Below are 576,716 nucleotides of genomic sequence, written 5' to 3'. Positions count from 1 at the left end.
CATTTCAAGGGCTGTTGACCCCCAGTGGATGGCTGGTCATCATATCCTTGTCTCATTGGGATGGTAACACAAGGTTCTGGATGCATGTGTGAACTCACTCCACAGATTCCAAAACGGATAATGGCTACTACATTGATGGTAATATAAGACACTTGGAAAGAATATCAGTTTAGTTGTCCTAACTATTTGATGGAAAGAATATCAGTTTAGTTGTCCTAACTATTTGACTAAACTCTTCTATATTATTTCATTTGGTGCCATTGTGATAGAATTCCACAGACAGTAATGTATCATTAATAGAAGTTTATTGGAGCAAAATTTTGGACCCTAGCAAATCCAAGGTCAAGAGACCAACCTCCAATGAAGATTTTCTTGTTCACTCAACAGGTAGCAGAAAGCAAGGCCAAGAACTTTATAGAGAAGCCATGCCTGTAAATCTTCATATAAAAATTTTAAAATAAAAAGTGTTAACCATGTATACACATGTATATTACTGTATGTTTTCTAACATCCTTTTTCCTCTGGAAAATTATATTTGTTCAGTAAGTAAATTCTGTTATATTTGTGAGTATATTGTTATTTATGTTGTGTAGAGATTTCAACCAACATATGCTTTAAGCTCTGAGGTCTTAAACTACACAGCACTGTTCAAGTTTTTGCTTCACATATGATCATTTCTTAGTAGAAATTAGCAATTTAAAAATAATATTCTAAATTTTATTGTCAGGTTGATGTATATTGTCAGGTTACATTTACATTTGTCAGGTCGATGTATATTGTCAGGTTACAGTTACATTTGTAAGGTAATGACCATATTACTTCTTTTTATTGTTACTATAAAGGTGATGTACAGAGAGTATCTTTTCTAGTAGTTAGGATTATTGAATAACTTAAGTGAAAAGTAGAAAAATATTTTCTTTCTTAAGAAAGACTTAATTTGAAATGTGTTTTGCATTTTGACATCTTCTGGAATTTTTTGATATAAGAGAATAGAAACATCACTTCTCAATGTAAAAAAAAAACAAGCCCTTAAAAGAATACACAAAAAATCAGAACTTTTTACAAGAGGTTATCTATTTGTACTTTCAGTTTATTCCGAAGGCTTTCTGAGCAGGAATGTTTAAATATCTTATTAGGTTTGCATAGGATATTAATTTTTAAAGGCAGTGGTTTTCAGCCCTAGGGCATCATACAAAGTTAGTGATGTGGAGATTGGGAAACCCCAGAATGAAGAGGAGGCAGCTATTCCAACTTGCAAGCTATTATCATCCATCCTCAGCATTCCAAACCCCTGGTCCTCAGCACACTATCATTTCTATCTCTCCTATGATATTAATTTTTAATTAGATATTAGAATGACATGCAACAAAGCATTTAGAAGCAGAATTGTGCATGAAAATGTTTAAATGTAAACAAATACAAGGAAGCCATCCAATATACAACAAAGAGGTCTTATTTGTTTGAAGCATTTCTAACTCTCATTTCACACAAACATCTCCTTTTATTCCTGGTTGATATGAACATTGGATTTTTCTATTCATGAAAGTTCTCTAGAGACATATAGCATGCGCACATATTTTTAAATGTACTATACTAAATGAAATAAGATGACTATCAATTCCATTTGTTTACCATCAGACACTTCTAGATTTCTTAACCAAACATAAACCTAAATAATTGGATAATTTATATCCAAAGTTTCAGTTTTATAAAATCGAAAAGTTTTAAAACTGTATTTTAGTCCCTAAAAATCTTTGCAAATGCAGGCCACTAACAGTAACAACACTAACAGTAACCAAGAAGTCATTCTTTAAACTAATCTTAGTCATAATTAAACTATGTGATGAGAAATAAATTTATTTCTAGCTTAATTTCAACATAATGAAGCAATGCATAGACTTATTTCAGCACCAATTATAGGAGGGAATAATGAAAAACATTTGTTTTTCAAAAATATTTTACTGATGTTTGAACCCACTTCTTTTTCCTGGGGCACACAAACCAAATTAGATCCCTTACAGCATACCATTGATTTTCAGTTTTATTTTCTAGAAAAATATGACTACATTTTGGCTAAGAGGGTTGTTATCAAGGCTGAATATTTATTTTTTATGGCACTATTTATATTGAAAAGACACTTGTCTTTCGCAAGTGCCTTTAAAATTTTATCACGTCCATGTGGGTAAGTCAATATTAGTTTAATGTATGAATATGCAATATATGAACAAGCTTAAGAAGTTCTGTTGATACATATCATTGGTATGTAGAGTGTACTATAATTCCATCTGATTCCTGATGGTTAGAATTCCTTTTGATACCATAATTTATAGATAATTTATTGTATTATATATCTTATGGAAATATACTTTATAGATAGTATTTTGCATATGTTATGACATTGCAAGCAGAACATCTTGATATGGGATCATTGGAAGTCACTTGCTAAGTGTGAGATTCTCAAGCAAATGAAGCTTTAAACCAATGTTTCTTTTATTTCATCAATCTATCTTTTAAAGTAATTAGATTGTAGATCTCACATACACATACATGTGCATATGCACATGTACATATAATAATAATACTACATATATACATATATGTATATTTGTGGGGGGGCTCATGGGGCTGGAACTCAGCCTGGGCACTGTCCCAGAGCTCTTCAGCTCAACACTACCACCCTAGCCTTCATTGTAACTCTTTTTAAAGGTGTGATTAAAGAAAGTAGGATAAAGACACTGAACTTAGTATTGCACTTAGTATAGACTTTAGGAGTATCATGACGGAAGATTTAGTAGTAAAAATTATAGTCATGATGGCAAAAATTTAGTTTTCTTGGTCTTTGAAAAATATATACTGACTGGTTTGGAGAAATGATTTCTGATAAATGTTTCTTCTTATTACCACCTCTATTCTTGTTGCAGTTCAATGAGACATTTGAGAATTTCCAATAATTTCTGAATGTCAGTATTAATGAACATATTTATTATCCACATGCTATTTCATCGACGGTGAGTTAAATTTCATTCAGAAGACACTACGAATTCCCTTTATCCATCCAGAAAATTATGAATATGGTGGCACATGCAGTGACATTGCCTAGTGCTGCAGATTCTGCTACCATGATACATATTGTAGTTTATCTTCCTTATGAGCAATTACAATGCCTACGTGCAAAATTTGCTGAAGAGATAGGATGGTATTTGTTAGTGTGGAGAACAATTATGATTATTGCCTGTGATCATTTCTTCCTAGACTGATTGCAATGTGTGTCATTTTGATCTGTTTCAGTGTCATCCTGTGAACACACTGGTCAGCTCCCAGCAATAGTGAGTGGAATTTAAATTAATAACCTGTGGAGGAGATTATATTTAAAAACAGATGGGACTCATCTCTGGCCCCACCAAAAATTCATCACTGGATGTCAAGAGAACTAGTCAGGAGTCACTGTGCTTTAAGCCACTTGAAAAAAACATTAGATGTGTCATTCAAATTAAAATGATGCAAAATAATGCTCAATTGTTAATAGAGCTGAGTGTCTAGTGGTAAGGCATGACAGGTGGGAGAAATAGTGCTCACGCCTTCAGCCAGTCCTTCCGGCTCACTTGCCTGGTATTTGTGCCTCTTTAACAGTGCTCTTTGCCCATGATTAAAATGGGCGATTTGGGCTCAGTAAATAAATGGAGAACAGCTCTTGCAACTGTATTGCAATAATGATATCAGGTTCTCTTTCAATGAAAGGAATGTCTATTAAATAATAACTGAACATAAACAATAGAGTATTATTCAGCCAAAAAGAATAAAGAAATTGGAGCCAGGAGTCTGGCCTACCGGTTGAATGCTTGCCTAGCATGCATCAAAACCGGGATTCGATTCCTCGGTACCACATACACAGAAAAAAAAAGCCAGAAGTGGTGCTGAGGCTCAAGAGGTAGAGCTCTAGCCTTGAGAAAGTCCAAGGACAGTGCTCAGGCCCCGAGCCCAAGCCCAGGACTGGCAAAAAAAAAGAAATTATATTCCATACAGGAAAAAAATGAATGGAATAGGAACTTACAAAGCTAAGAAGTAAGTTAGGTTTCTAAAGGCAAAGGCCATCTCTTTACTCTCATTATGCAAACCCTATTACTGAAAGATATACAGATGCCATATACTGATGATGGTCATGCGTAGCTAGCTATTTAAGATGCTGAAACCTGAGGATCATGGCTCAAAGCCAGCCCAGTCACCAGTCTGTGAGACTCTTCTCTCCAATTAGCTACCAAAAATTTGAAGCGAAGTTATGGCTCAAGTGGTAGAGAAGTTATGGCTCAAGTGGTAAACTTGAATTACAAAGGTAAGGGAAAGCTCCCAGGCTCTGAGTTCAAGCTCCAGTACAGTCACACATATTAATGTTTTACATAAATATGCATATATCTACATATGTGTGGACTTACATAGACAAGGAAATTTCCACTCTGGAATTGGTGAGAATGATTGGGAAGACATGAAGCACAGGGCACAATAAGAGGGTGTTAGGTGGTAAATAATACTTAAGTACATTGTATATATGCAGGAAAAATGGTATAAAGGAATTTACTGAAAGCCTTCAATAACAGAGTGGAAGTACATGGGAAAAGAAAGCACGGCACAGTGGGTTAATCTGACTATAAGATAATATATGCAGGTGTGTCCTATCAAGGAAAATTTCTTTTGTACAATTAATACTAAGTAAAGAAAGTGAGTGTTAAAATAATTAGTTTCTGGATGGCTCGGGCCTGTAATCCTAGCTACTCAGGAGGCTGAGATCTGAGAATTGAGGTTCAAAGCCAGCCCAGGCACAAAAGTTCATCAGACTCTTATCTTCAATTAATCACTAAAAAACCAGAAGTGGTGCTGTGGCTCAAGGGGTAAGGAGGTAGTTTTGAGCTGAAGAGTTCAGGGACAGAGCTCATGCCCACAGTTTAAGATCTGCGACTGACAAAAAAAAAAAAAAAAGTATTAGTTTCTCTCCAGAGTAAGGAAAACTTCAAAGCAAACTTTCAAAACGGCTTAGTTTTTGTGTCCAAAAAATTAAAAGAAGAACCATACCTTGAGGGAACAATCAGACTAATCCAGAATGTGAGACACTGCAAAATAAAATGCTTGGCCCAAACTCAAAAGGGTCCTCATGGAAATCTGCAGTGTAAAGAAGGAGGGTTGATTTAGTTAAACAATGTTTCAATCTTGTTGATCTTGCTTTTATGTTGTTTATTTTCTAAGCTGGAAAACGATGTAAAACTGACATTAATTAGGTCCCCAAGAAATACCTGACCATATGCCGATTTCCCCCCAAATTCGACAAATATGAGTGGTACAATGCCAAATAATCTATTTACATTTTGCAATAAGAACAAAACCAGCGTGTGTCAGTGCCTAAGATGAACATAGCTCTTTTTCTTCAGAGCTTACCAAGTAAAGTAGGAGACAGAACCATTAAACCAACCAGTAGGTATACAATTAGGATTTGTGAGAACTTTCCAAAAGAGAGTCCAGCACAGATGCTGAGTGGGTCTTCATGAAGAGTAAAAAAGCCAAATATGTGTGTTTGGGAATTGGTCTTTAGGTTGAGATATTATGATGCCTGAAGCATGATGTTAATTTAGTTAGCCACAACCCAGGTCAGTGAGGAAACAGGGAATATTATTCCTGGTAGAAGAGGAGCCTGGGAAATGACCTTGAGGCAAGATGGAATCTGATGTGCCTTTGGGTCCAGGACTAGAGCAAGTGGTGGGGTGGGATACACAAGGAGGGTAGAAAGCCACACCACGACTAGAGCACAGTCAGAAAGGAGAGGGGACAAGGCAGGCAGAGAGCCAGGCCGTGCGAGATGGGGAAGGGCACCCTTCTGCATATCTATTCATCACGTTCCTTCATCAGGCTCCTGCTAAAGTTCATTTTCCTTTTGGTCTTGCTGGTCTTTCCCAGTTTGTCCTCATGTGCCCATCTTTCAAAATCGGTGTCCTCCATCAGAATAGTACACAAAAATACCACCCAAAACGACACGAGGAACGTACAAGGGTCATGGACAAGTAGTTTAGCCACTTCATTTGAATACTTGAAACATTTACAATGTTTGAGAACTTGGTGGAAAGGCGTGTCCAAGTCCCTTCTCTTCCTTGACCTGGAATGGCACACTGTCCTGTTCTCACCGTGGTGTGCTGGTAAATTGATCTCCGGACACCCAGGAGAGACAATTCACAATATTGTAAGAGCCGTTCTCAAGTGCATACTGCCAATAAACAGTGGTGAAGCACTTACCAACATAGTAACTTTTCTTGCTTTTCTTTCAGTCATTGGAAGGTACATGTACAAAAGTTGACAACTGGTAGGCCACTAAAAATTAGCATTTGATATATGATCTATATTTATTTTCTTATGTCAAATGACTCAAAGAATCCAGTGGCATTATTAGCACAAGATGAACACTCTTGCTGGATTTACTTCTTTCTAGAAGGACAATGTTGCTTGGTAGTGATGTCTTATCAAAATATACAATAAAAACACATTTTATGCAAAACTCTGATCAGAGGCAATAGTTAATCAGTGATAACTAGGGGCTCCATTTGGCTTTACTTATTCATTTTTGATTGCCAGTGGCTCTTCTGTACTTAGGATTGGTGTGGAGAGTAGATTCAATTTCTCCTTTCGAGTTTTCAGTTTTATGTCAGGCTCTTTCCTCTAGTGAGTTAGTCCTTTTAAATGTTTTGTATTGTTATAAAAGTGGTGTAGAGAGGAGTTACAGTTATGTAAGTCAGGTAAAGAGTATATTTGTATTTTCGTCTTGGACAATGTGAGCCCTTCCCTTGCTTTCTCCCCGCTTTTCTCTTCTGTCCCTCCTCACAGGTTGTAGAATTCACCTCTAAAACAGCGCCTCCTGAGGATTAGTGCTGCACTGAGGGTGCTATTTTCTTCTAGTTTTCATGAGATTTGGGCTGGGGGTCTCTCCTTCCCATTCATCACCACAAACCACCTGAGAGTTCCCTAGATGTAGTCCATGGGGAACATAATTTCATTTTGTGACTTTCTTACTTTTTTGTTCTTGAGGCCAAACCTGTCAAGTAGAACAGATAAAATGAATGCCGTTTTTCTCTTCTGAGCTGTGCCAAGCCCGATCCTAATTACCCTAAGGGATCAATCAGTGCGTAATTATCTATTCACCTGTGAGAAAGGTGATTTATTTTCTCTGGACTCAAAGTTCTGTTGTTCACCCTCCCCAGAAAACACTAAGCTATACTTATTATTTAAAAAGTGATGTCAAATTAATTGAGTATAATTATTTTGTGACAGGAGTCCACATTAATTTTTGATTATTCCTAATTAAATATGGAAATGAGTGATCATGTATAAAGTCACATTTTGTGTGTTATGAAAGGAGAGTCTGGTGTGGGTTCAGGGGGATATTGGATGGGTGAGTAGGAAATGGAATGACATTCAGACCATTCAGAAATCTGAATTTTGTGTCTCTGGGAAAGGCAAGATAAGAAATTTAATTTTTGTAAAAAAAATCCTTTCCTTGAAAATATGTTTATTGGAGTATACATTTGGAAATGGATTTTTTTCTTTCTTTTAGCTACATCAGGACACTAAATGTTATTTATTATTCATAAGAAAACACAAATGTATAGTAAATGATAAATGTGCTCCAAGAATTTTGGTAATGTTTTACAACAACATGTAGAAAATACTGTTTGTTCATATATGACAAGGGGAGGACATAAAATATCAACTTTTGTAATTTAATGCTATTAATACTCAGGATAAGACTTTTCAAAAGTAGAGCTATTTCAAGGAATATTTTGGGTGAAAGAACAATAAAAATGTAAGTTATTGTCTTTATTTCCATTGGAATTATATTCTGTTCTCTATGTTAAATGTATCATAGAGCCCACAAATTTCTTGAAAAATAATGGAAAGATTTGTGTTCAGTAATAATCTATCATTTTAAACCACTGACTTTTTAAAAAAATGACATTGGCAATAACTGGCCTGAGGTTTTTTAATTTTTAAAATTTATTTTATTTTTATTTTTTCCCAGTCCTGGGCCTTGAACCCAGGTCCTAAGCACTGTCCTTGGACTTTTTTCTCAAGGCTAGAGCTCTACCACTTGAGCCACAGGACCACTTCCAGCTTTTTTCTATGTATGTGGTACCGAGGAATCGAACCCGGGTCTTTGTGCATGCTAGGCAAGCACTCTACCACTAGGCCAAACTCCTGATCCACCACTGACTTTTTTAATGTGAAAAAAACAACCTAGTGAGCAATAGTTGTCTTGCACATTTGATAATATTAATTTTGTATAATTTGTTAAAATGAATGAGTGTATTATGCTCATTTAATATTTAGTAAGTTTTTCTGAGGCTGCTAATAGTTCATTGAACTCCAAGAAACATTTTATACATTTTTGAAACAACAGTGAGCAAACAAAAGTAAAAATGACAAAAAAATTAAAATTCATGGAAACATGCATATCAACTCATTGCAAAAATACTCTCACATCAGTTGGTTTTTGCCAAAAATATTTTTAAGATAATGTGTGTTAGATGTACTAATAGTATTAATACAATTGTATACTCATTCTAATTTCTTTCTTTCTTGTTGAGAATATGTGACTGTTCTCAAGTCCAGGACTCATGGAATCTTTCAAGGTCAAACTCTAGGATAACTGTGGCTCTAGCAGTTCACAACTGGTCCTGTCTTTCTCTCTCTTCTCTCTTTATGTCACTTTATGGTCTTTGCATTCAGCCTCTCAGTATGCACTAATAACTATTCATGATAGTACTCTTTTCCTGGGAACAAAACTAGTATATATATTCATCATCTCATATCATGGAAGTGCTACCAGATGTTTTGGGGCTGTGCTCTAGTACAATCTGGTTGGACTCTGTGTGTGTGTGTGTGTGTGTGTGTGTGTGTGTGTGTGGTTTTCCACTTTTAACAACTCTGACTTTCTTCTCTTCGGTTAGTCAATTTTACTAGAGATAAATTCTCCAATTTCCTAAATATATGTCGTAAAATTTGGCTGCCAAAAATTATGGGAGTCCAATGAAGTTGAGAATAGCAGTCTCCCTGGGTAGCATGCAAGTGCTCGCTTCATTGTGTCCTCGTACCCAGATGCCATCACTGGCATTGAGTCTGTCAGCTGTGGAAATGAGAGGGAGGCCATTTATACTCTCCCAGAAGTGAAACTTGGACTCCTTACCAAGATTTTGGGAAGAGAAGCTACCCAAGCTGCATGGAGAGGGAGAAACCTGGCAGAAAAGTGAGTATTTCCTTTGAGACATTTTTGGTGGTGATGGATTTGGAGCCTTGGGTGATCTGCCCCAACGACCTTGCTGTAGGCCTCACAAGGTGCATTTGCCCCCATGCTCTTTCTGTGGTATGTGAATTATGTCAGCTTTCTGCTTCCAAGAGATTGGTTCTATTCTCTCCTCTTATTATTTGCCTCATTGGCTGATCATGTATGCACCTGTCTGTGTTGGAAGTTAGAGAAAGAGGGCTCGAAAGTATGTATCATAAATATCATTTAACATCGTTGCTTCAGTTATATTAGGCAATTGTGTTGTCCTCACATGCAGCTTTTTTTATTCCCCATTAGAACTTTTTCCAATCATTTGTTATTTTCAGACCTACAACTTCTGGTTGAAAGCATTCACAATGTAGGGTTCATATAGAATTCAAGAAGCAGAAGAAGCCTAGAATTGTCACAGGCCAGTGGTAACATAGGATCACATCTACCAAATATAATTAGTCCTATAATAGATATGCATATATGAATGTATACATTCTATGTATACATAACATTTATTTATATAAGATGTATACTGTCATACATATATCACAAATGGATAAATTATAAATACACATACAGATAATACTAAATATTTTGGTGGGAGATATACATAAGGACTATTCCCTTAATTTTTAACATGGATTAGGTATTTTATGTTTTATCTTGAGAGAAACATTTTTATTTTAAAGATAAAAAGCTGCTTTGTAGAGCAAATAACAGCAAAAGTATGTTGTGTTAGGATGAGAATTTCAAAGGAAGTCTAACAACTATAGTTGTTACAGGCAATGTGGCAAGTCTGATAGCCAGTGAAACACTTGTATAGACAGTCAGTCTCATCAAATATGGAAAGGCTTAGGAAGATTAGTTTAATGAGAAGCATCAGCTGCTGGAACCATAAAATGCAATATGCTCAGGCTAGATTTAATACTTGATGTATACAAATTGCTGATGGGTAGAAAGAATAATCGCATAGACTTTTAGGAACTCTGGAATTTATAGTTAGTAGAAACATCTTTGATGAGTACTTTAAATGCCATGAAATGTTCAGTCATGAAGGAACATTCTATTTAAACATTGTCACACTCCCTAGTCAGAAGGAACGACACCTTTCAGGTAACTGTTCAAATTATTCTGTTTAGTTTCTTGCCTGTAGGAGATTTTAGTTATATGATAACTTGAAAAATCAAACTTTCTGTTATATAATGTGTTACAGAATCAAATAATTGGACAGTCATTTGATTTCTACTGTGTTGTTGGTTAGGAAGAAGATTTGAGGTGATGGATGAGAATGTTAAAAGGGGTAACAGTGAGCAAGGTGCATTGTATTTATAGACTGCTTCATTAAGTGGCAACTACTTTGTACAACTACTTCAACGATAATAAAAATAAATACATAAATAAGTAACAAAAATTTGTGGGAGTCCTTGATACTTTCTGGTGTGTGCCTTTTGAAAAAATATAAAAAAGGGGCTGGGAGTTTGGCCTAGTGGTAGAGTGCTTGCCTAGCATGCACGAAGACCGGGGTTCATTTCCTCGGTACCACATACATAGAAAAAAGCTGGAAGTGGTGCTGAGGCTCAAGTGGTAGAGCTCTAGCCTTGAGAAAGTCCAAGAACAGTGCTCAGGCCCTGAGCTCAAGCCCAGGACTGGCAAAAAAATATATAAAAAAGACTTTCTAGAATTCCTTTGTTCAGATGGGGTCCACGTGATCATTCCTTGCTAATTCATATAGATGAGAGTTTTTAGCATGTTCCTGATTAATTTTGTTCTGTGAAAAATTGCACTGATACTTTTCCTTTCTACATGTTTCTTAAGTAGATAAAAGCTTGAGCAATATCAATACTAGTATTTTTTTATATCAGTTAAGGACTGAAGGGAATTCAATGATTATGTATAAATATTTCCATAGAACGTGTCTGAAGATTTGATCCCCATCTTCACCTTGAAAAAAATGGATTCCGGGGCTGGGAGTTTGGCCTAGTGGCATGCACGAAGACCCGGGTTCGATTCCTCGGTACCACATACATAGAAAAAAGCCGGAAGTGGTGCTGAGGCTCAAGTAGTAGAGCTCTAACCTTGAGAAAGTCCAAGGACAGTGCTCAGGCCCTGAGCTCAAGCCCAGGACTGGCAAAAAAAAAAAATGGATTCCAAGGACCCCAGAATGCCACCCAATACAGAATAGGTTGTTTGTTGGGAGGCAATCAGCCAGGCCCTCATTTCCCAAAAGAAACATAGAAATGGAAAAGTATTTTGTTTTCTTTCATTCTGTGGACCTACGTCATTTCATATATCCATTTTCATATATGATAATTAGATCATCCAAAAGTTCTGAGAAGTGCCTCATCTCTGTGCTTCAAAATACTCATGTTGAAATCACATCCATTCCCATTACTTCATTTCCCAAAGTCACTCTCATTATTCCTATAGTGCAATAAAACCAAGATTGTTGATAGTTATGAAAAGGGCAATAAAAATAAAACCCAAAGGTCATGTTAAGGCCAGAAATAATGAATTAAAATGGAAGTATGTGATTCTGGCATTCATATAAAATAAAAATCAACCATGAAAATTCACCAGAAGCCCAAGGCAATGAAGAAAATATGCTAGAGAAAAGCCAGCCTTAAATGAATCCCTGAGGAGACGTGTTGAATGCCTCTCTGGATGAAAGATGAATTATGAAACGCTTGTATTTGTTGAAATTGTTTCAAATGATTAGAGCAGCAAGTTCACATTGGCATATATTTAGTGACTTCAGGGTTCTGATAGGTTATTAGTATTCAGTATTAATACCAGCAGCCCATTTGTACGAATTGCTCTTCCTTTCTCTGGTTCTTTGAGAGCGGTATTGTATCCTCCTGCCTACATTTCTCTATAGGCTTAATGAATGTATTTGTCTGTTGGCAGGTGCACACAGTATTGTTAGACTGAATATATGATGGATTGTTTCTTTTTCAGAAATGTAAATTGAATGTTTTTAAAGCATTTACAGCTCACCTTCTGAGTAGGCTCTGAAGTGAATGTTATGCGATTTATTCTCTTTGTAAAGACGATGCAAAAGAAAGCTCATTCCTCACCAGCATGTAATTTTACCTTGCAAATGCTAGATTTATTTAGCATTTGGGAGTGCATTGCATTTTATATAGCTATGAGGCACCAAGAACAATCAGTAAAGACAAATCACTTTAAAGTATTTTTTGAGTACCAGGGAATAAAAGTTCTTATTCATCAAATGTTTATGGAACACCTATGTGTTATCAGAACATCACAGGGATTAGGTAGATATGACAGCTCACTATATGTTTACAACTCTGCCAGAGTTTTCATTCTACTGGAGGCTGGAGAGAAAAGCTAGTGAAGTCACTCACATAATGTTGCCATACTCTGTCAAAACAATACACAAGTTTCAAGGAAGGAGAGATAATAAATACACAATTTCTTTCTCAAATGGAAACATACCAATTTATCACCATGATTTCATTTCACCAAAGAGCTCACCATGTTGAAGATTTAGTTCTTAGAAAGGATTGCAAGATTCTATCTAAAACCTTGAAGACTTCTCTACAGCAATATTGCCCACGAGACATCGACAGGCTTTTAGTTTTGTTTCCTGAATCTATCACTGATGTAGATTTCTCTTCACATTCTCTCTGCTATTCATATTCCTGATCACTTCTGCAATTTGCCTGGAAAAAAAACTCCCAACAAACCAGCACATAAACAAAAGAAACTCTAAAGAGAAAAAATGCTTTTTTTTTTACTATTAGTGTGGAATGCTGAAATAAAAGTTGTGATGAAACCAATAGAGATCAATAAGACATGAGGAAACTATTGTTTCTGTAATGAACCTTGGTGCATGCAATCATTTTGCATTTATTTCTATCCAAGCTGAAGGTACAAAACTCACCCAAATGTAAATATAGCCCGGAGCTATTTAGTGGAAAAAATGCCATGTTATTTACAGAGCAGTTTTTCTTAACCAGGAAATCTGTTGACCCTTCCCCTCCAGGCTGTGTTTGGAAACTCCAGTGATTGTCAGAATTACTAGCAGTTTTCCTAGGAGAATGTCAGGGTAGAATGGTCATGAATTCTAAACACCTTTGAAATGAAGCCATTCCCTCAGAGCCAAGAATGGTTCTAATAAAATTCTGATGTTGCTGTATGAGATAAGTTCAGAACCTCCTAGAATATGTTAACAATATATATCCTCTACTTAACAGATAACTAATGTTTGTATCATAGCAATTTTACTTATTGTACTAGATATGGAAACTCTTCTGACTGCACATTCCCTTTAGTGATTGATAATTAGAAATCATTTTGAGGAGGGTCGTCAAGAAGGTATTAGAAGTTGTAGATAATACATTGAAATTTATTTTGCTAATAAAATCTCTTACTAAAGAAAAATCTCTTACTAAAGAAAATGTGGCTAGCAAAGACATCAGTTAGTTATAGCAGTATGGAAATGCCATGATGGATTTAATTTTAGGCACGAAATTGTATGTATATATAAATATATATATATAGGATCACAAATATCACATATGTATTGCATTTTGAATATTATGTATATATATGCATATATTTATGTGAGGATAGATTGATGGATAAAAATATAGATAGTGTATATTAGGTCTGAATCAAGAAGAATTTGAGGAATCTGACAGTGAAAACATTAAAGCAGGAAAATGATATAAATCTTTTGGCTTTAAGATCTTTCTGCCTGTACTATGAAGAACTAAATGAGTGCAAATGAACGAATGCCTAGGTGAACCAGATAAGACACAATAATGAGATGTTCTGAAGAGTGGCCATCGAGATGTAAACAGTTTAAGGAAATCAGAAGATAATGGAATGCAGATGGGGTTGCAAGTGCTAAATGGAAGTATGTTCAGTACTTATCTTCATCCCTTTCTACTTGCCCTTTTCCCTATATTAGTGAATTCTTGTCTGTATTCTCCCATATTTCATGCTCATTCTTTTTCTCTTCTCCCCTATCCCCCATCCTGCCCTCTTGCAAATAACATTTCCTGGTACTTATTTTGTTGGGTTTTGGCTTAGTCTTTTTTTTTTTCTTTTCTTTTTCTTTTTGTGGGTCATGGGGCTTGAACTGGGCCTGGGTGCTGTCCCTCAGGTCTTCAGCTCAAAGCCACTGTCCTATCCATGGGCCTGGTACTGTCACTGAGCTCTTCAGCTCAAGGCTACCACCCTACCCCTTGAGCCAAGCTACACTTCCTGTTTTCTAGAGGTTAATTGGAGATAAGATTCTCAGGTCCTTTTGTGCCAAGGCTGGTTTTGAACCTTGATCCTCAGATCTCAGCCTCCTGAGTAGCTAGGTTTACACGCATGAGCCACTGCACCTGACTCAGTCTTTTTTTTTTTTTCCAGTCCTGGGCTTGAGCTCAGGGCCTGAGCACTGTCCTTGGGTTTTCTCAAGGCTAGAGCTCTACCACTTGAGCCTCAGCACCACTTCCAGCTTTTTTCTATGTATGTGGTACCGAGGAATCGAACCCGGGTCTTCATGCATGTTAGGCAAGCACTTTAACCACTAGGCCAAACTCCTGGCCCCTTTTTTTTTTAGAGAGTTATAACCTTTGTGCTCTCTACAGAGTCTCTTATTACCCTTCAACTAATTAATTTGCAATCTCTTGCTTACTATCCTGTATTTACTTGTAGATGTAAAGACACATTATGACTACCTCGAATGAGGAAAATCATGAAACCTATGTTTCTCTGGGTTTGTCCTACTTCACTTAATATAATATAATTTACCCAATTTCCTTAAAAATGGTACAATATCATTTTTTGATGGATGAGTATGTGTGTATGCATGTGTGTGGAGACCTCATTTTTGCATCCACTCTTCTGTTGAGGGGAAACTGGGCTAATTCTATATCTAGGCTATGGTAAGCAATGCTGCAATGGAAACGGAAGCTCCCTGTTATTGAAGCTTACATATTGCCTTCCATAGAATTGATTCAAACTGGATCAAAGATGTTAATGTAAGTCCAGCTACTATGAAAATGTTATAGGAAGGACTAGGAGAAACACTAGGTCTCCTGGTTTCTAACCATTTTTAATTCTTCTGATTTCTAGTAACTTCTTCATTCTTTCTTTTACTTTGACCAATTCTGTGGAAAGGTTCTGCCATATTGCTGCAAAGAAATTCCCTGGAGATTTAAAGGGAGTAGACAATATTTTTGAAAGATAGGAATTTGGAGACCAACTCTCCTGTCTTATTTTAGATTGTAGTTCTTGAACTCTGTTTTACAATGAATAAATATCATATTTATTCATATGGATTACAGGCTATCTATAAACTGAAATGTGCGAATGGCATGGAATTAAAGAAAATAGCTCTTTTGTTATTCATTCACTTAAATATTTACTCAAGGCTTATTGGATAATAGAGAGAATGGATTCTTTATTGCACGAAGTATTTAATTGGAGCATTTCACTTTAACAAACCTCAGATGTTACAAAGAAACAATAGAAAAAATGACTCCAATTTCATCAATCAATCAACTGTAATTCCTTGCTGATTTATCTTTTTCAGTATAGCAATTCAGAGCAAGAGTTTTTTTGGAAAAAAATGTGTTTATTTTTGCCAACTATTGTTTTTGCATGCTATTTTTTTCTTGTAGCATTTGACAGGTATAAGTTCTTCAAATAGTGATATTTTCTGGATGTATAAATGTATATTAATAGAAAGAGGGCTGAGTGGTAGCTTTTTTTCCTGTGATTTTTAAATTTAATAATTCCAAAATGACTTGATGAAACTCCAGTAAATCAGAATGGCTGAATCCCAACTGTAATATGTATGTAAATATTTTTGGATTCAATTTGAGAAAGAATCTGAAACTAGAAAGTCACTAGAAATTGAATATTCTATTCTCTGAAGGATACATGGGAATAAATAAGCATGTAGTAATGCTTATAAACATGTGGGGGACACAGGAGCCAGAGTGATCTGCTTTTGAAAAGAAGAGATGGAAACCCAGCATTATTATTTCCCAGCATGACATAGGATACTATCAGCTTTCTATGGCTATGCATTGGTATAATTATTATATTTTGAAAATGAGTTTGTCAAAGGAATGGGGTGTGGTAAAACTGCCACTGTTTCAGAAGAATATATTCTAAATACTGCTGAATACTTTATGTCTTCATCATTTTAGCATGCATGCCTTCTTGTACTTCTTTTCTTTTTTCAAATCCAAGGGCTTGAACTCATCACCTTATGCTCTCAAGAAACTTGCTTGCTTATTTGCAGGAGCCTCATCATCAGCTCTTTGTTCACAACAGGTTAATTGTTAGGTAGGTTATTACTTTTTGCTTGGGCAAAATAAGACCACGTTGCTTCTACTTGTGCTTATTGCATACTTAGTGCATAGCTGAAGTTATAGACGTGAGCCGCCGTGTCCAGTTTATTTACTGAGATTTTGTCTTACTAACATTGTTTTATTCAGGTTGTCTTTCAGCTTTGGCTGTCTTTGGATTTGCCTGACTCACAGTTGGTATTAAAAGCCGAGTCATGCCATCCAGCACTACCTTATCATCTTTTCCCTCTGCCAATCCATTTTGAATTTGTCTTCAATATTTTAAGTTCTATTGATTTTGATTGTAATATAAATATAATTGTAAAAAATTGGAGAAGCTTTGGCTTTAAGATACTGAGGCTCTTCATACAACAGTAACATGATTTGGGGGAGGTCAGGAGTTTGGCCTAGTGGTAGAGTGCTCGCCTAGCATTCATGAAGTCCTGGGATTGATTCCTTGGTTACCATGTACACTGAGACAGCCAGAAGTGGTGTTGTGACTCAAGTGGTAGAGCACTAGCTTTGAATAAAAAACCACTCAGGGACAGTGTCAAGATCCTGAGTTCAAGCCCTAGTAATGGCAAAACAAACAAACAAAACAAAACAATTTGATGTGAAGCTTTCAACTCTTGGTAGAAAAAGTTGGTTTTATGCTTTCTAGATTAGCATTGGAGTCTACCTGTAATTTCTATTGATTTTCCCCAGTGCCACAAATTTGCTTGGCTATAAACATGATAACATCTTTTAAAGAGCATATATACAAATTCTATTCATAATTTGGTTGTTATCAATATAGTAACATGTAAGACAATTATATTCTGCTGTGGTATAGATAGTAAATAAATAAATAAACAAACCATTACATTATATATAATGCATTAAAAACACAGGACAGTAGCTAGATCTACCCTATACCTGGACCTGATAACCTATGCAAAACTCTAGGTATTCATCCACAAAAGTCAGAGTAAAAGAAGATCCACTTAGGGGAGGAACCCAGGGGTATAATGTCTGTGAACATTGAAAATACTGTTTTGTGGAAACAAATTTTAGGAAATGAAAACACATTTGGTGGTGGTGGTGGTGGTATTGATGATGATGGTGGTGTTTCATTTTTCCTTTTTTTTTCTTTGCTTTTTTGAGGTACTGAGTTGGTGCACAGAAATGAAGAAAGATAGGGTGAACAAATGCAATCATGGTATCCAGTATACACCATGTAGAAGAAAAACCTATGCAACTTGTAGGTCACAACAGGAATGGGAAATTGTGGGAAAGAGAAAGAAGGGTGACATGGTTCAAAAAAAAGAGAAATCTACTCATTGCCTGACTTATGAAATGGTAACCACTCTGTATAATGCCTTAATTACAACAACATAAAAAGCTGCATGACAGAGCACTTGACTAAGTCTTCCGTTATGTGCACACAGGCTGAGCAATGGGAAGGAAATGAAGAGTGGGAGGTGTTATTCCTAAGGGCCATTATGTGGAAAAGCCAATCAGTCACTCAGGAATCAGAAAGGCCAAAGTACTTAAGCTTTATTAATAAAGGAGCTGTGTAGGAGTAAGGGAAGAAGGTAGCATGCATCCTTTTTATGTTTTCTTCAACAAGTGTTTGGCAACCACAGAAATAAGGAATGTTTGCTTCCTCTAGTATGGTACAGTGTCTTGTAGTTTTTTAGTGGAAAGACTCCTTTGAGTTTGTTCTGGCTCTGTCTCACTCTGAACATTCTCAAGGAACTTCTCAGTGTGTTTTGCTGTGTGTCAGCAATGTGGACGGTTACAGAACTTGTGTTTTAGTTCTGAGGTGAACATTCTGTTTGGGGGATCACATTGAAAATGGATTCTTAGCCCAGGTGAAGGGCTGTGCTTGTTATGAATTAGTCACCTCGTGGTGATCACAATCACATAGAATCACTCTCTGTCTGCCTAGGGAAAAACTGTAGGTAGCTGAAATCCATCCAAAAGACAGCTACTTGGACATGTCAGGAAGTTAATTAAAAAATTCTAAAGCTGAGGGGCCAGGCAGAACAAGCGAGGGCCATGCTGAGTGTGTGAAGGCTGAATCAGTAGCCTTCCAGTCGTCTGAAAGGGCCTATCTCCTTTATTACAAAGTCATTGGGACCCTATGAGAGAGAATCAGCCATGAAGCATCTCATTTCAATGGGAGCCTACAGGGGAGGGGTATCCACTTAGCAGTGAGGCTTTTGGGGTCAGATCATAGCTCATCATCATGACGGATATACTCTCAGGATCTGGCTAGTGACAGATTGCTTGTTAATAAATAGTTTGGTAATAAGCAGCACCACTGAGCGTTGAATGTCGATGTTGAGTCAAAGGTTGTGTCTGTCAATCTGTTTATCCTTCAGCATTTGCCTTCACTGAAGGTACTGTGGATTTTCCTTCAACAAAAGGTGAAGAAAACCAATATTCTGTGGTCAAAGCAGATAGTAAGTTTTTCAAGCCCGGGATTAAAAAAACAAAAGTACTCTGTGAATTATAAAATCCCATAATGTAAGAGTTATCAGTCTGTGTATATTTTAGACACGTTAGAAGAAAGTGTCCTTTAAAATAATTTATCTTCTTTAGCCTATTGACATTATAATTACCATGGATAATGTTACTAAGTGGCCTGAGATTTGAAAGAATTCCCAACCAGGAGGTGACTAATGGAAGTAGAATTTTTGATGAGCGTTAATTGGTGTTGAGCTTGAAGAATTAGGTGAACTGAAGTTAAATAAGTAATTTCAAATATTTTCAGTTCAAAATGACCATCAATAGCCACAAGGTCACTGAGTAAATTTGCTCTCTTAAAAGCTTGGAGAAATGCATTTGGATATAAATTCACAGCACTATGTCAGGAGGCTTCTTCTAGGCATTCCATTAGGAGGTTTAATGAGTCCAGCTACAGAAAATACTTTGCCAGCTTCCTTCCAAAGATCAGTCTTCATAGAGAAGAGATCGGTAGGGTGAAGATACATGCAGAATAAATTTTGGGTAAGGATGTGAAAGAATAAAGAAGTCTCAATTAGACATTTGTAGAATGCCTTGAGGACCACGTTATCAACCTTGTCTACCACATGGGAGCAAGAATGACTTGGGGTATATTTATGTAACATATAATTATTTACACCAGCATTCTATACATGTTTCTGAAGGAAACAATGATACGTTTTTACCATAAAGTATTGCTCTACAATGTGGGTGTACAAGCATGCACATACTCACACACATATGTATTTATCTGTATATGTGTGGATAGATCATTAAAGTTTATTTTAAATGAATGTGAAACTAGGAAATGTGTATTACAGCAAGGATGATTCTGAAATTCCAAAATTTCATCCAATGTGCATCCAAAACAATACATTTTTATATATCTTTGTTGTTGATTAAAATTTAGGTGTAATTACATATTCCTTTTGCATTATATCTCAGAAAGAATTTGTGCTCAATCTTTTGCCAGCTTTAATTGCTGCCTGTAGCACATACAATACATAGTAAAGAGTATTCTACTATATTATTTAGTTCCCTAAATGTGTTTGATATTTTTCTCTGATCTTTAGACAAGTGAAAATGATAGCATCTTTAACAAACATTCCGCTATTTTTCCTTTAAATAGTTATAGAATAACATATAAATAATTTGTCAGTGAAAATATTTTAAAAGCCTGTTAACCTTTTTAAAGAAAATGCCACTTAGTCTACAGACATACCACCCTGGACGCACCCAGTCTTGTCTGATCTCGATAGCAAAGCAGGGTTGGCTGGCCCTGGTTAGTACTTGGATAGGAGAAAATAGTTATAGAATAATGCATAAATAATGCATGGGCATTTTTTGGAATCTTTGCAAAATGAATTAGAAACAGCTCAGTCAGCCAATGGAAGCACACTTACATCTGGTGGAGGGAGGCTCTATTCTGTCATGGAGACCAGGGAGGCCACAGGACATTTCATCCCTTGTTCCAGCTGTGACACATCCTGGCAAAGATGAAACAGGTGAAAGGTTATCAGAAGAATGTACTCATTCTGGAAGGAGCCTTTGTACTGAGCAAGTTTCACCTTCAAATTGGTGACACAATCTATACTCGTTAGACAAGAGACTTAGAGTGTGTTCATGATGAGAAAGAAGCACTTTGCCTGAGTGATTAGGATGATTAGTGTTTTTATTTTTAAAGGCAAAGATCTAAGGAGAAACTTGGGTTTACACCAGCAATTTCTTTCAGGGAAGTGTTAGAAAAGGGTTGCTAGGCAGAAATAATAGTCAAAAATACATCATTTCAGCAAGGTGCGGTGGCTTATGCCTGTAATCCTAGCTAGTCAGGAGGCTGAGGTCTGAGGATCAAGGTTCAAAGCCAGCTTGGGCACAAAAAGACCTGAGACTCTTATCTCCAGTTAACCTCTAGAAAAGGGGAAGTAGAGCTTGGCTGAAGCGTAGGTGGTAGCCTTGAGCTGAAGAGTTCAGGGATAGCGCCCAGGCCAAGTTTAAGCCCCATGACCAAATATCTATATCTACCTATATCTATATCTACATAGATATAGATATATTTGGTATGTCTGTATCTATATTTGGTATATCTATATTTATGTATATAATTCCACAGCAAATGAATCTGTATTCCTATACTCCCCTGATAAAATGATTCAACTTTATTAATAAGCAATGTTGCCATAGAATGTCAAAGTCCCAACATTCTTCAGATTGTCCGCAATGTTGGAGTCAGTCTCTTATCATTGTTCAGTAATGACTTGAAAAGGACTCAAAAAGTGCACTTAAGGCCAGGAACAGATAAAAGGATCAATTTTTATTAGTTTTTCATTCTGGTCATAATTTTTCAGTCTGGTCAGTTATTTTGCAAATGGCAGAAAATGGTTAAAAACCTTGCCACAGCTACTTTTACGGTTTTCATTACAACTACAGAAAGATGTATAGTTAAACCATTCCTGGAACATAACTTTTTAGTAGAAAAACAAAAGTTGGAAATGGAAAATCATTGAAACAAATGAAAAACTGTATCTAGAGATATTGATTATATAAGCATATATCTACAGATATATACGTCTATTTAGAGATAGATGGTGTCTGTAGGCCATATGGAGGTATCATATACATATATGAATGTTTGTATGTGTGTATATATCTACATACTTGCCTAGTAAAGCTCAATATCTTTCTGTTGTTAAATTTCCACTAGGAAATTTACCTCAGAACCAATACAAATAAGATTTCATAAAAAGGCTGCTTTTTTAGTGCAATATGTACAATGATCTTAATCTGCAGTTTTTGCTTATTATGGAACTGGGTGTTATTTCATATCTTCTGGTTTTGTTATGTAAATGTAATTTACTAAAGATTGCTTTCCTGGTACTTTTTAAAGTGAAGTACTATGTTTTTAAGCTAACTGTGGAGTGTTTTGCACAAATCTAAGCCTGGTGCTTGTAACTGTCCTATAATATTCAATAGTGTGTGTGTACTCAATTCTGCCTATCTACTCTGCCAACCAAGAACAATGATTCTCTTCTGTGCATAATGAGATAATATTACCCTGCTCTCTTTGCCCTCATTATGTTAAACATTTCTATGGAATATACTCCTGAGAATATAATTTCTTTTCTGTAACTATATAGATGTCAATTGGTATTCCCATCATTCTCTATGCAGTTTAAATCCTCATCAGGAGCCTCCATTTTTTTGGGGGGGGGGGAAGGGAGTCATGAGGCTTCAACTTGGCCTGGGTGCTGTCCCCAAACTCTTCATCTCAAGCCTACCAACCCACCCTTAGTCACGCCCCACTTCTTGTTTTCTAGAGCTCAGTTGGAGATAAGAGTCTCAAGGTTCTTTTGTGCCTAGGCTGGCTTTGAACCTTGATCCTGAGATCTCAGTCTCCTGAGTAGCTAGGATTACAGGTGTGACCCACCGCACCGAGCTCCAGTTTTATTTTTAATTCTCTATTTACTAAAATCAATTTCTGTGTCATTGCTGGGTTGATCTTTTCAAAACACCTATCTGACTGATAACTTCATTTCTTTTCTGTTTCTGTTGGTTGTCTTCAAAATCTTTATACGTAATTCCCTCAAAACTGTATTGTTTCTTCATTGGTTCACAGCCCTTCCAAATACAAACAGGTATATGTAAAGGAATAATAATCAGATAGTTATAGTTCAACAAGTATTTATTAGCACTATATTTCTAAGAATATGCTAGTCAAAGGATATGCTAATGAGGTAGCTGGAGATAACGTCCTGTACTGTAAAATTGTCATTTTAGCCTGAGATCCTGGCAAAAAAAGAAACCTATAAAGTTTAAAAAATTGTGAGTGCTCAAAGCTGCACATCAGCTGCATTCTTTTCATAATTTTATACATGCACAGTGTTTTCTTCCTGCATAATCTAACTACCTTTTTTCTTTATAGTTTGTATGTTTGCATTGGGTATTTCTCCTATGGTTTGAAATGGTTATTACTTTTTTCTCCTTTGTAAACTGCTTAAGTAGCAAGACAATTGTATTGTAGAAAAATTACTTAATAAAATTTTGCTAAAGTAGGTAGTCTATAAAATTATCAGGATATAACTTTATTTCATTAATTATCAATTATGTTAAATATTTTGTTTCTCGTGACAAATATCAGGTTTTTGGAGCCCTTGTGTAAGAAGAAACTAACAATTGACAATGTCTCATCCACTCCTTGAAGTACATTGTAAGTTGGTTCACAGATTCTCTTCCCTAGATTTTTGCTAATAGACTTCTCTATGCTTAATCTGTCTTCTCTCAATCTATCCTCAATACAACAGAGAGATCTTCTCAAAAGACAAATTTCTTACCAATATTTATCACCTATAAGCCTTCAATGCTTCTTTCTTTATTTAAAACCAAGTCCAAAATGTTTACTTGTTGTAGAAAACCTGACCAACATGGATGTTGTTTTTTAAATTAGTTTTTGGCTATTTTTCCAAATGAAACTGCTTAACCCCTAATTAAAATTAGATGTATTTTCAAGAGAGTGCCCAAATTGCCTTTTCCATATATATTTTCTTCTTCTGATTTTTTATTATTTTTAGGTAGTTATACCAAGAAATTGACATTTTACAAAGCAGTTTATGAATATAATATATCTTGATCAATGTCACCACTTTTAACAATCTCTCCTCTCCTTGCCCTCACTACTCTTTTCCCTTACTATATAGATTTTCAAGTCAGAACTTCGTACCTTTCTGATCTCATCCCACTGCCCTCTTGTTCACGCAGCCCCAGCCACCCAAGTCTTAAATTTCCAAACATACCTTGTGCTAGAGATAATCGAGCAGATGTATTGGCTGCTTGTCCTGGGACATATAAGTTCAGATACATGAACTTTTCATCTCAAATCTGGTCTCAAGTGTCTTCTTATCCTTATATATTATACATCATGCTACATTCTCACAGCCAGGTCTCCTATTTTAGCATAATACAACATGAATTATTTTTATATATTTGTTATTATTGAATACATTGGTTATTTTATTCTGTGGACCTCAACAGAAGTCTTTCAGTGATTTGCTAGATGATCTATCATCAGCATTTTAGAGGATCTGAAACAAACCCTGTGTTCAAAATAAATGATTATTGGCAGAAAGAAAGCACGAATATATGAACAAAAATGAAAAACGACCAGTCTCTTTGACAAGTGACTTATCCCATCTCATTTAATACTTACAACAGTTCTCTAAGCTTGTGAGTAATCGTAAGCATGAGGTGTTATTAAGCTAAATGTTAACTTGTCATGTACATGTCATGAAAAGTATGAGGACAGAGGCCTTTGCAATAAAACCACAGAGAACACAGTGGAGAAAAGTGATTTTTCTTTCTTTCTTTTTTTTTTTGACAGTCCTGGTCTTGAGGTCAGGGACTGAGCATTGTCCTTGGACTTTCTCAAAGCTAGAGCTCTACCACTTGAGCCTTAGCACCAATTCTGGCTTTTTTCTATGTATGTGGTACCGAGGAATCGAATCTAGGACTATGTGCATGCTAGGCCAGCATTCTATCACTAGGCCATGCTCCTCCCACCGCCCTACTTTTTTCTTTTCTTTTTTTTTTTTATAATATTGAGAAAAAGTTCTATATGTATAATTCAAAGATAAATATTTCTCATGTTTTTCTCCTTTGATTTTGTATTTTTACTTATTTTAGGTCATGTTTAAGCTTATTGGAAGTAGTTTTGAGAAGTAAAACAATACCAATGCTATAAGATGTGTTGAGGCCATGAATTAAAGCTTTGTGCAGTGCTTCCTTTTGCTGAGTAATGTTTGTAACTTTTATTTTATTTTTGCTAGTCCTGGGCTTGAACTCAGGGCCTAGGCACCGTCCTTGGGCTTTCTCAAGGCTAGTGCTCTACCACTTGAGCCACAGCAAGACTTCCAGATTTTTCTGTGCACGTAGTATGAAGAAATAGAGCCCAGGGCCTTGTTTATGTTAGGCAAACACTCTGCTACTAGGCCATACTCTTGGCCCTGCTTGTAACTTTTTGTTAACTAATTTTTTTCTTAAAATTAAGGCCTTGTAACAATAAAACCATCATACAAATAAAAGAAGAGGCATTAGTAGGAAATGAATCCTAGCAGAAACTGCATATGAAGTGAGCTTTTAAATGGTTAGGTAAAAGACTGGTTAGCATGTGTACACAATAGCAACAATGTAGGATTGGCTTTCTAAGAGTTCTGTTTTCTCAGATCTAACTTTTTCTTCTTCTGAGACCCTCATATAAAGAGGATTAAGACATTATATTGTGTTCTTTTATCCAAATTTAATCTTAAAGAAACGTTTGTAATTTATGCTTTATCAACTCATCTCTTGACAGACAGAAGGAGAGGGAGAGACTGTTCAATGAAAAATATTTTTAAGTATAATATCAATGTGAGAATTTTCCCACACTGTCCATCAAAGAGATGCTTTTCATCCTAGGGTTTAAGAACTCCTTTACTGATCATATCTTTTTGTCTCTTTTATTAAATATAAACAAAACCCATAAATCCTTATTTGCTTGTGTAACTACCTTCAAATATGTCAAGTCATCTGTCACTTGTTAATAGTCACTTTGGAATTTCATGGTGTGTATAAATTGTGACAGCTTTACCTAATAAATAAAAGCAAAATGTCTTTGGAGATTTCAAAACTGTCAAATACCACTGCACTGTGGGGAGATGTTCAGCTTTGCTGCTATTTGATCTCCTTCCAAATGTCATCTTTCTAAGTCTCTTGCTGTTGCTTAAATATACACAACTTGAAAAATTGCTTCAAAATTGTAATACTAGAGCATGCCAATTTGCAATAACATTATAAAACAAATTTTTTCCAATTTTTATTGTTTTCTATAAAAGGTATGATTGTCACATTTTGTTTCTTATTCCATGCCTATATCCAGCTTCATTCTCAGCTGGCTTCCAATGTGTGGGGATCATTTGGAAGGATTTCTTGTGTTTATTCCTATACCAATCTTATGGAAGCTTCTGATGACTCTGGAACGACCAGCTTCATCAGGAACAAAATATCACTAGACATAAGACAGAGAAATAGAAATGAAAGTGTATTTAGTATACTTATTTTCTGCCTTTTTGTGGTCTTAATTTCTTATCTTTTTCTCCTAAAGACTCCATTATTAGCTTTATAAAACACTTAAAATAGACATAGAATTTTAATTTATAAAGAATAGATTCTCCATTTTATTTTTTGATGACCCACTGATAATTCATTAAGGTGCTGTTTAGTCTTCATGATTTTGAGTATTTTCTGTGGTTCTTTTTACTGCTGAGATCTACTTTTGATCTACTATGATCTCACAGGAGACAGAGGGTTATTTCAATGTTTTAAAAAATTTTGAATTCTGTAGATAACTGAATAATTGATCAAGAAAATTGATGTACACATATGTATATATATTCTGTGGATGACATATCCATACATAAGCCTTTCATTATATAAATATTATTATTATATAAGTATGTTATTTGAAGGGAAATGGATGTATTTGAAAAAAATATGACAGGATAGGCTCAAAGGAACAAAGGATGTGTGTTTTCTCTCATGTAGAGGTTAGATCTAAATTATCGGTGTGTATATAAACATGCATGATCACATGCTCATGTATAAAAATATGTTAACAATGAATAATATATAGCAGGGGGAGTCCTATGTATAACTTTTAACAGTTAATGAATACCAAAGGTCAAGGAGAGAGGCTAGACAAGTGGAGAGAGGAAAGGTGAATAAATACAGTCATATTCTTCAGTGTAAGTTGGGTAGGTAAACTGAGGAGATAATTGGAGTTGGGAGATGGGGGAAGAATATAAAAAGGAATTACATTAATCAAGGTACATTATACTCATAAACAGACATGACATATTGACTTGAAACCTCTTCGTACAGCTATTTAATGATAATACTAATGACAAAACAGAATAGGATGGCATCATTCACATTGTCACAAGAAGATGAGTAAGTTGAAGGTCATTATTTCTCCCTAGACATTTCTGAGAGGTGAAGTCACAAGAGTTGAGCTCTTCTTTAAAACAGAAATTATGACAATGATTTTGAATGCGTATCTCAGAAAAGTTTATTCTAGTGTAATGCCTTTCTAGAACTGTGTCATTAAGCATGGCTCCTTGATCACAACAGTAACAGGGGAAAAGATCAAGAGTTAAAAAAAGCAATATAATGGAAAGGAAGACTATCTCTATTGGTTCATCAGTAGACTATTCTCAGAGGAAGAAAGTATAGGTTATTTATTACTAAGTTTCTTAGGAGAATGCAGGGGAAACTTTTTAAGTGAAATGCAATAAAAAGAATATCTAGGATCTCCAAGTCGATTCCATACATGTATGGAATTCTAAAGGGAATAAAAAAGAGAAGAGCAGAATAACATTTTAGGTAAAAAAAAAACTTGCTGAAGCACTAGTCTAGAAAACTCTGAGGACAGGAAGCAGAATGAACACAATCTGTAATGATCGTATTATTATAAATCACTAGAAAATCAAAGAAATTGGTAGATAGTAATCTATTAAAATAGGACTGCTGACAGTAGTCAAGAGAAAATGCACATAAATATCCTCTCCTTAGAGAATTAAAACAGGTAAAAGGAAACAAATCACTTTAAGGAGGTGAAGTATCAATTAACCTGTGAAAAGATAATGCCAAATTCACAAAGACTTCCATTGCTGAGACCCAGTCATTAACTACTTGTATAAGGATGTCAGAAAAATAATTCAAACACACTCTCACAGAAAGCAACAAAACCAAGGAACAAACAAATTAAAATTCAATTCCCTTGAGTAGAAAGCAAAATCCTTCACAAAGTTCCTCTGTGAGGATATTGTGTCTGAAGAGCCACTGAATGAGACTAATTCGTTTTAATCACAGGTATTTTAAGCTCTCTGTGTTTGTTTTTGTCAAAGCTGAAATATTGATAGAGCTAATGTTTCATGGTTAAAAACATGATGAAACTTTAGAATGGTTATAATTTGATTACTTTTTTTCAGTTTGTTGAAACTATTGGCCATTTGACTCAATTGAAAGTATTCCTGTTCTCATTAACATCTTGTTGATCTGTGTATCCGGCTTGCTACAAAGTAGTTCTCCTGGATCAATCTGACTGATTGTTGTTGTAAAAAGTAGGGATGTAATTTTACAGCCAATCTTTCTCCTGACTTACAATCAAAAGAAAGGTTTGTGTCTAAGCCTTTAGGGCAAAAGTTTGGTTCTATAATTAAATTCTAGGCTTAAGAGTGTATATACTTTCAAATGAGGTTTGTACATTCATAAGGCAAGGGAAAATCCACATTTTAAATGAAGTCATTACATTTATCTGTAAAATTTTCGAAACCAAATTTGTTTAGGTGCAACCAGAATATATGGTGGGGTTAGCAGAAATATTTGCAAGCATCAAAAATCCATGAATGGGTTAAAATTAATTTGAAAGGATGTTCTTTAGACTATAGGTTACTACTTAAAAAAACTAACAACCCATCTTCTGGGGAACTTGAGTTTTTGACAGTTGGGCTTTTTTTCTAATTTAACTATGTAGTAAAAGTCTAATGGCTTTATATATCAATGCAATTTACACACAATTTAACTGCCTTTTTGTCATGCTTGGGTAGCTTTTCTTCCATGACACAAGGAAGTGCAATCAAAGCAGGCATGGAAACATCACAGACAGAATTCCAGCTAGTGAAGGAAACTCAAATGGATACAAAAATTTATCAGAGAGACAAAGTCTAAGAGGAAACTGGGGAGAAAGGCAGAATTCTCTATGATAGTCACTTTGGGTCTTACAAAAAATATCTGAACTGAGCTGCCAGAAGATATGTTAGGAATGTTGAAATGCTGGACAAACCAAAAAAGAAAAAGCTGAGATTAGGGGCCACTATCTTGTAGTAAAAGCAATAGATGCAAAGTTAAAACTTAAAAACAAATATCCAGGTAAAATGGAAAATTCCCTACCGAAATGATGATGACTGATTTTGCATCAGAAATAGTAAAAGTCAGAAGAACGTGAATAGTTTTAGATATTAAAAAGATTAACAAAGTTTCAGAGTAAGGCTTCCTTGATCACTGGAAAAATATCCTTCAAGTACAAGGACAAAACTAAGACATTTTCACAGAAGTTAAATGAATCATTGCTAGCACATCTGCAATAAATAAAAAATATGCAGACATTTCTTCAGGGTAAAGGGAAATGTTGCCAGATGTTAACTTGAATATAAAGAAAGAAATGAAGAGTACTGGGAACAGTAAATACTTCTGCTAGAAGTAATAAATGACTATAGCAAAACAGGAGCTTACAAGGTCAATATTTCAAGATGATTTTTATATACTAATAAAATTCATGGATTTTTTTGTTCTTCCCTTGTTAGTTCATTTTTTCCTAAAAAAAGAAAGCTGACATCAGTGACATCAATTTCATTCTTAAAATTTGTCAATAGATTAAGAAGCCCACATTTGATATGGTAACAAGCTTTTCTGAATTAGTCTCTGTTCTATGTCATGTTTGAGAAAAGAGCTGTTGATCTTGCCATAGATTGTTTTTCCCCTCTAAACAGAGAGAAATGTCTAATTTTTCTCTTATAACTATAAAGTAACTTTCAATTTCCAGTCTCTTGAGTTGAGAGTTCTGTCAATTGTAGCATTTCATCCTGTTTGCTTGCTCAAATAGTAAGGACTAATGGAACTTTTTTGTCAGAGTTACATTTTTCATTTCAAACCTCCAAATTGTCCTCTTAAAGACTAATGGCCATACCCATAATGAATACAATTTAGAAATACTTTATATGACCTTAGATTAATCTGAAATAAAATGGTTTTTTTCATTTTCTAAATAAAAATACATGGGTAAGATCATATAATAGAAAGTGGCTTTCCTTTCAGGAAATTCATTACCTGTTGTATCCATAGCTTCCATGGAGCATGCTGTCTTCTATTTGTTATCTTTTTATTTTTTCTTTCTTTTTCTTTTTGTCTTTTCTCCCCCACTCCTCCTCCCCCGCCTTCTCCTCCTTCTTCTTCTTGCTCTTCATCTTCTTCTACTTGGTAGTCTTGTTCTTGTTGCTCTTGTTTTTGTTCTTGTTCTTCTTGTTCTTGTTGTTCTTCGTGTTCTTCTTCTTCCTCTTCCTTTTCCTCCTCCTCCTCCTCCTCCTCCTCCTCCTTACTCTTCCTCCTCCTCCTCTTCTTCTTCTTCTTCTTCTTCTTCTTCTTCTTCTTCTTCTTCTTCTTCTTCTTCTTCTTCTTCTTCTTCTTCTTCTTCTTCTTCTTCTTCTCAGATCTCAGCCTCCTGAGTAGCTAGGATTACAGGTATGAGCCATCGGCACTGGGCCATTGGTTATCTTTGAAGAAAGATTGATTTACTTATAATAATTAAGAAAATGTGGCATCTACTTATCTGAGTTATCAATAATCGTCCATTTTTTATTTGTTCTGATACTGGGGTTTGAACTTAGGGCCTCAAGCTTTCCCTTGGCTTCTTCACTCAAGGCTGGTGCTATACCATGTGAGCCATGCCTAAGTTCCAGGTTTTTGCTGCCTAATTGAATAATCTTTTAGATTTGTCTGCTTGAGTCGCCTTTGAACCATGATAGTCACACCTCAGCCTCTTGAGTAGCTAGGATCATAGGCAGTGTTTATGATCCACCTTGTTTATTTCAATTTAATTTTAAATTTAGACACACATTTCACTTGACTTGTATTTGATATCTCCTGGTTTTCTTTGTCAAACTATACACTGTGATTTCCTGTGAGTGTACTTATGTCAGGTTATTGTTTAAATCTTCTACATTCTTTAAAAGAATTGATTTTTACACAAAAAGGTGGAAATACCCTAAGTGTTAACAATTTTACTGTATTAGAATAAAACATTTAAATGCATTTCAGAACCACAGCAAGACTTCAAATTGTTTTTTCTTAGTTGCTTTAAACATTTCAAGCCACTCACAGAGATCTGGCGCATGCATTGATTTGCCTCTGACATTGAGCTTATTTCAAGTGAAAATATTTGAGAAAGGATTTTTACTTTGCTTTAAACTATTATTCAGCTTAAAAATTATACATATTTGGTAAAGGAAAATAAAATGAGATCAAGAAATAAGATATTTTTCTGATATTTCATTCCAATTTCAGTTTTTATCTTGATCTCAGGGAAAACGATCATACATATTCATTTGTAGCTTCCTACAAAAGAAAAGACTGGAATTCAATCTTATGAGGAGATAAGAAATTATACTATTGGCTTGAGTCTCTGAATTTCTTACATTGAGCCATTTATGACCTTCTGACACATTGTATTTATTTGACTTGATGTATATATTCTCATCTTTCTTCACAGTCATTTAGGTTTTAGAAGTACAATTTCCATAATGTACTAATGTTAAATACTCTTTCATGGTTAATGGATACCTAAGTTTTTTTTCAGATTAATTAGTAATATACCTTGCATTCCCCCCCCACCCCAGTCTGAGAAATTGACAACTTCCCTATTCTTCAGACATTCAAGGGATTTTAAAATAATTGCAATTTCTGTCTTGAGCTTATATTTTCCTGATGAAATTGCTTCAGTCATATCAGTATTTCACATAGAAAGCATTTTAAATTTCTTTCCATGCACTGTAATTTGGTAAAGAAACAAAGTGTATCAATTATATAAGAACATGGCTTTTGAACTAATGTCTATTTGACAAAGTTCAGGGTTTACCTAAAGTTTTTCTTCCTTTACATTGTGTTTAAAAAATGATCATATACCTGCTCCCAGTTCAGAATAGATATTCTTTAATAATCTTCTATATTCATTTTTATTTTTAATGGTCTTTTCCTCTCATCTATGATTCTTAAAATGTTCCATTTGTAAATTGACTTAATGTGACTTAGATTACCAGAGTAGAGAATTACTTGACTCATTTCAAATTAAAGTGCTGAAAAAAAGAAGCTGTAGCTATTTTAGATTGCTCTTCCCTGAACCTAGCAATTAAAAATAATTGCCACATTTTTCCATTTTTTGAAGCTAGTCTAGATGTAGCTGAGCTTCTGGTTTGTTAACATAAAAAGGAGAAAAATACATTATTTTTGATTGTAACAAAATTTGCAAGCAACAAAAATTGTCTGTTTTGAGTAAAAATATCAGGTTTCTGCTTTTTTCATTTACTTTTACAGTCTTTTAAATGCTTTAAAAGCCTTCATTTTAACCAATTTAATTTTGACCAGATATTAATGGTGGTTTATTTATTGATAAAAACATTCAGGTAGAAACAGAATGCCTTTAAGTTATGGTGTTGCTCTGATTTTTGAATTGACTTAGACTTATTGAAGTTAGAGGATGTATTGGACTTTTGCAAAGCCCGTTCATACATAACCATTATTGAATACACAAAATAGAAAGATAATAAGTTGAGGATGATTCTCATTTGGAAGTTACCAAAGAACAAACTGAAAATACATTATGTCTATAATACATGTCAACTACTTTATTTAGGCATGAGACTTTCTTTAGCCATGTGATTTATTGGAATGTTCATATTTTATTTGAAATACCAGCATTTTGGATAGATTACATAATAATGCTATAATATCATAGACTTGCATCTAAACTTTAATATTAATATATGAGTTATGTTAATATACACATTATTAATGAATATTAATCTGGGTAATGAATATATATTCAGTATACATATGTATTCACTATATATATGTATATATAATCTTGAACTCAGGGCCACTGTCTCTTTGCTTTTCTTCCTAAAGTTCCTCTGCCACTTGCGCCACAGCTACATTTCCAGATTCGTAGTGACCAATGGAGGGAGAAAAATCTCATGGACTTGTAGGCTGTTCCTCAAATCTTAGCCTAATAAAATTGCTAGGATTACAGGCATGAACCACAGGTGACCAGTTATTGTCTCTTATAAAATACTTATTGTACAGGAAATACTGGCCCAAACCTTGCCTATACTTGAGTGTCATTTTATGTCTTGCCTGGGTTCTTAGGTATTAAACTTCTCTTTATTTACCAGCTTTTATTTTAAGGAGTTTTATTATAATACCATTTATGAACTACATATCACTAAGTCTTCCCCGTTTTAAATTTCATATCCATTTAGAAGGTAAAAGTAAGTGCCAATAGTTGAACTAAAGTAGCACAAAGTTCTAGAAAAGTGTTGGAAATAGAAATTACTCTGTTCTTCTAATCAGTCATTATAATAAGGTTCTAGTCATTACTCCATTCACCTGAGCATCAAATAATTGAAAAAATGCTCTGAATTTGATTTTTTTTACTATATGTATGTATATATATATGTTATCCTTATGTAAAGAATACAAAGGTATTTCCATTCATCAAAGCAGGTTAAGAATGCAATGTAATTTGATCCATCTTACTCATTTTGACATTCTAGATAAACTCACAATTGTTAGTCCAATTCTTATCAATTTTTGGACCTGAAGCAAAACTTGAGAAAGTATTGTTTTATTTAGTTCATTCTTCAAAGACCAAGTTATGTTAAAACACAAATGGCTGAATTTACCACACTTAAAATATTCATTACTTTAATCTGCACAATTTCCTTTAGTCTTTACAACAGATTTTTAAATATGAAGCTGTAATTGTTCCAATTTTGTAAATGAGAACAAAAGGACAAACAGAATTTAAGAATACACTCAACATTACACAAGTAGTTCTGAAAAAAGGCTTTCATCAGCCTAAGTCCTTGAACAGCCTGAGCATTCAATTACTATATTAGGTTCTCTCCTGAGACAAGCACAAAAAGGTAACTTATTATTATCGATGACAATTATTATGTTTTGTTTTTGTTTGTTATACCTCATTTATCATATTTTATAGAACATCTATAGGTACACTTAAAATAACTGAATGAAAGCTTTGAAAGCATTAGAGAAATGGTAGTAATGTCAAGTTCAGATAATCTAATTACTATATATAAAATTATATTTTTCATGCCTTTGATAGTTTAAAATTATGTTTAAGATTGATTTCTACTTAAGAGTCCCAAAAATAGTTTTCTGAGATTTTAGATAAAATATTCTGTTTCCCAGATTATTCTGTTCTCAAAAGATTTATCTGAAATTCCAGCCTGAAGCTATTGGAGGCAGTATTCCATTTGAAGATTTAAATTTAAATTTGTTTCCACATCTAAATTATGGGATGCAGATGAAATCATTTTGCTTAGATTTATTTAGAACTCAGACTAAATATAGACATTTAAAAATACCTTTCCTGCTCTAAAATGTATTTTTCTGATGTAAGTGGTTTAAATGCATTAAATTAAAAAAGTTACCCTTAAAAATGGGCCAAAAACCAGATGGATTCCCAGCTGAATTCTATAAGGTCTTCAAAGCAGAGATGACACCAATACTTCTCAAGCTCTTCAAGAAAATTGAAAACGAAGGCTCTTTGCCAAACTCATTCTACAAAGCCACTATAACCCTCATCCCAAACCAGACAGAGATTCATCAAAGAAAGAGAACTAGACCCATTTCTTTGATGAACATTGATGCAAAACTTCTCAACAAAATACTGGCCAACTATCTTCAGCAACTCATCAAAAAATTATACACTATGATCAAACAGGATTAATCACAGGGATGCAAAGCTGGTTCAACCTATGCAAATCAATTGATATAATTCAATACATCAACAGGAGCAAGGACAAGAATCACATGATTGTCTCAATAAATGCAGAAAAGGCCATTTGACAAGATCCAACACCTCTTTATGCTAAAAGCTCTGGAGAAACTAGGAATCCATGGAACATTCCTCAGTATAATAAAGGCTGTGTATGACAAAACCACAGCTAGCATTATACTTAATGGCAAAAAGTAAAAGCCATTCCCTCTAAAATCATGAATGAGACAAGGATGCCCACTCTCTCCACTCCTCTTTAACATAGTATTAGAACTCCTAGCCAGAGCAATAAGGCAAGAAGCAAGCATAAATGGGATCCAAATAGGGAAAGAGGAAGTGAAATTTTCCCCCTTTGCAGATGACATGATTCTGTATTTAAAGAACCCCAAGTTCCTTGAGCTGATTCAAAACTTTGGAAAGGTAGCAGGGTATAAAATCAACCCTCAAAAATCAAGCAGTTGCCTTCCCCAATCATTCCATTCCACTGATTTAATGCTACTAAAGGGAATTTTTATCATAAAATATAATCTACAATTATATTTTATTTCAAAGCCATTTATTTTGATTGTGTAAATTGACCTTCTAATAACCTACAACAAAACATGTATTTCAAGTAGTAGAGTTTTTCAGTGTAAATATTTGATGCAGTTGTATATGCACCTATGAATTAGGTAGGTATGTGATCATGGATACTCATTTATTGGTAAAATAGGCTTGCATTGTGAAATGACCAACTCTAAACAATTTCTTTAATTTCATATTAACAGGATCCTCTTGCCTTCAAATTTTTTAATCCCCAAACTTTGTGATTTATTGGAAGTTCTAGAGAATATTCAAGCACATCAATGCTTTCTAAGTCACTTTTTCAAATCTCCTTTATTAAATAGGGCCTTGAAGATAATAATTTAATAGATTAGTTGTTGTTTTAGTTTTGCTTGAATCACACATCAATCATAATGAACAATTTACTTTTAATTTGCTTTACTGATACCCTCTAGCTTTCCTAATAGGCTGAAATCAATTTAGCTAGACATTGCTGATATTGAAGCCAACACATACTTAGAAAAATCTGGGATTTTCCTAGAGTCAATAATTCAATTTTTAAAAAAGGAATATCATAGTTCAGTTTCACAAGATCAGAAATAGATGCAACAAGAAAAAATTGCAGTCCAGCAAGCAAAACCCAGCAAAAGAACAATTTCTTTTATATCTTGTCAGGAAATATTTTTGAAAACAAATCAGCCTACCTAGTGCAACTACAAAGAAACAATCATTTCAGAAGGAAAAATAAATGATCAGCAGTACAACTATTCATCACCACAGCAAAACTGCTCATAAAAATGAGCAAAAGAATCCTTCCTTGTTTCAAATCATTTAATTGATCAATTAAGCTTTGTCAAAAAACATTCTTTGTATGCATTATTTGAACAGGATGGCCATCTGTAAAAATGCAAAGTATGAGGTTTATATAGTATTTGAGAATGGTTTACCTTTCTGCACTGAAAATTAATTTGGATTAACATTTTTCATGTATTTTGATATAGTTCAAGATATGGTGCACATTCAATTCTATTTACAGAAATACTACACTCTTTCATCAGGAGTTACAGAAACTTGTACTGAATGGATCAGTGTATATGCCAAAAGAACTTCTAAAAATTCAGCTATTCCATTTCCTGATTTTTTTATGTTTCCTTTTTATAGTTCTCATTTTTGGTAGCATCTCTGATGTATTTGTCGCATTATTTTTGAATGGTTGGGTGTTAATGTGAAGATTTCTTCTGTGTGTCTGCTTCTATTGATTTATTTTTCTCTGAAAGTCACCTTTGTTCTAACAACTTTACTTACATACTGCGTATTAAAATGTGATATGGTTGCCTCCAAAGACTCTGGTTTCTGTCAATGAAAAGTATTGTCTTTTTCTTTTGAAAGCTGGGGTGTTTGTGTTTTAGTTCTGTCTGTTTTTGCCCTTAATCCTACAGCATTGCCTGACATCATCATCCACACAAGCCATTGCCCAGACATCCACAGCACCACCCATCTCCTGCCCTGGGAATCCCATCCTGGCCCTGAGGGCTGCCAGAAGTTTCTTCTTGGCTGACCATCAGTCTGGCTAATCTCTGGCAGTTGATGGATTACATCTTGGTTGAGTTAGGTTTCTTCAAGTGTCAGGCAGCTGAAATATAATTTGATTAGCTTAGCTCACAGAAATTTACTTTGCATGAAAAGGAAGGGAAAGAAAAAAATGGTCCTGGTGACCCAGGCTTTCAAAGTCAAAGATGTGCCAGAATTTAGAGCTCCTGTGTTTTTCACTCTCTGCTGCCACTCTCTGCACCCTCCCCACTGTCACCCACTCCAAACATAAAGTGACACTGGAGCTGGGATTCAGGGTTTCCTCTTCCCATCATGGGAGGTAACTTCTTTAAAAAAATATGCTTTCCCTAATTTAGTATTTCTCATGTGTCATTAGTTCTGTTTTCTGATTTCTTCCCATGTAGTCTATCCAAGGTGCATTCCAAACTAACATCTTTGAAACTTGTCTTAGCAAATATTGCAAAAGAGACCCCAGAAAGACTTGCTTGGAAAAAAAGGAAAAGCTTAATGACATTTTTAAAATAATAACATGTCAGAACTTGCTACAGGATGACTATTTAGCAAGGTATAGAGTAGCTTCATAAACTACTTAAAAATTCTAGTAACACTACATTCAGGATTTTAATGTTGGGTTTAATTCATTGTGAGTCGCAGGGATTATGGGCATGCAACATCAGCATTTGGGTAAATGTTTGTTTGTTTGGGCACTGTCCCTGAGCTCTTAAGCTCAAGGCTAGTGTTCTAGCCCTTTGAACCACAGCTCCACTTAAATATTTATTTTTTAACAGGTACTTTGTTTGCATTTACACTGAAAACTATTAAATCTTATATTACCTAAGCAAGTTGCCAGAAAAAAATGTAAGCATTTTTCTGAGTGATTCACATAGTATACTATTTGATGGAAGGAACCCAGTATTCTGTCATTAAATAAAAATGTCTGCTTATACAGTAGACAAGTAACAAGCCTTACATTTGTGGTAGCATTTTGCATGACGTATATTTATATACCACAGGCATATGATCACTATTTTTTTGGTGGGTTGTGGGGCTTGAACTCTGGGCCTGGGCACTGCCCCTGAGCTCTTCAGCTCAAGGCTACCTACCACCATACCTCTTGAGTCACAGCACCACTTCCAGTTTTCTAGTGATTAATTGGAGATAAGAGTATCAAGGACTTTAGTTCTAGGGCTAGCTTTGAACCGTGATCCTCAGATCTCAGCCTCTTAAGTAGCTAGGACTATAGGTGTGAGCCACTGTGCCAGGCTAAGGGAGTGATCCTTTTGATAAGTTAATTAACAATACTGGCTTTGTACTTTAAGAACTTTGAACAAAAGCATGACTGTTTTATTTGTTCCAAAGGCATTTGGAAATTTAGAGTCAGTTTTTCCCCATCTTACAAAAATGGCTATCGTCTCATAAATATAACTTTTTTTGTAACAGTGTCTAAGATATCTTTGAAATATTGCCTTGTCTATAGGTCACTCCCATATGAAGAATACATTAATGGACAGGACATTTCATTACACTACAGGGTAAGAGCAGAAGAGGAATAAAAAGTTTGGTGAGATGTTAAGCAGTTACAACAAAATCTTAATAACTCTGAGACATGTTTTAGATCAACAGAGAGCTGAACATAATAAAATAATTATTGTTAGGGTTGCAAAGTTACACATCTAAAGAAAAAAAATCACACCAGCTTCCCTTGACAACAAAATGTTCAGTATCATTTTGGTAAACTCCCGTGGTGGTTCTTCAAAGATGAAGACAATTCTTCTGTCAAGACTAATGAGTTTTGTCAGTGCAGGGAAGATGCAGTGTTTCCTTCATGGAACACTTTTGATTGTTTAAAATGTATTTACTTAAGTTATATACATCATAGCTGTTTGTAAAACTTAGGTAGGCTGATTCCCTCTATTTTTCCAGTGATAGAAGTACTGAATTTGCACTGATGGTTTCAGTTATATATGAGAGCCTTCCATATACAAGAACCAGAAATCTTTGTCAGTATTCACAATTTGGAACTCCACTCCAGAGTTTGTTATCTCATGTATAAGATGCACAGTGAAGTAAATTATTGTTCCTGTTGCTCCTCTGGATATTGTGTTTATGTCCTAAATATGATTTGGGTCTATTTTGGTTTAGAAATATTTGGTAAAATACTTTGTTCAGCAGTATTATGTTTTCTCTGGTGCATGATAATATGCTTATGGTAGCATGCATATGTTTATTTATATGTATATTCATGTACATATATGTGGGTATGTACATTTGCTTTAATGCTTCCTACACTGAATAGTGGACAGGGACAGGCAGCTGTCATGATTAATTATAAATATGTGTATATATGTATACATCACATGAATGTCCTAAAAATAAGCACCTTCATCAGTTGATCATCTTTTTAATAAAAATAATAACAAAAGAAGAAGACATGATTTGCTACTTATATATCAATCATCTTAACATTTTCAATCAATTTTTATTTTTAGTATTTGGTCATTTGTGTCTTTTTGGAAAAAATTTTAATAGGATATCTTTAATTTTATAAATATGCCCATAACTTCCAAACTTTAATTGTATACTTGGTATACTATAAATTATTTATGTTAAATTTACTTGTTTTGGAAGTAACAGTTGTATAAATCAAGAACATAGGGACAGTAATACAGCTCAGGGGGAGAGCATTTGCTGAACACAAGTAAAGCTCTCGGTTGGATCCTCAAAACAACAAATAAAATCTTGAGAATATGTGTTCTTTATCTGCACTGAAATCCCTGGCGAACTCAAGTGAAAATTCTGCTAATAAATTTTATGTTCTCATCTGGAAACAGGCTTCACTGAATTGTGTTAATAACTTAGTTCAAATAATTTCATCAATACTTTGCTCCATCTGTCACCAGAGTAGCTTCTCTTGACAAGTATTTGTATAAGATCAATGTCACATATGACATCTTTCTTTATAATTCTACTATACATGTTCTAACAAATTTCAGTTCCCTAAAGGTGTTGGTCTTCTCCATGATTTTTTTTTCTATCCCACTCACAGAACTACTCACAATTTAACAAAGCAATCAACTTGATGACAAATATTAAAAAGCACACTATTTCCATGAATAACATTTTAAAAAGTGTATTAGGTGATTTGGAAAAAGATAAATGAGAGGAATGAGAAAGATTTGGTACCTTGTAAAATACATAGGATGATATTGAATATTTTAGTATTTCTGTGTTATTATGAATAGCAGAGGAAACATGGTAATGAGGGAAAAGAAAACGTAACCCTTCCTGGCCAACCAAGTAGTATCTATGTGATATACATGTGTAGTATAATGTAATGAATAATATATGGATAATGATATATAGCCTATAATATCATTATATTATTACAACTCATTTCTCACCAGAAAATCATCACTGTAGCAGAAATAAAACAAATCCTGGGTCAAAACTAGAAGAAGATCGGGGGCAAAAAAAAAACCCTAAACTATAAACAAACTAATCCACTGATCTGGCTGGTATAAGTCAGAATGGGGAAGTTTGGAGCAAGGCTGATAGTAGTTGCAAGGTTAGTAGAAATTAGTTAATTTTAAAATTTTGGGGCTGGAGAGAGTGTGGTAATCTTGAATTTTGCTGTTTTTGGTGAAAAATGTTAATAAACAATGCATTTATTTCATTCTAATTACTAACTTCTTGTTGGTGTGAAGACAAACTAAATGACCTTGATAGCTAATTAGATACAAGGATACTGAACATGTGCTTTAGGTAATGTCATTTTCATTTTCAATGGAGGCAGAAATCTCATTTTGTAAGAGGCCAAAAGGTAAAAACTCATTTCAATGGGTGCAATTAGACCTTCCCTTCTGCCCATAGGATTTTCAAGGAGAAAGATCCATGCTCATATAGACAGACACACACACTTACACACACAAACATGACCAGACACAAGCATGTGCTCAACAGGATAGTAAAACAGCTTTTATTAGGTTCTATTTACCACACTGTGTTTTATTACAAATATAGTACTGTAGAATAATGATTTATCTAAATCCTCCAGCACACTATTGTGAATGGCAAGTAAACAAAACATTGGAACAATAAAAAAGAGGAACTTTTTTTTTTTGCAAATGTCATATCGTGTTGCAGATTTGAGCATCCTGTGACTTTATTATTGTCCAGTCAAGGAATGTAGTAATGGACAAAAGAGAACCATTCATTACAAAGCAGGGAACTTCCTGGCTGCCATGGAACTCCGTGGTCCAGTGTTGTCATGGCAACCTTTTTCTGAGAAATCTGGGGATGAGAGTAGAATCTACCTCAGGGTTTCAGTTTTTGCAAGAACACAATGCTGCCACATCAGACACAGCATCGAGGAACTTATGTTTAGGAAAAGACTGATAATTGCCATACTAGATTGTACCAGCGTTCTCTGAAGCATGGACATAATGAGAAAAAAATAAAGTCACACCTAGGATTAATTAGTAAACAATGCAAAGAAGGAAAATGTAAACCACTACAGATTGTGTCTCATATAAATTTATTCACAATCTTCTTCTCTGGGATTATCAATAAAGAACAGATCCTTTGACCACAGAAAACAGTGCATTTTGGAACTGTAGACTATCCTCTGAATGAGCATCCACATAATAAAATAACTATGCAGCACAATAAATGCTGAATAGAAATGTATTCTATCTAGTTTCTTTTGAAAAACATATATAAGTAAATGTATGTCAACTCATTTTGAAAACAATAGTAGTTTCCCAATTCTTAATTGTAATTTAATTTCTGATATATTCAGCTCCGTAAAACAGTATACAGTTCAGCTTATAATGAAGTATTTATTATATTGCTTCTAAATTATTGTATTTTGCCACATTGAAGGCATTGTAGTCCCAGATATATTTTGTTTGCTTCAGGTACAAATAAATAGGCCTTAAAACAGGTCAGAAGGCAATGTGCATTGTGTTTGTATGCTACAGATGAGAACATGGTAACTGCTAAGCTCCATTCAGCAGCAACTACAGAGCTTCATCAGTCTAGGCTTGAGGAAAGCCTCACTTCATGTTCGTGAACTGAGTTAAAAAATGAACACTTACATGTGAGCAGTCTCCATGAGTCAAATCTAAAAGCTGCGAATCTCTCCAGAGTAACTTCTCATGGTAGGTGACTATCAAGATTTCATGATTTATAACTTTACTTTTAGTTACAATATCAAAAAATTGCTTACTTGAAGAATAGAGAATTTAGGATTTTTATAAATAAGAAAAATTTGTTACTGTAAGACTATATTTCTTACTATATATCTTTTCCTTTTATTAAATATAACTGTATTACTTCTTTAGAGTAAATTATAGATATTGGCCTCTTGATGATGTGATTTTGGCTTAGCCCCTGGAAAACTCTTCATTAGTGGAAATGTATTTATTTCTTCCTACTAGGGTGTTTCTCATTTATTTTGTAGCTTTAATGTTAATATTTCCTTCTGACCTTATATTATATTTTGCCTCTAAGCAGCAGTTCTTTTTTTATAAATTATGAATGGTTTATAGGTAATGTATTTATATATTATTGCACTTGCAAAATGGAACTCACCTTTTAACAGAAACAACGTAGAGTATCTCAAACCTGTGTGTTGGTTCGCAAACATGAGGTAAAGTACACTTCCCTTGTAGCTTTTATAGACAGAAAAAAATAGAAACGTACTGTTGGCAAGAGAGATTATATTTGCTGTTGTTTTGTTTGATTTACTAATCACAGTAAGAATTGTGTTTTGTAGAAGGACTTTGTACACACACACACACACACACACACACACACACACAGAGTCCACGTATACACTCACAGGCAAACAAATATAATGAACAAACTTTATTTTATAGAGGGTAGATTAGGCAGAATAATGATAATCAAAGGTTCATATTAAATTTTCTACATTTTGCAGATGGAAATAAATCTACTAATTATCTCATCTTTTTTATATTTTTATTGTAATTAATAAAAGGGTTACATGATATTTGCCAGATAGAAGGTGCATTAATTGACGTATATTGATACCCTTTCACATGTCTTGGTCCCCATTACTCTCACCTCCACCCCTCCCCCGGTCTTGGTTTTCCCCCCTTCCCTATCCAATTTCAAATAACCAAATACAAATAAATCCAATATATCAGATAACAAAGTGAGATACTGTAACAATATGAGATACCCAAGGGACAGCAAAAGAGATGAGAGATAACATAGTACATTAAGGACAACAATCATATGGCTTTTGTTTCAATATCCTGGAGGTCTTTTCAATTAGCTTCATACTATATGGCCTTAAGGTCTCTGCTAGTAAAGCCCAAGGTTTCTACTGATTATGACAAATGAGGGAAACCATTGAGCCTAAGTTCCTTTGAGTCTGGCTTACTTCACTTAATATGATTTTTTCTAAGACTTTCCATTTCCTAACAAATGGGTTGATGTCGTTTTTTTCTGGCAGCAGCATAGAATTCCATTGTGTACAAATACCACAACTTGTTGATCCACTCATCAACTGAGGGACATCTAGGTGGGTTCCATATTTTTGCTATGGTGAATAATGCTGCAATGAACATTGTTGTGGTAGTGGATTTAGTATGCCCTAGTTTCTGGATGGTTGGGTAAATGCCAAGTAGTAGAATTGCTGGGTCATAGGGGAGCTCTATGTTTAGCCTTTTGAGGCACTGCCATTCTGCTTTCCATAGTGGTGGAACGAGTTTGCACTCCCACCAACAATGTAGTAGTGATCCCTTCTGGCCACATCCCCTCCAGCATCTGTTGTTATTCGTTTTCCTGATCCTGGCCATTCTAACTGGAGTGAGGTGGAATCTTAGAGTTGTTTTGATTTGCATTTCTTTTATGACCAGAGATGTTGAGCATTTCTTCAGGCCATTTTTGTTTCTTCTTCAGAGAAGATTCTCTTCCTAAAAAAGGAAATTAAAGCAGAACTAAGGAAATGGAAAAACCTCCCATGCTCCTGGATTGGAAGAATCAATATTGTGAAAATGGCAATCTTGCCAAGGGCTATCTACAAATTCAACGCAATACCGATCAATATCCCAATGGCATTCTTTAAAGAAATAGAAGAGGCAATCCAAAATTTCATATGCAATAATAAAAGACCCTGTATAGCAAAAACACTTCTTAGCAGAAAGAACAGCGCTGGAGGAATTTCAATTCCAAACTTTAGACTCTATTACAGAGCTATAATTATCAAAACAGCTTGGTACTGGCACAAGAACAGGCCTGAAGACCAATGGAATAGAACTGAGGACCCAGATATTAAACCACAGACCTATGGCCACTTAATCTTTGACAACAGAGCCAAAAGAATAGAATGGAAGAAAGATAGCCTCTTCAACAAGTGGTGCTGGCAGAACTGGTTAAGCACCTGCAGAAAACTAAAGTTGGATCCTTCTTTGTCACCCTGCACTAGAATTAACTCCAAATGGATCAAAGACCTGGTGGTAAAAGCCAACACTCTGAAAACTTTACAAGAAGGAATAGGAGATACACTAGGCCTCCTGGGCACAGGTAGAAACTTTCTTAATAAGGACCAAGAATCACAGCAAATAAGAGAAAGGCTGGATAAGTGGGACTGCATTAAACTGCAGAGCTTTTGTATGGCAAAGGACATAGCTAGTAAACTAATTAGGAAGCCTACAGAGTGGGAGAAGATCTTCATCAACCAAACAACGGACAAAGGCCTCATATCTAAAATATAGCAACACCTCAAAAAATTGAATCACTCCAAAACTAATCTCCAAAGTAACAACCATCCCATTAATTATCTCATTTTAAAATAGCGAAATTGTCCTGGATTTTCTAAGGGAGCTAGATAGATTCTCAGTTTTATAAATGGAGGAAGAAAATGCAGAGTCAGAGGAGATGAGAGATGGAACTAAGTTGAAATAATTGCCAATTTGATAATGAAGTACAGAGTTCACAATGCAGCAGAAAAACAAAGGAGCATCGAAAACTATGCTCCCACAGAAAACTATGAAACTATAGAAAGGAACATAGGAAAGTATGGACCCAGTGTGTGATGCTCCTCTGGGGAGACAGGTCTGCTTATATGAATCTCATGATCAGAACTGGATGGGAGCTTAAACAACCGATATCTCCAGCCTCCGCTCCACAAATTGGAATTCAGTAGATGGTGGTAAGTCTAGACTTGTGTTCATTTTGATTGAGTGTTCAATTTTGATGAAATCAAGTTTGAAAATTCCAAACCAGAGCCATACCAATTCTTAAAGGACATTGGAAATGAGGCAAAATTGTGATTGAATAATAGATATATCAAAATTATATGATTTAAAATTTACCTACAAAGAACAAAGCTATATCTGTAGAGTAGCAAAATCATTTAGGACTTTTTTAAAAAAAGATTTATGTGGGGCCAGGAGTTTGGCCTAATGTTAGAGTGCTTGCCTAGCATGCACGAAGACCTGGGTACGATTCCTTGGTACCACATACATAGAAAAAATCCGGAAGTGGTGCTGAGCCTCAAGTGGTAGAGTGCTAGCCTTGAGAAAGTCCAAGGACAGTGCTCAGTCCCTGAGTCCAAGCCCTGGACTGGCAAAAAAAATATTTATGCAATTTGGAGACGTGTTAGATAAATTTTGGTGTCTTCATCCCATTTTTACAACTTCATGAAACTAGAGATTTGGTAAAGAATGCCCTAGAAAAATATGACAAACCTTAAAACATGAGTCTTGGCTAGCCCAACCCAAACAGGAAGCTAGCAAGAGAAACTTGTGGAGAAGTACTCTCAGTTAAGGTGGGATGTTTTAGGAAGCCTTTGTGGTTCTTTTGGAAATGTAGAAGGTGTGCAGTCATCTCTTTCTCCTGCCATGAATAATAATTAATCATACAAGCATCAACAGAAACAGGGCAAAAAAGGTATTCTCTGGTTTTATAAGAGCTAGTCATCAGTGAAAGCTGGCAGCAGGGTAATTCTGTAAGTTGGTCTTGATGAGAGATCAGTAGGGCATTTGGGTCTGTTTGATGCATTAGACTTTCTGTTGTAAAAGGGATTATGGTAATTTAAGTAAAGACCTTAAGTCATACCTCATTCTGATGAGCTTTAGAAGGAAAACCAAGGCTGCGTGGTTTGTTAATAAAATTTTACTTGAGATAAGATTAAAATGTAAAGCCCTTTATGAGAACAACTTCATGCTTACTTAAAAGGGATGTTGTAAGCTCTCATCATTACTCCTAATTCTAAAGTTATTTAACAAGGAGTGAGGTGTGGCTGAAAATGTGGGAAACCATACTGCCAGACATTCTCTGAACCAATTCTTTCTGCTAGAAAATGTAACCAGAATTTCTATAATTGCCAGGATATCATTCTATCCCAGGACAGTGGATTAGATCATGGAGACCATGTTTTTATAGACGGTGTACTAAATTATGGAGTTGTAAGATAGGGACCCCAAAGATTACTTGCTTGTACTAAAAATGGCTTGTTTCCTACTGTTATATACACCATGGTTTTTCTTCTCCCTGTCCTTTTTTAGTTTGGGACCAAAGCTTTATCTTTTTTTACCTTCATAGAATTTCATCAGTCCCTATATCATTGTGAAAGAATCAAAGAACATCTATGTCTATAAATATATGCATCATATGCATGCGTAGACAAATAGATGTGAATATACAGACAAATATGTATATGTTTATGCATATACTAATACAGTAAGGTAGAGAAATTTTATATGTATACATATCAGAAAATAATCATAAGGATGTAAAAAATAATAGTTTCCGATTCTATAAAGAAGTCAAATATGTCCTAAAGATGTTCTTGCTGATGTGTAATAGATTGTAAATCAGTTATTTAGTGGAGTACAGTGATTCACACTTATAATACAAGGTTCTTACGATACTGAGTAATCAGAACGTTCATGGCTTCCAGGCCAAAAAGTTTCTAGGACCTGCATCTCCATATACATAGGTGGGCATGGAGGCCCACACCTGTTGTCCCCATTAAGGAGGAGGATGTGACGATAGTAGTGTAAGTAGTGAACCAACAAGTGCCTGTTTGCACTGACTCTCCTTTTGTCTTCCCAGCATAGCAAGGGTTAAAACTTGGTGAAACTGGATCTAACCAGTATTTCCAGACAAGAATACAGGCAATAGAATTTTTCTTGAAGTCCACAGTGAGAGGAGTTAATGATCCTTAGACCTAACCACTGGACTCAATCTCCCTCTATCTTTCATATGTCACACACACACACACACACACACACACACACACACACACACACACACAGACACACACACACACACACAAAACCAAGAGCAGAAACACAACTATTCCACAGCAGAAATCCTTTTATATCACTTGGGTTTGTCACAAACACATTGAAACAGCTAGCATTACTTTTCTACCTCCTTGGGTTTGTGCTGAGAACCTCAACAGACACAGGTACTTTATAAAGTGTCTATTCTCAGTGCACAGACTTCCTTTCTTTATTCTTCTTGCATAAATTTGGCAAAGAAGTTAATGAGGCTCTTAAATCCAGAGTGCAGGCATAACATAAATGTACTCAATGCAATTGTTTGGGCAAATGGCTTATTTGTTTTTATTTTTATTTTTTTGAATGCTGACACTATCTGACTCAACACACATTTCTTCAGGAAAGCTTAGTCACTGACTTGGCTAATGTTGAATAATAAATATTTTTAAGAACCACTTTGAAATTTATTGTGAGTACATTTACAGTTATGCTTGTATAGATTTAGGGTTATTCTCATATGTGGCATTAGTAGCAGCAGAGAAACTATATTAAAAGGCAGTATTTTAAATTATTAAAACTTTCTATAATTGAAACTGCAAGATTTCTCTATGTAGTTCTGCAACAAAATACATCCTGAAGGATACTCACATTAAAAGGGGGATCTAGGATTATTTGTTTCTAAAGGAAAGATTATCTGAACATGCACATGCACATATGTAACATTTAGATAAGCAAATACATTTTTTTGTAGAAAATGCAGTAATGTGTATATTGACAGGCAAGTTTTACAATGGGTGATATCCATCTCACATAACCCTTTAAATACCAAAATATTTCATTTAATAAATATGTTACCGATAGATGACACCAATGAAGTTTCTTCAAAATGTCAGTAAAATAAGCAAAGATGAAGAGTAATTCCTTCTTTTTCTGTGACAGGACTTTCACCTTGTAGTCTAAGCTGGCATCAGTCTCTGAAGTTCTGGGATTACAGGTTTGCACAACATCCAGTATGAAAGGCTCTTTACCCATGTGCATATAACTCTTTACTGAATATCTTTGGATATTTATTTGACTGAGTCAATATACACATAGGAAATGTTCTGAAACGTGATGTTAACACTAAACTTAAGCACAGACTGAAATAATCTGCATAATTGAAGAGCTATAGTCTGCATAGGAATTTCCCACACATGTTTTGAACTATGCAGGCACAGACTCAATATTTAACAGTTTGCAGGCATTAACTGACTATTAAACATTTATTCCTTATGTCCCCAAGGAATAGAACTTAAGTATAAATGTGTCTATTTCAGTAAAACAATTGCAAGAATCCATAATAAAATGAATACAAATTTAGAGATAATAGTATTTTATTTACATCTTTTTCTAGAAATACAATAAAAAGGTAGTAATGTCTTGGCCAGATATTCTATAGATTTGTGTAAGTATGGTCATGAATACTGAAGAACTTTTCTGTTTAAATGTTTGTATATGGAACAGGAATATTTGACATAAAGTAGCACAAATGTAATGTTTTATTTTCAAGACAGAAGAAATAATCTTCAAGAACTGAGTTCATAAGATTATAAGTTGTTTTTGAAGTGTTTTGTGAACTCAGATGATGAGAATATCTTCTATATTTTGTCACATGTTAGATTGCAAATAACTTGTAAGTACATTAAATGACATATTGCCATATCTAATGGCATTTAAATTGAAACAATTTCATCAAAGGAATTCAAATTGGAAAAGAAAAAAATAAAACTTTTCTGTATATCAATAAAATTATCTTTTCTGCTAGAAACTCTAAGGATTTATGCATAAAACTGAAATGATTGATACATAAATTCAGCACAATTGTAAGATACAAAATCATTTACAATAGCATGGAAAGAAATAAAATGCTTAGGAATTAATCTAATTGTGGAGAAAATGTGAATTGAAAAATATAAAATACTGGTAAAGAAATCAATGCACAGGATAACAGTCCATGTTCATTAGTTGGCAAACTTACTGTTAAGATGTTGAACTAATCAAACCGGTCTGCAGATTAAATATCAAGCAAGTTTTGCAGAAATAGGAAAACTCATTGTAAAATTCATGTGGGATCTAAAAAGATCCTGAGTAGCCAAAACCATATCTAAAAAGAATGAAGTTGGGCCGGGAGTTTGGCCTAGTGGTACAGGGCTTGCCTAGCATGCACAAAGACCCGGGTTTGATTCCTCAGTACCACATATATAGGAAAAAAACATAAATGGTGCTGTGGCTCAAGTGGTAGAGCTCTAGCCTTAAGAAAGCCCAATGACAGTGCCCAGGCTCTGAGTTCAAGGCTCAGGACTGTCAAGAAAAAGAATGAACTTGACATCTTATAATCTCTGATTTCAAATCTAATAGCAAATGCACACCAAGACAGAATGATGTCAGGGGCCTGTGCCTCATTGTATCTTAGGGGGCTGAGATGTGAGGATCATAATTCAAAGATAATTTGGAAGTAGATGGGATTCTTATCTTAAATTAACTATCAAAAACCCAGAAATGAAGCCATGACCCAAAGTAGTAGGGCACTAGTGTTGAACTCAAATATCTGGGATAGTCCCCAGACTCTAAGTTCAAGCCCCAGAGACCTCTCCTCCCCCATTTCACCTTCAATAACCTAGAAAGTAATGGCATTAGACAGATTTATAGGCTAGCTTTAATCTTTAGCACAGATAGATTTATAGATCATCTTTAGTTTAGTCTAGGTAGTGGTATAAATGATCTTTGGTGTAGAATATATTGCCTAGAAATAAGCCCTCACTTGTATGATGAAATGATTTTCTAAAAAGAGAACCAATACTACACAGTAGAGGAAAATTTTTTTCTTAATGAGGATTCTTTAAAATTTGATATCTTTATGTGACAGAGTAAAGTTGAATCTTTTCTTATATCTTTTCATATCTAAATGGAGCAAAGACTAACATGTAAGGGTTGAAAAATCATAAAACATCTTGTAAGCAAATAAAGAGTAAATAAAGGGTTTGGCAGTGATTTTGACTTTATCTGTAAATGCATAGGTAAAAGGAAAAATTGATTATTCAATAAGTAAAACTGTATATCATGGGATGCTATCACTAGGATGAACAATTAGTTCACAGAATAATAGTACATATTTTTAAATCATGAGTAAGTCCAAATGACTTGAAATGATGTCTATCTGAAGAAAGTATGAAAATCACCAATAACCATAGATAGAGATGTCTCACACCATTCATCACTGAGAAGAGTGAAAACAGAAAGCATCTTGATGAAGGTTCTCATATCCAAAAGTTTATCTATTCAAAACAAATCCAAAATAACAAAATCTAACTTAGAAAGGGTGTTGGGGAGATATCAGAGACTGAAGAGAGAGAAAGAGGAGAAAGAGACACAGAGAGAGACGGTGACAGAGAGAGATATGTAGAAAGACAAAGAGACAGTGAGACAGAGAGACAGAGAATTAGACTGGATGGATTTCATCAGTCACATTGTTGCTAAGCAACTGGAGACAAAAATAAGATATCCTGTTTGTGAGCATTATGGAATAAGACTTTCCTTCAATTTATTGTAATAATATAAAATATTGTAGTAATACAATTATACAGAAATGTAAAAACACTGAGATAAAATAGTGATAATCCGCATATTATCTAAAGTAAAATTACTTCAAAAAGTTAATCACTTTATCCCTGACATTAGTACATAATTGCTTTTGTCATCCAAAAGGAAATGATTTTACTTCTCAGGTACTTCAAAATAATAAGAATGTTAATAACATAATCTAAAAGAAATAGATTGCTTTAAAACACTTTAATACTGTCCTGTTATATCTGTATTTTCAACTTACATCATGAGTTGTAGGGCAAAATTAAATTAAAAGTCTTTAAGAAGTTATTGCCATCATTTCTCATTTAAGTGACTTAAATATTATTTTTGATGTGATATATTAAAATGGTGAGAACTAAGATGTGATTAGTCATATCATGTATGTCCTAAATATTCGCCAAGTACCTTTCACTAACTAGTTGTAAATAACATTCTTTTGTAATCAAACATCTAGTAGAAAGACTAGAATTGCACTTCTATTAAAGAGGAAAATAAAGTAGCCACATGTGGTTTAATATGAACTACAACGACTCATAGATTCAGCAGTATGATTGACATAGAAGCAGGAGAACAAACAGCACATGTGATTCTTAGATCTGGAGTAAAAGATATATGTATTGTGAAAATATATTTAGAGAGTGTTGAAGTCTTGAGGCAAAATCTCCTTTCTCCCTGTATAAATTTTAAAGCCACAATAGGGGATCAGTTACCAATGTACCACAACATGATGTAATGTAACTATGTGTTGGCAATTGGTTATAAATATCATGACTCATTTTATGGATTTACCCCAGAGCATTCCACATGCATATAACCCATATAAAACATATAGTCAACTTCAAATGGAAATGATCCCAAATTGCCTCTCTTCCCATCTCAAAGAAAATGCTTGGCAAGATGCCGATGGCTCACACCAATGATCCTAGCTACTCAGGAGGCTGAGATATGAGGATTGTGGTTCGAAGCCAGCCTGGACAGGAAAGACTGTGAGGCTTTTATCTCCAATAAACTACCCCTCCCCCCAGAGCCGGAAGTGGCACAGTGACTTAAGTGGTAGAGCACTAGTCACAAGCAAAAGAAACTCAGGGAAAGAGCCCAGACCCAGAGTTCACATTGTCCTTTGATATTGGTTATTTGGCATAATTTATACCACTATAAAAAGATATACTTATACCTGTTTTTAATTTGTTTCTTGGGCCTGGATACTATCCCTGAGCTTTGTGCTCAAGGAGAGTGATCTACCACTTGAATCACAGCTCCGCTTTTTGTAGTTAATTGTAGATACGTGTCTCACATACTTTTCCTACCCAGTTTGGCTTCAATTACCTCCTGAATAGCTAGGATTCCAAGCATGAGTACAAGAAGCTGGCTCTTATTCGTATTGTTTTAGATGCTTATGTGGGTTAGATTAAGTTTACATGAAAGCCTTATAGCATCTAGCTCTGGAATTAGTTTTTTTTTTTTAATGAAAGCATCATTTGTCCAACTGTGTTCTTATAAGTCCTTCAAGAACCTATATACATGATATTAGAAATGGGAAGAAATTGCTACTTCCCTCATCCGAACCAAAATATCTGCACCTTGATAAAGGAATTTTAACCTCTCAAACTGAGAGAGACAATAAGCACCTGTGTTTAATATCTGGTCCAGTCATCTCAAGAAACTAATGCAGAGACTGGAGCTATGAATAAGTGTAGATGAGGAAAAGTCTAAACTCTAAGTGATAAGGATATATAATTAAGGATATATTGGGTAACTGTTAAAGATGTATAATAAAATATTCACAAAATAGACATAGTTATAGGCACTTGACTTAGTAATATGATTATGATTGGCCCTTCATGAAGAATTGCTGAAAGTCTGCACAATACATAATCTGATAAAGTCAGACCCTCTATCAAAATGTCTGTGTGATGACCCATACATGAATTTCTTTTTGGAAAATAATAAAGAATACTTGTGTTAATTTTAAATAAAGTTGCACAGGGTTAGTTATAAACTAATTAAATGCTTTAATAAAAGTTCTGTAGTTCAGAGTTGAAAAAATGAACGCGTATCTTGTCCTCTTCATACATAGAAATGACACAATTATAGAATCAATATAAGTATTATTTTTACCCTAGATGCTAAAAATTTCTTTTGTATAAACACTAAGAATTTCTATAGTGTGACTAAACTCATGATAGGGTAAAGGAGAAAAGATCAGTACCAAGTTAGCTCCTCAGTAACTAATTATAGGAAGAAAACAGTTAGTCATACTTTAAATTTAAAGATGACTTGAATGAGTCATGTTGACTGACCTTGTCTGGCAACTGTTAACTCTTCATGGTCTGTGCCTGCAACATTTTAGAGCATAATATCCTATAGAGATTAGAAAATTATTTGTAGAAAATTGCTAATGATACTGTAAAATTCCTTTTATTTTCAATTCTTCATTGCCTACAAAGTAGAGTTTGGCCATATAAATAAAAACAATATAAATGTACATTTACCAACAAGTGGCTAGAATTATGAGTATATGAGTGTGCATGAACACATTTCTATCAACAGAATTTGCTTGCTTCCTGCCTATTTTCCTAGATTCTTCTGAGGAGATTGGCAAAAGAAGGAAGATTGAGAAAAATGAATTAAGATTTTTTTCAATAGTATTTTTTAAAATATTAATTCATCTTGATGTGGAGGATATAACTTAAGAAAGAATTGACAAACTTTCTGCAGAGGGCCATAGTGAGTAAGGGTGTATGTGTGTGTGTGTGTGTGTGTGTGTGTGTGTGTGTGTGTGTGCTTTCTGCCATATGATCTCTGGTTAAATGTCTTTACTGTGCCTTTGGTAAAAGGATAAAAGGAAAATACGCAGAGACAAATGAGAATAGTGGTATTCCTGGGAAACTTTCCATATGAAGCAGGGGGTCTCATATTTGGACTGAGCCCTTTAAGTCTACTGAATCTAGTGGAGAAGAATGGTTGCATTTAGAAGTTGGTTTCAATGTCACATGATCTGGGGATGGAGATAACACCAATTTATTAAAGAAACCATTGACTATCATTAAACAATAAGAATAAATTTTAGTGTATCATGGTATTAGGGTCCAAAGAGAAGAGAAGGAAGACGTGGAAGCTTCAAAACCCTTATTCTTGGTGATCCTGTCCTTCAGGAATTGTGAGGTGATATGAAAGAGATATTCATGCAAAGCTATGTACAATAAAGTGCTGTCTTTAATTCTTCTGTCAAAGTGTAGAAGGATTTAGAAATGGATAGATATACCTGTGGACATGCTAAGAGATTCTGAATGCCCCACTTATCATTTCAAATGTAGGAGATAGTGTCTTAGGGTTCTTGTTAATATTACAGAGACCAGGTAGATGAAAAACACAAGACAGGAATGATTTATTTTGCTCATGTTTTCAGAGTTTTCAGGCCATCATGGTGGGGAAAAGCTCACATCACAGTGACTGGGAAACCTCAAAAAGAAGGGGTCAATGTAAGCTGAGTCCCTGAGGTCATGCCTTCAGTGACTTACTCTCTCTAACCATGTTCCAACTCCCGCCATTTTATAAGCTCCCAGTATTAAAAAATTATGAATTCCTCAGTGAACAAAACCATTTATTAGGACAGGACAGTCAAAATTCTCATCTCTGCATACTCACACACATAGAGGTGCAATTTACTATTCTCCTAGGGACTTCTCATTAGAGCCAACCTAACCAGATTAACCATCTCCAATAGTTATGAAGGTGGCAGGAAACAATGGAAGGAATTGTCAGTCTTTCCCCATAATCTAGTTCATAGCTCTGGTGTTGATTTGGACATTAATCTGTGTACATTTGAGCACAATTGTTCTATAGAAGTAATAGAACAGGAACGTTCTCATAGTCCGAAAGCCTGGGAAACCTAAGATCAAGGGGCCAGCAAGTTTGGTCTCTGGTAAGGTTCCAGTCTCCCTTCTAAAATGACTCCTTGGATGCTTTGCTCTCTAGTGGGAAGAAATGCTGTTCTTCACATGAGAGAAGAGCTAGAGGAAGGAATTCAGTCCTACAAACTATTTGTATAACCGTGTAGTTTATCCCTTCATTGAAGCTCTCATAATCGAGGTACTTGCCATGGGGCTCAACCTCCCAAGGATTTCCTGGTGAAGACTAAGTTTCTAACCCATGAATTTGGGGATAAGTATTTAGATCATAGAAGTATGCTTATTTTGTTCACGTAGGTAATATTACACATTCATTTGTTCCTTGCGGCATAAATCTAAAAGAAGTTATACTTTCTTAGATTTTAGAGAGAGCATTAGCATAGCCTAGCATTGCACACAAGGTTCTAGATGATCCTATATATAATTAAATAAGTTAGTACAGCATCATAAAACTAAAATAAAAAATACCCAACTTCCTACATATTCTTTTCAACAATTTCCAAATTCTACAATGTCAGATATAATCTTTATGCTCAGTATCCAGTAATAAAATGTTGCTTATAGTTTAGTACATACTGTAGGTAAACATATGACAATATGCTATTTATTGAATGGCACAAAAAATCAATTAAACACAAACCCCAAAAAACCCCAAGCCCAAGAAAAGTACAAATTATTGTTGCTGCACTGTGAAGCAAGGGTGTATATTATTTGTCCAGGTGAGTAGGGAAAAGGGAAGGTTAAAAGGGCAGGCATTAACCAGGATCTGAAAAAACTGTAAGATATATGCCAAGAAGAATAAAAGTAAATCTTCTTTTCTGTGTTCCTAACTTTTCCTGGGCTAATTTGATGGAGAAATCAACTAAAACTTTCTGTGAATAACACTTCACCGAATTTCTTCTCATTTTAGTTGTGTCTGCCTAAAACACGTATTTGATTCTGTTCTAAAACAAAATTCAGAACACTAGCAACCCCCCAAATCTTACCAAAAAAAAGCTCTTTTAAAGATAGTATTTAGAAATCGGAACATGTAGTGTATGGGAATGTCATTCATTCATCCATTGATAAGGCAATCACAATTGCATGATGCACTGTCAAGCAATAAAGGCAGCATTGTTTTAATCTGTTCACTCAAATTCATGCCTCTCCCCACAAAGTGAAAATACCAAGAACAATAAATCTCTAAAATAAAAATCTCTCTGTGTGATGATATGTTTCAAAGGAAAGTTCTCAAATACCTTTGGGGTTTTAAAATAGGTATGGTGTAGGTAACTGCAAATAAAGGAACATTCTCATGAAAGATTCTGAAACCTCTTCATGTTAGTGACTTCCACATGACAATCTGGAAATGCACACTCTGAAATTCAAAGGTCTTTCCAGAATATATGTCAATTTTCTAAATGAAACAGAATTGAATTCTCCTTAATTTAAATTTCATTGTTTTTAATAGTAAATTGTCAAATCTTGGTTAGAATCAATACAGCAGTAGGTTTATCTGAAAATCCTTCCCAAAGGGAGAATTCTCTTATTTAACTCTTGAATTGAATGTGGTGACTCATACTTCTTTAGAAATATTTCTATCACTTGGAAATATGGTGATAATTTTTTCTTTTTAAAAATTGATTTTTATTATAACATTGCTATAGGGCAGTTGCAGTTAGGTTACAGTCAGATGAGTACAATTCTTTTTTTTCATATATTTTTTATTGTAATTAATAGAAGGGTTACATGATATTTGCCAGATAGAAGGTGCATTAATTCACGTACATTGATACCCTGTCACATGTCTTGGTCCCTATTTCCCTCCCTCCACCCCCACCCCTCATCTTGTTTTCCCCCCAAAGACTTAGAAAAAAATCATATTAAGTGAAGTAAGCCAGACTCAAAGGAACATAGGCTCAATGGTTTCCCTCATTTGTCATAATCAGTAGAAACCTTGGGCGCTCCTAGCAGAGGTTTGCAATAGAGCAAAACCTTGATACATAAGGCCATATAGTATGACACTAAATGAAAGTATCTCTAGGATATAGAAACATAAGTCATATAATGAATGATTGTTGTCCTTAAGGTACTATGTTATCTCTCATCACTTTTGCTGTCCCTTGGTTATCTCATATTGTTACACAATTCTTTTTCTTTTCTTTCTTTTTTCTTTTTTTGCCAGTCCTGGGGATTGAACTCAGGGCCTGGGCACTGTCATTGGAGAAGTGTCGTGATAATTTTAGCCAACTTTTACTCTTAATGATACTTGCAATTCTTATTGTCGTTTTTTTTTGTTGTTATTGTTTTGTTGGCTTTTTTTATTTTGCACCATTCCTGGATTTGAGCTCAGGGCCTGAGCTCTGTCCTTGTACTTTCTCAAGGTAAGAGCTCTACCACTTGAGCCTCAGCATCACTTCTGGCTTTTTCTATATTTGTGGTACCGAGGAATAAGAACCCTGGTCTTCTTGCATGCTAGGCAAGCACTCTACCACTAGGTCAAAGTTCTGGCCCGGTACTTACAATTTTGTTCCCTTTAAAATTCCACAAGGCCTCTGCATACATACACATTTGGTTATAAAATCTGTAAACTGATTTATTTGTTTCAAATAGTACTTAAAATTATTAGTTGTGACTGTCAACAATTGATTTGTCAAATGGAATAAATCCCTTTATATTTTAAATAGCTTAGTACCTAATGTTTATTTGTCGCATTTGAGACACATGGAGGATTAATAGAAATTTTATAATCCATGTAGAAATTATCTTCAGAGTAGTCAGTTATATACTATATAATTCTTTTAAAGAACTGACTCAGAAAAGAAAGATTCTTAATTGAATTTAGGCATGATATATAACTTCATTTTAGAACCAATTCGATGTAAATTTATTAAATATAATTTTTCTTGACATTTGATATTTATGATGCATATAATCAATTTGTCATGTTTCATATGTAAATATTGTTAGTAGAAATAAGTATGCTTAAAGAATCGCTACATAAAGAATGAATACTATGATACAATTTTTTACTCATTACCAGAAGCAGCTCTATATCAAAGCATAATAAAAGAAACATACCAAAGTTCTTTAAGATAGGTTAAGGAGTGGCATACTCAAAAAATGTAATGGCTATTTTAGTTTTAAATATGCATCTATCAAGATCCCATTTTGTACCTCTATCAATTGAATGGTTGCTTATCTCTTCCACTTGAGCTTTCCTCATAGAAAACATTCTTTTCAATAAAAAAACCAATAAAACAAACCATGCTCTCTGCCCACATTGTTTCTGTTTTTCAGAACAAACAAATCCATTCTATTGAGTGAAGACCTGCATTTCAAGGGGACAATTCACTGCCACCTGATATTTTTTCATTAAGATAGAAAGTTAACTCCAGCAACAACAAAATTTAGAAGCTTTCTTGGGACTTATTATGCTTCTGTATTAATTCATTCTAAAAATCATGTAATGTTTCTGCTCTGCCTTCTCAGAGGCAAAGGATGAGTAACATTTCCAGTGGAGGAAATGGGTACCTTAATTTGAGAGTATAGTACGTCTTTGAGGGAATCTCACCTTGCACCCAATAAGCATTGCACAATATTATCTCCAGGTGAAAAAAAAGGCCTATATATTATCATGTATTTAGTAACTATGTGTATCAAAAGGAGGCAAAAACGTTGTAATTAATCACTTCCCCACATTTAAAAGATAGAGAGATCATCATTCTTTATCCATTCATCTTGCAAATGCTGGTTACATTTTTTTCACTATCTGGGCAAGACTTGCTTCATTATATCTATGCAATTTCTCCATTAGACTGTGTGAAAGAAATGTATCCTTTCTTAAATCTAAGATCTTTTTTGATGGTATGTCAATATTGGATGAATGAAGCATTTTGATTAATCAGAGATTTAAAACTGTCGAGTGTCTGCCAAGATTTTCTTATACAATGATAATGAGAACATAATCATTTATTTCATTCAGTCTACTTAGGGAAGACCCTTTCTTTCTTAAGTATTCCATGAGACCTCAACCAGAAAAAAGTACAGTTGTGTTAAATGTAACAACAAAAATTTCCACTGCATTGTCCACATTCATAGCTGCTTCTACTATTCTCTTTTCTCAGATTGTCTCAGATTTACTTGAACCTGACCTTTCATAAACAAGTTATCAGTCAGTCAGATCTATGGTAATTTCTCTTCACATTATCCATGGACTATGCTATTTTTACCTCGTCATTCAACAGTTACATATTATAACACGTTTCCTTTTAGTACAATTTCAAAATATGAGATGAATTTCTTACACTCTGGGGACATAGCTTGTTATGTGAAGGTAAAGAGTAGCAATTGCCGAAAATATTTCAAATGTAAATCACTTCCGTTATAATTCAGTATCACCTGATGTTTTTGCATTAAGATATAAAGCTAATGCTAGCAACAATAAAATCAAGAAGCCTTCTTGGGACTCATTTCTGCCTCTGTCTCAATTCATTATGCAAAGCATATACACTTTCAGCTTTGCCTTCTTCATAGAGGCAAACCATGAGTGCCATTTCCAGAAACATTGACTAAAAGATGAAGACTAGCCAAGAGTTTTTTCAATAAGAGAACTGTGTAAACATATATATTATAAGCTTCTTGGACCCCAAGGGAAATAGCTATAATAAATGTTAAAACAGTGACAAGATTCTTTTTGTAAGGGTAGAAAGGGGCTTAAGAAAGAATGGACGATGTGCTGGGCAATAGTGGCTCAAGTCTGTAATCCTAGCTACTCAGTATGCCTGGGCTGGCTTTGAACCATGATCTGAGGGTTATGATTGACCCTTAGGTCATAGTTGACCCTCAGATCATGGTTCAAAGCCAGTTCAGGCATGAAATTTTGTGAGTCTCTTATCTCCAATTAACCACCAGAAAACCAGAAGTGGTAATGTTGGCTCAAGTGGTAGAGCAGTAGCCTTGAGCTGACGAGCTCAGGGGCAGCCCCTTCCCCCCAAAAAGAAAGAAAGAATGGAAGGTGATAAAATTTTTATTGAACTTTATTAGAGTCAAATTATGGTGCTATTGCATCCAGTTTGTACTTTATAACTGGAGTAGTTAATCTTTCTAAGTACAGCTAACATATAGGATTTTCCTTACTATAAAAATATTAAAGAAATATGATGGTTTTCTACTACATCATGCACAGGTACTCACAATGACACAGATTTGTTAAGTTCACTGTGAACAAATGCTCAGTGACATACAGGAAACTTTATGGAAGCAATGGAGTTGTGCAGAATTACAGAGATATGCGACTTTTAAGTAGGCAACAGTTCTGAGTTTGGAAGGGAAGGAAATAATACATGGTTGCCTTCTCCCTGATTCAAGACCAGATATGACATCAAGACTTTTCATTTTTTTTTGTAAAACCCCGGAAAAGACTGAAGAATTTAAGTGGTGATTAGAACTGTTTCATGATATTCTTCATGAACTTCATTTTAAAATATGCATCAAAATATGTGACACAAAATAGTGGATTTTTTTCTATTTTTTTCCAGTCCTGGGCCTTGAACTCAGGGCCTGGGCACTGTCCTTGGGCTTTCTCAAGGCCAGAGCTGTACCACAGTACCATTTCTGGCATTTTTCTATGTATGTGGTACTGAGAAATTGAACCTGGGTCTTCATGCATGCTAGGCAGGCATTCTACCACTAGGCTAAACTCCCGGTCCTTGTTAAGTCTATTTTATTTTAGATATGCAAAGAAAGAATTGTAGCAAAAGTGGCTCACTGGATGTACCATTTCAGGAAAAGAGAAGGAAAGATAATATCGGGTAGATTAGGCAGCTAGTAGTATCAGGTACATAGAGAAAGAAATGAGATTAAGTGTGAGGTAATGAGTAATGAGTACAATTCTTTTTGAACCATGTCTCACATTCCACTACTCTATCCCTGTCTTTCCATTCTGTCCCCAACCACAAGATAATCCAGTTCATTTCCCACAGAGTTTCTAGTGCGCTCCACTGTTGCATTTGATCACCCTCACAAACACACACAAATGAAAAAGACGAAAGGAAAAGAAAGCAAAAACAGCAGAAATGGCAACTAAAAATGTGGCAAAATCACTTCAAAAATGAGCAGATTGGTTAATAATGCATTTGTGATACACTTTTACCAAAGGAAAAATGTGAAGATCTAGATTTTTTGAAGTGCAGAAATGGAAGTAGACTAAAAATTTAAAGATTATTTGACACAGCTTCTGTTTGGCATCCTAAGGATAAATCCCCTGTGATCATGATTAATGATCCTTTTTAATTCTGCTCTGGATTTGTTTTGCTACTGTTTGGTTGAGGATTTTTTGCAGTGATTATTATTTTAGTTAACAAATTATAATATTGTTTTGTTGTCCTGTCCTTGTCTGGCCTTGGTTTCAAATTTAATACTGCCCTCATTAAATGAATTTGGAATTGGTTCATCATCAGCGTTTTGAAGGAGATAGAGTGTGATAGTAGTGGATTCTTAAGAATTTGGCAGAACTCCTCAGTTGGTGAGTGGATCAACAAGATGTGGTATTTATACACAATGCAATTCTATTCTGCTGTCAGAAAGAATGACATCACCCCATTTGTAAGGAAATGGAAAGACTTAGAAAAAAATCATATTAAGTGAAGTAAGCCAGACTCAAAGAAACTTAGGCTCAATGGTTTCCCTCATTTGTCATAATCCATAGAAACCTTGGGCTCTCCTAGAGATTTACAATAGAACAAAACCTAGATACATAAGGCCATATAGAAGGATGCTAAATGAAAGGACCTCCAGGATATAAAAACAAAAGCCATATAATGAGTGATTGTTGTCCTTAATGTACTATGTTATCTCTCATCTCTTTTGCTGTTCCTTGGTTATCTCATATTATCATAGTATTTCACCTGGCTATCTGATATATTGTATATATGTGTATTTGGTTATTTGAAATTGGATAGGGAAGGGAGGAAAACAAGGTGAAGGGTGAGGGTGGGGGAAGGAAAATGGGGACAAAGACAAGAGAAAGGGTATCAATGTATGTGAAATAATGCACTTTCTATCTAGTGAATATAATGTAATCCTTCTATTAATTACAATAAATTATATGAAAAAAAGAATTTGGCAGAACTGAATTAGAAAGCCAAAAGGTCTTTAATAAGCCCTTTGAGGAGAGAATTTTTAATTCCTGGTTTCAAACTTTTATTCACTATTTAATGTTCCAATTCCCCTTTTTAGCAAGTCATAAATCTCTAAGAAGTCATCTATTTCTTTAGATTATTTAATTCATTTTTTCATAGTCTTCTTTCATCATCTTTGTTTCAGAATATAAACTATACTGCCTCCTCTCTCCTTTCTAATTTTGTTTAATTTTTTAAAAATTTGTTCTAGCCAAATGAATTGTTTTCTTTAGAAAACAGCAACTTAGTCTCAGTGTTTTTGTGTATTTTTTCCTAGCCTTCATTTCAATTATATCTGCTCTGACCTTTATCTCCTCTGGGCTTAAACTGTTTTTATTTTTTCTCTAGATACTTGAAGTGTAATGTCAAGTTGTTTCTTTTTTTTTGAGATCTCTTCTCTTTTAACTTCTCTCTTAGAAATGTGTTGCTTCCTTATATTAAATCTTCTGTACCCATTTCCATTTTATTTGCTGTAAATTTTTCCTTCACTGAAGAGTTTCTTCTCGTGTGAATGAACAGAATTTGAAGCTTATTTTATACCCTACATGAAAATCAACTCAAAATGGATTATATAATGAAACTGTAAAACTTGTAGAATAAAACATTATAAAGGGAAAATATTCACATTGTCCTGACTATCTTTGTGGTATAAATATTTTGGGAGAGTCTACTTGGAAATGAGAGAAAATATTTACAAGGTATGTATATGGTATGATATTTCTAGTCTCACTACATAAAGAACTGGATAATTCAAGTAACAAAAGAATAATAGTCCAGTAAGAAGATGGGCAAAGACTCTTGACTAGATATTTCTGAAAAGAAAACACACAAAACATCAACAGATAAGGAAAACTACTCAGTGTCATCAGTCATCAAAGAAAATTATGCAAATTGAAACTACAAGATAATATGCATACAGTGGGAATGGCTTTATCAAAAGCATTGATAAGTAACTTTTACATACATTGAATCTAAGTAGTACATACATTATGAAATGGAATTTCCACAAAAATTAAAAGCAGAACATAATACCACTTCCACCTTGCACTTATATATTCTAAAGAAATGTAATCAATATGTGGAACAAATATCTTCATCCCTGCATTTATTACAACATTATTCTCAATCGCCCAGACATGAAGAAGACCTCTATATATCAATGGATGAAGTCATAAAGAAAATTTGATATAAACTATTTTTATTCAATAAGGTATGATTCAGCCTTAAAATAAAAGGAATAAATCTTCCATTTCTACCATTTTTGTGACAACCTGGATAAACCTAGAGAAGATTATGCTAAGTAAAATAAACCAGTAACAGAAAGTAAATTTTGTTTGATTTCTATCATGTGTGAAACTTAAAGGACTTAGAAGCAGAAAACCAAATGGGAAAGTGGAGATGTGGCTCACATGACAGAAAAAGAGAGACTGCTTTTGTTAGAGCCTGCGTCCATAATGGTCAAAATTTCAATTAGACAGGATAAAAGATCTTAGAAATCATTATTTCAACAGAGTGGCTATAGGAAAACAGTAACATATATTTAAAAATTGCTAAGAGAGATGTTAGAGCTTGTATATAAAGTTGCTCATTGAAAGGCTTGATCCAAAGCAGGCAGACTGGTCTAGAAAAGTGCTGTCCACAGCTTAATGTGTTATTAAGAGGTGGGACTTAAGGCCGGGAATGTAGCCTACTACTTGAGTGCTTGCCTCACATGTGTGAAACCCTGGGTTTGATTCCTCTGTATCACATACACAGAAAAAAATCAGAAGTAGCGCTCTGGTTCAAGTGACAAATCACTAGACATGAGCAAAATGTGTCCAAGGACAGTGTCCAGGATTTGATTTCAAATCCCAGGACTAGCAAAAAAAAAAGAAAAAAGGTGGGACTTAATTGCAGGAAATAGTTACAGTGGTATGTGCCATTGTGCCACTGAGTGGAGTAGCTTTTCTTTAACTCATGCTGTTTCTCTCTGTCTTTGTCTCTGTCTTTCCTGGATGCCCAGAAATCAGCAGCTATGTCTTTCCCTGATGCTAAGCAATGGCTGACTAGAAATGGGAAAATTCTGTATCTGTGAGCCAAAGTAGATGTTACATTCTTTTATATTTTGTCAAAGCAACAGAAATTCAATCAACCCAGGAGTAGATGTCAAATATTCTCAGAACAAAAATAGTACTCAGTATGTGAAGTGATGGATATGTAAATTCCCTTGATTTAAGTGTTTCATGGCGTGTACGTATATCAGCGTGTCATATTCTCTGCAAACGCGTATAATTTTTATTTGCAAATTATGCTTTAATAAAGCTTAAAATATCCACACATAGTAATTATCATAACTGAAATGCAAAGAGTCTTAAATGGAAGAATGAAATGAATTATTAGTTCTCAATACCTGGCAAAAACTGCTATGTCAAGAACATGAGAAGAGGAAGGCTCAGCATAGAGAATAGACTGGCATTTTAGTGGTTCAGGTCTAGGCTGCTAGCGCTCAAGAGGCTAAGGCAAGATGATTGAGAACATTTAAAGCAAGCCTGGGCTAAACGGGGAGACTCAGTCTTTTTAAGAAGAAAAACTGTCATAGATTCTGGCAAGGATTCAGTCAAAAGTGAGCCTTAATACACTGTTGGTGGGAATGTAAACTTATTCAACCACACTGGAAAGCACTATGGAGGTTCCTCACAAAATTGAATTAGAAATTCCCTGTAATCTAGCAATCCCACGCTAAAGCATGTATCCAAAAGCTTACAAACCAGGATACACTAAAGCCACCAGTGCAACTCTGTTAATTTGGCACTATTCATCATAGCCAAGGGATCGTTAGATAGCCAGGATGGCCCTCAATGGACAAATGGATCCAGAAAAATATGACATGCATATACAAAAATAGTTTTACTTATACATTAGAAAGAAAGATTTTGTAGTATTTGTGAAGAAATGACAAGATCTGGAAGAATTAGGTTAAAGTACATCAGACCCGAAGAGACAAAGATGAATGTTTTCCCTTATATGTGGAAGCTAGATTTAGCTTATACATTCATAAGTAAATGTAATGGGTGGAACAGTAGTGTACACAAATGCATTGATGAAAATATGGTAGATTCCAGAGAGAGCTCAAATAAATATAATTTCTTAGAAAGGCAAACTCAGCTTTCAAACAGCAGGAAAGTGGTGTGGTTGGATCAAGGGGGTGGGGTAGAAGAGAAGAGCGGGAAATGGCAGTCAATGATGCGAGAAATATCCTATGAAGTTAAAAGTGTGAAGGAAGAAATGGGTAGAGGAGAGATGGGTGACAATGCTGAAAATAGTGCCAGTGATCAAAGTGCACTGCACTCATAAACTATCAGTGTCAAATGACAACTCCCTGATGTTGAGTTTATTATCCCGTGTGATGTATCTGTAGTAACCTAAGAAAGTGATTGATACACAGCAGGTCTTCTATCGCTATTCTAAGTGAAAAGTCACTTGGTAGCTTAATCAGTTTGACACAATGAATTAATATCTCTGTGCAATTGTAGCTCAATTAATTTATCTCAAGTATAAAAACATACTTTGTATTCACATATTCTAATATTCATTACACTTTGAAAATGTGAAGCACCACATCGTCAGAGAGGGAAAATTTTACATGTAGTATTAGAATACTTTTGTGGCTAAAATATAGTTTATTATACCAAAATTAGATGATGTACAGAATGTTTACTTAATGTTCTTAATGCTGCTCTTACTACGTTTATATCAAAATCTATAATAGAGGAGGTGAACGTGATATATTTATGGGGGTTATCAAAGTGAAACCAACTTGCACTATTAATATATTTTAATAAAATATTTAAAGAACTATTTTCTTATATTAAGCCTTCTTTTTATTGTTTAGCAATTAGACTGAAATTGCTTCTTTCAGCTAAGTCTAAGGAGACTTTCCATGGTTCTTACTGGATAGCCACATGACTACCATGATGCAGTTGGGCAGATGAGCAATCTTCATGAGACCAGACACAGACTAGACAGTATAAACACGGTATTATTTACTTATACCAGAGCTATATAGGAACACAGCATCAACATATGGATATTGCTTCTTTCCTCAGCATCACCTGGTTTATCATGTTACTGTGAGCATTAAATATCACTGCCCCAGATCTTTATAACATATTTTCCATATTTTATGATGGTAATGCAATTCTTTAGTGCAATTATTTTAATTAAACTACTAAGAGACACAAATTCATGCATTATGGCTAGAAAAAATGTTTTATACTCTTTTGGCAGCATTGTCTACTTCATATGATAAACACGAACTAGGATTTTGTTTTAGAATATATTTAATGCATCTACAAGCTCAATTGTACATTCTTCGACTTCCTGTAGCAACTTCCTCCTGAGAAAAATCAAAGGAGCTTAGAAAGATAGGATAATTAATATGTATAGTATACTAGAAACCATCAAGGCTTCCAAAAAATCGTTAGTGTCTATTTATAACCATGCTTTAGTGAAATGTAAAAAAATGAGAAGCTTTACTTCAACAGCTCAGCTGACCTGAAAATATATAGGGCAGAGCCTCTGAAACCATTGGAATTGATATTATCCTAATGAGATATTAAAAGTAGGTCAGAGTGTAATTTTGTTGATTTTCTCTGCTCTTTCTTTACATACATGAGAGTTGAATGTTTTTGCTCATGTTTTGGGCTCTAGCACTTATATTTGGTCCTACAAGAAAGGGTGAGGTCAGTGCTGGGAGTTGAAGCATAGAGACCAAACATTTTACTGTAAATCTATTTTGTAAGCACACTGAATCCAAGAGGGGATGGGAATCGTATCCTCAGAGTGATGCCTCTTGAGCCAGAGTTAATTTAATTTCTTCCTCTGGTGAGAAAAACTGGAACCTAGAAAGATGCATCTTAGTTAAGTGAAAATCATCCTACCTTTCACTCTAGAAATAATATCATTTCAAGGAACATGGCTCGGAGTTCCCAGAGCATGAACTCACCCCCAAACTTCTAGCAATGAAGACTTTCTATTGAATTGAAACTTGTAAACAATTATAATAGGGCATACTAAGGTAAGAAAGAACCAAAAGTACACTTAGATTTTACAAATGAATTCAGAGGTAAGTATATCGCAAAAATAGATGTTGGTTATGTTACAGTAATTTACAGAATAAATGTAAAAATAAATAAGATATAGCTGCCAGACATTGGGTGTGAGACTCATTTAAATGCAGAGGTTGATAAATTGTTATACTCAAGAAGCCTGTAATATAGAAAAATAACAAGATGAAGATTTAACTTAAGGATTATAAATACAGCTGAGAATGCATTTGTGTGGATAATCAACAAAGAATAAATTTAAATAATGTTACAAATCCAAAGACACCTACCATAATGGACTACAGTCAATCGTAATATGACTACTGCAAACTTTTCCATGCTTGTATGGTTTTATTTCCCCTGCCTTTGTTCAAACCATACATAGACATTTGGAAGACTTAGTATTTCACAGTGCTCTTTGGCTTTGCCAGGTCTAGTAACTCTTGCAGTTCTAAATCAAACATCCTCAAATTAAAAACGCTTTCAGATTTCACTTATCACTATTTTTAAAACTAAGATATTTATATATTTTAATTTTCCTGTAAAATATTTATAATTTTTATTGTAGTTAATAGAAGGGTTATATTATATTCACCAGATAGAAGGTGCCTTACTTCACAAACATTGATACTCTTTCTCATGTCATGGTCCCCATTTCCCTCTCTCCCTCCCCCTGCTCATCTTGTTTTCCCCCTTCCCTATACAATTTCAAATAAGCAATTAAGCATATATGAAATATATCAGACAACAAGGTGAAATATTGTAACAATATCAGATAACCAAGGTATAGCAAAAGAGATGAGAGAAAACATAGTACATTAAGGACAACAATCACTCATTATATGGCTTTTGTTTCTATATCCTGGAGGTCCTTACATTTAGCATCATACTATATGGCCTTTATATCTAGATTTTGTTCTTTTGGAAACCTCTGCTAGGAGAGCCCAAAGTTTCTACTGATTATGACAAATGAGGGAAACCATTGAGCCTATGTTACTTTGAGTCTGACTTACTTCACTTAATGTGATTTTTCCTAAGTCTTTCCATTTCCTTAAAAATGGGGCAATGCATTCTTTCTGACAGCAGCATAGAATTCCATTGTGTATAAATACCACATCTTGTTGATCAACTGAGGGACATCTGGGTTGGTTCCATATCTTTGCTATGGTAAATAGTGCTGCAGTGAACAGCATTGTGCTAGTGGATTTAGTATGTCCTTGTTTCTGGACAATTGGGTAAATACCAAGTAGTGGAATTACTGGGTCTTAGGGGAGCTCTATGTTTATTAGTCTTTTGAGGAACCACTATACTGCTTTCCAGAGTGGTTGAACGAGTTTGCACTCCCACCAACAGTGTAGTATGATCCCTCCTGGCTACATCTCCTCCAGCATCTGTTGTTATTAGATTTCTTGATCCTGGCCATTCTAACTGGAGTGAGGTGGAATCTTAGAGCTGTTTTGATTTGCATTTCTTTTATGGCCAGAGATGTGGAGCATTTTTTCGTGTGTCTATAGGCCATTTTTGTTTCTTCTGCAGAGAAGACTCTCTTTAAGTCTTTGGCCCATCTTTTAATGGGATGGTTGTTTCTTTGGAGATTACTTCTGGAGTCAATTCTTTGAGCTGTGGATATATTTTAGATCTGAGGCCTTTGTCTATTCTATAGTTAGTTAAGATCTTCTCCCACTCTGTAGGCTTTCTAGTTAATTGGCTAGCTATGTCCTTTGCCATACAGAAGCTCTGAAGCTTAATGTAGTCCCACTTATCCAGACATTCTCTGATTTGTTTTGTTTCTTGGTCCTCATTAAGAAATTTTCGACCTGTGCCAAGGAGACCTAGTGTATCTCCTATTTCTTCTTGTAAAGTTTTCAGTGTATTAGCCTTTATCTGGAGGTCTTTGATCCATTTGGAGTTAATCCTAGTGCAGGGTGATAAAGAATGATCCAACTTTAGTTTTCTGCAGGTGCTTATCCAGTTCTGCCAAGCACCATTTGTTGAAGAGGCTGTCTTTCTTCCATTCTATTTTTTGGTTCCCTTATCAATGATTAAGTGGCCATAGGTCTGTAGGTTAATATCTTCGTCTTCAGTTCTATTCCATTGGGTTTCAGGCCTGTTCTTGTGCCAGTACCAACCTGTTTTGGTCACTATAGCTCTGTAATAGAGTCTAAAGTTTGGTATTGAAATTCCACCTGTGCTGTTCTTTCTGCTGACAATTGTTTTTCCTGCATGGGGTCTTTTGTTATTCCATATGAAATTTTGGATTGCCTCTTCTATTTCTTTAAAGAATAACATTGGGATATTGATGGGTATTGCATTGAATTTGTAGATAGCCCTTGTCAAGATTGTCGTTTTCACGACGTTGATTCTTCCAATCCATGAGCATGGGAGGGTTTTCCATTTCCTCAGTTCTGCTTTAATTTTCTTTTTCAGGGTTTTAATGTTTTTTAAAAAATTTATATGACAATATATTTGTTGATTTCTAACATACTAATGTTACATGAATAACAATAGCAAAAAAACAGGAAGGAGAGCTTCTATGTAAGTAGTAAAGTTTTTTTATTGTGATTAATAGAAGGGTTACATTATATTCATCAGATAGAAGGTGCATTACTTCACAAACATTGATACCCTTTCTTATGACATGGTCCATATTTCCCTCCCATCCTCCCCTTGCTTATCTTGATTTCTCCCCTTTCCTATCCAATTTCAAATAACCAATTAAGCACATATAATATATATCAGATAACAAGGTGAAATATTGGAAAATATGGGTTTTAAAGTTTTTATCAAAGATATCTTTACATTCTTAGTTAAGTCGTAGGTACTTTATTTTGTTTGAGGCTATTGCAAAAGGAGTTGCTTTCCTGATTGTTGCCTCGTTCCTCTCACTGTTGGCATGGAGGAAGGCATGATTTTTGAGAGTTAATTGTATACCCTGCTACCTTTCCAAAGTTTTAAATCAGCTCAAGGAGCTTGGGAGTGGAGTCTTAGGGTTCTTTAAATACAGAATCATGTCATATGCAAAGAGGGAGAGTTTCACTTCTTCATTCCCAATTTGGATCCCCATTATGCTTGTTTCTTGCCTTATTCCTCTGACTAGGAATTCTAATACTATGTTAAAGAGTAGTGGAGAGAGTGGGCATCCTTGTCTTGTTCCTGATTTTAGAGGGAATGGCTTTAGCTTTTTGCTATTAAGTATAATACTAGCTGTGGGTTTGTCGTAGACTGCCTTTATTATACTGAGGAATGTTCCATGGATTCCTAGTTTCTCCAGAGCTTTTAGCATAAAGGGGTGTTGGATCTTGTCAAATGCCTTTTCTGCATCTATTGAGACAATCAGGTGATTCTTGTCCTTGCTCCTGTTGATGTGTTGAATTATATTAATTGATTTGTGTGTGTTGAACCAATTTTGCATCCTTGTGATGAATCCTGTTTGATCAGAGTGTATGATTTTTTTGATGAGTTGTTGAAGTATTTTGTTGAGAAGTTTTGCATCAATGTTCATCAAAGAAATGGGTCTATAGTTCTCTTTCTTTGATGAATCTCTGTCTGGTTTGGGGATGAGGGTTATACTGGCTTCATAGAATGAGTTTGGCAAAGAGCCTTCATTTTCAATTTCGTTGAAGAGCTTGAGGAGTATTGATGTGAGCTCTTTTTGAAGACCTTATAGAATTCAGCTGTGAATCTTTCTGGCTCTAAGCTTTTTTTAGGTGGAAGACCTCTTATTGCCATTTCTATTTCAGTGCTTGAAATAAGCCTTTTTAGTTGGATTAGGTCTAGTGGGGTTATGTTGATATTGGCTAGAAATTCATCCTTTTCTTCTAGATTTTTCAAATTTGTTGGCGTAAAGGTTTGAAAAGTATTCCTTCCCTCATGATGCTCTGGATCTTGGTAATTTCTGTCATGATATTACCATTTTCGTCTGTGATTTTGTTTATTTGGGTGTGCTCCCTTCTTTTTTTGCTAAGATTTCCTAAGGTTCTGTCAATTTTGTTCATTTTTTTCAAACAACCAATTCCTTGTTTTGTTGATCTTTCTATAGTTTTCTTTTTTGGACTCCAATTCATTTAATTCTGCTTTGATTTTAATAATTTGCTTCCTTCTACTGGGATTAGGGTTGGTTTGTTGCTCTTCTTCCAGGCGCTTAAGGTGACACGTTAAATTGTTGGTTTGTGATTTTTCCAACTTGTTATTGTAGGCACTCAGAGCTATAAATTTTCCTCTGAATACTGCCTTTGCTGTGTCCCAAAGGAGCTGGTATTTTGTGTCCTCCTTTTTGTTAAATTTCATAAACTGTTAGATTTCTGTTCTTATCTCCTCGATGACCCATTGGTGATTCAACAATGTGTTGTTCAATCTCTGTGCGTTACAGGGTTTCCGTTGGTAGAGATTGGTGTTCACTTCCAATTTGATGCCCTTGTGCTCTGAGAGAATGCAGGGAATAATTTTGGTGTTTCTGAATCTGCACAGGTTTGTTTTATGCCCTAAAATATGGTCTATTTTGGAGAATGTTCCATGTGCTGCTGAAAAAAGTGTATATTGTGTTGTTTCTAGGTGAAATAATCTGCAGATGTCTGTTAGATCTAGTTGCTCTATACAGTTGTTCACTTCTGAGGTTTCTCTGTTGAGTTTTTGCCTGGTTGATCTGTCACAGGTGAGAGTAATGTGTTAAAATCACTGACAATCACGGTGTTTCGATCTATGTGTGGTTTCAGTGAAAGGAGTTTGCTTGATGAAGTTCGTGCTTCGGGATTAGGTGTGTAGATATTTAGGATGTTTATGTACTCCTGGAGGAGAGATCCCTTTATTAGTATTTAAAAACCTTCTTTGTCTTTTCTCATTACTTTTAGTTTGAAGTCTATTTTATCTGATATGAGGATGGCAACTCCAGCCATGGAGTTCATGTGGGTTGTTAACTTGATAAACTTTATTCCAACCCTTCACTTTCAAAAAATATTTGGTTTTTTTGGGGGGTGGGGCAAGATGTGTCTCTTGAAGACAGCAGAATGATGGATGTTGCTTTTTGATCTAACTAGACAGTGTGTGCTGTTTAATTGGAGAGTTAAGTCCATTGATACTGAGAGTTAGGACTGAAAAATATTTACTAGTTCCTGCCATTTTTAAAAGCTCTCATTAGGGCTGTGGCTCGACAGTTTTTGTGGTATTTAGATGATATGATTTTTAGGAGTCATTTCTTTGTCAGTATTATGTTTGTGTTGGTATTCAATGTGTAGAACATCTTTGAGAATTTTCTGTAATGCTGGTTTGGTTGCTACATAATGTTGCAACTTTTCCTTGGAATGGAAAGTTTTTATTGTTCCCTCAGTTATGAATGAGAGCTTAGCTGGGTACAGTATTCTTGGTTGGTAGTTATTTGTCTTAAGCATTAGAGATGTGATGAATGAGACAGCCATAGTGACTCACATTTATATCCTTAGGTCATGAAGAGGCTGAGAAACAAAGATCTTGATTGGATGCCGGCCTGGTAGAAAGGTTTGCAATGCTCCATATGCAAAATGTCCTCCTTAAAGTAATGTCGAAATTATAAGTCAAGTGGTAAAACCCATGTCTTGCAAATATGAGGCCTCAAGTATAAAGCCCAGTACCATGAAATCTTTTTTAAAAAAAAGAAAGGAAAAAATAAGAAAAAATATCCAATGAACAAATAGTATGATGGAAGAAAGCTAACACCTCTGAAGAGTTAACTAATAAAATAAAATGATTTTAAGCAATGGGCACAATTGTGCTAGGATGAAAAAGCATTGAATTAGTACAGTTTCTTTTCAGTAATCTAATTTAGCAAAACAAATCATGAGTTTCCAATATAGCATGAAATATGAATGTGTCGACAGGATCAAACACCTTTTAGCATATATGTCTATTACAAGAAAGGAAATGAGCTACAGGAGAAAGAAAGAAAAGTAACAGTTTGAGGTAACAGGTAAATGCTGACTGGAAAAAACTGTGTTAGACATAGGAATGCACTATTGTATTTGAAGGATTAATTTTTAAAAATTGCAAATGATAAAAATCTCCACATTTACCTTTATTACTATATTTTTGAAAATCTGCATTTACCAAGGTAAAAAACAAATTCTTGAGTCACATTCTGCTTATTAAATTACAATTGATTTCCATCCTGTAAATGTGTGGAGAGAACATTTTTCTTAAGATCGAAGTGAATTAGATGCTGTCTTCTGTGGTGTTTTTCTTTTTAAATCAGTTGAGATTAAAATACTGGCCCCATGGGAATTTCTGTAATGAAAAATAATATAAGTGACCAGAAAAGTACAAATGGGAAGAGAATTTGAGTATTCAGTCATTATGGCTATACTTCCAGCATAAACTTGAAGTAGAAAAGACTTCTATTTTTCCTAAATAATGAAAGAATACTCTCTTTGAGGTTGGTTTTCTTTTCTTTTCTTGACTTTTTTTCTTTTCTTTTCTTTTCTTGACTTTTTTTCTTTTCTTTTCTTTTTGTCAGTTTTGGCCTTGAACTCTGGGCCTGGGTGCTGTCCCTGAGCTGTTCAGCTCAAGACTACCACCCTATCTCTTGAGGCATAGCACCATTTCTGGTTTTCTAGTGATTAATTGGAGATAAGAGTTTCTTTGTCTTTAGTGCGTGGGCTGGCTTTGAACACGGATCCTCAGGTCTCAGCCTCCTGAGTAACTAGAATTACAGGCATGAGCCACCACACCAGGCTTGAGGTTGGTTTTCATGAAACACCCTAGATTGATTATGTTCCTTGATAAAATAAAATCTATTAGACATACGATCAGGCATTTATTCCAGTACATGATGGGGTTTTTTGTGTGTGAAACTAAAGAAGGAAAGGGCGTTTAGGTTCTTCCTCTGTTTACATCAAACTTGCTGAGGGCTCAGATTGTAGAATAATGAGTTTTCACATAGTAAATATTGGACCTGAGAAAGTTGTCCTTCTGTTTAAGGTCAAAGAAGCTATTATTATCATGCTTTATGATTGATTTCTCATGCTGTAACTTTGACTCAGTAATTTCTTCCCCTTGTAGTCCTGAGAAACAAAATGAGTTTACAAGCACATGGTTTGAGATGATGGTCACAAGTAGCATGTAGACAAATATATTATGTAACAGAACTCCGATGTTCAAATTTAGAATATAGAATCCAGAGGTGCAATTCATATTGTAGATATTTACATGCCATTTGACTTATTGGGGGCCCCAATTTTAGAATATTTGAAAATGTCTCTATATGTTTTGTGACAGATAATTTTACATATAATACTTGGGCAAAACAAGAATTAAAATGGAATTTTCATAAAGAGAATGTAAAATTGTAATGTTCAGGTCAAATTTCAGTAAAGATGAACAAATGAAGACGAAAAGTCAACAATATACTAATGTATTCTTATTAGATAATGTCACATACTCACATCCTAAAAAATGAATGTTGTATTTGTGGTGATGTTTCAGAAAAGACACAGTCAAAAAGTAACAAAACTTATTTTTATTCAAGATTGATTTATCCCTCTACTCCATTAGCTGAAATATATCATTTCCAGTGTCTGATACATTGAATACATATGTATCGTTCTCACTCATAACATACTCAATTATCTAATCAATTTATCTTCATTTAGTCAAGCCCTGTTAGAATTAACACATTGATATTTGGGAGCTATAATCAGAAATGTTAAAAATAAGTCCCATACATTGGGGGCCGAGTAACGGCCATGTCTAATAACCTTCTGCTGAGGCTTGTAGTACGGATAAAACACGTGGAACTTTTTGTCCTCTCCATCTTTTATACTGATAGGCTCCATCACCCAATATAAGGAGGAGGGATTTAGGGAATAAAGGGAGAGAGCTCTTCCTGCCTTGATGAAGCTGCATGGCGTCTCTGTTCGTGCTCCTGGGTAAGAAGGCTGAGAGCGGGAGGACAGTGGGCCCCTTCCTCTCCTGGCTTGGCCTGGTCTGGGTGTGTTTTTCCCCATCCCCCCTACTAGTAGAGAGGGACCGGGGACGAAGGACCCCGACACACCTAGTTTTTAATACTCATCAATTGTACTTTCACAGAACCCAACATTTGGACTCTAGAAGCTAGCCATTTTCCTCTTTAATGCTTAACTATTCTTCAAGGTTACCTGCTTGGAATTAACAGTTGTTGAGCATTTAGCTCTGGCATTATGGCTTTGGTCATAGCTTTAAAGCACAACAAGAAAAGCAATTTTCTGTACAAGACATGATTCCCATTGCTTTCTGTAAATAAAAGTTTTAACCCCAAATGTGCTATGGTATGCTAAAATGTCCCCTCCATCATTGTAGATCTTTTTCTTTGTGTTTCTGGGGATGGAACTCCATGGTTTGGTTATGGTAGGTAAAGGTTTTACTATTGTATTGTATCTCTATTGTTTTATACTTGATTTTTCCTCTGAGGATATAAATTTCACAGTGCAAAACAACAAAACAGGAACATCATCAAGTTCACTTCCCTTTAATAGCAGAGACAGTAAAGGCAACATTGACAAAAGCATTGAGGAATGCATGAGAAACTATTAGCCAATGTTTTCTTTTTCCTTCTTTTAGTGGTGTATTCTCTATAAGTTCTGAAATTTTACTTCCTCTTCCCCATCATGTGTGAGCACAATTAACATACATGCCAGATTATGTTCGTGGTATCTATCAAACGTATCATCTTCTGAGACTTTTATGACTAATTCCTATGTCTATTCCTGTATAATGGGAGGTTAAGTGGGTCTTGATTGGGGAAGGAGAGATGAGAAAGTGACTTGACTGAGGTTATAGTCTCAGGCTACAGTTGTTGAATTCTAAGCCATCAGCTTCCTACTAGATTATAGTCAAGTTTCTGGGACTAGTTTTGCAGACATGACAGTCACTAGCCTCTTTGTACTGTATCTCCTCAGTCTGGGAGCCATGTTCCCTGTCCTTGACACAACCCAGTGATGCCTTCCTTCTAGAGTGGTTTGAGAAAAGTGCTTATGGATCATCCAGCAGAAAAGGCACTTCCCTATTTTCTAAGAATTTGTTTGATGTCACACCTTAGAGTAACTAAATAATCTGTTTTTTTTTAAATCTCCAAATCCATAGAAACTTCTATGATGTGCAAAAGACAAGGAAGTGCACTGGCTTATGTCAAGGGAGCCATCTCAAAACCCACCCATGTCAGCACTGTCAAAATACAAGAAAGGATTTTAAAAATTTCTTACTTAATTTTTCTTGTTTGATCCTCCATTTGAAGTTGTATAGATTCATCAGTTTCACTGCATTCTGTCTTACATTCCTCCTCATGTCAAGGGGCGAAGGGGAACTTGGTTAAAAGTGCTTCATTACACTGCTTAATTCCTATGTCTCGATCACTTTTATATAAGGTTCCACATACCCAAGGGATCTTTTTCTGTTTGTAGGTAACTACTAGCCTTCAAGAAGGATCTTAAATATTACACACTTTCCTCAGACAATGTCTTCTGTACTTAGAAACTTTTCTTCATTTCTGAATTCCTATTATATCTTTGGTTGTGCATACTATTTTTTATTTAGGTTGTTATCAGGTGTGTATGGATTTCTGTTCCTAACTCCACTGTAAGTTTTCAATGGCCTGTTAGCCATTCATCTTTGTATTCCCTTCTGAACATACAGTGAAGTCTTGACATTGAATAAAAGAGCCAATGGAGAGGAACAGCAGAAGATAATCAACTCTAACTTTTTTTTTATCAGCTCACTTGATGTACTTCTTGGTTAGAAGTAGCTCAGTGTTTTACATGTTATTATGTTCTTTACCTGTATTCATATTCTTATACTTAATCCAAATCTTAGCAACAATACAAATTCAATGATATTTTTTTCTAAGGCACCTGCCTGGAGATGAAGTCTCTTACTAGAAATAATGCTATTCAACATTGCTAAAATCAAAACAAACAACCATTATTCAGTATACTAATTGCATAATTCATTGACAGGCCTTGTCATTGTGACATTCAGAATACAAAGAGATTTTCATTGTGAGTAAAAATAAAGGCACTTGTAGTTCTAATGCACAGTAAAAGCTCAATAAGAAGCAACAAGAAAACAGCTTCACAAAGGAATAGAATCAGCCCTGAGTTCACACACACACACACACACACACACACACACACACACACACACACCCTACATGTATACTGCAAAGAATTCTCTGAACTCACAACATTGTGCTCCTTTTTCACATTAAATTTGTCGGGTTGCTATTACACTGGCAATGTGATGGTCACTCACTGAATCTTTCATTCCAGGTAAACAGGATCACTGTGGATAGTGAATGTGGACCCTTTAGACTCAAATTTGTAGGTTGCTTTTATTCCTCTTGATCTTGAAACATTTTGTTTCCCCTCTTCAACTTTCCATTTAATAACAATAGCATATGTGGGAAGTGTTTTTGGCTTGTGAAGAGCAAATGTAACATGAATTATTGCTGAATAAAATTGATAAGAAGCCTATGCAATGAAGAACAAAGAGTGCTTGGTCATTACAAAAGAAGACAGACAGTAAATAGCCAATCAGAGACTCCCGGCACCTTGTTCATTTCCAACATAATGCCCGCAGCTGGTAGTAATGAAGGAAGAGAAACAGCATTTACGTCATCCACTACGGACTGTGCTCTCTGTATGGGAAACTATTTTAAATCTAAATTTTTCAGTTATTTGTCAATGACATAAGTTATTAAAATCACAAGCTGTATCTTCATTTACTTGTAAATTTGCTCATTTCCAGTGCTAAATGCTTAGTCATCCCTTCTCTTTATATGACTATTAGGTGCTTCTCAGTATCTCCAGATTTCCAATATTTATATATTTTTATTTACTTCAGTTGAATTTGGGGCCTTAACTATGGAATTGATTCAACTCTTAATTTCTGGTTAGCTGAAGGACTGAGAAATGAACCCCTGAGCCACTGCAGGTTCTCAGTATTCTTTCTGTGCAATGCTCTCCTGGTAAGTCATTTCTAAGGTTGTATTGATCATGTGGTTTTATGTGACAATAGACTCAACAGTCTTAACCACAAGAAGTTGAGTCTTCAAATACTGAAATGCCTCAGACAGCCTTATCATTCTGAGCATTACTAACACAGAGTAGAACAAGTTATATACCCATTTTAAACTAAAGAAAAAAAAGACAAAATGGCCAATGGACTGCCTCTAAGAGAGGGAAGTCCCTGGTGTGCTTATAGGTGTTGTGGATCACAGGAAAAGACATGATTTGTTCACAGAGGAATGTGGCAGTCAGGCACAACGTTGGTCTTCTTGTCATTACTATAGATCAGCAGGCTCAAGTGCATGCAGGTAAGCGCTGTTCCTTCTCTCATTGCTTGTACCTTAATGTACCTCAGTTCTAGTGTGCCATACTTAAATAAAGATACTGCCTAAGAATCTTACAAAAGCGACATTAGGTATATCTTCCCTACTTTAAAGGTAGAATCTGCAAAATACCTAAAGTGAGATTGAGATATGAGTTTGCTGTGTTATATAAGTATAGTGACCATTTTCCCAAGTTACTATGAATTCAGAGATTTAATATCCAGCTCTAAAATCAGACTTGCCTTATCATACAGTATACAAACAACCATTATGCTTTATTGATTATAAATATTGAATCAGATAAAAGCTCTATTCTTCATTATAATTTCCTTTGCAGATCATTTATTCTGATGTTATGTAATTTTATGCTCATTATGATTTTTTTCTTGAGACATTTGCATGACATTTATAAATTAAGAATCTTGTATGGAGCTACAATGTTAATTCTTCTGGACCCAGAACCCAGAAGTCATTTTACTCCCTTCTCTTTAAGTCACGTCTGTGATAAAAAATCCTCATACCTGCATTTGGAAATATTGCTTTATTTCGTGATAATCAATAACTAATATTTGGGCTTTTATAAGGCAAAATGGCTAAATCAGTGACATGTTAAATAGATTACATTTTGAACTAGGTGGAAAAGTTCTGAATTTACTACTAAAGGAGATTCCTTCATCATTCAATGGTAATGGATCAAAACAAAAACAGCACATTCGGGATGTTCTAAGTGTATGGTTCAAAATTACTTCTGGTGAAAAAGCTTCTATTCCTTCTTATATTTATATTTCTTTGTTTTGTACAGCTTGGTCAGTCACAAGTGCTGAGTCTAAACAAAACAAAATAAAACCCACAGGCACTGAGGCCAAGTGGTTCCGAATTTAACCATGCCATTTTACCTCAGTTTTTCTCCAGGAGGAAGAGCTCCATTCTCCATACTGGACACAGGTTGGATGTTATATTCATGTAAGGGAGTTAGGTTTAAGCCAGATAATGCTCTCATAGCACATCAAAACGTTATCTCTACATTTTGTATTTCTTTTAGGACACCTGAACCTATTGTCTTGATTTTATAGTATTCTAATGTTAATCGTTGCTCCAAATCTGCTATTTGTAAAGCATGATATCCCAGTAAGAATGCAATAGTCTTAGGGTCATTAAACCTAGTCAGGTAAAGAGAATTTAAAATTCAGTCATATTTCTGCTGATGGTACAGCATTCTCCTACATAGAACCATAGCCCTGTCAGCAGAAAACAGCCATTAAAAGCTGGACATAGTGAATGGCAGCAAGACTAAGGCACTGGAGAGTAACAAAAGCAGTTAACAGTGGTGGGAGTATAATTTGTGAAGAAAGGGATACTCAAACGAATAAAAGAAAAACAAAAAATATCTGCATAAATACATACACTTTATAACTTTATCTTAGACAAGGTTTTAGTAGGTTTTTTAGTCTTTTCTTTTTTCTTTCTTTTTTTTTATAATTACAGAATACATGAGGGTAATGAAAGTCACAACTATAACATGAAGGACACAGCAGGGGTTGTGGACTTTTATACAGGTTGTTAATTTTACTCAGTAATCCAGTCATGATGATAACTGTGAAAAAGCCAACCAAAACAGGAAAGCATGCAAGACTTTTATTTCTAATTAATCAAAGCCACGTGTGCAAAGGCACGTGCACAAAGGGGCATGCGCATACAGAAATATTTTTGATTTACTCTATGTCTGCCATTTCAAGAGTCAAATTAGAAACGTTGGATAAATTTATAAAGTACAAGACATTTAGACAGGAGTATATAATTCTTAATTAAATGCTTAATTTTTAGGTAATTTTATTGTTTGCTTTCTTGATATTAAAAAAAAATACTATCTAGATAGATTGGTACATTAAGTCCAGAAAATGTCCTTCTGACTTAAAGGTGCATTTGAACATGTATTGAGAAACATAAGCTTAGGGTATTTTACTGTATTTATTCCAGCTGGGAAATGAGTGTTATATCACTAAGTAATAAAAACTTATCAATTGCTGGGCGCTGTTAGCTCACGTCTGTAACCATAACTACTCAACAAGCTGAGATCTGAGGATCACAAATCAAAGCCAACCCAGGGAGGAAAGCATGCAGGACTTTTTTTTATCCTAATTGCGCAAGGCGTGTGTGCAAAGGCAGGAAAGCATGCCTGAGTTTTATCTCTAATTAATCACTCAAAGGCACGTGAGCAAAGGCAGGAAAACATGCCAGACCGTTGTCACTAATTAATCACGCAAGGACGCGTGCACTGTTGCGTAAGGGGCAAAAGCATTGAGCTGAAGAGCTCAGGGACAGCGCCCAGGCCCAGAGTTCATCTCCCACGACTGAAAAAAAAAAATAGCAAGGTAGTACAAATAAAATGGCAATTGAAGAGCAACAAAAAGTAAGTTGAGCACAAATTAATAATAATCTCAAATCTTGTAATAATAATGTCATCAAAGATGCAGGGTTTGTGATATAAGGATTAAGAAGAAACGTGCACTTAAATGTCATTTACAAGAATTAAATAAAATTAAATTTCAATTTGTAATCTCTCCATCTAGGAAACTTTTAAATGATGACATCTTCATGGGAAGATTTTAAATGATCCTGAAAGATATCATTATAATCCTTTGCAAATTCTGTCAGCATATACAACTAAAAGGGACTGGTGTATTGTATAGTTATTTATTTAAATTAGGGGAGGGAAGGAGAAAAACAAGATGATAAGACAAAGGACAAAGGGTGAACCAATGTAATGGTGATATGCCCAAGACACTATGTTGGAAATCAACACTACAACTTGGAAGGGGGCTGCGGGAAGGGAAAGTAGGAGAATAATATGGGAAGGGGTAACAGTGTTCAAGAAGTAATGCACTCACTACCTTACAAATATAATTGTAACCCCTCCATACATCATCCTGACAATTAAATAGAAATTTAATTAACTTTAAGAAGTCTGTATTATATTGCTACCAAAATTAGATAATGTCATAAGAATATCTTTATACATATGACATAAGATTTTTATTATATCTTATAAAATTGGTTTCATCATTGTACTGTATAGAAGGGATTGTCTGGAAATTCCATATAACATATATGTAAAAATCTGGTAAGTTAATTCAACTACATTAATATCTAAAACAAGAGAACATTATCAGCTTGATATATGACAAAATGACTTTGACAAAGTTTAGTATTACTTTATGTTCAAGGTTTTCTCAATTAAAAAGTGATTATTTATGAAAAATGTAAAGCCCATATGAAAATCTATAATTAGAGACCCAATGCTTCTACCTAATATTAGGAAGAAAGAACAAATGGTAGTCACCAATAGTATTTAACTGTTTAGGAAAATTCTGTAGATGACAGTGACTGGGAAAAGAAGTAATAGTACAAAGTGAAATGGAACATGCAGATTATGTTTATTTGTGTGCACTATGTATTCACAAGGGAAATTCTAGATTTAGTGAAATTTTAATCCAATTTTTAGAAGATACTTGGAGGAAAAACAGAGAAGTTTGAAAATAATTTAGAAGAGCAAAAAAATCTTGAATGCTGACCTTAGTTTGAAAACATACCAAGATAAGGTATAGGACCTGACCCCAATGTTTACTGTGTATCTTTAGTAATGAAAGAGTGCCACACTTGCATGACGATGGCCATAAAATCACTCAGAAAGGTTATAAATTTCAGACAATGAAGGAATCTCTTGATTTTTTTTCCAAAAATGTCATAGTAGTCACCAAATATTACTGAAACAAATGAATACCTTTGTGAAAGTAGAATAAAATTCAACCTTTCTCTTATCATTGTAACAAAATTTATATATGCATTTGAGATAACATTTTCTGACTTTTATATGTAAACAAAGGGATCCCTTTATCTTGGCTCTTTCTTTGTTTCATTTTAATGAAAATCATTATATTTACATTATTTCTTTTTTGCCAGTCCTGGCCTTGAGCTCAGGGCCTGAGCACTGTCCTTGGACTTTCTCAAGGCTAGAGCTCTACCACTTGAGCCTCAACACCACTTTCAGCTTTTTTCTATGTATGTGGAACCGAGGAATTGAACCCGCGTCTCTACCACTAGGCCAAACTCCTGGCCTTTTATTTACTCCTGTCATTTTACTTACATTTAACATTTACAATCTACACCTTTGATTTTATTCTGTACAAGAAATAGAATAAAGAGATCTCTTTCAACCTTTCATGTCATGCTTACATACTTTGCTATTACTACTAATAAATACTTCATGCATATATAATTGCAGCACCACTTCTTTCTATTGTCTAGAATGAGAGAAAACACTTGAATGATGTCTTAATTTTATGTATTGTGGTATTGTTTTTAGTTCATTTTATTTTAATATTGAACATTCTATCCTCCAATTCTGATATATGGTCATTTCATTCCACATAGATTTTGTGGGGTTTTCTTTCATCAAGTTGCAAGACGTGGTAAAAAAAACAAAACAAAACAAAACAATTGTTCTGAAAGTGTGTTGTTCCTTTGCCCTCATCTAGATAGATGTTCAGTAAGCTAGCTTTTCTCCACATTTATAAGAAGTTTAATACTATGAAGATCAAATACATAATCACCAATTAAATGGTTGGGGCAGCAGTTCAAGATGAAAGTTAGTTTCTGGGAAATGTAGGCAAAAAAGGGAGATAAAATAAAGATCCAGTTTTTCTTTTCATCCCTGTAGTCTTTCCCATTAGCTCACACTTAGTTAATGGTTCATCAAAAGAAGACAAGTTAGATGGGGTACATTCTGTGAAATGTGAGTGGACTTATAAAGTTAAACTAGAAGAGAGATGAGACAAGGTCATCCTTTCCATGGCTATTTATATCAAGTTAAAGTAGATACTTGAGAAAAATCTGTCAGATCATTTACTGACTTTGTAAGAGATTCGAATAGCTAACCTTTAGCCTGATTTAGGTCAGGTCACATGATAGGTCAATCTAGAAATGAAGGATTATGAAGTTCACTTATGGAAACGAATTCCCGTTTTTCTGAGAAGATAATTTTGTAAAGTTAAATGGATTCCCTTCTGAATTGATCAGACATATTTGCTTATATTGGATCTCAGCGAGATGTCATCATATGTTTATTACAAACACAAATGAGCAAAAGATTAAGCACTAAGTAGAATAGTAGCAGAATACTTAACAGACTAGCACTGACATTATCAAATTCATTTTCTTGTTTTAAGAAGATTAGGAAAAGAGACCGAATTATTTTTCACTAAGATAGCTAATGGTTCATTGAACTGTAGTGGTTTATATTAAAGATAAGAGGATAATAAGCTTATTTTTCAGCCATTTCACTTTGATAAATTATATCTAAATTAACTAATATTGATTCACAGAAGCGACAATGCACTCTCTGTGTAGTAGACAGGTTGAATGAAATCTCACATACAAAAGAACAATATATGTAAACTAATATGAGAAGTGGTATACAATCATCATATTTCTTTTAAAAAATTTTTTTGCCAGTCCTGGACCTTGAACTCAGGGGATGGGCACTGTCCTTGGGCTTTCTCAAGGCTAGAGCTCTACCACTTGAGCCACAGCACCATTTCTGGCTTTTTTTCTATGCATGTGGTACCAAAGAATCGAACCCGGGTCTTAGTGCATGCTAGGCAAGCACTCTACCAGTAGGCTAAACTCCTGGCCCTCAATCATGTTTTTAATTTAAAATTATTATAGGGGTGATATACAGATGAGGTACACTTATGTAAGTGAGGTAATGAGCACCTTTCTTTTTGAACACCCTCTCTCATTTTCTCCCACATTCCTGCCCAGACCCCCCTCCTTCTCCCCAAAGTGTAATGGCATTTAGGATTTTTTTATGGATAAAACATTATGCTAGCCAGGCACGGTGGCTCACGTCTGTAATCCTACCTACTCAGGAGGCTGAGATCTGAGGCTCAAGGTTCAGAGCCAGCCAGGGCAAACAAAAGTACCTGTGAGTCTTATCTTCAATTAACCTCTAAAAAATAGGGGAGTAGGGCGTGGCTCAAGGGTAGAGCAGTAGCCTTGAGCAGAACTCAGGGACAGTGCCCAGGCCGAGTTCAAGTCCCATGACCCCCCCCAAACAAAACCCCCCAAAACAAAACCAAACAAAGCAATATATTAAACGAAGCAAACCAAAGAAACACAGGCTCCAGGGTTTCCCTCATTTGTAATAACCAGAATACATCTAGGACAGAGGGTCACAATAGCTCAATAGCTAAAACAAAATGAACTCCAGGAAACGGAATCAAGATGTGCGTGTGCGTGTGCGTGTGTGTGTGTGTGTGTGTGTGTGTGTTTTTCACAGTTCTTTCTTTTCATTCCTTTCATTTATTCCTTATTGTTACTGTTTTGTGATTTCTGTACATTTAGTCTGGTATATAACTTTACGTGATTTAAGGAATCACAGAAACAGTAGGGAAAAGGGTGACCCGATGCCACAATAATGATCACCAGACAATATATTGGAAGCTTAGGAGAGGAGACAGGGAACGGGTGAAAATGAGGGACGGGATAACAATGTTCAAAAAGAAATGTACTCATCATCTTACTTATGTAACTGTAAGCCCCTGTACATCACCTTTACAATAATTTTTAAAAGATATAGAAATCTTAGTAAATACTTTTAAAATATATTTTATTTTTATTGTGAGTGATGTATGGAGGGGTTATAGTTACATGTTAGGTTGAGAGAACATTTCTTTTTGAAAAATGTCACTCTTTCCCTCATTCTGTCCCAGTTTTTCCCTGCAGTCCCATTTCTCACATATTGTCTAGTGTATATCATTGCTGCATTTATTCACCTTTTCTGTCATTTTTTCTGTGTCTCCTTTACCCTTCAAAAGACAACCAACAAGGCAAAAGGAAAAAAATAGCAACAACAACAAAACTCTTGTTTCCATTTCTTTGAATTCATTTTCATAAATATTATTTAATATCATATGCCCTTTGCCGTTATGATCCACTCCTATATTTCTCTTCCCTCATTAGTGGTAACTAGAATGTGTTTATAAATCTATGAATGAAAACACTGAATAGTTAAAAAAATATACTGGATTATAATGAATTGTACAGATGTCTTAATGAATTCCTAAAGGTCTCAGGTACTCTTTTTGTCATGAAGTGTGAGATTTTTTTGCATGGAATAAATAAAATCTACAGAGACACTAATGATGGCCTGTTGTTGAAGACATGTGGAATACACAGTTCAGATTCACAGTTCACATTAGCCAAATGAGAAATCATTGCTGACAGCTTTCAATTATGTACTAGAAAGTTCTTAATGTGTTTTCTATCATATCTAGTACTCATTTCCTCTTTCTGTCATTCTCCTCTGTCTCCATTTTTCTTCACACAATAAACCACAGACCCATGGTCACCTAATCTTTGACAAGGGAGCCAAAAAAATAGAATGGAAGAACGACAACCTCTTCAACAAGTGGTGCTGGCAGAACTGGTTAAGCACCTGCAGAAAACTAAAGTTGGATCCTTCTTTGTCACCCTGTACTAGAATTAACTCCAAATGGATCAAAGACCTGGAGGTAAAAGCTGACACACTGAAAACTTTAAAGAAGGAATAGGAGATACACTAGACCTCTTTGGCACAGGTGGAAACTTTCTTAATAAGGACCAAGAATCACAACAAATCAGAGAAAGGCTGGATAAGTGGGACTGAATTAAACTGCAGAGCTTTTGTATGCCAAAGGACATAGCTAGTAAACTAATTAGGAAGCCTACAGAGTGGGAGAAGATCTTCACCAACCATACAACAGACAAAGGCCTCATATCTAAAATATATCAACAGCTCAAAAAATTGAATCAATCCAAAACTAATCTCCAAAGTAACAACCATTCCATTAAAAGATGGGCCAAAGACTTAGAGAGTCTTCTCTGAAGAAGAAACAAAAATGGCCTATAAACACATGAAGAAATGCTACACATCTCTGGTCATAAAAGAAATGCAAATCAAAACAACTCTAAGATTCCACCTCACTCCAGTTAGAATGGCCAGGATCAAGAAATCTGATAACAACACATGCTGGAGGGGATGTGGCCAGGAGGGATCACTATTACACTGTTGGTGGGAGTGCGAACTCCTTCAACCACTATGGAAAGCAGTATGGCAGTGCCTCAAAAGACTAAACATAGAGCTCCCCTATGACCCAGCAATTCCACTACTTGGCATTTTCCCAATCATCCAGAAACAAGGACATGCTAAATTCACCAGCCCAACAATGTTCATTGCAGCATTATTCACCATAGCAAAGATATGGAACCAACCTAGATGTCCCTCAGTTGATGAGTGGATCAACAAGATGTGGTATTTTTCCACAGTGGAATTCTATGCTGCTGTCAGAAAGAATGACATTGCCCCATTTGTTAGGAAATGGAAAGACTTAGAAAAGATCATATTGAATGAAGTAAGCCAGACTCAAAAGAACTTAGGCTCAATGGTTTCCCTCATTTGTCATAATCAGTAGAAACCTTGGGCTCTACTAGCAGAGATTTGCAATAGTAAAACCTTGATACAAAAGGCCATATAGTAGGACGCTAAATGAAAGGATCTCTAGGATATAGAAACATAAACCTTATAATGAATGATTGTTGTTCTTCAGGTACTATGTTATCTCTCATCTCTTTTGATGTCCCTTGGTTATCTCATATTGTTACAGTATCTCACTTTGTTACCTGATATATTGGATATATTTGTATTTGGTTATTTGAAACTAGATAGGGAATGGGGGAAAACAAGATGAGGGGTGGGGGTGGGGGGAGGGAAATGGGGACCTAGACATGTGAAAGGGTATCAATGTATGGGAATTAATGCACCATCTATCTGGCAAATATCATGTAACCCTTCTATTAATTACAATAAAAATATATGAAAAAAAGAATTTTCTGCCAAAGAATGTTGGGACTAGGGTTTCAGGATCAATATTAGGAATAAAGATGTACAATATACTTAGTGTTTATTATACTTCTATTCATATGTACTCTTTCTTCAAACACATAACAAGACCTGTAAAGATAAATGAATCTACATGTTGATTAACTTCATGTTTAATTGTTTTATAGATGTCAATAGTTCACCATAGAGATTAACTAGATACTATTGAAGATAGGGAATGACCAACTTCTATATTACATAAGATAGAAGAATATATTTTGCAAGTTATTCTACTAGGTACTGTAATGTGTATTAGTCCACAAGATCATCCATTTCTTCCCCTATTTATCTTTATGATTGATTGATTGACAAATAGTTATGTAAAAGGAAAAATGACATTTAGTTGGCAGGGAAAGAAGTATACAGATATCTACTTTGTGAACTGAAGTATTAGAATCAGTGTTTTTCACCTGAACTAAAAATGGTTACATATACTGGTATAAAAATTCCAATAAAGAATTGTTACCATACAGTTTAAACTCTGAATACTCAATCCAAAGACTAGAATAATTCTGAGAAAATTAGGAATTGAATAAACAAATACTTCTGTAAATTACTTAGGAGAAAATATGTAAACTATACTACAAAGCAAAAGAAGCCATATTTTATTCAGTAAGAATAAGTTGTAGGACAAAGGAAAAGATAAACACACACTTAGAAATATAAAATGGAATTTGAGTGGAAATAAGCTTAATAACTTAAACCTAGGGATATGTCTCATAACAATAGACCCAGGGAAATAGAAAGTGACTAACTGAAACTTCTTTCTAAATAACTGTTACAAAAATGTCTTAAAATTTGTAAATATACATAAACTACTATTCATGATCATTGTGAAATTCCTCTCATCAGATTTTAATTATAGTTACTGTATCTAGGTGTTAAGTCTCATTTAAGTTAATATTTTCCTCTAGTTGGCCTTTCTCTTTGATATCTGCCAACATTAGACAATCTAGAAAACTATAATATATGTATCTATCTTGTTTATAGTTTATGTAATACTCAGAGAGTTCTCAACCTTGTAGTAAACTTATCTATTCTCAGGTGATATATAATTTTCTCACAACTCAATAGTGAGCTAGTCTTTCTGCTGTGCTTTAAAATTAGTGTCTCAAAGTAAACAAAAACCAGGACTTCTTTCCTATTCCCACATTGCTCACAGGTATGAAAATAGAAGTTCAGTGGTACCACAGATTTTCAGGGATGCCTACAAAGCCACAAGTTTCTATTACTATCAGAATCACAGACATTCTGGCTCATAAAAATCTTTGTCTTCTTGATTTTACTCAGTTATTTGGCAAAATGATATCTTTGACTTTCTTTACAGCTTAGAAATGCATAAAATACTCTTACAAGGTGTCAGGAACATCAGGCTCAGGCCTGTAATCCTAGCTACTCAGGAAGCTGAGATCTGAGTGCCAGTCTGGGCACTAAAGACTGTGAGACTCTTATTTCCAATTAATCACTACAAAAGGGGAAGTGGGGCTGTGACTCCTGGGGTAGGGCAGTAGGATTGAGCTGAAGAGCTCAGGGATAATGCCCAGATTCCAGAGTTCAAGTCCCATGACTGACAAATACCCACAACAATAACAAAGTGTCAGATATATAAAATGTACACATTTTGGATATCTACCATTTGTCAGTGTGGCAGTAGTTCATAATACAGTATTGTAGTAACATTTGCTAAATATAGACATTAAATATTCTTACTATGTACAAAAATATGCTAACTATACAAGATGATGTATGTAGATTGTAATCATTTTCAATGTGTATATGTAAGTGTATGTATATATAACACAATATTGCTGTACTTGCACATTTTGTTTTCCAATTAACCCTCAGTATGGGTTGACAAATGAACTAATATACTTGGTTTTTTTTTTCTAACTACCTCACACACACACACACACACACACACACACACACACACACACACAAGTATCCATTTCTTAGTACTCATTTTGTTGGGCTTTAACTTAGTCTCTTTTTAATTTTTTCTGTATATTTTTATTGTAATTAATAGAAGGGTTACATTATATTCACCAGATAGAAGTTGCATTATTTCACATACATTGATACCCTTTCTCACGTCTTGGTCCTCATTTCCCTCCCCCCACCCTTACCCCTCATCTTGTTTTCCTCCCTTCCCTATTTGAATTCAAATAACCAAATAAGCATATATACAGTATATTAGATAACCAGGTGAAATATTGTAACAATATGAGCTAACCAAGGGACACCAAAAGAGATAAAGATAACATAGTACATTAAGAACAACAATCACTCATTATAGGGCTTTTGTTTAAACTAATCTCCAAAGAAACAATCATCCCATTAAAAGATGGCCAAAGACCTAAAGAGAGTCTTCTCTGAAGAAGAAGTAAGAATGGTCTATAGACACATGAAGAAATGCTCCACATCTCTGGCCATAAAAGAAATGCAAATCAAAACAGCTCTAAGGTTCTACCTCACTCCAGTTAGAATGGCCAGGATCAAGAAATCTAATAACAACAGATGCTGGAGGGGATGTGGCCAGGAGGGATCACTACTACACTGTTGTGTGGGAGTGCAAACTCATTCAACCACTTTGGAAAGCAGTGTGGTATTTCCTCAAAAGACTAATAAACATAGAGCTCCCCTATGACCCAGCAATTCCACTACTTGGCATTTACCCAATCGTCCAGAAACAAGGACACACTCAATCCACTAGCACAACGATGTTCATTGCAGCACTATTTACCATAGCAAAGATATGGAACCAACTCAGATGCCCCTCAGTTGATGAGTGGATCAACAAGATGTGGTATTTGTACACAATGGAATTCTATGTTGCTGTCAGAAAGAATGACATTGCCCCATTTCTAAGCAAATGGAAAGACTTACAAAAAATCATATTAAGTGAAGTAAACCAAACTGACAGGAACATAGGCCCAATGGTTTCACTCATTTGTCATAATCAGTAGAAATCTTGGTCTCTCTAGCAGAGATTTACAGTAGAGCAAAATCTAGATTCATAAGGTCATATAGTATGACACTAAATGAAAGGACCTCCAGAACATATTTGTTTTGTCACTCAGTAATTCAGAACAAGCCTAGACCTCAAGATCATTTTCTTTAGCTTCCCAAAGTGCCAGGATTGCAGATAGATGACCTTGTTTCCAGTTTAAGAGCACACTTGTAAAATTATGCACAAAAATGTCATATATATTAATTTAATTTAACTAAAGTAATAACCTTTCCCTAATTTTTCAAACCTTTTAAGGAATGCATTGACAAGTAATAAAGTTGCTATCCTTGCCAATATTGTTTATCTTATGTTATTTTCTCATGTACAGTGCAATGTTCCTTCATAAACAAAGATGGTAGAGATAGAAATGAGACAGTTACATTAAATGAAAAATAGATTTCTAGTGTTTGTAGAATCAGACATTTCTGTTATCTCCCTTGGAAATACAAAATAAAAATTACAAATGAATTAGGCATCAATTGCCAGAAGCTAGAACTAAAATTTTGTGACTATTTATGTGGAGACCTCCTTGGGAGAATGAACTAAGAACTAGTGAAAGATGTTAATTAGTAGGAAACAAAAATATTAAGTATGCTAAGTATGAGAAAAAAGGTTCATGGCATTTTGAATAATAAAGAAAAATTTTCTTGCCCATAGAATCATTTCCCAATAAAGTATTCATATATTAAAATAACTAATATTTACTAAAAGTGAAGTCTATGCCTATTAGTATTCAAAAGGTTCATAAGGATTAATTCATCTTCCTGCTACCTTAAAAGACTGCAGTTACAATGATCATCATTCTGAAAACAGGAAAACCAATGCATGGAGAAGTGAAAAAAATTCTTTCTCAGAAACAGTTAATCAATCATGACTCCAGAAATCAAATCTTTGTATTCTTTTGTGAGAGCCAACATTAAATATGTGTAGTATTGACAGTCCTAAAACCATTCTAACTTTGACATTTCAAGATTTATTTATGCATTTGCATGTAACTGTATAAGAAACACTCTTTAGCTTATGCTACCTATGTATAATTTTTTTGTCTCACCAATAAAATGTGTGCCTGTACACATCCTAATGTTGCCATAACAACCTGAACTTTCTCCAAGCAAAGTGCTCATTACACAGTATTATGCCAGTACGTTTCTCCCCTGTGGTCAGAGGACAAAGATTCCTAGAACTCTACTGTCTTGCTTAGTCAACTACCTAACTCAAATATTTCACACATAGTATATACCTTCGTAACAACATTTTAAGGAAATAAAAATTGAATAAATGATATTTACATAGCATAGAAGGAGAAAGAAGTACTTATTAAATATGTACCAAGCTTTTTCTTATAGTATTTAATAACTCAGTCCAGCAATTTCTTGTTGAATACATACCACAAACCAGGCACAATGTTAATTGCAGGAGATAAACAGAAAGGAGAGAGATTTGTGTGTTTCTCCATCCCACATTCCTACAATGAAGAGGCAGATAGTTTAAGATACACTTATAATAAATCATACCAATGGTGAAATAAGCAAAAGTTAAGATTCCAAGAAGGGTGTAGAATGTAATCTAGAATAGTGGAAACAGTTTCCCAAGAAGAAATCTGAATCACATTATAAAAATAAGCTTGAGTTGATAGAACATGTGGGAATAAACTTTTCTGGAAGAAGCAACATAGGAAATACTTTAAAATTAAGATATTCCTTCTATGAATATTTCACTTAATCACTATATCTTTTCATGACTAAAATATAAGCAGTATATTTTTTTAACTAGATAATCAGAATTTGCTAGACTCTGAAAATTCCCTCTCATATGGTACCTGTCACTACTCTCATGGAATGTTAGCCTGTTTGGAGCACAGAAGACAATAGAAAAAAGAATTTAAGGAGAAATGATTGTTCTTCTAACATCCCCTACCACAAGGGACCAAATAAAATCCCATTTGTAGAAATCCTTTAGCAAAGATTGTTTGTGCATTAAACACACCTCTTAAGGCAACTTTCATGTCTTGCTTCTGTGGCATCCATTTAACCTGGAAGAGGAGAACATGATGAAAAAGGCCCATACTGTTCACTTTCGTTTGCTGCTCGGTCTCCAACTCTGTCTTATTGAAAAAGAACAGCCCAAACAACTTTTATTTGGAAGTTGTCATGACATTAGAGCTGCGGCCAGGCCATTCTCCTTTTAACCATACAATTTCAGAGAGTCAAGGTTTAGAAGAGGCCATTCTGATGGGAAAACCTGAATCCCCTTCTATAGCTCTCACCATGTACAGTTAAAGACAAGAAGCTCTGCAAACTACAAAAAAAAAGACCACTCTATCAATTTACCAAGGTGAAATGGAATTTTACCAAGGTGAAAGCTCTTTCTTACCAATTACACTTTTAAGTATCAACATTACTCTCTTTCTCTCTCTTTCTTTCTCAGAAAAAATTACTAAGATGTCTAAGTGCAGGATTAGCACTTCTTCCTGAGAGGCCAGAGTTTCCACAAATCTATCCTTCCTTCAGTCATTTAAGATTAAATAGAATCCTTTAGAAAGACTCACCTAACACACTTTTCCACACAAGTCTTCAATTCCTCACTACAGTTATATTCTTGGTTGTGTTGACCCAGGCAGTTAACCCACATGCTTTCCAAATTTCAGCACTCTCTCATAAACATTCAGAATATGAACTTTAATTGGAAGATTAGATTTTAAAAACTTTTCATTATCTTTAAAGTAATCGTATAAAGTGGGTATCATTTAACACAGCAGTTTATTAACCAATGGTCCTGGATCAGTATCTCCCCATTCAACATTCCCAGCTCCCTTTGACCCAGCCATTCCCTTATTTTTCTTAATTTCGGGGTATGTACAATGAATTCTAACTACATTCTACCCCTTTCCCGCTCTATTCACCTACCTCTCTTCCCTTGGTCCTCTACTGGGCCCCGTGTTGGGTTTACCCATTTCCTGGTGCTTATTTTGTTGGCCTTTGACTTAATCTTTCTAAAAAAAAAACATATTCTATTTGAAGTTTCCACAGAGTTGATTATACTTTAGGTAATTCGTTTGTAACCACTTGCATGCCACCCAACATGTTTCACAGATTAAGTTAGATTTGAAAACAACACATTCTAAACCAGGAGAGGAAGCTCAAAAATGGCTATCATCAAGAATGCAGTCACAAATGTTGGCATGGCTATGGAGAATAATGTACATTTATATACTGATGGTAGGGATGTAAGTTAGTATAAGCACTATGGAAATCAGTTTGGTGGTTACTCATTAAAACTAAATAGAAACTGGGGCTGGGAGCTTGGCCTAGTGGTGGAATGCTTGCCTAGCATTCACGAAGACCTGGGTTTAATTCCTTGGTACCACATATATAGAAAAAGCCGGAAGTGGTGCTGTGGCTCCAGTGATAGATGCTACCCTTGAGAAAGCCCAAGGAGAGTGCTCAGGCCCTGAGTTCAAGCCCTAAGACTGGCAAAACAAACAAACAAACAACTCCCCCCAAAAAACTAAATAGAAACTACTTACAAACCAGCTATTAGGCATTTACCTTCTTTTGGGCTTTTAATCAAAGAATGGAAGTTTAGATACCAACGAGATACTTTTATACTCAGGTTTTTTACAGCTCTTTTCATAATTCTAAGCAATGAAATAGCCTAGACGCGCTGAACCTGATGAATGGATCAAGAAAATACAATACACATAAGCAAATGAATATTATAAGGCTACAAAACGGAATTAAAGATCGTACTTTAAGGAAAATAAATGAAACCAGCCATTGTAAAGTACACTAATCCAAGTTCAGGAAGACAAAGAACATGTATTTTTTGTCATATGTGGATCTTTCCATACGGATAAAAATGGATAAAAACAGAAAGGGAAGGAGGGAGAGAGAGAAAAATATTATTGAAGTTGTGTGATTGGTTATGAGATGGGCTGAGGAAGGAAGGCAAAATTGCTCCCGAGTGTTAAGACAGTATAAGATCACTCACTGAAAGGTTTGGGAGATGTGGAAAGAGCCCAATAGAGGGGATGAATCTGATTACAATGTTATAGGCACACATGAAATAACCTGTTAAAACCCCTTTATACACTTCCTATGCACTAAAAATAATGACAGGAATGGGTAACAGTCTCCATTTAGAGGTAACGAGATGGGAGAGAGAGAGTAAAGAGAGTAAACGTAACAGGAATAGAACAGGGAAATCTACTGAAGTTATTTTAAGAGAAAGAGGGAATATGATGGAGAGTTCTAGGAGGGATGGAGTTGAGCAAAGTAAATTATATATATGTAGTGAAATATTACCGTGAATCCACTTTGTACAACTAAAGCAAATTAATAAACAGCTTTTTAGTGACCATTTTAGCTTCATTTCTTCAAGGGGATTCAAAATAAAATCCATTAATTTAATTGAGCTGTTTGATTGCTTATGTCAGGAAAAAAATAGCTTTTTAAAAGTTACTTGCTAGACATCAAGCATTACAAATAAAAACCTGAGTAGAATTTGTTTTTCTAACTACTTCATCTGCAGAGCTAGGAGTCCACAGACAAGTGTTTTAGAACTTTAACTTGATGGTCAGAAAAACAATGAAGAGTCATATCAAACTTTAGTGATGGGCCAAGGCTGAATGAGAGATTTGCCTAACATATTAGGTACCTTCCCAATTAAATGATATAATGGAACAGGCTGGAGTGCAGAGATATGTGGAAATCACACCAGGAGTTAAGCCTTACAGAGTAAACAGGGATGGTCTCTTGAGAAGCCCTGCAAACGGCCATTAAATGGTTTGCCCAACTTGTTCTACAGATAAACAGAATAATGAAATGGATCTTAAGCTGAGGCACAATGACGGAAGGTATTTTTATTGCATTTTATTTTATTTTTGTGGGTCATGCGACTTGAACTCTGGGCCTGGGCGTTGTCCCTGAGCTCTTCAGCTCCAAGCTTCCACCCTACCCCTGAAGCCACAGCCCACCTTCCCGTTTTCTAGTGGTTAACTGGAGGTCCTTTTGTGCATGGGCTGGCTTTGAACCGTGATCCTCAGATCTCAGCCTCCTGAGCAGCTGGGATTTCAGGAGTGAGCCACCGCACCCAGCCAATGGGACGTATTTTAAGAACACCCACGTGTGGGTTGCATCCATAATGGAAAGTTGTCCCAGCGAAGGAGTAATGAGGAAGCAGCTGGGGTAATGCAGCTGAGAAAAGCTTGGGCTTTGCACCAGGGTCACAGGGATGGGAGGTCCTGGGTACACTCGGTGGAGAGGATGATGGCAAAATTCCAGGAGCAGATTAATGACTTGATGGGGAACTGGGTCAAGAGATAATGTAAAAAGTTATGTGTGCAGAATCTGCGAAGAGGATGCCTTTCTGAAGAGTCTCGTGGGAAAGAGATTTAGAAATAAAGAGTTCTAGGCAAAGTTTGAGGGGAAGTGCCTCAGGCTTGGTGAACAGGGCCTGTCCAGGGGTTGATGGCACTCATGGACCAAGAGCTTTGCAGGGACATCTGGGGTCCAGGAAAAGATTTGGCACACAGCACTCTGCTATCCGAAGTTGAAGCAATGAATGCAGCGTCTCTAGGAGAAAGGACTGAGCTATGCTTCCCAACTTCTGATGCTTAGTTTTATGTTTGGACCCTACAGTAGGTTTGAAAGAGCAATAAAAGGTCTATGCCCTGTATATAAAGATATTGTAAAAATGCACACCAATAACAAACACATGGGGGAAGATAATGAAACAAAAATGTCAAGAGCAAACGAAAGGAGAGATTTTTAAGGTGCAGCTCTCAATCATTTTTGCCTTTCATGACAGACTAAGAGAAAGAGCTTGCAGCTTGGTTAAGAGTGCAGGGAGTAAAGTATGTGAGATCACAGAAAACAGTGACAGATCTTGGTTCAAGGGGAAACGAATGCCAGCCAGTGATGGATGCTAAAGACTGGTAAGGTAAGACATGGGTTTAAGAATTTTCCTTTCACGTTGGGGGTGGCAGTGTGGTGTGGACTGAGTTTGGAAATAAATTGCTGAGAAGCTGTATGAATGGAAGCTGTTAACGGGCTGAGGACTTAAAAAGAACCGTGGATAAACAGATGAAAAAAATTGTGCCTTCCTGCCGGCACCAGTACTTAGTTCACACCTGTAATCTTAGTTACTCAGGAGGCTGAGATCTGAGGATGGTGCATTGAAGCCATGCCGGGCTTACTACCACAAACAGGAGGTGGAGCTTTGGTTCAGGTGGCAAAGTGCTAGTCTTATGCTGAAAAGCTCAGGGACAGGCCCTGAATTCAAGTGCAAGATTGGTACAAAAGAAATTACAAAAGTGCAATGAGTGGTCAACATTTTAATGCTACTTTGAATACCATTAAAGTACACAATGCTATGTGCATATTTTTTGTAGAAAAGAAATATTTATTCTTTAAATAACATATGTCCAGTCAAAGGAATTTATGTGCATATTTCTAATAGCAACATTTATAATGTATGTTTGCCTATGGTATCTATAACATATTATATAAAGACTTATATGTACATATATATGTATCATGTATTATATATATATACAAATATATATATATACCTGCATATGCTATGTGTATTGTAAATCAATGAATGATTTCTTATGGAATTATAAAGTTCTGATATTTGGATGATGTATTTTCAGTCTTAGGTATTCTATCATTCAGTCTTTATTCATCATTTTGGGACTTCATCTGCTTGCAATTTATTTGCTGATATTCTCTGTCAACAAGTATTTCTAGTTTTGTAGTATAAGCAGGTTGAACTTTAAATATTAGCATTCGACTGTATAATCTACATATCATGACTTTCATCACATGTGAAATATATTCACTCGCTATTTCTTTGAACGTTGCCTTATTTTCACTCTTATCTGACTTCTCTTATGACTTACAGTACGTTTCCTTATTCTTGTTTTTTCATCTTTTCTGTATATTTCATCTTGTTTACTTTTTGCTTCTAAGCAAACAATCAACTTTCAAGTATAATAATTACCTTAGCAATTCTCTTTTTAGTTGAGTGCAATCTGTCACTTAATCCATCCAAATTCATCATTTGCCAAGCCTATTTTAATATCAAGATATTCTCTTTTGTTAAATCTAGTCTTTAAATATTGTTTTAGTCACATGTTATGTGTTGAGTTTCATAAATTTTTCTGATTCTTGTAAATATATCTACATAATATTCACACCTTATTTATTTGGTTACACAATATTCACGGTTTTCATGAGATATACCTCTTGTTCCTGACAGGTTATTTTCCCATTTGAATCTTTTGTGAGTTGTATCAAAAGGTGGACCTGTCCGAATCAGTTTTGCATTTGTTTTTGCAAAAGGTCTAAATCTCCTTCTACTTGTGTGTTACCTAGTCACTGTAGACTTTTCTGAACATCTAAGTAGTAAAACACAATATACATAATATAACACAAACTGGTTGAAGGCATAGCTGTGATTCTGAAATTTGGAGATCCAAGGATAAGAAAGATATGATTCTATTATCTCACTCTAGAAAATAATAATAATTTCTCTCAAATATTACTTGATAGTAGATGTCGATCTGTGGCTAACAACTTTTCTGTTGAAAGCATTGAGCTGGATATTTTTGTACATTCTCTTTAGATTGAGAATTCTATAATCACTAATAAAAGAGAAATGCTATTATTTGGATGCTAATAGATATCAAATATTTTTGCAAACAAAATCTGAGCACAAGTTTGAAGCTACTAGAGGTTTCCTTGGACTTCTATTAGATTAACTAATTCTGCACCTTCTACTCCATTAATTCAGTGGGCAAAGGCAAGCCTATTTGATTTCAAAATCCTTACTTCCTAAAAATAAATTGGAAGACCAAAAGTCATTGTAGGAGCTGGATACTGGTGGCTCCTGCCTGTAATCCTGGCTACAAGGAGTTCGAGATCTGAAGATTATGGTTTGAAATCAGACTAGGCAGAAAAGTCCTTGAGATGTTTAACTCTGATCCCCCAGAACCAAAACTACAGCTGTGCCTCAAAGTGACAGAGGGCTAACCTTGAGCAGAAAAGCTCAGAAATAGTGCCCTCACCCTGAGGTAAAGCCTCATTACCAACATAAAACAAAAAACACAAGACATTATGAAAGAAGTGGCAGTAAAAAAATGCAATAGTTACTGGAAAATTTTCCTGAGCATCAATTGCTTCTTTCTCATTTAAATGCTTTGGACATGAGACCTCAAAATCTTTCTCTAAAATGAAAGAAAATATTTTGATTTATACACAATATGCCTCCTTCTGATATCACACGAAAGACTTTAGTCCTAGAGAGTGCATTAAAAATACCCTTTCTAGTATCAATGTTTATGAAGTAATGCGCCTTCTATCTGGTGAATAAAATGTAACCCTTCTATTAATTACAATAAAAATACATGAAAAAAATACCTTTTCTATTTTCATGCCAATTAAATATTTTACATCTTAAATATACATTTATGCTTATAATGAGTAATACAATTATTATATTAATATATGTTGATATATTTGATGCTGAAATATCGTTTAATGTATATTAAATATTCAAATAATTTAATATTTCAAAAGTATTATAACACTAAAAATATTTCAATAGTTACAATATTTTGATCCAATGACATTGGATCCAAACAAAAAATAATTTTTGTTTCTTTCAATTGTAAGTATAGTAAAAAAAATACAGTCCATAGATACTGCTTTATGTGTTTTGGAAAGATATCAGAACTGTCTCATAAAGAGAGTAGCTAAATAGAGCTTTGAGGTGTATTGAAGAGAAAACATTGAAGCCATCCCCATTTAATCCTATTGAAGTTCTATTTTGAAAAGGATTTGTTTGTCTTGTGTGAAATCAGGACACAGTGAAGAAGAGTGTAATAACAACCTCCAAATAAGTGAAAGGAATGGTGCCCTCTCTTGTTGCCATCTCTGCTTAGTATCAAGGAAGATTCAGGCTCAGCAGTATAAAAGCAATTGTCTCTTTAAGAGCTAAATCTTATTTGTGCACAACATTAGCCAGAGCCCCAAGGCAACCATGAAGATGTTTTCAAAGTATTACTTGGAGTTTGTCAGTGATTCTCATTGACAGTAATGGGAGTTCTCTGGGCATCTCAAATGTCTCTGCTTGGCAGTATGTGAGGGAGGGTTTCAGCAAGAGTGCTTTTCACTGATTTTTATCAAGAAATACTTTCAACTTTACATGCAGCTGAAAATGCTGAAATAGCTGAAGATTGGGTTAATCACCTATATTATACATTTAGGTAACCACATAATCAAATTGTTCATTTCCACTCGAAAGAGTATTTTATTCCTCTTCTTCTTTCCTAGGTTGGCTTTTTATTTTTAATTGATTTTATTATATGATCTTTAGGTAGTTCTACCAAGTCAGTTTGTGCATACCGTGTATCTTCAACATTGACTGCCATCACTCTCCTCTGGCTTATGCATCTTGGTCCTTGTTATCTCTTGTATCATTCTCTGGCATCTGTCTCAACCCCACTCATCTCCTCATTCCCTGGCTCCAACTTCACAGATGTGCTTTGACTGTATGCGTTCAGCCTTCCCACCCTGACCATGACAAACCCTATTTCAGCTTTCTGTATTCATTTTGTTAAAACGGAAGTTAGTTGTGTAAAACAGTTTTGGCACTGAGAACTTCCCCTTGAATGTATGATAGGCTAGTCAATCTGTTTGTGTATAGATGCACATGACCTTGCATATGCTTTTGTTTGTGATGTTTATAGTTCAGATTAGCTTCTACATTTGAGATAAAATATCTGTCCTTTGTCTCTCTGAGTCTATTACTTCACTTAACACTCTTAGGCATTTATTCCAAAGATTACAAGTCAGGATACAGTAAAGACACTTGAACACCCATGTTCATTTCTACACTGTTTATCATTGCTTAGTTATAGGAACTGCTCAGTGGAACAAGAAAATGTAATATACTTTTACATATTACATGAGTAAAATTTCATATATACACAATATTATCATCACATTTGAGGTACCTGAAGCTGGGAAATTATTTTCCAAGTTTTTAAAATGGATATTGGCAGTATATTTGAATTCTTAGACTTCTTCAAGTATTTATCTGCATGTGTCATGTACACTGGATATCCTCCATCCAACTTTAGTGTAAAACTGGTGATTTTCTAGAGCTGAGCCTTGATATTAATTACATATTAACTTTTAGTGGCCAGTACTTCACTTGATAATTAGAATATAATATGAATGCTTGGAGTATAGAATTACATATGGCAACACCACACAAACATCACTGCTCTACTACATAGAACATCAGTTATGAAGTACAAAGAAAGCTCTGAAAATGATTTGCTTTGATCCCAGTTGCTAAGGGTGAGTCAGTGTTAATATAGTGACACAAGTGTAAACAAAACATTCCACTAAAAGGGACATTACATTAACCAATTCCTGGTTTAAGAACCTGTAAATAGTCGGACACCAATGGCTCATGTATATAATCCTAACTACTTAGAAGGCTCAGATCTGAGGATCATGGTTCAAAGACAGTTCAGGCATGAAAGTCTGTGAGACTTTTATCTCCAATTAACCACCAGGAAAAGGAAGTGACACTGTGGCTCAAGTGGTAGAGCATTAGTGTGAACTGAAGAGCTAAGGGACAGCAACCAGGCCAAGAGTTCAATCTCCATAACTGACCAAAAAAAAAAAAGAACCTGTAAACAGACTGATTGGCAGGTTTGTTAGGGAATAGATTCTGTCCCAAATGTAATAAATGAGCAAAGATCATAGTCTAAATAAATTCCTTACTTTTTATCATTAGAAAAAAATGTCATAGTGTTTTAAGGCTGATTACTCTCTGATCTTGAATTCTTTGCAAGAGTTGACTCTGGGATCTTCTGTGTGTGTGTGTGTGTGTGTGTGTGTGTGTGTGTGTGTGTGTGTGTGTGTGTGTGTGTTTTAAAGCATTAACACCACGTCTTAGCATGTATTTTAAAAAATTTATTGTAGAGGTGATGAACAGGAAAGTTACAGTTACATAAATAAGGATGTCTGCTTTTTTGGCTGCTATTATTCTGCCTTTCTTCTGGTAGGAGACACAGGTATTGCCAGTATTGAATCACCTTTTCATTTGTCTTGTTAACAGTTTTTATGGATATCAGATACACATTATTTTGAACTTGTACGCAAAAGCAAACTCTCTTAAACTAACAGTGTAGTCGTATATGTGAAAAGTTTCATAGTGTCTGAGTGACAAAAAGGAACAGTTTTTTCTCTCATGCATCACCTTAATAACCTTTGAAAATGCCTCAGATATTTTGTGATGACATACTATTTTCACCTAATTTTGTGAACAAAAATTCAGAAAAATGCCTTTTGATATTGCCTATGAAAGTAAGATAGAAGGTCAGTTACTCTGGTACAAAGAGCTAGAATTTTTTTAAAAAATTAACAGATTTTTGACATAATCATGAGGAAGATGAATTGGTCAGAAAATGGATAGTGATTACGGGTGAGCATCAGGGTCTACTTGATATTGGGTATCATAAATCTTGTCAACTATCCAGACTCTCAGAACACTTCAACTATACTGTCCTTTGGCTACTGAAAAGTGTAAATATCCAGATACATCTTTGTTTCTTTTCTTTTTCTTTTTTTGTGAATCATGGGGTTTGAACTCAGCTTGGGTGCTGTCTCTGAGCTCTTCAGCTCATGGCTACCGACCTAACCCTGGGACTGGGTGTTGTCCACGAGCTCTTCAGCTCAAGGCTGTGGCCCTATCCTGGAGCCATGCTCCACTTCCTGTTTTCTTGGAGATCAGAGTCTCAGATCCTTTTTACTGGGGCTGGCTTTGAACTTTGATCCTCAGATGTCAGCCTCCTGAGTAGCTAGGTTTACAGGCATGAGCCACCTGGCCAAGCTCAGACACATCTTTCTTTCTTTCTCTCTCTCTCTCTTTTTTAAAAAATTGTATTTACTTAGAAGCACTCAGAATGTCAACAGAACAGCTGCAACTATTTTTTTTGCAATTACAGAGCGGTATTCAGTTAACAGAACAACAATTATTTCATATAAACTGTGTCAGACTACTGAAGATGAAAAAAACTACCGTCCACATATATAACTAATTTGTGCTGTGCACCAACAAGAACCTGCTTTAAATTTCCATGCCAATTTACAACCCCAATACTGTACCAGGCAAGGTTAGTGGCTATTGAAAAGACCACCAGGACAGGGCTATCCAAAGACATATTCAGTAGTGTGTTAACTATAGAAAACAAGACACTGTACAGTTTAAAAACAAATCTTACACAGCCTTACATTTCAACTTTTTTTCTTTAAAAGGAGTGAGTTGTGTACAGGGGGGTTAAACGCTTTATAGACAAGAAAAAAACTGCACTAGCACCAACTTTTTCATCATCATCCTCTTCATCTTCATCCTCATCCTCTTCTTCCTCATCCTCTTCATCTTCCTCATCTTCTTTTTCTTGCTCTTTTCAACCTGCACAACCCCCCTTTTTTTCTGCATCTGGCTTTCCTTAAGCTCGCTAGGCAGCAATATCCTTTTCATATTTTTCCTTCAACTCAGCAGCCTTCTTCTCCTCAGGCTGCTTGTTCTCTGCAGCCGTGTTGTTCCACGTCTCTCCCAGGTTTTTTGCAACATCACCAATAGACAGGCCAGGATGCTTCCCTTTGATTTTAGGGCGATATGCAGAACAGAACAAGAAGAAGGCCAAAGGAGGCCTCTTGGGTGCCTTGGGATTCTTGCTGCGCTGTCTCTGTGGAGCTCAATGTTCTGCAATGGCTCAGACATTATATTAAAATGTAAACTTGCCTTCTGGGACAACAATGTGTTTTGTTTGTCCCTTCTTCAATGAAGAAGGGACAAATGCTTCTCAGGGATGGATGTTTAAGTGTACCCTCCTTTAAATAAGCTTGTTAGCAGTCCCATTTCTTCTCTTGTGGTAAAATACTTTGTTTTTACCCATGGTCTTCTTTGTCCTCTTTTGAATCTCAGTCTTAAATTAAGGTAACTTGATTTAAATATAAAAATGTACATTGCCTACATTTCCTTAAATTTTCTCTTCTTTCTATTTTCTGTTAGTGCATATTATTTGACCAAAGCTTACTGTGGTAGTTCACATGGGCATTGTACACTGATTGGATGAGCTATCTCTATTGCTTTGTCTATTCAAATTCCCCTAAGTGGATTCCAGAGTGGGGCCACTGTGAATATGCTGTGATAAATGTGGGTGTGGAAATATCTCTATTTTATTTTTATTCACCTTCTTTTGAGTACATGTCCAGGAATAAAAAAGTAGAATCTTACAGTAGTTATACTTTTAATCTTTGAGGAAATTTCATACTAATTTCCTTCCTGCTTACTCTAGGTTATATTCCCACCAACATTATATAAGGGTTCGATTCCCTCCATGTTATTGCCAGTGTTTATTACTTTTGTTCTCGTTTATATCTATTCTGACTAGAGATGGATTCTCAGTGTCATTTTAATTTGCATCTCCTTTGTAGACAAAAATATTAAGCCTTTCTTCATGTATTTATTGGCCATTTGATATTCTTTTGAGAACTACTTTTAGGTTTACTTACCCATTTACTAATTGGACTGTTGAGGGTTTTTTTTTTTTCGTTAGTTTATTTTTGAGCCTCTGGTATATTATGGTGATTGTTGAATGTATTACTGGAAAAGATTTTTCTCCCAGTCTGTAAACTGTCTCTTCATTCCAGTGATTTTACATATAGGATCTAATCATTTTTAACATGATGCTGTTAAAATTTAACGAATATCATCATTTCCTCACTAAGGCTCTTCCCAGGCAAAATCTTTCCACATATTGTTGCTGATTATAATAACATAGAATAGTAAATGCAAAATTACACTTAACTTCAATCAAATTTGAATCAACTTTTCAGATACAAATAGAATGATGATAAGACGTAGACATTTGTGAAACCGTAGTAGTTCACAGTTGTTGACATGATTTTGTTAAAGCTCTGTGGAATAAAATTTGCAAGTTTGAAGACATACCATATTCTACAGTGAGTTTATTCTGTTTTCATTTCAACCATAGTTGTAGGCATTATGTTGTGTTCTTCCTGAAAACCAAATGTTTATACAAGTTTCTTTGTAGGCCAGGCATGTGCTCTCTCTAGCAAAGCATCCAGGTATGTCTGATTGGCTTCCTTTTCAATGCATTCTAAAATTTGATCAGTCTCTGTCTAACAAAAGATCAGCATCTGGAATAAACCATCTTACTTAGAGTAGCTCTTCAAAAAGAAAAGGGGCAAAATCCATTTGCCCTTTATAAGAAAACATGTTATCTAAATGTTGATCCATCTCTGACTGAGCTGGGAGGGGGTAGAGAGACACATTCAAGCTCCAGCCTGGCAGGTATTGGATAGACTTCACATTATTGAAGGGATGATTTCTTCTGCATTGTCACACCTGTATGTGTACTCTGTACTGTGTCATGAGCGATGATGACGAGGATGAACAATGAGCAGAGAATATAGAGAAAGAGATGAAAAGTCAGTGTGTTAGAGGAGGAGGCAGCTCAGCCCTTCATCATTCTGTGCTTGCAACTGCTTTGTGAGAGCTAGATCACTGTCAACCAAAAGGGAAGTAGGATAGGGGAGAGGAAGAAAACTCATTAAAATAAAATGTTCAAGATGTTACAGGGATTCATTGTCAGGGAGGGGCAAGGAGGTTTTGGTCACATCTTTTAAGATACTTGACTCTGACTGGTACTGGATTACACAAGGTAACATATGTACACAAAGGTATGCTTTTCAGTGCTTATCAGTGTTACTGCCTCAATGATAGACAATTATCCAAGATGTAAGAATCCATAAACCAATGTTCCCAGATTCGTAGGTATCCCAACATTACTCTTTCAGGAAATAGAGGAAGCAATCCAAAAATTCATATGGAATAATAAAAGACCCCCATATAGCAAAAGCAATCCTTAGCAGAAAGAATAGTGCTGGATGAATAGCAATACCAAACTTCAGACTCTATTACAAAGCTATAGTAATAACAGCACCTTGGGACTGGCACAAGAATAGGCCTGAAGCACCAATGGACTAGAACTGAAGATCCAGAAATCAACCTACAGACTCATGGCCACCTAATCTTCGATAAAGGAGCCCAAAAAAAAATAGGATGGAAGAAAGACAGCCACTTCAACAAATGGTATTGGCAGAACTGGTTAAACACATGTAAGAAACTAAAGTTGGGCCAGGCGCAGAGGCTCAGACCTGTAATCCTAGCTACTCAGGAAGCTGATATCTGAGGATCTCTGTTCAAAGCCAGCCTTTGAGAGCCATATCTCCAATTAATCACTGGAAAATGGGAAGTAGAGATGAGGCTCAGGGATTGGGCAGTAGTCTTGAGCCTAAGAGCTCAGGAACAGTGCCCAGGCCCAGAGGTCAAGCCCCATGAACCACAAAAAAATGAAGTGGCACTGTGGCTCAAGGGATAGGGCAGTAGCCTTGAGCTGAGGAGCTCAGGGACTACACCCAGGCCCAGAGTTCAAGTCCCACAATCAACAAAAAATAAAATTTAAAAAAGCAAAAAGAGAACTATAGTTGGATCTTTATATGTTGCCCTGCACCAAAATTAATTCCAAATGGATCAAAGACTTTGAGATAAACAAAGACACCCTGAAAACTTTACAAGAAGGAATAGGAGATATAGTAGGGATAGTTGGCACAGAACCCCTTTCTTAATAAAGCCTTTCTTAATAAAGCCTTCCATTATGGTTTTCCTACCTACAGCTACTAAAATGCTGGGATCTTAGGCATGACCTACTATGCCAGGTTTGTTTTTCAGAAAGGGTCTCACTAACACTTTTGTTCTGAATAGCTTTTCAAACCCTGACCTCTCTGATTTTTTTAATCTCTGTTTCCCATCTACCTAGGGGTTACAGGTATGTGCCACTGCATATGGTCCAGCTTAAAAACAAGACTTTAAAATTCTGCTGTGTTCTGAGTGCTGTGAAAATATGGGCTGCCTGTATCTGTCACATCATACATTTTACATTCTAAATGCAAGCAAAGGACAGGAGTGAATTACAGTATAATTTACTGAGTGCTTAGAAAAATTAATAACATACCTCTATTACTATTGTAAGATTATGAGGCTTAATTCTGAATATACGGTAAGCATCCAGTTCCTACTTTGAATGGTAAACATATAATAGCTAAATTCTTTATGAGGGCTGACATTAACTAATCTGTTTCTTTCTGTTTAGCTTCTTCTATGAAAAGAAATGTGTGACTTCTCAGTGCTATTACTGATGGTGTGGGGAAGATTTGTAGGATGTATTATGATATGAGTAAGTATTAGTGGACACTTTATTGAAAAGGAGATTATGAATATGGGGCTGCTCATTTTGTTTCCTGTTAATTTTATAGGTGGGTGGTGATGATATGGTTAAAAGAAGTACAGGGTCAGCTCTTTAGGATGAAACCCAGAGTTCTTTATGTCATTTCTTTATATGTCATCAAAATTGAAAAAGAAAGGGAAATCTGATTTGAGTATAGTATGTATCTAGCATTTTGGAAATTTTAAGGTAATAGTTATTGAAATTCTCTTAAGTAAGGCAAAATTTATAATGCTACCTGTAGAAAAGAGGCCCAGTAAATAATAATAGCTAATGCTTACTACATGCTCATTTTATGAAAGGCCCCTTGTTGTGCTCTATCATCTTGGGAAATATCACGTTTCTCTCTCAGATCATTTTCAAGTCTGTATTAGCCAATTATCTCTTGTAATTATTAGTGATTCAAATTTTTTGTCTGTTTTATTTGCTGCAGTCCCCTATGTCTCCAAAGAACAAAATAACATCAAAAGGCAGCACATAGCTTTCAAAGCTGAAATCACAAAAAGATCAAAGATACAGATTTCCCATGAGAAGGAGTATCAATGTGTGAGAAGTAGTGCACCTACTACTTGGTAGATGTAACTGTAACCCCTCTATACATTACCCTGGCAATAAGAAAAAATTGAAAAAATTGAAAAAAGCTAAAAAAATAAAGACATAGATTTCAGTTTAAAAAATTAAACATGTGTTATAGTCTCATTTCTACTTGAAAGGAAATATAAGACCATTCACAGAAAGGCTTGCCGTAATTAATATATAAATACGCACAATAGAACTAGTTCAGTACAGTTTCTTACTGAAATCTCATCCTAGAAAACTCAGGTGTGGTTGGACCTGGTTGGCACTTAGATGGGAGAAAGTTCAAGATTCTACAAGGATACTCAGCTAATAAGTTTTACAATGAAATATTGAGCCCAGGAAACTTGGCTTCCGAGCCCATTTTCTTAACTAATAAATCATGGCACTTCACTGAAGACTAAGAGCTTATAAACTAAAAATACTAAACAGACACAAATTTTCATTAATGATGAATAATCATGGAGTCATGCTTCCAAAATATCTTGGTTATGATCATTTGATCATTTATAATATATAGTAAATGAGAACATAAGACGAATGTAACTAAAACAACATGAACTTTTCTAGCTTTTGAAAGGCCATCTTAAGAATGCATTTGAATGACTTTTTAAGGTTTTTGGAAGCCATTTTCAAGTCAAGTTTCTATATTTGAAACAATAACAATTCAAAGTGAGATACAAAAGAATCAGGTTATTTGAATTTATGTGAAACAAGTAGCAATGTAATTATTTATGTAATTAGTTAAACTGGTCTATAGTTCCAGGAAAGACAGTGGTACAGACTTGGCATAGGAAGTAACAGTGCATGGCCCTTTCATGAACTTCTTATGTCTTATTTTGTAGGTATTATGTTTGCTTCCAGCATTCAGATGGATAACTTAGCAAGATATACTTAACCAGGGAGAAAAGCTATCACTTTACACTTTCCATGACTTTGCTTATGATGACTAGCAAGGTAAATTAGATAACTTTAAATTCTATTCCGGCTGAACCTGGTGATACATCCTGCTTTCCCGGCACTCAGAAGGCAAACGATGGTGAATTCAAGGCCAAGGTCTGCTATCTCAGACTGAACTTTGCTAGGCTTTAGTTCATTCTGCATTATATTTATGTTTGTGAAAACCAAATGGACAGATACAAATAACACAAACTGGCCCAGGAACATGGCCTAGTAGAACAGTGCTTGTCTAGAAGGCATGAAGCTTTGGGAACCCCAAAGCTTCCTCAGGAACCCCTTCCCAGAAAAAGCCATAAGTGGTGCTATGGCTCAAGTGGTAGAGCACTAGCCTTGAGAAAGTTCAAGGACAGTGCCCAGGAGCTAAAAGTTCAAGCCCCAGGACTGGCTAAAATAAATAAATAACACAAATAGTTTTACATCTCTTACTTACATAAAATTTGCCACAAATATTAGCATTAAAATGTCTTGTTAGAAAAAAATTAAAATAAATAAAATGTCTTGTTAGGAAACAAGGCATGAAAAAGGTTGTTATCGGTGGACAAGGCCAGAACCGAATGCTAAGCAAATCAGTAAAATTAATGTATGGATGATATACATTATATTTCCAGACAGTGTTTCTTCCTTAAATCAATTTGTTTATTCATATCACTCAAATTTAAATAAGATTATCTGGCCATTCTAAAGAATAATGTTTCTGTTTATAAATAACTCAGTTTTAAAAGCCAAACTCGAATTCTCTGAAAAATCACTTCAAGAAGGAAAGTTTCACGATGTTGCACAAATAATTTGTTTACCTGTGCTTTTGATAGATTGCCATCCATAGGAAAATTTGAAGAAAAACCCATAAAAGAACAGCAGCTCATTTACATCGAGATTCTCAATTGTTCAAGTCAATTTTCTTTTGCCCTTTGGCAAAGGTTCTTCATCCGCTTCAGTAATAGGGTGTTTTTCTATTGGCTACGAGACTATCATCACAGCTGAGGATACAGCATGGGTCCAAAGACTAATAACAGTGAGGCTAAAACAAATCACTTTTATTACATGGAGTAAGGCAATGACATCTTACTAATGGATAACAAAGTGGGTAAGAACATGACACAAATGTTGACTTAAATTGAATATAGTGAACACTAGTAGTTCTGTAGACTTCCTTGTTAATGTCTATGTGTGCCAGATTGCAAATATCAGACTCTTTGTGAGTGGGTTTTTTTAATGTTCAAAATGGATATCTGAAAGTAGTTTCATTTAACTTGTATAACTCATAATGTCTAGGTCCATAAGCCATAGTTCATAAGTTCATATGAGAGATCTTATTTTGTGTTTTTTTCATAGATTATCTCTGAATATGTCCCTCACTTAGAAGTTAGTATTGATTAGAAAATCAAAACCTAGAAGGTTAACACATGTACTCAAAATTAATCCCAGAAGCTCAGACAATGCCTGCTGGAGTATAAACAATATTCCTTGAGATCATTTATGTACACAGACTTAAAAGTGCACTTAGTAGATGTAATTACAACTTTTACAACAGGGCAATCATATAACATATCCATAGTAGTTATTGTCTGCATTCTGGGAGTTTCCGAAATCAATCTGAAGCAATGTAGGCAGCTAGTTGCTTCTTTTCTACCTGCTGATATAAAATGTAAATCAGCAGCCATTAAGGAGAGACAGAAATCTTTTATAGCAGAAAGTGATAATTGACAGAATTTCCTGTTCTTAGAATTTTATGTGCTTTGTAATTATTGTACTCTATTTCTTTGGAATGGAAACTTTTCCAGTGATTAGACTCAACAGTGATGGCTTTCCTCTGCTAATCAGGAAGTAAATTTGTTAATGAAGTGCCCATGATGATTCGGGAAATATTTCACATGATCATTTCTACTAAAGTCAAGTTTAGCTTTGTTTACGTCGCATATGACTCCTCCACTTCAGTAAAAAGAATAAAAGCACAGTTTCATACTTTCAGTTGATGTGGTTTTGTAGTTTGGATTTTACTTAAAGTTTGAAAATTTCTGAAAGAAATAACTCTTGCCATCATGAAGAAGAGGAAATATAATCAGTGGAAATACAATCTGAGAAGCGTAAATTAGCCTTATGAGCTGACGTAAACTATGAGTTTACATAGTTAAGCAGATATAAGCAAAGTGCTGAGTTCGAGAATGAAGGGTACACCATTAAGGACTGGGTGATGAGCCAGGAGAAGGATGGCATATTTCCTGCTGATGTTTGCATCTGAAATGTCCTCCAAACTCATGTAGTAATGGTTTTGTCACAAGCTGATGCAACTGTTAGGATCTGGAGGAAACTTTATGAAGGAAGGACGGTCTACTTGGAGGAAGAGAGGTGATTGGGATGACAATTTTTTAAATTAGTAGATATTAATTGTAGATGATAGTGGATTTCTTTATATAAATATTATGATATATGCATAATGTACAATCTTTAACTCTATATTATAATCCACACAGTATACAAATAACTTTGATCTTAGTTATAATATCCTCCCCATTGTCATCCACCTTTATCTCCTTTTCCTACCCCAACTCACCCATTTACTGTCCTCTCCTACCACTCTCCTGCTTCCACGTATCTTTGTTTTATCTTCAACTTGTGAGAGAAAGCATGATTCTGGTCTTGCTGAATCTGATTTATTACACTGAACAGATAATCCCCAGTTGTGCCATCAGGATTTTGTTCCAAATGAATGGATAATACTCTTTTGTGTTTGCATACAACATCAAAGAAAATCACTCATCCATTGATGGTCATGTAAGCTGCTTTTGTGACTAGGCCATTGTAAGCATCAGCATGATAAACGTTGAAGAAAAGGTACTATCTCTATTGTATGTTAACATTGACTGGATAAATGCCCATGGGTGTCATAGCTGCATCATACAGCAGTCATATGTCAAACTTCCATGGATATATCCACAATAGATGCACTGACACATCCCCACTTACAATGTAGAATGCTACCCCCCTTACTTTCGCTTGCATCCCAGCCAACATCAATCATTTGTTATGATACTCATTTTGAATGGGATGAAATGAAATCTCAACTTTCTGACTCGAATTCCAGTAGTTTAAGAAATAATATGAGATACTAATATATTACTTCTTTTCCAGATACTTACAAAGAAATATAACAACAATTCTCCTCAAATATTCCACTAGAAAAATATTAATATTTATATTACACAACTTTAAACATATCAGGTGAGCAATTAAGTGGAAACATACCCTCTCTGCTGTGACTGATAAAAGCAATGCTTGCTTCCTTCTGCAATTTGCTTTTGTTTCAATATTTTACCCAATTTAAGAACTTCATTTATAAATTTCCCAGAAATTCTAGTAAAATTATATTATTTCATATAATCTAAAATCAAATTATTTTTTCTAAGTAAATATAAATTATTGGATGGCAGAAACTGGAAATTTGAAAAAAATATACTCACAAAATTTAGAAGAATAATAGCTTCCAAAAAAAGAAAAGTTGGTTAACCCACTTTTGTAAAACTACTTAGTTTAATTTAATTTTGTTAATACACTAGTATACTTTAACCCACACTGATAAACTACACTACTCGCAGAAAATAAAAGAAATAAAATGTGTATTTTGTTAAGCATGACACTACAGAGAGTTCCAGAAATACATATCATGTGGTTATTGTGATAGGTTCAATGGAAGCTAAAATAATATGTAGGTTTTAATTAATATCATTTTTACTTATAATGCTTTACTTATACACACTAGACAATTGATCATTTCAATGACTGGCAAAAAGAGTTACATTTGTGATTATTTCATCAGGTATGTAAAAAAATTGGTTTTATATGCTTGTTGCTAACAACATAATAACAGATAAAAACAGATTTTTTGAAGCCCGTGCATAGAATAAAAATCTATCAGTGCTTAGTGTGGTTTACCACAAAGTATTAAAAAGCAAGATAAAGTGCTAGAGTCAATAATAATTAATTAGGTGTCCACTTCTAATGATTAACTTACAAGAATAGATTCATAATCATCTATCTTTATTCCAAGGTAATAGAATATAAGAGAACTAAAAGGTGTCTTATGAGTGAAGAAATAAATATTACTTGGGTTGAACTGAGGGATATAAGAATATGTACATGTTTACTTTATTAGCATTTAACTTTATTCCCGAGTTTTCCTTTCTGAACAAACTAAAAGCCACACAATAAGTCAATACATTTTTCAATAAATTGATCTCATTACTGGAGATTAAGCATTGTCAGATTACCTGGCGCAAGAAGTGAGGGTATTTAAAGGGTAAATGGAGTCAATTTCTCAACTTTTTCCTCTTCACTCAGCTAAATGAATCTATTCAGATAAATGTATCTTTTTTTTCTATAAAAATCTAATAGTTTATCCTGTTTATTTTTGGCTTAGACATATAATAGTTGCTCACTGGTCCCATGGTGGCCAGTCAGTGTTTTGTGTGTTTTGGCCTCTGAGATTATCTGAAGCTTATGTTTCATGATCTATTTTAGGAGTTCCACGTTGTAAGAGAAATTGGGTATTTATTTTCTTATTTTGCTATCTACTTTTTTTTTTAACAATGGAAAAATCTTAAAAGCCTTCCAGTCAGTTGAGTCTTATGCACTTGTGATGCATTATTGAAAGAAACTGCCTTGTGTGTTCCTAATTCTCTATCCATGAATTCCTGCTCTTTATTTAATTCCGGGGTCAAATGGGACACATCAATCAGTTCGTCATGCATTACTGTTATCCTGACAGTTCCCTCAAGATGGAATTTGTTCCAGTTAACCATTATATAACAAACCACCAAACTGTGGATCTTACATCAGAGGATAACTTCAGCTGGACATTGAAACATTTATGAGAGGAAAATTGGAGGCATTAATTGGGAGTATATTGTTAAAATATCAATACTATTATGTGGTTTTTTTATTATACAGAATTAAGTAGCAAATGACTTTGGTATAAAGTCATTAAATAGCATCAAGAGTTTTCTGAAATGATTCACTACATTTCTCCCTTGAAATTAAATTTAAGCTCTATGAAAGAATTTCTAAATAAACAAGTATAGACACACTTTTTCATTTCTTCTTTTTTTTTTTTTTTGGCCAGTCCTGCGGCTTGGATTCAGGTCCTAAACACTGTCCTTGGACTTTCTCATGGTAGTCCTCTACCACTTGAGTCACAGACCACTTCCAGCATTTTCTGTGTATGTGGTACTGAGGAATTGAGGACTTCATGCATGCTTGGCAAGCACTCTACCACTAGGCCATGCTCCTGGCCCCAAGTATAGACACCTTTTTATTTCATCTTTCCAAGATTTTCTAGAAAGCATTCCACTGAACAAATATTTTTGAATAGTAATCCAGAAGATGTTAGTCCTGAATTTGATTTATTGCAGAATGAAAAATGCATCTATGAAAGAGTAAAATAGAAAATTTCCCTTTGATAGTCATGTGGTTAAAGAAAGATTTTTTTGGTTTAAGTGTATACTCAACATATGTAATTCAAAATTTCTACAATAGTTCTGCCTGCCTGATACAAAAATCTCTTTCATTTTCGTTGCTGCCTTTTAATGAATTATCAGATTACAGTTAGTCTGAGTACAATTCCCCTGGTGTTACTTATACAAGTCTTGTGGTGATGTGGTGTGACTTCTGGCAGTATGCGTATAAGCAGGATATATAAATCTTTATGTGTGGAAAAGGGAAGCCACATATGGCAATGAAATAATACTGGACAGTATTTAATCTTATGCTTAGATAAATAGTTTAAACATAACATTACCCTGGAGACAAACACTGGATATTGGATAAACACCATAAGATCAACACAGGCTACAGTAAACTTAATGAAAATATTGACAATATTTATTATTTAGTATGTCTCACTCTCTCTCTCTCTTTCTCTCTCTCTCTCCTCTCTTTCTTTTGCAATACTAAACACCTGATTTAAGATTCAGTTACAACCCCTTTATGCTAAAAGCTCTGGAGAAACTAGGAATCCATGGAACATTCCTCAATATAATAAAGGCTGTGTATGACAAACCCACAGCTAATATTATACTTAATGGCAAAAAGCTAAAGCCATTCCTCTAAAATCAGGAACGATACAAGGATGCCCACTCTCTCCACTCCTCTTTAACATAGTATTAGACTTCCTAGCCAGTGCAATAAGGCAAGAAGCAAGCATAAAGGGGATCCAAGTAGGGAAAGAGGAAGTAAAACTATCCCTCTTTGCAGATGACATGATTCTGTATTTAAATAATCCTATAGACTCTACTCCCAAGCTCCTTGAGCTGATTCAAAACTTTGGAAGGGTAGCAGGCTATAAAATTAACCCTCAAAAATCAACTGCCTTCCTCTATGCCAACAGTGAGAGGAACGAGGCAACAATCAGGAAAGCAACTCCTTTTGCAATGGCCTCAAAGAAAATAAAGTACCTAGGAATTAGCTTAATTAAGAATGTAAAGGACCTTTTTGATGAAAACTTTAAAACCCTGAAAAAGGAAATTAAAGCAGAACTAAGGAAATGGATAAACCTCCCATGTTCCTGGATTGGAAGAATCAACATAGTGAAAATGACAATCTTGCCAAGGGCTATCTACAAATCCAACACAATACCCATCAATATCCCAATGTCATTCTTTAAAGAAATAGAAGAGGCAATACAAAATTTCATATGAAATAATAAAAGACCCCATATAGCAAAAAACACTTCTTAGCAGAAAGAACAGCACTGGAGGAATTTCAATTCCAAACTTTAGACTCTATTACAGAGCTATAATTCTCAAAACAGCTTGGTACTGGCACAAGAACAAGCCTGAAGACCAATGGAATAGAACTGAGGCCCCAGATATTAAACCACAGACCTATGGCCACCTAATCTTTGACAATGGAGCAAAAAAAAAATAGAATGGAAGAAAGATAGCCTCTTCAACAAGTGGTGCTGGCAGAACTGGTTTAAGCACCTGCAGAAAACTAAAGTTGGATCCTTCTTTGTCACCCTGCACTAGAATTAACTCCAAATGGATCAAAGACCTGGAGGTAAAAGCTGACACACTGAAAACTTTACAAGAAGCAATAGGAGATACATTAGGCCTCCTTGGCACAGGTGGAAACTTTCTTAATAAGGACCAAGAATCACAACAAATCAGAGAAAGGCTGGATAAGTGGGACTGCATTAAACTGAAGAGCTTTTATATGGCAAAGGATATAGCTAGTAAATTAATTAGGACGCTTACAGAGTGGGAGAAGATTTTCACCAACCATACAACAGACAAAGGCCTCATATCTAAAATATTTCAACAGTTCAAAAAATTGAATCAATCCAAAACTAATCTCCAAAGTAACAACCATCCCATGAAAAAATGGGCCAAAGACTTAAAGAGAGTCTTCTCTGAAGAAGAAAAAAAATGGCCTATAGACACATGAAGAAATGCTCAACATATCTGGTCATAAAAGAAATGCAAATCAAAACAACGCTAAGATTCCAGCTCACTCCAGTTAGAATGGCCAGGATCAGGAAAACGAATAACAACACATGCTGGAGGGGATGTGGCCAGGAGGGATCACTACTACACTGTTGGTGGGAGTGCAGACTCGTTCAACCACTATGGAAAGCAGTATGGCAGTGCCTCAAAAGGCTAAACATAGAACTCCCCTATGACCCAGCAATTCCACTTCTTGGCATTTACCTAATCCTCCAGAAACAAGGGCATACTAAATCCACTACCACAACAATGTTCATTGCAGCACTATTCACCATAGCAAAGATATGGAACCAACCTAGATGTCCCTCAGTTGATGAGTGGATCAACAAGTTGTGGTATTTGTACACAATGGAATTCTATGCTGCTGTCAGAAAAAATGACATCGCCCCATTTGTTAGGAAATGGAAAGTCTTAGAAAGTTCACCTAAATTTTCATTTCTGTTAAACTGAGTTATTATGCTTGTTTATCATCTCTCTAAACTTGCAGGTCACAATTCTTAAAAACAATTTTTGTATTTGTCAGAATAATGTATAGAGGGGTTACATTTATCTTCATCAGATAATGGGTACATTACTTCTTGAACCTTGATACAACTTCTCATGTTCTTACCCACTGTTTTACTTCCCACAGCCCCTCCCAATCATCTTGTTTTCACCTTTCCCTTCCCTATTTCAAATAAATAAAAGTATATACAATATACCTGGTAACAAAGACAGATACAGTAACCACATGAGATTAAACATAAGTGGAAAAAAAAGAACAACAATCACAAAGATAAACCTCTTGTTTCCATATTTTAGAGTTCATTTCATTTAGTCTAATCCTGTATGACCATATGTACGTAGCTTTTGAGATATTGTGATCTGCTGTTAGGAGAATCCTAAACTGCATAGCATCTGTATGGCAAAGGACATAGCTAGCCAGTTAAATAGAAAGCCCACAGAGTGAGAGAAGATCTTCACTAACCATACAATAGACAATGAGGCCTAAGGGCCTCATATATAAATATATCTACAGATCAAAACTTAAATCTCTGAAAAACAAATACTTAAAGAAACAACCATCCCATTAAAAGGTGGGCTAAAGACTTAAAGAGAGATTTCTCTGAAGAGGAAATAAAAATGGCCTATGGACACATGAAGAAATGCTCGACATCTCTGGCTACACAAAAAATGCAAATCAAAACAACTCAGCTTCTACCTCAGTCATGTTAAAATAGCTATTATCAATGAATCTAATAACAGCTGTTGCTGGTGGGGATGTGGTTTGGAGGGATCACTACTACACTGTTGGTGGGAGTGCAAACTCGTTCAACCACTATGGAAAGCAGTATGGCAGTTCCTCAAAAGACTAAACATAGAGCTTCCCTATGACCCAGCAATTCCACTCCTGGGCATTTACCCAAATGGTCAGAAATAAGGACATACTAAAGCTTCTAGAAAAATTTTGTTCATTGCAGTATTATTTATCATAGCTAAGATATGGAACCAACCCGGATGCCCCTCATTAGATGAATGGATCAAGAAGATGTGGTACTTATACACAATGTAATTTTATATTGCCATCAGAAAGAATGACATTTCCCCATTCCTAAAGAAATAGACGCAGAAAAAATTATATTAATGTACTAAGCCAGACCCAAAGGAGCCTACGATCCATGGCTTCCATCATTTGTAAAAATAACTAACTAACTAACTAAATAAATACCATTTTACATAAATAGCATTTATGTAAACTTCACCTTAAAAATTAAATGGTAAACTTTCAGATTTACAGTGTAGTGAGTTGTTTTCTATTGTTCTTTGAATTTCACAAGTTTGTTAGAAGTCTATGGTCATCTTTAAATCCAGCAAATTTATTTGGATAATATGTTTTAACTACATACAGGCATTGTGCTTACACCTGGCAAGTGCCATCTTCTCCTAATTACGTGGAACTTTTCTACAGAACATTCTTTATGGGAATACAGGGAAAATGTTTGCCATAAGTAAAAATGGGGTAAATAAATAAGAGTAGGATGCCTTTCTACTGTAACAGAATTATACTCTTATAAACACTTGGGTTATGCTCTAATAAACATGTCAGAAGCAGAAGACGCACTTAATATTTCTAAGCTACTGAATGTTGATAGAAAACATGGAATTTATCTTTCTGAATCAGGTTTATTTTGCTTAATAGGGATCATTCAAATATCAAGCAAAGTAATTCAATTCATTTTCATGTAAATGACCTCATGTCCTTCTCTATGTCTGAATACTCCATTGAGCATATATAAGATAAATTAGTTGTCCATTCATCTGTTAGTGAGCAATTATAATGATTATATTATTTAATTATTAATAAGTGATAATATTATCACAATTATTAGTGATAATATTGCCAATATTATATAATTGTATTTACATAAAATTTACACATGTATCTATTTATTTTTATGAATTAAAACCCATCATTTGGTTACCTTTCTGAGCTATAGTGATTAACCCATAACAATGGGTTAGTTTCTGAATATATTTTTTGGTTTGAGTACCAGAGCATTCATATTAGAAATTCCATAAAACAATATTTATACATGTTATTGTTTGCATGAACATATTTTGATTCTATCAATATATTCAAATATTTTATTTTCTTATTGTCATAGACAAGATTTATATGTACCCCCTGAAACATACTATTGTAAAATAGAATTATTAATTTAGGATTTTTTTTTGCCAGTTTTGGGCTTGAGCTCAGAGCCTGAACACTGTCCTTGGACTTTCTCAAGGCTAGAGCTCTACCACTTGAGTCTCAGCACCACTTCCAGCTTTTTTCTATATGTGTGGTGGTGAGGAATCAAACCCCGGTCTTCGTGCATGTTAGGCAAGCACTCTACCACTAGGCCAAACTCCTGGCCAATTTAGGAAATATTTTAATTTGCATTATTTTCTTCTCCATATGAGCAATGTAATTTAGATTTCTATGAATTTATGTCCTTAATCTTAGTGCCTAAGTGTGTTAAAGGCTAAGAGAAGTTTATCCAAAAATCATTCTGATTTATCTTTGCCTTTTAAACTCCAGCACAAAATGTTAATTTTGTTGAGAAGAATAAATCCAGTAAAAATACATGTGCTTTCCAATCTACTAACTTCATTTAAAATACTAACATTCTTTTTCTTCTTGGTATATTAACAATAACAATTCTCAATTTCTATGTAGAGAAGAATACCATATAAAAATGTTTAAGGTGGTTTAAGGCTACGTAAACAAAATTCAATGATGAGAACACCCATTCTTTTCACCAAGGGAATGTTAGTTCATAGGTCTATATCAGTACAGAATTATTGTTTGAAATAACTTCCTGAAGAAAAGCTCTGACCTGTCTTCCAATGTGGTCAAGGACATGGTTTATCTCCAAGACAACTAGTCTCTAATACACATTTGCCTTTCACTGTGTTCATAACATCTTGCCTGCACTGTTAGCTTTTCAAGGTTCTTGAATTACTGTACAGATTTATACTCAGCTTTTACTTACCATACTCAAGGGGAATAAAATATGGGAATAAAATTTGCTCTAACTCCTAACAAAGCAACATTTTAGAGCTTTAAAGTTATTTTTGTAACGGTGTTATTTAAGAAATCAACACCTTGATCTGCTGGAGGACAGACATATAATCAATATATCAAGTCAAAATCTAGTGCTATGACTTAACATTGGGAGTTGTTGGTTCTGTTTGTACTCATCAGCAAATTCCTTCTTGATTTGCTTGTAAGACTGAACTTTTATATTTGGAATCACACTGGTTAACAGTGATATTATTGTGTTCTCTTATGGACTAGAGACCAAAGGATACTGTGACAGCAACTTATGATATATAAAGGCTGCACACTTTCTGCATACATCCTGCATTACTACAGACCTGTTCTCTACTTCAAGTAGAGAAAAAATACAAATCCTATGCAAAGAAAGAACTCGTCAGAAATATTTTTTAAAGTTCTTTTTTATTGTAATTAATAGATGGGTTGCAGTTATAGTCACCAGATAGAAGGAGCATTCCTTCACATACCTTGATACCCCTTCTCATGTTTTGTCCCCATTTTTCTCCCCCAACCCCTCTCCTTTTCTTGTTTTCCCCCCTTCCCTTTCCTATTTCAAATAAACAATTAAACCTATATACCATATACCAGATAACAAGGTAAGATCATGTAACAATATGAGAATAACCAAGGAGCAACCAAAGAGATGAGAAATAACACAGTACATTAAGAACAACAATCACATATCCTGGAGGTCCTTTCATTTAGCCTCATCTTATATGGCTTTTTGTATCTAGATTTTGAGTCCAAGGTTTCTACCAATTTTACAAATGAGGAAAAACATTGAGCCTATGTTCCTTTGAGTCTGGCTTACTTCCCTCAATATGATTTTTTCCAAGTCTTTCCATTTTCTTACAAATGTGGTGATGTTGTTCTTTCTGATGGCAGCATAGAATTCCATTGTATATAAATACCACATCTTGTTGATCCAGAAATCTACTGAGGGGCATCTGGGTAGCTTCCATATCTTCGCTATGGTAAATATTGCTGCAATGAACATCATTGTGCTAGTGGCTTTAGTATGTCCTTGTTTCTGGACAATTGGGTAAATGCCAAGTAGTGGAATGGCTGGGTCATAGGGGAGCTCTATGTTTAGTCTTTTGAGGAAACGCCATACTATTGCTTCCATCAGAAATATGTTTAAGGAATACACAGGGTGAATTACATTTAAGTATAATGATAAGCTTATAGAAAAGTATTGTTTCTTGTCTTATGATAAATCAGAACCTTGAAAATCAAGATCTATAGGAACATAAAAAATTAAAACACTGAGAGGACCTGATAGATGTTCACTAGAGTTTAAGGAAATTGTGAAAAATATTCTTCACTTTTAAGAAGAATTTAGCAATAAATTCAGGCAAAACAAAGTAAATGACCTAAGAATGGTAGTTTGTTTAGGATAAGAGCAAAAATGTACTTTGTGAGTACAGATTAAGGCCAAACTTGTAAACTGGCAAAAGAAGTTAATTAGGAAAATACTAGAAGATATTTGCTGTAACAAAAAGAGTGAGTTTTTTTTAACGTATACTTGATTGTAAATATATCCTGTAAACCCTAGGGCAATCGATTAAAAATAACACAATTGAGAAAATGAAAAAAGAAAACTTATTAAAAATATGATCAAATGAAACCAAAGATTGCAGAAAAATAGTAATGTACAAATACTGGAAAAATGATGGCAGGACATAATGATAATAACAAATCTAATGAATGTTACTGTAATGATATCATTAACACCAATTAATATAAATGTCCTAAATACAACAATACTCTGATAACAGAGTGAGTACAAAAAACAAACAAGACTTAACTTTATGTATAAGAAATCACTCTGTGGCAACAAATTTGAGAATCTGGAAGAAATGGATGAATTTCAAGGAAATATTGCTATGCCAAACTAAACCAAGAAGATCTAAAACAACTAAGTATACCCATTTCAAATAATGAAATAGAAATGGCAATAAGAGAAATAATTACACTATTTTTCCTTTAAATAGACACAGAACAAAGTATAAATAATTCATCAGTGAAAATATTTTAAAAGCCTGTTAACCTTTTAAAAGAAAATGCCAGCCTTGGTGGAATATCAATACCAAACTGCACACCCTATTACTGAGCTATGCTAATACAAATACCTTGTTACTGGCACAAGAACAGACCTGAGAACCAATGGAATAGACTTAACACCCAGAAATGAACCCACAGGTCCATGGCCACCTAATTTTCAATAAGGGAGCCAAAAAAAATAGGATAGAAGAAAGCCCCTTCAACAAATGCTGGCAGAACTGGTTAAACACCTTGTAGAAAACTAAAGTTGGATCCTTATGTGACACCCTGCATCAGAATTAATTCCAAATGGAACAACAAACTTGAGATAAAAGCAGCCACTCTGAAAGCTTTACAGGAAGGAATAGGAAATACAATAGGGCTCCTTGGCACAGGTTGCAACTGTATTAATGAAGGCTCAGAAACACAGTTAGGACTAATGGGATTGCATTAAACTGCAGAGCATTTGTATGGAAAGGACTTGGCCATACAAATGAAAAGCCCAGCATGGGAGATCTTCACTACCCATACAAGAGACAAGGGCATCATAGGTAAAATATACTTACAGCTCAAAACATTGAATTTCAAAAATAATATCATGCCATTTGTAAGGAAATGGAAAGACTTGGAAAAAAGTCATACTAAGTGAAGTAAACCAGACCCAAAGAAACATAGGCTCCATAGTTTCCCTCATTTGTAATAATCAGTATGCACCTAAGATTCTCCTAGCAGAAGATCACAATAGCTCAAAAGCTATGTACATATGGCCATATAGATAAGGCTAAGTGAAATGAACTCCAGGATATGGAAAGAAGAGTTTTATCTTTGAGATTGTTATTGTTAATATACTATGCGATTTTATTTCTCTTCTCTTTTTTTCCCCTTATGGTTTATCTCCCGTTACTGTATCTGAGTTTGGTACCTGGTATGGTGTATATATGTTCATTTCTTTATTTGACATAGGGAAGAGAAGAGAAAAAAAAACCAAGATGATTGGGATAGGGTGGGGGAAGGAAAAGTGGGAGAAAAACATGGAAAGGAGTCTCAATGTTCAAGAAATAATGTACCCACTACCTGATGAATGTAACCATAACCACTCTGTACATCACCCTGACAAGAAAAAAGAAATAAATTCAGATGAAGACAACTGTTTAAAAGTACAGGGGCAGAGAAAGATAGATGTACAATGATGTAATTATTAAAGTGAATACATTGTTTTCAGAAAAAAAATCTGCCTTCAACATGTTTTTTTTGGCCTGGGAAACTTATGATAAGGAGCCAAATCTGAAATAAAGACATAAAGATTTTAAATATGTAATTAAATAATTACCTATTGTCAAAATCCATGATGCGAATACTGATTAAAACTTAAGGAAACCCAGGCAGATAAGTTTTTCCATTGGAGATTTACATATCCCTTCATCAGTAAAAGGATAAAAAGAACCAGCGACAGAAAATTAGTAAAGACTTCATAGAGCTGATAAGCACAAACAAATCCTACATCAACTTGATGGTTATAAAGTCCTTTGCTCAATCATAGCTGGTATGTTCTGGATCTGAAATATTCCCAGAGCCTCAGTTATTGAAAGCTTGGTCCTTTACCAACGTTCAGAAAGATTGGATTCTGAGAGCTCTAGACATTTTCCATAAACTTGTTTCCTGATGAATTCATATCTGAGCAGAACAATGGGAAGCCTTGGGACAGTAGAGTTTGTGGGTCATCACGCTCTTCTTTTGAAAAGAACCAAGTCCATGCACTACTATTCCCTCTTAGCCTGTGGTCGTCTGCTCACCACAGTCCCAGGACACAACCTACTGGCCACGGAGTGCAAAATCTATCTTTATCTCTTTATAGTTGAAAGATATAGCTTATGTGTTTTACATCTACTAAATTCCCGGTAATCACTGACATTTTTTTTTTTGCCAGTCCTGGGCTTGAGCTCAGGTCCTGAGCACTGTCCTTGGACTTTCTCAAGGCTAGAGCTCTACCATTTGAGCCTCAGCACCACTTCCAGCTTTTTTTTTTTGGTACCGAGGTCTTCATGCATGCTAGGCAAGCACTCTACCACTAGACCAAACTCCCCGCCCATCACTGACTTTTTAATGGTTCCAGAGTCTTTTCTTTACTGTAATTTGACACAATTGTAATCGTGTGGTGTGATTTTTCTTTTGGTTTCTCTCCCTAAGAGTATTTTCAGAAGGGGGTTGGAGGAAGGAAAGTGGGAGAAATACATGGAAAGGGGTATCAATGTTCAAGAGAAATGTACCCACTACCTCACCAACCTTGACAATGAAATATAATAAAAACAATAATAAAACACTAAGAAAACATTTCCGTATCATATTTTGTAGGGATAGTGCTTTGCAGATGGCCAAATGATTTTCCTGTGTCTTCCCTCTGGACTTATTTTTGGTGGTGTTGTAAACATAGAAGTGGAACTTGTTCATTCAGTCATTCCGAGTGAGCATTTTCATGCTAGGAACTGTGGCAGGCACTAAGGATGTGATTTTCCATTAGAGGTGTAGGTTTTTATGGGTAAAAAATGTCAAATTGTTTTAGAGCTTTCAGTGGCTTTGGATTGTAGCATTCTCTCCCCCCATGGCCTACCCCCCACCCTGTAGTTGGATCCTGTTCACCAGAAGACTATTATAATTTAGCAGATAACAATGTTTGCTTTTGTCCTTTCTGGATCCCCCTTTCCCTTAGGAAGTATTAATGGAAAGTATCTGAATCCTGGATTTTCTAGGCAAATGAAGACAAGCAATTCATCCCCAGCTGCACCCACATAAACATATTTGATCAAGACCAAGGCCACAATCCACTGAATGCTTCATTAGATTCTTGCGTTTATAATGGTTTCAATAAGAGAAACTGTCCTGTATTCCTCATATAGCATTCAGAGAATTAGATTTACCCTGAAGACGTATCTATTCTGGAATAGTATTTGCAAACGAGTGCTAAAAATAAAACTAACTAGCAAACATTGACAATAATAGCACCCCCCCCCCAAATTAGAGGATTTCAGTGGTTCCAGCATTCCTTGTTAAATATTTAAAGTGCAGTTTTGATAATAAATTCTTCAAATCTAAGTGAGAAATGTGTTTCCAGCTTCTGTTTTATTTTGACTCTTGCATTATTAAAAGCACGTACTCTCTATGGGAGAACAAGCTTGGAATAGAAAGAACATTGCTATAGTTTAGTGATGCCATCATCTTAATAGACTGCCTCTCTAGCTAAGCTCCAGGATCCCCAATAATGCAATTTTCATAAAACTTAGTTTAAAAATAATTATTAATTGATAAACTGTGCATTAAAGCACAAAAGGGGAAAGAAAATACATTTGTTGTGGCCACGTAGCTAGAAAGAACACATTTCTCTGTCAATTAATATTATCTAGACCTCTATCAGGACTGGAGAAACAGACCCCTGTCCAATCTAAATTTCCCTGAGTTCAAATTGTTTATTTGAAGTCACATTAGGGTTCTGATAAGAACAACAGCCCCAAACACTGAAAGGTTCATTAGAAAGAAGGAAGCAATACTGTTTATTAGGACGTCAAGAGCTTGTTCTTTTTTTCTTCAGAAAATCTGTGGCTGTTTATTATACAGTTTTAGATGGAATATTCTTGACGAGGTTTCTTTGAACTATCACCTGTATTTATTCAAAGTCATATAACTCATGGAAAAGAAGTGAAGTTCAACTTGGGTTTATTTAAGAAAATTGCCATTGGGTTGGCCAGGAGTTTGGCCTAGTGGCAGAATGCTTGCCTAGCATGCACAAAGACTGGGGTTCGATTCCTCGGTACCACATACATAGAAAAAAGCCAGAATTGGTGCTGTGGATCAAGTGGTAGAGCTCTAGCCTTGGGAAAGTCCAAGGACAGTGCTCAGTCACTGAGTTCAAGCCCATGACTGGCAAAAAAATTGCCATCCATATAAAGACAGGAAAAGAATTGCATTTTACCTTTTTGCTTTCAGGAGAGAATCTTGCCTAATTAGATGCATATCTGATGACACATTTTATGAATCTACTAATGATGGAAAATGGAAAGATCTGCTTGTTTTCTTTATATCCTCAGCTTATTGAACTTGTCTTATTTCTGGCTGTCTCCAATATATAATGAAAAATATGCTAAAGCTGTCTGATCTAGATAAATACTAAAGTATTAGAATGCCAAGATTTGTTCAGTGATTTTACAATCAAGATTTCCATGGAAACATTAATTTGTGTTTTTTGTTGCCTACACAAAATGTCTTACTATATTTGTGCATTGAGTGGTTAATATTCCAATTTATCTGCCCTATCATGGATAATAGCAATGAATAAGTATCAAGGAAAAGCAAGTGCACGCTGTATCTAAGTATGACTCAAACTGTTCCTATTTGTGTAAATCTTATGTGGAATATCTAATTATATTAAATAATCTCTCTAGGCATTAACACTGCAGGAGTAGCTTAATCTATGTTCTTCATTGCTAGGGTTCCATTAAGCATTTAATGTTCTAACACTGAGACTGAGGAAATCATTCAGCAATTTCTTCCATTGCTGTCCTTTCTGCCCCCTTTTCCTAATTTCACCTTTATCTAAAATGATATATACATTTGCTCAAAATTTTCACTTGGTAGAAATTAAGAACTTTAAAGGAAACATGCAAAAACAAAGTGATGGTGGAAAAAATAACACAACTTGCTTGTGCTCTAAAAGAAATTCAACAAGATATACGATGGCTTTGAGAACAAATATAACTGAAATGGACTGGCAGACCTATAGTAAAATTGAGTAAATATTGTAAAAGTACTAACTGCTAAAAAAAATGGCAGAGCACTAGCTTTGAATCAAAGAGCTCAGGGATAGTGTCCTGGATCTAATTTCAAACCCTACAACCAACAACAACAAAAATAAGATGTATTGATATATATCAGTAAGTAATTCCTACCATGTGAAATGAAAAGACAGAATTTATTTTGTGTTAAATGAATGTAGGGTTCCTATAATTATCTCTCTCTGTCTCTGTCTGTCTCTCTAAGAAACACTCCAAACATATTTAAAATTGGAAAAAATACTTATACATGCAAATAGATCTAATCGGAGTATCCCCAAATTATGACAATAAAAAGTCAAAGCCAATTAAACCATTAAAAGATATAAATTGTGTCTTGCAAGACTTGTTAGATATGAAATACTCGATAACATTTAATACTAGAAAATATTTGGGAAAGTGACTATATTAATAAATTATGTGAAAAGATAAGAAACAGAAAGAGAGTTTTTAGAGGGCTATTTGGACTATTTTGATTATTAGGTGCATTTGAAGCTAGCAATTCTACTTGTGCAAATTGATTATAGAGATATTTGTATATGTACAGAAGTGAAAGGATGCTCCATTCTAGAGGATTAGTTGTGAAAGAGAATAAATTAATCACAATACATCTGCACATTAATCAATAAACTTTTTATTATAAGTACACTTTTAGTCTAGAAACTTTGTAAAGTAAGAAGGATCATTCTGTCTTCCTTGATCCTATATGTTCACAGCAGAATAGAACAAAATGAAACAACCAATAGGAAGGGGCAAGCAACTTAGTGAAGAGTGGGCATCAGCTCATAATATGAAAAAATTTTGGAATGCATGAAGAAAAGGCTAGGTTCTATTCCAAATCAGAAAATATGATAGAAAATGTATATTGTTATTATCATTTCTTACATCAAAATAGCAATGTTAAATGGTGCAAAATAATAAATATTTACCATTGTTATTATCATAGCAATAAAATTTGACTATCTGATTTCAAAAAAAAAGAAAATGTATATTGTTATTAATATGGAACAGGCTACATGGATCCAGACCTGATTTTTAATCATGCCTATCCCTGAACTTTGTTGCAGGTGTATTTTAATGTTTCCTCTCTAATTTGCATCTCTCTATGTCTTTGAAAGATTGATAAGTGACATGTTATTATTAGTTGCAATAATGAGCTTTTGAGTGATATTTGAGTGTATCTCTTCTATTTTGCTTAGAAAAACTTAAGGATTCCTCTTATTTGTTCCCATAGATACTGAATATTGGCTCATACTTGAAAAGTCTCTAAACTTTGTATTTTGTACATTAATAAATTAACATTTTAGCCAGGTGCCAATGGCTTACCCCTGTAATCCTAGGTACTTAGGAGGCTGAGATTTGAGGATTCCAGTGAAAAGCCAGCCTGGGCAGGAAAGTCCTCATGAGATCCTTTTCTCCAATTAATAACTCATAAACTAGGAGTGGCATTTTGGCTCAAAGTGGTAGAGTGTTAGCCTTGAGTGAAAAGAACTCAGGGACAAGTTTCCAGGTCCTGAGTTCAAGCCCAGTAACTGAAAAAAAAAGAAAGAAAATTAATATGATACTTAAACCAAAATGCTTAAGAAAATACTTTCTTCATCTCCAAGGAAAGGCAGTTACAGAATAATATATACCCTGGAGTGTACCAGAAGTGACTCTAGAAATTATTTCTTTCTGGCTGTGTTAGTGAATCAAAATAAAGCAAATGTGAACATAGTAAAAAAAAATCCAAATGAGATATTATCAAGGACAACTAAATAGATTGGTTGATACTACATTAAAACATTTGACAACCTTTTCAAGCATCCAAAGCCAGATATCCACATTATATCTTTAAATATCCCTGACTGAGCTACCTCCAAGTTCACAATTGAACTCAGTAAGATTGAACACACAATTGCTCTCCTTTTAGACAGTAATAGCTGCACCAAAATCAGTAGGACATTATATCACAGCAATAAGTAAAGGACAAATTCAGCCAGGAATTCAGCTACAACAAAAAGGAAAGAATCTGTTGACACAGTTAAGTTTGATTCTGAAAGTAATGACTTTCATACTGAGCAGAATATAATACCTCACCCACGTGTTTTGTGTTTTTAAAGGCATAAAAATTCATAAAGATTTCATGTCCTTTTTAGTCACAAAGAAAAAAAGGATAAACTATTTGGTTAGAAAGAAATATTTCAAAACAAAGCTCCTAAACTCAAAGTACATGAAAATAATGCTATGGAATGACTAATAAAGCAATTGTCAACTATTCTTGTGTTAATTTTCCCTCATTTTGGGGGTAAATACTAGTAGGACTAGGTACTAACTAATACTAAATACTTAGTAGCACTGTTATCAGTATGTACACAACTACATAAAATTTGTAGATAGAGTTGTTTTGTCTCAAGTTATTATAGTACTTATTTTGGAAACGATGCATTCAATCATTTCCTGTTGAGATTTTTGCTATTACATATCTTCTGTGAGAAAAGTGAATGGGTATACATATATAAACACTTTCAGATATGTGTTATATATACACATATATAACCATTATGCATATATGTGTATAGATGCATTATATTTGTGTATGTGCAGTGTTTGCACATATAAACACATTATTTGTATACATAGATATGCACACATATATTCATTCAGAAAGAAAAAGAACTTGTCAAACCTCACATTTTAGTTGGGGTGAAAAAGAAAAACTAAATCTTTCTTACTAAACAGTCATGTATAGAACTTTGGTTTCAATCATGGGTAAAGCAAAGAAATAGAGCAAAGCTGGGGAACAAGAGAACTCTCATTTCCTTTACCTCAAATTCCCAAACACTTGGACAAAGATGAAAACAACTTTCCTGCTGGTGCTATTATCTGTGATAGCAAACCCTTTCCTCCTCACAATGAAAACCCAGAAGGATAATCTGTCCCACAGAGGCAGATGAAATAACAAATGGAGAAGAGAAGCATTTCAGCATAAGAGAGAGAGAAAAAAAACACCTCACCAAAACTATAGATGCACTGGGCAATCACAGACAACAAAGACCAAATAAACCCTGGATTTCTGTTGTTTGTATTTGTTCCAACTTTGCCAGTTCTTCCTCTATTTCCTTTGAGTTCCCAGAGAGATGAGACATTCACACAAAAATGAATCTTTTCTAAGCCACAGAGAAACAAAACAGATATGAAAACAAAGCGACCAAAAGAAGAGAGAATTTAATTTAAACTTGTGATGATGGGAAGCCAACACAAATCTCTATTCTTCTGCTTGTTTGATTACTTGGAGTGGCGGTAATTTCACTAAATGTACTTTTCTTCTGGTGGCTCTTAGGAAATGGCCTTGTACTTAATGTTCTATTGCAAGCTTTGAATAATAAAATTTTATAGAACAAAAATAAAATGTTAGAGAAAACGAAGAGATGTTTTATGGGGAAAGTATCTTACTTTTCCTGAAATTTTAATTAAAAAAGTTATATATTTTTTTCAGAACATTTCTTAGATGCACAGAACTTTAAAAACTATATTAATCTGGTTTTCACAAGAAACGATTGCCCAGAAAATTGCTAACTATAGATATACATTCCATCTCTGACCAGAGATACATCTTATATTTCACTATATCAAACTTGTACTTGCTGCCCACGGCATAAAACTATAATTAAAATTAATGTATATTTAAATATAAATCTGAGAGGGTCTTATGTTCTTTCTTGTGGTTGAGACCGCATGTGTCCCTTAAAGGTTATGTTGAAGCTATACTCACTACATGGCATTACTGTGGATGGAAGAGGCTTTATTAAGTGGATCCTCAAGGGAGGACGTTAGGTAATGGGGAAATGTGCTTGGGAGATGGATGCTAGAATGCCCATCAGTTTCCTTTCTGCTTTGCCTTCTGGGTGGCAGGAGGTGAGCAGCTGCCTGTGTGAGCAGAAAAATTCCTCCTTACATATAGATGACGACAGTCATGGAGAGTTGACTAACACACTGATGTTTTTCTCCTGAGGATTATTCATGAGTGGGGTCGTTTGACTTGATAGACACAAGGAAATCCCTGGTACTTCATTCAGCATATTTGTAGGCTGTAGTTCTCCAATTTATTTTATATTATGTTGAAGAAAATCAGCTGATGGGATTACTGTTACAATGTCCCATTCTTCTTTTCACAAAAGAATGCCAATCAGGAGTCTTATAAAAATCCATTCCATCGACTCAGGATACTTTCCTGCTTTGCAATACTCTTTTTCCCTAGAATATTTCTTAATTTTCTTTTGGAGGTGGTTTAGAGGCTTCCATGCCACAAATACTTCTACAGTAGGGAGTCTGAAATAGATATTTCTGCCATGTTTCTAACCAGCACAATGTATTTTGGTCTCTGTATTGCCATGTGTCTCCATCAGATAATCCATTCTATGCACAGCAGGAATTATTCAATATTACTGATCTAATAAATGAAAGAATTAACCCAGAACACATACAAGAAACCAACAATGCAAATATGGTGAAAATAAAGGAATCAAAGTGTCCAAAGGAATGTTATAAATAAGGTCTTTATGGTTTTTAGTCCAAGTGTAGTTCCAGGTTATTAGAAATATAGAGATGAAATTTTATTTTTAATAGAATATTAAGAAATAAGATCGAGTGGCTGATGTATTTCACTTATCTTTCCTGAGTGGAAGGTTCTGAAAATAAGTTAAGAGATAGAAACTACAATAACAAAGAGTGGCACTACAAGAACAATCAGACATGTAGAAATTAAACCTAAATCTGTTTTTTTTTGAAAAAAAATTATCAAGTGGAAATTTATTGGCATTTAAGAAAAAAATTCTGCAGTTGGGTTTATTATGGTGCATCCATTTTCAACCGCGGCATGTTCTGATCATATTCATCTTCATTACTCTTTATCCCTCTTTTAAAATAGTTTTTAATATGTTTCATTCTTCTATTTTCATATATGCGTATAATATATATTGCTATCGTATTTACAATTACATCTACATTTCTTTAAAAGGGATTCCTAAGAATAGTAATTAATACAAGAAATGACACTAAATGATGCAGTTTTAGTAGAAATGGACTGGGAAGAAAGACAGGTTTGAGCAAGATGGATCTGTTGCTTTTCGCCATACCGCTCAGGACATAGTAGCTACTTTGAAAACTAAACTGGAAAAGAAGATCTAAAGAGTTTCCAGGATTAATTTCAGTTCATTTAAAATCAATTAGTAATGCCAGTATCAGGAAATATCTTTTTTTTCTAATAGTGCCATTACCTGTCCAGAATGAAAGCTGAGACTGAGGAATATACAGGGATGAGGATGAAAAATGGTCAAAAGAATGGCGATTCATATCATGGTTTTTTCATATATTTTTATTGTAATTAATAGAAGGGTTACATTATATTCATCAGATAGAAGATGCATTACTTCCCATACATTGATACCCTTTCTCATGTCTTGGTCCCCATTTCCCTCCCTCCACCCCCAAACCTAAATCTTAAAAAGGTTATTATAAGGTACTTGCAAGTTTAACAAAATACACTTGAAATTTATTACCTATAATTAATTTGGATTTGTAAACTCAAGTGACTTTCTATTTTCCTACCTACCTGGCAGCTGAAGTTGTAGAAGCCAAAGGAAAACGGGTAGTTCTCCCAAGTGATTCTGTCACAATTGACTTCTGCTTTTCCCATTTCATTCACAAATGTATTTTTTTTTAATTAAAAGCCTGTACCCATTCAATTTAAGGCTAACCCAGAAATATCTGTCGACCAGCAGCAACAAAAGTATCCAGAGCTGAAGTTTATAGCAAAGGAGCATAGTGGGGCTATCAGTCTCTCAAACCTCTCAGGATTGGACATTCTGCTTTCAGCACCTCAAAGACTTTAGTGAAAACTTCATGACGAAGCAGAAAGATGAAGAGAATACCTCTCAGTCACTACGCGTGCTAAGAACACAAAAGTGGAGTGATATGATTTATGCTAAAAATTGCTGGGGTTGGCAAAGATAATAGAAATAATTGGTGCTTGTATCAATCCTGAGTTGAAGAACTGTATTGTTATTTTTAAGTCCGTGATGATAAACTCTAAATAATGCTTTCTTCCTGTGATAAACAGATGGTAGATTCTAACCTCATAGTTTCCCCTACCAAACCATGCAAAATAAATAGCCTATATTGTCACTATCATTATTCCGAAGTATAATGATGTGGAAATTCAGGTGTATGAAAGAACAACCACCTGATACTTACAAGAGCTTTCACCAAGCCAACTTTTCATCCCTATAATATGAAAACAAAATCTAGTCTGCTTAAAATAACCTAAATGATGCATAATTGGGACAATTTTTACAATACAGCTGGCTCAGTGACAAGAGAAAGTGCAAGCCACTTTTATTTTGTTAGGAAATGGCTCAAAGGCAAAGATACAGTAGCCCTTGGAGACTTGCAATAACCCATAATGAGAGTCCAGTCATCATATGAGAACTATAACAGATGGTAGGCATGACTGCATCACTTAGACACAGCTTATAAAACAGATTTTAATATTTAGAATATATGGAGGAGGTGGCTCTTAGCCCAGGAGGCAATACTGAAGGTAATGCAGCATTGGAAGCTAAAATTTCTATTAATCTTTCCCTCTTCTTATATATAACTGAATCTGAAATTTAAATTCTTCAGTTATATGATCCTAGAATTTCAAGTTTTTAACAGAAAAGCCATAGGTTTTGTCTGATGTTATAAAAATAATATTTGGATGGCAATCAAAAATAGAATCATTATTTGATTTTAATCAAAATATGTCAGAAAAGATCTGAATGGATTCATAAATAGAAATAAATTTTCCCCTGTGTCTAACTGAACAGTTTCTAGAAGTGTACTCTTGTAGTTCACTGAAGAATATACAAACTTGGGATAAAACATTAAAAATGCTTTTCTGGATATACTGCTAGGCAAGTTAGGCAGCAAGGGCCTGGGGTATAGGAAAAAAGCAAAACCCAAGATGAAATGAAAAATCTATGTACGTAGCCTCCATATTTATTTCCTTAATTTTTTCCCTGGAGCATTTGTTGCTATCAGTTTGAGTTACAAAATCTTTGCTGGAACCATGGCATAAAATTAAATTTGGAAGAATCAATATGGTAGGACTTGGAAAATTTCCTAGTTTAAGACATTCTCTCTCTCTCTCTCTCTCTCTCTCTCTCTCTCTCTCTCTCTCTCTCTCTCTCTCTCTCTCTCTCTCTCTCTCTCTCTTTCCCTCCCTCCCTCCCTCCTTCTCTCTCTTTTTCTCTGTCTCTGTCTCTGTCTCTCTCCTTCTCTCTCTGTCTCTCTCTCCTCTCTCTGTCTCTGTCTCTCTGTCTCTGTCTGTCTCTATCTCTGTCTCTCTGTCACTGTCTCTGTCTGTCTCTGTCCCTCTCTCTCCCTCTGCCAGTCCTGGGGCTTAAAATCAGGGCCTGGGACCTGTCGTTGTGTTTTCTCAAGGCTCGTGTTCTACCACTTGAACCACAGCACTACTTCTGGCTTTTTCTGTGTATGTGATACTAAGGAATCAAATCCAGGGCTTCGTGCATGCTAGGCAAGCACTTTACCACTAGGCCACACTTCTGGCTCAATTAAGGCATTTCTTGAATTTTAAATTGCTCTGATCAAAATAGGGAGAAATGTTAAAAGAGAACAAACAAGACTGCACCAATTAATAGACAGACAGACAGACAGACAGATAGACAGAGGGAGAGACGGACACACACAGACACCCACACACATGCACACATATGGACATATATTGAATTTAGGATATTTCAAGAGAGTACAGGAAACACTCCAGATTACAATGTATATTCCAGATAGAATATCATAGCTAACTGGTTATCTGAATCAAATTTTCAATTCATTCTCATTAGTGTCCTTGCTTTTTAGACAGTTTATTTCCCAGAAACATGATTAAATATGCTTGGAATAAACTAACGTGATCTTAATTTTCTGAAATTCAGAAAGGGTGACCAAGAAAAGCCATAGAAGAAATACGGTATTTATAGAAACATATGTAATTTCTCATATTTACACAGGTAAATTAATTTTACAAAGCTCATCATAATTGGATTATGTGAAGCACATATCTTGTACCACTATACATTTGGTGTTAATCTGTTATACATATATTTCTTGTGATAGTAATAATTGACTGTCAAGTGACTGGGAATGTGTGTCTGGAGGTAATTTCCATAGACCTCTGACATATGAACAACCATTAAGAATAAATATTCTCCATGAATGTGGGCAACACCAAGCCAAAGGCAGAGAGAAAACATAAATGAGAGTGGAAAAGAAAAGGAAGCCAGGTAGTATATGAAAACTGAGCTTCCCAAGTAACATTGTCTTTTGTGCCTCTCATACCTGAACATTAGACTCCAGCATTCTCAGCCTTCTGCCATGGAAACCAGTAGGCTATAGCCTCTACTGTCTACAGTGTGGGTCACCCTGGCTCTGAGACTGAAGATGCATGGACTAAGTCACTGCTAAATTCCTATGATATTTAGCGTTCAGGCAGCATATGCATATACTATATTCATACGTATGTCTTATTCATATTTATAAGGTATACTGTGTATATTCATTGAATACATAATAATATAATAATATATGATTGCATGTACATGTAATACAACACATATATTATGCACACATTATAAAGTATTTACACATATACATATATATTACTTTATAAAATGGTTTTGTTCCTCTGTGCAGCACACACATTTATGGATAAATAATTAAGTGAAATAATTTCAAATGAAAAGATTAACAAATAAAGTTAAAACACATCTCAATTTCAAATTAAAATAATTCTTCTTTGATACAAAACCATTTTACTTAGCACATTTGGGCTTTTTTTTAATTTTTGGTTGCTCTGCATGTGAAGAATCAAAAGGAACAAGGCTAAGATTTCTATCAGTTTAAGCCAATAATGGCAAAATACCCAGTGAGGGAAAACATGTAGCTGTAATAAATATTAGTAGAGATAACACCCCACAGGAAGGCAGGGGGTGCAGTTCAGATAGTGGCCATCTGGGTAGTTTGTTTGTTTAGCCTTTCAAGTCCAAAGAAATGTGCATTTCCCAAGGAGTTCCATAAATCAAGATGGATTGACAGCTTTCTTTTCTAAACTGGCAAATGTTCACAGGTATTGCTCCAAGGGTAGAGCAAACAAGCAATATTATCAGATCCTGATTCAAGTTGACTTTGTCCCATTATGCAGATAAAAGGGTCAATGTATACACAATCTTAAGGAGCTCACAAAAATCTCTTCAACAGAATACAGTTTGACATTAACTCACACTATGGTATGTGCCTAATGCCAATCAACAATAGGAAAGTTTCAACAAAACAGTCTCTTGAACACTAATTTCTACTCCAAATAATATCAGTTTTTTTTCCTTAACATTGGATTTTCTTTCAAATCTTTCATAGTAACCTGAAAATCTTGCTTTTATTGACCAAGTCAATAAACAAAGTCCAAAAACACATAGTGAACACTAAGATGCCTTTTATACTTTGAAGTTTATGTATTACATGGGCGAATTTCAAAGAAATATGCATTGTGTGTAGGTTAAATCAGGAGCGCAAATATAATCTAAACTAGTAGCTGGTCAGTTAAACAAAGTTTATGTGGGAAGGTTTCTATCTTTAATGACTTATTCTCTTTTATTCAAGCCAATTAAAATGTGCTATTAGAAAAGACATTCCCTACAAGCATTTTATAAGCCATTTGAATGATTTCAGAAGTTTTTACTTGATATGTGGCATCTCCTTCATGTGTTAATAAAGTTAATATCATTAGGAGAATCTGATTTTATTGGTAGTGCAATCTAGCCACAAACTGAACACAAATGGAACATGTAGAAATATTAAAAATCAAATGGCTTAGCTCCAAGAGTAATTTTTAAGTTTGGAAATGAGAAAGAGAATGTAACAGAGAGGGCTAGTTGGAAGCTACCAAGTAAAGGGAGTAGACAATCTGGAATTGGAATTTCAGGGAAGAACATAAGAAAACGATAAGAAATCTGAACTTTAAAATGATGGGCTAACAGACTGAATTCAAAGTTAGAATGCTCACAAGACAACAGCTAACAAGCAAACGTGCAAAAGGAGGTTGATCGAGTGAAGCCTGGACTGGATGCCACAGTCAAATGGGTTACCAGATGTTATGGAGACATCTGTGGAAGACAGGACTGTATCTTAAAGAACAACCTCAGGTTAGAAGATTAGCATCTAAATCAGTGATTTTGAATGTAGACCTTTTTTCAGAATCTAAACAAAGTATAGACCATTTTGTACGTTCTCCACACTTGAAATGCACATAAAATATCATAAGATAAGGTATTAGAAAAGTATTACTGTCTTGACTTTTGGCTTCACTCTCTTAATCATAAAATTTTAGTTCAAATATAGTATCTAGCTGACCAACCCCTCCGTCTTTCTGTCTGTCTGTATGTCTCTAGCAACCTAGCCTCCTGGTCTTTGGCTTTCTTGCTACAAGTCTACAACTTGAGTCTACAACTTGAGCCATATCTCCAGCCTGGTTTGTATTCCTTGGTTAGTTGGATGTGGAGTCTCATAGAATTTTCTGCCTAGATTAGTTTGGTCTCAAACCACTAACTTTTCAGTCCCAGCTTTTTGAGCAGCGAGCACTACAAGGGTGAGTATAAGCCACCAGTGCCAAGTTACACATCTCTACTTGACAGGAATTTCTTGTTCTTTTGGGTTGGAAATTTCCAGTAGTTTCAGATTTTCAAAAGGAGTTACATCACATTGCATCTCAGAGAGAGGGAAACAGACATTGTATACTGACTTATGAGGAAAGCCTAATGAACACACATGGAAAAGTATTAGGGTTCCAGAAACAGTGATTAGAATGGAAGATTCTTATTTGGGGAGCAGTAGTTATTTTGAAACATCACCTAGACAATTAACTGACAAACTCCTCTACTTTTTCACCAATAGGCCTTTTAAGCAGTTCATAAGCTATGACTATCCTGAAAGAAATCTCTTCCTAAAGATTCTGTTCTTTGCAACTTAGCATTAAACACTATGACACAGAGCCACCAAATGCCTGCAAATAGAACTGAGGAATTAGAATTCGATCCATATTTAAGTATCTTTTTCTAAGTGTGCCATGTATACTGGACTAATTCAGATCCTCTGCATAAACATTAAACAATACACTGTATATTACAACAAAGAGCTCACAGAGTTCTCTGAAGTCTTGCCCAAATGCCCAGGGGAAGAAAGGCATGCTGAAAGAAAGAATCCAATGGTATAAAACACAAGAAAATCAAACTAAGAAGATTTGTAATGACTTCGGGTAGCTATTACAGAGAAAAGAGCACAGATGGTACTACATGACAAAGGGAAATACACACGCACACACACACACACACACACACACACACACACATAATTTCCAAATGTGAAAAAGATGATTTTTTTGTAGTCAATAGCTGCTTGGGAGAAACACAAGGATATAATAAAATGGTCTGGCATGTGTCTTTAGTTATTAAAGCTAGAAATTTTAAAATGAATAAAACATATCCCTGAATAGCACAGTTTACTGATTTTGTATAGTTCCTCTCTCTCTAAGTTGAGATAATATGAAGGATTAAAAATCATCTCAATTCAACAACCCCAACCCCTTGGGTACCTGAGCCAGTATGAGCCTTGGTACATAAGTATGGCTGAAAAAAGAAATTAAATTACATATTTAAGAATAAAGTCATACATTTTTGATTCTTTGATGCCTCAAATTGGCGCATATAATTTGTAAGTAACTTCCTGAATCTAAGTTTTTTGAAAAAAAAAAGGAATCAAATAAGAAATAAATGATCATAAATCTAATACTAGCAAAGGAAAACTTAAAGAGAGAGAGACAAGGGAGAGAGAATAGAAGTATGGTTGTATAATTCTTTTATTTCAAGGGAATATAAACTTTTATGGAATGTGGAGGTGTCTATACTTTTGCTCTTTTAAATAAAAATATGCTTTAGCCACTAATTCCATTTTCTTCCCAAACCACATTATGAAACCTGGTTTAACAATATCATCTCTGTTGCTCTTCACACTATCACATGATAAGGCCTTACCCAGTGGCTCAGCGGAATACCACTTACCTAGAATGCAAAGTGAGCTCGCCTTGAGGCCCACTGTCGCAAAATAGTAACCCAAAGCTACTATTCACCCATAAATGCTTAGTTTAAGTAAAACCAGAGCTTGTTGTTATTTGATATTTCTGAGCATCTGTCTTCAAATACTCATCCCTGTAGTGTTGACCTCAACTCTACATGCCTCTCTGGTCTCTGGGGACTTTTGTAGTATATCCACTGTTTCAAATAGGCTTTTCCTTCAATTTATTCCAATCGTTGGCCAATCTGTACTTTTTAAAATGATTCATAGGTATGAAAATGTCTGTGGTGCATCACTTTCCAAGAGCTGTGTTAAGATTTTAAAAACTTATGACATTAATGGATATTATCTTCAATGATATTGGTTTGGAAAGGACAGATCACAGATGGAATGAAATCCTGTCTTTTTGCAAAATACATATACTTTTGATGTTGATTTTCCTTGTGTTTCATCAAATTCATGGTAAATATAATCATTCTCTTTGGTAACAGGATATAAGCATGAAGACAAAATGGGGAGTCAATAGCTACCAAAGGATTTGGGGAAGGATCAATTACTTTGGTTGTTTATAAAATAATGTCAGTAAGAAATATGGCACCATTATTTTCAATTAAATTTGCATCGTTCTTGAAAGTATTGCCTTGAAGGCTTAGTCTTGTTTGCTTTGTATTACTCTAGAATGAATGATTACATTTCTGAGTAAATACAAAAATTTAACTATAAAGTATAACTTAAATGTCTTCACATCAGAAAAAGAAAATATTTCTGCATTTGAAGAAATTCTCCTCAATACAGAACATCTTTGCTATAGCTATACTTTTACACAGTCATCTTTTATTATTGAAGGCACTGCCACTTTAGTAAGAGTATATATTATCATTTATCAAGTAAAAAATAATTCCAGGATCCAAATAACTTGATTGCTATAAATTCTACATGCTCTGTGTTCAGTGTTTTATTTTTTGGTAGATTACAATTTGCTTCCCTAATTGTGTTATATTCCTCTTTTATAAAGGAAGTGCCACATTATAAAGTAAAAATCCTGAAATGAATTATTGATCCAGATAGCTCATAAGCTACTGATATGATACCACTTTTCTAACACAGTTCCATTGCCTTGTAGAAGAAAGCTAAAAAAATGAAAATGAGTGCACTGTCCTTTTGCTTTTTATTTAAACTATCTGGAATTAAATTTTGGTTATCAACAAATAATAGCTTTTAAGTTTTGAGATGTCTCTGTTAGATAAAAGTATGTTTTACATATTCCTTTAATACTAGTCTTGAGATCATAGGAACAGAATGGATTTGGGTTTAGTTGGACAGGCAGATGTGGATCAGTCTGTAGCTTACTGACTGCTCATACTCTGACCTAGAAAGATACCCAGGAAGCTTTTGTCTTCTGCAAAATTGGACCCGTCAATCTTGATGGGCTAAGACACAACAGCATGTAACTAATAATTAATTGAGTAATTAGAATTCCAAATGTGAATTCATGCTCCTCTCCCTTAAGTTCATTCTGTTTTACAAAATACTTTCCTTTCCATCCACAAATGTTATAATCTCCTCTACACTCTTCCTCACCTTCACCCATATCCACATACCTACAGATCAAAGACAAAAAGTTTTGGAAGTGGGGTGTATCTCAGTGTTAGCGAAGCTGCCCTAGTAACACCACCATCACCACCACTACTACTAAACACAACAAAACAAACACCAAACTCCATCCTTTCAGAGTCTGCCTTTAAGGAATTTATGAGTATTTCAATGTGTGCACTAAATATACACATATGTTTGAAGATAGCTAGAACAGTATAATTCATGAAGAGCAATATGTAGATGGTAACTTTAATACCATTTCTCAGGATTAACCCTACTGAAATTTGAAACAAAGCTTCGTGTCTGGCAGGCAAGGACTCTATTACTTGTGTTAGGCTGAGTCGTGTGACACTTTGGTTATTTCTTACATAGGGTTTTATGTCTTTGGTTTGAGGTCAAAGGATAAGACCCTAATTCAGATTCCACGAAATTTTCTCTTGTGCTGAATCATATTCACTTAAGAGCCTTTCCAAGGGCTGTTTCTTTTTTTTTTCCAACAAGACATTCGTCTATCCTCATTCTTTACCTAAAATGGATGTTTATTTTATAAATCTAAGATCAAGTGACCCAAGAGTAGAATGGTTTACTCAGAGCTACACTTAGTAGTTTCACAACATTCTTAGCTATTTTTATGATTCCTATATCATTTTATAATTATGATTTACTTGAAGAATCATATACATCCTATTCCTCAAATAGGCTCAATTCCTACTGTGATCAGCAGTGGTCTGAACTAAGTAAGAACTTAGCCCATTATAGGCACTCAAGAATTATTTTTGAAAGAAGGGAGGAATGAAAGAAGGAAATAATCATCAAAGCAAAGAAATCTTCACAGGGTGATGAAGGACCCTGGAGCCAACACACACCTGTGCTTTGATGAATAACTAAGCATGAATATCAGGTAGTTGCTCATGTCCTAAGAAAACATTTCCATCTAAAGATTTGTTCAAAATTGAGAAGCCTTTGTGGGCTTCCACACTGAGGATATCAGAGTAGGTTTTTTTTTTTTTGGCAGTGATTCAATTAGATTGGGGTCTCTTCATGTTATAAGAGCAAATTTCTCCATCTGTATTTTAAAAAATTGCCATTCTAAAAACAAGCCCCTGTGATCTGTGTAATCTGTCATTTGTTAGTATTCAAAAGAAGTGCTTCTCGCCTTGTTTATGCACCAGAGGAATCATTCTGACTTTTGTCTGAAAGCAACACAAAGAAGCCAACTTGCTTAATCTCTGGGGTGCATAGTGAACACATCACGTGAGAAGACTTGATCAATTCATCCTTTTTCTCTGCAAAAGAAAAATTCTAAGAATCAGCTGGATCTCTGGGTGTCCCAAAGGAATTTAGAAATGATTTATCTTATGGATGGGGTGAAAACCGACTTGTCCTCTGAAAAGGAATAAACACATTAGCAATGCATTAAAATGCATTGATGGCACTGACTACATAACACATGTAGCCTCTCAACAAGGAGGTAGCTCTCTATTTTTCCTTAAGGAACTATGTCTGATATGGATATGCTGTCATTATTTTATGCCTTATGAAGATCATTTGGAAATGACTGACTGTTGAGTTAATGATAGCACTATTGGAACTATTGATTGAATATATATTGGAAATTGAGGACATGTCAGTTCTGTCACTGACTGATTATTTTTAGATGTGATACCAAGGTATTTTAAGACAATATACTTTTAAAACAAAGCAGATTGGTTTTAAACATGAATCCAAACTGACATCTAATAGGCCGATACATCAGTTTTGGCATTTTGCCATTTTTATGAATGAAAATTATCTAAGATGATTCTACTGGGATTATTGTTCAGACAGGTAATCATTATAATTCACATAAAGCTTAAAGATTGTATGCAGAAGGGTTTGCTTAAATAAATTGTCAAATCCAGAGCTTACTATATAGTTTGCTACTTGAACATAAATTTACTGGGTACTCAACTCATACAGCAAAGTATTATTTGATGCAGTATAAAACTGGAAAAGATTCTGTTGTATAGGAAACAAGTAGATTTTCCAGAGCAATGTAGTGGCTTACATAATGAAGTAGAGAAGCTGATATCTGATGTCACAGATACCAGGAAATCCTTCATTTACTCTGGGTTTTTGAAGAAGCATGCAGAAGCATGAGCTAGAGCTCCTTCTAGTTTTGAGTAGTTAATTGGCGATAAGTGTCTAATTGGGACTTTCTGCCCAGGCTGGCCTTGAAGGCTGATCCTCAGAGCTCAGCCTCCTGAGTAGTTAGGATTATTGGCATGAGCCACTGGCAGCTGGCAAAAGGGGGGATTTTAACTGAAGGAATTAGGAGATGAAGTAAACAGGCTAAAGCTATCCTAATGGTCCTGTTCATAGAGAATAGCATTGGGTCTGCGAAAATACGTCAAAATCCACTTATAATGTAATTCCACTCAAGTTCAGGCCCAAACCCCATGGTGGATGAGTCTTTATTCTTCCATTTTCTGAGGTTCCAGCACAGTGATTTCTCAGACAGTGCAAAATTTTTCATTTTCTCTTTTATCTGTAATCTGAATTCCATTCGATTTGCAAGTTGTAGGGAAGTCTTGACAGTGTCCTTTATTTTCCAGGAAGTTATCTATTCCTCTGCATATGGATTTTGTAAATCTAGTGGTTGTAGGGAGATAGAATTGGAAAAGTTTGTAAGTGATCTTTTGTTATTCTTCTTCATCTGAATTATACACTCTTAAATTATTGAAATGCATCCAGCCTGCCATTTTCAAGATAGGGAAGATAGTTTCTCTTAGCACTTTTTCCAAGTTGTATTCCTTGTCTCCACTTTGGTATTTTGGTAAATGATGGTTTTATAAGCAACACTTTTTAAGGAGGAGATTTATTTTAGATTTTCTTGGTAAGACAAATACTACAACCATAACCAGTTGGATCACAATATCTCTAAATTTATGGTGGAGAAGATATTTTATGAATAAAAGAAAAATGTGAAAATATAAGTCACTTCAAATTTTGAATAAACATATCTTATCAGTGGGGAATAAACCAAACAACAACATGTTGATTATTTGATCATTGATTATAATCAATTTGATTATTTCTTTCAACATTATTAACAATACTATTTAAATTAGGAATGTAAAAAGGAAAGGTACAAATTTGCAATAAGAAGTGATAATACGTGCCTTCTAGACATGAAAACAGGCTATAGGTTTCCATTTGTAAGGAACACACAATGTTTGAGTTAAAGCCCCAGCCAAAAAAATGTGTGAATCGTAGCAGACAGATATTTTGTACATAGAGACAGATATTTATAAGCTTCTCATGTCTTTGTAATGATTGTAGAATCTGAATTTATTTGTCATATATCTGTATTAATTTTCTCAGTAAAATATTATTTACCATTCAAATGCTAGGAAGCCTTTAGGAATCTTAAAAAAAAAGAACTGGAGTTTTGGCTTCCCATTACAGGAACATTGGTTGGTGTCTTAATTTAAGATACTTTAGTTGTTAAAAATATCTCCTTTAGTCATTTATTTCTCTCTGTGTGTCTGAACTATAGACTTAAGTTATATGCTACTCCTCAGTATTTTTTGAAACATTTGGTCACTTAATTGATTTGTCATAGCTTTTGAATAGTGCTAAGAAATTGTTATTATCTACTATTAACTTTATTAAAGTATATTTGTTTTGTCAACTTTAATATCATTTCATACAATGCAAGACTTTTCCATGTAGCTATGCTTCATAGATTATGATGATTATCAATCATACAATGATCAACATGTATTTTCTCCAGGAACATGTGAACTGGGTCTACAAAGCTATTCTAGCATACTTCTTTACCCTTCCTCTGATAATCTACTATATATGTCTTTGTAGAATCTAAGTAATCAATAATCATGCATTTTTTTTTTGTGGGTCATGGGGCTTGAACTCCAGGCCTAGGCACGGTCCCTGAGCTCTTCAGCTCAAGGCTGCTCCCCTACCCCTGTGCCACAGGCCCATTTCCTGTTTTCTAATGATTAATAAAAGATAAAGAATCTCATTTTGAATGACATTGCACATTTGTAAGGAAATGGAAAGACTTGGAAATAATCATATTAAATGAAGTAAGCCAGACACAAAGGAACATAGGCTCAATGGTTCCTTCATCTGTAATTATTAGTACACATCTAGAATTCTCCTAGCAGATGATTACAATAGTTCAAACCCTAGGTACATAAGGCCTTATAGGATAAGGCCAAATGAATGGATCTCCAGGACATGGAAACAAGAGCTTAATTATAAGTGACTGTTATTCTTTATGTATTATGTTTTTCTATCTTCTCTTATGTTTCCCTTTGGTTAATCTCATACTGTTACAGTATCCCACTTTGTTACCTGGCATATTATATAGAATTTTACTTGTTTATTTGTAATAGGAGGGGAAAATGAGGAGAGGGGGAGGAGGGAGGGAAATGGGAAAAAAACATAAGAAAGGATATCAATGTGTGCGAATTAATGCACCCCCTTTCAGCGAATAGAATTGTAATCCTTCTATACATTGAAAAAATTATATATAAAAGAAGAGTCTCATGTTTTTTAGTGCTGAGCTGGCTTTGAACCGCAATCCTCAGATCTCAGCTTCCTGATTAGCTAGGATTACAGTCTTGAGCCACTGTGCCCGGCACCACACAGTTTTTTATATTTTTATTTTTTCATAGAATCATGATAATGTTGTGAAATAACCATTTACTGTACAGTGAGTAACTTTCCGTGTTTCATCATATATCTAGAAGAGACGGATGGTCCCTGCTGATTCAAAGCTTTGCACCATTAATACAGCAATCCCCCGCTCAATACCTCTAAGCATTTTGCACATTTACCTTACTCTCAGTCCTGACACCTTGTGAATATGTGAAATATGAAAGGCCTCTAGTGCATTTAAAAGCTCAATGGTGAAGTCAAGTGTGGGAACAGATGTTTTTTTCTCTATCTTAATGCTTTACCCCTGGACCACAATATCCTTTGGGGAAAAGGAAACTCACTGCAACTGCTCCTGACTTGACCTAAATTATACAGCTTTATAAAGAGAACTGCTCCTTTCATTCTTTATACCATTATCAAGCTCGTCAATACATACAATCAATGTAAATTCAACAAAATATGTCTGTCACTTACTTATATGTACATTTCCCAGGTGACCCATGGCCAATCTCCAGATGCATCTTATGGTGCCATAAATTGGCACAATGTTCACTTACAACAGATCACACTGGGATCAAGAATGGCAAGAAGATTGTCAATGATTTCAATTTATCATTCTGTTACCCAGAATCTCTTCTCCCTCGGGCCCCCAAAGAGTTGTGTGTAACATCTCAGACAAGATAAAATGGAAACAGGAATCTTGATACACACCAAAACACTTCCAGGCATCAAACAAAATGTCATTGCCCCAAAGCAGGTAAACTTATTGAAAGAGAAATATATGGTACTAAACTGTGAAAAAATATAGTTGTTTCTATTAAAGTAGCATCTTTCATCTGAGAAATATTCCAAGTCCAAAAAATCTTTTTTGCCTCCCCTTCACCTATCTGGAGGAAATACAAGTAATTGCTGATTAATTTCCCAGTAGACAAGGCACAGTTTTGTTTTAGGATATGCAACACTGAGAAATAAAATGGTTGCTGCTCTGAGTTCACTTTATACTCCATATCTAGCTTCTATCCCACAGTCTGTATTTCCTAGTGTATCACTGTTTCCGCTTTTCACAACCTGTAGGAAGCTGCATGTGAGTTAATGATCACATATGGTTTCTTAATATATCACCTGCTTCTAGATATTTCATTTAGGAAGAACACATAGCCAGTGCCAAGTTGCAGAGAGCTAGATTGTTTGGAGGCAATCTAGGAGAGGTAACGTGATGTTTGAAATGAAAGACAGAAATGGATATAGAAATAGAGCCCATGGGAGCCAGAGCTAAAACCAAACTGTGGAAGCAGGTGTGCGTCTTTCCACTCTAATGCTCCACAATTGACATGAGTCACTCATTTTCATTGAGCCATGAGCAGTTTCCCTTCTCGCTGACAGATGTACATTTGTCTGCGGTCCTCCTTGAGTCTTTCTTCTGGTAAGTTCAATGACAATCACCACTTGACATTTTCTGCTTGAATTAGTTAACATTCTTTCAACTTCCCAAACGCAAAAGTAGAAAATATTCTTCTCCATGTTGATTTGGGACAAAAGCATCATTTCAAATCTTGAAACCTTTACTGTTTCCATTAATTCTATTTAATTGGAAATAAAAAGTCTCATTGACTTTCCTGCTCTGGCTGGCTTAAAAATATGATCCTCAGGGGCCGGGAGTTTGGCCTAGTGGTAGAGTGCTTGCCTAGCATGCATGAAGACCCGGGTTCAATTCCTAGGTACCACATATATAGAAAAAAAAAGCCAGAAGTGGTGCTGAGGCTCAGGTGGTAGAGTGCTAGCCTTGAGAAAGTCCAAGGACAGTGCTCAGGCCCTGAGCTCAAACCCAGGACTGGCAAAAAAAAGAAATGATCCTCAGATCCTATCCTTTTGAGTAGCTAGTCTTCAAGGCATGAGCCACCAGTGCCTGGTGCTTTCTGGAGTTTTATAGTCATGTCTCAACTCATTCACTCAGTATATTACATTGTTGTGAACCCGTCCTATCACTTCTCCAGGGTTCTGCTCACCTCCGACTACTTTATATCCTTCTCAGCAATCATGCTGTTCAGCCGTATTGATCAGTTTTCCATTAATTCTGGCATTTATTCACACCATTCTACCAAAAGGCTAATAGGCCTTCCTGCTTTTTGTATCTGATTAAATCTTCATGATATTTCTAGTTTTCACTTTGTGATTTTTCTATCAATGCAAAGAACTACATTTTAATTATTCATTATATTATCTTGCCTTCCCTTCTTGTAAGGGCCCACTGCTCTCATTAGAGACAGGGTTTTTCTCCGTATTGCAATGCTTAGCATATGCTTGGCAATGAGAGCAACACGATAAATGGTTTTTGAAGAAGAAATGAGAACAAATGTATGGCCATCAATGTGGTTTCTGTGAAATCTAAACCCCTCATTTCAAAGAATCAAATGGATTTTTATTGCTAACATGAATAATTGTTTATGTTTTATTTGTATCCTGGCACTAATGAATGCTGTTGTCTTACAATTTTACTATAAAGCTTGATTCTTCCACGAACTGCCATTTCCTTCCTTTTATGTACAACTGCATTGTGTTATCAGCCCAGAGGAAAAAGAGTTGTAAATAGCAGGGTTTTTTTCAAGGACTTCAAGGTTTAGTGGGAGAGACCAAATCATAAAAGAAGCTGGGCCGGAAGTTTGGCCTAGTGGTAGAGTGCTGCCTAGCATGCACGAAGACCCGGGTTCAATTCCTTGGTACCACATACTTAGAAAAAGCCGGATGTGGTGCTGAGGCTCAAGTGGTAGAGCTCTAGCCTTGAGAAAAATCCAAGGACAGTGCTCAGCCCCTGAGCTTAAGCCCAGGATTGGAAAAAAAAAAAAAAGAAGAAGAAGAAGCCAATCAACACAATGTAGAATTAGGTAGCACTACCATCACGACAGGCTGGTATATACTCATGCTCATAAATAGCAGTGGCTTCCTGGCTTGTCTCTTACAGACTGATTTTTTTTTACCCTGCTCTATATCATCTCGTCTCAGGTATTTAAAATCTATATTGCAGGATCAATCATGGAGCACACTTCACTAAGATAAAGCATGTCACAGCCCTTCACGTGAGTTAAGAAGGCAGTATCCCCACCATCCTCCAGGGGAGTAAATGTGTCCACAAGGGGCCTGGGAATTAAATATGAGTGAAACGAATTCTATTTGGGGCTGTTCCGTGACTAGAGTGTGAGTTAGAATTATGCAGGTGGAGAGGGATTGTTACAGACAAAATGCCAAGACACAGAAGCAAGTAATGGAACTCCATGCTATCTATCTGAAAAGCATGAAGACAGGTATTGAGCTGAGTGGATTGGAGAAGCATCCTGAGGTTTGGGAAGTGAATGGAAAACATGAACTAACCCATGCTAGGAAGGCAATCAGGTACATAATTTGCTAAGAAGAGCTATGACTGTTTAAAGAAGCTCTTGGTGGAAGTTGTGGCCTAAAGAGTCCTAAAGAAGAGTGGATGCTAAAAGACCAATGATAGCAATTTCTACTGAAAAGTGCTAAGAGGGTTAATAATAATATTAAAAAAACCTGTCTTGTCTTAGGCAGCTTCCATTTTACTGACTGCTTCATGAATAAATCCAAGTAATTGGCCTTTGATACAACTGTGAGTTTCTTCTTTCAGCATACAGAAGAGATAATTCAACTGAGACAAATTAAGAATTTGATAAAAGGTCACTATAACACTTGTTTTTATAGCATATTACTCTTATTGCCATTTCTGTGACATATTAGCATTATTAACTTCCCTATAGGATCATCACATCCAGACCAAAAAAAAATATGAGACACCCAACTTGAAAAATGATAAGTGACAGATGGCCAAAAGGAATTTAGTATTCTAAAGCTAGGTACTCACAGGTGGCTGACACCTGTAACCCTAGATACTGAGGATACTGAGATCTGAGGATTAACGTTCAAAGCCAGCTCATGCAGGAAACACTGTGAGACTCTTATCTTCAATTAACTGCCAGAAAACTGGGAGTGGAGCTGTGCCTCAAAGTAGTAGATGCCAGTCATGTGCAAAATGCTCAGGGACTGTGCACAGGCCCTCAGTTAAAACCCCGTAATTGACAAAAAATAAAATAAAATAAAATTCTTTCTATTGGCTCTTCACCAGTAGGTTGGGGTGATGTGGTCTCTATAAATATACTTAGTAGAATTTTCTACAATGTAAAAGAAGAGCTACATAAAGTTACTTCAATAAAATCTTTTTTTTTTTGCCAGTCCTGGGCTTGAGCTCAGGGCCTGAGCACAGTCCTTGGACTTTCTCAAGGCTAGCACTCTACCACTTGAGCCTCAGAACCATTTCCGGCTTTTGTCTATGTATGTGGTACCAAGGAATCGAACCCGGGTCTTCGTGCATGCTAGGCAAGCACTTTAACCACTAGGCCAAACTCCTGGCCCATACTTCAATAAAATCTGTGTGTAGTGATTGGTAAATATTTTTTTAAGAATGTTGCTTTCCAAAGAGACCTCTGAGTTAAAGGACACCATAGCACAGCTGGACTTAACAGACATACAAAAAGTCTTCCTCACAACAGCAAAACACTATACATTTTTTTTCTCAATAGCCCCAGAATGTACTACAAAATAGATCATATAAATAAATAGATCATATAAATTAAACAGATCACACAAAGAAACTAAGCAGAGTCAAGGGAACTGATATAATCCCCTGCAATCTATCTGATCACAGCAGAATCACTAGTTCCAAACAACGTAGCAAAGGGTAAAAGCCACTCAAATACATGGAAGCTGAATAACACACTTCTGAATAACTCCTGGATTATAGACCAAACCAAAGAAGAAATTGAAAACTTAGAGTGCAATGACAATCAAGATACATCATAAAGGAACTTACAGGACACAGCAAAAGCAGTCCTAAGGGGCAAATTTATTGCATTAGGAGCCCATATTAAATAGACAGAAGAAACTGACATAAACAATCTAAAGAAGCAATGAAAGCACCTAGAGGAGCATGAAAAAATTAACTCTAAAACTACTAGAAAGACAGAATTAACAAAAATAATATTGGAAATATCTGAGATTGAAATATATATATAACCAAAAAGTTGGTTCTTTGAGAGAGTCAACAAAAGTGACAGAACCCTGGCAAGATTAATTAATAAAAGGAAAGGGGAGACTCAAATAAACAAGATTGGAGATTCACAGGAACAATCACGACTGACATTCAAGAAATACATTCCTTATGAATAAGTACTTCCAGGGCTTATATTCAAAGAAACAGGAAAAGTTAGAAGAAATGTATGATTCCTTTAAATAAACATAAGCTGCCCATATTGAACCAAGAAGAGATAAGTCAACTGAATAAACTGATTTCATAGAATGAGATAGCAGAAGCAGAGACATGCCAACGAAAAAGAGCCCAGGTTTAGATGGTTTCACTGTGGAATTCTACAAGACTTTTAAAGATAAATTAAACCTATACTCTTAAAACTTGTCTGAGAAATAGAAGGAGAAAGAGCCATCCCAAACTCATTATTTTTTTTTGTGGGTCATGGGGCATCAACTTGGACTGGCCACTGTCCTTGAGCTCTTCAGTTCAAGGCTACCTCCCCACCCTTGAGCCAAGCCCAATTTCCCATTTTCTAGAGGTTAATTGGCGATAAGAGTCTCAGGTCCTCTTGTACCTGGGTTAGCTTTGAACCTTGATACTCAGATCTCAGCCTCCTGATTAGCTATTACAGACGTGAGCCACTGCAAATGGCCCAAACTCATTTTATGAAGCTAATTATCATATTTACCTCCAAACCAAGGAAAGACTCGACAAAAAAAAAGAATTACAAACCAATCTCTCTGATTAATACAAATTCAGATCTCCTGAAGAAAATACTAACCAACAGAATCCAGAAATAAATTTTTAAAAATATACACTATTATCAAGTAGGCTTCATCCCACAGATGCAAGGCTGGTTTAACATTCGTGATAATTACTATGGACACCAAGAAGGCATTTGACAAATTAGAGCATCCATTCATGTTGAAAGCACTAGAGAAAATAGGAACAGGAGGTACATTCTTTAAAATAATTATAGTCATATATGACAAATCCACAGGCAGTATCATACTAAATGGGGAAAGACTAGACCATTTACCTTAAAATCAGGAAGAAGACAGGGATGCCCTCTCCACTTCTCTTCAATATAGTGCTGGAACCCTTAGCCAGAGCAATAAGGCAAGAGAAGAACACAAATGGATCCACGTAGGGAAAGAAGAAATCAAATTATCCCTATTCGCAGATGACATGATCCAATAAACTCCACTCCCAAAGTCCTAGAACTAAGAAACCACTTTGGCAAAGTGGCAGGATACAAAATCAAACTTCAAAAGTCAGTAGCCTTTCTGTATGCCAACAATAAACAAACAGAAGGAGAAATCAAGACAATGACCACATTCACAATAGCCTGAAAAGAATAAAATATTTAGGACTTTACCTATCCAAGGAAGTAAAGGAATTATAATGAAAACTATGAAAGCCTAAAGAAAGAAAACAAAGAAGGTAGGAGAAAATGGAAAGACATCACATGCTCATGGATAGGGACAACCAACATAGAAAAATGGCCATACTGCCAAAATTGATATACAATTTCAATTCAATCCCCATCAAAATCCCAAGAACATTCTTTTTTTAAATTTAATTATTTTATTTTTTATTGTGATTAACAGAAGGGTTACATTATATTCACCAGATAGAAGGTGCATAACTTCACAAACATTGATACCTTTTCTTATGACATGGAGACCATGCCATAAGAACATTCTTTATATTTGCCAGTCCTGGGCTTGAGCTCAGGGCCTGAGCATTGTCCTTGGACTTTCTCAACACTAGAGCTCTAGCCCTTGAGCCTCAGCACCACTTCCAGCTTTTTATTATGTATGTGGTACCGAGGAATCAAACCCAGGTCTTCATGCATGCTAGAAAAGCTCTCTACCACTAGGCCAAACTCCCCTCCCCATCAAGGGCATTCTTTACTGAAATAGAAGTTGTAATCCAAAAGTTCATATGTAATAACAAAAGACCTCAAATAGCCAAAGCAGTTCAACGCAAAAAGAGCAACGCAGGTGGTGTTATAATACCAGACTTCAAACTCTACTATAGAGTCATAATAACAAAAACAGCTTGGTTTTAGCACAAAAATAGAACAGAAGATCAATGGAACAGAATAGAAGATCTAGAAAGAAAACCACATACCTCTAGTCAACTTATATTTGACAAAGGGGCCAGAGATATACAGTGGAATCAACACAGTGCTGGGAAAACTGGGCAACCACATTCAGAAAACTAAAAATTGATCCCAGCCTGTCATCATGCACATACATTAACTCAAAACTGATCTAAGACCTCAATATCAGACCGGAAATCCTGAAACTGCTACATGATAGAGTAGAAGAGACACTAGAACTGATAGGCATCTTAGACAACTTTATAATCTTAATAAATTAGATATTAATTTCCCATTGTGTCTTATTCAGGAAGCTGAGATCTGAGGATTGTGCTTTGTAGTCCACCCAACAGAAAAGTACCTGTGAATCTCATCACCAATTAACCACTCAAAAACAAAAGTGGAGTTGAAGCAGAGGAGAAGAGCTCATGGACAGTCCCCAGTCCCTGAATTCAATCACCACAATGAAAAAGTAAAAACAAAACCGAGATCCAAGAAGTACAATGCTGAATTAACTATGGCAGTACAGGAGTCTTCATTGAAGTATGAATCAAGAATGAGTAAGTCAGCATGGGAAATGAAGAGGCAGAGTGGAGGAGGAATATATACAGCTCTACCATATAGTTTACCAGCCATGCTACTATCTAATTTCATGTCTGGAAACCTGCACACAGTGAAATGGTAAAGGAATTATATTTAAAAGAATACCTCCCACAGTCTAGTAGAAATACCTAAGATTTTTTTTCCATTTAGACAACAGAGAATTCACACTATATTAAAATAACCTAGAGTTCTTTGTATGCAGATTTTTAAATCAAAGTTAAATTTTAAAAAAGCAAAGTAGGAATTTCAAAAGTGAAATTTAGAGTCTGTTGAATATTATAGAATAGTATAAAACAATCAAAGTTTAAAATACTCTCACTGCAACATTCATGCAATTGTTCTATAAAAGTGAATAAAATAATGATCTTTATAAGAAAAATACGTATATATTAACATGTATGCTTATTATTAATAGATATGTGTTTACATATGTATATGATTTGTATATATTTTATATACACATAATCATGTGTCCATACATACATGCACATATATATTTTTACATGATCATGTAAGTGTAACTAGATCAGAGAAATACAGAACCATCAATGAGAAATTGGCTCCAGTGATTGTGAAGAATAAGAATTCCCCCCGTGTTCAATCTGAACCTGGTTGTTGAATCCAGTCACAAAGGGGAGGCTCAAGAACCACAGGAGTCCAAAGACTTGAGAACCTTGGGACCCAATTTTATACATTCAAGACCTAATGTACAACACTATACTGGTCTCAGTATGTCTCAGCTCAATGCTGAGATAGTAAGACAGGTAAAACCTCTCCTTACTTCACCTTATGTTCTATTCGGATATTCAACAAATTATGTAGAGCCAGGCACACAGAACAGGACCATCTGTGTTACTTGGTCCTCTAATTCAAATGTAAATCTCTTTCAGAAACACTCAGACCGAAATAGCTAGGAATCCTGTTTATCTGCATATATTGTGGTCTAGTCAAATCTACATGTAAATTAGCGTCACAGACAGCAATTATACTGGGTTGGGGCTTACTTTATCCAAATACGTTCTAATTTTAACTAATTACATATGCAAAGATGCTATTTACTCCAGCTCAACCTTGAGGGCCCTGGGCATATTATATGCTCTGCCTTTCTGCTCTGTGGTTTGGCTTCCTTGTTGCCATGAGATGAACATCTCCTTTTACCACATGCTCCTGCTATGATGTAATAACCTCACCATGGGTTCAAAAACAATGGTGCCAAACTGCTACAGACTACAACTTCTAAAACTGTGCTCATAAAGCCTTCCTCCATTTAGGCTTATTATATTTTCATGTCGTTTCTGTAAGGGATTAATGACTAACACAATAACTTACTTCTTTATTTTAATAATTCAGATTCCCTCAGCACCACCCTCCAGACCTGCTTTCCACCATGAGAAGAAGTTCCCTTGTTACAGATCCATTTTTAGTTTTGGAGGGGATGTTCACAATGTTGAATAGATTGTCCTGAAATCCTGTAGTTGGACACATACTTGAACCCAAGCCAATAAATAAAGCACATTGCCAGGGCCTAAGTGAGTGTCAAGAAACTCATGATGTTCAAATGTGCCAAGAGAGGTTGATTCTCACCTTTCTTAGAACTTCTGGTAAAGAAATGCTCTATAGTCTTATTTCTTTTGCTACTAGACAGGATGCCTAGAACTGACCATGAAATATTTGCAAAAACACAAGGCAACTCCATTTTAGAATTGAATAATACAAAGGCAAACAGAGTAAGTGAAGAACAGAGGAAAACGAGTCTTCAAAGATGCATAAGCATTTCGATTAGGCCACCATACCCTATATCCATCTCTATTTTTGAAATAGTCATTTCTTTTTTCTTTTCCTTGAGTACATTAGGGTTTTTTTTTTGCCTAACGAATCACATTAATAGATTTTTTTTAAGAGAGTATCTTGGTGGTTGATGATTCTTCAATCATGAGAAAAAAAATAAACGCTAAAGTTAGAACGAGTCTGGAAAGCAATACTCTCTTTGCATTCCATTTGTTCAAGAGGCTTCAAAAGACAGAGAATGCCCCTGTAGCAAACGAACAGATTCTTATCCGTGAGTCATGTCATGAATGAAAAGTACTGCAGCTGTCAAGGGAGGCTGAGGCATCCACGTGGGACTGACAAATGACTTTTCCAGAGAAATAGCATTGAGACATATTGGAGACTGTCAAAACATTTCAGCGTAGGCCTCGTTAGGCTTTAGTGTGTTTCTTAGAGTAAATACTGCCATTACTATCATATCTGTCAAAGCTCTCCTGACGGAATGCACCACGAATGCGCCTTAGTTTTCAAACACACTTGCATTTTATAAACTCTGTTCCTCGTAACATTTTTCTAACTCTTCAAAACTGAACTATCATTACACTGCTTTTCATTAAGGGATTTCCAGTATCCAGAGCTGCTTTTCTATAATTATTTAATCTCTGACTCTCTTTCCTTACCCTTTGCATATAAAGCTTTAACACACTAGTGAATTGTTGTCTCTCCCTTTTTGAGTTGTTTGCTTTCTTCTTGAGCTCATTCCCGACAAATGTTTGGCACCAAATACATATTCAGTGTTTGTTGAGTGCTGCATTTAAAATAATAATAAGCCACTCTTAAGCTTGAGAGATTGAGGTACAGTCCATACTAAACTCCAATATGGCAAGTTCTATAAGTGTCAATGTTTTTACCCCAGGGAAGTTCAGATAAGGAGGAAATACAATTTTGTCTACCTAGAAGAACTATAACTCCTGGAAAAGACTTCAAAAGTCATGAGGTAAGGCTTGATTACCTTTGTCCCATTTTTTCCCCCTCTTCTGGACATAGCAAGGGTTTTCATCTCCTAGGTGAAAATGAATAGTTTCTTTTCACAAAGCTTCCAACATGTGCTTCATGATCATTATTGAATTGTAGTTAGGTACAATGAAGATTGAAGTTAAATGCAAATATTTTAAAAATTGTAAAAGTCAATACACATTGCTGAATTAGACCAACTGTGATGCAGGGTTAGTGAATTATTTACCAAGGGTTTTGCTTCATAGATATTTATACAGGGATACAAAATGATCCCTGGGTATTTTACTTTAATATGCAATCACTTTTTCATTAATTTTATAAAGGAGATAACATAGAACTCAATTACATTGAGGCATACGCTTTTATGTTTAAGCAGGTGTTAATGGTTAGACTGCAAGGAAGCTCAGTCTGTCAAAAAAAGCAACTTCCTACAATCAGAAATTAATGTGCTTCTATGGCAGCAGTGATTTGTTTATGGCTTTTTCATGCAAGGAAGACATCATTACAGGCTCCATCAACACCAGCACAATGTTGATAGAACTTTTGGCATAATTAGTTTTTAACATACTGAAACTGATAAACAACTTTCTGAGTGTAATTATGTTCTATATATTTGCTCCTGATGCGTGCTGTGGAAGAAAGAGTGAGAGCTCTAAAATGTTTTAAAGCAATTTTTCTGGTTGTACATATGAAAAAGACAACGGAATGCTTTCTTTCTCTGCTGTTTGTGTATGTTTCACACTTGGGCCCATGCAGAACATGCTGAAAGAAAAGAGACAAAAGAGGGAATAAATTAATAAGATACTCTTCACCTTTCTCTGAAGTGGCTGGAATTTGAGGGGAAATGATGAATGAACATCTTTGAACAAGCAGGATGGGGTACATCCCAGAATAATCAATTCTAAATGTCATGGTGAGGGTCTTCACCACCTATGATACTACTTGAATACAATCCTTAATCATCGATGCCACAGTTTGACGATATAAAAGCAAAAGGAGTCTTGGAGCTGCAGAAGCTTCTGAAATTAAAGGCTCATCTGATCCAATAAAGTGATTTAAGGGCAAATGAGCTGTCACATAGAACAGAGGTGATCATGAAGGTAAGATCAACTTTTTCTCAATTTTATCTGCTAGGTGTTGTATCTGCTATCACAGACTAACCATCAGGAAAGATATGAAGTTAGCATGAATCATGCTAAAAAAAAAAACATCTTTTTTTATTTCTTCAGATGATGGCCAGGAAAATACAATGGCTTTGGTTGCAGTTAAAATGAATTTTTAGAAAAGAAAAAGGCCTATGAAGTTGGTATTTTAATCATAACTTGGACTGTTTTTTCTTCTTTGGTAGTTGTTGAACGCTGTGTAAACAGGTGATTTTGCTGTCTTAAAATCACAACTTTGTTGTTTCCGTGTATAAAGTGTATACCTACTTTCTGTGTATTCCAGAATTCAGTACTACCTGCTTATTTTAGCTCTCTCCATTCAATCTCTTGCACTCTCTCTCTGCACTAAGAATTCGATTCTACTAGCATGTACTTCATTTTATTAAACTGATCATTCTATTCATAATGTCCAGCTGTTTGAAATACATGCTATTGTGGTTCAGGGACTGGAAAGATCATGAAAATTCAATATATTTTCTCTAGATTTATTTTATCTGTTAACATTAAACCATCACTGACTGGGCAGTGACAAGTGTAAACTAGACTGGATTGTATTTGCTCTCCTCTAATATGTCATTTTTATCTTCAACATTCAGAAAGAAAAGTGTAAGAAACAGAAGAGAGAAAAGACTGCCTGGAGCTTGTCAAACTCAGGGATTACCACATCCATAATGAGGATGTATTCTTCATGTCCCAGCAATGCCCTTTGAAAGCAATTAATTACAGATGCTGTATTTTTAATTGGGTACAATAACAATAGCATGCGACCTCTATTATATAAATTAATTTCCAATTGATGTATAATTGTCATTTTTTTCCAGCAATGCCAAAAGTTACAACAGAAAGTGTCATATTTTTAACTGTTCCACAGAGTTCCCTTACAGCATATTCTAGGCCATGTTTTAAATGAATAGCTCTTTGAATAGGCCCATCAAAGTCCAGGGCTAAAATTAATCTGCCTGAGGCACTACATGGGCAGAGGGAGGTTGTTTTTGCTGATAAAACATGACAAGGTCTTTTCTGACATAAAAGAGTCTCAGGTTGTAGCTATCCTGGGAATGATGTATTGAACTGTTATATCAATTATATATATATATATATTCATTTTACAAGATTCTGCATCCTGTTCTACCACAACTGCTTCTATAATCACATTAGATAACATATTATTTGCTATATAAAGCTAATCATAGAGTCACTTCCTATTAGTGATAATTATAAACACATCCAAAAACTATTGACTATAGTGTGTTACTCTCTGAACGTTTTTCAAGATTGTGTCAAGGTTTTCTTGACAACACTGTTTTGGGATTTTGTTTATAACAAGATTAAAACCAAAAGGAGAATTTCTTCTTATATACGCAGACAAGACAGATAGACACACACTCATAGCTAGTGCTTGTACAGCTGTTTTTGAATTAGATATTGGATAAATGCCTAGATGTCTTACAAGCCAGTTGATTTGTTACCACATGCTAGAAGTCCAACTGATTCAAGGTTTAAATGCATATGAGGTCTTAGAGTATTTAAAATCTATTAAATGTGAGTGGCATATAGCAATTACATAAAAAAATTTTCTAATCCCATGAACTCCCTTCTGATTCTACTCATTTAATATCAACAGGATGAAGTTTTATTTCCAACATTGGTCTCGCTGAAACCCTAGTGAAAAATTAGATGGAAAAATTCATGTACTCTGACATGGAATCAATCATGTATTAAAATACCAATTTTAAGGCTAAATTAAGGTATATGAAGACAGTGCTACTGGAATAGGATATCAACTGTATATTCTAATTGATAATATGACATTAACAGACCATTATTTACATAGCTGATTGGATTGAACCTATGAAAATAAGTTTAACCCAAGTGTACTATTTGTACACACTATTTGCAATCATTTTGTTAGAATAAAGTGACACCCAAGTTCAGGTTTCCATTTACTAGTTTCCTTCAGCAGAGCTAGGTTGCAGTATTTGCCAAGACTGCAATCTCCCAGTTTTTATCAGTCTATCTTTAGATGGTTCAAATTAGTTATTCAAAAATGCATCTGTACTAGGTGCCAGTGGTGCACACCTGTAACTCAAGCTACACAGGAGGCTGAGATCTGAGGACTGAATTTCAAAGCCAGCCCTGGCACTGAAGTCCGTGAGACTTTTAGCTCCAATTAACCATCAGAAAACTGGAAGTGGCCCTGTGGTTCAAAATGATAGAACCCTAGCCTTGAGCTGAAGAGCTCAGGGCCAGCTCCCAAGCCCAGAGTTCAAACCCCACAATTGACAAAACAAACAAAGCAAAACAAATGTTTCTGTTCAGAGGAGAAATTCTGACTACCACGAACATATTAGAAAGAAGAAAAACAAAGGAGAAAAATATTTCATATTTACATATCATAACAAGAAAAAACTTACATCTGCCTAAATTAAATAGAGAAATTCTTTATCAATTATGGAATTTTTCATCTTAATATTTCTTTGTATGAGAAAGTGAGAGTTTCACATTTTTGACAAATGTGGAAGTATTTACATGTGCTACATTTTAAAATCCATTTGAAGCTATCTGAAAATGTCAGAGTCCTAATGCTCTACCACTTGAACCTACATTTCTATTCTGTCTTTTGCTGATTAACTTCTAGCAAAAAGTTTACCTATTAGGCAAAACAAGTTGAGCACTAAGGATGATGTTGGTGTAGTTTGTTTCTGCACATTTCCTGGACTTCTAGACATCTTGAAAAGTGGTTTGAGACATGGGTTTTGAGCTACCAGATGCAGAAAAGTCATCACTCATTTTGCATAAAACACATCAACAAACATTACAAAGCTCAGGTTTTATTTTTGCAATTCAATAAATACATTCTAAATTAACCACCAATAGGCCATATGGCTTAAGTTTTATGAGTTCTTTACCCAATTTTCATTACTTTTTCATAAAATAATACCAAAGAACAAACAGAGAATAATAGTGAGCTTAACTGTTTTATTAGATTGTTGCAAGGAATTTTTGGAATTCGTTTTATTTACTATTCTGTATTGTCAGAAAACACAGTTTGTCTTAGTTAATATGCTCTTTTGATCAAAATGTAAATGACTTTTTAAAGTTTTTTAAATGTTTGAAATTTTATTTTTCAAATTTTATTTTATTGTCAGGGTAATGTATAGTGGGGGTCAAAGTTACATATCCAATGAACTCTACAATTTAGGAGTGGGCAGGGGAAGGGAAAGTGGGAGAAAAACCTGAAAGCAATGGAGGGGGAAATATGTCCAAAATGTTCATTTTAAACTCATTTTTGTAAATTGTATTAAGCAGCCTATGGAAACTATTGTGGTAGCTATACACAATAAGAATGCATTCATAAATTTGTAGATGTGTAATATTCCAGAAATATTTAGTCTTTAATTTTTAAATTACTGTGTTTCAGAACGTCTGTAGTGTTTGTCTTAGTTTTTCTAAAATGTAAATGCACTACTGAAACAAAGCTTAAAATAATATATTTAGTATGGTTCGAAATCAATTTAAGGAAAGTTGCTGTGCTAATTAATACTTTTCATCAAAAATACTCCATAATTTAAAATAAATTTATCAAGGACTCCACTGAGATTATTATTTTCTATTTAAATTAAATCTAGAAAACACCATGGATTTCTACAAATAAAGAATGCAGCTATATCATATTCTGGAGTGGAAATAGCATGTCTTTATTAACAGTAGAATATTGTTTAATATTAAGCCTAAAATACCTAGGATAGAGGCTGGCTTGCTACGATGCCCACTATCAACATTTCCATAATAAAAATGTGAGTATCATTACATTGAGCTAAAATATTCAAATTTATTAAATGATGAACATGACTAGAATATGTCACACATACATGTGCAAACATTTATTGTGCAAAAAATAATTCCTATGAAGTTTATTAATTTTAGTATTTTTCCTCGTTTGTGTTTGTTGTTGAACTGTATGCTATTATGAAGTTTGGAATGGTGACCTTAAAAATGACTTTAGTATTCTTATATTTTTATTTTACATTAATTTGGTAACTTCTTTATAGAATTTTCTTTTTAGTCTTTTTTTCAATTAATCCACCGTCCATATACTTGTCAAATAGGTGCTGCTATCTTCAATCATGCTTTTAGAATAGAAATTTTTTTCAGTATTCTAAGTATTATATGACAAAAATGGAGTTAAATATGACCACTTCAATAGTATTATTTGCAATATTTAGTGCAAAAGAAACACATAAGACAAACCAACCATAATTTCATGTATTTTGAAAAAAATGAAGATTAGTACAACTCTGTTTGATTTAAAAAAGAAAAAAAATCTCAAAAAACTTCCCTAGCTAGGTTGCCACATATTTATTTAATAATCCAAAGATACACTAAGACATCTTCTTTATACTTTGAATAAGCCCCAGAAAAATCATTAACATATAGCTAATTTGGTTATAAGATTCTTTATTTTGTAAAGTATACATAAACAGTTAAAATGAAAATGCATTATACTTCAAACATTGTGTAAGGTAAACATTTTTATTCAGTGTGTAAAATTTAAAATGAAATAATTCACTGATTTTTCTTTCATTGAATGGTATACCAGGAAACCAGTTAATCCACGATGGGAATGGAAGATAATAATGTGAAACACTCAACAAGTTTTTCCATTTCTATTGTGGACACAAAACCATTGGTTTGATAGTCTTAGAAAGTGGTGGTGTATACACAATTAATTAACATGCTAACTTAAATATAGTAATTAAAGTAATTTGTTACAGTTAAATAGTAAATGCCACTTTACACAATTATAATTATAAACAAGTCCACATGGCAATTATGTAACAACAACAAAAAGGAAGAAATCTATTCCATATTCCTCATCCAGCAGCAGTACCTTTACTGGCATTAACTTGTAAGTTAGATGAGCTTAAATATTGCCTAATATCCTATATTGGTATGCATGCTAAACCTTTCTATTACTATTTTTGCAAGGCACCATACAATACGTTAAGTTCCCACACTACTAACAAAAATGTAATTTTAAGATTGAACTCAAATTTTTATGTAAAATAGGAAATAAAATGAAAAATAAATTAAAATTTCTTTCCTTGGGGAAAATGAAAAAAATAATGGAAATATGGTTGAAATGAATCATTCACTTTATGTAACTGATTTAACTTCTATACCATAAAGTGCTGGTCAGAAGGATAGAGAAAAGTAGAAGTCATGCTGTTTAAGAATATTAAAAGAATCTACATAAGCCTGTCATTCAATTTGAAATAAAAATCAGAAAGGTCAGTTTAGTTTATTTTGAGAATCCAATGTCTTCTATACTTGATATTTTATAAAATATCTTATTATATCCAGAATCACTTCACAATTAAAAGCATTACTGTTAAATAAGGATGCTACAATGGTCATTCTGTCTTACCATATGGTACCTCTCTCACCCTGACTCACAGAAGATGCTATATTGAAATTGAAATTGAAATTAAAATCATGCATTATTTTATAAAGTCCTCAGGGTCCACGTCACCAAGAAATTTTTGTGAATTTAGCTTAGGCGATTTCTCATACACAATAGCATATGATCACAAGCTCTCATTGTCAGTTTTTATAGCTGTGGGACATTTAACAAAGATTTTTCTGTTGAAAAAAAAAGTATTTCCATAGGTCTTCACATCCTTCCTTTTTCTGGCTATATTCCATACGTGCTGTCTTTCTTTCTAAGGCATAGATAAACCGAAAGCAAACAATTCTTATTTAAACATCAAAGTTCTATGATTTTGCTACAATATTTGTAATAATTATACAAAATATATGAGAGGTTTAGACTCATTTTGGTTTCGGGTAAGAAGGTAATTCTCAATAGGCTGTTACTTCGTCAATATTAGAAATGTAGGCTCCCTTGACCTCAGAATCACATGTACCCCTCATGATCATCACCATCATCATCATCATCCCCCTCATCTTCATCATCATCTTCAATTTCCTCTTTAGCGTTTATCATATCATCTTCATCATCTTCATCATCAGTCCATTCATGGAAGTCTCCACTTGCAAAATCTCCAGATACCTCAAAATCTATAGCTAAAAAGGATAAATAACCAATACTTTATTCATTGGTTTGAGTAGTAAGCTGACTTTCAAATTTAATTTGTAGAGACAAGGAAAATATACCTTATGGAATTCTATCACATGTGAAAATTCTATCCGTTTATTATCCATTATTATATTATACATTGTTATACATTATTACAACTTGAGAATTTCCATCCAGAAATATAGATCTCACCTCAGGATTATAGAAGTTCATGTCAGGCTGAGTTGTAAAATATATTTAAAATTTCTTTGACAAGTTTAGGAAGATAGAGCAGTTGTCTCCCCCAAATATTTGTACCCTAAACTCATAGAATCTACAGATAGGGTGCTTCTTATTGAAGCCTTATTTATTTAATGGAACTTTGTATATGTGACTAGATTAAGGATCAAGCACATGGGAAACATTTTCTGTCATGCATGTGGCCCAAATTATCACTTGGCTTCTTAAAGTTAGGCATGGCATTGTGCAAAAATAAATGCACTCTTTATCTGACTTATAGAACAGCAAACTCCTGTATATCATCTTTACAATAACAACAAAATGCATATAAAAGAACCTTCCCAGATAGAGCCAAGGGAGACACAGAAGAATGGTTTTCAGAGCCATGGTCTGAGAGATTCAGTATATTATGAAGCTGGAGAAAAGGGTGAATGAGGCAAGGAATCTGAGTAGCTTCCACAGGGTAGGAAAGGCAGGGAACTCAAGTTCAGGAACTTCAGATATAATGTCCACCGTGTAGAATGCAGGTTGTATAGTTTAGGAGACCTTTTGGAATCTTGACAGAACCACAAAATAATAAATTTGTGTGTGCTAAGCTTTTAATGGAGTGAGATTTGTTATGGTGGCAGTGGGAAAAAAAACCCCCAATACTCTTAATCAATTAAAAGACCATTATAAATGCAGCTGTTAATACTTCTGGAGGCAATAATACATTATAGCTCAGCATGTGTTTACATTTTGACTCCTTCAGTGTAATTGCATCTTTATTTTTTAATTTTCCTAATATTATTTCTACGTTTCTTTGGTTGTTGAATGCAATAAATCCTGCTAATATAATAATCCAAGGTCTATAAAATACATGGTTTCATAATACAATTCTATATAAGGAAATGTGCTATTAAACCCGTTACACATGTTAGCAATATTAGGGAAGCTAGAGGCTGGTGGCTCATACCTATAATGCAAGCTACTCAGAAACCCAGAAATAGAACTGTCACTCAAGTGGTAGAACACTACTCTTGAGCACACTAAAAAGGCTGGGAGACTTCACAGGACCTGAGTTCAAGGCTCAGGACTGGCAATAACAACAAGAATATAAGGGAATAATTAAGATCATACAAGAATTTAAGGGTTAATTAAAATTAATTTTCATGTGTACAGTTTCTCTTTCCTAAATAATCTTCACAACCAGTCTAAAATTATATGCAAAAGAATCTAAGTATTTTCTAATGTTTGAATTAACTGGGTAGTTTGTGTATTATGGATACAACAAGCAAAGTCAACACTCTGTTAATTCCCGCAATATGGGTTGGGGGAGTATGTGAACGGGAGGGAAGGGCAGGATACATGGAAGTCTGTACTTCAGATTTGTAAAACGTTTGTTGTTAAAGACATTCATGGTAAAACAAAAATTATTTCAATCTTGATTTCTGAAGCACAAAATATGCCACCTTAAAAATATATCTGCATGATGTTCTTACTAATTGCTTTCATGTGTACACCTAAGAATACATGCTCATAAGAGAAGTAAAGCATTCACCCGTGCATAGTCATTCTTGAAATTACTGTTTCCTTCACTCAAATATAAGATTAATGGAACTTTACAAAGGTTTCCTGTTCATGTGTTTAGCGAATGTTCATATAGTTCCTACAGTGCCTCTCTCCAGACAAAAGGGTTCAGCAGGAGCATGTACACACAGTTCCTGACTCTCTCACTCCGAGTAGAACAAGTGATACCACATATGTTCTTAAAAGCATTCTGAGTTTGAAGTAATAAAGGATATCAACTTTCAATTCTTCCCCTAGTTATCCTAAAATATTTAAAATGTGAAATTCCACATAGATTTCCACATATTCCAGGCACAAGTTTGTCCTTTTCTCCCTCCCCCCCGCCCCCGAAACAATTTATCTGGTACATGGGAAAGGATGAAGAACTAAATTTTTAGCCGGGCGCTGGTGGCTCTTAGCAACTCAGGAAGCTGAGATCTAAGGATTGGGGTTCGCCTGCACAAGCAGAGAGGTGAGACTATTATCAGCGAGACTATTATCTCCTATTAACCACCAGAAAATTGGAAGTGGAGCTGTGGCTCAAAGTGCTAGCCTTGAACACAAAGAGGCTCAAGGACAGTGCCCAGGCCCTGAGTTCAAGCCCTATGATAGACAACAAAAGAAAGAAAGAAAGAAAGAAAGAAAGAAAGAAAGAAAGAAAGAAAGAAAGAAAGAAAGAAAGGAAGGAAGGAAGGAAGGAAGAAAGAAAGAAGGAAAGAAGGAAGGAGGGAAGGAAGGAAGGAGGGAAGGAAGGAAGGAAGGAAGCTTTTGACTTACCACAGTCAGCAACACCATTTACTCTGGATCCTATGACTTCATTTCCATATCTGTCAACACACCAGCATTGCCCTACACCGCCATGACACTGGGTTGGCTTGTAGTAGCCGTCTTCATCACATAGAGGGATATACTGTCCTGTGAGATACCCACAGTCACACACACAAATACACATATGAGTTGTGTGGAGAAGCTGTGCTTTTTTCCAAAAGTACCCAGTAGGCACAAAGGTTCTGACACGCACTTCCCTTGTGTCCACTGTGTTCCATGTAGTAGAGCATAATTAAGTTCTCTGCTCTTGAGGGCTTGGCATTGCCAAAACGAATCACTTGCATTTCACAGGTTCATAACCTGTGATACACAAAATACTTAGCATTTCTCACTGTGGCAAGGGTTGTGAGCTCAGAGAGATAGCACAGAATTAATATCTGCTGAATGCTATGTTTATATCAAGTTATCAAAACCAAATCCAAGACTACTATCATTGGCAACTTCCGGTTATCTTTCCTCAAGTTGTTTTGTTCATACAGTTCAAGATTTTTATATATCAAGTGATGCTTAATTAAATGATGCCTTTTCTTTTTATACATTTCTTGGCTCCATGGAGACCTACCTTCTTCCTTTCCTTTTTAGGATTTAAATGGGATCACCAATATGAAAGTGCTCCCTACATTGGAGAGCTGTATGTAATTGATTGAGTGTGTGTGCATGAGTATGGGCATGTATGTGCATGTACGTTTGTGTGTGTCTATATAACACACATGGATGTTGGTGAGTGTATGTGTATCTATATCTAATCAATTCTTTAAACTACCATAGAATTAGAACTTTCTGCTGATGTTTTAACTTTAGTATTGTTGCAATTTCTTTCTTTACTTAATAACTTTCAAAATGAACATTAGATTAAGGTAATAAAATAGACATCATATCTTTCAATAGGTAAGGTACTAAAAGTAAGTTTAATGGCTTTCCAAAAGCTCATAAATTTTGTTGCAGGAATTTAGTGCAGTCTATCTTTGTTGGATTAATATTGATTTTATGTTGCTGTTTCCCTGGGGTTATTTATGTAAGCAATAAAGCCTTCAGAAGAATGAGCTATTACCCACCTAGGAGCTTCTTTACCCCTTGTCGCTTCTGGATATTGCTGAGTTCTGTCTGGCAAGGTGGGTCTAAAATGAAATGAAAAATATTACATTGAGGATTATAGTTTAAATTTGTAACCTCTCCATTATCCAACTTCAGGTCACTTTTGTGTGTGTCTTTGAAGACACCTATTAAATATTAATTGATCATTTTATATGAAGTTTTCATATAGGTATGTGTATAGAAAGAGGAGGAAGAGCAAATGAGAGAGAGAGCAAGAGAGAGAGAGAGACATTGCTTTCCTAATCATTAGTAATATTAGATTGTCTGTATTTAGAATGACAGAACAGACCAGAAAAACACATAACATAAATACTTATGTGAGATTAAATACTCAATAACTTTTAGATTACTTCCCAGATAAAAAACTTATTTCCACTTCATTGAAAATATTTTTGAAGACAGAGAAAAAAGTTTTCATTATGAAAGATTAATCTTATTAGAAATTATGTTAGAAGCTCAAATTTTTAATGTTATATATTATTAAAAAGCTATATGTTATTTACTGTTTCACCAGATGGTTACATTGCATGTACAATTTAAACACAGGGCAAAGTATACGATTATTTCTTATAAGTCATTATAAAAATATATCTAAAATTTTAAACAATTTTAGAAATAAGTATATGATTATTTTGTGAACTGAGTCATTTTAAAGAGAATATGGGTATAGAGGTATAAAAGTCTAAATGGTCACCTTGTAGTTGTCCTCTGTTATTAGTACTGTATAAACTACTATATATTTTGATATATACATATACAGTTATCTAAAGACAGCTTAAATATTTTATATTCATTCACAGTATGGTCTGATATATACCATTAAAAACTACTGAAAAATCCAAATAGCTAACCAGTTACTATAACTGTTCGCTGAAGTAAGGTACTACTAATTCAAATAATTTTGAAATCACTTTAATATACCAAATTCAGAATAGTCAATAATTAAATGACAAATAAGCAATAAAGCAGAATGTAAGGGCTTAAAATAAGTTTTATTTTACTATGTGAATTCAAAGTTATTGAATTTTGTAAAATAGAAGATATGAAGAAAATAATTTATTTAAAAACATTAATTAGTGGCCGAGAGTGTAGCCTCGTTGTAGAATGCTTGCCTACCATGCATGAAGCCCTCATTTTGATTCCTCAGTACCACATAAACAGAAAAAGACAGAAGTGGTGCTGTGGCTCAAGCAATAGAGCGCTAGCCTTGAGGAAAACCCAAGGACAATTTTTAAGCCCTGAGTGCAAGCCCCAGGAGCCAAAAAAGAAAAGAAAACTACCACCACAACAAAAACACGAATATGTATCTTACTATCCTAAAGTGTCTTTGAATGGATCCAACTGATCTTTTTTCTAATATTCTTATGACCCTCTTAAAGTATTCCAAGACTATAAACTGAGATACACTTCATGGACATCAAAGAGCTGAAATTGGACATCAAAGAGCTGAAATTTCAATATTCTCTTGATAGCAACCTTCTTTTGGCAATGAGCTAGCTGATGTAAAGTAGAATAGATAATCCTTATGTGTACATTCCTGAATATCCAGATACACTTGTTATTTCTTATTTCCTGTCTTCATAAACCTGAACTTATTGAAGCCAGAACAAGAGTCTACAAGTTCTATTTAATGGAACATTTTAAAATTTTAAGAGACATCATGACCAATTAAGCTGTTCTGTAACAATTAATACCTTATTTTTAACCACATTCTTCTTACTATTATTAAACTAGCTTTGAAATGTCAAGATATTTCTTTTAATTTTGTTATTAAGAATTTCAATATAAACTGGATTAAATGCATATGTATATGTTAGGATGCACATATAAATATACTAAATGTATAATTGTATGTATAAGACATTGGCATATGTATACCTTGTAGAAAAAGCTAATCGAATTAACATATGCATAACATATGCATAACATATTTCTTTTCATGATATAAGCATTTAAAAGAAAAATGTCAATAGAAATGTCTTCATTTTTTTCTCCCTTTTCCTCTCCATGAAATTTTCACACCATTTTAAACAACCTTGTAAATTCTACAGACATGTTCATATGCACATATTTTTAAATGGTCAAGTTTTAAACACGAAAAATAGGATATATTGGCACTGAACTGTCATAAAATTTCATGTCTTTTAGGACAATTTATTTGGATTTACTTCTTTTTAATGTACTTTTTTTATGGATATACTCATTCATAACAAGGTGAATGTCATTTCTCAGAAGGTTTTGGGCTTATTGATAGTACATATAAAATAAAGTTAACAATGGATGTGTTGTTGTTTGCTTTAATTTCTTGTACCAGTACCAGATATTGAACATAATGGCTTGCCTTCTCACGTGGCTTTCTTGCTCTCAACTAATGCTTTGCCACTTGAGTCATTTTTTTTCTTGTCTGGAATTTTTCTGGTTAATGAAATTTGAAGTTTCACTAACTTTTCTGCTCAGGTTGGTTTGAACTCTGACCTTCTAGTTCTAAGTCTCCTGTGTAGCTGTCATTATACATGTAAGCCAGTGGAGTCCAGGAATAATGCGACTTCATTCCTATGTGTCATTTAGAGTAGATGAGATAGCAAATTTACTTTTGGAATTTTAGTGTGCTATAAAGAATCTAGCTACTTTACTCAGTCAAGTTTTCTGACCTACATTATTCATTCATGAATAATCATTGCCTCCCAATTACTGAGCTTTTACCCAATATTAAAAAGAAAACTTCAGATATAAAATACTCATTTGTCTATTTGAAATATAAGGATCACTGACATAATTCATTCACTGAAGTCTCAAATTTAAAATATATTGTTTTCTTAGTTTAACAGAACTATTGTAAGGAATTTTCTTAGTTGTGTATATGTACTTAATAAAAATTATAATTCAATATATTCTATCAAATATGATTCAAATTTGAAGTTATACTTCTGCTTCCTTAAAGAAAAAAGAGAGTCGGGAGTTTGGCCTAGTGGTAGAGTGCTCACCTAGCATGCCTGAAGACCTGGGTTCCATTCCTCCGTACCACCTACATAGAAAAGCCTGCAAGTGGTACTGTGGCTCAAGTGGTAGAGCTCTAGCCTTGAGAAAGACCAAGGACAGTGCTCGGACCCTGAGTTCAAGCCCCAGGACTGACAAAAAAAAGAGCAAGAAATGTATAGAAAGAATGAGCAACATTTCTCTGGCCTCTCTTCCTCTGGGATATTGAAATACTTTCCTTGCTAGTGAATTTTTAGAACACTAAACTATTTTGAAAAGCTTGAACATTTTTATGATTATAAGATATGTAAAAATAACTTGGTGGTGAATGCTCTGGTTCATTCATCTCATTTAATAAGATCACAAAATGGAACATTAACACTCGTCAGTATAGTGATAAAAAAATCCCAATTATTTTACACCATGGGCAAAGCAGAGAGCAAATTAATTTTAATGATTACTTTTAATATCTATATTCTCCTATCTCAGTGTGCTCCTTGCCTGCTCATAATGGAAACTATAATGAAGTACATTAATATAATATATTAATTACTTACTTTCCTTTATTTAGCATGTTTGTTTATAAAATTTGCAAAAGTATTTTGTTCAACTTGTTTATTTGCCTGTTTCATCCAACATGCCTACACTGTCAAAATGAAGGACACAGTGTATCCTGTAAATCATTTTCCTAGACAAGCATAGATCATACTGCAAAGGCAGACCAGCAATTCGGTGTATATGTGCCCATCTTTTACCTTGCTGTCTCTGGAAGCAGTAGCACCACTCATTGTTGGATATTAAGCTGTCCTTGTATGTGTCACAGGAATTGAAGAATGCCTTGACACAGTGCTCATTCTTATCAAGGTAAATGCTCCCGAGCTCAGATTGGTCTAATAGCAGGTCATAGTTTGTATCCAGTCTGTTAAACATCCAGCCAAGGGAATCCTTGCAAATGGGCAGAATACTCGTATCAAATCCTGAAAGCACAAAGAGAAAAATATGCAAGCTACATAAGCAAGCTGTCATCAGAAAGGAAAGCAAGAAAAGGCAATGAAGACAGGGCAACTACTGTGTTTTCACAGACACCAGGGCAAGAAAATGGATGCCACTGGAGATTGTCCTGCTAAGTAAGATAAGACAAGCTCAGAAAGACAGATACTGTAGGTTTTCCTTCAGAGAAAGAATTTCAACTTTCCAAACATATAATATGGTTGTATGAGTTTGAGGGTGAACAGGAGTAGGAGTAGGAGAGGCAGGAGGATGGAAATATAATGAAGGCCAGAAAACACTGGCAAAGGGGCTGGGGAAGAATAAGGCTAAGAAAGAATAATATAAAAGAGGTGGAGTTTATCAAAATACATTATGAACACCGTGAATGTGATGACGAGATTCTTTTGTACAATTAATTTCTGCTAATCATTAAAAATGGAGATGTAGGTGGGTCCAGATGTGCTCATGAGAAGTTGTCTCAGAAGATCAAATCAATTCTTTGCTGCGTAGCCTGCTTTGGAAAATATTATGGAAAAAAATTATATTCATCTTGTGTGAACCATTTCAAAATAAAGCTAATATGTCTGTCAGGATATTTGTGATGATTAATTTACCAGAAAATATTCAGTAATAACTCAGTGATCATTTAATGGCAGTTCATCTTCTAATAATATCTAATTTATATTTTTGGTTCAATATTTTTCATACACCATGTATGACAACAAGTTCACTGTTAGGTAAGTATGTAAATTTTATAAAATAATGACACCGAGCAGTAAGGTGCTAAAATTAATTTTGTTGTAAGGAAATGGAGATACTATTTTCATTGAACTATAATTAACACATAATAAGCAATAGCTTTAGTATTGCCTTTATCATGAAGGAACTATGGTGATTGTAATTTTCATGTAAATCTGTAGGTCTGAGCACTGATCATTAACAGACCTCTATAGAATTAAAGGATCATACCTTTGAGAATGGAGGGAAAGGATGGAAAGATAAAGAAGAGGGAAAAAAAGAATATGTAAGAGCAGAGAGCCATCATTCTAACAGAGATGTAACTAAGAAGAAGATGACAGAGAAGAGATAGAATTAGAGGCAGTATTTCAAAGATAAATGGTGAAATTCTCATTATTAATGAAGGAATCAAACCACGAAGGTAAGATCTTGGAAATACTGAACAGAAAATAACATCTGCCAAAGAAACAAACAGGAAAACTTGGACACATTATAGTCAAATTATTCAAACCCAATGATAAGAAGCAAGATTTAAACAGCCAGGAGCAAAATACATGTTCTTAAGAAGGAGGAAAATAGCACACTGCTTAGATAAACCCAAGTCAGCAAAAGTATAATGGAGGATTTTAGAACAGCATGCTGAAAAATTATTAATCTCTCAACACAGAGTTCTTTTCCCACTGAGAATATCTTTTAAGAAGGAAGCAGAAAAATCTTTAAAACAAAACAAGAATAGGAGATAATTTGTTTAAAGAACACGTGAACCACAAAATATGTTGAAAATAAGCTTTTGCTCTACAAAAATATTATAATGAAGGTTAAAATTTGCATCTCAATAAAAACTAAAGAATTCTGGAAAATATTCTGTTTTCCTTTCAAATGGTTTTAAAGATAACTGAAAGTTAGACTGAAAATTAGCAATGCACTCTTTGTGTTTAGTATGTTTGTAAGAAAAAAAGTGGAAGTGAACTGTTGCTGGAAGTGGTAGAGTGCTAGTTTTGAGTATAAAAGCTCAGGGAGAGTGCCAAGGCCTTGAGCTAGAGCTTTGTGACAGAAAATAACAACAGTTCTGAAAATCTGAGTGAGATAAGGGACAAACGATTCAGCTTTTCTCTCCTATGCGTAAGTTAGGACTAAAATACATACTGAAATCTCATACAAGGCTACAGACTGTATATAGGTTATCCATGATATCACCCCTTTGGACAGTTTAACAAAATGAGTAAGAAGAAGCTGAACTATGTCTTGTCTGCAGGTAGGGGAGGGAGAAGAGAGATAGGGAGTGGAGCAGACAATGGAGAAGGGAATGCTGGATGATTCATGGTACTCAAAGTACATCCTTGAAAATGGAACTGAAAAACTGAGGGGACAGGTGTGGATGGGAGAAGCATGGAACACGTGACACTGGTCAAGGTACATTGCACACACAAGTGTACACGTTAAGTGGAAACTCCTTTGTACAACTATCTGCAGATTATAATAAAAACAAAGGGGAAATACACAAAGCAAAGAAGTTTTATAAGGTTAAACTAAATAGTGGTAATAAGTTGTCACATTTTATATGCAGTGTGATTTTTTGTATTAATAGTAAGTCTATATGCATCTCTTATACCAATGAGCATATTAACAATGTATTTATTAACAATAAGTATGCATGCTTGTGTATTCTTAACATTGTGAGGGAGAAAATAGATGTAGTCAGAAAGAGGATACTAACCTCATGTGATTTTTTCAAATACTTTAACACTCATTAAAGTCTCAAAGGGATCATCCTAAAATTAATTGCCTGTTTTGGTGCATAGACTAATTTGTCTTCACATTGAACAATATCTAATAGTTATACTTCTAAGGTATTTTGTTCTCTTTGATTTATATTTTCCCTGATATTAGCTCTTGATGTCTTTAAGATGGTTATTATGCAAATATTTCAGGATTTCACATAAAATTCAAGTAGCAGTGCAGAAATATTCTACAAGAATACTTATATTTTATAACTCTATATGCAATATATATAAATGTACATATGTAAATTTTATTTAAAATGCTTTTTTGTCTTTTTAAAAATATTTATTTATTTATTTTTTATTTTTATTTTTTTTTTTGCTGGTTCTGGCTCTTGAATTCAGGGCCTGGGTGCTGTCCCTCAGTCTGTTTGTGCTCAAAGGTACTATTCTACCACTGGAACCACAGTGCCACCTCTGGATTTTTCTGAGTTGTTTATTGGTATAAGAGTTTCATGGCCTTCTCTGTGCAGGCTGGCTTTGAACTATGATCCTCTGAGCTGAGCCTTCTTAGAAGCTAGGATTACAGGCATGTTCCACTGGTCCCAGCTTCTTTTTGCATTTACTTCTGCAAAACTGCCTTTTTTTAAGCAGAGATACGAGTTCTCTTTTTAAAAAGTTGGTAACTTTTTTAAAGTGCTCAGATATATTTTGAAAGAATTCACAAAAAATAAAATAAAATGTGCAATCTTTCATTTGATGGGAACGAATTTGGATATTACAGAATTATGAGTGAATACTGTTATTACACTCTGTACATATGTAAAAATGGAACCACATAACTAGAGGGGATGGGTGGCATGGAAATGGATTGGGCAGGAATGCTCAAAATGGTGACATTGTTCAAGAGGCAGTTTACTAATAATACATTTATTATGTTCACGTGAGCCTTCTTTGTACAAGTACTTAAAGATAATACAATTATAAAAAAACTAAACTCAATTCATGTATTCTAATGGAAAAAATAAAGGCTAACCAAATGTTCATTCTTGGCATCTAATAAGAAACTTAATACAATTTTATTATACTTTTTCTCTTCGTAGGATTAACATAATTTAGCCAAATACAAAATAAATTATTTGTATGTAATTTAAATGTCTGTAACTTTAGATAATATGTTAGTCATTCTGAGATGTATAATTAAATTTAATTATAGAGAAAGTTATAGTGTATACCATTTTTTTTAGAAAAAGAGAACCCCCAGATGTCTTAATTAGAAATACCAAAACAAGCAATAATTTGGATCTTTCCTTTATTACTTGAAATAAAAAAAGAAAATTGATGAACCAACTTTACAAATCTTTGTTTTCAACAGATGGAAGGGCCTGCTTTATCGAGAAAGTTCCTCATTACATTGAGACAAGGCATTTTATATTTAAAGCCATTCAGTTCCCAAGTTAATCTTCCTCTCCATGTGAAGACAGCATGACATAAAGTGTGCAGTATGTGGGTGAGAAATTAGGAAGTATCCATTTGCCCTGGGGGTTTAAGTGATTCTATCGTTTTTCTCTGGCTGTGAAGAACAAGAGATGAGCAGAAAAGGGAAAACAGACATTATCTAAATCTAAGTAAGACTGTTAATCCGAGAGTTTTGCATAAAATGCCAGCATCCTGAGGCTTAGCAAATTGATAAAAGAAAAGTAATACACCTTCACTCCAAAATAGTCTTCTTAATTGGAGCTCTATTTTTAAACACTAGATATAACCTTTATCCTGTTTAATTTTCAAAGACTCACAAAGCAAATTGAAAAATATAAACCACAGAAGAAAAGCCTAATTTTATGAAAAATGCAATCCAATCTTTAATCATTTTTCTTCCCTCAAATAGTTAATGGTCTCTATAAGTTAATGATATAAATTGATTTAGAACTTTTCCTTCCCAAATGACTATACAAACCTATTATTCTGTGTTCACACCTCAAGATAATATTAATAAATTTGATTTTAAACTCTCAGAAGGAAAATCGTGTTCTGATTGGCTGAGTGATAACTGTTTATATCATCTTTCTCAAAGTTTCATAAATTAAAGAGCATTGAAAAGTCTTTTAGTTGGAAATAACCTAAATGTTTAGTTGGAAATAACCTAAATGTTTTGTAACATTATTTTATATTTGGATAGTCATTTAAATAGTCATTGTAAAAACAGTAGTTTAATATTAAAGAAAACATTTATGGCTGTTTGATAGTATTTAGTATAATGTAATCAGTTTTTCTCTTTAGACTGTTTTGGTTGGTCATATGGGTATTGATCAAATTAATTAACACTTCATCTTGTCCATATTTAAAAGTAGAAGAAATACTAAATTTTTTAAACAAATTAAGTCATTCAGATGATATACTCTTAGCAGAAGTTATTATTATTTTATTTATTATTTTTATTTTTTTGTGGGTCATGGGGCTTGGACTCTAGACGTAGGCCTAGAGGTCCCTAAGGTCTTCATCCCAAGACTACTGCCCTACTCTGTGAGCCACAGCGCCACTTCTGGTTTTCTAGTGGTTAATTGGAGATAAGAATCTCATGGACTTTAATGCTTGGGCTGGCTTTGAATAGCCATCCTCAGATCTCAGCATCCTGAGTAGCTAGGATTACAGGCTTGAGCCACTGCGCCCAGCACAGAAATTATGTTTTTCATAAACCAACTTAAAATTTATTTTTATCATCTTCCATAACTTGAAGTCACAGTTATGCTAGATTAGATCAATTAGTAGATATTTCTTAGTATCTAATTTAATATTTAAATTCAATTTTAGAAGAGATAAAACATTAAACCATGCTATTAAACTTATATATGTGGCCTCTTATTTGTATGGCTTAGCAAAATTTATATACTGTGATCTCTTAATAAGCATGTTTATTTTTTCCACATTAAAAATATATATGATGGAGGATCATATGGCTATAAAAACTATAAATTTATGTTCATAAACCCTGCTAATAGAAAAATGCTGAGCCATAACACTTTATAATTACTCACCTCAGAGTTTTCTCTACAAAATAATTCAAAATTATATGCATATATGAGTGTGCAAAGAAAAACACCTCTATATTCAAGATATGTAAGATATTGTTTTGTTAGAAATATAACTTTATATCAATATGCAGTGACATGTAGAATGCCTAAATAAATTAGTTTCAAGAGTCAATGAAATCATCACTCAGTGAAAAATGTGAGACTCTTATCCGAAAAAAAAATAAAAATGAAACATGAAAAGGCTGGAAGAATAGATCCAGTGGTAGAGTGCCTGCCTAGAAAAAATGAGATCTGAATTCAAAATCTAAGACACCCACCCTGCCACACACACACACACACACACACACACACACACACACACACACACACACACACACAAATGGATATAAATACAAATTGTTGTTCTGCTTCTCACATCTTTGATAAATTACTGAAAAATATACCTACTGTTAACTTTTAACTGAGGTTAACTGTTATGAGAGCAGACACTAATTTCTTTCTAATTGGAATTGTCCCAAGGGTATATTTCCTTATAAAATATTACAGATGTTATTGGAAGCAGCACATAAGTATAGACTAAATAGTAAACTGTATGCTTTTTCCCAAATGATCCAGTAGATATCACCCCACTCTCAAAGAGGATCATGCTTATCCCATTCAAAAATCTTACTGCTCCTTTCCGGCCTTAGTAATGTTTTGGCCTTCTTGTTCTGACTTCCACTTTCATGAAGGGCCTTGAACCAATCCCGTAACCGATTGGCCACTTCTCTGAACTCCATGTCACTGCATACTAAAAACAGAGAGAATAACAGCAGATTAGTGGAAAATCAAAGCTTTCCTCCAAATTCTGCTAAAACCCTGAAAGGAAACAATGTAAACAAGTGTCATACAACGACTGTGATTCACTCATTTCAAAGCTAAAAGTTAATGTACTTCAAACATAATACGATGTAATAGGACAGTAATATTTATTTAACAAGATTTCTCTTTTTTTTCACAGTAGGATTTGATTTCCACTCCACTTGGAAATATATTTGTTTGAGGGCTTTTATTGTAGCTTGAATAATACTTCTGGAAATATACATATCATGGAAAGGTGGCCAAACAAGAGAAAAAAATGAAAGGGTGAACATTCAGAATTAATGTTGTCAGTTCATTATTGGCAATGCCATGATTCATAAATAATTACTGGTATGGATCATATGTATATATACATACTTATGTATCTATATATATACATGTATATGTGTATAGGAATCAATAATGTGCATGCTCTTTCAAATTAGTTTAATCCTGTATGCTTAATGAAACACAGAAAAGGAAGGGGCATATTATCTGAACTTAGGATAGAGTGCAAAATATTTAAGTAAGTGGTTCCATGTTCTTGTGGAAAGCTCAATATTAAGGGACTTACAGATGTGGCTCAGAACAATTGCCTAGACTTCATGAGGCCAGGTGTTGACACACAAATTAGCCTGTGCTACAAAATTAACTTCCCCTCTGTTTCCAAACTAATTTGCCAAAAATTATTTAAAATAGTCCACAAAATAAGCAATAACAACATATAATACGCACATGACCATGGCAAACGTATGACTTCTAAAGTCAGTAATTTGCTGCTAAAACAAGTGGAAATATAAAATCATAACATTTGCCTTGTTCCTACATCCAACATCCTTTTGTGGATGTTGTAATTTCCTCACTTGACATTTTTTTCTAATAATACTTTTCATTGTTCTTGTTAAAAAGTTATTATTCAATGATGCTAGAGTATGTTACATGTTATTTAGTTAATAGTATATACATTGCAGCATAATATACATTATGTAGGTCGACTTATTATAATATAAAGAGCATATTACAATTAGGATAATCTCCTTGCCCTTGAAACCCTAGACCACCAATATCCCCTTGGTATCAATTACAGTGGATGGCACTGACAAATCATTGTAACATTTCACAAAACCAGAGTCAAAACATTCTAGCCCCCATTCTATGGCGAATAGTAAAAATTTAATGTATTAATTATAAAGTATAAGGTTGCCTTCACACTTTTTAATAACACAATTAGTAGGCAGTTGCAAATACAGAAAAAATAATTCAGTATTCTATGCATCTTTTCCCAGAAAATCTACTTATTACTTTTTTAACCCATAGACAATATCAAAATATGAAATCCTCTCTAATCTTTCTCTAGGAAGTTACTGAAAAAGTATAGAATACTACAGAGAATATTTAACAGAGAATTCCAATTCAAAAGCCATGGGATAAAAGATTAATAGGTGAGGACAGTAAATACAGAAAAAGGTTGTTTCAGAAACATATTACCCGAAAAGTGTAGATGGCAATGGTGGTTGTCAGAAAACTCTTGGCCAGGGATGAGAAATGCATAGAACACACAGCTATTTTTTTACCCAGAGAAATAATAAGCTGTATTGATAACTAGAAAAAGTATTAGCTTTATGGAAGATTGGCACTTGCCGAGGCTGTCTATAAGAACTACACAGTAGTCTGTTGTCCCTGTTGAAGACAACGTATTTCAAAGGTCTGCTCCTTTACTCAAGAATGAAGAAGGAACACCGGAAATATGAAGTATGTGGGTATGCAAATGAATATGTCTATATGTAAAATATGCACATATAGACATGATATTTGTTTATATACATATATAAAATAAGCATGATATATGTCTACATATGTCTCTATAAATCTGTCTATATAACAAATATCATCTATCTATTACAATGGTTTGTCATCTAGTCATGTACTTGTCTGTCTGTCTATCTCTCTAGCCATCAAATAGAACTAAATCCAATTAGTTCCAAGTGGGAAAACTGATAGAAAAAATGCATAGTGCATGAAAAAATTTTGATAAGTTTACACTCATACCTTAATAACTAATAATCTGTTGCATATTATGTGGTGTAAACAAATATTCAAAATTATGTGGGTATGAATTTTGCTCCATCTTATTTTTTCACAAACCAATTTCATCAAATATATTTGCTGCAGGAAGATAAAATGTTTTTAAACAGGTTGAGATGAAGTAGTGTTAGTAAAAGAGGATGTAATGGCAGAGTGAGGAGTATCCGAAACAAAATGACTGTAACAGCCCAGGGCTTTTGAAATTAAGTGACTGATATTTAAAAATAATAAGATTTTAGAATATATACAAAAGTATGACCCTATACATGGCTGCACATACTACCACGATTTGTCTTCCAATATAAGCTTTTGCATGTATTGCATGGGAATATCTTAAGAGTAAGAATATAATAGTGGTATTATATTATTCATAATAATATCAATATTAGCAGGTAAGAGTACTTATTTACTGTGACAAATGCTTCATATATATCAATGTGTTTGATCTTCAAAAACCTCAGGCCTACATCACTATTGCGATCCCTTGGAAATATTACATAACAGACATAGACAAGTGAAGACTCTTAAGGTGAGACAGGGAAATGGCAAGGATTTTGAATCCATAAATTAGACTTCAGAATCTGAAGTCAGACTCACTCCAGATGTCTTAAAAACAAAAAATTCTGGATGCCAAATTGAAGGAAATAGTCAAGCCTTGCTTTGCTTAAAGCTGCCTCCACCATTTCCCTAAATTATGCCAGAAGATAATATGATTATGATTGCCAGAGTATTATTGCTAACCAACCACAATTTTCGAACACAGCACCAAACGTGTGCTAGAACTGTATCTTCTTGACTTTAAAGGAGCCATATATCCTCAAGTGGTATACTTGATGTAATATGATCACAGAGTTCTTATTGTAAAGTTAACTAAAGGACATTTTACCACGTATTTCACAGCTCTTGATTAGGGCTCATGATAGCATGTACTCAATAGGATAGATTTAATCCTTATATTTTTCAGTGATACTACAATAGATAATGCCATTATATTTTAAATATAATGAGTCAACCTGTCCTACACACACCCAGGAAACAAGGACATACTAAATCCACCAGCACAACAATGTTCATTGCAGCACTATTTACCATAGCAAAGATATGGAACCAACCCAGATGTCCCTCAGTTGATGAGTGGATCAACAAGATGTGGTATTTGTACATAATGGAATTCTATGCTGCTGTCAGAAAGAATGACATCGCCCCATTTGCTAGGAAATGGAAGGACTTAGAAAAAATCATATTAAATGAAGTAAGCCAGACTCAAAGGAACTTAGGCTCAATGGTTTCTCTCATTTGTCATAATCAGTAGAGACCTTGGGTTCTCCTAGCAGAGATTTGCAATAGAACAAAACCTAGATACATAAGGCCATATAGTATGTCGCTAAATGAAAGGATCTCTAGGATATAGAAACATAAGCCACATAATGAATGATTGTTGTCCTTAATGTACTATGTTATCTCTCATCTCTTTTGCTGTCCCTTGGTTATCTCATATTGTTACAGTATCTCACTTTGTTACCGGATATATCAGATATATTTGTATTTGGTTACTTGAAATTGGATAGGGAAGGGGGGAAAACAAGATGAGGGATGGGGGTGTGGGGGAGGGAAATGGGGACCAAGACATGTGAAAGGGTATCAATGTATGTGAATTAATGCACCATCTATCTGGCAAATATCATGTAACCCTTCTATTAATTACAAAAATAAATACATGAAAAATATCAAAAAAAGAAAAGAAATTCTAGCTTCTACACTGCGTCTCTGGCTATAAAGCCCTTGATTGCACACTAACCACCCCACAGCCCACTGGATCCACACAGAGCTCCACCACAGGCATGTGACAGCTATTGGTGATTTACTGAAGGTTCCCCCTGCCCCCGAGGATGTCAATTCATACATTTTCTTCCAACTTTCTAGCAGTTCTACAACGCAAATTTATTTTCCTAGAAATAAGCTCTTGCATTTATATAGCATGAAATGATTTTTAATGAGGTCTCACATTTGATTTTAATGTCAAGCCTGGAAGGTTAGGGAAAGGATTATTATCTTTATTTTTAATAGCTGTGAAAGCCAGGAGGCAGAAGTTAAATGACTGTCTTGAATTTTTCAGACAGTAGTGAAGGAAAACAGTGCTTGATCCTCATTCATCTCATATTTGCAGTCAGGAATGAACCACAGAATAAGAGGTTATACTAGCATGATAAATACCATTTTATATTAAAATTGAATACATGAACTTGAATTATATTCACAGACTTCAGTTATACCAAATTATTAACTAGAACATGATGTTATATAAAAAGCAAAGAAGGGAAAACAGATCTGGAAGCATATATATGACAAATATCATATACATTATATAGTAGATACATATATAAAATATATGCATATGTATATTACAAACACTTTGTAGCAAAAACATAGTATAATGCATAGCATATAGATTTAAGAAAAACAATTTTTTATATTATTATTGCAATTAATAGAAGTATTACATTATATTCACCAGATAAGACAGTGTATTACTTCACAAGCATTGATACTCTTTCTCATGTCTTGGTTCCCATTTCCCTCGCCCACTCCACCCCTCATCTTGTTTTCCCCCCTTTCCTATCCTATTTCAAATAACCAAATAAGCATATATACACTTTATCAGATAACCAGGTGAAATACTGTAACAATATGAGATAACCAAGGGACAGCCAAAGAGATGAAAGATACCATAGTACATTGAGGACAACAATCACTCATTATATGGCTTTTGTTTCTATATCCTGGAGGTCCTTTCAGTTAGCGTCATACTATATGGCCTTATGTATCTAGGTTTTGTTCTACTGTAAATCTCTGCTAGGAGAGCCCAAGGTTTCTACTGATTATGACAAACGAGGGAAACCATTGAGCCTATGTTCCTTTGAGTCAAGATTACTTCACCTAATGATTTTTTGTAAGTCTTTTCATTTCCTTACAAATGGGGCAACGTGTTTTTTTCTGAGAGCAGCACAGAATTCCATTGTGTGTAAATACCACATCTTGTTGATCCACTCATCAACTGAGGGACATCTGGGTTGGTTCCATATCTTTGCTATGGTAAATGGTGCTGCAATGAACATCGTTGTGTTAGTAGATTTATTATGTCCTTGTTTCTGGATGAGTGGGTAAATGCCAAGTAGTGGAATTGCTGGGTCATAAGGGAGCTCTATGTTTAGTCTTTTGAGGAACTGCCATACTGCTTTCCATAGTGGTTGAACGAGTTTGCACTCCCACCAACAGTGTAGTAGTGATCCCTCCTGGCCACATCCCCTCCAGCATCTGTTGTTATTAGATTTCTTGATCATGGCCATTCTAACTGGAGGGAGGTGGAATCTTAGAGTTGTTTTGATTTGCATTTCTTTTATGGCCCAAGTTTAAGACAAACAATTCTATAAACTATAAGAAGAAAATAGCTCAGAGAGGAAAAGCATAAAATAAAGGATAACTCTTTTACTAAGTTTAATATATAACTTATAAGAGATCACATGTAAATAGTTAACACATGCATTTAAAGTTTTAATATTTGGAAATATAAAAGGATCATGAGAGTTTGCAGTCAGAAAAAAATATAAGGCAAGGTTGGCTACTCATGGTAAACAACCCTACACCATTATTTGGAATGAATTAAAGATTATGAAAGAAATATCAGTCTAGCATCCAATATTTATGTGGTCATCTAATGAACAAAATAAAGACACTGTATATGTACAAAATGTCATGGATGGTTGCACTCCATGAAATTATGACAACTAGCACAGTTAAATGGCAAAAGAAATGAAATGCAAAGATATGAACTTCCTAACAAAGGGACTGACTCCAGAAATAAATAATAACATAGAATCCAGCAATGTAGGAGACATTTCCTGAAAGAGCAAATTCATGGGCAGGTCAAGGGAGAGAGAGACATGGTGGTGATGACAGGGAGAAGGTGACTGGTTCTAATCATACCTGCCAATTTGGTAAAGTCATGATAAAGACAGAAATATATGCTAAGGATGCAAAGTACTTAAAACTAAAGCTAGTACCATTACACCTAGGGTAGATAATTCACAAGTAAGGTGGTAACCAGGTGAAAAAAAAAATCTTGTCCTTCTTGAAAATGATCAACTGTGACCCAGAACAGAAAGTGTAATAATAAGGAGAGGTCAGGCAGGCTGTGAAATGGGATTATACTTTTTTCTAAAGTATTTCTCTGACTTAAGTTCAAACTGGAGCATCAGCCTTAGAGCTCCTGAGTCCCAACACCATGCATTCTTTTTTTTTTTTTTCATGAAAAGGACTGGGCATAACCACATTGGGTGTATAAGCTAGAGAAGACAATGAACATTTATTCATCTTAGTTGTGAAATCAAACAATGAAATCTGAGTTTCTGATATACTTTATTAGCTTGGAAAATTCATTTTGCCCATACTATGCATTATGTAGCACATCTGAAACTACAAATTCAGAACAATTTCTATTCTTATGCTAGCACCTGTTCCCTACCAATAGCCAGGGTAATGTGTCAGTGATGAAGCCATGTCCAAATCTCAAATTATTTTCCTTCTTTCTTTCTTTAATTTTCAGGGGATGTTTTGATGGGTTACAGTTACATTTGTCAGGCAGCGGGTACATTCCTTCCATGTTTTCCTCCCACATTCTGCCCCACCCTGTCCCAATCATCTTGTTTTCCCCTTCCCTTCCCTATTTCAAATAGACAAATAAATGTATATATAATATACAAGTACCAAAGTCATATACAATAACAATATGAAATAAGAGGGAAAAAGAAATTCTTAACTTACATTATTCAGAGGACTGAATGCCTAAGAATCAAAGGATTTTCAGTGTCTGTCCTAAACTCAGGACAAATTAATGTTAGATTTCTTCAACATGCTGCTTCCATATCAATAATATTTTACATTTAAAGCACTTAAATACTTTTTTATAATTTTCCAAAGCAGTAGTGCCTTTTGCCAACAATTTATTCACATAATTTAAAATTGGCAATGATTTATATGAAATCATTAGCAAAGTCGAGAATTTTTTCCAAGCTAAAAATTTCACATTGTTCTTGGAACTTAATTAACTATTATAAACATCAATGTAAAAATAAACAAAGTTGATACATAAAAGCTAAATCAATCATTTGTTACTAATGAGTACTTTTTCATGTGGATTAATATGCACATGCATAATCATTTATATCTGGTTATGTGTATAAATTTGTACATGTATGATTGTCCATAGCAAAAATACAAAAATCAAATTGCAGAGGAGAGTTCAACAATTACAAAATGCTTTGTTTCAACAAAAGCTCAGTTAAAAAGTTATTTTCACACCTTTTCCTAGATGTAATAAGAGGAGTTTCTATCATAATACAGCATTCACCTTTCTACTATACAAAAATGTAAGCTCAAAAATGTTGCTCTCTAAATGCTCTATTGCAAATAATACACACACACACACACACACACACACACACACACACAAACACACGCACACACACATGAGAATTATTCCTTTTTTTTTCCTTTTGGTCCATCATGGGACAGGAAAATTCACAAAACTTTTTTCTTTTTTCTTTGTTTTTTTCATATACTTTTTATTGTAAAATAGAAGGGTTACATGATATTTGCCAGATAGAAGGTGCATTAATTCCCATGCATTGATACCCTTTCACATGTCTTGGTCCCCATTTCCCGCCCCCCCATCCCTCATCTTGTTTTCCCCCCTTCCCTATCCAATTTCAAATAACCAAATAAAATATATTCGATATATCAGGTAACAAAGTGAGATACTGTAACAATATGAGATAACCAAGGGACAGCAAAAGAGATGGGAGATAATATAGTACATTAAGGACAACAATCATTCATTATATGGCTTATGTTTCTATATCCTAGAGGTCCTTTCATTTAGCATCATACTATATGGCCTTATGTATTTAGGTTTTGTTCTATTGCATATCTCTGCTAGGAGAACGCAAGGTTTCTACTGATTATGACAAATGAGGGAAACCTTTGAGCCTAAGTTCCTTTGAGTCTGGCTTACTTCATTTAATATGATTTTTTCTAAGTCCTTACATTTCCTAACAAATGGGGCGATGTCCTTCTTTCGAACAGAAGCATAGAATTCCGGCCTGAAGACCAATGGAATAGAACTGAGGACACAGATATTAAACCACCTAATCTTTGACAAGGGAGCCAAAAAAATAGAATGGAAGAAAGATAGCCTCTTCAACAACTGGTGCTGGCAGAACTGGTTAAGCACCTGCAGAAAACTAAAGTCGGATCCTTCTTTGTCACCCTGCACGAGAATTAACTCCAAATGGATCAAAGACCTGGAGGTAAAAACTGACACACTGGAAACTCTACAGGAAGGAATAGGAGATACACTAGGCCTCCTTGGCACAGGTCGAAACTTTCTTAATAAGCACCAAGAATCACAACAAATCAGAGAAAGGCTGGATAAGTGGGACTGCATTAAACTGAAGAGCTTTTGTATGTCAAAGGACATAGCTAGTAAATTAATTAGGAAGCCTACAGAGTGGGAGAAGATCTTCACCAATCATACAGCAGACAAAGGCCTCATATCTAAAATATATCAACAGCTCAAAAAATTGAATCACTCCAAAACTAATCTCCAAAGTAACAACCATCCCATTAAAAAATGGGCCAAAGACTTAAAGAGAGTCTTCTCTGAAGAAGAAACAAAAAAGGCCTATAGACACATGAAAGAATGTTCAACATCTTTGGTCATAAAAGAAATGCAAATCAAAACAACGCTAAGATTCCACCTCACTCCAGATAGAATGGCCAGGATCAAGAAAACTAATAACAACAGATGCTGGAGGGGATGTGGCCAGGAGGGATCACTACTACACTGTTGGTGGGAGTGCAGACTTGTTCAACCACTATGGAAAGCCGTATGGCAGTGCCTCAAAAGACTAAACATAGAGCTCCCCTATGACCCAGCAATTCTACTACTTGGCATTTACCCAATCATCCAGAAACAAGGACATACTAAATCCACTAGCACAACAATGTTCATTGCTGCACTATTTACCATAGCAAAGATATGGAACCAACCCAGATGTCCCTCAGTTGATGAATGATCAACAAGATGTGGTATTTGTACACAATGGAATTCTATGCTGCTGTCAGAAAGAACTTTTTTCTTTTTAATGATCCTGCGGCTTGAACTCTGGGCCTGGGCACTGTCCCTGAGCTCTTCAGCTCAATGCTAGTGCTCTGCCACTTGAGTCCCAGTGCCACATCTGATTTTCTGGTGGTTAATGGGAAATGAGTTTCACGGGCTTTCATACCTCAGATCTCAGCCTTCTCTGTAGCTAAGATTGCAAGCATGAGCCACCAATCCCTGGCTAGAATTATTCCTTAACAAGGATTATTTCACTCTGAGTGTGGTATATTTAAACAATCTCACTCACACTTTAAGTGATAAATTATGAAAGTGAATATGTATATTTTCAACATTGCTTTAACATGAACCATAATTTCTATAGGCAGTAAAATTACAGATATTCACAAGTGTATTTGAAACTCTGTGGTTCATAAATAATTTACTTTATGAGGATGAAGGTGCTCTACGCCATTCAGACATTAGAAGATACATGCTGAATTGTTGAGTCTCCAACCAGGCATTTGGATAGTAGTAATACATGATTCATTTTATTATACAGTTGGCATTTTGAGTTATAAAAAGGTCTTTCTGTAAAGCAAATGCAACTAGGGATGGGATCAAATGATAAAGTGGCATTCTAGGCAAGCATTGTAAAGATGACAAACTTTCTCAGAATACTGAACATCTTGCAAATCAGATCAATCCGTTTCAGTGTAGATAACAGGAGAAGAATCAATATTAGATTGTGACAACTCCTTTATAAACTAAGCAATTGATTTGATGTGTTTGAGACTCAGATACCTACTTGCCTTTTCTAATAATGAAATGTAACACTAAAGCTTGTAGATAACAATTAAATTAATATCACCAAAATACAATTAGAATTCCATGCTTTGTGTACTTAATAATTTGTATTTTTGGAAAGAGTATTATGGTTATTGAATTAAACTGTATACATAAAGAAGGGGCTGTTTCCATCTTTTATTTAATGCACATTAAATATTCAGTCAATCAAAGGAATCATCTTCCATTGTAATAGCCAATGTGTATTCTCTAGGAAATTGTGATCCATAAGGTAATGGACAAAAGCTGAAAAGGAGACGTGGTTCCTGACATCTCCTGTGGACCTGGAGGTGCTCTAAGAGTGACCTCTTAAAAGAAATGGTGACAGTAGCATTTTCTTTGAGAGTTGGTGCTGAGGTTGGACTTGCTTCATGAGTGATTTAGCTTCCTAGGGCTACCCCAACCAAGAACAACAGCCCGGTTTGGCATAACAATAATCCTCTATTTTCTCATAGTTTGAAGGGACAGAAGTTCATGATCAAAGCATCAGCAAATTAGCCTTCTTCTGAATCCTTTCTCCATGGCTGACAGAAGGTCCCCTTCTTGCTGTGTTTTTACATAATTATCCTTTGGTCTGTATTGCTTGTGTTGTGTATATCATACAACACCAGTCAAATTGGATTAGAGCGTGCTAATTGACCTTGCATCCCTTTACTTATTGCTATAAAGACTCTATATCCCAATTTAATCTTGCTCTTCATAGATAGACACAACTCATTTCCTGACTGTACATAACTCATTATTTTTCTCAAATGGAGACAAAAATGCAAATAAAACTACTTAAATATCATACTGTAGGGACAACAGCATGAATTATGTACTGTTTGTCTCAAATTTTAGAAGATTTTCAGATAGCTTTGGTTTAAAGAAGTGATAAATGTTTGAGGAGATAGAAATGTTTAATATGATTAAAGAAAGTATACATATGTTGACATGTCACATTACCCTGCAGATAGGTATGATTTTTGTGACTGGAAAAAATTTTAATTTGGAAAAACATCAACGCTTCTCTTCAGATACAGTTTCTTTCTGTAGATATGTCCTCTAGATTCATTCATTCAACCAAGAATAGAAAACATAGTAACATGCCTTGTGACAGCATTTTGGTCAATGCTGAGTCACACAAATGCTATAGTGGCCCCACAGTATTGTCCTGCTAAATGACAAAGTATGCTTCCTAGTTTGTCATGGTACACTCTACTATATTTATACACTAATAAAATCGTTTAATTCTATACCACTCAAATGTACTGGAATATGTTCAGCATAATTTAATCATTCTTAATATGCATCTCCAAGGAAGATGTAACACACTGTTACCAAAACTCAAAAGTTTCTTCTAACAACAAAACAATATTATCTTGTGAGCAATAATATTCTTTGTAAATGTGTATGTGTGTGTGCATGAAATTATTCCTCACAAAAGGGAAATTGAAATAGTCTTACCACAAATGTCTGGTCTGTGGTGCACAGGTACATTGCTAACTAAGTTCAAACTTACTGGCTGGATGGATAGGCAATGGCTGGGAATACAGAGCAGCATGAAATATAGTTTTACTCATTTTTGTTTTTACTTCCTTTGAAATTCTCCTGTTATAAGTGTGGCAAGCTTTCAATATCTAGAAAATGTGTTTTATGATCTGCATATTTAAAAAGCATTCCAATTCATTTTTTCATAGTGGATAGTCATTTTAGGGTCACATATATCTATAAAGAATAAAAAACAATTGTCTTAACATGATTTAAAAGATGAGGCAATATAATAGAGACACATTCAGATTATTATTTTATCTGATAGACCAGCAGATTAATCTTTAATGGCTAAAGGCAGACAGTAGAGGTTGCAGAAGGTCAGACAGTAATCAAAAATGCTTATTTAATCAGATGAATTCCATTCAGGAACCAGCCAAGAACTGCTCTTAACTCTTGCATAATATTAATAGAAGGCATGTCTGCTATTACAATCAATTCTTGTCACTGTTAAGAAAATTACTGCGGCGCAATGATGAAGTCATAAGCTCAAAGGTTGGTATGTTTGGCAATCACCTAAAATAATAAAAACAGACTCGTTTATCTGCAAGAATGACAGATAAATCCAAGAAATGTGGGTGAAGTTTCAAGTTCATGAGGCATTCACTTCAGCAAAGCCTTTACAATGAATATAATAAAATAAATACCTCAATCTGTCTTCTTCCTTCTCTAGTGAAGAGAAGCAACTGAACACTGCATCAGACTTTCACTATTTGTGAGAAAGAACAATAAGAGCTCACTGAATTTACATTACTAGTACTAGATTCAAAGTAGTTAAGAGTTATATAAAGGCACTATAATTTAAAAGTAATGCTGAGAAATGTTTTCAATTGTATTATTAAAAGGCATGTTTTCTTGGCCAAGAGTTTGGCCTAGTGGTAGAGTGCTTGCCTAGCATGCATGAAGATCCAGATTTGATTCCTAGGTACCACATACATAGAAAAAATCCAGAAGTGGTGCTGTGGCTCAAGTGGTAGAGCTCTAGTGTTGAGAAAAGCCCAAGGACAGTGCTCAGGCCCTGAGTCTAAGCCCAGGAATGGCAAAAAATATTTCATATGGCTCAAGTCTTTGTCCTGACTGCACTAATAAATTTTTGTTTATAAAAATACATAATACTTCATGTTTAAAAAAATTCCTTTTCTGGATGGAAACAAATATTCCACTCCAATGCACCGTACAAAAAAGCAGCAGTAGCAATCTTAATCTCGAACGAAATTAACTTTTCAGTAAAATCAGTACATAAAGATAAAGATGGGCACTACATATTAGTAAAGGATACAATCCATAACCTCAATATTACAGTTATAAACATTTACTCCCCGAACATGGGAGCACTCAAATTCATCAAGCAAACACTCTTAGAATTACAGAACAAGATAGACTCAAACACAATCATAGGGGGAGACTTCAGTACGACACTCTCACCAAATGACAGGTCAACTCGACAAAAGTTAGGTAAAGATACCATCGACTTAAATGACATGATAGCCCAGCTGGGCTTAACAGATATACAGAGTCTTCCCTCCAACCAGGAAACTGTTTACATTTTTCTCAGCAGCACATGGAACATGCTCCAAAATAGATCATATAATAGTTCATACAGAAAACTTAAGCAGATACAAGAGGACTGATATAATCCCATGCGTTCTATCTGATCACAGTGGAGTCAGACTAGTTCTGAACAGTGCTGTAAAAGTCAAAAAACATTCAAATACTTGAAAGCTCGACAACACGCTTCTGAATAACTCTTGGGTTACAGATCAGATCAAAGAAGAAATTCAAAACTTTCTTGAATGTAATGACATCACAAAGGAACTTATGAGACACAGCAAAGGCAGTTCTAAGGGGCAAATTTATCACACTAGGAGCACATATCAAAAAGACAGAAGAAGAGCATGTAAATAACCTAAAAAAGAAATTGAAACACCGAGAGGAGCAAGAAAAGTGAATACTAAAACAACCAGAAGGACAGAAATAACAAAAATAATATAAAAATATCAGAGATTGAAATAATATCCACTATACACAAAATTAGTAAATCAAAAAGCTGGTTCTTTGAAAGAGTCAACAAAAATGACAGACCCCTGGCAAGATTAATCAAAAAAGGAGAGGGGAGACTCAAATAAATAAGATTAGAGACCCCATGGGAACAATCACTACTGATATCCAAGAAATCCAGTCCATAATGAATAGGTACTACCAGGGCCTATATTAAAGAAACAAGAAAATCTAGTAGCAATGGATGATTTCTTTTGGCTAGACACATTGAACAATGATGAGGTAAACAAAGTGAACAAACCAATCTCATACAATGAAACTGCAGGAGCAATCAGGAGAATGCCAACAAAAAGGAGCCCAAGTCAAGATGGTTTCACTGTGGAATTCTACAAGACGTTTAAAAATGAAGTCACACCTATACTCTTGAAACTCTTCCGAGAAATACAAGCAGAAGGAGCAATACCAAACTCATTTTATGAAGCTAATATTACCCTCATCCCCAAACCATGGAAAGACCCAACAAAAAAAGAAAACTACAGACCTATCTCTCTAATGAACATAGACACAAAGCTCCTCAATAAAATATTCATTCAACCACTATGGAAAGCAATATGGCAGTGCCTCAAAAGGCTAAACATAGAACTCCCCTATGACCCAGCAATTCCACTACTTGGCATTTACCCAACCATCCAGAAACTAGGGCATACTAAATCCACTAGAACAACAATGTTCATTGCAGCATTATTCACCATAGCAAATATATGGAACCAACCTAGATGTCCCTCAGTTGATGAATGGATCAACAAGATGTGGTATTTGTACACAATGGAATTCTATGCTGCTGTCCGAAAAAATGACATCGACCCATTTGTTAGGAAATGGAAGGACTTAGAAAAAAAATCATATTAAGTGAAGTAAGCCAGACTCAAAGGAACTTAGTTAGGCTCAATGGTTTCCCTCATTCATCATAATCAGTAGAAACCTTGGACTCTACTAGCAGAGATTTGCAATAGAGCAAAACCTAGATTAATAAGGCCATATAGTATGAAGCTAATTGAATGGACCTCTAGGATATTGAAACAAAAGCCATATAATGAATGATTGCAAATATCATGTAACCCTTTTATTAATTACAATAAAAAATATTTTTTAAAAAAAGAAATTTGAACAAGACCATTGAGAATGGCCAAAGTACAACAAATGCAAAAATGTAAATATTATATACTTGGAATAAGCAGAGAGTACATTCGGTATAAGTTAATTTGAATATTTAATAAATCTTTCAAACTTGGGAAGTATGATCTAAATAGTGTTATAGAATAATTATTGACAATTTCGGAAGCAAATTAGCACTAAAATTATACCAAAATCTTTTAGGTAGATAAGAATTTGGATATTATAAAGAAATAGTAAAAACACTAAACAAAACACAGAAGAGTTTATTAACTGGATGAGTTAAAAATATTTCTATAATTTAGTTCCTTATCTTAATGATTATGTAATACAAATTTCAACACTTTTATTTTGTATATTAATAAACTACAAAGTGAAAATATGAAAAAAATAAAATAAAATAAAATACTAGCCAACAGAATCCAGAAACAAATCTAAAAAATTATACACTACGATCAAGTAGGCTTCATCCCACAGATGCAAGGCTGGTTTAACAATTGTAAATCAATCAATATAATACATCACATCAATAAAGCTAAGGATTAGAATCATATGATAATTTCTCTAGTTGCAGAGAAGGCATTTGACAAAATACAACATCCATTCATGATGAAAGCACTAGAAAAAATAGGAAAAAAAGGTACGTTCCTTAAAATAATCAAAACCATATATGACAAAACTACAGTCAATAAGTGGTGAAAGACTGGAACCGTTTAGCTTAAAATCAGGAACTAGGCAGGGATGCCCACTCTCTCCACTATTCTTCAATATAGTGTTGGAGCCCTTAGCCAGAGCAATAAGGCAAGAAAAGGACATCAAAGGGATCCGTATAGGGAAAGAAGAAATTAAACTATCCCTATTCACAGGTGACATGATCCTCTACTTGAGTGATCAAATAAGCTCCACTCCCAAACTCCTAGAATTAATAAAGCACTTTAGCAAAGTGGTAGGATACAAAATTAACCTTCAGAAGTCAGTAACCTTCTTGTACACCAACAATACACAAACAGAAGTTCAAATCAAGAAAATGATCCCATTTGCAATAGCCCCCAAAAGAATAAAATACTTAGGAATATACTTAACCAAAGAAGTAAAGGAATTATTTAATGAAAACTATAAAAGCCTAACGAAATAAATTAAAGAGGACACTAGGAAATGGAAAGACATCCCATGCTCATGGCTAGGGAGAACCAACATAGTGAAAATGGCTTTACTGCCAAAATTGATATACAAATTCAATGCAATCCCCATCAAAATCACAAAGACATTCTTTACTGAAACAGAAGATACAATCCAAAGGTTCATATGGAACAAGAAAGACCTAAAATAGCCAAAACAAGTCTAGACAGAAAGAGCAATGCTGATGGTATTACAATATCAGACTTCAAACTCTAATAGAGCCATAATGACAAAAACAGCATGGTATTGGCACAAAAATAGACCAGAAGATCAATGGAACAGAATAGAAGATCCAGAAATAGAACCACATACCTATAGTCAACTTGTATTTGACAAAGGAGCCAAAGATATACAGTGGAACACACACAGTCTATTCAATTATTGGTGCTGGCAAAACTGGGCAGCCACATGTAGAAAACTAAAAATTGACCCTAGCCTTTCGACATGCACATGCATTAACTCAAAAGTGGCTCAAAGACCTCCATGTCAGACCGGAAACCGTGAAACTGCTACATGATAGAGTAGGAGAGACACTGGAACTCAAAAGCACAGTCAAAAGAGTCCAGATTGGAGAGAGACTTGATAAATGGGACTACCTAAAAATAAAAAGTTTCTGCACAGATAAAAGCATAGCCACAAAAGTAGAGAGACAGCCAACCAACTGGGAAAAGGTATTTACCAATAATACATCAGACAAATGCTTAATATCCAGTATCTACAGGGAACTCAAGAAAGTAATCCCCCCAAACCTCACAAACCATTCACTAAATGGGCAAGGGAACTAAAAAGAGACTTATCAAAAGAAGAGATTAAAATGGCAGAAAAACATATGAGAAAATGTTCATCATCCATGATCATAAAGGAAATGCAAATAAAAACAACCCTAAGATACCACCTTACCCCAACAAGAATGGCCAAGATTTTTTTTCATATATTTTTTATTGTAATTAATAGAAGGGTTACATGATATTCGCCAGACAGAAGGTGCATTAATTCACATACATTGATACCCTTTCTCATGTCTTGGTCCCCATTTCCCTTCCCCCACCCCCACCCCTCATCTTGTTTTCCCCACTTCCGGATCCAATTTCAAATAACCAAATACAAATATATCCAATATATCAGATAACAAAGTGAGATACTGTAACAATATGAGATAACCAAGGGACAACGAGATGAGAGATAACATAGTACATTAAGGACAACAATCACTCATTATATGGCTTTTGTTTCTATATCCTAGAGATCCTTTCATTTATCGTCATACTATATGGCCTTATGTATCTAGATTTTGCTCTATTGCAAATCTCTGCTATGAGAGCCCAAGGTTTCTACTGATTATGACAAATGACAATGACAGATGCTGGAGGGTTGTGGAGAAAAAGAAACCCTACTACACTTCTGGTGCGATTGTAAACTAGTTCAGCCACTTTGGAAGGCAGAGTGGAGGTTTCTTAAAGAACTGAAAATTGACCTTCCCTACAATCCCGCCATACCACTTCTGGGCATCTGCCCTGAACATCATAACCCAAGATATGATAAGGACACCTGCTCAGCTATGTTTATCTCTGCTCTATTCACAATAGCCAGGCTATGGATTTATATATATATATATATATATATATATATATATATATAGAGAGAGAGAGAGAGAGAGAGAGAGAGAGAGAGAGAGAGAGAGAGAGACAAGATAAAATAATGGCATTTGCAATGAAGTGGATGAATCTAGAGTGAATGGTGTTGAGTGAGACAAGTCAAGACCAAAGGAATAAAAGGCTATCCTTAATATGTGGCTATTAGAGCCAAACAGCACAAGAGCAAGGACTCAAAAGTTGTATACCCAATGCTGTGGACATGGTACTGGAAATATAAACACAACTACATAGTCACAAAAACTATGACTCCATAGGCATAATGTTTTATTACATAGATTATTACGTACCTATGATATACAAACCCTCAGCCTAATTTTGATTATGTTCTAAAATCTAAGTGCCAGTGATTGCATATAGAGATTCCCTTCTTGAATGCCTGTTTGTTAAACATGGTATTTGAAATATGATGTAAAATCACTGTTAATAAATTCTTTAATAAAATATTTCCCTTTCTTACAGATTGTCATAAATGATCATGTTGCTTTAAACAAGGTCGTAAGCCTTAGGGATTAATTTTTAGATAAGTTACCTATAATTATGAGTTGTTTCCAGATAGGGAATGAGTTTTCCTTTTGTATATTTATAAGTGAAATTGAAAAAGTCTGTTCCATGACAATATTTTATTTATTTATTTTTCCAGTTCTGGGCTTGGGCTTTGAGTTTTCTCAAGGCTAGAGTGCTTCCACTTGTGCCACAGCACCACTTTTGGCTTTTTGTCTATGCATGTAGTACTCAGGAATCAAACCCAAGTCTTTGTGCATGCTAGGAAAGCATTCTTTTTTCATTTTATTTTGTTATTATCAAGGTAATGTATAGTGGGGTTACAGTTACATTCACCAGATAGTAGGTGCATTACTTCTCAGACATGGTTACGCCTTCTTATGTTTTTGACCCTATTTCCCTCCCCTCACTCCCTCCCAATTATCTTCCCTTCCAAGGCAATCTTTCTACCATGAGGCCAAACTCCTGGCCAAAAATATATGATTTGTTATAAAGAAAACTATTTTAGAAACCTTAAACACTGCTGCCCTTCTATATAATAAATATGTGAGTATACTATGTGAATTAAACTATGCTAAAACTTTTTAAAATTTTCTAATAGTAGTTGATTTATTTAAAAGTTTAAATTACTGTGGTTCAGGTTAAAATAATTGCAAAAGTAGTCCAAGGAATTTTTTGAGTATATATGTAGTAGACGACAAAAAAACAAGCCTAAAACCGGGCCATAGATCTCTGTAAACATTTCTTAAAAGAATGCGTACAAATAAATAGCAACAGTGAGAAGCGGTATTGTTGTGCGAGAAGTAATAAATCTACTACTTGATGAATGTAACTGTAACCCCTTACACATTATCCCAACAATAAAAAAGGAAAGAAAACAATAAATAGCAACCGGTATGTACTTTTTAAATGTCAACATCACTAATCATGGTATATCACATCAAGACATATTCTACTATGAGAATATCTATTATCCAAATGTCAAGTGATAATTTTTGGGTAGGATGTAGAGAGAGAAAAAGAGTGTAAAAATTAGTTCCATCATTATGGAAGACTATAATATCAGTAGGTAGGTTTCTAAAACAATAGAAATAGAACTATCATATGATAAACTACCATATGTTGTACAGTATCATGGCTGGCAAAGTATCTAAAGAAAATTAAAACAAGCTAAATGTCCATCATATGATGGTGGCGATAGATATACTTAACCTAATTTAGACAATATCCAATGTATACTTATGTGAAAATATTACATACTCTTTAATGTATACATTACTCATATATTCTTTAAAACTAAATTTTAAATTGTGCACACATATGTACACGATGGATATGTAGAGTATTATGTACCATTTATTTTCAAGTCCAACAATCATAAATTGTCAGGTAGTATTTGAGCTTTAAGAGTTTGGAGGCAGTAGGGTGCAGTGCAAAAAATGAATAAATGTAAGTATCCTGATTTCATCTTTCTTCAATAAAACATAATGGGTTTTCTATTTCACTGATTCCATTTCCTGAGATAATTAATATAAATACTAGAGTTATCATATCAGAGAAACCCAGCTGCTTATTCTCAGAGCTTCAAATTAATGTTCCATACACACACTGTGTACATGAGCAATGTATCATAAACCTTAAAATGAATTAAATTAAGTTACATTTTCATAAAGTCAACCTGATTTCATTGTCTTGTCACAATTAAAAAGGCCACCAATACTGAGCTTGTTGGACAAAAATAAAATGACTCTCTTGATGGAAGAAACAATCAATCTGGAGAGGTTTTGAAAGCATGGAAGCATGCATGCCATCACATAACATATCAGAATCGATGCTATGTCTGCCTTTCTTTCTTTTCTTTCTTTCTTTCTTTCTTTCTTTTCTTTCTTTCCTTCTTTCTCTTTCTTTGTTTCTTTCTTTCTTAATTTATTTATTTATTGGTTTGTTTGTTTGTTTGCTTGCTAGTCCTGGGGCTTGAACTCAGGGCCTGGAGCACTGTCTCTGAGCTCCATTTGCTCAAGGCTAGCACTGTATCACTTGAACAACAGCACCACTTCTGACTTTTTCTGTTTCTGTACTAAGGAATCGAACCCAGGACTTGATATATGCTAGGCAAACACTCTACCACTAAGCTACATTCCTAGCCCCAAGGCTAGCACTGTACCACTTGAACCACAGCACCACTTCTGCCTTTTTCTGTTTATGTACTAAGGAATTGAACTCAGGACTTGATATATGCTAGGCAAACAATCTACCACCAAGCCACATTCCCAGCCCCATGCTGAGATTCTAAGGCAAAGGTGGTAATGAAAAGCTAGAAAGAAAACACCAAAGACTCAAAGATGGAGGGGAGCCTCTGAAATGGCATCAATTCTCCATTTACCTCAAAGGACAAGCAATACCCCCCATTCATGGAAATAAAAGTTACTATAAGAATAGAACTTACATAAATAATATAGGATAATATATGTAGCTGTATGTATATAAATAGATTGGTAGAGTAGACAATGGATTTCTTTTTAAAAAGTCTGGAAAATATTCATTACTGATGATTTTTTTCTGCTGTGACTCATAAGACATAACACCATGTAGAAAGACATATATTTCTAGTCAGAAACCTCCCCTATCTTGTCAGAGTCAATCTTCACAGATAATATGAAGACCCATCCATCGGAAAATGAAAAACCTAACAATCACAGGATCGTGTGGTCAATGTAACCCAAAGGAAAAAAATGTATCATGACACGTAGTGATGCACAGACTTCAACCTAATAGCAATCCACAACTTTACATTTGATAGAGGCAAGGTATAATGGATAAATTATCTGGACTTAAAAAATGCCTGACTATATTGAATATGGTCTACTGAAAGCACATATAATTAAAATTATCATATGTGCAACCTTCTGATAAACATTCAAGATGGTTACTGATTTTAACCAAATGAGAGTAATTGAAAGGACCTCCAGGATATTGAAACAAAAGCCATACAATGAATGATTGTTGTCTTTAATGTACTATGTTATCTCTCATTTCTTTTGCTGTCCCTTGGTTATCTCATATTGTTACAGTATCTCACTTTGTTATCTAATATATTGGATTTATTTGTATTTGGTTATTTGAAATTGGATAGGGAAGGGGGGAAAACCAAGATGGGGGGTGGAGGGGAGGGTAATGGGTACCAAGACATGTGAAAGGGTATCAATATATGTGAATTAATGCATCTTCTATCTGGCAAATATCATGTAACCCTTTTATTAATTACAATAAAAATAAATAAAAAACATAAACTTTAACTCTTTAAGAAACTAAATTTTATGTTACATATTATAAATATAATAAACTATTATGTTAGTGAGTAAACCATTTATTTTGTTACTGACTTTCTGAATACAGAGGATAAAAATGTTATGGCAGGAAGGGGAATATTCTAAGATGTTAGATATTTGCTGAGTTAGATTCCTCCAAATAAATTAATAATACTTAAAAAAAAACATGATGTAAAATTTGGTAAAAACTATTAAAAATTCCTCTGTTAAAGTAATTGTCTAGAAAATGAACTCAAATAATTGCTACTTTAATAGTAATTCGTGTTTACACTGTACCTTTTATTTGGGAATAAATGTAGTCTGTTTTAAAGTCATTCACTGGCATTTTTATATAAATTGCGTATGTTTTTGTAAGAATATGTTACATCACTACCATTGTTAGACTTAAAAGTGCATTGAGACTTTGTTCACAACTGCCTCTTCCCTGCGGATGTAGTTTTTGACATGTATTGTGCTTTCAGACTTTTCTATGCATCCTGAATAATTGCTACTGTGAATTTCATTATTTGTCTGCTAATTTGTGCCAAAATGATTCTTACGCATATGTACATTTTGGCCCTACAGGTTTTTAATTAACTTCATTTCAATCAAGTAGTGTTTTCTTCAAAGCATCCTGTATGATGCGTAAGGTTGCAATTTTCCAGTCTGCCAAATTTACTTTTTATTCTAATTTTCACCTTCTGGGAGTACAAACTTCCTTTGGGGACACATAATATCACAAAACTGACTGTGAAGCATATTATACACAAATCAAACAGTTTGTGATAAGAGCAAAGCATCCTAGCTTTAAACCATAAACAGGTTTTTGTGGGCTGAAAAAGTATTGAATATATATATATATATATATATATATATATATATATATATATATAAGCCTGATCCTTTGCCTAAACCAAATCTGAGAAAATACAGAAGTAGATAAAGATGAAAACAAAGAGAAAAACTATTAAAGCTAGGCTCCAATGGCAGATGCCTGTAATCCTAGCTACTCAGAAGGCTGAACTATGAGGATCACAGCACAGCCAGCCTTGGGTAGGTAAGTCCTGTGATCTCCATATAAACACCGGAAGACTGGAAATTGTGCTGTGGCTCAAAATGGTAGAATGCTAACCTTAAGTAAAATAGCTCAGGGTCAGTGCCCAGGCCCTGAGACCAAGCTGAAAAAACAAAACAATGTACCAAAAGATCCCTCAGAAGGCAGAAGTTCCTTATTTTTGTGTGTAAGCAGAAAGCCTTGACTCCAACATCTTGTCACTCTGGAAGGGGGAAGTATGGTGGCCTGGTACTTTTGGTAGGATTTGATTTTTATATGTAGCCACTTCATGGCAGAAAGATAGTATCAGGATACTGATGGATTTTAGTAGTCCCCTTGCTTAGACTGGAGCCTGACACAGTGTTATGAATATCAGCAAAAGACCCAAACTCAATGCAAGGTTAACAGGTCAAAAATCAGCATTACTAACCCACAGCACTTGGGAGGTTAGGATCTAAAATCCTGCTATTTTTCCATGGCTGTATTTACACAGGGTCCTGTGACAGGGACCAGATGACATAAGATTGATGAGTGATGATAGTGTTCCATTCCTGAAAACCCAGAGTTGAAGAAGACTGTATCTGTTATAATAGGCTATGGGCAACCTGTACCTCTGACAAGAATAAAGCATTGATTTTTAACTTCCAAGGTGATAATTAAACTTGCTGGTCTCCTGAAAAGAAATTCTTTCTCCCTCTTCAAAAGCTATTCACCACAAAGACATTGAAAAGACAACCTACAACAAGGGCAGGCCAATATTTGACTCACAATTACTTCTAATATTGAGACGATTTGACCTCCACAAAGTAGTGGATCCATATTGAAAGCAGGAGAATTTCTGGGTCCCAGAGTAACAATCAGATCAAACCACAACCAAAGATGGGTAGAAAACATAATTAGTGCAAACACATTTCTCACTCCTGAGAAGTACCTTGACAACCCTGCTCACTTGCATTGATAGAAACAGGAAAACTAGGGAAAATTAACATTTAATGAGCATGAAAGAAATAAAACCAAGTCAACCCTAAGAGAAAAATCAAACAGAATAAAAATATTTATATATGCAAAACAAGGAGGCAAATAAAAGGGCAAAGAAAAATGAAGCATATATTTTAAGCAGAACATGATTTCAAGAAAATTCAGCTGACATTCAAAGATGCACAGATAAAAATATAGACCTAATGTAACATATGCAATTGGAAAATGTGTGATTTGTCCATACTTTTTCAAATTAAAATGAATTATTTATTATTATTGTAGAGTTGATATACAGAGGATTACAGGTACATGAATCAGATAATGAGTAATGATTAAATTTCTTTTTGAACCATTCTTGTCTTCCCTTGCTCTCTCCCAATCTTTGAGTGAAAAAGCGCAGAGACAGCAATCAGGCCCTCAATTCAAGCCCCATTACTGCCACATACACATAAAACAAACCAAAACCAAAACAACAAAACACATAAACTTGCCAAAGATGACACATTAAAAATACTTTACCTGATTACTGCATGAAAACCAGTGAACTATACTGATGCTAAATAAATATTAGCTTAAGTTATATGACACAATAGTTAATTTGTACTATATAGTCTTAATGCAGTATTTAGCAGTATATTGAAGCACTTTGATCAGAATTATGGAATAATTACCTTCACAAAGAAATAGCTCTGTCACTTTCTTCCCTTGGAAAGATGAGGTTTCGCTTAGTTATGATTTATAGGATGTTTTATTTGAGTTATAAATTATTGGCTATTCTCCATTATATAAACTTGAAATATCATATTCATTAAATTTTACTTTCCCTTTCTTGTTATCAATAAAATAGGCAGAAAAATCACCTATCATACATAATGTTAAAAGCTGCTGCTAAAATTTGCACCTAAAATTTCAACCTTTAATAAAATATTTCTTCTGCCAATGTATATACTACTATCCATAATGAAATTAATGGTGAAACATGTCAGATTAGTTTAAGCTTTATTTCAAGTATAAGATCCTTAAAATGATAGTCAATACAGCTAAAATGGAACCATGGAATTTCCTAATTTTTTAACAACTGGTAATAACTAGAAAAATGAAAATTTAACAGGGACATGAATTTCATTTTAAAAGTCTCTAGGAATTATTGCAATTTGAGACATTAAATTTTATTTTCTGGCATTGATTATTTTTAAATTTCTTTGAATAGAGTAAGCACATGAAGACCTCAATAGCTACAGAAAAATCATTTCATAAAATCCAATCCTATCTTATTCAAGATAGAATCTCTTGGCAAAAACACAGATAAGTGCAAACCTCATCAACCTGATGTTATTTACAAAAATGATCACAGAAATCTTTATGATTGAAGCTGTAAGACTGAATGTTTCCCCAATAAAAAAACAAGTACCAACAATGCAATATGTTTGTTTTTACTACTTAAACATTCAATATTTTGCTAGAAGCTTTTGCTAGAAAATAGAGGAAAGAAATTAAATAAATGCCAGGAAGAATTCTCATGCTGTTGGCACACACCTGTAATCCTAGCTACTCAGAAGCTTGAGATCTGAGGAAGGCAGTCCAGATCAGCTCAGCCAGGAAAGGCCTTGAGACTCATGACCAGTTAACCACTCAAAAACCAGCAGTGGCTTTGTGGCTCAAAATGGCAGTATGCTAGCCTTGAGCAAAAAGAGCTCAGGCACACCACCCAGGCCCTACATTCAAGCATTGGGGACTGGCACAAATAAACAAACAACAACAACAATAACACCACCACCACCACCACCACCACCACCACACACACACACACACACACACACACACACACACACACACACCTATTAAAATACAAATGACCTGGCCTAGTGGTAGAGTGCTTGCCTAGCATGCATGAAGACCTGGGTTCAAGTGGTAGAGCTCTAACCTTGAGAAAGTCCAAGGACAGGACACAGGCCCTGAGCTCAAGCCCAGGATTGGAAAAGAAATTAAAATACAAGTGACCAATAAAGTCAGAAGATACAAATAAGTTACATTCATCAGGTAATGGCTGCATCACCTCTCAAACCTTAATACCCTTTCTCATGTTTTTTTGTCCCTTTTCCCTCCCTACACCCCACTCCAATCATCTTGTTTTCTCCTTTCCCTTCCCTATTTCAAATAAATAAACGCATATTCAATATACCAGGTAACAAAGTCAGATACTGTAACCACATGAGATTACACATAAGAGAAAAAAGGAGAAAAGAAATAATATTCTTTTGGTAAGGCTAGTAAGTTGCCAACTTTAAGAGAATAAAATAAGAGAATAAAACCAAGAGAAAAAGTGAATAAAACCAATGAGAGCTCAATGCCTGAGTTCAAGGCCCAATACACACACACACTCACACACACACACACACACACACACACACACACACACACATGCACACACACGCACACACACGTAGACAAAAGCTTTGAATAAATGTCTTTTTAAACATGGTGTAGAAATGGCTTTTTTGCAGAGTTCTTTCACTTCTTTCTTCACTTTAGGTGGAAATTTTTTTATGTATGCTACGCTGAATATAATTATTTCTCTGATTTTTTTCTCTGCCTGTTTGATGTTGATGTTGATTTATAGAAAGGTATTTTTTGTATGTTGAGTTTATAACCTGCTACATTGAGAAAAGTGTTTTAGGAGTTTCTGCAGGATATTTTAAATATTGGGTCATAAAATGTATATACAGGGAAAATTATTTAGTTCTCAACCTTACAGGAAAATACTCTAAACTGACTAAATAAATTTAAGTATTTCTTATATTTAGCCAAGTGTTATCTGCCTGAGTGTGTTTAGTTGTTTGGTTTATCTGTTGGCAGCATTGAGGATTGAACCTAGGATCACATGGATGTCAAGAACTCCAGCTGTACCACACCTCGGCTTTGATGCTATTTTTATTTAAATTTTATTTCGCCAATACTGGCAGTTTTCTACAGCGTATAGCCCAAAGACTGAAATGAACTTGCCATTTAATAATGACTTCATATTGTCAGATTAAATAAAGTTATTCTGAAAGATGTTTTCATAAATACTGAATTTTCAACAACTGAATTAGTTACTACACATCTGCCTGCTATGATCACTTTTGGACTTTTGAAAAGTAAATAGTAAGAGTTAATTAAGAGGGCTGGGAGTTTGGCCTAGTGGTTAAAGTGCTTGCCTAGCATGTGCGAAGACATGGGTTCGATTCCTTGGTACCACATACATACAAAAATGCTGGAAGTGGTGCTGAGGCTCAAGTGTTAGAGCTCTAGCCTTGAGAAAGCCCAAGGACAGTGCTCAGGCCCTGAGCTCAAGCCCAGGACTGGCAAAAAAAAAAAGAGTTAATTAAGAGGTTTGCTTTGAGACATGAGAAACCCAGTACCTGAGAACACTGTTTGGCATGAGACAAGTTCCCAAAGAATAACATTCATTTCAATTGTTCAATGAGTCCTGGACTCAAATCAAACCTAAGAGGATTAACAAGACCTTGTGCCACACACAGAAATTCTCTAGTAACAAGTTATATTTTATTTATGGTACAAAAGTATTTATTTTAATTACTTATTTAATGGAGCTGCCCTCCATTACTCTCAGGCTTTTGAACAGGGCAAGTAAGTCTCAGGTCAGTCTTCAAAGGACACACAATGAAAACAGCATGACTTTAAGGTGAGAAAATGACACCAGGACTGTGTTTTCTGACCAGCTTGTCTCTAGGCTGGGATATCTTTTCTGATTAACAATATATCTGTGGAGTTCCTTCAAACCAGCCCTCACCCCTATATTTGGTGTGTGGTACTTACATCAGATCTGAGAATACTGAACCTCATACAAATCTTTATACTAAGGAAAATGACTATGTGTGTTCTAAGGGGAATAAATTCGAAACCCCTTCCATTTATCATATCATCATCTCTTGTGTGGGAAATATCTTATACTAATCCATAATTGTGAGATTTGGAATTCCCCTATTTTATTGAATTGAGTTGTGGTAAAGGAAAGTGTCACCAGATACAGAAGCAATGTAATTCTCCATCACCTAGTCCTCTGTCCGTATACTTACAAACTTAATTCATTTTATATAGTATCTTCAATTTTCCTCCCAAACTATTTATATATCCAAAAGCTGTTATATCCTGTATCCTCCAAATATTCTCAAACCAGGATAAATATCACCGAATGAATTATGGAATTGAAAAAGTACAGGGAATGTTTAGTCAGTCGATGCATTTCACAGTAGGATATATTTACCTGTTTAACAAAGAAAATTACTTTTGTAAATAAAGTTTCCTCTGTCAAAGTCTTCAAAATTCCCATGACATTTAATTATGAAGTTATGTCATTCACCAAACATAACCACTTATGTGAGATTTTTCAATTTTGTTTGCCTATTTCTAGAGAAGACAAATATTAATATTAAATAAGACAAATATCTATGATTCATAACACTGTATACAGCGTTACCATATTGTGTGGTCAACAAAATTCTCCACTGCTCTTGACTCCAGGGACTGTCAAATGCAGCCATCTGCTCTCTTAGGGCACATGGGCTATTCTCATCCTAAGTTTTAATTGTATTTCTAGGGTAAGTCGCTTTCTCCTTGATACAGTGTTGATGGGAAAGTGATTGCTTTACAGCATCAAATAAAGAGAAAGTATTTGTATGAGTGGATTCTTATTTTTTTAATCTTAACCAACTCAGAGTAAATAATGACTTCAGAATGTGAACAGTCATGTTACTAAACTTACAATTGGCCCCTTTCGTTGAGTTAAGCCATTTTTTAAAACAATACTTTCAGTATGTGCAAACTTTTCCTTAAATACTGGATTCCTCAACAGGAGAGTATCATAATTTAGCAAGGAGTAAAACCTTGAGATGTCATGTTTCTACTGAAAAGGTTGATGATAGGCTTCCTATGTTTTCATATGTAATAAAATTTTATATAAAATATTAAAAATATGAGAATTCTCATTTATAACAATGGTAAGGATCCTGTCTAAATAATTTACCAGAACAAAAAATACATTTTTAACTGCTTTCCCTTTTCGACTCTTCTTTTTTGGTACTGGGATAGAACCCAGGATATTTCACTTGCTGGGCAAGCACTTTGTCACTGAGCTACATCATAGTGCAGGAATAAAGTTTCTTTTCCTTTTATGGAATTTTTTCCATCTATTTTTTTAGTGTAACTGACAGAAGGGTTACATTATATTCACCAGATAGAAGGTGCATTACTTCACAAATGTTGATACTTTCTCATGTCTTGGTCCCCATTTCCCTCCCCCAGCCCCACCCCTCATCTTGTTTTCCTCCCTTCCCTAGCCTATTTCAAATAACCAAATACGCATATATATACAATATATCATATAACAAGGTGAAATACTGTAACAATATGAGATAACCAAGGGACAGCAAAAAAGATGAGAGATAACATAGTACATTAAGGACAACAATCACTCATTATATGGCTTTTGTTTCTATGTCCTGGAGGTCCTTTCACTTAGCGTCAATACTATGGAATGGTTTGTTAAACATCAATGTGTATAACAATGTGTATTGCCATTCGTGTACTTACACACACACACACACGCATTTATTCTTATTAGCACTTTCTAATATTCTGTAGCATGTATCCGATTATCAAGGCTCAGTATAGTCAAATGTAAATTTGTTTAACCAAAGTTTATATTAAAATGATAAAATTCTTAACTAGGCATGGATGGAATGTAAATATATATTCAGTAACATTATTTGATAAGATGATAGAGATTTAAAATATATATACATATATAAAGAGCACTATCTCTAATGACCTTTTTCTAACTTTCTAATTTTGGAGTTGTTTTTTGATTGACCAATATTTTAAACTGCACAAAAAACATGATGCCATGATTTTTCACTTGCTAAAAAATAATAAAAGCACTTGTAAAGTCACACACACCCTCACACATACACATACTCTCTCACACACACACACCCTAATCATCTGACTGATTCGTACTTCAAAAATACTTTCCGCCAAGTACCAACAGGAGACTGAAAGAATTGTTGCCCAAGCCTAGATTTCATAGGCAAGTTTCTCTTATTGCAGCTAATTTAAGTTTAAACAAAGAGGAATTGGCACTGACTTTGTCAATTTCTATTAGTGATTATTTAGAAAGTTTTTAAAACTTCATTTCTCTTTCATTGAGAAACTATGCTATTTAAAAAAATGCTTACCTACCTCTGTTACCAAAGTTTGATATTCTGTTTTTTTTTTCATTCTGCTAGCTTTAAAAAACTTATTTTATTCTACTGATTTTGACAAATGAGGGGAACCATTGAGCCTATGTTCCTTTGAGTCAGGCTTACTTCACTTAATATGATTTTTTCTAAGTCTTTCCATTTCCTAAGGGGAGATGTCATTCTTTCTGACAGCCGCATAGAATTCCATTGTGTACAAATACCACATCTTGTTGATCCACTCATCAACTGAGGGACATCTGGGTTGGTTCCATATCTTTGCTATAGTAAATAGTGCTGCAATGAACATCGTTGTGCTAGTGGATTTAGTATGTCCTTGTTTCTGGACAATCGGGTAAATGCCTAGTAGTGGAATTGCTGGGTCATAGGGGAGCTCTATGTTTAGTCTTTTGAGGAACTGCCATACTGCTTTCCATAGTGATTGAACAAGTTTGCACTCCTACCAACAGTGTAGTAGTGATCCCTCCTGGCCACATGCCCTCCAGCATCTGTTGTTATTAGATTTCTTGATCCTGGCCATTCTAACTGGAGTGAGGATGAATCTTAGAGTTGTTTCGATTTGCATTTTTTGTGGCCAGAAATGTGAATTAATGCACCTTCTATCTGGTGAATATAATGTAACCCTTCTATTAATTACAATAAAAAATATATGAAAAAAAGAAACCTTGGGCTCTCATAGCAGAGATTTGCAATTGAGCAACACCTAGATACATAAGGCCATACAGTATGACGCTAAATAAAAGGACCTCTAGGGTATAGAAACAAAAGTCATATAATGAGTGGTTGTTGCCCTTAATGTACTGTTATCTCTCATCTCTTTTGCTGTCCCTTGGTTATCTCATATTGTTACAGTATCTCACTTTGTTATCTGATATATTGAATATATTTGTATTTGGTTATTTGAAACTGGATAGGGAAGGGGGAAAAACAAGATGAGGGGAGGGGGGAGGGAAATGGGGACCAAGAAATGAAAAAGGGTATCAATGTATGTGAATTAATTCACCTCTTATCTGGCGAATATAATGTAACCCTTCTATTAATTACAATAAAAATATATGAAAAAAGAAAAAAACTTATTTTATTCTAAAAGTGAGGTACAGAGGGGCTACAGGTACGTAATCATTGTAATGAGTACATTTCTTGTTGAACATTGATACTCCCTGACTTGTGTTTCTCCCACTCCCCCTTTCCATAACTCCTACCCCTCCAAGTTGAAAGTTTATTTCCAACATAGTGTCTTGTGAGTATCACTGTTGAACTCGTTCACCCTTTGGCCTTTTTCTCACCATTTCACTATTCCTCCTCCTTGCCCTACATCAGATAAGACACAGGGTTCCAGGATAAAAATCAGTGATGACAGGATAAGCTCAACTTTATAGCTTATCACTCGTTCTGGACCATTTAAGCTATTCATATGGTTGAATAGCTAAGATTACAGGTATGAGCTACCAGTGCCCTGCTCATAGATTATTTTAAAAAGTTTGTCTCACTGTGTCATTATTATCACGCCTGTGTTACACTCAGATTTGATATATATGTATAGTATATATACATATATATATACTATAGTGTATATGTACATATATGTAATATACTGCATACATAATATACATAGTTTTCCAGCCTTTACAAAAACAAATCCAAAATAAAACCAAACTGTTGAGGATTTTGATTTGCTATTTCAAATCTACTGAAAAATTTTGTCAGGAAATGACACTAGAATTATAATGATTTGCCATCTTCATTAAAACAGCATATACAGAGGGGGGAAGGGAAATGGGGACCAAGACATGTGAAAGGGTATCAATGTATGGGAATTAATGCACCATTTATCTGGCAAATATCATGTAACCCTTCTATTAATTACAATAAAATATATTAAAAAATGAAATTAAAATCAGAAAAAAACAGCATATACAATTTCCCTCATTAGTATGGATTAAGATTTTTTCCTAGCTGAAGAACACAATAGCTCCAAAGCTATATGTGTATGACCATACTGGAAGTAGTAAGCAAAATGAACTTCAGGAGGATAAACAGGGGATTTATCCCTGTGGTTGTTTTTAATATTCTATGTATAGTTATTTCTTTACCCTTTTTATCCTTTTTTAATCTTTTTCTTTTTCTTTCCTTATGGTTTATCCTGTTATTGCTTTATCTGACTTAGGTATCTGGTGCATTGTACATTATTTGCTTATTTGACTCAGAAAAGGGAGGGGGAAAAACAGGACATTAAGTCAAATGACAAAGGATGAACCAATGTAGCAGCTGCATTCATAAGACAATATGTTGGCTATGAACTCTACAACCTGGGAGGGATGAAGAAGGCAAGTGGAAGAAAAGATGGGAATGGGTAACAACATTCAAGAAGTAATGTACCCACTACTCTATGAATGTGACTGTAACCCCGCTATACATTACAAGACAATAAAAAATTGAAGGAAAGAAATGTACTTATTACATAACTTACATAACTGTAACACCTCTGTACATCACCTCTACAGTAACAATAAAATATATTCTTAAAAATATAATTCAAGGGCTGGAAGTTTGGCCTAGTGATAAGAGTGCTAGCTTAGCATGCACGAAGACACAGCTTGGATTCCTCAGTACCACATACACAGAAAAAAGCTGGAAATGGTGCTGTGGCTCAAATTGTAGGGCTCTAGCCTTGAGAAAGCACAAGGACAGTGCTCAGGCCTGGAGTTCAAGGCCCAGGACTGGCAAAAAAATTACATTATAAAATTAAAATTAGCATATATCTTTATGTATTTAATGCTCTTTGGTTTTCCTTTTTATCCTCCTTCTGCCTTTTGAATTCATTGAATTTTTACCACCGATTTGCCTCCTGTAATTGCTCCTTAGTTGTACCTGTTAGGCAAGGTCTGCATAGTGTATTTCTGTTTCCCATAATAACCAAACTTTCTTACCTTTGTGTTTGCTCTTGGATGTGTAGGTATTATCTGTCCTCTCAGATAGATTTCCAGTTCTATTTATTTCTCTGCTCAAGAAAAGTGTTCCTGCTTGCATGAAAAGGCACTTTTGACTCTAACTCTGCTGTAGATGTTTAGCAGTGATATAGTTTTCAATCTATTTCCTAGAACAAAGTTTTGTTTTCCCTTCTTGTAGTAGGGAATTTTTCCTATTCTTTGTGGAAGAGGTTTGGCTTCCTTTCTACAATAGGCAAAACAGTGGCTCAGGAATTCTTTGATGAAGAGATGTGCAAAGACTTATTTTTAATTACTGATCTGGAAAATCAGAATTTGCAATGTATATGCAGATTAACAATCAAAAAAATTTTGCTGTGTGGGTGACATTGATCAAGATGCACTGTATTCATAAACTCCTTCGTTGAACAACAACACCTTTGTACAATTACTTAAAGAACATAAGAATATTTTCAAAACATTCTTCCTGTTAATTCACTTTATTAAAGTTACAAGTAATGACATCTTCCCATTTATTAGTAATATTGTTAGTAGTCATACAATAGAAAAAGTTTCAGGATGAGTTAATTGCCTTCATTTATACCTAAAGAAATATACATTGTTAACACTGAAATTCCATCTACATTATAAGGAAGTACCGAATATGCATATCAAAAAATCTTCTATCTTATTAACATAATTCACAAGCAAAAGTATGGTGTATAATACCACAATGACACAGCATTAAGTTAGAAATATCGAAGAGCAATATTTAAGTAAGAATTACCTACGGTGTAGAAAAATTCTTTCTTTGTTAAATATTTGAAGTTCTTTTTTTAATGTTGTGCCTTGAACTATTCAAACTGGATGAAAGGGGAATAACAAATGTGAAAGTAGACCTTCATCTTTCATGTTTTGGTAAGGAACTCTCACTGTTCCTTTCTGTCAAACTCAACCTTAAATAATTTGTTAATTATCTTGCCTGTTGTTCCATAGTTCACCTTTAGTGTGCTCTACTTTTGTGCATTTTAAACACTGTTTATTCTTTGCAGATCTTTTATATTCATTGCCAGAGGAATTTTTCATATAATATAAATATTCCTGCAGAGAATGCTCTTTCATTATTAAAACCTTTGAGATGCCTTCAGAAAAGTGCATTGTTATGTTACCTGTCAACTTTTGCAGAGTGACATTTTATTATAAATGTTATTCTTGGTCTTTCTGCTCTCAAGTTCTCAGAATATAGTAAGAAAAAAGAGCCGGTGTAAAGAACCAGAAAATTGAACTATCCCACCCTAGTTTTACTTTTTCCCTTAAAGTTTAAAGCACATGATATAACAGAATAATATAAATTTCCAATATTAATGGCATTGTGTTATTTTTTCCTCGGTTTTTCTTAGAAAGCTTAAAAGTAATAGCATGTTATAAAGATTTTGCTTGTACTTTTTATCTTTTTCTTTCTCTAACATCCAGTTGAATCTGCTATATCTTCTCCTTTGGTGATTTCAGATTTTCTCACTGAATTTAGCTCATGGAAGCCTGTTTTCTTTGGCAGTTCTATTTCCCTGTGGAGTAAATTTTGCTTTTCCCTCATCTGAGACCCTATGGATTCCCATAGATGTTCCATAATGACTTTTAAAAAATTGAATATAACATGTTATCCTGAAGAAACAGTCTCTCAGCAGGCTCCATTAGTCCTTTATGAGTTATCCTGACCTTGACCGCTCTTCTCTGTCCCAACAGAATTCAGTTTGAACAAGAGTTTGATAAAACAATTTTTTTTCACTCTACACATCTGACCACCTCCATATGTTATTAGTCTGGTCTTCTAAAAGTCCTCCAGTCTCACAAAGTTTTCCCTTTTATTCAAGACTCAAATACTATAAATGTCAGGTCTCTGTAGTGCCTTAGGACTTTAGTTTTCCATTCTTCCTTTCTAATGCTTAGATGCATGATTTAATTGCTTTATTTTACTTTAAGTTTATATTATGTCTCTATACCTAGTAATTCAGTAAAAAACTGAAGAGCAAAAATTAGTAAACTTTATACAGCAAAACAAACCAAGTTGTGTTATTTAATACATAAATCTAAAATTATCTGTCATATCTTAACTATTCAAAAAGTGAGGAAAGAAAACAGTCAAGGAGAAATTAGGCCTTCATGTTTCTTTTGCCTGAATGGGATGTTTGGCCAAATTATTTTTGTCTTTTTCCTACTGTTCATTATGTTTTTCAATCCACTTTCATTCTTTTCTTTGGGTTATTCCTGTATTTCCATTCAGTTATTTTTATTATTATTGTATTTTACTGTCAGGATGATGTATATAGGGATAACAGCTACATTCGTCAGTTAGTGGGTACATTACTTCTTGAACACTGATTCCCCTTTCCATGTTTATCTCCCAATTTCCCCTTCCTACCACCCCCTCCCAATCATCTTGTATTTCCCCGTCCCTTTCTTATTTCAAATAAACAAATAAATGTATATATAATATACCAGGTAGCCAAGTTAGATATAGTAATAACATGAGGTAAACTGTAAAAAGGAAAAAAAGAAATAACTTCATATAAGAACAGCAATCACAAAGATATATCTCTTGTTTGCATATCTTGGAATTCATTTCACTTAGCCTCATTCTATATGGCCATATGCATATCTTATTTTTGGCATTTCTTTCTTTCTTCTTCATTATTTCTTCTTTTCTTTCTGAGAATTCACTTGTGAAATTTGTGTTGTTAAGGACAAATGGTATAATTACTTATTCTTAAATGAATTCTTAATTGAAGCAATTTTGTCATGATTGCATTAAAAATCTTCATGATATATTTAATACAGTAATATTCTCGGTTTTGGTATTTACTACTTTTCAAAATTATCATTCAGTTTGTTTTTTCCCATTGTTAGAATGATGAGCAGTTTTTCATAAGAACTCAGACATTTGTGCTGTATCCTATTACCACATTATACTGCTTATTTCAGAGGAAGTGACGGAGCCACTGCTTCATTACTGGCATTTGGTGTTAGAAGCCAGCTTCACTGTTTAACTCAGGTTGACCCTGGATGGTTGCATCTCTTGGGTCCTGATTAGAGGATGTGGGCTGATATGTCCTGGCTGGAATGCTCATTATTGTTGCTCATACGAACTTTGGTGGCAACTGGGACACAGGGTCTCAGTACCAATGGCTGATAATGAAATTCATAACTTTCCTTTAGACTTCCTCTTATGCCACTCATAAAAATAAGCTGGCAATGACTCATTATTTCCAGGCAGAGGTGGAAATCCAGAATCCCTGTTCAGCTGGGCACTGATACCTCACTGGAGAAAGTCATATTCTCAGTCAGTGGAAATTCCTCCTTAGCCTTCTCTGTCAATATCCTAATACCAGTCAGTGGCTGGGGGCTTTCCTGTCACTTAAGGATATTGAAACAGCCATGCTCTCTACTTAGCCCTTGTTATTATGATTGGGAACTGGCTTTATTATTATTTTTAAATCTAATTGGGTACAGAGAAATGCTTATTGTCTACAAATTACCATAATGGCTACAAATTGCTGACCTGTCCTTTGTATAGAGAAAAAAAGGATGTGGTTAGGCTATGCATGCATGTGTTTCTTATTCTGCCTTGTGAGCATTCTCATGTATCCTAGATGTTTCAGCTCCAAATCTTGGCCATATAAACCCATCAGAAAATGCTGGGAACTCACCTACTCTTTGGTATGTGCAGTCTGGCTAGCCAATCCCATTTTCTCTGCATTTCAGCAATTTCTTATATAAAAATTTGAACTTTGTGATCAGACTCAGAAAGAAAACTAGGAAAAATTAGGCCTAACAGTTTTATAGGCACAGAAGTTTGCTAATTTCAAAGTTACTCTTTGGGAGAGAAAAGCAAGGCTAATATTACACATCTAGATTTTTACACCTTCTATTATTAGAGGCCGCTATGAACATGATAAAGATCTGAGTGTAATAAAACATTACAACATGGTGCTCTAATTGTTTACCTTACTGGCAGTCATCAACCATTAATTTTCCCCAATCACTACAGAATAGGAAAGTCATACCAGTAGGATACAAAAAAAATGAAAGTACTACCAAATGTCGATAAGAGCGGAGAGAAACAGGTTTTCAGAACCAAAAGGGATCTGTCCACTTTGACTTTGTTCATATCCTATTTTGACTATGGTTTGTTGCATGCCCTTCCTTAGTGTGCTGTCATAAGTTTGAACTCATGTTGTTGAAAGTGTATCATTATAAATCCTCTCCTGAGAGTGGACACAAGCAGTGACTATAACAAGATCCCCCAGTACATTGCATCATATGGCAAGGGTGAAGGGATTGTGTTCATGTGATTGTGGCCCTTCTCCATTGGCTTTGTTTAATCAAACAGGAGATACATGTGGTTGGAACAACCTGATCAGATGAGCCCTGTAAAGGCAGTAGTGAGGATAGAAGTGAACAACTAACACTGCCTAATTTGCTTTGAATTACAAAATCAGCATGAATAGCTTCCAGGAAATAAATTCTGTGGATGATTAGGTAAGCCCAGAAGAGAGCACTGAGCCTCAGGTACAATCACAGCCACAGCCTGTGCTTGTCATTTTGTGATTCCCTGAGAAAAAGCTCCAGATTAGTTTTAGGTGAGTTCTGGATGATGAAAATAGTGACATGAATAAACTCATATTCAAAGTCAATTCAATACCAGGCCACTAATGATGGATGACCTGGTTATTTCCATTTAAGTATATTTCCCTTATTACTTCATGACCTATTTGACAGGAGACCAAGTATAATGGTCCTTTTTTTAAAAAAATGATGACTCAGGGAAATGGAAACACTGGAAAGCTTAATGAATTTCCTTTTTTAGATTAATAATACATGATAAATATTTCAAGGGATTCAACATAATAGGTAGGATCTCATAGTTTCTAATATTACTAGGAATTTGAATATAATCAATTTGGATGCGTCAGAGAAAATAGTGTTCTTGTTGCATTCCAAAGTATACAGCATGGATGGGAGTTTGGTAAAAAGAACTGAGGCAGAGAAAAAAAGTGAGATGGTTCTCGTTGCCCAATGGTAAACCACCACCAGTTATTATCCGTTAGCTACTGATCATTCAAGACCTTTACGTTTTCCTGGATCTTGGTAGAAAGTAGCCCAATTGAGAGGTAATTGAGCCATTTACTTAAAAGGGAGAATGGGGATTTTCTTATGAAAATAAATCATGAATGCTTTTCATAGCATGAAATGTTAATTTTACGTGTTATTTAATAACCAGCCACTTCTCTGTATACCACAGCTTAAGAAAGACTGATGAGACAGAAATTCCTCTATATTTTCAAAACAAATAAACCAAATTATCCATAAGGTTTTGATGATTTGTATGTCAGCAACAGAATGATTCAATGATTTCAAGTTATACATACAAAATTGGGGAATGTCTATATCATCTGACTTCTGTGAATATTAAAAAGAATACTAAAATCAAACTAGAAGCTATCTGGTTTGTAACCTAAAATCAAATCATAGTCAAGTTTCCCACAGATGGCAGACAGTAGTTCTTACAGTTATTTTAATCTGTTGTGTGGTGGAGGGTGACATTTATATGGCAAATGTTAAAACCTGTATATTACAACTATCCTGATGAGTTCTGTTGTGGTAGTTTTGACTACGGACACTTCATTCTGGACAAGTAAGGTTTGTTATTAAAGTCGAAAATTGCCTGCATTGCAAGTTACACCCAAACTACTCAATATAGCTGTCACCAATTGATTCTTTCAATGACAACAGTATACATGAACCTGTATTGACTAGGGGAAGGAAGTCAAAGAACTCACATCCAACACTTGTGTACAAAGAGAAGCCAATACTAAAATATTGGGATTTTATTTACTCACAGTCAAGGTTGGTATCATCTTGAATCACTTGCCTCTCAGACAGAACAAACTCTTTCATTACAGAGTGGTGTCTGAAAATGCTGTGAGACCTAAATTACAACCAAGAACAATGTTGAAAGACTCCTCTGATGGATGTGCTAGGAAACTAGGTGAATACGAGGGATTTGCCTCAAGCCTTTGCTCCAGACTGAATACGTTGTAATACCAAGCATTTAACTTCAAAACAACTAGACAAACAAAAGTAGTTCAATTATCAGAAATTTCCCATCATGTTCTGATTGAGGATGGGTGCACCTGCTTCTCTGTGTTGCTGAGTTTATTCTACGAGAAGCTTTGGCCAGGGAGCTCTGAGTGAGGCAAGAGCTTATAGCGGCCATTTTCTCTTTATGCTGCTGCTTCTCTCCTTTCCTTGATATTTTGGTCAAGGTCTTGTACCCTCCTGGACCAGTATAATATCCTGTATACTCTTTGTACTGGTTGTGTAGCACATGTAATTTACCATTAGCCACCATTTCCTAATATTCTTCATATTAGGAAACAATGACTAGTAAGTTCTAAAACCATCAGTTATTCTCAGAACTTTCCAACACCATGCATGTGAACAGACTTTTTTAGCCCCCCCCCCCAGGGATTCAAGAAATTGTAGAAGATACCAGTATGTATATATATATATATATATATATATTTCATGTGTTGGTGCATGTGTAGAAAATATGATTTAATGCTTCATTGTTAATGAAACATACTTTAAGGCCATAGTTTTCTCATTACAGTATGCATTTGGTGACTTTGTTAATCCTAAACACTGGAATAAAACTATGGTTTTGAGTGCCATTACATGAATATTTCAATAAGAATGGCCTTAGTTGTCAATTGTGGATTCTCATTAGCAGAGGGAGCAGCTGCAGTAATTAGTACTTACTCTCAGAATTAAAACCAACTTGGATCATTCAAAAGCCTCTGACACAACATCCCTTAGGACTGTGTCTATACACAGATGTTCAGCTAGAGTGACGGATAAAATTAAATACCTGGATGAGACAGTGTCCTGAAGGTAAATCTTTCACACGTAAGACTTTCTCTCAGGTAGTCTAGGTTAAAGCAGAAGCTTGCCAGCCAAGTCAATCTATTTCTTTTCTGTACTTTCTAAAAGCTCTCTGGTAAAAACTCCAAAAAACATCCTCGCTTAGATAGACTTCAATAAGAGCAAATCTTATTTTATTGAATTCCACTTTAAAATTCTGGGCCAGCACTTCTTAAAATGACAAAAGAATACAGTTCAGTAGATGTTTAAATATATGTGAAGAATGCCTTAAGCACTAAGTTTGAGATTAAAAAAGTTAAATAAACTTCCTTTGTACTGTGGGAAACCATTACTTTCCTATGTGTTTTCAGTTATGCCTCTCTGTAGCCTGAGGCTACCAAACATAGAACTTTCTAGTAGAGCTCAGGATCCTGGATTCTAACATTCCACAGGTATTGAGAATGCCTCCTTTCCAGAGTGGACAGGACATTTTATTGCAATCCAATTGTGATGGAAATTGCAGCTATTCTGCAGAGAGGTGAAGGCTGGGTGTGAAGGCTGTAAGGCTTATCCACATTTGTCTGCTGTGAATTTCCCTTGACTGTCTTCCCTTTGTTTAGTCATCCAATAACCATTTGTTTTTGCATGTGCACTTTACTATTAACCTCTTTAGTAATTCCTTGGTAGAGTTTTTCTTTTCTCTTTCTCCTCTAGGCTTTTACATTGAGGGCCTTAGCCAACTTGACTGAGGGTATTTGTGTAATAGATTGTTTGCTTAATAAGATTGTATTTTTTGTACCATGGTTTTTGTGTTTATGAGGGCTGTTTTATTAGAGTAACATAAATATTTAACGAATTTGTAGAAATTTAACAGTAACTGGGTTTGTATTGGTTCAGGTTCCCTCAAAAAAGGTAGGTCATGAGCACTGAACTTTCATTTAGAAAAAAACAAATGAAAGGTAGTACATGATATACTTGATATCTCCTTTGTGCATTGGAATAACAGAAGGAAAAATACCAGAAGGAGTCATATTAAAGAAAACTAAATGAACAAAATTAAGAATCCAACAAATATGGAAAAGACTTGAATCAAGCAAATTATGTAGTAAATAGCATGAAAATAACATACCTGTCAAGTTCACATGATGACAGATATGTGACATAATATTAAAGGGGTAAAGATAACTCAGAACTTTGACAATAATTTAGTTCAGATGCTGGTTTATCATCTTACAATGCAAAGAACTTTCAAATTTAATTGGTTAAAAAATTCTCCCTTAAAACTATTGCTAGTTATGATCACTGAAATCATAGCAAATAATCATAAATAATCTAAGCAGCTTTCTTGAATAGTCATTTTGAAGTCTGTAAAATACATAGGTAAATATCATTCAAAGAACCTTGAAGAGTCAATGATGTTCATTTTCTCTTTTCCTGATAGGTCAAGCAAGAGAAATTGATCACTGGGTTAGCTCTTTGCATTTACTTTTGTTTTACAAGCTTTCCATGGCCATTTACCTTCCACCATATTGATGTTTTTATGCCAATAAATGGCTTCATGACAAGTGTCACATGCAATTTCTGTAGCATTGTTGGGCCTTAAGCCCACCTTTTCCTCAAACTGTGTGTCTTGATTTTTGGGGTATTACGCATAGACACCATCACACCCAGCTCATATTAACTTATCTTCAAACTAGAATAGAAGTACAGTTCAGAATTTTTATGCAAATCGAAATAGAATTAATAGAAGAATATAATCCTAAATATATGATCTGCCCAGGATTACACCATTAGCTCCATATAACAGTTGCATATTATTTCTAGGCTGAAAATACCTCAGAGTAATTCTTAACTTTATAATAAATATAATAATGAAACACAGCTCTAAATAAATGGACCATGACTGTGGAACAAATACGAGTCAATGGAAAAGGTATACTATACCTTTACTTCTATCTACCCTTGGTGACCGAGGCAGTAGGACCACTTGAGCTCAGGAGTTCAAAACTATCCTAGATAATATCATAAGACACTATGTCATATCAATAACAAAACTGGAACTTTACTCTCTTCCTAAAAATTAGAAATACCTTTAAAGATCAATAAAAGAGATGTGATAGGGCAATGATTCCAACACTCAGTTTGCAAAATGTGTGATGAAGTCTTTTTTTTTTTGATAAGTGCCTGCAGAATACAATAGACTACACTCCTATTTCAAATACTTTCTCTTCTGATTTCCTAGATGAAGGTCTTGATAAAACTAATGAAAACAATTTCTTTGATAATTTGCTATAAAAGACTATACTGTCTTTAACTACCAGAGGCAAAAGAGACAGAGGTGAGTATTTGATATAGATGGGAAAAAAAGGTAATGTTTTTAAACAATAGATTATAATGGAATTCTTTTCCAAAGTTGCAAAGGAAGTCTGAATGACATTATGTAAGTACTATAATTATTAGAGGGGAATTATGTTATTTAATAACTGCTCATGTTGTGAAATGAATGTGCTGTAAATACAGTGCATTGCAAAAGAAAGGTCATAATTATGGAAAAGCCATTTAGCTAACAGTTAAGGGTTTATTGATTAATGAACTACATTAAATAAGCTTAAAACATTAATTAAAGTTAAATGTTTAATGATTTTTAAGATTAAGTTATTGATTACTATATGCTAACACAAAGGTAAGTAAAAGTAAAATGAATGTAATTTAGGCATTGCTTTAAATTATTAATAATAGGCATATAAGTTGTCATAAAACTACTCAACTGTTTTAAATGGTTGATCAACGAACTTAAGTACCACACATGTTATCAATGAAAGGCCAAAGTGAAACTAATAAAGCCTTTATAATGAATCAAAAATATTCTTTGTAGTCAAAATATATATCAATATTGCGGTAAACTCTGATTTAAATTTCCTAATAAATCTATGCTGCAATTATATGGAAAAGTTAATTTGTTAAATTTTTTAGTAAATCTATGTTGCATTTATATGGAAAGTGTAATCTGTCATATAAAGAATGAAATGGTATTGTTCAAACATCATTATTGAAGTAAATGCTTGCATTTCAATTACAGTTTTAAAAAGTTAAATCAGCTAACTGAAATTTTGCCTAAGTCTTGAGTTTTGTTGCTATTGTTTCTTGTCTCTAAATATAATAGCTGAATTAAAGCTTGTACTGAAAAACAATCCACTATAATCCGAGTTTATACAGTTCAATTTTCTGAAAAACTACATTAAGGTACTCTCAGGGATATTACTCATGATATTCAAGGTTAGATCACAAAATGAATCCCAGAACACTTGACTTCCTCTGGGAAACAGTAGTTTAGTTTATAAAGCTATTCATCCTTACATCAGTGTATAAATCAGAAAATGAGACAATGTTGTTGAGAGGGTCAAACTATATCAATAGAGTTTTATGACTTTAATCACAAAGCTAAAGCGAAAAAATAACTGTATCCTAAGTATAAATTTCCCATACAATTTGGAAATATATTGAAATATACAAAATATCTCTTTCATCATTTTTACTATGTGTAAAGTCCTGGCAGGAATTGTTTACTCACTAGTAGTTTGAAAAAAAATTGTAGTTTGGATGATCCCACCCAAAACATTTAAATAAAAGTTTTTAGAATTATATGCTGAGAAATCACTGAATAATTTTAGTGAGAGGACAGAACCGTAAGTTGGTAGTTTCACAAATTATTCAGAAAATCACAAAGTTGCTCCTACAGTAATGGAGTGGAATTTTTATTTTGCCTCAACTGAGCAAATACTGACAAATGCCTGGGAGCAATCTTCCTTTGTCGCTTGAAGGGTCAGCCAGAAGAGTTAAAAGGAAAATGTTGTTGACTTTATGGAATGTCAATTGATGACATAGTTTGCTGGTTGAGTTAAAACCCATCAGAGTTAAACACATCTCAAATTATACAGTTATAATTCTTAAAGTGGTAAGTAGAAAATCATTTAGGTAAACCTCTTTTATTCACCTAATTGAATTTCTGCTCTTGAGCTCTTGCTATCAAAAATAACAACTAAATTTTCAAATAAGATAGCTCTTTGTGTTATATATTTTTCATATATATATATATATATGATGGATATATTTATTTTTCTATTCTTACTTTTGAGCCAAAGTAGCATCTTCTTTTTCAAGAGAAAAGTGCTCAACATTGTTATATTCTTATAACTCATATAACAGTAACTGCTGGTACATTTGGTATTGTTGGATATGGTATGATTTAAAGTATTTATAGGTGCTTCTGGCTTCAGACTGAAAATGCAAAGAAATTAAGTCATGCCGATCCTTATACAAAACAATAACAATAACTATGAATCTGAAGAAAGTGAAAAAAAACAGCGTAAAATCTTAACTCAGTAACTCACCAATCATCAACAAATTCATGCAGGTCATAATTGGCATGGAGTATCACTTCAGTAAAAAAGACTGGGTGCTTTTGGGTTGAAGAACAAAATAAGAAAATAAAAACACTAAATCGAAAACATCACTATGTCTGGAGAGAGGAAAAAAAAATGTTACTTGGAAAGCAACTCCTCTGTGCCAGATACATTGAAAGATGAAGACAGAATTTGGAATCTAGAAAATGTACAATTTCCACATACCCTGCCTGTATGCTATCATGACTCTAGATAAAAACTGAAAGAGAAGCCAGATAAATTCTCTGAATGAAGTAGCACAGGCAAGTCCCAAAAGCATGAGAAGAGGATGAAGCTGAGACAATAGTAGAAATTTGAAGCCCAGATAGATATATTTATTGTATACAGAGGACATAATTCAAGGAATAACAAAGATCCTGTAAATTACACTAGAGAATTACTACTATTCTATTTCACCTCCTTATCTTCCTGACTTTCGACAAAAAGATATAGACATTTTAAAATAAAATAAGGCTTAGGTCACAAATTTTCCATCATTAGAACCAATTCTACATATGACAAAGAACAGGAAAATTATGCAATTTAAAATAATATTGATTAACAAGTCAAAGGTTTTCACCCAAAAGAGAAAACACACTATTGGTAATATCAGTAGTTATTTAAAAGATAGAAAAAATAGAAAAAATTAAATATGCTAGCAGAAAGAAAGTAAGCCTTTAAAAGCAACATTATAATAGCTTTAGGCAGTGTAAAAAAAAGTAGAGCATTTTATGATAGGTCCATAGAAACTTCTCAAATTAAAATACACAGAAAAAGAAAAATAAAACAGAGTAAGAAATAGAGAATCAAAACATCTGAAGAAATAATGGTCAAGAACTTTGAAAAAATTAATGATATACTCCATATAATAAATTTAAGATAGCCAGAGAACAATGCTGAAAAATAAAAAATAACATGTCTATAAGAATACCTTTCAAATTAAAAAATCAAAAAAATTAAAGAAAGCTAGGTGGTAGGTTCTACCTATAAGAAAAAGGGATAAGAGTAACACTGGACTTTGTATCACAAAAGATGCCAGCAACGAGAGATTGGAGAAGACTATTTTTTTCTGAAAATGTATTTGTCAAACTTGAACTATATAATTTTTGAAATAGGCCTTGACTTTCTCTGCTTTATCCCTTTGAGTGTTTTCAGTTCAGCAAACAGACAACTGAAGACTTTATAAAACTATGTTCATGGCTTCACATTTATCTGGAAGCATTTCAATCAATCAGCGCAGTTCTGTCAATGAACAACTTTACGAATTAGCATATACTCCTGAACTAAATCTGACATAAAATAAATAACCAAGGTTTGGTATGCATAGATACAGTGTTATTATGCTTACAAATTATTGCTGGTTGTTGATTTTTTAGAAGGTAAATTGCTGATATGTTTGCTGTTTGAGTTAAACTGATCAGAGTTAAACACATCCTGAATTATGTAGCTAAAATATAATTTAATTTAGGTCAAGGGCAGTACCGTTGTGTTTTTTATTGTATATTATTGTCAGGATAATGTAGAGAGGGGTTACAGTTATATCTGTCAGGTTATGAGTACATTACTTCTCAAACCTTAATACCCCTTCTCATGTTTTTGTTCCTCTTTCCCTCCCAACATACCCTCCAAATCATCTTCTTTGTGTTTTAATGTATCAACTACAAAAATATTTGCTAAGGTCTTATGTAATTCCCTCCTAAGATACAATGTTGCATTTTATATGTTTATAAAAAGGTCACCAGAAAATGGTCTGTTCATCGTCCACATTCTAAGCAACAAGTCTTGTATTATTTTGGCCTTATAAAAATATCAGGGATTTCACAAATCAGATGAGACATTAAAATTATTTGACTAGATTTAACTTCCAAAGATGTACTCACATGACTCATATTTCCTTTTGATTGGACAATAATATTTGGGGGCAGCAATGGCGATAATAAATACTTGGATTAATGAAAGGAAGACTGAAAGGGGATATGAATTAAAACTTACTTATTGAAATAGAGTATGCATACCTACTTGAGTCTAAAGTTAGAACCCAGGGTTCTAAAATATGAAAAATACCTGCTTTTTTAACTTTATGCATCAACTAATGCATATCCATTACAAAATGCATTAAAGGCATCAAACAGAACTTTACTTTCTCCCATTCTATAAGGAAAATATTTGCACTCATTTTAATGAAGTTCAAGCACACTTAAAGGATTCATTATTAAAAAGAGAACATAAAATAGTATCAATAGTATCAATTTGCCTTCAAGAAGAGGAGGTCAGGAGTATTTAAGAACTATTTCAGTGACAGTCATTCTACTATATGTCTTCTATAACTGAGATGGTATTAAGTATAATTCCCTGGACTGCACTGTCTATCTAAGACATGCTTCCACTGTAAATGCCAGTTGAAAGATTAAAAATGGTATTGAATTCAGTTTTACATTTCCCATGTCTCTCGGCCTTTGGCACTGTGCAGAAATGACATTCAACTTTTTTCTGTACAGCTTTTCCAGAGAAGCTAGCAAAATCCTATACTTACTTTGCACTGACAATCTGTTAGAGTAGGATTAGTTAAAATTCTTGCTTCCCTTTTTATGCACAATTGAACATAAGAGATCTTTATCCCCTGAAGACAGGACTTTAAGTTCCCTTCTTGACATATTAATATAAACACTCTGTAGAAAATATAAGTAATGTAAAGCATAATTAGTGTTTATTCACAAGGGGTGCGCTTCTTAGATATGTCATCTTCTATATTGGATTTCTTTCAGTTTGTGCAAGATTAAGATGAATTTATACATCAAAACTATCGCCACATGCAAAAGTAAGCCTAAAAGCAGGAAATACTTATTGAAGCCAAATCTTGTTGAAGGGCCATGATGCATTAGAGTGATACACTTACACCTACTCCTCAAATGTCCTTAATAGCCTCCAGGGAAAAGATTGGGATATAGATATTGAATCCAGAAGGATTTGTATTATGCCTGAAGTGCCTTTCACAGTTAAATGTATTGAATTCTATCTTCAATTCAATTGAGAAAATGTCTTCATTTGGGAGTGGGTTCCAGTTAAGCATGAATGTCAAGAATGCCAGCTGATATAAAAATGCAGGTCTTGATAATTCGCGGAATGATGGACGTATGTGAAGTGTTGTTGAATGTTCTTATTTTGGCTGAATTGGAGGGAGTGGATTAGGAGATAGCAGAGGGGAATAAGGAATTATGCAAGCACTGCAGTTCATTCTAAGCTAATATGAAGCTGCAGAGTTGCAGTTGCAGGGATCCTGCTACTGGTTAACTGATTGGCACGTTCCACCTTCAGTATCATTCAGGATACAATCCAAGGTCGTACACAACCTAACTGTTCCTTTTCAAATTAAATGGATTACTTGAGCACCAAAACTGGCTACCTGATTTATTATACACAACCTATAGCCCTACTTTATTTTGAAGCTTACCCTAATTGTATAAAGTCAAACATAAGGGACATAATGTTTATAAATTATTTTTAATGTAATACTCATTATAATATGGACCACCAATCATATCCTCTGCTGTGAGCATGGGTCTTGAATACTGCCAAATAGCTCATTTTCTGGCACTTTGACAAGGTGATGAAAGGAAGTCAGATCACTGGAATCCTGCCCTCAGAGAAAATATGGGGCACAGTCCCATGTATTTTCTTCCTGGCCTCTATGAAGCAAGCAATTCTTTTGCTCAGCATTTCCATCAGGATGTCCTACACCTTCATCAGACCCCACACAGTAAGATGAGGTGAAAAATGGTTATAGTTTAAGCATGAACTGTAACAAACTCTTCTTTTAAAATTTTTTCCATATATTTTATTGTAATTAATAGATGGGTTACATAATATTCACCAGATAGAAGGTGTATTACTTCACAAACATTGATACCCTTTCTCATGTCTTGGTCCCCATTTCTCTCCCCCCACCCCTGCCCATATCTTTTTCCCCCTTCCCTATTCTATTTCAAATAACCAAATAAGCATCTATACAATAGATCAGATAACAAGGTGAAATACTGTAACAATATGAGATAACCAAGGGACAACAAAAGAGATGAGAGATAACATAGTACATTAAGGACAACAATCACTCATTATATGGCTTTGTTTCTATATCCTGGAGGTCCTTTCATTTAGCATCATACTATATGGCCTTATATATGTAGGTTTTGCTTTACTGAAAATCTCTGCTAGGAATGCTCAAGATTTCTACTGATTATGATAAATGAGGGAAACTCTTGAGCCTATGTTCCTTTGAGTCTGTCTTACTTCACTTAATATGATTTTTTCTAAGTCTTTCCATTTCCTAGCAAAACGGGCAATGTCATTCTTTCTGACAGCAGCACAGAATTCCATTGTTTATAAATACTACATCTTGTTGATGCACTCATCGACTGAGGATCATCTGGGTTGGTTTCATATTTTTGCTATGGGAAATAGTGCTAGTGCTAGTGGCTTTAGTACGTCCTTGTTTCTGGATGATTGGGAAAATGCCAAGTAGTGGAATTGCTGGGTCATAGGGGAGCTCTATGTTTAGTCTTTTGAGGAACTGTCATACTGTTTTACATAGTGTTGAACGATACTCCTCTTTTTTTAAAAACAAATAACCACATTTAGTTTATAGTAAATTAACTTGTTTACATGAAATCAACATGTCTGCCTTATATTAAATAATTTTCATAAGAACTACAAATCCATCAGTCATATTTTTCAGCAGGATATAAGGAGTCAATAACAGATTCTCTACCATTAGGTAATCCCATTATAATTCTCTAATTACAAGGGTCAGGTAATCATAAAGTATATGACAAATGTTAGTGAAAATTATGTAAAAAATAGTTTCAAAAAGCATACATTCCCTACAAGTTTGTAGGATTACCAACCATGAAATTAGCAATCATGATAATTTCAGATTATAGAAATAATACGAAAAACCAAAATGACACCATGTAGATAGTCTACAACAGATAATCTAATAAAAATTAATAACATGCCATATAATACGTATCATGTTATATTTACTCTATTATCCAATAAAATGGTGTGGACTTTAAAAATTATCCCAAATAATTTCACATACATACTATCCATGAGATAGATATTTTCATTTAAAACAGTAACAGCCAGGTTCAGTTGGCTCATATATATAATCCTAGCTACTCAGGAAGCTAGATCTGTGGTTAAAATATTGAGATTAAAAGCCAGCCTGGATAGGAAGGTCTGTGAGACACTTTTTTTCATAGCTCCAAAGAAGCCAGAAATGAAGCTGAGGGCATAGCTTTGAGCATAAAAGCACAGGGACAGGGACAGGCCCTAAGTTCAAGATCCATCACCCATCCAAATAACAGAAACACCAACAACTATAGCATCCACAGACAATAATATATCTGATCAATGTATTATCGCTAGCCATTTCCTTCATCCAATGAAATAAGAGATCAAAAAATATACACAAGGAATAATAATTCATAGATTTATTGTATTAAGTAGGTAATTAAGAATGGGATTCCGTATGCTTCCATTTTGTTCAGTAACTTCCTAAGATGGCAAAAGCAATTATTTCCTGTAGTGACTACAGTTAAAAGGGGAAAAGATCTCACAATACAATGACTACAGTATCTTATATGCATAAAAGCAAGTTTTGTTGTATATTTAATGACAACTTTTATTGCAAAACATGTTAAGAGCTTGTTGAAGTAGAAAACTACGAATGAGCTTCTATTACTTACCTCTCTTAAGACTTTTGCTTGAACTCCTGGGCTTATCTGCGGGACATGGGCAGCGTCCTTCACATTTGACAGAAATCTGTTTTCCTAAGACACATGCTTGGTATTCTAGCTTGCACTGTATATAAAAGGGAAACTATATTAATTCAAGTACATTGAGTCATATCAGTAGAAAGCAAGGAATATTGACACATAAGAATGAATTGCTATATGTAGAGCTTGGAATTCTACCAATACTAAGGTTAAAGATTTGTACATCCACACATCATTAATTGTTCCATGGATAAAGCAGGAAAATTGTAACTTTGGATGACATTTTGGTGAAGTGTTAATGAGGAATACCAGAGTCTCAAAAGTGGCCAAGTTTTTGTCAGCACAGTTGTATGCTAGTATTAAATACACAAAGAGATATCACGGTATGACAGCAGATCATTTGAGCTCAATTTTAAGCACTGCGATCTAGTTATTTTAATATTTAATATCTCTAGGACTAGAATCTAACTTTCAGTTCCAGAGGATTTGTCCTTTGGTATTTAGCTAGGTACATTAGGGCTTAGCTAGTGACTTAAACATCACTGACCTATCACACATTAGGCCAATGATTGCCAAATACATATTTAGGAATTGACATTTTTTTTTTTTTGCCAGTCCTGGGCTTGAGCTCAGGGCCTGAGCACTGTCCTTGGACTTTCTCAAGGCTAGAGCTTTACCACTTGAGCCTCAGCACCACTTCTGGCTTTTTTTCTATGTATGTGGTACCGAGGAATCGAACCTGGGTCTTCATGCATGCTAGGCAAGCACTTTAACCCCTAGGCCAAACTCCCGGCCCGGAATTGACATTTTTTATGAAATGCTTCTAAGTTTACTTGTAACTTCTGTAAAAATACCAAAGGCCCAAATCTACTAAAATAATAGATATATGTATATATATATATACTTACATTAAATATATAATTCTTAACTGACTTCATTCTTATTATACATTATGCATCCATACATTTCCTTTTTATATAAACATACACAAAAAACATACATTGAGCTTCGTACTTCATGTGCAAATGTTTTTGAACTTACTTTGTTCTAGGCCATGGAACAATTGCATAGACATGACAATAAGTGTATCATAAAGCTGTTTCCACAAATCCTAAGGATTATTTTACTTGCTTTAATAAAAAAATAACATCATAATTCATTTCAGTGCTTATGTAGCCAACATAGAAAGAATTGAGGGAGTGGCAAAATTACCTCTGTGTTTATACTGAAAGTGATTGAAAAAGATAAACAAATGTCATGGAACAAGAAAAATAATTCCTTAATTTAGATACTGAGACATCATTTTCTGAATGTGGCTTTTTGGAATAGTTCCTGAAATATTTTCAAGTCACATTGCCTGAACAAAGATTGGATGGAAAGGTTTAGGCGCCGGTGGTTGACACCTGTCATCCTAGCTATGCAAGAGACTGAGATCTGTGGATTATGGTTCAAGGCCAGCCCAGGCACTAAAGAATGTGAGACTCATCTCCAATTGACCACCGAAAACCAGAAAGTGGAATTGTGGTTCAAGTGGTAAAGAGCTAGCATTGAGCTGAAGAGCTCCGTGACAGTGCCCAGGTCCAGAGTTTAAGCCCCATGTCTGACCAAAAAGAAGAAAAAAAATGAACTAAAAGGAACACATTTCCAGAAAATTCTAAGAATCAACTAGGTAATTTTTCCCAGTATACTAGTTACCATGAACAAGAAAAATTCTCATCCTATGATATATTTTAGGCAGCAGTGATTATCTAGAAATACATCTTACTAATTCTGCAGTAATGTGATTTCTTTAGTGGCTACTATCATAATTTAGTCAGGATAAATCATTTTAAACCTAAATAGGGTAGACTTTCTGGCTCCAGTTGACAAATGCAACAGTGACTAATTTAATTCCACTCCAACTGATATCAAGAAACACTGAATACACCCAGTAGCTAATCAGATTATTCACATCTCTACAGCATTTTAGAGTGTCTTGTCAAATAACTCTTTAATGGAGGAAGAACATGCTTAAATTGTCCTTCAATAAATGATTCAAATTACTATGTACTTTGAATACACTTACAGTTTTATACTGGCCCTTTTAGACCCTTTTAGACACTTCATTCCAAAGATAATTCCACATTTCAATAATTGATAATTATTTTTGCCATGTAAAACCACAATGAACTTTAAATGCAATTAAATACGACCACTATCAAATAAGACAGTGAAACCAAGAGTTAAGCATATGAGTATTTAATGAAAGCCAAAGGAGTTATATAAAACTTTGAAACTTGAATTTTATCATAATGTCCCTTAAGTTGATTTTAATACCATGAAACCGGTCATATATAGACAGTCACACACAGTGAGATGAAAGGTGGATATCCTTAGGAAGGGAACACAAAGGCACAATACCTACATGCGTCTAATCATATAAAATAATATTTATTGAAATAAACTCCAGGAAAAGGAAACAAGAAGTAGTCCCATTGTTGAAAAATAAATCTGACCTGTGGCCTCAAGTTCAAGAGCAATTTTAACCAACAAATCATTATTAATTATAGCCAATAATTGATTTTACTATTGAGACTATGAGATAATGTTCAAAGATGTTCTTTGTCATCTCCATTTGGATTTTCAATATAATTTATTTTAACATTGATTTTTTTCACATAATATATGAATGTGCTAACAAATGGACCAATAAATGAGCTAACAATAACAAGAAAAAATATTTTTTATGACAGACATGTATTTTCTGGATAAAACCTGTTGACTTTTCCTTTTCTTTAATTGTTAGGTGCTAGGAAAATAAGGAAGCATAATATTCATATGAAATTTTATGTCATTTTCATAAAACTTTCACTTCTTAATATTTCTTCAGAACAATTACCACTAAAATGTGATGCTATCTTCAAGATTTTTATGATATAACTATAGCTTTATAATAAACTATTTTTAAATGAAATTTCTTCCTTAGAATGATTCTATCACATGGTTTTCTCTATGCTTTTCTGTAAAGACAAACAAAATCAAAGTCTAGCAAACATCTACTGTGTGTATAATCATATGAATTTAGACATTTGCAATCAAACAAATCCACTTATCTTTATTTATGTATAGATTGCTTTGGAGGAAAGAAATCTTTATGAAATTTTTAACTAAAAGATAATTTAAAAAAAATCAAAATGTCTCTAAATTTTTAGCTATATCATCTGATTGCATTTCTAATTAATAATGTTCAATTTACTTAATTATCATAAAGCTGAAATATTTATCAAGGTGTAAGTGAACTAAAATATCACATAAAGGGCATGCTCATTAGTTGATAATTACCAAAAATGCAAATGATGTAGAGAAAGAGATGATTAATGAACTTCTGATTAAGACCCTAACTTCGGGGAATGCTTAAGTTATGATTTACTGTGAAAAGCAAGGCAGAAGGTACGTTTTTTAAAATATAAGTCACCAACATATGCCTTATAGTCATTTATTTAATAACAGGATCAAAGAGAAGGCAATATGGCCTTACTGTCTGAGCCATGTGTGATGTATAGACAAGACTTAACTGCAAGAGTGAGCAAACACTAGGCCAGCTATTCATATCTTGTTTCGAGTTGATGTCATCAGCTTATTCATGGAAGAAGGTTTAGAGCAGTGGCCCACAGGTGGGAATAATCGATCTATTCTCTCTAGGAAATCTGGAGATTTTTGTAAATTGTTACTGCTAGGAGCAGCGGTGGAGGGATTGCTGCAGTGTCTACTAAGTAGATGCCTGAAAAGCAGAACACATCAACTTCCTCACACAACCCTGCACCCACTACCCTGCACTCCATCTACATATGCCCTCATGTGCACACCCCATACACTAAGAAGAACAGAAAAACACAGAGCCAAAACAAAGGACTATTGTCCCCAAAGGTCAATAGCACCAATTTATAAACTTTGTGTTCTTTTCATTTAAAATTCTTAATGGAAGCTTGTTACTTATTTAAAACAAATCCCAACTACTACTCTTATGACACTCAGAAATCACATATGACAGACCTTGGGCTGGGAATGTGGCTTAATGGTAGAAGGCCTAGAGAGCTTGAGGCCCTGGGTCCAATTTATCAGTACCATATAAACAAAACAAAGAAAGAAATGAAATTAGTTAAAAGTGTTTCAGAAAAGAAAAGAAATCATATGACAGACCTTAAGATAAAATATTTAAACTTCTAGGAGAAAGCAGAAAATTCTTTTTATGCAGGAAGCAATATAATCAGAGAGAACTGATGAATGGGACTTCGTTGCCATGCAAAAATGTCTAAAAGCATAATTTTGAAAATTGTTCTAACATCACAGTCTTTAAATTAGAAAAAAACAACACTATTTGATTAGAGGGAGATATGTTGCAATCATCTGTAGTGATTCAAATAAATATGCTTGCCTCAATAATTATGTGTGTCTGCTTCAAATTCACATTAAAAATGGAAAAGCAGTTTAGAACATGAACTTTGAAATTAGCTAAGTGACTATGGCTAAATTTCTTTACATTTTTTGTGTAATGAGTTTCTCAGGCACAAAAGAAAGCAAACATATATCCACATGATTTTTGAGTACCTCCCAGGAAAGTAAGCTATAGACATAGACTAAATGTATAGTATATAAATTCTATGAATGTTAATTCAGTGAAAAAGTCATTAGTTATCAACATCTGGTCAAAAATTAGATGCACCTGTAACTATGCTTTATTATGATATTATCTCACCTGCAAGAGTTGCTTAATGGTACCAACCATTAAGAATATTGTTACAGTATTTCAGTTGGTTATCTGATATATTGTATATATGCCTATTTGGTTATTTGAAATTGGATAGGGAAGGAAGGAAAACAAGACGAGGGGCGAGGGTGGGGGGAGGGAAATGAGGACCAAGCCATGAGAAAGGGTATCAATGTATGTGAAGTAATGCACCTTCTACCTGGTGAATATAATGTAACCCTTCTATTAATTAAAATAAAATATATGAAAAAAAGAATTTGGAAGAAGGTCTTTAATAAGCCCTTTGAGGAGAGAATTTTTTTAATTCCTGGTTTCAACCTGTTATTCACTATTTAATGTTCCAATTCCCTTTTTTTAGCAAGTCATAAATCTCTAAGAAGTTATCTATTAATTACAATAAAAATCATATGAAAAACATTGAAAAGAAAAAAAAAGAAGTATATATTAGAGGGCAATAGCCTTGAGCTGAAGAGCTCAGAGACAACACCCAGGCCCAGAGTTCAAGTCCCACGACTGACAAAAAAAAGTGAAAAAAATTCGGCTAAGGGTAATGGGTACCAAGACATGTGAAAGGGTATCAATGTATGTGAATTAATGCAAATATCATGGCAAATATCATGTAACCCTTTTATTAATTACAATAAAAATATATTAAAAAAAATTCGGCTAGTGGTAGAATACTTGCCTAGCGTGCAGGAAGACCCGGGTTCGATTCCTCAGTTCAGGCCCCATGACTAGCAAATATATTAGGCATTAGGAAAATCCTTTATAAATTAGTGGCTTGACCATGTTTGTCAAAGTAGTATAAATGAGCTTGAAATATCCCGGGGGAACACAGCTATGATTATCACTTGCAAGTCACTATACAAATACACATTGTCTTTGATGTAGTCAAAAGCCACTCAAGGATTTAGACATGAATTCAGGAATATTAAAGAATTTTTAACACTATCAAATGGTTCGTATCCATCTAAGAAGAGAAAGATTTGGCATATTCTCTGTATTGGTTATTTTTTACATTGTTCGTAAATGTTGTAAAACTGGTTTTATACAAGGATGGGAGGATAGCCCTATTTTTATGTGGAGTAGAGCTGGCAGGAAAACAAGAAAAAAAGACAGTGAGAGTTTGGCCTAGTGGTAGAGTGCTTGCCTAGCATGCACGAAGACTCGGGTTTGATTCCTCGGTACCACATACATGGAAAAAAAGATGGAAGTGGTGTTGAGGCTCAAGTGATAGAGTGCTACTCCTTGATAAAGTCCAAGGACAGTGCTCAGGCCCTGAGCCCAAGCCCAGGACTGGCAAAAAAAAAAAAAAAAGACAGTGAGAATAATTAGTATTTATGTATCTTCCAGTGTGAATATTTGTAAATAAGTGAGTGAAAAAGAGATTGTCACACTCTTTTTCCTAAGAAATCAATAAAACCATTGAAGTTTCATAATGAATTATCTTAACATAGTCATTAAGCCTAGATAAGAAGTCTATAACCTAAAAATCTATGTATGCATCATCATCATCATCATCATCATCTCTGTTCACCCATCCATACATCCATCCATGCACCCATACATCCATGCATGCATATGTCTATCCATCCATCCATTTTGTTAAGCATTAGTGAGAAACGTGTCCTAAACTCATGAAATTCACTGTAAATTACTTCAATATCCTTAACAGAACAAGAAAATAAACATTTGTTTCCATTGGGTTTAAATGAAAATATTTTACAGGATGTTGTTTTAGAGAAGGAAGAGCATGAATGAACACAATAGATAAAATTAAAGAGCTCTAGTCCTTTAACACAATGTGCTCAGACTGTCAACGAGGCATCATCCAAAGATAGCTGTAATTCTAAAGCATATTAGACTTTCTTATGGGAAATACACCATCTTAGAGACTATAAAGCACAGAAGAGAAGTTAAGCTCCTTTAATCTAATAAAAGTTAGAGAAAAGTGATCTAATCAATGAAATAGCAGAAAGGCAAAGTATTTCTTTGTCCCTGCAATGTGATTTGAAATTATTCATAATTGAAAAGGATTCTTTGGCTATTTAAAAATAGAAGCAATTTATTTAGTACAATAACCTTGTCACAGAAATAGCATATCATTTTTATATTTAATTGCATTTCCTTCTGTGTATTTTTTCTTTCTGAAAGAGAAAAATCATTCATGGCCACACACCCTCATTTCTTTTTAAAAATATTTAATTGTAATTAATATAGGGGTTATGTTATATTCACCAGATAGAAGGTGCCTTACTTCTCACACATTGATACCCCTTCTCATGTTTTGGTCCTCATTTCCCTCCCCATACCCTCTCCCTTTTTCATCTGGTTTTCCCCCCTTCCCTTTCCTATTTCAAATAAACAAATAAACATATGTACAATATACCAGATAACAAGGTCAGATAATATAACAATATGAGATTAACCAAGGGGCAAGAAAAGAGATGAGAAATAACACAGTACATTAAGAATAATAATCACACATTATAAAGCTCCTGTTTCCATATCCTGGAGGTCCTTTCATTTAGCCTCATCCTATATAGCCTTATGTATCTAGGTTTTAAGCCATTGTAATACTCTGCTAGGGGAGTCCAAGGTTTGTACACCCTCATTTCTTTTTATCTATAAATATTCTGATAATAAAATAATATGTTACAAAACACTTAATCATTCCGAACCAGAATATTTCATACTTGTAAATTATTATTATGAGGACAATGTAAATCCAGGATTGAAGGAACAATAACTAGAAGTTATTTATAACTCTACTCACTATAATTAATTTACTATGTCTATTTTGAAAATTAATTTAAAAAATCAGTTTCACCTTCATTGACAAGTATATTTAAATGAGTATATAATCCATAGACAAGAGCCAGGTGCCAGTGGCTCAGGCCTGTAATCCTAGCTACTCAGGAGTCTAAAATCTGAGGATTGTGGTTCAAAACCAGGCTGGGCAGCAAAGTCCCTGTGAGACTCTTATCTCTAATGAACTACACACACAAAAAATGCAGAAATGGCATTGTGGTTCAAGGGGCAGGACAGTAGCCTTGAGCACAAAGAGGCTCAGGGACAGCATCCAGGGCTTGGGTTCAAGCCCTAGGAACAGCAAAAATTAATTAATTAATTAATACAAGAAGAATGTTAGTCATTATTCATTCCTAAGGCCCACCAAAGGCCAAAGTGTTAAGGGTCCTCAGTGACTCAAATATCTTTATTTTTCTGAGATTATTTTTCTGCTTATTTCATTTGTGCTCTTTTTGATTCCTAATTACGTTCCTCTAGATGATATGGTAATACATACTGGAAATGAAGGATGAAGATGAGGCAGGAGACTAGCAAGCTTAAGACTAGCCTGAGCTATACCTCTAACTCAAGTGCAGGCAAACCTGCAAATCCTGGACTCACGTGTGTAATTGGAGCTCTTCACAAGGGTAAATCTATGCGTGGAGGAAAGTCTCTGAGACTATTTTTTTTGCCAGTCCTGGGGCTTGAAAACAGGACCTGAGCAATGTCCTCGGGCTTTCCCAAGGCTAGCTCTCTACCACTTCAGCCACAGCACAATTTCTGGCTTTTTCTATGTATTTGGTACTGAGGAATTGAACCTGGCTCTCCATAAATGGTAGGAAAGTTAACCACCAGAAAGCTGAAGGTGGAGTTGTAGGCCATGTGGTAGAGTACTAGCCTGGAGCACAAACGTTTAAGAATAGTGTCCAGGCCCTAATTTAAAACCCCAAAATGAACACAAAAATTTGATATTAACATTTTAGTTATACTGTTGGATAAATTATGATCATTAAATCTCATACAATTCAGGGCTTACCTTCCATGGGAAAAAATGTAATGTCTCAGATAATGCAGATGAGGTACAAAAGTTTCTACCTGTATAAATAATATGGTATGAAATCATGTAAATAATCTAGGATTAGTGTTTTTAAAAGTAAATTGAGTATGTGCTTCTAGCTGACCTGCAAGTGCCTTTAACTTCATATTCTGATTAAATGGCACACTTAGGGAGTCACATTTCCCCACTAACTGGGAACCTTATTTGTAATTCAAAATAAGCTCCTGGTGGCTATGCCTGGGAAATGTTGAAGCCAAACCATTGCAAAGAGATGTAAGCTTTTTTCACAGTTAGAGCTCTCCTCAAATATGGAGATTTCTCCTAGGGAAGATGACATCCTATTAGATGTCCTAGAAGTCCTGTCACATTCCTCTTAAACATGAGCTTTCAAAATGAAGTTCAGTCATAACACTGCCTTGAATACTCAGTTCTTTATGAAGAGCTTATCCATGAATACAAATGTGCTTGGGTTACATTCTTGACCAGTTTGCTACACATAAACCAAAAGACAGAACAAGCGGCAATACCATTCAATATAAAAAAAAACAAGACAAATTCATATTGTTGGTATTCAACTTAAAATTATCCTTAGACACAACATAGTGAAGAAGAAAGACAGAATTGAATGCTAAGTACTGGACATCACATTTAGAATTAGGTGTCAGAAAACCGCTATCTACTTACAAATGGTAAATATATATATATATATATATATACGTGTATATATATATATATATATTTTTTTTTTTTTGCCAGTCCTGATCTTGAGCTCAGGGCCTGAGCACTGTCCTTGGACTTTCTCAAGGCTAGAGCTCTACCACTTGAGCCTCAGCACCACTTCCAGCTTTTTTCTATGTATGTGGTACCGAGGAATCGTACCTGGGTCTTCATGCATGCTAGGCAAGCACTTTAACCACTTTAACTCCCGGCCAGTAAATATATTTTTACAGTTACTATAAATAGTGACTAATAAGAACTAACAAGTCTTATGGTGAAAAGGAGAGCAAAACATAACAATGGCATGCTGAAGGTAATATATATCAAAATATAAGTTCAGTGCTTCTTCAATGTGAATGGTATGAATTTTAGGCATGTACACGTGCTTGAGAATTCAAAGGCAATACTACGAAGTAATTACACAGGGATTCTATGCACAGATACAAATTAAAATTTTCTAGAGAACTTTAAATTTTCTATGTGAAGAACCTCAGCAGAAACCAATTTTACAAGAATCTCTGTAGCCAGGACAAGCAACACATATGTACACTGGATATGTTTATTCTGCTTCCAGCAAATACACACACACACACACACACACACACACACACACACACACACACACACGCACATGCACGTGTGCCCACACAATTTTATAAGCAATGCTCATTCATTTATAGAAAATTCACATGGCATAATTGAGTAGGAAAGACTTTAAAATCCACCCTCTTGTCCTCAGGGAATTTATATTATGGATAGCCTGTTCAGTTCTAAAACATTAGTATTATTTAATTGATTTGTGCTCACAGCAAATGTAATATATAATTTACAAAAGTGACAGACACATCCTTGGGCCTACACAGATGCTGTACTGGGGGCCAGTTCCTGGTTCTTACTGAAGCTTCACAAAGGCAATCAAACTAAACTGCCTGCAGGGAAGAAACAAAGCCTTCATTTTTGCGTCAATTTCAAGAATTATTACCTCTCAAATAAACTTGAACAGAATTATAATTTTTTTCTGGTATTTCTAAACTTATAGAAGTTCTAAAACAGGTAGCTCTTTGTTTTGTTAGTCATGGGGCTTCAACACTGGACCTGGGTGCTGGCCCTGAGCTCAAGGCTAGTGCTCTACCACGTGAGCCACAGAGCCACTTCTGTTACTTCTTTTTGCTGATCCTGAACTTGACGTTTAGACACTGTCCCAGAGTCTTATACTCAAGGCTAGTGCTCTACCACGTGAGCCACAGAGCCACTTCTGGCTGATTTCAAACCATGATTCTCAGAACTCAGCCTCCTGAGGAGCTAGGATTACAGGGGTGAGTCACTGGAGCCCTGCTGGGCTACTCTTTTCAAAAGAAAAAGTAAGTATACTTCTAAAAAGTGAATCATTTTTCTTAGCTGGATAAAAGGAAGATAGTAGGACAAGAATAATTTATTGAAACTTACATTTTCCAATGTTTTTGAGGTATAGGAATTTTATAGATTTTCATGTGTTCATGAGAATCATTGTATTTCTCTGTATTCATGTTTTTGAGAATTTTTTTAAACTTTTTATTCTTGAGGTAAAGTATGGAAGGGTTACAGTTATATTTGCCAGATAGTAGGTGCATTACTTCTCACACCTTCATACCCCTTCTCATGTTTTTGTCCCCTTTTCCCTCCTTCAACCCCCTCCCAATCATCTTGCTTCCCCCCATTTTCTTGAGAATTTTTATAAATACTGATCTCCAATGAAACAATTAATTGAACCTGGTCATTTTGTGTAATGCTGAATATTTAAAATTATATCCTTGCTACATTTGAATAAAATATTATTTTAAATAACTTCTTTCTCATACCATATCTCAACATTTGAATCTATTTTTGAAATAGTACACTCCACCTGAATTGTTTTCATTGGAATATAGTAAACTGAGCTGACAGTTATATTTAAGCATGGAGTTGTGTTTCAATTAGTACAACGTGAATATGGAAGGTCTGAAAATCAGGACTGAGATTCTACCCAAAAGTTGTTCAAACCACTGTACCATACTTCTCAAAGTGTATTGACAAGGCCACATCAAGAGTCTTCTGGAAATTTCTCTGACCTAGTTTCATTCTCTGACAGGTGATTGTTTAGAAAAACAATAAAATAGTATGTTCATGAAACCCCTGCCTCTGTGATCTTAGGTCTTGATCTAGTATCTAAATAGCCCAGAATAAAATTTGGGAGGGGGTGGAAAGAGGGAAATGGGGACAAAAACATGAGAAGGGGTATCAAGGTTCGAGAAGTAATGTACCAATTTCCTGATGAATGTAACTGCAATCCCTCTATACATTGTCCCAACAATGAAGTATAATAAAAAATAAAAATATAAAAGTCTTTACTTAGAACTTCAATCACGATAAAATTTGAGAATGTACTGGTAAAGAAACATTGGCCCATAATTATGCAGTGTATTTAATTTCATATCTTAGAATCTTACTTTTTTTCAAGGCTATACCTTAAGATTAGAATGGTTGGTCCAAGATGGAGAATTACTTCACAGAATTCTACTGCATAGAAACAAGAAAGGTGATTTGAGGTTACTAAAGATCCAGGTAGATTTTGAACCATGTTGTTTGTTATATATTCTAATATAGATAAAACATTTATTGAAGATGACACTAATACCAATAAGACTTAAATTCATGAATGGATTCATTTTACTAACAGTGTTAATGAGATTCTGTGATTGTGAGATTAGGCTCACTGTGTGCCTAACCCATGAAGAAAATGGAAAACCTCACTGAATCTGCATGAATGAATGTATTTATAATAGACATGCAAAATCAGTGCTTTACATATTTTGTAATTCTCAAAGCATCAATCAAAGCTTCCAAGATAGAGAGTCAAGATTGCAGGATTCATGATGCCAACAAAGACTGCTGTGAAACACCTATGACTCTCCAGGCAGAGGATTACAATAGCACCAAACAACGCCATATAAGATGAGACAAAAGGAAAGAATCTCCAGGATATGGAAACAAGAGCTTTATATTGTGTGATTGTTGTTCTTAATGTACTATGTTATTTCTCTTCTCTCTTGTTGCCCCTTGGTTAATCTCATATTGTTACAGTATCTGACCTTGTTACGTGGTATATTGTATATGCGTTTTTTTCTTTATTTGAAATAGGAAAGGGAAGGGAAGAAAACAAGATGATTGGGAGGGGGTGGGGGAGAGAAATGGGGATAAGAACATAAGAAGCGGTATCAATACATGAGAAGTAATACACCTACTATCTGGTGAATACAACTCTAAGCCCTCTATGCAGGACATACAATAAGTTTTTTTTTTTAAAAAAGGTTACTGTGAAAACAAGCTGTGACGGAAAGGCCTGGAACAGGAATTGAGGGATTGCTTTGACTGAAAAGCACTGACTCTTCACTTTGGTCTGCAGGCTTCTGGTAACTAAAGTCCACACCAGAGCTTGTCCTCTCTGCTTTCATATAGCATCTGTCTTCTTTACCAACTTAAACTCTGTGTCCATTTCCTTTGGCAACTCTGTCCATAGATATACACATATAAACATAGTAATCAAGACATCTTTAAGCTTTGTAGAAATGGCATAAACAACTGAGCACTGAATCTTCTACATGTTCAATTCCAGTTTAACGGTTAGGTCCTAAACCTAAGAAATCAATTCCATCTTTCTGTCATAACTGCCCGTTCCACTAAACCATTCTCTGCTGTACTCTGTACCCATCTTGGATGCAGGAATGACAGGTGTGCCTGATAAATGCCTCCCATAAGGGTCAAAAACCACTACCAGGAAGCAGCTTTTCTGTCACTGACAAGATTTTCCTGGCCCTCATATGGTGACACTCAGCTTTAACAGTTGGAACAAGACTGCTTGATTACCCATGTACCTGCCCCATTTTTAAGTTCTTGGAAGCACCTTGAAACAAACCTGAGAAATTCTTGTCTTTATTCCATGATCCAATCCAGTATGGTTACAACAAACAGTTTTCTTTCATTTTTAACTATGATTAATTCTTAACCATTATGGGACAACAAATAGAAAGGCAGAATTATGTGGAAATAAGATCAGAGCATTGAATAAGAGATACCATGAAATCTTGGCTTTGATGTCAACTATATATGTGAAATTTATCATTTTTCTATACTTTTGCAGGTCTTAGCATTCTTAATTTGTTAAAAAAATATTTTTCTTGGAGGCTTAACTGAGATACTATAGGAGAAAACATGAGATGAAATGAAAATTAGTTACAACGATAAAATATAGGAGAAATCAAGAGATGAAATGAAAATTACAGTGATAAAATATAGCTGATATTATCATTAGAACAGTAATGATTATTAATGTGACTGCACATGATGCTCATATTTCTGACCACATCTATAGCTGGGACAGACAAATTGTTGGTTTTTCATATACCAAGGCTTAGAAAATTCACTACTTTGGTATTTATATTTTAAATAGTATGACAGAAAAGAAACAAATATACAATGGATCATGAATAACCAGTGCGTTATTCATGTTAAATTAAAGGATGAGTCTATTCCTTGAACAATGACTTTACAGAGTTGGTGTTTTCAAAGGGTTGCTAACTGCATTACCGATTTCTTAGTGAATGGTGTAGTTGCCTTTACCTGAGAAGAATAAGAATGGCCATCAGAACCACAAACAGGGCTGGTGTAGAGCCCTGGGCACTGCTTACAAGTGGATGGGGTGAGGCCTCTCCATGGCTTATGGCCTGCTCCTGTTTCTTTCATACTGTCAAAGAAAGAAAGAAAGCAAACAACCATGAAATACTTGAGTTTAAGAATGCATTTACATTGGCAGATGTCACTGACACATGCCTGTAAACCCAGAAACTCAGGAGGCTGAGATCTGAGGATTGTGGTTCAAAACTAGCCGGGGTAGGAAAATCAGTGAGACTCTTATCTCCTATTAATTACTGAAAAAGCTACAATTGGAGTTGCAGCTCAAATGGTAAAGTGTGCTAGCCTTGGGTAGAAAAGCTCAGATACAGCATCCAGGCAACTGGATGGAAAAAGAATACATTCACATTAACTTTTCCATTTCCTATTGCCTTATCATCCCTTGAGTATTAATTGGCATCTGTTAAGTTGGGTTCTCAATTTTAGAATATTAATTCATGCAGTAGTCTTCAGTATCTTTTTTTGTATCTCAGGATTTTTCCTTCCAGAAATGGAAGCATCATTTGCTCAACAAAACAGAACTCAGCCATCTCAAATTCTTCAAGCTGCTTTTGGGTTTGCTTAATAGCAATATGAAAAATGAAAAATCTAATTCACTATTGGCTTGAAAATAAGTGAAGTTTGCTTACAGAAAATACGATTAAGAAATCAAAATTTATCAGTATTTAGACAGCCAGATTAGTAGGTTTAGTGAAAGCAAACCCCTTTCATTGCCAAGAAATGTCTAAAACAATGGATCCATTGGGCTGTGATCTAAAATAACAGGAAAACACATTGTCTTTTGGCACCAACACCTAATGTTATTTTCTTCCTCACTTTTAAAGTACTTTATGCTCTCTCACTTTTCATATTGTTGTTGGTTGTTGGGCTTCAACTCTGAGCCTGGGCACTCACTGTCCTTAAACTCTTTCTGATTGAGTTTAGCACTCTATCACTTTATGCCACACACAGTTCTTCTTCAGGTCTTCTGGTAGCTATTTTGAGATAAGAGTCTTATGGACTTTCCTGTCCAGGCTCTTTGAACTTCGATACTCAAATCTCACCTTCCTGAGTAGCTAGGATTACAGACATGAGTCCCCAACACCTAAACTATTCTCTATTTAAGTGAACCATTATTACAGAGAAAGGGAGGGCTTAAAAACCAGAAAGAAAGCAATAGTAAATCTACTTGGAAAATATGAGTCACCACTCACTAGTGATAATTGTATCCCCAACTAAAGAGAGAAAATGATCTCTACTTTCCTTCCAATGTTTATCATGTTTTTGTGAACAAGCTAAATATACACAAAAGTAGACTCAAAATACCACACTACTGAGAGTCATTATAAAGTTTTATATTATAAAATTGTATTCAAATATGAATCTTAATCAGTTAAAATTTGAATGGACAATATATATTTCCCATTCTTTTTCTTTCTCCCTCATCCCTTTGCTGTCCTTTCCTAAAAACATTTTCATATCTACTAGCTTGAGTTTTACATTCTTCTTTAAATTTTGTATATTATGCTAAATGACCATTTTATGCTTTGCTTGACTACTGAATTTATCTTGAAATAAGAAAAATGGAAAAAGAAATGCTAAATTTCATGCCTGACTGAATAATTGTCACAACAAACAAAGGGACATTAAAACAATTCCTAATTATCTGAAACATAATTTTGTGCCATTTTAACATCCGGAAATGAATCAAAGAGAAATAAAAAAAATAGTCTTACTACCCATGTACTTTCAAATTTTGCAAATGAACTTAGATTATAAACCACACAATTTTTTCTCTCCAATACATCCATTGGTTTCCTAATCAATAAAACAAAACTATTATACTTAACTGGAATTACAGTGAACAATAACATGTTCATGTATTTTATAAATATCCAACTTTATGTACCTTTTTGAGTCATATTATTCCCTCCTTGTATAAAATATCCAATCTTAAAACTGCTGTAAAATATAGGGAATAAGTTATCTATAATTAAAGATTTTCAGAAAATATTTCAAAAAATTTTGTAATTCCAAAAAACTTCTCATCTGTTAACCTATAAAGAATTCTTTATATGCCAACAATAGGCATAATTTAATGACTCATACACATATACACTATGTTTTTAGGAGCTATTCTACAATCTGAAAGTACCAGAAGGGAGAATTGTTGAACACATGGAGATCAGATTTTATTTGTAGATGAAATGATCATTGTCAGTTTGAGTGGGTTTTCCTGTATTACAGACGTGATAATCTATAACATGTTTTACCATTTCAACAAGTTTTAAGGTCCTAACATTGGTACCTTTCCTTTTGTAAAATATTTTCTTAATTTTCAAGCACATTTGCCTCCAATATGTTGTTGTTTCCTCCCCGCGTCCCCCCCCCAAGACTGAGATCCTTTTATATACTTTATCAATTATATGAATCACTCATATGATTTCTATTCCTACTTAACCCAGACCCATTGAGATTAGCAAGTTCTGAGGCCAACTGAACAATATGTACAAGTGCTAGTGGCAAACATTCCATTCTTCCTTGCTTCTGTCTCTTCTAGGTCTGAAGTTGGGAAAGTTTTATTGCAGCTTAGATAAAGGCCATTTCGCAGACTAAAAATATCACTAACCTACACATTGAGCCTCTCCACTCACATGCCAGCAGAGCAGCTGGGCTGGGAAAGATGTCATTGTAATCACTGCATGTGATTGTTTACAAATCAGACTTAACCCCAGCATCCTTCTGGAATGACCGGAACATTTTGACATCTGTGCAATTTACCCAATCACATTCTTGATTTTCCTCTGGTTCAATTATGCTTCCAGAAATAGTGTCTAAGATGGAAGAATTTGTTTTCTGTGTTGGCTGGAATAAATTCCTGGAAACTCACTAGCTTGAACAACAGAAGTTTAATTTCACATAGTCAAGTTAAAAGCCTGAAATCAGTATCATATGACTGATATCAAAGGGTTTAGTTGGACTACATTCCCTGTGGGTTCCAGGTCTATCAATATGCTTTTGGTGACTGTTCACCGTGCTTGCGGATGACTACATTTCTTTGGTCCATCTTCACCTTTCTTTCTCATCTGTGTCTGTGGCAGGATTTCCCCTGCTTCTCTTATAAGGAAATATCTGATAGTATTTAGAAGTCATCCTGACAAGCCAAGATAAATTCTTTTTCTGAGGGCTCTTAATTTAATCATATCTTTCACCATAGAAGGCAACCATTTATTGCACTGACATAGAAGGAAATCATTTTTGATTTTATAAATGAGGGTGATGGCATATTTGGGGACCATCCTAAAGCTCTCACTTCAGAATGGATACAAGGTAAAATATAGATTGTGCCTTTCTTAAAAGAAAGATTTGAAAGATGTCTTAAGTAAAATCATACTTAAATAATACTATAACTCAAATATAGAGCATACATTCTATTTTTCTGCTCTTCCCAAGCCATTTACAGATAAAAGGGAAGATGTCTGGTCAAAAGTGATATTTTAAGAATTACACGGGGCCTGCTAGAAACATGTGTTTTGTTTACCTTTGAATCAGCGGCAGGCTCCAAGCCAATATACTTAACATCGGTCTTATAGCTCAGTAAATTATAGTATCATTATATTTTATTTTAGTTTTTTACTAGACTATATTTTAAGGAAGTACCAGAATTTCAGCTTTGGAAAGTACAAGAATTCTGGGCCTGGACGCTGTCCTTGAGCTCCTCAGCTCAAGGCTTCCGCCCTCCCCTTGAGTCATTGTGCCACTTCTGGTTTTCTGGTGGTTTACTGGAGGTAAGAGTCTCATGAACTTTAGTACCCTGGCTGGCTTTGAACTGCTATCCTAAGATCTCAACCTCCTTAGTAGCTAGGATTCCAGGAGTGAGCCACCGTGCACAGCTGATTTTCCCAGTTATATGGATAAAATAATAAAAATAGCAGAGAGATATTTTGCTTCTTACTGTAGAAGAGAGAATGGAGATTAGGATATTTTCTTTTTTATTTTGTTGTTGATATTTTCTTTTCTTTTTTTAAAATTGTACTATATAGAGAGGTTACAGTGATATTTGCCAGATAGTAGGTGCACTGCTATCCTTCTCATGTTATTGTCCCCATTTCCCTCCCCCACCCGTCACAATCATCTTGTTTTCCTCTGTTCCTTTTCCTATTTCAAATAAATAAATAAATAAATAAACTCCTAGTATAACAATAAGATTAGGATAGTTTCTAATCTTTGTTTTCATTCAGTTAGCAGTAGTGGTCAAGTGGGAAGGGGAAAGAGTGTGAAAGACAGGTATCTATCACCTTGTGGGCTGGATAAAGGCTCAATCTCATCAGGAGAGAGGCCATGGCAGAAAACTACAAATCTGAATTTGTACTTGGGTAAAAAAATCTTTCCCCAAACTTTTTCACATGTTCTTTTTTTATAACTTACTTTTTTTACTTTTTAACTACAACTAATTATTCTTTCTCCAAAATTTCCCTAACTCTATTACAAAATAAGTAGTCAATAAATATCAATGAATGGGAAGGAAGGAAGGAAGGAAGGAAGGAAGGAAGGAAGGAAGGAAGGAAATTAACCTAGGATTTCTGAGCAAACGAACTACTGATCATGGCCTGTTTGCTTAAATTCATGGTAAATTAAGAAGGAAAATTCCATTACATAGTTTTATTTTGTAAAGCATTTGGAAAGGAAGTCTGTATTAATGCCATTAATTTTGGACTAAAAGCTAGCTAATTAGAACGCAATAAAAATAATAAAGTTGGCTCTGAAGTTAAACAAAAGGTTTATTTCTCCTTACAATTATTTTAAGTCATAGCTTGAAGGAACATGACAAAGCATTTTTATAAAACTTCCTTCAGTAGATTCAAATTCATCAGAGGACTATTTTTAGACTCCTGATTTACAGTTTGGGGTTTGATTTTCATTAGTCATTTAGGAAGCAAGCATTCAGGAAATTAAAAATGTGCCTCTTCACAACTATAATAGTACTTTAAGAACATTGCTAATTTACAGACATTTTTAGCTTCTCTTGCAACTGTTTTGGATAAATAATAGCTAATTAATTAATAAGCTCCTATTAATTTTCTTTTGAAAAAGCACTAAATCTATCTTTCTAACAGTTTTGTTCTAGGCAACCTGTGGCTATGAAACAAAAGGTATTCAAGACTTCTCAACTCACCCGTAACAACTCAAGCAAAGGGCAGAAAGATGGCTAAGATTGTATCCTGTTTACTCTTATTTAAAAGTCCAAAATAGCTGCTGTATGAAAATTGTGAGCTAAGAACAATGACTTGGTATGTAGTATCCCATGGCTAAATTGACTGGATTGGAAATGCTTTCCAGCATTGATCAAATATTTTCCTGCACTGAAGCAAACTCAAACAAATACCTTGGTCTGCTGTAACTGTGTTAGAGACTTCAGGTGAAATAGTATGTTTCTTCACTGTCTTTTATTGTCTCTAATTCATTAAATATTTATTTAATACAATCCATGTTTGAACTAAATGAGATATGGAGTATCTGAGAATAGATAAAGCTTCTAGTTGCCCTTATTTGAATGTTATTGTTAGGCTAAATGTTCTTATATAGGTGAAGTAGTAGTCTATTGACTATAATTCAAGTAAATGTTAATCAATTGGCATTCACTGAAGTTATATTGTGGTTTGGATATGAGATATTCTCACAAAAGCACACAAAATATTTAAATCTTAGTATTTAAAAGTGAATTATTTGAAGTAAGGAAGTAAATTAGTTGAACCACTGCAACTTAACTAGTCCATGGCCTCTTTGTCTTATTCTACCTTCCCTCCAGCTACTATACTTGGACAGATCTGTGGCATCATGAACTTTCACACACACACACACACACACACACACACACATACACACGTAGGTATGGTTATTCTCCCATAATCACTTGTATAACCTAATGGTACTCCTCTCTCACGGCACTGATACCAATATAAATAACAGACTATGTTTCGACTATACTAGGACTGGTGAAAAGATATGAACACTAAAATCAAATTTATAGAACAGATTGGTATCACATAACCATAACTGTGTTCTGTTAAAATGTTTATGGATATTGATAGTAAATTTTACAGGATTTCTGTGTGTCACCAAGTGTTACTTATCTTTGGATTTTATTTTTATTTTTTGTTGGTTGTGGGGTTTGGACTCCGGGCCTGTGCACTATTCCTGAGCTCTTCAGCTCAAGGCTACTGCCCTACCCCTTGAGCCTCAGCTCGAGGTTTTCTAGTAGTCAACTGGAGATAGAGTCTCATGGACTCTTGTGCCGGGGCTGGCTTTGGATGATGATTCTCAGATCTCATCCTCCTGAATAACTAGGATTACAGGCGTGAGCCACCATGCCGGCTAAGTCTGTTATTTGATGTGTATATTTTTTCAGAGTATAACCCCCCAAATAAGTCTGAACACATGTTCAAACATTGTATTATTTAATTTTTGATGCTAAATGAATATAAAGTTTAGATGTAAAGGCATAAATAACTAAAGATGATATATGAGTACAATGCCACATTTCTTCCATAAGAATTTATGTACTCTTAGATATTAGTCTGGACAGAACCTTTCCTATTACAGTTTTATAGCATCCACCATATACTTTCACTTTTTCAGTCCAATGCAGAGGAAGCATGAGAAAGCACAGTAAGAACAGAATATCACCAACGAATGTTATCACCTCCATGTCCAGGTAACAGGAAATGGTTGAGATTTGTCTTGCATGCTCACTCTCACTTATACTCTGTTCTGTCATTCCAGAGAAGCAAAGATCACAGTCACAATGGCACAGTAAAAATGGATGAGTAGTGAGGAAATAAAGCTTGCCTAGCGAAGGAGTTTAGATGTGTGTAGCCACTCATGATCTTGAAAGAACTCCATCTCCAACAGAGAAGCTAAAGGTAAGTTCAGAAGAATTTATAAAGCATAGGGCTCGGACTAAACTGCATGCTGATTTATGGCCTTTAGAAGCTACAAAACAAGAAGTATTTTTGTTTTGAGTCATTCATGTGCAAAAAATTAATATATCATTCATAGGATATCTCCTGATTTAATTCAATAGATGGACACTCTTCTATTAAGACACACTCTTGAAAAACACTAATCAAAGCCTCGAAAACTACAGGACAGCAAAAATCAGACTAAGAATACTCTATGGAATTTAGCTTAGTCCTTTGGAAGGCATCACAGGTGTTGATATTTGCATGATACATTCAAGTCAAATTTATAACACCTTAGCAGCTGTACTGTAAATAGTGTCTTATAAAGAGTCTACTGAGCAATAATTGCTACTCAATATTCATAGCTGAATGAAAGTGACTTGTTACAATTTTTACCCATTTTAGAATCATCATTATGTAAAACTTTGGCATATGGAATCTGTCTATATTAGTTTAGGAGGAGGAAAAAAGGTCCACATATTCCTTTTTATAGGAATATAGAAGAAGAAATGTATAAGAGGAAAGAAGAAATCCTTGCACTTTGGCAGTTTTGGAGTGTATCTGTTTAGGCATTTTGACAAACTTTGCTAAAAGTTCTATTCTATTTCTTGACAACATCTGCAGGAACATGCCAATTAGACAATCTTCATTTGACTCATATAGTGGTGTTGCTTTATCATTTTAAAATATGATGGAATGCTAGTGAAATATTTTGTAAAATATTTTAAACAGATTCCAATGTGATCAGAGGAAAGATGTGTTCAATAGCTAGCTATGTGAAAGCAATTATTTATGTGGAGCCAATAATATAACCCTTCTATTAATTACAATAAAATATATGGAGAAAAAAGAAATTTGACTAAGAATTTGACTGAGAACTATGACTAGCCCACTTTCAACCTACCAGATATCTTGGGATGGTGGGCACAAGCTACTGGAGCATATAATCATATATGTATATATGCATATACAGATATGTAGCTGTGTGTATATGCATATATATTCATATCAATGTATATAAGTATATATATATATCAGTTAAACTATCCTGTTCTTTAGTTTTAATTATTCATTAAAATAAAGGCTAAGTAAATTGAAGACTATTACGTGAAGATTTATTAATTTTCTTTCTCCTACTTACAATGTAACTTTTCTAGCAGCTGAAATTTCTCTCTTATTTTCTTAATCTTGATATCCAGAAGTAGGGACCCTATTCCTTCATCAAAGTTTATGAAGAACAGGTGTCAAACACAGAAAATGGAAGTCTGATAAAATATTGCTTTACGTTTTGGACATAAAGTCATTATATCTTCAAGAGGAAGGAGACATCATGAGTTTAAACATACTATGCAGATAATTGAGAACATCTTTTTTCAACTATAAATACATCCAAAGAGGTTAATTCAAGATATTTAAAAAGCTTGCAGGAATCAAATTGGTGCTTCAAGGATACATTAACTCCCTTTTCAGGGTGGTAGAATGTATGAAGATGATTAATGCAAATATGCCCTGCTCATTTGACATTGGTTATGTGTTTTTTACTCAGCTATAGTAGCAATAAATAGAGAGGAAAAGGGGGAGTGATCCAAAAAATGTGAATAAATTAGAAAATAGAGCCTATGGCATTTTCTATCTAATGTTTATGACAGTGATGAAATAGCAGAGAAGTAAAGAGAAAGGAAAATAAAATAAATCCTAAAGAATGAGAATAAGTGAAAGAAGTATCATTAGAAATAGGTAGAAAAATTATCCTTAATAAAAATGTAATCCAGTTTTAGACCCATTAAAGATATATTTGATATTGCTTATTAATTACTACTACAATTTTGGTAAGACTATAGATGTGTAAAATATGCTATGTGATAAGGTATGCTATGTGATAAGGAATAAAGGAAATAGTAATTATGAGAGAGCAAACAATTTAACGAAGGAAACAAGCACAGAGAGATTATTTTTTCTTATTTTATTTTATGGTTATAAAACACAATGAAAGCATACTAATAACTGAAAGATTTTAGTCCAATTGCATTTAATTACTGTTGAAATATTTTTATAATGCTACCATTACAGTACAAACTTAATAATACATAAAAATTTTTATTTTTCTATTTATGAAATTAGAAACAATCATTACAGAGATATCAAAGACTATACAAATGTTTGGTTAGAAAGGCAGCATCTCTTTATAACTGAGGATCGTTCTTTTCAAAATTTAATTTCTATTAAGTCAGATGTTTCAATACTTCAGCATCAGAGCAAAGCAAAGCTTTGCAAAATTTGATTTAAAGAGTACAAAGGTTAGAAAAATACAGAAAGGCAAGAAAAGTTATAGACCCTGCCAGATGGTAGGTACAAGTCAAATTATACTGAGAGACCACAATGAGAGACATAAATTTCCATGAAATATAGAAGAAATGTCTTCAGGTGAGGCACATCATAAAAATGCACCAAATATAAAACATTTGCAATGTACCCTGAAGGATGGATATATGTGTCTGTTATCTCAGAATATTCATTACCTTCGCACATAAAGTTTTAACAGCTGTGACAGAATGTGGATTGCAGTTACTCAGGCAATGCCATGGAAATCAAAAGAGTTTTCTGGCAGGACAGTCTTTTCAACTGAGTATGGAAAAATTCACTAGAATTGTGAAGACGGAAGAGGCCTCACCCACTGGAGCCAGATGAATGAATCATCGCATATCAGAAGATCAGTGCTGGGAATGAATGAGTATGCCTGATCCAGGATTCCCAGATGCACGTGTGAGGGCATTAATGTTTGAGGACAGGGAAGAAAGAGACATCTCAGTACAAATGCATGGGAGCCAGCAGGTTACAATCAGTCATGTCTAATTGAAGGGTCAAAGGGCACCGGGACAAGCATGAAGCGGGATTTGATATTTTGGAGAGACTCTGAGCTTTGAAGTGATCAGTTATAAGGCAGTAAATAAGACTCAATAAAGGTTGTTGAATCGTAATGTGAAAGACTCAATTAGGTATCCCCAAGAGAGAAGGAATGAAAACCTTTCTAAATTTCTTCTTTCTCTCTGGAAAATTAAAAGCAACAAGATGTTTAGACAAACGTCCCCTCTTTGATGAGTAAAATGAAACACAAACATAGCAACCAAAGCAAGACAATTAAAAAGCACACAGAAATAATGCACCCAAATCATGTACTTTTCAGCCATCATAATTTCTCAGTTTGTGGGGTTATGAAATACAACTGTCTAAAAATATATTGTCTGAAACTTGTTGCAATAATGCCTCTTTGATAACAACATGGCCTATAGATTCTAGCAGAGTATTAGCCATCTTCCATAGAGATTATCAAAGGAATTTTGTACAAGATTTGGAGCCAGTAGCCCAACTCCATCCTCTGATTCTTTTTTAACATGAAAACTTAAAGCCTCAAAACAATTGGATTCCATTCCTAAATTCACATATCTTTTCAGAGGTCATTCTCCATTGGATTCTCCCATCTTTGGACAACTTCTGGGCAAAGATAATTGTGGGTATTGTTACTTGTGATGCTTGTAAAGTAAATCCTTGAAGGGACATAATTGTTTGAAACAGAAAGCAGATGTCTTTCCTAATAAGAACAGTGAAGATAATGTCTTCCTTTGCTGAAAAGGTTGGGCAGGTTCATAAACAGTATCCAGGAATCAATTTTTGTCTTTCCTACAACAAACTGGCATGGCTTTAAATCAGATTTCTTAATACATTTTAGCTTCAGTAGCAAGAAATCTGCAGTAGTTTTCATAGTGCTAATCACCATATTAATGCTGCTTTTTATTTTGGAAGCTCTTGGAAAATCATCTGTTGTTTTCTCCATTCTAGCTGCTAGCAGTTGTATGTGCCTATTTTGTCCTGCCTTTCTTTCTTTTTCAAAACACAGAGTTGAAGAAACACAACAAATCAGAGAAAGTCTGGATAAGTGGGACTGTATTAAACTGCTAGCAAATGAACTAGAAAGCCTACAGAGTGGAAGATCTTCACTAACCAAATAACAGACAAAGGCCTCATATCTAAAATATATCACTAGCTCAAAAAATTGAATCACTCCAAAACTAATCCCTAAAGAAAAAGCCATCCCATTAAAAGATGGGCCAAAGACATAAAGAGAGTCTTCTCTGAAGAAGAAACAAAAATGGCCTATAGACACATGAAGAAATGCTGGACATCTCTGGTCATAAAAGAAATGCAAATCAAAACAACTCTAAGATTCCACCTCACTCCAGTTAGAATGGCCATGATCAAAAATTCTAATAACAACAGATGCTAGAGGGGATGTGGCCAGGAGGGTTCACTACTACACTTGTTGGTGGGAGTGCAAACTCGTTCAACCACTATGGAAAGCAGTGTGGCAGTTACTTAAAAGACTAAACATAGAGCTTCCCTATGACCCAGCAATTCCACTACTTGGCATTTACCCAACCATCCAGAAACAAGGACATACTAAATCCACTATCACAACAATGTTCACTGCGGCACTATTCACCATAGCAAAGATATGGAACCAACCCAGATGCCTCTCAGTTGATGAGTGGGTCAATAAGATGTGGTATTTGTACACAATGGAATTCTGTGCTGCTGTCAGAAAGATTGACATCTCTCCATTTGTAAGGAAATGGAAAGAAAGAAAAAATCATATAAAGTGAAGTAAGCCAGACTCAAAGGAGAGATCAGAGAGAAAGAGAAACAGAAATGTGGGTAAACAAAGGTATTTATTGTATTTGCATAATGTAATTTGGTACTTCCAAAATTGAGATGATAACATTCTGAGAATGACACAAATGTTTCTTTTGTTCTCATTACAAGAAGGAACATTGTTTTCTATCAGCTTAGATTTTGTTCTTGGATCATCACTGTTGCTAATGAGACATATTAAGCAGACTTGGTGTTAACACCATAATAAAAAGGATTTTTTAAGGCCTTCAAACAGCAAAAAGTCTCAGTAGGAAAATTCATTAATTTAAACAACAGGAGAGGAGACTGAATATAAAGATACATGTATGTTGGCATTTCTCTGGTTCTCTCCCCCCACCCCCGTGTGTGTGTGTGTGTGTGTGTGTGTGTGTGTGTGTGTGTGTGTTTCTCTGTCTCTCTCTTTGTGTCAGTCTTGAAGCTTGAATTCAGAGCCTGGGCACTGTCCCTGAGCATTTTTGCTTAAGGTTAGTGCCCTACCATTTGAGCCATAGCTCCATTTTAGCTTTCTTGGTGCTTAATTGGCAATAAGACTCTCATGTGATTTCCTGCCCAGGCTGGCTTTGAACTATGATACTCAGATCTCAGCCTCCTGAGTCTTCAATAGCTAGGATTGCAGGCATGAGTCACCATACCCAGTTGGAAACTTTCTTTTATATTTAATTTAAATTTTTAATATGTTCTATTAAAATATTGACTTCCCTTTCCACAAAGCCCTTGGATTTCATTTCTCAGTTTTCAGTTGAAAGACATGGATGCGGACACACTGATAGCTCCCTATGTCAGATTCTCTTTTGTCCCAAATTTCAAAAATAAAGAGAGGTATGTCCATTATATTGCAAATTAGATATCATGAGACCATGGGGAAATTTTTATTATTTGATTAAAATATGAATGAATGGCCCTGTCATAAGAGATTCAGGATGAAAACAGAATACAACTTTGGATTCTCTCTGCTTTCAAACAATCTACACACACATTCATTTAGTAATAGCCCATATTCATCTTATTTTATTTATCCCATATTAGGTCCTACTTATATGGAAAGAAAAGGACTATTGATTGGTGTCACATAATTTATACTATATGGTAAGGAAATTTGGCATGAATGAATTAATTAAACAATAAACATATTCTTATTTTCTTTTGCTAGTATGTGTTAAAGAATTCAGATTTGTCCTGTAGTCTTTCCTGTGAATAGCATTTCATTTCGTCTAATTTTTAATCATTATTCTATATTTTTAGAAGAGATAACTCAAAACCGTCAGTAAATAACAGGGTAAAAAAGAAGGAAAGGAAAAAGAAAGGAAGGTAGAAAAAAAGTCTGGTTAAACTTATTCATAAATATAAAGCTTATCCTCTTACTTTGTACTTAATTCCAAATAGAATCATGTCTCTCTTTCATCAGAGCTGTAGTTTTTATAGTCAGAGCTGTAGTTTTAAAGTATTCAATGGAAATGTATTTTGCCCTTAATTTTCTGTGAATAGCTTATATGTATCTTTTTTTGCCAAAACTAAATACAAGTAATAAATCTAAAGAACCAATATAATCACAAACATGAAATACCTGAAAATAAGTATGCTCATATTCAAGGGATACGTCAATGATGGAATATATCTGTCCTATATAATATGTATATATGTATGTATGTATTCTTTTAAAAAATATTGTAGCAAATGGTGCTATGACTCCAAGGGGTAGGGTGGTAGCCTTGAGCTGAAGAGCTCATGGGCAGTTCCCAGGCTCAGTGTTCAAGCCCCACAACAGACAAAAATCCACATTGTAAAGGTGATATACCGAAGGGGTTAGAGTTACATAAGTAAGGTAATGGGTACATTTCTTTTTTGACAGTTACCCCACCTTCATTTTCTCCCACCCATTCCTTTCTCCCCAAAGTAGTAAGTTAATTTCTAACTGAGTGTCCAGTGAATATTTTTCTATATGTATTAGGCATCAATGATTTCATCATATCAATGAACACAAAAAAACCCCACAAAAACATAAACACATGGCAAAAGCAGAACTTACTTGAAGTTACTACTGGAATTTTGCTACTACTAAATAAAAATACCAGGATAATAAGGCTCAACATCTTAAAGATAAAGTCAGTAGGTCCAGTGGAAAATTTATTTTGTAGGAAAACAAGCTGTCTTCGTAAGATGGTACAAGACAGATCTGCTCCTGAATCAAAAATTATGCTAATCCCAGTTAGCGAAGAACTCTGTACAGGATGCCCTGCTACTCATTAGCTCATTCATTGCCAATCATTACTGTAATTTCAGCCTCGGCTGCACATCACTTCCTGTCGAAAGCAACATTGATAACAAGAGCTAGAAATGCTTCCACACACAGCACACTGATGGCAGGAATTACTCATCAAAAGCAAAAGCTGCCAGTTGCCTATAAAGCACTGGCTGCCTAAGAATGATTAAGTGTTTCTGAACAAAACCACAAATCACAATAATGAATCAGATGAAAATCTCCAGTAAGATACTGAACAGCACCAGCTGGCCTCGGCACACAGTGATGTACAATGTAAAATGATGACACTCTAAATAACTTGTGCTGGCAGCTTTAGAGAACTCCGTCCCAAGCTAGTGCCCGCTTGTGAGAATCGCATCAGAAGGAAAAGCTGATAAACCGGAAGAACATCACTCATATTACAACATTCCCAGAAGGGGAAAATGTATAAACAATGACTTCTTACACTGGTCACTCTTAAGATAATAAAAAGCATCCTAAATCACATATATTTTCTTTATTTTACCCTAATTTTAATTTAAATAGAATAAACAAGTAGACTAAATGTGAGAAATGCAGAAATAATAATTCAATATTTGGTCACAATTTTTTAACCTATTTAAGGCATAAAAATGTTGATTCAGGGCTGGGAGTTTGGCCTAGTGGTAGAGGGCTTGCCTAGGATGCAAGAAGACCTGGGTTCGATTCCTTGGTACTACATACACAGAAAAAGCTGGAAATGGTGCTGTGGCTCAAGTGGTTATATCTCTATCCTTGAGAAGTCCAAGGACTCAGGTCCTGAGTCCAAGGCCCAGGACTGGCAAAAAATATTGACTCAGTTGTATTTTCATATTGTTTCAAGATACCTATTTTGAGATAAGTATAGGTTGGCTCTCCTTTATTACATTATTGATCAAGAATAGAATTTAGGCTACAGTTTGAGTAATATATGAAGCCATAAACACATGTGAAATATATAAAGATCTTTTTATTTCTACAACATATTTGTGACTTATTAATGACTGAATCAAATTATGCTCAATCACGGTACAATTAATTCAGCAATTAGAATAATGCTTACTTCAAAGAGCATGCTTGTTTTAAATGAAATAGGACAATGTATCTATGCATGTATCTGTGATTGACATCTCATTATTTCTACACTCTATGCCTGTAATTACAAATAAGTACCTGCAATACAGGTATGATGATCCATGCATATAAGTCAAGGTACTTAGATGGAGACAGAAGTCCAGTCTGTGAAAAGTTATCAAGATACTCTCTCATTGGAAGGAATCAAAACAGAGGATCACAAAATTTAAACAGGTGGACCTCTTGTCATAGAATGCTGGATGTAAAACTTACATTCCAGTCTCAGAACTACAAAAAAATATACTCCACTGTGTAAGACAAAGAATATGTTAACTAGAACTTATATTGAGACACTAGTTGGATAGTATAGGAGATTTTTCTCTGGAATAAGAAAGTTTGTAAACATTAGTAAATATAATAATAAAAAATGTTACTAGCATATAATATAAAGGGAACTAGATATCTACTCTTCTCAAATTATTTCATTCAAAATATATTACTAGTGAGACTGTGAGTTTTTAATCTTGATTCATGCATTTCCACTAAAAAAAGATTCAAGATGTAAAATTCAAATAATGTTAAAGATTTGAAAGTATGCAACTTGATCCCAAGGAAAAATATGTACCAAGACTACATATTACATACATTTTGACATTTTTAAAATGTTATACTCACGGTCAATGTAATTAATGAATTATAGCTAAGAAATACATGTGTTGAACAAATTCATCCTATATGCATATCTATACCACCATTCTTTTTACTTTCTTTATACCAGGGATTAAACCTTGAACTCAGGGCCTCATTCTCTGAATGGACTTTTAAATTCATGGCTGGCATTCTGCATAGTAAGAGGCAGAACAAAACTGAAACAAATGGCCTCTTATTTTAATATTCATTTTATTTTGACAATAGATCAAGATGTCAAATGACTTTATTCTGTATGTCTTCATGGCGATTAAATGTGGATTCTTTCCTGTTGCTTTCAGTTTGCTCAAAATGTTTTATTTTCTATCCATCTATCCTTTTATATGGTTAGTCTTTGATAACTATAAGCATGAATTTAGTAGGGGTATACAAGTTGGAGGGCAACTACTTAAAGGTCTTATGTGATATCAGTTAAACTGATAAACTCATATTTATACATGATCATAGTTGTGTGAAATTTTAGCTAGAAGATGGAGAAAAAATGTACAAAATTGTATATTTCACAAGCATTTTAAACACTATGATAGCTGATTAGTAAAGAAAAGAAGACTATTTGTAAAAGTTCATAATTATAGCATGTCTGGTAGGGTCACAGTTTCCAATGCCAAAATTTAAAATGACTATCATTTCAAATTGTTGAAATTCCAGGGGTGATTTAGCTATGACTTCTATAGTTATGCTCAAGTTTTCTAATTCAAGCTCTCAATATTTTTTTTCAAGGATGTTTGGAGGCTTTTGGAATCAGATAAGTCTGAATGAACACGCTAGAGTAAGTCATTTAAACGTAATGCTTCTTAAATGATTGTTCCATTGATAGCAAAGCCAGAATCTGATAGTTGCTGATTTTTCCTCTGGAAATCTTCCATTAGTTGGGAAGTTTGCCAAAGTCTTACCCTTTTAAGAAGGAAGACTGGAAACAGATTTGAATCATATAGCATTAGATCAATTTTCTCCTGCTTGGCAAAACTACAAATGCATATACACAAAGATTTTAGATTCCTATTACTAACCCAAGCTTTTGACTCAGTCCCAGCCATGACTCAAAGTGATTAAAGTCTCTTCTGACTTTGTTGAAACAAGGCATGGATCTTCTATTATGGAGGAAGGAAATATTGGTCCAGAATTTTAGATTCGGTCTAACATCAAGTATATCATAGGAAAGCTTTAACCAATGCTCAGACAAGGACCATATTAGTTCTATGAAAGTAACCAGATATTACAACTAAAGATAGCCAGGCTCTTTGCATTCTTTAGCTTTTGCTTTTCTTTTAGTATACATATTTCATTTTAGTATTTTGTTATTTTACTTATTCTATGTTAACTGGAAGGATCAACTGTCTCTATCTCTGCCTAAGTCTCTCTTCATTCATGGAGCTTGAACTCAGGGCCTGGGCTCTGTACCAGAGCATTTTTACTCAAGGCAAGGGCTCTGCCATTTTAAAACATACCACCACTTCCCGTTTCTGGTTTTGTGGTGATTAATTGGAGACCAGAGTCTCACAAACTTTTCTGCCTGGGCAGGATTCAAACAATGATCTCCAGATCTGTCTCCAGAGTAGCTAGGATTACAGGTATAAAAATCAGCACTGGAAGAATTCTTTTTATTTTTATTTTTTTGCCAGTCCTGGGCCTGAGCACTGTCCTTAGACTTTCTCAAAGCTAGAGCTCTACCGCTTGAGCCTCAACACCACTTCCGGCTTTTTTCTATGTATGTGGTACCAAGGAATGGAACCTGGGTCTTCATGCATGCTAGGCAAGCACTCTACCACTAGGCCAAACTCCCAGCCAGCACTGGAAGAATTCTTGGTACTAGCCTTGAGTTGGGAGCCCTGTGTGTTCCACAAGGGACTAGAGAAGGGAAGGTAGAGCTTCTGGAAAGAAGACACAGGAACTAACCTACTGTCATGGGAGCAAAGCCTTATGAATGGACTAGGAAGAGAGTGCATAGAACTGTTGTTGGGAAAATCACAGGCCATCAGATGCTAGAAAAACATTCAAAGGTCAGATTTGAGTAAGTTACAGAGACAAATTTATTTACTGCCTTTCCTTTTGGACTGAGGCCATCCATAACTTCCAAATGCAGGTAAAAAAAATGAAGGATAGTAACAATTGTTACATGCTTTCTATACACTGAGCACAGAGTAATGCATTGTGTATCAGCAGTCATATCTATCAGTCATTAAAGCAGGAAACAATTATACAATGGAAGTGAGATTGACAAGTCACAGTTGGAGAAGCAGAATGTGTTAGTTAGTCTGACCTCAAAGTGTTTTGGGGGTAAATGCATACAACATACCTACAAAATGCAGTGGGAGAGAAATTTAGAATCAAAAAAAATAGTAAAATTTACTTTTTTGCCTATGAATAAAATGTTTTTGAATATATTACAAATATCATTCTCTTCCAGGAAAAGGAGAAAAAATACTTTCCATTGTCCATACTTTGCTACATATTGGGTATCAAACATAAATATATGATTATTCAAATAAGAGTGAGAAGAATACAGAAGTAAAAAAATTTCTGTGCAAGGATCTACTTATATTGCCTTTTGAAAACAGAAAGTATTAGATAAATGTTCCTTGTTACAATTAAAAATCTACAAGTCAAACACATCCTATACAACTTTTCTTTGTTTCTGAGTTTGTGATGTTCTAACACAGAAAAACTTGTCCACACACATGTGTTTGTGGTGGAGTCTTTACTTCTTCCTCTCTCAGTGATTCGATGGTTTCATTTCTCTTTCCTGCAGCACAACCATTTTTGGCTTTCCTTCACTCTCCATCAATACTACGCAATCATTCATTGCTAGTCTGCTCCAAATCTAAAATTAAACCAAATTAAACAACAGAATAGTAACAAAACAGATCAAATGTTCCCGAGTCAATTCTCAGTCCTTTTTCCTTAAGTGTACTTTTTTTTTCCCAGTCCTGGGCTTGAGCTCAGGGCCTGAGGACTGTCCTTGGATTTTTCTCAAGGCTAGAACTTGAGCCTCAGCACCACTTCTGGCTTTTTCTAAGTATGTGGTACCAAAGAATTGAATCCGGGTCTTCGTGTATGCTAAGCAAGCACTCTACCATTAGGCCAAACTCCCGGCCCAGCTTCAGTGTACTTTTAAGACATGTCTTCTTGCTTTTGCCTAAGCCTTCTCCAAACACAGACAATTCTATCTCCTCCCCTTGAGAACCTATGATTACAGATATTCACTTGTATATCTGGTTTGTTGAGATAGAAGCTCACTAGGCTTCGCGTTTTTTATGCGCTCATCCTCTAAGGGTTGGCTTTCTGTTTTTCAGGTAGTACGTTATGCCATCTCTTAATCTTTCATGGGATATTATCATTGTTTTCTTCCTAGGCTATAATTTATACATTTCTCTTTTCCTGCTATTCTAGGAATACCACTCCAGAATCATTCATTTCAATCATCTTATTTTTATAACTCTCTTACTCAAGCTCTGTAGAACAGACATAGTTAATAATTCCCTTAATTATTAATCTCTCTTACTCCCACAATACCAAGACCCACATGTTTTCTTCTGATTTTATTATCTCTTTTATCAGTATTTTTCATCTCCCTTCAGAGAAAAACTATTCATAGAGAAGCTAATAAATTTCATCATTTTCTATGCTTTCAGAAAGAATTTAGGAGATCCATATTGTGCTCAGTATTAAGATTTGATGAATGGAACTATACTTAAAATGATTATAATCCTTAAAACCCATTGACAATATTTTAAAATTCAGTATGATCTGTGAATATAAAATAAGCACAACACACTACAGTATTGGCATTTAGACTAACATTAGAATTATATAATGACATATACAGGTAGTTAATTTTAGTTTCACATTAAAGTTATAGAGACCTAACCAGAGAGTAAGAGTTATTTTATTCTAAGTGACTAACTTGGAAAATGAGTTAGTTCATATCTCTTAATGGGAAATTGTAATAGTACATAGCCAGAATATCAAAATTTCCATTTGAGTTCAGCACATTCATATAAAGTGAATAGATAAAGGTTAGGCTGACATTAGATTCTTTACTTAAGCATTAAAATATAGCATTTTTTTCTTATTTTTCCTCCTTCTAGTAATCCACAGCTAGATATCAGAACTGTGTAGAACTTTGAATAACACAGATGTTATTCAAAATTAATTATCCAGAGATTCTCAAGTTTGTAAAATGAATATTTTCATGAGTCATGAGTCCCTAACAGTTCAAATCCAAAGTAAAATGCTTCAAAGACCCCCTAGTTGTACTATATTTTATTTGATCAAGGATTTCTTTTTGATCTTGTTCTTTCCTGTATGTGTCCTTAGTCAGTGAGAATGGTGGACCATTCCCCCTCTGCCAAGTGGGATTCACACCCAGAGAGATAACATCTTTCCTCTAGTAGAGAAAATGTCGCCAGCACATTCCATGAAAAACTGTGTGAATCCCAATTTTAACTTCAAAATCCATGCAATCCACTTATTTCCCAGTCTGTGTCCCATCAACTTAAGCAAAGTGATTGGCTTAAAGGTCTGCTCCTTTCTGGGTAATTTTCTAATACTACCCAGTCCTGCTTGTAATCTTATGACACAGAAACAAATAACTCCCAAATCCTGAAATATGTGCCATCATACAAACAGGCATACAATTCAGGGTCATTTCCAATGACTCAAGTGGAAAAGTAAAAAGTAGCAAAAGAGATCCTCAAATTCAGGAAACAAAGCAATAAGATCCATCCATTTGGATGATTTGGGGTATCTCTGTATTTACTGAATACAAAACGATCTGTATTAGCCATAAGCCTCCTTTGCACCATTCCCCAAATTCATCTTAGTCACATTTTCCCTCACGGTTCCCTCTGTACTGTCAGTATCACTCTCAAGAGTCCGTGCAAGTACTTTCTAACAGTTTGGAATAAAACTTCCTTTCTTTCCTCTTCCATTTGCCAGGGAAACTCGTTTTCATCTTTCTTTTGATCAAAGCCCTCCAATAGTTTTACCACTACTTTTAGGGATAAGTGCAAAATCCTTGTGGTCTCAAGTATTAACTGTTCTGATCATGGCTCACTTGTCAGACCTGTCTTTCCATCTAACTACACTGGCTTTTGTGCCAAAGAAGGATTCATGGGTACACATCAAGTTTGTTCGTATACTTTCAGTCTGCTCACTGCACTTGGATATTTCCCAGATATTTGACAATAGTGCATTTCCTCTCATCCCAGTTATTTCTCTGATGTTATTGATGAATGGAAAGTTGCATTTACCATTCTGCTCTACCTTTATCATTCTTCCATTCTCTCTCTGCTTACTACTTATCACTATTATTTAAATTTATATGGAATATCATTTATTTCTCTATTACTGGTCTTTCCTGACAAAGTCTAAACATGAGAAGATTAAAGCTTTCTTTGTTCTTATAATGTTTTAATCTATCTGCCTATATGAGTAATTGGCTCGTGGTAGTTGTTCAATATGGGTGTTTCATGATGAGTGAATTATGATTTGACAGGTTCAGTAGAAAGCTCAAGTAAAATAAGAATGAAAGATTAGATGGTGAATTTGACACTGTCAATCTTTCTAGTGCCCCATGGAAAAGTATTTTCACTGCTTTAGCTGCACAAAATTTGCAAGTTAACAAGTTAACTGCAAACCAGTTAAGGAAAAAGACACCTCCTTAATAGAGAAACTGTATAGTAAAGGAAGAATTGAAATACACAGATTTCTTAGCAAACTACTAGTGATATTTAGGTACTGTTATTCCTATGATTTCATTTTTGTCTTCCTTATTGTCAATAATTTCATTATAAGTAGAACATATAATGTAATTAAAATGTCTTTTAAAATTGCCTTTTGCACATTGTTCCTTGATAAGTGGATATTAGATCCAAACAGTACAAGAGCAATGATTCAATATTTGGGTACCCAAGGATATGAACATGGTCTTGGAGATAGAAATATAACTACACAGACATAAAAAGCTATGATAGGATATATACTCCATAGACATAATGTTATATAGGTTGATATGAATCTATGACATACGAAGTCTCTCTCAGCTTAATTTTAATTATGTCTAAAATTTGTGTCAGTGATTGGATATAGATTCCCTTCTTGAATATTTGTTTGTTAAACATGACATTTGAAATATGATGTAAAAATCAGTATTAATAAAATCTTTTAATAAAAAATGCCCTTTTAAAAATGTCCTAGATTCAGGGACTGAAAGATTAGCCTACTGATACAGTGCTTGCTTAGCATGTACGAAGACCTGGGTTCGATTCTTTGGTACCACATACATAGAAAAAAAAAAGCCAGAAATGGTGTTGTGGCTCAAGTGTTAGATCTCTAGCCCTGAGAAAGCCTAAGGACAGTTCCCAGGCCCTTAGTTCAAGGCCCAGGAATGGCAAAAAATATGTCCTAGATTCAGAAATAACTTTATTCTACTTGTATTTTACTCTAGATACATAGCTGAGAGCTAAATACTAAAACAGGAATGAAATAACTTACAGAAAATGATAAAACGTTTACTCCTGAAAATGAATTCGTTTTTAAAATTTTGTCAATAATATACAAACATTTTAAATAATTGTATAACTTTGAGCAATATCACGGGCTGAGGACTGCATTTATTTTATATAACATGCATTGTTTTAAACGAACATTTATAATACAGGTAAAAAACCTCTAACTTTAGTGAACTTCCATAATATAGAATATTTTCTACAACCATAAGAAAGTTCTAATAAGATCAAATGAATAGTTCTTGTATATTGCATGGTCCAGTTTTATGTATGAGAGTTAACAAAATGTCTGCTTTAGGAATGGACACATACAATTGCTGTTGCTTGTTAGGCTCTAAAAGGTGAGTGTTAGAAAAGTGTGCATGATGCCCACATCAGGATGCTGGAGAAAAGTTCTTTACAACATTTAGGTTTTGTCTTTCATTTTTGTCACAAAAATAAAATTGTTAAGGCTCCAGTGCATACTTCTATTATTTTTTCTGCTATTGTGATTCTCATTATTTGAGAGTAACAGACAGTATTTTTAATTGATTAGATCATGCGCTCTACTATTAAATTTCTTTAAAATGTTAGTGTCTTAACAGAATAATTGTGTTCTCATTTGAAATAAAAGGTTCTGATAGTTTTCTTAAATGCTCGTTAGTGTGCATACTCTCTGTGTTTCTGATGTCCTGGAGGCTTATTTTTTCTTAGACCTTCACCATCACTTTCCTACTTTTGTTAGATTGCAGGTGGAAAACAATGGAGAAGGTAGTACCATCTAGCTTTTAATCATCTGAACCCTGAAATGACAACCGTGTCTCTACTCTGGTTTGACAAGGGAAAACTAAGCATACAATCTCCGGAAGATATAAGAAATCCTTTGGGAGCTTCTGAAAATTCTGTGACATGGCCTAACAAAGATTTCCCCACAACAAGACTCTGAAAAGGTTTGGAAAAGGATACTTTTTTCTATGATACTTATATTTGTCTGAAGGCAAATATCAATGAGTATAAATTATATATTCAGATAACAATGTGAACACAGAATCACATAGGAGACAAATGAGCTTCATATTTTAAACAAAATTGGCCCACAAGAACTATTTCAAGACATTTTAGAAAAATCAAAATGAAATATCAGATAGAGTAGAAAACTAGGAGAAAGAATGACGATTCAGACTGAAATATAGCAGCATATGAGCCTACGTGTCCCAGTTATTTATCTGCATTAGTCACTTGTAAGATGAGAGGCTTTTTTCATATATTTTTATTGTAATCAATAAAAGGCTTACATTTATATTCACCAGACAGAAGGTGCATTACTTCACAAACATTGATACCTTTTCTCATGTCTTGGTCCCCATTTCCCTCCCCCACCCCCCGGAAAGGCTTTCTATGAAGTTTAAAAGTTAATTGGCTCCAAACTCTAAACTCCTTTAACTAGAAGTAGTTTCTTTTCTGTCAATACTTGGCCAATGATAATTTTTCCAGAATGTTGAATTATTAAAAAATAGTAACAGAAAATTTAAATTTAATATCGCAAGTATCACAACCCCATAAAAATGATCATTCAAATTGATTACTGGAAAACATGCTATTAAAGAGTGATTAATACTAATTTTTCTAAAATGCTAAGAAATATAATTGATTAACAAGAGAGAGGAGTAAGAAAAACTCACTTGTTAAAATAATTAACAAAAAAGAGAAACATGAATCACACAAACTAAGTTCATCATGGAACTTGCCCATCAAACACAAACTGTTTTACAAATAATAACCTCCCCAAAATGAGTGAATAAATTAGACACATTTTTATGATAACTTGAAAATCTAGCCATTCCCCCCAACACAAACACACTTTGGGGATCTGCTAATATTATCTTCACATCTGAAAATAATTGCTGCAGCTCCAAAAAATAGTTATCGCCAGGTTCTAATTCCTTGATTCGCCAGGTTCTAATTTGAGACAATGTCTGGACAGTATTTTTCTATAGAGCCCTCCATTATTAAAGATTCACACATTCATTCTTGATGACTGAAAAGAGAAAATGTGACTCTTATCCACAGGTCCACCAGTCTAAAACTCAACATTCCTCAGACCTAGCCAGTATTCTTTATTGGTAGCTGCGTGATGAATGATGAAGCTTCCAAGCATATTACAGAAAGTGAAGAACCTGAAACTCTCCATAGAAGGTGCTCAACGGTGAATTTCAGGATACTTTTCCAAACAGGAATATAGTTTATTACCCTTACTCTCTCCTATCTCAATCAGTTAAATCATATTCCTCATTTTACATAAAATTCTAATCTTAAATATAAACAACTATACATGAATCTTGAGCTGTTCTAAAATCATAATGGGAATCAACCAATTCTCTCAAGCATATAATTAATGTTTATTAGGCGCTTATGCTTTCAAATGTGTTTTATGCAAATGATGTCTTTAATTTTCACCAAAACAAAAAATAGTATAATTACTACCTCTGTCTGATAAACAGGAAAAACAGACATAGAGGATTTAATTTGCAAAGAGTCATTCTGCTACCAAGAAACAGAAACAGACTTCAAAGCCAGCTTGTCTAGCTTCAAATTACAGACCATTAACCATCCTGCTGAAAGCCTTTTCAGAAGTCGATGGAATATTTGCCAAAAAATAAGCCATATAAACAAACCAGGGAATAAATTGGCAGAATATGTTGATAGGAATGAAGAAGACAGATTTTACCAAAGTCTGTCACTTAAAAAATGTTGTATAAAATTTGTGCTATTTATGGAAGTCTATGTTTAAAAATATGAAACATGTTTGGGAAAATAATAATTGACCACAACATAATCCTTACATGGTTGTGATTGTTTTTGTGTGTGTGTAGGTCCTGAGGGTTCGAACTCAGGGCCTTGGGCTCTAGTTTAGCTTTATGACTCAATACTAGCACAACTTCAGTTCCAAACTTATTGCTTTAGTTTTTTTTTCCCACATGAGCACTCTATCCTCAATTGAGATTCTTCAGAAGTCACAACCTTTAGAATTTAATTTGTAGAGTAAAAAAATCAGAGCACATCCTCTAGAGAGTAAGTTGCCTGCTACGATGAGATTGCCACATGCCAGGTGAGAAAACATCAGAGGGGCTGCCATAGGCCATGGTGTGGATAAAGAAGTATCATTCTTTGGGTTTTAGGTTAATCAATAGATTGCTGGTTTTATTTTTTGTTTTTTTTTTTTTCAAATGAAGAGAAAATATACCTCAGTAATGATTAGATTAGTTATATACTTCCCAAACCGGTTCCATGTGGCAACTTTTTTATATTTGAGAAATGTAGTTTGTGTTTCTGTGTGTAATGCATATTATATAAATTAAAGGTTGTCTATTCTGTCGTAACTGACCAAGATGCTTGAGCCCAATGGAACCCTTATCAAAGAGGAAAAGGTTTATAAACTCCTAAGGAAGACTTCGGTTTCAATTTCCTTGGAAAAGACTAAGAATTTCATGCGCAGGAGGGAGACGGGGAGGTGGGGGGTGGGGGGAGAGTAGGAAAGTTAATATGGTCAAAAACTGTACATCAAGCAATACTTTTCCAGAGGATAACATGGTTTTAAGAGAAGATGAATGAACAATGAAACCCTCACCTATTATAAATGTATGCTAACTTAAGTTTTAAAAAGGGAAATAACAATTCTGTAATTTTTTTCACTCCTGGGACTTAAACTCTGGCCTGGGCGCTGTTTCTGAGCTCTTCAGCTCAAGACTACCTACCATTCTATCCCTTGAGCCAAGCCCCACTTCCCGTTTTCTCCAGGTTAATTGGAGATAAGAGTCTCAGGTCCTTTTGTGCCAGGGCTGGCTTTGAAGCTTGATCCTCAGACCTCAGCCTTCTGAGTAGCTAGGTTTACAGACTTGAGCAGCTGTGACCAGACAAATTCTGTAATGTTTTAAAAGTGTGACCAGAGGAGCTGCATTTGATCAATGTCAATAATATGCAGTTACAGAAATATAACTGTGAAATGCACTGTGATTTTTTATAATTTACCTATGTCAGCATACATTGGTTGTTACAAGAGTGTTTCACTGTGTTCATACATTGATGGAGTATACCCTGATTATATTCATTCTTCTGTGTTCTTCCTGATCCCTTTCCTCCTTTCCGCACACAATTATTCTATTCAATGAATCCTCATCATGTAATTGCTACACAGTAATAAATATACATTTAAAAGATCATATACCAGGCTGGGAGTTTGGTTAAAGTGCTTGCCTAGCATGCATGAAGACCCAGGTTCGATTCCTCGGTACCACATACATAGAAAAAAGCCAGAAGTGGTGCTGAGGCTCAAGCGGTAGAGCTCTAGCCTTGAGAAAGTCCAAGGACAGTGCTCAGACCATGAGCTCAAGCCCAGGACTGGCAAAAATATCCCAATGGCATTCTTTAAAGAAATAGAAGAGGCAATTCAAAATTTCATATGGAATAATAGAAGACCCAGTATAGCAAAAACACTTCTTAGCAGAAAGAACAGCGCTGGAGGAATTTCAATTCCAAACTTTAGACTCTATTACAGGGCTATAATTATCAAAACAGCTTGGTACTGGCACAAGAACAGGCCTGAATACCAATGGAATAGAACTGAAGGCCCAGATATTAAACCACAGACCTATGGCCACCTAATCTTTGACAAGGGAGTCAAAGAAATAGAATGGAAGACAGCCAGCCTCTTCAACAAGTGGTGCTGGCAGAACTGGTTAAGCACCTGCAGAAAACTAAAGTTGGATCCTTCTTTGTCACCCTGTACAAGAATTAACTCCAAATGGATCAAAGACCTGGAGGTAAAAGCTGACACACTGAAAACTTTACAGGAAGGAATAGGAGATACACTAGGCCTCCTTGGCACAGGTCAAAACTTTCTTAATAAGGACCAACAATCACAACAAATCAGAGAAAGGTTGGATAAGTGGGACTGCATTAAACTGTCGAGCTTTTATATGGCAAAGGACATAGCTAGTAAATTAATTAGGAAGCCTACAGAGTGGGAGAAGATCTTCACCAACCAAACAACGGACAAAGGCCTCATATCTAAAATATATCAACAACTCAAAAAATTGAATCACTCCAAAACTAACCTCCAGAGTAACAACCATCCTATTAAAAAATGGGCCAAAGACTTAAAGAGAGTCTTCTCTGAAGAAGAAACAAAAATGGCCTATAAACACATGAGGAAATGCTCAACATCTCTGGTCCTAAAAGAAATGCAAATCAAAACAACTCTAAGATTCCACCTCACTCCAGTTAGAATGGCCAGGATCAGGAAAACGAATAATAACAGAAGCTGGAGGGGATGTGGCCAGGAGGGATCACTACTACAAGGTAGGTGGGAGTGCAAACTCGTTCAACCACTATGGAAAGCAGTATGGCAGTGCCTCAAAAGACTAAACATAGAACTCCCCTATGACCCAGCAATTCTACTACTTGGCATTTACCCAACCATCCAGAAACAAGGGCATACTAAATCCACTAGCACAACAATGTTCATTGCAGCATTATTCACCATAGCGAAGATATGGAACCAACCTAGATGTCCCTCAGTTGATGAGTGGATCAACAAGTTGTGGTATTTGTACACAATGGAATTCTATGCTGCTGTCAGAAAAAAACGACATCGACCTATTTGTTAGGAAATGGAAAGTCTTAGAAAAAATCATATTAAGTGAAGCAAGCCAGACTCAAAGGAACTTAGGCTCAATGGTTTCCCTCATTCGTCATAAACTAGCAGAGATCTGCAATAGAGCAAAACCTTGATACATAAGGCCATATAGTATGAAGCTAATTGAAAGGACCTCCAAGATATTGAAACAAAAGCCATATAACGAATGATTATTGTCCTTAATGTACTATGTTATCTCTCATCTCTTTTGCTGTCCCTTGGTTATCTCATATTGTTACAGTATCTCACTTTGTTATCTGATATATTGGATTTATTTGCATTTGGTTATTTGAAATTTGATAGGGAAGGGGGGAAAACCAAGACAGGTGGGGGGAGTGGGGGGGAGGGTAATGGGGACCAAGCATGTGAAAGGGTATCAATGTATGTGAATTAATGCACCTTCTATCTGGCAAATATCATGTAACCCTTTTATTAATTACAATAAACAAATTTTAAAAAAGATCATATACCAAGCCGGCATCATGGCTCATGCCTGCAATCCTAGCTACTCAGGGGGCTGAGATCTGAGGATTGTGGTTCAAAGCCAGCCTGGACACTAAAGTCCGTGAGACTCTTATCTCCAATTAACCACTTAGAAAACTTGAAGTGGCACTGTCACTTCAGGGGAAGAGCGGCCTTGAGCTGCAGAGCTCAGGGCCAGTGCCCTGATTTCCAGCCCCATAACCCACAAAAAACCAAAAAGATCATTTATCATATAAGAGTACAAATTCTACAGCCTTAATAACCTGGTTCCATGTACAAGTTTATGACCTGAGTAAGTGTTAACTAAATGCTATGGGTCAGAGATTATATATTTGTAAAAGATAAAATAATAACAGAAACTCATTTCATCTTCTGAGATTGATTGCTGTGACTGGATATTATGCATGAATATGCATATGTGCATATAGACATAGTCTAGATATAAAGAAAATCACTACAATCTTTAGCTGTTGCCTATTAGAAAGAAGAGTCAAATAAGACATGTCACTATTACAGAACTGTGGTAATGTTATGCTTAGAGTTAGGTACTCCTAACCCTTTATACCTCAGCTACCAAGAATGTGTGGAGAGCTAAGTACTTAAAATGTTATAAAAAAATCTATCTGCACAATTAAACTTCATTTGTGATTACAAAAATGAAATGTGTACTTAAATAAGATAGACATAATTTTAGGTCTTCTATTATCTGTCTGTCTCTTGGTCTATTTATCTACCTCTATATCATCATTGTAATTAATATTGGGTCACTGAATTTTGGTTTCCACTTCTGTGAAATAGATATAATGATGCTTAGTACAAAGCATTATGATTGTTGTGAAAGACAAATCAACTTAAGGCACTAAATGAAGAGTTTTACACATATTATTAAGTATGATATTCCTACTGGATTTCACTTTCCCTATGAATGCATTAAGCATAGGCTATATCTTCCAATACAGAAGTAGAAAGAAAAATTTTGAAGTGGTCATAAGTTCCTTTCAGTTTAATAAACATTAGTAACTCTACAGTATTACACTCTATGATTTAACCTTCCCATCTTAATGGTTACCATATTATATCAATGGAAACATAAATGCCCTGCTAACATCAACCATATAAAGAAATTCAGTTTCTTTATAATAAATTACAAAGTCCAAAGTGAGTAATGAAAATCAGAGTTCTAGGGCTTGTGTTCTTCTGCTATGGTTGCCTCCATCTTTGTATGATGTCTTCTTAAGAGGCCAAGAGTTTTTACCTATTGGCATTGTTGCATACCTTTGGTATATATGAGGTAAAAATTACCCTGAGTAGTTCTGTCCTAGAGTAATGTCTTCAACTTTGTGCTGTGATGCCAAATGTTTTTCTTCTACTATCAGCAGCATCGACTGGTGCCAGAAACACTGATTTAGAAATAATGTTAATTATTTCCAGCTGCATAGGCCTGGGAGGGAGGGAGCAGAAACCTTTGGAATCTCACTCACAATAGATTAAACAACAACAGCAACAACAAACAGGAAAAGAAAAACTTGCCTTTCTGGTTTTGTAGAACATTCCCTCTCCCCCAAGGTAATAACAGACGAAGCAGATCATATTCAAAGTCTGAGAAATCCATCACAGATTTTATAGTAAACTAACAAACTAAATAGTTATTTTACTCTATGAAAAAAATGCATGAGAATCTTCTTTATTGATAAAATTATGTGGTCAAGCTAGTAATGATAATGGTAACAGAAAGTTTGCACAAAAACATAAATATTGTGCTGCTTTCAAGCCAAATCACTAGAGAAAATCTCATTAGGAGACAAACCCAAATACATGACTTCGATTGGGATACTCATGGATGGTTCATTTCACCCTCTCTGTTGGTATTGATGAATATAGCTACTAGAAAACAATGGGCCACCTAATGATGCTATTTTTATGATTTTTGGAACATGATTATTTTTTAAAGCACACTAGCAAAATAAATAAGAATTGCTGATTATTAATTCAATTTCTTACAAACAATCCAAACATTTTTGAAACCATTTTTTATGGATTTCCCCCTCTTTCCATTTCATTTTTTGTAGACTCTTTTTCCTTTTCTTTGTATAATGTATACCTTTCATTTAAAGAATTGAATCAAATGCATTAAAACCATTTCAAAATAAATGTTAGTCATCTACAATATCTTCTCTCATTGTCAACACCTATGCACAAATCGTATAGAAAATGGAATGTATATTGATCTAGGCTAAACATTTCACTGGTCAAATACGTGCCAAAACCTGGATGGGAATGTGGCTTAGTGGTAGAATGCTTGCCTAGCATACACAAAGCCCTGGGTTCGATTACTCAGTACCACATGAATACAAAAAGCCTGAAGTGGTGCTATGGCTTAAGTGATAGAGTATTAGCCTTAAGCAAAAGAAACGCATCAGTAGCCTGCATGCCCTGAATTTAAGCCTTATCACTAGTAAAAACTACAACAAACAACTTTAAGCACCAAATGTTCTACAAATGGAAGAACATATAGTCAGCCTGTAAAGTTTCATCTATAGTATTGAACAAGACATAAGCCTGACTTTCAAGAACTGTCCAGTCAACTGGAAGAGACTGATGTCAGATAACTATGGGATAAGGAGTTTGAGTTAATGGAGCACATGTGTAATATCCACTTCTTTTTTGGGGAGGTAGTGGTGGAGGGGGTGATTAGCTTAGGGAATCCTCTGTGTAATGCAGGATCCTCTGCACAGAGGATCATTTCCTTTCTCTCTTAAGAAGAAGGAAATAGACTGTTAATTGCTATATGTAGCAATTTCCTGTGTAGATGATGTAAATGATCATGTCAGCATAGCACACTCAAGGCCCTGAGTTCAAACCCCTAAGACCACAAAAGTATATTTAAACAACCAAAAATGCTACAACTACAACAAAGCTATCTGGGAATGTTAAGGGTTAGCGTAATGTATGTTGGCTACCTTTATGCATCAAACAAACTGCCTGGAAGCTGGCTTTCTTGTGTAAGTGTTGTATATACCTCAACTATGTATGAACATCCATCCTCAAAGCTAATAAAGCCTTTTAAATATTAATCTTAATACCAATGCTTTCCAAAGCAGTCATTTATGTAATGAGTAGAGTTTACATAAAGTGCCATTTTTTAGACAGTGCTTGTCAATCAGAGAACAAGACAAAAATCATACTTTCACGAAGCACTAAAATCTGCCTACTGAGAGATTATAAGAGTCCTATAATGAGTTATTCCACCCTTTACTGAAAACACAGCTTCTGCAGGATTTCTACTCAGCATGTTTTGGCATTATACATTGATTACTGATTTCTGGGATATTAAGTAATATTTTGGTTACTGGTTTCTGATCATCTTTAACATGTAGAGAAAGTATCTTTCTGTCTATAGCTACATCATTGTAATGAGACACCCTGACTGGTAAAAAAAGTAGCCTTTGTCGCAATAAAGATAGTTAAGAATTTCTGTTCTTAAATTCCTGACTTAATAATTTTGCGTCTAGGTTTTAGCAAGTGTCAAAAGGAGTAAATCTCTGCCACAAGCATGATATTAATTGGGAGTTTTGAACTTGCTCTTTCCACAGGTGTTAAGTTCTAGATTACAGAATTTGTGATAAAATGAATTTTGCTTCTGAATTAAGTGCTTAAGCTAAGTCTGCCACTTTGGTGAGGCTCAAACACGAATTCATTCTTATTGATGTCTCAAATTAAACTCTTCACTCTCCTCTCCACACACATCTAAATATTGATGTACATAGGCGCTCGTGTGTGTGTGTGTGTGTGTGTGTGTGTGTGTGTGTGTGTGTGTGTGTGTGTGTATGCTAGTCCTGAGGCTTGAACTCAGGACCTGGGTATTGCCCTTACATTTTTTATTTTGTCCAAGGCTAGCACTCTACCACATCACCCACAGCTCCACTTCTGTCCTTTTGGTGCTTAATTAAGAGAAAAGAGTCATAAATGTTCTTGCCCAGGCTGCCTTTGAACCTTGAACCTCAGCTCTGTCTCCTGATCAGCTAGAATTACAGATATGCCCCACTGGCAGCCATCAACGTCTACCTACAAAGAAATTTAATCAGTAAGAATTTTAAGAGAGGCAGAAGCTCTTTGGGAACATAATGAGTTAAATAAAAGACAACATTTGTGGCCTAGAGGTTTCTGTTTCTTTGTAAAACTAGCATAAAAATCAAGACTGAAGAGGATAAATTGCTGGTAATTCTGTTTTATCTTTTGTTGTATCTTCCTCATATACACTGTGGACTTTATAGTCACTGACTGTCTTGATACCCCAAAGGAGAATGTTGTTCTCTTTCTCCTGCCCTTCTTTCACCTACTTCTACAATTACACTGAGTATTTAGGATTCATTGTCTCCCTTTGTCATACCAAACTTTCTTGGTACTGGTTATCTGTCCCTATGGATAGGAACTTAATGGAAAAAGACTTTTCCTGAAGCAAAAGTTTATATGGAAATCAGAGGAAAATTAATTTTCTTCTTTTGACTTTACTTCTAACTTCCCTAAAGTGAAATGTGTTCTAGCAATTTACAGATGCTTTTATTCTTTAATTTGTCTCCACTTCTTGGTGAATTTTGATAATAGGAGTTTTATACCAGTTCAGAAGAAATGCAATTATCCTCCAAGAATACAAAACTAGCAATATTTTCTTGTTAATTTGATTTTTAAAAGAGCATTTTACCAAAGAGAATTCCTGCAGAAGTCATACAGGAAATGAATGCACCTATCAGCTGATTCCCCAGTGATTCCACTGATGCTGGCTTTTACAGTCCTGAGGAATCAGCAGCAAACTGCATTCACAAGTTCTAAATTGCTCCTTTCTCAAAGCAAACCTTGCTCTACAAAGCAATAGGGGTTGTGAAAGATAATCAACATCCTTCTTTCCTCTGCAGAAATTTTACTCCAGCCTTCTCAGAATTAATTGAGGGATTCTGCTTGGAGTGCGGCTTAGATTTCCTATAATTTCCTTCAGAACAAATGCAGAATTTCTTAGTGTTCCAGTCTAAATCTTTATGCTGTGGGTTCTCATGTCTGTAATATGACCAGTAGAAACTAACTGACTTCTTTTAACTTTACTTTCAAATCTTCCCTGAAAGAAAGTTGTACTAGCCATACACAAAAATGAAACACAAGTTTCATTTCCCCTTCAAACTTGTAAAAGCACAAATCTGCAAATATATAACATCCTTAATCCAAGCATTATAAGTCTGTTTTATTTAATAATATATGTCTGAAATCATAATCCACAGAAATTCTGATTGATAACAATATTTAACCCAAGTGAAACACAATTATATTAACCAAGCTTCTGAAATTGTTTCAACAAAATCCTGCATAAAAGATTAGTAGGCACTGCTAAATATTTATATTGCACCATGATTTCTGGCAAGAAGTACTGTTCAATCAGTAGGATTTAATTTAACAGTGTTTACCTGTGTGTAAGCCTCCGATGACTAATGCAGACTGCAGTCTGAGAGTCTTGAGTAATGCACATTTTATGGCGACTACATTTCATTTTCAAGCATGGATCTTTAGCTGGATCTAAAGCTAGAGAGAGAAAGGGAAAGGGAGAAACAAGGCAAAAGAAGAGGAAACATTAAGATAAATTTCTTTAAAACTGAGATTTCTAAGAAAATATAATTGCAGCAAATAATTTCATAGCATTGTAACGTTGAACTTTGTTGACACTTTCTTATTAAAATATTCTACTCAGTAATCACAGAGAGTGGGTAACAGTCACAGTCTCCGTCAATCTAGTAAATAGTAGGACTACACATACTAATAGATTCAGCAAATGGAAAATTCCACAGAAATGTTAGCATTACGATTCTCTGCAATAAATGACTGCTGTCAGGGAAATGAAGACAAAGGCATATGTTACTATATACTGTTTTATATCTGAGAACAATTATAATCTGTACTACTGCTTTACTTAAAGAGTTTTTGGTGGGTAGAGTAAAAGAAGAGAAACTCAGATGAAGTTGGGGGACATTTATGAGTCTCTGGATATCCATGAAAAAGTCTGAGGCTGGCCTTCAAAGTTGAACTGAACGAATTATGGTTGAAACTGAGACTTTGCACTTTCATTTTTAGCATAGCACTAGAACCAAAATTTCTTTATGTGACCTCTATTGGTACCTTTCAAGACCAAACTTTTTTTTTTAATTTTTTTTATTGTAATTAGTAAAAGGGTTACATGATATTTGCCAGATAGAAGGTGCATTAATTCACATACATTGATACCCTTTCACATGTCTTGGTACCCGTTTCCCTCCCCCCCCAAACCCCCCACCCGACCAAACTTTTGTAACACATTAGTTTTTGCATAAATAATTTGTTGACAGATAGTACATATAATATATACTTTATCCATTTATGGTATATAATTTATGTTTTCAGTATGGTCACAATTATGAAACTAACCACACAATTTTAAAACATTTTCATTGCCAATAGGAACCCAAACGGATTCTCTAGTTATCTTTCTCAATGCTTCAATGACATAAATCATCACATAAAATACATCCATTTGGACCATAAATATTTAAATGACCTTAATCATGAAGGAAGTTTCCTTTGGTAAATGATGGTTAGATCAATTATTCTATTACTTTTTGTCAAAGTTGTTTAGAAAATAAAATGTTATTCCTATAAAATACTGGATATAAGAAAATGCTAGAATATTACTACAAAATCTTCATTAAGCTTTAACATTTCATTATTTCAATTTTCTTTTTTTTCCTTTTCACAAAGTGAGTTTTCTTTTCTTTTTTTTGTAATATACAGAGGGGTTATAGTTATATTCACCAGATAGTAGGTGCATTACTTCTCACACATTGATACCCCTTCTCATATTTTTGTCCCCATTTCCTTCTCCCACCCCTTCCCTTTCCTATTTCAAAGAAACATATATACAATACGCCAGGTAAGAAGGTCAAATAATGTAATAATATGATATTAACCAAAGGACAACAAAAGAGAAGAGAAATAACAGTACATTAAGAACAACACTCACACAAGATGAAGCTCTTCTTTCAATTTTCTTACCGTACACAATATGAATAAGTTTGTTTTTCTTTAAATTTCATGATACTACTTTCATTATTACCATTTAAGAAACAAAATCAGAAGTCAAAATTGTTGTACAGCAAGAACATAATCAGAACAAAGTTAACAAAGCAAAGGAATTTAATGACAAATTTTTCACATGAGATCAAATGAAAGAATAAGAATATGTGGCAACATTGGAAAACAATGAAAGAAAATGAGAAATCAGATACCTCAACTGGTACAATTAAGTAACTAACAAGTTTTGTGAATGTGATTTCTTTAACCATCTGTATTTTTTGTGGAAATTACGTTGTTGGCAGCACAAAAACTACAAACATCTCACACTATAAATACAGATGCCTAAGATTTCCTACTTGAAATCTCAGCAATAACATAAGAAAATTTCTTTTGGCTGCAGTAAATGGTTTTGAAAAATCCTGTTCCTTAAAGAGGCCTGGCACAATGTCCTGACACCCCTGCTATTTTCTTGTCTTTATCTTTTTCATGTTAGTGTCTGTTATTTTGTCTTACATTGCTTTATCTAACTTTCTCTCAGTCTTGCAGCAAAACTCCATCTCAAAAGATTGTATGTCAGCTTACAAAAGTATGGCACTTTCTTAGTCCTAATCTTTAATAACTTTCTGATTAATATAATGCTGGAGACCTAACAATTAAAAAAAGGTTTTGTCTTCTATCAGAAAAATACAAACATCATTTCACATCATTTAACTATTTTTTATTGTATTTTATTCTCGGGGTAATGTGTAGAGAGGATACACTTAGGTTCCTCAGGTAGTGGGTGCATTACTTCTTGAACTCTGATACCCCTTCTCATGTTTTATTTCCTCCCACCCCCCATCATCTCATAGTCTTTTCGCTAGTCAGAGACATTTTAGCTTTGGACTTGTTGCTGTAACAATACAACTTTTCTCAAATAATCAAAGTTTCTCACAATTCAATATTGGAGTACAGTACAATGTTTTATCACTCTTTATCTAGGCTTCCTTGATTTCTATTGAGATTCTTGTACATAAAAATGTACTAAAAAAGCATTTTTATTATTGCTGTCCCTAGAATTCATAAGCAACTTCTTGATGTACTGTTATTTCTCTTCTCATGTTGCCCTTTGGTTAATCTCATATTGTTACTGTATCTGACTTGGTTACCTGGTATATTGTATATATATTTATTTGTTTATTTGAAACAGGGAATGGAGGGGAAAACAAGATGATTAGGTGGGGTGGGAGGAGAGAAGTGGGGACAAAAAATTTGAGAAAAGATATCAATGTGTGAGAAGTAATGTACTTACCTGGCAAATGTAACTGTAATCCCTTTATACATTATTCTGGCAATAAACAAAGCAATGGAAACAATAAACTATGATTAAGATAAAAAAAAACCCACCTCTTCCACATAGTCTGAATATTCTGCTTTCAGCAACCTTGAATTTTCTGTTGTTAGAGATTTAAAGGTTTAGAGGGCATCCAGGGAGTCTTAATGACATGGCTTTTGCCCATGCCCGTCTGTGAATGCGCACCAAGCACACAGCGCCATTTATTCAACAGTCACCTCTGGACTGTGATGCCTCTGAACACTTGAAAGAGACACTGGGCAAAAGGTCAGTTGCATGGCTTGTACACTAGGTACATTAAGCCTGGCAAAAGGTCTGAATTTCAAAGCCAGCCCAGAGAGAAAATTCTGCAAGATTCTTTGTCCAAAATAATGAAAAGACTAGGTTGGAGGCATGTTCCAAGTGGTAGAGTATCAGTTGTGAAAGCAAGACACACATATAATCAAGTGCAAGGCCCTGAGTTCAGACCAAATACTGGAAACAAACAAACAACGAGCATGACTTTATGGGAACATAATATCATTATTGCTTTTGAAAACTTTATTTTTTTAGGAGTAAGTCAAGGAAAGCAACACATTATAAAGTTAAAGTAAGCTTAACTTGTTAAAATTTTCAACAGGAAGATTTTACTAAAAATGAAAATAACATGGAAATGTGTGAAAAACAAAAGTAAAGCAGACATTTAAATTGTGATTCTATTAGTATGTTCATAAATACTACTTTACATAGGGAATGATAGTGAGTGGCAATGACTAAAGTTTGCTACGCACACGTTGGGACTGAAAACAATAAACTATAGAGGAAAGTACCCAAAAAGAAAGGGCAGACTGCTGTCAGAGAACAACCTCAGGCTGATTGCAGAACTGCCCATTGAGTAGCTACTGATGGCTGAAAGAACGAAATCAGATCATCATCAAGGAGAGGAAAAGCAGGCCTCCATGGAAGAATCAGCCACAGGTAAATTATCCTTTGTGTGATTGTTAAGGAAACGTACATTCAGGAAAAGAATACCAAAGACAGAGCACAAATTGCTATAGAGGAAAAGAAAATCATACTCTCCAATCAATAGAAGGATGAGGAAGGGAGTCCAGAGGGGAAGTGTCAATTGCAAGAATTGAAGACAAATGAACAAACTGGTAGAGCTGATCATTTTAAATTAGCTATGACAGTACAAATGAAAATGGGGGGGGGGGAAAGCCTGATTTCCCAAGGACATGAAGTAAATGGGGTGTAACTCATGAAAAATAGCGAAAATTTGAAGGTCAAAGATCTAGGTTAAAACTCTTCCAACACCCTGATTCTTACTCCTTATATAGGGAGAGAAAAAAAATAATGATTTTCTTTATGCTAGGTGAGATGTAAATATATAAAGGATATCACCAAGTAAAAGGGAGTTCACAATTTCCCTCCTAAGAAAACAAAACAGAACACTAAATACAAGATAATCCTTTAAGGGACAGGTCAAGAGAAGGAAAAGCAAATGAAATGAAATAAAAAGTACAAAATAAGGATATACTCAACAAGTTACATAGGATGAAAGGCAGGTAATTTTGTAGGGTTTATAAATCTACACATTAAGAGCTGACTTAAAAAATAATGAAAATAATGATCTTTGGAAAGAAAGGAATAGAAGGAAAAATATTTTTCTGGGTGACTATAATCAAAAGGACAGAAACCATGTCACTACTGGGTGAGTTGAAATCCACAAATTAAAGGTAGAAAGCTGAGACCTTGATTAGGTCAGGTTGTCTCAAGCATACCTATAGAAACAAACAGCCCCTCAAAATCACCTCACTAGTTGCTGTGTGAGTTTGTGGGAAATCTTTTGTCTAGTGTGTTTCGGTACTTGGTTTCACCATACACACACACACACACACACACACACACACACACACACACACACAATCATTTTTTTCTACTCTGATTTTTCTCATGGCTAAATATTTCTAAGTTATTATTTCTATTACTTTTCCAATTTTCAAATCTTGTTATTTAAATATCAAATATACCCCTAGTGATGCAATTTCTTGAACTAACCACCTATGACACATCATTGCAATTACATATGAAAGGTCCAAAAATATTTATGAATTGGAAAAATATGTTTGCATAGAATTCAGTTTGCCTTTATTTCCTGAATAAGATTTAATCAACATATTGCTGTTGTGCCAGGTTTACCTGCTATGCTATAGCAAACACAAAAGTAAAGACGCCTTTCTCTCTAGATTTCATTTATTAATGTGAAATGTATGTAAATAATGAGCAAGGTCTGTAACAGACACAAAGGCAAAATATTAAGGAAACAAAGACTACATTTGACATTCATGGTCATCAAAACCAGACAAACTGAGATTAATGGTTATCTTGTAAAGTCCAAAAATTTGGGAAAAATTGCAGCATCCCAAAAATACATATCTAAATGCATTGATCAAAATGCCTCTAATCTTAATTGTATACTTGCTCACAAAAACATGATGTGACTAGTCTAACTGCAACATGAATTTTAAAAATCTTATAATGGTTCAGCAATGTAGTTTCATGGGTATTCTGTTTTTACCAACAATAGTCCACTTCACATAACTCTACACCCTGGAGCCAAAGGCAGATCTGGGTTTTTAAGGATTAAAAAAGGAAAAAAGAAAAAAACTTCTTATCAGATGTTGTCACAGAAGGCAGTGCAAGTAGGCAGCATAGAAAAAAGAGCTAAGGTTAGGTAGTTAATTATACTTGTGACAGCCAATTTTGTGGTGCTAAATGCTATTAAATGTAGCTGGAAGTCTTTAGAGTGACTTTCTTAGTTTCAAACCTTAATATCACTTCAATAATATGATACACTGACTCAGCCTGGTGGTCTATATTCTTAGCAGATTCTGATGTAACTACTGGAGTATTTTGTGGTAGCCAATATGTGTATATGCGTATATGTGTGTTTGTATGGTAATTTTTGTTTTAGGAATAACCAATCTTATAAATGTTTGTTATATATAAAACTGTCTATTGCACTTAGAAACTAGTTAATGGAAAGTATTAATGCTGACACAAGGAAGAATTTCATTCTGTTAGGTAACTCCAGTGGAAAAAATGATTATTTTAATTCTTTGTCATTCCCATTAGCTATCACCTTTTCTTTTTCAATATGTCAATCTCTAGTCAAATTTTTCCAAACTTTTCAATCATAACATCTTCTTTTATAAAGTAGTGTTGCTGTTATTTATTTCTATACCTATTGTAGGTAAGTTTACCTGTTCTGGGAAAAGTAAGATGAAGGACAGAAAAGGAAAGTTGTGCAAGTGCAGCACCAATATACACTAGACAACTTGTAAGTAAGGTGGGCTGGAAGAGAAAAGCTAGGAGAGAAATAGAAAAGAGAAAACACTGCTCAAAATAAGAAATGCACTCCTTACATGACTTGCATAACCTTTATAATAATATTTGAATAACTAAATAGGGTATTTTCAGCAAATGTTGTTATGTGTGGAGATCCATATATATATATAAATATATATATGTACTAGCTTTTCCTTTCTCATCTACAGAAATATAGATAGTTTCATTGAGCCCTTATCATTGTGTTGATACTTAGGACTTTTCTTTCTATTATTAAAGCTCTGCTTATGCTTTTGTAAGATATGCAAAAATAAGTGCTGGAAGCATGGTCCTGGTGATATTTTCTTTCTTTTTTTCTTTCTCTCTCTTTCTCTCTCTCTCTCTCTCTCTGTCTCTGTCTCTGTCTCTGTCTCTCTCTCTCTCTCTCTCTCTCTCTCTTTCTTTCTTTCTTCATTTCTTTCTTCTTTTATTGTGGGTCTTGGGGCTTGAAATCTGGGCCTGGGCATTTTCTCTGAGCTCTTCAGTTCAAGACTACCACCCCACCCCTAGAGCCACAGTATCACTTCCTGTTTTCTAGTGATGAATTGGAGATGACTTTCATGTGTTTAGTGCCCTGACTGGCTTTGAACCACGATCCTCAGATCCCAGCCTCCTGAGTAGCTAGGATTACAGGCCTGCACCACTGGGCCCAACATCTGAAGCCCTGAGTTCCATCCTGAGTACTGACAAAGAATAAAATCAGTAGGAAAAATGTCTTCCTTAACACAGTAATTCTGACTTTAGTTTCATGAGGGTAGGCTAACTATAGTTCCTTGATAATAACTCTAATGAGTCTATACCTTAATGCTTTTATCTAAAATCAAAGTTAAAAACAATTCATTTGATAATATAAAATTAATGATTCTATAGTTTTCTGATCAAGTTATCTGCTTAGGTTTTCCATATCATAAATAAAACATATGTTTAAAAGTTCACAATAAGTTATCAAGTAATGCCATTTTGTAGTATTATGTGTGAAATGGTTAACATGTTTCCGAACAATTAAGAAGCATTGCATTTGTACAATATTTTTTTTTTGCCAGTCCTGGGCTTGAGCTCAGGGCCTGAGCACTGTCCTTGGACTTTCTCAAGGCTAGAGCTCTACCACTTGAGCCTCAGCACCACTTCTGGCTTTTTTCTATGTATGTGGTACCAAGGAATCGAACCCGGGTCTTCGTGCATGCTAGGCAAGCACTTTAACCCCTAGGCCAAACTCCCGGCCCGAGCTACCGGGAACCTTTGTACAATATTACTTACAATCCCATTATACCTATTAAATTCTTATAAATATCTACCAGCATATGCCATGAAATGCTTCAAACAACTTACAAAGTGATTGCTGTGCAAAAGATTGTTTTTAGTTTAAAATTATCACTTCCCCATATAAATCCCACGTTGTGCAGCTTGTATTTATTTGCTTTTCTTTTCCTTTTTCTACTTAAAAGTAAAAGCAAACATTTTCATTTTAAATCTTTTGAGAAGACTAATAGCATCAACCAATCCATGTTTCTTAGGAAATTGAAAGACTGACATGTGCACACATACAAATAGAGAAATGAGCCAAGGGGCCGTGCAGAGCAGTGTGGGAGGTTGATAATGATAGAAATGTTCTTTATCTTGCTTTATATGGTATTAATAATTAGTGTTACTGAACCCGCCAACATTTACCTCACTGCATGTTTTTAAAGCATCTTATTTTATGTAAACTATGTCTCAGTACAAACACAAACTCATGTTGTTCTCTTACAATATGAAAACTAAGAAAGTTCTTTACAATTATAGAAGGGTAGGAGAGCGGCAAAGTAAAAAAATGTGGCAACATGAATTCCACTATTAAAATTTTAATACTAAAAATTCAATTCATCACCATCAATGAAGGCTTCTGGCTTATAAACTATATATTTTCAACAGATAACATTAATCAAGAAAAGAAAGAAACAAGTGAGGACCAGACAAATACAGCACTGAGTCTCTTTGCCTCCCAAATTGTATTCAAATACTATTGACATATGTATAAAAGAAATAAGTTTAATGAACTACTAAAATGTAAATCTCTAAATATAGAATGAGACTTAGTATCCATCTAGACATTTAAATTGAGTCATAAAGTCAGTATTAATATTAGCTAATAAAATTCCAATTAAATATTGTTTTCTATTTAAAATCCGTTTGTGAATTGTGAATTAACCCTTTATGTAGTTCTCAACTTGCAGGGAATGACGTTTGCAGGTTTAGCACTGCAATTGGAATGTGAACAGATTGTCATAGCAAGCACTGACCATAATTAGCCTTGCAGGTAAGTAAGCTTTGTGAATGTCTCTTTGCTTTCAGCTTGTCATTTCTAATTCATGTCATTGCCTACAGAAAAGAACCAGTTCTTTGGAAAGTAATGATCTGAGTGTTGTTAAATGAGCCTTTCATTGACTGTCACCTACTGAGGTGTGATTAGATGAAAACCCCTAAATGATCTAGGGAACTAAATCAAATGACCTCTCATTTTCTGATGCTCAGAGATCTTTCAACCTGTTTATTTGCTGGAGACTCTAATCTGCCCTGTAACATGATGCAAATAAAATTTTCAGTTGGATCTTTGCCAAAGAATTATATCTTTAGGACTGATTTTTCAAAGGAATTATTTACCATATTTCCTAAGTTAATGTCACAAAATATCTTTTTTAATATAATTTATAATTTAATTATGTGGTCTATAATTTAACATATTAGCTTATAATTTATAATTGAAATCACTGGCATAAAATTAACATATAATTAACTCATATAATCTGCAATGTGTGTGATATGTAGCATATATAACCTATGGAATAGATGACATAAATAACTCAGATATATATATGTACATATAACTGAGATATATATATATATAACTGAGATACATATAGATATATAGATGTATTTCTTTTTTTCTTTTTTTATTTTAATTAATGAAAGGGTTACATGATATTTGCCAGATAGAAGGTGCATTAATTCACATACATTGATACCCTTTCACATGTCTTGGTCCCCATTACCCTCCTCTCCACCCCCCCCTTGGTATTCCTCCCTTCCCTATCCAATTTCAAATAACCAAATACAAATAAATCCAATATATCAGATAACAAAGTGAGATACTGTAACAATATGAGATAACCAAGGGACAGCAAAAGAGATGAGAGATAACATAGTACATTAAGGACAACAATCATTCATTGTATGGCTTTTGTTTCAATATCCTGGAGGTCTTTTCAATTAGCTTCATACTATATGGCCTTATGTATCAAGGTTTTGCTCTATTGCAAATCTCTGCTAGTAGAGCCCAAGGTTTCTACTATGACAAATGAGGGGAATCATTGAGCCTAAGTTCCTTTGGGTCTAGCTTACTTCACTTAATATGATTTTTTCTAAGTCTTTCCATTTCCTAACAAATGGGGCGATGTCGTTTTTTCTGACAGCAACATAGAATTCCATTGTGTACAAATACCACAACTTGTTGATCCACTCATCAACTGAGGGACATCTAGGTTGGTTCCATATTTTTGCTATGATGAATAATGCTGCAATGAACATTGTTGTGCTAATGGATTTAGTATGTCTTTGTTTCTGGATGATTGTGTAAATGCCAAGTAGTGATATTGCTGGGTCATAGGGGAGCTCTATGTTTAGCCTTTTGAGGCACTGCCATATTGCTCTCCATAGTGGTTGAACGAGTTTGCACTCCCACCAACAGTGTAGTGGTGATCCCTCCTGGCCACATCCCCTCCAGCATCTGTTATTCGTTTTCCTGATCCTGGCCATTCTAACTGGAGTGAAGTAGAATCTTAGAGTTGTTTTGATTTGCATTTCTTTTATGACCAGAGATGTTGAGCATTTCTTCATGTGTCTATAGGCCATTTTTGTTTCTTCTTCAGAGAAAACTCTCTTTAAGTCTTTGGCCCATTTTTTAATGGGATGGTTGTTACTTTGGGGATTTGTTTTGGATTGATTCAATTTTTGGAGCTGTTGATATATTTTAGATATGAGGCCTTTGTCCGTTGTTTGGTTGGTGAAGAACTTCTCCCACCCTGTAGGCTTCCTAATTAATTTACTAGCTATGTCCTTTGCCATACAAAAGCTCTGCAGTTTAATGCAGTCCCACTTATCCAGCCTTTCTCTTATTTGCTGTGATTCTTGGTCCTTGTTAAGAAAGTTTCGACCTGTGCCAAGGAGGCCTAGTGTATCTCCTATGCCTTCTTGTAAAGTTTTCAGTGCGTCAGCTTTTACCTCCAGGTCTTTGATCCATTTGGAGTTAATTCTAGTGCAGGGTGAGAAAGAAGGATCCAACTTAGAAATCAAAAGACACACTGATGTTTTCTTAGACAACTTATGTGTTCACATACTTAGCATAATCAAAAGGTATTTATAGTTCCTTTCTTGAGGTTTTAATGGACAATCAAATAGGCAGCAATGACATGCGACATAATGACAATGCATAATGCCATTTTAGTGCATATCTTGGAAGCCTGTACAATTGCAAGGAATGATTCCACAATGTTGAAAATGATGGATGAAACAGAGCCTAACAGCTAACATGTTGATTTTATCAATATATATTGAAATGAGATACCCATTTTTTCTGGCTACGATAATGACAAATGATATATTTAAAAACTCACATAATAACAATGGAACTGAACCATGAAATACTAGCATACTTTAAACGGATCAGTGGGAAAGCAGGTCAAAAAGAATACTGCTGCATAAGTTACTGCTCAACTTTTAAACTAAAGCAGTTGATGTACTTTGAAAATTATTAATTCACTTTGTATGATGAGCTTTTAGGCTATCAACCTACAATCTGTAGAAACTAAGATGTTTCCTTCTGTGGTAAAAGAAAAGGCTTGACTATTTTCAGTGTTGACTATTTTCAGAAATATGGCCTGGGTAAATGCCTTAAATATTCTAATTTCACTGTGGCTTTCCCTACTTAAGCTGAAAATAATAAAGTTGGACAACAAAGGTCATAAGATTATTGCGTCTTGGGAAATGAATCGCTTTAAGATTAACATGTAAAAGAAATATATAACAAGGAAAATTATTTCTTTTATTAAAAAGAAGAGCTCTTTGATTTTCCCTAGATGATAATGGATGAGGGAGAAGATGGAACAATTAAAGAAAGGTACAGGAACTACATCTAGGTCCCCATTTTCTTTTTCAGGTTCCATCTCAACTTTTGAACAATGCTGGGATGAAAGAGAAGAGAGCTTATTTGATTACTCCTGCCTCAGTGTGTGGGTAGGCTTACACACGCCTCTGTAAAACTCCCAGGTACTGACACATCCAAGAAACCTTAGTTAAGACAGCTAGGCCTTGTGCTTGGGACTTAAAAGCCAGCCACAGCTTCTCTGTAGCACATCTACTGATGGACATGTCTTCATGCTCTGAGGTATCTTCTGAAAGGTGAAATGATCTAGCCCCCAGTGCCCCAAAGCAAGACCAGTGGAATGCACAAAATCTGGCAGATAATAGTTTATACCCCACAAAATCCATTCTTCATCTTGCCTTTCCAGCCATATACATACACAGATACCGAACTGGAAAAATGCCAGTGACTGAAATAACAGCAGAGAGACTTAACACACCCCAATGGAATTCAGTTGGAATATTTTCTTCCCTTACTTTGTAATTACTGATTGAGAGTAATCTATAAAATGATGACATATGAGGCATTTGTAGCCTTCTTATCAAACGTTTCAGTAAGAATTGTTTTCTTTGATCAGGACTTGGAAAATAAGTAAATATTTTAGACAGACTAAAGAGATCATATTTACACACATCCAACTCATTATGCCAATAATGATAGAGATCAGAAACTTTGGACTTGTTGCAAACAGAACCTACCAAACTAATGCAAAATGTAAGTTTTTAAGTTATAATTACCTCTATATTACTTAACACAACACACACACACACATCCACAAAAAATCCATTAATGTAGAGCTTGATTAATTATCCACTCTCTAGAGAAAGGAAGAAATATTAGGGTAAATATATTCATTTGCAACTTTAGGACTCCATAAGATGTAGAGCTAGAATTTGTCAGTTGTTCTATGTGGCCATGTGTTTCATGGGACATTTCTCATACTGGAGATTTGATCATCTTTATGAAGAATCATGCACACCATCTTTGAGGAATTTCTACAATTGGTAATGTAAGGAATGAAAAGCTCTTTTATTTCCATTTTCTAACTTTTGGAAGTTTTCTCAAAGACACTGAAAATAAATATTGAAATGATGTTTTCTGCCAAAGATCAACACAGGGGCTGGACTTCTGAGCAATTCTGATACCAGCTCAAAACAGACACAATTCTTATTATATAGTAATCAGATGATTATGAAATTCTGAAGTAGATTTGGCTATTGAGGACAAAGTGTGAAAATACTAAAAGATAAGTATTTCTATAAATTAAGAGGTAAAATAAAAATTGCTTATGATAATGGGCTATATTTTACAAAAATGAACCATTGCCTATAATTCATCTTGCCTGAATAACATAGATTTTTATTTTCATTTGAAAATATGTGATATTTATTGAAAGTCCATTTTTGCACTTGAAGTTTCTTATGTCCAAATTTTCTGGTTTTAATTTATGAAATAAAATTTTCTTCTTTTCCAGAATATGAGTTTTGAAAGGTACTTATATGAAGTCAATTTTGCATCACTTTTCATCCTTGTATCACATAATTTTCTCCATTAATTCTAATTAAATCATAAAAGTCTCCAAACTTTTTTCTTCATGTTCTCTGTCTAGAATTTGACCACCCCCTCACCTTGATAAAGTCTTAGTTATTCTTGACATATTTTTGAGATGTCATTCTTCAACAAAGTATTCACCAACTCCCTCAGAGAGAATAGATCATTTTCCTCTTATGTAACAATATAAAACCCTGAAAAGTTTCTTCACAACATTCTTGAAACTTTAGATCATCTATTATGTAATGAGTCTTATTGAAGTTTGTTAAATTTTCAATGTATATTCATACTCCAATTCATTTTCTTGGTACTTTTGTCAGTGTTAGTATATTTGAGGATAAACAATGTTATTTGGCACTCAGCTTTATACCTCATGTTTCTTAGGGAATTTATTTATTTATTAAGTTTTGCATATTATTTTACTTTTTATTGGTATATATGATCTACAGTTATGAAAAACCTACCTATTAGCTATCTTGCTTTAAATGAAATCAAGATTTGGAGTTTTGCTTACTTCATTGTAAATGTTGAGGTGATTATCTCACTTATCGTTCCCAAAATTGAATTTCTCTTTCTATTTTATTATTCCTTAGATCAGTGATTCATTTTGCTTTTTTTGCTTAATTTTGACTTGTCCTATCTCATATTAAACTTATTTTAATATAAAAAAAGGCAGTGGGGCTGATAGTTTGGCCTAGTGGTAGAGTGCTTGCCTAGCATGCACAAAGACCCGGGTTCAATTTTTCCATAGAAAACAGCTGGAAATGGTGCTGAGGCACAAGTGGTAGAGCTCTGTCCTTGAGAAAGTCCAAGGACAGTGCTCAGCCCCTGAGCTCAAGCCCAGGACTGACCAAAAAAAATACAATAAAAAAGGGACTGAATGCTTGATTACTAATTACCACAATGTCAGCATTGGTTAGACCTATACGAAGATTGACTAGGAATAAAATATTTTGGCATCTACCAACAGCAGGATATAACCATGTATGAAGGATCACCTTCTTATAACTCTACATTTGTATTGTTTCCATCATATGTTAAAATATTTGCTTTTCATGTTTTGCCTCATCATCTTTGCTTTGTCTCTTGATCCCTATTTCAGAACTGGTAATATTTATCTTTTAATCAATTATATTGTATTACATTATATTATCTTTAAATAATTGGACAAAGGGGCTTGAATTTATGAGTCTAACGCCTCTTGATTAGTGTTGACAATTCCATGTGAGATTGAGCATACTTGTTACTGAAACAAACATGTTAGCATCCTAGAAAGATACTGCAATGAAAATGCAGCTCTGTGAAGAAGGGTGATGGTTCATGGTGTCACAGACTCAAGCAAAGACTCTTCTCTTCATTGGCGATCTTTGTTACTGGGTTTACAATAATAACCTCTTGAGTTCCTCGGATATAAAATTACCCAAAGTTACACATAATCACCTTCTATGTGGACAGTGTTTAGATATGTGATCATATCTAGATGATTCAGAAATGCAGTCTTGGAAATATTTTCTGGAAAACAGCAAATACTTAATGTCCCAGGACTGTGAAGAAAGGACAGAAATTCCCTTGGGGAAGACACACCTACTTCTGCCACAAAACAACAGATCCAAGTATACCCTTCTAAGTAACAAAAATTCAAACTCCACACGTGTTAGTGCTACATTTTCCCTAACAAAGCTATACTTTTCACCAGCTCTTCTCCAAACAGCACCAGGATATTAGCCATCTTTAATCAGCCAATAGGCACTACCTATGTCTTCTTAATCATTTTCTGACATTTTGGTTCAAAATGTTTAGGCACATAAAATAAGTCATAGGCCTCTTGGGTGTAGAATCATAAAGTGATTAAATTTGCTAATATGTTTTCTCAATTTTGTCTAAATTTGCCACTTTTTTATTGTGTTTTACTAGGTTTTTTGAAACATAACCTCCAGGAGCCCTTTAGAAATGATGCTGAGGGTAAAATACTTACTGAAGGCCTGCAGTTTTCATTTCTTTATTATGGTTAAGACAGGAACATATGTATGTAAGACCTCATTTTAGGAATTTGAGGCAACTACTAATGACCTTCTTCAACAAATTAATGAAAGTTCTGAATGAAGTTGGGAAAGAGACTGATAAACAGTCCCAGTTTACAGGACAGGCAGAAGTGCAACAGTAAATGCGTGAAATGGAGTTATTATATTAGAATGGATTTCATTTGAGGGTGGAGAAGTTAGAAGAAGGGAAGATAAAATGCACAATTATTACACATCATTCCATTCCATAATTCAAATTTGTTCCATTAATTAAACTGATAGCTCTTAATATAAAGATGTTATTAATGAAGCTTTGGAGGCAAAAATTGTAGGTGCCAATACTGTTCAGCACTGCAAAATGAGTATGGAGTTCTCTCAGTAGGAAAGTCAACATAAAAGTGAGAAATGAAGATCTGGAATTTTTCAGCTGTTGTAGAAGATGGTATATAATGAGTTTGCCCAATTCCTAAGATCATAGAAAGTACCCTGTATTATTCTCTGTAGATTGCAGATACTTCGTCCATGCACTTTACCTGATTGCTTAGCAAAAACAGAGTTGTGTGTTTAAGGCTGAAACATTCAAGCTTTATAAAAAAATGTTATTCTGCTAAGAAACATGTAATTTCAATTTTATTAAATCATCACATTAAAATAAAAAAGGTTAGTGGGGCTCAAATGAAATATTCATGAATCACCATTTTTGGTATCCAATTCTAAACATTGTATAAATCCATTTTCTAATTAGTCTTTGGAAAAGAAATACAAAAGAACTCAGTTATTACTTGTTAGATATTAATGAGACTGGTTACTTTAATATTTTTTTGCTTGCTTTGGTTTCCTTTTCTTTAGTTTCCTCTGAAAACTACATGCAAGCATGAATTCTCCAATTATAAATAATGGCTTTATTTTGAAATTGTTCATACTTAGTAGAGATACTCAGCAGGGGGCCCATTACTGCCTACTAGGTTTTAATTTAACTCCGAGCCACAGGCAGGGTATATTAGTCATGATATTATGGTATTGTGAGATCACCTTCATCGAAAATATGAGTACTAGATTAGGAGAAGAAAGCAACAATTCCAAGTATCACTATGTGCCTTTTAAAAACTAAATAAAATTATTGCCCATGGCCATTTCCATTTTTTAAAGGCTGTCTGTTACCTTGTTTAAACATGCTTGTGGTAACATGTCTGGACAAGCAAAAGACAGTTTCTACTTTCAATTTAGGATTTTATGTCTACAAGTTATATTGACCTAGCAATTCATGTCATTAGTAATTCTTATTATTTTCATGTGTTTACTATAGACTAAGGACAATTCTCAAAGTTGTATATATACTATTTAATGCTTTTAACTGACCTGTAACAGAAACATCATTTCTAGAGAGATGGAAAATACTCTGCTGACTCAATAACTACATGGCTCATAGATCTCCTTAGGCTCCTCCATACCAAGTCTTAGAACGAGTCTTAGCAGAATAGTATACAGTACCAAAATACACATAACTTGCTATACTAATGGAATATTCTCTGCCTGCCTCTGATGTAGCAACTGGATAGCAACCAATTGTTGATTCGAGTTTCTGGTGAATTTAGAGTCGCTATTACCAGTAAATTGCATTGTTCTCCATTTGAACTTACCAGATGAAGATGATCCTATATAAAATGATAATATATTCATTTTCGTCTGATAGCTGCATGTCAAACTTATCTATGGTTTAGACTTTTTCATCTTGCTGAATGCAAATTATCCAAGTTACAGTGTTATAAGAGACTGGACTTCACTATTCCATTCTATTTAGAAGTACCCATAAATTAATAAAATAGATATTAATAAAATAGCTATTTGTTTTTCCTAAAATGACTTAATAGAACATTCAGAAAGAATGCAAAAAAAAAGAAAACATTTTCAGATTCTTAAACCATTATGAATGTCTCCTAAATTCCACAAAGCCACTTAAGTGTTCTGCTATTTATACTAAGGATAAAATACCTGCTGTTAACAGTAGAAGAGGGAAAATATTGCTCTAAATTAAATGAACTCCAAACTTGGTGTTTCTTCTCTTTTATGTCTGTACGTGTCTTATTTGACCTTATTTATTTACAGTCCTGCTACTGTCTTGGTTCAAGTTGTAGTTTCAAAAAATTTTTTCAGTTCTACTGTAAAAGTCAGATGCAAAAGAAAATTCATTTTCCTACTGATGCTGTTCCTTAGATGGTTATTTAGGAGGCTTTGGGCAAAATCTCTTATGCTTTTAAAATAATGTTGTTTGGTGTCTACACTGATCTCTTAAACTGTGTTTGCTTTTAATCCTTCTCTGGCCATGGTGAAATGATTAGGTAGTGGCTGTAGGTAATACTCTCCTTACAATGTTCTACATTGTAAAGAGAATTCAATGTTGCTATCTGTATTTGTACCGTTTTAAATGTTCGAAAATGTAAAATGGGATCTAAGAGATGCCCTGCTACCATTTGTTATGTCAACAAATAAAAGGAGCATATAGGAAGATCTGTACTGCTTGGTTGTGTTACAGTTTTAGACTCAGAGATCATTTCAAATGTCTGTCTCTCTGGAAGAAATTTTGGAGGCCAGACCTTGAGTCTTCATGCCTAAAACAGCTGAACCCTAATCAGGTAGCAATGCAGGCTGAAGACTTAGGTTTACAAACCATACATTTCTTACTCAAATCTTTGGGAAATGGAAGTTTTGAGACTTCTGCTTTCTTTTACCACCTTGAGGCAAGAAAATAAAGATTTTTCATCGTTCACACAAACTATCCAGGTAGAAGCCTTCCCCGTTAACCATCATATCTCTTTAAGGGTTTTGGGGTTTTTTTTCAGTCATGGGGTTTGAACTCTGGGCCTGGGCTCTATCCCTGAACTCTGCATCTCAAGGCTACTGCCCTACCCCTGGGCATGGGCATTAGCCTTCCATTTGTGTTTTTCTCATTTCCAGTGGTTGTTAACCATCTTTGGTGTTCCTGGGCTTGAATTTTCCAAGTTCCAGACTCTTCCTCCTTTACCCATGGCTGATCTGGAGGTGTCTATTTATTCTCTCCTTAGAAGGCCATCAGTTCTATTGGCCTATAGTTTTGCTAGTCTTAATTATATCTACAATGGTTTCCATTGAAGGCCCAGGTTTCTATAACCTTCCAATGAAGGTCCCATGAAAATGTATATAAGGTTTGAGGGTCACAATTCACTCCATAACCCTGAAAGCTACACATTAAGAGAGAGTAATAGTTAAAGGGTAAATTCTTATTCACATAAAAATTCTATTTCTAGAATCAACATGCAGCAGATTTGTGCATTTCACTCCCATCCACTACCCTATACTCATAACATTCCTCTCTATTTTATTTGCATTATTTTCTCTTTAATTAGAAAACATAATTTAACTCAAGATAGCTACTGTTTTGAATGAATTTTTATCCATTAAATGAAGTAGAGAACATTTTATTTTACTTTTACTTCTTCTTTCTTCATTAGTCATCCATTATGTAGATCTGTCTCTGACACATTTTCCTTCTCTCTCAGGAATTTTAGCATTTTCTGTGAGGTATATCTTCGGACAAAATGTTATCTCTGTTTTCTTTGTCTGAGTAAGTCAATTTCTCTTTCACTTTTGAAGGATAATTCCAAAAAGATAGCTTTCTAGTGTGGTGGGTTTTCTTTTAAACTTGGTTTAATTTGAAATCTTTCTTTAATTAATAGGTTGTTTTCTGTTACTATCTGCATGATTTCAAAGACATCATCCTCAATTATTATCTGTGATTATCTGTGGAGAATATATTTATGTACTTCCTAGCATCTTTTGAAATTTTTCTTTTTAATTTCCTTTCTTGCAGCTGGAAAACAAAATGTCTTGAAATAATATGCTTTCTGGAAGTCATCTTTTCTTGGATTGTGTTCTCTGACCTTTCTGGGTCTGTGTGTAATCTCTGACATTAATGTATGGAAATTCTGTGATTATTCTTTTTAATATTTTTTAAATTTTCTTTAGCTTTTTATATTCTTACATAAATAGTTTTAGTTCAAATTAATGACAGTTATATAAAATGAACATAATACAGGTTTAAATAAGTGGAATTCTGATTATTGTTACTAAAGTTCAAACAACAGATTTCTTGTTGGGAAATAGAAACGAGCATTTAGAAATCATCACCAAATGGAAAATAGAGACTGAAAAATGGAAAAAGATGAAATTTAAATATGGCTTTATTACAGGGAATGCAATATTTGTGATACAGTACATATTTAAATATTACTATAGATATCAATAGCCGTACTGTTTCGATGAGCGATGACCTCAATTAATAAGAAACACTAAGTCTCACATATCAAAGAACAAATATATTGTAAAAGCAAGTGTATTTGGTTATTAGTAGAGTGAAGTTTAGAAGCAGAAATTGAGGTGCATTTGGAATGGTATGTAATATCTTAATAAGGAAAGATGAATTTACAGTTGATAAGTAAGATATTTTCAATAATTTGACTGTAGGTACCACTTAAGAAGTAATTTTTATTATAATTTTTGTTGTCAGGGTATAGAGGGGTTAAAGTTACATTGCTCAGATAGTAGATGCATTACTTCTCACACACTGAAACTCCCTCTTAGGTTTTTATTCTTACTTCCCTCCCCCAACCCTCTCCCAATCATCTTGTTTTTTCTGTTTCCTTTTTCTATTTCCAATAAACAAATAAACATATATACAATATACCTGGTAACAATATGAGATTAACCAAAGGGCAAAAACAGCACATTAAGAAAAACAATCACACAAGATAAAGCTCTTGTTTTCATAGCCTAGCGATCCTTCTTCTCATCCCATATGCCCTTATGTACCTAGGTTTTGACCTATTGTAATCCCTAAAAAGTAATTTAAAATATGATAACTGTGTAAATGGTTTGAGCAATGAGAGGTTACACTGAGGAAAACAAGTCAGGATATTTTGCCTTTGAAGTTTCAGTCTAATACTTCACTGAGGTCAAAAAGTTCATACAGATCATTATGAGTAAACATTTGCAACCAACTTTCAGTAACTCTCTTTTCTAGCTAAAAGGGATGCCTACCTATGGCTTTTAAATCTTCCCATGAACTTTCTAATCTGAGTCACAAAAAAAAAGTGCCAATGAATTTACAGTAGACTTGCTTCTACTAGAATTGTTGGATTGGTTGTTTTGAAGAAGTTTTTGAGCTCTACTATCATTAATCTTAACTTTAAAATATTATAAAAATTGAGTTCTAAAGCTAAGCATGCTGGTACAAACCCAATCATCTCAATTATTCAAGAGTTTTGTAAAAGCAAAAGGAAAGCACATCAAAGCCAGCCAGGACAAAGTTATACATCTTACCAATAAAGCACAAACAAAAAGAGCTCAAGTGATAAAGTGCTTGCCTGGCAGGCAAGAGGCTCTGGATCCAATTCTTGCCTCATTGCAAAGTTAGAGTATAACTTTGGCAATCAGAATATGTTTCTTTATTGTAGGCATTTGTCCTCCATTGTGATTTTATTATCTTATTTTTCTTTCAAAATTTCAGTGAAATAAGGCTTCATAGCAGTTGAAAATATACTATGTAGAAGTACTTTTCAGCTGTGTATTCTTTCCTCAACCAAGTTATAAAACATATGTGAAATGATAGATGTTTCCTTAGATAGAATAAACATGAGAAAATGCCCTGAAATTTACATGATTGGAACTTACTTTAAATACTAATAACTAGCAGATATATATGTACTTACTTATTTTTTCTTACCAGCTAGGATTTTATAACAAGCATTGCTATGAGAGATTGCCTACTTGGCTATTAAGTCATTTTGGCTGTATGGAAGAAGGAAATAGGTGGGATATCTTTGAAGAATAAAATTAGCCTGAAGTTCTGTTATTTTTTAAAGATATGTCAGAAGCTACTAGAGTTGCCTAACCTATAATATTATGTAATATGTCTGTCATGCAGATGTTTAAAAAACTAAAAGATCCTGACAACTGAATTAAACTAAAAGTATTTAGGAGATTCACCAAGTTATAAGTGACTGAAGTTTTCTCCATGGAAATTATCTTCAAGAAAAATACTTTCACACAAGGGATGATGCCTTATTAACATATAATTTCATATACAATTTATTTCCAATATTTAAAATGATTATTATGATCTGGGCTGGATTAACAAAGTAGGCATTTTAAATCACTGAACACCTTTCAAAGTGAGCATGATCAATCCTTTGCTCTATAAATTTGATCCACACTTTCATGAGGCACATGATCATAACACAGTAATAAATAAAAACTCCCTATCAGAACACTGATTTGGTAGCCTATGATAGAAATCATATTCATCTACATCCTGCTTAAACCACAGATATCTGTTCAATGTTTGCTATTCTGTGGAGATACTACTGTTATTTGGCCTAGAACTACAGAATCTAAGAGTCATAGATGCTATAGTTTATCGACTATGGAGCAAAACAAAATAAAATCCATTGTTGCAAAAACAAGCAGAACTAGCTAATAAAATACACTTCTCACTTAGCAGTGCTGTGTAGACCTTAGGTACAAAATCTGATGGAAAGTTAAATCAGCATGAGATTCTGGATATAATATAACTTTCTAGTGAGTTTTCCACAGCAACAGAGAGAACTGCCATGACCCAAAGCTGCCGATGGGAATAATCCAGCCAATAGAGTACGTAAATGGACCAAGTTGTTAGCATTTGAATGCCTTCACAAGGTATTTGTCCAAAATGATTTAAAAAAATCCTATATCAACTCATGCGAGTTGATCAAATAATGGTTCAAATCAAATAATGGTTCATAATTTACATTCTTAAATGATTGAAAGCACTTTCAGAAAATACTGCAATCATCTCTGAATATTGCACTCACTGAATTTCAATTCTGAGAACACCAATTTTTCCACTAAAACATACCCAAAGGCCCTGAGCTTTAAACAAAGCCACATTATTATGCCACCAGGCCTCTATTGTGAGCCTGGATCAGACCTATCTATTGTTTCAGAATATCACCAAGAAAGGCCAACTGAGAGCATGGGAAAAAATAACATGCACATAAACAACTGAACTCAAGAAATCAGAGAAAGACAATACCTACATTGTCTAATCTACAAGACCTGTTCAGTAAGCACAGAGCTGCGTTCACTGTACGAACAAGAAGACAAATTAGAAGTTGCATTTTTTTCCTCAACACTTGTATTTTTAAGTTGCAGAAATAATTGCAGACATAAAACTGTGAACAGCTTTGTTCACTGAAGGGAACAAAAGCTCCAGATGAAATCTTCACAGCTTTGGTTCAGTAGCTAGATATTGATTGCAAAGGGATACATGAGGCTGGGGCTGTTTTTATATGGAAGACATTTTACAAATGGAAGAGAAATAATGAGAATCAGATAAACTGGATCCTTAAGAGACAAAAGCAGTGGATGAACACAAGGGTAAGCATAGGACTGTTCTTTCGAACAAAGCAGGCTTCTCTTTCCAACCATTGTTCCTTCAGCAGATTGATAATCAATTCTGCTTCCTGATGTTTAATCTATTCATTCTAATTTCCTGCCGGGTAGATGCTAAGTGGAAGCAACTCCGAGGTGGATTAGATAGTAAAAAGTGGAGAAATACAGGAAGCAATGACACATCGATGGTTTCTATTCAGTGTATGTGGAGAAGAAAAGTTAACATTTGACTAAGAGTAACACTTGCAGATAACATTCCATTCATCCAAGCAGATTGTCTAAACAGCAGTTCACTGCTATACTGTTAAAACTCCAATGACTTATGTGTCACCCATAATAATCCATGCCACAAACAATACTAACACAGTGAAAGGGGAAACAATCAATATTTATCTTTAAAAGCTGCAGCACATTTATCAAAAGCACTTAATACTTTATACTAAATCTTTAGCATGCAACCCTTATAGATTTTTCTATAAATTTTCCTCATTTGGATTACTTGTCATACTAAACACAGAATTTGTTTGGCTTATTCATGAAGATGCATGTCCTCGTTAAAACTATTTTTCAGTTGACTTTGGAGTGCCAACTCATGATTAAGCATGTTAATGAAGAAAAGAAATAGAACAGAAAAAGCAGCACGGAGAAATCCAGTGCAATTTATTTCTGGCATTGATATCGTTTAATTTTGAAATAGCTTTTCCATCATCAAAGAGGCTTTATTTAAACAGCGTCTTTTATTGGTAGTTATCAGTGGGAGGAGAGCATAAATAAATATGAGTGCAGTACTTTATCTTCATATAGGAACAGAAACCAATAAACTTGTCGAAATTGTTTTAAGAGACGGAGGAGGGGAAATAAGGGAGAGTGAACAAGAAGTGGCTTAAGTGGGGTACATTTTATGCAGGTATGACCCCCTCTTGTACAAGTATGAAAAATTGTAATGAAATTAGTTTTTCCTAAAATATATGAAATGTAGATGAATATATGTAAATGTATATGAATGTATGCATGTGCATAGGTACACATATATATATGATCAGATGTGTATATGTATATTGGAGTACATATATTTATGAATTACATTTTTTCTGATTTGCTTAAGAGACAAGTTTGCAGGTTCATAAGGATACGTTTAACAGTGTTATTTTATACTTATATACTTACGTGTATTGTGTGCATGTGTGTTTTTTGGGGGGGGGGGGTGAAGGGGCTTGAATTTGGCCTGGGCAATGTCCCTGAGGTCCTCAGCTCAAGGCTACCACCTTACCCTGGAGCCAAACCCCACTTCCCATTTTGTAGTAGTTAATTGGGGATAAGAGTCTCAGGTCCTTTTGTGCCGAGCTGGCTTTGAACCTTATCCTCAGATCTCAGCCTCCTTGAGTAGCTAGGATTACATTGTGTGTTTTTATAAGTAGGTAAAAATACATCCTTTTGATAGACAATTGTACTGTTTGTATAAGGACATATTAGCACTTTATTCATAGGTACTTAAATTTCTGCATATTTTGAGAAATATTCTCTAGAAATGAAAATAGAAGTAAACTTTACAATGCATTGGATCAAAATGGCATAAATACCATGGTAAGAAATGTTATTAGCTGGGCATTAGTGGCTCATCTTATAATCCTAGCTATTTAGGAGCCTGAGATCTGAGGGTCATGATTCAGCCTAGGTCGGAAAGTCTGTGACACTTTTGTCGCCAATTAACCAACAAAAAAGGCAGAATTGGAGCTGCGGCTCAAGTGGTATAATGCTAGGCCTGAGCACAAAAGATTAAGGAAAGAAACCAGGCCTGGCTTCAAGCCCTAGGATGAGCTCTGTTCCAAAAAATCCAAAGGAAAAAAGGCAAACAAAAAGTATTATCAGAGTAATCTTCAGTCCAATATCACCACATCTTTATTTTCTTCAGTTTTTTTCAGAAAAAAGGCATAGGAATAGAAGAAAGCAACTTATATTGATACAAGATATTCATTTAATAAATAACATGCAAATGTTTCAAATTTAAAATCTGTTATTAATAAACACCAATATATAAAATTGATTATATGAACATATATTAAATTATTTCAACAATGAAATGAAATATAACAGTTAATACCATACAAAGATGAAATATAAAACACAGAGGATTTAAATCTTAAATATGAAAGCCTTGAAAATTATATTAGATTAATGAATATCAAAATAATTCTGTGATGAGCAAATTCAACAAACCTACAATAACTCTCTATTATTCAGAGCCATAAGGGAATAAGGAAGTTTTACCACTCAGGGTGGTCAGCAAATAAATTAGATACTTGGACTCAATCCCAAAAATATATACATAACCTAAATAATGAATTTTGATCTCAGATCTCAGCCTTCTTGGTAACTAGGATTATATCCTTAAGTAAGACATCCCTAAAGCACTTTTATATTTATAGGCAATATATAATCCATTCAATAAAGATTCAAGATCTGATCAACAAAATATTTTTACACACCGAAATAAGTTATTCGTTATTTCTCTAATGTGTTTTCACATAAAAAAATGTGTTTTAAAGTAAAACCTTTCAGGATGAAAGAAGAAAAGGAGGTGGGTAGATTTAGTGTACAGTGAATGTTTGTAAGAAAAAAAGTCTTATCAATGTGTACAATCGGCATGGTTTTATATGTGAATTTGCAATTGTGAAGCTAATACTACAATTTTAGTGCCATCAGATGAATTTCTTTCCTGGACAGATATAAGAAAAATGCAATTCAGGGACTAAAATAATGAAACCCAAATTCCAGCTTGCCATTTTAAAGGAATATTATATGAAACAGAATATCTCCCCTCAACTCCATTTTCTCATCTACCTTCTAGATTCTTGCAATGATTAAAGAAATTAATATATCAGATATAAAAGTCATTAAACATTGGACACTAGAAATACTAGATTTTTCATATCATAAGCTTCTTCTTGTCTAATAAGTACAACTGTTTCACAAGATTGTTAGTAAAAATTTCTTTGAAAATGAAAATAAATCAGACTCAAACTTGTTTTTCCCTGCAGTAAGAATAGTTTTTACATAAGTAAGAGATAGTTCACACCCAATATAGTGTAATACACCCAAAAGGGGACAGGGACAAATCAAAGCAACTTTATTGTTTACCAGAGCTATCAAGTATGATAAATTTGTGAGTTAACACCTTTGCATAGTTAAATCCAAACTTTTAAGGTTTATGATTCCTTCATAAAAATTTGTTGTACAAGAAAGTACATAAATACATCTGTTGTTACTTTCACTTTTACTGATTTTAGCACATTAAAAAAAATAATTTATTAGTAATCCAGGTCAAAATGGCCATCTTAGTATTCTAAGTGCTGATCCCATAAGAAAGATAACACAGCCCTCAACATAATACCACTGTAGCATGAAAGATTTCACAAGAAGCTGATTTTGAAGAAGGACTGATGGGATGACAGCTTCCTTCTCTCGATTGATATTGGTGATGTCCATGTAACTTGTTTCTCATAGAGGAGTTATATGTGTAGCACTCATCTCCCAATATTCAGTGGATCACTTTGTGGACATGGCAAAATGCTAACCTGTCTCTGGTATTGTATGACTCCATCATTTACTCGTTTTCACTACAGTATGGATATTGAGAAGCCCCAAGCCTGGTGGGTCCATGCATTCAAGTCATGGTCCTTGCAGGGGTGCTGCTGGAAGGTTGTGAGATACTTAGTGAATGATGTCTTCAGAGAGATGCTCTGGGTATCAGGGATGATCTGAAAGGAGATTGCCAGACTCCAGTCTCTTGTTCTTTGCCTGCTGATTGGTGATTCAATGTGGCTTCCATCTTGTTCTATGGCTGTGATGTACTGCCCTTACCAAATACCAAAATCCAGGGTTCACTCGGTATGAGACCAGAGTCAGGACCAACCTAAGTTTCTTTCTCTGTAATTTATTTGCCTCAAGTATTTCATTACTGCAACAGAAAACTGACTAGTATATCAGCGGTAATGCTTCAGCAAATACTGTCTTTGTCACGGATATTATTGCCTAAAGTAGCTTTATTCGGCCGGGAGTTCTAACAGTATTTGTCTCTTTCAAATTTCAAGTGGAAGATTCCATAGATGAAATGTCATGTAATTTACTAAACAATTCTTTTATATAGTTATGATCTCATGGAATTTGGAGTCTTCATTGCCGTTATACACATCAGTATCTTCCACCAGTTTGTACTGCTTTTCTTTCTTTAAGTAAGCTCATTAGAAGTGTATGTTGTATGTATAGAGATTGGAGAACACTAGTTGAGCATATCGCTTTCCCTTTTGGGTCAGGCTAAGCCCTCAGATAATGCTAATTACCGAGGTGGTCTGCTTAAAATGAAACCATGTATTCACTGAAAAAGAGACATAAGAGCAACTTTTTTCAATTCTGGAAAAATATGTCTATCTCCAAATGAATGCACTTTGAAACTATGTGAAGTGCTTTGTGTCAACTAATAAAAAATGGAAATATTTAAAAGCCCAAATCTGTAAGTCAAACATGTATCTAAAAATTAAAGAAAGTTTTCCCCCGTTCCCTATCCAATTTCAAATAACCAAATACAAATATATCCCATACATCAGGTAACAAAGTGAGATACTGTAACAATAAGAGATAACCAAGGGACAGCAAAAGAGATGAGAGATAACATAGTACTTTAAGGACAACAATCACTCATTATATGGCTTATGTTTTTATATCCTAGAGATCCTTTCATTTAGTGTCCTACTATATGGCCTTTTGTATCAAGGTTTTGTTCTATTGTAAATCTCTGCTAGTAGAGCCCAAGGTTTCTACTGATTATGACAAATGAGGGAAACCATGGAGCCTAAGTTCCTTTGAGTCTGGCTTACTTCACTTAATATGATCTTTTCTAAGTCTTTCCATTTCCTAACAAATGGGGCAATGTCATTCTTTCTGGAAAACAAGATGAGGGGTGGGGGGGGAGAGAAATGGGGACCAAGACATGTGAAAGGGTATCAATGTATGGGAATTAATACACCATCTATCTGGAAAATATCATGTAACCCTTCTATTAATTACAATAAAAATATATGAAAAAAAGAAACATGGCATGCAAAGGGGTATCAGCGTGTGAGAAGTAATGCACCTACTACTTGATGAATGGAACTATAAGCCCTGTAAATATTATCCTGACAAAAAAGAGAGAAAGAAAGAAAGAAACATGGCATTTAGGTTTCTCCTAACCAATCAGAAACAGCATCTGCAACATCTCGTACAAACGTTTGTATTGTTCGTGTTGTGGGAGCTGCTTTAGATTTTATACCTAAATGAATTTGAAGTTCTGCCTGGGAGCCTGTGAGGTGAATTATAAAATCAGGAATATCCTATGACTTTACAATGAAGATAGCTGGATAATAAACTCGAGATGGAAATGACCCTGAAGGGGATAAGAAAGTCAGGACCTTGCCTAGGCAAGGTTGTCTCAGTTCTTTTAGGATATATCTTTGAATTAAAGTCTCTCAGTCTACTTTAAAAAATAAATAAATAAAAGAAAGTTTAACATAACCATATTACCTAGCCAATTTTTTCTAAACATATTCTCCTTAAGTAACCATCATTTCCACACACAGATGCACTCTTAAGAAATTCTATTTTGTACTTTCAATAGTAATTAATAGTATCATTTTAAAGAGCAGAGACTATGAGTATAGAAATGTTTTTATGTTGGTGCAATTAGGTTCTTACCTTGATCAAAGGGTTTCACTGGACTCCAAGTGCGAAAATAATCATCCTGTGAGGGAAATAATATGAATTGAGTTCACATGGCTAATTGAAATGTAAAGACTTACATAAAATCTAAAATAAAATAGGAAACACAGAAGCTGAATACAAACCTCTACTTCCTGCAATGGCAAGCAGCAAATTATAAAGAAAAGAAAAGAAAAAAGAACAAGAGAAAAAGAAGAGTTATCAAAAAGGAATACAGTGCAGAAAAGTCAACAAATGAATTTATTTTCATTGCAAGTCAATGGTTGCTATGACAACTTAACTGTTTTGGTTGCCACTTCTTTTAAGTACTATAATCCAATTCTTTGGATTGCAATTCAATGGGTAATATAACATGTAGATAATTATCCTAAGCTAATAAGCTATGAAGTAGCATACTACTTTCTAATTATACAACTTCATTTCCCACTAGTACAACAGTAAATGGATCCATTTATATAAGGGAAAAAAGTGATTTTGCAATAGTCTATATACTATAAATGTACTGTATGCAAATCATTCACATGTTAATTTAGTATATAAGGAGAGTCTATCACAATACAATTAGATACTTGAAAAAATGCACATCTAATTAAAGCTTGGATAATTACTAAATCTTTGATGCAGAACAAAATACCCATGCAATATATTTACAATATATTTAGTATGCATATGTTTACAACATGAAAATTGTGGCAATATTAGCAGAAGAGATTTTTAAAAACAAAGCAAAATGGACTAAGTCTATTTTATCACTCTAAAAGGCCTATAAAAGTACTTCAACCTTATGATCTTTCACGGTAAAATTAAAAAAAAACAATCCAAGTTCCAATCAGTGCACTGTTTTCATTGTGGCAGGTTGCCCTAAGAAAGAGAAACAAGTACATAGCAATGTGATAAAAATCCTACCCCTCAAGATGCCCAAATGCAAAGCTATGAAACTGAGAAAATCTGAGTAGGACAAGCAGAGATGTTTTTAATTCCATTTTTATTCTATTTGCTAATGTTTCCCAGTGCATAAAACACTGCAGACATTTTAGCTAGTGTTAAATTGAGTTTCTCCCATTTTTTCCCATTGGAATAAGAATATGATTCAATAGCATTTAGTGTTCTGCTACTTACCTGCTTCACAGGAGAAAAACTGACAGGAAAGTAAAGGCACAAAAGGTATCTTTGCTAGTCTTGTATTTATGTCCAAATATGCTTATTAAGGAGTGGGGTTCGGGACAAGTAGCAAATGGGTATTCATACTAATAGATTGTGTCGTAAAGTATGTAGGAATCAAGGAGGGAAGATAATGCCACTGTATAATTTAATAAACATTCATTATATCCTCTTCTCCAACTTTCTTTTTTAAAAAAGCAAACAATTATAACTGCTGGAAATTGACTTAAGCTAAAGCTCTCACATTCCCTCCTGACACCCACTACTTAGAACTATCCCTTCTGCTGACCCCCTTGAATCATCTCTCCTCACCTCACCCCTGAAGAAATGCCCTGTGGTCTCAGAAGAGAGCCTGAGACCAAGGCCATATCTGATGCTCACATCCCTCTCTAACACAGAGGGCTGTTGAGACCTTGAAACTCCTCCATCAAAATAACAGTGCTCTTCCACTCCACCTCCCTCTCAACCAGCTTCCATCTGTCACTCCCCCACATCACTTTTTCTGCCCAATAATGAAAGGGACCCTAGTTTGTGAATTGGGGGTTGTGTCATTTTCCCTTCAGCCAGGTTGAAGAAGATTTGGCTGCCCTTCCCATGCTTTACTCCCAAATAAGTCCTGTTGGCTCTTGACTTCACTTTCTGCCCTTTCATTATTCTGATACCCTCATGACTCAGTTTTCTTACAATAACATGTCACAGTCCTTAGAAAAAATAAGCATTCAAATTAAATTACTCCATTAAGAATCTAACAACTGGAGATCATGGTCATAAAATCTTTTATTTTACAACTTTGCCTCTTAGTGCTCAGGAATGATGATTTCCATGCCAGGCATGGAGAGAAATGAACACCCATTTGTTCCCCATCTCTCTTTACCCTAACAAAAGCTAGAAATAAACACAAGAAAAATGGATTTGGAGTGAGTTGCACTTGAACTTAAGGTCTGAGAATGCCATCAAACTTTAAACACGATGATCAACATCACAGAATCTTCTGCGTAGGTTGGAAAAATGACTTATTTGAGTGGGATGCTTTGAAGATTAGTCACAAAGTATTTAAAATGCTAGCACCATATCTGACCTGGAGGATGTGCTGCTGTTCACAACTACTGCCAAGAGTGAAGTTCAATAGTGCTAGTGTATTGGCTAATAAGAATGGAGGCTCTACTGTTGCTGTCAAGATCCTTGAGATTTCCTGTTTTTTTCAAAAAATAGCAATGGAATCTTCCCTGGTGAAAATACGTACAAAAATAACATAATGATAAAATATAATCTCACACAGGTTTTGTTAACTCCCTTCCAAACCATATAATCACATTTGGTTCTTTTAAGTTTATAACTAAATTAAAATTTATAATCACAATTAAAACATAAGCCTGCAAGACATGTGAAAGGGTATCAATGTATGTGAATTGATGCACCTTCTATCTGGCAAATATCATGTAACCCTTTTACTAATTACAATAAAAAAAAAGAAATTGTTCAATATGTCCAAAAAGTTCAATATGGTCCCACAGAAGACAGTTTACTAATGAAGACAATTTAAAACAATTACATACCAGGTTAAAAAAGTCAATTTTGCTGTCCCCTGGTTATTTGATATTGTTATAATGTTTCACCTTGTTATCTGATATATTGGAGATATTAATATTTGCTTATTTGAAATTGGATAAGGAAGGAGGGAAAACAAGATGAGGGGCGGGGGTGGGAGGAGGGAAATGGGGACCAAGACATGAGAAAGAGTATCAATATATGTGAAGTAATGCACCTTCTATCTGATGAATTTAAGGTAACCAACATTTTATTACACTGAAGACAAATAAAAAATATCTCCAACCTTTTATATTATGTATGGCATTGATATTGTTCCCTCCAATTCAGATTTTAAAACCAATCCAATAAACCAAAAAGTCCTTACTTTCAAAAAACCCAAAAAAACATAAGCCTGGTTCATTGGATAATATCCAGGGCAATATTCCAGCCCTTATATTAAAAAGCAAACTCATCTTCTAAACTTTTTTAGTGATATTCTTTGTGTTGTAAATTTGGGCTTTTTAAATTTTTTTCCTCAAAATGGTTACACTTCATTAAATCTTAGGAATTTTGCCAGGATTAGAAATAACAGTTCATTCAGGCATAATTTCTTTTGTGTCAAAAGAGGCTTTGTGTGAATATAGGTTGTTCTTGAGCTTCAATTTAGGTACAAAATAAGCCAGTCAGGGATTTAGAAAACAACTTCAAGAAATGTTTCCAACAGAGAAATTTAGGTTTAGGCAACTACAGCCAATCTTGAGCTACTCAATAGACACAGCTGAATAACTGTCACTAGTACTCCAAATCTTACATTGGCCACTTACAGACACTTTCAAAAAGTTAGCCCTGGAAGCAAATGTCCCATTTTTACAAGTTATACTTAAAGAAATAACAAATATCAGTCTTCCTCAAAACATAGTTGACATAAGAAAATGTGAAATACTCATATTATTTAAATTATCTTTTTCTTCATGTTCTTTCTGACTTTTTCTAGTTCTACATGTATATATGTGTACATATATGTATATATAATATAATATAATAAAAAACAGAGGTTTTCAAAATAGCATTATTGATATTTCAGGCCTGCTAATTCTTCATTGTTTTGAGCACCAGGGATTCTGTTCAACATTTTGGGCCTCTACTCATGAAATACCAGATTTTCTCTCAAAGAAATCCTCCCTCAAGATTTGACAAACTGACTGAAATGTCCTTGGGGGAAATGTCACTCACTTAACAATGATAGATGAAGAGATATTGAGAAGTACAGGAAGAAAACAGAATAAAAATATCCTACAACAGATGACTACTGCTGATAACTGATGTCCCCATTACATTTTATTGTAATTGTCTTATTTTTAAAGAAATTGTGGAGCAGAAACCTTTACCATTTTGTATAGATTTACCATCGTTTAGTTATACCTTCATATATGTGTGCTTTTATATTGCATATGATATTTTGCAATTAAGAATCCAATAAATCAATGTCTAATAAATATTTATTTTCTGATTATGGAAAATATAATTTTAGAAGGTGATCCAAAGAAATGAACCCAATATTCACAGAATAGGAGCTACCATCCTGTTAGAACTAGTGGCAAATAGGCTTTAAGTTAGGTAAAATGTCTCCAAAGAGCTTTAAGGCTATGGTATTTATTGAGGATTCTTGTGTCCATGCTGCAGTATCTGCACTGAATTTTTGGGGGGGAAGGAAGTGGGAATTTGGTACTAGGGCTTGAACTCAAGGCCTGGACACTGTCCCTGAGTCTCTTTGTGCTCAAAGCTAGTGCTCTACCATTTGAGCCATAGCACCACTTCTGGCTTTTTCTGTGTAGTTTATTGGAGATAAGAGTCTTGCAAACGGGGGCCCAGTGGCTCACGCCTGTAATCCTAGCTACTCAGGAGGCTGAGATCTGAGGATCAAGGTTCAAAGTCAGCCCAGGCACAAAAGGAATTGAAACTTATGTCCAATTAACCTAAGAAAATGGAAAGTGGAGCTTTGCTCAAGGGTAGGGCAGAAGCCTTGAGCTGAAAAGCTCAGGGACAGTGCCCAGGCTGAGTTCAAGCCCCATGACCCACTTAAAAAAAAAAAAAAAAAAAAAAGCTTGCAGATTTTTCTCCCCTGGCTGGCTTTGAACCAAAATCCTTCAATCTCAGCCTCCTGAGTAGCTAAGATCATACATGTGAGTCATCAGCACCTGGCTTGAAATTTGTTTTTGTCTGAATTGGCATGAAATTAGCTCAAGATTGTTTCAACATCTTCCTGGATATATTGATCACAGGCTCAATTAGGAACGGGAAAGTCTTGGTGCCCACTAGCTCTGTGACTGTCTAGAGATGTAGCTATGATCCAGCTATAGTCACTATGTTTTTAACACTGGGCCCTGTTGCAGTGAAGGGCTGCAGGAACGGCAATGTATTTCCAAAGTAATGGTGAGAACTTGCTCAGAAAACACTGCATTTCTTACTACTACTAAATAGAAGCACTATAGAAGTCTACTGGACACATGGTTCTCCTGTATCCCTATAACCATTTTACATTATCCACCAAAAAAGTATCAAATATCACCCAGTTCTAAAGAAAAAAAAAACTACGCAATCATAAAAGAGAAGCAGAGAATAACAAAACAGGATGAAATAGGGGAGAAATATGAAAAACAGCAACATTTCCCATAAGACCTATGAATTGCTACTTCCAATGAGAATACTTTTGGAGAGTCACCTTGCAAATAAAATGAGTGTCAAATTGATGATTATCAGGGATAGCTATTTTTGGTACAACAAATTATAAGAGAACATGATAATGCAGTTCCAAAGCAAGGAACATAATTGTCCGGTGTTTGTGAGTGTACATTTACAAAATGTATAGATGCTGTTATACATATAAAATTTTGTATTTATATAAATGGGTCTATTACAGAAATTCATTACCTAAATACTGATAACCTTATTAATATTGAATTACTCCAAGTTTCCAATGAGGCATCTCATAAGAAAATTATTTGGAGAATTAGATCTAGGTCTAAAATAATGTATGCAGTAAAATTTCTTTAAAAGTTTAAAATATTTTATATGTGATTACAGAAACCTAGAAAATACAGTTTCAAGTTTTCTCCCAGCTAAGGAAATGAATAAATTTAGCTATAATATTGACATATGCATACACAAATAAATATTGACAGTAATACTATGAAAACTTCTTTGCATGAATTTTTATAGTGATATCAACTCTGTATTGTACTCTACTTCCTCACAAGACTGCCTAAATTGTGCTTTTAATGTAGAGTCCCATTGGATGTATACATTTATATGATTTAGAATTATACTTTCATATAATGCTTTTGAATTATATGTCATTTGTGATACACTATCTGAAATGTCAATTTTTTCCCACTAAAGATGCATACTTTAGAAGAAATAGTGTTTATGAGTGATCTCATTCATGGAACAATTGTCAAAAATTGCTAATGAGTTAGCATGCATGTGATGAAAACACATTAAAAATGCAAGAAAGAACAAGTATGAAGATTTACAGATTCATTTATTTTGTTACTAAATTAAAAATTTAGCTTAACCATTTCAATTAGAGCATTTTGATAGAAACAAATATAAAAGAAAATGGAGAAGGTATAGTATAACCTCAGGAACAAAAGCCAAAACTTAGAAGAAAAATCTAGGTTTGAACCTTCTGTATTGAGTTGTCTTCTCTGAAAATTGAGGTGAATCACAATGTCATTTGGCTGTTAGTCAGCATGGTTTAGTTTCTGGCTCACGTATTATAGTGATTGTCATCGGTCATTATGTTGCAGGTGAATATTCTTTCAATTGAAATCATATGAAAGTGGAATTCTGAATAATCTCTGAGTTTTGTTAGTAGGAACTTGTGACATATGGAAAAGAATATGAGGAAACAGAGTGTTTTATACTCTGTTATTTCAGATCTCTCTCCTCTGAATTCTGAAAAAAAATAAACATAAAATGTGTCCTCATTTATCTTCCTGTGTCCTATTAGAGATCCATCTAATTAAATCATTCAATAAATATTTAGTGCCTTTCCAATAGGTCATAAAAAGAAAATTAGATGATAAATATCCTTTGAATTCATGAAACTCTGTGTTCCATGTAAAAGGATGTACAAAACAAAGAAAGAAAAAGAATAAATCTGTGTTGAGTCTTCACGGCAAAGATAATATAGAAATGCAGAATATAGAAATGTGAACCTTAAATTCCCCAAGGCCTTTGAAGTATTATCTGACTAACTTTACTTTTCCAATTGAGTAATGTGCAGTTCCTATGATCAAAGATTCTCCACAGCTGTCTCTGTCAGTGTGTTTCTCATGGTACACTCATGGTGGTACCCTGTAACTACAGATTAATACACACCCCTTTCCAAATAAGAGTCTGTCTGTTTTAAGTCTTGCTTGATCAATAATATATATTAAAATACCATACAAGAATTCTAAGACTAGTTTATAAGAAATGTTTCATTCTTCCCATTATGATGGAAATCCAACCTACACAGAAAAGCTGAGTGTATACATCATTCACTTATCTTCTACATGACATTCCCAATCAATTATTAGTCGTGTGCACAAGCAAATTTGAATTTGAAGTGACTCAAAACAAGGTCTATCATCTGTTAGAGATGCAAAATAAAAGGAAATGTGTATCCTTCAAGTTTGTGATCCTCATTATATAATGAAAATCAAAAGTTAAATTAGCAAAGCATCACTAAAAGTTCTCAAAAAGAGAAAGTCTTAAATCCTAGAGCACTTCTTTGGTTCATAAATCAAACTTTTAATTCTCAGCATGGTGGTTCACTATGGCACTCCTAGCCTCTCAGGAGACAGATATCTGGAGAATGGATGATCAAAATCTGAGCAAATATTAAGCAAGAACACCTTTCAACCAGCAAGCTGTATGTTGTGGCATGTGCCCAGAATCACATACATAGGAGGAGTAGATAGAAGGAGTAGATAGGAGGATTCAAGCTGAATGAAAGTCAGCTTTAGATAAGGAATAAGATTTTAACTGAAAAAGAAAAACTGAAGGAAAAAATAGGCCAAGTTCTGGTGCAAATGGGAGGCACTTGTATACCATAGCCTGCCCACACCAAAAAAAAAAAAAAAAACCACACAAATAAGCCTAAATACCAATTTACACATTATATATAGATATATATAGATAGATAGATACATCTATATAGATGTATAGATTTTTTGTTGGTCATGTGGCTTGAACTCTGAGCCTAGGTATTGTCCCTGAGCTCTTCAGCTCATTCTTTTACATTCTTTTAATGTTTATGGCTTCTTTTTGGCAGTATTGGAGTTTGAACTTGGGACTGTATGTTAGAAAGGCTCTCTACCACTTTAGCTATGTATACCAGCCTTTTGCTTTAGTTTCTTAAATTTTTTTAGAAAGTCTCATAGACCTTGAGCAAAGGTGGGCATAATTAGACAATTAAATCTATCTCTAATAGAGCTGAGTAGCAGGCATTTGCTGATATAAAGTCTTGCTAATGCTTTGCCTGGGCTAGCCTCAAAGGGTGATTTTCTTGATTTTCACTTCCTAAATAATCAGAATAGACATATTCCACCAAGCCTACCCACTGATGACATTTTATTAATATCCATAATTGATAATTATGAAAAATATATGTGAAATTACATACTAAATGTGGGTTAAAGATAAGAATGCTAATCTGCTAATCAGATCAAATGTAAAAAATGAGTATACAGAAGATATATAATGTATGATGTCTATTAAATTATAATATAGAATCAATGAAATACTGTATAAAATAGACAAAGGTCACTGTAAATGAAAACATATCTGTTTTATAATAGAACAATAAGAAATGAAGTAGAGGGGTGAGGATACAGTTATGGACAGCAATTTCTCCAGATACTTAAAGCCCTATGTTCACTCTCTGAGCAATAAGGAGAAAGAAAAACAAAATAGTACAATAACAACTTCCATCTTGAGTCAGCAATTGAGATTTCTTAAAAAAATAATAAAACCAAAAATAACTCTGCTTCAGATCTTTGTCTGACCAAATGGTAAGAAGGAAATGTTTATGTGAACTCACATCACTTAATTTCAGATATTTTTTTGGCCAGTCCTAAGGCTTGAAATCAGGGCCTATGCACTGTCCCTATGCTTTCTCAAGTGCTCTACCACTTGAGACACAGGACCACTTCTGGCTTTTTCTATGTATGTGATAACCAAGGAATGGAACCCAGGGCTTCACATATGCTAGGCCAAACTCCTGGCTCAGTCTTCAAATTTTTTATGGTAAGTAATGCCTGTGAGCATCTGTTTTGAATTTATCTATTTTTAGACACTTAGACCATTTTGTTCCTTGAGTTTGACTCATTCATAAGGCACTTTGTATATTTTTTCTTGTTATTATTATGATGTGATTCTACGTGTATAAATAAGGACTCCAGTTACAAGTTGCTATTGTCTATAAGGGTGCAATACTTATAGTTGAATTGCATGTAAAAATATTTGAATTAAAAAATGCTTTATTCTTGTCTGAGAATCTTTGACTTCTATTATTTTTGAAATGAAAATCTTTCAACAAGACTTTCAGCATGGCTCTTTGCTCAACTCAAAAATTTGGAGCAATGTAAAAAATATGTATCCATGTACGTTTGTTTCTCTGCATAATCTACTTTAAGATAAACACTGATATATAAAGATAGATAGATAGATAGATAGATAGATAGATAGATAGATAGATAGATCAACCAAGTCACCAATACATTAGTTCCTTACAGATTCCAGTATACTAGAATGCCATAAGTGAAGGTCACAATAATCAATAAAGGATTAGATTACATAAAGACAAAAACTGAGGAATTTTATGTAAAACCCTTGGTATCCACTTGTTCCTCTAAAAAGAGAAAGCAGATGAGGAATCACCTCTATGAAAAAGTTGCCTAATATGTGATGTCAATATTTAGCATCTTGGGACAACAAATACTCATCTAACTATTTCTGGGCATGATGGTTTATCCCAGTTTCTGACTAGGTTTTAGTTGCTGCTTCCATTTTTCTCACAATAATCCCAAGATTGAAATGTCTATTAAGAGCTATCTGATGATTTTTGTGTAAATGTTTGTATGAAATTGACATACTATTTTATAAGTTGCATAAAAAATATAAATTGAAATAAGTGTAAATACTAAATGGATGAAATTCACTAAAGACTTTCACTGTATGTTGTATTCATTTAGAAAATAAATGATTTATGCACTTTCAATATAGCTATTTCTCCAATATTTAATATACTCTAGGACTTGAAAATGCTAGGTCTGAAAGGATATTCCTGACATGATTTATAAGGATCACATTTGAAGATGTAAACTTTGCCTATGGACACACCCATAATACACACAGACACACACACACACACAAAGCTAAGCCTAAATGAATAGTGTAAAGATCAAATTTCCAAGGAAAATGTGTAAGATGCTCTAATATAATTGTATATTGTAATATAAATTACCAGAACATTTTAAAAGAATGACTTTCTGTAGAGAAAACATATAAGAAAAAATAAATTTTGTATATGTATTAAGTTCAAAAGGAAAGAGTTTCATATAAGTGATAGAGCTTGTATCTCTGTATTCTTTCCATAATTTTAAAAAAGAAAAAAAATAATATATCTCAATATGATTCAATTCTAATGATTAATTTATGCATATTAGTTTCATTGGTGTTCCTGAGCTTTAACAAAATCTAAGGTGAAGTAAATATAGACTGTTACAGACATAAGATTAGTATTAGTAATTGGAACATATTTCATATAACTGTATTATTTATTACATTTAATTGTATGTGATTTGTGGTCTGTAGTTAATTGTATGTTTAATTCCATTTAGAGAAGAAGAAAGGAAAGAAAGTATGATGTAATAAAGGGAGGGAGGAAGAAAAGGAAGAAGAGAGCTAAACTAACCACAGGAAAGAAAAAGTAGCATTTATTTCAACAAACATTCATCTAAAACATCCATGGATGAGGCCCCTATGTAGCTAGCACCTGGCCACTGCTAGATAAAAATATATACATAGTTACTCTGTTGTTATAATTCAGGTTTTAGAGAGATAATCACGGTAGCAATCTATTGTAGTTTCATACAAAATGTTGAAGCTATTCATAAAAGAGTGACCTGGTCAGGGCGACTGTATGTGTCCTGTAAGCTGTGGATTGACACATGCCAGTGTTGCTATGTTATTCAGAACCCCTAGCAAGTAAAACACAGACATGAAAAGAAATCTACAGTATCCTAGAAAGTAGCTTGGTATCATCATATCCTAACACAAGCCACACCTTTGTGTGACAGAATTACTTCACAGTGATTGTGTGTGGGTGTGTAGGTTGTGTGTATGTATGGGTACCAGGAACAACAGAAATACTGAGGTTGGCTGTGAATGGATATGGCAGGGTTACACGAGGAGTAGTTAAAGAGAGGCTGACAGGTAAATTAACTGTAATCAGGTTTTCTCCTGCAAGACTTTTTTTTGCCAGTCTTGGAGCTTGAACTCAGTGCCTGGGCACTGTCCATGGGCCTTCTCAAAGCTAGAGCTCTACCACTTGAGCCACAGCACCACTTCTAGCTTTTTTTTATGTGTGTTGTACCAAAGAATCAAACTGGGGTCTTCGTGCATGCAAGGCAAACACTCTACCATTAGGCCAAACTCCCGGCCCCTGCAAGATATTTTTTAACTATTCTTCCAGATTCAAAGAAAATGTAAATTGTGAGGCTGTCATATACATTCTCCAAATTATCAACACATCTGCATATTTTTCTGATGCCTAAAAACCTACCCCAGGAGTCTAAGCATTATGACACATAGGCAGAATGATAAGAACAACATCTAGTATTAGTTTTACTGCATCTTGGTACTCTAAATATTGAAACTAACCTATAGTCTATATGTCATCTTTTACTCTACAAGTAAGGAGAGACAATGATTTTTATCTCACTTTTAGAGACTATCAGAGATGAGACTGAAACCCAAATAACTTGATTCTGTCACTTATGCTCTTAACCACTTTCTTTCAAGTTCTCAATTTTATTAATTTTCAAGTTAATAATATGCTGCACAGAATCATTTGGAAATTCCATCCTAAGTTGACTTATTTAGCAAATATTGTAAATTATATTTTAATTCTAAGAATAAAAGTAAAATTGGTGAACAAGATAGAAAGTCTATCATGAGCAATGTATACAAGACAGTTCTGGACAGCATACATGAGAAAGGGAGAGGTTCTACAATCACAAGACAGAACTCATTTAATTACTTAATGAATTCTGTTAAAATATACATTTCATTCTTTACATTTGAGCAAGGGAATTTCAAAGAAAAAGATCTGCTGGTATTCATAATCATATATGCATGGGTATCTTAGGAGTAGGTCTAAGATACTGTCAGATATAAAAATGAAAAATCTGAGAATGTGTGAAGTACATTTTTTAAAACAGAACTAAACCTTGTTGCTTTCCTCTCCAAAATGTACTAGTTTTAAAAACTTTCAAAACTATTAATGACTTTTCAAAGCTTCCCACAAAATTGTTTTGTCAGAATCCATTCATGAGGAACGACCTATATCCCTTGATAGAACCTAATTTATGCTTCTTGCTGTGTTTTCTTTGAACATTCCTAGATTTAATTATCTGGAATAAACTGCTCCTTTTGACAAGAAATACTTTTTCTTGGTTTTTATTCCATGTCTATAGACATTTTGAGTCAAGACCCAATAGAAATGGAGAAAAAAATCTTTAAAGACTAAATATACCAAGAAAATAAATATCCGTGATGCCCGGTGAAAGGGGCTATTTCTTTAGTTTTAATCAGTGATTAGATGCCAAGAACACATAAGAAAGAAAGAAGTTCAGACGTAATAGCCAATTTCTCTGTGAATGTGTGATTAATATTGTCAATCAATTGAATTTTGTACTCAATTCAGAATGTTGTTAATTACAGTCCAGGGGAAAGCAAATTCAATATCAAACACTTTGAAGCAAAAGTAAATGGGATTTTATGGTGCTGGCAAATGGTAATGTGTTGTGAGCAGTGCTGTGCGACTTCATACATTAGCATAGTTGTTTATGCACTTGGTGATATGATATTTAAAATATGCTGTAATGTGGGTATTAAATTAGATCAGAGCTGTGTTTACCAGGTCTGGGTTGAGAGCCATATGTACTGTAAAGATAAAAGGATTTAGACCATTGAAAAAGCAATACATAGAGTTAAAAATTCCCTGGAAGCTAGTCTGGGGATGCATTATCTGGGAGGAAGCAGGGAAGAACTTTCATTAAGCATAGTTTTTGTAAAATGCATAGATGGCAAAATTGCCTTTATTCCTGCCCTTTTCCAAACCATCTTTTCATGGGGCTTAGCCTTATATATGCCCATGTTTGTCTCAGTCAACTGCTTAGTCTTTAAGATAGACCACAATCTAAAGTCAGGGAATTGTTAGTTTACCATCAGTACTATACCAACCCCTTGACCTTACTCTGTTTCCCTAAGTGGCTGAGGCAATGACATCATCTAAGGAGTGCCTGCAACACTGGTGATGGCAGTGTCTGCAAACCAGTTTTCTAATTTCTTCAACAATTTCTGGTTTCCATGAGCCATGTCTCCCAAACCATGCTATCAGCCATCCCTAAGAAGCAATTAAAGTAACACTGAGTAATATTAACATCAATAATAAGTGTTAGTTTTCCTTCCATTTCCAGAACAAACATAAAAGACAGAGGGTAACTGAGAACCTCAGGTCATCTTAGAAATGAGAACCCCGGCAGTGATGGGTGAATGTCAGGGCACCTTAAGGCTGAGATTGAGAAGAGTAACAGGAAGGACAAGGACTTACTCTAACCATTTGTTTTGCCTAAGGCTTTAGGAACAAAGATGGCATATTATTTGCATAATAACAACAGCAAAGGGCACTGGGAATTTCTCTTTCTGGCTGACAACACAGAAGAAAATATATGCATCAGAAATCAAAAAGATAGCCAAGGAAGGCTGCACTCAGTGCCAAGTCTCTTGATGCTTCTGTTCAATCTTTTAGGTCAGTGTCTCTTTGCAGCTCATCGCATTAACCTTGAACAATGTTGGGTTTTAAGGTACAATGGTAGAGGAGAAAAATTAGAAATGGAACAGACTTGGGTCAAAGTTCTGGCTCCACAGTAGAGGTAATTATAAACTTTCAGCTTCAAAATATTCCATTGAAAACCTACAGGAAATATCATCTTTATATAATTTTCTAGGTATCAGTATATAGAGAACATACAAATTATCCAAGTAATACTTCTGGCATTTATGAACCCTCAGTAAATACAAATTTGCTACTTTCATTTCACCTGCTACCTAATAATGTTCCATGAGAGAAAAATAGGTTCAGCATGCTTTTGTTAGCAGTTTTCTAGAGTTTCCGCCATTCATCCATTTGCTCATTCATATAACTATGGGTAGACATATTGACATATCAGGTTAATATGCAGTTTAAATGAAAGGAAGAGAATATTAATGAAGCATTTAGATGTATACACACAAATATAAAACCAAATCCAGCACAGATCACAACAAGATCACAGCTGGTCAATTTGCTTCCCTCTAGAGAATTTCACTATGAACTATATTAGAGAAGTAAAGATAAAATAGTAGGAGCAGGAGCAAGAAAAAGACAGAAAAAAAATCGAAGAGGTGAATAAGCAAAATCTATGCCTAATACGAAGTTTTTAGTAGCAAGGGAGTGGGAGTAAAGATCTGATGTATCCTGAAGGTAGAAGACAAATACTGGAATGCATCTCTCTCAAATTCTGAATAATATTTTTGTTCTAGCCTCTAACCTTTCAAATTGTAATATAGTTCTTTTACACTGGGCATCCTTAAGCTCATATAATCTATACCATTGCTCCATTTCAGATCTCATACTTACAGTATCTGAGTTGACTTACATGCAAAATATTTAACTCACAGAAAGATCATGTAAATAATAATTTGCTTTAAATTATCTTAGCAAGCATAGATTTAAGTATGTGTACAACTTAGTTCTTTATGAATTGTAGAGGTGATTAGTGTTCTATTAATAAACATTTGAAATCTTATAAATGGCAATAAGCATTCTAAGGACAACTGTGGAGTCAATGCAGAAAAATATCATGAACAGCTACCCAAGATAGCCCATCAATTACTAGAGCATTTGTTTGTTTGTTTGATATAAGTCTATATACATTTCAAGAATCCTCTCATAGCTTATGTCAAAAGCCAACTCAAATCAAACCTGTATTCCTGACATTGTAAAATCACTTAACCAAAGCCTGGATCCTGGGCAAGGTTTTTCTGTTGGTTTGTTTGTTTTTTAAATCACACTGAAATTCCCCACAGCTAATAATGTGTGCTCTACAGAAAAGAAATCCTATTAGTTCAATCATCGGTGTTCCTATTGGAGATTGGACCAAGCAAAGTGACATTTGATTTCTTACTAAGTCATCTACAAAATAGCCAAATATGCAACCTGGTCTGTGTATAAGACTTCAAAGCTTTGTGAAGTATTATTTTATCATCTAAGTTAGGTAACAAAGTATATATACTACTTTCTCTCTGGTTCATTTTAATTTAGATTCAAGGTAGGACTATCTTAAGACTATTGCCAGATATATTGAAACACATAATCCCCTCTGATTGGTTTTATATTTTGCCAAAATACTAATGGTAATGATATTCACTATTAATTTAATATTAACATCCTATGGATAGTAATGGCAAAAGAGGGCTAGAGAAATGTCTGGACGTTTTTAGTTTTCTTTGCTCATGTTACCTGAATACCAAATATAAAGCTGTAATCTTAGATGTCAGGTTTCTTTTTCTCTTTTTTCTGCAGAACATTTGAATCTAAATTGCTGTTTTTTTTCCAGCTAAACTCACGAAATGATACATCATATGGCTAGGGAGACTGGCAAGTTTTACTGATAGAAAGTGTCAGTTACTTGAGTCATATCTGACTCGTGTCACATGTTTTTCAAGGTCACTTCAAGTACAGAAAAGAAATACTTAGTTTGTGATCGTTAGTACTTATGAAGTGTATAAACTTTCCTGGTTTATAAGAGTATGTATTTTAATGTACTTTTATATTGTTATTACGTGTTAAATGTTATTAAAGAGATAGGTTTTACTTATTTGAATGTGCTGGAAACCATGATCTCTTGCAACCTTCTAAATGACAATAATAAATAAGATATTTCATTAGAAACAATTGTCTATTTTTCTTCCACAATCCTTTTCCTGGTTTGCAATTCAAGTTTCTCTGCAGTATTTTCCTGTTTTCTACCCTTCTCTCATATTTTTCTCTCTCTGAGTAGAACTCAACCATTGGATATCCATGTGACTGCACAGCCCTAAGGCTAATACACTGGTGTCAACAAAAATCTACGTAGAATTCCATAGTCCAGAAACATTTTCTTGACAATTACTTCTCTATTCACTCCCACCCACCACACTTATCTGGACAGTGTCGCTAAAAATGTCAGTGACTAGTTCTGCCTTTGGTCTGGAACCGCCTTAAATTTGTTCTCACAGGAAGCAGGATGTGTAAGAGAGATACTTTCAGTGCCTGGGTACCCACTTGCTTGTCATTTCTTGGTGTTACAGTGAGATTGAGAAAGCAAGTAAACAGATATTATGCCTTGGGTACTAGTAATCAAGAAGAAATGGAATTTTTAAAGTCTCACATAAGAGATTAGAGCTCAACACATATCTCTGCAGGCACAGAGTCTCTAGAAATTCCATTTGTCTCTGATGGTGTTAGTAGATGGAGAATCTGTTTTAACCCAACCTGTGTTTTGCCCAGAGGAATCAAGGGGATGATTGACTTTACTGTAAGCTTCTAGAAACTGGTCCTGTGACAGGGACAGCAGAGACCTCAGTAAAATCTCAAACATTATCTACTGCAGACAGGCAAAATGTCAGGATCAGAAGAACTCATGACTCCAGTCATTAGCTCCCTGCTCTGCTTGGCAAATCTAAGGGAAAAATAAAATGTCCTTTAAGGAATGATATTAGGAATATAAAATGTTTGATGTAAATGATGTCAAGGAATAGGAAAAGAAATAGAAAGGGGGAGCAAAGGGCCTTTTTCTTTTGTCACTAAACTGCTTATCAAGTTAGACAGGATTATGGAAAACACAGCCACAGTGGCTATATGTCTGCTAAAGGGTAAAAATTTAAGTCTAGCCTACGATTTCACTTTTTGTTTCAGTGACAATTTCCAAGAGGTCACAAGAATTACAATTTTGAGAACATGCAGTACTAGTGAACTGTGATTTGACTCAAAACAAAACTGTGATTGATGTGTTTCTCACCTGCCAAACAATTGCAATAGACCTGGGAAAGACCAGAGTGAAGAAGAATTTAGTTTTTGTGAAATTCTTTAATCTGGAAAACCATTTTTAATTTGCAGTTGCTTTTGGTATATTATTGTTATGTCATTTCTTCCTACAATAATTGGCAAGGTAGACCCCCCCAAGTTATTTCACGAACAAAATCTCCACACATGGTCTTATTAGCACTACAGTCAGTTGTATATGGGAATTTTAGTTTGAAATTCTCATACATATATTCAATGTACCTCGATGAGACTTGTCCCCTCCATCATTATTCCTCAACTCCTCATCTCCTCAAATTGTTCCCAACAAACACAACAGATCTCAACTTACAAGCACATAAAGAATTTTGATTGTTCACCCTTCTTGTCCATCTCAGTTCTTTTTCCCCGCCCCCACGTCAGCTATTTCTCACACCCTGACAAGATTTGCCATTATTCTCATGCATTCTGTGTACGTAAATCATTTGAAAGCATCTCCCTGTGTGAGGTTTGTCACCCACGTAGACACAGTACTTCAATTAGATTGACCATGTCCCTTATTCTGGCTTCTCCCTTCCCCCCCACCTCCTGTAATTCAGTCTTCCAGGGAGCAACATTAGGCTATTTTCATTCAGAAATGCAATATACTGCTCTCTCTCTCTCTCTCTCTCTCTCCCTCTCTCTCTCTCTCTCTCTCTCTCTCTCTCTCTCTCTCTCTCTCTCTCTCTCTCTCATTCTCTCATTCTCTCATTCTCTCCTACCTCCATCTCTCACTTCGCATTCCTTTACATGTGTAAAATCCCCATGCAAGTCAGAGGAGGACTTTTTAAGTTAGCTAATATTAATGGGGATATAATGCTAATGGGGGATATAATTAACAATAAATGGACTGGAACCAGGGTCTCTCAGAAGCTACACTAAGGTGAACTTTCAAAAGGTTCAGACATACTTATTCTCTTGGTAATAAATACTAATTTTCATTGTATTTAATTGCATTTGAAGACAGAATCTCACTATGTAATGCAGCCTGGCCTAGAACATGGGCTACTCTAGCTATTGCAATTTAAGTTCTGAGGATGAAGGCAAGAAATACAGAAATACAGTGATGTTTGTGTTTTGCAAGAAGCAATCTGAAAGCATGCTGAAGTATGCATCACTGTGGAAGCAGTTATTACTGGAAACAACTTTTTTCCTAAATTAGTTAAGTGACTGTTTACATTCTCCTGTTTTAATCTATTCTTCAATGAATGAGTTGTTTCTTTTTTCTTTTTTTATGGGGGTCATGGGACTTGAACCTGGACACTGTCCCTGAGCAATTCAGCTCAAGGCTATAGCTCTACCAACTGAGTCACAGCACCATTTCTGGTTTTCTGGTCATTAACTGGAGATAAGAGTCTCATGGATTTTTGTGGCTGGGCTGGCTTTCATGCATGGTCCTCAGAGCTCAGCCTCCTCAGTAGCTGGCATTACAGGTGTGAACCACTGGCACCCGACCAGTGAATGAATTTTTAACATTATACAATGAAATTATTTTATAGTCAAATTAATAGTTCATTGATGTTAATATTTTGCTGAGCATCTTTTGGCAATGAGATACTTTCTAATTGTGATTCATCAGGAAAAAATTATTTCAGTCCCCAACTTGCTATACCATTAATTATTTCATGGTAACATGTAATAAAATTAATTTACTGACATGAGACCTACTGCTGTGGTTTCAGTGTCCTCTCCTGACTCAGGTTGAATGCTAGCTGCCATTGTGATTTAACAATTGATTCAACAAGGCCAAGAGGACTCCTGCCTCCAGGAATGGCTGAGGACTGGTTGAGGGTAGTGGGTGTGCTATTACCAGAATGGCTTTCCTACATAAGTCAACTGGCACTTGAACTTTCCCACCTCATGAACACTTCCTGCTCTTCTGCCATGTCATTATACAGCAAGAGACTCACCAGGTGCAGTGCAGGGCTTTAGTTTCCCAGCTTCTAAAATTCTGCCTCAAACAAGTTGCTCGTGTTTATAATTCATCCATTGCATGATACTCTGTCATGGCTGCAGAAAATGGACTGAAAATACTTATGTGTCTAAAATATATGAGAATTGGTAAATCCTTTCTTTTTTTTAAAGAGTCAAATGGGAAAGATTTGAATTGATTTTTGTTTTGTCATCATTTATTGCTGAGGCAAAAATATTGAGAAGCTCACGTTGAATCCTATCAGTCTGAATATAAATCTGGGGATCTGTCACCTGTGCCAGGCTCTATGTGCTTTCACAATTCTGATTTGTTTTATTTGCATCACTTGGTGGGGACAATAGTAATGTTATTTCACAGTCTTTTGGGGAACAGAATTGTCTTATTTCCCTCTAATTGCTGAGGGCCCCTTGTCAAATCTCTGGCACTCTTTACCTCTGTTTCTTCTACCTGGTATGAGTCATCTGCCACATTGCACAAATCCCTCATTTATGCCATTCAATATAATTATCCTTAATGTAATTAGATTTAATTCACCCCAGCATTCTCTAGTACAATATCGCATATAAAGTTAAGAAATTAAGGCATATTTGATTAAGAAATATTTAATCGCTGCATTATAAATGAGCGAGCAAATATAAGCTCTGTCAAGTATTCCTTTCTGGTGAACCTCAGAAATGGATAGACAATGCTAATTTAGATGCTTATTAATGATACAATATTTATAGATAAACTACCCAGACTAGAATGATGATGTAGAAAACAAAGACTGTCATTGGTCTTACCTGAATATAATGAAGAAAATAAACAAAAACATCTAATTATCACATCATTTATAAGTTACTTATAAGTTATTTATAAGTTGCTTATTATGTACCAAGTAGAGTTTGAAGTAACAACATTTTACATTATTTAATACTGCAAACAGCTCTGTGAACTATCTATGTTACTGTTATTTCCTAATGATTCATGAGAAATTTGCAAAAGAGAAAATGAATGGCAGAGTTTCAACTCTGAGATCTTGGTAACCACTAAATATAATACTTTAAAACACATTTTATGACTATTGCCTTGAAATGCAAATTTAATCTTGTGGCAGTTTTAGTGAATACACTGAAGTTAGAGTAAGAACCACTGACAAAAATATTTTTACTTTTTGTAGCATTAATCACAGAAGAATAAAAATCATTGGTGTATTTTGGCCCATAAATATATCTGTTCCTTTTTCCCTGGGCTTAACCAAATATGACAAGATACACAATTGATGTCATTCAGAATCACTGAGACCTGCTTTCCAGTGAGCTAGCACTATCTGTGATCACTCTCATAATAAACCAACCAGTTATTGACTTTACTTCAAGCTATTGTCACTGAAAAGGCTTCATTTTCTTATATTTCATTTTCTTTCCACACACAAAGGAGCTAAAATGAACCATCAGTAAAGAATTCTGGGCACGTGACTTTAGAATAGTTCTTGTTTATAACTTATATAACAAAGAGCCCTATCTTGTACAGATGTTGTGTAAATGGTATCTTTTTTTGCCAGTCCTAGGCTTAAACTCAGGGCCTGAGCACAGTCCTTGGGCTTTCTCAAGGTTAGAGCTCTACCACTTGAGCCGACCGTGCCGTTTCTGGCTTTTTTCTATGTATGTGGTTCCAAGGAATTGAACCTGGGTCTTTGGGCATGTGAGGCAAACACTCTACCACTAGACTAAACTCCTAGCCCTGTAAATGGAATCTTAAGACTATATAGCTAGCTGGGCACTGGTGGCTCACATCTGTAATACTAACTACTCTTGAGGCTGAGATCTGAGGATTGCAATTCAAAGATACTCTTAATATAATTTTTTAAAAGACTAGTCCATACTCTGTGTGTGACATTAGCCATTTTGATTGTTAATATTCCATCATCTAGTTGCATGACAGTCATGTATCAAGGACATTAGCATAGTTTTCTGGGTGAGGAAATTATGCGTTAGAGAACTCTTCATGCATATTTATGGCAGGTTTGTGTGGACATATGTCATTACCTTTCTGCAATAAACACAGAAATATAAGAACTGATTGTTCTAAATTCTCATTCACATTTTCAATTTTCATTTTAGTTTCATTTTTACTCTTTAATTGGCAACCTTAATAAAATATAACAGTATGAAATTCTAGTCTTTATTTTTATCTATGTAGTGCCTAATTATAATAATTAACCTCTTTTGTGCTTACTTGCTATTTATATAACTTCCTTAGTAAAGTCTCTATAACATGTTAAATCATTTTCAAATGTCTTAGGTTCTAGAAATAATTATGGATAGTCTAAGTCATTTGTGCTAACCATTACCCTCTTTTCTAATTATAATTGACTGTTTTAAAGTCCCAAAATAGTGACTACTAATTAGCATGACATGGTTGCAATAAATAACACAAATGCACATAATGGTGAAATTCAAAGAAGATTGAAGCTATTTATTGGAAGTAGAAAACAGTATATTAAAATATTTCACAACTAATTAATACTAGCCAGTTATACTCACATAAAATGCACATAGTTTATTGCATCTTTAGGCTTACAGAACTGGATATGACAAGTAATACCTCATGTCAGTCATTTCACACTGAACTTTCACACTTGGTTCCTTTAGGGGTTGTCCTAGAAGATTTAACAATCCTTGTTGGCCATGGATTGATAGCAAATAAAGTTTTTTAAAGAACTATTCAACTTACTTTAAAGGGCTTTAAACCACAACTTACTTTAAAGGGCTTTAATCCACAACAGCATTATTAACAATGGACTTATACTAAGCACTAATCAAATAGTAAACTACTATTATATTATCAACTATTCAATACAATCAGAGATTTTGAAAATTGGCATGGAGTTAAACCACTGAAATGATTAATTATACAACGATGTTATGTTCATTCACTTTCAAAGTTCATGTCTTCATTTCCAAATATTGATAGTGCATAGCTTACAGGATTAGAAAATAAAACATCATAACACTCTATTAGTCTGTATAATATCATAAGATCACTCTACAGCAGAAGTTTGGTAACCCCATATTCATTTCATTATGGAAAAAAAACAATTGAGCATCTATAGTGAAGCACAGAATTCTGTGCACCTTTGAAGCCTTTTCTCAACTCTGTTCTTCTTGGAACCATTCATCCAGAGCTACCCAGGGAGTAAAACTGTATTTAAGAAGCTTACCTTGGGTGCGGGGTGTGGAGGGGGAGGGAAACGGGTACCAAGACATGTGAAAGGGTATCAATGTATGTGAATTAACGCACCTTCTATCTGGCAAATATCATGTTACCCTTTTACTAATTACAATAAAAAAAATATATGAAAAAAAAAAAAAGAAGCTTACCTTAGCCCGGGAGTTTGGCCTAGTTGTTAAAGTGCTTGCCTAGCATGCACGAAGACCCAGGTTCGATTCCTTGGTACCACATACATACAAAAAAGCCGGAAGTGGTGCTGAGGCTCAAGTGGTAGAGCTCTAGCCTTGAGAAAGTCCAAGGACAGTGCTCAGGCCCTGAGCTCAAGCCCAGGACTGGCAAAAAAAAAAAGAAGAAGACGCTTACCTTATGTTATAGAAAACATTATTTTAGAACAGTTTTATATTCATAGAAAATTGTGAAGACAGTATAGATTGGACCTCATATAATCTGCTATTACTGACATTACAGATTCTTAATAATATCTACTTAAGTTTATCTAGGCCTTTTCTTAGCCCAAATGAAATTTCTATCTTATTATTTTGAGGTATTTAATTATGAATTACTGCCCTCTTTGTTCACAGACTCATGTAAAAAAAAGTTAGCCAAGATCCATTCAATTTTGGTAACAATGAATAAAACTACAAATTACAAATATGTCCAGTAGTGATGTTTTGCCATTTTTTTAAACCAATCTGTGGCTTATTTTGACTCTGTAATATGACTTTCCACAGCATACATTTTTAATTTGCAGAAAGAACAATTAAAAATAAAATTTTTAAAATTGTGTTTTTAGTGCTGTGCCTAAAAATATCATCAGACTCCAGGCCACTTGTTTTCCTTTCCTCATCATGCCATCTCCTAGGATGCAGGCAAAAATATATCTGCATTTATTTAGATCTTTTTATAGCTTCATTTAGAATTGTATAGCACTCTATACAGAGATCCTATATGTAATATTTTTAGATTTGCACCAATTTAGAATTTAGAATTTCCTCCTTTGATTATATAGGTACTCAATGACACAAATTTTTTTCGTATATTTTTACTGTAATTAATAGAAGGGTTATATGATATTTGCCAAATAGAAGGTGCATTACTTCACATACATTGATACCCTTTCTCATGTCTTTGTCCCCATTTCCCTCCCCCCCACCCCCACACCTCATCTTGTTTTCCCCCCTCCCTATCAAATTTCAAATAACCAAATACAAATATATCCAATATATCAGATAACAAAGTGAGATACTGTAACAACATGAGATAACCAAGGGACAGCAAAAGAGCTGAGAGATAACACAGTACCTTTAGGACAACAATCATTCATTATATGGCTTTTGTTTCTATATCCTAGAGGTCCTTTCGTTTGGCGTCATACTGTATGGCCTTATGTATCTAGGTTTTGCTCTATTGCAAATCTCTGCTAGGAGAGCCCAAGGTTTCTACTGATTATGAAAAATGAGGGAAACCATTGAGCCTATGTTCCTTTGAGTCTGGCTTACTTCACTTAATATTTTTTCTAAGTCTTTGTATTTCCTAACAAATGGGGCAATGTCATTCTTTCTGACAGCAGCGTAGAATTCCATTGTATACAAATACCACAGCTTGTTGATCCATTCATCAACTGAGGGACATCTAGGTTGGTTCCATATCTTTGCTATGGTAAGTAGTGCTGCAATGAACATCGTTGTGCTAATGGATTTAGTATGTCCTTGTTTCTGGACAATTGGGTAAATGCCAAGTAGTGGAATTGCTGGGTCATTTCGTTTGTGATATGCCACAGACTTAAACATTTTTAATTTTAACTTTTATTCATTATTTAGCTCAAGACATATTTGATTTCTCCCAAAGCTTCTTTAATTCAGATGTGACTTAGAAATGTGTTATTCAATATTTGAAGATGTTCAAGCTATTTTTATTTATGGTACACGTCTTTACACAAACTTCTATGTAGATTCCCCAATTAAATTAATTTCTATTCTGTTTTATTTGCCAGTCCTGGAACTTGAACTCAGGCCTGGGCACGTTCCTTGGACATTTTTTGCTCAAAGTTATTGCCCTGCCTCTTGAGCCACATTGCCCTTTCTAGCTTTTTCCATATATACTAAGGAATCTAACCCAGGGCTTCATGCATACCAGGCGAGCATTCTACCATGAGGCCAAACTCCCAGCCCTAATTTCTATTCTTAAAGTCATATGTTATATTTTGTGGAGGACTCTAGTGCAGTCTGTCATCATATGAGCCTACTGTACCTGCATCCCTTATTATTGTTTGATGAAATAATCTACAAATATTTATGAGAGTTATAAATATTAATTACATTTGCAATATTAACTAATTGATCATTAATAGTTAATATTGTTACTGTCTCTTTTAAAATCAATTTCTAAAAGAGATCAAGGTTATAAGAAATCTAAAACTCTTTTTGAAAGAACTATGATGTAGGTGAAATTTATTCCTCTCCCACCTACCCTGAATCTCATCTTAGGTGAATAAAGGAAAGGTACATTAGCTATTATTTAGTGGAATGTCTTCGTCTCAGGACATAGCTCTTATAATGTCTATTCTCCTGGAGATTAACACTCTATTTTTGAGAGTGTTCTAGATGTATTTATCAGACATTATTTTTCAACTCCTATTGGTAGAACTTAAAACAATGTCTCTCCACTTTTACTCTGGGGCTCCTGGAAGAATACAGGACAACGTGATTCTCTTTAGCACTTCAGATCTCAGGGAATTTCACAGTGCCTGTGTGCCTTCATTCAGTCACAAGCAGTTTGTGTTTTACAACTGAGTGGCTTCTGCAACAGGTAAGGAGAAATTCCATCTTTGGTCTAGTTTACTTTCAAGATTTTTTAAAAGAACTGCATTGAGTAAAATATAAAGAAGATAAACCTCCATGTATAGCTTTTACTGTCTCACACCCTGGTCTCACACCTGCAGCAAGCAGCCTCATTATCTACAGAACAAAGTCCACCATTTCTAAGATTGCCTTCCTGCTTGTTTCTCACCTTTGATTTCTCAACTCAGGAACATTTTCTGTTTACTGAATAATAATTTATCTGTTATAACTTCTTGCTTGAAAAATGTCCTCAAATTATAAATCACAAAATTGGGAGTTATGTTATTATCCTTTTGTGTTATTTATGATATGGTTCCATAAATAATTGAATCCCACTTGTTCCATAGTCTCTCCTAGAAGACTGCATTCCTTTCTCATTTAAATAGTTTTCCAAATAACTGTAACATTTAGTCATCATTTCTGGAAGCACAGCTTATTTCCTATAACAATAACTATAACTATATATATATAACACATATACATTACATGCATATGGATTAGTTCTTTTCCTATAATTCATACACCTAAAAAGGAATGATCAGTGTCTGATTCACCTTTTTATTTGCCAGTCCTGGGCTTGAACACAGGGCCTGACCACTGTCCTTGGGCTTTCTCTGGGCTAGGGCTCTGCCACTTGAGCCACAGCACCACTTCCAGCTTTTTCTATGTATGTGGTACTGAGGAATCAAACCCAGGTCTTCAGGCATGCTAGGCAAGCACTCTATCATTAGGCCAAACTCCTGGCCCCATGATTCATCTTCTTAATATCAAAAGCACCACATAAACTAACTCCTTCATGCAGAATGTAGTAATTGTGTTCTGAATAAATAAGGATATAATGGTTGCTTTTTATTTTTTCGCTTTTCTACTAGCTTTCTTTTATTCTTTTTTATTTTTTTTGCAGTACTGAGGATACTCTATTCATTTTAATCCCAGATTTTATAGTTAATATAAATTGTTATGATTCTACATTAATATATGGAAAAACAAATTACAGGTTAACACTTTTTTTTTTTTGCCAGTCCTGGGCTTGAGCTCAGGGCCTGAGCACTGTCCTTGGACTTTCTCAAGGCTAGAGCTCTACCACTTGAGCCTCAGCACCACTTCTGGCTTTTTTCTATGTATGTGGTACCGAGGAATTGAACCCAGGTCTTCATGCATGCTAGGCAAGCACTTTAACCACTGGGCCAAACTCCCGGCCCACAGGTTAACACTTTCTTGTTAGTAAATATTTTTGTTTCTCAAGTATTTAAAACCACATAGCATTAGATGTAACAGATTTAAAAGAAGTATGTTCTAATTTCCTACTAAAGAGACTCTACAGTGAGTATATGCCATGAAATTCTGAGCAGACAAAGACAAATCTAATATTAACTACAGCAGATAAGAAAGAGACTTCTGCCATTGAAAATTATGTGCACAGACAATAAGTGCACTGGTGAATCAGATTCAGGGAGTTTTAGTCCTACTGAAAATAGAGCTGAAGAGAAGCAAAGTTCACAGGACAGAGCTCAGTAATATATCAAGGATTATGGAGACATTAAAAAGTACTAAACTTTACATGTGATAAAGTGTATTCAAAGCTTCTCTTCATTCAAAGGCATTATATTTTCTACATTTTAATTTAAAAAGAACATTATATTGTCACTTATTGGCCCTCAATCTAAATCATATTTGTCATTGCCTAATATTTTTTACCTTCCTGTATAAATTTACCATTTTTGAGTTATGAACCTATTTTTTCACAGAAAAAATGATAACAGATATCATATTTGAAAGTATTCGGGAGAATAGTTGAAGTTCTTATCAAATTGGCAGTTCAATTTGACATGCAAATTTTTTTTACTAACAATTCTGCAGTCTGGACTGAGTTCTGACAATGAGTATAACTTAATGCCTCTAAAACTTATTCATATATTGTATAGTAATAAACATTTGAGCTACTGAAAATTCAATTAATCTTATTTATCCTCTTACAACTTAAGTGTAATCCTCTACTATTAATAAGTAATGCAACCTATGGTGTACTTTTTCTAAACTTCCTTACCTTAAGAATTTCAAATGCCATTTAGCTTATTAGCTTAGGCAGTTAATATGTTCCAACTTTTGCTCTTTTTCTCTTTTTCTTGCTTTCTTTCCCACACATACATCCTCACCCTTTTTTAAAAATCTCTTTCTCAGATTTATTAATGAAGTTACGATCAGATTCCCAATACCTCTACTGCTAATTTTAATCCTTGTGTAATCCATAATGTCCAGAAATAAGTAGGGCGTAAAATATCAACTTGCTAATTCTAAATTTTATTAAAATAAAATAAGAGAAGAAATAATAAAGATCCACAAAGGAGAACAAGTCATCTTGAGTAAAAACAATTTGAATTAACTTTAAGTAAATTAATATTTATCTATGACATACAAACCCTCAGTCTACTTTTAATTATGTCCTAAAATCTAAATGTCCATGATTGTATATAGAGATTCCCTTCTTGAATACCTGCTTGTTAAACATGTCATTTGAAATATGACATAAAAATCAATGTTAATAAATTCTTTAATAAAAAATTAACTATTAAAATAAATTAACATATGTTGACATAGTTAATAGTATCTATTTTATCTATCACATGGTAACACGAAAAGTCATTTTTCTGTCAATTTATAGAGAAATTATTGCAACTGAACTAAATACCATTTAGGACATCATTTTATTCTCAAGCCCAATTGTGCAAAATAAATGGCCAATCTATATTTCTAAAAAAAAAAACAAGTGTTGCAATATGATCGAATCTTTCCATTTCCTTACATTTGCATAGCAACTTTCTAGGATCTAATCCCTGAATGTGTCATCTTCATTTTTAAATTCAACTGTGTGTAATGCCTATAAACATCAGAAATTCCCTAAGAAGCTGATTTAAACCCAGGATAGTTTCCTGATATTCATTCATTGGTCACAACATTTGCACAAATATTTCCCCCTAACTGAAATGGGCTTTTTTTTTTGAATACTGCTTCTGCGAGGTCTTCTAAGATAGTAACTGATCCCACAATTTTGTTCCTCTTACAAAGCCCGATGGGGAGATGTCTTTCTTTACAAGAATTTCATAAGAACTGCTAATCATGTCTAAAACTATGTTCTTTCTCCCTCTCTTTTTATCAATATCTCTTGGTTTGGATCTTATATTTTGTAGAATCATACCTTTTCACTGCTTTTAACATTCTTCTCCCATGCTAGAATTTTATTTAACTCCTTTGTCTTTCCTTTTATTCCTTGAAAGACCATTTCCCCTCAAGTATTCTCATTCAAATCCTCAATAATTTCACTTTTCACACCAATAATTTTCAATCCTGGTTGTGAGCTTTCTAAAGTCTTCTTCCTTTTTTTGCCCTCCATGTACATCAGCTCCTTTCTTTATCAAACCGCTGCTTTATTATTGCTATAGAAGGACGATGAATCCATCCTACTTACTAACCACTCTCTGTTTCCAGTTTCTATTACTCTACTTCAAAGATTTCTCTCAATGCACCATTGTTACTCTTTTCTATTAAAGAATTCATCAGCATTGATTTTTACAACATATTTCAAATGAAATGCTTAACAAACGAGTGTTCAAGAAGGAATCTCTATATATAATCACTGGCACTTAGTTTTTAGAACATAATCAAAATTAGGCTAAGGGTTTGTATATCATAGATACATATTAATTTATGAACTAAAACGTCTATAGAGTCATAGATTTTTACTCTTTAACTTTACCTTTCCTTCTTTCTTTTTCCTTCTTCCCTTTTTCCTTTCTTCCTCCCTCCTTCTCTCCCTCTCTCCTTCTTTCCCTGTCTCTCCCTGTCTCTGTCTTGTCTCTGCCTGCCTCTCTCTGTCTCTCTCCCTTGCTCCCTCTCTCCCTCCCTCTCTCTCTCTCTCGCTCTCTCTCCTTTTTCCATTATATAATCTATGTTAGGCAAGAATCCTAAGAGTCGTCTAAATTGTATAAATTCTGGTTTGTGCCCCTAAACTGAAAGGAGTAGAAGAGGAGAGAGAAAAGAGGTCATTTTGGTCAGAAGATCAGATTAAGAATCCCCTTACCCCCTCCCGCTCCACCTTGATTGACTGATGACCAGTGGTTTTTGTTTTCTTGATTTTTTTTTCAATTCAAGCAGTTGTGTAGTGAGCCCACATCTCAAGAGACGAATCCCAGTTACTCAGGATTAGGCTTGAGCCAGATGATGATAATATAGTATCAGGATAGCAACATGTAAGAAACTTCATCTGAACAATAACTGACAAGCAAAGAAAGCATGAGGGCTTCTTTCTAACATATGGCTATTAAACACTGATGAATGATTCTTTAACTATCTGCTGGTACATGGAATTTATTATATTGGTTGAATGATTTTATTATTCATTTTCTATCATTTGTAAAAAAAATAGAAACAACAACAACAACAAATCATAATCAAGAAAAGAATTTATGCCAAACGGTTGTAACCATATCTTGGGAGAGCAAATAAATATATTAAGTAATAAATTACTAGCTTCTAACAAGTCCCAAACATGATTTCAAATAAAATAATGTGCTATTAATTTTCCTTTCTCATATCATTAAGTGTAATTATGTAGAACATGTACTATGGTAGCTTCTAAATTAAAAAAAATAACAAAAATATTAAATCAATCTAAAATTTTCTTAACTCAGTCATACATAAAATGTGAAAATGAAAATTTAAACATTAAGATAGAAAAAATAAATTTACTGGACCAGTAATGTATTTTCCAATTGTAGTTCAGTTCTGGATAAATACTCACTCCAACTGATTTTTTTTTTAAGTAAATGACTTGTGTTTAGTCAGGTTTTATTCTCGTAAAAGAAGCTATAAAACTTGATCTTAGCAAATATTAAAAGCTAACAATAAGATAATGATTTCAATTAGCTCTCTATCTCCCCTGTTTACAAAATTATCTCCAAATAATCTATAAAAATAATGGCTAACCTATTCACATTAATCAATAATTTAAATTATTAAAAAAAATCCAACCAAACACTAATATTCAGTATCTCAGCTTATTACTAGAAACTTTAATCCATCCCACTTAGAAAACATGTAATACCATTGGCACAGATGAATTAAATAAAGGCTGTTGCCCCAAGAAAGAGCATATAATAAATATTTTAAATTACATCCTCTTGCTTCTTAGTTGATTTTTGAATTTGTTGCAATAGATTATAAAATACATGGTCTTATTAGAGGATTTGTTTATGATCCAATACCGAATTGACACTTACATAAAAGGAATATTTTGGTTTGAATTTTTCCTGAATATCAAGATATCAGAACTCTGGGTGGAAAAACAGAAGGCCCAGGAGAGGCAAAAGTCTTGTTAATATTTTGAGTGACATCAGCACTCCCCCAAAATGTGAAAATCATGCATGAAGGAAGGGGAATGCCAGCACTTCCCTTCATCCTCGGCTTCTTTAAAATACTTTCCTTACAGCCAGGGTTTCAAACAGTACACTGTTAAGTAAATGTGGAAAGACGAGAATAAGGAGAATCCATGCAAACTTGACAGAACAATTTTAGGAGAAAAGCAGAAAGAAAAGCGTTGTGCTGTCAACAAGAACAGACTCTAGAAAAACATGTATTTATATATGTAACATCTCTGCCCTCTAGAACCTGGCCCTGTTCAAAAGGACTCTTTTTAGTATTAAGGGCATGTTTAAGATGTGTAAATCACTGAAAGGAAGTCTGCGTGCTTTCCTGTGTACATGGACTCTCAAATCCAAGGACACTGGATAACGAGATTTTTCTCTTCTCTTATCAGACTGCTTCTGTTTCAACTGATTTGCCTGCCTGATTATATTGATTTTGTACACAGGCAGCAGGTAGGAAGAATCAATGGGGAAAGGTCAGCGCGTCAAAGGAAGAACTACAAACCTGAGACCAATTGCTGCTGGAATGAAAAATACCCCAAGTCAATGACACTGACAAACTGAAACCAGATGAGTTTTTCTCTCCCTGCTTTCGTCCTGGACACTGCATTTTAATTACTAACTTACTTATCTAGTACGTTGTGGCTTAGAGTGCTATGTAACAGTTCTAAAAATCTCTCTCTACAGAGTGAGTTGATATTTTCTTTTATTCCTTCTATCTTGTTGCTGTACAACATATATATATATGTACAGCAACAAGAAGCGGAAGATGGCGCTGAGACAATAGGGACACTGCCTAGCTCTTTCTCACATAAAGAGAGAACCAGGGAGTCCCACGAGCCAACTACCTAAAGAAATCCACAACAACAAACTCAAAAAGCAACGGAGAAGGACTCAAACTGGAAAAGAAATCCAGATAAAGCTCACATCCAACTTTCTCAAAGAATTCAAAACTCGAGGACCCCTCCCACACCCCTCGAGGCCGGTTCTGAGCCACAAAAAGTTGCCGCCGAGGGCGCCGGGCCTGGCAGCCCCGACCTCTGCAGAAACAAGCATAGGACCTGGCCAGCGAGCCGCAGAAGCAGCGGAACCCAGACGCAGAACACAGGTGGTGGCGCAGACCCAAGGGGAGTGAAGGATTCTCCAACACCGTGCAGCACCCACAGATGAACGCAGAGGCCCCCCCTCCCCTAGGCCATTGACTGGATTCTGACAGGCTGGTGGCGCTAAGACCCAGCACCCCACCAAGGGAGGCGGAGGTGTCCCAGCTCACACCTGCCCAACAGGTTCCTCTCCCAGGCCACTGGATCTGGAGAGTGGGGGGCGCTGAGACCCTGCCTTACAACAGCGGGTGGGGTGTGCGGGAAAATAGGAGACAGCATCTGTCCCCCTCAAATCTTGAGCCAGGCATCCTCCAGCTGGGAATCCTGAGCAAGACAGGACAGAGGGGTCCCCCACAGTCACATACTCTCTGACAAAGCAGCAGGGAACTGAAGGGCCGACCAGCAGCCACTCTCTGAGAATCAGAAACGCATGGCTCCGCCCTTGGAGCCCATGTCCTTGGCGGGGCGCCGCCCCTGGGAACAGAGCAGACAGCTGCTGGTCCTGCTGAGAGACCCTGGAAACTCCCAAAACCCAGATCCTTGGCCAGGGGCCCGCCCCTAGAAGCAGCACAGGAAAACCAACCATCCGCCCAGCACACTGAGACTGAAGCTCCCAGATCCATCCCACGGCCCACTGTGATGCCACTGGCTGGGCTGAGAGCTAGTCTTGCAGCAGCACACAGCCTCTGGGAACAGGCCAGAACACCTGCAAAAACTGCAAACTCTGACCTAGTCAGCAGAGGAATCAATTTGGCCGAGAACCACAGGTATTCACATATTCCCAGAACCACCAGTCCCAATCCAAGTAAAGACCACTACCTACTGACCACAGAGCGAACTACAACAACAGTTCTCGATGCCGAGGAGAGCACAAAGATGAATTAGGACATACATAAATAATCAAAGTCCCATGCAAAGCCCAAAAGGAAACAAGAGCGAAGGGACGAGAGAGATGTCACCAACCCAAGAAATGACACCTGAAGAGACACGAAACATGACCCTATTCAAGGAGATAATTGTGGACATGACTAAAGAGATTAAAACAGAATTACAAAAACAATTCCAGGAACATAAGCAGGAAATCACCAAAGATCTCCTCGAATTCAAAAGAGAAGTGGAAGAAAAGATGAATACTCTCAGAGCAGACATGATCAGCTCAGTGACCACACTTCAAGCAAAAATGGAGGCATTGAGCAGCAGATTGACGGAGATGGAGAACAGAACATCAGAAACAGAAGATAAAACACAAGAGCTGGAACAGAGAATCGCCACGTTGGAAAAATCAGTCAGAATCTACCAGAGAGAGCTCCAGGAACTGGCAGATGCAGCAAAGAAGTCTAATCTTCGTATAATAGGGATTGAGGAGGGGGCTTAATTTCAGGACAAAGGTATGCAACCTTTATTCACCAAAATCATAGCAGAGAACTTCCCCAACTTCAAAAGGGAAAATACTCACATTATTGAAGGTTTCAGGACCCCAAACAGGCAAGATCCTAGAAGGAACTCATCTAGACATATCATAGTAAAGACACTAGACCAGAATACCAAGGAATTGATCTTAAATGCTGCAAAAACAAAGAAGGAGCTATATTATAATGGGAAGAAAATTCGAATCACAGCAGATCTCTCCATGCAAACCCTAAATGCAAGAAAAGCTTGGAAAAACATCATTGATGTCCTGAAGACCAAAAACTGCCAACCCAGACTGATATATCCAGCAAAACTAGCATTTACATTTGAGGGAGAAACAAGAATATTTTACTCCTTACAAAGAATACTAATTAATCAAGAACAAATTGTAGATCATCAAGAACCCCCATCAAGAAGCAAACATCTATAATTCACTAAACACAAAGGGGAAAAAAGAGAGAGAAAGAAACCTAGAAGTAAAAATAAATAACGACAATGGACACTGACCACTTCTCCATAATCTCCCTAAATGTGAACGGCTGAACAATCCAATCAAAAGACACAGAGCAGCAGACTGGATTAAGAAACACCACCCATCCATATGTTGCCTCCAAGAGACACACCTCACTGCCAAAGACAGAAACAAATTCCAAGTGAAAGGATGGAAACGAATTTTCCACTCCAATGCACCATGCAAAAAAGCAGGAGTAGCAATCTTAATCTCCGACAAAATTAACTTCTTGGTAAAATCAGTACATAAAGATAGAGGCGGCCATTATATATTAGTAAAGGGTACAATCCATGCCCATAATATTACAGTTATAAACATCTACTCCCCCAACACGGGAGCACTCAAATTCATCAAACAAACTCTCTTAGAATTACAGAACAAGATAGACTCAAACACAATCATTGTGGGAGACCTCAATACACCACTCTCAACAAATGACAGGTCAACTCAACAAAAGTTAAGCAAAGACACCATTGACTTAAATGACACCATAGCCCAACTGGGCTTAACAGAAATACACAGAGTCTTCCACCCAATGGTGAAACTTTTTACATTTTTCTCAGCAGCACATGGAACACACTCCAAAATAGATCATATAATAGTTCATACAGAAAACTTAAGCAGATACAAGAGGTCTGATATAATCCCATGCATTCTATCAGACCACAGTGGAGTCAGACTAATTCTGAACAATGCAGTCAAAGTCAAAAAACATTCAATCACATGGAAACTGAATAACACACTTCTGAATAACTCCTGGGTAACAGATCAGATCAGAAATGAAATTAAAAACTTCCTCGAATATATATATATATGAAAAAATATTTCAGAGCTAGGAATGTGGCCTAGGGGTAGAGTGCATGTCTAGTATGTATGAAGCTTTGGGTTCTATTCCTTACTAAAATATACACAGAAAAAGCTGGAAGTGGTGCTGTGGCTCAAGTGGTAGAACGCTAGCCTTCAGAAAGCTCAAGGACACCCTGAGTTCAAACCCCAGGACTGGCAAAAAATATTTTAGCACATATACATTATGTTAATGTGTATATATAAGTATATATAGATACATATATGTATACCCATTTATACAAACATGAATGGATATATACATACATATCAAATTCACATACATATATTTTTGGACTCTATATAGATTATTTCCTGCTTGTTATACGTAAGGTTTTACTTTCAGTCAAACTTAAAATTGCATAACTACAATGTTCATTCAAATTATCCCATTGTAAATGAGAATGCAGGTGAGTCAGACTCTAAGAGGTAACTAAGGGACTGGTAAGAGAGAAGATGGCATTCGTGTGGAAAAGTCTGGGAACGATTTTAACACCAAGTATGAAGCCAATAACCTAAACATCATCCTTGCCCTTGAGCTAAAAGAAAGGGGCAGGGCATGCAATTCTAAACCAAGTGTGAGCTGCGGCAGTGGAAGGATATCTACCATCCAGGAGCTGGGCAAAAGTCAGAGAATATCCTTCTGTGAAGAGACAGAATGACTAAACCCAGCCTCTCTTGGCAGAAATGCTTTCATTCTTTATTAGGTTTTCCCTTTGTCCAAACCCAAAAGGAAGCCAATTCACAAAGGATCATGGGTAATATAGTATTTGGACCTTCCAAGGCATAGGGAAGAGAAAAGAAATGAAAATATTCAACATGAAGTGGGAGAAAAAGGGAAAAAGTACCATTTTTAGTTGACTGAAAAGTCAAAGGTCAATGTTCATGTTCCAAGAATGGTAGACTTGCTCATAATCAGGCCTAAATATATGCGAAAGTACATAGGTCCTCTTAACAAGAATAAAGTCTTAACAAGCATAAAGTCAAACAAAGCAAGTATCTATTTGAACATGTAAGTGAGCTAATAAATATGCCAGAAATTGAAGACCACAATAAAAGATAATGAAAAGTCTACTGAGGAAATACTTGATAGCACATTCTTCACCAAAACACAAATGTTGATGCTGTTTTCAAATGGATAGAGATAGAAAATATAGTTTCTACTCATTTGTTAATACTGAAAAATGAAGCTCAGATGACCATAGCTTTTAAGACACCCAATGTGGAATCCACAGTTACTCTTAGGAAAGATTGGATTCACATGTGACACTAGAACATTTAACTTCATCTTTGAAACAAGTGGAGTAAAGCCAGGTAGAATTCAGTATGAAGACGCAAATATGTCAGTGGAATAAAGAAAAGCAGGACATACAGAATAGGAAATAAAATTTATCATTGCAAATTTCCAAGGTTTTCCATTTAGAAGATGAAAAAGTGATGTCGTTTGAAAAAATGGAGTAGTTTATAAGTACTAAACTCAGTTTTGACATATCCCAGAGCTAGGCTGTACTAAGGCAAGCTTACACTAGCCAAGCCACGGGCTAAAGATAGGGTCTCTCTCTGAGAATTATTGAACATAGTATTCAATGGTCATGAAAAATGAACAGACACAGAATGATACATGATCAAGAGAAACAGCAAACAATACAATCAAATGCAGAATTTATTGAGACACTGGAATGATCTGACCCTAGAAATAAATTCATGTAAATGAATATGTTCATAAAGTAGTAGGAAGCTTAGTGCCATTTTATCAGGCAGCCAAAATCCTGTACACATGGAAGAGACAATAACAAACAACTTAATATAGAATATTAAACCAGAGGTTGATGAATTATAGAGGCTGCCAAATCTTACCTTCTTCTTGTTTTGATAAATGTTCTCTTTTGAAATATAATTATACTAATTGGGTTACATATCATCTACAGAGGCACTGGCCCTAAATTCAGAGTTGTCTATATAGCTCTGACCAAGGTATTTACTTTCTGTTATTTTGTATAATTACCATCCCTGAATTGCAAAAAAAAAACCCAGTTTTTTGCAATGTAGCTAAGAAAAAATTTCATAATGAAGCACCAAAATCATTTTTCAAAATAATGCCAAAGCAGAAAACAAAAGACAAAATACAGATCTTGGCAACAGCCTAATTGAGGTCTGATTTTACTTCAAAGTAGAAAAGACGGAGGCAGCCTACTAAAATAATAATTTAAATAATTGCCAAGATTTTGAAAATTAACATAATATATCATGCTGTAGAACTAAGTACTTTTGTTGATGTCAGCAAAATCCATCCAAACCAGTCAAACTCAGACCACCAAGGATGCTGGGCACCGGTAGATTTTTATCTATATTCCTTGCTACTCATGAGAGTGAAATCTGAGAACTGAAATTCAGAAACAGCCCTAAAAGACATATTTAATCAGTTGTTATCTTACAGTTAGAGCAAAACCTGAAGTGGCGGTGTGGCTCAAGTGTTACTATGCCAACTGTTAGCAGAAAAAGCTGAAGGATGACATGGAGTATGTAAAATGTAAGGGAAGGCAAGAAAACAATCCCTTAAACGCTAACTTTTAGGAGTTGAAGCTTACGCTATGTTTGTTTTTAAAAAGAAGTGATAAAAATTAAATATTCTCAACTCAAACTGAAATCCAAAATCAATGGACAGAATGTAATAAGCCAGAAAAAATCCATAACCAAGACAAGCTTTATGAAGTTATTCTTTAAGTTAAAGAATGAAAACAAAAATCATCAAACAGATTACAACCAAGAGTACTTATTCCACTAAGAAGACGTGATAATAAAGGAAAGTAACAAAATTCATGAAGGACTGCAGAGTAGTGGCAAGGGTGTGTGTGTGTAATCTAAATAACTGTATAAAGCAACAATGACTTCTAAATCACACACACACACACACACACACACACGACAGGAAGAAAAAAATATAATTTTATTTTAATTGCTAGTATTAAGAGATTGTTGTAAATGTAGCTTAAAAAGCCACTCGGTGTCGGTGTATAGGTCAAACATGAGGAATCACAAATGATCCAGAACAAGTCAGAGAAATTACACAAGCATTTGTGTTTTGAAACCCAGGGTGGTGTAAAGAATTTAAAGAAACCAGAAACTGTTAAATTCCAGATAAGAACCAGTTATCCCTGGAATAGAATGACTCCTGGCCACCCTGCACCCAGGCACCATGGGGAGAACCGGAGAGGGGGAGAGCCAGGCAGAACTCCCTGACACCCACAGGCTGCTGGAGGGCCCAGAACTAGAGAGCCCCAGACCAGAACCAGAGAACCCCAGATCAAGAACCAGAAAGTCCCAGACCAGATCCAGAGTGCCCCAGACCAGAACCAGAAAGCCCCAGTGCAGAACCAGAGAGTCTCAGTCCAGAACCAGAGAACCCCAGATCAGAACCAGAAAACCCCAGACCAGAACCAGAGTGCCCCAGACCAGAACCAGAGAGCCCCAGATCAGACCCAGAGTCCCAGTCCAGAACCAGAGGGTCCCAGATCAGAACCAGAGAGCCCCAGGCCAGAACCAGAGAGCCCCAGGCCAGAACCAGAGGGTCCCAGATCAGACCCAGAGGGTCCCAGATCAGACCCAGAGTCCCAGTCCAGAACCAGAGTCCCAGATCAGAACCAGAGAGCTCCAGATCAAAACCAGAAACCTCCAGACCAGAACCAGAGAGCCCCAGGCCAGAACCAGAGAGCCCAAGATCAGAACAAGAGAGCCCCAGTCCGAAAGTGCAACCTCAATGGCCCTTCTCAGGCCCTTTGCTGAGTATCCAGCTGCCATGTGAGACAGGCTGTGAGTCAGGCAGGAAGGAGGGAAGGGAAGCACTCGGGTACAATGTGGAAAGCTACCAGCTCTGACAGCTCCAACAGGGCCACGTGAGCGTCCGCATCCCCGTGGTACCCAGAACCTTCATGGAGCACTGGGACTCTAGAGCATGCCCCAAAGAAAACAAGAGAGTGGGAGCAGAAGCGCACTCAGTTCGAGCTTGAGCGCAGAGACACAGGGAAGAACGGATGATCAACGAATTCTGAGGGACCTGCGGACAAAAGCAGGATACTTCCCAATGACCAAAGTCGTGCCTTCAGGGATGACTATAAAACATATTTTTCATGCTGCTGATGCAATGATTCCTGGGACAACTTACTTACAGTTGCAGGCAACTTACTTACTTAAAACAGAGTAAGTGTACCTATGACTACATAAACTATAAATAAACTATAGATCAAGAATTCTATTGTGTATTTTTTACACGTAATATTCAGCAGGGAATACGTGTCCTAACTGGAAGCACTGGCATCTTGTGTTCAGATCACTATTTCATCTGTGATATCTTATACGAAGCATTTTCCGTTTTTTTTTTATTGTCAGGATAATGTATAGAAGGGTTACAATTATATTCGCCAGGTAATAGGTGCATTACTTCTCACATATTGATATCTTCTCATGTTTTGATCCCCATTTCCCTCTCCCACCCCTTCTCAATCATCTTGTTTTCCCCTTCTCTCTCCTATTTTATTAAACATATATAAAATATACCAGGTAACAAAGTCAGATACAATAACAATATGAGATTAAATAAAGGGCGGGGTGGGGGAGGAGAAGAGAAATAACATAGTACATTAAGAACAACAATCATACAAGATAAAGCTCTTGTTTCCATATCCTAGCTTATTTAAAAGGTTTCTTTATCAGGAGATCCGTATAGTCATTCATCGATCCTATGTAATTACTTATTTTTACAGTTCTTTTAGTGATGCTCTGCTCATTTGGATTTCAAAGAATGACTTTTTCAAGGTTTCACCCTAATTGAACATATTCGTCTGAATAGAACCTAGAAATACTCATATTTTTATTTATGATGTGAAGTTTCAGAGTTGAAATGTCCCTGAGAATAGCTTACTTCTAGAGATGGTCTCATTTATTTTGACTGTGTCTATATTTTATGATTGCTTATGTAGCATTTTCAACTTTCAAATTAATGTCAATGAGTCCTTCTGAACACCAGCTGCCATCCTAGTAAAATCTTAAATAGACAAATTGCTCATATTTCATGTACCATGAAGCTTGAAAAAGCTTCATCAAAGTGGCATTATGCCCTGTTTTACAAGTATACAAAATTCTTTTTCTATCGGAGGGGAAAAACGGGAAATAATATTCATTGCTCAGGAAAGATAAATACTGGTTTCTTTGGGCTAGTCTGTTCCTTTCTTCCTAAGTATTCAAAATACCAATAGCAAATCTATATGAAGGAATTTATATAATCCACAATTATTTTCTGATTTTTAGCATCCAGTAGTCCTTTCTGGTTTGGGCCTCATTAACTGTCTTTGGATTGAGGCTTTCCTCTCCTGCAGTTTCATTCCTTTGGCTTTTAACTCGGCCTTTACAAACCAATCCTGGATGTTCAGATTCAGGCTAAAAGTCTGAGCTGAATAGAAAAGCTCATCCCTTCTGTGAAGGAGACAAAAGGTTCACAAATCACCATGAGATACAAAAGCTACCACATAGCAAACTGTATGTTGTGAACTAGATTAGGAGAAAGTGCAGTATTTCACTTCATTGTAGAAAACCCAAAGAATGATTTTCATTAGTGATTCTGGAGTTGGGACATAAAAGCATAATGTTTTATAAATGTATATAACCATACATAAACATATAACATATAGTCAGCCATTCACTTTTGTTATTTAGTATTTGATAGAAGAAATTTCTGTCAAGAATTGATGCAGAATATGCCCTCGTGAGCTGGGAGCAGTGGCTCACACCTGTAATCCTAGCTACTCAGGAGGCTGAAATCTGGGGATCAACGTTCAAAATCAGCCTGTGCACAAAAGCACCTGACCCTCTTATGTCCAATTAGCCTTAGAAAATGGCAAATGGGGCTTAGCTCAAGGGTAGGGTGGTAGCCTTGAGCTGAAGAGTTCAGGGACAACGCGCAGGCCGAGTTCAAGCCCCATGAACTACAAAAATATGCCCTCATATTTAGGATTTATGACTGAATTTACTATTAACTGTATAACTCAATAGATTATTACCTAATGTAATAACAAACATGAACTCAAATGGCTATCATTACTGTTTCCCTAGAAGTTTTCTTTTCTCCTTTCCCCCTCTTTCAAAGTTGGTTATTCTCAGATAACTAGCTGTGTGGGGAGAGTGCTTACCTAGCAAGCTCTGGCCCTGGGTTCAATCCTCAGCACTCATAAACACAACATGGTGAGCCTCACGTTAATTGATGCTCAGTTGTTTTATTTTAAAGTTTACAGTGTGTAGAATAAAATAGCTTTTCTCAATGCTATCATTTAATTTTTTTACACCATTGGGTAACATTTCCGTTTCAATGAAGTTTCCAGCTACTGCTCTATTGTTTCCAAGTATTAGAATGCCTGAATCTGTTGGATAACTGGTATTAGTTTGGGTACTGCTCATCACTTATTTGACTTAGAGTTAGTTCTCAGGTCCCCAAACGTTACACATGCATTGAGGTCAACAATCAGAGATCAGTTTTTTTCTTCAACGAAACTTAGCACTGAAAAAGATTTAAGACACAGCGTATTTATACAAACTGATTTATTGAAGAGCACTTCCTTTGTATAGCTACCTAAAGATAACTGAAAAAGAAAAAGATGCATGTGTGTGTATACATATATAATATGTATTTAGAAAAAATTAATTCATTTACTACACAGTTCTCTAAAGTTTATTTCTTTCATGATAATGGCTTATATTTGTCTCTTTAGATTACAATATGAATAGTAGTAATTTCCTTTACAAAGATTTCTGTTTTAGCCAGTTCTCATCTCTCTTGCTGTCAGCAACCTTTTTGTGTTGTCCCTTGAGTATTGTCTTATCATATTAGATGAGCAATGCCAGAATCCATTATTGTCTCATAAAGGGATTTACGAAAAGTGAATGTGGATGAGATTAATTTTTCTACCATAGAGCTAAATCAAATGATAAGAGGCAATAGTAAGAGATAAGAAAAATATATATTGAAAGAGCTAGCAGAGGGCAAAATTGTATCTAATAGAATATCTTGTACTCTGTGATTGTATAACAAAATTTTATACCATTTATTTCTAGTGTGGGTAAATGTTATCAGTACGATTCATGTTCTTCGACTAATTCTATTTTCTTATTCTTTGAAAAGAAAGATACACAATAACAACCTGCTGTGAATCCAAGCATTTGCATTAATGTACAATTGCATTTCAACTTCTCACAAATTGGGTGCAATAAAAAACCAAGCCCTATCAGACAATAATACTTGTAACAGTATTAATGCATAATACTCTCAACAATTGCATTATACATATCATGTATTAATATTCTGAGTAGTATATAAAACAAAACCTTTCAGATAGCAACTGATAATTGCCTAAATAATACGGAAAGCAATCTGTACACTCAGCCATGGCAAACTGCTACTCCAGCTGTCCCAGGAATAACTTTCCTTATATATTTGTTTTATTCCTTGATCTCACTATGAAAATACATATACTCATTAACTTCATGCTTTGTCAGGATGGAGGAAAATTCACTGCTTCTTTCTTGAGGACTAAAAAACTTAAAGAAATGTTAAAAAAAATGAAAACCTCATAGAGGAGGATCACATGATATCATCACTGACTCAAACGACTGTAATATGTCCCTGACATAATGTTCACACCCTGCAAGTATTCTTCTTTCAATTTATAGCTGACATTTGAAGGAGGAAATAAATGCAGTGACAAGCTAAATAAATAACATAAAATCATACAATAAATCGTCAGTACTTCCATGGAGAGCTGAGGAGAAGAGGACTTGAGGAGATGAAATCATCAAGATGGTTGGGAAGGATGTTGGTGGGCGGTGGAAATGCTGAAAGGGATAACATTGACTGAGAGTCACTGTCTTCCTAAATTGCTTTGTTAAATGGCAATTCCTTTGTACAAATACCAAAAATCATTTTAAAAAATACTTGTCATTTGTAGTTTAAATGGTTGCATAATTTTAAAATTTCAATAAAATATAACTCCTATTCTAAGGTGAGAGAAACAATTGTTCTTCTGGGGTTATTTCTTTGAAGTCTATTTGGATATCAGTATCATTTGTGGGCCACACAATATTATCCATACAGACATACATACAAAGGCTCTTAGAAGTATGCATCTGTCCTACCTTGTGCAAAATGATTTGTTGGGCCTCATATGACCCCTGAGATAAATGTTTTCTGCCCCTAAAGTAGTACCAGGCTTAGAGTGATAATGAAGGGACCTGGAGATAATGTTACCGAAAAACAAAATATGTGAGTTTTCAGAACTAAAGATATTGTTTTTTTTTAAATAAAAGCACATATAATTCATACCCTCAACAATATTACTCATAGCAAGGCCAAGTGGTTTAAAGTTATAATCCCAGCTACTTGGGAGCCTGAGGTAGGAGAAAAATCACACAGAGGCCAGAGTAAGTTGGAAAATAAAATAAAAATTTGAGACTCCATCTTAACCAGTTGCGGGGTACACTGGCACGCACCTGTCACAACTATTGGGAAAGCAAAATGACTGGCCAGGTGTGACAGAATGTGTCTGTCTTCCCCAAAGATCTGAGAAGCACAAGTAGGAGAATCTCAGCCTAGATTTGCAGGCATAAAAGTAAACTCTTTTTCTGAAAATAATCACTGAAAAAAGCAATAGAGGCATGGGCTCAACTACAGGGGTTTGCATAGCAAGTGTGAAGCCTTGAGCTCAATTTCTAGTAACCACTAATGATAATAAATAAAAATAATAACAAAATCTACTCTTCAGAATTGATGCATGAGAGTTTTATCAGTGTAGGGGTATAGCGACTACATTAATCTGGAAGACTACATTTCAAAATGAAAAAAATAGGTAAAAAAATTAGAATATAATATTAAAGGGTATCAATGTATGTGAATTAATGCACCTCCTATCTGGCAAATATAATGTAACCCTTCTATTAATTACACTAAAAAATATATGAAAAAAGAATATATTGTGCTCAGATTTCTTCTTTTCAAACTGTAAAGCTTTTGCTATCATGTTTGTGCTTCTGTGCTGAAATCTAAAAACAATTTTTCTATGAAAGCCATCCCACTGGCCACCAGAGATAATGACCTAATAAAGGAACCATGTCCAAATATGCATTCAAAACATGAGCTAAAAACTTTTTAAAAGTTTACATTGTTTCCAATTTTTTACTCTCAGTTACATTCAGTTAAATTAGACACTAGAAAAAAAGCATATCTTACATGATCACAGAAAAAATACTTTGAGTGGAAGAAATAAGAGTCAAAATCAATTTAGAGAACATAAAATGTCAAATCATTAAATATATTGCCTGAAAGTTTCTGATGCCTCACAATCATTACAATATTCTCAGCTAGTGAGACATGTGTGAATATAGATGCTTTTATATTTAATCCAAACATCTCTCCAGCAGCAATTTGCAACTAAGCACCATATTCTCTTATGTAAAATAAATACTGTGAAAAAAAATACAGTGCCTAAAAACACCCTATTCAAGTAATACATTTAGATATTTTCCAAAGTATAGTAGACAATTTCTCCACAAGAAAGCTACATTATGTCACTTTTGTATTGCAGTCAATCAAAATATAAGAATTACAATCAAAAGATGAATTAGAGAATAATATAAGCATGTCACCAGAAACATTTAGATCCTAATACGCTTTCAAATAACCAAATTTGATCTGTAGGAAAAGGATGTTTTAACGCTAAAGGAAATGTTACTACTATAAAATGTGTGGATGTCACTCACATTTCCACAATTAATGCTCAACAAGTAATAACAAGTCTTTATGTTAAATTTACATAGGTTAAGTAATTGTATTTCTGAGTGTTCTTCAAACATTGTCACATTATGTCTACACACAAAACACCACACACACACACACACACACACACACACACACACACACACACACGGGCGCGCGCGTGCGTGCGTGCGCGTGCACACACACTGAAATATGCATAGGATAGTTTATTAAGTGATAGAATTAAGATCACTTTATTTACTTTCTTTATGATAAAAGTTTTGCCAATTTCTACATCACCAAAGAAATCAAATTATTATTATATGAGACATGGTGCAAGAATGATGATCAGGTGACATTGATCAAGGTGCATTATATAAGCAATTTGACAGACAGGTTAACTAGAAACCCCTTTGTGACAACCATTTGCAAACAAAAATATATAAGAAATTTTGATAGGATCTATATATTATAAATAAAAGTTGTAAAAAGAGGGTAGGGTACTAATAGTTCATACCTGTAACTTTACCTACTCAGGAGGCTGAGATCTTAGAATCACAGTTGGAAGCCAGCCCCGGCAGAGAAGTCCATGAATTTCATATCAACAATAAATTACTCAAAAAAGCTGGAAGTGGCTCTGTGGCTCAAGTGGTAGAGCACACCCTTTGACCAAAAACAAAAAAGGAGGGAGGTGGGGGGAACCAAATTAAAGATAATAACAATAAAAACACATATAAAAATAATAGCTATATAAATTAGAAGCATTTCATATAATAGATAAAATACCTTCCTAATTGTGTAACTAGAAAGCACTCAGCTTTGACACTTTATATGGTTATTAAGTCATTATTTTGAGTTAAAAGCAATTGGAACATTATCACAAACTTACTGTAAAAAACATATAAAATGAAAAAGAAACATAATGGTAATCCATGCGCTATAATTGATGTCAATGTCAAAATCTAAAAAGACTATTCTGTATTTGTATTTCTATGATACTAATTAAGAAACTCTAAGGATACATTTATCTGGTCAAAAACAAAAACTGGAGGATTTGCATATGAACCTGAGTTTTCTAAATAGCTCTTATGTAATAAAATTTATAAAAGTATTAGAAACATAAATAATGATACCAATAAAAAATCTATACACTTCATTATTTTAAAAAATCCTTTCGGGAGTGTGGACTAGCGGTAGAATACATGCCTAGCATGTACAAAGTTCTGGGCTCAATTCCTTGGTACTACATACAGTTGAAAACCTGGAAGTGTTCCTGTGGCTCAAGTCTTGAGAAAGCCCAAGGACAGTGCCCAGACAACTGGCCAAAATAATCCATTCAAAGACTAGAGTAATACCCCATATGGATTCAATTAAGTTCCCAACTGTAACTCACAATTTTATAAGAAACATTAGTTCTGGTAGAAACACAGAAGATTATTATAGAGTAGAAACATCTGCACTAAGAGTACACACATAGGATAATAGCTAACAATGTGCTGTTATAATTTCTTCTAATTAAAGGCTTTCTTAGCACAACTAGCAATGACTCTTCCTTTCACAAGCATTTCATTCACGAAATTTCTAAAATAATCCACCAAATTTTATTTCATTAGACTATTTTAATTCATTATTAAAAGGCAAACCAAGTTATGTCTCATTATCACTCATATGTTTCATATCTGAGACAGCTACTTTAAGTTAATCATGATAATCATATTGCCATAGCTAATTTCAGTTTTGAAAGGCCACGCAGCTAAACTTTTGGTAGATTTCTGTTTCACTGGGAATAGAGTTTTGAAAGCAAATTTTCTCCTTTCCAAGACAGGCATGAAGTGTGAAATCCCGTTGGGTATTTCCACACTGGGATAGGAGGAAGGACGTCTTACTCATGATACATTCAATTCTGCAAACTACATGTTGATGGGCAGAATGAAGAAGTAGCCTCAGTCTGAGGGAATCTGTCACACAATTAAATCACTCAGTCAACCAGACAAAAATATATTTCCCTTAATTTCTTTTGGGGAATATTATCCCCATTATCAATCATCAATTAATTATCACTTTACTCTGATATTTGAGTCTTCTTTTCAGTTTTTCACAACACAATGTCGCTGAAATAGTAGTGAGAGTGCATATGCTTCATCAACTCCATTTAAGATAATAAATTTTCTGGAACATATTGTTGGTGACAGGGGTAAACACGCTGGAATATTAACTTTACTGCAAAGTGTTACACACATTCATCTTAATAAATACAGTTTATATCTCATCAATCTTACGATGCTCACAATTTGGCTGCACATAAAAATAATCCATAGCAAATAACCTTTCATTATTCAGTTACTCTTTCTCCCAAGAGAAGATAATTGAAAGAACTGGTGAGAATTATACTTATTGCTCTATATAGTAGACAGAATTGTCTACAAGAAATGGTAGTATAAGGTTAGAAAACATTACAAGGTTAATAAGAAAGGTGGATGGTAGCCTAAACCCAACCCAAATAAACTTAGCAAAAGACTGGGGCATGACTCAAGTGGTAGAATGTTTGTCTAACTGTGAGGTCCTTGGCTTGTTATCACGTTTGCCCACATAAACAAGATATAAATCACAGGTAACTGATAGAGACACCAGACCAATTTTGTCATTCAGATATCTATACCTATTGTAAACTGGAAAGAGTGTGGATTATATGCTTCTATATGGATTTGAATCTCACTTTCTGAATATATGATTTTTTTAATATCTCTCTTCAAGCTTGATTGTTTTATGTTGGTTATTTATAAATGACAGAAATATTAGGCTCTAGGAGCTGGGAGTTTGGCCTAGTGGTAGAGTGCTTGTCCATGAAGACCCGGATTTGATTCCTCAGTACCACACACATAGAAAAAAATCCGGAAATGGTGATGTGGCTCAAGTGACAATGGCCTTGAGAAAGAACGACAGCGCTCAAGCCCTGAGTTCAAGCCCCAGGACTGGCAAAAACAACAACAATAAAAAACTAATATTAGGCTCTAAACACACTTAGTTTCCTCCCATCATTGATAACAACACAATAGGAAAGAAGTCAGTGGACAGTTCTTTAGTTGATCTAATGATAACTTCATTTCTCTGACTTGAAGATATGGAATAGAATTAATTGTTTTACATAAATGCCAGCTTCCATAATGTGCATTTTCTTGTTGCTCAAATTAGACTGGTTTATACTAGATGGTATACTAGACATAAAATCAAATAATGATTGGTGCTTTTATAAGAAAGGAGGAGCAAACAGCAAGACATACGTGTAACTTTTCTTTTGCCATAAAACAGCCTATGCAAGCTGGAGACTCTGCTAACAATACAGCCATCATCAGATATAGAATTACAAGCTTCCAGATTTGTAGGCTAACTCAGCCTTTTGTCTTTATAAAGTTGCCCAGACTCAGGTATTTTTTCGTTAGTCATCGGGCTTGAATTCTGGGCCTGGGTGCTGTCCCTGAGCTCTTCAGCTGGGGGCTTCCCCTTACCACAGCCCCACTTCCCATTTTCTAGTGATTAATTGGAGATAAGAGTCTCATGGACTTTAGTGCCTGGGCTGGCTTTGAACAACAATCCTCAGATCTCAGCCCCCTGAGTAGCTAGGATTACAGGTGTGAGCCACCGCACCTGGCTATTTCATGATGGAAATGAGAACAGACTAATATAGATATCAAAAATAATTATCAATTTATTTCCTGTTGATTTTTTTGTATCTGGGTAATTCAAAAAACACGATTACCATTTACTAACATGAAGGAATCTGTGGAAGACTCCTTCCAAGACAGATTGATCAGAGGCAAGAACAGTATTTCTATGACATAGTCACTTCCAATGTCTCTTACATAATCAAATGGAGACATCTTTTATCTGCCCGATATATGAGACTAACTTTAATAGTAGATGCAAGAGTATGGAAATGATTTTCAAGCCTATGGGACTCCTTAAGTTTACCAAGGAAATGTGGGAAGAAAGAATTGCCATGTCTGAACTGGATGTGACTCTGATTTGAGGGCCACGAGGAAGGAACCAGGAAAAGAAGATGAGAGGCAGATGCCAATAGGGTCTGGGTAAAGTCAGAAGATGGTTCCCTGGAAGGCTGGAGAGGATGAAATCAAGAAGGTGCTTCTAACAGAAAGTAAAGCCAAGGTCAGCAGAGAGATGAATACATTGGAGATTAAGACAACTACTGTAAGCACCATGAAAGTAGGAGTCATGCTGGGACCCCAAAGCAGAACTTCCATCTTTTTCCACCGTTCTCATTGCCCTTCAGAGAATAGCTGGAATTACCTAGAGGTATTTGTTGATTGTCAGGATTTGGGAATAAGTTATGGAGTTGCTATCCTTATCTAGAGAGTGGAAATCAGAATTACTACCAGATTGTCCTAATCAGGACAGGACAACATCAACAAGAAAATCATTTGACCACATTGGGCAACAGTAATAAAACAGAAAACTCTATTCTATCATTACCTGGTATGATGAAGCTAGAATGATATCCAGAGATTACAAAGGAGAGACAAGAGTTTCAGTATTATGAAGTAATAGAGCTCACTGGCTTTAAGAAACCATGATTAACTAGTATTCTATTACTTTTCTGTTTTGTCATCATAGAAATGAATAAAGCACAGTAGATGATCATTATCTCCAAAACAATCTTCTAGACTTATGTACCTGCAATAACATTATGTTGTAGGCTTACATGGTCCCCTTGCATGCGATATTCAAACCAATACATCCTTAGGGGCATGTGTATTTTGTATTTCATGGTTTAATTTATTCTCATTTTTATATTTTCAGCAGTCCTAGGGCTTTAACTCACTCTTTTTTGCTTGCCAGGGAGTGACTCTATCAGTAGGATTACATCCTCGATCTTTTCTGCTTCTATTTCTTAACTAGATCTTGTTTATGCTCAGGCTGTCCTGCAATGTTATCTCACATAGTTGAAATGACACATGGGTATCACCACACTCGACTTCTTACTGGTGGCGATGGAATCCAGTGATCTTTTCACCCAAGTCTGACACTGAACAGTGATGTTCTGGATCTCAGTTTCCCCTTGAGTTATGATTACAGATGTGAGCTAGCATGCCTCGCTAATCTTAGATTTTTAAAATCATGTAGCAAATCATGTTCTTTGTATGTAATGTCTCCCTTGAAAATAAAATGGAATAAATTGATCTCATTAAATTGTACATGCATATTTGAAGATAACATGAAACATTGAACAAGGCACATACATTTATTCCAAAAAGCTAACAAAAAATGGACCACTGTAAGAAACAAAGGACATTCAAAATAACTGATATGCTACATACTAGGGTGTATATTTTGTTTTACTTTGAAGACAGATTTAACCTCACAAAAAGTTGTTGACTATCTCATTCATAAAGAAATCTCTGACATGTTGTTGTAATGAGCAAGAAAAGTGCATATGACTTGGAATGTAATACTTTTAGTCCAAACAATATTTGAAAGCAGTTATAATTGCATATCATTCAGATACAACAGTAGTTCTCAGCATATTCCTTTTCCTGTATTATTCAAGTACATTGTTTACAATGATAATTTTTCCTAAGGGCTAAGAAAACAACACAAAATATTAGGCTTAGTCTTTTCACTCATCATGAATATATTTACTTGATTTTCAATTTTTAATATCCTTTCTTGCTATAGATTCTCAACTTTATAAGAGGAATATCTATCGAAATACATATATCAATGGCATACTATATTATAATCTGGGCATAATCTGGGTTTGCACATGGAAGAATATTATAGATTATGAATTATCTTTGCCCATTAATATGTAATTTTATTTGTCAACTTACACAGTAGGGTTTTTCAATGAAGTCCAAATGTTATGTATTTACTGGGTCTTCTCGGGTTGATCCACTAGCACATAACTATTGTCAATAGACCATACTTATTTTTTCTGTGATTTGGGAATCTTGAACAAACGTACATACGCCAGCATTTCTGTAAGTGATTAACTGAATAATTAGTACTATTATGAATGCATGAACTCCTTTGTTACATACAACGTTATACATCCACATATAAATATACTAAAAACTTCAATTTTCCAGCGAAAACTGGGTGTGAATTTGTGCTTCCCTACTTAACTTACTTTGAGACATTGAGTAGATTGCTCAGCTTCTATAAGCCTCCAGTATCTCACTTCACCAGCTGTCATTAGCATAAAAGCAGATAATCAGAGTAAAGTACTTGATTGATATAACTGTATGCTACCCGTAAGCTGAACTGTTCTCTTAAAGTGTAACTAATTTTATTTTTCAAAAGAAAAAAAAAACCCACGTTGGTAATAGCTATTACATAACTATGAGGGAAAAAATACTGTAAGACTAGAATAAAAGCTTTTGTTCTTTCAGAAGAAAGTTGATGTACAGCCAGGAGAGGTGGAAGGAAGACAAGTTGCAATTAGAAAGGATCCAAGAAGAAGATAACATGAAAGAGAATGGAGCCTGGTCCTGGTGTCTCCCATCTGTAATCCCGTTCAGGAGGCAGAGATCTGAGGGTCATGGTTCAAAACAAGCCCAGGCAGAAAATGTGCATAAGACTCTTCTTTCCATTGAACCACCCAAAAACCAGAAGTGGTGCTGTGGCTCAATTCTTTAGCACTATCCAGACCCTGAGTTCAAGCTTCACAACAGCCAGAGAAAAATAAGTAAATAAAAGAGGATAAAATGAGCAAAGAATACGAGGTTTAAACTAATGTAAGAGCAGTAAATCAGCTTTGACAGTACCGAGAAGTTGCTATCGTAGGAAATAACAGCAAAACAGTAGGGGAATGATCAAATCATTATAGCATACGTGTACAAGAAAAGATGAGTCTCCAATTCTGTGGAACAAGTGATGACATGACGCTTGACCTAACTTGAGGGAATGAAACTGTCAACAGGGCGAATGGTGAGGCCCAAGTGGAAAGATTGATAGTGTTGGCTGTTGGACAGCTTTCTCCACTATAGGCTTCAAGTCTTCTGGCCCAAAATATCACCAAATTAATCCGATTTATCATCAAGATGTGTACAAAAATGTAAATTGTGTCTCTTATTTTATAATGCTGATGATTAGAATAAAAACAAGCAAAAGAATTAAGTGGCCAAATAAACAACTTTTTAATACAGTGTGAAACTTAGGAGGCTGAGATCTGAGGATTTGAAGCCTGTCTGGACTGACAAATTACAAAAAGCTGTTATTTTCTATTAACAAGCAAAAAGCTAGAAGTTAACATATAGGTCAAGGGGCAGAGTGCCAGTACTGAACAAAATCTAAAGGGAAAGCCCTGTATAGGCACAAAAAAAAATGTGTGCAGTTTAACATAATATTGTATTCTGCAAAACATTACAGAATATAAAAAAGTAAAGGGCACACATTAGAGATTCTAGGAAAATTCAGACAACTTTTCAGAAATATGAATTGTATCACTCTGAGAAGGCTTACACAGGCTAAAGAAAGGACTATTTGAGATGAGTTTAAACTTTTTTTCTCTTTATTATCAGACTGAGGTAAAGAGGGGTTATAGTTCCATTCACAAGGTAGTGACTACATTACTTCTTGAACATTGTTACTCCTCATGTTTGTCTCCCACTTTCCCTCTCACCACCCCTCTGCTGAGTTATAAAGTTTATTTCCAAAATATTGTCCTGTGAATATTGCTGTGACACTGGTTCACCCTTTGCCTTTGTCAAATCCTTTTTTTTTCATATATTTTTTATTGTAATTAATAGAAGGGTTACATGATATTTGCCAGATAGATGGTGCATTAATTTCCATACATTGATACCCTTTCACATGTCTTGGTCCCCATTTCCCTCCCCCCCCACCACCCCTCATCTTGTTTTCCCCCATTCCCTATCCAATTTCAAATAACCAAATAAAATATATCCGATATATCAGGTAACAAAGTGAGATACTGTAACAATACGAGATAACCAAGGGACAGCAAAAGAGATGAGAGACAACATAGTACCTTAAGAACAACAATCATTCATTATATGGCTTATGTTTCTATATCCTAGAGATCCTTTCATTCAGCATTCTACTTTATGGCCTTTTGTATCAAGGTTTTGCTCTGTTGCAAATCTCTGCTAGGAGAGCCCAAGGTTTCTACTGATTATGACAAATGAGGGAAACCATTGAGCCTAAGTTCCTTTGAGTCTGGCTTACTTCACTTAATATGATCTTTTCTAAGTCTTTCCATTTCCTAACAAATGGGGCGATGTCATTCTTTCTGACAGCAGCATAGAATTCCATTGTGTACAAATACCACATCTTGTTGATCCACTCATCAACTGAGGGACATCTAGGTTGGTTCCATATCTTTGCTATGGTAAATAGTGCTGTAATGAACATTGTTGTGCTGGTGGATTTAGTATGTCTTTGTTTCTGGATGATTGGGTAAATGCCAAGTAGTGGAATTGCTGGGTCATAGGGGAGCTCTATGTTTAGTCTTTTGAGGCACTGCCATACTGCTTTCCATAGTGGTTGAACGAGTTTGCACTCCCACCAACAGTGTAGTAGTGATCCCTCCTGACCACATCTCCTCCAGCATCTGTTGTTATTAGTTTGCCTGATCCTGGCCATTCTAACTGGAGTGAGGTGGAATCTTAGAGCTGTTTTGATTTGCATTTCTTTTATGGCCAGAGATGTGGAGTATTTCTTCATGTGTCTATAGGCCATTTTTATTTCTTCTTCAGAGAAGACTCTCTTTAAGTCTTTGGCCCATCTTTTAGTGGGATGATTGTTACTTTGGAGATTAGTTTTGGAGTGATTCAATTTTTTGAGCTGTTGATATATTTTAGATATGAGGCCTTTGTCTGTTGTATGGTTGGTGAAGATCTTCTCCCACTCTGTAGGCTTCCTAATTAGTTTACTAGCTATGTCCTTTGGCATACAAAAGCTCTGCAGTTTAATGCAGTCCCACTTATCCAGCCTTTCTCTGATTTGTTGTGATTCTTGGTCCTTATTAAGAAAGTTTCGACCTGTGCCAAGGAGGTCTAGTGTATCTCCTATTCCTTCTTGTAAAGTTTTCAGAGTGTCAGCTTTTACCTCCAGGTCTTTGATCCATTTGGAGTTAATTCTAGTACAGGGTGACAAAGAAGGATCCAACTTTAGTTTTCTGCAGGTGCTTTGTCCTTTTGTTTTCCCTTCCCTTCTCTGATTCAAGTAAACAAAAACCAGGTAGCAGAGTCTGATACAACAACAGTAGGGGATAAACAGTAAGGGGGAAAACAACAACGACAAATAAATAAGTAAAGAAAAAAATTCACATAGTAGGTTGAAAACAACAACCACAAGGATAAATCTCTTGTTTCCCTAGCCTGGAGTCCATTTCACTTTGACTCATCCTATATGGCTATGTGCACATAACTTTTGAGCTGTTGTGATCTTATCTGCTGCTAGGAAAATCCTAGACCCATACTAATTATTACAACTGCAGGAAACCATGGATCTTATGTTCCTTTGGGTCTGGCTTGCTTCACTTAATGTGATTTTTCCAAGTCTTTCGCTTTCCTTATAAATGAGGCAATGCCATTCTTTCTGATAGCAGTATAGAATTCCATTGTGTGCCTACACCATCTTCTTGTTCCATTCATCTACTGAGGGGCATCTGGGTTGGTTCCACGTCTTAGCTATAATGAATAATGATGCAATGAATATGGCTGTGCTGGTAGTTTTAATATGTTCTTGTTTGTGAACATTTGGGTAACTGCCCAATAATGGGATTGCTGGGTCATAGGGGGAGCTCTATGTTTATTCTTTTGAGGAACCACTAAACTGCTTTCCAGAGTAGATTAATCTGGAAATTCACTCTCCTACCAACAGTGTGGTAGTATTCCCTTCTAGACACATCCAACAGAAAAGTAACCCTATTGACAAGACAGAAGACTACATTGTCATCCAATAAATAACTTGAAATATTAGCACAACCAGTGAAAAGGGAAACAACAAAAACAGTAATTCTATATCCTTAACAATGAAATTCTATATGGTTTTGATGCCATCTCACTGAGAATTTAAGGAGCTCAACGAGATGACAAATTGCTATTCAGCAAAGACATGCAATCAAGCAAAACTCATAACTTACATTCAGTAGGATTCAATGGAGAAAGGAAAATAAAAATAATTACCGTTATAAAACTTACATTTTGCCAAACCCAAATTGGCTATTTGCTTTAATATTGTAGTGGCAGAAATGGTTCACAATTTTAACATTCCTGAAAATAAACAACAGATTTTCACATGGAATATCATTTTTAAAAAGTAAGAAGAGAAAAGTTAATGTATCCTAAAACATTAAAACATAACCACGTGCCCACAGAATCCAATAGACAGCTTTCTTTTCATCTATACTTCAGGGTTATGCTATTTTCCCTCACTTTTTGAAGTGTTTGACAATCCTACAACCTCTCCCTCCTTGTACTACACTGAAAGGTAAACTGATCTGTCAATGACACTGGTAACATAATCCATCTCCAGAGATCAGAAAAAAAAATGTGGAATTTCTTAACCAGACTCAAGAGTTCCTGTGCTCTAATTGTCAGAGTTTCTGCATTTTTATTGTTCTACTTCTAAAGGTACCTGTAAACCTTTTCAGCAATTAGTTTCCTGGGGACTGGTTAATAGTGTTCTGTCAGAAAACATATTTATGAACAGGGAAGGTAAATGGTTTGTTGAAATGAGACCCACCAATCATGAGTTTCAGCTCCTCAGAAAGAGAAGAGCAGTTTACAAATTTCCTTTGAATAGTATTTTTAAAAAATTATGCATGGGATCCATGTGGTAGAGTTTGCTGAGTATGCACAAACCCTGGGGTAGATTCCTGGGTACCACAAACACAGAAAAAGCCAGGAGTGGTGCTGTACTCAAATAATAGAATGCTAGCCTTGAGAAAGCCCAAAGACAGTACCCAGGCCCTGAGTTCAAGTCCTAGGACAGGCAAAAAAAAATATACATGGGATTTATTAAAAAAACAAACAAACAAACAAACAAATGGCAGTCAATAGTTGTAAGATATCCAGGAGTTCTTTTATGCTTTCATATCAGGATTCCATAACATAATAAAGTATAAGAAAATCTATTCTGAAAACCTATTTATTATTTAATATTAAATAATTTAATTAGAATTTTCTAAGCAACATGATCTAATTAAAGGCAAATTAGATTATAAGTAAGTATGAGGGGTACTAATATTCCCCAAACAGATATCCAAAATAACATTCAGAGTATTGAAACTTGAATTTTTTTATAAAAGCATGTTAGAGATTTCAAGGATGAAATGAGTACTTTTTCCTTTGCGAAACTGGGTATCATTTTAGCAATAACTTTCTTGCCCCAGCTGTGATGGATAATTCCTAATTATGAGATAAGATTTTAAGGCAGGGATGTCTTTTGGCAGGCTCTGTGTAATTTAATATAAATGTATCAAGTCAAACTACATCTGTGTATTCAAGTACTTATTAAGAATCGCATACATGATTAAATTAGAGTATAGTATTGCCCATTATTATGAAAATGGAAGTATGATATAAAATTAATTAATGTCTTATTATACAAAAATTTCAGAAACTTGAAACAGCATTCTTTGACAGTATAGGAAGGAGCATTCTTTGATAGTATAAGAAGGAGCAATTGGATCAAGTAGAATCTATGATTGGATGACTTGATTTGAGTAATTCAGTGAAGAAAAGCAATGTAGACAAGGACACTTGCTCCAATCTTAGACGACTGGAAAGACTGGACACACATACATACACAAACACACATAGATACACACACATTTAAAATCACAATATTTCAGTCATGGGATGGTTAATATTAATCTAGCATAAGTAAAAATAATCTCACATAATAGCATGTTTCTTATTTTTAAAATATTTTATTGTATTTTGCAGGACTGGAGTTTGAATCCACACAGCTACCAATCAGACATTATATCACATCAGTGTTTTAGTTATACTAATATTATTTATTTATCTGACATAAAACGTCACACCAAGTCACTGTGAAATTTACAAGCTTTTTTTTTACCACTTACAAATGTCTACTATCATAAAGCTTCAGGACCTAGATTTAAATCACTGCTTGCTAGCAATATAGTGCTTCTATTTTTATAAGAAAACTTGATTAAACATAACCAATAATCATGTAAAACTGAAACTATTCCAGGAAGTAAACTACACTTCATAAAGTGGAGAGGTTGAGAGTCTCAAGTCCAAGAAGGGTTAAAGATAGTTGCACAAACTTTAAGATTCAAAGCTTGTGTTATTTCTGTGTCCTGCCTTAGAACATAAAAAGAGAATACAGGCGATTCTAACTTTGAGCTGACAAACTGAGTCAACTGAAAAGTTTCAGTATTTCAAAAGAAAAGTTAAGGAACAATAAGTAAATACAGAGACAGGAATAGGAAAATAAAAGGAAATGTAATAGAAATATTAATACATAAGGAAGTTACCACAGTAGAGCAATAACTTCCAAATAGTTTTGTTATGCAGGAATGAGAACTAGATCATAGCACATAATTACCTAAGTGAATCACTTAAAACACTTCTCCCCGCCCCCCCCCCACCCACCTGCCCGCTCTTTTTTCCTTTGTGAGAGTACTAAGGTTTGATTTCAGGACTTCACATGCGCACAACTTCACCCTTCCGTCCACGGATAGGATAAGGCAAAGAGCCTCCCCATCCCACAGCCCCCGTCCCTCCACCAGGCCTGGCTTAAAATACATTTGATGTGAATCAAAATCTGACTTACTCAATTGAGGTGAGAAAGAGAGGGTTTATTTAACATATGGTTTATGGTGATTGTTCTAAGTGCTCCAATGAAACACTGAAGGTATAGAGCGCGCGTGGATTAGAAATGAACGTTTTAAAGGAGTGGGAGGCAAAAATCAACATACAAAATTGTGTGGGGTTCTTTTTTGTATAAAAATAATAAGCAGGTTAATATGTAAATCAGCAGAACGATTCCACTTATAATAGCTTCCGAAAATTTAAATTATATTCGTTTCCAGGGTATAATAGGTGCTTAAAATTATATTAGTTTCTTTCCACAGAGAAAACTAGAATAAAAGGTGCTTAAAATTAAAACTAGTATAAAAAGTGCTTAGGTTCTCAGATTAATCACCAATACTCTATCCGATTTTATTTTAAAATAAAATAGTATTATTAACAAATAGCAATAGGATACTATGTTGATTCCCCAAACTGCAGAAGTTTATACTTTCTGTTTATCATTTGCCTACTCCAGAAAACACTGTAAGTTCCATTAGAGGAAAATGATGAGACAGAAGAGGCAATTCCAAAATAGACCCTGAAGACAAAAGAGTTTTAAAGCATGACGATCCTGTATTTTGGTTGTCCAATTTTGCCTTCATATGACATCCTTCTTTAATATAAAGTCAGTTATGATTTACGGAAAAACCACTCTTGACTCAAGCATTTGCTATTCTCTTTTATATGGAACACATAAAAATATTTAAAAGTCAATTTTGAAAAGATAAAATTTACAAAGAGGAAGAAAGATTTCTAAATAGTGGACAACAACAACAACAAAAACAGCCATAGAAAAGACTAAGGAATAGGAAGGGAAGGAAAGAGGATGCTTTTTCAGGGGAAGATCGTGAGTGAGCGCAACTTAAAGGGGCTATAGAAACTTAGAGCAAAGCTATTGGGATAGAACAAAAGTCAGCTTCCAGAGTCTATACCTCTCATGCTGTGAATATTTGCAAGCCACTCTGGAACCTCTAAACAGCAGTCAGATCAAACAGGTCCCTTAAAGATGGACAGAAAGAACAAGAGAAAGAAAATTATATATAATATATTCTATGCAATATGTAGCCATCCAGTATTTAACCACAATCCCAAGTCCTTTCCAAAGTTTAGAACCATGGGGAAAATGTTATAAACTTCAATGGTTTAATTGCTCTTCTCATTATGATGGGCACTTCTTTGACTTATACTTGGCTAATTCACAAAGAAAACATCAAATGTCATATTTCTTAGAGAACATCCCTTCTTTTATGATATTCACTGAATCTTACTGTAACTACTGTATCATTTAATAGCAGAAATGCTGCAAAAGTAGATTGTTGATTTAATGGAAGATTCCTGTGTCTTCTGAGAAGAGAAACCAGACACTATATTGAAAATGAATTTTATGACTTTAGGGGAGGGGAGTTGAGCAGGAGGGAAAATGGGAAGGAGGAATGGGGTAACATTGTTCAAAAAGAAAGGTACTCATTACCTTACTTATGCAGCTGTAACCCTGTTACACATCAACATTACAATAAAAAATTAAACATTTAATAAAAAGAGTTCCAGAAGTTTGGGTCTGAGCTACTTATTTGGAAAGGCTCAGATCATCAGTTGAACTTGAATCCAGTGCTTTGAGCTCTGAGAATGATTACTTCATTGATAAAATATAGTTCCACAAACTGGAAAGCAAAATCACTGGTATGTTCCCAAGAGATGCAAGGTTTGGCAAAAGGAAGTTAATTATCATGGAGTATAACATGTCAGAAAACAGAATCAAAGAACTCCTAGGTTGGATGATCAAGCTTCATGAAGGATGAACATTTTTTCATTCGAAACTGGACAAAGTCTGGAGGTAATCTAGAGATTTGTATAAACACCTTGTAAAACAAGCAATCTTAGGTATAGCAGCCCACTTCCTATAACATCCTTGGTATCTCCTTCTAAGTTCACATCTTTACTCACTCCCATGTCTTCAACAACTATTAAACTCCAACTTGAGAAAGGCCTGAACTTAAAATATCTATATGATATTATAGTACATGGTGTGGAAGCAGTAACTGCCCAATGAGCTGACAAGGACCCATTCCTGTGTATTGACTGAAATAGGCCTCCTAAGAATTATTCATTCCTTTCTATTCATTAAATTATTAACGTTGGTTCCGAAAAGCATACTTTGACAAATACATTAAAAATTCAAATTAGTTTCTCCCAATAAAAGTAGAATATGTACCACATGATGATTTTTCAGTCAGTGACATACCATATATACAGTGGTAATCTGACCAGATAATACCACAGAACTGTAAAACTATAAAACTGCTCAAATGCTTTCACCCCCTGAATGTCTTGCCATAATGGATTACTCAAGTGTTGTGGTAAAGCTGGTATAAATCAGCAACTGTGGTATTAACCAACCTACCGTTGGCACCAGTCATAAAAGTATAGCATAAACCGCTATGTTCAGAGTGCAATACTTGAAAATGGCAATGAATGAACATTGGTTTTTAACATAGTTAGTATGTTGTATTTTAATAATCTTTTCAGAGTGCATTACAACATCTGTTGGAAAAAATGAAGTAAAAAGTAGACCCCTGTTATATCATCAGAAATTGCATGTATGTCACAGTTGCAACTGGGCCTGCAAATGCTATAGTCACCACAGAATTCTCAAGCCTGACTTTATTCACTGTCCTCTCTTTCATTAGGACCTTATGTGCTGTGGGCTACATAATATATTATACAATTTGGGTATCTAGCAAGCTCTACCATCTAGGCTTAAGGAGGGACTTTTTAACCAGACACATTTTTTTCAGATGTAACACTGTAGTTAAGGGTCACAGACTGTACATGTTTATGTGTGTATATGCATGCATATGTGTATATGAATGTACATATCTACATATAAAATATACTATTATATATGTACATACTATTATATATGGTACATAATACAGGTATTAATACACATGCATATATTCATATATGTATTTTTTCCTTATTTCTTTCACATACAATATAATCTCAATCCATAGAGGTATTTCATTTTATAAAGAAATTTTTACTGAATGTTTCAGGAAACTCGTCATGATTTCAGAGCTCATACTTTTTCAAGAGCAAATTATTTTAACTAATTTTTCACATACGAATAATACAATCTTGGATGCAATTAGTCACACTAAAAAGGATCTTTGTTATTTACATTCTCGTATTAATTAGGTCAGAAACTAACACAACCATATGCAATTGGAAAGCCTCTCTTCTCATCCCCAACATCCATTAATGGCAGATATTTTTGATCCAGCTGGAAAGTTGTCTAGGTTTATGTTTCACTTGCCTTGAGTTATATTTTTTATGACTCTCTGCTTTCATTTTCCAGAATAGAAAGCTGGGAATGGATGCCCATAAGCACTTTGTTTATCTGCACAGAAGTGGCACTCCATTTGATGTTGCAACAGAAACTGAAATATCCCTATTTTTTCTTTTCATTATTTTCTGCTCTTTCTATTACAGTGGTTCCAATCATTGCTATTACAGCTTCTCAATATATATGTAAATATCTGACACTGTGTTGCCTTACATATTCAAACTTCCTTTGAATTCTGTAACTTTTCTTTTGAGAATTTTAAGCCTCTATTTTTAACTGATTGATATATTTCTTGCAAATGTTTGTCTTCTTTGTAGAATGTAAAGGATATTTATTAAATACTGGGACTGAGTTTTATATAATTTCTTAAAAATTATTTAATGGAGGTCATGAAAATAGAGAAAAATCTATTTTGGTACAGATAATACTCCAATAGTATCCCTAATATTTCTTCATGACATAAGGTTCATTTAACTTAACCAATGTGCTGAGTGTAGGTTCAACATTTTCAATGCTATGGTGAATCAGGTACTATGGCTTCAAACAATAAATACACTTGACTTTAAGAAACTCAGAGTACGTTGACAAAGACTGAAAAAGAAGAAAGAAGAAAGAAGTGGTCTTTTTCAAATTAGTAACAATCTATCATTACTATTGCTGAGATATACATATGCCTGGATTGAGTATCTGGAAAGACAGGTTCATAAATGACTTCACATCTTAGAAAATGAAAATCTAAGAATCATTTCAATTAACTATTTCCATTGAAGATTTTCCTCATGGTTTTCAATATTTGATAACTATTTTTATTACCAATTCTAATAGCTTGCTTTGTAGATAAAGCAATAATCTTTCCATACATGCTTTCTTTATTTATAAAATCACAATGGCTTGGACAATAGAAATACAATGCAATCACAGGATACTCATTTCACTGACAATTCTAAGATAGCATTTTAGAATTCGTAATGCTGAGAACAAGAGGATCGTGTTTTATGCCCATTTTTATAAAGGTAACACATGTACTTGGAGGTAAAGCAAACAAGAGGCCTTCAGAAAATACTGACCTCATTTTTAGGTGATGTATTGAATTTGGGGCCATTTAGCAAAGTAGTTGATTTACACAATGGACACAGACCTGTGATATCCCTTCAACACCATCACCCCTCCCTCGACTCCCCCCACTTCCCTTATTTTTCTCAATTTTGTGGAACAATATCATTCTTGCCTGCATTCTATTCCCTTCCCTTGTTCATTCTTCTACCCCCTTTCTTTGACATTCTCCCGTGCTAAGTACATTTCCTGCTAAGTACTTATTTTGTGTGGCTTTGACTTTGTCATTCTAAAGCATTATTCTATTTGTGCTCTCCATAGGGTCTATTACACTTCTGTTAATTCACTTATAGCCGCTTGTATACCATCCAGTGTTTACACATAGATTTATAGGCCCATCACAGCACCTACAAATGAAGGAAACAGTGTACCCTGTATTTCTCTGGATCAGAAAAGTGAGGGAAGGAATGGGGTGGGAGGGGTGGGAAAGAATGTTGAAAGGAGCGACATTTCATTAAGACACACTGTATTCATAAATTGTTTTGTGGAATGGAAAGTCCTCTGTACAACTACTCAGAGATAATAAAATATTCAAAACGTAACAATACAGTATAGAATGTGAAAACTATAATACATGTCATTATTGTGACATATCTATAGTATATTAAGCATTTATTTTTAAATTCTGTAGTTTAATTCTAAAAATAAAAACCAAATTAAAATTTTAAAAAAAGAAGAAAAATGCTGTCCCAGAAAAAAAAAAGAAAGACTATGGATTAAGACCATGGAGACTAAACAAACTTTTAGAGTTCTTTCGATTATGTGAAAGTATACAAATTTATATACACACATCAACAGACATATACACAAGAGAAATTTACTTTTTTAATAAGAAACTATTCTTCTTTGTGATTTGTATTCTCAAGGGAGTCTTAAAATTGTTTAGCTCACTGAGTCAGGATAAAGCTAATGGAAAAAGAATTCAGTGGCAAATAAGCACTGGTCTGCTTGCGATATTCTATAGCTGCCACTTGCTATATTATGCATATCCTTTGGCCTCCCACCAGCAGAATTATTGAGGATATACAAAATGATGTAGCAGACTCATATTTATTCAGACCTCAGGAGGAAACATGAATGAGTTAATGAACTTCTGATCCCACTAAAGGAAAGTCTCTATAATTATAAAAGGGAGTTTGTTTTAGAACAATTAAATTGTCATTTGCCATAATTGAGGTTTTATCCCAGTGGTAGAATCAATGATACCACTCCTTATTAAAGCAATAAGTCATGGCCCCGTGACAGTCCAGTACTGGCCACACGGCCCCTTCACCGAACCAGCTCGGTCAAATCAAAGTGATGACAAAAGGCAGGCCTAGATACTTTCAGTTTCTGGAAATACAATCACAGTTTTCATATATTATAGTATGATGTTTTATTTATTTATTTTTTTGTGGGTCATGGGGCTTTAACTTGGCCTGGGCGCTGTCCCTGAGCTCTTCAGCTCAAGGCTACCAATCACCCTACCCTTGAACCAAGCCCTGTTTTCTAAAGGTTAACTGGAGATAAGAGTCTCAGGTCCTTTTGTGCCTGGGCTGGCTTTGAGCCTTGATTCTCAGATCTTAGCCACCTGAGTAGCTAGGATTACAGGCGTGAGCCACTGCGCATGGCTCATGTACTGTAGATTTATATTAAATGTTTGTGTCTCACAAAATTCAGATATTGAAGCTCTAACCCCCAACCCTTACAGTACAATTTTATTTGAAGGGAGGTACATAGATTAAACTGAGAAAATGAAGGTAGGAACAACTCTCCTAGAACAAGAATTAGGACTCGGACACAGGGAGCTGAGGAAGGGAATGAAATGGGAAGCACCACTATTTACAAATCAATCAGGCTGAACAGGGGCCATTCTTCCATTTCCAGTCCTTAGAAACAAACAGCTCCATTAACATTTACGTCTTGAACAACTAGCTTTCGGGAACTGTGAGACAAGAGATTGTTATTTGAGATGCTCAGTGTGTACAAATTTGTAATGTCAACCCCAGCAAAAAAATATTATTAACACTAATAAAAGTATTGTTACATTCATATCCAAGTGCTGCACCAAATGACTACAAGTTGAGAGATGTAAAACTGCACTAGTGCCTATGTCACAGACCCAGAATTGAGTAGTTTCATAGACTAAAATGAGACTGTTGGCACAGCGAGACAGTGGCTTGCACCTGCGACCTTAGCTATGAGGGGAGACTGAGGAGCATAGAGTCCTTGACTCCAGGGCATCCAGGCAGAAATCTTCCCAAGGACCCTTGTCAGCCTGGGCTCAGAAGCCCATATCTGTCATTCTAAACCAGCTGGGAGGCTGAGATGGGGGAGCTTTCAATGCCAAACCAACTGAGACAGAAAAGTCATGGAGACTATGAATCTATAGAGGGAAGCTGAATAAAATACAGTACTAGAGGCTTGTGATCACAATGAGGATGGAAGCCCTGAAGCACAGACAGAAGTCAACCTTGGGGCAACCTGGGAGAAAAGAGCCAAGTGACATTCAATGAACAACACTGGTGGAAAGTTCTGAGAGGACATTGCACAGCGTAGAACATAGAATTAAGGATGGCTCAGTTCATGCAGTCTTTCTTTGGACAGCAGTATCAGCTATGTATTGATGAAACCCCACAAACTCAGAGGTCATAGTGGTTGAATGAGGACTGTGAGATGTCCATGTAAGCCTGGAGTGGGTGTCAGGTCATAACCACACGCTCAAGTTTCTTTGCCCATAAGAACAGCATGTAAAACGAGGACAACTGAGAGGTTGTAACTCTGTGAGTAAGTCTGTTGAGAAATACTGAGGTGTGTGTGCCAAAGTGGTTTTATTTTGATGCAAAGAACATTTGAACCAGGTTGATTTTTATTTTAAGGGTTGGTAATCTGGTTAGTGATTATTTTTAGTAGGCCTTGGTAAAATAGAATTGAAATAAGAATAACTAAAATGGTTTGTAGCCAAAAATCTCAGTTTAGTTATGAAAGGTCAAATTGAAATCAGTAAGACACGGATGGCCTATGCTCTTATCAAAAATAACATATTGCTTTAAAATACATATTATGTTAGATGCTCAGCTCACTGAAAATTGTGTAAATGGAAATTTTTAAATGTACAAATTTTCTTTAAAGGTTTTCCTTATTCTACAAAGGATTCCAATACCTCATTAAAACAAAACAAAACAAAAAGAGCACACTTTCTCAGTAACTACCTATTATATTTTTGTCATTGTAAGAATCATCAAATTTATACTCCTTTTTGTTTATTTTCCATTAGAATCTAAGTATACAATGTCATAACACTGTTGGCTGTGTCTGTGTGGTATCTTCAGCATCTATGGATCTGATTCTCAGGAAAGGTCTACAAAATGAATTAAATAATCACAAAAACACAACTATGATTTTTAAATGTATCCTGTTAAGTCTAAGTAGCATATTGCAAAGGTATTATTAATACAATTCTAATAATGTGTTCTTAACAAATGATCAGAAAACACACTTCACATTGTCTGAAGACTTTCTTCCTTGGTTGTTAGCTTTTTCTGAATCCTCCAGATACAATCACAGTCTGTAAGAGCTGTCGTTCTCTACCAGAATAGGACTCAGGTGTACTTAAGTCTAATAATGTGAAGTCAGAATGATGTGTTCTGTAAACTTGATCCTATTTAGCTCTTCCCATATTTCCACATGAGCAAAAGAAAATGTCGGACAGAGGCCTCTAAACACAAAGGATGAAAAGTGAAGATGTATTCGTGATTCATGTGTTCAGTAATATTTAGAAGATGATAGAGAAATTATTTTTAAACTGTAATAATAATAACAACAAAAACACTGATTTCTGTAATTATAGAAGTTTTCATTTCCTTTCTCACTTATGTTTGGTGAGAGCATCTGTGACCTCAATCCCCATCACATTTCTGTACTCAGATGCTTTCTTCCCTTCTCCCTTTTTTTTGCCAGTCCTGGAGCTTGAGCTCAGGGCCTGAGCACTGTCCTTCGGCTTTCTCAAGGCTAGAGCTCTACTGCTTGAGCCACAGCACCACTTCTGGCTTTTTTCTATGTATGTGGTACCGAGGAATCGAACCCGGGTATTTGTGCATGCTAGGCAAGCACTCTACCACTAGGCCAAACTCCCAGCCCCCCTCCTATGCTTTTTACAACTTCGCTGTTGACTTCTGTTTGTTATCCGACATGTGATTTTTGTTTGTCCGGTAGAATGAATGCAGAAAGGAGAATTTTCAAGTTCTAAGCCTAGAGTTAAAAAGGCCATTTATCTTCTAATTGTCTTCAGTTCCTTGGTGATCACAGTGGTCCAAGCACAATGAAAAGCCTGTGAAAAGAACAACTCCAATAGACTCAGCAGCAATAAAAATAAGAGTCTGCTGAGATATAAACCCTACCTAAAGCACTCAGTAAAAACAACCTTGAAAGGACAACAAATGATCACTTTTATAAGCTGTTGAGTCTCCTGGTAGTTTACTATGCACCACAGTGAACCAAACCAGTCTTCTATTTTGTTTTATTTTAAATATTTTTTCAACTTCTTAAAGAAATTTTTTTCTTACTAAAAATAAGCTGAATGGAAAAATTATTAAAGTCAACTTGAAATTGAAATGTTCAGTATTAAGAAAAATATTTTTAAAACAAAATGCTTAGAGAAAAGTTGCGATGATCAATTGTTAGTATTTTCCGGAAAATATGAGTGAAAAGTTATGCTGAAGTGCTTTCACAATGAAGAATTCTGAACAAAACAAAATGGGAAAGAAAAAAGCGTAAGAGATGTGACATTCATTGATGCTAGCATTTTATTATTCCACAGAGGACGTACTGACGTACAATAGCCATGTATAACTATAGATCACCTGAAAGACATGATGTCTTAATAACAATAAAATAAATGCTAATAAATACCTTTCAAAAAACTGAACGAAAAGGAGCATATAATTTATCACCCTCTAAATAAGAAATTGCCTAAAAACTGACATGAATACCACAAGCAAAAAGTCTCTGGTCATAGGAACTTACCACTAGAATTAAGTTGAAATTATCCTCAGTTTTCATTAAAGGAAGACAGAATAACTAGCCATTGACATTTTGATTAGGAGCTGTCATAAAGCACTGATTGAAAAATCATTTTTTCAATATCATACCAGAATCGTTTACTCAAAATCCAAGTAGGTAATGGGTTATTAAAAGAGTAATAGATCAGAATGGGTATAAAAGTAACTTAGTTAACTTTCCACTTGTTAAATGTCTGTGTATCCTATCTATCTATCTATCTATCTATCTATCTATCTATCTATCTATCTATCTATCTATCTGGAATGTCTCACTATGCTTGCATACTGAACATACCTCTAAATGGAAGGATTAATCTGCAGAGATAAACACATTGTGCCTATTTCTTTCAAATAATAATCATACATATATCTGAACATTAGCTGACCAAAATACTTACTACCTTTAAACTTAATTTAGAAATAACTAACTCAAAATTAGGTGACATGTTTTAACTCCCAGGAATTAAAGAAAGCAATAGCACAGAAATACATTTATGCCTTTCTCAAATGCTTAACTCTGTCCGCAGCATTCTTTCCCAGGATGCCATCAATGTCCCTCCAAAATCCACACTTACAGGATTGAATCACAGGTAATTCATGGATTATTCAAATCATGCTAGGCCCATCAGGAGCTAATGTATAAGTACTAATACCATTAAACCCCATAAAATACAACCTAACATTAGCTTTGTTGTATAGATGAGCAAAACACAAGGGTTAGATTTGCTAGAGCACAACGAGAAAGTTTACCCAGAAGTTGTATCACAACTCTACAATTTAGAAAATATAAGAGTTGTCACCAGACTTCCGACTGTGAGATGATATTATTATCTTAAAACTTAATTATAATATCATTTCAGGAATTCATACTTAGAATTAGTTATGCATAGTTTTTCCAGCAAACAGAATATTAATTTTCTTTTGAATATGCACACATGACAGTTTGGTGTGGAAGAATGAGCCAGAGAAATCCTTGATATTTTCCACGCAGAAAAAGAAGAAAGTAGGAATTGTTTTTACGGGCAGATATATCTGATAGTCGATTGGAAGCTCCTTGAATTTTTTATATACCCCTCCTCTCCTGATTTCTAACAAGTTGGCTACAACCACCAATCCAGTTTTGTTTGCTCATTGTGTTGTAGGTAGTTGAAAATTTACTTCTAGGTTCTATCTTTAGGTCATACATTGAAGGAATTAAGTGAAACCAGAACATGAATTGTTTTCATGACAGTATTAGTTTATGAAAATACCAAGAAATGTTAAAACAATGGATTCTTTTCCTATACTCAAACATTAAACAGTAGAATTTTCTCTCCAATTTTCTTTTTTTTTCTCTTTCTTTGCCTTGGATCTCTTTGTTGGTATTGGTGTTGGTATTTTTTTTTTCTTCTACAGAATCAACCCTAAATTACCCCGATTGCTCTCTGACATAGACAGGAGGGAGAGTTGCCTGTGTAAACAAACACCCATCTGCTGTGCGGATTCTCCTTCTACAAATAATTGAGCTAGTTAGGAAAACATGAATCCATGACAAAAAGCATGGAAATCCAGAACAGATTGGAGTTCTACATATTTCAGCCTAATCCAATGCTGTGGGAGGGGTATTCTTCACTACTATTTGCTTCCTATTCCAGAAAAAAAAAGAATTTATATCCTGACAACACAATGATAGGGAAATACATACATGTATGTATACATATATATATATATATACTGTTTCATTAAGGTAATGTAAATACAATTGCCTGAATACAGTGGAGAGAAATGTCTGCATTATTTTCAAACAATGGTCTGTCCATTTTTTAACAATATTATTTCATTCCCTCATCTTTATCCTAGGCTCTGATATCTACATATCTTGGCAAACATTATTGCATTAATTAGAGCAGGAGACCAGTTAAGGCTTTTTTTTCTTACCAAACATATTCTCAAGCAACCAAATCCAAATACACTATGCTTCCTCAATTTCTTTTTAGACTTATTTTAAATCAGATCTCTAGAGGTATAAAAAATTACATGTTACTAGTATTAGAAAAATTATAAAAATAACTTAATGTGCAGTTTTCTTTATGGTGAATATTTTTCAGAAAAAGTAAAATCAAGTGAAGTAATTAATTACAATATGATATACCTGGATATTACAATTCAGCTGGAAACAATGCAAAATGAAAATTTAAAAAAACACATTTTAAATCTAAAAGCCAATTTTAGGTTTAAAAATGCATATTCCAGAAGTATATTTTTTCATGTTTCTTCACTAGCTGTGCACATTCCATTCAAAACAAGACAATACTTGTAGAATATAAAACTTTAAAATACAAGTAACTTTTAACATTGTGTTGATGAAGGAAGCAAGCCTCACAGACACAGTTATGGAGGTTCACACCTAATCTTCCTCTAGTACAGGTGATACTACCATTCATCACAGCACAACTTCTGCCTTCTCGTCTACCTTTCCTTATCACAAAGCTTTCTTTGCCTTGCCTTCCTAGAAGTGACTTTTAAAATCCAGTTTGGCTTACAGTTTGCTTGGATTTGGTTTGGGTTTTGAATTTAATACTGGCTTCTCCATAAAATTTTCTACATGGACTACATCATTTCAAACTTTCTCCATGTTTTCTTCTTATAATGACATACAATGCTTTTTAGGACAAATCTTTCTTATTAAGATCTTTCTTGCCATATAACTTCCCAACCCAAGAACTCAATATATTTGTTACTTCCTCTGAAATATAACACCCTTAATTTAGTGTCATACTATACGGCCTTATGTATTTAGGTCTTGCTCCACTGTAAGTCTCTGCTAGGAGAGCCCAAGGTTTCTACTGATTATGACAAATGAGAGAAACCATTGAGCCTATGTCCCTTTGAGTCTGGCTTACTTCACTTAATATGATTTTTTTTAAGTCTTTCCATTTCCTTACAAATGGGGCGATGTCATTATTTTAGACAGCAGCATAGAATTCCATTGTGTATAAATACCACATCTTGTTGATCCACTCATCAATTGAGGGACATGTGGGTTGGTTCCATATCTTTGCTATGGTAAATAGTGCTGCAATGAATATCACTGTGGTAGTGGATTTAGTATGTCCTTGTTTCTGGATGATTGGGTAAATGCCAAGTAGTGGAATTGCTGGGTCATAGGGGAGCTCTATGTTTATTAGTCTTTTGAGGAACCACCATACTGCTTTCCATAGTGGTTGAACGAGTTTGCACTCCCACCAACAGTGTAGTAGTGATCCCTCCTGGCCCCATTTCCCTCCAGCATCTGTTGTTATTAGATTTCTTGATCATGGCCATTCTAACTGGAGTGAGGTGGAATCTTAGAGTTGTTTTGATTTGCATTTTTTTATGGCCAGATATGTCAAACATTTCTTCATGTGTCTATAGGCCATTCTTATTTCTTCTTCAGAGAAGACTCTCTTTAAGTCTTTGGCCATCTTTTAATGGGATGATTATTTATTCGGTGATTAGTTGGTTATCTCATATTGTTACAATATTTTCCTTGTTATCTGATATATTATATATATGTTTATTTGGTTATTTGGTTATTTGAAATAGGATAGGGAAGGGAGAAAACAAGATGAGGCGCAGGGGTGGGAGGAAGGAAATGGGGACCAAGACATGAGAAAGGGTATCAATGTTTGTGAAGTAATGCACCTTCTATCTGGTGAATATAATGTAATCCTTCTAATAATTACAGTAATAAATATATGAAAAAAAGAAACATAACACCCAAAGTTTACATTTTTCTCATTTGTTTAAAATATTCCATTAACTTCCTAGTCATTGGCCTTAGCCAATGAAAATTAAAGTTATTTTTTCACTGGGATTGAGGATATTTTTCTAATATTTTTATTAAAATATTTTATTAACACTGTTTACATCATATTTCAAATGCCATGGTTAACAAAAAGTATTCAAGAAGGGAATCTCTATGTGCAATCATTGGCAAATAAATTTTAGAACATAATTAAAATTAAGCTGAGACTTTGTTATCATTTTTCTAGTATTTTAATCTGTTACAATCTATGCTTTTAGAGCATATTTCATTAGACTATATTATGTAGTAGTATTTTATTAATTTTTACTCATCCTTTAGTTTTCAACTATTTTATGCATATGTCTAACATTTAATCAAGTTTTTATTTTCCAAGTGAAATGATTATGAGTTATTCACAATAGTGCTATAATAATCCTCTACAGTTAGACAACATAAGTTGTAGAGAACACTTAGGTTCACTATGGTCTTGAACTTCCAACCTTAACATGAAGTACTCTATCATTTTTAGGGGCTCCTGACTGCCAGTTTATGTTTAGGAAAGACCAACTTGAGTTCCAAACTACCTCAAGTCCCTAATTGCATGCAACTTCTAAATTCAATAATTACAATGCAATAGAGCTAGGAAAAGTCTAAAGACTAATAAAACATTACTATATATAAAACAGATACAATTATCACCTCTAAAATGCAGAATTTAATTTAAATTTATATGAATTATAATGTGTGAAAATTTAATATATTACTTATAAGGCAAGGATAAAATGGACATTAAAATAAACTACTGGAAATGAAGTGTGAAAAATTCTGTAATTCATCAATTTAAATTTGTGTTTCAATAATACTTGAATTTTCTTTAAGTTATTTTAAGGTTGTCTTAATTGCTTAATGTTTAAATATTTTAAAAATTGGGTAAATATAATGTTTTGTCACAATTAACTATTTCCATTCTGAAGATTATCTAACGTATGTGAAAGGCTTAGAGAAGTAAATATTTTATCAGTAGTGGGGCTTGAACTCATGGCCTGGGTGCTGTCCCTGAGCTTTTCGGTGAAGGCTCCCACCATGCCACTCTGAGCTACAGCTCCACTTTTTGATTTTGGTTTTCTGGTGGTTAATTGCAGCTAAGAGTTTCATGGGCTTTCCTGCCCAAAATGGCTCTGAACCACAATCTCAGATCTCAGCCTCCTGAGTGGCTAGGGTTGTAGGTGTGAGCCACTGGCACCCAGGTGGAGAAAGAAGCATGTGAAGTGAAATAATCTCTCTAGGTCTTTGTGAAGAGGCACCCTGAAAACAAACATTTACTTCTCCTCATTGGCATCAATGGGGCCAATCCAAATAGCATCAAAACCGAGTCTGCATGAATTTGTTCCAGTTCATCTCAATTAAGAACATGCCTTAAATTTGTTTCGTTCATCTGCCATGTGTGAGTGTGTGTGTGAGTGTGTGTGTGTGTGTGTGTGTGTGTGTGTGTGTCTGCATGCATATACTTGTGGCGTTACCAAATTCAGGTAATGTACTTCTTAGATCATTATTAACGTTTAGTCAAGTATAGAAATGCCTACCAAAAATAATGTGTCTGACTCATGAAAATTAGAATATCAAAACAGTGCAATGGTAAGATCTGTTTGGTTTTGCTCAGGCTATCATAAATGCTTTTTTTTTGTACTTATCATTATAATCAACAACAAACATGTCTTCCTTGAGGAGATTCCTGACACAATCCTCAATGCCAGACTCAATTTCTCAGCCTGGCTACGGCTTTGCTCAGTGACAGCTGTAAATTTTAGTTTGGCTTTGCAAAGTTTCTTAGAGGTTTCTCGAGAAAAATGTAAGACTCATACATTTTGTTATCTACAACTTCTTTCAAAGGTGAGGATGTACTGATTTCCTATGCAAGTTAGCCCTCACTTATTTCACAAATATTCAAATTTTAAATAGATGTCTAAGTACCAAAAATCTATATTTAGTTAATATAAAAGCAAAATCTACTATGACAATGTTAGTAATAATTACTATAAAAGTAATTAGAAAGGGGAGCCGGGAGAGTAGTCTAGTGGTAGAATGCTTGCCTCATATGCACGAGGCCCTGGGTTAGATTCCCCGGTACCCTATATTCAGAAAAAGCTGGAAGTGGTGTTGTGGCTCAAGTGTTAGGGTGCTAGCCTTGAGCAAAAAATGTGTCCAAGGACAGTGCCCAGGTCCTGAGTCCAAGCTCAAGCTCTGAGTTCAAGCCCTAGAACTGAAACAAACAAACAAAAAGTAATTAGAAAGGCTGTAGTTTTGTTGTTTACTTTCAGTTGTACTTATGTTTCTCTTTATTTTCTTACATAAGTTTGTCCTAACTTCTAAAATGTCTATGCTTTCAATTTCAGAACAATCCCATTTCACCTTTTCCCAACTCAGTTTCCAAAAGACCTAGAATGGAGATTGTACATTGCTCAGGTGTAGACATTTATAGTAACATAATTAGGTCATAAAATTAAACTCAATCAATTAGTGATTCATAAATTGGAACAAATGTGACAGACTTCAATCCTATTTAATCATACCTGTGGTATATTTCCTTAATTTGGGAAATTCAGAACACATATTAGGAAGTAGCTAAAAATGTTCATCACTTTATGGGAAAATAGTCTTCTGGTTTATGTTATGTTGACTAAAAGTATATTTTTTGTATAGACTAATCACTATTTATAATCCTCAGAGAAATCAGTTACACACATATTGAAACTTCAGTCAAGTTGCCTGAAAGCAACTGAGGATCAATTCCTGCCTCAGATTTTTAGTACAGAAAACCACAAATACATTGTTAAATGCAAAATTGTTTTACAAAAGAATTTATGTTTCCCCAACTCCTACAGGTATTTACGCATGTGTGCGCTGCTGCCCAGAGGTTTCTTCAAGGTCTGGGTACTGAGCAGCTGTGCGGTGCACTGGCCGTGGATAATTTGCTGATTAGACCATCTGCACTGGCTACTGCTAAGGGTAGCTGCCCAGTCCTAACACTGGTCAATGGGTAGGAACAGTGCTCCATTGCCTCAAGAGATTCAAATCCTATTGGTCAGTGTAACTCTGTAGCTCATCCTGTGACTGGCTGAGGCTTCGGTTAGGAGTTATTCAGGTCAGATCATCCTGGTAGCCAATTCTATGGACTCTTCTCCCTCCTCACAGATGAAGGGGAAAGGTGTATGACAGACAGCATGAGTGAAGGACATGAAATAGTCTGTGATCACAGAACCAGTCTTCTTCACTGTATTTCATGCCATTATGAAATCAAAACACTAAAGCTAAAGGAAATTATTAATATAATAATAATATAATATAATGCAATATAATAATGTAAATACATACTTGCTTAGGCAAAAATTGCATTATCATATTTGTAGACATAGCCATATAACTGGATGCACTGAGTAGAGCAAAAACTACATTTGTATGTAGATGCACATGTTGCAGAATTTATATTTTATTTTTTCTCTTACAATAACTACTCATGTGGGTTATTTCTCTTCTGATGGAAGCTAAAGCTATACATAGCATCTGGTGGTTATAGGACAGTGCCAAAATTAACAGTACAGTAAGAGAACAAATTTAAATCACTGTAGCTTCTAAAGATACCAATTTAAAATGTTTAGAGTATGCCCAAAGACATTTCCAGAAAAAGCTAATTAATGATATGATTTATTCATGAGTACTATGCGGGATTTTCTTTAAGTTTTATTTATTGTGATCATGTACTCATGAGGTATAATTAACTTTTACTTAACCTTTGTTCAAGGTAATGAACTTTGTTAAATTTATGACCCAGAATTTATTGATCTTTTGGTCAACTTAATATATTTGGCTTCAAAAAAGAACTATAATTATCTAAGTCACAGGGTTATAAAGGTTGTTTTATAATTTTTCTTTATTTGTACTATCATGGTGGCCTGTCAAGTATATTACTGCATTATGCATCAAACTTTACTCGTAGGTGCAAAGTTCCATTTGGACTTTTAAGTCAATGTAATTTCCGTCAATTTTGTTACTGTCATGAAATTATGCAAAAGTATCTGCAATAACTGTTCAAAAGAAATTACAATTTGAACTAAAGTAGAATATATAGAATCACTTTATACTTTGGGTATACTTTTTAAGTAGTAGATAAAAAGACATAAATTTAGATAGAAATGAATAAAAGAGAGGAAAATAGTCTGTACACATTACATTTTTCAGAAAATACATACATCACCATCCAATTTTTGAAAGGATCATTGTAAGTAATTGTCAAGGATCATAAAAATACACATGCTATAACAGGGTTTTTTTTCAGCTACAATATTCGTTTGAGTCATGTGAATTTCAGCGTTCATGTTACACCATATTAAACAATGGTTAATTTTGGTAACTCATTCTCTTCAATTTTTTAAATGCTTGTCTTACCAACTCATTGTCAATCACAATACACTGTATTCAGTCAGCAATATAAGAGAAGCTGAGATTTGTTCATTCAAATATTCTTAGATCAAAATCAGAATTCAGAAATATTAAGAAACATAGCAGGACTGTTAACTGATTGTTCTGTTTTTAAACATTATATACAAATATGTTCTCTCTTTTTTCTTACACATTACTTTGTGACTTTTATGTTTTTATATTTTTGTACATGCCAATTTTTCAGAAAAATAACTTTACTACATTTATATAATTTATGTGTACATAACTAAAACAATATCATCACTAGCCAAATAAATCAAATTGAATGGCTTAACGCTCCTTTTTCAGTTTCTACTGACATCTCATGCTTTTTGGTTCCTATTTAATTGTATTTAAATGTAATTGCTACTTTTTTAATGGTGATTTAGGAATCACACTATCAAGATAATACAGAAACCAAAATGAAACTCTGTGCATTAGAATTCAAAAATCCAAGATAAAAAAGCAATATAGACACAGCGTCCAGACACTTTCAGTAAGTAAACTTTCTGTCTATATTTTTCACGCGCACACACACACATACACACACACACACACACACCAAGTTACATAACCTAATTGTGGTAGAGCTTGAATATTGTTCAAACAGCCTTCCCCAAATATCCTCTCTGGTAGAATCTCTAAAAATGGCATCTACGCGTCCTCCTGAAAGACAGGGAGGCAGAACACTGTGACCTGGTATTTGTCATTGAAACACGAGGACAGCCTGCTCAGGAGAATGCAAGAAAGCTTGCTCTGTCTGACCTGAGGATGAAGGACTGCAAATAAAAGAGACAAGGTGAGGATCTGCCCCCTGGCCTTGGGAAATGGCTTTCTGAGAAAGTGGATAGCGAACTTGGAGGAAAAAAAAAAAAAACAAAAACTACAAATGAAAATTCTGCTGAAGATGTGGACAGACAATGAAGAAAACGTGTGCTGCTCTTCATAAATTTCTTTCTGTCTCTCTCTTTCTGTTAGAGGGTAATGGAGCAGGAATTCAGGTCCTCAGAGCTGCTAGGCTAGCACAACACTAGCTTCCCTGGTTATTTTTAGAACAGTGTCTCCCATTTCTGCTCAGCAGAAAACCTGAGCTGAGGCCACCTACCTTTAAGCCTCTGAATACTTCTGAGATCACAATAATTCTAGGTTCTTTTTTTTGTTTGTTTTCCTTCTTTTTTAATGGAGATGTCATCTTTGTGACTTCTCTGCTTGGGCACACTTGATATCCTTCTGGTAACCTTAACCTCTCAAGTAGATTGGGATTATAGACATGCACAACTACTCACAGCTAATGACTGAAAAGCAGACTCATGAGCTTTTCTGCTCAGGCTGGTCTCAAACTGTGATCCTTCAGATGTCAGCCTCACAATTAGCTAATATTACTGAGACACTAGCACCTGACTTATTGATGAATTTCTCAGAGTGAATTTGTCATGCTGCCATTTCCCTCATACAAGATTTGATTCATATCACTTATTAACCAAACATAATAAAACTCAGTCTCAAGACTCATGCATTTCTCTTAACAGATACCATGTATTATTGTTGAGTCACAATACCTTTTTTCTGTGCTTGACTTCTGTTATGTTTTTTTTTGGGGGGGGGGGGTGTTTTTGTTTTTTGTAGGACATGGTGCTTGAACTCACCCTGGGTGCTATCTGTGAGCTCTTCAGCTCAAGGCTACCACCCTACCCTTAAGTCAAGCCCCACTTCCCATTTTCTAGAGGTTAATTGGAGATAAAATTCTCAGGTCCCTTTGTGCCCAGGCTGGCTTTGAACCTTGATCCTCAGTTCTCAGCCTCCTGATTAGCTAGGATTCCAGGTGTGAGCCATGGCATCTGGCTTTCTGTCTGATTTTTAGCATAAGATATATAAAAATATATCCAAATTTAATAACCTGAGAGTCAGCTGTCAATTTAAAAACACTGTGTGGATTTTGTGCTCAAGTTGTTTTTATTTCCTTGAAATAAGGTCCTAGAAGAAGCTACAGATGAAAAAGTCTTAAAATGTTTCTTGACTTATTACTTAGATTTGAACTGTGATTTATCATATCGTATATCATATATAACTTATGATGTCATATATCACATATTTGTACCATCTTTGAGAGTAAACTATTATTACTTTGATTAATGAGAGAACTGAGATTTAGGTGTCAACAATCTCAAAACTATAGTATTATAAATGTATCTTAGAAGTATTTATTAATGCAAAAATATAATGATTTCTAATACAGAAAACTTTTAATTGAAATGATTTTCAATTTCTATGCAACATATCATGTATTTGGGCTGAATTCACCATAACTGCACATAATTTTTAAATGTAAACTTTTAAGTGTTTTAATCAGCAGTGACAATAAAGCAAAACCATGCTGATTTTCTCATTCATCACATATAGATCCATTAAAAATATATTTGAATGTTTCATATCTACTGTATTTATTATATATTTTAAGAAATCACTAATATACATCTATTTCAATAAGCTGAATAAGTTTTAGTTCACTCATTTTGAAATTATAAAATAAAAATTAATTTTCACAACAAAGAGAGCCATTCTACTTTTATTTGGTTTGTCATTAAGGATATAAATATTAGCTGGGTGCAGTAGCTCATGCCTGTAATCCTAGCTACTCAGGAGGCTGAGATCTGAGGATCAAGGTTCAAAGCCAGTCCACATGTAATCCTAGCTACTCAGGAGGCTGAAATCTGAGGATCAAGGCTCAAAGCCAGCCTGGGCACAAAGGCACTTGAGAATCTTATCTCCAGTTAACCTCTAGAAAATGGGAAGTGGGGCTTGGCTTAAGGGTAGGGTGTTAGCCTTGACCTGTAGAGCTCAGAGACAAAGCTCAGGCCTACAATAGCCTACACTTTACACTTGTCTGCTATCACTTTTCACAAAAGCCATATAATGAGTGATTGTTGTCCTTAATGTACTATGTTATCTCTCATCTCCTTTGCTGTCCCTTGGGTATCTCATATTATTACAGTATCTCACTTTGTTATCTGATATATTGAATTTATTTGTATTTGGTTATTTGAAATTTGATAGGGAAGGAGGGAAAACCAAGACGGGGGGGGGGGGGGGGGGGGTAGGGTAATGGGTACCAAGACAGGTGAAAGGGTATCAATGTATGTGAATTAATGCACCTTCTATCTGGCAAATATCATGTAACCCTTTTATTAATTACAATAAAAATATTAAAAAAAACTGCTTTGCATTTGACAAAGGGGGATTTAAACATGATGGTGGAAGAAGGTTTAATTTTGAAGTATGCTTTAACCATTGATTGTTTTTTTCACGGTGTTATTTTCATAACACATAGTGAATTGATTCTGGCCAAAAGAAAAATAACCCCTATATTCTGAAGGAATACATGTTCTTCTTTTACAGGACAGATAGCTAGGCTCTCACAAATGTAATGGGCCTATTTCTAGAGCAAATAGTTAACAAAATGTTCTATTAACCTCTTCTGTTTGTTCTAGTCTCCATGTTCTTGTACTTTTTTCAGTTATTGAGTAGATACTTCTAATTTATTGAAAGCGCCAATCTTTCATACTTTCCACAGACCTAATTAAATTTGCATTAGTCATCATAAAATGAATTGTTAAGATTCAATTTAAGTTACAAGTAACAATAATGACAAGGTTGAGAATGTGGCCTAGTGATAGAACGTTTGCTAGCGTGCATGAAGCCCTGGGTTTGATTCCTCAGTACTACACATACAGAAAAAAGCCGGAAGTTATGCTGTGATCAAGTGGCAGAGCACTAGCCTTGAGCAAAATGAGAATGAGGATGGTAATGATGACAGTTGCTTGTTGTAGTAGAGGTAAGTTCTGTAATAATATTCCTCATAGCACTTCTCTAATAGCAATGATAGAAATGATGATGGTTTTATACATACCGTGTATTTAAGAAAAAGCAATGTAAAGTATGAAACTCATATGGAGCTGTACATATTCCTCCTCTATAAAGTGGGAGCAATATTTTCTTTATATAGAATCAGAAAATATGGACACAAGTTAACTTGCCTAAGTCAGACACCCAGAAGCAGATAGTCGTAAGAGTTAGGTTAGGGACAAAGGAAAAGTGTAGATGAATAAAGAGGAGAGGAGTGAAGGGGAGAAAACAATCTACAATTCAGTATAGACATATTCTAGTTATTACAAATGAGAAAACCATGCAGTCTATGTTTCTTTGGGCCTGGCTTACTTTATGTACTATAATTTTTTCTAAACCTTTCCATTGCTTTATGAATGGGGTAATGTCATTCTTTCTGATGGAAGCACAGACACTAAAAGACAAATAGTTGCACTTAGTCATGGTTAATTAAACAGCACTCATAAGCATTTGCACAGTAACAACAAAGGAGGATATTCTCTCTTTCATTCATTCGTTCTTTCTTTTTGTGTGTGTGTGGGGGGGGGGTCATGGGGCTTGAACTCAGCCTGGGCGCTGTCCCTGAGCTCTTCAGCTCAAGGCTACCACCCTACCCTTGAGCCAAGCCCCACTTCCTGTTTTCTACAGGTTAATTGGAGATGAGTCTCAGGTCCTTTTGTGTCCGGGCTGGCTTTGAACTTTGATCTTTCCATCCCAGCCTCCTGAGTAACTAGGATTACAGGTGTGAGCCGTGGAGCCCTGCTAAAGGAGGATATTCTTAAGAGAAGATCACAGTGGCTCAATAACTTTGTGCTTATCGAAATGAACTCCAAGAAATGGAAACAAGACATTTTCTACTACATCATTTGCAGTTCTTCATTCTCTCCCCTCCCCCCCCCGCACACACACACCTTTGGTTTATTCCTTTTTGTCATTGTTTTTTTTTTTTTATTTCGATACAATTTTTCCTGTATATCAATTTATCTGATTTAGGGAGAGGAAAGGAAATCACAGAAAAGGTAGGACAAAGTATGAACTGACTCAACAATTATATTCCATAGATATTATATTGGAGTGAACTTTACAACTTGCTGGAGGAGGTGGTCAGGAGGGAAAAAAGTTGGAGAAAATGAGGTAGAGGGTGACAGTGTTCAAAAAGAAATATACTTATCTTTTTTTTTTTTTTTTTTTGCCAGTCCTGGGCTTGAGCTCAGGGCCTGAGCACTGTCCTTGGACTTTCTCAAGGCTAGAGCTCTACCACTTGAGCCTCAGCACCACTTCCAGCTTTTTTCTATATATGTGGTACCAAGGAATCGAACCCGGGTCTTCGTGCATGCTAGGCAAGCACTTTAACCACTAGGCCAAACTGATAGGGAAGGGGGGAAAACCAAGACGGGTGGGGGATGTGGGGGGGGAGGGAAACGGGTACCAAGACATGTGAAAGGGTATCAATGTATGTGAATTAATGCACCTTCTATCTGGCAAATATCATGTAACCCTTTTACTAATTACAATAAAAAAATAAGCAATAAAAAAAGAAATATACTTATTACATCGCTTATGTAACTGTAAGCCCTCTATATCACCTTTCCAATAAAACTGAAATTGAAAAAAAGAATTCAGCATATACCTTACAAAATTATGAACAGTGAGAGAAAAAGTGGGTAAGGGAAGAACATGTGTGAATATAAAAGAGATGACACTGATCATGATATATTGTATCACAGACTGCTTGTTAAATGGCAACTCCTTTGTACAACTATTTCAAGATAATGACACTAAAAAAAAGTAAAGATCTATTACAAGTAAAAGGCTACATCAGGACTCACAATTATAAATACTCATTCTCTATAACAGTCACTATTTACAGCATTTATGTGCATACTCCCATTCTTTAACATCAAGGTTGCCATTTATTGAACTGAATAAATGACATCTCTATTTTATTTATAATCTGAAATACAGTTCCTTTGCTGTTTCTTTACATTACAGCATTTTTTTTCTGACTTGACTTTGGTTGAATGAATTCATCCCTGCAGTCAATCAGATCAATAACATCAGACTTTGATTTTCTGAAGATGTTAAAAACACAGAGTTTTTTTCTCTTTTAAAGAGAACTTTCAGAAACAGGTACTTCTACCTCTAGATATTTCTGAATAATGGAATCTAAGAATCTCTGAATAACACATTCATTCTTGTTTGATCATATCTTTAAAAACAGCATACAGTAAAACTTTTTTTCCAATGTTATGTCATTTCTCTTTCCAAAACTTTTCAGAAGACTTTTTTCTTTTATAAAGTCTTATTTGTAGTCCAAGCAGTTCAAAAGCCATGCCAGCTCCTTACATAACCTCTCAAACAAAAATACTGTACTTTTGATGTTTTCGTGGCTGAAATAGAAAACTGAAAAATGAGAAGTCTTTTTCCTACAAAGGTTGGCTAAATTAAAACCATCTTTATCTAAAGATCATGCAAATCATCTACTCTTTGACTAAAGACCATTTTTGATGTTTGGGTGGATGTTTCTTGAGAACCAAATATGAATAGATTTCATAAGCACAAATTCTACTGCTAAGTTACACCCTACTTATGTCTTAATAGACAACTTGAATATTTAGTAAAATCATCTTTCCATTAAATTAAGGTATATGTGTGTGAGAGAAAGACAGAGAGAGACAGAGACAGAGACAGACAGACAGAAGACACACAGAGAGACAGAGATGAAACAGAGGCAGAGACATATTAATGGGTATTTAACTCAAAGTTTTGAGCTCTTACTTGACCACTTGATCTACACTTCTGCTTCTAGATTTTTGCTGGTTAATTGGATCTGAGTTCCACAGACTTTCCTACCCAGACTGGCTCTTAGTCACCTGAGAAGTAAACATTACACCTGTGTCACCAGCACCTGAATTGGTTTATCTTTCTTTATGTGAAATTATGGTTGTTCTTATTTTCCTATTGCTTTATTGAGAGTTTTTTTGTGGAGGGAAATGAAAAACAAAAAGCATTTTTCTCTATAAATAAATTCTACATATCACTTAAAAATCCATTTCAGTTTCAAGAATGCCTTTTTAATGTTATAAGACCTGAACATTATTTAGAATGGTTACTTCTCATTTCTGATAACACAAAACTGTACACTTGAAATCAATCTTAAAAACTATTTCCTCATGCTAAACTATGCAGATAAGTTGATAAAGCGTAAATTCAAAATATAGTTGTATCCCAGTTTATCATATTGTTGAGCTGCTATGAAACAACTAAGATAAAAAAATACCCTTAAATATCTATAAGCAAATCTCTGAGCACTTATTTTTTCTCTCAGAAGGATACTGACAGCATATAACAGAGAAGTTACAAACAGACAATATGTAATGATTCCAAGTATGTTTTCCTGGTTCTGGGACAAAAACACTGAAATTTTTACTACTACTCCTGCTTTATCTATCTGCCTTTAAAAGGATTTATTCCTATATCTACATACTGTCACTGAATATCTGTATTGAGAAAAATTTTCATGAGTTGAACTCACACTTTTTTGTTCTATTTCTCTATAAGTGCAAGAAGGTCACCTTATAAGTAAAAACCATTTGAAGAAAATCAGTATCAAAATGGTCATATTTCTTTTCCTCCAAGATCACAGTATATTCCAGAAATACCATTTTATTCTAAATTCATTTAGTATGATTTCAAAATTGATAAAAATCATTTTTAAATGCTTATATAATGATACTAGAAATGTACTTTGGGTCACAAGAACTATCGAAAAGGCCAAATTATTTTTTTCAAGACACATGACAAAGTACAATACAAATTAAATGGCTTCAGCTCAAATGGCTTTAAGAACCATCTAAGAATATTGTTTGATGAAGTCACATCTTCTGCTTACAATGAAGGTATTGGCAGACAGTCTCCATCTCAGCATCTTTTGGAGGTGCATCTGCAGTGATTTAATGCTCTCCTTAGGAGCAAGTATGAAAATGTGCACATCCTTTAGTTTTTCCATAGCTGGCCTGGTATCATTCTATGTTCAGAGATGACAAAGTAAATGACAAAGTTGCTTGGACCAGGATTGGGAAGAGAAGGACTCAGTTCTTTGCTAGGAAAACTATTCTATTCCTATCCTGTAAACACTCAAAATATAGTCAGCCACTAATAATGTTTTGCTTTAACCTTAGCATAAAGTTCACGATGGAAGAGGTGACTGGTTAAAATGCACGGTACTAAAATTTGGCTTGTTGAATTAAAAGAAAAAGGAGCAGTTACAGACTGCTTTTAAAAATTTGCATGAACAAAATGGAAGAGGAGGTGGGAGAGGGAAATGGGGACAAAACATGAGAAGGGGTAGCAATAATTGTTAAGAAATGTATCTTCTAAAGCAATCTAAAACTTCATATGGAATAATAAAAGACCCCAAATAGCAAAAACACTTCTTAGCAGAAAGAACAGCTCAGGAGGAATTTCAATACCAAACTTTAGACTCTATTATAGAGCTATAGTGACCAAAACAGCTTGGTACTGGCACAAGAACAGGCCTGAAGACCAATGGAATAGAACTGAGGACACAGACATTAACCCACAAACCTATGGTCACCTAATCTTTGATAAGGGAGCCAAAAAAATAGAATGGAAGAAAGACGGCCTCTTTAACGAATGTTGCTGGCAGAACTGGTTAAGCACCTGCAGTAAATTAAAGTTAGATCCTTCTTTGTCACCCTGCACTAGGATTAACTAACTCCAAATAAATCAAAGACCTCCAAGTAAAAACCGATACACTGAAAACGTAGCTTTACAAGATGGAATTGGAGATACTCTAGGTCTCCTTGGCACAGGTTGAAACTTTCTTAATAAGGACCAAGAAACACTACAAATCAGAGAAAGGCTGGCTAAGTCGGACTGCACTAAACTGCAGAGCTTCTGTATGGCAAAGGACATTGCTAGCAAATTAATAGAAAGCCTACAGAGTGGGAGAAGATCTTCACCAACCATACAACAGACAAAGACCTCATATCTAAATTATATCAACAGCTCAAAAAATTGAATCACTCAAAAACTCATCTCCAAAGAAACAACCATCCTATTAAAAAATGGGTCAAAGACTTAAAGAGTGACTTCTCTAAAGAAGAAATAAAAATGGCCTATAGACGCAGGAAGAAATGCTCGACATCTCTTGTCATAAAAAAATGCAAATCAAAACAACTCTAAGATTTCACCTCACCCCACTTAGAATGGCCAGGATCAAGAAATCTAATAACAACAGATGCTGGAGGGGATGTGGCCAGGAGGGATCACTACTACACTGTTGGTGGGAGTGCAAACTCGTTCAACCACTATGGAAAGCAGTATGGTGGTTCCTTAAAAGACTGAATATAGATCTCCCCTATGACCCAGCAATTCCACTAGAAACAAGGACATACTAAATCCACTAGCACAACGGTTTTCATTGAAGCACTATTTACCATAGCAAAGATATAGAACCAACCCAGATGTCCCTCAGTTGGTGAGTGAATCAACAAGATGTGGTATATATACACAATGGAATTCTATGCTGCTGTCAGAAACAACGACATCTCCCCATTTGTAAGGAAATGGAAAGACTTAGAAAAAATCATATTAAGTGAAGTAAGCCAGACTCAAAGGAACATAGGCTCAATAGTCTCCCTCATTTGTCATAATCAATAGAAACCTTGGGCTCTCCTAGCACAGATTTACAATAGAACAAAATCTAGAGACATTAGGCCAAATAGTACAACACTAAATGGAAGGACACTAAATGTAAGGACCTCCAGGATAAGGAAACAAAAGCCTTATAATGAGCGACTGTTGTCCTTAATGTACTGTGTTATCTCTCATCTCTTTTACTGTCCCTTGGTTATCTCATATTGTTGCAATATTTAACCTTGTTATCTGATATATTTTATACATGCTCAATTGGTTATTTGAAATAGGAAAGAGAAGGGAGGAAATCAAGTTGTGTGAGGGGTAGGGGAAGGGAAATGGGGACCATGATATGAGGAAGGGTATCAATGTTTGTGAAGTAATGCACCTTCTATCTGGTGAATATAATGTAACCCTTCTATTAATTACAATAAAAAATATATGAAAGAAAAAAAAGAAACGTACCTTCTATCTGGAGAATATAATGGTAACCCTTCTATTACTTACAACAATAAAGAATTTAAAAATTTTGCGTGAATATTGAATTTCTTCCTGTATTTATGCAAAAGCAGATTTAATTCTGGATTGATGGTGTGATGTATACATAGGTATAATTTATATGGATTTACAATACCATGAAGATATTCATTTTTTAAGAATTATGACTACATGTCCTATTTCTCTTATAGTAAGTACTAATTCTGTATTCTTCATATGCCTTAAGAATAATCATCACCAAGAATACAAAAATCAACAGAGGATGTAGTGGATGTGGATGAAAATTAATCCTAATAACACTATGGTCAGAATATAAACTTACTCAACCACTCTGGAAAACAGTTTGGAAATTCATCAAAAAATGAAACATAAGAACTACTTTATAGTCCAGCAATTACACTGATGGGCATTTATCCTAAACATTACAAATTAAGATATTCTAAGGCACCGGTACCACCATGTACATTGCTATACAATCCATAACCGAAGTATGTAAACAGCTTAGATACCCCTCCATGGATGAATGGATCAAGAAATTATGGCAGATACCCATGATGAAATTTTACTCATTCATCTAAAACAATGATGTGACAATATTTGCAAAGAAAAGTAGTAAGTCAGAGACAAAGGACACATGTTCTTTTTCATTAGTAGAAGTTAGAATTAATTTGTAAATGTACAAGTAATAAATACATATGGGCTGTGCACAAGCGCACACAAATGTGGTCATTGAAGTATGGTATGTTCGGGGTAGAATTCAAATGGCGTAATTCTGTAGGAAAACAACTCACAGTCCAACAAAATGAGTAACCAAAAAACTGGCACTTGAAAGGTGAGGAGGATGTGGAGGTGAGGGAGGAGGAGACAGGGATGAAGACCAGATGAGGAAGAGAACGATGCACTCAAAACATTCAAACATTAGGGTCCTTGAGAAGATAATAACTTGGTATCCAATGACATTTTGAGAGTTTGAAATACTGATAAAGGAAACCGTTAGGCCTGCTTTTCTTACCAATGGGACTGACTCCAAGCTTTCTCCACCAAGAATCCAAACATTTGAGCCAACAGTACATGTAAATAAAGGAACACTCATTCCACCAATAAAGGCAAGGCACTTGGCAGCAAAAGCCAAGTGGATTTTTGCTACTTGGAGCAAGCAAAGTCACTCTGAAATCAGATTTTCAGACTTCATTCAATGATCTGTAAACCGTTTGTGGTTCTTGATTATAGGAAAAACTCGGTGCACAATATGCATTCCAACATATCTGGTGACAGGCATTTTTTCCCTCAGAAATGACCGGGGATTTCTTCTTCCATTTTAACTACTGATTTCTTCTCTGGTTAAGTTATGTATTAACAAACTTTTACTTAGAAAAATATGTAGACTAAGAGAGAAAAATTCTCCATTCCAAAATACTTTATTTAAATGACCATTATGTCTGGAAGCAGTTAGCATGCTTAATGAATAAAAAATCCCAGTGATAAGGTTGCACAAAGCATTCATATACGTAAAGAAAATAAAATCTTAGTGTGCAAGGGGTTGCTGTTGAACTCTATAGCATCCAAACTAGCCCTTCTTGAGTGTTCAGTATGACGTATGCCTTTAATTCAGCTTCAGTAAGTACAATAGTTCTTTAAAACTACAACGTGTATAACATCTCAGCAGCAAGAAATTACATTTTATGTCAAAGAAATATTTCTCAGGTAATACTAGGTTAATGCTGTTGATACAGTGTACTAGAGAAATTTTGCCCCAGGGAATGTTCATTTTAGATGAAGCTGACTGCCTCAGGGATATTTGAAGAGAATATCAGATGTTGTTGCCAAGGGCACCTTTACCAGCCTAACTGGGGAGTCTAGGAACTTTCCTATAATTTCATACTATACTGTATGTCATGAAAAGCCTATAAATATTTCCACCATCTTCTAAAACTGGTTCTTCAGCAGATGCTAATTCCCACAGCCAAGGCAATTAACAAGCTCATATTTCAATGTATCCTGCCTACCTTACCCTATGAAAATATTTATAAAGTCACAACATAGCCTAATAATGCAAAAATAGTAGTGATTTATGATTAAGGGACTTACCAGATTTCTATCTTTGGAAAAAAACATATAATCACTTATCGTACTTAGGAATGTGTTTTTGTCATTTTCCTACTTTGGTTCTCACTAAATGAACTCTACCTTGGGATAAGCATCAAAAAGTTACCAATCATTTGAATCATTCAACACAAAAATTTCCAATTAACCATAAGATGTATTATGATTTTTATCACAGAGTATATCCTATGAGCAATTTTTATGTGAACACAAAATACAAAATGGGCAAGTTCAATATCACTAAATTCAATTAGAATAAAATATTGATGTAATTGAATTTTAATTCATTCTACATTTTCTTCAGTCTGGCAGCTGCTTAATTTTGCTCTTTGGCTTTAAGCCTCCAAAATAAGAGACTAACATTCACGATTAAGATCTTTTCACTCTGAATGGGATCTCAAAATACATTAAGATAATAAAATTATTTCTAAAACTATCTATGTAATCCTAGATGACTATATTTCTGTTTTTAAGTCAATGCATGAAATTCTAGCCATAGTGGAGTGATATCTGAAGATCATGGCTCAAAGTCAGTCTCTAAAGACAAATCCAATATATTATTATCTCAAATTAAATACTAAAATGCCAGAAGTGGAAGTGTGGTTCAAGTGAAAGAGCTCTAGCGTTGGAAAAAGTCAAAGTAAAAATGAAGCCCTGATTTCAAGCCCTACTGCTAGTGTGCACATACACACACACACACACACACACACACACACACACTACCTTTATGTAGCTAGAACACAGGAAATTTAGTGAGCTTCAATGACAGAGATTGTTATTCCTTTTCAACCCATTCTATGCTGAATTAATCAGTTTATGTATGCACAAGTTAATTTGACATGAAAATAATAAATGAGTTCCTGGTATCTTAAGTTAAAGAAAATAATTCCTTTTCCATTTTCAACTGTTGTACAAATAAGGAGCAAGGAAGGCAGGAACCAAAGCATTTGATTTAAAACAAATAAATAAAAGTATACCCAAAATGAGTACCTAAAAGTTTTTGTAAAGGTTATGCTCTAAACAGCACCTAATGAAAGATCATATTGGTAAGTTTCTTTACTCTATTTTCCCAACTTGACATACTGAAGATTAAACTGTAGTGTCATAAAGTCATAATAAATGTTCTAGCATATGCTATTGCCAATTTGGTAATTCTGCAAGGATGTGCGTTATTTTTTAAATAATACGTGATGATCAGTTACTGGCTTGTGTAACACTAATTAATGGAAGCTGGAAAACCAGAAATCTCTCATAGTTTCTAAATAAATTGACCAATTCACAGTAAGATTATTTAAATTCTGTATAAAAGATACCAAATGCTAATGAAAACATCCAAATTTTTATCTGCTTCTTGTTCTAGCAGTTAAGAAAGTAGAGTCAATGTCCACCATGGAAAAATTATAATGTGGCACTTAAAAAGGTAGAATATCAATTTGAGTTATCTGTATGGCTCATTTGAAGTGATCAACTATTAATAACTAAGAAATTAAACACCGGTGAGTTTTAGATAGTGTCACAAATACCAGTCATCCATAGTAGGCTTATTAAACTTGTCAAAATTCAATTTCTGTATTTATAAAAGGAGATTATGGCTATATTTTGAATTATTAAAGATTTTACTAAAGAAAATACTCAATTTATCCTAATTACCCTAAATACCCTAATTAAAAATAGTTAAAAGGCTGAAATAGACATTTCTCGAGAGATGGTAAACAAATGTCTAATAGGCATTAGAAAGGATTGTAACAGTCCAAAACATTAGAGAAATGCAAATTAAGTACAATGGCTATCCCTTCCTTCACATTCACATAGCAACTATCACAAAAATAGAAAATAAGTGTAAAAAAAAATGTGGGAAAATTGGAGCCTGATGTACTATTGGCGGAAACCTAAAAATGTAGAGTCAGCATGGAAAAACAAATATTTTTCTTTCTAAAACTCAAACACTGCAAGTTCTTATGTAGTCACTGAATTCCACTATACATTCAAAATAACAGAGTGTACTCATTACCTAACTTACATAGCTATAACCCTCTGTACAACACCTTTCCAATAACAATTAAGTTTTGTTTAAATATCTCGACTTAGGGGGCCGGGAGTTTGGCCTAGTGGTAGAGAACTTGCCTAGCATGCACGAAGACCCGGGTTCGATTCCTTGGTACCACATATATAGAAAAAAGCCAGGAGTGGTGCTTTTGGCTCAAGCGGTAGAGCTCTAACCTTGAAAAAGTCGAAGGACAGTGCTCAGGCCCTGAGTTCAAGGCCAAGGACTGGCAAAAAAAAATATCTCAACTTAGTCAAATAACCACATTTCTGATATCATTGGTAATAGAAATCAAGAGTCCATGGACGGTTGTGAGTGCTCAAATCAAATGTACATATGTCCAATATAGGCATGTCCTAAATAGAATATACTCCATCATCTAAAAAGAGGAAATCCTATTGCATGCCACAACACAAACGAACATTTAGGACATTATGCCAGGGGATGTAATGCCCAGTCACAAAACAACAATTAGTGCACAGTGAAGTAGAATGCAGTTTCCAGGATTTCAAAGAGGAAGACATACAGAGCTTCTTTAGTGCCTGCAGAGTTTTGGTTTCCAAAGCAACAAAGCTAAGATTCGTCGTGTGAAAACACACTTACGCTGTTTACTGGATCATACTTTCAAAAAGGTATAGTTGGGCTCTAATGATTCACACCCGTAATGTTAACTATTTAGAAAGCTAAGATTGGTTAGTATGGTGAATTCCATTTTTAATCAAAATTAAGTACTATGAAGTATATAAAAGACTATAGCAATTGGAATAATGTACTTAGAATGTACATCATATCATAGACTTTTTATATATGTTTCTAGACCATGAAGTACTATTCTTACTATGTTTAAGGGCAGGGAAGCTGGAGCCCAAATGCCAACAAATACTCCAGCTTAGAATGATTCGGCTTATGATATTTCAACTTTTGGAAGGTGTGAAAGCAGGACACAGTATTTTTATCTTTTCCTGGGCCAGAAAGATGCTATATGTTGCTTTCTTTTCATGCTGCACACCAACAAAGCTAGTCACAATTTGGTCCAGAAGCAAAAAAAAAACCTATACTCTCAGACTGTGAAACCAAAATCTATGGGCCATCTAGGGTATATGGTCCTGGAAGTCTGCCTGCATTGATGATTTTATAGACTATGAATGATATTATAAAATATCCAAATGGCCATGTTTCAGTATGATAGATGTATTTAATACAGGTTGATGTACAGAAATTTTGACTTCTGGTAGGTTTATCTGGTAGTAAGCCTATTGTAAATTGAAATGTTTAAGTATGGGAGAGAGTCTAAGACTATCTGTGTTTGGTTCCAGAACCTTAATGTTCACAATAAAGTAATTGTGCATCATTTAAAGAGATAATACTAATAAATACATCCAGAAATTTATAATGTTGATGCCATCTACTCTATAAAATTGCTTGCTCTTATTTTAATATTGTTATTACTTCCTCCTCAGAGAGGACTCTAACATATTGTTAGTACCTAACTGATTTTATCTTTTGAACAAACACATTTTAGCCATGATCTTATGCTCTTGCCACAGAGAATGAAACTTTGAGCATTGTACAACTAAACAACTGTATGTTTATGTATGTGAATTAAATAAAATATGTAACATAGCATTTAACTTCATTGAAATGGAGTCAGTCATAGTAATAATCGTGAATTCAGGTACCATGTTCTGATTATTTAATTTTAATTTTAAAAATTACATTATCTTTAATTAGCTGTAAAAGGAGTCAATATTTAACAAAGCAGTTTATGAATACGGTGCTTCTTGATCAATGTCACCTCTCTACTTTCTCACCTGTGCTTTCCATACCTACCCATTCCTCACTCTTCCTAGTTTTGAGGGAAACACACAGGTTTCTGGAACACATTTGCCCACCTTTCTCTTCACCACCGGCTACCACTATCCTTCGACTCCATCACACCCCTTTCAAGTAGCCGTTTCCTGGTGTTTATTTTATTGAATTTTAACCTTGGGTTTCTAAGAAATTACACAATTTGAGTCCTCCCTTCAAACTGTCATATTTCAGTTACTAAATTTGTATACATTTGCATATCACCCAATGTATTTACTTATACATGTAGAAGGCAAATCTAGCTTCCACAGACAAGGGAAAACATCCAACCTTTGTCTCTCTGAGCATCACTTAGTTCCTTCAACACAATGTTTTCTTTACAAATGGTGCAATATCATTCTTTTTAATGGATGAATAAAATTCCATTGTGTGTATGTATATACATATATCATATTTTTGATGCATTTATATATTGAGGGACAGCTAGGCTGATTTTAGTAATGAATATGATTTTACTGTTGGCTGTACTGTAAAGTTTCATTTACTTTATGAATTTGGAGCCTAAAGTTTCCCAATCATTGATTTTTCATTATCATTTTATTCATTTATAACATTTAATTCATACTTAATGATGTATATTTATAAATATTGTAACTACCCACACATTTTTGTAACACTGATATTCTATATTAAAATACTTGTCACAGGTAGTCAGAGCTTTTAGGAAATAAAATATGAAAAAACATGTAAAACATTATGAAATATATCTAAGAAATGCTAAAAGATAATTTATTTTTACTTTGTCTTAAAACATAGACCAACATGTGGTATTTTGTTAATAAGACATTTCGGCAATTATCAGAACATGATAAAATAAAGTAATTATCAATTTTTCTCCCCTCGTAATAGCGACCACCATTTACTTTTAGGGTTTTTTTCCTTCCCCTTAAGTGAAAGTACATATTTATAGCAACATATAGCTATGTAACTTAACTCAGGCCTATAAGATAGAGGTAAAAGTCAGGTCAGTTATAGAACAAGCATTGTATACTAGCTAGCTCTCTTGGAAACCTTTCCAGACATGTAAAAAATGGTCAATTACAGACAGCATATTCTGAAGGAGGAAACCCAAAAGTCCAAGATGAAATACATACATTTTATGGTTATATGGTTGAGAAATAAAGTTGTGTCATAATTATGGCAGCATGACTCAAAAGTCTCTCTTTTTTAATTAACATAACCTACCTCTGACTAATACCTGGGTAATTACAAATGAGGCAGAATCAAATAAATAAACGCAAACTGTGGTTTAAATGGACTGAAACATAAGTGTTCACTGAAGTGTAGTAGTCAAAGAGGGAAAATATTGGTGCTTGATATTATTTATTAGACAATGTAAAACAGTATTTAATGATTTTAGAGCAAAAGACTTATGTATCAAAGAGAAACTATAAGACATGTTGGAAGAATTATTAGATCATTAACTATGGCTGATCCTAAAATTGAACCTGACACTCTAAACAGAGCATTTTCATTTGGGGGGCATACTAGAACCTCAGTAAGGCTAAACAGTTTACTACTTGAAGCTTGACATTTTACAGTTATTGAACTTTATTTAAATTGCCAAATTGGGCTTGAGGTGATCAGATATGGAATTGTCAATAAAAGGCAATCTCTAAGAAGCTTTACTTAAGATCTCTGCAGCTGGGAATACAAATCTAATTTAATGTTTCTTCCTTTAAAGCCTTTTCTAATGGCCACTCTAAGCCACATGCTGCACTAATGCTGCGTGAATTCAAGGACTTCAAAGGAAGGAAGATGATAACCTACAGCTCCAGGACGTTATATTTTAAGAATGTACCCAAACTGACAAAGAGACTTAAAAAGAGTAGAAGTGAAGAAGATATCTTCATAGATGTGAAACGACACGTAAGTAAGTCATCTAGGAAGCTTTCAGAATTGGGCAGTGTTTATAGAAGATTCAAAGAGCAGCACTAAAAGTAAGTACATAAAATAAAATTGTGACCCTGAACATGAGATCATGAAAACTGAAGTTGAATAAAACATAAAATGTCATGCTGAGTCAGAATCATGAGATCTAAAAGCCTCTAACCCAGTAGTCTTACTGTCTAAATGCTGCACGGCTATAGACGGTGTTCCTTTTCTCTGTCTAGCTGAAGAGTTTAACTATATAGTCCCAAGTGGCACAACTTCCCATAAGAAGTGGGAAAGCACAAGGTGACCAACCAGAGAGCAAAGAAAGCAATTTTCTCAAGTTACATGCAGAAATCCCAATCACGAAGAAAAAGAAAGACTAAACATTCAAAAATTCTTTTTGGCAACTTGAAGGATCATAATTTAACAGGTTCTGTGTAATATGTTCCATACAGGCATATAAAACTTACATATTATACATATAGTATCTATTCATGCCTGATGTTTAGATTCTTTCATCATACTAACATGAAGATACGTATCTTTTATATACATGTAAGATACACATATATATACACACATCTACGTATGCATAATATAGACATGGCATACATTCAGGGAGAATATGTCTCAATTTACTTATTCCTTCGTAATAACCAAGGAGACAGAAAAGTTAGAGGACTGAAAGGATTGACTTATTCTTATGAGTTTTTATTAGGGTGATCTGAAGGGATCTGACTAAAGATTACTGTCAGCTTGGACTTGCTAGTGGAGTTGACTAAGGCCTTTCCACCTCCAGAAATGCGTCTGTCTGTGGACATTCATTGTCTACCTTGCCTGGCAGTGGTGGGGATAGGTGTAAGGTAGAGGCATTATGGAGGAAGCAGCACAACCACAGCCAGTGTGGAAAGCTCAGGAGGCAGGATTCTGCAAGGACTAACCCTTTTCTATCAGCTAGTTACTCGCTGATCCCAGGATTTTCAGACTGACTAATGGTTTCCCTTCAGAAGCCACTTGTACATCTCATCATGAAGACTTCATATGAATCTGACCAATGACTATCAAGCCACTGAATATTATTCCAATAAGTATCACTCCTATGAGTATGATTGTGTGCTGGAATCCTTACCCATGAGAATATGTACAGTGTACAAAGGCACTTCAGGAGTAAACGCTGTATACATAATCATCTAAAGAGCAAATGCAAGAAAGGAAAACCCTCATGGAAATATATTGCTTTAAACTCAATGAATTCTTTAAAAAAGCCTATGTTCTTGACTAGGATGGAATGCAAGTAATTAGAGACAGGATTGTTGCTTAGTTTTACAATACATGCTTAGTATGTTCAGGTTTAATCTGTGATGGCACATGCATGGGCATATGTATACACACCTATAAATATATTTATGAGCATTATTTCATAATGAGAGATACTAAAAATGCACATTTTCATAGACAGCAGTAGTTGCCCACTAAATCCATCCACACTGTTAATTATTAGTGCTATATTTGATACATACTGTTGAAAATAAAACTAGTAATACTTTGCTCCCAACTATAAAGGCAGTACTCAGTAGCTCTCCTGTGTATACAGAATATAGCAATCAGGCTTCATTAATTTAAAGCCAAAACCCCAAACAAAAAAAATAAGCAAGAGGACATTCTACCATGTTGATTCTGTGTAAGAATTAGATGAATTGTAATAGCTTGTAAAGCAACTGCATACTATTCTTGGGGAAATAATCCATGTTTGTTACTTTCTAATAACAATATGTTTGATCATCTCTAGGGTCTCAACTTACCCTGTAACCTAGTAAGATCTCAAGAAAAGATAGTTTACCACCATCTACTATCAAATAACTTATACATCACAAAACTCAGATTTTAAAAAAGAATTCTAAGAAAAATAAAAGAAGCTAAGAAAGCTGGGAATTAGACCAGCCCTTGCACTTAGATAGATTCTTTACCATTTGAACACACTCTGAGACATTTTTAGATTGCTTATTTTAGATAAGACGTTATGCTTTAGTCTGAGATAGGGTCAGAGGGTACTCCATCTAACTCTACCTCCTGAGTGGCTGGGATTAGAACTGTGTACCACCTTGTGCATGTTTAAAAAGTCAAGTTATCTTTGCAATATGTTAGATATTCTCCAATTAATAATACTTTTCAAAAAAAATATTTCAAATCCTTTAGCTAGTAGTAGAAAGGTTAGAATTTTAAAGTTTATAGTATATTTAAAGTGTATTGAGGATCACTGAAGGAGAGAAAATTGATTAAATAGATTGGATCAAGATAAAAAGCTTCTATATATGAAAGAATGGAATTAGCTAAACAGATGCCTAGAGAATGAAAGATCTTTGCCAGCTATTCCTCTAACAAAAAGAAGACAAAAACTAAACCCTAAATATTCAATAACCCAGTTTAAAAAGGAGCTAAATGGAGACTTCACAGAAGTAAAAATGTCCAAAGAAAGTATGAAGAAATGCTTCACATTTCTGGCTATCCAGGAAATGCAATGAAAACAACATTTACTGTTGTCCCATTTAATGAAATTCCATCTTATTCCTGTCAGGATATCATCAAGAAGATAAGCAACAACAAATGTTGGAGAATTTATGGGTAAAAAGGAACCCTAATACATATTGGTAAGCATGTAAACTAGTGCAACCACTGTGGAAATCAGTATAGAAGTTTAAGAAACACTAAACGTAGTTACGCTATCACAGCAATACTACATTTTTTTCTGAAAGCATGCATGTCACTAGACAAATGAATAGAGAAAAACAGGAGATGCCCTCATAATATTCAATGCTATAGGAAAATTGAGGGGATGGATGTGTTGGGAGGGATGGGGGAAAATGATAGAAGAGGAGATATTAAGTAGGATTTATTTTACCTAACATGTTCAATGGTACTCTCTTTGTACAATTACCTAATGATAATAAAAACACAACTTAAGAAAAGACTGCATGTCAGGATTCCAGAAAGGTGCCTGAGCACCCATGCTTATCACAGCACAGTTCATAATAGTCAAGTGATGGAAAAGGGTCAAAACGTGTGTAGAGGGGCCAGGAGTTTGGCCTAGTGGTAAGAGCGCTTGTCTATCATGCACAAAGGCCCGTGTTCGATTCCTTGTTGTACCACATATGTAGAAAAAGCCAGAAGTGGTGCTGTGGCTCAAGTGGTAAAGCACCAGGACAGTGCAAAAGCCCCAGGACAGTGTTCAGGCCCTGAGTTCAAGCCCCAGGACTGGCAAGAAAAAAAAATTCATAGATAGATAGATAGATGATCCTGGAAAAATCATGTTGAGTGAAATAAGTCAAACTCAAAGAGATGGAGGACAGATTTTCTTTCCTGTTAGTTCTAAATTATAAGCATATATGAAAATTCATTCAGGGCCATATTCCTAGACACATAATTTTAAAAACTGACTAAGGTACAATATGAACAGAGCTAGATTCCAATGGTGTAACCCCTTGGAACAATTAACAGGCAGTTTAACAAAATAAATACTAGGACACCGAGAGGGTTAATCTAAGGGGGAGGAATGAATGGAGAGAGGAGTGATGGGTAAAAACAAGCATAATACTCAATGTACATGTGGGAAAATCCAAGTAGGATATTTGATGAAATGGGTTGGCATTAGAATAGATGGGAATAGGAAGAGAATGATGGAAGTGCTAATACAGATGAAGATGCAGTGTACTTACAACTTCCTGTGTGGAATTCAAATCTCTCTGCAACTATTTCAAGATAATAAAAATGTGATATAAAACAATCACCTGAGGAATGAATGCAAGCACACGTTGACTGGCAATCATTAATGGTACTCAGGTTCAAAATGAACCTTATGGTCTAATCTTGTGCACTTAAATGAAATGGCACAGTTTATTGCATTTATTATTCAATTTACCATAGACCTAATCCATCCTTTTTTAATATACATATACAGTATTTGAAGGCTTTAACTGATCATTTCTGTCATTCTTATCCAATGTATATACTTCAGTGAAATCAATAAAGTGGATAATGACATTATCACATAAATCACCAATAATTTATTAGTTTCCCAGTTCTATGCTCATTTAGGTTTATATGAACTTATATAAATGTTCAGGGGCCTGGGGTTTGGCCTAGTGATAGAGTACTTGCCTAGCATGCACAAAGATCCGGGTTCGAATCCTCAGTACCATATACATAGAAAAAAGCCAGAAATGGTGCTGAGGCTCAAGTGGTAGAGCTCTAGCCTTGAGAAAAAGAACCCAAGGACAGGGCTCAGGCCCTGAATCCAAGCCCAGAACTGACAATATATATATGTTAAAATACATAATATACTAGACATCTGAGCTAATGGCTCAAAATGACTCCTAACACATATCTCCTAACACATATACAAGAATGGCATAAGGGAATCTTTTATGACACACTCTTGGAAAGTGTATTGGTTGACTCCAAATCCCCCCACTGAGAAATCTTAGTTTTGTCACTCTCCAACAGTACTGAACAGAAAATAACATACAATCAATGCATATGCTGAAAAGGTCTCATTGCTGAAAGGGACTTAAGAGTTGTTTTACTTTAACTTTTAAATATTAATTTAGCTGAATTTTTCATTAATTTTAATTAATTTTAGTTTAAATTATAATTAATTTTATTAATTTTAGTTTAAATATTAATTTAGTGCTGGTGATTGAAACTAAGGCCTGGCTATCCTAAACCCCTGCTCTACCACTGAGCTATACTCCCAGCCTTAGTTTTCTTCTCAAGTGACATAATTAAGCCCTGGATGCAATATGCTAGTTCTATTTATTTTTATATGCTAGTTCTAGTGTTTTTGTTTGTTTGTTTCTAGTTTTTTGCCAGTCGTGGGCTTGAGCTCAGGGCCTGAGCACTGTCCTTGGATTTTCTCAAGGTTAGAGCTCTACCAATTGAGCCTCAGCACCATTTCTGGCTTTTTTCTATGTACGTGGTATGGAGGAATAGAACCCGGGTCTTCGTGCATGCTAGGCAAGCACTCTACCACTAGGCCAAACTCCCGGCTCGTCTCTAGTTATTTTTTAATGTATTAACTCCTTTGTATCTTTAAACTTCAACTTCCTGAAACATAGAAATGAAAAGTAGATCTATGATCTTGAATGTGTTAAAAATTCTTCTCATCTATATATTTGTATACACTGAAGGACAAAATATGTAATGACAAAATTCAGTAATGAAAACTGATAATATAGAGTAGTCACAAGTATTTATATTTCTTTTGTTAATAACTGTTTCTAGCCAGTGTTTCATAATTTATAATGTTTCCTTGATCTATGTTGAAGGAAACAAGAAAACAACTATTGAGAGAATGGTTTTGCTATTCATCTTCTCTTGGGTAATTCTATCTATGCCTATATTTCCTAAAGCATTATTGTCAATAAAATATATTTCCATATTTATGTTGATTTTGAAAGACAATTTATTTGCTATCTTATTAAATATCCATACATTATATTTCTATGTAATAGTCAAGGTAGTCTTCAATTATAATTTAAAAGTAGGCATAGTTCTATTAGTGAATGCATTATAAAATATTTTCAGTTTTAGAAAACAATCTTTCAAGATGATTGGGAGGGTGGGGAGGGGGAAAGTGGGAGAAATACATGGGGAGGGTATCAATGTTCAAGAAGTAGTGTACCCACTACCTGATAAATGTAACTGTAATCCTTCTATACATCACTCTGACAATAAAATGCAATTTAAAAAAGAAGAAAGAAAATAATCCTTCACAAGAAAGCAAGGATCAATTTTATTATTTGTTATACTGAGACATGATAAGGCTTTTTAATGCTTTTTTTAAAAAAATGATGCTTATATTTTTATGGGAGAAGTAAAGGAAAGCCCTTTCTGTAAGAAGAGCTTCCGATGCAATTTCTCTTTGCCTTCTTAGGAGCCAAATCTCTTATTCTAGATACAAATGCTCATGCAAAACATTCAAAGGTAGATTCCTGTAGTATGGTCTTACTATGAGTAATGCATTATAACTATGTACTTCTAGCTAAAAAATGGGCTAAAAACAAATAAACAAACAAAAAAGCAACCCAGAAATTTTACAGGGGAAAAGAAAAAAAAAGATAGTAAGGAAAAGACTGGCAAAAAGGGAAACTATTAATAGCGACGTGTTGAATGGTCTGAGTCAGAAGTCTGAGTTAGGATGTGAGAGGTCACACTTAGCCCACAGGCCTAGTGTGTTAGTAATGGGCAACAGGTGGATATAAAGGAACAGCAGGACAGTGGTGAAGTTCCCCTGGCCTGACAGATGGCAGATCCACAAAGACCCAAATGCCTTGCCACAGTGCCAATTAGAAAACCTGATGGAAGTGTGTTGCTTTTTTTTTAATAAGTCATTACATTTTATCTATTTCATGTGCTTCAAGATCCGCATTTGCTTAAAAGATCTTAAGACATCATTTGCTTAAACTCCCATGCAATGTTTGCTGGACTTTGCTACTGAGATGAAAAAGTCTAATCTCTATAGAAGTTGGCTGCACTATATCTAGGATATTTGGTTGAAATCAAACATACTGTCCAAGTTGAACTGCTCACTTCTAAATAATTCAACAAAGCAATTTTTAAAAATGCAGGCAGCACTATGATATTCAATATTAAAATTTTACTTGAAAGGAATCTAAAATGTACATTTTCTATATTTTTAAGGAGCCGTTAAATAATGTCAAAAAGAGTACGGTTCAAATACTGACAAATTTTTCCAGTAATGGCCTGGTCAACCGAAACTCCTCAAGTAGAGTTCATATGTTTGCTAACTTGTGATTGCCCTTAAAATCGCAACAAATAAATAGGCCAACAGTTTGCCTTTATGAATACTCATTTTGCCCTAAAACGGTATTGGAGCTTTGTTTATGAACCACGTATGACCAAGTCCTGTATTAAGTAGTACTATGAAATATATTTTTTTCTGCTTATGCATCAAGGCTAGGTATCAAGAAGATAAAATCACCTTTGCGTTAGAATCCCTCTAAGGGATTTGCCTTGCCAAGTACTTTATGAAAGGAGTGGTGGCAGAAGTGGGTAAAAAAAAAAAACAAGCAAGATGAAAAAGTAGCCCAAGCTGCCATTTATCTGCCATTTATGTTCCTGATTCGTGACAGGCTGAGCTCATGAAGGAACTTAACTCCTCCTTACCTGGTGGCCCTGCAGATGGACTCATAACACATTCCCTCAAATGTCACCGCAAGGTTTGGCAACAATGTATCTGGGAATCACCCTTGTAGGTGCCCCTGGGTTTTTAGGGGTGGGCAGAAGGAACAACAATCACCCGTCAGGAGGGGAGGGCGGCTTCCTCTGGGAATGCCTGCAGATGAGCTGGGCTCTGCACAGGGGGCGGCTCTCAGCCTGGGGCAGGTCAGAGGAGAGGGGGAAAGACCCCGAGGCCTCCCAGCTCCTGGCCCCGGGCCGCCAGCCAGCACACCACGGGTCTCCAGAAAGGGTGGCCTCCAAGACCTTTTTAAGAAACTCTGGAGGGATTCTGCATTTTCATCCTCTCATGGTGGCCACCTGCTGGCGCTGCCCCCCCCCCCCCCCGGGTCCCTCGCAGCTGTGGCTCACAGGGGTGAGGAGATGCAATCTGAATTAGCCCGGGTTAAAGTCAAGGCTAGACTGCGCGCCCCAGGATGGGCCATTTTATGTAACCCGGAGCGGCTTGCAACTTCTCCACAAACGCACCGCCCAGCAGCCCTCTGGTGAGGAGCAGACGTTCATGAGCCCGGTGCTTTCAGGCCCCGACTCCCCGATCCCTCCCCGGAGCATCAGTCACCAGATCCACCGCGGTGACTTGAAGAACCATGCAGAGCGCAAAGGCGCTCGGCTGCGTGGACCAGGGCCAGGAACACCATTCAAAAGTTGGGAAGGCGAAAGCCTGAACTTTGCAGATCTTGGAATGTGTGGGGGGGGGTAGATAGGGGTGGAGGGGGGAACAGAGGCGGACGAGGGAGGATGGGGGGGTCGACAGGGGTGGGGAGGACGAGCCGGAGCTGGTGTGACCTGCGCATCCAACCCACGAGTCCTGGGAGGCCAGGCAGGAGAGGGCGGGGGGGGGGATGCTAAGTTCTCCCGTGGCGGCGCCCCCCTCCCCTGCTCCCCCCGGTCCCTCCTTCTCCAGCCATCCGCCCCCCCCCCCCCGCGGGCGGCCGGGGAACCGAACCCGCTCCCTCCCCAGCCGGCGCGCGGAGCCGGAACGGGTGGGGGGGGAACCCGGGCGGCGCAGCGGCACTTACGTCTCGGAATTTGTTCCACTGTCCGACTTCCTGGTCGTACTGCGAGATCGTGGTGAGCCATTGTTGATCGTCCAGGAAATTCCCTGCGTCCGCCCGGCCCCCGGCCGCGGCCAGCGCCACGGCGGCCGCCAGCGCCTGGCCGCACCACGCCGCCGCGCACACGCACAGCACGGCGGACACCTTGAACATCTGCGGGCGTGGGGAGGGGGCGGTCAGACGAGGAGTACCAGATCGGGGGTGGGAGGGGTCCCCGGAGAGCCAGCATCCGCCACACGGGGTAGACTGAGGACAGAGCCGGAGCCCCGGCCGGGGGTGGGGGGTCCTGTTCCCGCAGGCTGCCCCCTCCTACCCCGGGGACTCACGCGCACGCAGACCCAGGGGAGGAAGAGGGGGTGCCAATGGGGGGAGTCACCCCGCAGGAGCCCCCCGCCGGCACCCAGCCGCCTCCGGCCCCGCACCTTGCCGTGTGCGCCCGCCCGGGATCGCCGCTCCCGCCCGGCCACGCAGCGCGGCTGTGCCAACTCGCGGCTCGCGGGCGCTGCTTGCTGCTGCTGCTGCTGCTGCGGCTCGCGCCGCCGGCTCAGCCGTCCACTCCGCGCCCCGCGCCCCGCGCTCCCCGCAGCCCGCCCCTCTCCCTCCCTCCCTCCCTCCCTCCCTCCCCGGCTCCCCGCGGCTCACCCCGCCCGCCCTCCCCCGCCCCCCAGCCCACCTTCCCCCGGCAGAATTCAAAGCCGCAGTGGGATGGGATGAGCTGGATGCCCGGCTCGAGCCGAGCCCGAGGAGGAGGGAGGACGAGGAGGAGGAGGAGGAGGGAGGAGGGGGGAGGAGGGGCTGGAGCAGGAGGAGGTTGCCCGGCTCTGCCAGCTACCCCCCTGCCTCCTGGAGAAAGAGACTCGGGCGCTGGCCCGGCTGCGCCCTGGTCCCCAGGCGCTCGGGGTGCGCGCGGGGCTGGGCCGGCTCGGGGTTCCGCTCCGCGCTGCAGTTTCGGGGTGGCGAGGCAGCCGTGGGCGGAGAGAGCGGAGAAAACTTTACCCGTCACCAAGTAACCATCACCTGGACTGTCAGCCACGAAGCCCCAGCTCGGCCCTAACGGGGGACCCCAGAAAATAGAGCTCAGCTAGGATCCCAGAGCATGCACTGAAGTTTCTCTCCCTCCTTCCCTCCTCTCCCTCTCCCCCTCACCCCCTCTCTCTCTGTCTCCCTCGGGTCTCTCTCTGTCTCTGTCTCTCTCTCTCCCTCCCTCCTCTCCCCCGCCTCTCTCAGGCAGGGTGTTACCATGCGCCTACATCTCCCCACACTGCACATACTTCTCAGCAGAAGGTCCCCGGGGGGCTCTGTTACACCTTCTAGGACCTCAGGGATAAACTGTAGAAGAAGAAGAAGAAGAACAGGCAAAGGAAACTGCCATGGCACTCTTGCAAAACTAAGATGAGCAACTTGGAGCAATTATTTTTGCTTTTCAGTTCTACAGCTGTCCCTCGTGACTGAGTATTCTGCTGTATGTCTCTGTATATTGGAAATGAACTAGGAGGACAATAGATTAAAGAAGATTCCTGTATACATTGCATGTAGATCTAGGCCTATGAAAGCTAAAACACTACAATCACGGTATGTATCTTTACAGGATTGTTACATATGGCACCAAAATTACATCTGTCAAAGCTATGACCTTTTAAAAAAATGCCTTGTAGCTCCCAAAACTTCACATGCAATTTAAATAGTTGAAGTACTCACTGCTCATGTTTTCCATTCAATTTCAAATGACACGTGTGTGACAGGTTTTAAATGCTCTGAAAAGAGGTATCAAGCAATGCTTAGTGTTTATTTTTTCTTTTTAAGAAGATTTTTTATTATCTTTAAGTAGTTATCCAAAGGTGGTGCCACTTAAGAAAATAGTTTATGAATATAATGCGTTTTGCTCAACGGTCACCCCTTCAACATTTTCACAGTTCTTCCACCCATGCCCTTCTTTTCACAATTTTGTAGTATAGACAATGAATTATTGACTGCATTGTTTCCTCCTTCCCTTTTTCATTCATCCACCTCTCTCCACTGGGCTCCATGTACCCTCTTGTATGTACCTCTTTCTCTTTGAATACATGGCCTGTCCCTGTCTCAGGCTTCTGTAGCTCCTCAGGTCAGGTCAGTTCACTGGATTATGCCTACATTGGTGGTCAGTTTGTCTGTCATTCCCTATTTTTCTTTTTTTAATATTTTTATTGTAATTAATAGAAGGGTTACATTATTTTCCGTATAAAATTACAATTTGCTGAACCAGCTGTAATGCAAATGAGCGGAAATAATGGATTTTTTTTTTTTTTTGGCCAGCTCTGGGGCTTGAACTCAGGGCCTGAGTGCTGCCTTTGGGCTTCCTCAAGGCTAGAGCTCTACCACTTGAGCTACAGCATCATTTCCAGCTTTTTTTCTGGGTCTTGGTGCATGCTAGGTAAGCACTCTACAACTAAGCCAAACTCCTGGCCCAAATTCTGTTAAGCGGATCACATCATGGGGAAAAATTTAGGACAAACAAATCATAGAAGCCTCGTTGATGGATGAAATCCCACATCATGTAACTTTGGGAACAATACCATGAACTTGATTTCCGAAGAAAGAAATTTATTTTTCTTCGTCACAAGGAGCCTGACCATATCTTCTAGCTTGTTTGCATTTTATTTCATTATTAAAAGTTCGTTGGCAGGCTCATCTTCCACCATCACTGTCTCTCCCTCCCAGGACCTCCAGTCATTATGCCCTGTCCCCAACTCTCTACCTCAAAGATGGAAGGAGTAATGTCTTCTCAATTCAGTAGGAATAACTCATCCTATCCTCAAAATGACATTTGTGTACAGCTTAAAATCCTCCTCTGATAGAGTATTTGACTTGAGCTCTGACAGTACAAGGCTCATAGTCGACTCGCAAGTTTGAAAATCTGCAGGTAGGAAGAGATAGGCCATGCCTTGAGTGTCTCCTCCACCTTTGAGCAATCTGGTCTAATGCAGCACAGCTCATCCCTCTCTATGGCCAGAACTGCTTAAACCTTTTCTCCCAAAGTCATTCATTGCCATTGTGTAAGCCAAGAGATGGTGCATGCTGGTAAAGAGAGGAAAAGTGTGATGTGACTAATCACAGAGAAGTCTTTGCAATCAGTTTCTCCATTTAACTGAACATTTGGGTCTCCAAATAGTCTGTTTACCACACTGAAAGGGTCCAGAGAAGATTCACACTTGGGTTACCACTTTGACTATCAATTAACACCTCAATGGGGATTAATTGAAAGCTTGCTAAGGGCCAGACACAGCAGGAAAGAACAGAGGAAGAGGATTAGGTACGAGGGAAGACTTAAGAGGGATAGCTGTGACTCTTCCAGGAAAGGTGGGTGGAGACTCAGGGGACACTTCAAGGAATGCTTTTTTGAGAGCTGGTCTAGAAACCTAGAGAACTAAAAAGAAGAATCAAGTGGTGTGTGTGGGAGAGTGATGGTGGGAAATCAAGCCACTGTGCTTAGAAACTACACGCCCAGGATTGTGGCCTGAGTTCATGTTGTCCATCACACTTTTCAAGATCAGAATCCACAATTCGACAAAGGTTTTCACATCCTAAGCACTCAAGATCAGCAGCAGGACTCTTCTTGTCATCCTAGGAGCATACTTTGGGATATTATATGATAAGGACTGAGAAACACTTGATCGATCTATCAAAGTCAACCATGTACTGTGAGGTTTTACGTCAGAAGCAGGGAAGAGCTTAAATCAATCACATTAGGAGAGGAGAAAATATAATAAAATCCTGAGGCTTGTCTACTCATCAATAAAGATTTCTTGGTATCTCATTTGGGAATTCCATTTACAGAGATCTTATAATTCGCAAGTCATTTGTTCTTAATTTAGTAGAAAGTAATCATGATTACTGAGATTTGCACAGGAGTACGCTAAGTCAAAACCAGTATGGAATTGCTAGAACAGATTTTAATAGGCTTTTGTTTGTGTTTTCTCTTTGATAGGGTCCTGCTTACACAGATTCGTAATATATTAAACACCTAATTTTATAAACAGTCCTTGTGATTAAAATTAAGTTAAAACATTAAGTTTATAAACAGATTTTAAAAGGTGTGATATCTATGAGAAACACATCAATCAGTTCAATTACTGTAATTCTGAAGAAGGTATTTTTCAACATTTAAACCAGAGGGTAAATCTGATTAAATGAATTGATTACTAAGTAGATGATACTGAGAAATTGCCAAAAAGGCAATTAAAACATTTCTTTTTTGCTGCAAATGGAGAGGTATTGATTGCTATTTTAAAAGAACATTTTTCCAAAATTTCAATATGCACTAATTATAAATGTACAAATTTATCAGGGGACAGATGGCCTTGTGTTTAGGAAAGCAACCCTAATGTAAAAGATTCACTGTACTAATAAGGCTCTTGGTTGCAATTAATGATAACACTGTTCAAATTAGATTGGTTAGGACTATTCATTGACGTATTTTACTAGACTTTTTAAAGGGTCATTTAAATAACATATGTAAGTTTTCTATTTGATATAGGACAACTCAAGCTATCAATTTCATTTTGTCAGAATTTTGGCAGTTGGTTGTTTTGTACTTTTCCTGAATTTTTAAAATATGTAAATATAAATTTATTTAAAACACACTCATTCTTTCTATAGTCGAAAGAAAATAGCCTTTTTATTACTATTAATAGTAATTTGTGTCTTCTTTCCATGTTTGTCAGTCTTCATAATTGTTATTTTTGATGAACTATCTTTCTGATACATTGATTTTGGGGAAATGCTTTCCTTTACTCATTCCTTCTATTCATTTATTAAATCTTATCTTCCTGGTGACTACTTGGTGTTATTTGACTTTTAATAGATTTACTTGAGATTTGCTTTTTATGTAATGTGAGAATTAAGTTCTGGAATTAAGTAACACAATGATAGCTGCTGACCTCATATTTGATATATTTTTGTGTTCATTTTCATTCTGCTTCATTGTTTTAGATTATTTTTCCAGTTGATAAGTTCAAAAGAATTCTTTGACTGATTGGTTGTTGAGAACTTCCTGAAAAATATATTGCTCAATATCCAAACATTTGTAGACATCTCATGTATTGTTGTTATTAATTTCTATTTTTTGTTCTACATGTCTGAAAAAATGTTCTCAGTAAGAATATTTAGCTACTCTGGAGGCTGAGATCTTAGGATGTGGTCCCAAGCCAGCCAGGGCACAATAGTACTGGAGACTCTAATCCTCCAATTAATCACTAGAAAGCTGGAAGTGGCACTGTGGTTCAAAGTGGCAGAGCACAATCCTTGAGCTGAAGAGCTCATGGACAGGCCTAGAATTCAAGCCCCATAACCTACCAAAAAAATGTTCTCAGTTATTTTAGCTCCTGTCAAATTGTTGATAGTTCTTTTTACAATCACCCCCCCCACACACACACAAACACATCTTATTGTGGTTAATTTAGACACATTTTAAGCAATTAAGGCTGAGGTTTGGCATTTTTTTAAATAAAGTATGGAAAAGAAACTGCTCTTCCACTTGATTTTACTTTATAAGTATAATGTTCTTAAATATTTTCTCTTTACGTATAGGGCAACACATTAGAGCATGCTACAAATGTGGCTTCCAATATCAAATATGATTTAAAGAGCCCATGAGAAAAAGTCTTTTACTTACCCTTCTAGTTTACCCATTGCAATGTTCTTATCTCCTTCTGAATTTCCAAGACTTCTTTCTGTTCTCATTTCGTTTCCTCTTCAGAACATTTCCTGTAGCCATACTTCAAAGGGATGTTTGCTAATGGACTTTACTTTTAGATTTCTTTCATCATAGTCTTAGCAGATATATAAACCATGATTCCTTTCATTCAGTATTTTTTAAAAACCTTGTGCCCTTTCCTTGTGCCTCATAAGAGAAATTTAATTCTTTAAAGTAGGTAGTCTTTCTCCAACTAGTTTAAAGAATTTTTGTGTTTAGAGGATGTTAGATTTCTCTGAGCATACTATTGATAACCTAGTCCATAAAGTCTCTACATATATGCTGATCACCAATCACCATACTTTGGAGTTTTCACTTATTGTCTTTAGGTAACTTTTTAATCTCCTCCTCAGTCATGCATTTCAGTCAATATTAATAATATTAGCTCTTTTGTTAATTTCATCCAAGTTACTGAAATTTTGCGCATTTTCTTTAAAGATCAAAGGGAGGTAAAATGAACTAATGTTTTCACTGGCTTTTAATTTCAGTGATTCTATTACCAGTTATCTGTGCTAAACTATTGAACTATCAGTGAGATTATTCCAAAGAAAACATGAGAAATAGGTCTATGAAATAATATTGACTATTTCCAGCTAAAAGATAAATAGAAATAAAATGCCATAATATATTTAAATTATTATGAGGAGAAAAAAAGTTTTGGTAAGCAGTAGGAACTTGAAAATCAACCATTCGGTGGCATTAATTTGCAATGAATTTTATTTTCAACTTTCTTAGACCAACTATCCATGGACATTTCTTCCTTTTATATTGTGAATTCAGGATGGTGCAGGAAATAGATAAAAGTCAAAAACTTTCCCTACTTGTGGAAAATCTTTTCCCCTGTCTATCAGAATTGAATTTGAATGCAAGCTTAAAAGGAAAGATTGGAAAGTAATGTTTGCTCTTTGTGGGCCAGGCATCAAGTCTTGAGGAAGTCTGAGAAGGAAGAGCAGGGATTAATATTCTCCCTTTAAATTACTAACATTGGATTGTTCATCCTTTTACATCAGGATGAATATCATAATCACATAGTATAAAGTGATGTTATTGTTGAATTAACCAATTGCCCATTATTATACATTTACACTCCTGTAAATCTTTGTAGGAGTAACATAAAGGTATTTATTTTCGGTCATGGTTACCTCTCATAGGTAAAAGTAAAAGGCTATTTTGTACAGATATTAATAATTCGCCTGTATTCTGCTTTTAATTTCAACTTCAGCTTTTGCTTTACTTACCTCGGCCAGAGGGGCTGGCTAAACAGTTCATCGATAGTAGCATTATCGAAGCATATGTACTAATTCCTAAAACAGTCTTAAGCTCATTTATTGCTCCATAAAAGAAATGTGAAACATTTCTCTGACCTTCTTGGATGTTTATTTGTGTCAGATATAGTGTTAAGTCTTTGACTAACCTTTAAATATCTTCAAAGGCACAAAACTAATATAAATGGACAGATTTCTCTGGAATATTTTTGACATATTGCACCAGTGTTTACATTTTCAGCTACATAGCATGAGTATTTGAGAACTTAGATTTATGATAATACCTCCTTTAGCCACAAATTTAGTTCATTTTCAATAAAAATGTGAAAAAACACCTACTCAGGCTATATTACTTTAATATATATGAAATAATATACTCAAAAGAAATGTGTAGGATCTGTCAGAAAACCAAGATCTTGTTAAATCAGAACATAAGCAACTCAAACCTTTATTAGTTTGTTTCCAAATTACTACATCTATTCATTCATTCATTCATTCATTCATTAGTTCCTATAATGATCTGATTGTTCCCATTTTGATAAAGATGTTGAGGGTAAGATAAACACAGTAGACAATAGCAAGTATGATTTGCCATTCAATATTCATTGGAATTATGATGGTCATACTGAAAACCTAGGTGGTCAACTATTAATGAGAGATGTACCTTTGTTAATATGCTATTTTAAAACAGAATTTACAGTCTATGTTTTCTTTAATTGATCAGTTGTTGGACACCTTCACTGACCCCCAGTTTAAGCATTGTTGAACAGGCTATAATGAATATCATTAATACATATATTTATCTTGTATGTTGATTAACATTCATTTGGACATATGCCCAAGAGTAGTAATATGAAGGTTTCTTTTTCCCTTTCATCCTGCCAACCTCTGTTGCTGTTTATTTTCTTGATAATTGCCATTATGCCTAGGGTAAGGTGGAAGTTTTAGTGTAGTTTTGATGTGTATTTCCTTTGTGGCAAAGGATTCTGTATACTTTCTGCTGTATCTATCATCCACTGTATTTTTTTGTTCCAAGACATATCTACCCTACTTATTTGTCATTTGTTAACTAAACCATTTAATGTTTTAATTTTTTCAAATTGCATTTTATATATTTGTATATTATCTCCTTTCATATATTGATTATTAGTTCTGATAGTTGCCACATTTTTTTGTGGGTCATGGGGCTTGAACTCGGCTTGGCAGCTGTCCCTGAGCTCTTCAGCTAAAGGCTACCATCCTACCCCTGGTCCTGGGCTTTGTCCCTGAGCTCTTCAACTCAAGGCTACCGCCCTACCCTTGAGCCAAGCCCATTTCTGGTTTTCTAGAGGTTAGTTGGAGATAAGAGTCTCAGGTCCTTTTGTACCCTGGCTGGCTTTGAACCTTGATCCTCAGATCTCAGCCTCCTGAATAGCTAGGATTACAGGCATGAGCCACCACACCTGGCTTGTTGGCACATTTCTGTGAAGAAACTTTACAAATACTTGAAAATGGAATTTAACATATTTAGAAGGTCTTTTTAAGAAAATCAATTGAGTTGGATACATGCAAAGGTGGAGAAAAATATCCAAATAAATAAATATAATACAACATATAAACAGAATCAAAGGTAAAATCACATGGTCATCTCAATTGAAACAGAAAAAGCCTTTGACAGAACTCAACATACTTTTATGATAAACGCTCTAAAGAAGTTAGAATAGGAAGAATGTACCTCAACATAAAACTATACACATAGTAAGCTATAAACATAATAAACTATATATGACAAAACTTAATAACTAAAGTTGGGAACAAGAAAATTTTGCCTGCTCCTCCTATTCTATTTTCAGTATAGTAATAGAATTCCTAGCCAGAGAAATGTGGTAAGAGACAGAATCAAAAATTTCAAATAATCAAAGAAGTTAAGCTGTCATTTTGCAAATATTATGATTCTACACGTAAAATACTCTAAAGAGTCCACCAAAAACTCCTAGATCTGATGAATACTTTTGGAAATGTAGCAATGCAAAAAAATGAAGATGCAACACTCATCAAATCCCAATGTAATTCTTCACACATACACACACACACACACACACACACACACACACACACACACACACAATAGAAGCCTTAAAATTCATGTGTGGAAATGTAGAAGACCACAATAGCAAAAGCAATTCTGAGCAAAAAGAGTAATGTAAGGAGCTGTCACAATACCAGATTTCAGATTATACTACAGAGCTGTAGTAGTAAAAATAGCATGGTAGTGGCATAAAACAAGACAAAGATAATTGAAACAGAATACAACCACATGGCTACAGTCATGTAATTTTTGACACAGGAGACAAATTCTACACTAAAAGAAAGACAGCTTTCAACAAATGGCACTGGGAAAACTGACTACCTTCACTCAGGAAATGGAAATCATATCAATCATTCCCACCAACTCAACTCCAAATGTACCAAAAATCATCATGTAAGATCAGAAACACTCAACTACTTCAGGAAAACATAGGGAGAAATCTGGAAATTATTGGTACAGGTAATTATTTTCTAAGTAATATCCCAATTGTCTAGAAAATAAAACTAAGCACTGACAAGTAAAATATTATCTCCATTTATGATTATGTCTGACATATTCACTAACAGCAACTTTCTTTACCTGAATTACAAATGGCGCGAAACCTACAATATTAATATGTTAATATCATTATGTAAGAGCGGTAGTTAACATTTGGGTTCACTCCTTGCATTATATATATTATATATATATATGTATATATATATATTCTATGTTTTTGTGGGGGGGGGTCATGGGACTTGAACTCTGGGCCTCGGCCCTGTTGTGGTGTTCTTCAGCTCAAGACTACCACCCCACCCCTGGAGCCACAGCCCCACTTTCCATTTTTCTAGAAGTTAATTGGAGAAAAGAGTCTTTAGGTCTTTAATTCCTGGGCTGGCTTTTGAACTGAGATTCTCAGATCTCAGCCTCCTGAGTAGTTATGATTACAGGTGTGAGCCACCATGCCCGGCTTATTCTATGGGTTTTGACAAAATGAAAATGCTGCAAATCTCCCAGTGACATGTTATAGAAGATAATTGGATACTCTAAAATTACCTTGACTTTTCCCGTTTTTACTCTTTTACTTTGAGTCTGGCTGTTCCTCATTTCTGGACTGTCAGCATAGTTTTGCCTTTACAAGATGCCCACATAGCGGGAATCACATAGTCTCCAAGTCTGGTATTTTATATTAAGCAATATGAGTTTAAGGTATCAATGTGTTTTCTGGTGACTTCTTTCTGTTTAGTGTGGATGTTCCATCATTTACTTGTTCACTCTAAAACTACTTTGGTGCTTCCAGGCATGCCATATTATAAACCATGCTTTGCAGATTTTTGTGAGGGCATGAATTTTCAACTCGTCAGTGCCAAGAAATGTGAACACTAAGTTGTAGTAAAAGAATGTTTGGCTTTGGGCCGGGAGTTTGGCCTAGTGGTTAAAGTGCTTGCCTAGCATGCATGAAGACCCGGGTTCGATTCCTCGGTACCACATATATAGAAAAAAGCCGGAAGTGGTGCTGAGGCTCAAGTGGTAGAGCTCTAGCCTTGAGAAAGTCCAAGGACAGTGCTCAGGCCCTGAGCTCAAGCCCAGGACTGGCAAAAAAAAAATGTTTGGCTTTATAAGAAATCGTGGATTCTTTTTTCATGCTGGTTGTATATTCTTCCATTCTCCTTTGACTGAAGAGAGTTGGTTTTGTTTCATATCTTGCTCAGAATTTTGCTATGTTCGATTTAGAATTTTAGGTACTCTAATAACTGTGAATAGTAACTTGCCATTTGATTTGTAATTCCTTAGCATCACGTGACATTGAGCCTGTCCATTTGATTACTTGTGGTCTGTGTATCTTTGCTGGGAATAGGTCTCTTCAAAACTTTTTTCAGTTTTCAAATTGTTGTTTCTTGTGATTCAATTTTAATAATTCTTTGCATATTACAAAAATCTTTCACAAATATTTTCCTCCAACCTCTGGCTGTCTCTTCTTTCTCTTAATAGTGTCTTTGGCAGTGCAGAAACTTTTAAATTTTAATGAAGTTCAACTTCCTGATTTTTTTTTTCATGAGCTGTATTTTGGCATTGTATCAACTAAAGCACAATCATATCCATGGTTACATGTGCTTTTTCTACATTATTTTCTCACAGATTTATACTTTTACATTTGGGATTGGGTTTTAGAATCCTTCTGGAGTTCACTTTTAAATCAAAGTTATACATTCTGGGTCTAGATTAAAAAATTTCCCCATGTATACGTCTGAATGTATTAGCACCATTTATGAAGATAATTTTGTTTTCATTCATCTACTTTTGCTCATTCAGGCAAGATCATTTGGCTCTCTCTCTCTCTCTCTCTCTCTCTCTCTCTCTCTCTCTCTCTCTCTCTCTCTCTCTCTCTCTCTGTGTGTGTGTGTGTGTGTGTGTGTGTGTGTGTGTGGTGTTTTTCTGAATTGTCTGAAGTTCCATTGTCCTAATTGACTAATCTTTCATCAATACCACTCTGCTATTATTCATGAAGCTTTAGAGGGAGTATTGAAGTTTAGGGATGACAATATCCTGACTCTTCCTTCAATATTGTGTTGCTATTCTTGGTCTTTTGCCGTTTGGTATGCCTTTGAGTTTCTACATGTTAGCAATGAAATAAAAATTCATCGATTCTTGATTTTCTTTTTTGTCTCTACTCACTACCCTAGACAATATCATATGAGAACAACAATTGTCCCATTTTTCTGTGAAATCTGTTCTTTGATGTGTCATCCTCGCCATTGTCTTTACCTGAAATCCAATAGCTTACTCTTTTCTGAGATCTTTGCACTCAGGTTTGTTTTCCACTGTGTAGTTCACCTTCATGCTTTTCTAGAAAACAGTTGAATCTCCTCAACAAAGAACATTTACTGAAAGCTGTGGAATATTAAATTTTCAGGGAGTTTTACTAAATATCACAAGTCACGTTCCTCACAGGCATTAGACAAAAATGTATCCTCCCAAGAGAATTAACTCTTGTAACCATTAATATGAAGACATATATTAATAGGCCAATGCAGCTTCTCATGCACTTTGTGTAAATGATTGCATAGAATTGAGGACTTTTGGTCAGCAAGTTTTTGAGATTTATTTAAATGACTATTAAATTGTGCATTGCTGATTTTTATATGTAAGTAATATTCCACTGTATATATGTTGTTTATTCTTTACTAGTTCTGCCTTTCTTGAACATATATGTAAAAATTTGAATACTGTTTCTGTGAACATTTTTGTCCTATTTCCTTCCATATAATGTATGTTTAAATTGATTTGGGGCCAGTATCTAGAAATGGAATTCTGCATCATAGGGTAGATTTTATTTCTTTCCTATTGTAAATGATTTTTAAACACATTTCCAAAATGAGTGTGTATCTGACACTCCCACTAGAAATGTTGGTGTGCTCTGGTTCTTCCAGATCCTTCTGCTTTTCCATGTCATTCGACCTTTTAATTCTCTGACATTTCGTGGGTGTTTAATGGTATCTCATTGTGGTTGTCAAGGATGACAACTTCAAAATTAAATTAGCTCACACCATCTACTCTTTCCACACCTGAGGTGACTTGCTACTTTCTTCCCGAAGCAAAGCTCTGTACTTTATGCTCCACAGGGCCTTTCTCAAGATTGTCAGAACTGAATATTTGTGCCCATATTGAGTGATAACCTCACTCTTCTTTTCCCCCATGCATGGCTGAAGTTCTTGTCAATACACAGCCCTCTCATATATTTGTGCTTTTGCATAAACTACCTCCTTTAAGTTGAAAAGCCCTTTATTTTTTCTGTGTGACAATTTTTATTTGATGCTCCATTTCTCAAGAAATGTCCTACATTCATTCTTCTTTGAAATGCTAGGTTTTTCTCCTAGGACCCCATAGTCTATTTAACCTTGTGCTCATATTTCTATTTTAGCCTTTGTTATTTTTATGTCAGTCTCCTTACGAAAGGGCAGTGATGTCTCTACAAATGATTTAACATTGAACCCTAAGTGTCAGAAGAGAGCTTTCAGTCAAAACATGATTTATTTATGAGATGAAAGAATGAGTAATATACTTGGAAGTCTTTAAGCTCCACGAAGGGAAGCATGTTTCCATCTTTCAAAAAATCCCAGACAAAAATATTGCTTTGTACATGAATGATTTCTGAGTATTTGCTCTACAATGGATGTGAGCAAACCCTTTCCTCCAAATCTTTTTATTCATTTAGTGAGAGACCGTGTGTGTCCTATAAATATAATTCTCAAGAGATTTGAGTCAAAATAGACTTTGTTAAATTCTTTATTTGGGTAACTCTAACAGGAATAGGTATCACCTATTGAAATATGATTTTAAAATCTGAGATGTTTCATTATTTTATCTACGTTTGGTAAGATTTTATATGAACTTTGTTGTTTGTATATTTGCAATACTGAACAAACGATTGTTCTAAGTTTTCTTATAATTGTAACCATAATAATTTTATTAAGTGGCAAGGAATTTCTACTTATTTTCATCTTCTGCAAAGACTCATATACAAGTGACAAACAAAATATGCTTAAGCAAACAATTATGATGGTGAATTATCCAAAAATCTAATGTTGGGATACTGAGAAACCCCACGGATTTAAAAAAGTCTCCACTTTTTCTATTAGCAAAGTCTTCCTCCAATAACAAGAAAAAATGTCCCATTGCTACATACTCATTTTTTCAAACCTACTAACTTATCCTGAGCAACAAGATTAAAGAGGAGAAAAGACAATGTGGAGAAGATATTTTGCTGGAAAAAAATACAGAATGTGGGAGTAAAACTCTTATCAAACCATCAACTAGACATTGGAAATTGAGGATGAATGGTGAGAATTGTCTCAGGAAGTCATTTCATAGCTAAGAACTAAAGGATAAAAGGCAGTACTCCCTGTGTGTGGATACTATCTCCCTCTTAGATGAGAATGGCTCTCTTTACACAGGTATGATTCTCAAACTAGAGGTTTGCGAGACATGTTTTGGCTCTAGTCCACTGTGGACGGGTACATTTACTTATGCCAGAACAATTAGTTCTCTCCCATAGGAATTTAGGAAATTGTGTTGAGCAATTTCTGCCAGTCTGAGCTGAGCAACAAAATATGTGCATAAACGTATAAATATAGAGCTGAATTAAGTTGAGAATGCCAGTTCTGTAAAAGTAGTTCATCAAAGGAAAAGGAATAAATGTAATAGATATATAAGTTCTTACCCTACTGTAATGTACCATGGCATTTATTTCCTCTTACTCCAAGATACGCTAATCAATATGTATATGCTATCAAATGTTATTTTCCCTCAAGTAGAAACTTAATTGCATACCTTTCACTACATTTTCCCATTGGTGTTCTCTAAGTGCTAAGAATAGCACTTAGAAGATAACTGGTACTTTTTCTCAATAAATGAATAAATATTAGTTTCAAATGATTCCTTTCAAAATAACAAATTTATTCCATATATATATGGAATATATATATATATTTATATATATATTCCATATATATAATCTTGCTATAAAATTAGTTTATTTTTATATATTGTAAAATAGTCACAGGTATTTAGTTGTGATGTTTCAATAAAGAAAACAATTCTGACCAGCAATTAAGTGAAACAATAATGAAAAACTAGAATGGGTTTGAAATTTTCAGGTCAAGAAGTCAATTAAATTCCAAATTCAGATATTGAAAAATGATAAGTAAAACTCATAATGTTTGTTTAGCTATTAAATTTATTTTTGAGTAAGCAGAAAAGAGAATATACTCAGAACAAATCAGAAACCAAATCAATATGAACTGATGGTGATTATATAATTTGAGATATTATTTAATTTAAAAGTGAAATTTGTAAGGGTGAGCATATAGAGTAGGTGAACAGGAACATAAGAGCCATAGCTTTTCCCTTAAAAATGTGTATAATTTGTGGTTCATTCAATCTGGATCTTTTTTATTTTCAGTGTAGTCACAACCATCCTGAAAAATAACCAAGTAAATTAGTTTACTTATTTAAGCAAACAAATGCCATCATTTCTCTTGACTTCATTAAATGTAAAAGTAATCCTTTGATCTCTTCCTAATTATTCTGGCTGGAATGTTAGTATGTGATCTCAAAAAAAAAAAAACAGAAACAGAAACAAAAACAAAAACAAAACCCATACCCCAAACCCAAAACAGACAAACAAAAAAACAAAGAAAGAAAAAAACCCATTTCTTGGAGCATTGCAAATCAACTACTGAAAAGCTCTGGAAAATTTAATAAGCCACTAAAGTCAAACCAATGCCTTGATGTGATGTTTCATAAACATGGATGTGTCTTTATTGGGTTTCCCAAAAGGAACTGTTTTTTGTTATATTTCTCTTCAGCCTTATCAATGTCAGACCATAATAACTCAATCAAATGTTTTATAGCTTATTTGAAGCGTCAAAGAAGTGACTTTATTCAATTCAAACAGCAAACCACTAAGAAGTAATAAAGTTATTTTTTATTAACCCATTTCCTAGCTAAATAAAGGAAGAAAACCACTGAGAAGTAATAAAGTTATTTTTGATTAACCCATTTCCTAGCTAAAGAAAGTGAGGCTTATAAAGCTGCAGTAGTAGACTCAAACCCACAGCCTAGGACACTAGACAACAGAATAGCTGTGAAAAAATAATTCTTGCCACAAAACACAAGCAGTTTTAGCAGGGGACGCACCATTCACTTTGCTCCCTGTCATGGTCAGGTTCTCATTTCTCACTGTCATGTGCTTGCCAATCCTAAGCACATATTTTTATTCTTTCTTCCTGGGTAATCTCCATATTAGCCTAACTTTGAGCCCCACAACATGAGATGCTTTAAGCCATCTGAAGTCCTTTGAACCTGTCTTTCTAGGATCCTCTTCTAGCAGATCTTTTTACAACGGTTTCCTATTCAGTAGTTAATTTTCAAAGGACTACTTGGGAAGTTGAGGTCTGGAGGATCATAGTTGAGGCCGGTTCAGGCATACATGTGAACATTTTTTTCACCTGTTGGACACATAGTGTGTGACTGTTGTACAGAATGTTGAGACTCAGCCACCTTCCCAGCCAGACTAGTCCAGAAAATCTACAAGAGTCCAGCTAAATGGCACAAAGCAAAGCATTATCTTAAACAAAATAATGAGTGCAAAATAAACCTGGATGTCAGGAGCCTGGATGTCCAAGTGATTGAGTGCCCATGTAGGCAACCTAGGTCCCAATACCAGCAATAAATAAATTTTGAAAGTCAAATGAGGAAAGCAAATGAAGGGGTGACATTACTCGACGCATTACACTCATAAACGGATTTTGTAGAATGGCAGCTCCCGCTTACAACTACTTAAAGAGAGGAAAGATATCTTTAAAAAGAAATCTATAAAGACGTTTTACCCTTGTAAAGATGATATATTTATTATTTACCTAATTTACATGATTGGCTTAATTTTAACCAGAACCATCCATTTGAAGCAATTAAAATCTAAACAGAGAATCTTAAATTGTATTGGTGATATTACATTTATTGATTATCTTGGAATAGCCTAATCTACTTCACATAACAATAGTTTAAAATAACATTTTTCACATTCATATTGACATTTTCTGCCTTTTGACATTAATCAGATAAATAGACTATGTTTCTAGAGTGAAGCATTGGTTTCATAGGCACATAAACCCCTCATTCCTGATATTTGTGGCTCTCGTTTGGCCACAATGTTATACCCAGAATGTGGTTTGACCTCTGATCTCATCAGCATTGCTGAAACTCTCAAAATGTCACTCCCATCATACACAAGATTTTTTTTTAACTCTTGCCAGTGGAAGATATTGATTTCAGTTGAAATGCCTAAATTTGTAAATGTTTTGGAATGGCAAACTATTTGCTAGTGGACAAAAAGAAACATTTACGATTTGCATTCTCATCAACATAGTGATAGCCATAAGCAGGAAAAATGTTATTTTGAGACATTTTGAGGCATGGAACACAAATGAAAAGAAACATTCTGCAACTGCTGTTCTCAGTTGAAATATTTCTTCACTCTCAAGAGGAAGTTGATTTTTATAGTGCAATTTTGAAACAAGTTCACATCTCTACATTTTTGCAGCAATTAAGTCAATGAATTAAACTTTTATAAAGGACAGGTTCATGTGTATAGAACATTCTAAATTTAGCACTTTACTTTTGAATAAGTATATTGGGTCAATATAACTTCAATGTCATGAATAAGTTCCTTAAAAAAAAAAAAAACTCATGTACAAATCACTGACCTCTTCCCTGATGTATTTAGTAAAAGACTGCCCCCTTGTGATTTCTAAACTTTATACAACATCAAGGGCTACTAGTTTCAGGAAGTTTTCTTGTTTTTGTTGTTGTTTGTTTTGATTTCCCATCCATAAATAACAAGCGCTTTATTTCTGCTCAAGGGGCTATTTTTCATATTTAAATTTACTTTACTGAAATAAGAATAGAATGTTTCATGGAGATTTCTAGAGAGTGTTAAGAAAGTCACTACCTCTGCTAAAACTGTGCATGGAGAAATACATATATGGTTCCTTTCATCTGTGTGTCGAGTAGGTTGATGTGCAGACAGATCACTGTGTCTAGAGAATGAGCCTGAAGAGCTTACAACTTTTCCTAACAGGTTCTTCATAATGAACTTAAGGACATTGTACACAAAGACCCTAGGTTGCTCATTGTTCCCATGGAACTGATTTTGATACTCCAGAGGGTCCCAAACCACAAGAACACGAGAAGCACAACTTCGCAAACTTTCTCCCTGAGGATCTGACATCCCCAGGGAAGAGTAAACTCAATGCGATATCAAGAGCGGAATATGAAATTAGGTTAATGGGGTACTGGGAATTTTATGCAAAATTGTTTGAGTGACTTTTTTAAACCACTTTTCATACTTGATCAATAATTAATGAGCACTGTACCTAGTTAATGCTATAAAAACTTCCTTCTTCTGCTGAAGGACATGAAGCACTGTAATTAAATGCAATACTGAAGGAGAAGTTAATGGTTTAGGTAAAATAAAAATGTTGACTGATAGTAAGGGAAGGAGCAAAGTACAGCAGCATTTTTTGTAAGCCTAACAACCTAACCTTCTGAAATAATTGTGATAAATATCGGAAATAGACACAACTATATCAGTGGGAGATAGGCTTCTAATTATGCATATTTTACTGACAACAGTAGCCAGAACATTTGTAGATAGAAATATAAGAGGAAAATTTTGTTTCCTACACTTTGCTTGGCCTGAATTTCTCAACACTGATGAGAGTGATTGCATTGTGTAAATGACATTACAAGCCTTTCTGGCACTCACATTTGTTTGTCACAGGTAGGGCTCAGGTATGGCTGGCATCTAACAGGTGATGCTTAGCATCACATAGAATGCTCAGACTAGCCATGGAGGGTAAATGGTTTTACTCAGACTTTCTCACTACAGCTTTCTGAGGGCTTCGTGCCTGCACTGCTCTAGGTTGGCATTTTGAATCATGCATCACCTGAGGTAGCACGGTGGCCATAGTTGACCTAGTAAAAATATAAAGAGCTGCCATTAGTGGACAGGCTGCTGAGGGACAGAGAATAATGAGCCTACACACAGGATGAATGAAGCATCTGGAGTCCAGGCTGTTGCTGCCTCTGAAGACAAAGAGTTTGTGAATGCAAATAATTGTCATCGCAAATGCATTGGCTATTACTTCTGCCCAGTTAGAAAATCAGGGAAAAAATAACCAAGAATGGTACAGTTCAGTGGTGGTAAGGAGTAGACACAGAGTAAAATATGAGACTCTGTTCTCCAGTTAATCACTAGAAAATGGAAAGTGGGGCTTAGCTCAAAGGTAGTGTGGAAACCTTGAGCTGAAGAGCCCAGGGACAAGGGCCCAGGCCAAGTTCAAGCCCATGACCCACCAAAAAAAAAGTTTGTCAATTACAAAATGATGGCTGAAAGTACTTACCATCTGCTAAGTGGAATAAGCTAGTCTTCTGAAGATTGGAATTTCATGGAATATGGGGGGGGAGGGATGGACATGAAAGAAAAGTGGGACTGCTATAAATGTGGGGAGGAAAAGAGATGGAGAGAGATGAAGGATAAGCAAGCATAATATGGAGAAAATGAATAAGATATTAACAGCATTTTATTAATAAGCCCTTAAAGGAATTATAAGAGAATGCTGAAAGGATAAAAGAAATGGAAGAAACAAGATAGTAAATAGCAAAATCCACAATTTATATAATCAAAATACCAATAAACTTGTAGAATCTTCATATAGGCAAATAGCACTAGAAAAAAATCCAAAAGCATAGCAGTAAAACAACAAATTGAATTTTAAAACAGATTGCTCATGAAACAAGTCAGCAAAACACTGAAGTGAGAATGTTTCAAATCATATATCTAAGGAAGACATCTTCTGAATATGTTAAAATATAGAAAGCAAAATTCTTAATCACAAAATGGTGGATCCAAATTTACAAACAATTCAAATAAAGTTTAGCAGAGAATCTGTGTGCAAGACAAACACCTTAGTTTAAAGAAGTGAAACATTAATCGTCAGGAAAATGCTATTTGAAACCCAAAGGGTCCCCTTTATATGGCACGCTTTTGCCTAAAAAAACTACCATTTGACAATTTCAAATAAGGACGTAATTGGAACTCATATGTATGGCTGAAGGGAATGAAAGTACCATGAATACCTGGAGAGCTCCAGAGGGTTTCAGGAATCTTGTATCAGCAGTCACAGAGCAATCATCGAAGGAAAGCGCTAAGAAAACACAGCATTCACAGAATTCACAAAATTCACAGACTTACCACTTTTTATTCCTTTCATTTTATCAAGACTCGCACATAAGTGAAAGGACAAATGGAAGTACATAGATTATGAACAGACAGGCTGATGGATCGAGAGATGAAAGATATAGATAGGCAGAGATGGTGAATAATTGTAGATTGTAGATAGGTAAGATAGAAAATAGATTAGATAGATAGCTCTCTGTGGATTTGAGGTAAACACATATGTTATTGCTCTCAAAGGAAGTATACAATTTCTATACTAAAAGGTCTACACAAGTGGTTGCCTAGCATGCACAAGGACCTTGGTTTGAGCCAGAAGTGGTGCTGTGGCTTAAGTGGCAGAATGCCAGCCTTGAGAAAAAAGTGCAAGGACAGTACTCAGGCACTGAGTGCAAGCCCCAGGACCAGCAAAACAACAACAACAACAACAAACAAACAAACAAGTTGATCAAATTCAATTCTCATAAACATTAACTCTCTATATAAATTCAGGATTTATTAGATTTAAATTTTTACTTCAACTTCACTATAAGAATCATAGGAGTCTTGGCATTTTATATCAACTTATATATTTAACTGTATTTATTGCACAAAAATGAAATTTCTTGACATTTTATGTGTGTTTGCATTCATTTCATTTGTATTCATTTCATATGCATGCATATGTTAGCAGTTTGTTTTTATAAGACATGAGTCAGAATACTTACCATTTGAATTAAGCAAAATCATTTAGTTTGTTCAAGCTAAGACAAATTCAATACATTATTTTATGTGTGGAGAAACCTACATTAATCCACTTTTCGCAATGTGACATCTTTCAAAAATCATACAACAACTTGAGAATCACCTTGTGGATCATAAACAATGTTGGTAGTTTTCCACTAATATACAAAAGAATTTGTGCAGTTTATTCAGTTTATGTTGGTTTTTGTGTGTTGGTGCACCACATTAACTTCATGTTTTAGAATTGCTAATAATACAGAAGAGAAATTGTTTTATTTCCTTTTAAATTTAGACCTATCTCTATCCGTGGCCCATGCAACATATTATTCTGAAACTCAATGTTGAGTAAAAGACAAATGCCAACATGTTGAAGTTCATGTTTACAAGGACGTGACATTTGGTAAGTCTTGTTTCCCGTGAACTCTTGAGTTTTGTGTAATGTACACTTTTATTTATGGGTCAGTGTTGGAAATTGTGATCATTAGTGGAGCACCGCTGGGGCCTACCTGAGAAAAATTCTCTCAAATGCACTTTGATTGGTTAGCAAAATAAGGGGTGAGGGGGAAAGTCACTGATCACTACCTCCCACTGCAAACCCACTGATCATACACTCCAGCTTCCATAAATGGGAATCATAATTAGTATAAAACTTGAACTCTCCTAGCAGAGGTTTACAATAACGCAAAACCTACATACATAAGGCCATATAGGATGAGGCCAAATAAAAGGACCCCCAAGATAAAGAAACAAAAGCCATATAAGATGTGACAGTTGTTCTTAATGTACTATGTTATTTCTCATCTCTTTTGTTGTCCCTTGGTTATCTCATATTGCTACAGTATCTTACCTTGTTATCTGATACATAGTTTATATGTTTATTTGAAATAGGATCGGAAAGGGAGGAAAACAACATGAGGAGAGAGGGTGGGAGAGGGAAATGGGGACAAAAACATGAGAAGGGGTAGCAATGACTGTTAAGTAATTCACCTCCTATCTAGTGAATTTAATGTAACCCTTCTATTAATTACAATAAATGAAAAAAGAAAATATAAAAAATAATAAATACAGTAGCCCATTCCTGTAATCCTAGCTACTCAGGAGGCTGAGATCTGAGATAACAATTAAAAGCCAGCCCCTGGGGCCGGGAGTTTGGCCTAGTGGTTAAAGTGCTTGCCTAGCATGCATGAAGACCCGGGTTCGATTCCTTGGTACCACATACATAGAAAAAAGCCGGAAGTGGTGCTGAGGCTCAAGTGGTAGAGCTCTAGCCTTGAGAAAGTCCAAGGACAGTGCTCAGGCCCTGAGCTCAAGCCCAGGACTGGCCAAAAAAAAAATAAATAAAAAAAAAATAAAAGCCAGCCCCATCAGAAAAAGTTTATAATATGCTTATCTCCAATTAACCAGCAGCCAAAAACTGGAAATATAGGTATGGATCAAATAAAGAGCACCAGCCTAAAGCAAAAAAGCTCAGTGAGAGTGGGATGCCCTCAGTAATTGTAGATGCAAAAATTAACATTATGTCTGATGACTGTAAAATTTAGTTTTCTCTATGTCATATAATAATATCAACATAAGTAAGTTTAGGAGATACAATAAGGGGATTTGTTAACCATAATGGTAAAAAAGACAAAATTTTATAATGCAAAGCTAACATTATTTATGGAGCACTAGATGCATAGAATTTTCTCTAAATAATAGTAGAATGGAAAAAATAGAGAACCAAATACAAGAATACTCATTCAAGAGTGCAGTAGAGAGTAATGTTGAAAGGAAAACGTGCCTTAGATTTTTGATTCACGTATATTTGGACATTCAGGATGAGTTCTAGGGTGACAGAGTCTTAGAGGTAAATGGTAAATCAAGATATATTTCTATCTATAAAATCAATTGAATATTATATTCCATTTGAGAAAGAACTGCTCAGTTTTACCTACCTTTGCCTGTGTTGTCATACAAAATAAATGACACAGAAATGCAGAGTTTTGGTTTAGTGCTAACAGTATTTCTCTAATAATCTGTTATGGAAAATAAAGCTTCAATGAAGGAGGTAGAATTAACCATTTAAAGGATCTAGAAAATTTATTGCCACACAAACCACAAAAGGTACAATACTATAAGAAGAGATCATTTATGCTATGATTGATGGCAAATGAATGCATGAATTTGCCACAGGTTAAGAAAAAAACTGCATAGTTTTAGAAAAGTTTTCAAATGAATTAATTAATTCACAATATATGACTATTGTGAATAAATTATAATTTGTTTATTTAAATTTACTAAATTGTAATGAAAGTCTCTTGCTTTTTCTTTTAAAATTTCTTTTACAAGAACTCAACAGAGAAAACTCAAAATTGAACAATTGTATAGACCAACTAGATCTAAGGGACATCTGCAGATTATTTCACCCAGCAATATCACAATATATTTTTTTCAGCAGCACATGGAACATTTTCCAAAATAGACCACATTTTAGGGCATAAAACTAATATGTGCACATTCAGAAAATATTCCCTGCATTGTCTCAGACCACAGGACATCAAATTGGAATTGAATGCCAAACTTCACCAAAGAAAACGCTATTACTTATGGAGATTGAACAACACATTGTTGAATCACCAATGCGTCATTGAGGAGATCAGAACAGAAATTCGACAGTTTATGACATTTAACAAAAAGGAGCACACAAAATACCAGCTCCTTTGGGACACAGCAAAGGCAATACTCAGAGGAAAATTTATAGCTCTGAGAGTTTACATTAACAAATTGGAAAAATTGCAAACCAACAATTTCATGACACACCTTAAGATCTTGAAAAAGAGCAACAAATCAACCACAATCACAGTAGAAGGAAGCAAATTATTAAAATCAAAGCAGAATTAAATGAATTGGGGTCCAAAAAACTATAGAAAGAATCAACAAAACTAGGAGTTGGTTCTTTGAAAAAATTAACAAATTTGACAGACCCTTAGCAAATCTTACCAAAAAAAGCACAAACAAATAAACAAAATCACAGATGAGAGCATCATGAGGAAATACTTTTCAAACATTTACACAAAAAATTTGAGAATCTAGAAGAAATGGATGAATTTCTAGCCAATATTAACATACCAACACTGAACCAAGAAGACCTAATGCAACTAAACTGACCTACTTCAAGCACCGAAATAGAAATGGCAATAGGAGACCTTCCATCCAAGAAAAGCCCAGGGCCAGATGGATTCACAGCTGAATTCTATAAGGCGTTAAAAGCAGAGCTCACACCAATATTCCTCAAGCTCTTCAATGAAATTGAAAAAGAAGGCTCTTTGCCAAACTCATTCTATGAAGCCAGTATAACCCTCATCCCCAAACCAGACAGAGATTCATCAAGGAAAGTGAACTGTAGATCCATTTCTTTGATGAATAATGGTGCAAAACTTCGCAACAAAATATTGGCCAACTGTCTTCAGGAACTCATCAAAAAATTATATACTATGATCAACAGGATTCATCACAGGGAGGCAAAGCTGGTTCAACATATGCAAATCAATTAATATTATTCAACACATCAACAGGAACAAGGACAAGAATCACATGATTGTCTCAATAATGCAGAAAAGGCATTTGACAAGATCCAACACCCCTTTATGCCAAAAGCTCCAGAGAAGCTAGGAATCTATGGAACATTCTTCAGTATAATAAAGGCTGTGTATGATAAACCCACAGCTATCATTATACTTAATGGTGAAAAGCTAAAGCCATTCCCTCTAAAATCAGGAACAAGACAAGGATGCCCACTCTCTCCACTCCTCTTTAACATAGTATTAGAATTCCTAGCCAGTGCAATAAGGAAAGAAGCAAGCATAAAGGGGATCCAAATAGGGAAAGTGGAAGTGAAACTTTCCCTCTTTGCAGATGACGTGATTCTGTATTTAAAGAACCCTATAGACTCCACTCCCAAGCTGCTTGAGCTGATTCAAAACTTTGGCAAGGAAGTAGGGTATAAAATTAACCCTCAAAAATCAACTGCCTTCCTATATGCCAACAGTGAGAGGAACGAGGCAACAATCAGGAAAGCAACTCCTTTTGCAATAGCCTCAAAGAAAATAAGGTACCTAGGAATTAAATAAGAATGTAAAGGACCTTTTTGATGAAAACCTTAAAAACCTGAAAATGGAAATTAATCACAACTGAGAAAATGGAAAAAACTCCCATGCTGCTGGATTGGAAGAATCAACATCGTGAAAATGACAATCTTCACAAGGGCTATCCACAAATTCAACACAATACCCATCAATATCCCAATGTCATTCTTTAAAGAAATAGAAGAGGCAATCCAAAAATTTCATAGGGAATAATAAAAGACCCCATATTGCAAAAATACTTCTTAGCAGAAAGAGCAGAGCAGAAGGAATTTCAGTATCAAACTTTAGACTCTATTACAGACCTATAATAATCAAAACAGCTTGGTACTGGCACAAGAACAGGCCTGGAGACCAATGGAATAGAACTGAGGACCCAGATATTAAACCACAGACCTATGGACACCCAATCTTTGATAAGGTCCAAAAAATAGAATAGAAGACAGCCTCTTCAACAAGTGGTGCTGGCAGAACTGGTTAAGCACCTGCAGAACACTAAAGTTGGATCCTTCTTTGTCAGCCTGCACCAGAATTAACTTCAAATGGGTCAAAGACCTAAAGGTAAAAGCACTGAAAACTTTACAAGAAAGAATAGGAGATACCCTAGGTCTCCTTGGCACAGGTTGAAACTTTCTTAATAAGGACCATGAAACACAACAAATCAGAGAAAGTCTGGATAAATGGGACTGCATTAAACTATAGAGCTTCTGTATGGCAAAGGACATAGCTAGTATACTAACTAGAAAGCCTACAGAGTGGGAGAAGATCTTCACTAACCCTACAACAGACAAAGGCCTAATATCTAAAATATATCGACAGCTCAAAAAATTGAATCAATCCCAAACTAATCTCTAAAGAAATAACCATCGTATTAAAAAGTGGACCAAAGCCTTAAAGAGAGTCTTCTCTGAAGAAGAAATAAGAATGGTCTATAGACACATAAAGAAATGTTTGACATCTCTGGTCATAAAAGAAATGCAAATCAAAACAACTCTAAGATTCCACCTCACTCCAGTTAGAATGGCCAGGATCAAGAAATCTCATAACAACAGGGATGGGGATGTGGCCAGGAGGGATCACTACTACACTGTTGGTGGGAGTGCAAACTTCTTCAATCACTAGGGAAAACAGTAAGGCAGTTCCTCAAAAGACTAAACATTGAGCTCTCCTATGACCCAGCATTTCCACTACTTGGCATTTACCTAATTGTCCAGAAACACGGACATGCTAAAGCCATTAGCACAACGATGTACATTGCAGCACTATATGCCATAACAAAGATATGGAACCAACCCAAATGTTCCTCAGTTGATAAGTGGATCAACAAGATGTGGTATTTATACATAATGGAATTCTATGCTGCTGTCAGAAAGAATGACATTGCCCCATTTGTGAGGAAATGGAAAGACTTAGAAAAAAATCATATTAAGTGAAGTAAGCCAGACTCAAAGGAACATAGGCTCAAGGGTTTCCCTCATTTGTCATAATCAGTGGAAATCTTGGGTCTCCTAGCAAAGATTTATATAACAAAACCTAGATACATAAGGCCACATAATATGACGATAAACGAAAGGACCTCCAACCATATAATGAGTGATTGTTTTCCTTAATGAACTATGTTATCTCTCATCTCTTTTTCTGTCCCTTGTTTATCTCATATTGTTACAGTATTTCACCTGGTTATCTGATATATTGTATATGTGAGTATTTGGTCATTTGAAGTCGGATAGGGAAGGGAGGAAAACAAGATGAGGGGCAGAGATGGGGGGAGGAAAATGGGGACCAAGACATGAGAAAGGGTATCAGTGTTTGTGAAGCAATGCACCTTCTATCTGGTGAATATAATGTAACCCTTCTATTAATTACAATAAAAATATATGGAAAAAATGTCAAGAAGATATTTGCTTCAAAACTTAAAAGCCACAGCTTTTAAAATTAATTTACATATTAATGTAAGATCAGGTGATCAATGTGGTAATTTTCTTTCTCATGCATCTTCAATTAGCAGCAGAAATCTACTCTCTAGATCATGAAATTCAAACAATTTCACACAAACAGATATTGATTCCCCAGCGACTGTATCATTGTATATCTTATCCATTAAAATGTCTATATGAAGACCTCATGTTATATCATGGTTATTGATTAAGAGCTTTTAAAGGATGATAGTATTTGGATTCAATAATAACTATCAATCAGAATTTCCAATTCATACATGGAAACTATTTGAGAACAAACATATATTTTATTTATTCTTTTACTTTTTCTTCCCTTCTCTTTAACTTCTCATAGAATGGATGCTTGATAAATGTTTGAAATTTATTTAAAAATAAATTATTTTAGTGAAGGAGTGATTTATACTCTGTAGTGTTTAATCTTACCTAACAGTCACAGTTGTTACCAGTTTGAAATAATTCTTATGGGGGTACAAGTTTCATACACTCTGTCTACATATTATTACTGTGCATGAATACCATTATGAGCAAACTGAGAAACTTATTAACCAGCTATCACTTGAACAATTGTTTTCTTTAGACTGGAAATTCAATATTTAACAAAAAAATCAAATCTCCTGTTTGCCTGCCTACCCTAAAATAATTGCATGTCTGTGTTATTCATCAAAATGTTCATTGAAACTCCGGTCAACATTGAATTAGGGAAGGAAAGAGGCTGTAGTTGAGATCCTTTACTTGATTTTTCTCTCCAAGATTTGCCTCTGTATGTTATCTTAGTTTGTATTGTTACTCTTTGTTATCATGATGAATGATTCAGAGAGAGCTAAGTTCCAAACAAATAACATTCAATACAATGGAGATATTTGCATTTTCCATAGTGCTCATCTTTACTTATTTATAAGACTAAGTTATTTACCTCCTGGTGCCAATGTCAAATGAAATTTACTAGTATATGTTATTACTACCAATCACTGGCATCAAGACCATAGGGTCTTGTGGATTAAAAAAAATACAAAAGTTCCCCATTGCAAGCTTGCCACTACATACAGCTTACCTCATTATGTCACTTGTGATGATTGTGACAGAATCTTCTTTGTTAGATTTTTTAGCCCGTTGAGAGTTAGATAATTCAGAAACTAAATTATGCAATAATAATGGAGTTCATATTTTGGTCCAATAATGGTTCAAAGATAGCCCCCCCAAATCCAAGAGTATATTACTGTAGAAATAAGAAATGGAAACTTGAGAAAAATCTATACTAATAGCTCACAGAATACTACTTATTTTAGCAAAGAAAATATCCCTAAAGCTGAAATGATGAAGTAATTGACTTACAAGTATTTTTATTTTTTTTTTATCAAAACTTCTTCAACAAATAGGGATAAGAAATATCTGGAAATCGGTCCTATAAAAAACATGTGATATATTTAGATAAAACAGCACTTGATTTTTTTATTTGGGAAAAGGTAAGGATACATAAACACTGCAATAGATTAAAAAGACAATACATATCAATTTTATAATTACAATATATAATAACATTCAAATACAGCTTTCATGTAGGGAAGGGAATACATTAAATTGGAAATACTAAAGAAACACAGGAGCATTCTTCAATAACAAAATTAGAGAAATTTCAAACCCCACAGAAAGTTATTGTAATTTTATGGCCTAAGGACACAAAATAAACCAACAGCACAAACAAAAAGGAAGAGATGAGGGGCAGTGTGGAAACATTATAGGGGGTCAAACTTGAGAAAAGTTACATTATATATATGTCTATGGAATTGTCATAATAAAACCATTTGATAGAACATGTATTCTATCCCATGATGAAATATTAACAGTTTAGCATATATTTGCACAAACAGTTCACAATAGCCACGTACAGTTCCTTTTGATAAAATTGTATTTCTATGAGTGTGTACTTTTCATATTAAAAAATATTGACAGTTCAGCACACAATTCAGAAAATAAAGTTTGGGCTGGTGACTGGTCCAGATTTAAAATATATATTAAAAAGGTTTGTAGAAGACATTGTACAAACTTTATAAACTGGAGTATTATTTTGAGAAGAATATTGAAACATGCACATCATAACAGAAGAAAAAGTTTCATTTGAACTACATTATTAAAAGGTTTTCTGTTTAAAAGCACAAGGAAATGAGCAAGTTGTCAAAAAGTCAAATGAGTGAACACATTTTCAATGCATTCATCTGATATAGAACATAGTGTATGCATCTAAGTGCTACAAGTCATAAAAAAGAAAAATATATAAAAATTTATACGATTATCTTTTTAATATATTTTATTGTAATTAATAGAAGGGTTACATTATATTTGCCAGATAGAAGGTGCATTACTTCACAAACATTGCTACCCTTTCTCATGCTTTTGTCCCCATTTCTCTCCCCCACCTGCTCCCTTAGGATTTTCTTGAAGTAAGTTTGGAATGTAAGTTAACTTGTATGTGAAATAGTGTATATATGTTAAGGTAATTCATAATATGTAAAGCCACCTCAGATAAGGCAAAAGGTAAAACAACTTTGTCAAAAATTCAAGTGCCTATTGGGGAAAAAGAATATGTCTCTAATATGTGTGAGATGTCTCTGATGTGATAAATATGAAAAAATTCTATCCTCCTTCTTTCACCTATGTGGTTTACCTGGTCTGTATTTCTGTTAAAAATACTTCTCCTCACTAAGGCAGCCTTTGACTCTTTCCATGTTCACATATAAGCATGTACATCATTATGGGACTTCGTTTAGTCAATTCATTGCCACTTTTTCCAGCTCTACCTTTAATACCTTGAACTTGTATTTTTCATTCCTTTGACTTTGAAATTGCTTCAAGTTCCAATTGTAATACTCTCCTTAATCTTGTCTCCACAGTCCCTATCATTTACATTTTCTGACTCCTAGAATAAAATATATTTTCCATGCAATAAGGTTAAAAAGAGCTTCTATGGGAAAATTTTTAATCAATGTGAAAACACATATCTTAAGCAAACATCTTACTTTTCCTTTTGTCTTTTCTTTGGTAATAGTTTCCAACCTAAGAAATTTCCATAACGCTGAGTGAAAAATCATTATTTCACCATTAAAAAATTACCATGCTTCTTCATGATCACAGCTGCATGCTCTTTGCTCTTGTTTTAAAGCAATTTTATTCTTTTTTCATATATTTTTATTGTAATTAATAGAAGGGTTACATGATATTTGCCAGATAGATGGTGCATTAATTCCCATACATTGATACCCTTTCACATGTCTTTTAGAGTAATCCTTTAATTTTTTTTTCTGCCTGGGCACATGTCTATTGTCTTGTGGATGAACACATATGAAGAGTTAAGGAGTCCTGATTTTCAGAACATAAGTCTTGATTTTCCCAGCTTGATCTCTAGCGGTACCAGAGAGATATCCCTTCATTTTGTAATTTCTATTTCTTCTCTGAGAATAAGTATTTTATGTTCTTTCTGTCTTAGATTTGGTTTATTGTTAACTCATGTTGCTTCACTTCTTCCTTTTGGGGTGTTATCTATAGCACGAATCTGTTTCAGATTATATACTTTTAACTAAATGCCACAATCTTATTCTGTAGCATATAATTCTACATAAAATTACCTTCCTATATGAATTTTACTATTAATAAAATATTTTCTCCTTGTCATTTCTTTAATATGCCCTCTTACCCTAAGGAAATAAATACCTGTATATCCCTTTTTCCTTATCCACATGCAAAGAACTAAGCAGAGATGTCTACACTTCTTATTCAACCTATTTTCTTCAGTTCCTCCATCCCTGCAAACACCACAAAGACAAAAATAAATGTGGCTTCAGGAATCTCAGTCTGGATTACTTCATTCAACATCTTCACCTTTACTCCAATTTAATATGGGTTTAAACATCCCATTTTTATCTTGATGTAAATAACTGAATAAAATAAGAGACAATACAAAACATTTAGCTTGTGCCCACTTTTTCACTCTTGTTATGTGATAAATAGGAATGAATCTGTACTTTAATATAAGATACTCCAACACATGCCACAGTAATTTGTCTGTGTGAAAACTAGACAGCACACTTATCAGAGTTTGTAGCCATCCATCTTCATACTTATCCCAAAATACCAAAGGATAAAGGAAAAGTGACTAAGGCTCATGACCATATTACTGTTTTAACAATTACACAAATGAATGTGAAAAGACTATCACTATCAATGTCACCATCATGACTGACCTTTGGATTTACTAACATTTCCTAGGTGACCACACAAACCATCTATATAATCTAATGTAAATTAAAAGAGAATATTGATATCGGCCTGATATAGAGCTGAGGGATTATAATATCTGACCTTTGTATTTCTGTGGAAATTGGAAAAATGGTATCTGTATGTCATCTTCTTTCAACTCTTCTTGCCCTAAACTTTCAAGTAGAAGATGTGGTTGTCTTTTTTTTTATGAAAGGTCACTTTTGTAAGTCTTTATCCCTATACTTTAATTCATGGAAACTAAAGGATCTAAATTCATCTAAAAGGATAGGATTATCAGGAAATGTATTTTCTTTTCTGTTTTTACATTATTCTGCTCTTCTATCATAAAGATTATCTTTGCAATTAGAAAATGTAGAAGCTAAAGAAGAAAGTATATTTCTTACCTTCTTGTTCATCTGCTTCAAATCCTAGCAATCTACTAGAGTTAGCAACTGTGTATAAAATCAACATGCCACTTCACTTTGTGTCAAAATAAAGAACAACTATGCATAGAAATATTCCTAAAAATATAATTTTCTGGGATACCCCAGAAAATATTATATGCGACTTCAAACATATAGAAGATAGCAAGGATAAACTTAAGCACAAAATAAAATTTCACAGCAGATAGCTTTTAATCAAGTGTTGTCTCACTACTTAGAAGAGAACATGAATAAATTGTGAGCACTGAAGCATTAAATTATTTATTGGCCTGTTGATTCTTTTGACATACCTGTAAATATTGATATACCATTAGTATTGTTTTTGACCCATTGGCTCTTCCTGATAAATAAGGATTTCTGTAAAAAAAAAAGCTACAATTAACAATGAAAGGGCAGAATAAGCCTCTCTCAAACAAATTACCATAGATTTTGTAACACATAAAGTTTTAAAAATCAGAGAATTATGCAAGCAGTGATATGTCATGCATGCTTTAACATAAATATAATCAGAGTGATTTTATTTTTATTTAAATGTTATTAACATTTGATTAAAATTATCTAAGGCAATTTATTGCTCTGATAGTTCCGAGATCCAATTTGTTCAAACATACTTCTTCTGAGGAAGTGACTTTATTTTCAATCTCATATTTCAGTTTATTAATTATTCTATCTTCAGAACTGAAGCTTTTTTAAAAAATATGTCTATAGCTCAGGTAGGCATCTTATAGAGAGTAATTCATCTCAATTTCCAGGATCAGTATTGCTGAAGTGAAGTTAGAGTTCAAATACTCAAATTCAATATCGCCTTAATTCTATAACAATCTGAAGCCAACTTATGTTGCTCTCATTTAAACTAATTTTTCTGTTTTAACTTTCTGTATTCCTTTAGACTTGGTAAAACACCTCAAGCACATTTCAGTTTCTTTTTAATCTACAGAATACTCTTATCCTTTACTCTTAAGTTATGTTTCCACAACCCAGTATAGAAACAAGCTCTATTAACATTCTCCCCTCTCTCTGTCTCTCTCTCTGTCTCTGTCTCTGTCTGTCTGTCTCTCTCTCTCTCTGTATCACTGCCTCATGCTTGTATGATCAAGGATCACTCTAGTTCCATTGATTAGAATTAAGTCTCATAGACTTTTTTGCTCAGTCTGGCTTTAAGCTGAGATCCTCAAATCTCAACCTCCCAGGAGCTAGTGCTACACATATGAGCTACCATTGTCTGGCTAGTGTTCTTTTGTATTTTTTGCTTTGTTTTATTTATTTTTTTATGGTACAAAAATTTGAATTCACGGGTTTGCCTAGTATCACTTGAGCCTTATTCACAGAGAAGTACTAAGTTGTTAATGTATGTTGGTTGGTAAAATCACATTTAATATTAGATTCAATTTTTGTTTTTTCTACTGATCAATTTTTTAATATAGTGGGATAATCAAATGAATTTTCTTAGTGTTTTAACAATGTGTTTTAGTTCCAAGCAAAAAGAGAAAAGATTGGAGTATAACTAGAAGCAGCAATATTACAAAGATATGTACAAAAATTTACATTTTTATTGGAAAGTGAAAGTGTTTAATGAGTACACTTTTTGTTTTCATCTTTTGTTTGAATCAATATTGCAAACACCTCTTAAATAGCTACATAAATATTTGAAGTAAATAGTTGGCATGCTATTTTATTGATAATTGACAAAACTATTTTTAGGAGTAACTAATAATACATTTTTTCACAAATGTGTATATGTGTAAATATAAATAATACAGATCATACTTTGAATTTCTACTGCATTTACAGAAAACTCTTTCCATTTCTATAGGTCCATTTAGTTTACAAAGTGTAGTACACAGAGTATATTTCAATCTTCAAAGATATTTTTGAATATCTTACTCTAGATTTGAAAACAATAAAAACTTCATGACTAATTACTGCATAGTATAATGTTTCTAAGTCTATAAAATTTCTGCTACATTCAGTATAGCTTAATCCACATCATATTCACTATGAAGTCAATAAGATATATATTGGCAAATGATCACAGTCTTATAATTAATTAGAAGAGACTACAGAAACCCAAATTTTAACTTATCCATTGTGACTGATGAGTATATGATGAGCTCTTTTTGATAACAACTGATACAATAAAATACATTTGATATGTATTACTCTACAATAAGAGAGAATTTCTAAATATCTGGAACATTTTCAATATTAATATGGTGGATTTATGCTGTGTGAACTATCATGAAAATAATCTTAAGTGAGATATTTTATATTAAAATGATTCATAAGTGTTACTAGTATTTTTGACAGTAAGTTTATAACAAATGCAAAACCCTGCAACCTATACTTATATGGTAGACCCAAGATTAGAGTCAGAGATGGATGCCTTTGAAAGTTATACCTGGTCTCTTGTGCAGTTGGCTCTGTCCTGGCCACCTTGAGGAGACAATCTCTGATTTTCCACTTGCCCATGGCTTGTGGGCCATGAATCCACAGACTAATAAAACCCTTGAAACCATGAGCCAAAATAAATCCTTCCTCCTTTAAGAATTTCATTTAAGTGTTTGTCCCCATAGTGAAAAAATAAGACAAGAGAAAGCATTCAAATTCATTTCTTCCAGCCTTTTGATATATGCAATATATTATGATTATTCTGTAGTTACCCTATTGAGAAACTTAGTTCTAGTCAACTGTAATTTACTATTTATTGAAATGTCTTTTAGGTGAGTTTTACATGCTTTAGATATAATTCCATTATTGTGTGTTTGTATCTGTGTATTCACATACATGTGTGTTGAGCACTTACTTGCTTACTTTGTGATAATACAAGATATTAGGACCCATCTTCCACTCTGCCATGTCCTATAGTCAGAAATACAACAGGGTCAGAGAAATGTTAACTTCTATTAGATAAGATGCCTCGGTTGAATAAGGGTCTAGTAAAATAATTTTCTCGAAAACTAGTGTTTGGTATAAAATGTTCTGGAATAATTCTCAAGGGTTTCTTTTCTCAATCCATGTCAGAGGCACTAGCAGATATTTTTCTAGGCTTTACTCCTTAAGAACCTGACATGGTCCTTTAAGGGACATCTCACAGAACTGTTGGAGTCTATGGGACTGCAGATGCAGGACTCTTAGTTTAGTATACACTTGGCTTCAGGCAATTTGCATAAATCAGGTAGGCATGCAGGCCTGCAAGCATTCCTATTAGCTTTCTACTGGGCAGTTTTCTGTCCAAGGAAAGTCAGTTCCAGATGGATTTACCTTTCTCTCCAGACTTCAGGATGGTGTCCTGCGTGATCAGGACCCTGATTGATCCACAATATTGATTCTTAGGTTTGGTAAGGTTTTCCCATTGAAGAGGAGGAATAACAAGTTTTTATGTGTATGCTAGACCAGAAGCCAGGGGTACTGGTGCCTTTTTTATGGTCCTCCCATAATTCTGCCATCTTGGATATGGATAAATTCACATTATAAATTTTTATGTTGGTTATATGAATTTTCAATTCTGGAATTCTGTTTAATGTCTCCATATAGATTTTATTATATTATTGAAGCCATTGTAAAATTGCATTTTCAAATTATTAGATATATGCTATTCACTTTAATAGCAATACATATGCACATATATCACCTAGATAAAATCTTTGTATGTATATATAACCATATGTATGTATATTGTTATAGTTTATATATAGCTAACTATATATATAACTATTTAATTTTTATGTTCTTATTAGCTTCAACAGCTTGATTTGCAATAATATGAACTAGCACCATTTTACCCTAAAGGTCGTGTTTCTTTATGCATTTCAAAATGCTGTTATTATTGAAAATTGGAGTTTTCACTTTATATAGTACATATTTTAGCACTGCTTGATTATGTTTCTCTCCCTATAAGTCATTAACTGAACCTATCTTCTTGATGTAAGCAACCTTTTATAAGGCATTTCGGTTTTGCTAAATCTTAGTTTTATTTTCTGTCCTGGCATTCTAAGGGTCTCCCGTGTATCTGCATAGCTTAATAACTGGCTAATCATTTGAGCAGAGGTTGTGTTCAGACACCACAGTCCTGCAAAACTCATGCCATTTGCTGACGGATTTGTGTGTGGATTGGGAAGTGCATTCAAAGTTCAGCCAATTTTAAAATCTGCCTCAACTTTTACTTTCCTCCAGGTACTCACAGCTCTGTCTTTTACTTGCACAACGTTTCCTGGGCAGACATTGCTTTTTGGGTAATGTTTCTGGCCCTTCTGAGGCTCTTATTTCCACAATTGCTTTGTTGACTTTTTCCACATATACCTTAATTAGCTTAATTGTGAAAATTTTAGGCATGTTTTTAATATATGTAGGTCGTAGTTAATAACCCTTTCTTGATCACCCCCTCTGACTCCCAGTGGTATCTTCTTTCCAAATAGTTCTCTTCTACTTTCACAATTTTGCAAAAAATAAATCTGCTTTGACTATACGAGAAAATACAGTATTTACCTTTTTGTGACTGGCTTAATGTCATTAAAAATGATAGCTTCTGGGCTGGGATATAGTTCAGTGGCAAAGCGCTTGCATAGCAAGTGAAATGTCTTGGGTTTGATCCCCAGTACCAAGAAAGAAAAGACCAAAAAAATACAGTTAAAAAAAAAATGATAGCTTCTACATCCCTCCATTTCCCTGCAAATGACATCATTTGATTCCTCTTTACTGTTGGATCAACCTCTATTGTGTGTATACCTACCAATACACACACATACAGTATTTTCTACATCCATTCATCTGTTAATGAACATCTATGGTGACTCTATATCTTGGATATCATGAATGCTGTTGCTTGAAACATGAATAATCAGGTATCCGTTGTTCAATTGTATCCATTTCCTCAGAACTCCAGGATATGGACATCTGAACCCCTTCACTGTTGAGTAATCTTCATACTGAGTTATTAGATTGAGTTGCAATCCCATTAGTGGTATATAAGGGCTTCCTTCTCCCTACCTGGCTGGTAAATATCTGTTATTTAGTTGTTGACGGTTTAACTGGAACATGGCTTGCTCTGTCAGGCTTAGCAAGCAGAGTGACATGTTTTCCAGAATCATCCCTATTATATCTGCTACTGGATGAAAATGCTCGCTGGCATTCATTTTTGCCCTCATTCACAGTCATGTCTACTTTCTGAAACATGGCGAAAAGAGTCCTAGCTAGGTAGCACTTCCACTCTGACAGATCTCAGGCAGCTAAGAGAACAGCCGTAGCAAAAAGGCCTGCTGCTTGCTGCTCTTTCTATCCAAACTTTTATCCATTTTTATCTCAGAGAAAAATCATTACTTTTTAGCTTAAGTTTAATTTAAAAACATATTAAATAATTCCAGGAAAACTGAGTTTAAAGTGGAATGTGTGTAAAATTCAATATATCTGATATAATGCCAGAGAGCGGCTCTAGAAGTTGTGTTTTCTATGGCTCAGGCATTTTTAAAAACCATTATCAGCATATGCAGTGAATTTTTCTGATAACAAGCATTACAGATCTTATGACTCAATGCTAATACAATTAGCACAAAGAAGGTACAACAACCTGGCTGAAAGGCAGATGCCTCTACAGCCAAATATTCTTCAGTTCAGCCCTTCCCAAAGGATTTGTTATTGTGTTTGGGACAACAGAGCACTTTGGGGTGTGTTTCAAAGACCATTCATATTTTCATTTGTTTTCAGGACGCACAAAAATAATTCTATTTCTTTTTTTGTGGGGGTCATGGCGCTTGAACTTGGCCTAGGCGCTGTCCTTGAGCTCTTCAGCTCAAGGCTACCACCCTTCCCTTGGGCCTGGGCATTGTCCCTGAGCTCTTCAGCTCAAGGTTACCGCCCTACCCTTGAACCAAGCCCCATTTCCGATTTTTTAGAGGTCAGCTGGAGATAAGGGTCTCAGATCCTTTTGTGCCTGGCTGGCTTCGAACCTTGAACTCAGATCTTAGCCTCCTGAGGAGCTATGATTATAGGCATGAACCACAGTGCCAGGCAAAAAAGGATTCTATTTCTATACTTATTCTGAAGGGTCTTGGGGAATACCTGAAGCAGGACACTTAATGAACAAATTTTGAATACCAGGAAAAGCAGCTTTTCATGCAGACAGTAGGAAGAACTCCCCAACACATAGAAATAGCAGCCTTTAGGAAGTGGAAAGTTGTTGATACCATGCCTATTAATGATTGGTAGGACTAGTGCATCATACTAATATAAAAGCGAACATTTTAATTGATTCACTGTAAAAATTCATTTTGATCATCATTTCTTGCCATTGGGGGACTGAGGTTGTGCATGTTTGAGTAACATGCACAAAGCCCTGGGTTCAATTCCTTAGTATCACATACACAGGAAAGGCCAGAAGTGGTGCTATGACTCAAGTGGTAGAGCTCTAGACTGAGAAAGCTCTGAGTTCAAGCCTCAAGATTGGCAAAAATAAATAAATTCGGATGGCTATATTTATAAATATATATGAATATAGGGTATACATATACACTATGTATAGATCCTTATTAACTATGTATATATATATGCATATAGTGAGTATTTAATGAATACAACTTTTCATATATACTAATCTATACAAACAGTGACCTAATTTGTCTTACAGTGCCATTGAGACAAAGTACACTCTATAATTCTACATGGCTTAATTGCAGACAATTTTCTTTGGCAGAAATTCCAATCGCCCCTATTTCCATCTGTATGGGAACATTAATTGCTATTTTGTGCATCCTCGATAATATTCCACATTTCCTTGCTCGATGTTTTACACTTTTTTTTAGCCTACCGACTGCCAATTGTAAAGCCTTTGAATTGCCTAACATTAAACATTTCAGGCTATTTTAGGCTGACACAAAGATATAAAAAGTAGGAAGAGGAAAGTCAACACAGTAATTTGGAAAAAAGTCAGTTTTTAGAAAGAGCCACTTTGTATTTAAGCCCACAAAATGTATTCTGAAGATTAGTTAAGTATTGGAGAATTCACAATAGGCAGAATACAAATGCGTTTTTGTTTTTCAGCTTAACATTATTATTATTATTTATTATTATTATTATTATTTTATCATTTGTGTGGGTCATGGAGCTTGAACTCTGGCATGGGAACTGTTCCTGGGCCTACTGCCATACTCTGGTCTTGGGCATTGTCCCTGAGCTCTTCAGCTCAAGGCTATCACCCTACCCTCCCAGCCACAGCCCCACTTCTCATTTTCCAGTGATTAATTGAGGATTAGAGTCTCACATTCTTTAGTACCTGGGCTGATTTTGAACAGTGGTCCTCAGATCTCAGCCTCCCAAGTAGCTAGGATTACAGGCATGAGCCACCAGGCCTGGATAACATTATTTATTATGATGATCATTATTTTAGGACAATCATTATGTTTTCTACTATGGAAATTATATACATCTTCTCTGATTTTTGTACTGCTTTTCCCCAAATATAGTTGTTCATTGTAAAGTCAAAATATTTGCTTTAAATACTCTAAACAAGTAGATATAGAGTACATATAAAGAGTGTATGTGAATTTTGCCATTTGGTAAAGAAACATGTTAAAGTTCTGACAGTTCTAATTCCTGAACTTAAAATTACTCTTTATGTGACCCCTGTAGGTATTCAAAAAGTGATTTTCTTATATATTCTTACCTTTGGGCATGTGGTTTCTTTTGTAATAAAATATATTTTTCTTCCTTATCTCTACTTGTTATGGTAGGTAACAAAGTTACCTTGTTCATTTATTTCCTAGTATTATCAATTTAACTTTAAATCAGTTAATAATTATTTGACTTAAGTAGTCAACTCAAAGAACTAGGTTAGTATCCATACTATTATTCTTTCTAACAAGACATCAGACGATGCTTTGTTGACTTTGGAGTAGATAGATGAATACAGTTTTCACAAACTCAGCGTGATTTTAATTTTAAGTTTAGAACAAAAAGCATCTAAAATATTGGTGCCTACATAAAGCACATATTGATATACTTAAGAAGAAGATTGGTACCTCAAACTTACTTCAAAGTACATCAAGATAAAGAACCATAAATGATGAGAAGGGAAAATGATCGTATGATAATGTAGAGTAAAATGTTAGTTGTAGAATCTAAGTAATCATTGTGTGACTGCTTCCTGTGAAACTCTTTCAATGTGTCCCACTGTTCAATGTTCTCATAATCATACAGTCAATAATTACCACATGATCTTTTATAACTAAAAAAGAACTTATTTTTTATGATTTTCTTTGAAGGCATTACCAGCATAAATTTCAGATTTTAGTTCTCTCAAATAGTATTCTACAAAGTTTTGGATAAGATTTCCTCAAATAATAATCTTGCTAACCAAGAAAAAGCTATCTTCATTTTCTTTGTCACATACTATATATTGTTCGAGGTAATTCATATCCTAAAATTCCTCAAGACAACCATGTAAGGTAAATATTTTCATTTTTCCTCTATGTTTCAAAGATAGTTTATAGTTGTTTCCTGTAGTTATAATTGCACACTTGCTTTATTATTAATATTATTATGGAAATTTAAAAACATAAGTCAAGTGCTTAATTTCCTGTTCCCACAGCCCATGTTTTGTGCCTTTGTTTTGTTTGTTATCTCCTTAACCTTTCATTTCCTGTTTTAAATCAACTACCTGGCATAGAAGTAGAACATTTGAAACCATGTTTTCAGTGCTAGCATTGTTTTAAGTCTTCTGTTACTAATAGTGATATTACTTTAAATTTTTTATGCATGTACCATTTATGGTATCATTCAAAGCTTTCATTTAGGTCAGGAATCTGAACCATTACTGTCATTTCTAAATGTGTTATTTGTAATAGTGAAATTAAAAATGACTTAATCATTAAAGCAAAGCCTTCTTCTTTTCATCTTCCACTATCTTTATTCTCTGCATGGTGATTAATGTGAATGTAGGATTTGTGACTGAGAGGTGGTGTCACATATTTAACAATATTTTCTCATAAATATTCCTGGCAGCGAGAGTAAGCCTCTACCTTCTACATAAATCACATTACTAAAATGTTTATATAGCAGTCAAAGATAATAAATTTTATATCGGTCTTTAACATACTGTTCATTTGTTTGTTTTCAAGGTTCCAAGTAGATATCATTGAGCTAGAGACAGCTTTTCAGAAAACTGTCATTCTTGATGGTATTCATACATTTCTAAAGAGAGTAAAATTTTATTCCCTTATTACAAAAACAACCTCTGTTAAGTCATAGCAAATGAAACAAATTGTAAAACATGATTTCCCAAATGAATTACCACATTCTCTATGACTTAATTTCTTCTGACAATTTTTGTAGTGACAATACAGTTTTCGTCTGACAAGCACAATTAAGTTTGGTGAAGCATATTTATTTCATGTTTCTGACTCTGAGAAAGCAACTCAACTCATACTGAGAAATGTCTTAGGAATGGTGGCCAGTGCAAAGAAAGCCATGGTAAATTAAGATGAATTAATGTTGAACTGGGATTCATAAAACATGAAACAAGGCCATAAACCACTAGGATAAACGTTTAAGCAATAACCTCTTTAAAATGTAATAGGGTGAATAATGGTACATTGGCTTTAAGATTCACAGTTGAATGAGAAAGAGATAGAACAAAGTATACATACACCCACAGAGGAGAAAAGACTGAGAGTGAATCAGATGCATGTATTAAGCTACTAGAGTTTTGTTGTCTCAAAAGGGAGGCTTCATCAGATGCCTTTCTATTATCTAGCTGAAAGTTCTCAAACTCGTATGCTGAAACTTAATCACCACTGCTATTAATGTTAAGAAAATTCTATAGGCAATGATAGAGTCAAGAAAGAAAGCTCCCCAAAATAGAGAATTCTATTTAAAAGAATTCTAAGGGAGTTGTCTAGGCACAATATGGAAAGCCTCAATCAGGCCCTGACCAGCAACTATCTATTCTAGATGCATGAGAGAGAAATTTCTCTAGTTATAAATTACCAGTAAAATGCATTTTTTTGCCAGTCCTGGTTAAGCTCAGGGCCTGAGCACTGTCCTTGGACTTTCTCAAGGCTAGAGCTCTGCCACTTGAGCCTCAGCACCATTCTCAGCTTTTCTTCTATGTATGTGGTACCGAGGAATCAAACCCGGGTCTTCATGCATGCTAGGCAAGCACGCTACCACTAGGCCAAACTCCCAGTCCCTAAAATGCATTCTTTCCAGCAGCACAAATTTTCCAAGACTGTCCTGTGATAATCATGCATAGCACAAAAATTTTTTTCTTCACCTCACTTATTACTGCTGGAGTTTCACATTTTGTTTATACTTGTACACTTAACTAAGTTATTGTCTCTAAAATGGCCCATACTACATCTGATACATCCAACATATTTCTCTAGTCTCCAACACAGAAGGCCACTGAAGGAAACGAGAATCTAAAATATCTATAGAATAAATGAGTTAATAATTACCTTTTCTGGAAATTATCTTGAAATTGAAGCTATTTACCACCTAAATTCTTGCTTTAAATCTTCTTCTGAGATAGCTTTTGTAAAGCCTAGCTTTTCTTTTTTTTTCTTTTTTTTATTTTTTATTGTAATTAGTAAAAGGGTTACATGATATTTGCCAGATAGAAGGTGCGTTAATTCACATACATTGATACCCTTTCACATGTCTTGGTACCCATTTCCCTCCCCCCCCACACCCCCCACCCGTCTTGGTTTTCCCCCCTTCCCTATCAAATTTCAAATATCCAAATACAAATAAATTCAATATATTAGATAACAAAGTGAGATACTATACCAATATGAGATAACAAGGGACAGCAAAGGAGATGAGAGACAACATAGTACATTAAGGACAACAATCATTCATTATATGGCTTTTGTTTCACTATCCTGGAGGTCCTTTTAATCAGCTTCACATTATATGTCCTTATGTATCAAGATTTTGCTCTATTGCAAATCTCTGCTAGTAGAGCCCAAGGTTTCTACTGATTATGACGAATGAGGGAAAACATTGAGCCTAAGTTCCTTTGAGTCTGGCTTACTTCACTTAATATGATTTTTTCTAAGTCTTTCCATTTCCTAACAAATGGGGCGATGTCATTCTTTCTAACAGCAGCATAGAATTCCATTGTGTACAAATACCACAACTTGTTGATCCACTCATCAACTGAGGGACATCTAGGTTGGTTCCATATCTTTGCTATGGTGAATAGTGCTGCAATGAACATTGTTGTGCTAGTGGGTTTAGTATGTCCTTGTTTCTGGATGGTTGGGTAAATGCCAAGTAGTGGAATTGCTGGGTCATAGGGGAGTTCTATGTTGAGCCTTTTGAGGCACTGCCACACTGCTTTCCATAGTGGTTGGACGAGTTTGCACTCCCACCAACAGTGTAGTAGTGATCCCTCCTGGCCACATCCCCTCCAGCATCTGTTGTCATTCGTTTTCCTAATCCTGGCCATTCTAGCTGGAGTGAGGTGGAATCTTAGAGTTGTTTTGATTTGCATTTCTTTTATGACCAGAGATGTTGAGCATTTCTTCATGTGTCTATAGGCCATTTTTGTTTCTTCTTCAGAGAAGACTCTCTTTAAGTCTTTGGCCCATTTTTTAATGGGATGGTTGTTACTTTGGAGGTTAGTTTTGGAGTGATTCAATTTTTTGAGCTGTTGATATATTTTAGATATGAGGCCTTTGTCCGTTGTTTGGTTGGTGAAGATCTTCTCCCACTCTGTAAAGGCCTAGCTTTTATAAGGTTCCCTCTATAAATCCATTATTGCGGTATCTTCTGGGATGGAGAATCCCCCATCTGCTGCAGACACTGACATTGTATTTATTAAGCCATATTGTTTAGTAGCATACTTTTCCCACACCCAGGTTCAAAAGCATTTCTCTAGAAAAATACTGTTTTTCATTCCTTGAAGTTGTGGAGCACTTAAAATATAGGGGCTATAGTATATGCAAGTACAGATACTAAAAATGACTATCAACTTACAAGTGAAATGAGTATCTGCTATTTCCATACTCTCAGATGGAGCAAAGTAGAAGTTGCATTAAAATCTTAAGGCTCTTGGTAAGTACCTGTTCATCTAGATTGGTGTGATTCATTGGGTCTTGTCATCCAGCTATGCTGGGAAACAAAAAAATAAGAGTCTATTAGCATACTTAGGCAGGAAGTAAGACCCTATCTCAAAAAACCCAGTGGAGGCAAGGGGTAGAAGCATGGTTTGGTTGTAGAGTTCCAGCCCAGCAAGCACAAAACCCTGAGGGCAAACCCCAGTAGTTCTAAGAAAGAAAAGGTTTAAAAATGATGGTCAATTTTCAGTCATCAACATTATCATTTATGAAACACCAGTAGTTGTTTGAATAAAGCTGAACATTTTAAAGCACTTTATTTTTTGCTGTACAAACATCAGGCGCATTATCAATTATTCTGTCATTATAAATAAATTTAGTAGCTCAATAAAATAATCGGTTATAAGACAAATACTGAGCTCTCTCCACGTCTAGTAAAACACTTTTGATAATGAATTCAAATATATGTATTTGCTGTGAAATACTTCATTCCAATTTAGATATTTAGGTAGCTACAAAAATGGTAAAATATTTTAAAATAAAGAACAGGAGTCTCTTCCAGGGACAAAATTAGCTACATACAAGACATTATGGTTTTGTTTATGAGTGTTTTATAATAAGATACTGGAGAACTGCATTGTCAGTAGTATTACAACTAGGCAGTTCTTTTATTTCCAACACGATCATAAATGCAGGGGTTCTGAGAAAGGGCCAGTTCCCCACCAGGGACTAGAGCTCTACATTCTGAATTGTTCACAGAAAACTTAACCCCTGCCAGATCATCTCCGAATATTCTTGAGGAGTAAACAGTATTTGTAATCTCTAAATCATAGACACCACTTCTTGCTATAGCTGGTCTTCTATCTTCATGCCAGTCACCTCTAGAAAGCATATTCAACTCCTTATTCCAAAGGGTTTCCAGATTTTCGAGTCCCTTCTTCTCCCAAACACTGCAGCCCCTAGTCTTATTTATTATTCTCAAGTCACAGCTAATACATGAAATCACTAAATGTTGTTCAATGAAGTTTAGCTGGAAGGGATAACGGCACAGAGCAGAAACAAATTAAAGCTGAAAAGCAGAAGTCATCTCTTAGTGTTGTCTCCCTCCTTAGAACACGGCCTCCAGGCTCGGGCTCTGTAATTGGACCATGTTTTCCTTCACCCCAGAGCTCCTTCTCCTAATCTGGCCTCTGTCTCCGGCTCTTGGCCAGAGGAAATGACAATACACTTCACACAAATGCGTGTTATCGCCACAAGAGAATGGGTCTCACTTTTAGGATCATATCTAATAAATTTGAATGTCTGTTCTCTAACGACATCATCAGATCAGAGCTGGGAGGAAACAGAATGAAAGGGGCATGAAAAGGTAATGAAGTCTGTTCACATTTGTCAAAAGTGAATGAAGATGTCTTTTGAATAATCGTGTGTGCGTGTGTGTGTGTGTGTGTGTTTGCTTAATTTTAAATAGAATACCCTTACCTGTAATGGAGGTAGCCATCCCAAATCCAGAATTCCTGTGGTTTGGCTGACATTCCTAATGGGACATGATTCACCACCCCCCTCCACACACACATTGGCTGGTGGCTCTGATTCTCTACAGGGTTTACTGAGATGCCACTGGCATTGAGGCACCAAGTTAGAGTTTCATGAAGATGGAACTCAGCTTTCCTTCCACGGGTTTCCTGCCTTCAAATTGATTGGGACCATTTTTACTCCAAGGTCTGTTTTAGAGAAAATTGATTCTTAATGTTTAATAATACAATATTTAAGAAAAATGAATATTTAATGCATTATTATTGTTGTTATCATCACCATCTAACATTTTCTGTCTTCCTAGACACTTTTGATTACACATAGGAAGCATTTGTTTTGGAATGCTGTTTTCCATTGTCTTTTGGCATTTCTAGCTTTCTCCTTTATTTCCTATTAGGCCTGTGGAACTTACCATTTTGTCATTTATCTCCTGAGGTTTCTATTTGATTTGCACATAGTTTTCAATCTTCTTATAGTTTAGGTGTATCTCTAGCTCTACTTATCAGAAGGGAGAGAACAGAATAAAATAAATATATCCCATTTTCTTAAAAGTGGACATTTCAGCCTCATCATTTTTATCTTAACTGTCTCTTAAGTCCATCTTTACCCATATTGCTTCCTAAAACTCTGTGGCAGAATTCACCAGCCAATCCTTCCTAAGTATCAGAACTACATAGGAAGTCTAGACCTACATAAGATAAACTTTGCCCTGCTATATAAGTGAACTTCAAATTTAGTCACTTTGGAGAGCCAAGAGGTGATGCTGCCTGCCATATGGAAGAAAGGTCTAGAAAATTGGCAAATGCAAGTAGAAAATGAGAATATAGTATATTTAGACTTAGTCATAAGAACCACAGTAGCATAAATGATCTACTTTAAAATTAAATGACAAAATAGTTTGAGACTGGACAGAAAGGGAAGTCTCAAATATATGTTTCCACATATAGTTTAAAGATAATGACAGGTTAAAATTAAAAGGATGGAAAACACGATATTATTATTAGAAGGTACAATTCAGAGTAAGAAATCATTACCATATATAAAGCGGAACATGTCATGATGATACAAAGGTCATCTGAAAGCTCTTAATTATAAATTCATGTTTACAGATCATGACAGCTTCAAAACACAAAGGAGAAAAAAGACAAGTCTACAATTATAATTGCAGATGAATAATATTCTCTCTTTACTAGTAGACATAATCCCCCTAAAAGAATCAAGACCTAAAATATACACCATCCTCCTCATTCTTTCCCTAATTCAGAATAAACATTATATACTGCAAAAGCAACAAAGACTTGTGTTAAATTATCCTCTGCTTTCACTATAAGGTACTGGCAGTATTTCAGATAACACACACACACACACACACACACACACACGCACCCACACCCCTAATTTTTAACCTTGCCTAATTTATAGGCAATTTTCTTTTTGCCTTGAGTGTTCAAGGCAGTATATGAATAATTGACCAAGTGTTTGGGAAAAATATAAGCTGATGTAAACAAACTGGAAATGAAAGAATAACCAGGACCTAAACAAAAGTAAAAGACAGAAGAAAATGAACAGAAAGAAATAATTGTTACTCTCAATCTCAAATATGCTCACCCAAACCCTCTCATCTCCACTTCAGTGATATACCAATGGCTTATCAGAATGCAGCTTGTATATTTTGTTTCCACATTGTTTCTATTCATTATTTTACCTTGGCTGAAGTCTAACATTATTTGGTAAGTCATAACACAAACTTTTAAAAAAGACATTTCTGAACTGAGATAGGAAAGGAACCTTAGTCTCCAAAAAACTGAAATTCATCTTGCTGCAAACATTGAGTACTTTTAGCTTAATACTATATCAATAATAACTGTAGAGAATAAATGCCTTATGAGTAGACAATGCATAATAGCTTTAAAATTATGATATGGCATGTTCAAATTTATAATATTGTCCTTAACTTTTTATGTTGTTTCTAATCCCTAAAATTGTTGACATGCAAATTTATTTCTTCTCTGACTTAGGCAACAATTTTCTCAAATGTAAAGTGATGCAAAACATTATCTGTACTGAGATCAGTTATTACCAATGTAACTTTAAGCAGATAATAATCTTTGTTATAACTACAGTTAGAAAAATAAAATGCAGCTCCTTTGGTAATATTGGCTATAAAGCTATTGATTCCTTAAACATTTGTGAAGATTAAGTGCTCTTGTATTCTTTTTTTTTTTTTTTTTTTGCCAGTCCTGGGCTTGAGCTCAGGGCCTGAGCACTGTCCTTAGACTTTCTCTAGGTTAGAGCTCTACCACTTGAGCCTCAGCACCACTTCCGGCTTTTTTCTAGGTACGTGGTACCGAGGAATCGAACCCGGGTCTTTGTGCATGCTAGGCAAGCACTTTAACCACTAGGCCAAACTCCCGGCCCCTCTTGTATTCTTTTCCTTGATTTTAAACTTACTGAGAGCAAGCTTGTTATAAAAACACTATTTGATGACAATGATAAATAACTATAAATATAATTGTAAATATAAAATAACTATACATAAAATAAAAATGGACCGAATTGGAATTTGTTTCTTTTTCCTCTATTTCTACATGAATAAACTGTATTATATATCAAAGTTTTAACAAATCAGGAAATGTAATCCAAACCAAATGTAATCATTTGTGACTTTTACTGAATTTTTTCCTGTTGTCTTTACAACTGTATACTGATATAAAGAATGCATATCATAGATAAACCAGTTCTAGATAAAAACAATAACTTATCTTTGTGATAGACTTTGATTTTATTATGTAATTGAAGAAACAATGAGAACAATGAATGCCATCAAATTAATGAAATTTGCAGCATTTAATCATATAAAAACAAATCTAGGCTTAAAAAGGAAAATTTATTTAAGAGAAAAATTATAATTGTAGAGCCAAATTAATCTATCTATCTATAAATCTATCTCTATTTAGACATAGCTATATCTATATCTATGTAAATATATACAGAGAGAGAAAAATAACTTAAATATGGAAGATTATGTTCATAAATGAAACCGTTTAGAGTTAAAACTGTTTTACATGGCAAATGCAGAAAGATGTAAATGCTATCTATCTCATTTAATGACTGAAAGACTAGTAAAATATAGTGCAAATCGTATAAGAAACTAGTGACACTGAAATATTGTAGAAAAGAGAAAACCATTTACAACACAAATCTGTATTTCATAGCCTAAATAATAATAGTATGCCAGTGTTGCTTGAAGAAAGGCAAGGATATTAAAATGCAAGAGACTGAAGAGACTAACTCAACTAATTATAAAGGCAAATGAGATAAAGCAAGTGTTTGCATTATCTCTTTCAACATTGGCTCCATTTATCTTTTTGATTTTTCCAATGTCTTCCTCGAGCTGTAATTGTGAAACGTTATAAAATTGACATGAAATATCTTATGCACTTTTAGACAGATAAATTCCAAAGCCTAGGAATGAATAATCTGTAAGAAAGAAATGTTTACTAAAACTAGTTCAAATATAAAGAATTATTAATGATGTTGATTTCCTTGAGGCCAAGAGTTTGGCCTAGTGGTGAGAATGCTTGCCTAGCATGTGCGAAGGTCTGGGTTCGATTCCCTGCTACCACATACATAAAAACTGCCGGAAGTGGTGCTGCAGCTCAAGTGGTAGAGCTCTAACCTTGAGAAAGTCCAAGGACAGTGCTCAAGCCCCGAATTCAAGCCCCAAGACTGGCAAAATAAAAGATCTTGATTTCCATAGGTAAACTGTAAAAACAGTTATCAAACTTTTATTACATGGGGAGGATAGTATTAAAGTATCAGGTTAAATGCACCTTTAAAAGATATCTTTCATGGAGCCAGGAGTTTGGCCTAGTGGTTAAAGTGCTTGCCTAGCATGCATGAAGACCCAGGTTCGATTCCTTGTACCACATCTAGAAAAAAAGCTGGAAGTGGTGCCGGGGGAGGCTCAAGTGGTAGAGCTCTATCCTTGAGAAAGTCCAAGGACAGTGCTCAGGCCCTGAGCTCAAGCCCAGGACTGGCAAAAAAAAAGAAAAAAAAAAGATATCTCTCATCACTTTGGCTGTCCCTTGGTTATCTCATATTGTTACAGTATTTCACTTTGTTATCTGATATATTGGATAAATGCATATTTGGTTATTTGAAATTGGATAGGGAAGGGGGGAAAACAAGATGAGGGGTGGGGGTGGGGGAGGGAAATGGCGACCAAGGCATGAGAAAGTGTATCAATGTATGTGAAGTAATGCACCGTCTATCTGGCGAATATAATGTAACCTTTCTATTAATTACAATAAAAATATATGGAAAAACATATCTACCTCTTTTTATATTGTCCCACATCTCTGAAAAAGTGAAAAACATATAATGTTTTCTTTCTCAAGCAAATATAAAATTGATGCTTAAAGCTGATAAAGTCTAGAGACAACATTTACACACACTATGAGTTCCTTCATCTCATGTGAATAATGTGTTTTGTTTTCTAATCAAGTTCCAGAGATATGATATTTTAATTGGAGGATCTAATCTCATTTTATTACTTTAATAACAATTATATTTTAAGCATCTTCTTGTTCAAGAGTTCTTGGAATAAATTAACTGCAGGTTTTCCTCCACACAATGCGTCTTCACAGAATACAGAAGTACTTTGCTATCTTCTATTTTACTGCACATCATGGGTTTCTTTCACCTAAAGATGATAGAAAAGTGTCATTGAACTTATTTTTAAACTTATTATCTACATCTTCCAACCAACAAGGCAAGCAGTTTAATAAGTTTTCATATTTTTCATGTCTCCATTTCTCTCTTCCAAATGGTATGGTGTAAAATTTTAGATAGTATTTCTAAGTTTTAAAGCCTATACAACTCAGTATTTTGAAGTTTTTGATGTAATATTCCTGATCTGGTGGATATAACAACAATACTTTTTTTTTGTCGGTCGTGGGGCTTGAACTTGGGGGCTAGCACTGTCCCTGAGCTCTTCAGCTCAAGGCTATCTCCTTACCCCTGGAGCCACAGCACCACTAACAATTCTTAGGAATAATAATTAATGTGAACAATATCTTTGCTTACATTTATTTCCCACATCTTCTTATAATCTTCATTTTGTTCTATAAGAAGTTATGCAAATGGGTCTGAATTCTACATTTGAGTACAATCCATCTTAATCAATGTCATGCTTTCATCATTTTTTCTACCTCTCCAAGCCCATATAAACCCTCCATCTTCCAAGCACTATTTTCACATATATCATATACATTAAATATTATGACTGCATTCTTCCACTCTTCCTTTCTCCATTTCTCTATACCTTCCCCTTGAAGTCACTTGCTACATGAACCTCAAGATCCAGGTTTCTGGTACCCATCATGCTAGACTAGAAGTTGTCCAAAAGACCTTTGCAATATGCTTACTCACTTTTACCATGTTTATACTTTATTATATTTATTTATCTTATTTATAAGCTCTCAAGATAAGGTTTGCTGGGGCAAACTCTCCTGAGGTATATATATCTAGAAATAATTTTGTGCTCTCATATTTAAATGATAATTTGTGTGACTAGCAAATTTAAATTTATTTTTGATACATTAAATATTGAATATTCAATAAATATTCAATATATCTCAATATATTTCCTCCTACTGTACAAAATATCATTCTACTGGCTTCTGATACCAATGATGCTACTGAAATTCCGGTTCCATTGAATTATTATTTCTTAATAATTAATGTTATCTTCATTTATGTTTGTAGCACTTCATGTTTGTATTTAACCCAAATTTCAATTTGAGTGTGCTATATTCCCTTTTAATATTATATATGCTCTTTCCATTTGAGAATTTGGAAACAATTTGAGAGCTAAACATATCTCAATTATATCTTCAGAATGATTTGTTCATCTTTATTTTCAGCTTCTGTATTTCTGAGAGTTCTGTTTCCATGATACCATCAATTCTGCCTCTCTCCCCAACATTGCTTAGCTATGACATCCTAAATTTAATCTCTACTTCTGTTTTGGCCATAATCTGGAGAATTCGTCAATGTCTTGCTCAAATACTCTAGTGGACTAATTCAGCCTTCAATTTTCCTATTATTCGTTAGTACTTTACTAGAACTTTCGCATGGTTTTATATCTAATATTTCCACGTAGCCCTGTATTGTCATTCATGTATCAGTTTCCTATTACTAATGCATACCTAAATGCTTTGTGTATATTTTAGCTTGCATTCTTTCTTAGTAATTTTGTTTCAGATTGTATATGTTGGATTATTTCTTATTTTTCTTGTGAGAGTTTTATTACCTTGGAGTTCATGGTATCTGAAGTTATCAGTTATTCTGTCTGGTAACTCAGAATTAAAGAGGGAGAATCAGTGCCAATTCCTAGGAACTGAGGAGAAGATGGAACATGAATCCTGAAGAAATAAACCTCAGATTTTACTATACCAACACAGACCACTTTGATTACCAAGCAACTCTTCCCTGGAGCATTTCATTCAAACACTTAAACTTTCTTAATAAGGACCAAGAATCACAACAAATCAAGAGAAAGGCTGGATAAGTGGGACGGCATTGAACTGCAGAGCTTTTGTATGGCAAAGGACATAGCTAGTAAACTAATTAGGAAACCTACAAAGTGGGAGAAGATCTTCACCAACCATACAACAGACAAAGGCCTCATATCTAAAATATATCAACAGGTCAAAAAATTGAATCAATCCAAAACTAATCTCCAAAGTAACAACCATCCCATTAAAAGATGGGCCAAAGACTTAAAGAGAGTCTTCTCTGAAGAAGAAACAAAAATGGCCTATAGACACATGAAGAAATGGTCAACATCTCTGGTCATAAACCAAATGCAAATCAAAACAACTCTAAGATTCCACCTCACTCCAGTTAGAATGGCCAGGATCAAGAAAACTAATAACAACAGATGCTGGAGGGGATGTGGCCAGGAGGGATCACTACTACACTGTTGGTGGGAGTGCAAACTCGTTCAACCACTATGGAAAGCAGTATGGCAGTGCCTCAAAAGACTAAACATAGAGCTCCCCTATGACCCAGCAATTCAACTACTTGGAATTTACCCAATCATCCAGAAACAAAGACATACTAAATCCACTAGCACAACAATGTTCACTGCAGCACTATTTACCATAGCAAAGATATGGAACCAACCTAGATGTCCGTCAGTTGATGAGTGGATCAACAAGATGTGGTATTTGTACACAATGGAATTCTATGCTGCTGTCAGAAAGAATGACATCGCCCCATTTGTTAGGAAATGGAAAGACTTAGAAAAGATCATATTAAGTGAAGTAAGCCAGACTCAAAGGAACTTAGGCTCAATGGTTTCCCTCATTTGTGATAATCAGTAGAAACCTTGGGCTCTCCTAGCAGAGATTTGCAATACAGCAAAACCTTGATACAACAGGCCACATGGTAGGACGCTGAATGAAACGATCTCTAGGATATAGAAACATAAGTCATATAATGAATGATTGTTGTTCTTAAGGTACTATGTTATCTCTCATCTCTTTTGCTGTCCCTTGGTTATGTCATATTGTTACAGTATCTCACTTTGTTACCTGATATGTGGAATACATTTGTATTTGGTTATTTGAAATTGGATAGGGAAGGGGGGAAAACAAGATGAGGGGTGGGGGTGGGGGGAGGGGAAATGGGGACCAAGACATGAGAAAGGGTATCAATGTGTGTGAATTAATGCACCATCTATATGGCAAATATCATGTAACCCTTCTATTAAGTACAAAAAAAAATATGAAAAAAAAGAAGAACCAAGAGTTGAAGGATCTAAAGACTGCCTGCTCCGTGAGTTATGGGAGGAAAAAACACATGAATTTTGAAGCCAGTGGTTCAGTCTAAACTTATTTTAAACCTCCACTTTACCCTTCAGTTGTCCCATCAATCCAGTACTTGAATCCCTTCATAATGAAACCACATCTAGTCTACCCCATGTACCTCTGCCCCACTGCAAGACACTGTTTTAAGAAGAAAAGCAGGAGCCATACATGGTGAATAGAATGTCAATATTCTCATAAGTATGTTGTGTTAAGTGAACAGAAACTAGACACATATGCCTGGGGGGGGGGGGAAGATTTGATTCTAATTGTTGCTAGTTCTCTCATAAGTCCTATGTGTGGGGAGCCCGGCCCCACCCCCGCGGTGTCGGGACCTGGAGGCTCGTGTCACCCTTTCACTGTGGGGCCGCCTGCGGTGCTGGTGGCTGCGTGACTCAGGGACATCCGCCGCATGACCGGATGATGGCCGGCATCCATTTTGGGGAGTGCTGCCATTGCTAGCGGAAGCCTGGTCTCTGCATAGCTGGATGCATGAAGGGTGCATGACTGGAGCCTGTGAAGCCATGATTGGAGGGCCTGAGCGAGCTGGCATGAGTTGATTGGCCCACTGCCTGTATATAGCGGCCTGGAGAGAAGAAGGAGAGGAAGAGAAGAAGAATAAAGGATCCTGCTTAAGCTAGCATTGTGTCGCGTGTCTTCCTTGCGGGACAGGGATAGCACGTGATATCTGGTGCCGAACCCCAGGAATTACTGAACTGTAAGTATTTATAGGTAAGTGAAAGCGAGCTCCGCTTGGAGACTCCGATCCAGGATAGGGCAGCCCCATGTTCGCGGTGAGCGACTAATCTCAAGCTCGCGGATTGCGACTACCACGCTCATGGAAGGTGACTAAAGAGGAAGGACACAGGTGTGGGGGATGGGATCAGAAGTGTCACGAAACAGGATGGAATTTACCATTGAGGGTCTGTTGGAAGCTAATGGGACCCCTTTAAAATCTTCCGCAGTAAGGAAATTCATCAAAATTATAGAGGAGAGAACCCCATGGTTCTTGGAGGAGGAAACCATTGAGGCCCAAGTGTGGGAAAGGTTAGGGAAGGCTCTCCGGAGGTCAGAGGAGGAGACTCCGCTACCCCCTGGCTGCCTTGCTGTGTGGGGATTAATAAAAACTTGCCTGTCTCCCCTAAGGAGGATTTTAGACAGTCAGCAGAAAGGGGAAGTGAAATTTTGAGAGCGGAACAAGAACGACGATCTCGCTCTGGCAGCAGCCATAGATCCTCTTCCTCTTCCGAGGGGGAGCTCTCCGAAGAAGAGGAAGTGATAGCTAAAAGGCGGAGCTTTCTTTGGGACCTCCCCCTGCTTTTGCTCCTGGTCCTACAGCGCAGCCTCCTGACTATCCAGGCAAAAGGCGGGCTAATTACAATAAATGGAACCTAGAGCCTCGCATCGGTCATTTCTTTCCAGTGGTTGAGGATCAGCAAAACCAAAGATATCAGTGTATGAAAGGGAACGAATGTGTGTAAAGAGATTTTAGAATAGAACCAAATGGGTTCAGACTGGAACGACCGCAAATGTGTGTGTGAATGGTAAATCTAAATCTAAGTCTATATGGGAGTAAACAGTTTAAGAACAGGTGTAAATCTAAATCTCTATACGGGAGTAAACAGTTTAAGAACAGGTGAAAAGCGCAGACTTGAGAAAGAGAATTAAGTGGTAGTGATCGTAATTGTAGTAAATCGGTGGAGTTTAAATCTACTCCTGTTTGTGTTTGGTCTCCCTTTCTGTTTTTGTTGTGTAATTTTTCAGGAGAGCATCTAAATTGTTCACAGCAAGCCTGCCTGCTTAGCACCTGCTGGAATGGCAGTGTCCACGCTAGTGCGGTACTGATGCCGCTTCCCACATCCATTCTGATTCCAGCACTGGTGACTGATAAAGACTTATCGGTGGTTCTTGGAGAAAGAAGAGATTTTGGTGTTCTTGCTGCAACTGCTGCCGCTGCTGCCGTGGTTTCATTGGCTCTGTCGATTCCCACAGCTACTACACTTAACCAACTTTCTGAAAATACTGCTCAGGCTTTGTCTACACAGATGTCTATGAATGCTCAGTTTTTAGGGGACTGATGATTATGAATCAACGGGTTGATTTACTTCAAGAACAATTGGACATTTTACAGGAAACCGCTGGAGTTGGATGCATTTCCACCATGCGAGGGTTATGCATCACCCCCTTTCAATATCAGAATTGGACAGGTGCCGTTAATTTATCAAAATTATTGGGACAAATGCTACGTGGCAGTTGGACTATTCAATTTGAAAATTTGACTGAACAGTTACGTTCGGAAATAATGGCTGTTAATTCCAGTAGATTAGAAGTTTTGTCCATGCCAGATCCTGGGTTTCTAATGCTTTTAGCTTTGTAAAAGAGTGGGCAGGTTTTGCGGCTCTGGTATACTTGGTAATCCTTGGAGTGGTAGTGATGCTGCAAGTGATCTGTGTGATGTGTAACAACATGGCCGACAAAATACTATCACCAGACAGGCTTTGGCGGCACTATCCCCTGGAGACTCCCCTCAGATCTGGCTCAGCATGCTGGACCGGTAGTCAAAGACGGGTAAGGACAGGGGTAGGCGTATACCAACCTAAGACAGAAACTGCAACTTGAGCCTTGCAGCATTTCAATGACGGGTAAGGATATGTCCTGACTCCTCCACCTAAGACAGGCATGGTTCCTTGCTTCAATAAAATAAAAGAGGGGGAGCAGTGGGGAGCTCGGCCCCTCCCACACAGTGGTGGGACCTGGAGGCGCGCGTCCCCCTTTCACTGTGGGGCCGCCTGCGGTGCTGGTGGCTGCGTGACTCAGGGACATCTGCCGCATGACCGGATGACGGCCGGCATCCATTTTGGGGAGTGCTGCCATTGTTAGCGGAAGCCTGAGCGAGCTGGCATGAGTTGATTGGCCCACTGCCTGTATATAGTGGCCTGGAGAGAGGAAGGAGGGGGAGAGAAGGAGAAGAGAAAGGATCCTGCTTAAGCTAGCATTGTGTCGCGTGTCTTCCTTGCTGGACAGGGATAGCGCGTGATACCTATGTATTTCTGTTTCAATGTATGAAAGCCTCCTAGGATATAAACCATAGAAAAGACACTTTAGCTAGTAGGGGTAAAGCCCATCTGGATTCCAAACCTTTGAGATCACTGGGATACAATTCTGTAGCAGTCAACACCTGCGAATGCTGTAATTCCATTGCCAGATATTGCATAGTTGGCTTTCTTGGGTTCTTGTCTCAGGAACTTGACCAATGAAGTCCATAAGCAATGGGCTTTATAATTGTGTTCTGGTTGATTGCTCCTATTATAAAATCAGATGTTTGGAGAGGTGATATTTTATGGATTGGGCCCTGTGACATTCTGATTGGTTATGAATTCTCAATCAGATCCCTCTAGCAAATTCCCTTCCCAGGATATTAGGAACATTATCGAAATTTAAGGAACTGGAAAGGGTTAGGGAGGGGAAGAGATAAGGCATTCTCCTTCTTGGTGAAATCTCTTTTGTATCTGGTTCACCTTTGCAGGACAACATGCTTCCTGGGCACTCCAGGTGTACATTAATCTACCCTTTTACAAGATCAGGCCTACTGATCACTTCAGACATTCTAGCTTTAAGTGACTAAAAACATTTCGATCTATTGTTATATCTTTTGTTTTGGGACACTCACATAGGCTGAAGTTATGCCAAATAGAAGATCTGATGTTTGGAAATAGGTCATAAAATTACAGTTCTTTTTCATTGGCTGAAAGATTATATTTAAAAGGGATATATTGCATGCATGTGTAAATTATGGTTGTGGTATTGATGATATAATGGAACATTGATGTAACGAGTTTATAGAAATGATAGTTCAAGGAAGTGTGAACATGTTTCAAATTCCAAAAGAGATGAACTAGTCTAAAGTTTTCACATCCAACTGTGATACAGAATTGGTTTCATGCCATCACAGCAGCTGGCTCAGAGACAGCAAGAAACCTGGTGATTCTAGGTCTGAAGTGTGCTCTAGGGTTGATGCAGAAAAACCTCTTAAGGGAAATTAAAGAGTGGTGAGTGGAAGAACAGAATATTCTCTTGCAAAAGAAAACTTTCAATGATAGTTGCCTAGGTCATATTCACTGCTTTAATATTGCAAAGGAAATTTACCATTAATGCATTAAAATATGCATTTGATTTACTTCCCTGCCCACTTTTGTATTCATGACTTGTATGACTCCTTTATGATTACCAGTACCAGCCCTGGCCCTTTTAAATTTCAAACTTTAGAGGGCAAAGATGATTTCCATCTTTTGTGGTTCTGCAGGCATACCCACTCCCTTCAGGCCTTAATTATATCAGTCAATCAAACAATTTTCTAGCTATCCATCATTACTTTTATGGCCACACAAACAGAATGAAAATGCAATTTTCCTAATTGTATACATTGTCAAAAGCATAGAGGCAAAGGGTCCTCACAAGGGATGTTTCCTGAGTGTATTCTGGAGCTTCTGATTCATCAGTTCCAAGAACATTAGAACCTGGAAAGTCAGGCTAAAGATATTGCTAGAAATCAGATCAAAGTCTTCTTCTAGAAGAAATGAACAAACTGCTGAGGACCTATTTGTGAATAATTCTGGACTTCCATATCTGATGTTCAGTTATGTGAGAGCAGCTGACATGTTTTTAAATTCCCAGATTACATGACTTTCTTAACTAGTTTTTTGTATGTGTCTTTATCCTTTTTTAAAAAAATATTGTGGGAGTGATGAACAGAGGGGTTACAGTTACATTCATCAAGTAGTGGGTGCATTACTTCGTGAACACTGTTAGCTTTTCCAATGTTTTCCTCCATCTTCCCCTCCCCCACCCCCACACTCATTTTGTTTTTCCCTTACATTCCCCTTTTCAATAAATAAATAAACACATATACAATATATCGGGTATCTCATTCAGATACAGGAGCAACATAAGATAAACCACAAGGGGAAAAGAAGAGAAAAGAAATAGATTCACATACTACATTAAGAACAACAATCACCAAGATAAACCTCTTGTTTCCATATCCTGGAATTCATTTTGCTTAGTCTCATCCTATATGGACATATGTACATAGCTTTTGAGCTATTTTGATCGTCTACTAGGAGAATCCTAGAAACCATGGAGCCTATGTTTCTTTAGGTCTGGCTTACTTCACTTAATATGATTTTTTCCAAGTCTTTCCAATTCCTTACAAATGGGGTGATGTCACTCTTTCTGATGGCAGCATAGAATTCCATGGTGTAAATATACCGCATTTTCATAATCTATTCATCTACTGAGGGGCACCTGGATTGGTGCTATAGCTTAGCTATGGTGAATAATGCTGCAAAAAACATGGTTGTGCTCTAGCCTTAGGATGCCCTTGTTTCTGGATATTTGGGTAAATGCCTAGGAATGGGATTGCTGGATCACAGAAAAGCTCTACGTTTAGTTTTTTGAGGAACCTCTCTACCACTTTCCAGAGAGGTTGTGCAGTAGTAATCTCTTCTGGACACATCTGCACCAGTATCTGTTGTTATTGCATTTCTTGATAATGACAATTTTGACTGGGGTGAGGTGAAATCTCAAAGTTGTTTTGCTTTGAATTTTTTTTATGGCCAGAAATACTGAGCATAACTTCATATGTCTATTGGCCATGCTTATTTCCTCTTCAGAGAAGTCTCTCTTTAAGATTTTAGCCTACCTTTTAAAGGGATGGTTGTTTCTTTGAGATAACCCACTTGAATACTTGGGATAAAAAAATACTTGGCAAAAAAATAGTTTTGATATGAAGGATGATGAGAAGTTTTATAACTTATAAATAATTGGCCAGTGCTACTAGAATTATTTGAAAGATAATTCAGTTCCTATCTATTTTATTGTCCTCTTCTTGAGAATTCACAGATATAACCCCAGTAACAATGAAGTTTGAAGCCTTGACATTCTTATTGCATTACAAAAGGATTCACAAAAACAAAGTGAACGTGTAACAGCTTGTGATCAGCATATTCATTCATATATATTTAGTGTTAATTCATATATATTTAGTGTTATTTAGTATTATCCAAGGTATTATTACAAGGATTGCTTTTACTTATAAATTTGAGGACTTCAGTGACAAGCTAGTGTCATATAGTGGTAACTTTTAAAGAATGATTTTCCTCATTCTAGGTTAAACCAATCATGCTAATAGAAGTAATATTATTTTTTGAAAATTAGTATGTCCAACTGAAATATTCCTGGTCATTCTTTCAAAGAAATTCCTCAGATGGATATCCAAGATTCGTGTAAGCCCTATGATAGCCTTAAATCTGTTCAAAATCAAGCCCAAGTCTCATATTATTATGTTCTGTTTATCAGTTAGAACACAAACAAACGTCATCATTTGTTTTTTAAAGCCTTTCTCTAAGCTCTCCACGACACATTAACTATGATAAGCAGAAGATGCATGGAGCTAATTATTATAGTGATATGATCCATTTGCTAACTGATGAGGATATCAATAATTCATAAGAATTAGCCACCAAAACATTTATTGTCAGATAATCTAAGCTTGGCAACTCAGATAGTAATCTTTTGGATGTGCTGGTTTGGCATTCAGACATTTCCTTTTCACTCTGAAATATAAATACATTTTTTCTTGTAGCAGTTTGGATGATAAAAGATAGCAGATGTATAATGTGTCTAAACTGATTATTGGAGGCGCTAGGCAGACCCAGCAGACAATCTGCACATGCCTCCTACTTAGAGGAAATCAGTCTTACAAATTGTTAAATGCAAACGCTGTCATCCACTAATAAGAAACAATTATACACACAAAACTGCAGTGTTGTAAATATAAGAATATGGCATAATGGTCTTTTAGTTAGAATAGAGGAAAACTATTTGCTAATGTCAAATTTTATTATTGAACTTAGGCCATCAGTTCTTATGTTCTAGATGTCCCCAAATTGTGCACATCAAAAAACCTGAATGTCTACCATTAAAATGTTATGTCTTTTGACACGTGTAAGTTCTTAAAACAGTATATACAATAGTAAACACGAAAGTTTTCAAGTTTGTATTAATTTTCTTAATTTAAGTAATCAAAACGAGTAATAGTATCAGTATTAGCCATTATGACAAATATCAGTTGAATGAACTAGAGTTGTAAAAGTCAAAACTAAAAATGAATCATTGTATTAGAAATTTAATAGTTTTAAAAAATACCAGTATCAATTGTAACGGATATATTATCAGTAACAGTAGTGAGAAGAGACTTCTAATCCAGCAGAAAATCATACACTATATGATTCATACTGCATGATTCTAAATTGTGTTTTAGCAAATAATTTCTCAATTTAAATAAAATTTAGGCTTGAGTAATACTGAAGGTGAGAAATCTGGGAGATGTGATTATCTTCCCATTTTCTAGAAAAATTGAAAGAAGTATAGATGTGATCATGTATTTCTATTATGATACTTTAAACCAGCTATACATACTTTCATCTCAGAGAACTGAGCAAAAATCCCACACTGGTAATGCTAACTTCTTTGTACCCCTCCTATTCTTTCTTCTAGTCATTAAACTCTAAATTACTCCATTTTTCTTCTTCTACCTTCGAGCATTTAATCAATTTCCTGTCAGAAATTTCTGTTTGAAACATCTATTGCAATTTTCAGTTCTCATGTATGGACTCTACTGGAAAGCTATTGAAGAATCTTCAGGTGGGAACTGGCATTATTCGATCTTTGTGCCAAGGTCATTATGTTGGTTGCAGAGTTTGATAGAAGAATAGAGGAAAGAACTATTATGAAACTATCATAATAGATCAGAGGAGATATTGGCTATGCCATGGATGGAAGGAGTTGGAATCAAGATACAAGATGTAATGTAAGTAATATTTGATGAAGAATCAAATAGGGCAAATTAGAAAGAGAATTGAAAGAAGGTCAGATGACAGTGTTAGAGGACAATTTACTAAGATGTGTATTACTGGAAATGAATGGTGCTTGGTGATAAGATCACAATTGCCTGGTGATAGAACTCAGAAGTTATACTGTGTACTGCTTGACATTTTTTAGAAAAGGAGATCTGGATGGGGACAGATGAACTTCTAATGTCATGGACCTAGACAAGAGAGAGTGGAATGAGCCTCTGGGATGCTTGAGGTTCTTCTACCCTGAGAAACATAGTCTGCAGGCAAGAATTCAAAGATGAGATTCAATGCATTATGGAAATCCCACATGGCTTGGGTCAAGAAATGCAGTGAAAGGAAATATTTGAGAAGAATAACAAACAATATCTTCAATGGAGAGTATAAGATTTAAGGCAAGATTTGAGAGTAGTTGGATTTCAAAGATACTGTTAATGCAGCTAGAGAAAGGTTACCCATTGATATGGAAAAGCTTCATCTGGGTCCTGAAGAGAACAAGAATAATAGACTCTACTTTCAGATTTTGGCCACTTCTCCTTTATATGAAATATTTTCAAATCAAAGGAAATTATTACTGGTGGCATTTTTGTTACCACAGCTACAGTTCCTTCAAGCTTGTGTTTGTCTTTCTCCTCATGTTAATCTGAACTGACAAATTACATATGGGCCCTGGTGCCTATTAATACATGCCCATTATATAAATTTTGGTAATGGTATTGATAATGGTGTTTCACAGAGACAGAAATTAAACTCTGCCCTACTCAAGCGAGAAGCATGCATGACCAAGAATATTATCAGTTTCTCCAGGCCAATGGTATTTTGGATAGGGACATGGCTTATTATTATCATAAAACTTTAATAGTCCATTAACTCCAACCCATGCTCTCCTTGTTCCACAGTCCTACCTTAAAAAGAAAATGGGGCTCATTACAGTTCTCAGTGATCACAGACATCACGAAAGTACATCGTTACTGAGTAAATTTCCATTGCAATTTTGTCCACAATTACCACCTTATTGAAAATCTGTGGTGTAGTGCTAGATGGTCTGAAGCCTGACAATTAAGCTGAAGTGATATTCATTGATTTTTAAAGGCATTCAATACTTACGACATAGGTTATTAATAGCAAAAATTGACTGCACAACGCAAATGAACCAGCGAGCAATTTGGAGATGCCGTTGTTAATTTCTCTTTGAAACACATTTCTAAAAGGTTTTAAAGAACTTTCTTTAGTGACTAATAAGCTAATGCATATGTAATTCTTTGATCTGGCTTTAAGTAAAGTCAGGACCTAAGTGTATTTAAAATGTTTATTTCTTTGTACCTGCAAAAGGTGCTCCTATGTATCATCAAAACTTGAACTGCTTTTCAAAATACTGGGTAGAATTGGAGCAGAGTTTCTGTGTCTGGTTTTACTCATGAAATGGAATCAGATACAAGGCATTTATTTCAACCTTTATTCTGAACTCTACATCGGCAAACATTTTAGTCTCTTTAAGCCTTGCTTACTTACTGGCAAAATGGGAACTGAAACATACATTGTTCATATTATTAAATATGTCTGTACACATTCAGTTTGTCCCACTAAATGTGCCTTATATTTAGTAGTCAATAAATACTCGTCCTACTCACAATGACCTCTACATGTAATTCTATTTCCAATACTTTGTCTTTGTTCATGCTTTCCCTTTGAACTGGATAGAGCAAATTCTAAAGTATATATAATAATTATATTTTTGCCAGTCCTCCTGGGACTTGAATTCAGGGTCTGAGCACTGTCCTTGGGCTTTTTTTTCTCAAGGCTAGAGCTCTGCCCCTTGAGCCTCAGCACCACTTCTGACTTTTCTATGTATGTGGTACCAAGGAATCTAACCCAAGAGCACTCTACCACTAGGCCAAACTTCCAGCCCCTGTTCAATAGATACTTTTGATTTTCCTACATGGTAAAAGATTATTTTCTATTTATTTAAATTATGGAATTAGACAAGAAAAATGCCCTGCTGTCAAAAAAAGAAAAGGGTTCAAGCAGGCAAAACTCAACTATAATCAGATCAGTAAAGTCATCACGCCTGTGATGGTTTTTAATCATCATAACATATTGTGTGTGTGTGTGTGTGTGTGTGTGTGTGTTGAAAGATTCTCTATGCCTATGCACAACCAAATATAGAGCATATATAATATCATAAAAATCTTCAGAATAATTAATATTATGCTATATTAAGTACCTAGCATTTATTTCTAAATGTGAGAATGTTCAGTACATGCAAATGAAATATTTTTAACAGCAACTTTTTGAGGAAGAGGAGGAGACAGCAGATGGTGACAATATTTACAAAACCTTGGTGGAAGTTTAGGACTCTCTTCTGACATATAACACAAATCTGCAGTGGGTTGAAGGATGCTGTACCCAGTCATAGGCCAACACTGAAGTAACATTTGCAAGACAATACCACTGGCAATCACAACGGTCCAGGAACAAGGCCTCCCCCTCACAGACTTGAGGAGGAAAGGACTGTGAGAGAATACATTTCCACTGCTGGAAACCACACGTTGTGTGCATCTCCACATGAGATTTTATACATAAGTACCCTTTAAGATGAGTATTGAACATATTATGTTTTGATGACTGTCTACTTGTAAGGATAACTATCAATTGATGCATTATAAATTATATTAGATCATGTCTATGTTAGTTTCTTGTTTAGAAGTCTATCAATAATCACTTATAAAATCAACTAGTCTTTGTGTTTTCCACAGCTTCCTACTTTAGCTGATTAAAATATGTGTGAGGATACAGAAAAAGTGCTTCTGCATAAGGATGCCAAGTTTTGCATATCACATAATGTCCTGGTAGTCACAATGGATGCTCACAGTTTGGGGCCTGTAGAAACTTCATTTCATGAAAATCACCGTTGTCATATTTTTCTCATTCAGCCAAAATACTTCTGAATTCTGCAAACCATATTAAGTTCTGACACTTTCAGGCGAGTTATTTCCATAGTTACTTTACTTTCAGAATCCCATCTTCTTGACAATCATTTTTTGTAGCAGAGCATACTAACTTATGAAGAATGTATTGTTATATTTTACACATAGTACTTTGTATTGTCTTAAAAGTTTTTTGAATCGATGTGCTACCAGCCATCACATAGTCATTTCTCCTAGTAAAATGTTGAGGTTTCCCTTCTTCCCCTTTCACCTTGACAAATTTGCCTAACATATTTCTAGAAATTCAGTTTAATTGTTTGGTGACACACTCTCTTTTTGGTTAATGTATTCTGCATTTGAAATTATACTCAATAAATCATGAACAAACTCTAGCACAATTACTTAAAACTAGAAAAGTGATGGACAGATGTTACAAATCACCATTGAGAAAAGGACTTGATTTCATTGCGCCTCACAAATTTTCAGATCTCTTGCATATTTTTTCTGTATCTACTGTAATAAAAAACAAAGTAAAACTTTCAAAACAGTTATAAGGGTATATACTATAATAAATCAACTCAATAACTATCTTATTTGCTTAGGTTTTTCATTGATTCATATTTATCCTTATTTAGTTATTTAATGGTACTTAATTAGTAAGTTATTTTAACTTATGATCTCTCATTTTCACTGCTGCAGCTTTTTTGTTCTTGGCTGGCTCCTACCACTTGAGCCACAACTCCATTTCCACTATTTGCTTAACTTGCAAACTACTTATTACAGGGAGCTCAAATGATTTAAGAAACACATTATTTATTTCATTTAGTTCATAAGTTTAGGGTACATTTTCCAAGCCATGAGAAATAATGAAAACTAGATTCTTCCTATCTCTATCCACCCCCACACCAAATAAAACAACAGATATCATTATTTTCACAATAATTTTATTAATATATAACATATAAACCAGAAGGTTTACCAGCTTAAAGGGTACAGCTGTTTGATTTGTTTACAAAGTGTAATTATAGAGTTGTGGAGCCATCATCAAAATGTAATTTTAGCATCATGCTATATAGCTTTATGTATCTAGGTTTTGCTGATGCTAAATGAAAGGACTTCCAGGATATAGAAACAAAAGCCATATAATGTGTGATTGTTGTTTTTAATGTACTATGTTATCTCTCATCTCTTTTGCTGTCTCCTTGTTATCTCATATTTTACAGTATTTTACCTTGATATCTGATATATTTATATATGTTTATTTGGTTATTTGAAATAGGATAGGGAAGGGGAGTAAAACAAGATAGGGGCGGGGATGGGGGGAGGGATATGGGGACCAAAATATGAGAAAGGGTATCAATGTTTGTGAAGGAATGCACCTTCTATCAGCTGAATATAATGTAACCATTCTGTTAATAAAAATATTAAAATGTAATTTTAGATCAGATTCATTAATCTTCTGTCTAGAAAATCATCGAAATCCCTTTTTCTTTCCTTTCCTTCCTTTCTTTTTCTTTCTCCCTCCCTCCCTCCCTCCCTCCCTCCCTCCCTCCCTTCCTTCCTTCCTTCCTTCTTTCCCTCCTTCCTCCCTCCTTCCCTCTCTCCCTCCCTCCCCCCCCTCTGTCTCTGTCTCTGTCTCTGTCTCTCTTTCTTTCTTGCCCATCATGGATATTTAATTTACATGGAATCTTTGTCTTCTATGACTGGTTTATTTCACTTCTATTATATTTGAGGTTCATTGATGTAGCAGATAATGGTACTTCATTCCTTTTGGTTGACAACTGATATTCCATTGTGTAAATATAACCTTTTCTATATCCATTCATCAGTGAGAAACATTTGATTAAATTTAGTGTCTACTTCTTAACCATTCCAGAAAGAAAGGAGTGTGCAAACAGATTTCACAAAAACATTTGTAGAAGTTTACAGGAGATTCCATTTTTGTTTTTGTTTTGGCCATTGTCAAGGTTTGAACTCAAGCCTTACACATTCCCTGGGCTTGACTTCTCAGCTGGCATTCTAACACTTGAGGTAATATTTTACTGCTTAATTTGGGATGGAGTTAGGAGATTTTTATGTTCAACCTGGCTTTGAATCTTGATCCTTCATATCTTAGCTTCTTGAAGAGCTAAGTTTATAACTGTAAGCCAGCAGCACCTAGGGAGATCATTTTCCGAAGTTGATGTAAGCAATCAAAGTCACTCATACTTTGCTAATTTTCCTCAGTTACATGAAGCTCAAGTGATGTAAAAACAATACTATTTCTTAGTAAATAGTTAGAGATTGGCTTTCGGCCACATTTTCAAGGTCATCTAAGAATTATAGAAAAATGTCTTTCAGAGATGTTTTGTCTTCACATTTGACTACAGAGACTTCCCAGCCTGATATGCCACTTGCGATCAGAGGGAACTCTTGCTATTTAGCTACCAACTGTAAAACTTCAAAGCAGTGGATGAAAGAAGATTTGCCTGCCTTTGCCCATTGAAGACTGTACACGGTGGTTGGAAAATGAAATTGTATGCCCTCAGGAATGAATAGCTTTTGTTTCTCAACATGTGCATTTTGATTAGAAGTTTATGCTAGATAGTTATTTTCCCCCTATAGTTTCCTTTTACTCAGGGAAATGAGCTTGGCTGGGAAAATAGTTGAAACACAGAAACTTTCTACATTCATGGAAACAGAGAAACAATAACTAATGGGTTGAATTTAAACCTAATTACCATATCATCCCATACCAATGACACATGAACAAGACTAACATGACCTTGGTCTCACTTGACAGCTTAATTATTAACTTTCCCTGCAAGTCATTACTAGCACTCTGTCTCCACTCATGAAATTGGAATCCATTTCACCCCATTTAGAATGGCCATCACCAACATAAAAGACAACAAATTCTGGTGACTAGGCAGGGCTAAGGGAGCTGTGTATACTGTTTGTGGGAATGTAGATTAGGGCAGACATTATAGAAATCAGTATAGACATTATAGAAATCAGAACCGACATCTCCCAAAAAAACAACAACTGAAAAACTACCCTGTGATTTTGATACACCAATATCATATGCTCTTAGGCATGTACCTGAAGGGATGTAAATCAACAAATTAGATTGTAAATGAAATATCTGCACATCTGTGTTTCTCCAACACTATTGGCAATAGTCAATTGATAACATCAGCCAAGATGAACATCAACAAATGAAATAAGTTGAAAAGTATGACATAAAAACAGGAAGAAAATTTACAGGAAAAAGCTTGGCACTAGAGACCACTACGCAAATGAACCAACCCAAGCTGACAAAGAAATATACTGAATGTGGTCTCTCATCTATGCAAATCATAACCTACCAAATAATAGGATATAAATATAAAAAAGAGGACTTTGGTGGAGAGAAATCGATAGGAGGTAGAAATAATAGAGTGATGGTGAATACAATCAAAGTAAATGAATGTATAAAAATACCATATGAAAATCCAATTAAAAGGAAAATAATGGGATAGGGATGGAATTAAGGGAACAATGAAGAGGAATAGAGAGACTGGCCTTAATCAAAACAAAATATGTGCAAGTATGGAAAATCAAAACCCACTTGTGCAATTAAAACATGTTAATCATTCATCAAGATGCATTGCACTTACAAAATGACATGCTGAAGTGAAACCCCTTCGTATAGCTATTTTTAATTATGTACATATAATTAAGTGAATAAATAAAAAAGTTAAGACATATGCACCCAAAATTCAGTAAGACTATAGATATTTCTGTTAAATTGTTCTAAAATCATAAAAAATGTCACAGATCAAGACTTCTTAAAGGTGGAAAATATTGAATCAATGAGCACAGTTGCTTTGTGATTTCACAACAAATTAACATGATTCATGCAGGGATACACTATACAAATCAAATGATTAAAGGTTCATGAAAATAAACTTAATAATTACCGTTCATCGATACTTCTAATTGAAACTCCAAGTTTTATGCTGAAAAACAATCAGAAACAATTTCTTTAACACCAGATGAAGAAGTCAGCAGTGAATGCATTTATTTAAATACCAAAAAAGTCAACCTGGAAACCTATAATTAATTCTTACCTGTTCAAATTACTGTAGTATTCCTATAACATAAATTATTATAAACTTGAAATAACTGGTGCTTCATTTTAAAAAAAATAGCTAATTTCCATTCAAAATTCTGAGTAAGGTATTGTCCTTAATAAGACAGCAATTAACCTATGTAAATTCCTTTGACTACAGAAAAGTGCAGTAAAAACATAGCTACCACTGTGCCATAAGATATAAATGTGGGAGATAGGCGGAAGATGGCAGCGGTCCAGTGTGAGTCTTTCTGAGCTCTCGTCAAGACACCAGTTCTAGCATCGTAGGGGAAAGTTCATACCGAAAGATCAATCCTAAGCAGGCTTTAGCACCACAGAGATCTCAGTCAGAGAGGAGAAAGGCAAAACACGGGCACAAGAAGACAGCGTGGAGCGGTGCCAGCCCCTCAGACTCCACCACAGAGACAAAGCCTCCCTCCTGAACCTGAGCAGACAGCGCTTCCCAGCAGCGCAGACCTGCCAGCTCCAGACAGAGCCACACAGAGCATGCACAAGCCCAGAGCCGACACCCATCCATGGTGCGGACCTGCCAGCTTCACGGAACCAGGAAACCCAGCAATTTGTGAGTACCTCCATGGAGAATCTTCCACTGCTGCTCTCAGAATGGCAATGGGAAGGAGTCCCCTCCCCCACAAGCTGAAGAAGCGCCATCTTAACTGCTGGCAAAGACCTGTCCAAAGCAACTGGACCCTGAGAAGTGGTGCTGGCAGCTCCATCACTCAAAAGGGCAAAGGTTTTCCCAGAGGCAGCTTAGCTGGACATCCACCTCTGGCGCTCATGGAAGTTCCTCCCTCTGGGCAGGGCTTCAGTCCTGGTAAACAAAGCCACTTGGGCTCTACCTACTTTTTTTTCCCTCTGCCCAAACAAGGAAACTGATCAGAAAAACCACAAAGCCAAGTTGTAAGAGAAAAAGACTTTTTGAAGAGTTTGGATGCCAAATTTAGTGGAGACACAAGTTTCCTATCCTGTCCCCCACCCCCCCCCCAAAAAAAACCAAGTTATAGAATACCCCCTTTTTTTCCTACCTTTTTTCATTTGCATTTTTGTGGGTACTTATTTTTTTCCCATTTTACCTTCACCTTTTTTTTTTAATGTTATGATTCTTTCCTTCCCCCCTCGCGCCACTTTCCTTCTGTCATTATGCTCATTCCTAGAAACATAGTGACCGCACTGGGTACAGACGGGATACAAATGATATTTTTATTGATACAGTCACCTGTTTTTTAATCTGTGGTTCTTAACCTTACTATTTCTTGTCTAACAACTCACAATTATGTGGGATCTCCCCCCACTGAACTCTCCTATATATACTTTCCTTTTTTCTTTGTATACTCTTGTTATTTCATAAGTTTTATCTTATTTTTTCTAAATTTTATACTCAACTATTTTAACTTTCTATCACCCTAGGTCAGTTACTCTGATGATATCCCTTTTCTTCATTACTATATTAATCTTACACTCCAACATTACTCTTTTCTTACCTTCCCTCTTGTCTTTCATACTATTTTTCTATCTCTGATCCCCTGTTTATCCTTCAACAACCATTCCATTAAAAGATGGGCCAAAGACTTAAAGAGAGTCTTCTCTGAAGAAGAAAAAAGAATGGTCTATAGACACTTGAAGAAATGCTCCACATCTCTGGTCATAAAAGAAATACAAATCAAAACAACTCTAAGATTCAAACTCACTTCAGTTAGAATGGCCAGGATCAAGAAATGTAATAATAACAGATGCTGGAGGGGATGTGGCCAGGAGGGATCACTACTACACTGTTGGTGGGAGTGCAAACTCGTTCAGCCACTATGGAAAGCAGTATGGCAGTGCCTCAAAAGACTAAACATAGAGCTCCCCTATGATCCAGCAATTCCACTACTTGGCATTTACCCAATCGTCCAGAAACAAGGACATACTAAATCCACTAGCACAATGATGTTCATTGCAGCATTATTTAACATAACAAAGATATGGAACCAACCCAGATGCCCCTCAGTTGTTTAGTGGATCAACAGGATGTAGTATTTATACATAATGGAATTCTATGCTACTGTTAGAAAGAACCATATTAAGTGAAGTAAGCCAGACTCAAAGGAACATAGGCCCAATAGTCTCCCTCATTTGTCATAATCAGTAGAAACCTTGGGCTCTATTAGCAGAGATTTACAATAGAACAAAACCTAGTTACATAAGCCACATAGTATGACCCTAAATGAAAGGACCTCCAGGATATTAAAACAAAAGTCATATAATGAGTGATTGTTGTCCATAATGTACTATGTTATCTCTCATCTCTTTTGCTGTCTCTTGATTGTCATATATTGTTACAGTATTTCTCCTTGTTATCTAGTTTATTGTATATATGCATATTTGGCTATTTGAAATAGGATAGGGAAGGGGTAAAACAAGATGAGGGGCAGGAGAAAGGGTATAAATGTTTGTGAAGTAATGCACCTTCTATGGTGAAGATAATGTAACCTTTCTATTAATTACAATAAACATATATGAAAAATAAAAAAGATATAAATGTATAACATGGATTCAATACTATTAAAACTAAATTAGTCAATTAACTATGAAGTAGTATTACAGCAAAAGACATATGTTTTTAATTGAAGAAAATATAGAATAAGTGTAAAATGAAAACTTCCATTGTCATTACTTCCTTTACTTACATTTTGAACATTCCAATAATAAAATTTCCCTACATAATCCATTTTTGATTGGAAACTTCTCTTTGACTTTGATTGTCAAGAGAAGTTGGCATAGAGTTAGAAATGAGGCCTTATTCAATCCTGGCATACTCTTGTCACTAAATGAGAATGAACAGAGAAGGTACCCTGAGGATTGGAGAAAAGAGAGAGAATGTGAACAATAAACTCCACTCTAGGAAATACTTGCTGTCCCCACTATTTTTTAAAGTGCAACCAAGAATGATGCCAATAAGATGGAAGAACGGAAGTCTTCTACTACCACCTTCCTAGAGTGTGATTTGGACAGCCACTTGTAGACAGAAATCCTTTTGTGAGCATGAAAGATGAGTGGAGAAGTTCAACTAATCTTTGGATCAAAAGTATTAAAAAATATGAAAATAGACACATAGAAGAGGACAAGGCTGGCCTTAGCCACAGTGGAAGGTGTCTCAGTTTATTTGCCCAGAGCCACTTGCCTCACACATGTATCTTCACCCAGGGAAGTGAGAATGCCCTGAGTGATCACCTGGCTTCCCCTGCAGGATGAAAAAGATTCCTCAAGGTCGACTCTCACAACTCCTTAAGAATACTGAAGGGTTGGCATGGATGCCTGGCTTGCTGGAGGTGAAACTTAGCAAACTAGTCACATTGCAAACTTTATCAACTACCAGAAAACCATGGACTGTGAGTGGATTCGTAAATAGAAAACTGAAAGAAAGAGAGAGAGTGGGGAGGGTGGGAGAGAGTGAGAGAGAGTGCACTTTTGGTTCATCTGTTTACAGACAATTCCTTCTGGGGGCTGGATTTGAACTCTGTGGTTTGGGCTTGTTAAACAGGTGAACTCCTACTCCAGTCTTGCAAGAGTTTGTTTCATTTTATTTTTTTCAGATAAGACCAGCCTCAGATCACAATCCTACTTTGTCCCCAAATAGACAATCCTATAGAGCCAGTTTTCCAAACATTCTGTTCTCTTTAAGACCAATGTAGACCTGACCCCCAGTCCAACTCTTTGCATACTCTTCAATCCTGCAGGAAGGTTGCTGCCCCTGGCTGTGCCCCAATAAACAAACCCTGATCTTTCTCCTCCCTGCTCCTAACAAATGGGTTAGTTGTTTTCCATGTCCTCACACAACCACAGCAAGAAAGGGAGGTGAATTGTCTTAACAACAGTTTAGACGAGGCTCCATTTTCTGCTAATTATTTCATATTCTAGCTTCACAAAGGAGCATGTGATACATAAAATGAGAGGAATCATTATCTTTTCCTCATCAGGCAGTGATGATAAATACACAGGGACATTCTTTTCCTTTCCGAGAAGGAACCAAAACTATCTCATCATATTCAAGACAACACCATAATAGATACCATTTAAGTAATCTTATTCTTGAATAAAGTGATATTTCAAAGAATATCGTAAATTTAAATCTTCTCTGGAACATTATAGTAAAGGTATTATTTTAATTTAGCATAATTTCAAAAATGAATGATTGTTTCTTTTCAATCTTTTTATGATTAGTATAAACATTTATTCTAATGAAAGTCAAATGACTTTAGAATTTGTTTTGAAACCACCCTTTCTCCTGTTCTTTTGCATAAGTTTTATTTCACAATCATATGCTCTTTCCTCTAACAACAGGCTTTGTTTAAAAGTATTAAAAAATCAGATGGTTTCTTAAGTATATCTATGTGAAATTAATATAATCAGTCATATAATTAATAACAATAATTAAAGAATAAAATGTTTGTAGGAGTTAGGTTAAATTACTTACCATACATTTTGGGATCCTGAGCTTTAATCAAAGAAAATAGGAAAACTAACATTTCAGAAAAAAACTTAAAAGATATAGAATATATAGGTTCTAAAGTTTTGTGAGCCAATATTGGGGCCCAAGGTCTTGTCTGGTTTTCTTGGGCTACTCTCTTTTTGCTTTATTACTCATAGCTGGTGTTTTAACACTTGAACCATGCCTTCAGTCAATTTTCTTGGTTTACGGGTGTCTTGAAAAGCTAACTTTGAACTGTGACCCTGAGTCTAACTCTCTTGAGCAGCTAAAATTATAGGCTTGAGCCACTAGTTCCTGACATTTAAATAAATAGGATTTTGGCTGTGGAAAATTGTGTGTGTGTGTGTGTGTGTGTGTGTGTGTGTGTGTGAGTGTGTGTATAAAAACTGAGAAACTTCAATCTGGAAAAATGTTGTTAGGTACAATTTTGTTGAACTCTGAAAACAATTGAGCATTTCAATTTGTCAAATGGAAATTGTGGAAATGTATTTCATCGAACCCTAATCCATGACATTAAAATGAATGAAGTATGCATATGAATAAAAAATATAATCATTAAAAATTATTTTCTATTACCATTTTTAATTGCATTTTATTGTCAGGGTAACGTATAGAAGGGTTACAGTTACATTTGTCAGGAACCAATTTTTAATTTCAAACAAAAGAGTGATTGAAAGGAAAGCTAAATTTAAGCTGGTCAAAATTGAGATATGGCCCATGTTATTTCATTTATTTCTCCACACTAAAATTTATTTGTTGGAAATATCAAACAACTTACCTCACTGAATAGTTAAGCTAATTGCACTTGAGGAAATCAAGATAACTTTACCACCCATTGAAGAGTCATTCATTTCCAATGTTGCATTGCATCTGATTTCTAAGTCGAAGAATGAGATCTTTAGGCCTAGATCAACTGTAGTCAACGGAATGAGCAGTAATCAAACCTCAAATTTCAGTAGAGTATGTGTCCTTCTTGTTCCAGTTTCCTTTCCTGTCTCGTTGCTTCAATCCATAGATCACACTCAATTCTCCACAAAGGAATCTTGATCCAGTCACAACACCTTGTCATTTGTTTTAGTCCCTCTCATAGTCTCATCTCATTGGAATAGAATCCACATTTCTGATCGTTTCCTAGAAAGTGGCACCAAATAAAAAGCAGAATGCTTTGCTCCCATGTGTACCCAGCATTCCTATTCCATCGATTCTATGGAGCAGGTGCACTGCAATTTCCAGTGGGCAGACTAAGCAGCAGAGGCTGAAGCGTTAGTTAAGTTGTCTGATATGGCACAGAAGACACGTGGCACAGGGTTGAACTGAAGCCCAGTACTGACTGCCTGAGTGGTGGCTGTTTTTCTGTATTCAATTCTTACAGCTCCACTAGTTCTTGGGTGTCATCTTATTGAACATCACAGTCCTCTAGGAACCTTCTGAAGGAACATCTTCCTGAGCCTGGAATGTTCTTCTCCCAGCGACTTGTATACACTAGTTTCACAGATTTTCAAATGCAGGCTCAAATTCAGTTTTTAGTCCAGGCTTTATTAATCATTTAATCAGTTGTCTGCACTTCCCAGTCCTGCACAGCTATTGACTCAACTTCTGTTCTCCCCTCAGTAATATATTATCTTTCTTCACTTCTCTCTCTCTCAACAATTCCTGAAATTATTTTGTTCCTTCATTTGGAAACTTTAACTATGTCTTTAATTAGATGATAGCTTAAGGATTATGAGGTCAGCTAGGTGTTTTTGTCCTATTTGTTTCTAATGTCTAAACTGTAATAAGAAAAGCAATATATCACCAATCAATTAATTAAATCAGTCTTTTCTATCCATAGTAACGTACAAAAATTAGGTACTTTAAGAACTGATACAAAAATACTGTGGAATTATTGTTTTACAATATTATTTTTATATTTACTTTTTATTCATATATTCACTATTGTATTAGGTGATCATTTATTGACTTATGGTAAAATTTAAATTTCATTGTGAGTTTTAACAAACTTTTTTTGTATTTCTTTATGTTATACACATTTTCTTGTTTCACTCTTAGATGCATTACAGAGAAAGATCAAGATAAAATGGAGTGTGTAATAGTAGTCAAAGTTGTTTTGAGCTACTTGTGATACTAATTTAAAAGTGGCAGTATATATATATATACATATATATACATGCTTTATAGCATTCACATAAATAAAAACTACTTAAAAGTAACAGAAACATTTGTCTGAAGATCAGGAAATGAAAGAATGGAACAAAGAAAAATAAATACCATACTTTTCCAGTATTCTGACTCAACTATAGAAACACAATAGATCTCATGAAATCTTCTATTGCGATGTACTGGTTTCCTAACAGATACTCCTATAGTTTGGGAAGTATTTGTGTTTGAAAAAAATACCATCTTGTGCATTGAAATTGGATTTCAACCATGGTTTAAGATTCTATAATTTCAGAATATTTATGGATTCAGTGTCTGGAAACCAATACCACATCAAGGATGAGTAATAAATAACAAATAAGTAAACTTAAATTGAGATTCCGAAACAGGAAAGTCTTATGGTTATCACTATGACTTTGTGAAATGTAAATCAAGTTTGGAAAATAGCGATGTGTCTGGCTATCCAATAGTCAAAAGAAATAGACTTCTTAAGAAGGAAGATATATATATATAAGTATATATATATATATATATATATATATATATATATATGAAAGTGACTGTGGAAACTTGCTGATAACCAAATGAGTAAAAGACTGAAATGAAATCAATAAGGGAACATACTATAAGTGAATCTATACAGGTGAAAAAAAGATGGTTTTGATAGAACACATGGTTTTTCCTGGGGATACTTCAAATACATCTTCTAGTAAATTAATCATTTGCTTAATATACAGTTTTTGAAAACTGTCAAATTTAATAATTCATGAAATATGTTGCCCAAATTCTTCTCTAGAAATCAAAATAATAATTTAGGATGTCTAGTTCATGACTAATTCTGATTTAACTAAAAAGCAAACGCGCGCGCGTGTGTGTGTGTGTGTGTGTGTGTGTGTGTATGTGTGTTTGTGTAGGTTGAGTGCAACTGAATTGATAGGTCTCTAGGAAGAATGCAACATTTCATACTGTAATTCTTGAAAGCCTTGGGAGAAAATAGTAGACACATTGCAATGAGCACCACATGAAACACTCAACAAAAACATAAGAAAAAGGAAAGCAAAATGATATCAAGTATTCCTTTATCTGAATCCTACAATTTGCTTTTGCTGTGTGATGCTTCTAGAAGAAGCATCTTATTCTAGAAGAATTTATGGGAAACTGATTTCAGAAAATGATACATAATTTATTACTCTTATGTATTTAATTGTACTCCAAGCCTGTTGTTGAATCATAAACCACTCCAAAAGTCAGTGGTATAAGAAACAATATCATTTATTTTCCTTGTGAATCTTCAATTTAATGAAATTGTTCAATCAAAAATTCAATGTATATCTTACAAACTTAGGAAAAGCAAGGGGGAAGTGGGGAAACTGGTGACACTAATCAAGATGTATTGCACTCACACACTCCCTTGTAAAATGGTAAATCCTTCGTACAACCAGTTAAAGATAATAAGGAAGAAATATTTCAAAGGGAAACAAAATTCTTGTGATCTGCTTAACCTAGTTTGGGGAGAAACTCTCAGTCAGACATGTGTTAGGAATTGTGTTTAAATTGTTGTGTGATCTGATGAGTGTTTCTCTACCCTTATTTCTGTGAAAAACCTGTCCACCAATGATTGTATACCATCCAGAAACTGTATACAACATGTTTAAGTGGGAAAGTGGGAACTCTGGCTTTTTAGAAAGTGGAAGTTGGGCAGTGAGTTAGGAAAAATGAATCAAACATCCTCAGTACAGTTCTGAAATCTATGATACTGAGTACTAATGGATTTTTGTCAGTTCTGTTGTCATTAGAACCATAGACCCATGCGTACATACTAGAAAGCTAGTGTGCTAATTAAAACTAGAAGCAGAGAGGCTTTGAATAATGGTGCTCTGATGCTTCCATCATTACAAAACTTGAGATTGTCTGGATAGGGCTGGATTGGACCTAATATCCAAGGGTTGACAGAAGGAAGGAATTATAGGATATAGAAACAAGAGGTTTATCTTTGTAATTGTTGATCTTAATGTCCTGTGTTATTTCTTTTCTCTTTTTATCCCCCTAATGGTCAGTCTCATGTGGTTACTGTATCTGACTTTGTTTTCTGATATATTGTATATACATTTATTTGTTTATTTGAAATAGGGAAGGGAAGGGGGAAAACAAGATAATTGGGAGTGGGTGGGGAGAGGAACACGGGGACAGGTATGACGAATGTAACTACATCCCTTCTATACGTTATTCCAAAAATAATTAAAAAAAAAAGAAGTTCACATCCTTACAAGGAAAACATAAAGGATGGAAGGACTTGACTGTTTCACAACTTACTACATACTTTAAAAAATGTGATCCATAAGTTTTAACTTTCTCCCAAGAATTCTGGATACTTACTTCTTTCTACTTTAATTGTGCTTTGAAGAACTTCCTATGTCCTCATTCTCTACCCAAAACACTCTCACTTCTCTATGTTCAGATTGTATTTTGCTTTTTTATGAGCATAAATGAATCTCAGGGTTGTAATACAACCATAAAATGAGATATCTAGCATATTTATTTGCTATAATCCATTAAACCTACTTAGCTTAAAAATGCATATGTTAGGGCTGGGAGTTTGGCCTAGTGGTTAAAGTGCTTGCCTAGCATGCATGAAGACCCGGGTTCGATTCCTCGGTACCATATATAGAAAAAAGCCGGAAGTGGTGCTGAGGCTCAAGTGGTAGAGCTCTAGCCTTGAGAAAGTCCAAGGACAGTGCTCAGGCCCTGAGCTCAAGCCCAGGACTGGAAAAAAAAAAGTGCATATGTTAACAAAATGAAGAAGAAGAAGAAGAAGAAGAAGAAGAAGAAGAAGAAGAAGAAGAAGAAGAAGAAGAAGAAGAAGAAGAAGAAGAAGAAGAGAAGAAGGAAAAGAAGAAGTAGAAGAAGAGAAAATGAAAGAAAGGAAAAGAAAGAAAAAAGGACGAAGGTAAGATAGGAAGAAAGAAAACAAAATAGTTGTGGCTCCAATTATAGGACACCAATCTTTAGTGAAAAGGCAAAGAGACAAGCCACAGTGGCCAGATCCCGAGATCAATCCTCCATCAGCAGCATAGATAGATGGATAGAAAGACAGACAGACAGACAGACAGACAGACAGACAGACAGACAGACAGAGTTGTAGACCTGTATTTTACAATAAATTTACCATAATTTATTATTTTCCTTTACCACATATATTTTTCCCATTCCCCCAAATGTGCTGGCTGGGAAATGCAGAGGTAAATTTCAAACTCTTTATAATCTGTCTTTTGTGCTGCCTTTAGCATCATTATTCACACTTTACATCTTGTCTTCTGTCTTCTTTAATATACAGATATTGTAAATGTTTCAATGTAAGCATATGGTATCTCCAAAGTCTGTGCCATTTCTACATTTCATTAAATTTTCATTATTATTGTTATTATTATTAATATTGTTATTATTGTTATGTGCCAGTCCTGAGACTTGAATTCAAGGCCTGGCTGCTGTGCCTGAGTTATTTTTGTTTATCTCTTTATTTGTTTTTACTCAAGGCCATCATTCTCATTTGAGCAACAGCTTCATTTTGGATTTTTGCTGGTGTCTCACATACTTTCCTTCCCAGGCTGGCTTCAAGCCAGAATCCTCAATTCTCTGCCTCCTAAGTACAAGGGAGTGTGAAACACTAGTGCTAGGCAAGAAATTGTATTTTAAAGCTCCCACTTTTTTCTAAGAAAATTAGCATCTGAAAATTAGGACTCTTACTTTACACACTTTTTTTTGCCTCTTATTCCAGGCAAGTCACATAGTTGGATCTACTCTTACTATAATATGTCTTAGATTCTTTTTGCCCATACCATCCATCAATTAGGTTGCAGCATCACTAGATCTTCTATAGACCATTACAACTATTCCCAATGTCTCATTTTTTCAGTTAAATTACAGAGAAATGAAGGTCTGGTTTTATCTTAGTTAACACAATTCTTCATAAAATTACCTCAAAACCAGGAAACAAGAAACAAGAGTGGGAGCAAATAAGTCAAATATATTTGAGTGAAATTGCAAAAAAAAAAAAAAAACCAAGACAACCCAAAACACTTCAAGCTAAAACCCCACAAGAGTAATGCAGAAATGCTAAATTACAAGCTGTAAACATTAGCATATGAAAAATATTGCAGTTAAGTGTATGAATCACAATGTAAGTAAAATACTTAAGCTAACATACAATTGCACATTTTGGACACCACAATGGAAAAGATTTTTACAACGTGTAATGGTCTAGCTATAAAAATATTCTCTCATTCAAAAGGCATGTCATTTTATTAGTATGGTACTTTATGTTGCTACCCACATAGAAGGGAGAACACAAATCTGCTAAATGGAATCTCTTGAATCTGTAAATGCAGACTTAGTGTCCTGTCTCTCTACTTGTAATCAACATCAGTCAATCTGCAACTTTTAAAATCACTTGACAATAGAAGTGCTCATCACAATTAAAATCATAAAGATTTACAAGCCCGAACAGCCAGTTCCCTAGAGATAACAGAGTATTTACTGAGTTGTATTTTGGTTGTATGGGTAGTGTCTGGAACATGGATCTATAAAGGGCCAAGAGTAAATACTTCCCTGAATCACTAAATCTTGTTAGTATATATCCCTGAGACACGGGAAACTATTCCTAGTCTACACGTGGTAACTCACGATTATGTGAACACATCAAGCATTCAGGGGCCACAGGCCTTTTGCTTTAAGTCTTTGGTGCTCAATCAGGTCATTCTCATGATTCATCTATGCCTGTAATGAGATATTGCATCCTAATATTTCTATGATATTTCTGTATTTTCAAATAGTTTCCTCCTATCCTTGCTAAAAAACAAAATACTATTTTACTATAAAAATAAAAATATGTCATGAGAAAGGGTATCAATGTTTGTGAAGTTATGCACCTTCTATCTGGTGAATATAATGTAACCCTTATATTAATCACAATAAAAATTATAAAAAAATATGAGTTTTTCCCCTGTTTTTGCATTTGAATGCTAGGGCATTCAACACTTTGTGTGTTAATTCTGGTTTCAAAAATCTGAATAGTTACAACTAGAGAATAGGTGCATTCATTAATTAAAATAAAATAACACATGAATAATAAATGAATGAATCTATTTCTAAGAAACAGGTAGTTCATTTCTTATTGATGAAGCATATTTGTCTCTATCAAATCAGGATTTCTTTTTTTTTTTTTTTTGGTTGGTCGTGGGGCTTGAACTCTGGGCCTGGGTGCTGTCCTTGGGTTCTTCAGCTCAAGGCTAGTGCTCTATCATTTGAGCCACAATGCCACTTCCAGAATGTTTTTTGCCAGTCCTGGGCTTGAGCTCAGGGCCTGAGCACTGCTCTTGGTCTTTCTCAAGGCTAGAGCTCTACCACTTGAGCCTCAGCACTACTCCGGCTTTTTTCTATGTATGCGGTAGTGAGGAATGGAATCCTGGTCTTCGTGCATGCTAGGCAAACACTCTGTCACTAGGCCAAACTCCCGGCCTGATTTTTTTTTAGGTAACATCTCACATGGTTTTATTTTAGCAAGAAGTGACCAACTGTTCAAATTCCTCAAACATCTATAAGAAAAGTGAAATAGGTCCTGAAATAATTTTTCTTGACTAAAAGAAAGAGAAGAATACAAAGTAAGTTTCCTGTCACAGAAATCTGTCTTCCATTGGACGAAGTCCTCATCAGATACTACAACAGAGATGTGTACTGTATCAAAATCTCTCCATGATGTTCAGGGATATGATACCATTTTTGGTCCCCTGTAGCCAGTACAAAGCTTTATCAGCTTCACCTCATCTATCCATGCTATCTTTATTTGATTTTCCAACCTATAGTAATGATAACAGGAAGAGAACTCACCTGCCCAGTGCCACCTGACCACCTTGTCAGGCTGGGCTTGCTTAGTGAGCATAGCACAAAAAAATTAAGTTCTTATTAAAGTTAGGTTAAAAGTAGGTGATAGAGAGCCGGGAGTTTAGCCTAGTGGTAGAGTGCTTGCCTAGCATGCACGAAGACCCGGGTTCAATTTCTCGGTCTCACATGCATAGAAAAAAGCTGGAAGTGGTGCTGAGGCTCAAGTGGTAGATCTCTAGCCTTGAGAAAGTCCAAGGACAGTGCTCAGGCCCTGAGCTCAAGCCCAGGACTGGCAATATCAATATGCTGTTTCATCTCATACTCAAGTAGAAACATTATCAATGAGATAATGAGGTATTCTGAAATAATGAACAAAATGTTACATTAAATAGTCCAAGGTTCTTGACAGGTTAAAACATATTTGCTACTTTAAATCTCAACACTGATTTAGAGCAGGCAGGTTTTTAAGTTATAAGTTGATCACTTGCATAATTTTGGTCATTAAGCATCCATTTTTGTGGCTCTTCCTTGAGGAATTGAACCAATTTTGCTTATTGAGAGAATATTCTGTCTCAGAAACCTGAGATTGCTCTCAATGAGAAAAAGACTATAAGAGGACAATCATAGGATAAATCGGACAAGTTTAATTACACTTGTTTAAAACAGAGGGGTTGTTAATTGCCGTGAATTACTGACAAGAGCTAAGGGATGGTGGGCATTCTATACACACCCAGCCAAACATGCTTATTATTCTCTAATATTATTAATTCTAACTGAATTAAAGCCTCTTTAACACAGAGAATGCATCCATTATATGCACCTGCTACATAACAATTTCATATAATATCCCTGTGACCAGACTGGTTGAATAACCAAGGAGTAGCCCAAAGAAATCTCATATCCTGCTTAATTTAACAATCTAGATTATTTTCTTTCCTTGTCATTGAATATTCTAGTCCTTTGGTCAAATTCGTGTTTTTTATGTGTACATGAGTAAGTGTGCTTGTGTCTGACTACCCAAAGAGTTTGGAGTTTGCTTTTGCATCATAGGCATTAATTTTCAGTACAAATGTGATGTTTTTTAAAGACAAAATAATTCCTTGATGATAAAATTTGTTACACAAAAGGAGTTATCTCCATATAAAAACAAAAGTAGAGAAAAAATGAAAATCTCTACTTATTTAAAATAAACAAATGGAAGTATAAGCATGGTTGAAATGATACAGTATCAACCACACTGAAAAAAACCTATGAAGAACACAAGCCTCATATTTACCATAGCAAAGATATGGAACCAACCCAGTAGATAATTACATCAAGAAGATGCAGTATTTATACACAATGGAATTGTATGCTGCCATCAGTAAAAAATGACATGGCCCTATTTGTGAGAAAATGGAAAGACTGGGAAAAAATCATAGTAAGAGAAGTAAGCCAGATCCAAAGGAACATAGGCTCAATGGTTTCCTTCATTTGTAATAATTAGTACAACCGTAGGACTCTGCTAGCAGAGGATTACAATAGCTCAAACCCCAGATACATAAGGCCTTATAGGATGAAGCCAAATTACCTCCAGGACAGGAGAACAAGAACTTAATTATGAGTGACTATTGGTCTTAATGTACTATGTGTTTTTTTCTCTTTTCTTGTGTTGCCCTTTGGTTAATCTTTTTTTTTTTTTTTTGCTAGTCCTGGGCTTGAGCTCAGGGCCTGAGCACTGTTCTTGGGCTTTCTCAAGGCTAGCACTCTGCCACTTGAACCACAGCACCACTTCCAGCCTTTTTCTATGTATGTGGTACCGAGGACTCGAACCTGGGTCTTCGTGCATGCTAGGCAGGCACTCTACCACTAGGCCAAACTCCCGGCCTCCCTTTGGTTAATCTTATATTATTACAGTATCAGACTTTGTTACCTGGTATATTATATATACATATATGTTTATTTGAAATAGGAGGGGGAAAATGAGGGGGGTAGGAGAGGGAAATGGGGACAAAAACATGAGAAGGGGTATCAGTGTGTGAAAAGTAATTATCTTCTATCTGGTGAATATAACTGTAACCCCTCTATACATTAAAATAAAAAAAAATCTATGAGGAAAAAAAAAGAGCACAAGCCCTGGGGCTGGGAATGTGGACTGGTGGTAGAGTGTGGTCTAGCATGCATGAATCCCTGGGTTCAATTTCTTAGTATCACATGCACAGAAAAAGCAGGAAATGGTGCTGTGGCTCAAGTAGTAGAGAACTAGCCTTGAGAAAGTCCAAGGACAGTGCCCATTACCTAAGTTCAAGCCCCAGGACTGGACAAAAAAGAACACAAGCCCTGAATTTAAGCACCAGAACTAGTATAAAAATAAATAAATAAATAGATAAATGTGCAAAACTAGCAAATAACCTAGATCCACAGATAGTGTCAGCAGAATAAACAGGCCTTCACATGCAGATTTTTCATTGTAGATCTTCAATGTAGCATTGACTGAAAAAAGAAAATGTTCTCAGAAATGCTGAGTCTCTGGACCCAGATGCGCCTGAATCAGAAACACAACATACCACATTTGACCATGATATAGCAAATCAGTCCTAGCTTCTTCATCCCTCTCCCTTAAAAAAAGGAAGTATTTCTGAGGACATGTTTGGAGGGATATATCTGGATCAGAAAAAAAACAGATTAGAGGTACTTTAATTAGTATGTTACCTTTATGATCTCACGATATGAGAGATATTATCAAACGATATATATCCAGTCACATTGGAATGTAATTTACTTATTCTGACTATCTCTGCATGCAATTCCAGGCTAAGCTCTACTCTTCCCTAGAGCTTCCTCTTTTGGGAATGAGCATTATAAAGAATTTGACTGATCCCTGTGGCCAGCAAAAGTCATTCAAATCACACAAATAACACTAAATGTGTACTTCGGCAGAGATTCCCAGATTCAGGAGGTAAAAATGCCTGGGAGGAGCTAGAAAGAACAAACTAGTTCATGACCCTTAATTTACTGCCCAACTCAGGAACATAAATGAGATTTGTTTGAGACTGGTTGAAACTGGAGAAGGGGAATATATTTCAGAGGAATTTCCAGTTCACTCTGCTTCTGGAGATAAACCTTTATCACCTTAATCTATGTGCTAGAAAGTTCACGAAGATTACTGGAAGCATGTTTTGGCATGAGTGCTATAAAGACATGCAGGAAATGTCTATCTCACCAACGAAATGTTTAGTTTGAGGTGGTTTATACAATTTTAAGGATGCCTAAGGTTGGGATGGTCCAGACAAAGAGACCCTGCAAAATGGAATCAGTTCTAGATCATTAAAGGTTTGTTTCAGAGAAAAAGCAATACCATCAGAACAATACAGGTGCATAGGATCAGATACAAGAGTTGGTTATAAGCATCAGTTTAGAGAGACATTTTCCACAGTTGACTGAAATTACATGGTCCTAAGCTACTACATGTGATGTAGAATTGAAAGAGATCATGTGCATTTTCACTTACAGGCTCCCAGGATGAAGTAAAACCCTGAATCTAGAGGCTGAGAGGGGATGTTCTCAAGTGGGAATGTGATGTTTTATTGTGTAGGACTGACTGGTTTCTTACTGCTTGAAAATTCTTTCTCTCTCCATCCTATCCTGATGTAAGGTTTTGTATACATCCTGAAAGGGAACTAAACTATGAATTCCAAGGAGAAACTTGCCCACATAGATTTTTTTTTCATAATGTAATATATAGAATCCATTCACTGAAAATTTCTATAATTGGAGGTAGGTACACCATAACATTTGATTTTGAATAGATTTGATTGCATTTTCTCTCCTTTAAAAATTCACTGAATTGGTCAGGTTAGCTGAAATCCACGAACATGTTATCCAGAAGGAAGGAACTATAAAGTGCATTTGTAATAGAAGCTAGTATAAGCCACCTATATCAAAGGAAGATTATCTGCCCAGCTGGGAAACATACAAAAGCTAGATCCTTTGAATTTTTCCTCAACCCAAAAAAGTTCCTCTTCCCTTAAATACTCTAATCTTGTATCCCAACAAGATGAAGATATAAAAACCCAGAATTTGGGGTCTAATATGCAACAATCCCTTAGAGAGTATTTATTTTTGAGTTCTCTACTGCATTGGCTAATTTTGTTTTGTTTTTTCTTTTACAACACTTTATTACTCCTGCTTCTCCTTCACATTATGTGCACCTACTTCTAAAGAATCCAGCTGTAAATCTCATGCAAGTTGGGTTTTAGAAGGGCATTATTCTTTGCTTAGTTGCCAATGAGAAGCACTGGTGATGAAGGTTAATTAGGAATGAATGCTTACATGACCCCAAGCATGTAGTATGCAGCTATCTAATGGTGAATGTAACAGTTTGTACTTTAATCAGGAAAAAAATGATAGACACCTAGGTTAACTTGAAATGAAAATATCAAATATTTACAGTTACTACCCTAATTAAGTTCTCTGACCCACTAACATAGAATAGTCCAGAGAAATGAGACCATCTGAATTTACAAAGTGTTCTATGAAAAATGGGGGGATCTTTTTGTTCTTCAAGGTTACCAGTCTACCACTTGAGCCATATCTCTACTTCAAGGTTCCTTGTGTTTTTGTTTTTTCTTTATTATTATTTTTGTTTCGGTAGTTTATTGGAGATAAGAGTCTCTGGGTCTATCCTGCCATGGCTGACTTTGAACCTCAACCTTCAGATTTCATCTCCCTGAGTGGCTAGGATTACAAGCGTGAGCCACCAGCACCTGGATGAAAAGTGAGAAGAATCTTAAATGTTCTAACAATAGCAAAGGATATTTAAAACATCCATTCTCCCATAGATCTACTTTCTTGAAAAGGTCATGAAATTGGACAGATGACAGTTCAAATCAGTGCTGTCCTAGATAAAATTTGGCCTTTGAAACAGCATAGGTGATATTTGGGAAGAACGTGATTATGATGATATGGGTATAAATTTTTATTCTAAAATATTACTAAAATATGAAAATATAATTTTAATGATCTAATCATGAAGTAAGATAATTTTTTAATATCCATAGATCAAGTTGTGGAGGTTCTACATAATGGAGATAGAGACTGTTGCCAGAACAGGATCCTTGAACGCATGGTTTCAGACTCCACAGATTCCGTACAAGATCTTTCTGTTCACTTCTCTTTACCACAGCAGTTAATATGCCATCCCCTGAGTCATAATTCCAGAAGATACCAGAAATAATCATGTCTCCCAAACAACAGAACACTTTCATATATATAGCAGTAAAACAAGTGCCACAGAAAGCCCGATGTTAAAATTTTATTCATCACACCTCTGCCTGTGTTGGTGAAGGAAAGTTCAGAGTTGATTTAATTAGCAGGGCTCCGATCTAATCAACGATGTAATCCATTGATGGAATCAGAATTTGACTAGATTAGTGGGAGGTGGTGGATGGGAGGAAGTGGGTCCCTGTTGGAGGAGTAGAGTTGGCATAGTTTGTGACAAAAAATAATTTAAGGGATGGCAAATAGAACCAGGATGCTGAAGGAGCTTATTGCCTGGTAACAAAATGGGTTGCCAAGGTAAGCCCATTATCATCTGTGACAAATAGATCTGTGAGGAATTCCTAAAAAGAACATTAAAGTTATTTAGTGACTTTGCCTCATATTTCCCTTGTAAAGTTTTGCTGGAAGACACAACTAAATAATGTTGGCACAGATGGTCTATGATTACTTTCTAAGTCATGTTGACAGGGATTTGCATAGTCCTCAGTCTGCTCATTGTTTTCATTCTTGAGCTACTTCCGGAGGATACAACTTTGTAATTTGGAGATGTAATTAATATTGGTGTCATTCACTGTGGATGAATAAAATTTTGACAATCAGGCTTTTGGTGGCACTTGTTTAACTGAAACTTGAGGCAAAGAAAGGAAAAGGAAATGCCATGCATGGGTTATATGATGGCACAGGGTTAAGATTCTTATCCTCAAATGAAGGTATGGGGGTATAGAAAGGATGGATAAAACCAAAGCAAGAGCTAGGCCAATAAGGACATTAAGTCCTATCATTAATTCCTATTGCTCTATGTCCAGCATCTATAACTTATGGTAGCAGGTATAATAAGTTCTAAAGGATTTGGGCAGGCTCACCCCCACATCCTGCCACATGAGCTTGCTCTAGGATATGGCTCTGCTTGTGAGCTCAGACTTTCCTCTGCAGACATTCACTTTCGTGGGGTCCCCAGTGCAACTGTGTCTTCACTGTAACAAATTCTTGTAACCTCTCAATGGTGATATGCAGGGACTCAAACCCAGTCCCACACTGCAATGCATTGAAATGCAGACAGAAGCTGCTGTGATCTTACAAGTTTACATTATCTCTTCCTGAAAGTTTTAGCAACAAGTGCTCATATCAGAGTGTCCTGCAGTGGCTGGTCACCCATGGAGCGTGGCTGTGGTGGCCTCAGAGTGTCTGGGAAGCTGAATGTGTGATGAAATGAATCCTTTCAAAAGAGGTGGGTTCTGGCTTCCTCTATGTTTTAATCAATGTAATCATTCCTATATACACAGCATTGTGAAGTCGTAGAGACTTAGCAAGTGGGAACTGAATGGGGGACGTAGGGAAATTGGAGCATGTCATAAGGGCACATCTTTGAGCATGACCCCTTCCTACTACTCTTTACTTGCCAGGCACCACACAGCTCTGTTCCACTAGTCATTTTCTTCCACGACTATCATCTTGACGCATCACAGGCCCAAAGAAATGGGGCTAAACAAACGTGAATGGGATCCTCTAAAACTGTGAGCAAAAATATCACCCCCTCTCTTTTACAGTGTTTCTATCAAGAAGTTGCAACATAAATGAAGAACCTATGTAGAAAATTGGTAACAGGAGTGTGTGTGTGTGGCGGGGGGTTAACTAAGGTTCTCCTTGGTGTGTTTTAGAAGCTTGATTTGCTAGAGGAATTTGAAAATGTTAGGAGAAACAATCTAGAGAATGCATCAATGGTTTAATACTTTAAGCATAACTGTGAACTCAAGTCCATTGTTTACACTCAAGATGCCCAGTGGCTCATGAACAAGTTGTTGGAATAAGGTAAAAGATTCTTACTGAAAATGAGCCAACTAAAGATGATAGAGGTCACTGTCTATCAAAATCTCTTGCATAGTTAGGAGTGGCAGCTGCAGAGCCTTATTTTGGCATGATTATGGGGTGTCATTACATAGTTGGGCATCAGGGTTACAAATTCCAGGGTGATTAGAAATTGAAGGTGGTATGTGATCCTGACACGTGGGTCAACAGTTCTTTGTAGGTCTCTCAATGTTCTGGGTCCTATAAATGTGAAGGAATGTTACTCAGAAATAGTTAACTCTATGGTAAATCCCCTGAGTGCAGGGAAAGATAGGAACTGCCCACTCCACAGGTCAGGGAGAATTAACATTCACCACAGAAGACTTTAACCCACAACCCACTATATGTTTTATTCAAAGTGGTTACCCACAGCAAAGCTAGTAGAAGATTAGTAATGTATGTCTTAACTGTGTGACAGTGATTTTTCTTAAGTTCACTACATTGTGAACTTGTAAACTCTAGTGATTTAAAAAAAAACTCAAAAGAAGCAGATTTAGAATGTTTATTTAGGTTTTCCCTTGGCAACAAAGATATCCAGTGAAGGCACTTTCTTATTACAGCAAAAGCGGAAGGAGGTATTTATGATACAAGTTTAGCAAATAACAGAAGAGTGACTAATTTCAACAACAGTTAGCTATTGCCTTTTTTAAAATTGGCTTATTACTACAATAATGTTATTATTCTCATTTATAATCAAATACCATTGGCATTATTAGACAATATACCAAATAAATTATTTGACTTAATTAGAGATTTAAGAAAATTTTCTCTTTTTTTTTTGCCAGTCCTGGGCTTGAACTCAGGGCCTGAGCACTGTCCTTGGACTTTCTCAAGGCTCTACCACTTGAGCCTCAGCACCACTTCCAGCTTTTTTCTATGTATGTGGTACTGAGGAATCGAACCCGGGTCTTCTTGCATGCTAGGCAAGCACTCTACCACTAGGCCAAACTCCCGGCCTTAAGAAAATTTTCTATGTGAAGTTCACTATTTAAGTACATTGCATTCCACAAACTCATTTAAAGTATAAGAAAAGCAGTAGGTTATATGCCATAAAGGCTGGCAATAGAAACACAAATATTTGGAACAAAAGCATATCATTTTATCTTAAGACCCAAAGGACCATTGAAATTAACTGGAGGCGGTTCCATAGTAGCTGGTTAGGAAAATCACATAAAGAACAGTTTCAATTTTCTAAAGAATCAGTAGATTTGACACAATTCCAATTCCAGATCTCTCAACAGCAATTTGATTTCAAATCTCTCAATCCCCTTTTTAGAATCTGACAAGCTGATTCTAAAATCTGTAGTTCATAACTACCAAAGTCCAAGGTGCACCCAGCTCTCACATACTCCCATGGTGATTCTCGGCCAGATTCTTCACAGCACTTTCACCAAGAGCCTTCTTTCCTGAGCTTCTGAGCCACTTGGGGCAGGGCTTGTGGAATTGCTGGAGGAATGACCATCCTCAAGTCTGAGCCAATTCATCAGAGGCCACATGAGAAATTACAGGACCTATATGCTTCCAGGAGAAGTCAATGTTCTGGTCCAAAGTCCATCTTTTGGGAAGAAACCATATGTGTTTGTAATGACTCATAAGAACTTCCAGTTACTTTTACTGTGGCACAAGCATAAAAGCCTTGAATTGTAGGAAACTATCATTTAATGCTAGGGACAACATCCTCCAAGATCTCAGCTCCCTTATCTGTGAAATGAATGGATGGGATTGAATGATCTTTATCTAGTACCATCTTATAATCAGTCCCTTAGGTTCCATAATCAGGTGTAGATTGTTTATCAACAAATCATAACATACACAAAAGTGAGTTGGGCAGTATTATTTCTTTTGATCTATTTCTATTATAATCCACATTGTTCTGTTTTGACAAGTCTGGTGTATTATTAGAAATCTAGGTAAAATGATAAGGTATGATGTTTCTAAGGATGTCCAGTTTTACACATAAATTTTTGTTGACCTTTAAGAAATACAAATTGTGTATTTGTCAATATCTGCAAGATGTGATAAACAGGAAGAAATTACCAGAAGCTTCAACCTATTTTTTAAAATTATTTGCTGCATTAAAATTCTACACCACACCTAGACAGAAGCTCGGTTCTAAGTGCAGGAGCAGGTTCTTAGTAGAACCACTATCCCCCTGGGACCATTTTCCTCTCACTGAGCTACATCTCAATCAGTAGACAATTCACAAAGGAGGAGACTCAGTTTGAATTCTTGCTTCATCTAGTCACGCTCAATTGAATGTAGAGGCCTGGGATCATTAAAGGCCCTGTTTTCTCCTGACAGCTTCATGGAAACCAGCCAGAGCTGTGCAGTGTCGGAATTTCATATTCCCTTGAAATTGGAACTGCACACCGTGCAGTGCTGTGACCTTTTCTGTGGCTTTTTTTTCCTTCTCTGCTGCAGTTTGAAAGGTGTTGGCACATCAGAGAAACTTCACTAAGGACAATTACATAATAAAATGTGATAAGAAAGGGCATAATCTACATTGACTATTCATTTTATCTAGATAAGTAGCAGTATTCTATGTACTATTAAAATATGAATGATTTAGAAATTATGGAGCCTGATCTTTGAAGTGATTTATGGAGAAAGGTTAGTTGAATGTTCAAGCTGTTTAATTCTTTTCTTTATTTATTTGAGGATTTTTGGTGGTTATTTGGTGTTGTTTTATCTATTGATGTGTATATTTTTGCTTTTCACCAATCTTGTTTTGCTAGTGTGGATTGGTTGTACAAGGGATATGTTTATTGTGATTTTCATACCTTACCTGTAAAATGCTTATTGCTCAAATTCACCTGCTTCATCCGTCTCCCTCATCGCTTTCCTTCTTAAAATAATTTTAATTTCAGCAGATTTCATTGCTCTTTACCAACCATCCATATAAAGTACCTATATTATAAATCATTCTTCTTTACCCTGTTTTTCCCCACTGCTTCTGGTTTCATATGCCAATATAGTCTGTTTTATTTATGTTTTAAAAATGTTGAATGCGTATGCACATGGGAATTACCATGATAAAGCTCTTTTGTTTGATTAAAATTTGAAAACTGTTTAATCATGAACCAAGCAAATGCAAGTTCCCATTTTGTTCCATATCGCTTTGTTTTTGCTGGTACCCAAGTTTGAACTCAGGACCTTGTTCAATTTGCTTGCACAGCTGTAGCTATATCAGTTGACCAATACCTCCAATCTGATATTTTGCTGATTAACTGGAAATGTAATCTTCCAGACTTTTCTGCTCAGTCTTAATGGGAATCTTCTCTGTTCCAAAACTAAATGTTGCCCCCCAGCATGGCCCAGTGACCTTCCTGAAATTCTCCAGCCCATTCTCCAAGCTGGGATCTTAATCTAAATATGAAAGCTCACTTCCCATCCAACATTTCCTCTGTGTTCAGACCACTCATAGAAAATTCAGTAAGATGAGTTATGGGTTTGCTCAAGATAAAAATCTACTTTACTGAGAGATTGTGATATCTTGCTTTAGAAACACTTTGTAAGCCTTAATCCACATGTATTTTATGAAAGAAGTGTTATATAAAATGAATAGTCTGTGATATCAAATATATGTATATGTAGATCTAGAGTTCATGTGCCTATGACTCATACATAAATAATATATGATATAGATAAACATATACATGCACATCTAGAGATCATGTGCTTGCAATTCTTATGTATATGTATGCATATGTATATATACTCCATATGAATATAAGACAATATAGTAAATACTGACCACTTAGTCTAAAGAGACTAGAAAAACATGAACTGTGGAGAAATTGTGGAGAAAATGTCATCATCTTCAGTGTACATTTGTAAAAATGGAACTCGATAACTTGAAGGGATGAATAGAGTGGGGTTGGAATACAGAAAAATTACCGAAAGGATAAAATTGCCCAAGATGCATTGTACTTATAAGTTGATGTACTGAATTAAAATTCAGTAAAGAGAATAAAAGAAAAAATTAATCTACCTGGAGACTGATTTTTGAAAATAAAATTTATTTTATTAGATTCTACTTCATTGAGTTCTGCTTTTATTTTAATAATTTGCTTCTTCTACTGCAATTGGGATTGTTTGTTGCTATATTTCCAAGAGCTTAAGGTGCACCATTCAATTGTTTGTTTGAGACTTTTGCAGCTTTTTTTTTAAATGTAGGCACTCAGAACTATAAATTTTCTTCTGAGTACTGCCTTTGCTGTGTCCCAAAGGAGCAGGTGTTTCGTGTGCTCCTTTATGTTAAATTCCATAAAATGTTGAATTTCTGTTCTGATCTCATCAATGACCCACTGGTGATTCAACAATGTGTTCTTCAATCTCAGTGAGTTACAGGGTTTTCTTTGAAGGAGATTGGTGTTCAGTTCCAATTTTATGCTGTTGTGACCTGAGAGAATGCAGGGCATAATTGTAGTGTTTCTGAATTTGCACAGGTTTGCTGTATACCCTAAAATGTTCCGTGTGCTGCTGAAAAAATATTCTGGTGTTGCTGGTGGATTAATCTGCATATGTCTGTTAGTTCTAGTTGGTCTATGCAATTGTTCAATTTTGAGGTTTCTCTGTTGAGTTTTTGCTTGTTTGATCTATCCAGAGGTGACAGTTATATGTTCAAGTCTCCAACAATCACTGTGTTTGGATCTATGTGTGGTTTTTGTGTAAGTAAAGTTTGTTTGATTCAGTTGGGTACTTTGGCATTAGGTGTGTAGATGTTTAGGATGGTTATATCCTCCTGGAGGAGGCATTCCTTTAGTAGTATATAATAACCTTCTTTGAAGGTTTGAAATCTATTTTATCTGATATGAGAATGGCAACTCCAGCTTGTTTATGGGAGCCATTAGCTTGAAAGATTTTATTCCAGCCTCCTGGATTAACTTTTCCAAACAGTCCAGGTTAGTTAGTATTCCCCCCAAAAATCAGCATACTTAAAAGCCTTTAGCACAGAGAAGGTTCTGGAAAATTCAGTTAATTTTTTTCATATACATTTATTTGTTTATTTGAAATATGAAAGGGAGAGGGAGAAAACAAGATGATTTGGAGGGGTGAGAGAGGGAAATGGGGACAAAAACAGGAGAAGGAGTATCAATATGCCAATATGCAAGGAGTAATGCATCTACTACCTGACAAATGTAACCCCTCTACACATTATCCCCACAATAAATAAAAAATCAGCACTTGGTACTACCTGGAATCCCAATGGCTTAGGGAACTATGCATCTATTAAAAGTGACTATACTCTTTATCAGTTAATTTTTTATTGATATTTCTGCCAACCTATTTCCTGAGACTCCTCCTTAGTGAAGGCATGGTCTAACAACTAAATTGCTACAGGGAATGGAAAATATGCACTGCCTCAATAATAAGGAAATTGCAAAGTCAGACATGGTCACTGTCAAGTATCTATTTGTGTTTTGTTTTCTCCCCATTAAAGCCATACTTCAGTGAAACTAGTTTAATTCCTGGTACTAAGTAAATTATACTAGATTCTTTCCAGAAAGAAAATTGTAGTAATTTATCTTGATTAAATTAGTATATTTTGCACTTCTGTGTTACAATTAGTGCCTCTTCTAAACTTGCATTGTGTTTGACTTTCTGAATAACCTACTCATCACTATAGGATGCCAAACAAGTGTGTTACTGAATACTGAGACAATCCTGTCACAGTAAGGGTTGAAATAAGGATGGGTCTAACACATGCCATCTTGGCCACGTGGTAGATGATGGATCATATGGCAGAGATTGGGGTTAAATGGCACCATCTTGTCTTCGTGGTGGAGGCAGAGAATTTCCACTCCTAAATCATGGACTGCCTGGATAATTGGTTACTGGACCTGTCAATCCTGTCCCTTAGACTCATGAGACTGTAGAGTTACTCGTGATGCCCACCCCCGACCTGCCCCTATTTAGGTTCAGATCAGCTCAGGCACCATTACCCCATGCCTACGTTTCATGTCTTCTGGCTCTTCTCCATTCACCATTGCATCCCACTTCAGCTTTTCATTGGAGTTGATCTGGTTTTTTTGGAATTGTTTTTCTGGTCTTCCTTTCCTCTTCTGCTCTCATGCCCCAGTTTTCTGAAAGTGTTAAATGTATTCAATCAGCTGCAGGTCTTTGAGACTGGAATCTACCTGCACTCATCAGCTATCCAATAAAGACTTGCAATTCGACCTCTCAAATTGTGGGCTTCCCTCTTATCTCACTATCCAGATCCGATACAGCATAATAATTAAGATATTCCTCAGCCTTGCCAAGGACAGATAGACATGCAGGCCACAACACTATGAATCTGAAGTTTTTCTCAGTCTATGTTCTCTGGAGATTTAGAGTTTATGTGCTCATAATTCAATACATGCTAGTCTATGGTTTATGTTTTAAGAACTAAGATTAGAAAGGGGAAGCCTAAATTTGACTTCACTTGACCATAATTTCCAGCATTTGTATTTTGCTACAGAAAGCTTTTACATGGACATATATCTTCTATTTCAAGACTGCTCTGTCTTCTCTAACTTGCAAATTAATTCTTAAACAATGATTTGGGAGGCATGATATCCTGTGATGTTCTTTTTTGTTGTTTTTGTTTATTAATACATGACCTACTTGAGGATTAGCTGTTCATATTGCCATTTCCTTTCTTCCTATGTATCTGGGTATCTGAGCAATACAAAGCCTGCTAACTGTGAAATCAATACTGCCTTACCATCAAGTGTGAGTTAGAATCCCTCATTTAGACACAATTGCATAAAATGTGAGAGGAAGGAAAGGAGAGCAAAGTTATTATGCTGCTATCAGCAGGAGGGCAGACACCGGGAGACAGCAGAAGGGAGCTTGCTCCAGTGGTTTTTCTGGAACCCTCCTGAGATTTGTCCACGTGGAAACTGCAGGTGGCTAATTTCTTTGGCGGTGGTTATCTTACATCACTACAATTTAGGAATTCCTGGAAATTGTTGCAATCTTTGGTCTTCTGCCCTATCAGTAGCAGTGGAAGCGGATCAACTTCTCCCTATATTTTAACAAATAGAACATTTAACCACTGAAGGATTTTCTAGCAGAATAGCTATGAAATCACTATTTAAAGATTGATCAGGAATCTCTCCACTGGTAGGAAATTTTCTGCTAAGCTCACTTTCCTTTGGCATGAAGTCAATAAGGTCATGACAAAACACACAGGTGTTTATCATTCTGCTGTGTGAGCTGCTGCAAGGGCTTCAGGCTGGACTCCAGGATAAACAGGTGCTCCTCAGTTGAGATTGACATGTTTGGGAAATAAAATGAATAATCGCATCTTTCCCACATTTCAGGAGAAAGTATATACATGGTTTCTGTTTATAATATCCCCGCACGCATAATGTAAATTTTGGAGTGTTTCCTAGAAGTATAACACTTCATTCTATCACATTTGAAGATTTCATATGCTCGGAAGAAGATTAAGTCTAATACAATAAGACATTTTGAAAGGGAAAAAGAGATGCTATGTTCACACAGCTTTTATTATAGTATTTTGTAAAATAACCATTGTACATTATTATTAGTGATTGCATATATCTTCCTGTAATTTATAAAAAATTTGTTATGATATGTATGTATGTATGTAGTACATTCAAGGTATATTAGTATATAACTTGTAGTTCTTGGAACTACAAGAACCCACTGGAGATTTCAGAAGCATTCCCTGAAGATAAGGGTAGTAGGGGGGTTGAGGATTTAGAACAGAGCAGTAGGTGGTATCTGGATGGAATTTGAGGAGTGTGTTAGGGAAAGTCTCCATCTCCTTCAACAGTCAGTTCTTAAGGTACTGGGCCTTGGGTCCAATGCCGTTGTGATCACAAAAGGTGATTAAGAATATGTTCTTGGAAAATGCAGGAATGTGCATTTGCCTTCTATAATCTCAGAAACATTGGCAACCTCATGGTCTGTACTAAAATACTAAGCACAAAATGTGCCCAATTTCCTGAGTGATATAGCAAAGGAGATGTCTGAAGAAACTGATGAGTATGTCTGTGATATTTTCTTGTGCTGCTTTTAGTAAAGTAAGAAACTAGGTGAATTTTATACTTGGACTTTTACACAACAATAAAGAGCCAATGACTCCATGGTTTAGAAAACATGTAACTTTTCCAAATGTCAAAAATCTCCCAAGGCTAACATTGTCCAACTGAAAGATATGTACTCATCTGACTTATGAGGTAGAATACTTTAATAATTACAATACGCTTGTAGGGTTTTTTTTTTTGCCAGTCATGGGCTTGGGCTCAGGGCTTGAGCACTGTCCTTGGACTTTCTCAAGGCTAGCACTCTACCACTTGAGCCTCAGCACCACTTCTGGCTTTTTGCTATGTATGTGGTACCGAGGAATCGAACCTGGGTATTCGTGCATGCTAGGCAAGCACTCTACCACTAGGCCAAATTCCCAGCCCCTATGCTTGTAGTTTTTAAGAAGACTCCTGAATGAAGACATGGTGTTGAAGTCAGAGCATGACCAAGAAAATATGGTCCAATGATGAAGCTGAATGTGTAACGCAAACTGCTTTTCTTAAGATGACACCATAAAAAAAAAATGAAAGGGTGATATCAAAGGAAAGGTTTCCTTAGGGGAATTTTGAATGTGCTTCACAGATTCATTCAAAAAATGTTTTCCCTTCTAGGACGAAGTTCCTGTTACTCTCAACTATGTCAGTATGTCAGGAAATGGCTTGTGACCTCTAAATAAAGAATCCTGGGGCTTGAACTCAGGGCCTGGGCACTGTCCCTGAGCTTTTTTGCTCATACCTAGTGTTCCAAATACCACATTAGCCTCAAGCTCCACTCCCAATATTTTTGATACTTAATTAGACATTAAAGTCTCACAGACTTTCTGTCCAGGTTGGCTTTGAACTAGGATTACAGGCATGAGCCACGTCCCTCTTAGGACGTGATGATTTTGAGAGAGGAATAAGTACAGAAATCATGATGACTTTGACTGAAAGAGCTAGTATAAAATGCAAAGAGCTCATTGGGCACTACAATCCTGCTACAAGGTAGCAAGCTTGACAACATGGCCTATCAGCAAAGCTTCTTCACACAGGGGGCCTGAGGATGAGGCGGGGATGGTCCAGAGAGCAGAAACCAGAACACTGTGCCCAGCCTTGAGACACAGAGAACAGTTTCCACAGACTTCCCAACCTTTGGCAGCCCAGACATCCAACATACTACCAAGCAATAGCTCTTTTGTCTACATATCACTCATTTTTTGCATTTGAAAAATACAGTTTTGATTGATGCATACTGTTGTGTAAATCATCAGTGTAGGAATATCAAAGACAAAAAGAGCCCAAGCAGTGACATGAAAAGATTCATTCTACTTCAAATTATGGCCATATTCAAAGATACTGTGTCAAGTAGTTCTTAAACACAAAAGTTAAGGAGGATGATATGTTTTGCAAACAGTTCTCATACATAATAATTAATGGTAAGAGTGGTGTCAGTTTGAAGTTGAATACAGCAGGAAATTCTTTGTGTGTTTATGATCTCTGCAAATGCCTGTGGAGGCTTAGGTAATCCTGTGTAAGAGCCCTTCCTTTATCCTAGATTTATGTATTTCTCCCATGGCAGTTAGGAAAATCCACCTTACATAATCACAGACAACATTCTTTTTTTTCCCCCAGTCCTGGGGCTTGAACCCAGGGCCTGAGCACTGGGCACTGTCCTTGGACATTTTTTTTTTCTCAAGGCTACCTCTTTGCCACTTGAGCCATAACACCACTTCTGTTGTTGTTGTTTTTTTTCCTGTGTATGTGGTACAGAGGAAACCCAGACCATGCTAGGTGAGCATTCTATCACAAGGCCACATTCCCAGCCCCAGAGAAAACATTCTTAACACCATTGCTTGCACTAAAGTTTTAAGAAATTAGATAAATACTCCCAGGTATATTTACTTTTTTGTTGTTTTTAATTTTGGCAGAGATTACTCTATTTTGATTCCAATGAATTTCAAGTTTTCTTTCACAACATTTATAGATCATGGTTCATTGTATATGTTGTGCAATAATCAAATCAAGATAATTAGCCTAGCCATCACTTTAACCATTTATAATTTTTACAGAGGCTTTTGCAACAAATATTCTATGCTTTCCTTAACACTTTGCTAATGTGAAAGAGAAAAAATACTCCTCTCTTTGTGTTATAAAATCTAAAAATACAATACTACAGGGGTCTCACGTGGTGGTACATGCCTGTAATCTCAGCTTCCTTGGAGGTGGTGGTAGGATGTTCATAATCTAAAGTCTGCCTAGTTTGTATGACATTGAGTTCACAAAAGTTCAGTTTCATCTGCACCAGGACCTAGTTTGGTAATAAAATTCTACATTTTGAGCTAATGTTCACATGGAATGACATTGGTCTAGGCCTTGGGAAAAGGTGACCATACTTTGCCTCTAGGGAGGTGAAAGCTATTGAAATCATAACACAAAGTGATAAGAGAAAAGCCAAAGCCAAGTGCTGCTAATAGATCATTTATAATGTGATGAGTTTTGACATTCTGACCTTGATTTAGGAACAGAAAAAATTCTTGACTGTGAAGAAAATTTCATTGACTACCAAGGCAAAGTTTTGTGAAACCATAGAGGAGAGGCAGTACACAAGGGACCAGGATAAACAGACACTGGGGAAACGTTTTGTTTTTCATTTCTTTTTAATGTGAGAGAAAATTCACTCCTGAGTGCATGCTGATTTGAAGAGTACTGTGAAGAAAAAAAATTCATCATGCATAAAATATACAAGACACTTAAAGCAATATTCCTAAGTCAGAAAAGTGAAAGCTCGGGAACCATGGAAACGTGGCCAGAATCGGAATCATATGTGTGTCGCTTTAAGTAGAAGATAGGATGAATGGCCCAGAACATGGAAATGGAAAAAAGTAGGTGAACAGATGAGACTGTAGCCAATTTTGAACATTTCCTCCACTTTGCTTTTATTTTGTCAGTGAATAAGTGACCAAAATTATCAGCTAAGCATGAAAATCACGATACAACTATAGTAGACTTGAGGACTGAAGATAATATACAAAATGATCACATGGCTAGAGGAGACAGAACAGACAGAAGACAAGGGAATCTCAGTTCAAGATCAGCCCAAGAAAATTGTTAACAGACCCTCCCATCTTAATCAATAAGCCAGATATGGTGCCTATATCTATCATCCTACCTAAACAGGAAAGAGAGGTAAAACTGCTGTCCAAGGCTGGTCTTGAGAATCTTTCTGAAAAATAACTAAAACAAAAATGGGTGATGGTGGACTCAAGTGGTTGAGTACCTGTCCAAACAAGTGTGTGACTTGAGGACAAACCCCAGTGCTGTTAAACCAACGAACACACAAAATCATACATACATAAATGGAATGGAAAATACACCTTTTACCCAATGGACGCTAAATATACTTTTAAAGAAACCTTAGGATTGTAATGATAACTAATATTTGAAAAAGTGACTTAAAGTATGGTCAACAAAATACAAGTTCTTATCCATTTCCTTTGGAAGAAAATGCTACATATTGATGGAATAAATGGATTTTTAGTTTCCAAGTAGATTTAAAAAATAAAATTTGTCATTTTTTGATGTTTCAGAACAAGTGTAGTATTTCTTTTGCATGCTCTCAGTGTATATATGCTTGTATGTATGAGTCTGAATAACACATGCTATAAGTAATAACATTTAAAATATGTCTAAATTTTATACTTTGGCTTGTTGTCACAGATATAATTCAAATCACAGAACTTGATATATTAAATGTCTCTGAAGGTAAATCTACTTTTCCTTATAGGCTTACACCAAGAACATTGCTTAGCCATCTGTTTTTAAGAGATAATAGGAAATTCATCAACTTGTAACACATGGTGGAATATTATTCTAATTGAGTCTATTTTTTGCCAAATTATTATTATTATTATTTTATTATTATTATGCTTTTAGTGCTTAACTTTTAGGCCAACAGGTATCAACAGTAGGAGCCTCCAGTTCCAGACTTCCTTTGCTGCCTGGGTTCCAGCTGATAGCTAATGTCATATGTCTTCTTGATTACCTATAAGCAGATGCATGATAACTTTAGACTGCCTGTGGCTAAAAATCATTTTGAATGACAGTCATCCAGTTTGAGAGACACCATGAAACTGACCTTGCTCTGAAAATAGCATCCAGTTCAACAGACCCATTTGTTCCTTACCAACTGTTTATTAGCCTCCAATCTCTCTTGCTTTCTTGGCTACCTTCCAGGACTAGTTAAGGATGCACTGAAATCCACACAGCAAATGAGGAATTGTTTCTATGGGTCATTGATCCTATAGCACAATATGGCTAATTGTTATGGCTTTCTTTGTTTCAAATAACCTTTGGATGTGATATCTGCTCTTTTTGGACATTTGTAGCATGTTTCCTTAGTTTAGATGAATGGTAGTTGGGATTACATATATTTTCATTAACCCATAAATTCAAAGCTAAAAAATAGGTTGAACTAAAAGTTTTAACCTAGTTCTCAGTACCTAAGCCCTTATAATGTCTTCCTTTTCTTTTGATAAAATTGTGAACAAAAATTGTAGTTAACTTTTAATAATGTAATTTCTTTTAATATTTACCCATATGTGTTTTCAAACTAGTCACTGGATTTATCTTTGAGCTGTATACTAGCTTACATTAACTTGTTTGCTTGTTTAGAAAACAATACTACATAATTAAACAATCTCAGAGTTTGTTTGAGATTATACTTGTTGATTCTCATCTCGTGTAATTTATAGTATTAAATAATTCCCAAGTTAAACAGCACTGATTAATCTGGAAGCTGGTGGTTCATCTCTGTAATCCTAGCTAATGAGGAGGCTGAGATCCGAGAATCATAGTTCAAAGGCAGCCTGTACTAAAAAGTCCAAGAGACTCAACCCCAAGTGTTAAAACCCTAGCCTTGCATGGAAAAGTTAAAGGACAGAACTCAAGCCCACAGTTCAAGCCCCATTACCGGCATCCACAAATAAACAACAATGAATAATATATACATGTATGTTTATATATACTACATTTATGTGATTTATGTATTTGTGTATATATACATTTATATGCTTAGAATTTTATGTAGTTTGCATCATTGGACTATTAGCAAAAGTACTTGTGTGTTAATTTTTAGAGTTAATAAATGCACATATGCATATATGTCTATGGATGTGTATATGTGTGTGTGTGTGTGTGTGTGTGTGTGTGTGTGTGCGTACATTATTAGAGTGACCACCTGAAAAGTAGCTAAGGATACTTCCAAACACCCCCTGTGTCTACAGGATATAGATGATGCTTTTTTATATTGTCAAATACCTAATGAATTTTACAGGATATGTAAGCTTTTTTTCCTTAACTTGTCAACAGTAGGGAACAGTAGAAACCCCACAATTTTCATGATAAGAGAACTCAAGCGTGAAAGATGTATATAAAACTATTCAAACAACAATAAAATCACCTTTATTTTCTTTTCTTTTATTTTGTTCCACCATAAAAGAAGAACAAAATCATACCCTGTCATTCTCTGCCGTGGAGCTAAGGCATTACACGATAGGCGTTTTAAGTAGCTCAGTTGATCATAAAAACCACAGATCAAGTTAAGAAGCATTGTGTGTGTTTGTCTTTTTAAGTTGTTTCCTTTATCAACTTGACACATAAAGCCTATGGTGCTTAAATTGATGTTTACTTGAACTGCTGCTGAGTATCTTTCCTTTGCCCTTAGGGAATCTGTCACATCTTTTAAAGCTCTAGCAATGAATGTGCCTTCTCCAGTTTAAATCATGACCCTTGACTTTCATCATGGTGCCAGGAAAGGATACTTCTGTAAAAAAACAGGCAAGTCATGACACAAAACAGGAAAATGAGCACATATCAAAATATGTTTAATTCATCAGTTAATGAAAGAAATTAGTCACGTTACAAATGGTTCTCAAGAAATCACAAAATACCACACATATATTAAGCATTCAGAATGGTGACTTGAATGAACATACACTGTTAATGCAAAGCTGGTTAATATCCACAGGGAATCATCAACTTGCTCTCCATCCACTGAGAGTTTATTTGCATATCTGCAGACAAAACCATTTTCAATCCTACTTGGGTTTTTGAAAGGAAGCTGTAACAACCAGATAATCAGTAATATCTTTTTGCCTAAAAGTTGTTCCTAAATTTTCCTGGTGATATCCAGCATACATACCTACATACTTAAGACCAACTTGTGATGTTATCATGGCTAATATAAAGAAAAATTAGCTCACACACATAATCCTAGTTATTCATAAAGCTGAGATCTGCAGGTCAAGGCCTCAGCAGAGAAGTCCATGAGATTCTTCTCTGCAACTAAGCACACACACACACACACACACACACACACACACACACACACACACACAGATGGAAGTGCTGCTCAAGTAGTTAAGGGCTAATGTTAAGCACAAAATGCTCGAGGATAAGGCTCAGGCCCTCTGAGTTCAAAACCCCAAAATGGGCCCCCCCCACAATAAATAAATAAAATAGCCTTTGATGGGAAAGACTTCAATGAGCAGTGAAATACTTTTTGTCATACAAATAAACCAAATGATTCATTTTATAGATTAGTGGTGTAGTTTACACTTATTGCAAGCCATTTAAACAATTTTGAGCAGAGACTATTCCCCAAAATATAATTTTTTAAAAATTTGAATTTGGTAACATTTGCAGTTGAAGGTTTCTTATAGAATATCTACGTTATTTTCTAACACAAGCCAATAAATTTCTAAAAGATCGAGACAACCATTTGGGGTTGTCATATTAGGGGGTTGCATATTTAAAGAAAGGGAGCTTAAGTGCATCTTTAATCATTCTCTCAATTTCTCCTCTGCTTGAATATGTGCTGTCTCCTTTCTTACTTTTATACATGTGCACATACACATACACACACATATAATATACTTTCTAATTTGAATGAAGTTCACTGCTTGGCTTCTGCATGTATATGGCCTTTACTTTTAATTTTGAAAGGTTTTTAATTATATTTAAGCAGTTACTCTTTTGAAAGCATTGTACTATTTGTGCTCTCCATAGTAGCTAAGTGGAGCAGTTCTTATGGAAAACAAGTCATGTTAGTTCTATTTTCTATCCTTCTCTTCATTATCTACTTTCTGCCCATTTTGCTGTCTGCCCTGAAGAGTCTGACCTGGTTTCTATCAACAGACCTAGTTTCTCTGCTCTCTGGCTTCTGTGTTGATTTCTGATGACCTAACTCAGTAAAAGACTAGAGGAAGGAAGGCACCCAGGACCCGAGAGTAGAGTCCCTGCTCAGTTCTTTCCCTGTGAAGTACCTCAGACTTACCCAGTCTCCAGAATGTCACTGTTTCTAAGGCAATCTTCTCTACCTTCCCTCCTTTTCTCTCTGGCGCTTGTTTCTTGGATTACCTTTAGGTCTTGGAACAGTAATAGCTTCTCTACTATTATTACCCCAAGATGATTACGTAGTCCTGATGGTCTTTACATTCATCCACATTATTATGAAAATTAATTTTGTGGACAAAACCTTTAGCTGACATGTATCATTGGCAAATGTGTGCTATCTTTGGAATCTTGTGTCTAATCTGAGGGGAGGAAATCCCCCAATTTTCTATTTAGATTCACAAAAAATCCAAGGCTTTCCCAAACCATGAGAGACCAGAAGTCAGAAAACATCTACAAAGAAGCCTGAGATAACCTCATATGGAGGCTGAGAAGCCTCCACAGTCAGCAGCCAGTGCCTCACACCTGTCGTCCTAGTTACACAGAAAGCTGAGATCTAGGCATCAAAGTTCAAAACCAGCTAGACAGACAAATTGGGATTCCAAGCCTAGAACAAGAACAAAAAAGTACACAGGCAAGAAACTTCCGCTTTTGTATTGAGAGTTGTATTATGTTGGTTCTCTCTGCTTTAATATCATTTTCTGAGATAGCATTCACAGAGTCACAGCCTTTTCTGTGCTTCATTCACAGCAAACTACACAATAGAATGCTCCTAAAAGGATAATCAACTGGCCATAAATGTGCATCACTTATTTTTCAATTTCACTCATTTTGAAATGCCAGTGTTCATGGATAAATTCACTTTCAGATAATGTTTCAAATAGGATGTACCATTTCAAATCCACCCACCTGCCATTCATGTTTCACCAAAGTAGTTTTCTTCTAGAGTGCAAGAGTTTCACAGACTACTTCTTAGGCTATCTAGCACATTAATCATATTTACTTCTAAAAGCCATATTTATAAAGTTGAATAGTCTGTCCTATACAGCTGAAATCTAAGAAGTGTAAGACTCTGTGTTTGATTCTGAAAGGAAATACAATGAAATTAAACAGTTTACAGGAGACAGTAGCCAACCTGATACTGGACATATCAAAAGCTCTTTCATAAGTGTTATGCTTTACTCTGTTTTCCCATAGTTCTGTTCTGGAGTTTCTTTCTTCAGTCCTTTTCTAATTTGCCTTTCAAATCTGCAAGTTTTCTATTGAGTGATCCCCAAACTAGCGATTTTCAGCTACATCCTATCTACAAATGAGCTTGTAAAGGGCATTCACTGTCCAAGATGTTTTAGTCTTTCTTGACACCTCCATACTCTATTGGTATCACTCATCTGTTCTTCTATGACACCAATTCTTCATCATAGGACCCTTAAAATATGAATCATCATGTGTAAAATCCCAACTTATAACTGCTGCATCTCATCATGACTGGCAAAAAAGCATGCCTTCTTTCATGGCAGCCTTGCCATTCTGGACACTTTAGGATCCTTGTGAGAGCACCCCAGCTGCAAGAAACACTGCCACTGAAGCTGTCAATCCTGCATCAGCAGGCATGGCTCCAGTGATCACATTCCAGACAAGCTGCACCTGCCTTGGCAAAGCATGCCTGAGTGAACTTTAGATGACCCCGAAGCTACTTTCATTCACCCTGTGGCCAGGAAAGGAGGAAGGCCTCTTCACTAACCCCAAGAAGCCAGGGACTGGTGGAACTGGAAGTTGTGCTGTGGTTGCTGTAAATGCCCCCTTTCATTTACATACTGTTCACAGACCTCATATAACCTCCTGGTTATATAACGAAGCTACTTAGCTCACTTTTAAGTCAGCTGGAAGATTCCTTTTTCATTTTTTTATTATTATTTTCGGTCCTATCCCTGATGTTATATTAAGCCCAGCAATCAGCTTCTCTTAATGTTCTTTTCTTGTCTCTATGTGAGTTTTGTCATAAGTAAAGCTGACTGAGCACTTAACGAATGGAAGGTAGTGAATTGGCGGCAGCAGCATTAATAATAAGGTAGCTGAAGACTTCTGGAAAATGGATCCGGCTGAAGAAGGATGGACCAAAGGCCACAGAAACCACAAAGCCTAGTGGTAGTATACAAACGATGGAAAGCCAAAATGACATGGTGACAGAGGTGATAGGTAAGAGATTGTGTCTGGGAGGGATCCAGAGAGGTGACAAGTTCTGGAAATCTGCAGGGTCCTGAAACCCATGGCTCAAAATCTGGGTGACTGGCTGATTCCGCACTGCTGTCAATAGCTCATGTCACAAGCTGCTGCTCAGAGGTGTAGATTTCACTAGGTGCTCAGTGTCACTCCTGAAATTCGGAACTCAGTGGAGTAAGTGTCTAACCTGAACACCTCTATTTCTGTCACTGGCTTCTAGTAGAGTCATAACCAGCCATTTATCAGAGCGTGCACAGGATATTCTAACTATGTTTAGCAACATAGCTTACTTATAAAGGTGATCAGCTTTTAGCACACAAGGGCTTAGAACTACTTGTTGCCAACACAAACATTTCCATCCAAGTGCACAAAAAAACTTTTAGCTAGCTCACTGGTAACACAAATGGCTGGGATAAAGCAGAATGCATACGTGGAGAAGTGAGGATGATGATGATGATGATGATGATGATGATGATGATGGTGATGAATGTCCAGATGCCTAATGATCATATAAAGAAATACAGAATTCTTCCTAATTGAAGCAAAAATGTACTAAAGAATTGTTTGTTAGCAATATTAGGGGGTCAGATTCAGGGATCTGCAGTTACTAGGCTGGTGTTCTACCTCTTGAGCCATGCCCATTGCCCCTTTTGGGCATTAGTCATTTTTGAGGGAGTGTCTTGGTTTTCTGCCTAGCTCAATCAGGCATGTAATCCGCCCATGTATATTCCCAACATCACTGGGAATGACAGGTCACAAATCCCAAAGCCATTCACTCTACCACCCAAGTATCTAGGATTATAGGCTAATAGCCTCACATATGGCAAATTAAAATCTTATGAGCAGATTAGGATCCTAACATTAAATATTAAATTACAAATATAATATAATATTTATTTTATGTAAAATATAATATTATCACATTATTCAGCTTAAAACAGTAGTTCTAAGTGAAGCAAGTAAAAATACTACAAGCAAAGAGAACATCCTTGAATAGTCTCGTACAAGTAAGCTCCAGAAAGTGAACACTGCACAGTGCTTAAACTATGTCAGTAGCATAGGGAAACACAAAACAAATTCTCAACTTGTACAGAACTTAGCTTCAAACTCAGGTATGAACTGTGTGGTCCATGTGTGAAACCCCCTAGACATAACAGAGGAAGTTTGCAGACTGAGCTACCTTATGAAATAACACATTCAGATCAACCTCTAGAAAGCACAAAAAGTAGGTCAGACAAGAATTGCATACAGAAATGTTGAAAACTAGATTGATATTCAAACCACAGCTCATAAAAGTACTCAGGTTACACATTCTGACCCTACATGGTTGACTGCTTGCTAAAATAGAAGATTTTAAAAGCAGACTAGAATCTCATGGCATAATATGCCAACATCTAAGGCATAATAAAATTAATCATTGTAAAATATCTTATAAGGCATCTCAATAGAAAAATAAAATAAAACATTCAAACAGGCAAAATACAATGTTGAAATTTATATGACCAATATTCTAAAGCAAGTATTACACAAAGGCTTAAATAAACAATTATGTACACTCTTAAAACAGATAAAATATGTTGAATCAAAGAATAGATTACACGATGAAGCTCCAAATAGAAACTATAGATCTTATTTAAATAATAACTCAAAGAAATTATGTCAAACATATAATTATGTCATAATAAGTCATCAGTAACTTCGAGGCAGAGCAACTGAAATAACATTGGCAACAGAGATGAAATTGATAGAAATTTATGAATAAAGTCTCAGCACCTGTAAGACAAGTTGTTTGATCTAACATTCTTGTCAAGGGAGTGCTAGAAAAAGCAGAGAAAGTGATGTGAATAAAGGAAAGTGAAGGAAAATAATGCCCCAAAGCTCATCTTATTTTCTATTATATGAAAAACCAAAAAAATGCAAAGTACCAGGCTGGGGTTGTAGCTCAGTGAAAGAAGGCTGATGTAGCATGTAGGAGGCAGTGGCTTCCATATTCAACACCAAAAATAAGTAAATAAATAAATAAAGCCAAAGAGTTCATTAAAGATGCCAAAGATATAAAAATCCCAGACAAGAAAATCACATCCGTATCAGTGACAAATTTCTGATTCTGAAGGCAAGTAAACATTAACAAGCAAAACACAGGGAGTAGAGTCATTCTCTATAGAAAAATGACTACTCAAATGACAAGGGCCATTTCATCCAAACATGCCAGATGAATATTCGGAAAAAGAAGACCTTCATCCATGTATCATTTCAAGAATGACGGTGACAAATAGACATTCCTAGTAAAAAGACCACAAAAAGGTTGAAGATAATATTTATAGAGTATTTCCCAAACGGCAAAAATAATAAGGGGAAATCTGGAGTATCTTTTGTTAGATTTCCAACAGCACTCCTAATTATATGCCCAAAATAGAGGTAATTATTTACTATGATCATATTATTTGATACTATTTTTCCTTTATTTTAAATAAGGGCTTTGGGAGAATAAAGTAAAAATTCATTGCATATATTATAATATTAAGTAAAGTATGGGAAGAATTGATTCAGGGGACTGAAAACCTTGAAACTGATGACATGGACCAAGACACATTGTATTCATAAGCTGGCTTGCTAAGTGTCAACTCTTTTGTATAACTATTTGAAGATAATAAAAAGAGTGACAATAAAGGAAATGATGTATGGATAAATATTGATGGTATTATTTCTAGTGATGATAAAATTATGTTAAAGTTGTTGTATTCTCTGGTTAAAGTATACCAATGCAGCATATAAGGTCATTTTCTTATTAAGAAGAAGATATCTTTTGATAAACTTTCTAAATTCCAACTAATTGGAAAAGTGTTACTTATTAGACTATGGCCACTTAATAAAAATCTAGAAATGTACTAAAATATACTCATAAAGCAAAGTTGAACATTAAAATAATATTTACTAATTTAAGAACAGCTTAGATCTTCCAAGCTTCAATTTAGCTTTCAACTTCAGAGAAGCTGTTTTTTTTTATGTTCATACTGGAATTTTACCAGGTTCTTACTTTTCACCTGTTTTGGCCATATCTGAGTTTCATATAGTTTTATATTAAGGGGAGAAACTTTTATATAGAAACCTCAATGCATTTTTTAGTCTACCAGAATTAATTGTGTATGGGTCAATGAAAACCAATACATTAGAGCCATTGTACATGTTCCAGCGGATAAATAAAAATCTTTCTTGAAACTTCAATAACACTTGGCAAGAAATCTGTTTAAATGAAAACATTGCAAGTGCAGAATGATAGAAGAAATATGTTGTTTTTCTTGATTAAGAACACCCACAATCTTTCACAGAGCACCCACAGGAAGCAGAGAAGCATAATGGAAAAAGTGAAAAATCTATTGAGTACTTTATTGGCTCAGTTATTCACTGAATAGCAGCAGATATAAATATTCTTCTTGGCCTTAGGGCTGCCCTATAAAAAATAAAAAGGCTTGTCTCTATTAACTTAGATTTCAAAAAGAAGAAAAAAAAGGAAAGAAAAATGAAATAGTATTGGTGACTATATGAAGTTGCTAAAAAGAGAATGCAGACAAAGTAGAGCAATAATACTCAAAGCAGTTGTCTAAGATCAGAGCAGTAAAAGGAAGTGACAGGTGGTACACACGTCCCTGGGCCCTAAGTCACTAAATTCTAAATGGCACTCACTCTACCTAGACTAACAGAACAGCACAGCAGTCACGTAGCACCAAACTCTTCTTGTATTTCTAATCCATGATTTCTGTGCACAATGAATCATTTTAAGAACCTTATAAAGAAATAAAAATGATTAATTTGTTCTTTGTCACAGCTATTAGGTTAAAAACCCCAAACCACTGAATGAAGCAATAATTTGCTCATACACCTGAAGCTTACATGCATTTAAGATTTTATGACTTGGAGGTGTGAGGTTTTTGTGTGTCTGAGTCTCTGTGGAAATTTTAACTGTTTGAGAGAAGGGGAAAACAGAGTTTCAATCCTAAGTCCTTAATGTCTTGCACATAGTAAATATTCTGTTTGGTGAATGAGTGAAAATAAATGTTTGGACAGGTGAACACTATTAACAGAAACAAACCCCATTTGGGCTTTGGGGACCATTGGGTTGGGGGAGGGGATCTCGTGCCTCTGTCCTTGACAAAGGATATTCAGAACTCATTCTGGTTTCAAATTTAATTTCTGACATGCTCACCTATCCAGGAACTGCTGGAATAGCAGTTTTTAAAGTGGTTGAAATAAGGAGAGGTGACAATCAGTCAGCAGAGGTTGGAGATTGGTGTCATCTAACAGAAAAATGAATATGAGAGACTTCTTTAATTTCAGTTGTTCTTCCATCTAGAAAATAGGCTTGGAGAATTACTAAAGAAAAAGGTAAGAATTTAAATTTTCAGATTTGTAGCACACATCACGCCAATTACAATCAATGGGTTTAGCAAGTTCTGGGCAGACTGAATCATTCCTCAAAAAGTTTAATCACCTCAACTATTGAGATTTTTTCTAAGACTATCAACAAAAGGTTATCCGTCTTTATGGGTTAAAAAATCTTATTTTCCTGGAAATATCTAAGTACAAGGATCACCAAATCTTTGTCTACTCCAGCATGAAATTCATCTCTCAGTGTCTGCAGAATTCCCAAATAAATTATGTCAGTGCCAATCTGAAGGGCAGAAAGAGGCTTTAGACCCAACATCTCCTTCACTTCAGCTCTATTTCCTAGGGTGGTGTTGTGTTACACAAACATCTGTGCACTAACATATATCATTATTGTTATTAGTATTCACCATTGGTAAGATGACAAAATGTGTGTTACATAGAAAATGAATTGTGGAAATTAAACATACACATTCAGCTTGAGGATTGTACACATTAATTTATGAAATATTTATTGGAAAGGCCAGCTTAGCTGAACAGAGTGTAACAGGTATTGAGTATACAGTACCGGAAGATCTATCCCTCAATTAACATGGCCAGAATAAGAAGTAAGAAGATAAAGGAACTTCTTGTCTATTGGGAGGAATATTTCAAGTAATGCATTTTTGTTGCACGTTCTTCTCATTGCTTCACATATTTACACATTTGCTTTATACCAGGGAATTTCGTTTGTATCCAATTTCCTAATTTCCATAACAGCTACTGATTACTCCTTTGATTTGTGAGGCTAGCTGTAGGAAGCCAGAGGGAGCTTAGTTCCGGTGGTACAACTGGGGTCTCCGGTTCTTCCCATAGTGAAAGTCTTGATGAAAAGCTTGGCACAGGGTTGGGGCTATAGCTCAGTGATAGTGTGCTTGCTTTGAATGCATAAAGCCCCATGTTTGGTTCCTGTCACTCTCCAACACAAATACACACACATGCACACACACACACACACACACGCGCACACACACACACACACACACACACACACACACATCCCAGAGAGTGAGTTGAGAATTGAAAAAAAGGGAAAAAAGGCTGAGACAAGCTATTTCTGAAACTTGTTCATGAACACAGGTTTATCTAGTAAAATGTAAGTTTCTCTTTAAAACATCATTGGTGAAAAATTGCTCTATCTATCTATCTATCTATCTATCTATCTATCTATCTATCTGTCTATCTATAGTGAGAGCTATCAAGAGTGAGAAATAATAAGTCCCACTGTTTGAAAGAGAAAACAGCAGGTATTGAAATATTTTCCAAATACACATTCTTATTAACATGCTTTCAATTTTATGGATTAAATAAGTTTAATGATATCTTCATGATATAACAAATTCCTAACTATAATGGATTATGTCAATTATATGTTGAGATAAAATTTCTTTTAATTTCAAAAATAGAAGATAATCTATGTCATGCAGTGCCATTTGAGCATTTTTTACATTCTGTTTTACACACAATTATTTTTGTGTTGTTGCTAGGAAAAATAATTGTTTCCGTGTTATTTGTAAAAAGTAACTTTCTAATAGTTTGTAAGGATTTATAAGTTTTTTAAATTGAAATTATTAAATAAATTATCTTATCGACCACACTACATTTAATAAGTCACACAATTAATTTCAGGCAGTGAAAGCTGCAACAGATAAGAAATTATTTTAATTGGAATCTAACTCGTGGTATTAATAATTAGTCGGAGAGAAAATTGCGCAATCACATGAAAATAATTATAGACATGTTCACAGTATCCTAGATTATAGGCAGGCAAATATCACTTCTTAACACTTTCTCTGATAAGTATGTCACCCTAACTATTCACAGATTTATTAATGATGTTTAAATGTGAATCTCCCTGTTCACAAATTAGTATGTACTCTACATTTCATTTTATAACATCATATCACATGTTATTTGTAACAGAAAAAAGGTCAAATGCATTCATAGGGAAGTAATTACATTAACAGATCCTGTTTCCCAAATTTCCAAATGGCAGTTCGAATATTAATTTACTCAATATATTGACTATTTTTCTATTATATTTTACTTCCATTATCAACCCAGTTGTGTTCTCGTTCTGTGCCCAGTGATAGACTCAACTTTTCTGCAAATCATACATTATGATTGGATTCTTTAAGTCTCTTTCAGATGCCATTTCAAACTTTAGCTTATATCAACAATAAATACAGTAGAGCAGTGTACAAGAGCCAGATGCCGCAGAATAAAATTCCCCCACACTGTTGAAATTTCTCATCCCCAGATATAATAAAATTGATTAATACTGGAAAGGGTATGTACACCTCTGATTACTGAGATACTCAGAGATACTTCTTCAGGCAAGGTTACACCCAGTGGTCAAATACTCTCACAAAGGAGGCAGGCTCTCTTTCCCTTGGGCTTCTAACTATTCCAGAGCCAGGCTCTTAATGTGCTTTTCATGGTAGCCCCATGAGAAATGACTCTTTTATTTCTACATATGTACCTTTTCCATGTTACATTCAGGTAGAAGAAATAGATCAGTTGCTGTGGGACTCCATGAAGCTTTCCATTACCCCAGTACCTCAGTAAATTTTTATTGTTTTTGCATTATTTATCATTGGAGATAGAAACAAGCCACCCCTACAGGTGTAAAAGAAATCAATCCTGTCTCATTCTCCTGTCTGTTGATGAGGTAGAAGCGTTACTTCTTAAAGGAAAGGAAAAGAGATGCCACTAAAGGGAAAAGATAGCCTTGTCCACTACAACCTTGGCTAATGAATTAATGATCCTGTCTTTCAATCTCGTGGAACCTCTCACGTGACCCAATTTTACCCACTCTTTACTTTCAAGCATCACACCCACTTCAAGCCTTTCCTGCCTTATAGCCTTGCATCCATAGTTCATGACTTACCCTATTAAGGCCAGTCGCCGCTTGGATTCCCCCCCTTTTGTTTTGTCCTTCTGTTGTCTGCCTTCCTTATTTATTTTCAAAGGGAAACTACAGTGAATACACTTGCAATAAGTTCATAGTCCCTCTTCTAGGATAGCCTTATTCTTGATGAGCACATTCCAATTCCTACAATGCTCTTCCTACATGTTGCTCTTTTCTGTTCACAGACAACAAATAGATGCTGCTGATACAGCTTATATGAAACACAAAACTCTTGAGAACTGACCACAGTGTAGTTCAGCTATCATTATATATTTCCGTGGTTTGTACGTTCAACTTGACTTGCATTCTTATCACACCCACACACTCAAAATATACTACTAAAGAAAGAAGCATCATCAAGACGGAGTTTTGCCTAGAAATAGTTGACAGGAAACACTGTGGTTGATTATGACATCTCCATGCATACAGGACACCCTAATCAAACTTGCCTCCTCCTTTTCCTTCATCCCATTCTCCCGCTATTTTCACACATATGCAGAAAGCACTGTGACCACATTTATCCTCTCCATTGCACTCCCTTGTTTAATAATAAGTATTGTTGAAATAAATAATACAACTGAATTCTTTTGTGAATTGAGATCACTTGTTTATCAGTATAGTTATAATTAGGTCCCAGTAAACCTTCAGAAACCCAGTGCAGTAAATCAGCTCCACTAAAGCTTGCTATACTCTCCAGATTAAGTGGATATTAAAGGGGCGAATTTTTTTTTCTCATTCCTTGGAAGGTTTCTCATGAGACTGCTGCAACAAAAGACAGATTATCAAGAGATATGGATACACACTTACTTAATGTAAGTGTGAAATTAGAAAACTTCAGAATTGGAAATCCAAAGGAACACCAAAATATTGGTATTTCATGCATATTTACAAAGACATCTAGATGTATATTTTGACACTCCGAGAATTCAGAGCAGATGCTCCTTAGCATACCTGTGCCTTCATTTTCTTCCTCCAGGAAGGAACAGGGTTTTATGTAATACTTCTGCCTATTTCAGTTAAAACAGAGAGGAAATTAGACATCTGATTTTTTCAGATTTCTTAAGTACTAATATGCAATATTTTGGATTAGTACATTTTGACATCAACATAAAAATGTAACCTGCTAAACTCTGACAATGCTATCACTAAGCTACTTACTTCTTTTCTCATCACGTCTCTCTTAACCTTGATCTGAATTGAAGCTCTTACACTTGCAGTCTCTTTCAGGTTCTTGGCCTAGGTGGGAAGACTGAGATTATGAGAGATGCAAGATATTCATAGAACAGAAGCTGACCGTTTGTCAACTGCATACATATAGAGCATTAAGTTTTGCTTAGAGCAAACTAATAGAGGAAACAGCTCTGTCTGCATCAGCAAATTAGGATTGCAAGAAAGAAAACACCCTTGTCTCTTCCTAAGTGTCAACATATTTGCTAATATGCAATCTCTCTGCAGTTTCTATGAAGACTATGCAAAATTGATTCAGAGGAACCTCATTATGAACTGAGCGCTATTGTCAAACGCGTCTCTGGAGCACCTTCTCTTTTTCTGGCAGCATCTAATGGTTTTGAAAACTTAATGGATGTAACACAGCCTCCTCTTGTACCATTTATTAGTACCACTCACATTTTGAGCAATTAGAGTTTCTTGTGCTGCCTCTGGGAGATGAGTGGCGGTGAGTGATGAAGTGATCAATTCAAAGAGAGATAGCTGAGAAGTATAAATGCCAGCGAATAAAGTAGATTTATCTCTGGAAATACATTTTACCTAGTGTGTTCTATCATTTTTTCTATAGTTTGACAAGATAACGTTTCACTGCAAAGCAAAAAGTGAACAGAGATTATGACACACAAGAACAATCCAATTTTATTATAATGTCACATTCATTCATTTTTCATTTTGTTTTTAAAATATGTACAATAAACTCACAGTGTTCACTTCAGTAGAGCCACATAAAGGCATATCTTTTATTATCTGAAAAAATAAAGCATTGGTTTTTGAAAGGAAGAGATAAAACTAAAACTCAAATTTCTTAAGCAATTTAATCAATGAATACTATAAGGAGTCTTAGTTTCTTTGAGTGGAGAAAAGCATAGGGTCTTATAATGAGATTAACAGGAACATTCTTGGAGTTCAGGTATCATTCATATAATAGATTTCAATTCATACAACTTCAAATTTATGCTAGTCTGATTAAATATCAGACAGATATGTTTGAAACTTACTAATTAGAAAGAAGATAACTCTCTAAATATATAGGTAATTCCTAAAATGTTTGCTATTATTCAAATATATAGTACATTACTTAATGGCAAGAAATACAACCTTGCAAATTTGTACCTCACTTTAGGCATTGCTTCTCAGCAGGAAGAAATTATTATTTGGCAAACTGCCATTTGTAGTTTAGATGCAAGCAAAAATGGAAGGATAGTAAAGGCTGTTTAGAAAGTCTTATCTTTTATTTTAATATATGTTCAATTTACATTTCTTTCATATGTGGAAGGTAGAAACAATTCATAAGTGTACACACAAACAATAAGGCTATATGTAAATGTATTCACTAAAGTATGGTATTTGCAAGGGAGAATTCAAATGGTATGATTCCTTAGTAAAATTCACTCAAAATGATTACAACAACATTAGTGCTTGACAGGTCAGGAGAGCATTCATGAAAAGAAGCATAGATGAATAAAGAGAAGAAGAGGGGAAGAAGGAAGCCTTAATATTCTATACATATACTACAAAATTAAGAAAGTTTATGGGAACAGTGGGACTGAGACAGATGGAAGGTGATATCTGTCAAGATGTATTGTCTTCATACAACTACTTAAAAATAACTTAAATTTAAATTAAAATATAGCCTATCACTAAAGTAAGCTTTTCTTTCTTTGCAGATAATATAGATAAGAGGAAAATGAAGTAAATCTTTCCAAATGTATTCAAATATCTAATCAGAATAAAGAACATGTTACAATAAAACAACTTGTCACCGTCAAATGATAATATTGTACCTATCTCTTTCAAATAATATCTCATCTTAGTATAATTTAATCGAGCAAGTCTATTGTTTCTCATGTACCTGATCAAATGAATTAGAAAACTTGGAAGTAAAATTTAGATATGAGCAGAAGCCATACTAATTTGCATATCAAATATGAGGGAAAGAAGAGGATGATGAATGTTTTTCTGTTTTGATTTCTCATATTTGCAAATGTGTGATTCTGTTATTCCTTGTTTGCATGTATTTTCAAAGTATTTAAACTCAAAAATAGATCATCAAATGAAGACACCTAATGAAGGAAAGAGAAATAGTAATTTCTAAACATTACCTGCTTGTAGAGCATGAATATTCAATGTGGATCTTCTTGGTTAAAATATGAATTATAAGCTTGCAATACATTTTTCTCATTAAAATCTATTCTTTTTATTCACCTGTGTGGCTTTGATACATTCATTTCACTTCTCGATAAATACTTGCTTTTCCTACTAAATCTATATTGCTGTATTTTCTACTGGGGAATCTAATAAAAAAGACAAAGATAGAACATTGTCTTATTGTCTATTGGGCATTCAATATAATGTTAGGAATATGTAAATTATGTGGATGGATAGACATTTGGATGTATGAATGGCTAACAGTACATATCACTATACTGTTCCAGCTGAGAGTGAGAGAATTACAGCACATCTTTGCATTCTCTTAGTCACACTTGTCATTTGAAGTTCTTGATAGTATATTAGATAATCATACTTTCATTCATATCCTTTTTATTCTGCAGTCTGGTTCCGCAATTAATAACACTGCAGGAATTGCACTGGGGATGGAAATGAACCTATGTCATTATGGATTGCAGAGTTCATGAAGAAAACTCAGAAATGTCGAGGAAGTTCTTAGAAGTGTGAACAGTTTTTTTAAAATTATTTTATTATCAGAGTGATTTATAGAAGGGTTACAGTTACATTTCTATGGTAGTGAGTACATTAAGAAATGTGAGTAGTATTTAAAAAGAAGATTGGATACCTATAAAATCCAAAATAAATTTGAGGAAAGAAAAGACATTAAAAAATACATGAAAGGCTGGGAAGGTGGCTTAATGGTAGCATGCTTACCTAACATCCACAATTCCTCAGGACCGGCAAATTAGAAAAAAAAGAAAGAAAAAGCAGAGTTAAGTGAAGGCCAGAGGATATAAGTATGCATTAGATGATAATGATGAATGCAGAATGTCCCTTCAAACACCAAGTATGAAGGTTAAAGAGCAGGAGATGCCAGAAGCATGGTGTGGTTTTCGCATTGAGAGCAGAGGTCAAGTGGTACCAGAGCAGACTAAGCAGGCATGCAAATCCCCAGCTAACTGAGTTCTATCATTCTGGATGCTCTCTGCACTATCCATGGAAAACTGATCTTTTCTTGATACTGTATTGTTATCTCCTAGTATACTATCATGGAATTCACAAGCAGTTTGTAAATATCTGTCAATTGCGAAATAGATGGATTTTTAATATTATTTACTCTACCTCCAACAGACTTGTAGATATAAGTACACGGGCCTACAAAGAAAGAATCTGTCCTTGTTAGGTCAATCATCTACTTCTTTCCTTTGTTAATTTGCTTGTTGTAGTGCTAAAAAAAACTCTCTTAAACTGAATTGAGATTTTAATTGTTATGTGATACATAAGTGTATTAACATCTGATTTATGTTTTTTAGGGCCATCTAAAATATTCCTATATTTTAAAACTTTGAGTACAATTGTTCCCTGTCATCAAACTAAAATAAATCCTACCTTCTCAACACTTATTTATGTTTTGTGTTTAAAATATTTTGTGTAAATTTTTGAGATAATAGGCAAAATTATTGTTACAGACTTATTTAGAATTAAAGAAACACTTATACCATACCATACCATAAAATAAACACCAGGGTTTCAATTGTTCTAAAAATGACAAATTCTTGACTCTGATTTTCTTTTGGTTTTCAGAATGTGATCTGTCAAGATAATGCCTGGGAAACTCTGAAGACAAGCAAGGTCTTTTTAATTTTTTAATCACTTTCTCTAATGTATCTGCTACCTGTCACACAAAAAGGAGCAAGAATCACTATTAAAAGTCCAGATATGTTTTCCTCCAAGATTTCATAAGTGCATAGCATTTTACTTTAGAAAACTAACTTTTTCTCCCTTGTGTGCTGGTGTAACTAATTTCTCACAAGACTGAAGGGGTCAGGAAAAAGGAGGTTGACATGGTGAAGCAAATTCTACCTTTGGCAGAGCTGACTATCATTGTTGGCTTTGATCATATCCAGAAGCATCCCTCTCTCTGGGGTTTTAATTAATATTATATTCAAATCTGGTCAGAAAACATTAATGTTATTAAACAAAGGACTTGCATCAGCTTTAGCCATATCTCTTGTGAGGCTGTAGCCACAAGAATATCTTTAGTAATTGCCTGTCAAGTCCACTTAGAGCGGTCTTAAATAATGAACACATTATCATCACTTTAGCATGATGTGTCTTCAGTCAATGTATAATCACATTTGGGGGGAGATTGAGTTACTAGTCTCATTTTCTCTCATCTCAGGATTGAGTCTATATTGGTTTGTTTTGTTTGTGTCTTTGAATAAAATTCTAAGCACTCTACTACTGGCACCTCCATTAAGAGATTGTTTGGTAACCTTTTAGAGAAGTAACTGGACTATTCTTTAACCAAGGAACAGTCCTTTGCTATGTGGTTTGTGTGATAAGTGTAAGAGGAAAAAGATCATTTTTGCATTTTTTTATACTTCAGAGGCTGGCAGTCTGACCACTGAGGATACAAGAAAGGAGAATCTTTAATATTAAGTAAGCATATGCTAAAATTAATTTTTACTCATTAGATCATGTTTTGCCTCTTTGAACTACTTTCGGAGGTAAAAACTATTTGTTGGGATTTAAGATCTCAAATACTGAAGTCTTGGTTGCCTGTTTTGGGTGATCCTAGAAAGGAATGTGTTTTCACATTACGACTGTGAAGTTCCAGCATGTCTCATTGTGACCAGCTGTTCCACTTTCCACCTATAAAGGTAAATATCAAGTAGGTTTGAAAAAAAACAAAACCTTTGCTACAATTACATTTTGTGAATGTGAGGAGAAAAGTAAACAGGCAGCTTAAAAAAGTAAAATTGGTAATTCATTGATTATCTGCATCAGTGATAATCTAATCTCCATGACTAATGGAATATTTGGCAAAACTTTATTTTTGTTCGAGTGTCAACTGGATTATATTTTTAAATTTAAACACAAAATCTCAAAAAATAGGATAACACAAATATAATTTATTATATATAGGCATACCTTTCAATTTTGTTCTTTTTAGATTATATAACAATTTTTAGTTTTCAACCAATGCAATCACACTATTTAATGGCTCTGAGTTGTTCTTTTTTTGTGTGTGGGGGGTCTCTGGGCTTGAACTCTGGACCTAGGCGCTGACCTTGAGCTCTTCAGCTCAAGGCTACTTCCCTACCCCTTGAGACACAGCTCCACTTCCCATTTTCTAGTGAGTAATTGGAAATAAGAGTCTCACATTCTTTAGTGCCCGGGCTGGCTTTGAACCACAATCCTCAGATCTCAGCCTCCTGAGTAGCTAGGACTACAGGTGTGAGCCACCATGCCTGGCTTGAGTACTTTTGAAAATTGAGGTGAGCTTTACAAAAATATAATGGTAATACTAATACTAATGTCATCTATATATGGTGCTTATGGAGACTTTCTGTATCATTTTTTTCAATTTTCTGAGAATTCTAAAACTGAAAAGCAATACTTCAATGAGTAAAATAGTAAAGAAACTTTTGAATAACCATAATAGTTTCTCTGAATAATAAATCTTTGAGGAAAGTTACTAGTTTAGAGATCTGACCATACTTTTATTTGAAGGCATCCCATTGACCTGTTAAAAGGTTATGCCAAGGACTCCACTTATTACAAGATTCCAAACAAATTTTTGGAATTTTAAGGGTTATTTTATAATTAGACTTTTTCCTTTTGAAATTTCTTAGTTCTTGTTTATCAAGTCATCAGCATGTGTATTTTATTTTTATCATTGCTGTTTCTCTTTTTAACCATTATTAAAAGCGAAAAGGTTCCAGGGATTAAAGCACTAAGATTCCAGGTTTTCTGGCTATCATCTAGCATATGCTCTCTGTTCTTATAGGCTTTCTGCATTTCCTTGGGATATTGCTCCTCTATTTTCATGCTAACCATCCATCAAGTCCTTCTCATGCTTCCAATCCCTCTCATGCTCAAAACCTCCCAGTTCTTGACTCTAAATCCATGTTTAAAGATCGGGTGGTTAAATCTATTTGGCTAGCAATCCTGGTCACCTGATTTACAAGCTAAGTTATGCTGAAAAATTCCTTCCAGCTTCTAAATTATATCAGATATGAGCGGGATGAGATTACTTCAAGTGTATGTTTTCTTTCATACTATAGTTACCAGAATGTTTCACATCAATCCTGGCTTATACATACTAAAGAAGAGACAACAAAACTGTGGAAGCCAATACCACAACTGCACACACACACATACATACATACCACACACACACACATATACACACATACACAGAGATTCACAGGAGAGGAGGAAGGAGTGGAATAAAAGGAGAAGAAATTGATGAAAAAATTACCTTCTTGTTTATATTTATAAAATTTCCATGAGGTAAAATCAATAAGCTTATCTATAATTTTGCTGTACTGAAACTAAACTTACTAAGTATAAATAATTGACCTAAGGATAGCAAACATTCTAAGATCTTATGCCAAATTACCTTTCTTAAAATTTAGGCATTATCTAGGACTCTCCTAGAGAGGATTACAATAGTTCAAAACCTAGTTACATAAGGTCATATAGGATGAGACTAAGTAAAAGGGTCTCTAGGATATGGAAACAAGAGCTTCATCTTGTGATTGTTGTTCTTAATGTATTATGTTATTTCTCTTTTGTTTTTTTTCCCTTTGGTTAATCTCATATTGTTACTGTATCTGACTTTGTTACCTGGCATATTATAAATATAAATATAGATATAAATATAAAATATATATATTAGTTTTTTTTGAACTAGGAAAGGGAAGGGGTAAAACAAGATGATTGGGAGGAGGTGGGGGGAGGGAAATGGGAACAAAGCCATGAGAAGGGGTATCAATGTGTGAGAAGTAATGCACCTACCACCTGGAGAATGTAACTGTAACCCCTCTATACATTACCCTGACAATAAAAAATAAAATAAAATAATTTAGGCATTATAACTTACTTACTCAAGTAATATGTACTCATGCTACAAGTGAACAGTTGTACATTTTAATTTTTACCTTTAAATTTTTTTGCTGAGTGAGTAAATACAAAATGTTATTCTTTTCTTGCCTTAAATGATATTTCTGATAAATAGCAGCTGAAAGTTATATAGTCAGCGATTTTTGCTTTTCTGAGCAGCCTTTGTTTTTAACTTTACTGCTATTTTTATAATTTGTATATGTATTAGTTCTTAATAATACATAAGGAATTTTATGCATTAATACATTTTAAGCATTTACACATTTTGATTATTTTTTCAAATTTCTTGCATTGTCTTTAACTTTCTTCTAGTGTATAATTTTTCCATGTATAAAAATATATTATTTCTTCAGGCTTAAGTCTCTATATTTCTTAGATTCAGCAATCATAAACTTCTTTGCTAATGGCAAGTCTTTTGTAGAACTACTTAAGATAATAAAATTAATTTTTTTTATTTTCTTCTATTTTTAAGTTCTTTCTCTGCACACTTAGTTTAATTTTTTATATGTCATGGAGTAGCACTGAAAATCACTGAGAAATCCGATTGAAACTCAGATTGATTTTTGTGTGCTTAACTTCAGTAAGTAAGGAGTTAACACTTATTTGTTCAAAATACTTTAAGAAAATGATCTCTGTGGTAAGTTTACATACTTGAACAATATTGAGGAAAATTTATGTGGTACTTCTGATATGGGCAGTTGAAGAATTCAACTTCAAGCTTATGGTTACAAGCAGAGAATTCAGTAGATACGAGGGAGGATTTATTACATTCACATCTGAACAATTGCCTACATTCTTCTTGGCTTATCTCTTTCATTACAGAATGCATTTCCCAACGTATCACTTGCTTTTACATGGTAGGCAGTTGAACAAAAAAAATAGAAAAACACTTGACTTTTTGTTGTTTGTTAAGCATTCACAGATGAGCAACTATTTTCAAAATATGCCTAAAGTCACTTTTAAAATACCAAAATGGATAGTCCCAACATTTTTCAAATATCTTTTGACCAAGTTTGGTTTTACAATTATTCTTGGAGTAGATTCAAAGAGTAAAGCATGCATCTGATAGTTTCTAAAAATTTTCCAGGATGCAGAGCCTCCTACTCCCCTTTCCTCTCTCTTATTTTCCTTTTACTTGCCAATGTTTCATCAGGTGGAGAATTATTGTGACTGCCTTATACAAAATAATAAATTTGGTTTATCTGCTAAAAGCAGATGATAAACTTAGATTCAGTAATTAGCAGATAAAATGGAGTTCTACATATATATGACTTTATCAAGTACCCAATATTTTATCCATGAAGCCACACTGACTTTGTACAATAAATTTATGACATCCTAGAATCCACAACACAGGATGCTTCTAGAATTCTCAGATGGATAAATCCTACCTCTGTCTCTCTTATGAGATTAGGATAGATACTTAAATATAACTGTGTTTATACAAATTTATGTAAACATTTGGGTTACTTTCTAAATGCAAATCCCAACTCTTTGGGATAGTGATCCTACATGGCAAAAAACGAGAAGAAGGTTCCTATAGCTGCATAAAATCGAAGATGCTTCTGTCAAAAGGGTCATTTGTGTCTGGAGGTTAACAAACATGCAAATTAAAAATGACCAAATGGAGAGACGAAGCACTTCTCCCTAAAACAGGAGATATTTTGCAGTGACCTTGAGGCATAGCATTTTAAATAATGGATGCATTTTTTCCCCTTCACAAAGATCAGCAATGTTAGAATTGGCTCAGATCTTATATAAAATCTGCTCAGGTTTCTTTATATTTGCACAGGTCAGAATATCTTTTCTGTTTTTTTTTTTTTAAGTACAAGCCCTTCTGCCTTAAAACACTTGATTGTAGGATGTACTCTGTGAGAGCTGGCTATTCTCAGGGATCAGCAGGGAACTGAAAAACATTTGGGACAAGACAGTTTCACGACATCAAACCACTGCCAGTATGTTCTGGGTGAAGTTCCAGGTGCTGAAGCAAGGTGCCTTGATTTTCCTTATGCCCTCAACTCCTGACTTCCATCCTTGGCTTTCAGATAAGGACCTCATTCTATCCCTCACTAAGACCCTAGGAAGGCTTACTTCGAACCCATCACCCACACTCCGCCCTACACTCTTACTGCACACTCTCAAATTTGTGCCTCCCTTAATATTCAGACTCCAGAGTGAATCAGGAAATTCAGGTCTGTTTTACATCTTACCTCCTTAGACCAGGCATCTCCTCACAGACATCTTAAAGATAACATCTTCTGGACAGAAATCTCCATGGTTGCCTCAAACATTCTCCCATTCTCTTCTTGGCAACAGTGGAGGTGAAATGATCAGTTAATGATACATGCACGCTTGGGACTGAGGCATCACAGAAAAATCCATCCATTCGTACATATGATACATGTGGATAAAAAGGTTTCTCAGCATTACAATGGCGCACAACCTCAATACATAAGGTCATATAGGATGAGGTAAATGAAAGGATCTCTAGGATATGGAAACAAGAGCTTTATCTTGCGTGATGGTTGTTCTTAATGTACTATGTTATTTCTCTTCTCTTTTGTTGCCCTTTTGTTAATGTATCTGACTTTGTTACCTGGCATATTGTATATACGTTTGTTTGTTTATTCGGAATAGGAAAAGGAAGGGGGGAAAACAAGGTGATTGGGAAGGGTAGGGAGAGGGAAATGAGGAAAAATCATGAGAAGTGGTATCAATGTGTGAGAAGTAATGTACCTACTACCTGGAGAATGTAACTGTAACCCCTCTATACATTACCCCAACAATAAAAAAGAAAAAAAAAGGAATTAAAATATTCCTCAGATAGTCTTCACATCCATGAATAACCAGTCCACCTTTTCAGCTCTTCAGACCCAAATAGTTGCAAAATATTTCTCATTTAGTTCTTGCTCTCAAACTCTCACTTCACCTTGTTAGGTACATATTACAAGCTCTACCTTATGGATTTGGATGATCTTTCAATTTAGATAATCACTCCAAGAAAAAAAATTAGTGATTTAGAAAGTACAATTAGGTAGAAATGTGAATGTTGATTTGCTAGGGAAGGGGAGATAACAAAATTGTCATAGTTAGTAAATGCAATATATTAGAAAATAAAGACAAAATAGTGCTTTTACAAAATATCAAGTGGCTGCCTAATTCGCTTTGCAAATGTTTTGCCTCCCAAATAGTTCTGCTTTCAAACTCATTCAGTAAGCTCCTTCTATGGTAATTTTAGTATTACAATTTTTTTTTCTGGTACCAGTGCTTGAAGTTAGGGTCTCCCTCTATGTAACTTATATACTGGGCTGACACACTACCACCGGAGTCACACCTCCAACCCACCTTTGCTTAGAATCTCTGAGACTTTTTTTTCTGGGCAGTATCTTCAAACCTCCATTCTCATATCTTGGTAACCTGAATCAAGTATGTCTACCAGGCATGAGCTTTAAAAGAAAATAACAATATAAATTACTTCTCCCCTTAACAATTAACTGGAAGTTTAACATTATTTTTACTTGGAAAGAAATTTGGAAATTTAGGTTTTCCAACCTAATTTGGTTAATGATGTGAATATTAATTTCAGTGGATGGTTTACCTGCTGGTAAAATCTCTGATGGAACTATTTTCATATTTTTTCATAGGACATCTTAATTTCAGACACTTGAATTTTCATGTAGAGATACATTCATATACTTTTCAAATAGATGACATTTATTATTCCATTGATCACTATGTCCATATTTTAATGATACATTTTAAATTTTATGTTATTTTCATTATGGTACTATTTGATGAAGACACATATGACATGTGACTTTTAACAGAGTTTCCTTGATATTTTTTAAATAATGCTATCAATTTCTGGCCCCCACACATAAATTCTTATATGGTCTTGCATTGATGGTGCTTTATTACATTCCTATCAAGTGCCTTTCTAACAGGAGAAGACTTCTGTTTAGACTGCACATTAATTTGGACAAAATTCTCCACTTCAGAATGTATATAATTCATATTTAACTGCCTTTCAAATTAGCACCAGCTTTTCACACACCTTTTTCTCTGCTCTTCATCTTCTTTTTATGACTTCTTATCATTCTACCGTTTATAACTGCACAGCAAAACCAAAAATTATCTCACAAAAACTGACACTAGATCCTGTTACCCCTGTATGTTATATCATATTATGATTTACAGGCTCACTCAGCAGAAAAAAGTGAAGTCTATATCCTTAAGGCCTCAGAATAACTGACTATTGTTATCTCTGAGCACTTACCCCTCTTCCATCAAGCATTCCCCTTCCCCGGGAACATGAGCTTTGTCATTTACCCTTGGACATAGATTTTGCTGCTGAGTCTCATGTTGGATGAGAAGTTCTCTGATGTCCTTTGCCTCACCTCTTACTTATCTTCTTCTCATGTCACCTTTCCACACGGGCCATACTGACTTTTATAACCTAATCACTGTTTCACTTAGCATTTCCTATTTTATTATCCCTTCTTAATATGTCATTATACAACTCATACTTAGTCACCTACTTAAAATATTGTTACATTTAGAATTTACTTTATAGCTTATCACCATTATTTTCTGTTTTCTCATGAGAAGTTAAAATCCCTGAGGATGATAATTTTTGTTTTATTTTCTTTCATATTACCATCATAGAAGAATGAAAAATACACCTACGTAAATTGGTTTTATAATACTACTATAACTTAACAAAATAGATTGTAAACAACAGTCAGTAAATAGAACTGTATTTGTATATGATGTAGAAATACATTCATTTTGTATTGAGGCTGAAAAAATGTGAAGGATGTAAATTTTTGAAAGAGCTCTATCATGGTTAATAAAATTCAAAGCAAAATTATACTGCTGATAGTTTAGATATTACCTTTATTTCTCCACTACACCTCTATTAGTATTTCACATAATGTATTTAGTTCTTGGTTTACATACTCAAAAATCCTTCCTATCCATCAAGCTCCAATTTCAAGTCTATATTTTCACAAAAACCTTCCCTGTTACCCCTGATGAAAATACATCATTTTTACTCCCTTATAAGTTATACACTATTTTAATTTGAAAAGTTATCATTGGTCACTCAAGACCTGTCATGTTATTGTAATTAATCTTACAAGAAATAAAACAAAATGACCAGTTAAAAGTAAACATGCCTCTGACAAGAAAGGATATTACTTGAGAATCAATCTTTATAAGTTAAATCAATCAAATTTGCAAAAATGTTACATTGTGAAGGGATTTTAGTTTGGAAAAGGCAGATGATTATTGATAATTATTGATAATTAAAATCATCAAATATTTAAGCATTATAATAATACTAGAGAGTTTTATCAATATATCTTTATACATATCTTTCTATAGTCACAGAACCCTCCATCAAATTGATTAAAAGGAGATAAAAAGCCTTCTTTGTGTGTACAGCTATGCAATGTTTCAAAACAATCTCAAAGTTTACTTGTTCTGACAGGTGATTTAATTTATGTTATCATATTTGCCAGGAATAATCCCCGTTTTAGTAGTACTAGGTCAACCACCCAACTAGTGCTCAATAAATGTTTGTTGAGTGTACATTAAAAAATGTAACCAGTGCATCAGTGGGCATCATTTTGAAAATATCCTTCCTTGTCCTCACCCAACCAAAAATCCTAATAATCAAAGATCCTTAGATTCCACTTTCTTTCACCAAGTTTCTCCCCACCCTCACACTATTGTAATACTTAGGGCTGCTACAAAGGTTATCAACAAGCCATTGTGAGGCTTTGATCTTTTTCTTGTCCCTTGCTGGTTTTTATCCTGTTTTCTCTGTTTTGTTGCATAGTTGGTATGGTGATGCAATAATAATTTGCATAATTATAATTAATACGATTTGACGTAGAGTGAGAAGAGATGTATTGTAGGTCATACAATATTTCTGCATTCTTATCCTTCTCAGTTTTCATTTTGTAGATAACCCTATCTATTTTACCATCAATCCTTATTGTAACCTCTTTGGTACACTCTTAGGGAAAATTGATGTGAACAAAAGTTTCTGAATTCTTTAATGTTTTTAACATTTCACCTTTTGCTCTTTGTAACTGAAAGTCATCCCTCTTCCAGGAGAGAATCTTTAGATTACACTTTCTTTTACTAAGTTTCTTAAGAGTGCTATTTTTCCTTTTCTTTTTTTTGCCACTCTTGGGCTTGAGCTCAGGGCCTGAGCACTGTCCTTGGACTTTCTCAAGGGTAGAGCTCTACCATCTGAGCCTTAGCACCACTTTTGGCTTTTTTCTATGTATGTATGTATGTATGTATGTATGTATGTATGTATGTATGTATGTGTACCAAGGAATCGACCCCTGGTCTTTGTGCATGCTAAGCAAGCACTCTACCACTAGGCTAAACTCCTAGTCCAGAGTGCTATTTTTCTTCTGCTCACATAAGCATTTCTATTGAAAAGTTTTATGATCATTGTGTTTTAAATTTCATTATAAATCATCTTTTTTCTCCAGATGTCAAAAGCAAATTCCATTTTTTTCATGTTCAAAAACTCTCTTACACATACTTTGATTTTGGTCCTCTTAGGTAAACATGTAGTATGTTTAAGGTTTTAAAATGTAACTTAAAAGCAATTGATTTCTGAGATAATTAAAATAAATATGTTTGACATTTACCACTGTTCCTTTCCCTTGCATCATTTTTTTCTTCAGGGCATATTTGTATCTCTGTGTTGATTACCTTCTTTTTTCTTTTCTTTCTTTATTAACTTTTGATAGTACTGAAGTTTGAATTCACTGTCACACATTTGCTAGGTAGGTACACAACCTCTGGGCCCATGCCTCTAGTTCTGCTTCTTGCTAATTCCATCTTAAGCACACCTCTTGATCACTGTCTACCTGTTTCAGGTTTCCAGTAGTTGTTGGGATGATGGGCCTACAAGATTGTGATCAGCTTGTCACTGTTGGGAGATTCAGATTTTTCTTCTTGGCCTGCCCTGGAATCACAATTGTCCTAATCTCAAATTACACCTAGCCTTTTTGGTAACTTTCCTACCCATATTGGCATACAACTGTGGTTTTCTGATTCTCAGCCTCCACATATGTAATGTGGGAGCCACCAGCTCTCACACTTCTTTCCTTTCTCTTTTTTTCTTGAAACATGTATTGATTTTCTGTAGCCCTGACTGGCCATGAACTCTATCCTGTCTCACTTTCCCCTGGGTTGTAATTATAGGCATGTATCAACATATTGAGCTTTAATGTTTAGTACTCTGTAAAAATTACTTCCTGTTAATTCCTCAAAAGACTAAACATTGAGCTCCCCTATGACCCAGCAATTCCACTACTTGGCATTTTCCCAATCGTCCAGAAACAAGGACATACTAAAGCCACTTACACAATGGTGTTCATTGCATCACAATTTACCATAGCAAAGATATGGAACCAACCCAGATGTCCCTCAGTTGATGAGTGGATCAACAAGATGTGGTATTTATACACAATGGAATTCTATACTGCTGCCAAAATGAACAACATCACTCCATTTGTAAGGAAATGGAAAGACTTAGAAAAAAATCACATTAAGTGAAGAAAGCCAGACTCAAAGGAACATAGGCTCAATGGCTTCCCTCATTTGTCATAATCAGTAGAAATCTTGGGCTCTCCTAGCAGAGATTTACAATAGAACAAAATCTAGAGACATTAGGCCAAATAGTACGACATTAAATGTAAGGACCTCCAGGATAAGGAAACAAAAGCCTTATAATGAGTGACTGTTGTCCTTAAGGTACTTTGTTATCTCTCATCTCTTTTGCCATCCCTTGGTTATCTCATATTGTTACAATTTTCCACCTTGTTATCTGATATATTTTATATGTGCTTAATTGGTTATTTGAAATTGGATAGGGAAGGGGGGAAATCAAGATAAGGGGGGGAGGGTTGGAAGAGTATGGGGACCATGTCATGAGAAAGAGTATCAATGTTTGTGATGTAATGCACCTTCTATCTGGTGAATATAATGTAACCCTTCTATTAATCACAATAAAAAAAAAGAAAGTACACACGAGATTGGACCAAACAGCCTGGACATTTGTTTTTCACCATTCTATTCTTACTGTACTACACCAAATCAAATGAAGAGTGGTGACATTCAGATCACTTACTTTCTATAAACTACTGATAAAAATTGGATGTTAATTTAAAAAAATTACTGCCTGTTTTTTTATTTTTGATTATAATTTTAACTGTTTTTTTCTCTTAAAGAAATGAATATTTTATAAAATTCTTTATTTCTTGTAAATAATTATTAGAATAATAATTCATGAGTATGTTTCTATTAGTTAATAATATATTCATCTCTTTTGTTAGTAGTTACTATGTTATTTATACTATCTTAGTCATAATGATTTCTTTTATTTTAATTCTCTCTGGGGTTGAAGCACAAGTTCACAATTGTGAATACTTAAATATAAAACCATAATCATAATTTTAAAAAATGTGTACAACAATATGACAGTTGAGTAATAGAAACCAATTAATGGGGAGGGAAGCACTTTAAAACTCCCTGTATGTTGAAAGAGAATTGTGGATTTTGCTGTCTACTCCAACTGTTAGTGTAGGATAGTGAGAATTTCCTTTTCATTCTGATTTACACACACATACACACACACACACACACACACACACCAAAAAGCAAAATCATTTTAGCTTATCTACTAGTTGATTTTTTTTCCCCAAGTCCTGAGGGAGCAGTGAGGTCCTGGTTTGTTGAGCTGAGGAGAGGGAATTGAACTTCAGGTTTGTCCCCTTTCACGGGAGTCTTAGGGCAGATTTTCATAGTACCCTCCCCTCTGCCAGGTGACACTGCTATACAGTAGTCTCCAGGCAAAAACAAAGCCGGAAGTGCTAGAGAGTATCTCTACAAACTTGGCCTGGAGTGTGGCCTGGTGTGGAGTGCCTGCTAGCGTGGATGAATGCCTGAGCTGATTTCCTAGGTACCACAAACACAGAACATGCCAAAGTGGTGCTGCGCCTTAAATGATACAGCATTAGCCTTGAGAAAGCCCAAGGACAGTACTCAGGCCTTGAGTTCAAGCCCCAGAACTAGCAAAAAAAAAAAGTCATAAGCTCGGTCTCTTTTAATACTAAACATGACATTTTGGTCTCTCAGCTTTTCTATATTGTATTTCTCCCTGGTTCTGAATTTGGAGGAAGTAAAACATTATTTATTTGCACCATAATACCTTGGTAATAATGAACTTCCAAAAGTGTACGAAGATGAATGTTATATTATTATAGAAAAAAAATGCTTAATTAATAGTATGGTTGAAAACCAAGGAAACAATAGAAAATTGCCCAGCCATCTAAACTTCAAATATACTTAAAGTGTTTTCAAGGAAGAGATATAACTCTTTATATACTACTTCCAGATTTGGTGGTCTGTGGTATATTTGAGTGGGAAACATTTTATGAATAGCAAGTAGTCACTTTTCAATATTGTCTTGCTGCAAATATGCAAGTTAGAAGCCTTCAATGTGCTCAGTGAAGATATTCTGACCTGTGTAAAGATGACATTTGTTTATGAACAGGCATTGCTCACATTGCTTCTTCTGTACAACGTGCAAAAGCTCTTCTTTTCGCTACATTGCACCGAGAGCCTCCCCGACTTTCCAAATGTGCAAAGTAGAACTTCTGGCTGATGACTGATAGAATCTTGCTAGCCCACAGCTATCACTGCACTCTTGAGGTCCAGACGTCAAGACAAGGAAGTTGAGTTTTCCAAGGCCCAACACCATCAATACCTGTTTCCTGAATTTTCCATATCTTGCCATTTCTAAATGAGGCAGCCTGTTCTCTCTTTGCTTGATCATATTACACAATCATTTGTTATCAAAATGTATTTAAATACCATCATCAGCCATAACATGATCCAAGTTTCAGATTCTGGGGATATATGTATGTATGACTTTGTTTTTTTTTTTTTTTTTACATCAAGTAGAACTTCAATGCTAACTCTTCCATGCGGAAATCACCAAGTAAAAGCAGGTATCTGTAATCAATCATGTCCTTCTTTCAAAGTCTGAAATGACTGGCCACTGCACTTATGTTTGTTAGTATATGCACAGATAGCAGAATGCTGAGTTCTATCTATTATTTTCACTTTTGGTGCCAGACACATATGACATATTTTAAATTATTATCAGTATATTATTAAGGGGACCTTTATTGTTAGGACCTTTCCCAACAATACAAAACCATTGTAGAAGAACAAAAGGAGAATGCTGGATGCAACGGAACTTATGAATAGAATATGGTGAGAAAATAAATGATTGACAATGTACAATGAATATAATGGCTAAAGTTAAAGTATCATGAATATGTTTTTTACATTTACTTTATTTTTAAATATATTTTATTGTAATTAATAGAAGGGTTACATTATATTCGCCAGATTCATTGACATATTTTTGTGCTTTCTTCCTTCCTTTCTTTCTTTCTTCCTTTCTTTCTTTCTTTCTTTCTTTCTTTCTTTCTTTCTTTCTTTCTTTCTTTCTTTCTTTCTTTCTTGCCAGTCCTGGTGCTTGAACTCAGGGCCTCAGCACTGAACTTCTTTTGTTCAGTGCTTGCTAGCCACACATAGCTCTACTTCTGGCTTTTTCTGTGTATAGGGTATCAAGCAATCAAACCCAGGGCTTTGTGCATATTAGGCAAGCCCACTCTACCACTAGGCCACACTCTTGGCCCCTCATCAATATCTTTTACATTAATTTCCCCAAGAACAAAATGACATGGAAAAGTCCATTTCTTGTGGTGGGAAGAAGAGTGACAGAGATATGTTAAGTTTTCTAATCCGTAGAACTTTTTGAGGCTTTAGATCTCAATAAAATAGAGATCTGGGAACAGCAAGTATATCACTGATTGTCTAAGTGGGTCCAATGTAATCGCAGGGAGTTTGGCTTCATAAAGGGGAGACAAAAGTGTTAGTGTCAAATAATAAATTGGGCATACAATTTGCCAATAGATCCTTAAAACTGTCACTGGGGCATTTGGCATTGGAAGAGTGATGGAATGTCACTGGCTCTGAATAAAAAATAGGAGAATAATGTGATGAAGATGACCCTAGCAACAATGAAAGGGATTTTTTCCTACGTTCTCTGGAAGGGAATCTGGCCATAGAGACACCATAATCTCAATCGAAAGACTTCTAACTATAGTTTAGGTGCCTGGTACTTCCCAAACTGTGTTGTATTGTTCAGAGCACCAAATTTCTGATGACTTGCTTTGGTGTCAATTTAAACCTAATGCACTTATACTTTTGAATCACATTTGATATAGTAGACTCTTCTACTCTAACAAAGAAAATGGCTTCATTGAATTCACATAGACTATAAATGAACGGAGAGGATTCATACCTTGCAAGAAATGTTGCCTATGCTCATCATTCTAGGTCCAGACATTTAGTAAAGGCAGATTTGCTGGCATAAAGGAAGACTGTGGCCATGAAAGAATGGAGATGTCCAGAGGAAGTGATAAAGGCACACTTATTGCACTGTCAGGGCTCTCTGGGTTTGTCTCGTGACACTGAAAACTCAAACACTAAAATATTTTATGTCTCTTTTACTTGGCAAAAGGCACTCAATGAAAATGATCTCTGCACAGAAATACAAGATTAAAATTACTAGTAATTGTGAAAAATATGGCAAAAGAAAAATGCCAGACCTACCTTTCCACATCCAGAAACTATTCTTTTCAGACATAAAATCCGTTACTTATGACCTATTCATCAGTGAAAATAGGGGGGAAAGTAAATGAATTCATCACCTCAAAGACTAGTGGATATATAAATTATGTGCTCTGTTTTTTTTATTGGATTTCTTTGTCCTTTTTTATTTTCCTGTGAGAGATTACTTACAACTATTATGAAGGCTTCTTGGCTGAGTAATATTTAGAATTTGTCCCCAAATTCTAAGGACAAGCATCTGTGACATTTTTTGTTGACATCTAAAGTCACAGAAAACTTAATCCAATACTGTATAAAATTTTACCATAGAGAATAATCAGTACAGTATAGTCCATTGGTGTCTCATTTCATAGCCTAAAAATAATTATTGAGAAAAAGGAATTCTTCCTGCAGGGAAAATTGTTACAGTGATATGCAGAAATTATCCTGATGTGCTATATTCATTTGATGTTGGCACCCTCTCCCCTAAAAAATCTTAAAAATGAAGGAGAATGAAGAAAGGGGAGTTAGAAGTTATGGTGTGTACATAAATAGACATGTCAAATTGAACTCTTGCACAAATAATTGATGCTTACCAAACATAGAGGAAAATAAAGCAGAAAGATAGAAATGGTGACTTCAGGATTATAGAGCATAAAAAGTAATTCAGATTTGGAAGAGTTTAGATAAAATGAGTGTAAACAAATACATATGTTTAGCGAATATATGTATATATTTATAAAATATGAATGTGTGCTTTCAAAGTTATGTACATACATAGTCCTATGTGCATCCACATACATATATTAATAACTGCCTAATTATTTTAATGACTGAAAATATCTTTCAACTACATACATAATTCAGTATATAAATATATCTTTAAAATATCCAAGATAATATATTGTGCTAATTATCTATTGAAAATGCAATATTTTACTACTAGGGATAAGATTTATAGATATACTATATTGGCAGTATCTGTGAATAAAGAGGTAAATGTTTCCAGCCCAGCAAAGCATAACCAGGCCTTTGATGGGCAATTGTGGCTGTATATTATGACTTCAATTTTATGAGTAAGAACATAATACTTTACTTTCCATCTGTCTGACTTGTATGTTACTCAACTATTTTGCTGTTAAGACAGTATGTTTAGAATAATTTATTAGCTTTTCAAACTGTAGCATGTGATCCATTGCCTAGCTACACTGAGAAGCAGAAGATAAATGTGATTTGATTCTCAACCCAACCCCTTGGTAAGTAAATCCTTAGTGTGAACTTGATTGGCTAACTTGAGTCCTGAGCACAAAAGGTTAAGCTCTGACCTTGAACTGGCACCAGTAGCTTACATCTGTAATCCTAGTTACTCAGGAGGTTGAGATCTGAGGATCACAATTAGAAGCCAACCTGGCCAGAAAAGACCACGATAGTCTTATCTCCAATTAGCCAGCAAAAAGCCAGAAGTGGTACTTGGCTCCAATATTAGAATGCTAGCCTTGGACTAAAAAACTTAGATACGTCACCCAGGCTCTGAGTTCAAATCACAGGACTGGAACACATCCAAAAATGATTTTTCAGTGAAGTGCTAGTTTAGTTTTTGGTGGTTTTCCTGCAGGTGAGATGGTTCTTTTGGAAAGGAAAAGCGTGCTTCTCTGATGGAGTTCTTAATGGAAACATCAGCTGGGAGCAGACTTAGCAGGTTTATAGTTTTGTGAACTGGTGGGTGGCCCACTGGGTTTCAGTCACAAAACAGTTGGTCTAGCAGTGCCTTGAGAAGAAACCCTGAAACAGCACTATAAATGATAACGTTAACACACATAACATGACATGCCCACTTCAACTGGAGTGCCTCAAAAATGGAACAAAATTTCATACATTTGACTATGTTGCCTATGTTTTCAACCAACTTATTCAGATGAGTTCAGGAGTACTAGAGGGTGCTATAGGAGCCTCAAATATTACTGTTACCTTCAGGAAGGTGATGACAGAAAAAAAAAAAAACAGACTGCACACAATCCTGAAAAGTGTACAGATGGAAATGGAGCAAACCAAGTATTTCCATAGTTTCTAGTTTATTCATGAGAGTTCTTAATATCCATCTTCTTTTCCTCATCTTTAAAATTCATTTCACCTAGAGAACATTTCTGAAAGTGATTTTCCAATATTGAGGTGGAATTACGTTTTAAATGATTCGATATTCTCAAGTGCCCTACTGAGAGGCACGCACATGTGTCTATTTAGATCCATCGTATATGGTATGTAACTACCCTAGAAAAGAAATACACAGTGCCCTAGCCTATTCTGCTTGATTATATCTTAACATTTTTTGAACATTTTAACAAAACTGCTGCCTAACTACATTGGATGGTTTCCAGACAACTCCTTGGCTGACTATTTGACGGCTGTGAGTTAAATGCTAAGCTGTGAATGCAGTGAGTGGTAAATTGAGTTGATATTACCAGATGGGGTTTGGCAGTGGAAGTTGGGCCATTCCCATCTTCTCTATGAAATCATGTATTGAATTGATTCATTCACAGCTTATCTGAAGAGCTTCAAGTGTCTTTCCAGCCCACTATGAGATGGAAATAAGCAGCTCTTATGGCTAGCCTGCTTCGTAGGGCAAGCTTTAATGCATTCTTGGCCTTACTGATTGCTCATGTCCCATTCTGATCTGATCTATATGTCTTCTACATGTGAGCATGCCACAGACTTTCTGATGGTGCATAAGCTGTAGGATGTTTTTGGTGCACTGTGAGGTGCTTCCTTCAAGTGTCTGAAGCTCACCACGATTTTATACACTTTTTGTTAGCAAACTTGGAAATCTGGTTTCAGTTATGTTTAAATGTACTGGAACATCACTGAGTCTCATTGACATCGAATTACCATTGAGTGGACACACCCTAAAGAGGATGCAAATGCATTCTTGCATACAAATCAACTCCATTCTGCTGTGAGGGCTCTTGCTTCCTTTTTACCCTTCCAAATGGGGTGTAATGAAGACCAAGATGACAACCCACAAGTATTAGGAAAGCTTTGTTTTTAACATAATGGACTCTTAATCCGACAAAGAAGATGCCTTCATGGGTAAAATTCAATACAATGAGTAGTACATGTCTCTGTGCATTTGTTCTATATGAAAATTGAACTGGTGTTTATTTTTCAGAAGATAAAACCCCAGTAAATGTACATACTTTATTCACATCAATGAATTTTCTATTCCTAGATTTTTCTAAAAGGTACATTATATTGTGTTACCTTACTTCTTCATGAGTCCAGTTCTCTTTGAGACTGCAAATTTTCAAGACCTTGCAGTCTTTATAGTTAAGTTGGACCTGGTGACCAAGCAAATGTGTCTATATGCCAATTCATATTCAGAATTTAAAGCAGCTGTTCTTCATGAGTACACATTAACTGTGCAGCACGTGTTTTGTGATGACATTTCTGTACATGTATAAATGTGCTCAGTCTATCTCAGCCACTCGGTGTTACTTTCCCTTAATCCCTTTCTTCTTCTTAAAGGATTTCCAGAAAGTTTCATTGATCTGTTTTTATACACACAAACCATCTGCTTTGACCCTATCTTTCCCCACTCACTCTCCTCAGTAGCCCAAGCCCAGCCCTCAGGGAGCCATTCTGCCCCAATATAGCCCATTTTTCTTTCTGTTTACATCATTATTTTAGTGGTATTTAAAAATGACACCAAGGATTTTCCCCATGGCATTTCAGACATGCATAAGTTGTGTTTTATTTAGAATAACCTTTCTATTTCTCCACCCCCAGAGCACCTTATTGAGCAACAACTTTCTTTCAGACTTTATGCTATCTTCAGGTGTAGTGCCATGTATTTTAAATCATTCACTTTTGTTTTTTGTGGGTCATGGGTTTGGACTCAGCCTGGGTGCTGTCCCTGAGCTCTTCAGCTCAAGGTTACGGCCCTACCCTTGAGCCAAGCCCCACTTCTTATTTTCTAGAAGTTAATTGGAGGTAAGAGTCTCAGATCCTTTTGTGCCCGGGCTGGCTTTGAACCTTGATCCTCAGTTCTCAACCTCCTGAGTAGCTAGGATTACAGGCGTGAGCCACCGCACCCAGCTTAAATAATTCAGTTCTTTCTTTTTCTTTCTCCCTTTTTCCTCTTCCTCTGAAACAGCCCTAGGCATAATTAAAAATGTTTGTATATATGTATGCATATATATAAATATATGTATATTCATTAATATGTATATCTCCTTTGTGGTCCAGCTTCAAATAGGAGCAAATACAATATTTGGTTTTATGAGTTTAGCTTATCTTTCTTAAGATTAATGGCATGCACATATGTGTGCACATATCCATATATCATATCTGTGTTTGCTTTTATAGGAAGACTATATGCTATAGATTAAAATCATGTTTCTATATGTCGCTATATCTGCCCACAATGCTTAGGAAAGCAATATGTGTTTAGAAAGTCAATCTGAATGAAATGGGTTTTGTTTAAAAATCAATTGGGATGAAATGCAGAAGTATTATTCCTCTTTAGATGTTTTTCTAGTTATATCTGAAAAGAAATATCACAGCATCTATGAGAAGGCCTCATGTTGATGTGAGTGTTCATTGTATGTGTGCACTCACGAGGTATAGCGGCACCTGTCACGCAGCATTTACCCTACCCCACACTTGCCTTTCGCTTTCTCAATAACCTATCACCCTCATCCCTCATGCTGTGGGGAAGCCTCAATATCTTCTTGTGTGGTTTCTCAATTTTCACTCTCTCACATTGTATACTAACATTTTCCTGGCAAATAAAGAAAGGAATCAGGTGCAAAGGGAGGATATGGAATTGTAATGTCTTCTCAGAGCACGTAGCTATTTGTTATAGCCATAGCACATCATTAAAGCAGCCATCTTTTCCTACACTGGGGTCGGAGGTAAAAAACACTGGCTAATCAGACTTTCCTTCTTTCAAATCAGAAGACAACAAGAAAAGGAAAAATATTTCTGTAATTTGTCATGGCATATAAGTTTCCTTTGTATATTAGATATCAGGTAGAATTTTTCAGTTTAGTATACAAACCATAGAACTCTAATAAAAACATGAGAAATATGATTCATTTTTTGAAAGGCTTTGTGTTTATTCTGTATTCCATAAACATAATTTGGTTTTATTTCATTTTCAGGAGGTTCCCTTTACACAAAAAGCAGACTACAAGGATTTAATTTTAAACTCAAATCTTCCTTCATTAAGTTTTTTTGACCTGGACCCCAAAATATTATTCATCATAAGTGAAAAAAAGCAATATCCTACCTTTAATAATAAAATAAGATTTAGTTTACTAACATCTCAGAAGATAGATGCTATCTAAGAATAAAATGGTGAAGCCCTAATTCATTATCACAGCCATGCTCAAGTGTACAGTAAAAAACTTATTTTGGTCCAACAGGTTAACTTGAAAACAAAGAACGAAAAAAGAAAGAAAGAAAGAAGACCCATATTATCATCTCTATTATAATTAGCAATGATGCCTATCTAAAAATACTTCTGTAATTTGATCTAATAGTTCTTTATAAGTAATTCATACACTGATTTAAGTTGAACATATATGTATGTGTAGACATACAGACATATTTTATGGCAGTGGGTTTGATGTACTGGGTTTTGAACTCAGGACGTCACTCTGGTGAGGCAAGGGTTCTGTCCCTTGAGCCATAATTCTAGTCCTTTATTACTTTGAGGTTCTTTTACATATGGAGTCGCAAACTGTAATCTTCTTAACTAGACATCCAACAAAACTGGTATCAGAAGTATATGATACCATAGGCTAGCACAAATTGGTTATATTTTTTAAGGTTATCTATAAGTAGTTGTAGAAAGAGATTTCAGCCGGGCACAGTGGCTCATGCCTGTAATCCTAGCTACGTTGGAGGCTGAGATCTGAAGATCGTGGTTCAAAGCCAGCCCGTGCATTAAAGTCCTTGAGAGTCTTCAATTAATCACTAGAAAACCGGGAAGTGGAGCTGTGGCTCAAGGGTAGAGCGGTAGCCTTGAGCTGATTAGCTTAGCGACAGCGCCCAGGCTCAGAGTTCAAGTCCCATGATCCAGAAAAGAAAAAAATGAGACAGAGAGAGAGAGAGAGAGAGAGACAGAGACAGAGACAGAGACAGAGACAGAGACAGAGACAGACAGAGAGAGACAGAGAGACAGAGAGAGACACACACAGACAGAGACAGAGACAGAGATAGAGACAGAGAGACACAGACAGAGAGACACAGACAGAGAGAGAGACAGACAGTGAGACAGAAAGACAGAAGATACAGAGACTGAGACAGAAAGAGAAAATGTCTATAGAAAATGCGTACCACGTAGTAAATATGTAATTCAATTATGCTATTATTTTGCTCTATATTCTCAATGTTTGTTGCCAATCAACAGATTGAAACACTAATAAAAACCCAGAGAAGTTGTTCTAGAGACTATAAAACCAATAACTACTGTATTTATAGATGGAACTTTTAAACCCTAAATTCAATTTTCTGTTCTATATAATATGCAGGCACATGGCGACAGCTGGAATTCCACGGCAATCCAAGTAATTGAATAGCATGAGAAAACACATATGAATTTCACAAACTCACACTAATGACTTCTAAATTATAAAAGTAGTCTTCATTATGCTAATGATCTGAAAGAAATTTGTTTTTAGTATCTTTAGTCCCCTGCAATAACAATAGCTTAACAAAACTATCCGACAGTTGGCTAAAAGGGTTGATGATTCTATAATAACTTGGTACTTAGTGACTTTAAAGGCATCTAACTATGTTTAAATTAGCATATCAATGAAATATAATCACCAAGTACCTAAAAACAATTGTTCATTTAAGTATTCTCTATGAAATATGATTTATACATTTGAAGAAACCTTTTCACAATTAGCAAGCAATATGAATATGTTCCTTTAAAATTTTCTCTGTTATATAAATGCAAAAAATCAAGGTACTGAATTGGATTGTTTTAAAGTGATAAAGAAATTAGCCTTTGTCTTATTCAAATAAGCTTTTTCCCCATACTTCAAAATTCTTTATCTGGTGAATCAATTATCCAGAAGCAATTCATTATTGTGAATATAGATGTATAGAATTCAATGTTGTTATTTTGAATGTAGAAATTATTGGAAAATGAAAACGTATTTTCTTTTGCCTGATGTTAGTGGCTCAAAACTGTAATCTTAGATGCTTTTAAAGCTGAGATTCAGAAGATTGTGGTTCAAAGCCAGGTTGGGAAGAAATACCTGTGAGATTCCTTCAATAAAAGAACTAGGAAAAATCTAGGCTGGAGTCATAGCTTACATGATAGTACCTGAGCCATGAGATTGTCAGCTTAGTGAAAACAAGAAGCCCTGAATTGAAATCATGGTACCAGACCAGCACACACACACACACACACACACACACACACACACACACACACACACACATTCTTTTTGTGTTGGGCTGCAGTAGAACTTGCTATCATGTAAGTTGTTTTCAATAACATATATTTTGATTTTGCAAAAGTTGAGCCACATTGCATATATATATGCATATACATATATACACAGACATGTATCATAGGCACACACAGACGTGTGTGACATGATTGAAGTTCACATATGTATGTAAGCATAGGAATGATTTCTTTATTTACTCTCAATCTGGCAATGATGTCCTCAGTATAGGGTAGAGCTGAATTATCACCTGAATCATCTTGTATAGAAGCATATTTAATCAGATTTTATCTTTACGTGTGTATAGTAAGATTGATGAGCACACTTTTTAAACATTAGCCCTGATTGCATGTTGATTTTTAATAAGTAAAACATTTCCAAACATTAATTTTCAATTGTTTTAAATACATTTTTTAAATCTTATTTGGATTTGTAGAACTATCTTACATGATAACTTAATATTTTTAATCTGGAAATTGAGGTTCCCCAATTCAAGCATCCATGCATGAGTAACAAGCTGTCACTTCTGAATCACTCTGATGCATCTTAGAGTGAGGATGTAAGCACAATATGTAAACAGTACATGGTCCTAGTATGCAGAGAATATACAACAATGTGTTACCTGAGTCTAGACATACTTGATCATTTGGCAGCCACATTTAGTACAAAATCAGATCAAGAAAGCTACACAAACATAAAAGATCTGAGGTGAGTAAGAGCTGTGGACTGTTTGCTATAACCTTATGCCAGATCTATTTCCAGAGAAGTTTGGTGTATAACATGCAATTCATCTGCCAAAATCTAACAGTTGAGAAGCATGTTGCCACAGAATGAAACTTGTCATGCACACAGCGGGGGAGGGGGCTGAACGACTAGCAAACTGCAAAAAAAAAAGAATCTGAGACCAATAACACTGTAGCTCTGATTCTTATATTATTCTGGACTACGCATTAGCATTTTTCTTGGCTACCTTTCTTAGGTCTAGATTTCTTGACTCTCACGGAGTTAGACTAGAGTACTCTGAAAGGACTTAGTTCAACTTCTGTTCTCTTCACTCATTTCCCTACCTCAGGGTCTCAGTTAAACTTCTAAAGAAAGAAACATAGTCTGCATGATTTCCTTCATTTATAATATAAATTTACAAATAAACTCAATGGACAGGAAAAGACAAATAAGTACACCTGGACATGATTAATTAAGCAGCAATCTAAACATTCACAATGAGAACAAGGAGAGGATCATAAAGGCTTAATAACTATGTCCATAAGATCATATAAAACGATGCTTATAGAGATGACCTCCAAGAAATGGAAGAGGTTTTTTTTTTTATTATTATACTACTAGTCGTTCCTTTTTTTTCTTCTTTCCTTTTTTTCCTTTGGTTTATTACCTTCTGTCGTAGCTGTTTTTGAGTTCTGTACACTATTTGTCTTGAATGTCAGTTTATCTGATTTGGAGATGGGAAGGAGAATCACAAAAGGTGGAACAAAGAGCGACTCAATTCAGCAGTGAAACTAAACACCAAGCTCTAAATGAACTATAAAATGTGGGGGGAAGGGAGGGAAGTCAGGAGGTGAAAAACTGGAAGAGCATGAGGAAGTGGGGGGAGGGGCAACACTGTTCAAAAGGAAATGTACTCACCATCTGACTCATGAAAATGGAATTCCTTGTACATCATCTTTACAATGAAACTTAGAAAAAGAAAGGTAAAAAACAAAGATCGATGATATGGACCAGGATTTTTCTACTTATTGCAATTCCTCTTCCACAAGAATCAAATGCAGGCTTTGCGTGCAAAATTCTAAATGCTTGTAATTCAGACAATACAGGAAAATGGCAGTGTATATATCAAAGAATGCAGGTATCATACACTTTACTTTGATCCTCTTTTCTAAGCAAGATAGTATTAGAGTAATGAAAGAAATATAGGAAAAGTACATAAACTCATTTTATTATTTTATACACATTAGCTGGCTTTGTGAACAAATCTGTGCTTTCCTCTTATCATGAAAAACATCACTTTTAGCAGGGTGCAGTGGCTCACACCTGTAAGCCTAGCTACTCAGGAGGCTGAGATCTGAGAACCCCAGTTCAAAGCCAACCCCAGACACTAAAGAATCTGAGATTCTTATCCTCAATTAACCTCTAGAAAACAGGAAATGTGTCTATGGCTCAAGGAGTAGAGTGGTAGCCTTGAGCTGAAGAGCTCAGGGACAATGCTCAGGCCCCAGGGGAAGGGCAGCAGCCTTGAGCTGAAGAGCTCAGAGACAGCACCCCAGCCCAGAGTTCAAGCCCCATGACCCACAAAAGAATCACTTATATAAGAGGAAAAATTAGTGAGAAGGAAAATAAATGTTAAATACATATTCCATGTGAGTTGATAAACCACATACATTAAATAAGGCATCTTTTAAAAGAACACATAAACAAGGTTATATATTGATTACATGATAGAAATGTGGCCAGAGGCTTGAAATAACTTTACATTGTATTTCCTAGAGGAGCAATGATTCAGTAGTTCTGCTTCAGTGCTATGGAAACTTTATGAAAATAAATACCATGTATAACAAAAATTGACTATCTATTAAGGGCATTATTGGGGGGGAGAAGTATTGCTTTAAGCAATGGAGTGAGATGCCTGCAAAAGTCTGAAACTCACACACGGGAAGCTGTCAGAAAGGAAGACTCTTAGACTCTGAAGCTGGAATCTGTTAGTCAAATTTCTTCCTCCTCCAGGCATCATTAGCTTGGTGCTAAAAGCTTTCCAACTAATTGAATTAAGGCCACCAGTATGATCTAGAATAATTACTCTTCATTAATGTGAACTGACTATGGACTTGAACTACAAACACAAACTCTCTTCCTGATAGCATTCAGCTTAGAATTTGAGTAACTGAAAAGTATATCCTGGTGAAGGAAACACAATGCTGATACCAAGGGATGTTTAAATCCCATGTCCTCTTAATTGCTAATAGAATAGGTTGGTTTTTTTTTTAGGTCACTGGACTAGAAGAGTTGTTTCAAGGAGAGAAGATTTTTGACCATCAAATAATATTGTTCAAAGTCAGGAGATAGTGTTGTTTGAGGTGTAAATGCATCTGGTAACCAGAAGCCAGGGATAAGGCTGTGTGTGCAGGACAGCACAGTAACCACAACCTCACACTGCAAACAATCATGCTGTATCAAGGAAAGGACATGCATAGAAAGCATCTGGGCTGGGAAGGTGGCTTACTGGTACAGTTCTTGCCTAGCATGCATGAAGTCCTGGGATTGATTCTTCAGTACCACATAAACAGAAAAAGTGCAGAAGTGGCTCCGTGGCTCAAGTGGTAGTGCCTTGAGCAAAAGTAGCTCAGGGACAGTGCCCAGGATCTGATCTCAAGTCCCAAGACTGACAAAAAGAAAGGATCTGTCTTAATCCTTAAAAATTACTGCCTAGCCTGTGCAGGGGGGCGGGGGGGGGCTCACACCTGTAATCCTAGCTACTCAAGAGGCTGAGATCTGAGGATCAAGGTTCAAAGCCAGTCAGGGCACAAAAGAACCTGAGACTCTTATCTCCAATTAATCCCTAGAAAACGGGAAGTGAGGCTTGGCTCAAGGGTAGAGCGGTAGCCTTGAGATGAAGAGCTCAGGGACAATGCCCAGGCCGAGTTCAAGCCCCATGATGCACACACACACCATACAAACACACAATTATTGCCAATATTTCTTTGTATCAGAAATATTTATTTGTATGAAAGTGAATGCTTCAAGCTAAGCTATCACGAGTTCAGTAATGAAATTTATTTCTAAAGGATATGAGATTATGTCTGTCACATTTACCACTGGATATGATAATTTATCACTGGCAGTGATTAATTTGAAGTAAACTGTTGGAAAGTTAAAAGAAATAGCATATTCAATTGATATCAACTAACTAAATATTGACAATAAAAATAATATTTAAGCCATATAATGACTAGATAATATTACGATGACAAATTTGAACATGCTATTATTGTGTCTCTAGTCTCAAATTTATTTTCATTTTGCATTTGTTGGATTTACATAAATGGATATTGATATAAATATCAAGTAAGAAAGAGAATTGGGATTTTTTCCCAAGTAAATAACAAATCCAAAAGAAATTGTAAATATATGAACTTCATTTCTCTTAATTAAAAATAAATCAGCAATATAGACAAAAGACAGAAAATGATTTTAAGTAGAATAAATTCTAGATCATTCAGTGAAAGAGAGCAAGAGACTGAAAAATGAAACTGATTAGTTATGTCTGCTTTGTGACCAATAACAGCAATGTGATTTTAGTCACAAAAGGCCATGAGTAGTTACTGAAAACTTCACTGACACAAGTAGTCAGCTGACAGGAGCTCAATGAGATGTGTGAAAGTAAAAAGTATAAAAGATCAAAAGGGGGCTGGGAGTTTGGCCTAGTGGTTAAAGTGCTTGCCCAGCATGCACGAAGACCTAGGTTCAATTCCTCGGTACCACATGCATAGAAAAAAGCCAGAAGTGGTGCTGAGGCTCAAGTGGTAGAGCTCTAGCCTTGAGAAAGTCCAAGGACAGTGCTCAGGCCCTGAGCCCAAGCCCAGGACTGGCAAAAAAAAAAAAAAAAAGATCATAAGCAGTTCCCGCAGATGAATAGATACAGAAATGTGATATATAGGTATATATATATATATATATATGTGTGTGTTATATATATACACACACACACACACACACACACACACACACACACACACACAATGGAATTCTACATAGCCAACAGACAAGATAAAATAATGGCATTCTCAGGAAAGTGGATGAATCTAGAGCGATTCATGTTGAGTGAGACAAGGCAAGACCAAAGGAACAAAAGGCGCATGGTATCCTTAATATGTGACTATTAGATCCAAACAGTACAAGAGTGAGCATACCCAATGCTATGGACATGGTATTGGAATATAAACACAACTACATAGACATAAAAATATGACTCTATAGATATAATAGATTAATTTGAATCTATGATACACAAACCCTCAGCCTAATTTTAATTATGTTCTAAAATCTAAGTGCCAGTGATTGTATATAGAGATTCCATTCTTAAATACTTGTTTGTTAAATACATCAGTTGAAATATGATGTAAAAATCAATGTTAATAAATTCCTTAATAAAAAAATATAATAAAAAATTTAATACTAAAAGCAAGACTCAAAAGTACAGAAATCTGAGATGTTATTCAAATATTGGGTAGTATTTATAATTGTAATAATTACTCTGAGCCTTAAGAAGCTCACTGGATGAATTCACATAATAGTTATACTTTAATATTAATTGGAATGTATATTTCTACTTTATTAGCAATAGTTGATATCTACCATTTGAACATCAAAGAAAATTAAGACCAGTATTAGGAGTCATCAAGATGATATGCAAGCTACTAGTTAAGAGTATAATTCAGTGATTACTTTCACAATGTTTATGCTACACATTATAAATGAATTAAGGGCAGTAAAAGAGAATTCTAAGCTCATTGTGTACCCAGTATGAGGACTGTTTTTATGACCTTGACCTCTTAAGCAGTGACTACATGGTAGCAACATGTGTTAATCTTGCATAAATAAGTAAATATATTTACATATCACCCATGGTCAAGGAGATGGAGGCTGTGTAGTCAATAATATATATCTGACAAAACTACGAAGATTAAGACAAAGTGGATAAGGGAAGGATGAGTGCGAGTGTTGAAAGGGATGTTGAAAATTTGTTAAATGGCAACTTCTTTATATAACTACTTAAAGTTTAAAAAGAAACAAGTAAGTATATAAATAAATAAACTTACTATTAACATATGAAGGTTTTCCTAAATTATCGTTTTGTTACAAAACTGTAATCAAAAATGAATAAAATTCTGCTTATAAAAAAAGCAGTTCCCAATACCAAGAATAATTAACTCTTCTTTCTTTTTCATATACATTACATTGGAAGTATGTAAACAGAGATAAATTTGACAAGGTATGATCATTTTTATGTTGAAATCATGGCACTATTGAGGCTCATGAGGTAAAGAATAAATAACATGTTAATAAATGCAGGTATATTTATAGTTTATAAACATTAATCCATTAAGATATTCATTCTTTCCAATTTAAAAACATAACAAAAATGAAGCCTTATGACTCCCAAGACACCTTTCCACAGATTTGATAAGCTTATTTTAATATTCATATGGAGATTAAAATACCAATGAAACAATAACTTAAAAAAGGAAATGAATGTTAAGATGACTCTAAAGAGATGTTACTTTAAATAGTAGTAGACTAACATGAATACAAAATATTGTGCTAAGAATTTGAAAGATTATCTGAAGAGTGTATCATCGGATAAGCATACAGTATCAAGATGAATCAACAATAAAATAAATCAAATTTTGCTATTCACCACTCACCAAAATACTGGATAAATAAAAAACCCCCATTAAATATAAAGACAAAATTAGGACTCTTTACAAGAAAATATGGAGAAAACATTTCATTATTCAGAAATAGAATAAAGCAGACTTCTTTGTTGTTAGTCATGGGGCTTGAAATCAGGGCCTGGGTACTGCCTCTGAAATTTTCTTCCCAGGCTAGTTCTGTACCACTTTGAGCCAAAGTATCACTCCTGGTTTTCTGGTGGTTAATTGGAGATAAGAATCTCATGGAGTTTCCTGTCCATAATGGCTTTGAAATGAGAAACTCAGATCTCATTCTCCTGTGTAGCTAGAATTACAGGCAAGCGCCACGAGCACCATGCGTAAGCAGACATTTTTAAAGAAGAAAGAAATGGTCATTGTAAGCAAAACATTTTAAAAAGTCAATTTGCCGAAAAGCATCATAAAGTAATAAGCCACAGATAAAAACAAACCATAGAAAAATTACTTTGAAATTATAATACATAGTTTTTAGAAATCCACAGGAAAGTAGTAAGGACTAGCCAGTATTCCTGAAAGTATACACAAAGCAAACTAAACTAATAGATTTCAAACATAATAGTGATACATGTAGCAACACTTAAAACACTATGGTATCTTTCCCTACACTGATTTTTTTAGTTAAAAAATGATTACCACCTTCCCTATCAAATTTCAAATAACCAAATACAAATAAATTCAATATATCAGATAACAAAGTAAGATACTATAACAGAAAACCAAGACGGGTAGGGGGTGTGGGGGGGGGGAATGGGTACCAAGACATGTGAAAGGGTATCAATGTACGTGAATTGATACACCTTCTATCTGGCAAATATCATGTAACCCTTTTACTAATTACAATAAAAAATGCAAAAAAATGATTACCGAATTTTTCTGTGAATTAAAAAGCATAATGTGCCAGATATAGTGGTGTAGTTATGCATTCCTCTGACTCCTGTAGTCTGGAAAATGAATCAGGGAGATGGGCGATCTGAGGCCAGCTTAGGCAGCAAAGCAAGCCTCATCTCAGAAACAAAGTAATGCAAACCATTGGGCAAAAGCAATAATAAAATATAATACTTCCTTTATTTGGTTGCTTAATCCACTGGTTTAATACGTTTTACTTTATCATAAATGCTAGTAGCTAAATGATTGCTCACCTCCAAAATAATAGTTTAGATGATATTCCTTATCTTGGCACTTACTATTGAAGTTCCATTATGAGACTTTTATAAATGTTATTTAATATCTTTTTAAAAACTCTCTAGTAGTCTAAGAAGGATTGTGGAGCCCGGAATATTAGTCTTAGATTTTTTTTCCTGTCAATATCACATTCTGTTCTTTGTCCCCACACAGTGCACTCTAAGATATCTGCCTTGTCTTTGCTTAACTCCACAAAGTTATTGCCCTGAGCAATTCTGTAAATGTGCACAGCTCTGCTTCCCTTCTTGGCTAGCTATTTCTACCCCTTGGCTGGTTCAGTCTCTGCACAAATGTCAGCTACTGCAGGAATCTTTTACCCCCATCACTGGTGGCCAGCAACTTGCTTTCTTTGTTTCCCATAATATATCATTCCAACTGAAATCACAAACTTTTCTAAACCTTGTGCATTGTCCACTGTCCCCAGTAAAAATTAAGCCTTTCACAAATAAGGATAAAGTGCCAGTAAATGGAAAATTGCCTAGTGCCCAGCTGGGCTTTTACTGCATATTTTTTAAAATAATAAATTAATGCTACTCTATTTAGGTTCCAATAATGGACAAGGGAGACAATTTATTCATATAGAATTAAGTTTTAAAATGACAAGAATTTAAATTACTTTTATAGATTAGAGGAGGTGGTGTTGGGAGTGGGGATTTTTATTTACTATAATCCAATTTTGAGAAACAGATTTTTAACTTCAATTTGCAAATTTCAAGCTGAGTTAAACCTGTATCTGTATTGCTTCTGTATTTGATGGGACTTTCAACCAATTTTGAGCACCACTGATTCAGAGTTTAGTTTAACTAAATCAGAGGAAGCAAATATAGTTGGTTTGTGCATGACCAATGTATTCCTCAGCAATAATTCATCCGCACGGGGCGAAGCCACCTACTGTTTCGAGAGTGCAACCATTCCTTTCTATTACTGCAATCACATTACCCCACAGCTTGGCAGTGATGGATAAGTATATCAAAAGATTGAGAATTTTGCACAACGGTGATATAGTAGGCCAGCCTTTCAAATAGCCACCTGTCTTTTTGCCAATAGGAACTTGTAATTTTAGTGCTGGTCAGGGATAAATAAAGAATAGTGATTTCCTTCATAAATCCCTGCTATTTGTTAGTAAAAAAAATATACTATCCCATTCAATTTACTCTAAATGTCTTACGCAAATAAATTCATAGGATGAATGAAGCTGTCTGTTAGCAATCCCAGTTTCTAACCACTGCCCCATCATGCAGTTAACAAAGAGTTCTTTTGTATCTTCTTTTTATAAATCTTGTGTGTAACTGTATAAAAATACCATATCAAAATATATTGCATGAAAAATATTAGATGTGAGTAATGAATGAAACAGTGGGTTTATTAATTGACCCCATAAGCCTCATCTGAACCTGAGACCTACCTTAATCAAATCATCATCTTTCATTATGATTAATTAAATTAACTTAAAAGACTAAAATGAGAAAGATATGTAATGCTTTGACAACCTTGAAGGAGAAAATATGATTAACCTCACATTGTAGATAAAGAAGTAAATTAGGGTGGAAATTAGTCCCATATACATGCCTTTGGTGATGGAAAGAGTTGTAATGGATTAATTGGATGTGAGTATGTCAGCATATGCCTCCTCAGCGTAAAAACACACTTCAGTGAGTTCTCAAAGAGGACAGTTTTAACACAGGAGTCAATGTCTAGTATCTCAGGCAAATTTTGATTTCTTCAGATTCTCTTGTTTTTTTTTTTTTTCCTGACACCAGTAGCATCGGATGATTTGGAATCACAAAACAGTATACAATAAAGATTACAAACAGAATAATGAAAAGGTGAAAGAATGCTGGTGAAATTAGCATGTGAAAACATACTTCCAGTTTTGTATATTTCAGCTTCTCTAGAAGCTCTAGCATACAAGGAACCTGACTTGTCCTTTGATTGCTTGTCCTGGAACACACTTTCATCACCATATGAACATCCATCCTGACACATATTAAATGCTATTATAAATTTACATATTAAATGCTATTATAAATTTTTCCCCTCTGGGATTAGCACTAAAGAGGTATTTGGTAGGCAGAATAATGTGTTTTTTTTTAATCAAATTTGTCTGAGTCTAATCTGCACAACATTACCTAGCAAGGCAGCCTTTGCAGAAGGGAGATAATCCTAGATTTTCTGGGTCTGCCCAACCGAATCTATGAGCCCTTAACAAAATAAAACCTTTCTCAGCTGTACAAAGAAGGCATATAAGAACAAGGCTTCATGAATTGGATCAAACTAAATGCCTACTACACAGCAAAGGACGTAGTTACTACACTGAAGAGACAGCAGACAGAATGGAGAAGAGACAGCTGATGAAATAAAAACCAGAAAATCAAGGGAGCTTGAAAAAGTAAACTCTCAAAGAATCAAGAACTCAATTAATAAATGGGACCATTAACTGAATAGAGCATTCTCAAAGGAAGAAGTACAGATGGATAATAAATACACAGAGAAGTATTTAATGTCCCTAGCTATACAGGAATGCAAATTATTTTCTGGGTCCATTCATCAACTGTAGAGCTTCTCAACTGTGTCCGTAGCTTGACTGTTGTGCATAAGGATACACAAAAGAGGATTTCTTTACAGTGAACTGACTTGCATTCCTTTGAATATACATGCAAGAGTGGGTTACATAGTAGTTGTATTTTTAACTTTTGGGGAAATCACCATACTGATTTCCATATGGTTGCACTAGTTTACATTCACATTGAGAGAGTATTGGGGCCTTTATGTCGAATCCTGGCAAGCATTTCTTGTTGCTTATGCTTTCTATGGTGACCATTCTGACAAGAATGAGGTAAAATCTCAATGTCATTTTAATTGGTGTTTCCTTTGCAAACAATAGTACCATCTGAAATACTTCAGTGAAACTCTTTGAACCATTCGCATACCTTAAAAGTCTATGAATGAATCATCAATATTTAAAACAAGATCTATGCAAAGTGTGGGTAATAGTGGGAGGGGGCAGGGCAAACTCAGAGTGGGAAGAGGGGCAAATATGTTCAGAATATTTTTATATATGTATGAAATAAAAAATCAAGGAATTATAAGTACATCCTGGAAAGAGCAAATTCTACCAGCAATATGAATTTACAGGAAACAGATTCTGCCCTAGACATCCAGAAAACAAAATAGACAATCATGTTGACATCTTAATTTTAGCCCAATAAGACCCTTTAACTCTCCAGAACTGCAGATAGGAAATTTTGGTTCTTTTAACCCATGAAATCTATGACAATGTGTTATAGCAAACAAAAGAAAAACACATACCCAGAGCAACAGCTTTTTCCATGTTTCCGGGACAATGGACTGGGGATGGTGTCATAGACTCAGAAAGGACATGAAGACTGGAGAAGAGTAACTTGTAAAGCACTTTCATTTCTGTCTTTAATAGGCCAGATTTGAGAACAGATAGCACTTTTTTTCATACATTTTTATTGTGATTAACAGAAGGGTTACATTATATTCACCGGGTAGAAGGTACATTACTTCACATACATTGATACCCTTTCTCATGTCTTGGTCCCCATTTCCCTCCCCCCCTCCCTCCCCTCATCTTGTTTTCCCCCCTTCCCTATCCGATTCAAATAAGCAAGTATGCATATATCCAATATCAGATAGCAAAATTTTAAGTAAATGTTTTCTTTAAAAATACATTGGTGTGTATGGTAAGATGAACATGAACCTTATTATAGGCAAAGACATTTAATATACAAAATCTTGAAAACCTATTAGCTGTATGACCAGCACCTTTTTAGCATTCAAAATGCATTGATTCTGCTTTGCTCAATTGATTGCTCTTGGTTAGAAAGTTCATGAGGCATGGAGACCAATTCACTTAAATGAATCTGTTGAGTCTTGTCACTAGAGATTTTAATTTTTAAGATTGATGCTCTGAGCATTTGGAAAACTTATTAGTGGCTTCTATAATGCAGCTTTGTTTCTCAATAATAAATTAAGTTTAATTTAGAGTTGTGACAAACTTAATCTGCTGCAAAGTCAAGTCATAGATTTGATTTCAATGAGTATTTACCTCATTCCTGTGTTGTTGTAGTTGGCATTTATTTGTTTGCTTTCAGAACATTTGAGTCAGTTTTTAAGCCACTGATTATGTAAGTGATATAGTTTGCAGTCTACATTACTTCATGACTTTTGTGACATCATGTAGTTAATTCTACTGTGAATTTTCAATTGTCAAGCTAAGTAGAACTAATCACTCTCATATGCATTTTGATTAGCTCAAGTAATTGTGCTTATTTAAGGAGGTAAACAAATTGTAAAGCTTGTCTCCAGGAGAAGTATTTTACAAATTGTCTTTACAAGTTTTGCATTAATATTAATGAAAATGCAGGATAATTTTTATCATATGTGGAAAAATCACTGGTGCTATTTATTACCAGTTTGATGTTTTTTACAAACCACTTAAGTCTAAAAGTGGAAAGCAAAATTATAGTTTTGTGCATATTTGCAGCTAAATGAGAAATGTGAGTTTTCACCTTCAGTGGACTTCTTAGATGAAAAACATCACTTTGTACTACTGCATGCATGGTGACTATTACAGACAAACCCCAAGACTTCATCCTTTCAAACTTTTTAACCTACCTTCATGAAGACAGAAGTAAAAATCTCCTATGGTTGGTGCCTAGATGAAAAGGAGACAACTGAAATAAAGTGATCATCTTGCTTACTACTTTCCTTAGGGAAAAGTATTTACCCCAGAAAGCATGATTCTGAGTATGCCTTGGTGGCAGAATGGCTTTGCTCTCTGGAACATAATATAGCTCTCTAATTTCCAGGAATCCAGGAGAAAGGAAGATCTGGGATCGATTCTGTGAAAGCCACAAGAGTTTCAGTTTTTCATGGTATAGAAGAAAGAATTATATGTTTTTGCCCTGCCTGATGACAGATAATAGAATGAATATGCAAAGTCTTCCATTGGCAATAAATTGATGGTATCTTGGGTTGACCAAAAGACAGATACAAAGTGATTATTTATAATTTGATGCCTATAAATTCCTTAAACTAGTGCCCATCTAAAAGGCCCATAATGCTATATTTTTTAAAAAATAGGACATTTTAAAATATAATTTGTACTACACTGGGTTGGTGTTTCATAATTTAGTCAGCCAGTTTTCTATTAATTCTACATTTTACTCTAGTAAGGAGCAAAACTAGAGCTAAAATATACAATTTGGCAACATAGTAAAGTCCGATTAATTATTCTACATGAAGTTTATAAATCCCTATGTGAAAGATAAACAAGAATTTTTCTTTGTTTAGATAAGGGAAGGCAACAGCGGTTTCTCTGCCTCTAGAAAAGGGTCTCCATGAAAGTGTAATGGGTCTGAATTCTGACCACAAATCTTTAAAAACTATCCAGGGTCCAGATGATGCAATGGGCCTCATCCTTCACTACAGAAAGATGAACATTTTCTGCATCTTCCTGTTGATTTATTATAAATGGTGAGAATGAGAATTGTTTTTCTAAAGGAAGGACCTAAACCAGTTATTGTTTTCCTGAAAAAGAACTAAAATTTTGCTATTGCTATGCCTCAGAGCAATAGAGACAAATGGCTACCCATCTCATGCTAATGGTATGTGAAAAGGCAAGTATTTCTGGGGGGAACAAAAGCAAATACCTTCTGTCTTTATGCCTGTGTCTTCGGTGGGCCACTGCTTCTTTGCTAGCAGCTTAGAATCTGGGAAGTTCCATTTTCTTTTTCTCTAATCTGTGTAGATCAACTCTGTGTAGATCTTTTGGTCTGGAATGGAAGTTTGATGAAAATAGAGATTTTGTCTCTACATATGAAAATAAAATATTTTTAAATTTTATTTGAATAAACATGCATTTGCCATTGGGTAAGTCAGTATAGCCAAATATTGCCAAACTCATCTGGTTTGACATAACCTGTAATGACAGAGATACGACTGTGAGTCTCCTACTCAAATATTACATATATGTATTCCTCCTTAAATTTCTAATTTTTTTTTATTCTTTGATAAAGTGACTGTTAACTCAGAGAGGAGATGTAGACCTAACTGCCAGTTTCTGTGCTAGATTAAAGCATATCCAATTTGAATAAAAATTTAATATTCCCCCTTACAAAATATGTAATTAAAGTATATTCAGTCAATGTACCTGGCATTATAGAGGTCTGCATTTACTTCTTTGTTTTGTGTAAGCTATTTTCCAGTAGCTTATATGCATATTTTTAAGTATACATTGTTGATTGTAACTTTATAAGATTTATTCAGGCTTTTGAAGCTAACATATATATTTTACCCTAAAGATCCTGTTAAGAATTTTCTCCTTTTACTTACGGCCCAACTTTCCAATGAGCCATATAAAATATTGAACTTTGAATGTTAATCTATTATTTGTTCATACAAATATTAGTGTATTATTACAAACTAAATCAATAATATGTTAACTTGCTAAATCAATAATATGTAATAATATATTACATAGCAATATATTATATTAATACATCAAATTAGCATTGCAAAACAACACTAGTGTCGATTTAATAACTTTTATAAATATATGACATTATTTAATGTTAATACTCATAAATGCTAAGATAGTAATTGCTAAAGTTGTACTGCTAAATTGCCACCAATTATAATTGGTATTTAAGACACAATCTTTATATAAGGTAACTTTGAGGATCATGTGTGCTATGTCACTGAGTCATTACGCAGCATGAACATTTCCAGATACACTTGTAGCTAAGTCTTCTCTGAGGCCCAGGCTAATATACCAACTACCTAAATGATCCCTTCATTTTAGTACAGCATCCAAATGCTTCTGAAATTATCCTTTTGGAAATTAAAGTCATCCACTTACCAAAGCTGTTCACTCGCACTAACAGCACCTTTGCCAGTTTTGCTAGTTGCTCATGGAGACTAGACACTACTGTGCATGACTCCTCCTCCTCCTCCTCCTCCTCCTCCTCCTCCTCCTCCTCCTCCTCCTCCTCCTCCTCCTCCTCCTCAACTTCATCCAGTCTGGTCTACTAATCTGCCTTGAAATCACATGTTACATCAATCCCCACCTTTTTTACTTTATCTCCATCACCCTAACTCATGAAAGCCATCCCATTATTTTGTATCCAGTCTTGTCTGTGAACACATCACACAGTGCATGTAACACTTCTTGTTTCGTTCAAGTAGCCTTTTTAAAACTAGTTAGTTCTGCAAACATGCTATACTGTGCACCACAGGCTCTGTCAAGATGAAAGAGAAATGGATTGGTCTGGGACAGCAAATAACTAGGACTGTTTGGAAACATAATTCAGTGATTGTGATAAACCATTTCCAGTGTCCTGATTCTTTCTCTTAGTATAAAAATACTTGACAAGGCTAGCTAAAGATCTGCATCTATAGGTAAAGCAATTTCACTTCAAGCTTTTAAACACTCTTCTTGGTTCTCTTCTCTCTATTGCTATATGAATGGGAGGTTTATTATGATGATGCCATTGTAGATTGAATTCTGAATATGATTTTTTTCAGATTTTGATAGTTTCTTAAACTCAGTATGGTCTCTTAGTTCAAAATATGCTATCTATCTATCTGAAAAAAACAGAAAAATATTAAGCGTTCATAAAAAAATATGTTCTTTCAGGTCCAGGAGCATGACCTAATGTTAGAGTGTATGCCTAGCATACACGAAGGTCTAGGTTTAATTTCTTAGTACCACATACATGGAAAAAGGCAGAAGTGGCACTGTGGCTCAAGAGGTAGAGCATTAGCCTTGAGAAAGCCCTCACATAGAGCCCAGGCCATGCATTCAAGTCTTAAGACTGGCAAAAAAATATGCTCTTTCTCAAAACATTTCAGCTTACATAGTCATAGGAGGACTGAACATAAGCAACTTGACTTTTAAAGAAGGGAGAGTTTCAACCTAAAGCATTTTAGACAAATTAATGTGTCAAAATTCATTTAAATACTGCTGATATAGGTTCACAAGATGTTAGGATGAAGGACATTCAAATCACACAAGGTCACAAGCACCTTTAAGAGTGTGACAGAACAGCTTGTCAACAAATAATATGCTAAAATGATGAGAAATGCTATAATCTTGTATTAGAGAATACCTGATCATTTTCATGATAATAACACAATCACAGCACACTGTCAGCTTAATGACTTCACTATTACCATGGCTACTGAATTATTCAATTCTAATAAACCTAGCTACACTTAAGAGGAAAGAAAAGGATCCCCCAAAGGTTGCTGTACAGATTTCCACATTGTGATTACACACTTTTTGAAAAATAAATTTTTAACTGTGTCTAAACAATAAACATAAGAACATTTATACATACTTACAATGAAACATTACTTACTATTGGTCACTCTAAAAATGATACCATTGAATAAGAAGAATCATTTTAAATTTTCATTTCATGAGATTGGTTTCAAGACCATATTGGATACCAAAGTACATATAGGTCAGATTAGTATTTAACATGGTACAGTATTTAATACCCATAATTTCATTACTCCAGAGATTGAGGCAGGAAGATTGGAAGTTTAAGCCTAGCCTGGACTATACAGTGAGATCCTCAATCAAAAAGAAATTTTATAAAGAAAGAATTCAAAACTTGGGTAAAAATGCAATAAAAAAGAAACATGTATATTTGAGTAGGAATATGACTCAGTATGAAACAGTCTGTAGGTTCCTCAACAAAGTATATATCTCATAGCATATCATATCATCATTTTCACCTCTGGAAATACATCCAGAGGAGATGAGATTGCTATATACAGTCGGTCTATGATCTATCAATGGATGAGATGATAAAGAATGAAATTATATCCAGACATAAAATGTAAGTAAATCTTATAACTGAGTACATCAGTAATGTCTATAAACTCTGCTGCTTAGAAATTGAGATAGCAAGATCTCTGTTAGGAACCAGTCCAAGCAAAAGTTAGGGAGACCTTGTCTCAAAAACCAAGCTGAGAATGGTGATACAAACTTGTAACCACAACTAAAAGAGAAACAAAGGAAGAAATATGATTAGAGACTAGCCAGAGAAAAACAAAAGATAATGAAAATCAGGACCTGAAAATAAACTAAAAGCAAATGGACTAGAGTGTTTGGTTCAAGTAGTAAAGCAGAGGTCTTGAGTTCCATCCATAAAGCAAATATTGTCATTATCCACAGTATGGTTACTTTTGGATGGTATGTTCAGTGAAGTATGCCTGACAAGAGAAAGACACACACTATACAGTGTTACTTAATTTTGCAACATAAAAAAGTTTAACACCAGGAGAGAGTATGCAGAATGATGTCTGTATAAGACTGGTAGTGTTTCATGGTTTCGGGGTAGGAGAAAATACTAAACAGATTGAATTTGAAAGGAAGCGAGGGAGCTGGCCTAGTAGTATATGGTAAAAGTCAGTATTCTGCAATGGCTCTGTCTACATGAGGGAGAACATTGATTTGTAACATTCGCCAACTTCTGTGGTGTCAGTACCCCTACAAATGCCAATTTTTACCTCTCAAATGGGAGAATTGGGAATGGCTATGCAGTCTTCATCTCATGTTCTTCAGCTCAGCAGACCACTGGGTAGACAGTAAAGATAACACTCAAAGCAATGCTTCAGCAATAATAATATCCAAGGTCTGGCTGCATCAATATTTAAATGCAAAACACTCATTTTTTAATTAAATTGGTCTGAAAACTGTTCCTGTTATATCTGTCACTTCAAACAAAAATCCACTTGACCAAAAAAGCTGGTCATATCACCAGAAAAAATGTTCAGGTAACACATTCTTCGTTTGTGTGGTATTCTGGGCTCTTGATACCTTTCACAAAGCCTAACATGGACAGATGAACTCACAAACATCTTTCCAATTAGACTTTGGGGCTTGCTTTTACTGCTAGATAATTAGCTTAACCCAAGAGCCCTGCCCTTAGAAAAGGGAGTCACAGTTGAGAAACTTCTCTAGAAATCTCTGTCACAATTAGTTATAATTTTAGTCTCTGGGAATAATAAAGCTTAGTGCCAGCATCTTTCTCAATATTTAAGAAGAAAATTAAATTAACTGAAGTATCTCCTATTAACACGAAGATTATCTTGTAAACTGAAATTTAATGACTGTTCACGGATCATGAGATAAAATAATCATAGTGCTTGTGTTATTACTGACTACAGAATTTAACTGGGTCAATTCTCAGCTTGTGAAATCAGCAAGATATCATCTTCAGTTGATAAAATAAAAGAGGCACCATCTAAATCTACAGAACAACTACTACACTTAGAATCACCATACAGAAATTTGGGTTTATTAAAGAAAAACATATATCCTCCTCCCTATTCTCTTCTCTTCTCTTTGAAGTCCTGGAAACATTCCTAAACAGCTTCCAGAGTAGTTAATGTTTTCCTACTCAAAAATAGCTTTTTGTTACAATGTTTAGCTACTCTTCCAAAGTAGACTTTACAATCAGTGCTTGGATCAATAAAATCCATTGATCAAGACACACCATATTATAAACTGGCATGTTTAATTCAAACCCTGTTGTACAACTGCTAAGAGTTTTTTTTAAGAAGCAGTTCTAAATGGCTTATTTTTATTTTTTATAATTGTTTTTATATAATTGATATACAGAGGGGTTACAGTTATATGAATCAGTTGAACCATGAATTCTTTTGAACCCGTTTTCTCCTTCCATTCCTCTCTCTCAGTCTTTCCTTCTTGTCCTCACCCATAAGATATTCAGGTCACTTTCCATACAGTGTCTGGTGAATATCATAGTTGTTCCGCCATTTATGTGTTCTCCCTTGCCCTCCAAAATACAAAATAATAAACAACATACAAGGAAAAGAGAACAAAAACAGTAGCAATGCCAACTAAAGAATGTCTCTTGTTTCCTTTTATTTCAGGAGTTTGTTTCATGGAATATTATTATGAATATTATAATATAGATGAACATTTGCCCATAGCTTTTCTGCCTTTATCCACTACTCTTATGCTTAGCCTCCTGTGTTTGGCCTTTGTATGTTAATGACCAGGGTCATACATAATTGATCATGTCCAGGTTTTATTTATTTGTTTTGGTCACTTAGCATGTTTTCTTGTAGATTTATAAGCACATTCTAATTACTACAAGTGAGGCAAACCATGTGGCCTATGTTTCTTTGATTTTGGCTTACTCCATTTAATATAATATTTTCCAAGTCTTTCCATTTCCTTACAGATGCTACAATATCATTCTTTCTGATGGATGAGTAGAATCCCATTGTTTTCTTGATCCATTTGTCCACCGAGGGATATCTAGGTTGATCCCGTAGTTGGCTGTGGTAAGCAATGCTGCAATAAGCATGGTTGGAAAGCAGTATGGAGGCTTCTCAAAAGACTAAACATAGAGCTCCCTTATTGCCCAGCAATTCTACTCCTGAGCATTTATCCAATGGACCACAAACCAGGCCAAACTAAAGCCACCAAGCCTAATACTTATAATAATTAGCTGAGTTGTGTGTACAATAGAAAGTGTGGATGCAATTTTTCTAAGTTTTTCATGCACTATTCCACAGTAACCTTAAGATCCTGAAAGCTAAAAGAAACCAGTGTTCTTAATTCACTCCACTGCTTTGGCTTGGTTTGTTAGTCTTCAACATGATCTGAGTCATTTTTCATAGAACTGTGAAAATGCATAGGATGAAAACAGTTGGCTGAGATGTAAACATTCTGAAGAATTTGGATATAAGCAAAGCATAAAGAGGAGAATATCAACCATGTGTTTGACATTGATTCTCAAACAAAGAAAGACAGAGAAAGAATCTAAAGCTGAACAGATTCTATGTCGGGGATTTTTCTAAGTATAAATAGATGTCACAGATTCAGTCCAGTGAAAATTCAGGAAGATATTACCCATACTCCGTCATTTTGGCAACTTAGAGTATTTCATAAGCCGGATTCATTTTACTCTGCAGTTTTGTGTGTCTCTGCTGGAAATAGAAGTGTGCCAGAGAGAAAGCAACGCATGATTAAACATTTGCAGCAAAACCTACATGAAGTAATTGGTGGATTAATTCCTAAAGCTTTAAACCATTCATGGTTTGGCTATCTCTCATCTTATAACTGGAAAATCAATATAATTATGTATAATAGAAGAAGTTCAGAGAAGGTACAAAATTTATTGAAAGTGAGAGGGAAAGTTTATTAGATGAAGAAGACATTTTCTATGGACCTAAATCTAGTCATGTCTAGTGTGAGAATCTAAGTCATTCTTAACCTAGCACAATTGTTTTATTGGCAGACCTCCACATGACCAGCTCATATGTCAGTAATTCTCCCAATGTCGGAGGAGGTATACTGAGTTACACATGGACTTCAGGCATTGCTCATTGGCTTGGATAGGCAATTGAAGATCTATAGTTCCAGGATCGATTTATTGACTCACTTTAAGTTTGAATAAAACTACATTAATCCATGGGAGGGTAGATTACTCAAAAAAATCTACCTGGTGACATTCTATCACCTCAATGGGTCACCACATGGCTTGTTGGAAAGTCTTTGCCCTGAGTTTATCTCATCCTCTACTTGAGTTTCCCATTGCATTTCCTTATTGCTCGTGCATACCAGCTTCTTATTGTTTAATTGTGACCTCACCAAGAATGACTGTTACTTACAACTAGGACTATTTCTGGAATCCTTGATTAAAGCTGTAACCAAAATGTGCAACAGCAATTATGTTAACATTTAGCATGCTCTGATTATAATAGGTTATAAAACACTAAAATTTCAAGAAGTTTTACAAATAGATTTTCAAAGTTGACTCAAGATTCGTTTGTGTGTCCTTAAAAAGTTAAATCTTCAAATATACAAGCGGAAGGAAATTACTAATTGGACTTCTAGAATATGGGACAGCCAAAGAGATAAGCCCCCAACCTTGAGTTGCTATTCACTTTAGAAAGGAATAGCCACCGAGCAATAGCTGAAAAAATTTATTCCAGTTTTAAGGCAAATGGATATTAAGGCTAAATATATCACATATGCACCATAAGGATTCAGATAAGATAAAGGTCAAAACAATTAAGCTACATTCATATAACGCATGGGTACTTTCTTTGTTAATGATACTTTAATTCTAAGAAAATATTAAAGAAACAAATACTATAGTATAAAGATCAAAATAGATACTGTATTAGCTTCAATTACCATTACAAAGTTGCCAAACATTAAGATTTGAATTCTAGTTTCTGAACAACTCTAAGATGACCCTTTTTAGAGAGGTTGCTTCCTTTCCCAATGTCATTTAAATTTCCACAAATGGATTTTTTGAGTTTTTCACATTTTTTAGAGAGTAAAGCATGCAAGAGAAGATAGATATTGGGATTCTAACAGTTACTATTAACAGGTCTCCAAATTCTTCACATTTTCCTGCATAGATTTGAGATGATAACCTACAGAGAGCAATAGAGAAAATGAATATGTGATATACCTAAATAATTGCAGCATATTTGATGCTAAACTTTCCTACAGTCACCATATGCTTACTACATAACAATTTGTATCATTATACTATATTCATCTGATAGTTATTGAATTAATAACTGGTATCACAAATATGGTATCATATTTATATTGTAGTATCATAATAGCAGATGGCAGTGCCAGCAAATACAAAGAGCAACTGATTGGCTCTTGACTGGTATTGGAGTGTAAGTATTGAAACAGATTTATAGAATAAGTTGAAGACTTTGTCCTTGGACATGCCAGATTTGCATTGTTTAATAGGACATAGACAACAAATTTTATTTAAAAATATCAATAAAATAATCACTGGATTTTCTCATCTTTCTACTCACAGAAGTTGCCTTCAGATAAGAGGCAGCAATTCCTTCCATTTCCAAATAGAATAAAACCAAAGCTCCTGCTCTTTCCGAAGTAAATACAAAGCATCCTGATTTTTGTTCTTATCTTTTAAATATAATTACATCTTTCTGTGGGCTAGTTAAACCCCAGAATCTCTCTTATAATATAGAAATGTTTCTAAAGTCCAGTCTGATAGTACTAAAACCGTCAAAACCCCAAGCTTCCTGACATGTTAAGTGCTTAAGCCAGGAAAATTGGCTGTAATCATTGGAATTTGTCTGTATAGTATGGATCATTTTAGAGAAATGATGACTGATCTAATTATATGGTTTGTGAAGGGGAAAGAAAAATATGTATTTTATATTGGTTATGAATACATTTGCTTGTCTCAGGAGGGGAGGCCATTTTTTTTAAGGAATGCAGAGAAATCTAGGCAAGATTTATTTCTCCACCATCTCCCAGAGTGTCAAAACTTTCACCTTGACCCACTCTTCTCATTTAACCTACATAATGTTTTTGATTTCAGTCTATTTTTGCCTACCTTCTGTATACCTGATCTTCTGTTCTTTGCCTCTAATGAATCAGCCTACAGATGTCATGACTCCTTGATACTTGTTCTTCAAAGGAACTTAGCTTACCTGGACAGCGGCTGCAAATCCAGCTCTTTGATGTGTTATGATTTTGCACTGTATTTGGTTATGTCTGATCATGGTATTGAGATTTTCAATTGTTCTATCTTTCACTTTCATGGGTTGAACACTTACTATTTTATACTTATGTCCACATTACTGAATTAGTCCATTTTATGGTGTTGTAATGAAAGAGCTGACGTGAAATAACATGGACAGAAAAGAGATGTGTGCAGCTTAAAATTCATTTTGAGCCCAACAGTGCAAGGCACATGCATGAACTTTGATGAGGAGCCATTTGCTCTATTCACTTAGAGAGAATTACAATAAGAATGGTCAGGAATGTATGTGGGAGGAAGCAATCACAAGACTGGGGTACATAAGAAATGCATTGATCTCTTTAGAGGTCAGAACTCAATAACTGAACTCCCACCCGTCCACCTCCAAAAAGTCCTACCACCTGCCAATGATAAGGAGAAGCCTCTAGCATCTTTGAAGGTAAAACCACATCTAAACCAGTTATGTCCCTCTTTTCCTATGTCCACATCGTCCTCACAACCCAAACTGCATTCACTTTATTCCCAACACTCCTAAAGTCTTAACTAATGCATCATTGCTCAAAGGTCCAGCTCACACACTTCTAACACCCAATGGCAGAATAGAAATAGGTCAGATAAGCATATTTTAATGAGGAGAAATAGCAAGTAGAAAGAAATGATCCACTCAGAACAAGACCAAAACATACCAGCACAGACATACATTCCTGCATCTCCAGATCTAGCATCTGGCATGCACCTTAGAGGCGCATTTTGAGTGCCCTTGCCCTATAGCTGTATTGGTCCCAGATCACAGAATTAGTTTCTCTATTTGTCCTACAGACTCCCTTCAGCTTTCTTTAACAGATTCTGCACATGGTATGTCATGGTATGATACTGATGTTCTCATTTAATCACCACCTGTGCCCCCACTAGTGTTGCCTCATGCCATGAGAATAGTGATTGCTTTGCTTCTTTACATCTTGAATAATGTGAAGACTGCTCTAGTCCCTGCCTCTTATGAGCCTCACTATATCTTAATATCACGACATAGGAATTCTTGTGGTGGGGGTGGGGGAGCAAACTACATTCAAACTTTAGTAATTACTTTTAAGAAATTTCTCTGTTGTTTAATATAGTGGCGATACATTTTTTCATTGTTAGTACAATTTTTCTGTGTGACTATTCAAGAATTTTATTGTATGCTTTTTAATTAATGGACATTTGAATAGTATCCAATTTAGAGCTATTATTAAGGAAACATCTAAGAACATTTTATGGAGAACTTTGTTTTGTGAGAACCACCTCACAAAATTTAGTAATACAGGTTACTACAGTTATTTTTGCATAAATTTGTAAGGAATTCAGGGAGATTTAAAATGTGCCTCACAATTTTCTCCCTTGTTTAAGTACTTTCACTCTGGACCTAACTCTCACTTGTATTAGGTGCATTTTATTGTTAACTAGTAGCCCAAGATAAAACATTAGGCAAAACAAGAAAGACCAGGATAAAACATTAAATCGAAGAAAGTATCAAACCAATTGTAGTAAGTCATGGTAATAAACATCATATTCCAAATTTCACTTTATTATCTAACAGTGCAAGAAAAATGATTTCCTATGTCCCCAAGTAAGAGTGACTGTGATGAAAAAATGACATGTCCTATATAGAATGCAACCAAAGTAACCTCATTAGCCCATTAGTGGGTGAATACCATTCTGCTCAGGGTGTCATAACCTCTGTGATAATAATATGTGAATCTCATGCCTTTGTATTTAAGGCAAGAATAGCTTTCTTTCTTCCTGTTTTGTCAATGGTTCTAATATTCTAACTCATTAAATATCCACCTAAGAGACACATGGTGAAACATATGATCTGTTGAGAGATGGTGAGATACATAATAGGCTACAGAATAACTAAGGAAACAACTCAGTAGGGAAAAATCCGTGTCAAATAGAGCAGACAATTCAACTTTGGGTACTAAAATGGCACTGGAGGTCAGTGTTTAGAACATCAATTATTATTGAATTGGAAAGATTGAAAACTACTGCTTAATAATGATTTGTGAATAAGACAATGGAGTGTCTGGAGGATGTATTTTTATTGACTACTCTGTCTTTAAATTGTTGGTAGGGTAAGAAACACAAAAGAAAATCTATAACTCACATAAATGTACAAAGAGCTATATAATTCCATTTACTAAAATACAAAATGGTAAAAGAAGAAACATAGGATAGATTTATGGTGAATTGAAGAGAGCATCAGTGAATGAAATATTTTTGTGTTCCATTTCAAAACAATTACTCTGTTCCAGGCATTATTCTGAATAATAGAGGAGTAGTAAGTAAGACAGATAAAATATGGAACTCACATTCATAACAGCAGAGATCCAGCAAACAAGAAAATCAGAAACAATGAGAAAGAGACAAGATATTATTGGTCAAGAAGAGGAGTGAAGGAAATATAGACATCAAGAATACATATGAAGCAAAATTGTCAGCATTTATTACATAAAATATAGCTGAGGCCATACAATACCGTATGCTGAAGTGGGCATATTACATTGAACATATACAGTGTGTGTGTGTGTGTGTGTGTGTGTGTGTGTGTGTGTGTGTGTGCGTGTGTGCGTGTGTGCATGTGTGTGATTTTTTACAAGACTAACATTGCATTTAGAGTGTTTCCCAGCTCTATGAATCTTCAAAACATGTGATAACACTTCAGCTGAGGTTCTTTGAAGCTCTTTCAGTATTTGAATGATCACTTTACTTGATTATCTAAATACATTTAATACATTATTCAGAAAAGAAGCTTGCTCTTTGTGTTCATAATGAAGATAGTTTGAAGAGTTTTATTTATTAGAGGTAGGAAAATGGAAAATTTAAGATGGTTTATTTTTTTAAGATTCACAGCATGAACATATTCATAAAGATAGACAATTTATTAATTCCTTGCTGATTTTCTGGCAATGTATAAGCATCCATTTTCAAAAATATTAACTAGAGGAATATGTAATATTCTCAACACTGAGCAATATACCAACTTTTTTTTATTTGATTATCCCTCTTCCTTCTTCTTATTTCTTTCTCTCCCCCTTCCTTTTTCTTCCCCTGTGTGTGTGTGTGTGTGTGTGTGTGTGTGTGTGTGTGTGTGTGTGTGTAGATTTTTGGCCCTTCCTTACAATTTTGTTTTTCTATTAACTTCCACACTTTATCATTTCTTAAATGCACTGTGCTCATTATTTTAATCATATGACTTCTTCATTTCCCATTCTTCTCTCCTCCAGCTCCCATCTCTCACAGACTCAAGCTCTATCAAAGTTATCATTGTACTTTACTTAATATGATTTTTTCTAAGTCTTTCCATTTCCTAACAAATGGGGCAATGTCATTCTTTCTGACAGCAGCGTAGAATTCCATTGTGTACAAATACCACAACTTGTTGATCCACTCATCAACTGAGGGACGTCTAGGTTGGTTCCATATCTTTACTATGGTGAATAGTGCTGCAATGAACATTGTTGTGCTAGTGGATTTAGTATGCCCTTGTTTCTGGATGGTTGGGTAAGTGCCAAGTAGTGGGATTGCTGGATCATAGGGGAGTTCTATGTTTAGCCTTTTGAGGCACTGCCACACTGCTTTCCATAGTGGCTGAACGAGTTTGCACTCCCACCAAGTGAAGTAAGCCAGACTCAAAGGAACTTAGGCTCAATGGTTTCCCTCATTCGTCATAATCAGTAGAAACCTTGGGCTCTACTAGCAGAGATCTGCAATAGAGCAAAATCTTGATACATAAGGCTATATAGTATGAAGCTAATTGAAAGGACCTCCAGGATATTGAAACAAAAGCCATATAATGAATGATTGTTGTCCTTAATCTACTATGTTGTCTCTCATCTCCTTTGCTGTCCCTTGGTTATCTCATATTGTTATAGTATCTCACTTTGTTATCTGATATACTGAATTTATTTGTATTTGGTTATTTGAAATTTGATAGGGAAGGGGGGAAAACCAAGATGGGTGGGGGGTGTGGGGGGAGGGTAATGGGTACCAAGACATGTAAAAGGGTATCAATATATGTGAATTAATGCACCTTCTATCTGGCAAATATCATGTAACCCTTTTACTAATTACAATAAAAAAACAAAGTTATCATTGTGCATATGTCTAGAAATTTCATTTATTGAAATATAAGCAAGACCCATCTATATTAATCAGAAAGTAAGTAAGCATATGTGCAAAGTTTCAGAAATTGCAATGTCCCAAGATCCCCTAATGTATACACATGTATAAGCTTACTTGGATATAGATTTCTGTTCTAGTCAATGAGAGAGAGACAGAGAAAGAGAGAAATGAAGGAAGAAAGTAATAAGGAAAGAAAGAAAGAAAGAAAGAAAGAAAGAAAGAAAGAAAGAAAGAAAGAAAGAAAGAAAGAGAAAAAGAAAGAACAGAAGAAAGAGAAGAGGGACAAAAATAGGTAAAGGAAGTCACAGATACCATTGTTAGGCTTTCTGTCTGCCTCGTGATTAGTCTTTTAGCTCTACTTTGTGGTTAGCTCTTATAGGTTTATATCAGTATTTTCCATTTACCTTAGCTACATTGTTTAAATTTCCGTCCCTTGTTTAAAAAAAAGTAATCCAAGTGAGAAAACAAACAGTCCCACTTTGTGTCTCTTTTTATTAGACAGCCTTTGAAGGGCTCCTCCATGTGATTTTTTTCTGTTGTATAGCCACTGAGGTTATTTTAGTATGACTTCCCACTGCATGTCTGTTACTTTTCTTTTATGCCTTTCATGCCACCTACATTCTCTAAATCTCAGGCGAAACTGTAGAAAACGGTAAAGATGGCAGAGCAGAATATTTCTCTGTCAGACTCTGTGAGTGACAAGACCCTGGGAAACAAAGGAGAGACTACATTCTCAAGTGCGAAAAGATTAAGAGCACTGAGAACCACAAAAGAGGGCTGGGATACTGAACAGTCCAAGCAAACCAAAGATGACAAGGATAAATTAGAGGGCAGTTGACTGAAACTCCAGTCACAGTTCCCCAAGGGCTGAGAGGAAGCCAAACCATCACAAGGAGGCCAGGTGATCCTTATGATGGAGTAGCTGACCTAGCTGAGGCACGAAGCCTTGTCTCCTGGTAGGCTTAAAACCCAGTGGGAGGATGGATGGTGACTTGGGGCAGGCACACTTTCATCCCCATATCATGAAGAATAAGGGTGAGTAACCATCATAAGGGAAAGTTTCTAGTTCTAAATTAAAATGAGGTCCTGAAAGGAAGTAGAATTTCTCAGGTGTTTTAAGAAGGTTAACCTTGGATTATAAAGTTTAACCTTGGATGATGAGAGGCTTGTGGTGAGGGCAAAATTTTCATACAGATGAGCTGAAACAATGGGAAAATGGGAAACCAAAATAAATAAGTAAATAAGCAGTTGTAGCTGTACCCAAACAAACCTGTGCACAGTTTCATTATTTGAGAATCATTGCAGGAACAAAAACCTGATTTCTCAGCTGCCAGAATGTTCAGGCTCTTGGCACAGCCCAATCTATAGAGGTCAGCAGGTAGGCATAATTAATTAATTAACTAATTAATTGTAGAGCTTTGAACTGAGGGTCTGGGTGTACTCAATGCTAGCGCTCTACCACTTTGGGTCACAGTGTCACTTTCCATGATTTGGTAGTAGAGATAAGAGTATCAGAGACTTTCCTGCCCAGGCTTTTTGTACTGCAATAATCAGATCTCAGCCTCCTGAGTAACTATGATTACAAGTGAGAGCCATGGGTGCCATTCAGATAGCCAGAATTTGAAGCTGAACTAACCTTCTAGATTTGAGAAATAGGGACAATCACAATTTGAATGAATTTGTACTGCTAAATAAATCAAGTTCATAGGAGAAAAGGAAGTAATCATTTGGCACCTGAACAGATTCTTGAAAATAACAATTCCAGTCAAATACCTGCCACCAGTGAAGGAAATGAAAGCACTGTAATTCATGTGAATATCTCTATGGCCAAGAAAAAATTCTGTATACTTACCTGAAGTTTTTGGACTTTAGGAAATTAGTAGATAAATCATGTTTGGGAATAACTGCTAAGTGAAATACTAGTGTGTATATAGAAATGTACTCTTTAACAAAATCATTGATCATATTTATGCTGAGATGCTAGTGAAAAATCTGCCTTGGTTTGAATGTTGTACAGATTTCATAGATGATTTCTAGAAACCAGTTATAAATATAGAATTTCACTTAATTTCCTTTTGTAAAGAGGCATTGTTAGGAAAGAACGTTCCCCAGGATTCTCCCTGGCTGAAGAAAAACATGATTGAAAATAGCCTTGATTACTAGACATTGTTGATCACAGAACAGAGCGTGGCCTTCTACTTGTAGAAGAAGGGCTATTCTATAGATGGCAATCCACACAGGGGCTTGAACCTAGCGGCTCCTATATAAACCACACAAACAGTATCATACCCAATCCATCAGCCAACCTTAGCCTTCTAGTACAAGTGCTTATGAAGATAGAGATTGCATGTCAGTGAGGATGTCTGTGATGGAGAAGACGTAGTCAGGACTGATAAAGATCTCTGAGATCCAGAAAGAAAAAAAATATCTGGTAACTCTTATTGCAAACAGCTACAACCTATATTTGTAAGTAGAATTGATTCCCATAAGCACATAAAAGACTCATCTCAAGTTATCTGAGTACAATTTAAGGAGTATAAACCCTTAGTGGTTCAAGACAAAACTGTTCACTTTCAATTTTAGCAGATTTCAGCAAATGGACCATGTCTTTTGCTGACTGGAAACCCCAGCAGTACAGAAATGACTAACCAGGGTGGTGCTAGCTCATGGTAGTTGATGATGAAACTACATTTTCTGTAGTGAGGATATGGGAAAATTTCAGACACTTGATTTGGAGAATTAAAGGGAGAAGTTTTCTACTGAAGACTTGTAGCCCTGGGTAATGGTTGGGGTCTGAGGTTGATGTTCATCTGAAAACGCTGTTTGGCTGTTAGCAGTTGGTTAATTTGACTTGAAGAAGTTGATAAAAGTTGATGAAACAAGATGACTGTGGCACTGCTGTGGATTTCCCTAATTAATTTCCAGCATACAAATAAAAAAAATCACAGCTATAAAATGAATTAGTCTAATAGAATAACTCATAGGTTTTTCAAAGGAAATAATAGTCCCACTTATATTAACAGACGTACAAAGTAGAATTAATATATACACACTTATCTGTTGTTTCAAACTTCAGATCCTAATATTTCCTTTTTTCCTACAGATGATTGTAATTCACAAAGAAAATCAAATCTTTGAAACAGGAACTATGGGACCGGGATCATGGCCTAGGGGTAAGAGTGCTTGCCTAGCATGCACCAAGACCCAGGTTCGAATTTTTGGTACCACATATTCAGAAAAAGCCAGAAGTGGTGTTCTGGCTGAAGTAGTAGACGGCTGGCCTTGAGCAAGCACAAGAATAGTGTTCAGGCCCTGAGTCTAAGCCCCAGGACTAGCAGGGAAAAACTTTTTTAAATTTTTTTAAAAGATAAGAAATGGGAACTTTGAGCCAACAAGGCTATGACCTTCTGTATTTGAATTGTGGTAAAAATGTGTACAAAAAGTTTAGCATCTTTGCTACTTTTAATTATGATCAAGTGGCATCATTATCTTCCCACTATTGAACAATGGTCCTGATTTCCCTGCACTAGAACTGTTAAATAGCTACTCCACAATGTCAGATTCACAAATTTATCTTTCAGTTGCACCAAACTTGTTTCCCTTATTAGTGCTTGTTTCTCATTTAAGCAGAGAAAGTACTAAAAAGTAAACATGTTGAACCAGGGTAAGTTATTTTAAGCACAGCAAAAATAAACAAGGAAAAATATGTTAAAATCTAAAGATATACATAACTGTAGTGGAACCTTTATTACCTAAAATATAGTAGTAGGGGATATAAATTAGTGATAAGGGAACAGGAAATTCTCTTCAATCAGGGAAATCAACTTACATTTCTCTCATACTGAAAGTAAACTCTTTTCTCCTGATCATCCATTATTTCACATACTTACTGTTACTTGAGTGTATATATATATATATATATATATGAGTAAAATGCTCATTATTATGTGATAGATTTTTGGAGAAGCCTCAAGGACTTTATAATCAATAAAAAAGCAAGCAACCACTGAATTAAGTACAATGTAAGAGACACTACATTATATGCCTAATCATTTTCAGCCTTTGATTGAAGTTACTATTTCTACAAATTATAGAATATTAGTTCTTCACATCTTTGTAAAAAATTGCTTCTCTACACTTCCCATTCCATGAAGATTCTAGAAAGACTGACATTGAATATACTTGAATTTTTACAGTTCTTTGTTTCACTCATTGATGCATAGAAATTGATAGCACTAGCTGTGCTTGTTTGCTTTGTCAAATATCTAACAGAATTTAGAGCTTCTTAGAAACCGGTAGTATGTGACTGCTGTGTGGTATTTTTGAGTGATTTTCTGCTTAAATTGGGCATAAATATACAAAGTTGAGAATCAGAGAAATTGCAGAGGGAGTATTAGTTTTTTGGTGGCTCTACATCAAACCCTGTGGAGTTCAGATGAGGCTCAGGAGGAGTGATCTTATACAGCGGGCTTAGAATGGCAGATTTCATTCTCCAGTTCTGGCAAAAGGAAAGATGTGTTTTCATATACTGATTGAGTGCCGGGTCTTATTGACCCATAAGAAAACAGCTACATTAACTTTTGAATTGTGCACTCAGCAGGCCTAAGTGTGGAGGGAAAGTGACATTTCAATGCCAGGAGATAGATTAGCCTTTCCTGGCTTGGAGAGACTTACTTCTGTGGAGGGATTCTTAGATGCTGCCCAAGGAAGTATAATTGGTTTGAATTAATGAAGGCATTGTAAGTTGCATGAAAGTTAATATCTGTTGACTTCCTTTATTTTTAAAATGATTATACACACTAATAACCCATTTCTTTAATTTTTAAGTAAAGATTTTTGTTGTTATCATTGTTAGTGGAATTACCTTTTCCTTAATGCTAGTAAAAATTCAGTTAATAAAGATGTCATCTTATCAGCCCTGCTTTCACTGGGCCTTTTTTGCTGGCTGATGGATTAAAGCCTGCTCATTCATTTTAAACATTTTTCCAGAATGTCCATCAACTAGTAGGATGCTTGTACTGAGTCCTATGAGTGAACTAAAAGACCCCCAACTTCATTGAAATTCTTTTGCAACCACCTCAGGTCTCAGGAAAAGAGCTGATTTACTAATTAGCGTCTCAGGTGGAAGGACAGCTACCCATTTGGACAAGCAAGATAAGAGGAAGGCTTCCTTTTATCATGGGAATGAAAAAAATAGGAAATTCAGGGAATATCTTAGCTCCTCTTCTACCCCAGTACAATAAACCATAGCTACTTCTGTGGAATTCCTCCAATGACAAAGACTGAGAAAAAGGGTGAGCTTAGAACACAGGTGTAGCCTGCAACAATTTGGACTATGCATCCCTTTCTCTTTCCTTTCCCTGAGTTTCCCTATTTAACCTGAATCCGATGTCTACCGTGGGGGGGTGGCTGAAGGCACACTGACATGTTATCTTCCTATGGCTGCTATGTAATAAAACCTCCTTTCTCTGCCATTTATCATGTCTCTTTATTTGGTATCTGAGGGTGAGTAGCTAGAATTAATTTATAACACATGGATTTTAGACTTGGGTTTAAAATAGCTCATTACAAACCTGGGACTTTATACAGACTTTATGAGTCAACCAATATAATAGAAAATTTTTTCTAACTGCTGGGATGATAATGATGATGATGATGGTGATGATATGAGTATTATATGTATGTACATGCCTGCCTATATAGTTAACTGCAGAAAATCACAATATGCATACATACAGAGAGTTGAAAGGAATTCTCTCCCTTTGTGTTAGAAAGTAGAATTCATTCATCAGTATCAGTAGGTGCCTGCCATTCACGCTCAGCTCTGACTCTTGACAGCATATATTTCCCCAGACTTTTCTATGTATTTGCTTGTCACGATTGTTTTGATATTCAACTGACATACTCTACCAGATGACCGACAGCAGAAAATGCTAGGGAAGTCACAAGCAAAACAAGATGACAAATTGGGTGTGTTACCATTTTAATGCTCCACATTAACTCTGCTTTGTGCAATGGTTTGTACTTTTCCTACCTGCCTTGCTTGATTAACTGGATCCCGCTATGGATGTGTGATGTTTCAAGTTTCATGCAGTCCAACTTCTTAATAAAATGAGGTTCTGTCATGAGAATGCACTGGGTTTCACTTTAGTTTCCTTCCCCACTTCCAGAATGAAAGTGGGCCAATGTAATAACAGGTGAGATGGAGCCTACCTTTGACCAAATTTGCAAAATATATATTAAATAGGGAAAGAAGAACAGGTAAGGCTACCTATTTACTGGAAGAGTCTGCAAATGCATTCTTCAATATTATGAAATAGATGGGAATTTCAGCCAAAAATATTTCCAAAAATACAGTATAATGTATTAGGCAATGCGCTATTAAAATATCTTTAAATGATTCCATTTAACCACGTGTTTACTGTTTTTTCATATATTTTTGTTGTAATTAATAGAAGAGTTACATGATATTTGCCAGATAGATGGTGCATTAATTCCTATACCTTGATACCCTTTCACATGTCTTGGTCCCCATTTCCCTCCCCCCACCCCCACCCCTCATCTTGTTTTCCCCCGTTCCCTATCCAATTTCAAATAACCAAATACAAATATATCCGATATATCAGGTAACAAAGTGAGACACTGTAACAATATGAGATAACCAAGGGACAGCAAAAGAGATGAGAGATAACATAGTACCTTAAGAACAACAATCATTCATTATATGGCTTATGTTTCTTTTTAATAGATGGTACTGAGATTCATTCTTTGCTAAACAGGTTCTCTGCCACATTGTAATTTTGAGGTTATTTTTATAAGTAGAGACTTACCTTTTGCCGGGATCTCAATCCTGTTTATGCTTTCTACCATAACTGAAATGATAGTGTGTACCACCAAGCCCAGATTTTCCATTGAGATGAGGCTTTCCCAAACTTTCTTCAAACTGCTGGCCTGAACCATGATCTTCTGAATTTCTATCTCTCTGGTAGCTAGGATTATAATCATAGTCATGATGCCCAGCTTCCCTCATTCTTAAATGAGGGGAAAGTATTGCATTTCAATTTTTAAAACCTCCCATTATCTTCTTTTCCTTGGACTAATTATTATCTTTTACTTCTACTTTAATTTTGCTCCTATCTTACCCTAATGGTCCCTGAGGTGTATGAACCTTTCCTAAATTTAGGTCCTTTTTCTCTGTGAAAGCTTAGCAGAAACTCAAAGAAATATAGATATATGAGAGTTAAGAAAAAATACCCTACAAGGTAGAGTTTACACCAATACTCCTCAAACTCTTCAATGAAATTGAAACTTCTCTACCAAACTCATTCTATGAAGCCAGCATGAGACAGGGGACTCATCAACAAAAGAGAACTATAGACTCATTTTTTGATGAATATTGATGCAAAAACAATCCTTTGCAGAAAGAACAGCACTGGAGGAATATCAATAACAAATTTTAGATTCTATTGCAGAGCTATAGTAATAAAAGC

General features: G+C 35.2%; 1 protein-coding gene and 3 long non-coding RNA genes across 6 annotated transcripts; 1 reads left to right on the top strand and 3 right to left on the bottom strand.

The window, feature by feature from the left end:
• Positions 1-80,556: 80,556 nt before the first annotated feature.
• LOC150049344 (uncharacterized) lies at positions 80,557-106,552 on the top strand. Its single transcript, XR_016538990.1, has 3 exons — positions 80,557-80,633; positions 96,019-96,150; positions 106,475-106,552. It is a non-coding gene; the product is annotated as an uncharacterized LOC150049344 (long non-coding RNA).
• Positions 106,553-160,688: 54,136 nt separating this feature from the next.
• Positions 160,689-403,957, bottom strand: Spock3 (SPARC (osteonectin), cwcv and kazal like domains proteoglycan 3). 2 transcript variants are annotated; one of them, XM_090354216.1, is made up of 11 exons: positions 403,892-403,957; positions 403,183-403,371; positions 302,229-302,274; positions 273,952-274,066; positions 240,074-240,197; positions 226,098-226,212; positions 176,168-176,287; positions 169,772-169,993; positions 166,001-166,063; positions 164,895-165,032; positions 160,689-162,337 (listed from the first exon to the last, which is right to left on the bottom strand). In XM_090354216.1, exons 2-11 carry the CDS (start codon positions 403,369-403,371, stop codon positions 162,168-162,170), a joined length of 1,302 nt encoding a protein of 433 aa, XP_090210342.1. In that variant the 5' UTR covers positions 403,892-403,957; the 3' UTR covers positions 160,689-162,167. The 2 variants fall into 2 exon arrangements, with proteins under 2 accessions (XP_090210342.1, XP_090210343.1); XM_090354217.1 differs by lacking the exon at positions 403,892-403,957 and adding an exon at positions 403,641-403,705.
• Positions 403,958-516,036: 112,079 nt separating this feature from the next.
• LOC150049342 (uncharacterized) lies at positions 516,037-516,608 on the bottom strand. Its single transcript, XR_016538989.1, has 3 exons — positions 516,538-516,608; positions 516,331-516,386; positions 516,037-516,141 (listed from the first exon to the last, which is right to left on the bottom strand). It is a non-coding gene; the product is annotated as an uncharacterized LOC150049342 (long non-coding RNA).
• Positions 516,609-517,010: 402 nt separating this feature from the next.
• On the bottom strand, positions 517,011-525,957 carry LOC150049341 (uncharacterized). 2 transcript variants are annotated; one of them, XR_016538987.1, is made up of 3 exons: positions 525,897-525,957; positions 518,709-518,900; positions 517,011-517,194 (listed from the first exon to the last, which is right to left on the bottom strand). It is a non-coding gene; the product is annotated as an uncharacterized LOC150049341 (long non-coding RNA). The 2 variants fall into 2 exon arrangements; XR_016538988.1 differs by lacking the exon at positions 517,011-517,194 and adding an exon at positions 517,308-517,353.
• Between the last annotated feature and the right edge of the window lie 50,759 nt (positions 525,958-576,716).

This window comes from Megascapheus bottae, chromosome 20, assembly GCF_031878675.1.
Source record: "Megascapheus bottae isolate mThoBot1 chromosome 20, mThoBot2.hap1, whole genome shotgun sequence".
NCBI lineage: Eukaryota > Metazoa > Chordata > Mammalia > Rodentia > Geomyidae > Megascapheus > Megascapheus bottae.
Note: the sequence above shows the minus strand (reverse complement) of the source record. Positions and strands in the feature narration are given on the sequence as shown.

What these genes read in the sequence shown, in the direction of transcription:
- Spock3 (XM_090354216.1), bottom strand. Translation starts at nt 403,371, where the DNA reads ATGTTCAAGGTGTCCGCCGTGCTGTGCGTGTGCGCGGCGGCGTGGTGC. An exon ending in AGTGAAACCCTTTGATCAAG is followed by an intron (nt 274,067 to 302,228) that starts GTAAGAACCTAA and finishes TTCTCTCTCTAG; the next exon opens with CTTTAGATCCAGCTAAAGAT. An exon ending in GCCATTCTTATTCTTCTCAG is followed by an intron (nt 226,213 to 240,073) that starts GTAAAGGCAACT and finishes TTTTATATACAG; the next exon opens with TGCAAGCTAGAATACCAAGC.